Source organism: Topomyia yanbarensis, chromosome 3 (assembly GCF_030247195.1).
Source record: "Topomyia yanbarensis strain Yona2022 chromosome 3, ASM3024719v1, whole genome shotgun sequence".
Classification (NCBI taxonomy): domain Eukaryota; kingdom Metazoa; phylum Arthropoda; class Insecta; order Diptera; family Culicidae; genus Topomyia; species Topomyia yanbarensis.
In genome coordinates this window covers 342,966,473-343,543,188 of record NC_080672.1, presented here as the reverse complement: position 1 = coordinate 343,543,188, position 576,716 = coordinate 342,966,473, and the positions used below count along the sequence as shown (strand labels likewise).

Sequence of the window (576,716 nt, the reverse complement as noted above, 5' to 3'; positions counted from 1 at the left end):
ATTAAATTGTTGACATTTTACAATAGGGTAACGCGAATAACTTTTGAAAAGGGTATAATTACACGAAAATATTGTTTTCTTTGGAGCAAAATTTCAAATATCTCGAAAACTATCGCATTTTATAATATATTAACAAATGCATTTTGATTTAAAATAATATTTAGAATTTTTTATTATAGAGGTTTTAACTTAAGGGTCATTCGCCACTTTTCGGGCTTGAGAAATTTCTTTTGGAATTTTTTTAACCATATATGCGTAGTTGGGAATTGAACCCAGGTGTGCTGCGTACAAGGCAACAGAAATCGACTTTACCAATAAGTTATTCATCATGCAATCACTTTCAATATGTTTCCTTTCTTTTTAGGTTTTTGTTGACAAAATATAAAAATATAAAAAAAATTAAAAATGGGTTTTGGCAATTTAAATTTCAATATAATTTTTTGTTTTGTAAAAAATGACAAATTTTTTCAGTGCATATTTTTTCGTACTCATTCCCATGTCATTGCTCATGTCTTTGGTATCAATATCATTAACCGCACACTAAGTGATGCTGAGTGCGGGGCGAGTAACTTCCTCAACCTTTTGCCCCGTCGACCAGTTCATTCAAACTCAGCAGTGCGTTATATGTGAGGTCGTCGTTAAGACGTACCGAATTCCTCTACCTTCTTTTGTCTCCGAAAACACCTTTGTCGGATCGCATCCTAACACACGTTGTACCAATTTCAAAATCGTGAACGGGTCCCGATCAGAAACACATAACAGAAATATTTCAAAACTACATCTCGCATTGTTACTTATTATAAATTCCTGTTATTTTAACTACTGACGAGACCTAATTTATAACACAATTGTGTTCTATTACAAAAATTATGTTCTATTATAATCTTGCTATTTCATTCTGATCGGAGTTACTTGCAGTCGGGCATCGAACTCACCATCAACTGCTATAACTCGCAATAGCAGGGTCTGCTTGTCAATGATATCGCCAACGATTCAGTACCCAGGTAAAATCCGACTCAAAGATGGGTCTCTGTTCTTCGGAGTGGGAATAGGGGCGGTTCCCCCTTATGGTGGGTATTTATCGATCGTCAGGTACGCAAAATCTGGCTCTTTCGAAATGAACCCACTGCACTACACTACGCGTGCATCTATGGAGCCGTACTATTTAGGTATGACTTCACGCGCACGTGCATCTGTTCAAACCAATGCACAGTGGGAAAAAATGGACCCAAAACGCGACATTTTTTGAAAAGGCTGAATGTCGTTTACCAGGTAAGGTTTTTCTTATGTAAAAAGGGCTGAAAAATTGATTGCTAGTATTTACAATGACCGCACGGTACGCTATCATGCCCGTTTTGCCCCAATTCTCCTTTTCGTTTGGGTTTATTTTCAAAACTGAATATATAACTCGGATGAAAGTTGGAAACGACTGACAAAAATTGATATTTCTTATGTGAAAAAGTCCAGAAAATCGGTTAAAGTCATTTGGAATCATCTCACGAAACGTATACATCCATTTTACCCCAATTCTCCGCAAAACAAAAGTTTGAAGTTAATCCTGGCTTTATATTTCGGTAAAAGGCTATATGCGGCTGATCAAAAGTGATGATTCTTATGTAAAAAAATCCAGGTTATCGTTTGAATATAGTTAGACTGGTCGCCCGAAACGTATGTATCCGTTTTACCCCAATTCTTCCCATAACTCAAGTATAAAGTCAAACCATTTCTACATTTCAGAAAGAGGCTGAATGCGGTTGATCAAAAGTAGTATTTCTTATGCAAAAAAATCTGGAAAAACGATTGAAGATAGTTAGAATGGCCGCACGAAACATGTGTACCCGTTTTACCCCAAATCTTCCCATATCTCAAGTGGAAAATTAAACCTGACTGTGCTTCTCGAAAAGAGGCTGAAGGTAATCCTTATATAGAAAAATCCGGGGAATCTGTTGAAGATAGTTGGAATGGCCGCTGAATTCGGCTGATGAAAAATAGTAATTCTTATGTACAAAATTCCGGGCAATAGATTCGAGATAGTTAGAATAACCGCACGAAACGTATATCCGTTTTACCCCAATTCTTCCCATAGCTCAAGTGTGAGGTGAAACCTAGCTCTGCTTCTCCGAATGAAGCTGAATGCGGCTGATGAAGCGTAGCAATTCCTATGTAAAAACTTCCGGGAAACCAAATGAAAATAGTTAGAATGACCGTACGAAACGTGTATACCCGTTTTACCCCAATTCTTCACATAATGTATGTGTGAAGTTATACCTTACTTATTATTTCAGCAAGAGGCTGTAAGCGGCTCACCAAAGTAGTTTCTCTTGTGTAAATCAGTTCAGGGAATCGATTGAAAATACTTGGAATGACCGTACGAAACGTGTTGACCCGTTTTACCCCAATTCTGTCCCTTACACTTGTGTGAAATTATACTTACCCAACATTTCAGAAAGAGGCTGAAAGCGGCTGATAAAAAGTAATTATTTTATGTTAAATACTTCAGGGAATTTATGAAGGTAGCTAGAATATCCGCACAAAACATGTGTACCCGTTTTACCCTAAGTTCCTCTGATAACTCAAATATGAAATTAAACCTGGCTGTACTTCTCCGAAATAGGCTGACTGCAACTGATGAAAAATACTAATTCTATGTACTATAAATTCACGTTGAGCCTGTTTTTGAAAGGATGAGTAAGATATAACTTCACACATACATTACGTGAAGAATTGGGGCAAAACGGGTATACACGTTTCGTGCGGTCATACTAGCTATCTCCAATCGATTCCCCGAAATTTTGTACCTAAGAATAACTACTTTTCATCAGCCGCATTCAGCCTCTTCCCGAGAGGTACAGCCAGGTTTAACTTGACATGAGCTATGGGAGAAATTTGGGGTAAAACGGATACACATATTTTGTCCAGTCATTCGAACTATCTTCAATCAATTTCCTGGACTATTTAACATAAAAAAGTTACTTTTAATCAGCCGGTTTCAGCCTGTTTCGGAAATAACGAGTAAGACATAACTTCACACATACATTATGTGAATAATTGGGGTAAAACAGATACAAATGTTTCGTGCGGTCATTCAACTATCTTCAACTGATTCTCCGGATTTTTCTACATAAGAATGTCTACTTTTTATCAGCCGCATTCAGCCTCTTTCCGAGAAGTACAGCCAGGTTTAACCTCACACTTGAGCTATGGGAAGAAGTTGGGGTAAAACGGATACACGTGTTTTGACCGGTTATTCGAACTACCTTCAATCGATTTCCTGGATTATTTGGTACAAAAAAATAGTTTTGATCAACCGCTTTCTGCTTCTTTCTGAAATATTGAGTAAGGTTAGAGCTTCCATCCCGGGAATTTATTTCCCGGGAATCCCGGGATTTTTGGATTTCCCGGGATTCCTGATTCCCGGGAAATTGTGTTTTCTCATTCCCGGGATTCGGGAATCCCGGGAAAAAAGATTTTTAATATATTTCAAAAGGCTTAGGTTCTTCTTAGAAATAAATTCTCTAGGAAATATCTTTATCGGCAAACATTTGGACTGAGCAGTGAATGCAGATGCTTTTCCAACTGATTTGCAGATCTTTGAACTATATATCTTTAGGCTCGCTGATATGTTCTCATGATTTTTTAGGTATATAGTCCAAGCCTTGCTCAAAATACTACTAAAAATGTTGATATTGTCATGAAAAAATGGATTAATTTGCCGGCCGTTGTACCGAAGCATTTCCTTACAGTAGCGTTAGTGATGCGCACGATATCTCTGCAACCGATGAGCCGATTGCTCAGATTTTTTAACAGTTCTTTTAATACTTAGATCTTGAATAAATGCAATCAAATTAGTAATTGAAATGGCGGTAATTTCTTAAAAAACTCGATTAGTGTTTGTTTCAAAACGTGGTTTGGTTGTAGTGATATCATGCTTAACGCAAACGCTATTTAAAATAAAGAATGTTTCTAGAACGTCTGCAGAAATATTTGATCGGTTCATCGAATGCATATTTCGTCTAATTTGTTATATCGTAACTGTAATATCTGTAAATTTTTGGATGTATGAAAAGAAAGACATAACGCTGTAGCTGTCCAACATCATGCGCATCCAAACCCTTTGAATGTCGTTTTCAAGGATGCAGAAAGAATTTTTGAAGGTATAAGATCACACAATCCAGATACTCACCCGTAACAGGTATAGGATGGTAGGCTTCATCCATTGCTGCACAGTTCATTCATTATCTGCTTGATTTTGATTCACGCTTAATTCGGAATGATGCTGATCCTACTGCAACAGATATGGATTCCATATATCACATTTTCTCATTTGATCGGAAATAACTGCACAATACCCTGAAGCAGCTTAATATTTTCATTCAAGATTACCAAAGAAGGTGCCATGCATTAAATTGATCCATCGTATTAGAACAACGAATTCCAATTTTGGACTCCAGCAGCTGCGTTTAGTATATCGTCCCAATCGTGTCCGTGATTACCAAAATTTAGGTTATACATACAGCCAAGAAAAATCAAAAGAAGTTGATGTTGCGTAAACTTATTGACGAGTTATCAAATGATTGAATGATGTGTAGGACACCAAATCGCCTTTTTCTGACAACTGCTTTTAGGACAGATATACATGCAATCAAACGAGTTTGAAAACATTTCAATTTATTCGTTTTTTAAAGAAAATCATTCACCTTTTTATTTTTCTTCTGTATTCCCGGGATCCCGGGATTTCCCGGGAAATTTATTATTTATTTCCCGAATCCCGGGAAGCTGAAAACCGTCGGGAAATGGAAGCTCTAAGTAAGGTGTATCACCACGCTTGTATTATGTAAATAATTGGGGTAAAACGGATACAAACGTTTCGTGCGGCCATTCCAACTATCTTCAACAGATTCCCCGGATTTTTCTATATAAGACTTACTTCTTTTCATCAGTCACCTTCAGCCTCTTTTCGAGAAGCACAGTCAGGCTGAACTTTTCACGTGAGATATAGGAAGATTTGGGGTAAAACGGGTACACATGTTTCGTGCGGCCATTCTAACTATCTTCAATCGATTTCCCAGAATTTTTTGCATAAGAAATACTACTTTTGATCAACCGCATTCAGCCCCTTTCTGAAATGTAGAGCCTGGTTTGATTTTATACTTGAGTTATGGGAAGAATTGGGGTAAAACGGACACGTACGTTTCGGGCGACCAGTCTAACTGTATTCAAACGATAACCTGGATTTTTATACATAAGAATAACTTTTGATTAGCCGCATATAGCCTTTTGCCGAAATATAAAGCCAGGATTAACTTCAAACTTTAGTTTTGCGGAGAGTTGGGGAAAAATGGGTGTAAACGTTTCGTGAGATGATTCCAAATGTCTTCAATCAATTTTCTGGACTTTTTCACATAAGAAATATCAATTTTTGTCAGCAGTTCCCAACTTTCTTTCGAGCTATATATTCAGTGTTGAAAATAAACTCAAACGAAAAGGAGAATTGGAGCAAAACGGACATGATAGCGTACTTTACGGTCAATTTAAATACCTGCAATCGACTCCCCAGACATTTTTACATAAGAAGTATTCATCTTTGATTACAACACTTAGCCTTCTATCAAGCTATTGAGTAAAGTCGCGTTTTCCATACTTTTTTTCCCACTGTGCAATGTGCGTGGTGGAGGCGGATGGTTGACCATGGTTTGTAGTTTTGGATTTGGTGGAGACGCGCTATCGCTCAACTTCTTCGGAGTCTGTACTCCTGGGATCGGTGAGAGAAAGTTGTTTTCGCATTTTTGGCTTAAAATTTGTACATATAGCCTTTGAGCTACACGGGACTTCGCATAAGCGTAACAGACCGGATGGAAACCAACCGGGTGACTGAGGCCAACTTCGGAAGTTATACGGGTAGCGTTAGCCGAGCGAAAGTTTGAATTTTTAAATGCGAAGCTTGTGCTGAAAACAACATTTGGCTTAGAGTTAATGAACCTACCTGTGCGGACAAGTCCAACTACCGGACCAACATGTTCGAAGTTTGTGTAAGGTTTACCGACAACTTTTATGGAGAAAACCATGCAACTCGCATTTCAACTGCTAGGTGCCACAGTATGCATCAGTTTATCACTGCAAGTGAAAATAAGAAATGTTATTGCCTACAACTTTGTTGAAGACTGCAAATCAATCCAATTACCTTGGAAGAAGTTATTAAACTTTTAATTAAGCGAATAGTAACGAATCAGTAGTCGATTCCATCGAACTTTATTTTTAGCGAAATAATGGTTGGGTTTAACTGAAAAGTATGTTTACAAATCTTTTCAACGAAGATAGATAGAAATAAGATGTCTTCTACAAAGTTATACAACAAGTCAAGAAACTCTCTTCCTTCAAAAGTTAGTGTGGGTGGAATATGAAACTTTCGAAAATACTATTCAGTTAAACCCAACCATTGTTTCCAAAAATATTAAGTTCGTTTGGATAGTCTACTGGTTCACACCACCATGTATTGTTAGGCCCCATGCAAAACTAACTCAGACATCCCTTCATTAATACTTTAATAACTTGTTCCAAGCCAGTTGGATTGATTTGCAGTCTTCGACGAAGTTGTAGGCAATAACATTATCTTTCTTACTTTACCTTGCAGTGATAAATTGATGCATACAGTGCCACCTAGCAATGACAATGCTTCAAATTTGGACAGACGCTCCTAGCAGGACTAGGAATCGACGAAAGGGTGGGCCGATTGAGTGTACAAAAATTCATTTTTTTCCAGGGCAGTATAAGTCCTTTATCACTCCTCAAGAGATTCTTAATGATGAACCGAACACCCTGTAGAATTATTCGACAGCTAAAATGGCAATTTTCTCTTTCATTAGCGTTAAGTTAGTATGCGTATACCCTAAACTCACTATACTTCTATAGAATGTTATCCTGGTTTTGGTGGCTGTAGTTAAATCTAGCAAATCTCTCGATTTTTATATGTATTTGGTTGCTTCTTGTCTTGTAGCGACAACTTTCCAACCAATCAAACATACATTAACAATTTCTCTCCTACCTTGTAATTACGTTTAGGACCTCCTGGACCACCGGGACCGCCAGGCACACCAGGACGAATACTTCACGACAACAGCGACGAAATCCCCAATAGCTATGGTACCAACGTGCGAATCGTGCCGGGGGCGGTTACTTTCCAAAACACCGAAGCCATGTCCAAGGTAAGCCAAAAGAAAGCTCTCATTTCGGTGCTACACTAAATCGTTTGTTTATTCGGTTAATGCAGTATAATAACACCGGGCTAGATGTGGGATAGACACAAACTAGAGAAATCTCCGAATCATGAACCTCTGTGCTAAATGAGCATAAATAATGTATCCCCATAACATCGGCATCATCGTCTTCAACCGAAGAATTCTCATCGCTCATAGTTCCAAATTCCCTATTTTCCCGTGCAACCCCAGATAATGATGATAACCGACAAACTAGAGCAACAGTGCACTGCTGTGTGGTTGCTTGCCTCAATAGCAGCCCCCAGGTATATCAGACATACCCAAAAGAGCAGAGCTAACATTTGTACCCACAAATAACACCAAGAATTATATTCCCATCATTACCTCGATGGCTTCAGTGGATGCGAATGTGTTCGTGTGTATGTGCCCGCTTGCCATTTCCCATTCGGCACCAGCAAAGAATCTGCGTTCAGTTTTGCTACTCGTTTCATGTGAGCATTCTCCGAGGCTATCAAAAAGCGGCAAGATAGAAAGTCTTCTGACCGTACCGAATACATACCGTATTTCTTGCTCGTATAGCAGTGAATTTGGGTACTATTAGACGAAGATGAAATACGCTTCAGTAGAAAGATGCTCGTTGACCGCTGACCTTGCATAACTTTGAGTGGAAACGACTGGAATTTTCAACACAGTGAAAAATGTATTAATACTATCGTTATCAGTTAGATAATGAATTCCTACCTCACATAAATCGTAGCTTCAAACTTCACTATGATGACATAATTTGTGTTTTCTCGTGTCATCCAAATGTCAACTACGGTCACCGGTTCAACAAATCGCCTACTACATCGTTTGCACCGCCATGTGGCACCCGAATAAATAAGGCCTTATCATCAATAATGAATGCATACTTTTCCGGAAGGCATCAAGCCTTATCCACAAACATAACACATTTGAACCATGCATCGTCGTAACAGGAAATCCAAAGCCACTCCATTCGGTCTCTATATCTCTCTCACTCTCGTTCCATTTGATACACACACACACGTACATTACGATTACACATTTTCTTACCACACAAGGCAACCCGACCGGAAACGAGTGCTGACGCTGACGCAGCTTATTCTTGGCAAGTTCTAATGGTCCGGTTCGTTTTTTTTTCTCTTCTTCTACCCCTCCCTCACAGATGTCCGCTACGAGTCCCGTCGGAACGCTAGCCTACATAATTGACGAGGAAGCACTGCTGGTGCGAGTGAATAAAGGATGGCAATATATTGCGGTAAGTATTTGCACCTCCACCATCGACCCCGTCACAACACTTGTTGCTTGGCTGTGGTGCCAGCCACTCGAGAGTGTCCTCCACGATGCTGGCTGACTAGTTGGTTGGCTGTGTGTAGTACGTAAATAGAGCCAGTCAGCCAAATGATGGACTTGAGCTTTGCCGGGAACGCACTGCTGATCAAAGATTGAGAACGTAGTGAATAGTTCAAGAGGCTTCCTTTTAATTAAATTTCAACCCTGCATATTTTTGATGGAATACCGTAAAAGGTTTTACATTTTGAATAGCAGATGTAAAGCACAGTCATCGGGGGTTACTTTACGTCAAAAATAGATATTAAATATTTTTTTACATTTACATTAGTTCTTGCAACTTCGAATTTAAAACTGTTTGATGTTTTAAGTATGGTAGAAGTACCTTCAAAGACAGCAGAAACAATGAAAAGAATTTTAACAATACTACTACTGCTTAAAATTGTGTTCTCATCCAATAGTCACACAATTTTGAAAGTATATCATTCAACACTTAAAAAGCTAAGGAAAAATATAAAATGTCAAGGTGAAAAAATCTGAGGTCACGTCTTCCTTCGGAAGGGAAGTAAAGCCGTTGGTCCCCGGTCCATGAAATTGGTGGATCGATATCTAGTCCAGGTAGTGGAATCACCTCTCTGGCGTCGGTAAAGAAGAAGTATATCCAACTTCTATACTCTACTAACAAAAATATCCTCCTTCCGTGATACTTGTGGAGTGCGCAGTAATATATACGGCCTCTAGCAAAAGCAAGTATCGGACTAACAATTCCTTCCCTTTCCTTCCGCGATCTACGTTCGGGCCTGGCTGGCGCCGGTATTGATCAATAAACACTTTAGGATTACCAGGAGTTGCACATTGAAAGATGTTTCGCTAATCCCAAGCATAATTATCTACTGATTCCCTGTGCAACTTCAGCTAGTCCCGATTGATAACGGAGTAGCAGCCAGGGGTGGTCGCACAAGCTCAAGCTCAAGCTCAAGTGTTGGTTGTTTTTTTACGCTTGTTGTGTTTATGAGTAACCTTGGTGTACCCAGTGGTTCTATTTTGGTTATTCCTTCGCTAGGTGTACTGGATGTCGGCTTAGGGATATCGAGGGTTTTTGTTTGACCGGCTGCCTGTGGTTTATCAGATGATTGCTGTTTGACAGTGCGTGTTGCAGTAGATCCATTTTCTTTGACAGTTTTGGCGCATGGCTTACGTAGTGTGCCGTTTGGTTGCAAAACTGGCACGTAGGCATCTGCCCAGGTTACGTGCATAGCGTACTTTGAATCTTGGTGACCTTGAGCAGATTTGCAGGTCAAGTAAGAAGGAATAGGTTGGTTCAGCTGCAGTCTAACCACACGAACCCGCCGGCAAAAAAGTTTCTGCATGCGTCATTCGCTACGGATTTCATTTCTCCGTATTTCGACATGAGTTTTTTTAGTATACTCAGAACTCATGCGCAGTGCTATATCATATAAGCAAATTTCGGTCATATTCTTGTCCATATACAGTATGTAAAATAATTAAAGACACCCCTTTATCGTTCCAGTATAATTATTCAAAGAAAAGGTTTGCTGTTTTGTGTGATAAGTATATTTTTAAATGTTAGATTTACCATTTTAGAACAAATGAATGAAAAACTAAATGATTTTGTTGTGGTAGTAAAGAATGGTAGTCGAGGAGTGGTGATCAGTCACAAAAAAAGCGCCCCCGCTTTTTTGTGACTGATCACCCATCCTCGACTACCATTCTTTACTACCACAAAAAAATCATTGTCAATGTCTTCAATAATTTTACATACTGTATACTGCCCATGATCGCATATCAGTCCCATAAAGATAGGAAATCCCATAGAAAACGGGACAACTATGCGATCATGGGTAGTATACGTGGGTCTTGGTTTTAATGTTGTCGTATTCGACGTCGTGTTGTATGTTGTTCATCGCTGTAAACTATTCTGTCTCGAATAGCATATTGAACGTTATCAGTACCACATTTTTTGTATGATGCAGTTGGAGGTAAGTCACTACTGTGAGATCAAGGTTCATTTTTACCTTTAACAACTGTTCCACCTCGCGTATTGTATGTTTTCTTGGAGTTTGCGTAAAGTCGATCACGACAGTGTTTACTTTTAGACGGCTTACTTTGTTTTTTGATTCACTTTTCTCGCTCACCGTTGGGGCAATCGAGCTTTTCTGTTGCTGGTGTATAGAAGTAACAAAGCGACGCGGGTAACATTTGTTCGTTGGCTTTTCTGTGAACGAGCGGTGTGTTTTAGCTTCTGGTTTGTGCAAGATGGGGGGCTAGATTTTTTTTATATATTTTCACACCATTGCAAAAACAAGATCTTTCAACTACTCGATTTGAAAATTGTCGATTACTGTTTCTTTTCAAAATTCTCAAATTTGTACGCTAATGTAAATCTTATTTGAATTAGTACCAAATTGCAAACTAAGGGTAATTTTAAGGAAAGATATACAGATTGCATATTATATACACGAGAAAATCATGGCATAGAGTAGACAAAATGGATAAATAGTACCAATTACCAAATAATCAAAAATACGGACAATAAAAAGGAACACAAACAATTGCACTACATTGCAATGTTATTTTTACTTAATCTATATCCTCTTACCCAATATCTTGATTACTATATTACTCTCTTTTAGGAGAATTTAAGTTAAAATATTTTTGCACATATTTGACATTTCAGTTTCACAGTTTCACACACTCCTACGATTACTTATGAGCATTCTTGTAACCTTATATCCAATGTTAATACTTGTTTTAAATCAACGATTAAAAGTATGTTTTGCTTCTGTCAAAAAATTACCTTAAATTTAAACTATTAGCTCAAATAGTATTCTTTAATTTTTACGTAAACAGGTCCCCGTGGCGTAAAGTAGCTTGCGCGGCGATATTGCAGATTAATAGGTTTAGCCATTTCCTATCAACAGAGTTCATCTTTGAAGCGTATGTAGCGCTGTACATATTTTTACTCCTATTACATTTTTTTTGTGTTCATTCATTTTTTTATTTATTTAACTAATTTATTTAAATATTTATTTATTTATTTATTTATTTATTTATTTATTTAATTATTTATTTATTTATTTATTTAATTATTTATTTATTTATTTATTTATTTATTTATTTATTTATTTATTTATTTATTTATTTATTTATTTATTTATTTATTTATTTATTTATTTATTTATTTATTTATTTATTTATTTATTTATTCATTTATTCATTTATTTATTTATGGATAAGGTTATTTATTGCAAAAAAGTCGTTTTCATCCGACGTTTCGGTCTATTTAAAACTACAACATTTTTACCAATAATTAACTGAGCGCTTCAAAACTGCTTCCAATATTTTTTCGTGGTTTATAAAATCGTTAACATAAAGGTGTCTGGATTCCGTAACAGTCCAAAAATTATTTTCAACAGATAAATTTCCCCTAATCCCTGCCTGTGCAGCTGTTTGGCGACAGGACACTCATCACAAAAATATTCACAATGGATTTGTTTCTACCTACTCCAACGCTATTGCTGTTGCCATAATGAAATAGTCAGAAACAAAATCCATAATGAATATTTTTGTGGCATGCGTCCTGTAGCTTCGTGTGCGTACAGCATTAGAGGAATGATGTAAAGACACTTTGCCGCCTGGCAGAATAAAATCTTTGATCAATGTGGGGAACAGGGCAGTTAAGCTATTATGTTCTGATTCCTGCTATATCTGCGAAGAAAGCAAATAAATCTCATTTTACTGAGATATCAGTTTCTAAATGTGCTGACAGGCTGTTGGTAAATTACCAAGCCTAATTGAGTGTGTATCTCAAAACGCTCTATAATATTTTCAATGTGCAAAGCAGTACAACTGAACTCTCGGATCTCTCGTAGCTCGGCGGTAAAATAATGCCCTCCACTTCATGATTTCAATAAAACGATTTTATCAACAGGTTAAAATTCTGTTCGAAAAATACTTCAAGCTAAATAAATCGAATAACCAAAACGATTAGAACAATAAAAAAATTAAAGAATCAACATATTGCATCTAAAATTAAAATGAAAGTGAGCAAAAATAATATAATAAATAAACTGAATAAAGTATAAACTAAACAAAATAAATAATGAAAATGAATGATAAATTCAATAAAGTTAATAAAATAATTAAGTGCATGAAATAATAAAATGAGTAAAATTATTGAAATTTAAAAAGATAAATAAAATATAATAATAAACAAAATGAGTGAAACAAAAAAAATAATGGACTATGTGAATAAGATGAAATACATAAAATAGTCAAATTTCAACAACAAATGAAATTAATAAAATTAATAAATTAAATAAAACAAATAAATAGCATAACATCTAGTCAAGTCTAGTCTACACATACACACCCAATACATGTAGGGATCCTGGAAAATTTCAGACGTTCGTCCACAATTTTGCTTGTCATTATTAATGTTTGTGTCACATATTGAATATGACACAAGCATTAAAGCTGCCAGGCCAACTGTGCAGCGTACAAAATAAAGATGATTCAAAATTATACGGCAATCAAACTATTCATTCAATGAATAATTTAATCAACGGATTATTTTGAACCTGGAATAAGGAAGAAACTTGGACAACCGCACACAACCGTTTCAATTTGATGGGGGTTTGATAAATCGTTGGGAGTGACTTTTCTAAGAGGGTTAATGTAACTCCTTTGGTTCCTGGGATGGGACAGAGGTATTTACCCCTGTCATGACTAATGAGCCAGGTTATAGCGCCTTTACTAGCTCTAAATTAAATAAAACAAATAAATAGCATAACATGAATAAAAACAGTCAAATGAAGAAAATAAATGAACCCAACGAAGTTCATAAAAATAGAATAAAGAAGGCGATCATAGTGTAGTTGGTAAATCGATTGCACTGTACGCAGCTCACCGGAGATCGGTTCCCAACCCCCGCACAAAGGGTCAGAGATTTTTCTAGCAAATAAAACGAACTATCAACTTCGACAAGATTAAAAGAGTTGGATTTCAATGTTTCACATTCTACTCGTTACTGACTGACACTTGGGCCCGTTGAGCACTGAATTCCAACAGTTCACATGTTCAAATTCGAGAGTAGAAAATTTTTTGATGGTCGCTTCATGGTGCAAACGTTTTCAAAATAATGTCTTTCTCTTTTGGCTTTCGCCGACAACTGTAAAATTTAGAAATGAGAATTTTTTGTACTTTTATTTTTTAATATTGCTTAATATTTTTCTATGAAAAACTTTCTTTTCCTAGTATATATTTTCACAATGAAGGATAAATTCACTGCAAGTTAAGCTCGGGTAGTTTTGTTGTACAAGTGACGGGTTTTAAGCTATATTTTTTGAATGTAGTGCATTCGCTTTTTTGAAAAATCATTGCTATGATTGCCATTGGAAAACATGGAGATACATTAATCGAATACTGCAAAGTTTTATTCGAGTTAAGCCTGGTTTTATGGCCTGCTTCTTAATCATGAAAAATGGGCTCGAAAAATATAATGAATGAAATGAATTAAATAAATGAAAAGAAAAAAAATGAATAATAAATAACAAATAATAAATAATAAATAATAAATAATAAATAATAAATAATAAATAATAAATAATAAATAATAAATAATAAATAATAAATAATAAATAATAAATAATAAATAATAAATAATAAATAATAAATAATAAATAATAAATAATAAATAATAAATAATAAATAATAAATAATAAATAATAAATAATAAATAATAAATAATAAATAATAAATAATAAATAATAAATAATAAATAATAAATAATAAATAATAAATAATAAATAATAAATAATAAATAATAAATAATAAATAATAAATAATAAATGATAAATAAAAATATATAAGAAACAAATAAAATAAAAAATATTGAAACAACAGACACATCTTTTTGGAAAACAACCGACATCTTTTTCGGGATGAGAAGCGCCACCTGGAAGAGTCGAATAGAGAATAAATGGAGCTACTGCATGCGTTCTACAAGAACCTGAGTAGACTCTCGCAATGAATTTATTCCATGAACCGAAATGTGTAAAGACAACGCGGGTGGTATCTTGACAGACGAACGTGATGTTATCGAAAGGTGGAGGCAGCAATACAACGAACATCTGAACGGTGCACAAACATGCAAAATCCAAGATTTTTCGACAAAATATATAACTATAATACATCAAATTGGGGTAGAGTCGTCTAAGGAATCTGAAAATGATAGAATTTTGAATGAAAAATTGGTTGGAGAGGATCCCCGATTAAAAATATATTTTGAAAATCCGAAGTATCTGAAAAAATGTAGGCACCTGAAAATTCTTCCATACAAACCTACCTTCAATGAAATTGTTGCAAAGAGCTGTAACGTTTTCAATATTGTCATTTTTTCAAAATAAAATATGAATCCTTTCAGTGTATCGATTACAAATCAAAAAGGTATATCCTATTTTCAATCCATTTCATAAAAACCAAACAGAATTAGATTTTATGAAGTTAAACGAGAATTAGAGAGATTTTAAAATATCGACCTATTTCTTGAGACCAATTTTCAGTGACCGTTTTAACACACTTTCCATTAATGTAGGATTTCTAATATTTAATCGAAGTCCATCTCACATATGTACAATAGAGTGGCTCGCGGTTGTATGGGAAAACTTCAAAATGATTTAAACTAGCGGGCACAGCACTTTTTGAGTTCCTTTTGTGGTCTCAAATGCCTGTGCAAAATTTGGGAGCGGTTGGTTGCTTCCCGGGTTTGCGCATTGCGTTCAAAGTTTGTATGGGATTTTATATGGGGAAATTAATTATTTTGCATTTGCGTTAACAAAGATCGCTATTTCACTGAATATGAAAAACCAGCCCTATAAAACCATAGTTGAAACCTTTGTTAACAACTTTGTCGAAGACGTTACTTGCTACGAGTTTTCAAAAAATAGTTATAACGATTTTGAAACTTATGGCGAGATACAAATGCAGAAATTGAACACTTTTTCCAACACTGCCGGTGCACCACCGACATCGACATTAAAAACTTCAATAAATGAGAATATATTCATCGCAGAGACTTGGTACCTTTGAATGGAATATTCAGAATGAATTGCTGAATATCATAGACGTAGTCAGAAAATGAAAAGAAGAAGGGGGGGGGGGTCATGTATAATCCCCAGTCTCTGTTTAGATTGTTTTGTATAAGACAAAGAATCATTACGTCCTTGTAAATGTCAACGACTGAACTTTCTTAATATTTTGATAGACCCAAATATGAATCATACTACAATCTTTGTTGTGGGAAATAACATTTATAATATTTAGAATTTACACCTACAAATGTATGTGTTGTTTTTGCTTGGGGCAAAAACTAACTCAAGTCTGGAAATCGCGTTGGGTTCTAACCTGAAGTATATTTCTGGTTCGCCAACATCACCTCTGTTTTGCGTGAACCTAACTCAATTTCATAAAAAAAAAAACGCTTGTTTGAAATAACTATCCTGGTTTCGTCCCTAGATTCTCAATCGAAAACGTCAATAGAAACAATTCCGAGACTGCAAGGAATCTAAGGATATGCATTTTTTAAAATTCTGACTATGAAGGCTAAGAAATAGGGTTTTAAAATATGTAAAACTTATAAACTGTTGTACCATTTTAAATGAGATAACAGTAGAGCCCTTAAATAGTAGCACTCAAACACGTAAGATTAATTTTTAATTCGGCGGCTTAAACCTGCGTTGAAGATGTGCTCCTTATATTATACTAAACTATCTGCAAAGGGAACTGGGGAGTACACAAGCCACACCCTTTCTTGTTTTCATTTTCTGACTACGTCTATGTTATTCAGCAATTCATTCTGAACATTTCATTCAAAGGTACTAAGTCTCTGCGATGAATATATTCTCATTTATTCAAGTTTAAAGTATCGGTGTCGAGGTGCACTGACAGTGTTGGAAGGAATAATTAATTTCTGCATTTGGATTTAACCATAAGTTTTAAAATCGTTATAACTATTTTTTGAAAACTCATAGCTAGTTACCGTCTTCGACAAAGTTGTTAACAAAGGTTTGAATTATCGTTTTATAAGGCTGGTTTTTCATATTGAGCGAAATAGCGATTTGTATTAACGTAACTGCAAAATAATTGATTTCCCCATATAAAATCCCATACAAAATTTAAACGCAATGCGCAAAACGGGGAAGCAACCGACCGCTCCCAAACTTTGCACAGTCATTTGAGACCACAAAAGGAACTCAAAAAGTGGTGTGCTGCTAAATGTCACTTTCGAGCCACTCTAATGTACAAACAAACGCTGAAATTTTTATCAAAATAGGAGCACATCATTACGATCTCCCGAAAAAGGAATGCCTTTTGAAGAAAAGGTTGTTAATAATTTGATTAATAAAATGAATAAAATGTACACGATGAATTAAAACGATTAAACATTTAAAATAAACCATATGAGTATAGTAAATCGAATAAATCTATCAAAATAATGGAATGAATAAAATGTTTAAGTAGTCAAATGTATAAAATAAATAAGCATTTACAAAATGAATAATGGAAATAAATGAATAAAACTAAAAAAATGGATAAAATTATTAGAACGAATGAACATAGTAAATGAAAATAAAAAATATACAGAAAGAACTGAAAAGAAGGAATTATATAAAACTATTTAAATTGTGAAATTTTCGAAATAAATAAATTATATTGAATTCACGAAATCAATCATTTTAATACATTAACGCAGATAAAAAGAGTAATTCGAGGTAAAAATTCTGAAAAAATAAATTAAAAAGTGAATAACTAACAAAAGTGAAATTAAAAAAAGCAAAAAATAAATGAAAACGATTAAATGAAACAGACGAATGCCATGAACGAAATGAACAAAATTTAAAAAAAATAAATGTAATAAACAAAATGTAGGGGACGGTGGGGAATTGTGAACACCGTCAATTCCCGCTAAACTATAAATTATAAAAATGTGGTAACTACTGTTAAATGATTCTACTGTCATGAGGTCACTTTCTCATTGGCGAATGTTGCATTAAACTATGTTCTTAATCGCCCCGTACCGCAACCGTGAATTCATGTGGCTTGGCGCAAATCGTGTTATCAACTACGCATTGCGAATCAGATCACTTTTCCATCTCACCATTAATGTCTATAGCCTAAAAAAAAACTATTCTATTTCTCCCGCTTTTTGCGATGGTTCACAACTTCCCCACCAAACTAAAAAATGCCGCTTGCACGCTGTTTACGCAATTTATCGTATCTCAAAAAAGATAACGGTTATTTTAAATTACTTCAGCCTGTAGATGTGTTAAGGTGTCCTTTATAAATACCAGTTCAAATATTGAAAATCGATTAATGCTTATGGTAATTATGCCCGAGATCTAAACTATATTCACAACCGTCCCCTATAAATTAAGAAATTTATAATATGATAAAATAAATTGAATCACATGAATAAAATGAAATGACCAAAATGTAGAAATCAAACAAAACAAATAAAAGGAATAAACTCCATTCTGAACAATCATATGAAGAAAGGGCAACAAGTAGGTGATGTTTTGCTGTAGAGAAGATGAAAAGGCTTGGTTGTCCGAACTGGTCGACACAGTGGATTTGGACGTATTTGACTGGACCCCGTGCTTTTGCACGAATTGGGGATATCTCCTCAGGAGTTCCCCTAGGAAGTTACTTGGGCCCGCTGCTATTTGTTTTATTTGCCAACCAACTCTGTAGAGCGATTAAATCTCCTAAGATGCTATATGTCGGTGGTTTGAAGTTTTCCCAACGCTGAAAATATCTCCTGGGTTGCTGTATACTTCAGTTCGACATTGATACGCTTGCTGTGTGGTGTGATATCAACGGCATGGACGTCAATGGACGTAGATGTAACATTGAAACATTTTGTCGATTACGTTGGATTACAATATATAGTCATCTAACATTGTACGAATCGCCGCTGTGAAAGATTTCAGCATCTATCTGGATCAAAAACTGAAATTCTCCGAACAGTGACACGTGTAACTACCGCTAACCCTTTCTCGATTCCTGGATTGATTCGTCGTCATGCACTGCTCCAAAATACATTACTGCATCTTTGAATACGCTGCCCCAGAATGGACACCGTTCCAGAGTTCAATTTAAAAGAATTGAAAGCGTGCAAAAGTGCTTCATATCATGACAATTGATTTGAGGTTCGGACCGGCTTCTGTCAGCATCCCAGCTAAATTGCAACAACCGACGAAGAGTTAATTTTGCATCTCACATGGCCTGTGTTAGGCCAAAGAGAACCGAGCGCCATTATGAGATCTATGGCTAAAAAACGCTAATGTATCTGTAGCACAAGAAACATCCACATCAAGTTATTTTTGTCCCCCAACATTCTATGTTAAGTTATCTATAAATCAATAAATACCAGAAAAAAAGTTATGGGACTAAGTCTGTTTGGCTTAGCTCAGGTCACTTGATTCTCACTTCCTTCACCGCTTTATTCTTCCAAAGCTTTGTTTAACTAGCAATGACTACGTTTCTCAAAACGAACACATTCTTCGTGTTTTATACAACTGTACGCCATCAGTGTAGTGTTATTACAAGGGAATTGCTGTTGACTGTTCATAAAAAGAACAGCACATAAAGCCCGAGAACTGTCGCAGTAGTATATGACTAAAAAGTAAGGTAAACAGTTATAATTCTCCCATCTTAAAATGACTCAATTTCAACGTTCGATACTCATCAACTACGTCAATTTGTTGCTTTAGAAGCAAGTACATTATTGCTTCAAAATTTTCCGTAAATTCCGTTCAAATAAATGCTCAATTATACAATGTTCAAAGATGCTCGACTTCTTGTTTCTTCCGTCTGCCCGGACAAAATGTTCCAATAGCTATTCGATAGAAATATGAACGACCACTTTGTTTTCAATAATGAGAGATGACGTTTGGTCACGGGTTTCTTACAATAATATTTTATTACGTCTATCACCAACGTTTCGAAGGTCTATGCCGTCATTTTCAGGGCAAAACTACAATTTGAGCAATAATTTGAACAATAATTACATACAACTTTCAATTTACAAACACACAGATTACTTACAACACGAACAATATTATCTTAGTCAAGTTGGTTTGAACATTTAAACGGAAAAAAACAACGCACTGATCTACACGGTAATGTCAAAATTAGAGTTTGAATTTGATTTGAACTGCAAATTTGTTTGAATTGTGGCAACTTACACAGACGGTCCCCGCACACATCACTAGCAGACTGAGCAATGAAACGTTTCAAAAAACAAAAGTGTGCTGTAAACAGTATCGAGCAATAGCTATGTAATATGGCCAACGATAAAAATTCATATTTTTCATAAAAATGTGAAATAGGGTTGATTTACCAATAAAACAAACAAGTAAAATTCTGCGCGTTATATTCGCAAGCATCAAACAAATACTCTAGAATAGATCATCCGAAAAACGACAACGTAAATAATGCAGGCTTACTCGTGTTGTTCACCTTGATCTGATACTTCCAAGATAAGTAGAAAGTGTCGGTAAACAATCGTCAGATGTTCCGAGGTTCAAACCTGGAATGATACTTCGCCATTGTTGTGCTATCTTATGAAAAACGCCATTTTTGGGGTAAACTGTGTTAGACATACCACATTACTTGTCTAAAAAATCTCTACAAAATTGCATTTTCATAATTTTAACATTTTGCTTGGTTACTAGATATAGCGAGAACGGAAGTGAGAAATTTTTCATTTTTTGCTGAAAATGACTGTGTCTAGGATTGGCTCCCTAACTCATTTGCTTCAAAATGCATCCCACCGATTGTTTATAGACCAACTGAATAAAAGTTAATGATTGATGCTTTTTTCTATGCAAAAGTCTCCATACACGAATAGAACACGTCATACAAATTTTGTCATCAATACACGCCTATCACACGTGTGAGTGCGACGTTTTTAAGAAAAAACTCACAACATAGTCAACCGATCGTCGCAATATTTGATAGATTAATACGGAATAGAGAGAAGCATCAATTCTCTTCTTTGATTTTTAAAGTTTGAAGATATTCCATCTCAAACTTTAGAATCGTTTTTCTCGAAATGTGCTAAATTGCGCTTCTCATAAGATAGCACAACAGTGACGGCTTAGCATTGGTGATCTAGCTCTGTTACATACGCTGAAAATTAGCTGCTATAACCGTCCAAAATGACAGTCGAAATTCCATAATTCTTATGTCAAAGATTTACTTTAATTTGCACTCATTTTACAACCAGACAACCTTTCCTTTCCTTTCCATTCGGACGACTCTCCAAACAAGGCTGTAAAAAGTGTTTTAATCAGAGTAGTAAATTTTTCTGCTACTCGAAATAATTCCTTTTAACCATCAACCAAATTAATTTCCATCGAAGCGAAATCGCAAAAAATCGGCAGCATTTCAAAAGTTCCGCAACGAACGATGATAACTGTTTTAATGAAAATTACTCTCTTGTATACCGAGTTAAATGATCGGAGAATGTTCTGTGGAAATCAAGTTTGTTTCGCTGCCGGTCAACTGCAACATAAATATGCACTAAACGCAAACGAATGAAATAAAAAGGGTAGCGAAACGGATCTGATTGTGGGAGTGCACGTCCAGGGCAAAATGAAGGAAAAACTGCCTGCAACGAGAATTTGAAATATAAAATAGCTGAGCGGTTCGTGAGAGAAAAAACAGCACATCGACAATGCACGTTAGAAAGCGTTTCCATGTCGACGGCGATTGCCCCCTGCTTCGCTCCCGGACTTCGCATAAAATTGAACGGACTTTATTGTTCTCCCCAGCAACTGTTTTATTTGGTTTAATTAATTTATTATTAAAATAGTTTAAAATCATAATGGTGCGAATTTGCATCCCTGTGGACTGCGCTTGAGCTTCCTCGGCAACACTTCAATGCGAAAACTGTATATTTATGCCCTATAATTTACGACCACCACCACCACCAGGGAAGTCGAAAAGGCCGAGCTCGAGCTCGATGGGAAAACAGCGTAGCAGTTTTTGCGGTACATTTATTCTGGGTTCCATTCTACCCTCAACTAGTGAACAATGCAATGGAAACGAAACGCTTGTACCGGGAACAATTTCGTTACAGAATTCCGTGTTCTCCCAGCCGGAAGCGATGGATGCGAGAAACGTAAATTCCGTAAAACCAGGGAAAAAAACTTAATGATAGAGAACGGACACTACTTTCGACGATCTTTCACCAACAAGTTAGCCCAAACCGACCATTCTAAATGTGAATGTCGGTATGTGTGTTTATACTCTGGTGGCCTTGGACGATGTGAAAAGAAAATGGAAAGGAATAAACTCGCTGAAGTTGAACCGTTTTCAATCAACTTACAGCGTGCATTCGGTCTTATCAAGATACCAGCAGCGGCACGGCGAGTGAATCGAGCAGTAGAAAGGAAAACAATTCCACTTTATTGCCTGGTAATTTTCCGACCACTTAAACAATAGTGGCATGTACCCGAGGAGGATTACAGTTTTATGATTTAATACTTGGCCCGATAGCGCAGACATGAAAAGACCGAACCAACTCGATGCAAAGGATTGCTTGGATTCGCAGGAACCTATATACAACCGTACACTGGGATGGCGTTTCATGAGGCTTGCAATAGAAACAACAAAGTCGACCGCACGAGCTTTGTCCGTTTGTAAGAGGAACTGTAATTAGCATGCGGAGGAACATTTTTAAGGAAAGAGGATTACAGAATTATCTTAATAAAACAGAAAATGTATTCAACCTTGTGTACAAATTTGTGGAGAACATGTTTCAAATTCTGGAATAGGACTGTAAACAAAAATCACGTATTTCGTAACTGTGTTCAGTTATTCACCCGTAACGTACAGGTAAGGAGCCATTCTTATACTACCTGGACAAAAAAATCATCTTTTATCCTATATAGAATTCTATTACAAATACAGATTTTTCCAATGTGTTAGACTGCTTTGATGCCTGTAGTGTACTGAAGGACTGAAGAAAAATTGTCCAAACTGTATCCGCAGAATTTTATTAGACAAAGCTTAGCTTAGCTTAGCTTAGTGAATTTCCCGTGATTGATCAAAGTCTGTTGAAATTGCATATTGAACCAATTGTATGATACTAAGATTATAGTATAGTAGATGGCCACGCCCATGCAGGTCTATTTTGGGATGGGAAGAAATGTTAGTCCAACCCTTGTGACTATTATGACCGAGGAATTCTCTGCATCATCCACAAGTGTCACAGGGTAGGATTGGTGTTAGTAGGTAAGGAGATGAATCAGGATATATCTTGGTAGATATTGTGATTTAGCTTCCTCACGCGGTTTGTCTTTTCATTTTAGATCAAAGATTTTAGGTGTGCGACCTCCAGTAGAAATATGAATCCATTCAAATAGGCATTTTAAAAATTATTCTTCCGTGGGGCGTAATGAAAGGATAAAGCCGCGTGGAATATGATAGAGGTCTATTCAACTATAGACAATATGATCTTAGCAATATGTACGAAGTCGCTTGCGATCAATTTCCGAGAATTCGAAACGAACAATTTGAACTCCGAACAGCCGGCCATCGAGAGTAATGCTTCTTATTAACACTTCAATAATCATTTTCAAAGTTTGCAGTACAAAGAAAGCGTACAAATGTATAAAAGATGTCCCAAATGAATGTGAAAAAAATCACTGCGAAATGTTAGTGACAAGTTAGCATCTCCACTCTCCCTATCAGACACGTTCCCATAATTGGGTTAAATACCAATTGCAAACGACATGTTTATTATGCGTAACAAATATAATAAACACCACAACAGGGGATCCCTCGGGGATCCAGAAGAAGAATGGATGCGAGAACAGCAATACTAGCAAATACCGACTACCATATGAGCGGTGCAAATTCGAACGAGTGACGAAGAGTACTGCACTGGATGATTTTGAAGAAAGGACCAGGAGTGCGATTTTACGAAGTTTTAGCTTCCGATGGCCCTAAATTTTCTGACAAAGTGAAGTTCTGGAATGTTGAGATTTTTATCACTGTTTAGGAAAGCAAAAGTATCATAAAGCTAGCGTCAGGCCTTCATGAGATCTCAAGAAGTCACTTTTGGAGGTATTTGTAAATGTAGATTTGTCGGTAGACGGTTCCAGATTTAATAAAAAAAAATACCTAATTTAACACATCTACAGATCGCTTGCAACATAGAAAACTTTTTGTGTAATTCGACAGCTCCATCTTAGGTCAATTCAATAAATTTCCTACATGAAAGTTTCCTTTTTTTAAAAACGGTTTTTAAATCAAAGCTTTGGAAGTTAAACCTTGGCGTGGAAGTGCCGGTATATTAATATATTCTGTTACTTAGTGTTGAATTAGACTTCGTCCTTTACGGCTAATATACAACCGTCAGAAGAAACTTAAAACGTTGGTACACAATCGAGAACAGCGAATCAGAAAAGGTGACTATATGTCAGTCATTCACTAAATGCAGAATGGATAAAGGTTATGATGTAAAACCTTAAGGTCCGTCCAGGTTAAGTCTTCGGTACGGAGCAATACCTCGACCTAGGAACTCCTAGTATGTTGTTAGTCGCCTCTTACGACATGGGAGCAGTTCCCAGAGGTTCTATTCTTGGCTGAAATAGTGCAAAAAGATTTCAGCCCGCCGGACACCACACGGCTTACCGCAGAATTTTATTGGACAAAACGTCAAAATTTTATTTTGACTTTTTCAAGATGTAACATTTTTTTCTGTTTGTAAACAGGTTGAGTAGAATTTTTTCCAAATATTAAAATATCTTTAGATCAAAAGATAATTTTTTTAAGGAATTTCAAAGGTAAAATAGATGATCAACTCTGGAAAAAACTGTATTAAACGTATGTTATTCCACTGCATATATTTGTTTAGTTAAAATTCCAATTAAGGTCGAACTGTTTTAATTTAAAAGGTTATTCGCTGAATTTATACTAGTCTTCTATGTAATATTAACAAAAAGCTTTCATTCTAAAAATAGTGTGATTCGTTTTGCATGAAAGGAAGTTGGTTGGATTGATATCCTTGTGGACGTAATCCACTTTAGTACCACGGTTCTACTGAAGCCCTTCTCGTCAAAGCTGGCCAAAACTTAATTCTTCAAAGCTGGCCAGAACTTCATTTGCCATTGGTGAGCCTAAATAAGAGGTAATATAGAATTCTCCAGCCACTCATGCGTCGACAGCTTCGATTCCATCATTTTGTTGGTGAAGAGAAACTTGGTTTTTAATCTGCAGCTGCAAATTCCTTGCCACATCATCAGTTTCCGGACGAATTCATGGGCGAAAAAAATCGCTCATGTTGTCGCCAGATGAATCTTTGTTTCAGCACCAGTTTTTAATTCATCATTGCGTTGCTGCAGAACAAATGAAGCGGTCACAGATTAAGCGAAGCAAAGTTTAAAGGGAGTACGGTATCAAATTTCATCTCCTTAAAATTGGTAGAACTTTTTTTCCATTTTATATTGGAATTTAAAGTAAAATTAGTTGAATGTATATTATATACATCTTTAAAGCTTCACTAGCAATTGTGCAGTCGTTGCGAAAATGGAGCGGATAATACATCAGCGGCGTAAACTAATTTGCCGCACATTACTAGAAAATCCGGATCTCTCACCGTTCCGTTTCCAAGAAACTGGGAATGGACCAATCTACGCTTAGTTGTGCTTTGAAACGGTATAACGAAGTTTGACCGTCGATAGGAAGGAAAAAAATTTCAAAAATGAATTTCCGGAATCCCAATAGTTCAGTGAGAAACGTGGCTAAAAATACCTTTTAAGCAAAATTTGTGTGCAGGATGAAAAAAAACTTAATTATCTGTATATTAACAGGGGCGTACCTAAGGATGTGCGGCGAGAGGTTTCCCTCCCAAATATTAAACATAAATAAAATGGCTAGAAGAAAAGACGAGCTTTTGAAAAAAAAGTATACTTCATCATCTCGTACGCTTGCTAACAGTACACAAACAAAAAATACTTCCCGCGTCGCTCCACTCTAGCGTGTAAGCGTAAGTTATGGCCACAGCAAAGTTTAATTGTCCCCAACAGCGCGTGAAATAGGTGAATCACAAAATAAAAGGCATCCATTACGAATGAACACAATCGCGGTTGATTTTTCACAGATACGTCTGAGTCCTACCGTGCGCCAGGTGAAACAGTTGATCAAGGTGAAACTGGAAGTGTCACATATACAGCTACATCATACGAGGCATGTAGCACTACTTACGGTCAGGTCAACACCTTAGCAGAAGCAGAATGCTTCGTAGTGAATAACAACTTGCAACACGACGTCATGTTCGAAAACGTCAAAACCAAGATCCCTGTGTTTATGAACAATGATCTGACGGAAATTCGCCTACACGATTTGCTACCGTGCATAGGTACGCATTATACAAAAAGATTCATGTCTAGATATGTAGAAGTACAAACCGTCACAAATGACAGTCGAAGCAAGCAAGAACTAGTAAATTCCAATTTTACTATGTTATTTTACAACTAACACGATGAATAAAATTAAAAAGAAAAAATAAACAGATCAAAAAAGTTTTGAGTAAATGAAAATGTTTGGAAGTGTTATTCCAATTTGAATTTTAACTGTTTGTACGCAGCAGTAAATTTGCACACCTATGCACACGGTATTGAACTTGGACCGCCAGAGTCGTACTAGAAGTTTACATACACTGATTTTTTGCGATGTTTTTCGTGGTTTATGTGACTTTTTTGCCAAATAACTTTGCACATTTTTCGAACGAGGAGCAGAATCAAATCAAAGGTGTTTACCTTGTCAGCTGCAACACTTCAATCGGTCGTCGTAATGAGATAAAAACGGTTTGTTTAAGCTATGAAAAAATCCGAATCAACCCCCTTTTTAGCTTCAAATATATCAAAAATAAAAAAACTGATTTCTAACTAAATAATTTAATTTTTATAACCATAACAAGATTGATGCTGTAGTCTAGAAGTTTTTCCCATCCTAGTTACACCATAGACAAGATATTGAATTTTTAATGAAAATTGATAGTTGGTAGTTTGTAACCATCCATAAATGACGTAGCATTTTTTGAGTAATTTTTAACACTCCCCTCCCCCATCGTAGCATTTCGTCACAAATCTCTGAATACCCCTTGGTAATTACGTAGCTTCACGGTAACTCTACCCCTTCCCACTTTGTCACCGTAAATTTTAAAACAACGATGTTAGTTATTCCCCTTTAAAAAAGCTACGTAGCATGGCATGACCCCCTACCCCCCTATCGTCACACATCATCACAAAATGCAAAACTCCCCTCCCCCCATATAATGCTACATCATTTATGGATGGTCCCTTTGATGGACTCTAGCAGACGAACCAAGTTAAATTCGAGTAAATCCTTTCTTTTCTTACATATTTTTATTATCTAATTATCTTAGAGAGCCGAAATATGCATATTTTTTTAATTTTGCGCTGTTAGACCCTCTTAAGGAAAGCTTAAGCTAAATAATCAGGAAAGGTTATGAGGCAACATCTAGGGACCAAAGAAGAATATTTTAAGAGCTTCGGTTTTTTAAAAAGACAAGAAAAATCAATGTCCCCGTTTTATCAGCCTAAAATTCACAAAGGGGCTAATAAAAACGGGTCTTCACTGTAGTAGATAAAATGTTATAGAAATATTGTTTAAAATTGTGCATTAAATTTTTTTACTTATTTAATTTATTAAAAAACCAAAAGCAAACATTTTATTAGGATACCTCCCGTCGTGAAATTGACCATCAATTCCGATGAATAATGTTATTGAATAAATTATGTGAGTCAGCCTATAACGAATTCAAATTGCAGCAAGACTGTACCAGAATCTACTGCCTCAGAACAATCATCCGAAGAAAGGCTAGACAGATGCTCAATCCATATTTTTTTAGATTCCCAAAGTTACTACCGCACACAAACTGAAAGCCACTCTTACATAAACAATATTCCTTTCCAGCTCGGCACACTGGTCCCGATTGCAACCCCGGCCCCGCCTACAACCACCGTGATACCACCGCCTCGTCCAGATCTACAAGCGTCTAATCTGATAAACAACATCCCACAGCCGGTCGAGGGACCGTCGGTAAGTTCACTCTCGAAATGATTTTTTTTATTGTTCTCACTTTCCTGTGCAAATTTCGTATGGAGCCGTACCCGTCCCCCCTTAGCGATCATAAAACCCATCACTTGGAAAAAACAAACTTACGGCCTTTCTCTGCCTTGATCCAGCCAGGCGAATAAAATAAAATTTATTTCCCCTCAGCATTCTTTTTTCCGCAAGGCGAATGACCGGCTCCGACCAGGGGCAGTCAGTACCGCCGTTGATGGCTGGCGTACCCAGCACAATTCCAAATCCGGGCCGGTATCCGGAAGCGGCGACTGGTACCCCAAATTGGGCCATTTTGCATCGCATCCTCCGCACCGCCTCTGCCTGCCGTGGGAATGAAAATCTATCCCAATACCTCTCTCTCTCTTTACAACAGATACAAAAAAAATGCGAACAAGAGGATAGCCGGACCCCGTATCTAGCTGCCTTCGATGGGACGGTGAAAATTTACGACACAAACGCTGTCATTGAAATTTATGTTTAATTTTTCTGGAATAATAATCCAATATTTATAATTTAAAGCATCTCTTCATTATCATCCCCCGGCTTGCCTGCCTGCCCGCCCGGTTCGGAATTCAAAATGGGACGGTACCGACCCGAGGAAACAACAATGTTGCGCCGCCGAACACACGGTGGTGGTGGTGGTGGTGGTTGTATAGCAACAACAGCTCTCTATACCATGAATAGCTGCTGCCCCCGTAGGCCTGAACCCTGCTGGTGGTATTCAGCGCGATAATCCGGGATGATATTCTCACCATTTTGAAACGATGTGGCGGATGGCAGGCGCGCGGGATGTTTGGTTGCGTACTCCGTTGAAGCGTGTTTAGCGAGATCGGTCAAATACGATAGGCATTTTTACTGTTTTATTGCTGCTGTGAAATGGATCCTTGAATTAAGCTGATAATATTTTGAAATTACAGAAGAAATTAATTGCATACTTTCAGCGAAAACATTTATTTGCTTTCTACCATTTTGTTGAAAGGCTTGTGGAAAAAAAATACCAAATGATCTATGTGCCGTTTTGATTCGAACTTCGACTAAATAACAAACTCGCCAATTATTCAGAAACCAAACGAATGAGTTTTTTTTTCAACATTCCTGTGGAAACTTATTTTTTGCTTCGATTTTAAAGGTTTATGGTCAGCTTTTTTCGAGTTAATTGGGAATCGGTTGTAGGCCAAGTAATTAATGAATTAGTGAGAATCCCTTCTGAATAAGGTGAAAATAGGCACTTTACCCTACCCAAAAATAGTTTAAAGAAAAAAATACCTAATCCCTTCAATCGATATTTTTTTTTACAAAAAATTATTTGTTTTGAATTTCGGATCTCGAACCCAGGCTTTTTGTTCGCTTGCTAGCGACGAATTTCGCGCCAACTCGAACAAATGTTGCCAGCACCCTCTCAGATTTCAATGATACTTTCTGTACATGAGAACTTTGTCACAAAAATCCACTTTGCATACATTGTTTTTCCAAAAATGATCTAGACTGTCTTTTGAAAAAGGTTAAACTTTTTTCTACCAATTTTTTTCATAATGCTTTACAGTGGAGACCCGATTTTATAAGCACCCGATTTTGTGAGACCCCGATTTTATCAGCTTTTTGACCCGATTTTGTCAGCTTCATATGAAAATTAATAGTTGGTAGTTTGATGGGCTCTAGCAGACGAACCAAATTGAATTCGAGTAAATCCTTTCTTGGCCATATATTTCTTATCTTAGAGATCCGAAAAATGCAAAAATGAAAACAATTTTTTTTTAATTTTGCACTGTCAGACCCCCTTAAGGGAAAATTAAAGTAAATAATCAGAAAAGGTTGCGAGACTATATCTAAGAACCAAAGAAGAATATTTTAAGAGCTTCGGTTTCTTAAAAAAAACAGAAAAATATATGGCCCGATTTTATCAATGTCCCTATTTCATCAGCTTAAAATTCGCTAAGGGGTGATAAAAACGGGTCTTCACTGTAGTTTAAGAATAACAACGCCTAGAAAAAAATGTTGTAGGAGTGATTTTCACAAAATTAGTAAAATTTTTGAATAAAAATATTGAAAGAATTCTTCATCGACTCCTACACTGAAAAAATCGATTTTAAATATTTAAAGTAGATTATCAAAAAACCCATCTTTGATTTGGAGGAAATTTTGTGATTGTCAGGGGTGAATCATAGAAAACTCCACAAATGTGTATTAAAATTAAAAGATAGATACATAATCCCTTCACCAAAGTTGTTTCTTATTATATTCCGTACAACTTTACTAAATACAGTTTTTTATTATTTTCATAAATGACCAAACAAAAGTTTGCTCCTCAGCTTTAGGGGAATTAATCACCAAACTAATACTTCAATAAGATGAGGAATATTTTATAGACAAACTTTGCTGAAGACACTATAGCTCAAAAATCGTTTTTTCGGGGTCAAAACAATTTCGATCACGTTTTTGCCTATTTGGAAACACTGTGCACCTTCAAAAATCAAATTGGACACTTTTAAAGAAAAAAAATATTTGAAAAAAACTTTTCCTTGGCCAACGGAATTATCGAAAACTAAACCAATAAAAGTCATAATCAGCTCAGAATTTCCAGAGAAATTTCCCAACTGCTAGTTGCCAGATACATGCAAAAAGTATCAGTAACGAATTTGGTATTCGTTTGTCATATTACCTTGGTTACCTCTACCTTACCTGCATCAACACTCATGTTACCAAATAACAGTACTATAACAGTAAAAAACTAAGGCCTTAAAGCAGTCTAGTAACAAGAGTTGTGAAGGCCTATCATTATGGATCAATTGTATAAATCTAAGTTAAACAGTATCAAGTGCTGTGCCAAGATAAACAATCCGAAGTGTAATCGTAATAATTTACATCCGGAAGTTGCCATCTTGGATTTCAACATGGCGTCAGACATAAACTTTGGACTCTGAACTTTAGGCTTTGCACTCGGGTCTCTGCATTATAGACTGTGGGCTCTCTACTCGGAAATCTGGATTCTGGACTCTGGTCTCTGGGCTCTGTGCTCTGAACTCGGGACACTGGGCTCAGTATTTTGGGTTGAGGACTCTGATCTCTGGAATCTGAACTTTGGATTCTGGTCTCTGGGCTCTGAACTCGGGTCACTAACTTACCTTACCGTTCAGGCTAGAGCCTTGTTGTCTCTTGCTGTATGCAGAAGCCGTCTCCACTCCACTCGGTCCATTGCTACTTGTCGCCAGCCTCGCAGTCATCGAAGGATCCGCAGGTAGTCCTCTATCTGGTCAATCCACCGTGCTCGCTGTGCGCTCCATCTTCTTGTTCCAGGAGGGTCGCCCTCAAGAACCATCTTCACCGGATTGTCGTCCGACATTCTTACGAAGTGTCCAACCCACCGCAAACGTCCTATTATTGTGGTATGCGCGATGGATGATTCTTCCAGCAGCTGATGCAACTCATGGTTCATTCGCCTACGCCATGTTCCGTCTTCTATCTGCACGCCACCATAGATGGTACGTAACATCTTTCGTTCGAAAACTCCAAGGGCGCGTTGGTCCTCCACGAGCATAGTCCAGGTCTGGTGGCCGTAGAGGACCACCGGTCTAATCAGCGTTTTGTAGATAATCAACTTCGTGTGACGGCGAATTTTTTTCGACCGGAGCGTAGGCACGATTTTCCGCCAAGATCCGTCTCTGAATTTCTCTGCTGGTATCATTGTCGGCGGTTACCAGTGAGCCCAAATACACGAATTCGTCGACCATCTCGATTTCGTCACCGTCAATCCAAACTCGGGATGGGAGGGTCACATTGTCGTCTCTAGAACCTCTTTCTCTCATGTATTTTGTCTTCGAAGCGTTGATGTACGTTTCCGACATCGCCTCAAAGTTACGCGCCTTATGTCAATGTCGTCGGCGAATCCAACCAGCTGGACGGACTTCCTGAAAATCGTGCCACTCGTGTCTATCGCCGCTCTCCTTAATACACCTTCTAACGCAACGTTGAACAGCAGGCACGATAGACCATCACCTTGCCGTAACCTCGGGTCACTGGGCTCACTATTTTGGGTTGAGGAATCAGGTCTCTGGACTCTGAATTCTGATCTCAGAATTCTCGTCTCTGGACTTTCGTTTCTAGATTCTGGACTTTGAACTCTGGATGCTGCACTCTCGAGGCGTTCTGGACTCTGGACTCTCGTCTCGAGATTCTTTGTTATGCACTCTGGGCTCTGAACTCTAGAGTCTTAACTCTTTCCTCAGTATTTTGGGTTAAGCACTTCGTGCTCTGAATTCTGGTCTCAGAGCTTTGGACTCTGGCCACAGTATTTTGGGAAGTAGAACTCTGGTCTCTGGGCTCTAGGTTTTGAACTCTTGGCTCTGGCAACTGAACTCTGAACTCTGTGCTCTGAACTCTAAACTCTGCACTCGGAACTCTAGATTATGAACTCTGAGCTCTGTCTTCGGAACTCTAGATTCTGATCGCTGCGCTATGGACTCCGGGCGCTGCATTCTCGACACTGAACTCTTGATTCTGGACACTAGACTCGCCTCAGTATTTTGGGTTAAGGACTCGCAACTCTAGATACTGGTCTCTCTCCTCGCGAGTCTGGACTCTGGGCTATGGAATCTGGAGCCTGGGTTTTCTCCTCGGGATTCTGGGCTCTGGTCTCTGGGCTATGGACCCTGAATAAAAATACACTGAAAAAAATTCAGTTTGGACAAGGAAAAGTTTTTTCAAGTAATTTTTTTCCTTGCAAGTGTCCAAATTGAATTTTTGACGGTAGGTAAGGAACATAATTACCTATCTTAGAACAAAATTTAAACCAAATCAAAGATGGGTTTTTTTATAAACCGACTTTAAACTTTTAGAATCGTTTTTTTTTTCAGTGTAGGAGTCGATGAAGAATTTTTTCAATATTTTTATCCAAAAATTTTACTAATTTTGTGAAAATCATTCCTAAAACATTTTTTTGTAGGATTTGTCATTTTTAGACTATAGCAATTAAAAAAAAATGGTAAAAAATGTTTGACCCTTTTCAAAAGACAATCTAGATCATTTTTGGAAAAACAAAGAATGCAAAGTGGCTTTTTGTGACAAAGTCTTCATGTAAAGAAAGTTTCATTAAAATCTGAGAGGGTGCTGCCAAGAGGGTGCTCTAGAATACCTATCTTTCAATTTCGTTGCTTTCGTTTCTCTTAGTCTTAAATTTGCCGAAAATATCCAACAAAATCGTTACAATAATCGAAATATCGCACGTTTACTCTCTTCACGTACATGGTCGGTTAAAGTATTCATTTTGTCGAGTAGTCGTTGACAACCGGGTTGTCCAACATCAATTGAATTCTTTTATGCCAACGAAACGCGCACATATTTTAAATGTTTTTGAAAGATACAATCATACGTGGATTAATCTATATGAAATGGTAAAAACAAATACTTCAAACATTTTACATAGTTTGTCATCAGATTAAAAGTATGTACAGTTTTTTCGCAAGCTAAAAAAAACCACACGCAAATAGCTCAAATCTTTCCGACACGCACCGAAATGAGCAAGAGAGTGTGCCGGTGTAAATACACCAGAGTTTCAAAGTTTTCCACGAAGCTCAAAACAATCGGCCTTCCAAATTTGAGAACCGTCGAGTTGTTTTTGTCGATGATTAAAATATCTAGTGTAGCAAAAAACAACGCTGTACTAGATTCATCGCAACGGCATGCTCGCAACTAGCACTTACACTGAGTGCCGTAACTCCCCTGTTGTGTGCAAAACAGTACACAGCGCACTTCATAATTTAAATATATCTATCGACTACAGCTATCATTTCCGCTCCGACGTTCGACCAGAGAATAAGCTCGCCCGAGCAATGCTGAAAGCAGGGTTGCCATTATTTTTCAAAGAAAGTCTGGCAAAATCTGACACTTGACAATGACCTCAAAGTCATCGAAATTTGGCATACATTTTAGTTTTCGTGGAATGTGCATCAATCGATTTTTGTAAAATTTAGTACCTTATTACCAAAATTTCTAAAATGTGTATGTAGTAGTTTCTAAAACTTAAAAATCTGACAAAATGGGAGACTTGGATTTTTGTCTGGAAGCTGCCAAAACCTCTGGCTGTGCCAGATAAATCTGGCATAATGGCATCCCTGGCTGAAAGTTATAATTATATCTGAAGATCGGCAAAATCTAACAGCCCATCAGAGCCATGCAAAGGTGACATCACGAGTGCTAGACCGCTGTATATATAGACCTGTCGTCGTCAACACCTCAGCGGTAACAGTGATCAAATGTAGCACTCATCGCAGCGCATCGTCTTAACATGCCTGGCTGCTACTGTTGTTCTTTACGGCCCGACGTTCGATGGAAGAATGAACTCGCCCGAGGAATGATATTACTTAAATAGTCCAGGATGACGTCATTCGTAGGAGTGTAGTGTGCTGGGTGCTCAAATCTGTCGCACGAGACGCTATAGCCACGATGCAACTTGTTTGGCAAAAGAGCAACTACTGATTCAAACAGGCACATTTATTTATAACTTTTCGCATTCGATTGAGCCACTTAGGTGCTCCCTATTGATGGCTCTGCCTGACAAATCTGCCTCACGAGTGGCAATTTTCTCTTTTTTCGCGAACTTTTCAATTTTATCCATTTTCAAAAGACTGCTTTTATTGCAAAGATTTTACTTTATTACCAATATTTAATTTCTGAATCGGTTGGTGTATAAATGATTAAAATCCATCCAGTAATAGCGGAGTTATAAGCGTGCAAACCTTATACTACGTTCACACTACCAAGTTAAAACATGTTATAATAATTAGCAACAAGAAAAATGTCATCAAGATAGCGTTAAAACACGTTTTAACTCGTAGTGTGAACGTAGTATTACATAGTTTCGTTACATAGGATATATTTCAGTTTTTAGAGTGACACCAAGCCCCAGATAGCGGAGTAAGACATTTTCAATGTCAAAATGTCTGAAATGCTCTAAAAACGATGATGACTCAATAATAATACTCTTGCGCATCGCAGTAGAATGCGGACATCAATAAAAAGCAATTAGATCACCATAGCGTTTCATATTGCTCTACTTCTAAATTTTATCCTCTCTTTCTCTGCCACGCACTATTAACCCCTAACCGTTCCACCCGACCACCACCTTCGTCAAATGCTAACAACCAACCAACCCACAAAAATGCATCTGAAACCGCCCGTATATGTAGTTCACAGCATCCCCGGAATATGAATCGGTAAATATGTCCTGCATCAAATTATCTATCACTTTCACTGTTTGTATCTCTGTGTGCTATAATTCTGTTCATTTGCTCCATTTTTTTAAATTTTCTGTTGCTAGTTTCAAAAAGTTTTAATATCTCTTGATGCTTTGAAATTTCTGCAAAAATACAAACCTATCCATACTCACTCTGCTATGTACGCATTTTCTCTACCCATTTTTGTTTTCATTTCTACTAACTTTTCAGTCCCGAAATTAATATTAATTTAATAATTAATCACTTTGTCAATATTGTTCATACTCGTTTTATTCCATTTCCAAATATGTAAATGAAACAAACTAGCATATCAGAGTTTGGTTTTGTTTGGCTTACCACAATCTCATGATTTCGAATGAATTTCAAACTATTTCGAATACTACGTTTATTGTACACATTCCCCAACGAGACGAGTACACTTGTTAACTAACAGCTATTTGAATAATGAACGCCCCTCACTATAGTGTAAAGAACGCCATTTGCTGCCACCGTTCATAAAAAAAGTTGAAATAATGAAAATGTCGGTCATAAAAAAACAAAAACAAAATGAAAAATAAACTTTTCCCCCGGAAGCACAAACGAATCGTCGAACTCCCGGAATCCGGGTATATCAGGTCCAAACTTTTCTCCAACACACAGAGTGTAGACGAAGGAACCAGTACGCCACACAACGGACGATTCGTAATTTATGATAATAAACGATAATTTTATAGCTGGCACAATTTGCCAACCCGAGCGAGGAAAGCTTTAAAGCTTAAACCTCGGCGTGTTTCCTTACTTTGTGGCCCGACTGACTGGGTGGCAAATGGAGAAGAAATGGACTTGTTGGAGGGGGACAACAAATCCGCAAACCACAAACCTTACCACCGAAGCGACACTTCCGCTCCGTCAATTTCCCCCCCGCAAATACATAGACACATTGTGAATAGATGAACTGATATTATTTTTTGTTGGGACATTTTACACCTCCTTCCAGCCGCGTAACATAATTTGAAGTATGTACTACACGAACGAAAGCCGAAAAGTTGGCCGTGTTCCACCAGCACCGAGCATAGTGGATAAATTCACCTAGACCACGCTCTTTACGCTGCCATCCGCTTAGGCCAGCATACAGTTTTTGACACTTGTTCATAGTAGTTTGTGGGACAAGAAGGGAAATTGTTTCATTTCCTCTGCAGCTAACGGCGGGAAAAGTGGTAGGCAAGCTGAGCTAATATAAGTCAAACGTTGAATGCAATGATAATTTTCGACGGCGGTTGTTATACAATTTTCAGCAAAACTCTAAACTTGAAAAAAGTTTTTAGACAAGCAGCTCGACAAACAACATGCTTGAACATACACTCTAAACGGTTGATAAAATGTTTACTAATAAACACGAATTTTTGAAAACTCAATCGACCCCGGATTGGATTCGTAGGTACACCAGGAATGTTCGCTCCAAATTGTAAACAAATCGGACAAGTCTAGCTACCGGAACAACGTCTTTGAATTTCGTATAGAAGTTTTCGACAATTTACATGGAGAAAATCCCTCTATCTTACATTTTCACCGCTTGGTGGGCACTGTATAAATCAATTTATCACAGGTAGTGAAAATAGGAAAAATAATTGTATTGTCTACAACTTTGTCGAAGACTGCAAATCTTGAGAGAAGTTATTAAACTTGAAATGAAGTGATTTCTGAGTCAGTTTTGCATGGGGCCTAAAAGTATATGATGGTAAACCAGTAGTTAATTCTCACAAATTTTATTTTTTGGGGAATAAATAGTAGGGTTTAGCTGAATAGTATGTTTGGAAGAATTATAGAATAAGATATGGGACAACATTTGACTATAAATTTTACTTTCTAAATTTCATCACATGCCAAAACTAACTTTTAAATGTAAAGAGATAGAATACAGACATGTTAAGAAGAATTACTGAAAGAGGCATGTTACACAACTTTGTAAAAGACACCTAATTTCAATCTATTTCCGGAGAAAAGCCAGTTTAGCGCCTTCTGACGATTGCGCAGAGTTATGAGTTTGACTTTTTCATGAAGCTTAAAAGTGTTCGTATTATGGAGAGAATCCACTTGATCTATTACCAATCCCCGCGTACAAACGGTGAGGAATCTGCAACGTTCCGTTAAAATACACTCCAATCACTCTTTTGCCAAAATACTAAAAAAAAAACTACGCAACTCACCATGAGAAATCATTAGTTATGCTCTCTTGACACAGGTGACTATGACGATTCCTATGTGGGGATATCTTTTACTGCTCCTAAAAATTATGAGAGAAAAACATTCCTTGTAAAGACTAAATTTTGCTCTCGAGAGATCGTTCAAGGAAGCTCTGTCACAAATCCGAAACGAACAGCTCGTGGTCTTAGAAATTTAAGATGAAACAAGGAGTTTCCAGTGCTTCCATGAACACGTACAATGTCTCATCTGAAATTTCAACCAGTGCACAGTGGTCAAAATGAGCAAATTCATGCCTTTAATTATTTTGTGGCTAAACTATAGGGTTTTGAGTTTTGGTGATTGCAGACAAGTTTTTGGAGTTATCAGGGCGGATTTTTTGAAGTAGACGGTCATGTTCCAAAATGAAGTGTAAAGGCATTTTTTTTAATAGCCCGCCTCTTATCCCCACACCAAAAAGCTCAGAAACGGAGCCCCCTGGTAGTTCTCAGCGTACAAAAAAAAGGTAAGCACAACAAAACAAAGTTACGAATCGCGGAAACGCTGAGAACAAAAAAAAACAGTACGAGACCGACAAAACACAAAATTTGACAAGAAGCTACGGCCAGTACCCAGCGAAAAAGACTCCTTTTAAGGGTCCCATCGTAGCTTTGCAGGAAGCTTATAATAATTTAAATTTATTTATTACTTATTGCTAGAAAAAATGCATTTATCAATTGTTTTTATTAAAAAAAGTTAACCAATTATAACTAAAAGAATAAGCTCGATTGGTGGTGAACGAAGTTTATATTAAAAATTCTCCTATTTTATTTTTTAAAATTAGTTTCAATTTTGCTTGGAAACATGTTATTTGTTTTAAATCAGTAGGAAGCTGGTTGAATAACTTAGGTCCGATGAAAGAAATGCGTCTTTGACCAAGGTTCGTGGATACTCTGGAGTATAATAAATGATTGGCTTGTCTAGTGCTGTGAGCTCGAATGCCTGCTGTAAATTCTAGAGATTTCTGAAATATAACTGTTTACTGAAAGAAGATAGACGGTATGAGTCTTCAGCAAAGTTGTCGAGAATATTATTTTAAGTAATTCAACTGAAGATACTAACTCTCTATCTACAGCCGATTCGTTGTTATGAGAAGTTTTCGCTAGCACCCTTTAAAAATCTGTTTTTTAGAAATAACTTTTGTCGTATTCATTTCTCTACAAAAATGTTCTCTGCAATGTTTTAGATATTGTAAAACGCCACAACTTTGTTGAATATTTTTAGACGCTCCGATGCTTATATAAAGAGTTAGAGAAGTTTCTTTGATTAAAAATGTCATATTTCTTAGCCAGTTTTCTAAAAAAGTTGCAAAAATATGCAAGTGATATTGTACTATCTTGAAAGTACTATCAATCTACTGCAAAGTCATGAGGGAATGGTTAGTATCCGTTGGTATCCAAAAAAGGTTGCGTACAAATGAAACGGCGAGTATTTTAGTTCTAACGGCGTTTATATTCTATTCAATCTTAAATAATGGGAAAGTAGCAAAGATCTACAATAGAATGTTGATGATCTAGTTATCTAATCCTCTTTCGATGAGCTGTTGTCTGCGTTGTTATGTAAATTTTTATTTGGATCGTCCTGGGCTTTACTCGAAACCTGCAACAAGTTACATTTACCAATTCCGACGACAAACAAAATCGCTAACTAATAAACGGCTACATGAAAATGCTTGAAAAACTAAAAGCATACTGGAATGTCCAACATAAAATTTATGGTCAGTAATATATAGATCAAATAGAATTGAAGCATCCGATGAACAATGAATATCGAAGTTGCTTTATTTCAATTTTGCACTTATACACGGTTTACAATATACCAAGCAAATATTCATGTAAATATCGACGATGGGGGTAAGAGATTAGGTCCATTCGGTGAAAATTGCTTTTAATAGATTTTGATGATACACAAAGCGTTAGTCAATTTCCATATAATAATGAAGCATTTGAACTTAATTTCTCTAATTTTCGTGGCAAAATATTGAAAATAATTGAGAGTGAATCTGTAGAGGAGACTTTAAGAAAATAGGTGCGCATCATAACTCAGAATCTACTGGACCAATTATTGTACAGTACTTCTTCACACAATTTCCACTGCAACTACGAGCACTTTTTGTTAAATTATGGTATTACTTTTACAATAAATCATTAATTGATTATAATAACTAAAATAATTTTGAATACAGTGCATATAAAATGGTTGAATAAAATGAAGCCAGATAGCGCTGAAGAAAAAACTCAAATGCTCGCCGTTTCATTCTTTTATAACATTCTTGGATACTAACAGATACTAACCACTCCTTTAGGATTTTGTAGTAGATTGTTAGTACTTTCAAGATAACATTATTTCATTTGCATATTTTTGATATTATTTTTAATCAAAGAAACAGCTCTAACTCTTTCTATAAACATCGAATCGTCTTAAAATATTCAACAAAGTTGTGGGTTTTTACAATATCTAAAACATTGTGAAGAACATTGTTGTAGAGAAATGAATACGACAAAAGTTATTTTAAATAAACTGATTTTATGGGGTTCATTGGAAAACTTCTCATAACAACGAAACGGCTGTAGATAGGGAGTTAGTATCTTCAGTTGAATTACTAAAAATAACATTGTCTGCGACTTTTCTGAAGACTCAAACTGTCTATCTCCTTCCAGTACATTTCAAAAATGCCTTTACATTTCATTTTGGAACATGGTTGTCTACTTCTGAAAATCTGTCTTAATAACTCCAAAAACTTGTCCTAAGTCACCAAAAGTCAAAACCTTATGGTTTAGCCGCAAAATAATTAAAGGCATGAAATTGCTCATTTTGACCACTGTGCAGTGATTCGACTTGGAACAGGACTGGTTTGGCCTGATATGTGTTTCGGCAATTTTGTGATATCGCGGAACTTCTTTCGGCACTGACGACACTTTTATTATGATGGTATGGAATGGGTTTACTCCATGATATTTGCTACATCTTTAACCAATTCCCCGCACGTGATGTCATATGCAATTTTAATGAACATAACATATATTAAGCTGTTTTTATGTATAATATACCACAATTCGTTAAACTGCCATCAGAGCCAGCGATACACTTTTAGCCCGAGTGGGTAGTAAGATAAGCACGATCACTGTAGAAGGTTCTCGGTTGACCCGTGCGTAGGATGAAATTCAGTAGTGGCATAATGCACGAATCTGTGTTGCGAGAGCTCACAATTTCGACGTGAATCGCACGGATTGTAAGGCAGGTGGCAGCATACCCCATCGCTTCTTTACTCTTCGCTCGTACAGGCCGAAAAAGTCGACGCCAGCATGCGTGAAGGGGCATGTGAAGACATTCAGCCATGCAGATCAGCAATGATTGGTACTCGTGGATCTATTCAATCGTTCTTACAGCGCTGATAGTCTTTCCTCGCCCTGGCATAGGTCATTCGAAGTTTGGTAACTCCATATATCTGCCCAACTTCGTTGATAACGGTCTCGTGATTTCGGTGGTGGTACCTTTGATGGTAATGTGCAATAATCAATTTGTAAGTATGGTGGTCACAGGGAAGTATAATCGGATGTTTTGCATCTTCGGTAGCATAATCACAGGTGGCAAAGCGGCCACCCATTCTCAGTATTGCGTGCTGGTCCAACCACGGCGACTTTTGGTGAATAGGACTTGTTTCAGCAACAGGCATTGAAAATTGTTCCAGATTCTGTTGTTTTTTAAGCATGGCTTTTTTATCAGGAAAGGGTTCCCATTGTGCTTGACGAATAATAAAAGAAACAGCGAACAATATTTCGGTATTGATGAGAGGTCCACAGTTCGATTTGCAGTTGTTCGGAAACTACACTGAACTAGTGCTACGTTCTTGACTAATCGGTTCCAAGTAGAGAAGTATTTCACTTGTACCACTGCACTGTTCCGACGAAGTTTGTCAACACTTGGGCGTTGTTTTTTGACTCTTGACTAGATTTGGGCAACATTTTTTGTCAGATACAGACACTTGCCTGAGCTGTCTGCTACGTTCAAGTCCGTAGGAACGTAACTCCATTCACTCATCCAGTGAAGCAGTGCACATGTTTCCAGTTCATAAAAAAGGAAACAAATCGAACATTGACAGTTATCGGGGAATCTCGTGTTTAAGTGCCGTATCAAAACTGTTCGAGCTGGTTGTGTTAGATCCTATTTTGTTTCACTGCAAACACTACATTGCAGATGACCAACACGGTTTCATGCCTAAACGATCGACAACGACAAACCTGCTCTCGTTCACAACATATGTAATGGATGGATTCGCTGACGGATTGCAAACCGATGCTATTTACATGGATCTATCTGCGTCATTCGACAAAATCAACCATGATATCGCAATAGCGAAGCTGGACAAACTCGGCATTCATGGACAACTTCTGCGCTGGTTTCGTTCCTACCTCGATGGAAGGCAACTCCAAATCAGCATTAAGGACTGTCTATCTGCACCATTCTTCGCTACATCCGGCTTACCACAAGGAAGCCATCTCGGTCCAGTAATATTCCTCCTCTACTTTAATGACGTCAATTTCACATTACAAGGACCTCGCCTTTTTTCGCCGACGACATGAAATTTTTTTCAACAAATACGGGATAAAACCGATACCGAGCTTCTTCAGAGGGAACTGGACAGCTTTAGTACGTGGTGTGATCTAAACAGAATGGTTTTAAGCCCGAGCAAATGCCCAATCGTTACGTTCACGCGGAAACGGCATCCGACTCAGTTTAACTACCATTTCTTCGCCTCGAGCATTCCAAGACACTCTCACATCAAGGATCTCGGAGTCATCATAGATTCGGCACTAACATTCACCCACATACTTCATATATCGTGGATAAGGCATCACGACAGCTTGTGTTCATCTTCCGAATAGCGAACTTCAGGGACGTATGCTGTCTTAAATCACTTTACTGCGCGTTGGTCCGCTCAACGTTAGAATATTGTTCTGCTGTTTAGAATACGTACTACCACAACGGGATTGACAGAATCGAGGCTGTCCAACGCCGGTTCATACGCTTCGCCCTTCGGCATCTCCCATGGCGAAACAGATTTCAACTGCCGAGCTATGAAAACCGTAGCCAGCTGGGGATGGGTGTAGCGTAGTTGGTAAATGGATTGCCTTGTACGCAGCGCACCTGGGTTCGAGTCCCGACCCCGCACATAGGGTTAGAAATTTTTCATAAGAGATTTTTCTAACCCGAAGAGGCGAATGACCTTAAGGTTAAAACCTCTATAATCGAAATAAAAAAAACGTAGCCAGCTAATACACGTCGATACACTCAGCATTCGGAGGGACTGCTCTCGAGCCTTGTTCGTCTCGGACTTACTCTCTGCCAGAGTGAATTGCCCTACAATCCTCGGACGTCTGGATCTACAAGCCCGCGTTCGAGCTCTACGTAATAACTCTCTTCTGCGAGTTCCGTTCAGAAGAACCAACTATGGTTGCCAGAGCGCTGTTATCGGACTCCTGCGAATTTTTAACAGTGTGGCGACGGCCTTTGACTTCAACCGGACGCGGAATGCGATAAAAGCGAAAATGTTGGCAATTTTAAAATGTAATTAGTTTAAGAAACCACCATTGGGACCAAGGGGTCTGTTGGTGAAGGTAATAAACATAAATAAATAAATAAAATAAATATCTGTTGTTTCCCGGATCTCGCTGACTCGAAATGAAAGAAAACTGCGAATAACCGCGGTGATCTGATTTGATCCAACAAAGAATATCCTGTGAATCTGATCAGACAGTTTTTCGAGAGATACGGACACGGGGGTTTCGAAAACTGAGCGAGCGATTCGTGGAGCTGAACATCATCATTTCTAGAAGAAATTCGGCTCAGATAGCACTGAGAAAGGCTGATTCGTTCAACTTGCCCTTGAAGCCAAGTTTACGATTTCTTGAAAAGAACATCATCGATTTGGTCGTCCCAGTCGATTCCGGAGCGCCAGAGTTCTGGAAGCAGAATTTTCAAGTAGATAAGAAAATGGACGACAAATCCAAGCGGGTCTAACATGGACACAAGAACGCGTAGCATTTGCCTCTTTGTTGGACGCAGGTCACGTTCCAACGGCGCTGGGTCGTAGCGATTCCATACATCTTTGTAGATGATAGAATTCGAATCAGTACACCGCCACATGGCAAGAACTTTTTCTGTAGATAGCTCTGGCGACAGATCGAGGTTCTTTTCCTCAATTTGTTTCTGTACTAATGCGTGAACGACCTGTTTAGAGTTACTAATCCAATTACGGATCTGGAATCCACCTTCAGCATATACTCGTTTCACTTGCTGTGTGAGCTGAATCGCCTCCTGTTCTGTGTCAACACTAACTAGCATATCGTCGACGTAGTGGCGCTTCTGCATCACCTCAACTGCTCTGCTTTGAAGCGCTCGACATTCAGGTTATTTATGAACTGAGCCCTGCTAGGAGAGCAACAAGCTCCAAACGTCTTCACCTGAAAAAACGTATACAACGATTTTACCATTCTTGTGGTACCAGAGTAAACGCTAGCATTGTTGTTCGTCAGCTCACATGCGTACTGGCAGGATCATTTCATATGCGTGACCCGTGAGTGCGATCCGGCCTTCACGAAATTGGATCAATATGTTGAAAAGATCACTAAGCTGATCGAGACATTCCAACAAGACTGAATTGAGTAAGACAGCGTATGATGCTGCTGCCACATCCCAAACCATACGAATTTTTCCGGATTTGTTTATATTTGTAACCGGGAATATATGCAAGTACCACACCAGAGGAATGGTTTTTTTCTTCATCGAAAAGAATCCTTGCATATCCCTTTGTAAAGAGCTCTGATTGAGAGCTTCGGCGAGTTGTGGATCCCTGTCCATTCGCTTTTGAAGGCATTGTAACCGGTGCAGAGCAGTGGGATAGCCATCTGCTAGACGAACGCTCTCGTGTCGCCACGGCAGACTCGTTTCGTATCGGTCGGGTTCGGGTTTCAAGTATAGACCTATCTTGCTCTACTTCCATTGAGAGGAGAGTCTTCTTTGGCCGTGGAACTCCAAAACTTTCTATTGTAAAGTAGCCCTTCATTGCTTTGTGTAGCTCCTCATCTGTCTGTGATTCACGGGCGCACTCGTGGAAAACTGAGTGCACTATGTTTGCAAAATTTTCTTGGTTGCTTTCTCTGCAGACTGTCCATCCCAGATGAGTTTTAACAGCTATTAGTTTTTGTGTTTTCACGGTTCTTTTGTACCAAGCTCAGGTGTTGATCCTTGATGCCAATCATGATCCATGGTCTTGAAATGAAGTGATTAGCAGATACAGAAACAAGATACTCTACGTTGAGTGTTTATGATGGGAGAAGTAGCTCCTATACATCCATGCTCCGATGAACTAGTTTCCGGTTTCGGCGAAAAATGGTTCGAAGTCGGTCCAACTTCATGTCACTAGCAGAAATATTCAAAGGAACACGCTTCTGGTCCTTGTGCAGCGTTTCGTTGTGTTTGAGCTCCAAACCATTTCTTCCGCATATCTTAGCTTGACATACTTCTTTATGTTGGCGTAAACATCTGCTACATAACACTAGATCCCGAACGGTAGCGATTGATTTGCAGTTCTCTTTGCATACCAGGCAGCTATCATCTACCATCTTCGCCGATTTCGATGGTACTGCCGAACGAAAATCCAGAGAAGGTCCTTCGGAATGTGCGTTGAGGTGCGGTTTGCCTTTTTGGTTGCACTTCACTCGATTCGAACGTATTTGGGTTCGGGACCGATGTTTGGAAAGGTGACAGTACTAGCAGCTTCCACCAACGAGTACAACCAGCTTATGAAAGATGATAGATTAATCATCGGAAGTGACCGTCTATATTGTGCCCAGCTAAGTTTTATTGATGACGCCAGCTTACTGACTAGTTGGTAATGAAACGTTACATTGGAAAAGTAGTCTTGGAGCTAACACGCATCAAATGACGCACAAAAGTTATCTATGATGACGGCGAAATCCACAATTTGTCCTCTCTCAACGTAAGAAGGTAGTTAATCTTTGATATCATTGAATTCACGACCACCTCCGGTTGTCCGAACGATATATTAAGCGTAGGCATAATCCCGTTGACATTATTTGCCAGATGCATTGGATCGAATCGTGGAAATTGACGATCTGGTATTGGTAGGGATCCGTATTGGTAGGGAAGTCCGTGTTACAAAAGCTTGTGTCGGTTGAGAAGATCGTGGGAAGAAACTCTCCCTGAGTTGGATTCACGCCCGGTACTAATATTGCGAACGTAGGTGTTATGCAATCGAAACTTTACGTTGGTAGCCTATGATCGGAACCGGTGTCCAACCATTTCGGATCGAACCATGCTCTAGCTGAAAAGTTTAATTCAATGCAATCTCTTGGTCAATAGAATAAGATAACAACGATCTTGGCACTGGAAATGGTTCCGGAGGATTTGGTTCTGATAGCGACGAGTGGTAGCTGTCTTGTAGTATCTTGCTAGAATGTCTGTTCAGATCGAATTGTTCTTGAACTTCCGGATCTGACGGGTACTCATGCTCACTTCGGATTACCAACCAGTTCTTTAGCTTATCTTCCGAAACACCGTTGACTGAACTGCTGCCATTCATCGCTTGTCCAAGCAATTGATACTTTAGTTCCAGGAAAGCCTTTTTCTTTTCATATTTTTTCCGCTGCAATCGCTCGATATTCCGAAAATCCTCCAGTTACTGTAGCTTGCTAAGACTTAAGATAAACGACTAGATGGAACCCATGAAGCTTTCGATGCATTTGCCTCCGAGGGGTTATTTTGCATGCCACCCACTTGCACAGTAACGATCTTACGGCTGCAAATTGATTCTCCTTGCTCGTATTGCTCGATCTAACTGTTCCGGATGATTGAACTGGTAATAGGGCGTCAACTTACTTGATATTATACAAAAGGTGCTGCTTTGGAGAAGTTGATAGGCACATTTATAGTCGACTCGGGCAATTGCTTTGTGAAATTACCATCTCTGTGAAGAGGGATGCTCCCAGTCGAATTTGTATCCTGGATTCCTTTTACTACTTCGCATTTGGCACAACTCCTTGGGAAATGCTGGATCCCCTGCGTAACACATTCAAAATGATGCCATTTCAAGCAATCATGACACCTCGCCAGGCCATATTATCCGTATCTTCCCCATGGCACATTTAGCCTCGAGATCTTCCGTGACCACCAATTGCATCTTTCGGATCGCCCACTTTGACCGATTTTCCCGACCGTTTTGATCGTATAGTTCGACTTGGCCTGACCGATTATTCCGACTGATCGTACATAAACAAATTTAATAACGTATTGGAAATTGCCAACGGGTGGAAATGGTATAATTGTGTAATTGTGTGCATTACTCAATCATTACAAAAATAATCGTAGTGTAATTCATTGTATCATTTTAGCTTTGGGTTACCATAGTTACCGTAATTATTTCCATATATCCTGAGATTACCTTACTTAACTTAAATGTTTCACACTTGCTTGTAATCTTATCCACGGACTATTTTCCTACTTCCTGACTCATCAGTTTTATGACAGCGATTAAACTATCAACCTCTAAGAGAAGAGACGACAACAGGCTTCTTGCTCTTCTTCTTTGCTTTTCTGTACTAGGCCCTGCCGTAAATCTAAAGACAACAAGCGTTCATCGTTGCCAGATTTTATTTGCATACTTTTCACAATTCCTGAAAATAATTGAACCTCAGAGATCGCATCTCATTCGAGAATTCACAATACGAATCACTTTTAAGAAATATTTTTTATGCATGTCTCTCTTGACAATACACGTAGCTATATCGTCATTCTGGACCTTTATTCAATTTGTTTGAAATGTTGACGTGTATGAAAAATTGGCAGAATAAATTCAGCAGCACTGGTTTTCATCCCGTTTGTACATATTATGAACGCTCTTGACTACCAAAACGACCAATCAGAAGCTGGTTCAATATTGAGGTTTGGACTGGATCAAATTAGCTACGCGATTGTCTTCTCTTAGATCAACCCGGGCTAAGCGCGATACGCATATACTTACTATATTGATAGTTAGGCGGGGACACTGAGCGGAGCCAATTGAACATGTCAAATGTCGGAACCAATCGAGCATGACGTCACATAACATGTTCTCTTTGTATGTACATTGAAAAGGTATTGTGATTATGGTGACAAATATTTTACTCTTTCCTTGTCTTAACAAAGATAGAAAAAAAATAAACAATATTAATTTCTGTAATACCGAGAGGATGGTTTGTTGTCGAATTCGTTTCGCTATACGTACATATAAAGTTCTTACTCACGACATCAAAAGAGAAACTATTAAGCTAGAGCTTGAACATTAGCATGAGGTGCCAGTGCTCCAGAAACAAGAGCTGCCAGTTTTGCTGCTTTTGTGTCTGCCTTACTATGAATATAGTAACTACAGATATGCAGGGTTGCGCAATAGTCGAGGCTTGCACACGGTAGAAGCGTGACAACGTGGACACATAACAGTAAAGACGCACTAATGTGACTCTGGACACGTATCATATGAAAATACGTAGAAAATCACCATGGCATACGGGTTCGCATGCGTGAATCACCATTGTATTCAAGCTTGCACACAAGTGCCGTATAGCAATTGCTGGCCGATCGTAGCGCCGACCAGTGGCAAGTTGCTACTTGCTGTTGTCATTTCAAAGCGACAGTTTTATTTCTTACACAAGTTGAAAACTTTACTTGTATGTCAGTTCTCAGTGCTTTTATTTAGTTCTCTACGATAATGTAATCAGCTACGCCACGTTGAGCTGGATGTCTATTCAAGGTCGGCACTAGTCGCAAAACGGAACGATTTCCGTCGAGGCCTATAACTGGAGAAGCTTCTACAGTTTTGAAAACCATTACCTCATTAATTAAAAGATAATAACATGAAAGTTTCGACATTATCTAAACCCTGTCACGAACATAAACTGAATTGTTCATTACTCGATTGGAAAATTTTGCTCAAAGTAAATTTCAAACATTCTCTGCACGAATCCATTCACTCATAATAATGCGCCCCCGTTAGATTTTATATTATCTCGTTTCATCACCACTTAAGAATTTCTTTTTACTCACCAGCCCACAAACAATGAGGTCTGCCGAGAAACTAACCCTGCCTGGCTTCACTTATAATTATGACCGATCAATTACGATTATGTTTCCGCCATTTCACAACCATCGCCCCGAAGAAACCGCGATAGCATCGTCTTCTGCACCATCAGCAAAAAATCATTCAAGAAAGCCAAGCACTCAAAAAAAAATCATTTCTTGGCACTTTCCTATTCACCATCAGCAAGCAACCAACCCATCCTCGAAACATAAAATCGAATGTCTTTTTTTTTAATTCTCGCACCGTCATTAGAATCACGATTAAAATAATTGAATTCCCGCAATTACGCTTCCAGATAACGATTCCCGCCCACCGCCGCTTCGCCGTTTTATCACCCATTTTATCCTCGTTTTTACAGCACCGATTTCCGTTAACTTTTTGTGGAAGAAGGAAAAAAACTTTCTCTTATCAATAGCATTCTTGTTTCTCGTTTCTATGTCTTCTCAATCTAACCTTTGATCCTCGGTTAAAAAATGCACCAAAAAAAAACCAACACTCTTTCGTGTGTGTGAAACCCATTGGAACGTGTGTGGAAACTGTGCAGTGGTATCCCAAGATGGTAAAGATCTTCATTTGCTTTCCCCTCCCCCCTACCCATCACTAAAAATTCAACCTGTTCCCCGACATTCAAACTACCCGAGCTTATTATTTGGTCCCAACAGATAGAGAATGTTTTCATTTTGATTGAACGTGCAACGAAATGCTGTTTTCGGCATTCGACTCATCGTTTTCATCAGACCGAGATGTTGAGAAAAATAAAATACCACCACAAGAGCTCAAACATACTTTAAAGCGTATCTTCAACATTGCTTTAATATCACGAATCGAATTTGTTTTGTTTGCAGAAAAATTTGGTTTTGCATTTCTCTCTTTGGTTCTGAGTTTATCCCCCCTTCCACACCATCTCTGCTTGCCCGTTTGTAGAAGAGCCCACTTTGCCTTTGTAAGAATTTTATTTTTATGATAATTTGATTACTTTTTCAATTCTTTGCGCTTCCTTTCTGTGTCTTACCACTCACCACCCTGTTAGCAGTTAGCTTGTGACCTTCCGCGATTGCACACGCTGACGACAGAAATCTGCTTCCGCTGCCGACTGATCAATAGATAGGAAATGGTACTCTATCCATTAACCTGAACAAGCGGGATTTCTGGCGTCAACAGTGCGGCAAATCTACCGAGATAAGACACACTAAAGCAACAAAAAAAATCAAACAATACAAACCTCTGATCGCATCCTTATTACGTATTCCACAGTTGCGAATGGCGGCACTTAACGAACCGTACACGGGCGATTTGCAGGGCATCCGAGGAGCAGATTTCGCATGCTACCGGCAAGCACGGCGGGCCGGTCTCCTGGGGACGTTCCGGGCGTTCCTTTCAGCGAGGTAAGTGGTTTGGGCTGAGTTAAATTTTTGTATGTAATTTATTTGCTGTTAGGTATTACTACATATGACTAACCTATCGATATGGGGACCCTTTTCGAAATTTTTGAAGGAGCAGGCGTGATAGTCACAATTTCCCAAACATTTTTCGGTAGTTTCTGCCATTGCAAAACCAAATCCAGATGAATATCGTGAAAAAAATGACAAAAATATTATCACTAAAAAGTTTTAGCACTTGGTTATGGAATTTGCGTTTCGACTTCGTCTCGTCAGAATCCGACACTAACTTAGTGACAGAAGTAAGCTAGCGCCGGATTGACGGCAGCTCCCAAAAATAGAGACACAATTTGTATTCTTTTTTTATATATATAACTAACTATATTTAGGCCCAAATACGGTAGCTTAACGAGGCCGATAATTCATTTTTTAAGGTACATCGCAAGTGTTAGTGGGAGAAGAGAAAGCCATATTTAGGGGCGGCTTGTTCCCATTTTATGTTAGTAAAGAAAAAAGGTAGGAAGTGGGATACATATTGTAAAATTTTGTAAAATTTACATTCTCGTTGGCTGGTTGATGATTGTAGAGGATATGCACACTTTATTGTAGTGGTTTCCATCCTGTAATCGCAGGAGTGAGGAGAGGGTCGATATTTCGGATGATTATTGGCACTCCGATGCTGTCATGATGTTCTTGTGACATGTGTCATGATGTTCTGTTATTCGGTTATCAAGGAGGGTATGCATCAAAGACTCGTGAAGCAATTCCATATTGTAGATACAGGGATAGGTTGGTGAGGTTCTACTGTGAATGAGAGAGGGGAAAATGCATTAAACTTAGACATCAATAATTTTCAAAAAGATACAGATAAGAAAAATATAGGGATGGTCACGGTTTGCCAGGACGTCCCGGACTGACACATAGGGTGATCTACCTCGGGCTAGAAGGAAATCTATTAGTTGGGACCTGGCAACACAGTACTTTTCTCACAGCCAAACAACATGCTCGATGTCGTGATAGCCGTTCTCACAAACACAATGATTACTGTCGGCAAGCCCTATACGACTGAGATGCGCATGAAATGTGTAATGGTTGGACATAAGCCTTTATTAGTACGACACTAATAAAATCCCGGTTCACATCCAAGCCCTTAAACCAAGCATTCGTTGATACCTTCAGGATAATGGAATGTAGCCACCGTCCCAGATGCCCATTGCTCCATGAAGTTTGTTCAACTATCAAGCGTCCTCTGACGATAGATACTGAAAAATTCATTGAAGCAAATTGGTATTTCGTAAGTGTCGCCTTCTAATGCGCCCACCTTGGCTAAAGAGTCCGCCTTCTCATTGCCCGCAATAGAATAATGTGACGGGACCCAACCCAAGGTAATTTTTCAGATAAAGCACTCAGATATTTCCGTATTTTCTCCAGGAAATACGGTGAATGCTTGCCAGGCTTCGCCGCACGGATGGCCTCAATGGAGCTGAGACTATCCGAAACGATGAAGTAATGGTCTGAGGGCAGGGTATCAATGATCCCGAGAGCATACTGAATGGCAGCTAATTCTGCGACGTAAATTGAAGCAGGATCATTGAGTTTGAATGAAGCAGCAATATTTTCGTTGAATATATCGAAGCCTGTGGACCCGTCGAGAATTGATCCGTCAGTGTAGAACATTTTGGCGCAGTCGACTTGATGGTATCTATTATAGAAAATATTTGGGACCACTTGTGGGCGAATGTGATCCGGAATTCCACAAATCTTTTCCTTAATGGATGTGTCGAAAAATACAGTTAGATCAGAAGTATCTAAGAGATAAGCACGGTTAACGTTATACGAAGATGAATTGATGTTCTGGGACATGCAATCGAAGTACAAGGATATGAATCGGGTCTGAGAATTAAACTCGACAAGCCTTTCGCAATTTGCAATCACCAATGGGTTCAGAATATCGCATCGAATGAGCAATCGATATGAGAGGTCCCAGAATCGATTTTTCAGCGGGAAAGCGCCCGCCAGCACTTCGAGACTCATCGTATGCGTCGAGTGCATGCAACCCAAGGCAATACGCAAGCAACGATACTGGATTCTCTCCAGTTTGATGAAGTGTATGTTCGCAGCGGAGCGAAAGCAGAAACATCCGTACACCGCAAGTGATAGTATCGTTGTTTGGTACAGCCTGATCAGGTCTCCTGGATGGGCACCCCACCATGTTCCGGTTATTGTACGGAGAAAATTGATTCTTTGTTGGCACTTCTGTTTCAGATACCTAATATGACATCCCCAGGTATCTTTACAGTCGAACCAGACCCCGAGATATTTGAATGTGAAGACCTGATTGATCGTTACACCCATTAATAGAAACTGGAGTAGCGCCGGCTCACGCTTCCTAGAAAAAACAACCAACTCAGTTTTCTCCGTGGAGAACTCGATACTCAGCTGGAGAGCCCAAGCAGACAAATTGTCCAAGGTATCTTGCAGTGGTCCTTGCAAGTCGACGGCCTTAGGACCTGTGATAGACATCACACCGTCATCTGCAAACGCCTTAGCGTGCAGGAATTGACAAGACATTCGTCAATGTCATTCACGTAAAATTAGTAGAGAAGAGGGCTTAGACATGAGCCCTGGGGAAGGCCCATGTAGCTAAATCGTGTTGTCGATAAATCACCATGCGAGAAATGCATTTGTTTTTCAGGTTTAGCAAAAAGTTATTTAAAATTGGTGAAAGACCATGCTGATGAAAGTTTCCATAAAGAATGTTGATAGAAACTGAATCGAAAACCCTCTTAATAGCCAGGAAGCCATTTGTTTCGACCCAATTGTCGAGGCGAAACAAGATCATTTTTTCGAATAACTTCCGGATACAGCACAGCATTGCAATCGGACGATAGGAGTTGTGATCGGAGGCTGGTTTTTCTGGTATTTGGATGGCAGGCATATTAAATTAATTAATGTGCTGGGGCGGAATCCGGACAAACCTTCTTGGCGAAATCGAATATCCAACGGTTTGAATATTTCACGCTCTCGTTATTACTGTTTCGGGTTTGCATACGTCGGGCCGTGTCCCAAAGAGTGCTCATCGATGTTTCTCTTGTTAACCTGTCGACAAACCGGCGCCAGTAACTGCGTTTCTTGGCTTTCATTAAATTTTTCATTCGCTTTTCTAGTATTGCGTACACTCGATAACTAGCAACTAACCCGTCGTTCCGGAAGGTTTTATACACGGCAGCTTTCTCCGCGTACACGTCTGAGCACTCTCTGTCCCACCAACCAGCAAGCTTTTCAGAGGATCGGTAATGCTGAAAGCTGTGAATATCCAGCCCACAATGTCAGAAAATTTAAGGAATCCCGTTTTAGGTTGAGTTTCTGACGGTAAAATGGGAGCAATGCTGGGAACTCCTGGTTGTAGCTCAATTTCCCAAAACCAGGAGGTATTATCTTCGGATTTGTAGCAGCACTTCCACTTGATGAATTATTTTTATTTTGTACCCTTGTTTGGGACAACCTAAGACCCTTACGTGGAAGTTCGAGTGAGTTTGAATTATGTCTTTTCCTATGGTTTCCAAGGTGTTATCGACAGTTGGCAAGAGAGCGTATGGGTTTTCGGAGATAAGTGGAACAGCTCTTTCGAGCATTTCTGCGTAAGAGCACTGGAACGATCTTTGGCAGATCGCTTCAGTTTATCCGCGCAAAGTTTGTACGTTGGGCATGTCAAAAGTGCATGCGGATTCTCCCCACAGTAAACACACTTCTCAGTGGGCCCACTGCAAGTATCACCTGCATGGGGTTCCCCATATTTGCCGCACCGTTTCTTGTTGCTACAGTAGGTGACCGTATGACCTAGCTACTTGCAATTGGAACAATTCATGACCCGCGGTACAAACAGCCGCACAGGTAGACGAGCTCCTCCCACTTCAACGTAGCTCGGAAGTGCAGATCCGGCGAAGGTTACGTGAAACGAGTCTGATGGATAGTAATTCCCATCTTCGTTGGACTTTGAGTGCAATTGCTTGCACTCCAAAATCTTAACTGATTGAAGGTAAGGGTCCTTAAAGCGACCAACCCCATCATTCATCAGATCATCGACAGTTGGACCCGCATCACTTACCACACCGTCGATTTCCACATCACGAGAAGGAATGTAGACGCGATACTCCAGCGTAAAAAGGCTATTGCTAACGATACCATTGGCCTGTTTCAAGTCAGTAACGACTACGCGCAGTTTATCTGACTGAATCTTTTTAATCTCGGTTACGGCCGAGTAACGTTTTGTCAGCTCCCATGCAACAGTTATGCTGTTTAACGGTTTATTTTTGGGCCAAAAGTATACCACCCAAGGACCAGCGAATCCATCCTGGTAATCCTTGACTTAAGGAGGGGGGAGCTGTGTGACATTGGGGGAAGTGGATCGTCCATAACATCATCTGTCTCCGAATCAGATAGGTGTTCCAGTAGGGCACTGCAAAATTTTTTTTTTTAATTCTCGAAGGCCCCCCCTCTCATATTGTGACAAATGTCAAAGTAAGCTCAGATGCTAAATTTCACATCATTTGGACAATTTTTAGACCCCCGCCCACTTCGCTTGAATTTTTTTGAAATTGGTGCTAAGGGAAAATATGCAGGAAAAATACATTAAATGCTATAACTTTTGAAGTAGCAATCAGAAAATTACAATTTCTACCTCTTTTGGAAGGAAATAATCTTAGTATTTGAACGAAGATGCTTTTGTTTCTAGGAAAATACGGGAAAGTGGGGTACTGGCATATGACACTCGGCCCTCCCGGTCGGGATTAGATTGAGGAATTTTAGTGTGAATGAGAAAGGCAAAAACATTTTTAGCAAATGTTGAAAGTTATGCATTTTTTTGGTGAGCAGTTCTATGTTTCATAGATATTAAATCAATTTTAACTTCGCTTTCTATTAAATAAAGCCTTACAATCAAAGGAATGCGTAAAAATTGACATCAACCGCTTTGCTTCGTTGTTAAGAACCAATATAATAACACAAATGCGTTGAAAACAGTAAAATTTTCGTGTTTGAGCACAATGAAATCTCGAATCGAGTGCCCCTTTTGTTGCGCTACCATTTGACTCAATGCGTTAAACAGAGATGGCAGACACTGCTCTGACCAACGGCTTCAAATGGGTAGGGTGATAATAGAAACATGGAGCAAATAGGCTCATCACCCTATAGTTCGTCTAAGCAAAGCCGTCTTTCAGGTTTGAAAACTGCTTAGCACTGCACTGCCTGACACAATTTAACGTTTATAATGTTTATAATGTTTATAATGTTTATAATGTTTATAATGTTTATAATGTTTATAATGTTTATAATGTTTATAATGTTTATAATGTTTATAATGTTTATAATGTTTATAATGTTTATAATGTTTATAATGTTTATAATGTTTATAATGTTTATAATGTTTATAATGTTTATAATGTTTATAATGTTTATAATGTTTATAATGTTTATAATGTTTATAATGTTTATAATGTTTATAATGTTTATAATGTTTATAATGTTTATAATGTTTATACTCCAGCCCTTGCTGGGATAAACACCTGCACCGATATCGCCCAACACAAGGTAATATTACAACAAACAACGCGCGTGTGTACACTGAATGAGTGCTCGGTTACGAATGATGTATAGGAGCTGTCAAGTTGTTCTCCTTCTGGACAACACTAAAATACGGCAAGTGGTCCTCAAAAGAGGCGACGCCATTTGTTCGGAAGCTTGAGCGAATAGATTAAGTAGCATCGTCGTGCCGCTTAGTACACATTCCGTGTATTCTGAAGCGTTTGATTAATTTAAAAGTTTTATATCAAACTTCTTACATTTCAAAACAAAACATTCGAATAAATTATGGGATAGTTAAATTTAATTTGAAAAAGGATCCTCAATTATTGCATTCTTGACAAAGTTACATTTCGCGGAACTATTGAGATTGATCCTACGAATACTCAAGTAACATTTTTGCCATCTATGTGTATTAGATTTACATATAAAATTTTTCCTTTTAAGAAAGTTGACAAAAACATTAAATTAAATTAGCTACAGCATTATTCCCTTCTGAACGCAAACGGTATTATCAGCGGATCTCGTTCCTAACCACCAATTGAAAGTCTTATTTACCATTCACCGGACCGGATTCCTATCACCGTCCGGTTGGATTTAGGTGTCACATGTGCCCGGAGCTAAATGGCATGTTCGAAGCTTGAAAACGCCTAATTAGATTTTCGCCTGCCAGAGTTTTACAGGGATCTGCAAATAAGCAGACCGAAGCGAAATCTGCCTCCACATCAATCAAGTACGGTGGCAGGGACGACCCGATTAAAAGGTTCTAACAAAAATCTATAAAATCTACAGATACCGTGTGAGTTTTTGATATTTCACGTACTAACAAGATCTGATGAATATCACACTTTATTCTAGAAATTGCGTTCGGGTACAATTTTGTTACTTCTGTATCGATTTTGTTGGGTATTTTCGGCAAATTTTAAGACTGAGAGAAACGAAAGCAATGAAATTGAAAGACGGATAGGTATTCTTGTGCGAATCAGTTATAAACTTGACTGCGTAGTCCTAGTTTTCCGTTCTAAGTTTATAACTGATTCGCTCTAGAATACCTATCCGTCTTTCAATTTCATTGCTTTTGTTTCTCTCAGTCTTAAAATTTGCTAACAAAATCGTTACAGTAGAACCTTGTGGAAATTAAAACAAGGTAACAATTTTGTTACATCCATTTAATCGGGGATGGTCCCAGATTGACGCTATACGGTGAGTCAGCACACTTCAGTTCCACCTAGAAGGAAGGCTGGCGGATCCCGCGACCAACGAGACTAGGCCAAAACCGTCGCCTCGCGTTCTGATAAATGAACGTAAAATGTTGTAATTGAATTTACTGATTGAAAGTTTGTGTGGCACGGTTTAGATTAAGTTACTCGGGAGGAAATTTGCCGGTTGATGTAGAGTTGAATATATTCAATATTCTACGTAGGTACAAAAAATAGCTGCCATGAACCAACATAGACATATTCCACTATGTTGGTTGGTATCAAATAATGCGCAATTTTAAATGTTCCCAACAAATTTTAAATGCAGTACCACCTTAATATGAATATGGTACATTGATTGTTACATTTACACATTTATTACAGTGGTTACAATTTTTGTGTGTTCTTATCACTTTAAATGTTTTACAACTGAACAAAAAAATAAACATTTGCATTGAAGCGTAGTAATTGTAATTAATTCAGGGAATCTAGTTTCAAGTTGCTGATGTTAAAACGTTTATATTGACGGTTCAAATACAATTTTTGACATTCCCATTTTTAGGGTTTCGAGATTTGTCGAGAATTTTTTGACTATCGTGCATGATCTAACCTTTTAACGTCATTCAATTTGAAACGAACTTTTGACATCTTTCGAATCAGATTGATGAATATCTGTGCTGCTGGTGCTGGATTTTTATTGTTCTCATAAGCTAATCATCGTGCGCTCATCCATGGACAGGAAAAAAGCTTTAAAAAAAGATGTACCAGTGCATATGACACCCATCAACTCGTAGCTCCGGAACCGAAACTCCAATCCACACAAATTCATATTTTATAAGAAAGCTTCACCTTTCCTTTGAATCTTGGTTGATTCAAATCATTTCAGACATATGTGGAATCCAACATTTTGCTGGAATTTAATTAATTCTGGGGCCTCAGGGATCATCGAACCTACGAAGAAATTATTCCCAAAGAGACTTACGTTATACATCTGTTAACTGAACCTTCAAACGCGAATAAATTGAAATCCATTCGAATAGGTTTTGTATGGAAATTTCATGTTTGATCGTACTTATTAACTTTATACTCCAGAGTTTAATTCTACCGAAAATTCCAATCAATCACAACAAACCCTGTTTAAATTATTTGTTTGCTCAAATAATCATAATACCTATCGCAACTATGAATTGTATACGCGGCGGGCCGTCTACCTAAAGACGTCGACGAAGTATGTAGTCCGTGCGCAATCACGTCGCCTACGTGGCACAAATCTGCAGTTGCTTCCGCAAGTCGTGCCACTTCCACCTTGAGTTGCTGCAAACCGAATGGAGTTTAAATATTTCAGTGATGCATTTGTGCACTTTCATTATTCATCGAAATTGCAGCATGATTGCAATCATCATCTGCCCTTCGTTTCCCGGCTTTGCCAAAAACTCCTTTTCTACAAAGAGTTCCTAACGATTTTGAGAAAGCATTCAATTCTACACAACCGGCCAAGTGGCGGAAGCAGAAGCGATTTCAATTTTCGCATTCCTTCGCTGGCCGTGTTCTGTGTTGGCTGGTTCTTTTTTCCAACACACATCACCACACCCGCCAGCGAAAGGCCAAGATCGAGACAGACATCTAGCGAGCGGTCGGCTATACATTATGCAATCTACACCCCGGCTCCGGCTCCGGCGTCCTCATCGCTAGCCGAGTCCGACGACCGAGCATACCTGACCGGGGGCAAACGTGTGATCATTGGATGGTCATAAAATTTTCATCGCCATATCCATCAGATGTTTTTATGGTCTGACGCGATGGCGAAATAAAAAGTTGCTCAAAAAAATATAACGAGACGGTCGGTGCCGGTGCCGGTGCCGAATGGAAATGAATTTGTCCATTTCGTGAGCTCGCGAGGTTCTCTCTTCGCTCTACAAACAAGTGCTATTTATTTGAAAAGTGGCAACTTTTGATCGCCCCACGGGTGAAATTTGAAATGCTGCGGATTTGTGTGCTGTTTGAATTGTATTTGTTTCCCTTCGGAACCGTGGTTTGCGTATACTTTAACGTTCAATTTAGGAACTCGACAGCACGACGTAGTTCCGTCGAAGTTTTCGCTTCTACAGGGAACGAGGAAGTTTCAAATCTTTACAGACAGATATTCATCCGAAATTGATACATTTATGGATTGTGCAGATGTGTTTATTCAAGGAAAACGTGTTTGATTTAACCAAAAACAAAGTTTCCACTTGTAAATAGATAAATAATTTTTTAAACAAGCTTTTTGAGCCACTTAGCAGAATGTCATAATTAATCCTCGGAAAAAAGATGTTTTCCGTTTAATATCACTATAATAATAATAATGGAAAGATACACTTACATTTCATTAGTCATCAGACTGATATGTATACTGGCGAATTTCCCTCTCCGATTTTAATGAAACTTTCTGTATATGAGAACATTGTCACAAAAAGCCACTTTGCATACTTTGTTTTTCCAAGAATGATCTAGACTGTCTTTTGAAAAGGGTGAAACATTTTTTACCAATTTTTTTTTTTCAAATGGCTATAGTCTAAAAATGACAAATCCTTCAAAAATGTTGTAGGAGTAATTTTCACAAAATTAGTCAAATTTTTGAATAAAAATATTGAAAAAATTCTCCATCGATTCCCACACTAAAAAAATCGATTTTAAAATATTAAAATCGATTTACAAAATAAAACCATCTTTGATTTAGATGAAATTTTATTCCAAGATAGGTAATTATGTTCCCTACCTACCGACAAAAATTCAAGTTGGACACTTTTAAGGAAAAAAATCTATTTGAAAAAAACTTTTCCTCGTTCAAACTGAATTTTTTTCAGTGTATTTTTATCGAAAATTGAACCAATAAAAGTCATAATCATCTCAGTATCCAATTTCCCATACATGCACAAAGTATCAGTAACGAATTTGGTATAGCATCTCAGACTGCACTGAAACGAGGCCGAAGGGATTCGTTTAACGGAGATCTGGTACTAGAATACTTAGCGCACGACCAGACAACATGTTTAATATCGCGATAACCCCCACCACAAGCGCAGAGATCGCTCTCCACAACCTCAATACGCCGGAGATGGGCCTTGCCATCATTCATTCTCTTGGACCACGGTTTGATGATACCTTTGGGATTCCGTCCTTTACGGAAAAATATTTAAAAACTTCTAATGCCTAAATGTGCACCGTCTCCGGGATTCAATGCACCTCAGAGCAAATAAAGAGAAGAATAAAAAACGCTCTTTGCACTTTTCATGCGAACCACCGCTCTTCTCTTTCACAATAAACCTCTTCACTCCGATATGTGTTCCTCCCATACGTCCATTCTCCTCCATGACTGCACACAACAAAGAGTAGAAATACAGAGACACTTTAGTGTGTATCTTGGTCCCACGCGCAGAGAAGGCAACAAAAACATTTTAAAAACGTTCTTCCGATCAAACTTTATCTGAATTGTAGTTTGATTCGCCTTCCTACCTGCTTTCCATTGGCGAGGGGAGGCACAAAAAAGTGGCTCTTCAAGGAGACTCTTTGAACGAAATTGTGCAGCTCTTGGTGCACAGATCTTACTCTTTTTCGTTTTCAAGTTTCTCTTTGTGCAGTCGTTCTGCACATCGCAGTGTTTTTGTGCTGCTCTATTTCTAATCGGTGTATTTCGCTCTTTGTGGCACATTGTGTGAGCAAATAACAAGCCTGTACCTTCTCATTATCATTCTTATCCAAGTGTCCGCCTTCTCATTACCCGGGATGGAGCACTGCGAAAAAATTCAAACTAAGGTAATCTGCTATGATTTTTCAGATAAAGTACTCAAAAACTCCCATGTTTTCCTCAGGAAATGCAAAGAGTGCTTTCCATGCTCCATCAAACGGAGAGCCTCCTGTAACTGTACCGATGTGGGCATGGCCATTGATAGGTAAATGTAAAACCATCAGTTTTGTGAGGAGAATGTTGACAGCACAGCCTCTTTTATGATTGCACTCACCACTTCTGTCATAATAATTAGCATAAAAGCGATGCATGACGAACGTTCCGTGTATTCCAATCACAGGATAAATCGAATACACAACGTAGAAACATTGCTTCTCTGATGATTCGTCCGTTTATCCGTCGACGGACCGGTGCCAATAATCGAGTTTTTCAGCTTTCATAAAGTTTTTCATTTGCATTTGTAGCGTCGCGTATATTGGGAAAAATTGGGGACAGAAATATAAGGACAGTTGGGGTGCTAATGTCCCATGTGGAAATTCCTGCTAGTTTCTAAGATTACCGAGACCAGGAACCACTTACTTCGGTTTTTTGTAACAGCACCCTTCAAGGGACACTCTCAGGCCTTAACGAGGAAGCTTAGGAGAGAAAACTGATTTTCCTCTTTCGGAAATTTTTAGGCACATTAGAAGATGTTCCCACAGTGGGATGGTCACACTCTCGCACTTTAGTGTACAAGGAAACGTTATCGGTGGCATAGCGCTCTTTTGCATTATCGGAGTGTTCCTTTAAAGAATGTTTCATTTTGTCCCCACATAATTTATATGCATTTTCCACAGCGTGCCTTGTTTCTACAATAAGTTCATGCCTCGCGGCAACAAAAAGGCGAACAGGTAGACTATCCCCGCCGAAAAGGTCAAAGTTTGGAACAGCAGATTCGGCGAAAGGTTTCATATGAGGCTGACGGATTTTGATTTTTTTCTGAACGCAATTGCTTGCGAATTAAAATTTTCACTGACTGATACAAAGATTATTTTTCGTACACAGCAAAGTGGTATTTAGTTGAATCTCGCATATATCGATGATGTTAAATGGCTCATCTTTGCCCTCATTCAAGTTTGTTATGAACATATACCAAATTCGTTACTGATACTTTTTGCATGCACAGTAGGATTCCGTTTTTGGCAACAATTTTATTTTTTTTAGTTGCCAAAACCGGAACCATGCCAAAAATGGAACCTTATTTTTAAAGTTTGGATTTTCAATTTACTTCAAAAATGTTTCAAGGATTTTCAATCATATATGAAATAAAATGAGATATAAGAACAAATAAGCAAATTTTATTCATAACATTATCAAATTCAGACGTCGTACAGTGGGGCAAGCTTTCGACGCTCAAAACCTCTACCGCCCTGGGTATATATCTTAGAGGATTAGTGTCTTTAGCAAAGTATCTTAGATGGAAATGATCATTATTTTGACAACTTTGGTTTTGATCTAGATAAGTAGAAACTGATCTAGATCAGTTCTATCTTTCGATAGAGGTGTTCTATCAAAAAAATTTCTTCGGCAAAGTTGTTTGTTTTGATATTTTAACACATGTACTGAAAACATTTATACTTTATAACCTATGTAGATAGCGCTACATGGCATTTAAAAAAATACTGGAGAAAATGAGTTTTAACATTTGTTTATGAAAAATATTTCTAGAAATAAATGTTCTATTCCTAAATCTTCAAAAATATACAATAATAAAAATCCTTCAAAAAGTGATAAATGTTATCATGACATGTAAAGGTTGTTTTCATCAAAAATATTTTAAAAGATCCACAAAATTTGTAATAACCCACGAAGCGGCAGATGGCGGCAGCTGGAATTTTGTTTATGACTAGTAGAGACTTTTAACTTTATAACCAGAGAAAAAGTGGGCAAGGTGCGCCTTTTTTCTGCAGACAAATGAAATGAGGAAAAAATATAATTCAAGTGAAATAGTCCTAGTTCGCTAGAGAATTTTTGAGTAAGCAAATATGCAAATATTTTCTTGATTTTAAATTCAAATATAATATTTCGAACTGAGAATAAATTTATCAAGTAATTTATAAAGTAATCTTATTAAAATGCCTTCTGTGTCCAGTCATTTCTGTAGTTTTCCAAATCGTTGTTCAGTCATAAGGCTGTGCTTATTCTTTGCAAGAAATGTTTATCAATCAGTTTTCAAAATAATGCTCATTTGCATCCAAGATACTTTTCCGACAAGACACAAATTCTTCAGAATACATACACAGCACGCAAGAGGATTTGAGCGTCGAAAGTAGCATTCAGCCCCACTGTGCGTCGTCCAGTAGAATTCTCACAATCTTCGCGCACTTCTCGAGTGCAATTCCCCTCATTACGAAGGTGTAAAATATCATTTAATTCGAATCGCTTTTCTTCGATCCACTGAACTTTAAACTCAAACAATTCACTGAATGTGTTGATTTCGCTCCTGGGGCTGTTATGTCTTCTTTCTGAAAATTATTGAACAATTTTGTTTAAAAAACACTGCTCTTTTAAAAAATAAATAACTTTGTTAATTTTCCATAACTAACAAATCGTTGATCTTTCAAATGGAATTGATAGATTGTAAACTGAACTGCAATGCTTTGGAGATATTTAGGATTGAAGAAAACCATTTTTGATGCAAAAATCACTTGCAACTTGTACATATTATACATAAATAATGCATCTCTATACTTATTGTAATCATTAAATACAACACGTATAGTGTAAAATATAGGTAACCCCCAAATGCATAACGCTGTTTTAAAACAACATTGCGCAAAACATTTCAAAATAATCGGAGTAATGTATTGAAACTATGAGACAATTTTCACCAAATTAAAAAAAATATTTGCGCCTTTGAGGGTTAATATGACTCCCATGTTTGGAAATGAAGTCAAATGTGATATCAATTGATACAAACAATATCTACTGCACATTTTTTACAGACTCATTATGTACAACACAAATGTTGCCAAAAACGGAACTCATTTGTTGCCAAAATCGGAGTGTGCCAAAAAGGGAGCATGACAAAAACGGAACGTGCCAAAAACGGAATCTTACTGTATCAGGCGACTAGCAGTTGAGAAATTAGATACTGAGATGATTATGACTTTCATTGGTTTAGTTTTCGATAAAAATACACTGAAAAAATAAATTCAGTTTGGACAAGGAAGGGTTTTTTTTAAATAACTTTTTTTTTCCTTAAAAATGTTCAATTTTTGACGTTAGGTAGGGAACATAATTACCTATCTTGGAACAAAATTTCGTCCAAATCATGGATGGGATTTTTTTTCAAATCGACTTTAAATCTTTTAAATGGATTTTTTTCAGTGTAGAAGTCGATGAAGAATTTTTTCGATATTTTTATTCAAAAATTTGACTAATTTTGTGAAAATCACTCCTACAACATTTTTTGTAGGATTTGTCATTTTTGGACTATAGCCATTTGAAAAAACCTGGTTTAATCCACCTAGTGGTATGATTATGCCTTTCTCGTTTAATCTAAACTATGAACTAATGCCTGGATACGTTCAATATAGCATTGTGGAATTGTCTATTACATTCTTATCACACTTGATAAGCATATATAAGTGCACGACTGTCATGAACCTGATAAACAACATGTCGACACTGACATACTTGAAACAAACAAAAATATAATATTTATATAGCTTAATCAGCGTGAGTTCAATGTTGTCTTCATGTTGTCTTCCTGGAGGAGAAGGGAAGGGATATAATTAGTGGGAGGGGGAGGATGCATCGGGAATCATCTAACTTATTTTAGTGTATGGGGTGGATGAAGAGAATTCAGGTGGGAGGTTGGTCTGAGGGGGGGGGGGGGGAGTGAGACAAGGGGAAGGATGGTTGAGAGGTAGGAGGTGGAGGAGTAGATGGAGGGTTCAACACCGAACTTTAAATTATACCATCCATTTGGGACTAGGTTAGTGAAAATTGGTTCAGTCATCACTGAAGTGGCTTTCAATCTGAAATATGCCCGGAACTTCCGGACTTATCGATAGCGGACAATATATTCCAATAATCTTTGATTCGCCATTAGTGATCTAGGCCTGCGAATCGAAGTAATTTGATGTTCATTTCAATAGATTTTAAACCTATGAGGTATTACGATTGTACCGGTTCATATTTAAATTACTATGTGACCGCAATATCCAACCTGTAACTCCGGAACCAAAAGTCTGAACTGAATAAAATTAATTAGCGGTCCTTTTGAGTATTATATCTTTCGTTTGATATCAAATTTGTGAAAATCGGTTAAGAGTTTGCTGGAAAATGGGTGTGACATTAGCTCGGGAACTTGGCGACTTCCCCGGGGGCATCAAGATCTTAGGTGACAAATGTGGTCAAAACTACTTTGATTGGCCATCAGTGATCTAAACCCGCAAATCTAAGTAATTTTGAACGTATTTGAATATGTATTACATCATTCGGACATCATAGGGTTACCAGTTTATGTGGGAATTTGCTGTGTGACCACACTCTTCAACCCGTAACTCCGGAACCGAAAGTCCGATCAACTAAAAATTCAATAGCGTCTTATGGGAGCGTTATACCGTTCATTTGAAACTAAGTTTGTGCAAATCGGTTCAGCCATCTCTAAGAAAATTGAGTGACACTATTTGACACACACATACATACACACATACATACACACATACATACACACATACATACGCACACACACAGACATTTTGTTACTCCGCTAGCGAATGACGGATCTCAATAGTGGCATGTCTGTAATAATATGCGTACATGGAACTATTGAGAACCAGAGCTACAGGTCCAAAGCCCCGGTAAAGGAGGATGGTTGTGATGATCTGGGCCGAGGTCACCACGTAAAGCAAGGTAGGTCATAACCCCAATTCCAAGGCGTGAAGCGACCCGTGCCGAGGGATGAGTGATCGAGGGGGTGAAAAAGATGCTCGATCGTTAACGGAGCCTGTGAGATACCTGGGCAACCCACACAGTAAGCGTCCCTTACCACGCTAATGCGGAGCTCTGGCGTGGTGGACATTTATTTCTCGCGCGACTCGTGGGATTTGATATTGAGAACAAAAATAAAAATACTAAACAAACGGAGGTGCCAAACCCCTTCGCTAGAGGTGGTTTGGCGAGGTCTCCCCCCCGTGGGGAGAGTAGTGGAGCGATGAGTGCTGCATCTGAAAGCACCAGTGACCCCCCAGCAGCGGTAGGCAATAGCCCTACCAACGCACCGAACGGGCCATTATCGGCGATGCGCAAAGTGGTGGAGCAGCTCAATGCAATAATCGAGTACACTAGCGCAAAGCAAAATATAAGCAAGGAGTTAAAACAGAGTCTCCTGGAACTCCGAAAAACTGTTCGAGTGGCAAGACAGAAACAGCAGACTTATGCTAAGAGGGTGGAATGTCGGGAGAAGTCCGACAGAGAAACCCAGACAGTGGCCTCCAAGAAGGAGGGAAAAGAGAAGGTCGATACGGGCACTCAGACAGTGCCCTTCACCTTCTATGGAGCAGCCACGTCGCTTGAAGCGGCGGCCGAGTTCCCCTCGAAGGGAAAAGGCAAGGGCAAGGGCAATCGCAAGACGGCGTCGAACGCGAAGCGCCCTAGGAAGTCGCCAGGCGAGGGTGCAAAAAGCGACACCACACGGCGTGCAACCGTTAAGGTCAAACGCCGTTTGGGCGAGGTAAGCGAGGGCGAGAGTGACCTTGCTGAGCAGAGCGTTGGTACCAGCAACCCGGCGCGACCGGGGCAGGGGGGCCCAAACCCCTGGACGCTGGTCACCAGGAAGAAGCCGGCACCGACACCGGAGGTACCGCGGCCCGCGAAGAAGGCCAAGGACAGAGGCGAGGCCTTGTGGTTGAAAACCGACAAGGACAAATATGCCGATGTTCTAAAGTCGATGAAGGCGGCCGAAAGCCTTTCGGCCCTTGGGCAAGATGTGCGTAGCGTGAGACGCACCAACACGGGAGAAATGCTTCTGGTGCTGAAGCGAGGCGCACAATCTAGTGCGGTATACAAGGCCTTGGCTCAAGAGGTCCTTGGTGAGGGCGCCCAAGTCAGGTCGCTAGGGGCGGAAATGACTCTCCAGTGCAAGCACTTGGACGAGTTCACGACCGCAGAAGACGTCGTCGCAGCCGTTAAGGAGCATTGCGACGTCACAATCGAGCGGGCCTCTGTGCGATTGAGAGATGGACCCTCTGGCACCCAAGTAGCCTACCTCAGCCTACTGAAGGCGGATGCCAAAAAGGTAACCGAGAAAGGGAAGCTGAAGATCGGCTGGTCGGTATGCCCTATTAGTATACCCCAGCCGCCTTCAGTGGATAGGTGCTATCGGTGCCTTGAGTCCGGCCACAAAGCATACGAGTGCAAAGGCATAGATAGGAGCAAACTATGTCGTCGCTGCGGCGAGGAGGGACATAAGGAGCGGGGTTGCACTAAGGCGCACAAGTGCCTTATCTGCACCGCTAAGAAGCAAGCCCATAAACATGCTATGGGCGGACCTTCGTGTCCCTTCGGTGAGTTAAATAAGAAGAAGCCGTGAACGTCACACAGCTAAATCTTAACCATTGTGCAGCAGCCCAACAGCTGCTGTGGCAGTCGGTCTCGGAGTCGAGGACAGATGTCGCCCTCTTATCAGACCCGTACCGCATCCCTGCCGGCAACGGCAATTGGGTGTCGGACGGGTCTGGAATGGTGGCAATCTGTACAACGGGACGGTTCCCGGTTCAAGAGGTAATACACCCCTCCGCCGAGGGTGTGGCGATTGCCAAGATCAATGGTGTGTTCTATTGCAGCTGCTACGCCCCACCAAGGTGGCCAATAGAACAGTTCAACCAGATGATCGACAGGCTCTCGTCGGACTTAGTGGGCCGGAAACCGGTAGTCATAGCGGGAGACTTGGGCAGTGGAGTGGGGCAGCCGCTGTACAAATAGCAGGGGTCAAGCGCTAATGGAGGCGCTTGCGAAACTCGATACTGTGCTAGCTAATAATGGCTCCGCTAGTACATTCCGTAGAAACGGAGTGGAGGCGTGGATTGACCTAACATTTGCCAGCCCGAGTCTGGCTCCAGGCATGGAATGGAGGGTAGACGAAGGCTACACCCATAGCGATCATTTAGCAATCCGCTTTAAGATCAACTATGGTGTGCAGCATCCGAGGGCGGGAGATCCCTGTCAGGTACGCGGGTGGAAGTCCAATCACTTCGACAGCGAAGCTTTCACCGCGGCCCTGGGACTGGAGGCCAACACCGACAGTCTAAGCGGGGATGCGCTGGTAGCTGTTCTATCACGCGCGTGCGACGCCACTATGCCGAGAAAAACACTGCCAAGAAACGGTAGATGCCCGGTATACTGGTGGAGTGCCGAGATTGCAGCTCTACGGTCAGCCTGCCTCAGAGCTAGACGTAGGATGCAAAGAGCTCGCACCGAGGATGCAAGAGAGAACCGCCGTGAAGTGTTTCGAGCTGCGAAATTGGCCCTCAACAAGGCCATTAAAAGCAGCAAGAAAGCGTGTTTCGACAACCTATGTGAGAGTGCCAACGCGAATCCGTGGGGTGACGCCTACAGGATTGTGATGGCCAAGACCAAAGGGGGCTCCTCAACCCCAGAACGGTCTCCGGAGCGGTTGGCAACGATTATCGAAGTACTCTTCCCGTCTCGAGCCACAAGCCCCTGGCCACCTGCACTACGAGACAGTGCGGGCACGGCCGAAATGGTGGCTACAGTGACGAACGAAGAACTACTCGCAGTGGCTAAATCCCTAGCAATGAACAAAGCTCCAGGGCCGGATGGAGTTCCAAACAACGCACTCAAGGCAGCGATCATAGCGAACCCGAACATGTTCAGGCTAGCTATGCAGAGATGCCTTGACGAGTGCCGTTTCCCCGATAGATGGAAAAGGCAGAAATTGGTGCTGTTGCCGAAGCCCGGGAAGCCGCCAGGCGACCCATCGGCGTACAGACCAATCTGTCTGATCGACACGACTGGCAAACTGCTTGAGAGGATCATCCTCAACAGGCTCATCCCGTACGCGGAAGGTACGGACGGTTTGTCAAGCAACCAGTTTGGCTTTCGGAAGGGTAAGTCCACAGTGGACGCTCTCAACTCAGTGATAAATACTGCCGAGATAGCGATCCAACGAAAAAGGCGAGGTATTCGATACTGTGCGTTAGTGACACTTGACGTGAAGAACGCATTCAACAGCGCGAGCTGGGATGCCATCGCGCTCTCGTTACACCGGCTTAGCCTACCGGTGGGTCTGTACCGGATCCTGGAAAGTTACTTCCAAAACCGCGTACTGCTATACGAGACCGATACCGGTCAGAAAAGGGTTCCGATTACCGCCGGAGTCCCGCAGGGCTCGATCCTAGGCCCGGTGCTATGGAACCTCATGTATGACGGGGTTCTGAGACTGAAGTTCCCTCCTGGGGTCAAGATCGTCGGCTTTGCCGACGACGTAACCTTGGAGGTCTATGGGGAGTCAATTCCTGAGGTAGAACTAACCGCAGAACACGCGATTAGCACGGTGGAGGAATAGATGAGCGCGAGAGGCCTGGAGCTCGCTCATCATAAGACGGAGGTAGTTATCGTCAACAACCGCAAGTCGGCACAACATGCAGTTATCCATGTGGGAGAAGTCGCGATCACTTCACAGCGAAGTCTGAAGTCTCTCGGAGTCATTATAGACGACAAGCTGACCTTCGGCAGCCATGTCGACTATACGTGCAAGAGAGCGTCGATTGCTGTTGCGGCTCTATCGAGAATGATGTCCAACAACTCAAAGGTGTGCGCCAATAGACGTAGGTTACTGGCAGGCGTTGCCGTATCTATCCTCAGGTACGGCGGCCCGTCATGGTCAAGAGCACTGAGGGTAACCAGTTACCTACAGAAACTGGAGAGCACCTACCGCGTGATGTGCCTCAGAGTGATATCTGCCTACCGCACGGTATCACACGATGCATCCTGCGTGATAGCGAGCATGATGCCAGTCGGGCTGGTCATTCGGGAAGATGAGGAGTGCTTTGAGCTACGTGGAAATAGGGGAGCCCGCGAGCGCACCAGGGTGACCTCGGTCGCCAGATGGCAGCGTGAGTGGGACAACTCCTCGAAAGGTAGGTGGACCCACCGGCTGATACCTAGCATATCGAGCTGGGTGGGAAGACCCCATGGGGAAGTTCACTTCCACCTGACACAATTCCTGTCAGGCCATGGCTGTTTCCGTCAGTACCTCCACAAGTTCGGGCACGCGGAGGTCCCAGTCTGCCCGGACTGCCCAGGTGTAGATGAAACTGCCGAACACATACTGTTCGTATGTCATCGGTTCGACGTCGAAAGAAGAGCAATGCTTGACGTCTGTGGCTGGGACACAACCCCTGATACCCTTATTCAGCGAATGTGTCAATCGGTGGAGAAGTGGAACGCAGTCTCGGCTGCTACCATCCAGATTGCCAGTAGGCTACAGGTAATCTGGCGAACCGAGCAACAGACGACGGGCACGGCTAACTAGTGATTGGTTAGCTGGAGCGAAAAAGGCCAAGCGCAAAAAAAGGGAGTGAATGGTCTGTTCATGCCGAGGCAGGTTTGGCGCAGCGAATGGCAACCGCGTAAGGGGTAAACCCAGCCACCCCGAAGCAAGACAGAAGAGTGAGTGTATAGGTGTATAAGTGGACTGCCTCATGCCAAGACGGGAGGGTCGTAGCGTAGTATGTTGGAACTTAGCTATCGATGCCTCATGGCGTGGCAGAGGAGTGAAAGGGTGATCATCCAAGTCAGTCTCACACGGCATGTTAAGGGTGAGCATAAAAGTCAGCCTCACAGGTATGGTAGAGGCTAGCACAAAAGTCAGCCTAGCAAGGAATGAAAAAGGTGAGCACACAAGTCAGCCTCGCATGGTATGTCAGAAGTGGGGCCTAAGAAAAATGTCCCACATGGGATGCCAGAGGGAGTGACAAAGGTACAATAGAGTGGCACGATTGAGAGTGAATCAGGTGATAGGGTGAGCACCCAAGTCAGCCTCACATGGTATGGGTGGGGCGAGCACAAAAGTAAGCCTAGCAAGGAATGAGTAAGGTGAGCACACAAGTCAGCCTCGCATGGAACGTAAAAGGTGAGCACAAAAGTCAGCCTCATGTCGGAGTGTTTGAGAGTGAATCAAAGTGCGATTGAGAGAGCACCCAAGTAAGCCTCATACAGGATGTATGAACGCGTGAGTGAGAGTGAATGAGTACATTTAGTACAGCCATCCCCCCAGAAGTAATACCGAGAGGTAGTTCCTGGGAGGAATGATGGCGGAGCCCAATGGAGTTTAGTCGGTATTAATGGCTGGTCACCATTCGAGTCCGACACGCCCCCAGTGCACCCCGTGTGGTAGATTGGACCCTACCAATAGCACGTGTACTGGGCTAGGACATAAAGGTCTTCTCCATAGTAAAAAAAAAACATTTTGTTATCTCGACGAACTGATTGGAATGGGATATGACTCTCGGTCCTCCGGGTCTCGGTTAAAAAATCGATTTTTGGAGTGATTGCATAGCCTTTCATTATATGAGAAAGGCAAAAATAGTTTAAAAAAGTTTGACCCTTTTCAAAAGAGAGTCTAGATCATTTTTGGAAAAACAAAGTATGCAAAGTATGTACAGAAAGTTTCATTAAAATCTGAGAACGCTATACATCGTAGTTAAAATACTGTGAATTTCCTCAGAGCAGTGCAAGACAAATGTTAGTACAAGATGTTGAAAAATTAAATATACAAGACTATTTATGAAATTGTTTGAAATAAAGATTATTTATGAAATTTTTTAAAATAAAGAATAAAGTCTTTGAAATATCCCGTTCTTAAAATAACAATCTGTGTAATAAGAAATTGCTGTCAATAAAAAATGAGAAAAAATCACACAAGAAAGCTTCATTTTACCATCAAGAGTATCGCAAAATTCCAACTAAATTTAATTTTTATCTGAAATTCATGCCACCATGTTGCCCATACCTTCTCCGGCAACAAATGTGCGAACATGCCAATTTCCATTGAAGCGGAAACATGCAAACTTCACCGCACCAGTCACAGCACCTTACGCCAGTTGCCACCAGTCCACGCGGTATCGGTACCTAATGGCTTGTCCTAGGACTTGTGGTCGGGTTCTGCTTGACTGCATGGATTGAAACAAAAGCGACCCAGCTTCGCAGGAGGTGTATAAAATTAAACACTGTTGTAAGTGTGGATGAAAGTGTAAAATGCAAATGATTGCTATTTCTGTTCTTTTGCAAGTGTCTACCTAGTCGGGGGATTATTTCCGAGTGCTCGTAGCAAGTTTTATCGATGGGACAAGCAATGAAATTTCAGGTCAGCAGTTCGGGAATTAAATGTGTAGGATACAGCTCGAAAGTTTATATATTAAGTTTCGTTATCACAGCAGATTTCAACTTACCCTAAATTAGAAAGTTAATTCGAATATTTTTTCTCTCTCTCTCTTCGACAGAATTCAAAACCTAGACGCTATCGTGCGGATAGCAGATCGTGAACTTCCAGTAGTGAACACCCGGGGAGATGTGCTGTTCAATTCATGGAATGGCATCTTCAATGGCCAGGGTGGCTTCTTCTCGCAAGCCCCGCGAATATACAGCTTCAGTGGGAAGAACGTCCTCACCGATATAGCTTGGTAAGTACCTATAGCTAGCAATGAGCGATGAACACCCTCACCCTGCTGGACGCAACGGTCGACGACAGTCGACTGGCAGTCGGTAACAAATGACCATGTCACTCCTTCGTGTGCAGCATTCGGCTTAGCAAATAACCCATATGACATTTCGTCGGATAATCTCCCTATTACGGACAGGAGCAATAAATCTTGAACAATAGTTCTTGCCCGGACAAAAAAAGACCGATGGATCCAAAAAAAGAGCAAGACAATAAATCAGATTTATATCTTAACGCAGGAGATCGTTGTCTGTCGCAGGCAAATGCTCAGTAGACGGAAAGCGAAAACACAAATAAACGAAACAAACACATTCACTAAATGACATAATCATCAACCATAATGGTCATGTTGGCGGCGCACCAAATTCGTGTTGCTAAGATTCAATGTCAGCAGACTTGACCGGGCATGAGAGCGGTAATCAACAGCGCGGGATGGACACGTGTACGTGTCATATTGCATGCATGGATATCCAATCTGAAACGAATCCTCGAGAGGTGTATTTTTATTGTTTTATTGTCTGCTTGTTTTGTTGGAATCGATTTTTCCAACTAAGTCTGGAGTGTCCAAAAATAGCAGTTTATTGGAAAAGGAAAACTGCAATCTATAGCTATGTCTAAAACTGTTATCCTAATCAAAACACACCTGGGTAAGAAGTTTGAAGAAGTGTTTTCATGATCCAAAAAAGTGGCTCCATCAGGTTGGTGGGTGCATGAGGGGAAGTAGCATTTCGCGTAGCATATTTTTCTTTTAAGATAATCGGCTATAGAAAAAGTTTAACAATGAAATTATAAACAAATAAGATAATATGGGAAAGGAATGCTGAAGAACGAGTTATAGATGGCCTGCGAACTGAGCGCCATAATTTTTTGCTAGTATTTTTCAAGTTGAAAAGCATTTTTAGATAACTTACCATAACAATGCAAGATAAGAAACAATTCTTTTCTTTCGTTTACTATTTGTGTTCTCAAATATAAATAGATGTGGGCGTTGCTAGTGCTATGTTGGATGCGATAACGTTTTTAGAGCATGTATCTCAAAATGGCGCTTGGTCCTCCTTGGCTTAACACAGGCCAGATCGTTTTAAAACTTTTCTTACGGGTAATTGGAATTGGTTTGTTCAAATTTTATGGTTTAGAAAAAAAAATAATCAAAACAGTTTTTAATTTTTTAATAAATCGGCATGCTTTTTATAGCCGTTATTTTGACAATACAATGGATGCATTGAAGGCGGTGGGAGCGGTTTGGTTCCATTCACACCTAAAACATGAGAATGACCAGTTCACCTGGAGCGTAGCACAGAGGAGTAACTAGAACAAATGCTTGGCCAATATCCAAAAAAAAAAATTTTTTCGATTTTTTATTTATTTATATTTTTTTAGATACCTAAAAGCATACTGCATATTGTGGCAAAATAAAGAGTTTGCCAAAAATCGCTAAAGATTTTTTGCATGGATGCAAAATGGTGATATTTTAAGGGGTTTTTAATCATTTTTTATTATATATTCAGCAAAATCGCTTTCTAATGATGATGACTGTATTAAATAAGACAATATTATAACAAACGTAATTGAACACAACTATTTGTGTAATCTCAGCTTAAAAATAACCGAAAATAGTAGTGTTTCTGTGAATTGGACCAGCTTTAGAAACACCCTTTTTAAACTTTTTATTCCAAATTTGAATGATAAAAAAGTTACATTATACGGCAAGATCCGGCAATGTTGCTGAAACAACATTACAAAACAAGATTCCGGCTATCCAAAAAACATTCAATCTCTTCCGATCTTTTCCGATCCACAAATTCCAAGCGATTTGAAAATATCTATGAAGATGTGCACAGGTATCCCTTTTTTCTCCTTTTTCCACTGGCCAATTGTTCATGAATCGGGAAAAACAAATGTATTCACAAAGATGACCTCGAAAATACTAGTATTCGGAAGGATCTAGAAAAATGACCTCTGCACTGGTATGCCAAATTGTCCCAAAAACTAGTTATTTACTATTTTTAGTTCATATTAAGGCATAATAACAGCAATAGCCGCAATAAATAGTTTTGACCAGGATTCGACCCCAGTTACTCCTCTGTGCGTAGCTCGGCTTAAAATATCTTGATGATTGTAACCGAGGCCAAGATGTCAGAGGTGTCAATATTGAACTACAACTAAATATACCTCCATGTATGAATGTGACGGGCCTAAAGAGCGGTGGCAATCTGCTGTCAAATTTGATTGGGTACTAATGTGTGATGTTTGATTGCTTTTGACATTTTGTTTACCTCCGCGAGGCGATGTGCGGTCTGGTGCCGACACGCCTATAATGCTCGGCCTGTGGCCTGTTACACTGATTGAAAGGTGTGTTTTCGATTTTTCTCCCATCTCGCCTGAGGTGTGAGCGTTGTGATAGTGATTGATGCTGATTGAATGATGGTTGGGAGATTAATTTTAGATGTTTAGCATTTTGGGCTGAGGATGCGGCAAGAGAATATTGGTATAATATTGACTATAACTGCTTAGATTAAAACGGGTTTTGTTTTGGTTATGGATCGATGTTTTTACTCGTCTTGTTGGTCTATTTTGCACTTAGGTTACAGCAGGGGCCTTTAGCATATTGAAAATTTCACAAATAATATTAGTCTTGTAGCTTGTAACTTGTAAATTTCTGACGCATATTGATTCTACAAGTACAAATATACAAGCCTGATAGACCGAAGACTCGATTTATCAACACCCGATTTTATCAGCCCCCGATTTTGTCTACCCCCGATTTCATTAGCTTTTTGACCCGATTTTGTCAGCCTCATGAAAATTAATAGTTGGTAGTTTGATGGGTTCCAGCAGACGAACCAAGTTGAATTCGAGTAAATCCTTTCTTGAGCATATTTTTCTTATCTTAAAGATCCGAAATATGCGAAAATAAAAATTTTAGTTTTCTTGAAGTTTTGGTCTGTTAGAACCCCTTAAGGGAAATTTAAACTAAACAATCAGAATGAGGTATGAGGTTATATCTAGGGACTAAAGAAGAATATTTTAAAAGCTTCGGTTTATTAAAAAGAAAGGAAAATATATGTCCCGATTTTGTCAATGTTCCCATTTTATCAGCGTAAAATTCATTAAGGGGCTGATAAAAATGAGTTTCCACTGTATTCCAAGTCAGTTATGCTAATAATATAAGCCATATTTACAAGTACTTGTTGCATAAACAAAATACCAGAACAAACTATTTGCTTTGATGTGTACTTTTATTTACAAGTCCGAATCCTTCCGTAAATATATTTACAAGCTTCAAATTTTTCGTAGCACCGAATTTAGGGGCAGAAATGTTTCGTTTCAACATTTTAGGCGCCTCAGATGATAATGAAAGCGTAGTGTCGCATGTACAAAGACTAAATCGATCATGCAATGCACGAATTCATTCGTCGTTTTCTGCAACGAAGTATTTTCGTGCATTCTAAATAGTAGGTTTCGTTCATTTCATAAACAAGAATGGTCGCTTAGTGAACGGAAACTTTCGTAAATTTTACATATTTAATGTACACTGCACGAATGTTATCGTTGATAGCGACATTATTTTTCTTGAAGAAAACGAAATGTTTTGTTTATTTTAATAAACTGTCTGTATATTACGAACGAGTTTGACAGCACCGATTTTTTATTAATTAAAGGGATCAATCTGATAAATTCGATTCTATTTCAACCTGTTCGTCATTATTGAGGACTAGAAAGATTATGGTGAGAATAAATGGACGCTTGATGAACAAAAGTTTAAGTAAATTTTACTTAGTATACATGGCACGAATGTTATCGTTGATAACGACATTATTTTTCGTGAATCATACGAAATGAATCGTTTATTTCAATAAATGTTTGTGTATAATACGAATGACTTCGTTGGTCGCACGAATTCATTTCGTTCATATTAGAAAAGTTTTCGTATTTCTTTTCCTTTTATTTTTGCATTCGATCTTTTAGGATCGATGATTGACAACACCGATTTTTTTTAATTAAAAAAACAGATCTGGCAAAATCGATTTTATTGTGGTATGAAGAAATGGCCGCTTGATAAACAAAAGTTTTCATAAATTTTACTCATTTAGTGTACATTGCACGAATGTTGTCGTTGAAAACGACATTATTTTTCGTGAATGAAACGAAATGTTTTGTTTATTTTAATAAACGTTTGTGTATATTACGAACAATCTCGTTGGTCTCACGAATTCATTTCGTTCATCTAAAAGAAGTTTTCGCATTAAGTAGCATATTATTTTGGCTTTTCTCCGACAGAGAAAGCTCAAACTAATTCATACAAAACCAACGAGCTGTTCGCGATGACTCAACTGAATCCGTACTGCTCCGGATTCTTGAACAACTGGAAGCGAAAGAGGTTCAGGAAATCTTCCTGAAAACGACGAACACGGATACGGCTACTAAATAGTCAGACCGAGACCGTCGTTATGATCAACAATTATCTGCGTATAACAACAATAACTCCATATTGAAGCTTTTTGACGTTCACGGTTGGACGAATAATGCTCGTAAATATTATATAAGCCAACGAAAGTCCTTTCGTGGTTTTCATGAAAAATTAGTAACAAAAAATAAATGTGTTTCAATATAACTACGAATGATTCATGATATGTACGAAAAATTCGTACATTTTATGAAAATTTTCTGTACGCAACTAATGCCTAGCGATTTACGAATATATTCTATCAGTGTGAAATATTGCGCACCACGAACAAAATTCTTCTATTAATATGAAGCTGATTCTGTTCAAGCTTTTCGGATGACTCCACGGAAAGTAATTGGCCCGATTCTCTAGCTGCTCAATCGTGGAGGAGCAATGAAACCGTATCACTAATTGTGCACCACATTGCATTGGCTTGGACAAGGAAACCACCAGGCTTTGTCGTGGAATCCACAAATCAACTGTAGGAAGGACAATTCATCGCGTTGTTGCCGCAATCAATAGAAGACTCTTTCAGCACAGTCTGTTGGCCGTCTAACGTCTCGAGTCCACCTGAGAGTAAACTGCACATTGCTGGACAAATAGTGAAATGTTATGCAACATTATGCAATAGTTCTCACGAAAATTAAGAAACTGCCTTTGATTTTGAAGACCTACCATTACAAAATGAAGATGAGAATTAACTGAATGCTGACAACACAGAAGTTGATGCTCGTTGACGACAGTAGCAAATTATAAATTAATATCAGCAACATTTTAAATGTATTATATGTGTATTTATATATTCAAATGCATTATGTATGTAGTTTTGTATTTTATTATTGTATTATGTAATTTTTTCTTTTAGCAATAATTGATCTTTAAAACACATACCGATATAAATCAGACTTACCATGAACATCGTTCAGTTTGTACCTGTGTACAAAATTTCGTGCACACTTTCAACCTCAAACATGCTTCATCTCGATGTTCGCCTCGAAAATCGAACCCAAGCGAACGATGTACAAACTCTAGTTCAAACATCCGTGTGCGTACACCGGGTGCGTACACGAGAACGATTTGCACAAAGAAAAAAGAGTCAACACTAGTGATGATGAGAGTGAGAAAGAGAAAACTGGTTCCACGAACCTGTGTGTACGCCCGGTGTACGCACGCCGTGTACGTACATGAGGTTCAGTTGCGCTGGTGAACATTTGCACGTGTTTTTGTACGAAGTAGCATGTTCGAGTTCGTACACAAAATGTTAAAATATTAAAGCACAGAACCAGAGCGAACATTGTGTACGATGTTCATTTGGGAAGGCTGAAATAAATAATGTACTGAAATAATATTTCCAAGAATTTTATTTCCCACTTTCGTATCGCAAGGGCAAGAGGCTTAATACATTTGAACGCACTCAAGTATGCATTAAACCAATTCCACGAAAAACTCCTTGAGTTTCTCTAACGCAAATCGTTTTGCTTAAAACCAGTAATTTCATAGAACAGTGCCCAGATTTTCAGCAAGTGTGGTAAAATCTCTGTGGAACGGCATTAATTAGAGTAAAGCAAGTCAATTCATTCTATTACACCGCTCATAGATCGAAGTACTATTACATTACATTAGATATCATCAATAAAACTAAGATGTTCACGTTCAGGACTTAACAGAAGGTACTCTACCTGAGTCGGTTCATCAGAGTTTCCCTCAGTGTTTCCCAGATTTTCTGTGAACATTGATCTAGGAAGATCATACTTGAGTTCAAAACTGTATATATTCAAGCTCATAATATTACTTTCCTTTGTCATTTTCTCGATCTCCAGCGGTTTTAGTTCACGTTCTTTTTCTAGAATTTCTATGGTCAATTCTAGTTTACGGCAGGTGAGATCAGCATTTTCTAGCGTTTCTTCATTTAATTGATCTGAAACGTGGGTCAAATGCGTAAAATAAAAATAGTTGTTTGAAACCTCGTCTATAAAATACTCAAATGTATTTACCAACTTATCGTTTCTTTGGAACCGATTGTTTTATTGAATTCCTGGTGGTTGAATTAGATGGTAGTATCTGCAAATGGTTCCTTTGACGCCTTTGATGTGATTGGAAGGCTCTCGTTCTCATAAAACGCTTCCTCCGCCAATTCCTCCATACTTTCCGGAATGGCTAACCCTTCCAAGACTGGCGAATCTTAACCAAGAATACTAGTATATCGACATCATTAGTTCTAGCTTCAGGAACCCCGTTAGCTCCTGTTTTCGTGGTATTGTCTCGACTTTCCTAAATATTTCAATTATTTATTTGCTGCTATAATTTATGAGAAATGCTACAAACCTTTGACATTTTTCGAACATTTGGGCACCAAATATTTCGAATATACATAGGTTCTTTCCCGCTTGACAGAGCTCCATTTGGTGAACTCTTCTACGTTTGTCCATTCCATGTTACGCAGCTCCTTTGTTAGCATGGCTAAGAATGGTTGAAACAATACATTTTTTCACGAATGGTAACACGAACGTAAAGTATCAGGTTTCTCTGATCTTCACGATGGTTTCCTTCTTTCGCAGACATTTTATGGCCAATTTTCCAGCTACCTGTAAAATATTGGGTTGTTCGTAAACATTCGAGTGAACTTTGACAGATAGATGAATCTAATGTCATTTTTGCTTGAAGTGAAACTAAATCAGTTTCTAACCCGAACTGCTGTCAAAATGTATGAACTGACAGCGGTTGGGGTTAGAACCTGACTCAGTTTCGGGTTCAATGAAAATATTAGTCAGAAAATATCTATTATACAACGGAAAATATTAGTACTTGTAGTTTTGAAACTTGTAACTTGTAACTTGTAGCTAATATTATTAAGCTGATTATGCTACAGGCCCCAGGTAAGTTAAACTCAAAAGTAGTTCAAATCGCGAGTAAGCCTAAGCTCTTTAGCACATTGGATAAGTAACTTTAGTATGTCTCTGAATTTCAGTCGTCCAAATACGGTATCGTCAACGTAAAGAAGACCGAAAACTCGCAACTGCCCAACTGCCGGACAGTTGCATATCTGATGATATGGGGATCCGTAGTTGGATTTACAGCAATCACATGAAAATGACTCAGCGCGCTGAATAGTTGTCATGTGATAATTGAGTCTCAGTGGTCGATTAAAGCCCTTGTCAGCACGCCACAGTGGAGTTTCGAAAACTGTAGGATATTTTGCGAAACCACTGGACACAGATGTTCTAGAAACGCTCTTGTTTTGTGACACGTTTGTAGGTTTCTCCAATAATGGCGAGGCTCTGACGAAGCCCAGGACCGTATTTTTTATCTTATCCAATTTGTCGAAATAGACAGAACGGGCTCAGGACCAACGAAGTCAATTGCTGCACCTGCCTTAGCCAATTCGTAAGCCCATTCATTTCTAGTACTACCGGAATGTCCAGGCACCCATACGAGGTAGATAGTGTTGAAAATGCTTAGTTCTTCGTTTTCAGTTCGGCACGCAATCACTAGCAGACGTATACAACATTGCCGGACAAGCTCTGTTGGAGAGCCGATTGTACCCCGCACATTATCGCAAAGGTTTCTGTTTGGAATACAGTACAATAACTACCTAGAGAGTGAGATTGTTCCAATCTCATTTCACGACAGTAGATACCACCACCACCAGTACATCCCTACATCAGAGAACCGTCAGTGTAACAGACCACTTGCGTTTGTTGTTATCTTTCCATTTAGCCAGACAACTGTTCATCTCGAGAGGGAATCATTACATGAAATGTCCCGTAAGGAAAATTACATGTGAGTCAAATATCTCTAGGAACAAGAATATCTTCACCCCATGTAACCATTTCGTCGCTGTTGTGCTATCTTATGACAAACGCCATTTTGGGGTAAACTGAGTTAGATATGCAACATTACTTGTCTGCAAAATCTCTACAAAGTGGCGTTTTCAGAATTTTGACATTCTGCTTGGGTACTAATATATAGTGAGAAACGTACTGAGAAATTCTATGATTTTTGTTTTAAAATGACTGTAATTGGGGTTTGGCGCAAGCTACCTTGATGTATAGGATGTTTTTATATGTAAAACTGTCTGAGAAACAGAATGGCATAATCATTTTCAAAACAAAAAACACACGAATTGTGAAAAAGATGCAGTTTAACTTTACAACTGAAAATATAGCATATTTGGCAACACTGTAACGTTAAATAACTATTTTTTCTAGATTCCCTGACTCATTTCCTTCAAAATGCATCTTACCGATTGTTCATAGACCAAATGAAGCCAAAGATATAAATAAAAGTTAATAATTGATGATTTTTTTCTATGGAAAATTTTCCATGCACGATTATGACATGCCATACAAATTTTGTCATCAATACACACCTATGACACGTCTGAGTGCGACTTTTGTTTACATTTTCAGTAACAACTCGCAACATAGTCAACCGATCTTCGTAATATTTGAGAGATTAATACAGAATAGATAGAAGCATCAATTGTCTTCTATGAAGTGTTTCTATCATTTATAAATTTGAAGATATTCAATTTCAAACTTTAAAAATCGTTTTTCTCGAAATGTGCTAAATGGCGCTTGTCATAAGATAGCACAACAGCGACGATTTGTGATCGCAGTCGTGTATGACTTGTAGCTAGATCAACATGGTTACTGTTTCCAAAGCCCAGTAACCTGCAGTCTGTATGCATATTTTTTAACCCTATTTTCTATTTGATTATATTGTTTTGTTTACATTACATTTCTAATTTAGTATATTGGTTGTTCAGCCACAAGTGGTGGCTTTTCATCCCTATTGTTTACATGATTCAGTTAATTATTATTAAGATATAATATGCTTTCGCAGTTAGGTATTTTTTTTCGGTAGGATGTTTTAAACCTACTAGTCTTGTGAAAAAGGAGCTAAAGAAATCTTATAAACTAACTTATAAACTATAAAGAGAGCCAATCGTTGCAATTGAAGATTGCAACGATTGTTGTCGGAAGTTACTTATAATACTTTTCGTCATAATTTCTAATGTTTCTATGTTTGCGAGTCTGTGTAACTCATTTGTGCTAAACCAGGGAGGACGCTTCAAAATCATTTCCAGAATTTTATTCTGAATCCTTTGAAGCGTTTTCTTCCTAGTAGCACAACAACTTGCCCAGATTGGCACTGCATATAGCATTGCCAGTCTAAATATTTGTTTATAAATTAATAGTTTGTTCTTTATGCAGAGCCTAGAATTCCTATTTATAAGAGGGTATAAACATTTTATATATGTGTTGCATTTTGTTTGGATTCCTTCAATGTGATCCTTAAAAGTGAGTTTTTTATCGTAAATCAAACCCAAGTATTTAACTTTATCTGACCACGGTAAATTCAAAATATGGTTCTTATTTGGTTTAAGAGAAGAAGCTCTTGGCTTCTGCGGAAACACGAAATGGGAAATTCGGGCAAAACGGGCATGATAGCGTACCGTGCGGTCGTTTCTTAGTACTAGCAATCGTTTTGGGTACATTTTTTACCACCGTGCAACGTCTTACTACTGTGAAGGTCTCATTACGCCGTTTTAGGAAGTCATAACATAGTTGTTAAGTGGATTACACTGTACGCAGCCTACTAGCCCCACCGCCACATAAAGTGTGCTAGGTCAATTGCCGGTCGCGTCGGTCAGAAATACTTTTTAAGATCTACTTGGACATTTACAGAGACACCTAGATGTAGAAATTTGAAATCGTGTTTTTTCACCATATGTTTTGAACCCCACACCCATTCTTAGCTACACCAAAAATGTAAGCTGTATGATTTACATGCAAATAAGTATTATTCTAATGCGAAATACGCATTATAACTGGTATAATGCATATAAAGCGTTAATATTCCGGGACAAAAAAGCCTTATGCTGCTATTACACCGTAAACAGTTATACAATCCCACAATGCACAAATATACATGCAAAGAACACCTTCTTTCGTATAGATGCACATAGATAGATGCACATTCATATGTATAAATGGCTCGAGCTCAAAAAATACTCACACATGCTCACGGAACTTATTTCAATTTCACCGATAGCATAGTCTACTTCATATTACAGAGAGCAGCTCATGCCAATCATCGCATCGTTAGAGTATTGACTAACACTTTTGCAAGCAAATATTGAATTCTCATTCAATTTGCTTCATGATGGATTATGTTGTGTTGGTATAATGCCAAACATATATTTGGTATACAATTGATTTCAAAACTTGGTAGCTTCCAAATTCTTCAGACGCAAATTCGATGTTCCATTTTAGATAGGAAAGATCAAATATTTCCCTTGGATGGGCCAAAATACCTGCAGATCATACTTGTTTTCTAACTATTTGAGAACCATAATCAGGAAAAAAGGTGATCATAGCTCCTAGATCATTATGAGCCAAAGAAACGGATTCTGAATTTTGGATTATTTTCACAATTTGTTCGCTTGTGAACAAAGCTGACCGCAACAAGGCCCTCATATCAACACTCAACATTGTAGATAAGTTAAAAGCCTAAGACTCACCCGGTGGACGTTGAATTACTTCACACAACTTCGCTTTGCAATTCACTGAACTTCTATGCAATCTTAGACTACAATTGAATACTACAATTGAATACTTTACGGTGACGTCATAAATGAGCTGAGTGTTCATTTTTATCAGTTCGCTTGTACTGTTTACATGAACCTACGATTTGCTTCGAGCAAATTTAATCGACCACAAATTTTTCTAAGTCCATGTAAACAGTACAAGCGAACTGTCAAGAAAAGTGAGGTTAACTGTTTCAGTAAAGAACCTAATGGACCTTCATCACTGTCATTTGCCAATGTGAACCCAGGGGTAGGCTTTGGTTGTCAAATCACATATATTTTACGCGTACCCAACATCTCGGCTCGGTCCAGCACTTTGGACCCCGTTTTTTGGTTACTTCACCCCAAAAAGAGAATATAGGGTAAGCGGTTTCGCATATCTCGTGTACTGGTCGTTGACATATTTGTAAACGGTACTATTTATCAGTCTTTCCATTAACATCGACAAGTTTGCACCCGTGTACAAAATTTCGTGCACGCGTTCAACCTCAAACATGCTTTGCCTTTGCGTATACGTACAGGTTCGCATCTAACACCGAACCCAAGCGAACGATGTGCTAACTAAGGTTTAAACACCGTGTACGTACACCCAAAATCCGACGAGTATGTTTCTATTACTTTTGGGTAAGATTCTATTGTCTTTTCGGTAACAGACCACGCAATTGCGCATTGCGGTATAAAACTCAATTCCCGCAAAGGTAGTAAACGGTGGAATGACGAATTTCGGTTGCTGTTCATGTATGTGCATCATACAATCAAACACTTTTTCAGTGTGTGTCAACCTCGGCTCTGTCCGCATGTAGAATAATTCGGTCGATTTCTATGATAGTATTAGTACCGAGTCAAACCAACCGGAATCCTGGCGGATATCCAACCAAATTCAGGCTGGAATCTACCCCAATATTGGCAGAAACCAGCCCGAATTAGGGATTTTTACTGGGTAGGCTGGATAGCGCAAAAAAAAAATTTACGCAGTTTCCGGATCCAGACTACTTGCCAGATCCTACACAGTTCCCGATCCGGACCAGTTCTCGGATCCAGACCAGTTCCCAAATCCGGACCTCCTGTATCCGGACCAGTACCTGGATTCGGACCAGCTCCAGGATCTGGACCAGTACCCGGATCTAACCCATTCCCTTTTCCCTTTTCCAAGTCCGGACCTGAACCAGGCCCAGACTTGGTGCTTAGATCCAGACAAGCGTCTGGATCCAGACCCTCGGTTCGGACAGGTGGATCCAAACCATAGGTCTTGCTTCCCGTAAATGACGGGAAGGACTGTTCATGTTTTGTGCAGTCGCTATCTTGCTGTTAACGTCCGTGATAGAAAAGAAATTTCAATTTAACACCGGCCGAAGTACCCCACCACTATTCCGAGTCGTTTTTTTCTGACTGTGCTTTGAAGCTAGCCGAGTGTGAGCCGATCTTCAAATACGGAATGTGTCGTGTAGAAAATCGAACCTCGTCTTTATCCCCATTGTGTTTATTTCGCTTGAAGCGCAATACAATGACAAACGAATTGCTACACACTTCCAGACAATCCGACGCGTTAATATTTATTGAATAAGAATTGATGAAACATGAGTGCGACGCAGAGAAGATTTGAATGTGTTGGTATTGCCGTTTGGGGAATATTTTGTTGGGACCGTTTTAGCATGAAACTTCTTGCTATTAGAGCATTTTTTTCTTATTACCGTAAAGGTATTACAGCCGAGTTTTGGGTGTACACCGTGTGCGTACATAGGAAAGGCACACACAAAACAGAATGAATCAATGCTAGTGATGATAGATGAGAGAAAGAGAAAACTAGTATCAAGAACCTGTGTGTACGAACACCGCGTACGTACATGAGGTTCGGTTGTGCAACCGAACATGTGCTCGTGTTTTGGTACGCATCAGCGCGTTCGAGTTTGCACACGAAATGATGGTGTGGGACAAGCACATAACTAGAGCGAACATGGTGTTCGATGTTCATTTGGGATGACTGCTATTTATTGCTGTTTAACCGTGATAAACAGGTCCGGTCCAGCTGATGTTGGGTACGAAATACTTGCTAGACGGCGTCCCCCTATGTGAACCTTGTATTGGACGCAATTTTCATACACCAATATCCAAACTTTCCGTTTCAAAGTTTTTACGATGAAATTCATACATCAGGACTTTGCGCGCTTAAGACACCGTTCTGCTAAAAAAAGGGCAACTTGATGTACACACTAGGGGCAGATCACTCTAGAAATGTATAACAAATTTGCATCAAATTAGAAAAAATGCATTTAATTTCCATTTTTGCATCAACTTTGCACTCCCTCGCAGAAAAGTTTGTTTAACAAACGTCCTACACTGATTCACTTTGTTCGACGTTTTGTTGAATGTAGGGCTAGTTTTTTGTAGGGTTTTGACGTCTTATACGCAACGCAAAATACATTAGGAATTTCTATTTTGATGGAAAGCAATGCATTTAATTTATCTGATTTTTAAAAATGCATCACAAGTGATCTGCCCCTAGGGTACACACTAACATTCACTCTGAACAATTGCTTTCAATTATGAAACAATTTGCAGAATCAAGAAAAATAATGCTTCGGCTGCATTCAACGCCTACTAGGCTTTTGAATGAAACTATCAATGTCTTCCATGAGCTACAAAGCTACAACACGACATACAACTACAATATTCGTCGCACGACATCAATCTGGTGAATGTTTTCAACACAAACCATCATACCACAAATGCACGGTAGACAAACGAACAATGTCCATCAAGCTGAATGCAAGAGAATTCGCCGACCGGCTGTATGTAATCCAAGCTCTACATTACGAAGGGAGACAAAAAAGTGACCACCGAAACAAGGCCCATTGTTTTTGCACATTGCAAAATCACCACTCACCTACAATTTTATTTCCCTTTTTTTTCTCAATCTACCCCCACAGGCCCCAGAAGCTGGTGTGGCACGGTTCCAGTACGCTCGGTGAGCGAGCGATGGACACGTACTGCGATGCCTGGCATTCCGGATCACCGGACAAGGTCGGGCTGGCGAGCAGTCTGCTCGGCAATAAATTACTCGATCAGGAGCGGTATTCCTGTGATAATCGGTTCGTGGTACTGTGCGTCGAGGCCCTGTCCCAGGACCGAAGGCGGAAACGGGACGTCAGTAGGTGAGTAGCCATCGATATCGCCCAGTCCGAAATGGAGCGGGGAGGGGGACGTTCGAACACGGGGCAAGTGTGATTTGTGGAATTTCGGGCCCGCCTTGGGAATGAGCAATATAAGCAAGGAGAATTTTACTGGCATCTGCCGGACGCTGTGATGGATGTTGAGCACAAGCAGACACGAACGGGCGCTGTCAAACGCCAAACACACGACTTTTTCGGAGCGTATGAGAATGTGGCCAACTTTCATTTGTAAGTTAATGAATCATGGCAGCCTAGTTCCCACTTTTTTCGAGTTTGGGGAGCCTACTGACATCCCTATCTCGGCATACACAGAAATTGACAGTAGGAAACATTGTTTCCACCCAATCGATTGACAAATTATGGAAATTACATCCAATTGCTAAATTACAGTAAGTACCCGGGTGCCCGAGGGGCAAGCGCTAGCTGGCTTGAGTGCGTCGTATTGAAAATACCAATGTATTTTGAATATAATTAAAGTAAATAATGAAAGTATTTAAAAATTCTGCTGTTGTACTAAATAAGGTACTTAAAGTAATTAATATCGATGTGTACGTACTTAAAGTATTTAAAGTACATGTTGATGGTAATTAAAATATTTTGCGTATTTAAAGTACGAAGGTGCTGTACTTAAAATCGTTTCAGTAATTCAAGTGCAATGAATTCGACACGTACTTTTTGGAATCTTTTCGGTACTTAATGTACTTTATGGTACTTAAAGTAACTAATTATGTAAGACTTTTGGCACTGCGTTGTATTGATTTATTGAAGATTTAGTGTCACCCTCGAAAAGTACCGAAATGCCTGTACACTACTAACATCTTCTTTGACCAGTCTTTGACATCTGTTAGCTCTTCCAGCTATCAAACAAAATTCGAAAACTTTGTTGTTGCTCAAGTAAACAATTCTTGACGGGATTACCCATCTCTAATGCATTCTCAATATGTTTTCTTCCTATTTTTACAGTATGTACGAGTTCACCAATGAAAACGACTACAGTCGCCATCTGAACGAGGTGTTGCAGCTGTAAAAGCTGTAAAGGAACGTACACGGTCTCCTTTGTAAATCTCAACAGTTACCTTCCATCGTGTCACCGACTTCAAAGCCCGGCATCACAAAGCGAAACTGAAGAAACAAAATAAAAAAAAAAAACAATAACATCACTCAGACGTCACGTTAAGCAAAAAATGGCTGCCAAAGTAGACAAGAACTAGACAACTCTCTGTTGAGAAATAACTAAAATTTGTTTTTATTTTGCAATGCGTGTATCTCGGCCTCCGTCGATGCAAAAGAAAATCGCTTGGCAACGTCACTAACAGCTCTGAAGACCCCTTCCATCCATGATACTCTAGAAGAATGTACAATAGTCCAGAACTGTCAAGTTTATAGCTCTCTCGTGTGTTCTTCTGTCAGGATAAAAAGTTAGGATAATTTGTTCGTGAGATTTTTAACGAAGAACAAAGCATTTTTTTATCTGTTTAGCCTACTAAAACAAAGCCACAGAACACCACAGAGAATAGGATTTATTGATTTTGATTGAACTGGCATCTGATCAGCTAGATACAGCAATAGAACATTGCATGAAAATTTATAACCTCACTTTTCTGACAGTTCAGAGAGCTTGTTTACATGGATTTCGAAAATTTTTGATTCTACCTAGTACAAGAAACTTGGTTCGAATTCTAAAACCATGTAAACAAGCTCGTTGGACTGTCATTTTGTCGAGTTTTTACGCATATGACGTTATCTTGCAATGTCTCATTGTGTAGCATTGTTATACCACACTATGAGGGAATTCTTTCAAAAATATCGAGCTACCTATTTTCCCCAAAACACTAGTTCTCGACAAACATATGATTACGGCTTAAAAGCCAACTGTCAAAATTCTCTTTGAAAGAAAATTCCGGACAAACCGTTACTCACCAATCACAGATGTTGGTAGTAAACAAAAGTGAAAAGTTTTCTCTTTCATTAACTGATGTGAACTGTGTTGCGCCAGTAACGGTTTTCCAGAATTTCCTTTCAAAGATAATTTTGCGTTGGCTTTTAAGCCGTAATCATATGTTTGTCGAGAGTTTCACCTTTTAGACATAGTCCCAGACGTTAATTTGCTAGTGAGTTATCCCTCAAGTTTAGCAAGAGCTTTTCACTAGAGTTATATCCCCCGCATACTTGACAATGCGACCATTGTCCCAACTAAAAACATATTTAAAATGACCATTAGAGCAGTATTTTATACTAATTTGTTCGCATGATTGAAATTCTCTGTGGTGGTACCTTGTGGAAAGTGCATTATTATGTATGATTCACAAATAAGAGAGCATGCTTTGGTAAAAGAACTGTACAAATGTGTCATATTAAATGCAATAAAACATTGGATCGACATTGGAGGCAGGAATAATAAATCAATTAAGAGTGCTTATAGTCGGATTGCATTTTCCATGTTCACGCGCTGTAGATATTATTGAACCCTCTCTCTCGTATCTGACCCTGTCAAAAATTCTTCATTGTTACAGTCAAAAGTTTTCCTCCGTATATCCTTCTAAGAATATTGCAAAATCAAACAAAAATTAAATCAAAGTCCTACATCCCTTACCCTTCTTCATCCGTGGACACCTTTCCTTTTTCAATAGCTGAAAACTATTTGCGACGCAAATCCGTATTGTTGTTGCAAAAAGGAAACAACACGTTCAAGCGATCACGTATAACATACGCAAAAGGGAAAGAATTCAATATTTAAATCCGTAATCGCGAGAATATTAGTAAATACAGATATCAGACAGACTTTTGAGATTTTCAAAACAACAAAGAAAACGCAGCGTTGTGAATTATAGCTACATATGGCGCCCCCAAAACATACCAAAAGTCCGACAAGTATTCATAGCATTTTTTTTAGTCATTGATAGATTTTGTTCGAGTCAAACTAGAAAATAAATCATCATATAATGAATGGTGAAAGCGAACAATAATACGCCTATTGCCGTTTGATTGTACATTTCTGTTAGGTCGTACGATGAATTCATTGCTGATATGTTCCGAAGAATTTAGCAGTCTTCTGTTGCTGAACAAATCTTTGCTAACTTATAAAAATGTCATCATCCCACAGTTACGAATGGAACAAGATATACAATGAAACTACAATAACACGTAATCCATTAATTTTAATTTTCCTGAAATCAGACGTCGGAAAAATTGTTAAGTGAAAATGAACGAAGCAGTCATTTTTGTATCGCCCTAAGTCAATACAAAAATAAAAACTAAACTAGTTGTAATTATAAGCTAATTGTATGAATTGCAAGAAAAATACAAAAAATTCTTTTAAGCATCAACTTTGTCGGTAGGTTATTTAAAGAGAGAATTTTATCATTGATTCATTTTAAACTATTTTTTCGTTTGTTCATCCTGTGTAACGGTGATGACAAGAGTCGTTTTGAAGCAAAAAAGAAGCGAAATGGGAAGCTGCTCTGTAGTGTTAATGAGAAGAACTATTAAGAATCATCGTTTTTTGTAAATAAAAAAATTTAAACCAATTGCTGAAAGATAGAAGTTTTTTTTTTCATTTGATAATATCACAAGAGCAAATTAATTCTTAAAAACTATCATCTAACTATCCAAATCTCATTAAAAATTGATAATTGACAATCAAACAGACAACGTCCCTGTCACTGACAGTGATGGTATGGGAAAATTCGTTCACTCGCGCGACTGTTTCTAGCTGTGGATCACAAAGTAGTCAAAAGTTTGTGCTCACTAATTAACCATAATCAATGCACGAAGGGAGAAGTCTAATAACTTCAGAGCAGGTCACTAGATGGGCAAACTGCGAATAAAAAGTGAAGCCTAAAAAATTTAAGAGCAGCGTCAATTCTTCGCTCGTGAATGTTTGTCACGTAGCTTCGCGAAGCTCACAAAGGTTTCTTCATGCATGATTAAAACATAGTACCTATTTTTGCACTGGATTTTTTGCTTATAGATCGCGTTATGGGTAGTTTTGTGATACACTACTAGCAATTTTATCTACTGAAGTTCCTTGCGGCCTATTTGTTAGCAGTGCATTGTTGCAAATTTTTAAAATTATCAGCTAGTTTTAAAATGGTTTTCCAAGTATTAATTATATTGTGCGAATATGAAAATGAAATAAAACTGTATAACGAAAATCCAATGCAAACCGCGAACCGCTCGAGAAGAGCTTCGCGAACGAAGCCATCCGCGTTGGGGAAGGAAAGAATTAAAACACAAGTGATGTGCTTCTTCGTTGGTTGTTATAGCTTTGAATCGCATGTGTCCGTAACGACAGGTTGCTAAGTATCATTTTCGAAGCTAACAGAATGCATCACAACTGAAGAAAGCTTGCTTGCGAAGCGCGAACGATCGGTTCACGATGCGATTTTTCCCATGCTTGACTCACTGTTACTAATGTTATTAAGCAGAACTGAAAAATCATGCAATGAAATAATTTGTAAATTCAAAAACTGAACAGTGCGAAATTCCAAAACAAAATATAATTTAAATTACACACATTACACACCAAAAAAATCTGAATTTTATCCTTGACGTAATTGCAAACATGACACAATTCAACAAACCGTAATTTACCAAATGACGGAACATTATAGTGTTCCGTTTAATTTTACATGAAACATATACTTTACATGCGTAATGACATAAAATTACACTTCCTACCATTCAGAATAAACGCTGTATGTGGAGTAAAATTACATGATTTACGAAATTAAACGTCATGTAAAATTAAAATCAAACGTAAAACTAAGCCATTTTTGATGCTCGTATATGTCAGGGTCAGGAGACGTAAATTTACACTATTTTTTCTAGGTGTGTACTAAATTCAGAAATATGAAAAATTTTCAATTTTTCATAAATAATAACATTTCTAAACCTATGAGAGGACGTTTTCTTTAAACGTCGAATTTTGACGTTTTCGGACAGTGTATGCTCGTTTCCTCGATTTAGACCAACGTTGAATTATTTCTCACTTTACGGGAGGTGGGATGCCCCACTCGACGGTACCACCCCCGCCTAGAGACATGCTGGCTACCGGATCGCGTACGAACGGCAGGCAAAAGGCACGCGAATGGCAGGGCTAGCAAAGAAGGCAACCACTCGCCTGGTTGTTGCATCTGAGCCTGCACTTCGTTCACTCGTCATTTGTCAGCATGTATTGAGGCGATTAGTGTTGGCAAGTGGGGCATCTCGCCTCACATTAGCTCGCCATCTGCTGTGCACTGCAAATAATCTACACTTTTTTTCAAAGAGATTTGACACATAAGTTTTAAGTTTCGAGCCACACTGAGAAATCAAGAACTTTCCTTTTGTCCTTGAAGGGAATTACACTTAAAACTTAAGTGTGCCACTCGATGACACGATCGACTGTAATCACTTTTAAATTTTAAGTGTCAACGTTTTAAACCATAAATGTTTTGACCATGATATCCAAGTTTTTGACAATTGCGGCAACATTAAGTGTCATCGCAATTAAAATTTAAAAGTTAGCGTATTAGATCATAAATGTTTTGCCCATAACCACAGAGAACAGACGTCCATCTTCAGCATTCAACTTGTGTAAAATCTCTAACGGTTTCGAAGGTAGTTTGGATATCTAAACCAGGTGCGCTACTGTCGTCACGTTTTGTTGTGGCTGAGTTCGACAGAATTGACAGCGGTTATTCCTCTACCCAGTCAAACTAGTCCGGAACCGATTCGGATTTCCAGCATGAATTCCAGCTCAAATGCGTCAAACGATAGCGTTGGAATCGGTTGTTTTCTTTGAGCTAGATTCTATGCTGAATCCATCCAGGATTTCGAAACGGTTCCGGAATCGATTTGACGGATTGTTGGGATAAGTTGATGTGGCGGCGCTAGTGTTTTTCGTATATTAATTCAAATGTTTACACACGTTTTTTAAATATTTTTGTTCGATCATGGATGTCTGTTCTCTGTGCCATAACAGTGAATAATGCACACTTGTTTTCGAATAGATTCGACTCATAAGATTTGACTTTCAAACCACACTGAAAACTCAAATATTTTCCTTTTGCTCTTCAATAAAATAACAATTAAAATATAAGTGTGTCACCCGATGGCAAGGGCGTATATTATCGCATTTAAATAGTAAGTGTAAGCTTATTAAATAGTAAATGTTTCGCCCATGTAAACCATGTTTTTGACAATTTCGGTGACATTAAGTGTAAAAACATGCAGAAATATCTAATTCAATGCATGGCAAAATTGGAAGGTTTTGGATGGTAAGTTAATGCTTGAAAATATTTATTTGCATAATTGATATATTAGCATGTGTGTGCAGATAATGTAATCAACACTCAAAAAAAAGTAAACGTTATGCCTATTGATTTTACACATAGATTTTTGCAATTAACGGAGGCATATAGACACTATTTGCTGGTACATAAACCCAATGTGTGTATTTATAAGAAATATTAATCTTACATGCACATTTCATAACTATTAGGTACATAAAACCCCATTCTATAACAATATGCACATATAACTTATGTGTGTGCATACATAGTTTATACAGTTGACACATAGAAGGTATGTGTGCGCGAGATAACAATAGCATTTCTTCTTCATATGAATTTTAAGCGGTTTGAAGCAAATAGAATTAACGTTTGGATTTTTTTCAGTGAATGTTCCTTGTTTTTTTTGCAGCTATATGATTTATATCGGATGCAAAAAGAGACGAAGTAATGATGATTTTTTTAAATTCGTATATGTAAGAATAATATTTTATTATCTTATTTTACAGAATGTATATCATTATAATATATTTTTATATTCAAATAAAAAAAATACTTAACCAAACCAAATAATCTTTATTGTCATTGATATACAAATGTTCTCCCATTTAAAAATTAATATTTTTGCACATGGCTTTTATATAGGAAATGATTTAATATTCAAGTTGATGCCAACTTAAATTCGATATGAATTTCATGCAATATTTTTTTGTCGCACACTTAATTTGAATACGTCATGCATTTGAAACTTAAGTGTGCCGTTTATTGGATCTAACGTGTTTTTAAAGAAGTGCGTTATTAAGTGTCTGACACATGAGTTCTAAGTGTCAAGACAGTTGCGGCAAAATTAAGTGTTAAACACTTGAATCTAATGTGCGGATTATTTGCAGTGTGGTAGTGTGGGAGTACTCCGAACTCACGTTGTGAGCTACACTGACGCAAATATACTTAAAAATTTCATAAGTCGCAACTTATGAAGCTACACAATTTTGATTTCACTGGACGCTTATGCATTTCATAAGTTCGCCCTATGGAATTTATAGACGTATGTAATGATGTTCATAATCGTATTATTGTGCAAATGTCATAATTTTAGCATATGAAATCAGTGAAAATAGGAAACTAGGCATTTTTGGAAGTAGATTGAATTTAATGTTCTTTTTTCAAATTTGGGGAAATGAAATGTAAGTAAATATTCTTCGTAACTCATTGCTCCATATTTTACATTACTTTCATAAGAAATGTATTGAATTTTCTATAACTTTCAAGACTTTCTTTTCCATTCATTTACAGCATATTGGAAATATTATGAGACTTCAAAAACTCACCAAAACATCAAGCTAGAGATAAGTGCTCCTTATTCATGTGAATTAATTCGTTTAAATAAAAAAATATATGTTTTGAAATGAAATATATGCTGAGTTAATATTTTCTCGAACTGGCGCCATATGATAACATCTATGGATTTCATAACATCTCATTTATTAAATTTATATTCAAGCATGATGATTTACATAAGCACAGTTGCATAAAAGGTATAAAGATGGTTTAAAAATTTCATTTGCATGACTTATGAAAATTCTAAGTGACTCGATGGCCATTTTTTCCTCCGAGTCATAAGTCAAACTTATGATTTTCATATGAGATACTTGTGGCGCCGAATCATAAGTGATTCTTATGGAATTCATTCACGCTGAAAAAATTAGCATATTTAAACCAAAAATTTGTGTTATTGAATCCAATCATTTATTGTTTATCACTTTAACAAACAAACTTATTGGATTGAAAATATTTTTTTATTAGAACAACAACAAATTTTTGCTTTCAATAAATACATTTTTAGTATCAATAATTTTCTTTTAATTTCAATAAAATAATTATTGAAAAGCGAACGATAATTTTGTTTTATTGAAACAATAAATAAATTTTATTGAATTCAATAAATAATTTTATTGTCTCCCGACCAATAATTTAATTTATTGAATTTAATGCATAATTTTATTGAACCTACAAATCTTTTTTCTGCGTGTTAGTTATTTTATCTCGGTGTAGGATAGGATCCGCCAGCTCTGTCCCCTGTTTATGAATCAATTCTGAACCAGCTCGTGATTGGACGAAAGTGATATTGGCAAACGTTCGGCTTGGAAACTAAAAGTACTAAAGGGCTGCTTGGGAGTGTTGTCGTATTGTGATATAAAACGTAAAATGACGATTGTTTACAGTATAAATATAAGATTTTATGGTCACCGCAACATATTTATTTCATGGACTTGTTGACTTTTCTGTTCACCGTTCACCGAGAAAAGTCAACAAGTCCATGAAATAGATTGTTTACAGTGTTGTTTTTTTTTTGTTTTCTCGAGATACCGCTTTCTTCCCTAATAAACATCTTATGATCCAAGAGCCTAACGACCTGTTCAGGGTATAATCCAAACAATATGTGGAATCGTTCGATTATATGGGTTAAAGTTCGTGTATAATTTTGTTTATTAGGGTTTCCATAACGTCCGTCTGTAATTATGAAGTGCAAGGCATTTTCTGGCAGACGAATTCAAACATATTATCCAGAACTGAAGTTCTACAGGTTTCCGAGAGATCCGGTAGCGCGGTGTGCGGAATAATGCGAAAATGTCTCTTTTCGAAGTCTAACCGAGTAACAGACTATGTAGCCTAAGTATGAAAATATTTTCAACTTCACGTAAAAATTGTCTTTGTTCGATTAAATTGGGAGTATTGTCTATCGCGAGATAATATAGCATTTCATCGAGTTGTTGCTATATGGGATACACACGAGTGCGGTCGAAACAAAAACAAACGTCAAAATGTTTTCTCACTCGCACTGATGCAAACTAGATGGGCGCATAATTCAACGCAAGGCCCGGTGGCGCATGACTATTAAAAAGTTTTGGGATGCTGTCATATTCTAGAAATATTCTAGAAATCTCACGGGAGCTGACTGCTAACTACCCGTCCGTAGCTCAGATAACACGTGTTCGAGCTAATAAGATACGCGTTACAGTAGATGACGCAGCGAGCGTTTTACGATGCAATTCAGGGTGTATGTGCCTTGTAGGGCAGTGGAGATCGATGGGGTCGTCGCCGAACCGGGTCTGAAGTGCGAAGACCTGTTGACCCTTCACTTCAACAGGTGAAGATTCTGGAATGCAAGCAACTGTATTCCGCAAAAACTGAAGATGATAAGACAACTTATTCTCCGTCAGACTCGATTCGGGTGACTTTCTTCGGGTCTGCTCTTCCCAACTATGTCCTCCTGGATAAGATTCGCCTACCAGTTCGCCTGTTTGTACCGCAGGTAATGAACTGCAGCAATTGCAAGCAACTGGGCCACACAGCCACTTATTGTGGCAATAAAAAACGGTGTGGCAAATGCGAGGGAGAGCATGAGGATGACGCTTGCGGTGAAGAAACTGAAAAGTGAATTTACTGCGGGGGCCCTCCGCATGCCCGGCGTGCAAGCAGCGCGGGGATAAAATTAGGCGCTCCCTTAAGGATCGCTCGAGGCACTCTTATGCAGAAATGCTAAAGAATGCTTCGCCATCTGTCCCTTCCGAAAATTCCTTTGCTCTTTTGGCTGGCGTTGAGCAAGAATCTGACGACCCACAAGAGGGAACATCATTGGTTAACCCAGGGGAATCCAGGAAGAGGAGAAATCTAGCCTCCCCTAGATTGCCTCGTAAGGGTGCCAAGGTGTCGTCCTCTCAGAGTGCGCCAACTACAATCAATAAATCCAACGGAAGTGACGCACTAAAGCCGAGGCAATTTGCTCCAGGACTTGGAAATTTTAATTCTAACAAGGAGTATCCACCACTTCCAGGGACACCAAAAGTGTCCCCTTATTTCAAACAGATACTCAGTCCAGTAGCGGACTAATGAAATTTTCTGACAGAGGATCAGTAACATTGAAAGCTGCGAAAATTAAGTCCACTAATTTTCGCAGCTTTCAATGTTACTGATCCTCTTGAAAGCCTTCTGATACGTTTTCTCCCTATAGTGCAAACATTTTTGAAGCAGTTGACTACTAAATGGCCCCTCCTTGCAGCGATCGTATCCTTCGATGGCTAAGTCATCGAACGAGGTCACCGATTCGATCACTGTTCTACAGTGCAACAGCAGAAGTATCCTCCCGAAAATCGATTCCTTTAAATTTTTACTAAATAGTTTAAAATGTGATGCTTTCGCATTATGTGAAACTTGGTTAACTTCCGATATAAATCTCAACTTCCACGACTAATATAATTCGTCTGGATCGAGAAAACCCTTATGGAGGAGTACTTTAGGGGATCAAAAAGTGCTATTCTTTCAACCGAATTAACCTCCCTTCAACACCAGGCATTGAAATTGATTCTCGACAGTCCGAATCAAGCTCAGACTAAACCAGTACCCAGCGCGAATACCCATGGACGGTCTCCCACCCTGTTATGGGATAAAGAGTGCTCAGAGCTGTACGCGGAAAAGTCCACTGCATATAAGGCCTTCCGGGAAGACGGGTTACCCGCTAGCTATCAACAGTACGCGTTGTTAGAAAGGCGAATGAAGAGTCTAATGAAAACCAAAAAACGCAGTTATTGGCGCCGGTTCGTCGACGGGTTAACGAGAGAAACAGCGATGCACTCTTTAGAGTACGGCTCGACGTATGTGTAACCGAAACAGCACCAACGAGAACGTGGAATATTCAAACCGTTGGATATTCGCTTTCGCCAAGAAGATCTGTCCGGACTCTGTCCCGGTACAGAAAACGTGCCGCGCCGCGTCTCCTTACGATACTGCGAACGAAACACCTTTTTCGATGGTGGAGTTCTCACTTGCTCTCTTGTCATGCAACAATAACGCCCCAGGGTTAGATAGAATCAAATTCAACTTGCTGAAGAATCTGCCTGACACTGCAAAAAGGCGCTTGTTGAATTTATTTAACAAGTTTCTTGAGGGTAACATTGTCCCTCATGACTGGAGGCAAGTGAAAGTCATCGCCATCCAAAAACCAGGAAAACCAGCCTCCGACCACAACTTGTATCGGCCGATTGCAATGCTATCCTGTATTCGGAAGTTGTTCGAGAAAATGATCTTGTTTCGCCTCGACAATTGGGTTGAAGCAAATGGCTTACTGTCAGATACACAATTTGGCTTCCGCAAAGGCAAAGAGACGAACGATTGCCTTGCGTTGCTTTGTACAGAAATCCAAATGGCCTATGCTAACAAAGAGCAGATGGCATCAGTCTTCTTGGATATTAAGCGGACTTTTGACTCAGTTTCTATCAACATCCTTTCAGAGAAGCTGCACCAGCATGGTCTTTCACCAATTTTAAATAACTTTTTGCTAAACCTGTTGTCTGAAAAGCACATGCACTTTTCGCATGGCGATTTAACAACATCGCGATTTAGCTACATGGGTCTTCCCCAGGGCTCATGTCTAAGTCCCCTGTTCTACAATTTTTACGTGAATGACATTGACGATTGTCTTGCCAATTCATGCACGCTAAGGCAACTTGCAGGCGACGGGGTGGTCTCTGTTACAGGGCCCAAAGCTGCCGACTTGCAAGGACCATTACAAGATACCTTGGACAATTTGTCTGCTTGGGCTCTTCAGCTGGGTATCGAGTTCTCCACGGAGAAAACTGAGTTGGTTGTTTTTTTTCTAGAAATCGTGAGCCGGCGCAACTCCAGCTTTTATTAATGGGTGTAACGATCAATCAGGTCTTCACATTTAAATATCTCGGGGTCTGGTTCGACTGTAAAGGTACCTGGGGATGTCACATTAGGTATCTGAAACAGAGATGCCAACAAAGGATCAATTTTCTCCGGACAATAACTGGAACATGGTGGTGTGCCCACCCAGGAGACCTGATCAGGTTATACCAAACAACGATATTGTCGGTGATGGAGTACGGGTGTTTCTGTTTCCGCTCCGCTGCGAACATACACTTCATCAAACTGGAGAGAATCCAGTATCGTTGCTTGCGCATTGCCTTGGGTTGCATTCACTCGACCCATACGATGAGTCTCGACGTGCTGGCGGGCGTTCTTCCGCTAAAAAATCGATTTTGGGAACTCTCATATCGATTGCTCATCCGATGCGACATTCTGAACCCGTTAGTGATTGAAAACTTCGAGAGGCTCGTCGAGCTTAATTCTCAAACCCGATTTATGTCCTTGTACTTCGACTACATGGCACAGAGCATTAATCCTTCTTCATATACTCCCAACCGTGTTCGTTTCCAATATACTTCTGATTCTACTGTATTCTTCGACACATCCATGAAGGAAGAGATTCGTGGAATACCGGATCATATACGCCAGCAAGTGATCCCCAATATATTTTATAATAAATTACGAGAATTCGACTGCGACAAAATGTTTTACACTGACGGATCAAATCTCGATGGGTCCACTGGCTTCGGTATCTTCAATAATACTATCACCGCTTCATTCAAGCTCAATGATCCTACTTCAGTTTACGTCGCAGAGTTAGCTGCAATTCAGTACACCCTTGGGATCATCGACACTCTGCCCACAGATCACTAAATCATCATTTCGGACAGCCTCAGCTCTATCGAGGCTCTTCGTGTGGTGAAGCCTAAAAAGCAATTCCCGTATTTTCTGGGGAAGATACGGGAGTCCTTGTGTACGTTATCTGAAAAATCTTATCAGATTACCTTTGTGTGGGTCCCCTCTCATTGCTTTATCCCTGGCAATGAAAAGGCCGACTCATTAGCAAAGGTTGGTGCATTAAATGGTGACATATACGAAAGACCAATCTGCTTCAACGAATTTTTTAGTATTTGTCGTCAGAGGACACTCAACAGTTGGCAAACCTCGTGGAGCAATGGTGAACTTGGACGATGGCTACATTCCATTATCCCAAAGGTATCAACGAAGTCTTGGTTCGGGGGGATGGATGTGGGTCGGGATTTTATTCGTGTAATGTCCCGACTTATGTCCAATCACTACACCGTGGATGCACATTTGCGACGTATTGGGCTTGCGGAGAGTAGTCTGTGCGCTTGTGACGAGGGCTATCACGACATCGAGCACGTTGTCTGGGTATGCGCCGGGTATTTGGACGCCAGGTCTCAGTTAAAGGATTCCCTTCGGGCCCGAGGTAGACCACCCAATGTCCCAGTCCGAGATATGCTGGCAAATCGTGATTTCCCCTATATATCCCTTATTTATACTTTCATAAAAACGATAAATATCCCAATTTAGCCCCTCTCTTTTTATTTCTCGTTTTTAGAAGTTTCCTCCTTCCGTGTGGAACCGATCAGCTCCAGACTGCCATTATGTAACCGCCATCGCCCTTACCACTACGGAAACTGAACCGAGAGCGACTCGAGGTCCGATGACTTTTGAAGGATTCCCCGCGGGTCCGAAGAATACCATCCGCCAATCCGACCTACTAGACTGAGGCGCTAATTGGTTTCGCTGATCTCCCGTTTGCCCGAAAGTTGCAAGTTTTGCTCTTCTCTCCCGGTCACCATCTACGCCTTCTCTCCCCTGTCCTTGATACAACTGCTTCTACAGCCCCCCTCTGAATATCTTGACCAAGCATAAGTCTCCGATAAAAAATCAAATTTGTATTCCGTATTCCTAGTTTTAAGATAGTTGTAATTTTACCTCTTTGTTAAAACTATTGTCCCCCATCTTGTAAATAGAATTGTATCCCTAGTTTTAAAACGCCGGTGAAATTTTTCATAAATATTTGTTACCCCTTTTGTGTACCAAACTATATTGTTAGTTTTAAGATAACTGTAAATATTTCCTAAAAAAAACTATTACTATTGAATTCCTTGTTTTAAAATTTTCATAAAAAAAATTGTTTGCCCCCTCTCTTGTATATAAAATCTTATTTCTAGTCTTAAGATAGCTGTAAAATTTTTCTCTTTTATAAAAAAAAATATTTCAACATCGTAACCTCCTAGTTTTAAAATATCCAAAATGTAAAAACAAAAGAATTTGGCACCGCCAAGCTAACGCATTTGTGCCTATCAAATAAATGAAATGAATAAAAAAAATAAAACAATTAGTAATACAATAATTACTGTATTGACATTGTTCGATGCAGAGTTCTCGCAATAGATTTACGATAAAATTTCACGTAATAATAAATTTTACTGTTCGGCAAAAAACTGATACAGTAAATTCACATTAAATTTTACTGTTTTCGTGAAAAAAATGCATGGAGAAAAATCGATTTTTTAATGTTAAGATACATAACCACCCCCCTTTTTACGGTAAAAGTCTATTTTACATTGAAATTTACTGTAAAAACGTTAAAGTATATTGTAGCATAACACTAGAACTTACCGTAAATTATTGTAAAATTACTATACTGGCACAGTGAAAATCTTGAATTTGTTACTGTACATTTCTAATCGGGGAGGCTCTTAACCATGAACCAAACACCCTGTATGTTTGATTGTGTTTTGCTAAGAATGAACATCTCTCATTTTTATCAACATTTTTTTCTGTGTGTACGTGTGTACTCGCAGAACCTTATTTATGCATCGATAGCATACTTTTCTATCTGCCTCTCGTTTCTTCCGCTGTAAATTTTACGCATTGGACATATTCGGTCTCACCACTCATTGAATGCTTACTAGAAATCTCGACAAACATATGATTACGGCTTGAAAGCTAACTGTCAAAATGAAAATTCCGGACGAACCGGTACTGGCTAAACACAGTTCATAGCAGTCAATGAACGAGAAAACTTTTCTCTTTTCTTTACTACTAACATCTGCGATTGGCGAGTAACGGTTTGTCCGGAATTTCCGTTCAAAGAGAAATTTGACAGTTGGCTTTTAAGCCGTAATCATATGTTTGTCGAGAAGTATATGCTGGAAAATGCATATTGTGTCTTGCAGGATAATCGCTCGATATGCGATTATATGAAAGCTCAATTCAGATAGGCGCGTGACAACCGCCTATACAAATTTATAGGAAGCTTTTTCCTTGGAGCTTTCGAAAAGCACATAGGAGGGAGAAAAATAAACAAGCAAAGCAAGAGAATACCCTCTACATTTATTTGTAATAGAGACTGCTTATCACTCCTATAGTTCGCTTATGTTCGACTGTCTTATTGGTTAGTGACTCCACTGAAATCGGCTTGCGGAGCAACTGCGGCTATATTTGATGCGCCTTTCGGACGCGCGCAATGTGAGATTTTATTATAAGCGTGACAATAATAATCACAGCAGAATAGAAACTATATTAACTCTACCTATTTTTTACTCAGTGTAGTTGGCTGCGAGGATTATATTATTTTCACTGGGGCTAAAAACAGCATTACACCCACACTACTACATGATGTCATGATGACAGTGATATTCGAAACTGTCAAATCGGAGCCTGACGGAAAATTGTCATCATCTCGGGATCGCTCGCATTCTCAAAATCTTTTCACTTAAAAATTATCAATTTACGTGCTATTCAAAGTATTATTGATTTCTCTATCGCGCATCAGGGCCGTGAATTGTGTGCTTTAACCGCGTGCCGATGAGTGCTAGTGAAAAATACCGAAGACTGAACAAACGTAAAATTTCCTGCTCTCGTGCTAGAGCAAGAGCTGATAAGGAATCTGATCGTGATTATTTATCCGAAATTTTCGAGGGTGAAAGCAACTCGCTTTAGTGTAGGAGGAAAATGACGTTAGATGCTAGCGTTTTACCGTCGGAGCTGGTGACGGCCGCTCAACCATTAGTCGGATTGTCCGGGCTAGATGTGCAACGAAACACTATCCATAAAACAATCTGGGATGCGTTCAATAATGGCAAGAGGCCCGAAAGGTATGCATGGAATTGGTGAAAAGTTCCCAATAATACGTTTGTTTTTGTTTTCAGTGAATCTATTCAGTATAAATTGCTTCCTGCCAGCTATGAGTTCCCTGTGTCCAAACCGAAACATCAGTCATACGAGTGGTACCATCCGAAAGGTATTCTGAAACGGAACTGGATGCTAAAGCATCTGCACGTTCTGCCGGCGGTAGTAGTGCTTTTCCAAGATCTTGAATGGAGCGACCCACAGTGGGGCGAAAAGCAGCTTCAATGCGCGTCTATTATTCAGTCACTGAAAAATTCTCTCCAAGGGCGAAATACTCGATTGGCTGTTGTATTGCTGCAAAAGGGAATGACGGTGCCTCAGGGGGAGGATATGTTAGCTTCTGAACGAGCCGCTCATCTAACTAGCACCTGCGATATCAATGCAAAAATGCTCTTTGTGCTTCCCCACAACGACCATTTGATGGGTCACATACTGCGGCTACATTCAGCCTTTCTGGAACTTGCTCAGTCCTACTACACTCAGATGATGAAGCAAATCAGACTGCACCGTGAACAGCTGACTGATTCGCATCAGATACTCAAAATCCGCCATCAGTTTAAGCTCGGATTCGTCTCCGAACTCAAGCTGGATCAGTCGAACGCCTTGCGACATTACCGCCAAACGTACGCCAATCTGGATGAGATCAGGATTGTAGACACCAACTGTCTCGAAATTAAAACCGTTGCCGGTTTCGTCAACTATAAAATTTGTCGCCTGTTTTTCAAGCTTAACGCTCCGAAGGATTCGATTTCGCATTTCAAGAATCATATCAGCAAATATAGGAGTCGGGCCGGATTCAAGGAGCTCCTGTTTGAACACTATGCCTGGCTGAGCGTGCAGTACAGTGCCTTCGGCGAGCTGTTTTGCGATGCGGTTAAGAATGGGTTAGCGCCACTGCAAACTCAACATCCGGGGATTTACTTCCATAAGGCGGCGGAATACATTGGCAAACGAAAGGAGACATTTTTGCAGTGTTCGGCATTGGCACCAGCGAGCGAGGGATCGTCCGGCGTGGCGGGACAGGTGAGTTATGAATTTATCTGTATTACTGACGAGTGGTTAGGAACGATCGTACCTATCAACGATACAAAGCTAGCAATTGATAGCCGTGTTTGTGAGTTATCAAATGGGCGCTATATTACTAGATGTCCTTTTTTCCGTAATGGCAGTATTTATTGTACTCCTTAGTTCCCTTTTTAGATAATTTAGTACAACAACAGAACATTTTATTTTAATTTTTTTCCTTTTTGCTCATAATACCGAAAGGAAACAAAAGACAGGGTTTTAAAACCATGGCGGACAATGATAGCCAACTGAAGCTTTTTAATAGCATTAGTAGGGCCGATATTAGGCTTTAAAATTTGACATTTGTGCGCTGGTGCTTTACATTAGCATTACAGTCGGGATTCGCTGGTTGGACATTTTTTAACTGGACCGCTTTTTAGTTGGACCTCCGCTAGTTGGACCATTGTCCAACTAAAAAGCATCTGCATGTCAAAATCTCATGTCAAATTTACTTTGACAATCAATCTGACAATTATTAGAGATGTGAATAGATGCAACTACACTACTAACGTCTCCTTTGGAGAGTTTTTGACATCTGTCAGTCAGTCCAACTAACGAATCAAATTCGTTAGTTGGACAGAGGTGTGGCCCAACCAGCGAATCACGACTGTAGCAGCACTATATCAGTATTTAGGGCTTCACGGCTCTTTAAGACCGCTCTATATGTGGATCTAAAGCATATATTAGGCTACGTTATAATGCTTATTGGTTACTTGGGTTGTGTGGTCTACTCTTAAACTCCGGAACAGGAAGACGGATCAACTAAAAATTCAATTGCAGCTTATGGGAGTGTTGTACCGTTCATTTGAAACTAAGTTTGTGCAATTTGGCTTATCCAAATTGAGAAAAGTGAGTTTAGAAAACACATTCACACACATATACACACATACAGACATTTGCTGATCTCGACTGTGATGCATTTTTAAAAATCAGCGAAATGAAATACATTTCTTTCCATCAGAATAGAAATTCGTAATGTATCATGTATTTTGTATCATGCGCTGCGTGTAAGACGTCAAAACCATACAAAAAACTAGCTCTACATTCAACAAAATGCCGAACAAAGTGGATCAGCGTCGGGCGTTTGTTAACACTCGGAATACCAAGAGGGTAAAAAGTTACGCGGACTACCAAGGGGGTCAAAAAATGGGAACGCTTGTTTTGACCGGTCATATCTCAGCTGTCATTAAATCGATTTTAAATCTGTCTACACCACTGGAAAGGTATAACTTTCGTTAATACGTCGCATTAAAAAATAGAAGAATAGAGCTGTCTACAGTAAGCTTTAGCAAAAAGATTAAAACAAAGTCAGCGAAAAAAAAATGGGAACGCTTCTTTGACTTGCCATATCTTAGCTGTTTGTTCACCGATTTCAAATTTTACTTCACCATTGGATAGGTATATCTTTTACAAAAACGGTGATCACGAATAATTGTAAACAAATTTGCATGTCCGAAGCAATTGTCAAACCAGTACTTTTTGTTCAAATAATCGTATCTCGGCCGTTTGTCAATCAATTTCAATTTTCCTTACACCTATGAAATGCTTAGAGCTTGTAGATTTATAATGTTTGGAATAGCTAGTAGATTTTCAAAAAATACTATACTTTTTGAGGTTACAGCGGCATGATTTTTACAATGCACCTGTTTATATTTTTTGCGCCCGATTTAGTTTTAGGGTTTGAAATGTAACATGTTTACTTAATAGTTCTACATATTACATATGGATATTATTATATCCAAATGTTCGTATAACCCTGGATAAACGCAATATTGTATGTAAACTACATACTAATAGTGTCTAATTGGAAAAAAATCAGTATATACGAAGTTCAGAATTTTTAAAATATTCGTCACATAACTTTTTTTTTCGAGAGTTGTCCTACTGGAGCTGTAGAGCTAGGTTCTCGGAAGGGCTCCCCGTCAGAATCACATACTACAATTTGCAGACGAGACAGGCGCTGTCGCCCACTAAAACACTGCATTAGGCCGTGATTCTGAATGTGATATTCATAGTACGGTTCAGGTGTGTGCGGGCGTAGGGACTCGCGATCGCGTATATCATCGCAAAGAGCTCGAACATTTGTAGTTAACGTGTTCGATCGTGTGTGCGTTTGTATGTCGCGTGCGCTAACGTGTATGTAACTTCGCGTGTATAAATTTTATTTTATAACCATGTGCCTTTCACATATTCGCGTGTGTTCTTGGTTAATCGCGCGTGAGTCTAATACTTTATTTTTTGATGCTAAATGGGTGTGAGATCTTCCATATCACTAGAATGCACGGTGATGTCACCATGGAACGTGTTGTCTAGTGGATAGGTGCTTTATTTTTTTTTTTGGTCCTGCTGAATGCATGGACCTAAGTTATTGGGATAGAGAGTAATGGTTTCCGGACGTGACCGATTCATGAGCGCGCGAAACGGACGTTTGTAGGTTTGTGTTTGAGACAGCGTTTGAAACTTCGTGAGTGCTAAAACGTTCTCCTTATTACCGGGGTGTTATTAAGTTTGCGCGATCGCGAACGTAGGTGTGCGTTGTTGATCGCGAAGGGCTTAAGCGTTCGTACGTTAACGTGTTTATCACGTGTGCTCGCGTTCATGTGACTTCGCGTGTACAAGACTGGATTTTGTAACCGTGTGGCATTTCCTATATACGTGTGCGTTCTTGGATGGTTACGCGAACCTTCATTCTGATAGTTAGCTTTTGGTGTACAAATCACATTCTGACAGAGAGTAAGTCACCCCTTATCACTAGAGTCCTCGGTCATGTCGCCATGTAACGTGGTGTCCAGTGGATATGAGAGCTTTCTTTTTTTAATTGATCCAATTGAAGGCATGGACCTAGTATGCTGATATCAAGGATAAAAACATCCAGAAGTGACCGATTCATGATCGTGCGAGTGCGGGAGTTTTTAGGTTCACGTTTGAGACCGCGTTTGAAAATTTATAGGAGCTGAGACATTCACTTTACCACTGGGATGCCATCATGTTTACTAGATCGCGGGTGTATATGCCGGGGATGATCGCGAAGGGCTTAAGCATTTGTATATTAACTTCGCGTGTATAAGTTCGATTTTATAATGACGTAGTGTGTATTTTTGTTTGATCGCGCGCGGACCGTGAATCTGAAGCTTAATTTTTAGTGTATGGTACAGATGGTAGTCCGTTTCCCCATATCACTTCAGTTCCAGGTCATGTCACCATGGAACGTGTTGTTTAGTGAATATGAGGGTCACTTTTTTGATTGGTTCAACTGAAGGCATTAGTCCAGACTGGTAAAACTTTCAGACGTGACCGTTTCATGATCACGAGAGTGATGGGTTAATGTTTGAGACCACGTTTGGAAGTTTAAAGATGCCACGTTTACATTTGCAATTGCATGGTCGCGTTTGTGGCCAGGTTTGTGTTATCGCGAAGGCCACGAGCGTTTGTACCTATATGAGTATAGATAGCGTATAGTAGAGATATACTAATAAAAGGAATCATAACATGCCGAATAAAGAAAAAAGATGCAAAGAGCTTGACTAGAAGTGTATAAATTGAACAATACTATTTTGGTATACATAAATAATGGAAAATCAAACTAATAGATGTACTAAAGAAACAGACTAATGAAGCAGAATAGAAAAACATATGTAACATGCAACTCTCGTCAAACTCGTCTAAATGCAGCAAATGTTGTATATTTATCATTAACGACAATTGCATGCTGTTAGACTTTCATCATGCTATGCTGGCCGGGAATGGATGACTCGCGTGCGTCGGTAAATTTATTTTACCCTAATTTATCCAACCCGATTTTTTTCCGAATGAATAGAACCAAATGCTCAGATTGATCACCAGAAGTATTAGCCACTACTCTATCATATACGTCAGTTCTGCATCCATTCCCTGACCCAACTGTCACAAATACTCAGACGAATACACACATAGATAGACATACGACTAGCACATAACAGTTGTACACTAGTACGAAAAACTACGGTTATCACAAAGTTACAACTAATAGTTTTCTACTTATTCTACTGTATTGAATTAATTAAATTATTAAATTAATTTAATTGGTATATGCACGATGACGAAGTCGACCGACAAATGGACACACAATGACTCCCTCCGTGAGCCCCGTCCACGTATACCATTGCAAACACGGCACACAGCAAAAGTCAATCTATGTCGATCCGCAAGTCGGCCACGACACCGCGCATAGACCAGTGGTTTAGCGTTGGTATGCGCAGGTGCAGAGTATGAAGCAACATATAACATAAAAAAGGCGCATAAGCCCTCTCGGTCTCCTCGATGCACCACTATCGAGGCGTAATGCAATACCCATCTTAAAGCAATTGATGCTTGATGATGTTTGCAATACCGTCAAACCCCTAAACCTTGGGGAGGGAATATTCGTCACATAACTTTAAGTTTTAAACGATGACCGATATTATTTTGTATACCAATCGCTTGTAATTGATGACCGCTACAATTTTTGAAAGGACAAATTCTTATATTGTCTCAAAAAATAGACAAAAGTACGTAGAACTACAGAAATTTAATTTAGTTGGTAAATATCGTCAAATTCAAAGGGATGGCCTATGCCTTTTTATATAGCAAACGATTGTAATTGATTTCGTCTACAATATCGAAAAGAATTTTTTTTATATTCTCCCAAAAAATAAACAAAAATTATAGAACTACAGAAATACAGATTTCCGCGATATTTGCCAACTTTTTCTTTTTTGAGAAAATATAAAAATTATTCTTTCAGAAATTGAATTAGGTCATTAGGGCTATATATAGTTTTTCGTTCCATTCGATAAATTTTAGGTCCAATATACATAAAATAACATTATTTCAAAAAAAAATCCTTATAATACGTAAAAACGATTTCTTTGTTTTTTAAAATAAATCTTATGTAAACTTAGCAACCACACATAGGAAAACTGCGGTTGTTTACATCTGGCCTATCAAGACAACACCCAAACTGAAAAAAGCTATATGCATTGGATAGTGTTTATGTCAAATAAAAATAACCCTGCGGGAAAACCGGAAAAACATGTATGCATTTTTTTTCTGACAGGGCATCATTTGTCGTGAAATTCGATATGTCAAATGCTTCTGATAGTGTCAAATCCAGACTGTCAACATATTTCTTTATTTTAAGTTTAAATTTTGTTTTCACGTTTCCTGAGTTGGAGAAAACATTGCTGCAATCACGAAAATGAGCTTTATCGATGTATGTAATAAAAAAAGATTTTTTTTCTCATTTAATGACCCAATTGGAAGTTATTTGGCAACTAAATGAAATTTCTGTACAATATATAAGAATTTGTTCCTTCCGAAATTGTAGCCGTCATCAATTACAACCGATTGGTATATAAAAAACCAACTTAGTCCACCTAGCAGTGAGATGAGATTTTTATTCCACATATCACTGTTGTATCATTCATTAGTTCGCAAAACTCGTTCATTATTTTACAGTTTCTAGTCCTGAACGAATAGAACCTCGAATAAAGTGAATAAAATATAGAAAATCGATAAAACGAACAAAGAAAAACAAATAAAGCAAAAAATTAAAAACAAAAGGTTTTCAAATTAATTACATGAGCACAGACTAACAGACATAACACTATGAGGGAATTCCCTCAAAAAACATCGATCCGACAATTTTCCCAGAACACTAGCTCCACCTTTTATTCACAGTCCCAAACACTCATTTACTGGTGGGTTACCCCTCAGGTTTGCGAACAATTTTTCACTAGTGGTCTATCCCCCATATGCTTGTTCATATGTCAGTGGCGCCATAATTTCAAATGTGACCACAGTCCCAACTACAAATATATTTAAAATGACCGTTAAAGCGGGCGAAGCTTTGTTTTTGAGTGTTATGTCTGTTAGTCTGTGACATGAGTACAACATAAATCAAATTAAAAAAAGCATAAATCAAATTAGATTAGCTCATTAAATGAAAAATTAGGCAATATTTAAACACAATTTTAAATACTATGTTGCGTTTCGGCTTCGCCTCATCAGAAACCGACACTAACACATTGTCGGAATAGATTAGCGCCGGCTTGACGCAAATCCCGCTCGAACGGGACATCACGTTTGATCAGTCGTTTGATTGAAACACATAGTGTGTTTTAGTTTTAAGGGATTTGCGTCAAGCCGGCGCTAATCTATTCCGACAATGTGTTAGTGTCGGTTTCTGATGAGGCGAAGCCGAAACGCAACATAGTATGAAATAAGGATTTGTGCCCTCCTGTACAAAGACTGGTTTTTACCAACAAATTTTCACCCTAGTGAGAAATTTTGGTTTTTACCAAATTTTCCTCCTTAGGGTGAAATATAGCACAATTATAAAATTAATTGAATAAATTAAATTGACTCAAACTAACCAATTAAATGAAATAAATAAGTGGAATGACTGATCATAAAATAAACAAAATTAAAGAAATGAACAAATTTGTTGAAACTATTGAAAGGCCAACAAATGAATTTGTAGATAATTTCAAGCAACAGTATTGATAAAATCAAACCTGAATCTTGTTTGTCACTATATCAAACGGGAAAATTGTTAATTTAAACCAAAATTTGATTATTCTTACTGATTTTTTTTGTGCGTGTATGTGTGAAACCCCATTGCAAATTATCATATAGTTTCACTTCACACATAATAAAAATGTGTGCTTTTTTACCAGTGTAAGCAATCCATTTGTTTGACAATTCAGCGGTGGGTAGTGTTTAGAAAAACTCTAGAAAGAGAACTGCGGAGACTCCATTTTGGATCGATTGGATTAGGCAATCCATGAGACGTTTCTAATCAGCTGATTATTTCTTGTTTACTTATTCTGACGTTACTCCGAGGGGTGCGACGTCCGACAATATCGTTGACTCGATCCAACATCAAACGAATCGGACTAACAAAGTTATTTGTCGGACGAGTTTTTCTGTTCGCAGGAGTAGACTTGTTGACAGAACCCACCGCTGAATTGTCAAACAAACGTCTAATGGATTGCCTAATTCGCGTTAAGCTGTCAAAAAACGAATCCAATCGAACATTGCCTATCCTTATAACATTGGACGTGTTGCCATACAATGCCGGGGCATACGTTGCCAAAAAATCTGTTTTTCTCTCCGCAGTTCTCTTACTAGAGTTTTTCTAGTAGTGATGTCTGATTTTTGCAAATAATCGATTATCCATTAATCGAAATTTTTTGGGAGCTTGATTAATTTATTCAATTAATCGACCAAGATAATCGATTAAAATCAATAATCGATTACTTTGTAAATCTTAGTTTGCCAACCAAAAAAAAGGTCATTGGATACATTTTGAAAAATTTGGAGAAGTCTTGTCATATTCTTGCTCTGCGACTTTCATTTTCAACGCTCAACCTTCATTAATTATGCTCTCGATTAATTGATAGAAGCTACTCGATTTGCTCGATTATATCGAAAGCTTGTAATCGATTATTGATTTTTCGATTATTTTAGAAATTAATCAATTAGCGGAATCAATTTGCGTTAATCGGTGGTTCTGTCAACAAGTCTTACTCCTGGGAACAGAAAAACTCGTCCGACAAACAACTTTCGTTAGTCCGATTCGTTTGATGTTGGATCAAATCAACGATATTGGACGTCGCACCCCCCGGAGGAAACGTCAGAATATATAAACAAGAAATAATCAGCTGATCACTGATCAGAATCGTCTCATGAGGTTTGTTCCAGTACCAGGAGAAACTAGAAGTACTCCGGAGCAAACAGGGAGAAAATCGTTCCTGTACTATCTTCTTCTCTTTTTTCTTCTTCTGGTGGCAAACCGGAGTGAAAAGGGCCCCTTACACGAGGCGTTAGTAATGTCATTAGTGAGCAGTAATGTCACTTTTAGTGATCGTGTAAGGTGAGTAATGACGGAATTTCCATACAATTTTAGTAATGTCATTACTTAGTAATGACACTTTTATTTAGGGGCCCTAAAAGGGCCCCGTACACGAGGCGTTAGTAATGTCATTACTGAGCAGTAATGTCACTTTTAATGAACGTGTAAGGCGAGTAATGATGGAAAAATTTTTGCTCCGGAGCAACAGGGCGTAACTTCCATGTACTGGAACAAACCTATAAGGGACCCTTACACGCGCAATAAAAGTGTCATTACTAAGTAGTGTCATTACTGGAATTGTATGGGAATTCCATCATTACTCGACTTACACGTTCATTAAAAGTGACATTACTGCTCAGTAATGACATTACTAACGCCTCGTGTACGGGGCCCTATAGGGCCCTTACACGCGCAATAAAAGTGTCATTACTAAGTAGTGTCATTACTAGAATTGTATGGGAATTCCGTCATTACTCACCTTACACGATCATTAAAAGTGACATTACTGCTCAGTAATGACATTACTAGCGCCTCGTGTAAGGGGCCCTTATGGATTGCATAATATTACATCAGTAGGGCCCCTTACACGAGGCGCTAGTAATGTCATTACTGAGCAGTAATGTCACTTTTAATGATCGTGTAAGGTGAGTAATGACGGAATTCCCATACAATTCTAGTAATGACACTACTTAGACTATCAGCACCGGTGCGTAACCAAAGGCGTGTGTATTTTGATTACGCTAAACGATAATATTTAGACACCCGTTTTCGCACCGGTCGTTGGTAAATAGGTTGCCAAAATAATAATCTGTTTTTACACCGGTAGTTGTTATTATAGTTACGTTACATTTTTTTTGCAATCATGCAATAAAATAATCGTTTTTTAATGATATGGACTTTATTCAGTGAAAAAAATATTGCTAGAAAGAAAACACATTTATTTATTGATTTTAATAAAACCATTTCAGTAACAAACATCGTTCTCTTTTCTAAAAATATTTTATTGCAATGATTGTAAAATTATTCAAACTGGAAATGTTTATTGAGATTAAAAGTTAATTATTGTTTCAAAGAAAAAAATGCTCATACCATTAATTTTTCTGTTTGAAGCAATAAACATTGTATTATTGAATTGAATAAGACATTTTTTTGTTCCAATATTCTAAAATTCTCTATGTGATAAAAATTCTAAGAAATGTTATGGGTTCGGAACGGACAACGAATTCTAATAACTAATGTTTACCCAGAAGTTATTGTCTGAAGCACATACTACGGCCGCTCTGAATAAGGAGTGTAATGAAAAGGATCTCATGCTAGATATTACAAACAAACTTGCGGAGAAGGAACCTTTACGACCATTCAACGATTGTTTTGCGGAAACAGTTTATACGATCAGTTTCGAATACGCTTTCGTTTTTATGTTTTTCGAAGCCTTTGAAGAGGAGCTAATACTATATTGAAAAACCAGAGAAAGTTGGGTTTTACCAAATTATACGGAAGCCATCTGACGTACGTCCTTCAGACGCTGCAGTCAAATATATTTGGATGGGAGAAAAATTGCGCGTTAATGTATGTGAGAATACTGCCATACCCCAGGTAATAGACGTTTACACTGATGTTTACATAAATTTTGTAGCTCAAATGTCCATCAGCTGTGGTCATATTGTAGACAGCATAGCCGGGTAAACATATCTGGGTTTTAAGCTAGGGGCAGATCACTCTAAGAATGTATAACAAATTTGCATCAAATTAGAAAAAATGCATTTAATTTCCATTTTTGCATCAGCTTGGCACTCCCTCGCAGAAAAGTTTGTTTAACAAACGTCCTACGCTGATCCACTTTGTTCGACGTTAAATGTAGGGCTAGTTTTTGTGTAGGGTTTTGACGTCTTACACGCAACGCAAACCACATTGCATGCAACGCAAAAACATTGCACGCAACGCAAAATACATTATGAATTTCTATTTTGATGGAAATAAATGCATTTAATTTCGCTGATTTTTAAAAATGCATCGCAAGTGATCTGCCCCTAGGTTTTAAGTATATTCAAAGGCAATTTTGAATCGCAGAATAGTGGGCTTATTCATGGATACTTGGTACGCTGGACTGTAACCATTCGAAATGAAAACATTACTGTACAACTTGGGCAGAACAGTATACAGTAAAACAAAAATAATTAAGTGATAGTATTTTATGCGTGGCTTCAATAATAATATTAACTTGCGTAAAATGCGTTGTTTTCCTAGGTTGATACACGGAGCACGTCGTTATAGTAATCATATCTCATCTAACTAACCTAGAACTAGAATCAGGAATCAGTAGCGACTGGTTCAAATAGCACGTTCCCCATGTTGATCGGAGATTTGTGCTTAAAAGACAATTATCAAAATTCACATTGAGAGGAAGTTCTAAACCAATATTCACCAAACACATCTAGTGCTCGTGAACAAAAGGAGTATCGTCAACTCTTTCGTGACTGCTGTGAATTGCGCTGAACCAACAATAGTTTCTCCGGAATTTCCCCTCAATGTGGATTTTGACCCATACCAAAAGTAATTTTACTTTTGCTATTAATAAATGACATCCAATTCAGATTGTATGTGTAAAACACATAACTATAATTTTTAAGCAAACAACAATTAGTGTCTGTGGTATTATAGAGTCCCGTACAGAGGAATGCGCAACGCTGCCTAAAATGATGCCATCTTCTTTGTTTCTGGCACCCACAATTTTTGCTGTAACTTTGAGTGACTTCAACCGAGTTACACAATAAATTAATATGGAGTGAATTGAAAACCCACTGTTTCGTGGCTTATAGCACTTTATTCTTGATACTATTCCATGTAATTTATTTTACATTGTTACAAAAAAGCATAATAAACTGAATACAGTGTCTTGTTTCGACGATTGAAATATTTCGCCATGATATTAACTAACTAATACATTACTTGCATGTTCTCCGAAAGAAGAATATCTGTTTACTTTGCACGATAGGTAGCCATCTGACTGTTCGATAGGTAGATTTGGGTTCACTCTGTGCGAGCCTTTATAACATAAACAAGGCCTTAGGCAACAAGTAGCCGCTAGCCGGCGCTACTATCGGCCAATAGGCTTCCAGTAATCGATACATGAACTTTGCGTGCACCTATGGGTAAAGTAAAGTTCAATCGGAAATTCTGGTTGGTTCTAATTCGTATTCGTAATTCGTATTCCGGCTGATTTCCCGAAAAAGCTTAATTGTGTAGTATCCCGATCAGAAGCACATAACAGAAATACTTCAAAACTATATCTCGGATTGTTACTTGTTATAAATTTCTGTTATTTTAACTACTAACGAGACCTAATTTGTAACGCAATATGTTACAAAAATTGTGTTCTGTTATAATCTTGTTATTTCATTCTGATCGGGATTCCGGCGCCAATAACACAACTAATTCTAATTACAATCGGTTGTATCGCTGGAGCTGAAATACTAACTACAACTACATCTACTTCAAGAAATAAACATTGAGTGCGTACCTTGGAGCAAATTGGTACACACGAATTTGTGGCAAGTTAAAACAGATATATATTAACTGAATTCAACATTTTGTCGTCGATACGGTAATTCCAAAGATAGAATCAAATAATGAGTTATTGCTCAAAAAATATAAATTTGATTCCAATTTATCAGTATGGCAAATGACATAACACGGAATCTTGCTTTCAAACAACGGTCCTGCGGGGTAGTGCCAAATTCCTAGCGTCAGCGATAAGAATTTTTTCATAATTCGAAGTAGCGTACTGTGTCTCCAACTTTTAACTCAAACAATTTGAAATTCTATTAGGTCTTCGCCTGTCAAATGCATTAGCATCGATGCGATGAGCTGAAGCAACTATAATGTAATGTAATGTTCAGATGTGCCCTTTTGAATATCATCGATGTATTTCCCAAATCAGTCTTCGAATTGTTATATTTGTTTGTCTGTGCTTAGAACGAGCCAAAGCATCATCAGGTGTTTGCCATGGCCTAAAACGGGTTTTAATCATAGGTAGGTTAAACAGTGGAACGTTCGAAAATTTTTGAACGTGACGTTCGCTGCTTACCAAATTGGTCATCAAATTCACATCCATGTATCCACAGTTTGCATAAAATTCAATATCAATTCTTCAAAAGGGCTAATGAGATTTTTGTAAACAAACTTATTTCGCTCATTATTCCGCTGTCGAGTTGAATTTCATGAAAGATACACATGAATCAACAACTTTACCCTTGGTAGAATCAATTTCAAATGTCTTCTGTGTTGAAATTATAACAAATTAAGAGAAATCAGCAAAACAAAAGTTTGTTTACAAATCTTATTAGCCCTATTCAAATGTTGATATGGAATTGTCGGAGTAAGTCAAAAAGTGGCTATCCTAGAATTATAGGACATTTCCACATTGTTCGACGCGGAATACTTCTAGTAAATTTATAATAAACGTCTTGAAACAAGCAATTTCATTGTCCAACAATAAATTATAAAGTTAATTAACATTTCGTGTTACTGTTTCTAAGATCAATATTAGAAATGTTAAAATGTATTAAAAATATCATTTTTATAAGTTAAGTACAACCACCCAACCCCGTCTACTCCCGCCCTCCCCTTATTTACAGACTAAGTGAATTGAATTCCAAGTGCATTCACGTTCATGCATTTCACTATACTGCCTATGATCGCAAGTCAGTCCCATGAAGATAGGAAATCCCATAGAAAACGGGGCAAATAAGCGATCTTGGGTAGTATACAGTCGTGATTCGCTGGTTGGGCCACAGCCTTGTCCAACTAACGAATTTGATTCGCTAGTTGGACCGACTGACAAATGTCAAAAACTCTCCAAAGGAGATGTTGGCAGTTTAAATGCATCTGTTCTTATCTCTAAGTATTGTCAGATTGATTGTCAAAGTAAATTTGGCACGAGATTTTGACGTTCAGATGCTTTTTAGTTGGACAATGGTCCAACTAGCGGAGGTCCAACTAAAAAGCGGTCCAGTTAAAAAATGTCCAACCAGCGAATCACGACTGTACACCACAACACAATATTATCCCTCGAAAATATGATGAACCACCGGATGAAATGAGATGGTGATGATGTAACAGGTGTGATCTGTGTCATGCCATGCGTACCTATTAGCAATTAAATCCAGCGTTTTTGAACTAAGCGCTGCAGAGTGTGTGATAAACCGTTATCGTTGTGATCTTCTTTTTACTACTGGTCCTGAATTAAAAACTTTGCGCGAGAAAAATACACGCATTTTCTTTCTTCTCGAATCTTAGTTTCCAGAGTGCCCATAATCATCACCATTTGTTCGCAGCGATTTTCGATTTTCGTTGGACACTATCATTAGCTTTCGTATTGGCCTCCATATATAAAAATTTTCGGGCTTTTACAAGCTTCAAAGCCAATGAAATTCCACTTCTTGCTAGCATCCCATCAATCGGATCCTGGGACACATCATGCCCAGCTTGACATAATGCTACATCTTCCAGTTCAATCCAAGCTGCTTAGATACACTAATTTTTACTTCCACGCAGAAAACATACAGCATAATAAAAACTGTGGGTAATTGAATACAAACAAATACTGTTCATTGTATCAAACGACAAAATAATTGGTGTGAATCGAAGTTTGAAAGTATATTTTCATTAAAGTTACAATAAACTTTTAATTTTAATAATTGTTTTAATTTCTGTAAACTTTAAAAAAATGTTATTGAATTCAATCAAATAATTTATTGTCTCACAACCGATAGTTTTATTTATTGAGCTCAATCCATAATTTTATTTAAAATAAAAATCTGTCACGAGTCGAAACAAAATTCACGCAGAACACTTCTGCATAACATTTATCGCCAGATCCTATTTTTTATATTTTCCTTTGTTTTGCCTCCTTGCTGCGAATAGCAACGTTGGCGTCGGTTGGAAGAAGTTACCAAATATAGACACTCGCTGTAAACCGAAACGATAAGTTTCCATTTCCCAACCTGTTTACCAACCGCCGGTGCGGTGTCGTGTTATGATGACGGTTAGTAAATTGCTTATACCCACGCCCGGTGCTGATAGTCTAGTAATGACACTTTTATTGCGCGTGTAAGGGCCCCTTATTCGGTATACCACCACAATCGTTGGCGCTGTGGCCAGAGGAGTACTACCGTCAAAAGTTTGGCGATCTGCCGCCGTATACGCTGGAACTCGTTTCAGCAACATTATTGCCTCCAGTTGGTTTCCACCACTTACGTTGGCACTAACTGCGTATGATGCATATAACCTAGGGTCATGGGCCTATGACTTGTACACTGAGAAGTAGCTTCGGTCATGGAGACACGTGATTTTTAAAGCTAACAGTTAAGACAATGTATGCATTGCTGATAGTTTTTCAACTGAATTGAAAAAAGGACATTTTTTTTTTGCACAATAAAGGATTATATAGGGTTACTGTGCCCTAATTCATCTTAGCACCTCTATTCATCCCACCCATTTGAACACATTAGTTAGAGCAGTGTCTGCTATCTCTATTCAACGCATTAGCACAAATGGTGGGATGAATAAGGGTGCATTGTACTCGACTTTTCGCTTCGCTCTAGTGCGAGTATTTTACATTTTCCAAGCCTGATTTTTTATTGATCTGCTTCTTAAGAACGAAGCAAAGATGTTGATACCTATTTAAGCGCAATTCAATCAGTGTAAGCTGAGTTATCAGCGAAATAGTGTGACATCGTGACTAATGAGATGAATAGGGGCACGTCTACCCTATCTGATATTTGTATTTAAAGATTTATTTGGGTGACACCCGCGAAATTTACGGGCCCTATTCTCACAGCAACGTCATCTAGTGACTAGAGGAAAGTTTTCTAGTCACTCAGTAACGTGGCTGAGAATAGGGTCCTCCTATGTGTTGGGTGTATTGACGAATGAGTTGAGCAACTCGTCGCCGGAGTTATAAGCAAACCTGTGATCCTCTCGTTTGCCCGGTTTACTCAAACATAGTGGCTATAGCTAGTTAAAAGCCGACTGAGTGGCAGCGAAGTCGGACAGTGCACTAGAAAGCGATGTGTCAACCGAACACTAATGTGACACATCGCTTTCTGGCCCACTCTCCGGCTTTTAACTAGCTATAGCCCCTATTTTTGAGTAAACCAAGCAAACGAGAGGGTCACAGGTTCGCCGCTGTTCTGAGTGTTATTAAGCACAACATATTTTTTTTCAGTTTGCCAAACTTTGGTTAATAATTTTACATTCCCGCTCTCGGATTCGGTTTATTTAGGTTAAAATACACTGTTTTGGCAAAGTCTGTAAATTAGACAATTACCATTAGGATGTGATATGCGAGCAACCTGCTTACTGCAAATCAAAGCAAGCCTGTGCCAATTCAATTGCAACAACTGATTCCGAAACTGATTAAGTTAGAATCGGTGGGTTGCATTTGAGCTATAGAGTTTACTCAGGATTCCGAACCGGTTTCGGAATGGGTATGACTAGGCAACTCTAATAGCGTTTTCGTTTTTTCTTGGTGCTACACCGGTGTAGTGCAAAGAAAGAGATAGACTGATTACACCCAAGTTTGAATGAGTGTAGCACCGATTAGACCGGTGTAGTGCACTGTCAAAAACGAAAATGCCATAATTTTCAGGTTCAGCTCCGTTTCTCGCCATAGGTCTGATTTTTAGAAAAAAGTTAAAAATCCCGCTAAATTTCTTTTCTGAACCAATGGGCGCGGAATTCTGGAGTTAGGAAAGAGCTTGCTATCCCCTCGGTTGACCCATATCCGTCCACTCCACTGCATACAACTGCATTGCTAGGCTCAAGATAGTATCAAAAATGTTTTCCACAGTTCTAATACGATAAATAAGTCCACATTTATGATAATTCTATTTTTTTTGTTTCAATGCTTTCAAAATGTAAAACAGAAATTGGCACCGTCAAGCTAACCTACCAAACCGTATCAAATGGACGAGTAAAAAGGGCTGGGAAGTTTCAAGACGAATACAATATGCAAATCTTATGGTTTAACATGTTTTGGGATATCAAATTTCATATGGTTTGTCACAGCGAGTTATTAATTGGTAACTCTATTTTCCAGCACTCATCGGCAAACTTCAACTCCGCGCTGTACAGCGACTTTTTCGGAATTCGAGGTACGAAAACCGGCGAACCGGTTTCGGAGCAGCAAATTATTTGCTTAGTACAAGAATTGGAAAAATCCTACAGTCACTCGGCGACCATCATAACGCTGCTAGGTCAGGCAATGGCTCAGTACAAGGTGTACAAGTGTCTACGCTTCCGTAAGAAACTCGCCATCGATATGGCCGAAGAGTATCTGAAGTGTGGCGATTACTCGAAAGCCCTCACACTTTACTCATTGATGTTGTCCGATTATCGGGTGGACAAATGGTATACGATATTCGCCGAGGTTCTGCTGAAAACACTCCGATCAGCCTATCTTTCCGCTTCGGTTCCGGATTTTGTTGCATGCAGCATTGAAGCTCTGTCGCCGCGAATCACGATGGACAAAGCAGATCGTATTTTAATCCTAGAAAATCTCTGGAATGTCTTCCACAATGTATCACCAGTATCCAGAAGTCAAATCGCGCCGGAATTGTCAGCCAGTTGGAATACGGCACTTACCAGTTTCAATGCGCCCATCAAGCTTGACCTCGACCGGTTGAACGATCTGCTAGAATGCAAGATCAGTTTCGAGAAGCGACAGATAAGAAACGATGAGAAACTACAGCTGCAGTTGTACATTCGGTCCATTGTAGAAGTTCCTTTGAAGTTGAAAAATTTCTCCGTTTTGTTAACGGATTTGAAATCCAGCTCGGTACGGGTGCCTGCTACTCAGTACTGTGAGTACGTTCCAATTCAAAACGCGCAGAAACCATCCCTCAAACCGATCGAGGAATTTATACTGGAACCGCAAAAGTGCTACCAGATCATGTTCGTTGGAGAGCGTTACCAGTTTATGGAGAATGTAGACGTGCAAATTTTCCGACTGGAAGTACAGATGGGTTCGGATCGAACGTATGCCATTCTATCACAGCGGGAAAAGTTGAATTTCCAGGGTGTGTTCAAAAACTATAATCCCCATCGAGACTGCATGGAACAGATTGCGGTCATCAGCTCGTGTTATATCATTCCAACGTGAGTATGGTGTAATAAACATGCGAATTTATCATTTTTATCCTTTTTTTATTAAGTAGATTTCACCTGGGATCGCAGACCAAACAGAACAGTCAACCGATGTTGACGAACGAGTTTTATAAAGTCACTACGAAAATCATGAACAATTCGGATCTCTGTCTGCAAAACATAGGAGTTAGTATTAGTGTTCCTCAAGCGTTACGAAATAGTGGTAATATGCTCGTATATTCGTGGATTCACATAAGCTCATGTATCTCTTCTGTACAGTATTCCTAACAACCGATCTAAGTCATCCTCTGCAAAAAATCACCTCCCACGTACAGATCGACATCGGCGAACTGCAGATGCAATCATCTACGGCCATTTCCTACTACGCAACCAGTCTCGTGGAGGGCAACATCGAGCTGCGTCAACGGCTGTTCTACCAAACGGAGAACCTATACCAAACGAAAGCGGTCGCGGTTGATTCTCCCTCAACACCGAATAGCGAGAAGGAAGATCTGGCAAAACTACTGGCCAGCGATCGCGGTGGACTAAAGTACAGCACGAATCATAATATTAAAATTGAATACCTAAACGAGGACCAAGTCCGGAAAATCAAGGAGGACACCGTTGTGTTGCCGTGCGTAGAAGAAATCAAGCTTATTGGACGTATCTATTCGTTGAACCGAGAACCGCTGGTTAAGGCCTATAAAAGTGAAGATTTCATCCTAAGAGTCAACATGGAAGTTAACGCTCCGGACGGAGTGGACATTCTTGAGACGCTCTTCATAAGTGTGAGTATTCATTCGTCGTAGATTCGCAATAGACAAATACTGTTACGCCTTCGTGTTACAGGATCACAATATCGTAGAAAAGCCTTACAAGGGTCAACAACGGATTGCTGGTACTAAGTTGTGCCAAAGCACACGCTTCGAGGACCTACGAATACTGAATCCCACCCACTGCAGCCGGGATTGGCTGACACAGAGCGACTATCTTAACAACGACGTCCGGCTAACGTTTAGCCGGGGCCGTTCACCGGATCATGGCGTCAGTGGTTGTAGTTCGATGCCCCCTGCCAGACTCCAATCGGATGACCAATTCAATCGAAGCCTGCTGGCCAAGCTTCCTACCAACGCAACCATTATCGGTAGCACCAACGCTAATTTATCGAATCAGTTGAACCTTCCACTAACCGCTGCTTCGTCCAATCTTTCTACCAACAATGCTGCTCCTGCGGGATCGTCGTCACCGTTGCCTCCTACTCAAACTCAATCAGGGTTAATGACTTCATCGACTGGGAGTGCGGACGATTTTAAGGTAAGACCTTTGCCGGCGACCACCCCCGGTGATGATCAGCAGCAGCAGCGGGATGATTTCACCAAAAGTTTTTCGCGAGCGAAAAATATCTACAACCAAGCAATAGATTGTGTTCAGCTGACTAACAACGAACGAAACGGGTTCATCAATGCTGAGCTCAGCTCACTTAATGGTGTGACTGGTAGGGCACGAAGTTTGGAACCTGGCGGAACTGATACGGCAAGTGGAAGCACAAACGAACGTGCGCTTATTTTCGGAGTCTACTGTATTCGATGGTGCCGCAGTTGCTCGCCTAGTGTGATCAACGAGTCAAAATTTGTGATCAACGGTATTGGTATGTCTAACGATAACATTTATGACGATTGATTGATAAGTAATCTATTGCTTCATCCATTTATTTCAACAGAAGTGATAGACCCGTCCCTCAATCTGTACTGCTATCTGGAAGAAAAGATGTATGTCCGTGTTCCCATGACTCTGCGGATAACGCTGAAGAATCCTACGCGGAAGATTCTCCATCTGCAAGCCGTACTAAACAGTTCCGATAGTTTTATGTTCTCCGGACATCGGCAGGTTAGTTGTTGTAATTGATGTTCTCTCATTCCCATGTGATTGTGTGGAACTTTAAGAATTTTTGGTTGAACAACATTATCTGAGCGGAAGATCCCTCTCGCAGGTTGATGGGATTGGCGGTATTGTAAACATCATCAAACCACAATAGATTCAATAGAGTTATCTAAATATAAGGACCTTCGCTCTTTTTAGCTTCTGTTTGCACCAAGTTATACTACTAGAGGTTAATTAGTTCTCATGTTAATAATCCACCAATCATTATGACTACTCAAGATTTGATTTATATAAGAATCCCGCTTCAAGATGTTGATTACAATACGCCTCGATAGTGGTGTATCGAGGAAGCCGGGAGGGCTGATGTGAGCTTTTTTCTGCTCTATACCTTTCTTTTATTTACCAGCTCACAACCAATAACAAATAGATAATTGAGAAAGGATGTGCTATGTGTGGTGGTTGAATATTAGTATTGTTTGAAGTAATAATGTATATTTTTCATGTGATGATTTATAATTTAAGCTGTATCTTGTACCTGTCTAATCTATTACGTCTCTCATCTATTGTCTTTAATTTTTTCTTTTCGAGTCATATACTGCCATTCTACACCCGTCTTCAGCTGGGTCAGCAAAGATGGTGATAGTGAACGTATTAACACTCACACATTCTCAAACGCGGTCTCAAGCGTAACCCTACAAAAATGTCATCGCACGCGCCAAAAATCTAAAAATTAGCCTTTCGTTATGCATCGTTTTGTGAAGGTTGAGTATACCAGATGCAAGTGGTACCAAATTCATCACGTTCAGTAAAACTCAAAAATTCGTTTTAGATTACAGAATTGATAAAATTGGTTTAATGATCTATACTTATCAATCAAATTCTGTTTGAAAAATTGTCTTTGCGTTTAAACTAAAATGGGAGACTTATTACTACTGCAAATAGCAAATACAAGTACTAGTTACACAAAACACTTGCTGGCAACCTAAGAGCGGCGTTTAGTAAGCAGTTTAGTAGTGGTGCGGCGTGTACGTTTCGGTGAATATCTCAATATCAGACTCACGGTTCGCGCGACCATTCAAGAACACACGCAAATAAAATCACGTCAGCATACAAACGTTAGAGCCCCTCACGATAATCCAAGCGACCTACGCACACGAACTCGCAAACATTATAACACCCCGGGTATAATGTAAATGTCTCAGCACTCAGAAGTTACAAACGCGATCTCAAGCGTCAACCTACAAACTCTCTCGCTCGCGAGATCATGAATCGGGCACGTCCGGAAGTTTCTATCCTCGGTACCGACAGTCTAGGTCCATGTTAATTAATAAAAAAAGAAACAATAAAAAATACAATTGAAAAATTGTAAAAAATAACGCCCATATCCACTAGACAAAACGTTCCATGGCGACATGACCGGGAACTCTAGTGATATGGGGTAACTCACTCCCTGTCAGAATGTGATCCGTGCATCGAAAACTAAATATCAGAATGACGGTCCGCATGGCCATCCAAGAACACACGCGAATATGTGAATGGCCGCAAGGTTACAAAATCGAATTTATACACATAAAGTCACATACACGCGAGCATATGTGACAAACACGTCGTTTGCCGTTTTAGTACTTACGAAGTTACAAACTCGAACTCGCGAACGCTCGCGATCATGAATCGGTCACCTCCGGAAATCTGTACCCTTCATTCTAGTCATTTCGATCCATACATTCAGTTGGACCAATAAAAAAATAAAGCTCATATCCACTAGACCAAACGTTCTACGGCGACATGACTGGGAACACTAGTGATATGGAAGAACCCACTTGCTTCTAGAATCTGAACCTATCCCAGTTAGCGAGCATATCACAAAAGCTAACTAACCATGTTCTCGTATCATGGTCGTTGAACCATGTTGAGTGGCCAGTGCATATATAACTATCCATTCAAGTCACTAATACATCCTTCTCTGTATCATGTGAAATAAAATATTGTGTCTCTTTTGATGTAGAACTAGGTTGCATGGAGATGGAGAATTGTTAACAAAGCACATTTTTACATGTTCTTCAATGTAAATTCATGTGAATTGTGACGCTGCTTTATGTGCATCTTACGAGATGTATATATTTTTAAGTGTGTACCATTTTTATGAGATTTTTCAGTTCAAAATACATATATGAAAACGGTTCGACCTTTTTCCAAAGGCATGCCTAGTTCTAATGATATCTCGAAAGAACGCTCAATTTCGTATCCAGGGATTAAAATTCCGCATCAAATCATAAAAATCAGTCGAAAAATGTCGGAGTTATTCAAATTTTCTCACATTAGGAATTCTCGCTGCACTTTCGAAATAACCGCTGTGCACTAATTCATAGTAGCAATAGGTTCAAATGTCGAAAGCCATTTAGCCGAATGCCGTTTAACCGAATGTAATTTGGCAGAATGGGACATTTAACCGGATGCCGTTTGACCGAATACTGCCGAAACGGCCGCTTGGTGGAAAGCTTTCAGGCCGAAATGACTTTTTAACCAAAAGAGTCATTTGGCCGAAAGGGTAATTTGACCGAAAGGGTAATTTGACCGAAAGGGTAATTTGACCGAAAGGGTAATTTGACCGAAAGGGTAATTTGACCGAAAGGGTAATTTGACCGAAAGGGTAATTTGACCGAAAGGGTAATTTGACCGAAAGGGTAATTTGACCGAAAGGGTAATTTGGCCGAAAGGGTAATTTGGCCGAAAGGGTAATTTGACCGAAAGGGTAATATGGCCGAAAGGGTAATTTGGCCGAAAGGGTAATTTGGCCGAAAGGGTAATTTGGCCGAAAGGGTAATTTGGCCGAAAGGGTAATTTGGCCGAAAGGGTAATTTGGCCGAAAGGGTAATTTGACCGAAAGGGTAATTTGGCCGAAAGGGTAATTTGGCCGAAAGGGTAATTTGGCCGAAAGGGTAATTTGGCCGAAAGGGTAATTTGGCCGAAAGGGTAATTTGGCCGAAAGGGTAATTTGGCCGAAAGGGTAATTTGGCCGAAAGGGTAATTTGGCCGAAAGGGTAATATGGCCGAAAGGGTAATTTGGCCGAAAGGGTAATTTGGCCGAAAGGGTAATTTGGCCGAAAGGGTAATTTGGCCGAAAGGGTAATTTGGCCGAAAGGGTAATTTGGCCGAAAGGGTAATTTGACCGAAAGGGTAATTTGGCCGAAAGGGTAATTTGGCCGAAAGGGTAATTTGGCCGAAAGGGTAATTTGGCCGAAAGGGTAATTTGGCCGAAAGGGTAATTTGGCCGAAAGGGTAATTTGGCCGAAAGGGTAATTTGGCCGAAAGGGTAATTTGGCCGAAAGGGTAATTTGGCCGAAAGGGTAATTTGGCCGAAAGGGTAATTTGGCCGAAAGGGTAATTTGGCCGAAAGGGTAATTTGGCCGAAAGGGTAATTTGGCCGAAAGGGTAATTTGGCCGAAAGGGTAATTTGGCCGAAGGGTAATTTGGCCGAAGGGTAATTTGGCCGAAAGGGTAATTTGGCCGAAAGGGCAATTTGGCCGAAAGGGTAATTTGACCGAAAGGGTAATTTGACCGAAAGAGTAATTTGACCGAAAGAGTAATTTGACCGAAAGGGTAATTTGACCGAAAGGGTAATTTGACCGAAAGGGTAATTTGACCGAAAGGGTAATTTGACCGAAAGGGTAATTTGACCGAAAGGGTAATTTGACCGAAAGGGTAATTTGACCGAAAGGGTAATTTGACCGAAAGGGTAATTTGACCGAAAGGGTAATTTGACCGAAAGGGTAATTTGACCGAAAGGGTAATTTGACCAAAAGGGTAATTTGACCGAAAGGGTAATTTGACTGAAAGGGTAATTTGACCGAAAGGGTAATTTGACCGAAAGAGTAATTTGACCGAAAGGGTAATTTGGCTGAAAGGGTAATTTGACCAAAAGGGTAATTTGGCCGAAAGGGTAATTTGGCTGAAAGGGTATTTTGGATGATAGGGTAATTTGGACGATAGAGTAATTTGACCGAAAGGGTAATTTGATCGAAAGGGTAATTTGACCGAAAGGGTAATTTGACCGAAAGGGTAATTTGACCGAAAGGGTAATTTGACCGAAAGGGTAATTTGACCGAAAGGGTAATTTGACCGAAAGGGTAATTTGACCGAAAGGGTAATTTGACCGAAAGGGTAATTTGACCGAAAGGGTAATTTGACCGAAAGGATAATTTGTCCGAAAGGGTAATTTAACCGAAGGGGTAATTTGACCGAAAGGGTAATTTGGCCGAAACGGTAATTTGGCCGAAAGGGTAATTTGACCAAAAGGTAATTTGGCCGAAAGGGTAATTTGGCTGAAAGGGTAATTTGTCCGAAAGGGTATTTTGGATGATAGGGTAATTTGGCCGATACGGTAATTTGGCCAATATGGTAATTTGGCCGAAAGGGTCATTTGGCCGACAGTGTCATTTGGCCAATTGTCATTTGACCGATAGGGTCAATCCGAACTACTCGCACACCAAGTTGGTGATATTGTGGAATGTGGTGAGATCAATGTCACCAACGTAGTAAAAGTGTACGGAAAACATTAGGAAGACTGAATTTGGGAGAAATCCAAAGCATAAACAACGAAATCCACGAAATCCACGCATAAACAACGAAAGAAGTGGCCAGTTGTTTCAAGCGGAACCCTAACCTCTCCGTCCGAGATGTCGCAAGTAACCTAGGAGTGTCGTCCACAACTGTGCATCAAGCTAGAAAACGAGCCGGACTATTTATAAGAAGGTGGTGACTCCAAATCGTAATGATAAGCAAAACAAGTCGGCTAGAATGTGGACGGCATCAGACTTTTTGTCCGAGTGGATAGTAAGATAATGATTAGTTCAGTCTATCTTCTGATTTCGCACAAAGCAGAAGCAAAAAAATCGCTATGCTATAGCAGGCTATAGGCACCAATGAATCAAGCCAGCTTTTGTTCTATACCAGTGCACAAAAAAAATTGTATCGTTACCCCCGGCTGCGAGGTGAAATGAGTTTGCCAAATGAAACAAAAGTGCCCGTGATACGGGATAACAGGATTTCGATCGACTTTAATTAAACTCGTGTTAGACCCACAGTTCAGGAAGTGGAACAGTTATTTATGGTTAAAATGGAGCTGAATCCCGCTGAAGTTACGTACATTCAACTGCATCACGTTAAAAACTGTGTTTTGATCACGTTTAGAAGCTTAGCACAGGCAGAGAACTTCATTGCAAAGAACAACATGCAATACGAGGTCGATTTTAATAAAACCAAAATCAAAAACCCCGTGCATATGGAAAACGACATGGTGGACGTGCGTATCCATAATTTGGCCCCGCGCCCTAGGGAAGATTACATCAAACGAATCATGTCGCAATATGGAGAAGTAGTATCTATTACGAATGACACTTGGAGAAATTTTTTCACCGGCATTCTCAACGGCGTTCGTATTGTGAGGATGCGAGTGACTAAACCAATACCTTCTTACATGACTATCGAATGCAAATCTCCAAAGGATGGAGTGATCTATAAGCAAACAACGCTAATCACATAACCTGGGCAGACACCAACATACCAATTCTGTAACCATACAGCCCATTACGGAAAACATGCGCCGAAGCAACTAGTCAAAACTCATCTACTACAGCCAACTCTAGCAAGCAGCCACCGACACCTTCAGATAAACCCAATCCAACGACTAGCATCACCAATAAAAAAGCAAATACCGATGAAGACGGATTTACAACAGCGACCCGTAAGAACAAGGAACAAATAAGAACCTCTGATCGTGAACAGCAAGAAAGCAGTACCGATGATGTCATGGACGGGAACGAGAACGCGAGAGAAGGCAGACTGAATGACCCCCAAGCGGTTTCACCACCAAGGAAAAGAATCTCAACACGCAGCAGCAAGCTGCGTCAACAAGATCTGGAAGACCGACATTCTTAGCATTTCATTTTTTTTATTTTTACTTATTGTAAAAAAATTGAAAGACCCACGGCTCAGTTGTGCTAACGCATTGAGCTGTTTCAAATAAATCTTTAGATTAAAAAAAAAGTTTTACCTCTGTACTAGGGAAGGGAAGAACGAATTTTGTGACAATTTGTGACATACAGTCAAGTTAGGGCAATTTTGACCATGTTGATATGGCAGATTGCATGGCGTACGTAAACAGGCTGAGAGAATTAGTTTCCACAATTTAGATATTATTATAAATACAATAATAACTAACAGCAGATAATCGTAATGCTACTCCTAACAAGCCTGCCATCGAGTATATGCCATGGTAAAAAGTTAAGCATTAATTGCACTCGTTTTCTTTTCAGTTAAACGTGACGATATTCGCCTTTTCCACGTACGACCTGCTGTTTAATCTCTATCCGCTGAAGGCAGGTTGGCAACCCCTACCCGAGCTGCAGCTCGAGTATGTTAACTACGGAAACGTGTCCAATAGTCAACCGGGAGTACCGTCTGGTAAAGTGAGCCCGATGACACTAGGGCCCAGTTCCGGTGATTCCAGTAATACTCAACCCGGCGAAGCGGGCGAATTGGCCGATAATCTGGAAGCTCAGCGGAAGACCGAACTTGACTCGCTGGTCAAACGATGGATGCCTAAGATGGTGTTCATTCATGTGAGTAGTTTACGGTTGTAATTATTTAGAAGTTTCCGTTCCAAATGTTGCTATTCTTTCTTTTTAAGCCTCCGACACGCAACTGATAAAAACAACTTAGCCTGCAGTTACAGAGCCTTAACTATTTTTATTATCTACGAGATTCGTCAAAAGAGAACCTATTTGGTCCTTCATCTTTGTAATACTTCCGTTTTATTGGTTGAACAAATTCCATTGCATAAACAAAACAAAAACATGAACCCAAATATGCTAGTGAGTTATATGATTATCAAATTTAGGTGTTTCAACTGTCGAAACATGTTGATTCCAATGAATGAAAGCAATTGGACTGTGCAGTAGCAATGAGTTTTAAAACAATTAAACTGTGTTATATGTATATATTCTTGTAATAGTCTTAGGTAATAGTCACAATGTCCTTATAACAATGGATGATCGGTTGGGTATATGTTTGGGATAGCCGTATGTAGACACTTTTCCGATTTAGATAAGCAAATTGAGAGCGGTGTACAACTACGGACTAACAGAAAGTTGGCAATGATAATTAAGTGTTGGAGAATGGGGAAGAGTTTTGCGTGTTTGCTAGAACAAAACACACTAGTTACAATATTATTTATTGATTTAAATTGATATCGAGAAACAACTTTCACTTGAATATCACATCCCTTTTGTGGAAGCTTCTATTGGGATTCCATTTCTGAAGCAGCACGTGGTTATGGAAGATCTTCACTGTTATCATATGAAAACGGTACCATATATATGGGTCATTCCATGTCAGATTTACAACCAAAATTTTGATTCCTTCCAAATTTTTTCTTGCATTCTTAAGATAAAAATAATTGATGCATATTTTTTGTTTTGGCTGAATATGATATTTTTTTCAAGTTATTACTTTTTGAATTTTAATAAATTGAACATGTTTGAGGGATTCCAAGAGAAACCGGCCGACCGCAAAATATGACCATCGTCGATTCGAACGAAACTTTGCAGGTGTGTTCGCTGTATGAATCTCCATGATATTCTCTGGCAATTGGAATATTTTGATACAAGAGTAATTTTTCAAAAGGGCGTAAACGTTTCTATGTGTACGAATTTCAAATTTTTTTTGTTCGATTACTGTATTTTATACTGCAAAACTATCTGAGAACAAGTTACAGGGAATGAATACTTCTGTCCGAAAAAAATATACACTGAAAAAAATGTGTCATTTTTCAAAAAAACAAAAATTTATGATAAAAATTTAAATTGCGAATTTTTTTATATTTTGTTACCAAAAACCTAAAGAGAAAAGAAACATTTTGATTGTGATTGCATGATGGAGGAAAAATCGGTAAAAAATTTTTTCTAACAATAACTTCGTACATGTTTTTAAATTTCATGCTAATTGACATACAAAATTGTAATTTTATTACAGAATATAATTCTAAGCACCATTTAAAATCAAAATGCATTTAACAAAAATCTTCCAAAATACGATAGTTTTCGAGATATTTGAAATTTTGCTACTTCAAAAACAATTAATTCGTGTAATTATGCTCTTTTTAAAAGTTATTCGCGTTACCCCATCAAAAAATGTCAAAAATTTAATGTTTATCGTTTTAAAGACGTAAAAGCAACCTTTTTAGTGTATTTGGATCATGGAGAAGCTTTCAATAAAAAAGTTTTCCTAACAACAACTTTTGACATTTTTTTATAATTCTTACTATTTGCAGTCAAAAATACAATTTTCTTTTTGAATATGATTCTAAACGCCATTTTAAATCGAAATGCTCTTAACAAAAAAATTCTAAAATGTAGTAGTTCTCGAGATATTTTAACTTTTGTTTTAACAACACAATTATTTTGTTTTATTACGACCTTTTCATAAGTTAGTCGCGTTTCTCCATCAACAATAATAGGTTTTTCAAAAGGCCCGTAAACTTTCCTGCAACTTTCTCTTTGACATCAAGGCGATATTGTGAAACATTTTAAAGTTACATGAAAACAACCAACATATGATTCAGCTATACATATAGTTTAATCAACAGAACCAAATATATTTTGGTTGCTTTCATGTAACTTTCAAATGGTTTACAATATCGCCTTGATGTCAAAGTCACATACACACGACAGACAAATATAAAAATCGTTGAGCCCTTCGCGGCCATCCACGCAATCTATACTACTCGCGCTCTTCCAGACATTATAACATCCCGGTGATAGTATGAACGTCTTAGCACTTGTAATCTCTCAGACGCGGTCTCAAGCGTGAACCTACAGTCCCCCGCACTCGCGCATTCATGAATCGTACACGTCCGGGAGTCTCTATCCTCGATTCTAGAAGTCTAGGTCCATGAATCAATTAGCTCTACAGCTCCAGTATGACAATTCTCGAAAAAAATCGGCATATTATTAATACTCAATAACAATACTAACTCTTCTCTTTATTTTATTTTTATTTATTTTCGGTCTCATGCGTTATATTCTTGTGATGACCTTTTCGAGCTCATACATCCAAGAAGAGCAACATTGCTGCCAACAATGATTCTTCTCTGCCATCAGACGTCGCCAAGTTTTAGAACAATGGAGATGTATTTGTATTTATTTATTATTCCAACGGACCTCTTGGGTCTAATTGAACGCTTATAACTAAGATAGTACAGAGTATCAACAAATCATATAACATTATAATTTAAAATGACATCACCAATAACAATAACATGTCGAACTACATCGGTACATTTAAATAACGAAACAAATCAAACAAATTTATCCATCAATCACGGGTTTCCAAGTTTCTCTACGAACGAATTCTCGGAATTTTAATCCACGAGGCCACGATGACGGCTGCAAAGCTCGAGTTTTCAACCGGTCGAGCAAAACGACTTTGAACGACGCATAATCAATTGAATTGCAGTTCATCCATTTTGGGACGAGTTTAGTCGTTTCGATATCGCTGATACTGCTAATACCGAGAGAATGGGAAACCATTAGAGAAATTTCATTTTCAGACACATTGCTGTCAACATTGGATAGGAAAAGTGCAAATTTCTTATCACTTTCTGTCGAGGAACTGGTGGACGGTAATGACTGGAGCGATTCAGAAGTTGTCGCAGCTACTGTTTGCTGTATACTCGAACGCATGTTAGTTTGTGGTATGGGTGATGAAACGGGAGTTGATCGGCTTTTTCCAGCTGATTCGCCCGGAACAAGCATTGACAGCGTACTAAAGATTTCATTGATCTGCTTTTTAATCGTTAATATTTCGTGTTCCACAGCAGTTGTTGGCTTCGTTGGCAACTCCATTCTATCGCGTATTTTGAAGAAAATGCCGACACAGTCATCACAAAGCCAAATTAGATTATTTGAGAATGAACTAATTTGGTCTGCTGTGAGCTCAACACACACTGCGTGAAATCTGTCACCACATCTTCCTTCACACACTGCATACAAATCGGTGTTAGCGTCAATAGACAAATAGCACTTCTTACATTCCATTTTCTGCTCGATTAATCCTATGAACAATGGTAGTCAATTCAAAGCACGGATTGCGTATCTCGATGTAAATAATTAATCGTTTTAATGTTTTTTTTTGCAACCGAAATCAAAAATATAAAAGATGATTTCAATCAATCGATCAATGTTGAGACGATAGAGCGATTTTTGCGGCCACCAGACACAATTTTCACAAGTAAATCAAGCGATAAACAACAGCAAAAGTATGCAGTATGCAATACATACATTCTATGAGATTGTCACATAGTATGCAATACATACATTCTATGTGATTGTCACATAGATTCTCATACTCGATGGAATCAGATAAGTAGGAACGATCAACAAACTGCAAGTAGTATATTACATATTTCTTATTTTAACGTATAAAACATTATCCGTATTAAAATATTATTTACAGGCTCCACACTAGAGTGACAGAAAAAAATGACCTCCATCGGCCCACCCCTGAGTCGATTCCTAGTCCCACCAGGAGTGTCTGCTCCAAATTTGAGCCAAATCGAACAAATCTAGCTACCGGACCAACGTGCTTGAAGTTTGTATGGGATTTTTCGACAATTTACATGGAGAAACCCACTTGCTCACATTTTCGCCGCTAGGTGGCACTGTATATATCAGATTATCACCAAAAGTGAAACTTAAGAAGACAATTTTATTATCTACAACTTTGTTGAAGACTGCAAAGCGATCCGACTCCAATAGGAAAAGTTATTAAACTTGTAACGAAGTGATGTCTGAGTCAGTTTTGCATGGGGCCAAATGGCCACACGAATCCAAAATCGAATTTATGCACGCAAAGTTAGAGACATGCTATCATTCAAATGCTCGAGCCTTTAGCGATCACACTATTGCACAATTAGTAAACGCCCACGCTAACCCAGACAGATATGCACTCCTGGACTCGAACGCCAAAAACCACACCTTCCACGCATACACCACCCAGGACTGAACATTAGATTCATACATACAAATCAGGAATCAGGAATCAGTAGCGTCTGGCTTAAATGGCACGTTCCCCATGTTGATCGGAGATTTGTGCCTTGCCAAGAATAGTCTTTTCATCATTTTCCTGATGGGAAGGATTGGGGAAGTGGTAAGGTTAGGGGTAAGGAAAACAACGACACATAACAATTAAAACAGAGCATTCTGCACCCCCGGAGTGATGCTGAACGATCTGCAGGTGCTACAACAGCAGGAATAAAACTTCCAACCCCCGGAGGGATTTAGAACCTCTACTCAAACAGTGAGCGGGTATATCAACACCCTCGAGGGGATATTGAGATAACAGAACGACAACACCCCCGAAGAGATATTGTCATTCAAATACGGCTAAAAAACTATAGCTCTTTACCACACTGGGTTAGGAACAAAAGCATATCCTTAAATTTCAGCTTTATGTACATAGGTTCATCTATGTATGGAGAACCAAAAATCCGGATGCGCAATTGCATTAATACAGGGAAATTGCATATCAAATGATATGATGTTCCGTAATCGGATTCACAAAAGATCACATGAATAATACTCAGCGCGCTGAATAGTAGCCATGTGATAATTGAGTTTGCAATGTCCAGCCAGTGCCCTGACCAGAATACTGCAGTTGTGCTTGGAAAAATGCAACAAATTTCTTGACATTTTCGGACTCACATCCGGCAGAAAAGCCTTTGTTTGAACGCAAGTTTGCAAGCTACGCCAATGGTTGGCATGTTCGAATGCAGCCCAAGAGCGAATCTTGTGCTTTATCCAACTTATTGACAGTGGTAGAACTGGTTCTGGACCAACGAAATCAGTCGCAGCGCCAGCTCTAGCCAATTCGTCCGGCCATTCATTTCCAGTAATACCGGAATGACCGGGTACCCATAGAAGGTAGATAGCATTTGAAATGCTAAGTTCTTCGATTTGAGTTCGACATGCGATTACTAATTTCGATCTCGAATCTGCCGAACTAAGTGCTTTCAGGGCAGCCTGACTGTCAGAGCAAAAATAGTTTCTTTTACCGCAAATTCCCTGTTGAAGTGCGGATTGTACGCCACACAGAATCGCAAAGATTTCTGCTTGGAATACGGTACAGTATCTACCAAGCGAATGAGATTGGTTTAATCTCATCTCATGACAATAGACACCAGCACCGGCTCGGCCCTCCAACAAAGAACCGTCCGTATAACAAACTACGTATTCTTCAAGTTGTCGCTCCATCCAGCCAGACAGCCATTCCTCACAAAGAGGAATTCTCACATTGAAAGTTTTAGTAGGAAAACTACATGTGAGTGTAAGGTCACTGGGAGCAAGTGTATATTCATCCCAAGTAACCATTTGGGGCCACAGTCTTGTGTGGCTAGTTACACGATCTATTGGGTTACTGTTCCAGAGCCCAGTAACCTTAAGACGGTATGCACAAGAAAGTGCTTCTTGTTTCAGAAACACATGTAGTGGTTTTATGTTCAAGAGTGCCTCGAGAGCAGCAGTAGGTGTTGTCGAGAACGCACCAGTCATCGCCATCAAGACCATCCTCTGAAGATGGTTTAACTTTGATTGGATTGTCGTGACTCCTTCCTTCTGCCACCAAACAAGGCACCCGTATGGCAGTATTGGTCTAACAATTGTTGTGTAGATCCACTGAATGTACTTGGGTTTGAGTCCCCAAGATTTGCCGAAAGCCCCATTACCCCAACGTACTTAACTGGATCTTCGACAATAATTTCAGAGTCAAAAAACTGCAATGGACGAGCTCCGGTTGTAATCCTTCGTTGCGTGAAAAGCACCATTGAGGTTTTATTTGGATTAACTGATAGTCCAACATGAAGACACCACCGCTCAACAACACATAAGGCTTGTTGCATCAAATCAAAAAGTGTGTTAATGCAAATACCGGTGATCATTATATGATAATCATCGGCGAAACCATACGTCGGAAACCCAAGCTCATTTAGTTTTCTCAACAAGCTATCGGCGACAAGGTTCCATAGAAGTGGTGAAAGCACACCACCTTGAGGACATCCGCAGACACTCAGTTTCCTCATCTCTACTTGTCTTAACGATGAGCACAGATGTCGGTTGCTAAGCATTGCGTGTATCCAGTTCGTGATATATGAAGGTACTCCATGATCTCGTGCTGCTTCCAAAATGGATTCGAAAGACACGTTGTCAAAAGCACCTTCAATATCGAGAAAAACTCCTAAACTTGATTGCTTTTGTGAAAAAGCTTTTTCAATGTTGTAGACAACATTGTGTAACAGGATGGTAGTAGACTTCCCCCGCTGATATCCATGTTGCATTGCATGCAGCGGGTGCTCGCCCAAGCTACCATCCCGAATGTAGTGGTCGATTAAACGTTCCACTGATTTGAGAAGGAAGGAGGTCAGACTGATCGGTCTAAAGCTCTTTGCCTCCTCATAAGTGACGCGGCCACCTTTGGGAATGAATTTGACAGTTATTTCCATAACTGACATACTTCAACCCGCCGGATGCCACGCGGCATCGGAGAAAGATAATAGAGTTATCAACCTCCTAGTGGACCACAGCCACACTATTACACAATTAGTAAACGCCCACGCTAACCCAGACAGATATGCACTCCTGGACTCGAACGCCAAAAACCACACCTTCCACGCATACACCACCCAGGACTGAACATTAGATTCATACATACAAAGCTACAAGTAATAATTACAGGTATTCGTCTAGCAATCGGGGGAAGTACATCTCAAACGCAGAACTTATCATTTCAATGATGGCCTTGGATCTGCGTTGCCTGTGTTCAAGGCACCATAGCTTTGTCCGTCAGGTCAAGGATGTATGAAACCCGCTAGCCACCACCCTCGGCCCTAGCTGCCCATAAAGGGATCAAAAAAAAAAGAAAATGTTTGAATTCCTAGTTTCAGCTACGGCATCAAATCCACGTTGACCACATTGAAAAACTTCGGCAGAACCGGAAGCTTCGGGAAAGTTGTTATGTTTCTGAGTTGAATTGACATCTGCTTCTCAGAAATGTCTTACTCGATTTTCACAAAATTAGTCTCAAATGAAAGCTAGAACATCCCTTTTGATTGCTATTAAATTCCCCTAAGCTCATTTTAATTATTTTTGCATCATTTATACATATCTCGACAAACATATGATTACGGCCTAAAAGCCAACTGTCAAAATCCACTTTGAATGGAAATTCCGGACAAACCGTTACACGCCAATCACAGATGTTGATAATAAACGAAAGAGAAAAGTTTTCTCTTTCATAAACTGTTGTGAACTGTGTTCGACTAGTAACGGTTTGTCTGGAATTTCCATTCAAAGTGGATTTTGACAGTTGTCTTTTAGGCCGTAATCATATGTTTGTCGAGATATGTATAAATGATGCAAAAATAATTAAAATGAGCTACAAATTGCTTGAAACTGTTGGCCGACCGATTTTCTCCAAACAAGTCTTAAATGGAAGGTATAATATGCAGTTGGGTGTAGTATCGTCCCCCCCCCCCACTTACCCTAACATTTCCACCACAGATAACAGACATTTAGGCTAGAACACAATTTCTTCAGAAACTTGTGTAAACTTTCAAATTAATAAACGTTGGAAATCCGTGTTTCACTATTGCCATCTACGCAACTGTTTGCTACACGTGTTGCATCGATCACTGCGCCACCTACAAACGTTTGCCAAACGTGTTTCAGGCGTCTAATTTATTCGGAATTTCAGTAGGGGGTATTTACACACGTTTCGAATCGAGCATAAACGTCTGTTATCTGTGCTTCGACCTTACATTTACCCCCACTCCCCCTTGTCTATTCTCGCACCCGCATTAGGGCATTGCAAAAAACACTCATTTTTTAAATCTCAAAAGCCTTCTATTGTGACAAATAGCAAAGTAAGCTCAGATGCCAAATTTAATATCATTTGGTCAATTTTAGACCTCCACCAAATATTTTTGACATTAGTTCCGTAGGAAAATACAGTGTGTCCCACATTTATACGTACACCCTAATTTTTTTTCTATTCAAACAAACAACCAAATTTTTAGCATTTGTTTTGAAGCTTAGTCAACGATGTTTCTCGAAATTTAGAAACCCTGGTGTGTTTTGTTTGGTTGTTATGGTCGTTTAAGTGAAAAAGGTGCTGTCCCATATTTATGAGTTCACCCTACTTTTTTGCCTTTCTCATATAGAAAGGTTATGCAATCACTCTGAACATCGTCAACCTAATCCCGGTCCAATTTTTTTGACTAATATAGGATGGTGCTAGTTACTGACGAGATGAATTCGAAACACAAAAAATAAAACTTAATTTAGAATGTTCGGTTGGGGTACTGTTGTTGTTCCCTGGACATGTTTAGTTTTTGTTACTTACTATGTTTCAATTACCGCATTGCATCTACTTACCGATTTTGTTGGCTATTTTCGGCAAATTTAAGGCTAAGAGAAGCGAATGTAACGAAATTGAAAGACGGATAGGTATTCTACAGCGAATCAGTTATAAACTTAGAACGGAAAACTAGGACTAGGCAGGCTTATGTGGACATGATCGAAAGGAAATGTGAAGAGTCCTTTGCCTTCTGCTAAGTAGGCGTTGGCGGTAAAACAAGATGATGAGTTAGACTTGGGTGCAACGCACAGAGGAGTAACTAGAACAAATTCCTAGCCAATAACCAAAATATTTTTTTTCGATCTTTTGCTTTGTTATAATTTTTTTACATACCTAAAAGCCTACTAAATAACGTATCAAAATTCGGAATATGTCAAAAATCGTTAAAGAATTTTTGCATGGATGCTAAATAATGATATTTTAAGGGATTTTTAATCATTTTCACTATACATCCAGCAATATCGCTTTCTAAAGATGATGACAGTATTAAATAAGACAATATTATTACAAACTTAGTTGAACACAACCATTTGTATAACTTCAGCCTAAAACTAACTGAAAATAGTAGTGTTACTGTGCATTGCACCAACTTTAAAAATACGTTTTTTAAACATTTTATTCCAAAAGTTATATTAAACGGCGATATCCGGCAAAGCTTCTGAAGCAGTATTACAAAACAAGATTCCAGTTGTCCACAAAACGTTCTAACTCTTCCGGACTTGTCCGATCCATAAATTCCAAACGATTTGAAAATATTGAATTTTTACTAATTTGAGGTACACCGAAATGCTGTAGGGCCAAATACTATGTTTGGAAAAATATAGAATACGTGCACAGGCGTCCTTTCCGCTCTCCCTTTTTCACTGATCATCTGTTAATGCAACTAGAAAAACAAATGTATTCACAAAAATCTTCTCGAGATTACTAGTATTCGAAAGGATATAGAAAATGGACCTCTGCACTGGTAGGTGGATAGATGCCAAATTGTTCTTAAAACTAGTTATTGTCTATTTTAAGTTCACATTCAGGCATAATAACAGCAATAACAGCAGTAAATAATTTTGGCCAGGATTCGACTCCAGTTCCCATATAAAATTACAAGCGCATAACAATAAAAACCAACTTGAGTATTTTGAGTTTACATATAATTTATCGTGAAGTAGACGAGAAATGATGGAAAACTACGTTTGCTTCTAGTAGATCAGGGTCAATTTTTATGACCGCTTGAAGATTTTCTCAATTTTGGCCAAAAAAAATGGATCTTTACATGAAAAAATGCGACTTTTTGCCTTCAAAACGGTGTATCTCAGGATGCGCTGAAATTGTATTGAGATTATAAGTTTTTCTTATGTAAAAATGTCTGAGGAACACGATGGCATTAGAATTTTCAAAATTAAAATATATGTATTAAGTGAAAAATTAACTTTTAATATTTAACTGAAAAACCTGTTTTAATCCACCTAGCGGTGCAATTGTGCCTTTCTCATTTCTCTAAACTATGGCACGGAGGCTTTTTATGTTCAACATACTTGTGGAAATGTCCATTACATTCTTAGTACACTTTGCACTTATACACAATGGCATGCCAGCCACGAACTTGATGAGCTACGTGTCGACGGTGAAACACTTGAAACAAAAAAATATCATACTCCATTAGCCTAATCAGCATTAGATCAATGTTATCTGCTTGCTAACTCATTTTGTCATGCGGGGGTGGGTATGTGAGGAGGACGAAAGTCCCATGAACGAACGACTCGCCAGCTTAAATTGGTATGCTTTGTGATATAGTGGTGGTTTAAAGATGATGGGGTTGAAAGGGAAGGGTATGAGGGCTGGATGGGGTGGTGGTCTGAGGGCTGATTTAAGGAGATTTTTAAAGGAGGGGAGTGAACAGTAGAGGGGGGGGTGTAACCCCTCTCCGTAAACCATCAACTACGCCCCTGTTAAAATCCAGAAACCTTATGCGAGTCGAAAAAAAAAATTGGCCGGGATAAGGTTGACGTTTTTCAGAGTGATTGCATAACCTTTCTATATGAGAAAGGCAAAAATGTGCCAAAATCCAAAAAATTGAATCGTAGTCAAATTTTTTTTTCGAGTTTACATCAAATCTCGACGTTTCATGCACCTTGAACACATTTAGCATCAAAAATAAAAATTCTATTTTTAATTTTTCCTATAGTTTATATGAGAAATTTCTGTGTGGCCGCACTCTGAAACCCGTAATTCCGGAACCAGAATTCCGATCGATCCAAAATTCAATAGCAGCCGATGGGAAGGTTGCACCTTTCATTTGAGACTAAGTTTGGGCAAATCGGTCCAGCCATCTCTGAGAAAAATGAGTGACATTATTTGACACATACGCACATACATACACACACACATACACACACATACACACACATACATACATACACACACACATACAGACTTTTTCCGATCTCGACGAACTGAGTCAAATGGGATATGACACTCGGCCCTCCGGGCCGGGATTAGGTTGACGTTTTTCAGAGTGATTGCATAACCTTTCTATATGAGAAAGGCAAAAATCGCATAGTTCGCAGCACTGCTGCCTAAAGTTAATATGTATAGACTCCTTGAACAATTTTCTTCAAAAGCCATCTTGTGGTTTGATGCTAGAGTAAATAGAACCGGAGATATAATCAAAATAAAATCAAGGGTTTCAGTAATTTGTCAAAACAGGGGGTGCTCCCATCGCCCGAGGGGTGGTTCAATTGAAACAAAAATTTGTTTTTTTTTATATTCTGGTTGCAGTGGAAAATCGAAATAGTGAACTTGCGCCTTTCGGTTTTTCTCCTATTTTTAGCGTAGTACAACTAAAGCGCATCCGGTGTAGATGATGGGCAACTTGATTCTCTAACATTTACACAAGATGCGCATTAGTTGCCCACTTTTCAAATTGGGAAAAAAGCGAAAGGCGCAAGTTCAATATTTCGATTTTCAACTGTAACCAGAATATATTGGCCCTAGATGAACTATTCCTCAAAATTTGGTTCAAATCCGTGAAGATCGATTTCAAGTTTGCATTTTTTTTTATCACTTCGCGTGAAATGACCCATATAGAAGCGATACACATGTCTTTTGCCTTTAATGTTCATTTGGACAGTTACAGCCTCAATACCGTACTGAGAGCTAGGGGCAGATCACTTGTGATGCATTTTTTTAAAATCAGCGAAATTAAGCTTCCATCAAAATAGAAATTCATAATGTATTTTGCGTTGCGTGTAATACGTCAAAACCCTATGAAAAAACTAGCCCTACATTCCACAAAACGTCGAGCAAAGTCGATCAGCGTAGGACGTTTGTTGAACAAACTTTTCTGCGAGGGAGTGCAAAGTTGATGCGAAAATGGAAATTAAATGCATTTTTTCTAATTTGATGCAAATTTTTTATACATTTCTAGAGTGATCTGCCCCTAGACTGAGAGTATGTTGACAACTGAAAACGGAAACCTTTCTCAAAATTGTAAGTAATTTAATATATTCGAAATACAAGTTTTGTATATCGGAAAAAAATATTTTGATTTTAAATTCCCTTGAATTGGTACCAGAGCCTAAAATTCTCATACCTATTCAATGAACGACGAAATTCAGAGAATTCATCTTCGTCCTTTCCCTGCCTCTTTCGTTGCTAAATGCATGAAAAAATAAAACAATAAAGGCGATGTCCCCTCCTCTCTCGATTCTACGAAAACGAGTAGCAGCAGCAGCGACTTTCGTTTTCGTATGACAATCAGAAGTTGCAATTTCGTTTCGATGCATACTCTGTAATTTGCAATTCTCATTCATTAAATGAAATTAATGCAATGTGCATCTAATAATGCAACTAGAACATTATACAAATCCCCGACTATGTACTCACGAACTCACGACGAGAAACCCAAGGAAGCTAACACGTGTGTCACTCTCGAGGCTAGTCGAAGGAATGTCCACTGATTTCAACCTGGTTAGCTGGTGCATATACTCTGTGCTCCTTCGTAAAGGGTCCGTAACCAGCAGTATCATTTATCTGTTTCAAACAGGTCGAATTTTTGATATGTCTGACACGGTTAAATATCGTTCCGTCAGAATTCGAGAAATCTCCAATATTAATTTGTTTTTTTTGTTTTTGGGCCGGAGAAATATTGAGGAGCATGGGTATAATGTCTAATCTTATTTCGACATCCATCTCACCTTGAGATGAATCATTGTCAAGGGAAGTCTTTTTTTCACGAGCCTATTGCCTAGTGCAGAATGGTAGGAGAGACAAGAATGAGAAATGTGGTATAATAGCGGTACTTTACGTGTATAACGGTTACCAGGCCGCTCACAAGTAAAGAAGGATTGCTGCACTACTACGTTGTAGACCGAATTACAATTGTTTACGCGAACACACAAAAGAAGAAAAAAATCGCCAAAGCCTCGGAGAGGCGGAAGTGCACCAGATAACCTTTATAGCGTTACACTGCACTGACTGGAAAAATCGTTTTATCGATCCGAAAGTCACTGTACGATTGAAGTAGATATTTTTGAACACTAACAGTCGAAGGACATACTACCTAAAGGGAACGACAGCAATGACCATAACTGGCTATGTAAGCTGTATAAAACTGAATTTGCATCCAAATAAAAAACACGTTGTGATACTACCACAGACTAATAGACATAACACTATGAGGGAATTCCCTCAAAAAGCATAGATCCGACAATTTTCCCAGAACACTAGCTCCACCTTTTATTCACAGTCCCAAACACTCATTTACTGGTGGGTTACCCCTCAGGTTTGGGAACAATTTTTCACTAGTGGTCTATCCCCCATATGCTTGTTCATATGTCAGTGGCGCCATAAATTCAAATGTGGACACAGTCCCAACTACAAATATATTTAAAATGACCGTTAAAGCGGGCGAAGTTTTATTTTTGAGTGTTATGTCTGTTAGTCTGTGATACTACCTCAACTACTGTGCATGACTCGTTACTAATCATTTGAATCGTTGTCTTGAGGGCTACGATGACGGATTCGTCTGCTAAAATTTACAAAAAAATAAAAAAAAACCAGTACATTTTCAAACAGTTTTATTCCATATTTATCTTAATTTTGATTTGTTTTGTATACAACATTTTTACACCCAAAATAATATCTGCCACTACACTTCCCATTTAAATTATCTTTAAGCATGCTGTTGTTCGTGGGATTAGTTTGCTCTTGACCTTCATCGGTTTCCTTAAGTGAATCTAGCAAGGCTTCGACCATTGCTCCTACGACATGTTACTACTGGTATGTTATGAAAATGCGCTTTTTCCAGTTACGATCAATGATAGACAGTTTTGGTTGCTTGTCATATATATGTCTATTTCATCTTTGCGATCACTCACAAATCAACCGATGAGTTAAGTTTAGTTTCACGAACTTTATGTTTTTTTTACATCACAGTTATTTAAAAGGCAATAAAAACAAGAAGAGTTTTATTTGATTCAAAGTAGAGATGAAGCCTGCGAGCATCGGTACCGGATGCTGTGAATTCTGCATGCACTTTAGTCATCGGTTTGTCAGGCTCTACTACATATGGCTATACACAGAATTGCAGAGGATTGGATCGGTTATTCGCTAGTATACGACATACTTTCTCTTTATTTGGGCATTAGTTTTTGGACCAATCAATCGTAGTCATACAAATACACTTACGGTTTTTCTTTTTTACACTTAGTTTGTTTTTTGTATCCATTGGTTAAACAGTCAATTTGAGGTTTTAGCACCCACGAGGAGTAACCACTAACAGTAGATTCCGTTTTCGATTTTCTTTGCGATTCTACCTGTATTTACATAATGACTTATCTACTATTCGTCACATAATCAGTCTTATTCTGCATTACGACGGATTCTCAATAACGACAGCCAAATCAAACTGGAGTCGAATTCGATTAAACCACATTTGTTCGAGAAATTAATCTGCCGTAATGCAGAATAGGTCTGAGTACCCGAGAAAACGAAAAGCCCAGAATATCCCCATTCTCATGGTCCAGCTCTTTACTTTGATAGTGTTTGTGATATTATCCACCCATGAAAACACCATCGCCATGATCCGATACATTCCATGTGAAAACCATGTTTTGGTGTATCTATTGTGGTTATTGAGACCATTTTATGGTGTTTTAATGGTTTTGAAATTTAAAACGGACCATATGCATGGTCTTTACAAGGGGTTGTATGGCGTTTGGGCCCATGAGAATTTGTTCGGGTAAATGATGTAACGTGTGTATTTGAAGTACACGGTACCCTGATAGCGTGTGCGTAGGAATAGAAACCTTGTTAGAGTGAGCGTAAAACATGTTCAGAACCCCGTCACTATTTAAAAGCGGCAGACTGTGTTTTATTGCCGATAACGACTGTAACTGAAAGAAAATCAGGTGATTGGTTGATTGTAGTACTTCGGACGGAATTTCATCGAAGCGTGGATGCCCTTGGAAAAACCAATCGAGATTGCGTTCTATCTGTTAACACGCGGTGTTCGTTACTTTTTATGGTATTTCTGACCAATGTTCCAAATCCCAAGATCTATTCTCACGCATACTCTACCAGTGTATTGTACCTAACCGTTGTTCGCTTACTAACTAACACGTTTTGTTGAACTTTATTGTTTACAGTGTTTCGAACCCGCTGTAAAAAAGTTCATGTGTTATTTTGATACAAAAATTGGGACCAGTGATGTCCGAGGTTCTCTTCGCATTCTCCATAACATAATCTTTAGAATACAATCAAATTTTTTGAACCTGAAACTTGGTTTTGACGGCGCAAATGAATAACAGAGAAGCATAAACTGGAGTACAAACAATATTGTTTGGAATTCTACAGATTGCAAGTACGGACGATGCAATACTACACAGATAGTTTGCAACTAAACATAGAATTGTTTCTCTTCTGCATCCTCTGCTAAAGTTTTGTTTTTCAAGTCTTTTAGTTCTCTTTCAATGGACCTGTGTGTTGTGTTAGTGAGTTGCCTCCTGCTGCTCTATTTGTGCTTCTTCAGTGACATCTATGAACATAACTCTACATCCAATGCAAATGGTAAAATATACGCTCGATTATCGATACATAGGCATGGACAACGAGGTTTGGCGTGAGTAGTTTTATGTTTGCGATTCAATCCTAGAAAATCCTGTTATTTCCAAGAACAATTAGGATACAGTTAATTTTTATTGTTATGTATTAATCTATCGTGACTATGATACACATGATTTTTTTAAATCTTACCTTTTACGTTAATGCTAATGATGGACACTTAATATCAGTCACTACACCAATTTGTTTTTATTTGTAGATTTGCATCATTTTTGATCTTATCGGAAAATTTTGTTGGCTTTGGTCTTTTCTGGATGATATCAGTTTATTGTTTTGTCCATTGCTATCGCTTTTTTCACTTTATTTTGACAGTTTTAGTTTTGATGAAGGATTGTTTTTTCTCTGAGTTTTTTTTATTATTTTCCGAGCAACTTTTGACTTCTTGTTTTCGGTATTTTGTTTAGTGGAATTTATTTATTTTCCATATTATTTATCCAGCAAAGCATTGCGATTGAAGTAACCACCTGTGGCAACTGATTGATAATGGCTAAACTTATATACATTTTTATCCAAGGAAACAATAGTTTTCCAATGTATACCTGAGTTCAATCTGTTGAAATTTTTCTCTGTAAAAGTTTTATAAAAAGTATTTTGTTTTGGTATACCGTTATGTATTACCAAGTGTTAAAAAAGTTTTGAGACAAATTCAAAAAACAGTGGAATGCACAAATATAAGGAAAAACTCAAGCATTGTAGAATGATATTTTGAGTCCTCTCAGAAAACGTATTTTCTTAGCCATCAACGGGCCAATATTTTTAAAAGGGTTCCTCTCGTGGCCAAAATGACAGATATGTTAATTTCTCAAGGTTCAAGTCAAGTTTAAACTTTCAAGAAATTCAATTTATTCATTACTACTCAGTTTTTGCTTCCTAATCATTTTGTGCACATTGCCAGATCGTAGTAGCCATGCGCGACAGATGCAATTATTTTTTCGACGCGCAATATTTTTTAAATTTTAACTGTTCCAAGAATAGGATTTTTTCGGTTTTGTTGGGTCTCGAAGTATTTCAGACCCTTTTGCGAGCGATAAAATTCAAAAAGTGGGTGCCATAAGTGTTCTTCCAGTCACAAAAGTTAGGTTCCCGAACCGTTCCGAAACCATACTGGCAGTTACGTTTTTTCTCCGATCTGGATGGAGAGGAAGAATAGAAAGATTGCGCACGTCACGGTCCAATGCAGTTGTTGGCAGCGGATTGTTCAGAGGAGGTGGCCGGAAGGCGCGATAGTGTGCTCAGATCATAGAGCAGGCTGCGGAGTATTCTAGATGTTAAATGTTCTACGGGAGTGCTTGATGAATTGTATTGTTTCGTCACATCCATCTCAAATAATTCAATATGATATCGTTTTCAGTCTTGAGTTCTTTATCAAAAGAAGGTTTTGGAAATGGAATATGGTGAGGACAATAAGGCTCAGGCCCGCGCGGGGCTTGGGGTGGTGGGGTTGGGGGTTCAACCCCCCCCCCCCCCCCCTTCAAGGTTTTGAATTACTGCATGCCGCTTTTACAAATAAAATGTCATTGGAGTTCGGTCACTCTAGAAACAAGTCAATGAAGAAACCAAGGACGAAATTTTGCGAGGGAGGCTGGAAAGGGATGTATGTCAAGTTGGATGGCTTCTCTGAAGGATCGGTTCACGTTTCGACAAACTTCAATACTAGCAACAGTAGTGAGTAGACAGCAGATGTTGGTCAGCGGGCTGGTAACGGCAGCTAAGGAGGAAAAAAACACGAAGTTAGAGAAAATCGGGATATCGTTGTCTACAGAAAATTTACCGCCGATGATTATTCCGTTGGAATGGAAGCGAAATGGATCGCGAAAATGGGCAGCGGTATAGGGTGAAATACCGCCGCCGAGAAGTTCTCAGCACCAGCTAGCAGATAAATAGGAACGACTAGCACCAAGAAGGGTAAGAAGTCCGGCGAAGGTGACTGTAAACAGATGTAAATCCTTTTGATCGACACCTCCGAATCGGTTCATGTCTCAACAGGTGACGATATTTACAGCAGACCTGAGTAGGTCAGATGTATCGCGAAGCTTGGACAGCAACTAAAGAAAAGTAGCTATGGATAAAAACATGACGATTAACACAAAACAAAATAAGAAGGAACACAAAACAGTACTTAACGGTTGCCCCGGATGGAAGAGGTTTGCGAGATACAAGAGGTTTAAGTTTAGTCGGTTGGCTTAACAACTAATCCAAATTCACCACAAGCCAGCAGGCAGCGCACAGTGGTCGGAAACACAAAAACGTTCACTAGAGGCCAAACCATCGAATATATTCACAGGGTGTCTTTGGAGGAATTGTTCGTATGAATATTCTCCACAATCTGATAAAAATTGAATTGAGGCATGGCTTACTATGAATGAACTAGAAAAATTAACTTTTCATGCTGCCGAGGTAGAAATTTGGTGTCTTCGACAAAGTTGTAGAAATGCTCGTAATGAAGAATTTTATTGAACAACTTAACTTGAACTTAATGTTATCGATTTATGAAGCGTTTTCTAAGGCCCTCCACATTTTTTTAAATTTCGAATATAGAGGGTTTAACCTTAAGGTCCTTCGCCTCTTCGGGTTAGAAAAATCTCTTATGAAAAATTTCTAACCCTATGTGCAGGGTCGGGACACGAACCCAGGTACGCTGCGTACAAGGCAATCGATTTAATAACTACGCTACACCAACCCCCCCCCCCCTTCCCATTTGTTTGGAACATGGTTTGCACGAAAAGTCACAGTGGAAAAAGTTATATTAAAAAAAATAAATTTAAGGGTGTTGCTATAGAAAACGCCTTATAAATCGATAACTTTAAGTCCAACAAGTTTCAGTTGTTCAACAAAATTCTTCATTAAGAGCGTTTCTAAAACTTTGTCGAAGATACCAACTTTCTACCCAGTCAATATAAAAAGTTATTTTTCTTAGTTTGATCGAAGAAAGCCATGCCTAATTTTTCTTTTTATCAGTTTGTGGGAAATATTCTGACAAACAACTCGTCCAAAGATACCCTGTGAATACACTGAAGTCTTTTTTATGCGGTTTTTTGTGCGACTTTTTTATGCGTATTTTCAAAGTTATGCGGTTTTTTTATGCGGATTTTCAAAGTTATGCGATTCTTTTTATGCAGATTCCTTTTAATTTTAGGGCATCACCTGAAGCGACTTTTATCGAAAGATAGATTCTCGTGAATGCACATGCTTAAACAAAAGACATAAAATGTGTATATCTTTATTTTGGATTATAAATTACTAGTCTTTGGGTTAAGGATATGAGAAGCATTCTTGATGCAGTGAAAATAAAAACAGAAAATGACTGAATACCTTTTTACCTTTTTCATAATAAAACTTATGCAATCGGTCGGAATTTCGGAATACAATCGGAAACCGAGGCCCGCAGAGCCGAATCTCTTATACCATTCGACTCAGTTCGGCGAGATCGGAAAAAAGTCTCTGACCGTGTATTTTTTCACTTGGTGGTAAAGCTTTTACGCCGACACGGCACACGTTCAGTAGTTAGACTATACTACCGATTTCGTCCATCGTGTGCCAGAGTAAGAAACTCTGAACAGAGAAGATAACTCTGAACCCTATTCCTCTAAACTCCACAAGAAGTCCGACATTTGCCTGATCCCCCGGATTCCATTTGAAATGATTACTTCGGGGGGAGGCGTGCTAATGCACTTCACTTGATTCCAGGTCTAGCTGGTCGTGCTAGATTTCGCTTGTCTATCATATCAGTCCTGCATGGCATGATATTCTACATGCCTTCCTCTCTACGTTGACAAGTTGGATGCCGTGGTCGACCGGGCGATTCCGGTTTGAGGGTGGCTTCCGGTTCACTGGTGCCCCAAATACCCCGGTGGTTTGTCGCGTTCGGTGCTACTAGGCGTAGTCCCCGACGGTGGAGCTAGCCTACCTCGACGGTGGAGCTAGTTCCCCGACGAACGAATGTCTCCTGCAATCGTTGACGGACACGTTATTCTTCTTTAGATGCAGTCCGGCAGAATGCCGAGGTCAGTCCAGCGATTCTCGGTGGAGGATTGCGTCCGGTTCACTCGTGCCCCGATGATGCAAGCCGGCGATTCACTACGGACTACTCGGAATAGTCCCCGAAGGTAGAATCTTCCTACTCCGACGAAGAGTTTCCCGGCAGTCCAAAACGTATGCTACCCGGGCAGATGCCGAGGTCGGTCCTGCGATTCTGGGTGGAGGGTGACTTCCACTTGACAGGCGCCCCGACGAGCATCTGCCGGAGCTACTTCCCGATCTACTCGAACTAGTCCCCGCCGGTGGGCCTAGTCTACTCCGAACGGAGAAATTTTCCGACGTTGAAATTTCTCTCGAAATCGTTATCTCGATGCTGGTCGGTTAGGTGCCGAGGTCGGTCTTGCGATTCCGGGGAGTCACGGTTCCGACAGCATAAGTCATTAAGTAACTTTACGCTTGTCTGGACATGCCGCAGACTCAGGTGATTTGCATTTAATGCCAAAAGATCCTGACTCCTGTGTTGCAGAAGAAAAAGAGTTAAGTAGCCGGGAAACTCTAAACTTGCTCATATGACCCTACTCTACGCTTTTCTAAACTTTCTTACTTCAAATCCTTGCTCCTTTTTGAGTACTATGGCTCTTAATATTGAAAAATATTTCACACCTTATGTGTTTTTTTTCTGCGGATCTTCAAAGTTATGTAGTTTTTTTATGCGGATTTGCAAAGTTATGCGGTTTTTTTGTGCGAATTTGAAAGTTATGCGGTTTTTATGCGGATTTTTTTATGCGGTGCGTATCCCCCGCATAAAAAAAGCTTTAGTGTATATTCGATGGTTTGACCTCGGGTTCTGATTGCCCGGCGAACCCTTCTTTTCAGGGCGGCCTGGGTGCCTCTACAGAATTTAGGATTTTCGTAACAACAAAATAGTGAACAAATAAATTACTTTTCCCGTGTATTCTTCCTCAACACTTCACTGGTCGTTTCTTACGGTCCGCTGCTGCTGACGATGGCGGGAAGGCGGACGGTTGCTTCCGACCGGCCAGGACTACAACGGCCGCGTTCTCCTGTGGTCGTTGGCTGCTTTGGCAGCGGTCCTTAACTATTACCACTCACAATATGAGTGCCCAAACCACGGGCCGGCACTTTCCGACGGATATCGCACTTCACACAATTGCTATTGTGGCTGTTAACTGTCCTGGAACGGTTTATCGAGGACGTCTTGCATATACCGTGGTCTGTCACTAACTAAACTATCACCGCTATGGCCGCCTTCCACCCGACCAAAACAAAACCGACAAACCGCCTCGCAGCAACCAATTGAACAGCAAAAGGAGATCGGTGACCTAACTAATCCCTATGTAATTTATCTACAAATATATAACAAAAATTATCTAACCTAGCTGCACAGAAAAATAAAACAACCCGCAGAATAAGTACCTTTAACATAAATATAGGTAGTTTTGAGTCTTGCGTCGCTTTCGCACTTATTAGTGTTGTCAAAAACAAAGAGAGAGATTCGACTCAGTCGAGGCCTTCCATGGAATAAGGTACTTTTGAGTTGTTTGAGGTACACTCAAAATTAAGTAGATTCAACATAAATTTAGGCATATTTAACTCAAGGTTGAGTACGAAAAACCTGTCAATGAGTTGTGGTTTTTGCCGTGGTTAAAGGGAAACTACCTTCAACACGGTTTACCTAATTTCACCTTATTCCACGATACCCCGAGATTGAGTCAAAAGAGCTCAACTTTTGGTAGTTTTTCGTATCCGTGTGCACAAACAAAACCGTTCTCATACGCGAAAATGAACAAAATTTACATGAAAAAGTAAACGGTATCGAACAGCGGTGAGCATAATTTTACATGTCAACAAATACACTCTACGGAGTGTATACCCACAAATAGGTATATTTCCACCCAGTGCTAAATTGTTGTAACCTGACGGGTTACAACCACTAGTGAATTAAGTTCACGTTTTTTGGGCTTCCGACCACTATGCAGGGGTGTCTTTTGATGACTCCTTCTCGATAACAAACATTTACACAATTGGTTGAGCTGAGTCGTTTGGTTCACAAGACTAGGTCTAGGCCTCTGAAATTTTTTCACAACTTGAGGGTTCCTGTACGTTTCTTTTAAAATAAACGTTAAAAAATCAAAACACCCCCCCCCCCTTGAGAATTTTCTGCGCACAGGCCTGATAAGGCTTCTCAGTTATCGTCCGATTTGAATATTCGGGAATTCCGCACACACACACTAAACAGGAAAATCGTTGCAATTTGTTTTTGCCTTTCTCAATAGAAAGGTATCCCGAGCAAAGTCCAACATCAAAATTACAGCATATAGACATCATATTTTGTTATCAGGCATCAAATTGAAATCTTATTTTGATATCAGTTTAAACTTTTTCAGATATGACATCATATTTTGGTCTCATTTTGAAGTGCTTACATTTTTAGAAAAAAAAAAAAAGTTTGTTTCTATTTCTTTGACAAACATCAAATTGATTACTTATTTTGTTATCAATAAAATATTTCACCATCTCAATTAGTTTTCAATTTGCTTTCACTGATAGCATAAATAGTTTTCTGTTTGATGTTATAGTGCAATTTTTCTGCATTCGATTTTGATCTTTTAACCGTTAAAACGACCAAAACGAAAACAACCTGAGCAATCATTCCCTACTACATCACAACATCAAGTTTAGTTCTCAATTTGATATCAGACTCTGCTCGGGATTGCAATTGCTCTGAAAACCGACTTTTTAACGGAGGGCCGAGTGACATATACCATTCGATTCAGTTCGTCGAGTTCGGCAAATGTCTCTGTGTGTGTATGTATGTATGTGTGTGTGTATGTGACCAAAAATGTCACTCATTTTTCTCAGAGATGGCTGAACCGATTTTGACAAACTTAGTCTCAAATGAAAGGTGCAACGTTCCCATAGGCTGCTATTGAATTTCTAATGGATCCGACTTCCGGTTCCGGAATTACAGGGTGATGAGTACGAACACGCAGAAAATGTCGATTTTAATAAATTCTGCAATGAATGTTTAAAGGTAATTTTTTTTCCAAAATATGACCACAACTGCTTCGATTTGTAGTATTAGGTCACTAACATCCATTCAAAGTCTATTTGGCCGCATTGGCCACCATCATCGGTTCCGGAAGCCCCGGCGGAAGTATCTAAATTCAGAATAACAGTCACATCGGTTTCTCGGAGATGGCTAGACCGATTCGACTAAACTTGGCCTCAAATGAAAGGTATTGCGTCCCCGTAAATGGCTATTTAATTTCATCCCGATCCGACTTCCGGTTCCGGAGTTACAGGTTGTGGCGTGCGATCACATGGCAAATTGTGATTCTAACCGATACTCCGATGAAAGCAAAAAAGGTAAAATTTCGCTAAAATGTCTCTCAAACAACTTAAATTTGCTGTTCTAGGTCACCGACGGCCAACCAAACTTTCGTTGACTACATTGACCACCATAGACGGTTCCGGAAGTGCCCGGAAAAAGCGGCCATCTTTCAAAATTTACGAACTCACATCAGTTTCCCGGAAATGCACAGTGGTCCAGATCGCTAATTTAGGAGGAATTTTTACTTTCTGACAAACCTGTATAATTTAGCCGTATCATGTCTTAGGATGAATTTGTGTACTTTAGAAGATGCTTCTTTTTATTGGAATAGTTATTAGGGTGGTTCTAATTTATCTAAAATACGAAAATAAACTTTTTACTGATGAAAGATAGAGCTCCACAGTCTTCCACAAAGTTGTAAAGTAACTTATTTTGAATAAATTTGTTGAACATATTAAAGCTCTATCTCTTTTAGTTTTTGTTATACAAGAAATTTAAAAAAAAAGATTAGGGTGTTCCTGAAAAAAAGGTTTTTTTGTATAACTTTCGTATCTTTTACTTTTTGTTAACACAACCTTTGAACAGCTTATTGAAAACTTCAAGCCGAGTGTTGGCTGCGCTACACCGACCGACGAGCCCCACACGCCCCACATATAAAACAACACACACCGACAGTGTACCAAATAATCCCTTGCCAAGGGATCGTCAGCGAATCTGAAGGTGACCCACCATGGGATGGCAAGCTGTACGAGCGACCAACGAAAGGAAAAAACAATTGGCAAAGCGAGTGCAGCGTGTTAGCAGACCGTCTCAATATTATTTTCTTAAATCTAACTTAATTATTATACTACCTAGTGGATTAACTAAAACTTATATCTAAATTGTTACTACTTAGGTGAGAAATGATTTATTGAACTTAAATTACTTGAATTAAACCTACAACTTAAACCAAATAAAAAATTACAGCTAGGGTGTATACCAATCACGAGTATAGTACGGATAGGTTAGTGATTAGTACGTACATAGTTCAAGGTGAGCTTTCTTTAAAATTGCTATTAGTGCTGTGGATTAAATAATTACTCCGCATATTTCGAATACAGCAGGATCATATATCGCACGTTCAGGTGCTTATGACTGATTAGGAAAACTACTGTACTAGAGCTACGTCATACCTGCGGGTTAGGATACGCCGTTGCCCGACAGCTAGAAATACTAAGCGTAAGTGAAATCTAATCTATACTTAACCTAATTCTTACATTGTTTACTTATATACTAGGAATTTTATAATCCTAATAAAGAAATTCGAGGATTTATAAAACTTAATTATTTTCTGTCGCTGTCGAGTAACACCGAGTATTTTTCTCCAAGACACCGAAGGTCTAACTTTTTTCTTTAAAAAGTTATGGACACTTTTCGTTAAAAAAATAGCCTATTTCAAGGCTCAATATCGCTGATGCGGGCACCTAAAATTGAATTCTGTTTCCACCACATGAAAGACCATACTTATTAGTATATTTGAGCAAAAATTGGCGAATACGATATTTTTTTAAAATTTGCAATTTAGATTTAAAGTTTGTAGTTTTGCAGGTTCAACGCATTAAAGCATTTACACACATATCGTTGTATTATGAAAAAAGCCACTTTCAAATATCATTCTCTCATCGCAGCAAGCTTTGCATAAGTGAAACGACTGTCAAAAAAGGTTTCTGATTTTATTCGTTTTAAATAAAACTAGTAAATATGGATATTAGTCGAAGAGAGTTGGCGAATTTGCTTATTGCTGGTAAAAAGACAGATGAACTGCTTAAGTTCATTACAAGTAGTAATCCAAATGTAAAATTGAGACTTGTTAGTGCTCGGAAGAAAATAAAAATCTTCATGTTGGAATTTAGAAGGTTGTGGATTCGGAGTAAGCGCACGCAAATTCGGTTTGAGCTGGAAAATTTTGTGTGGCTTGAAGGAAAGCTAAGATTCGAAGTCGAAGGTAAAGGTAAAGGCCGAAAGAGGAAACCATTTTCCGAAATATGTCGCAGAGCCAAAATAAAAAGATTAGGAAAGTTGCGCGATAAGTATTCCACGGAAGAACTTGGTTTAGCGTCAGCCGTCAACGCTAATTCTACTGGTTTCCGTTTAGTTGGCAGACAAATCGAACGATTGTCGAAAAGTCCTGTCAGATCTACCGTAGAGAATTTAGGATCTATGGCTGTCCCGATTGCAGAAGCGTTTACTGCGGAGGAGGCACTTAGATTTATTTGTGAAAATGATTTTTCTAAGGCGCAGTACCAAAACATACGCAGCTCAGTTATGCAGAAGGGTTTGGACATTTATCCCGCGTATAATAAAATAGTAGAAGAAAAGAAACTATGCTATCCGATCGGTATGTACTATTCTCAAAGATTCGTCCCTGAATCAACAATTTTTTTCAGGAATTTCTGTTCAGCCTTCTTGTGCGTATGTTCCCCTTCAAGCTCTTGTTAACCATACCGTGGAACGACTCACCTCGTTTCTGAATGTTGGAGTTCTACCACTGCATCCTGAGGATAATACGTTTGTTATCTTTAAGTGGGGCTGCGATGGAAGCAGCAACCATTCCCGGTAGGCAACATTATTTTTCTTCTAAACTTTGACTGACAGTCTCTTTTCCACTTGAACATAGATACAAGCAAATGTGCGTTGACGAAGATGAAAATGGAGAACTATTCGAGTATAACGATTCGCATATATTTGCTCTATCTATAGTACCTTTACGTGTAGTTAGTCGCCGGAAAGATGAGTCAAGAGATTGCATTCTTTGGAATAATGATTTTCCATCTTCAGTATCCCTGTGCCGACCAGTAAAATTAATTTTCAAGAAGGAAAATCCTGAACTAACAAAGGATGAAGTTGCCGCGATGAACAAGCAAATCGATGAATTAGTCCCGACTATAGTAAATGTTAATATGCGCAAGATTCCGATTAGTTCAAGCTTCATATTTTCCATGGTTGATACGAAGGTAGTGAATGACGTAACAGGCACACCGTCTCAAGCGTGTTATATATGCAAACGCTCCGGAAAGCGATTGAATGATCCTTTACTGGAAGCCAGCGATCCACCGGATAGTTTATATGTTTTTTCACCTTTACATGCATTAATACGAGCAATGGAGTTACTATTGAATATTGCTTACCGTTTAGCTCTAGCAAAACCGCGTTGGCGCGTAGGCAAAAATACCAGCGAGCTTAAGGAACGACAAATAAAAATTCGACAAGCGTTACGTGACCGTTTAGGTCTTCGTATTAGCGAACCTTTGCCAGGTGGCGGAAATTCTAACGATGGTAACACAGCTCGAAAATTTTTCAGAAACCGAGATGTCGTTGCAGAAGAAACCGGGTTGGACGAAATGTTGCTAGAACGTATGTATGTGCTATTAACAATCATCAACAGCAAATTGGGAATTAACGCGGATGCTTACCGGAGTTACGCCGAAGATACACGATTGCTTTATGTACGCCTGTATGGTTGGTACGCTCTCTCATCAACCGTGCATAAACTCCTGGTCCATGGAGGAAGCATTATTCAACATAACATGCTGCCAGTAGGTATGTGCAGTGAAGAAGTTCAAGAAACCAGGAATAAAAGTATTCGCAGATTCCGAGAATTCCACGCACGCAAATTCGATCGACTCGTCAATCTTGATGACGTTTTCAAGAGACTTCTTGTTTCATCAGATCCTATAATTTCTCTTAAATGTAAACGTCGAATTCAACGAGCACCGCTGGATATACCTGAAAATGCAATGCATCTACTTTTGAATTAATTGGCATTGAATAAATTCTCCTTATATAAATCATAAATTGTTGTCATAGCCAAATTATTTTTAATGAACACATTCTGTATTGTTGATATGTAAGCAAAACAGAAAAGGAAATACAAAGGCTTTAGGCAATTTCTTTTATGTCGCTATGCGATAAAATTTAAAACTTTGGTTAGTAAATTTAAAATTACATGCTTAAAAAAAATAATATTTTCCAATTTTTGCTCAAATATACTTAAAAGTATGTTCTTTTCTATGGTTCAATCCGAACTTACTTTTATTTGCCCCAATCAGAGATAATGACATTTGAAAAAGGGCTATTTATGAGCGAAAAGTTTCCATAACTTTTGAAAGTATAAAGTTAGACTTTCAGAGTTATGAAAAAACGTGGATTGAAGTTTTCTAAAAGCTGTTCAAAGGTTGTTTTAACAAAATATAAAATTTCTTTCGAACATTAACAAGTCTCAATTTTACATTTGGATTACTACTTGTAATGAACTTAAGCAGTTCATCTGTCTTTTTACCAGCAATAAGCAAATTCGCCAACTCTCTTCGACTAATATCCATATTTACTAGTTTTATTTAAAACGAATAAAATCAGAAACCTTTTTTGACAGTCGTTTCACTTATGCAAAGCTTGCTGCGATGAGAGAATGATATTTGAAAGTGGCTTTTTTCATAATACAACGATATGTGTGTAAATGCTTTAATGCGTTGAACCTGCAAAACTACAAACTTTAAATCTAAATTGCAAATTTTAAAAAAATATCGTATTCGCCAATTTTTGCTCAAATATACTAATAAGTATGGTCTTTCATGTGGTGGAAACAGAATTCAATTTTAGGTGCCCGCATCAGCGATATTGAGCCTTGAAATAGGCTATTTTTTTAACGAAAAGTGTCCATAACTTTTTAAAGAAAAAAGTTAGACCTTCGGTGTCTTGGAGAAAAATACTCGGCTTGAAGTTTTCAATAAGCTGTTCAAAGGTTGTGTTAACAAAAAGTAAAAGATACGAAAGTTATACAAAAAAACCTTTTTTTCAGGAACACCCTAATCTTTTTTTTTTAAATTTCTTGTATAACAAAAACTAAAAGAGATAGAGCTTTAATATGTTCAACAAATTTATTCAAAATAAGTTACTTTACAACTTTGTGGAAGACTGTGGAGCTCTATCTTTCATCAGTAAAAAGTTTATTTTCGTATTTTAGATAAATTAGAACCACCCTAATAACTATTCCAATAAAAAGAAGCATCTTCTAAAGTACACAAATTCATCCTAAGACATGATACGGCTAAATTATACAGGTTTGTCAGAAAGTAAAAATTCCTCCTAAATTAGCGATCTGGACCACTGTGAAATGGTTGGGCCGATTTTCACAAACTTAGTCCCAAATGATAGCTATAATATCCCCATAGATGTCTATAAAATTTCGTACGGATTGCTTATATGGGTCCGGAAATATAGACTAAATCGTCCGGTCACATATGAAATTCCCATATAAGCCGGAACTTAATTTTTTTCAAACGGGGGACCTCATGAAATTTCAGAAATCGAATTCGTATTTTTGATGCCAAACATCTTTAAAATGCATGAAACGTCGAGATTTTATGTCATCACGAAATTTTTTTTTTATAAAATTGACTTTTTGGGACTTTGCCGATTTCGCACCTTTTTTGTAATTTAATATTATTGTGGCTGTTTTTTCTTTTAGAACTCGAATAATGATTTCTATTCTTGTATATAGTTGTCATGTCGTGTGTAATAAAAATGTAATATATACATTTGGAAGCTTATAATGAATATAAACAACGCAAAAATTCTCGTTTTCATGTTTCAGAAAGGCACAATTGCACCGCTAGGTGGATTAAAACAGGTTTTTATGTAGAAGTTTTAGTTAATTTTTTATTTTTTCGGTTCTCGGAGCTGTTTAGACGTTTTATGTCTTCATGTTTAGTATTAATTAATCGATTTCGCCAATTTTCTCCACGTTTCGGTGATTAAATTCTTCATTGCATGAATAATTGGATTGCCGCAGAATTTTGAATTATCTTAGTTTTGTACGCTGTACAGTTGTCCGTTTTAATGATTGTGTCACATACCATATGTACCATAAACATTAACATATTGACAAGAAAAATTGTAGACGAATGTCTGCAATTTCCTAGAATCCCTTCATGTATTGAATGTTTGTGTATAGACTAGACTAGAGTGTCGCCTGTGCACATTGCCACTAAACAATGAAGCAATATACCATTAAATGTATTATGGAGGCCTCCATCAAAGTTCAGAAATCAGCAAAATGTTAACGGATATAATGCATGTGAATGGCATTTTCTCTACCATAAGTTAGTTTTCTCTTAGTAAGGTCGTGAACTGATTGGCATTCAAACCGCATTTAAAACATTTTGCAGGTCACTCCATCAAGAAAAGGGTACATTGTAACGACGTTAATTCGTAGCCATTCGATTTGATTCACATTATCGAAGTGTCTATTATCAGTTTGTTATGGCTAACACATAAGGATGCGAAATGCGAGAAATCAACAGGCAAAAAATCATACCAACTGTCGACCGACTTTAATCTTTCATTAACGCATGCACCATTTGGGGCTTTTCCCGCTATTTTATAACCTCCACGCACATCCGCGAAAAAATGCTACTTGTGTCGCTTTGTTACTCATACACTGCAGTAACAGATACGTCCCGTTGATCCCGTACTGTGAAGCGCGATGAGGGAGCCATAGAAGAAAAATGTAACATACCTGAGAAAAACTACAATCGACTTTAAACAAACTCATATAACAGTTACTAACGGTAGAAATGGAGTATAACAACATAATTAACGTGTCTCAAATACAGCTACATCATGTGCGTAATTGTGTGCTGATAACGTTCAAAAGTTCAGCCGAAGCAATAAGCTTCATTGTTAAGACCAACGTGTAACTACACGTCTAATGCGGTAATGTTAGAGGCAATATTTCCGTGAATATAAATGATAATAAAATCACTAACTTGGACCGTGATTTGTCCGAGCTAAGAGCTTTGATTGCAGCCTGACTATCGGAGCAGAAGTTTATAACTGGCGAACAAGCTCTGTCGAAAGGTCGATTATATCCTGCACATAATCGCAAAGATTTCTGCTTGGTATACAGTACAGTGCATCTGCATAACGAATGAGATTGTTCCAATCTCATTTCACGACAGTAGACACCAGCACCAGCACGTCCCTGCATCAGATAGCCGTCAGTATAACAGGCCCCTTGCGTTTGTTGTTGTTTCTCCATATAGCCAGACATCCACTCCTCACGAGAAGGACTCTTCACGTGGAATGCATTGAAAGAAAAACTACATGTGAGTGTAATATCGCTGGGAGCAAGAATATCTTCACCCAATGTAACCATTTGTGACCACAGTCGTGTGGCACTGGTAGCAAGATCAACATGGCTACTGTTGTAAAGACCAATAACCTTCACTCTGTATACATATGGTAATGCTGCTTGTTTAAAGTGTATATGTAATAGTTTGATATTTAGATGAGCCTGAAGAGCAGCAGTCGGAGTCGTGGTGAAAGCACCAGTCAACGCCATGAGCGCCATTCTTTGCAGATGGTTTGGCTTCGACTGGACCGTCATCACCTCTTCCCTCTGCCATCACACAAGTTATCCGTATGACAGTAATGGACGTACAGTTGTCGTGTAAATTCAATAGATGTATTTGGGTTTGAGGCCCCAGGTCTTTCCAAAAGTTCGTCTGCACTGCCCGAAAACCATGCATGCTTTAACTCTGCACTCAATGTGAGCAGACCAGTTGAGTTTGGAATCCAATATAACTCCAACGTACTTGACATGATCTGCACACAGTAGCTCTTAGTCGAAGAACTGCAAGGGACGAAAGTTGTGAAGTCGTTTGGATTAACTGATAATTTAATTTGTCGTCACCACTGTTCGACAACTCCTAATGCTTGTTGCATTAAGTCAAAAATTGTTCCGATGCAAAGTCCAGTAATTAGTATTTGGTAATCGTCAGCAAACCCGTAGGTTTGAAATCCAAGCTCATTGAGTTTCCTCAACAGGCCGTCGGCAAATAGGATCCATAGCAAAGGTGACAGAGCGCCGCCATTAGGACAGCTGCCAATACTCAATTTTCTCCTCTCTCTCTGCCTGCCTCAGCGACGAGCAAAGAAGGGCGAATAACCAATTATGTTAAAGCCCCAATAAACATACATACATACGAGCAAAGGATGCGATTTTTGTAGGAGGCGTACCACTGAGACCAGTACTCAGGTCTATTATGGGATGCATCTTCGTTAATGTAAGTGCAACTATATACTATGACATAACACTATTGATGAGTGATTGTCGTTATTGAGATACACACTCTTGCCAGTTAGGCACAGCACTTCGTATGAAGTTTATTGCCTGTTTGGGATTTGCAGTCCAAAAATTTACCGAGGACTCTTAGTCTGCGTTGTATCAATGCACTGCTTTCGTAATGTTTCACTTTCAGATCCGGAGACGCGGCATGTATCGTTTGAAAGCTTACGAATTTTCTTAAGATGATATTTACCAGGACAGTGTCCGGTAAATAGTCCTGTCATGATGCATAGTCCTTGTATGGTACACCAATTGCTTTTTATAGCTGTGTTTTCCCACTTATTCAGTTCCATTTTGAGGGCGCTCGATGAGACTCCACATAATGGTTCTGGGCCGATAAAATTAGTGGAAGATCCTCTTCTTGCTAGCTATCGGCTTTTCCATTCCCGACAACTCCACAATATTTAATATTCAGGCCCTCCTTTTTACACTACCTCGAAGTGAGTTACCTCCTTTTTACACTACCTCGAAGTGAAATTCAATGCAAATTGCATTCTATTTGAGATAACATACATTTTCCTTTCAATAGGATTACAACGTCATCTGCAAATCTAATCACTTCGTATTCCATTTCAATTAATTATTTCAATAGCTCGTCTACAACTAATGACCACAATAAGGGTGATAGAACTCCGCCTTGAGGACATCCCTAATTTGTTTTCATGGTCAGTCTCGTGTTTCCCAGCGGGCTAATCATAAGAATTCTCTAGTTTTCCAACATGTGTAAATATTTGACTGTTGATTTGTTGCTTTGATATACGAATTGAAATTCGCTCAGTGGAGAACATTTCAAAAACTCTGCTTTAATATGTAAATCAATCATTTTCTCCATTATTTTCAAAAATATGGAGGTTAAGCGGATTGGCCTAAAGGATTCTGGAAGTGACGTAGTTCGCTTCCTCGATATTGGTATTAATATTAGCCTTGTTTGTCTCCAATTTGTAGGTATATAGTTTAGTATCAGGCTTGCCCTAAAGGTTCTCGAAATTATGACATGCTGTTTACTTTTTTGTAGCATTGGCAGTATTCCATCCATCCCTGGTGATTTGAATGGTTCAAAGGAGTCTATCGCCCATTCCAACTTTGCGTCTGTAAATATATCACGGTGTATTTATTAGAACAATTGTATGCAAAAAAATTCAGCATTTCTGAAACTTCGGAATATGAAAGAATGGGCTTTCCCCTATCATTCGAAACTAAGATTAAAATAATCCGTCGGGGGGTCCAGAGCAACTTTTTTTTTGAAGTTTTTTTCGTAACAATATAGGTTTTACTAGTGGAGATAGTTCATATTTCTGTCCCTAGATGGTGCTTTATCTGAATCATCCGGAAAAGTTGTTTAAGATTTTAACAATGTTATATCTAAGATAGTTTCACACGAGGTCTAGTGGTTTGGAAATATGTTTTCTCGCACTTATTACATGACCAAAAAAATAATTGGGTTTAGTGGCATGAACATATTAGACGGGATTCATTACGTTGACAATTCTAATTGAACTTCTGAAAATAAGGATGTTTGACAGAGTCAGAAAACTATTTGTGCTTTTGGTTTGTAATCTTTCCCGATAGAGTCGAAGGGACTACCATTCATCGGAAGGTATTGCTTGGTTGCAAGGGTTTGCTTACATTTATGTTTTAGAAAGGTTCATGCGTCGTATAATTTAGGTTATGATCGCTTAAGTTAGCTATTATAATTCCGTTCAAGACGAAATGTTGGGACACACCGTTTCTGATTTAACGCAAACCACAGCAGTAACTGTCCAAATTAGTGGTTAGCGTGAAACGATTTATTCAAATTTTCTCCGCAAAGCATATTGTGGCAGTTGGATTTTACGGCCATTTCCTATCAATTATGCGAGATATCGTTACTTAATTGATCCTAGATTATGCGATATGTATTACTGAAAACATAATATGATTTGTGTGCAACAATAATCTTATATACATAGAAGTCTTCGAATATATCCCAAAAAAATTATCTTGATCCAAAGTTTTTTGCTCACTGTTTGTCACATTGAGTTAATTTTGAAAACGGATAATTAGCGTTTTTAACCAAACGTTGCAATGAAATCCGCGAAATATTGCAATGGTGCGTTAAAAGTTTCATTGAGTTTGTTCAAATATAAAGGTTGATGTTCAGGACAAGTCAATTTTATACGAAGATGCTAACAGAGTAGGAGATTCATGTAAGAATAGTTATCAGTCATCCCTGGGCACAATCGAAAAAAATGAAAAGAAGGCATACATAATTCAAAAAGCTGTTTCTGCGGGAGGAATCACTTACCATCATGAAAAAGAATATTAATATCATACTAGTTTGGTCAACACTTATCTAAAACTTCTCATCCCAAAAATATGAATGGTGCCCTGTATCAGGGAATTATAATTTTCAGCTAAAAGATGAGACTTTCCAAGCTCTCAAATTCCGCTGAATTCACTATTGAACTAAACACAACTATTTGGCAAATAAAAAAAGTGCTTGTGAATTGACAAACCACTAGGTCTTCTGTGAAACTAACTTAGACTTAAAATTCGTTAACATTTTAAACTACTTTTCGGGATAATTTCAAATCAGTTTTTAGTTGGTAACAAAGTTGTAGACAATTAAATAATCTATCAGATTCTTACTTTTAGTGTTGTTCGAATGTCTAAAGCACCATCTAGGGACAGAAATATGAACTAGTTCCATTGTAAAATCTATGTTTTCACGAAAAAACTTCAAAAAAAAAGTTGCTCTGGACCCCCCGACGGATTATTTAGATTTTGGTTTCAAATGAAAGGGGAAAGCCCATTCTTTCATATCCCGAAGTTTCAGAGATGCTGAATTTTTTTGCATAAAGTTGTTAAAAAAAGACACCGTGATATCACTGAGTATTTCGGTACCAGCGTCATATAAGTCAGTCTCTGCTACAATTTGATTCTGTGTTTGTATATTATTATTAGGAAAAGAACCAGGAAAATGGCTATCGATCATGATACTAAGTGTTTCTTGGGAATCAATGGTGAAAGTCCCATCGTCCTTCTTCATACTACCTAACCCGTTAATATGATATTTTGAGAGAGCCTCTTACAGTCTTGCAACGTCATGAGGCCGTTTTTTCCCCGAGAAAGATAATAAACTTATAAGCCTCCTCCTCGAACACGAATAAGGTTCGTCCGTACACACCGAAATTTGATGACTGAAACCCAGAAAAACTTCAGCAAGCTTCCATCAGCTGAAAACCTTAAATTCTGTCAAACGAGAAAAGTTGCGTGAAGCGTGCTCCTCTTAATCCCTTAAACAATGGGTAGAATTTTGTTAAAAAATCTAGGGAAAAAACACAATCGCAGAGGTTCTCTCTCTATCGAACAATGCTCCGGCTGATTGTATAGGATCTTCGAGAATACTTATCGAGTGCAAGCTAAGTTGGAGAAAGGTCATTTTTCGATAGCGCTGAAGGATGATCTGTTAAAAGATATTCACGGGTGTCTCTTTTCAATCTTTCCTATCTCTTTCATCCCCAGTTTCAGTGGGTTTGGCTTAAGGTATGGTATGGTATGGTTCTCTTCTGATATCGAACAAAGCTGCACCTGAAACTTAAATTGAAGAAGATAAGTGGGAAGACTAGGGACTTCCGTTTTATTGTCGAACCATATAGCCTTCACCAAAATAAGGTATTCCTGTACATTTCGTAGAATCCCAAGGAATGTTTGAAGTTCTGACGTTTTGATGAGGCTGAATTTTCATAATCCTTGTCCGCGGGCAGTTTGCTGGAAACTTCTGAGAACCAATTCGCTTACAGAGAAGATACAGCAGTGTTTTTACAGTATCAACGACCGATCTGCAAAATTTTTGGCGAAAAAGGGTTACAAACTATGACTTCAAAAAAGGTAATGTTGGGTATGTATGCCAGATACAATAGGGTAGGGAAAGATGGACATATTTCTAACACGAATACAAAGCACAATGCTGTCAAATTGCATAATCTTGGGATAATTCTTATTATCGCAAACTTGTGATGTACCTAAAGAAAACAATTAATTGGTCGAGATGCGCATCATTCTGTCCTTGTTATTTACCAATGACCATCTTTCCTATGTCAGGTGTCCATATTTCCAATCCAAATTTTGCAATGACGATTTTGTGCTTATTTTAAAAGTCTTTCTGCATGAAACTGTATTAGTATAAGTTACTAAATTGATAGAAGTTGATCTCAAATTGCGAACAATGCAGCAATGGATGTGTAGAACAGGGATGCTATTATGCCAGATATATCTGGCACAGCAAGAGTTTTTTACAGCTTCCAGGCAAAAAGACAAACCTCTCATTCTGCCAGATTTTTAAATTAAAGAAGTGTTTGCACACACAAATTTTGGAAATTTGGGGCATATTTTATAAAAATTTATTAAAAATCGATTGATAAATATTGATGACTTTGAGGTCGCTTTGAAGTGACAGATTTTGCCAGACATTTTTAGTTGATCTGCCAGATATTCTTTGAAAACTAGTGGCAACCCTGGTGTAGAATTGATAATTAGCGTTCATCTTCGCCCTCTTTCCCCTATTATCTTTCTCCGGACCAAACTCCTTCTGGATTTGAAAATTTATCAATTTATGAAATAATTTAGAACTTTTGTTTCAAATACGCGAGTTGCACTTCAGCCACAATACTTTTGCGGAACCTCTATCTATCAGACGGCGAAACTTGTCAATTCGGTACCGTACCTATTTATTTCCAGTCACAAACGGTATCGCCGAACTTATCAATCCTAATCTCTCAGTAAATTAATCGAAATCATGCCGGTACGTTTTCGATTAATTTAGCTACGTTTCCGATCATAACTCGTGACATTCACGCTTCCCCCAGTGGCTGTTTCCTGCTCGCTGCGGGCTAGTGTACGAGTACATGTTGTAACCCGGAATGATGTGTACCCGAACGTCCGCCGTCGGTCGGTTACCGTCGGTACGCTGGCGTCTGGAAACGGCAACCGTGGTTTTGCAGCAACAGTAGTTGAACAAACTGACGTACGCGCTGCGAAAGTGACGATTTGTCAGACAGTAGATCACATTGTGGAAGCAGGATTTGGACAGTCCGATCCAGGCCGTGTTGTAAAATACTCGATTCGGTACAGTTTTGGTCGTCCCATACGCCAGGATGATGCAAAACGGCAGCCAAAACAGAACAAACACGAGGAAGCTGTAGAAGTTGGACCGGACCAGGGACAGGTCCCAGGTATAGGCCAAATTTGGCTTGAAGTTCGGTAGACTCATGTTGCGCCTCACGTCCACGATGATACGGATGTGCGCCAGGAAGGTTAGTAACAATGGAAGCAGCACCATCAGACCAATCCAACCCGCTTCCGATGGGACTATGTGGTTCGATTTGCGGTCACAGTAATCGAAGCTGATGTCGTACACGAACTGCATCCCTGAGCAGAGACTTGCGACGAACCAGATCAGCAGTAGAATGACGGTCACGTTGGTCTTGTTGAACCAGCTGCGTTCGTTCTGGGCAGTGCAGAGACGAAGATAGTTCTCAATGGCCATTATCTGTGGGTGGTAAAATACGCAGAGCATTAGTTCATTTCATTTCATCGTCGTTCCAGGCAATACATTTAAATGGAGGCATATGACACGGTCAGCAACGCTTCTAATGCACATCAAACAATAATGCACATTTATAACATCATTTTACATTGCCATTATACACAGCGGAACACTAATAATGTAGGTTGTTAACATTATAGCTATTTGTCGATACGTCGACTTTCCCAGTATCAAAGATACACTTAACCCTTTCATACCCAACTTTTTTTCTAGCTCATATAGGGGGTTCCAAAATAATTTAGCCTTAAAATTGTTGGGGTCAAGAAACGCGAAAAACTGGTTTTGATCAAGGTAGGTACTTTTCTTGCAGTGCTAGAAACCGCTCAATTTTTATTTTCTGATGCTCAATACAAATCTCATAGAATTTTTACAATACTCTAATTGCTTGTAAAAGGTAGCCGAAAAAGATCAATATTGATAAGATTTGTAAGTTTTCTATAATATTTCAGGACAACAAAGATATATCAAAATTGCATTTTTCATAGTTAGCTTAAACCTTAAACCACAGACATTTATGCTCGATTCGAAACGTGTGTAAATACCCGCCACTGAAATTCCGAATAAATTAGACGTCTGAAATACGTTTGGCAAACGTTTGTAGGTGGCGCAGTGATCGATGCAATGGCAGCTGTCAAACGCGTGTAGCAAAAAGTTGCGTAGATGGCAATAGTGAAACACGGATTTCCAACGTTTATCAATTTGAAAGTGTACACAAGTTTTTGAAGAAATTTTGTTCTAGCCTAAATGTCTGTTATCTGTGCTTAAACTGTCCGTAGCAGCATAGAATATGAATCCAATCACACTAATTCCAACAATATCAGTTCTACTGAACATACGTACAACTGATGGTACTTTAATGAAAGGTAATAGTTACAGTTATTAGTCTTACTTTTTTTCGTGAGCAAATTTTGCCCAAATCAAAAGTTATAGATGTTTTAAACGGTGTTGTTTATAAACAACATGGACATGGAGACGCTAAGGTTTACTGATACAGTATACAATCGGACATTAGGGTCGTCAAGCCATATGCTGGGTTTTTCCAATGCAATTTACGTAGTCGAATTTTTTTTCACTTTTTAGTAGGCAAAACAACAAGCAAAAATTATTAGTACCTAATAATTAAACTTGCAAATTTGCTTGCTTGGTACATTATAAACAGTTGGCTCTGTTCCGCGCACATTAGGGTGTCCCAAAATGACATTATGTCGAAAAAGTCAACGGGCTCACTTCTTAACTGGAAGATTAGGGTATTATAACCACTTTCTGTGAGTGTGTTTACCAAAGTGCTCTCTACTGGTGGCAACATTCGATTTTTTGAAAAATGGTCCGATTTTGAGTAAAATTTCAAATTCAAGCCTGTTAAAGTGCTCCAGAACTGTCAGCAAAAATAAATCTAATTTTTTTCGATCATATAACATTTTTTTATGAAACCTTCTATAGTGTGCTCGAACTCTATCAAGTTTCGAAATTTTTCGAACGCTTTTAAAAAAGTTTTGAATTTGCATATACAATATTTGACTATCTACTTGTACTTCCCATATAAAACTTCAATTGCTTTGGGGCACGTGTAGAAATGGTCCAATTTCGTTAAAATTTGGCCTTTTTTGATAACTTTATTCATTTTTTGACCGGCGATGGGACATAGTTGCAACGTCGTAAAATTTACTGCCACCTTAAAACATATATACATTGTTCGCTCTTTTGCTGAATTGTGTAAAACGGAAAGGAAAACATAAATCAATCTCTTAGTTAAATTAATCCCATCGCTGTATGTTAACCGATTTTTTCATTCCGAAACGCGCATTGGAGTAAACCATCGATTTTCCGAAAATACATAATTTTATTATATCTTAATAGAGTAAGGTGGGGCAAAAGTGCGCATTGGATTTTTAGAAGCACACAAGCGCTAGAACCTGGCAACTCTGTATGAATTTAGTGTATCATTAAGTCAACTAATCGAACATATAAACATGAAAGGTTTGAATATAGTGGCTTGAAATTAAGGGGGAAGGACCATTTCTCGCTGATTTGATATTATTTTTTGAATTTTGGGAATCATAAATTAGCTGTTTGAATAAATCAGGATATATAAAACTACAGTACTCTAAAAATCTTCAACATATGGTTCGTTGCGAGATATATTTGATTTAATGAAAAAAATCAGTAATTTTCGTAACAATTGAATAAGTTAAAAAACTGACAGTGGGGTAAAAGTGCGCATAGCATATCCGCCCCAAATCAAAAGACGCGAGTGAAGCTTTTTATATAAAAATTGAACTAATTCTTCCATGATTTAAAGAAGGGACCAGCATCTTCAATAACTGCGAGCTCACCGGTCAAATTACGACTGATATGAGCGGTTTAGGAACAAAAGCATCAGCATAACTGGTTGAAAGGAAAAATATAGAGTGCCGAAAGCTCAGAGTAATTAAAAAAGAACCAAAAAACTATGAATATGTAAATAAAGATGTATTTCCAATATAAACAGCATATTCGCAAGAATTCTTGTAGTGATCTACCCAACTATGACAAATAATGATGTTACCAGGGGTAACAGTTTGATCATGAACCACATTGTCTAAAAGATGAAACATCCAAGTTTTTTCAACATAATGGAAAACTGAACAACATCAACCGAGGCAGAGGGAGGGGTACTTTTTAGTTATGAAGGAAGAGTAAGAGGGGATGGATATCCTAAAATTGATTAGTTTAATTTATGGGCGGAAATAAATCGGCTATTTAAGCTGTGCGCATTTTTGCCCCGTGCTATGCGCACTCTTGCCCCGACCATGGGGCAAAAGTACGCATTTGAGTATTCATAAGAAAATAACTATTTCTCGGATTACAAGCTAAACCAAGAGATATCTAGTATTACGTTTTGAAGATGTGTGATGAGAGTAATAATTTGTAATCATGCCGATTTTCTAGTGCTTTTCTACCAATAGTTATTTTACGGAAACTGTTAGGTGCGCACTTTTGCTTCACCTTACTCTATATAGAAGATGCATAATTTCAAATATACCACGTAAATTTTTTTATGCAATAAAATCAAATATTTTTAAGTGTCCGTCAGATCTCGTACACGCAACAAGCTATAGCACGTAACGACTTTCTTCCGCGACGGGGAACCTTTTGTTTGCTAGCCTACTGCATCATGGAGATCCATTCACTTCCCTTTTTTTATCGTTCACGTGAATACAGTGCTGTAGTTGCGGTTAGTCACGGTTAGTCGGCGACTAACCAGCTCCTGGAACCGAAAAAAAAATTTTTGAGCCAAAAAAAAATTCCGTTGGCCTTATCATTCTGGAAGGCAAATTTAATGATCCCAGCTAATTGGAATTTTGTGAATCTATTCAAACTCGTAGGGTATTGTCAAACTCCCTGCCGCGCTAGTATGATATTTTCATAACTCACATGGCGATCCCAGACTGTATGGGGTACTGGTATGATATGCTCATAGGATACTCTCAGATACTTGAAAGCACTAGTATGATATTCCCACACCTCGCAGAGCGTTTCTACATTAGTTTGATACTTACAAGTCACGCAAGGCGCTCTCAGATTCTCTCGGACGATAGTCTGATGTTCCCATCGCTTGCAGGGCGCTTCCACACTCTCTGGGGCGCCAATATGATATTTGCAAAACTCATAGGATGCTAGTATGATATTCCGATAGCTCGCAGGGTGCTCTCAGACTCGCAGGGGCACTAGTTTGTCATTTTCAAAGCTCTCAGGGCGCTCTCAAGCTCTTCAGGGTGCTAGTATGATATTCACAAAACTCTCTAATATGTTATCTTAATTTGCCGGGCGCTTACAAATTCTCTGGGGCGCTAGTCTAATATTCTCATAGATTGCAGGGCGCTCTTAGATTCTCTCGAGCGCTTTTACGATATTCACATAATTCGCAGGGCGCTAGTCTAATATTCTCATAGTTCGTAGGGCGCTCTAAGATTCTCTGGAGCGCTAGTATAATATTACCATAGCTCGGAGAGCGCTTCCGCACTCGCTGGGGTGCTTTTCACAGCTCACAGGGCGCTAATATGACTCTATGGGGCGCCAGTATGATATTCGCAGGGTGCTCTCAGACTCGCAAGGGCACTAGTTTGTCATTTTCAAAGCTCGCAGGGCACTCCGAGACCCTATGGGGTGCTATTGTGATATCCACATAGCTCGGAGAGCGCTTCCACACTCGCTGGGGTGCTATTACGATATTCTCATAGCTCGTTGGGCGCTCTCAGTCTCTCCAGGGCGCTAGTATGACTCTATGGGGCGCAAGTATGGTATTCACATAGCTCGCAGGGCGCTCTCATGTTCTCTAGAGCGCCAGCATAACATTCCCATAGCACGCTGGGCGCTCTCAAACTCTCTAGGGTAGCCTTATATTCTCATCGCTCGCAGGGCGCTCTCAGATTCTCTCTGGCGCCAGTATGATATTTCCATAGCGCGCAGGGCGCTAATCTGACATTCCCACAGTTCGTAGGGCGCTTTCAGATTCTCTGGGGTGCCAGTATGATATTCCCATAGCTCGCAGAATGCTTTAATACTCGCTAGGGCCCCAGTATGATATATAATATCATAGCTCACAAGGCGCTCTCAAGCTCTTCAGGGCTCTGATATTCACAGAGCTCGCAGGGCGCTCTCAGAATCCCTTGAGCACCAGCATGATATTCCTCGCAGGGCGCTCTCAAACTCTCTAGGATATTATGAAACTCTCATCGTCCGCAGGGCGCTCTCAGATTCTTCTCTTTCGGACTCTCTGGGGCGCTACATGATACTCGGAGAGCGCATCCTTGGTCGCTGGGGCGCTAGTATAATATTCTCATAGCTCGCAAATCGATTTCAAGCTTTCTAGGGCGCTAATATTATTATGGGGCGCTAATAAAATATTAACATAGCTCGCGAGGCGCTCTCAGATTCACTCGAGCGCCAACATGATATTCCCATAGCTCGCAGGACGCTCTCGAACTCTCTTGGGCGCTAGTTCGATATTCTCTTAGTTTGCAGGGCGCTCATGAATTTTCTGGAGCGCTAGCATAAACACTTTCAAACTCACTAGGGTGCTAGTTCGATATTATCATAGCTCTCTAGGGCGCTAGTATAACTGTATGGGGAGCTAGTATGGTATTCCCATAGCTCGCAGGGCGCTCTCAGATTCTCTCGAGCGTCAGTATGATATTCCAATAGCTCGCAGGGCGCGCCCAAACTCTTCAGGCGGTAGTTCGATATTTTCATAGTTCGCAGGGCGCTCACAGCTTCTTTGGGGCGTTTGTCTAATATTCCTATAGTTCGCAGTGCGCTCTCGGATTCTCTGGGGCGCCAGTACGATATTCCCATAGCTCGCATGGCACTCCAAAACTTACTAGGGCGCTAGTTTAATATTCTCATAGCTCCAGGCCGATTTCAAACTCTCTAGGGCGTTAGTATGGCTCTATGGGGCGCTAGTATGATATTCCCATTGCTCGCAGGGCGCTCTCAGATTCTCTCTGGCGCAAGCATTTTGTTCCCATAGCTCGTAGGGTAATCTCAAACTCTTGAGAGCGCTAGTCTGATATTATCATTGTTCGCTGGGCGCTTTCGGACTCTCTAAAATGCCAGTATGATATTCCCATAGCTCGGAGAGCGCTTTGACACTCGCGGACGCGCTAGTATGGTATTCTTATAGCTCGCAGGGCGCTAGTATGGCTATATGGGGTGCTAGAATGATATTCACATATCTCGCAGCCAGCATATCATGGCGCTCTCAGATTCTCTCGAGCGCCAGCATGATATTCCCATAGCTCGTAGGGCACTCTCGAACTCACAAGGGGCTAGTTTGATATTTTCATTGTTCGTAGGGCGCTTTCACACTCTCTGGGCCGCTCGTATGATATTCCCATAGCTCGAAGAGCGCTTCCATGCTCGTTAGGGCGCTAGTATAATATTCTCATAGCTCGCAAATCGATTTCAAGCTCTCTAGGGCGCTAGTATGACTATGGGGCGCTAGTATGATATTCGCATAGCGCGCGAGGCGCGCTCAGATTCTCTCGAGCGCCAGCATGATATTCCCATAGCTCGCAGGGTGCTCTCAAACTCTGTAGGGTAGTCTGATATTCTCATAGTTTGCAGGGCGCTCTCAGATTCTCTGGGGCGCCAGTGTGATATTCCCATAGCTCGCCGGGTACTTTAAAACTAACATTGGCGCTAGTCTGATATTCTCATAGTCCGCAGTACGCTCCGAGACCCTATGGGGTGCTATTGTGATATCCACATAGCTATAATGATATTCTCATAGCTCGCTGGACGCTCTCAGACTATCTAGGGCGCTAGTATGACTCTATAGGGCGCAAGTATAATATTCACATAGCTCGTAGGGCGCTCTTTGATTCTCTCGAGCGCCAGCATAACATTCCCATAGCACGCTGGGCGCTCTCAAACTCTCGAGATTAGCTTTATATTCTCAGCGCTCGCATGGCGCTCTCAGATTCTCTCTGGCGCCAGTATAACATTTCCATAGCTCGCAGGGCGCTCCCAAACTCGCTAGGGCGCTAATCTGACATTCCCATAGTTCGTAGGGTGCTCTCAGATTCTCTGGGGTACCAGTATCATATTCCCATAGTTCGAAGAGTGGTTCCATGCTCGCTAGGGCCTCAGTGTGATACGTAGTATCATAGCTCACAGGGCGCTCTCAAGCTCTTCAGGGCGCTAAGATGATCTTCACAAAACTCTCTATGTTACTAGTCTGATGTTATCTTAATTTGCCGGGCGCTTACAAATTCTCTCATAGTTCGTAGGGCGCTCTAAAATTCTCTGGAGCGCTAGTATAATATTCCCATAGCTCGGAGAGCACTCGCTGGGGTGCTTTTCACAGCTCACAGGGCGCTAATATGACTCTATGGGGCGCCAGTATGATATTCACATTGCTCGCAGGGCGCTCTCAGAGTATCTCGGGCATCAGTTTGATATTCGCATAGGTCGCAGGGCTGTCTTAAAACCCCTAGGGCGCAAGTCCGATATTCTCATAGTTCGCACGGCGCTCCGAGACTCTAAGATTTTCTAGAGCGCTAGTATGATATTCCCATAGCTCGGAGAGCACTTCCGCACTCGCTGTGGTGCTTCTCATAGCTCACAGGGTGCTCTAAAGCTCCCTATGGTGCTAATATGACCCTATGAGGCGCCAGCATGATATTCACATTGCTCGCAGGGCGCTCTCAGTCTCTCGGGCACCAGTTTAATATTCGCATAGGTCGCAGGGCTCTCTTTAACTCCCAAGGGCCCAAGTCCGATATTCTCATAGTTCGCACGGCGCTCCGAGACTCTATGGGGCGCTAGTATGATATTCACATATCTCGCTGGGCGCTCTTCGATTCTCTGGGACACTAGTATGATATTCCCATAGCTCGCAGGGCGCATTCAAACTCTCTAGGTTACTAGTCTGATGTTCTCTTAGTTTACTGGGCGCTTACAAATTCTCTGGGGCGCTAGTTTAATATTCTCATGGATTGCAGGGTGCTCTTAGATTCTCTCGAGTGCTTTTACCATTTTCACATAGTTCGCAGGGCGCTCTTAAACTCGCTAGGGCGCTAGTCATATTCTCATAGTTCGTAGGGCGCTGTAAGATTCTCTGGAGTACTAGTATGATATTCCCATAGCTCGGAGAGCGCTTCCGCACTCGCTGGGGTGCTTCTCATAGCTCACAGCGACTATATGGGACGCCAGCATGATATGCATATTGCTCGCAGGGCGCTCTTAGAGTCTCTCGGGCACCAGTTTGATATTCGCTTAGGCCGCAGGGCTCTCTTAAACTACCTAGGGCGCAAGTGCGATATTCTCATAGTTCGCACGGCACTCCGAGACTGTATTGGGCGCTAGTATGAATTTCCCATATTTTGCAGAGCACTTCCACACTCGTTGGAGAGGTAGTATGATATTCCCATGGCTCGTCTGGCAATTAGATAGGTGGGCAATAAACTTTCCAAACTTACAAGGCACTTTCAACCGGTTTCAGTATCTTTGGGGCGCATATAAATGAGTATTTAAGCTTATGAGGCGGTAATAATCTATCCTAAGTTGCAGGGCGTTTTCAGGCTCTATGGGTCAGTAGTATGAGTATGTTGAGCTAACGGGTAGGTAGTATGCTCATGGGGCGTTATGCGAATAGTCTATCCTAACTTGCCGGGCGCTTTCAAATTTTCTGGGGCGCATATACTGTATCTCTTTGGGGCGTTGGTGTGAGTATTTGAGCTCATGAGATGGTAGTGGATAGTCTATCCTAACTCGTAGAGCGCTTCCAAGCTCTCTGAGGTGCATATGGCGTATTTCTGTGGTATATTTTCTAGCTCAGGCGCAATGAAAAATCAAACTGATTAAAAATAATTCTTGTTAGGTGCTTTTATGGTGTTCATAGTGAATAGTTTGAATGTTTGTGGGGGCAGTAGATGATACGCTAGCCAAACACGCAGGGTACAAATAAACTGATTCAACCATCATGTAGGTTTGTCGTGCACTTTTATAAACATACTATAAATGCTTTTAAAATTTAATCATTGGCTTGCGTGTAACACCCGTTTTTTGTGCGAATTTTAATACTGTACTGACGAATGAAGCCATCATATTGATAACGATTTTAACGCAATCCATTTTTTGCATGCCGAGGTATTAATAAAATTTACTTGAACCTTTATTATGTGATTAATAAAGACCATGTCTTAGCCCCTCCACTAAATCGCTCAAAAAGCTTTGATTTTTTTGTTAATTGTAGAAGATCATGTCTCTTAAGGCACGCATCTGCTCTCATTGCATAATCACTGATACACTGCTTTCAAAATATCCCTTTTTCAAAACAACTTTAATGATGAATACAATAATTACTCATCTGTCAAACGTTCTATCATATCATTTATGTGTTGTATACCATGTTTAAAATATATGTATTAATAATATTCTTTAACCCTCAGAAAGGCAAGTAGTCTCAGAGGCACGGCTGGTTACAATAATTATCCTCTAATTTGAATAAACTTGTAATTATGAACAGAAATGATGGAGCTTTTTCGGGCTTTCAATTCTCTCACTGATAGAAAGCCAAAAAAGACTTAATATCACCGGGTCTTAGGAGCAATGCTTGTTGAAGCCACGATTTTAGCTTGCCTTTTTGAGGATTAAGACCGTCCAAAGAAAAAATAGACTGCACAATGATGCGTGGGCGGCACTTGAAAACTTAATTTGCTGTAATGAACACATAAAAAAGTCGAGATGCACAGTAAACTGGCTTGAGCTATTTTAGCTTTAAAAAATCGCAATATAAAAAAACGAAAGAAAACATAGATTTGAACACTCACGTCCTTTAAGTTGATCTGCTATAACGTTACTAAATAAACTATATATACATTTCGAAATCGACACAATATAGCCCATCAAGTAAAGTATGAAAGTATTTTATCATTCATTCATTTCAGGTGTTCGGCAAGGGAGAGCTGAATAGTAACAGCAACTAAAGAATACGAAAGTTTAGCAACTTTGATAACCATTGAAGTATCTAGTTATTCAAACGCGAAGACGCGACAATTGCCGATGATCAGCAGTTCTATCAACTTCCTCACACTTTGTGATGATGTAATATTGTAACTTACAACTTGTAAGGCAATGCAGCAATGTTGTTCTTACAGAATAGTTTTGTCTCTTACTGGCTCGATCGACAGTCACTCCGTTTTCATGTTTTCTCGAGCATCTGATGCTTAGAGCACTTGTCAATTTTTCCCATTGTTACAACGTCTTTCGTTGCAATTTTAAGTTCCAATTCTGGGTGTTCAACATATTGAATGTAAAATGAATTCTGGGAAAAATATATCCAGTATATCCATCTACAAGAAGGCCCACTACCATTACTTTTACAAAGGGTAAATTGCCTATTTTCACCCTATTAAGGAAGGTACCTCACTAATTCATTAATTACTCGGCCTACAATCGATGGAATGCGTATGAATTGGCATCAAGAGCTTGGCTTCATTGATTAGAATCAATCTAATAACACAAATGCCCTGAAAACAATGAAATGCTCGTGTTTGAGGCAACGAAAATTCGGATTTAGTGCCTCAATTGTCGCCCAATGCGTTGAACAAAGATGGCAAATAGAAACATGGTGAAAATAAGCTCATTACCCTATAAGTTAATGGTATGGGTGACGGGGCGTTGGAGCGGGACAGAACGGTTCGAACGGTACATATTAGAGACAGCAACGCTATGTTCGCGCTAAAATTATAAAGGTGAGGGCGATTGAATCCCAATAACGACCAACAAAAAAAAAATTTTAATATAATTTTTTTTCAGGGTGAATAGGCAATTTTGTTACCCTAAAGGGTGAATTTTTAGTCGGTTTGATCGTATCTCTAACCGTTTCTGCAGAATTCCACAAGTGGCGCGCAGTATCTCATAAGGTAGACAATCAGTGTTTGCCTCTAGTAACGTTAGGAGAAAGGTGACTTTTTTAGCCTCACAAAATCATGTTTTCATAAAATCATTTTTAGTGACTGATTCTATTTAATAAGCCAATTGTTATTTGGAATATTAAATACGACCTAGGCCTATTATTTCGATACTGTAGACTAATTATTGTGATATGACAATCTGATAAAATTAGAAGTTAACAAAAAGAATACTGGGCAAATTCGAAAAATTAGATTCCTCAAAGTACAATGTCAGTCAATTAGATCAGTTTGAAGGTATTTGTAATTAATAAACAATTTCGCAAATGCAAAAATATATTACATAACATCACATTAATATATTGACTTGCGGTTTGAATATTGAAAAAATCATGATTTTGTCATAAAGCCCTAAAGCTTTGGCGGTCTGAGGGAGTGGGAGCTAGAAAACTGGAACTTGTGCTTCTAATCAAACAAAACATTACGCTGCTCACTACACTACAGTGATTAAATCATGACAATATTTTAACCGATTTGGTTAACCCAACATTTATTCATACATAGAATCTCGACATCAACATACGATGATCAGCCTCTTCATGACTTTACAAGTGCTCTCAACAAATTCCTTTGTTGGTATTAGAATAAGCTACAACTTTACTGAATAGAGTAAGTCTCTATTTGAATTTGTTTGGAATCGAAAAAAACGCGTTTGGAAATAACGAAAATTTTTCGAACTAACCGCAAAACCAATGGTTTAGACGCTATTAATACAGAGCACAAAAATAACATTTTAAAACTCAACACTGTTTATGTTCACTAACCAACCAAAAGTTTACAATTTCGTTTACCATAAGCAATTTCGAAAAAATATTATTCTGCTTAAAATTTCAGATATAGTAAGTATCTCAGAGCTAATGAGTATTCAATAGAAAATTCAGCCAAACTGCAGCAAGTTCTACTGCCCATGATCACAAATCATTTAGATAAAAATTAATAACCCCAAATATATGACAAATATGTGATCATGAGCAGTATATTGCAGGTGAGTAAGTTTGGCGATATCTGTCATTAAACACCAGAAAGACAGAATCTGCGGACCTAGAGCGCATTTTGATTGAACCCTAAAATGTTTGAACGGAGCATCCAGCGATAATGATAGTAATACCAAATACAAATTCACAAAACATATTTGTATTTGGTAATACCATCATAAACCTAAAAGCTTAGAATATAACTTTGTCAAAAATGCAATAAAGCGTGCAACACACCAGAAATAACAGATATGCCATAAGGGACCATTCATAAATTACGTAACGCAAAAATTGCCCAAAATTGACTCCCCCCTCCCCCTATGTAACAAATTGTCACAAATTTCTGCATCCCCCCCTCCCCTGTTACGTAACAAATTCCAAGAAAAAAAAATTTTTTCTTCGATGAAAACATGTTACGTAACGATCTAGTTAACACCCCCTCCCCCCTATGTCACAACTTGTCACAGCTTGTCGTACCCCCTCCCCCCCCTAAATGCGTTACGTAATTTATGAATGGTCCCTAACTGGGAACTTTCCCTTATTAATTAATACTATCGATTCCGCTTACAGGCAGCAAAAAAATCAAGAGCCAAAACTAATTCCCTTCAAATCTGGCTGTTTATGACGATAACATCTGAACATTAAGGCCACTTATGTTGCTATGCTAGTTGCATAAGTCATTTTACAACAATTTGAAAGAAACCTGTAAATTTTCATTGAATCTGATGTAGTAAAACGTGTCGTTCAAATATATCTAACAAAAAGCATCTTTCAAATATAACATCGCGATATGAACATCATATCGTAATTAGAAAAAAAAAAAAAAAGAACCAGAAAAAAACAGGGAGGTAGCGGAATGGGCTTGAACCGGCCAATTACCACCAACCATTTGTTTACTCCGTAGCGCGTTTTCGAACCATATCGTACCAACAGACAGTCACTTGGTTGAAATATAACATACATGAACTTCTTCTGAGTGCCATAAGTTCACCGAGTTACGACTAGTAATTTTAGGGGATTACGAATAAAACCGATCCCCTGCGACGTTCTCCATAAATAAATTTTTTCTTCATTTTATTATGACAGGTTATTATTTGTTCGATTATGTACAGCATTTGAAGACAAATTAAACTTTCATTAGTACGTCAAATGTCACAAAAAAAACAAAACAAACGACATCAATGTTAATCGTCCGGATGTTAGATTTTGCTGGTGGATGTTATGGTTTTAATCAAATTAAGCCTCTAGTTCCCAACACCGCCTCTAGGCGGTCTCTTTAAAAATCTAAATAAAACTACTAAAACATGATTGTCTGTTGTCATCCGCACTAGTATTTCTTCCCAACGCTCACACCTTTCATACACACACATTGTTTGAATAATCGTAGCTTTCTGTTAAAGGAAATTGAAGCTCAAAGTTGAAAATTCGCTGAAAACGTGAAAAAAAAAACTATTTTGTGTTTAGTGGTAATCTTCATTAAACAAATTTTAACTATTTTTGGAAATTTTAACAACAAATTTTTTTTTTTGGGTGGCCTGTAGCATTTTACTTTTTTTTTGTTTTGCTGAGCTGTAACAAAAACATGCTATCGTCGAAAGCAATCATCCCTGCAAAGTTAGGCTCCATTTAGAAAGTTCCATCTGGTGATTAGGGACCATTCATAAATTACGTAACGCGTTTAGGGGGTACGAAAAGTTGTGGCATATGGGGGAGAGAGGGAGTAAGCCAGATCGGTTCGAAACAATTTTTTTTCGAGGAATTTGTTACGTAATAGGGGAGGGGGGATAGAGAAATTTATGACAACTTGTTACATGGGGGGAGGAAGGAGTCAATTTTGGGCAATTTTTGCGTTACGTAATTTATGAATGGTCCCTTACCTATCATTGAGAATGGCATTGGCTTTAAATTTCCAAGCACAAACGTGATTGGAACACTTCAGTGAACCACCTGTTTCTTCTCTTTTTTCTTTTAGACAATGCGGTGCACATGCGCCGGGCATGTCATGCTTGTGGATAACGGCCATTAATAAATTACGTAACGTAAAAATTGCCCAAAATTGACTCCCCCCATGTAACAAATTGTCACAAATGTCTCCACCCCCCCCCCCCCTCTTCTATTATGTTATTCATTGAAATTTTTTTTTCTTCGGTGAAAACATATTACGTAACGATCTAGCTTACTCCCCCTCCCCCTATGTCACAACATGTCACAACTTGTCGTACCCCCTCCCCCCTAAAAGCGTTATGTAATTTATGAATCGTCCCTAAACAACTGTTTTCTTCGTTCCTTAGAGCGTTGCAGTAGTTCTGTGTAAGGGTTGGGGTTTAGAGGTAAAAAGAGGCATGAGTTCTCGCTCCTCCGAGTTTTGTTAATATTTTTTTCAGCTTATATGTCAAACATAAAATTTCAGAAACAAATAATATAGGGGAGCCCGGGGCTAGTTGGCGGTTGGGGTAAGTTGGCGGAACCCCTTTTTCTCCGTTTCTATTAGACATAAAGCGTTGTCTCTCGTTGTGTACCTTAAGTAATGTGAAACGCATTATCCAATGTGTTTTTGTTGCGAAACATTATGTTTTGTAGAAGCTGTGGACGAAATTGTGTTTTTGAGCATAATTTGTAAATTTTCTTAATGTTAAACATTTTGTGTAATTTAAGGTCCCGAACGATTATATTTTTCGGTAGTGCGTGAAAAGAGGCTTCAGCATCCGTATAGATATTATGCCTATTCATACCCAAAAGTAATTTTTTGAATCCTTTTTTATAAAATATGCGGTTGGGGTAAGTTGGCGGTATCGCACACGGGGTAAGTAGGCGGTACTATTGATAGTGCAAAAATAGTCATCATATATTTTTATTTCTGGAATTCACTCCAAAGTAAGAGAAACTTTTTCTGGTGTCTCTCGTCAATGAAATGGACAATTATTTCAGCCAAACGCCTGAAGAATTTCGTAAATTTGCTTTTGAATATGGAGTACGCGTCGAAGTCAAAATGACAGTATTGAAACTGAAATATAATGAGATATGCCGAATACTATACAGTTTTATTGAAAAGACAATCGGCACATTCCATATGGACCACTTATGTGATTGTATTCCTAATGAATTGCTTATTTTCTGGCAGTCCGCCAACTTACCCCATGCATACCGCCAACTTACCCCGAGGCTGGGGTAAGTTGGCGGCTTTTCCGCGTTACTTTTTTTGTCTCTAGAAATGAAGACAACGTATCAAACATTTTAATAAAATTCAGAGATGTTGCCAACAGTCTACTATTTCATGCAACGTGTTCTATTTTGCAAGATCTACCAAAGTCAAAGCAGTAAAAAATGAAAACTGAAAACACCGCCAACTAGCCCCGGTCTCCCCTACCGTTAGTAGCACAGCTGGCTGGTTGGCTGGCTTGATTGCAGAGGGGAAAGGAGCTCTCTGGCCCGGAACTTCATTCTCATTCAAAAGTTCGGTATGGCTTGACGTCGCAGGTAAATAATAACTCTTACGTATGCGTTGGTGACCAACTAACATAAAAATAAATTCGCGTTAAACAATTACCAAGACTTGAACCGACAATCAATATCTCGCCAAAGAAACCCCTTTACTAACTGCGCTATAGCAATACATGATAGTGTCTTCGCAAAGTGACATACATAAGTTTCGCTTGAGCGTGAACGATTCAAGCGTATTGAGCTGCGGCCCGTGCATGGCATGGGTATGGGACATTGCAAGTTGACGTCATATGAGTAAAAATGCTCGAAGATATGACACGCTCACTTGCACTGAATCGGAATAAAAAAAATTTCGAAGTCCATGTAAACAAGCTCGCTGAGCTGTCATTTTTTCGAGCATTTTTACTCATACGACGTCATCTTGCAAAGTCCCATACCCATGCATGCACGAGCAGAAGCTCTGCGCTTAGATCGTTCACGCTCAAGCGAAACTTATGTATGCCACTTTGCCATCACGCTGTTATGTATCGCGTTAGCTCAGTTAGTAAAGGGGTGTCTTCGGTGAGACAATGATTGTCGGTTCAAGTCTCTTGGGTAAATTATTTTAACCGAATTTCTTTTTATGGCAGTATGGTCACCAACACATACGTAAGAGTAATTTGCCTGCGGCTTTAAGCCATATCGAACTGTTATGAGAAATAAGTTCTTGGTCAAGCTAGTTCCTTCCCCTTTGCAATCAAGCCAGCCAGCCAGCCGGTCGGTGCTGTGCTACTACGCGGTATGTTAGTTGTTTCTGAAATTTCATGTTTGACTATACTTATACAGCTCATGAAAAAAAAAACAAAACTCGGAAGCCCGAAACTCATGCCTCTTTGCATCTCTAAGCTCAAACTTTTACACAGAACTACTGCAACGCTCTTTGGAGCGAAGAAAAAAGTTGTTTAAGAACAAACATGACATGCCCTTCCCCCCCGCATTGGAAAAAAGAAAAAAACAGGTGGTTCGCTGAAGTGTTCCAATCACGTTTTTGCTTTGAAATTTAAAACCAATACCATTTATAGTCTAGAGAATTCGTTGTGGTGGTTCTGACATTGTGCCCACCAAGTCCGCTCCCGTCTTTTTCGCGTTTGCACGCACGATTAAATTAACTACGTTTGATATTCGGTATACTCCAATAATTATTAACAAGATCGTCCTATACGTTGGAATTTTTATTGAGAGATTCACTGAAACGTACACGCCGCACCAACTGCTTCTTAAATGCCGCTGTAAGGTTGCCAGTAAGCTTTTGGTGTAACTAGCAATTGTATTTGCTATTTGCGCTTGAAATTTAGTATGTAGCGGAAATAATAAGCATCCCATTTTGTTTTAAACGCAAGTACAATTTTTAAAACAGAATTTGATTGATTAGTTTATCTCATTTAACCAATTTTATCAATTCTGTAATCTAAAAGGACTTTTCAATTCAGAATGAACGTTGTGAATTTGGCACCACTTGCACCTGGTATAATCAACCTGCACAAAACGTTGGAACAATATGTGGAACATATTTCTGGAACAATATGTGTTATCCTTTAGCCCTTTTTCTTTTGTGGCACAGACCTGTTGGTTCACATTTATTTAGCCCTTCGTTATGCAAAATCGCAATATTATGACAGATGGGCTAAGCGCGGCGTATCATGGAGCGCGGCCGTTCCTTTCAATCGGGAAAGGCCGCGTGGAATTTTGGGGAAATTCGCTAATAATTAGGATGAAAATAATGTTTTATGCTTATAAAAGTTATTCATCTTTGTATGCAAAACCCTTCGTTCATAATTTAGGAAATATTTCTAAACAAATCAATCGTGCGAATGCTCTGTGCACGATTACATTTTCACTGGATACATTTCAAGATAAATGCCGTAGCTTCGTCAGTTTTAACTATTTTCACATACATGTTTAACAAACATATGACTACTTAGGGGGCACAAATTTTCATATTTAAATTTGTGTAGACAGTTTCCTATGTGTTCTAAAAAATGTACAATGCTAACTCCGGCAGATACTAGTACAGTGTACAACTTTTCCAAGAAAAGTAATAGGCTACGACTTCTGGTTCAAAAGTTATTCTGTATATTCACAGTGTCTATATCGTTCAAGAAAATTGAATGTATCTGAATACCCTGGCTGGTATTGCAAACAAGTTAACCAACCTCTCATTATAAAATTAATATTATGACAGAGGAACAACATCTCATAGTAATTTTCTGGCTAATAAAATTTTAAATGGTTTAACCTGTAGGAGAAGTATGATTAAAACCGATACCAAAAGCTTTAGATACCTTTTCTGAGTTGTCACAAAACCAATAAAATTATATTTTTTGTTTAGAATACTTGTTTGGAAGGTTCTTGGAAAGACCTATTTTTGTGAGGCCCTCAAAAAAAATTTAATAAAAAATAATTTTCGCTGCACTTTATCATTGAAATTGTAATATGTACGTGTGTTCAAAGTGAAAGTAAGTGTGATGTATAGATAAGTATATGTGATACAAATATGTGCATATTGTAGCTTCATCATGTAGTAAAAGGAAGAGAGTGCAAAAGTTTAGTGTTATAAGCAAGAGTATTTCATCCTATATGATTTTTTCATGGTATGGATGTTTTCAAATAATCCTTCCGAACATCATTGCAACCTTCATAAGATATTGTGGCTGAAAGTTGAATGAATAGCGCGCAAGTCTCGGGCAGAATGACAGATAATATTTCGTGCCGTGCCGTTGGACCTTTGTCCAACTGAAAAACATCTGAACGCCAAAATCTCATGTCAAATTTGCTTTGACAATCTATTTATTAATCTTTTACACTACTAACGTCTTCTTTGGAGAGTTTTTGACATTTGTCAGTTGGTTCAACTAGCGAATCAAATTCGTTAGTTGGACATAGGCTGTGGGCCAACCAGTGAATCACGACTGTATATTCCTCATTCATGACTATAATACAACCCGTGCAAAAACGGCTTTCGTTGATAATGGTTTGCCTCAAGGTGAGATGGATGTCGCAATAAAATCACCTCCCCGACTAAAAATGAACCCACCCTCCGCAACCGGGCCATTTGTAAATTTTTTCCGGACCGAAGACAAGAAATGTTTGGATCTATTGCAGATTTTTCGAGTTCTGATGAAGCAATATTCGGCGGTGATAGAAACATCAATAATTAGCCCTGATAAGCTTCTGGTGGAGGAAAATAATTTGAAGCACGCAAATTATATTGCTGGCTACAGGCCTTTTGCAAAGGAGTATAGTGTATATGTACCATCTAATCGGGTTGAATGTGACGCGGTCGTCCTCATGTTAGCTGTTTTACCCCTTTATAAGACAGTGGCAACTATATTGTCACCTTTTCTTTTCCTGCATGGACAATACAATTAACTCGATTTTGAATAAAATACTCTACACCTAAGTTGGTGATCAAAATTTGTAAAAACAAGTATTTTTTATCCGAAAACGCGGTTCTTGAGTTGCAAAAAATACAAAGATCAAAATAAAATGAATCTAAATAGGTGGCAATATAGTTGTCTCAAACCCATTCCAATGAAGGCTTTGAATTACTTTTGAAATGTTTCCCTTCTTTTTGAGCTTGCAACATCAGCTATGGATGAAAAACAACAAACAAACAACACGAAGTCAGAGAAATCGGGATAAGATCATCCAAAAAAAATACCACCGCCTGTGGTCTGTCCTAGTGCCTGAGAGCTAAATGGTTTACGAAAACGGGAATCGGTAAGCAAAAATTCCTATTCCTGTGAGAGTACCCCGCTCAGCACCAGCTAAATAGGATAATACGAAACGACTAGCGCCAAGAAAGGTAGTTGTAAAGACATGTCGGTCATTAAGGTCAGCACCTCTGGATCGTTTCGCGTCTCGGCAGGTGACGATATTTACAGTAGACATCAGCAAGTTAGATATAGCGCGAAAGTTGGACAGCAAGAAAAAACAACAGCAATGGGAAATCTACGAACAATTAACGCAATATAAAAAGAGTAAACACACAATCCCTACTGAGGTAATACCTAACGGTGACTGCGTAAGTTGAAGGCTGGAAGGAACAAGAGGTTTAGGTTTAGTCGGTAAGCTTACTACAAATCACTGCAGTAATCCGCACTGCCACGAGCCACAGGCAGCACTGTCTGTTCAAGATTCCTTCTCGATAACAGACATTGTCCCAATTTGTTGAGCTGAGTCGATTGATACAAAAGAATAGGGCCTCCAGACCTGAGAAAAGATCTTCAAAGTTTGAGGGTTGCTATACCCTTCTTTTGTAAGAAACGAATAAAACCAACCCCCTTAAAAATGTCCTGAGCACTGGCCTGAACAGAGATGGAGGTAAAAACAGTGAATCTAGCAATAACAAAAATGGTTACATAAAAACGGGCATAACGGTAGCTAGCTTAAGCTTTCGTTTGGATTTCTTCCTATACTATCCTTAAGAAATAGAGTTTCATAAAATGTGTTTACCGGGCGGTGGCAACCATATCGCCACCTTTTTCGAAACAGTTTTTATTACGAAATAAATGTAGATTCTAAACTAAGTGAAAGAACCGTGTTTCCATTAATATAACATTCATTATTAGCCCCAAACTCTCGGCCTTATCAAGGGTTAAAGACCCCATGCTTCAGTCAGGGAAGATACAGGATGTTTGCATTCAACACCAGTGGCAGCTGACAGGAATACGTAATACGTCAACTTAGACTCTTATCGGGTGACCTTCGTCGGTTTTGCTCTACCTACCTCCTCTTTGACAATGATCGTCTACCTGTTCGCCTTTTTGTGCCACAGGTAATGAAATGCAAAAATTATAAACAATCAGGACACACAGCCTCCCATTGTAGCAACAAGGTTCGTTGTGGGAAATGCGATGAGAATCATGTGGATGACTCCTGGGGGAGGGGTGTCGAAAAGTATCTTTACAGTGGGGGAAATCAACATAATCTCCCGACATGATGATACAATGCGGAGAGAAACTGAAGAGTTCCCTTCAGGGACCCTCTAAGGTATCTTTCGCAGAAATGCTGCTTTAAATAGCTAAGCCACAAGTCTCTACAAAAATCTATACTGGCTTGTCTACTGACGATGGTGACTCTGATGAACACCAGGAGGGAACATCTTCTGCTGCGTCTAGAAGCAATAGAAAAAGGAGGAACTTTTCCTCTCCTAAGATTCGTTGTAATGTTCAGAAGGTGTCTCTTCAATGTCCTCCAAAATAACAGTACTTACTGGTGCAAAACCGAAGCAAACTCCGAAACCTGAGCTCAGAAAAGAAGTTCCCAGCACTGTGGACCGAATTTTTACAAAACATTTCTGACCCTCTTAAAAGCATCCTGGTAAGCTTTCTTACTGCAATAAAAACATTCTTAATGCAGTTGACTGCAAAATAGCCCCTCCTTTCAGCGATTATATCCTTCGATAGCTAATTCGAACGAGGTCACGGATTTGATCACTGTTTAACAGTAGCATTAAAAAAACATTATCCCGAAACTCGATCCTTTTAAAATTTATTATGCGAAACATGACGTACTTCAGAAATAGATTTTAATTTTTATTTGCTTGGATCGAGAACACTCTTACGGAAGAGTACTTTTGGGGATCAAAACGTGCTATTCTTTCAATAGAATTAACCTTCCCTCGACACCAGGCATTGAAGATCTTGCGACATTGCAGAACTCTTTCCCGCACTGAACTTAGTTTTAGTTGATTTTAACTCCCACGGCATAGCATGGGATTGCTTTCATGATAATGATAATCGAAATCTACCTCACTCCAAAAACTTTGTGATAACTCCATTGACAATTTTGAACACCGGTGAAATGACACGGATCCCTGCTCCCCCAGCGCGCCCAAGCTCCTTAGACACTTGTCCCTCTGCTCGACTCGGTTAGATTGCATGTGGAAGCTAATTCCTGATTGACACGGCAGCGATCCTGTGTCAATTTTAATCACTATTGCTAACGGCTTAAGACCAACGAGTACAATCAATATTTCGTCTGACCTCAAACGAAATAGTGATTGGAAGAGCTAAGCATCCTGCATCCGGTAAACTCGAGTCCATGCAAGACCTTCCTCCGGAGGAAGAGTACGGCTTCTTAGGTGGCTTTATTCTCGACACCGCTATTCAAGCTCAGAAAACGTGTATCAAACGCGAACTCTCGTGGAAGGTCTCCCAACCCGTGGTGGGACAAAAAGTGTTGAAACGTGTACGCGAAAAAGTCACCGGCGTACAAGATCAACCGGAATGGCGGGTTACCTGAGCCAATGAAAATTGTTATGAAAGCCAACAAACGCTTACTGTCGCTGGTTCGTTGACTGATTAATGAGAGAAACCGAACCTGAAACAGTACTAACGAGAGAGTTGGACATTCGATTTCGCCAAGAAGGTTTGTACGGATTCCGCCCCGGCACAGAAGATCTACCGCGCCGCTTCCCCCCGCGGACGATAATGTAACAATAAAGCCCCAGGACCAGACATAATGAAATTTTACTTGTTAAAGAATCTGCCAAGAGACGTTTGTTGAATTAATTTAGTATGTTTCTTAAGAGTAACCTTGTCCCTCATGGCTGGAGGCAAGTGAAGGTCCACGCCATCAAAAAAAAAACAAGAAGAACAGCCTCCGATCACAACTTGTATGGACGGATTGAAATGCTCTCTTCTATTCGGAAGTTAATCGAGAAAATGGTCCTGTTCTGTCTCGACAATTGGGCCGTCAGATATACAATTTGGCTTTCGTAAAGGCAAAAAGACGAACGATTGTTGCTCTTATCAGGAATTCAAATGGCATATGCTAGCAAAGAGCAGATGACATCAGTTTTCTTACTGACTCAGGGGGCTTGTTGTCTGAAAAACATATGTATTTTTCGCAAAGTTATTTGTCGACATCACGAATTAGCTACGTGGACCTTCCCCAGGGCTCATGTCTAAGCCCCCTTCTCTACAATTTTTAAGTGAATGACATTGACAAATGTCTTGTCAATTCCGTCACGCTAGGGCAGCTTGCAGATGCCGTTGTGGTATCTATCTAGGATAGGATCCGCCAGCTGGCTTCTTCTTATATTTTACTAATCCCTGTTGAAAACGACATACCCCCACTCGACCAATGTTTCCAAAATATTGGTTTTGTTACGGTCGTATATTTGTTCTGATTAAAATATTCTATATTATGTACCAATTTCATGCTTCTGGAAAAATCAAAGATTTAGTCTTTATATCCGCATTTAAACGATCATAACGTTTTTTCCATCGGAATACAGCAAAACAAAATAATATATATTCGTTGTTGGACATTACGAAAAATATCTTCATGCCTCTTCATTTTTGTAAGTTGCTTTCTGAGTCAAGCAACCTCTGTCACAAGAATAATCTTCTCTGTTCGGATTTATTTTAAATATTCTAAAACTACTTTTCTGCAAGGTTTAATTTTTGTTTTGGAGCAATGTATAGGTTTGTTCCAGTACCACATGTGATCGTTTCGGAGAAAACAGCAGTAGAAAATACACGCTCCTATTTACACCGCTGATCGATTCAGTTGAAAACTGTAAAATTCAACTGTATCGATAGTACCAAAGGAAGAACAAGAAGCGACTTCCGGGATAACTTTCTCCCTGTTTGCTCAGTACTTCCAATTTACTCGGTACTGGAACAAAGACAATTTTTACATGAAGTTCCAAATATTTTCATACTTTCGCTACACAGCCAGTTGATTTCGAAAAGAGGCATTTCCGCATTATTGTGCACAAAGAACAGAATGCACGATAACCGCGCTACCGGATCTCTCGGGAACTTTGATTTTTTTAAAGTGCTTAATTTGCATTAAGCACTTTAAAAAAAATCACGAACTTAGCTCACTTTTTCGCCACAACTTTGTATATAACCACTTCATAGAGGTATATTTCAGTCCCTAGGGTGGCTCAGCTTGTTGAACAAAGCCTATGTTAAGAGTTAGCATATTATGTACTAGACTACCGCCCCAATACCTCAACAGTAACAGTTCCAGGGGGTTCGTTTAGGGCGTATGTTTAAAAACAGGGCATTGCCATCACCAAACAAAATTCACATCAGATTTACAAACCATTTTGTAAGTTTCTATCACAGGGTGTCTACTATAAAGTAGCCTTGCTTTATTGGTATTATTGAAATATCTCATGAAGTATTCAGGCTCCCATATGAATCTTTTACACCATCTTTCCAACATGATTCTAAATATTTAGAAAGTAAAAAATGGATCGAGATATAAAAATATTCAATTTGTTTATACTAATTTCCGAACTCTTAAGTTCAATAAAAAATCCAACTTTAATTTTAATTTCTTTCCATATATTGTAAAGTTTACGAGTTATCATTATGGTTATTATGGTATATGTACAATTTATTGAATAATAAGCTTAACAAATAACAATTGACACACTTTTTTGTTAAAGGGTGTGAGAAAATTTTTTCGAAGAAATCGGATATTAATTTTTATGTGGAATGCACCCTTCATAGCAAAAAGCACCAATTTAATACTTTTCGTTATGTTTGCATTCACGCCGCTCATTTTCCGGTCCACTTTACGTATAGTGGCGTTATAGTTTTCGTACCCCATCAATGTCGTTGCGCCCCATCCAGGTTGTTGCGCCCTATCCAAGTCGTTGCGCCCCAGCTTTAAATTGGCGACTAACCAGCAAATATTCTACAACAACAGCGCTGCGTGAATATCGTCATCATTAAATTTCTTGTTCGTCCTCGTCTTTTGCACTGACGGGTGATGAGTGTAAACTCGCTGTTATTTGTATAAGCTTCCTCGCTGATGGGGCAAGCTGTTGATTTGGGGGTGCTGGATGCAGAGTTTGCAATTGTCGTTTTGATCTGACAAGCAGTCACAAGTTTCAAGACAATGTTTTGGATTTCTTCTCAGCAACTTCCAACTTCGCAAGGTGTGCCATCTGAATACAATATTGGCACGTACCAATCTGTCCTTAATGGGTGCTTAGCGTGGTTTGAGTAATTTTTGGTCTGTGCGTTTTGAGTAGTATTGTCAGGTAGGAACACATATTTCTTTCGACCCACCTCTACACCAAATAAACGCTTTTAAAAATACCCGAGGAGTAGTTTTTTTCAAGTATCAGGTGCAAAGGATCTACTTGTTCATATTTCGACGTACATTTTTAGTAGTCTTGGGTCATGTACATGGGGTTAGATCTTATATTCGTAACTTTATTCTCTCGTCATCTGTATACACGGGGATCTCAATTCTAATGAACTTTCAACCACATATTTTAGGTTGTTTTGAAAAAAGATTGTTTCTTTTTATGAAGACTCGGTCGCATAACAAAAAATGTTTATTCAACGAACATTGGGTCAAACCAGTCAACTTATGACAGCAAGAATGAAGACAATGTTTTAGAGACAATTCACACAACATCGGGAGGCTTCTAGTTGCCGGTTACCTTGTCCGCTTGTAGCTCTGACTCAGCTAGACGTTTTTCAGCTCTCGAATAGCCTTTCGCGTCTTTTCTGATGTGGGTGAATCCACAGATTGTCCTTAATCCCCAATCCGAATTCTGCTTGTATCTCCTCTACTCGTTTATCCATTCAATAGCTACTCGAAGTGCTCCTCCGCATGGCAGCCACTCCTGTACGATCTGTCAATATACGTTCATCAGTCGTCCCGGTCCTGTATGCGGGAATGGAGAAAGGGTCTTCCAAACTTTCTACTGCGGCAAGCATCCATTCAGAATTATTCAAGCGCTGAAATGTTCCCCGATTCCAGTTCTCCGTTAATTGCGTCGTATCAGCACCAGATGCCGCTCTTCCTATTGCATACTTCCCACGCAATCTCGTCTCTTCGGTCACCGGGACGCACAGTCCCCCCATCACAGTTGAGCCGTTCCTGCCAGCGACCAGCAGCCGTTCCGGTTCTGTGCTGGAGTTGGGATGAGGGGTCTTCCGCAAACCTACCTCAGGCAAGTACAATGCATTTGTGAGCTCTTCCATGCCTCAAAGCTCTTCGATTTCCAGCCTTGGTTAACGACGGGATAAGCTGCTGGTGGTCGTGGTATCAACGCAATCTTTTAGCAATACTGCCTTTCAACATCCGATAAGAATTTCGACATCATTCATTCGTTTATTTAGTTCAACATCAATTTCATGATAACACTGAATTAACAATTTGCCTCCACAATACTCGATTTGTAGCTGCAGCTCTCCAACGTCGGTTACGCCCAACACTCGCCAAATCACGTTCCACCTGGTCCGCCCATCGTGCTCTCTGCGCTCCTCGCCTTCTTGTACCAACCGGATCATTAGCGAACACCATCTTTGCAGGATTGTTGTCCGGCATTCTTGCAACATGCCCTGCCCACCGTATCCTTCCAGCTTTGACCACCTTTTGGATACTGGGTTCGTCATAGAGTGCAGCGAGCTCGTGGTTCATCCTTCGCCGCCACACACCGTTCTCCTGCACACCGCAGAAGATTGTCCTTAGCACCCGTCGCTCGAAAACTCCTAGCACTTGCAGGTCCTCCTCGAGCATGGTCCAAGTCTCGTGCCCGTAGAGAACCACCGGTCTTATAAGCGTTTTGTACATGGTGCATTTGGTGCGGGGGTGAATCTTTCTTGACCGCAGTTTCTTCTGAAGCCCATAGTAGGCCCGACTTCCACTGATAATGTGTCTTCGGATTTCACGGTTCACGTTATTGTCAGCCGTTAATACGGATCCTAGATAGACAAAATCCTCCACTACCTCGAAGGTATCCCCGTCGATCATAACGCTGTTTCCTAGGCGGATCCTGTCGTTTTCGGCTCCGCCTACCAGCATATACTTTGTTTTGGACGCATTTACCACTAGTCCGACCTTCGCTGCTTCGCATTTCAGGCGGGTGTACAGGTCTCCAAATGTTCGGGCGATAATGTCCATGTCGTCCGCGAAGCATACAAATTAGCCGGATTTCGTGAAGATCGTGCCTCGGCTGTAGAGCCCGGCTCGTCACATCACACCTTCCAGAGCGATGTTGAATAGTAGACACGAGAGTCCATCACCATGTCTCAGTCCCCGTCGAGATTCGAATGGACTGGAAAGTTCACCCGAAATCCTTACGCTGTTTTGTACACCGTCCATCGTTGCTTTGATCAGTCGAGTCAGCTTCCCGGGAAAGCTGTTGAAGTCGATGAACAGGTGATGCGTTGGGACCTGGTATTCACGGCATTTCTGGAGGATTTGCCGTACGGTGAAGATCTGGTCCGTTGTCGACCGGCCATCGATGAAGCCGGCTTGATAACTTCCCGCGAACTCATTTAATTTAGGTGATAGACGACGAAGATGATCTGGGATAGCACTTTGTAGGCGGCATTCAAAATGGTGATGGCTCTGAAGTTCTCACACTCCACCCCTTCTTTCCACTCCTCCGGTAGCTGTTCGGTTTCCCAGATTCTGACTACTAACGGGTGCAGACAAGTGTCCAACTTTTCCGGGCCCAACTTGATGATGTTCTTGTTCTTCTTCTTCTTCTTCCCTCAACGTGGGAGTTGGTTCATTCCCGTCCTCAACTGCACTGGCGTAGTCAAATCCTCCGTTGCCTTGGTCATCTGTACCTACATTCTCCTCGCCATTCAGGTGCTCGTCGAAGTGCTGCTTCCACCTTTCGGTCACCTCACGGTTGTCTGTCAGCAGGCTACCGTCCTTATCCCTACATATTTCGGCTTGCGGCACGAAGCCTTTGCGGGATGCGTTGAGCTTCTGGTAGAACTTCCGTGTATCTTGAGAACGGCACATCAGTTCCATTTCTTCGCACTCCGCTTCTTCCAGGCGGCGTTTTTTCTCCCGGAAGAGGCGTGTCTGCTGCCTCCGCTTCTGTTTGTATCGTTCCACATTCTGTCGGGTTCCATGCTGCAGCATGACCGCTCGCGCTGCATTCTTCTCCTCCAAAACCGCTCTACACTCCTCGTCGAACCAATCGTTCCGTCGTCTCCATTCCTCGTATCCGACAATGTCCTCAGCTACATCATTATCTTCGTCGAAACCTAGTTGAACTATGACACGCTTTCCAGTCAGGTGTTCGGTACTGGATACGATGTGTTTCTTTGCAACAGGTGCCCTAGCAACAGCCGAAAATCCACTAGAAGCGGCGTATTAGTAGCAGTTAATACCAGTTTGAAGGCAAAAATTGTCGAGAATATTTCTTGGGCTTGCCTAGAGCAGGTCTTCCCGCAACGGTTTCGGACCATTCCGTTCTCCACCCAGGTGCAGTGAGGCTACTTGACAGCTATAGCTCAGCTACGTTACTACAAATCAATTCTATTGCCAATGAAAATAGCCGCCATCTCGATCTTTGTTTTGCCAGCGATCAGGTTTCCGCCACATTCCCCTCTCCTCTAGTAAAACCAGTGATGCATCATCCTCCATTGATCGCTACGATTGATAACGCTGTGGTGCATGATTTCGATATTTCACCACTTTCTGTCACCTACGATTTACGCAAAGCCGACCATCGAAGTATAGCAGACCTTTTTTGCACCATCGATTGGGAAAATATTTTGGACCTCGAAGATGTCGAATCCGCAGTTCAAACTTTTTCCAACGTTTTGGTGTACGCTATTCACAGGCACGTTCCGAAGAAAGTGCACCATCGACAAACCGGCCCTCCTTGGCAAACGAGTACATTGCAACGGTTGAAGTCTATCAAGAGAACTGCCCTGCGGAGGTTTACCAAGCATCGTACAATATCACCAATATCAGAGTCACTCAGTCTCAACCATGCGTATAAACGAGCCAGTCGACACTGTTTCTATCGATTTTTCGAAAAAAAAACCGAAAGTGTTCACAGACGATATCTATATATATATATATATATATATATATATATATATATATATATATATATATATATATATATATATATATATATATATATATATATATATATATATATATATATATATATATATATATATATATATATATATATATATATATATATATATATATATATATATATATATATATATATATATATATATATATATATATATATATATATATATATATATATATATATATATATATATATATATATATATATATATATATATAAAGCTCAATTGTTTCTTTTTCTTTAAAAACCACAAAAAAGGTTTTTTTTTGCCTAAAATTTCGATCTGATAATTGGTTGTAGACTTTTCTCTGTGTACACGAACAAAGTTCACGAATTCAGTTGAATTGATACATGTTGACAACTTTTTTTTTAAAGTACTAAGGATCCGAATAATCGCGTGCTTGTAAGACGATTGTTAAACTTCACGGATTAAATGCTGCGAAAAAGACACCACGAAGTCACATTATTTTTCGACATTTACATTTCCACTGATTGCAATATTTCAGATACATTACTCTTATTTCTTACCTTCGCGATGGAACTTCAGATTATATTCGATTACTACTAATATTCCACTCATGCTTCTACTAAATATTGCTGAAACACTACCCTCAACATCTACAGCTAACAAGTGCTACGCTACAAACATATTGTGCTATTCAGGTCTACTCATACATGCAACAGACTGTACGGACGGCAAAAAAGTCATTCCTTTATTTATGTATAGGATAATAATCATACACTCTACAATGAGGTGAAATGTGTGCGTATGGGGAGGGGTGTTATTTTTTTTTTAGTTAGCTCGAGTATACTTACTGCTAGGGTCAAAATGCTAACCAAAAACGAGCAAGCAGCTAGAAACCACTGAAATTTGCATACTTCCGTGTCCGAATTGTCAATGCCAGCGAGGAGCACTATGGTGGACGCTGGCATCACTACGCTAGTGATTAGTAAATCTGCGAGCGCTATGTTCACTATGAATGCGTTACCTGCGGAACGGGATGTACAGAGTGATAGAGAGATAAAGGTGTATAGAGCCGTTCGTTAAGGGGTTAAAGGAAACTGTGTTATGTATCGAAGAAATGATTATGATAGGTGATAGACGATGAGATGGGTGAATTTTTATGCAACAAAATTTGAAATTGGGCAGATTAGAACGTAATGTGTACAGCTTTTTTAAATCATAAATAAGGTAAAGTTGACATGAGAACAGATTTACGTTGTTTTGTATTTTCAAAACAAAATCAAAATTATTTTTACGAATTGTAATCAGACGATCGATTTTTCATGACATTATAAGATAATTTTTCCGATTCATTGGGATTCTTCGATATAACATCTGTATATCAAGACCAATATATTGAGGGGACAATTTTTAGGAGCTTTGACACGGTTTGTGAATTGTTGATTACGGTTTATATCATTGCTTACAGATCACCAGTTCAAGTATCATCACAATATTCCTGTTATGTCCCAGATATTATCCACCCATCCTTCTGCACATACAAGCTGCTTCTATGATATATTGCTGACAAAGGCTTGATAAAATGGATGTCGAATAAGATTTGTCTTCAAAGACATTCCTTTAAAAATCGTACACATTGTACTCTGTCGAACCATATCTGATCTTCTTCGGATCAAATACGCTGAGTATCCACTTTCGAAAAAACTAACGCAAACATATTTAGCCTTGACAGATATCTCAAAAGTTTGTCCAGATCAGCTCAGAATTGTGATATTATGTCTAAATCAAGCAAATTACGTTACTGGTAACAAGTCTTTTATGAAGGACTATCACGTCTATATGCCGACGCACAAAGTTGCAATCGACGGTGTAGTCACCGATTTGAGTTTGACATGTATAGATCAACTGAATCACGGGGTTGGTTGTTTCAAGGACCCTTTGCTCCTGTGAGCTAATATTTTGATTGACAATTGCACTGTCCTCTTGAAATTTTTGTCAGGTAACCTTTGGCAGAAGATTCCACCTAACCATGTCCCGAAAAAAAAGCCTGAGGAATGTAAAGCATTGACTTAAAAACGCTCTTAGAACTCTTTTACAGAAATACTAAAAAAGCCTCACCACTCACGACGACAAACCACGCTCACTTGACTCAGGAGTGTTACTTTGATTATCTCCATGTGGGCATATCTTTTGCTGCTCTCAAAACTATAAGCAGGTTAGATTATTTTTCTGTTGAGAGAAGACCAAATATATCGATTCGAGGAAACACAAAGTCTTAGTAATTTAGCTTAGCTTAGCCTGGCTTAGTTATCTGCCCGTGAGTTTCCCGTGATTGATCAAAGCCTGTTGAAATTGCATATTGAACCAATTGTATGACACTTGGGAGTAGTACATCATACTCAACGTGCAACCTAAAGAAACTAAGATTAGAGTATGATCAATAACATAGATGGTCACGCCCATGCAGGTCAATTTTGGGATAGGAAGGAATGTTAGTTCAACACTTGTGAATATTATGACCTTGGAATTTTGTGCACCATCCACAAGTGTCGCATGTGATTTAGATAAGTACTCACGCGCTTTGTCTTTTCATTTTAGATCAAAGTTTTCAGGTGTGCGACCTCCAGTAGAAATGTGAATGCTATTCGAATAGGTATTTAAAAAGATGGGTAGGTAATGTCAGAGACATAACCGAAGTGAAGTAGAATACACATAAGCTGTTAATTCGAATGCTGCAATTTTTGCTACCTTCTGCATTGAAATCAGCTATTTCGATATTTGATATGATGTATTATGTCCCGTTGTTGTGCATTTTACCCCTGCACAGGATGTATTTTATCCTATCTACCTCTACATACGCTTGCATTACATTCACATAAATCACTTGCGACGCGTTTGTGCAAATGGAATCTTGATCATACCTCGAAAATTTCAAACGTGCACCCGAGACACATGCGTGGCAAAATTCAAATGTTAGGTTTGTTCCAAAGATTCGAGTGGATAATTACTAGGGTTTTGGTACCGGTAATACCGGTACCGAAAATCCCGGGAATACCGACCCATTTTTGGTACCGTAATACCGGTACTGACCAAAGGCCAGTACCGGTATTTTCGGTACTATACAATTTTTTATGACAAATATGTTAACTCTGCAGGGGGATCTGCTTCAAAATATCGGTCTGCAAGATAGCGTTTAATTATATTAATTTGCCTTCTAAATAAATCGTTGAGATAACACCTTTGTGTGGAAATGAGGTGGGGTCATCATCATAATAATTCTAGAAGTTAAAGTTTTATTAGCGACATTCAGATTGGTTTCCATTACTCACTGGGTGGCGCGTAATAAGGCTATGGTCTAAGTCATGTCTGTATTTAGTTTGCTCTTAAACCTTTATCTATAAAAGAACGAACAGCGATTTAGTAGCTAACAGTTTTAGACTTGGTGAACTGCTTCAAATGGGGCGATTGGTAATTATTGGCGATCGGAAAATTCAGCAAAACTCCATAGTTTACAAGAAAGCAAGGAGCCTTGATGTGCATTAGAGAATAGTAGGCAAACGACATAAAGGTCGGAACCAATTTTCAGAAAAGCAAGAGAGGAAATGCGATTAACCTGCTCGGATTTACTGCCATTCTCGCTTTGATTTACTTTTGTATATAGGGTTTCATACATTTACCATCTGTTCAAATCGACGAAAGTCGCACAACTTAGCAGTTATTGATTTCAAAGTGGCCTAGATTTCGAAATAAAAGAAGTTGCCCTATATGAAAAATATCTTCTGTGAAATAAGTCTTGCCATTCCGAAGCAATTAAAAACAATAAACATGTTTTTTGATCAGCACAAATCAATCATCTGAGAATAAGATCATCAGTTTGAGCATTCAATTTCAGTTTGAGGCTTTTTTCGAATTTAAAAAAAAAATATTCGAGTACCGGTACTTTACCGGTACTACCGGTACTGAGGGCCTCCGTACCGTAGTACCGGTTCTCGCCAAAAAGGGTCGATACTGTGAACCCTAATAATTATCAACTCGATTATTTTCAAGTGGATAGTGCTACCTTTTAACTACTCGCATTACCCACCGGCCCTGATTATTGAATATTTCATTACACATATGTATAGTGGGATCAAAATACATTCGTCTTGGTGAATATTTTTATAAATGTACAAATAAAGTAAATTAAGGGCCAAATCGGATAAAAAAAAGTTTTTGGACTTACTGTAAATTGTACTTACTCTACAGTTAATAGCCAGCAGAAGGGCATTTGCGCGTGGAATGTCAGCATTAGAGAGTTAAGGCGAATGCCGTATACATAATATGTTCAAACCTTCACCAAGCAGGTTTCTTAGCGTGGAGTTTTCGCAATAAGCCTGCAATTGCCACGTATGATAATATCCCACAACGAATGTAGTGCCAAGCAGCGATGCCACATGTTTTTATGAAATGTCTGTAGAAGAATTATTAAAATGTCTGTAAATGTCTCTAGATGGTTGAGTAAATCCTAGTTACACTAGAATATTAATTTAAAAATTGATTGAAATTAGAATACTATTAATGAAGGAATCACTCGTAGACGAATACAGTTATTCTAGTTCAATTTTGCTAAATACTATTACTCTTTTAAAAGTCTGTAGATTTCTAACTACGTCTGTAGGAGGCTATCAAAAGTCTGTAGAATTCCTGTTCCTTATTACTGAAATGTCTGTAAATCTGGTATCGCTGGTGCCAGGACATTACTTTTAATGGAGCATTTCACTAGTTGAACTGCGAAATAAGTGTAAAATCATTTAGCTGAACATAAAATAAACCGATCTTAATGTGGATGTACACATCCCGTCATACATGCAGCAGTTATACAATTAAACTGTGTTTATAACAGCATATACATAGATGATATGTAAAAAGTTATCCCAGGTTGCCCCAAATGAACGGCAGAAACATATTGTATCAGTATCCAATAAGCCAACATCATCTCCTTGACACAACAACCAATGCTATTAAAATCGTCATCGTCAATCGTACTACCGCTTACCAAAAGAAAATTAAACAAATGATGAATTTATCTGAGCCCGCCACGCATAATTTAAAGAGCAAGAGAGCGCAGTCTTTCGCACTCAACCACCCCTTCACACGCGCACACTTGCAATCCGCGTATTGAACTCCGAAAAAAGAGCGTTCTGCCTTTTCTGCGATGTGCGCTGATCATTGTATGATCATTGCATTGGATGGAACGATGCCTGGAGGCAGTCATTGAATATATTCCAACCGAAGAGTTTGAGCTGACACAAAACGTAGCAGCTACTACGAGGTCAGAAAGCAAACTGACGAATTTTCTCTTATGTGCCGTTTTTATACCTGGCGAAGTTCATTTCGTAAAAAAGAGGCAGTGCTAGCAACGCTCGCTGCTTGGTTGAATTGTATGGACCAATCAGCGCAGATAATTACCACCTTTACAAATTACATTATTTTCGTTATCTATAATAGACGTACATTTTACGGGTTCAAATACAATATACGTGCACATATTACCGATCGGATAGTGCAAAAATATAGCGATTTCGATCAGTACAACGGAAGTTATTTGCATTTGAAAACTGGGAAAATATCTCAGCAGAAATTTTTGAAAAGGGACCCCCATATTGAAACGTTAGAAGTATTCTACTTCAAAAATATTCTTCCGCGCGGCGTTACATAAAAGGATAAAGCCGCGTGGAATATAATAGAGGTCTTTTCGAAACGAGCAATTTGAACTGCGAACAGCCGGCCATCAGAAGTATTGTTTTTGATTAACACTTCATTAATAATTTCCAAAGTTTGCAGTATTTGCAAGCGTACAAAAATATAAAAGATATCCCAAATAATGTGAAGAAATTTACTGCGAAATGTTAATGATAAGCTGGCATCTCCACTCTCCTTATCAGACACGTTCCCATAATTGGATTAAATGTTTTTTATGCGTTATAAATATAATAAACACTACGACAACGGCTCTTGATCCATCGGCAGCCCAGAAGAAGAATGGATGGGAGAACAGCAATACTGACAAATACCGATTACCATATGAGCGTTTCAAACTCGAACGAGTGACGCAGAGTACTGCACTGGACGATTTTGAAGAAAGGAGCAGGAGTGCGATTTTACGAAGTTTTAGCTTCCGATGGCCCTACATTTTCTCACAGAGTAAAGTTATGGAATGTTGAGCTTTTTACCACTGTTTAGGAAAGCAAAATTTGTACAAAGCTAACGTCAGATCTTCATGAGACCTCAAGAAGTCACTTTTGGAGGTAGATTTGTCGGTTGACGGTTCCAGATTAAAAAAATGGCTTATTTCGACACATCTACAGATCGCTTGCCAAACAAAAAACTTTTTGTGCAATTCGACAGCTTCATCTTAGACCAATTCAATAAATTTCCTATATGAAAGTTTTTCGTTTAATATGGTTTTTAAACCAAAGCTTTGAAAGTTATACCATATGGCATGGAATAGGGAATTTGCGGTAAAAGAATCTATTTTTGCACCGACAGTTAGGTTGCTCTGAAAACACATAGCTCGGAAGATTTGAGATCGAAATTAGTAATCGCATGTCGAACTCAAATCGAAGAACTTAGCACTTCAAATGCTGTCTGCCTTTTATGGGTACCCGGTCTTACTGGAAATGAATAGGCGGACGAATTGGCTAGAACTGGCGCTGCGACGGACTTCATTGGTCCAGTTCTACCCAGTAACGTCTTTACGCATGGGCAAACTGGACCAGAGCTAGGAGCCCTGGGATTTTTGGGGCCCCGCACCTGGGATGAATATAAAATCATTCAATAGACGATATTTCAAAAAATATTTGTCATAACATTTTTGTGTGGAGATAACAATAAATATGTGACAGCTCGGAATCGCACATTGCACCGTATCCCATGTGATCAAGACGTGTAAAGGGCCTCAGAGCGGCAGAAAACGAGGCACTGCATGACTATTGAACCAGTTCAAACGTCAATTCAACATTTTGATTCAAGTTTCAATTTATTTTTAACAATCAAACGTTTACTGCACTACGTATACAACGTTTGGAAGGCACCGAAACTTAGCCAACCAACAAGAAAACCTTGTATTGCGAGCGATCTGTGGATGTGGAAAACTATTTATATCTACGTCATATCTGAGTCTGTAAATGAAGAAATCCTCATGGAAGCGCCCGAAAGTGACTTCTTGAGGTCCTCGGAAGACTCGACACTTTTGGCCGGATTTGGCATGTTTCATTCGGCCTGGCCAGTCCCAAAACCAATAATGGTTTACCGTAGTGCATCCGCCCTATCTAAAAATATAATCCAAAAAAAAAAAAAAATTCGTGAAATCCCAAAAAAATAGTTTAAAAATACCCTTTGGTAAGTATCGCCCCTGGCTTTACTCTTGACTTGATTAAATAAGTCACGGCAAATATGCATCCATTTGAGGATATTTGAAGGGCTTCGAGCATTTTTTTAAATAATCATGTATGGTGCTTCACACAGGCAGTTCTCCTAGCTAAATTAAAAACCTCAGTTTAGGGCAAATGGCCAATGCTAGGCGTCGCGGCAACGTGCACTCGGCGTCTTTTATACATATTTCGACTGTTTTGCATTCCTGCCATTGAAAAAAATTGTACCGATCATATGGACAGATTCGAGTAATTTTGCCTTTCTCATATAGAAAGGTTATGCAATCACTCTGAAAAACGTCAACCTAATCCCGGCCCGGAGGGCCGAGTGTCATATCCCATTCGACTCAGTTCGTCGAGATCGGAAAAAGTCTGTATGTGTGTGTGTATGTATGTATGTGTGTGTGTATGTGTGTGTGTGTGTGTATGTATGTGCGTATGTGTCAAATAATGTCACTCATTTTTCTCAGAGATGGCTGGACCGATTTGCCCAAACTTAGTCTCAAATGAAAGGTGCAACCTTCCCATCGGCTGCTATTGAATTTTGGATCGATCGGAATTCTGGTTCCGGAATTACGGGTTTCAGAGTGCGGCCACACAGAAATTTCTCATATAAACTATAGGAAAAATTAAAAACTGAATTTTTATTTTTGATGCTAAATGTGTTCAAGGTGCATGAAACGTCGAGATTTGATGTAAACTCGAAAAAAAAATTTGACTACGATTCAATTTTTTGGATTTTGGCACATTTTTGCCTTTCTCATATAGAAAGGTTATGCAATCACTCTGAAAAACGTCAACCTTATCCCGGCCAATTTTTTTTTCGACTCGCATAAGGTTTCTGGATTTTAACAGGGGCGTAGTTGATGGTTTACGGAGAGGGGTTACACCCCCCCCCCCTCTACTGTTCGCGCCCCTCCTTTAAAAATCTCCTTAAATCACCCCTCAGACCACCACCCCATCCAGCCCTCATACCCCTCCCTTTCAACCCCATCATCTTTAAACCACCACTATATCACAAAGCATACCAATTTAAGCTGGGAAGTCGTTCGTTCATGGGACTTTCGCCCTCCTCACATACCCACCCCCGCATGACAAAATGAGTTAGCAAGCAGATAACATTGATCTAATGCTGATTAGGCTAATGAAGTATGATATTTTTTGTTTCAAGTGTTTCACCGTCGACACGTAGCTCATCAAGTTCGTGGCTGGCATGCCATTGTGTAAAGGTGCAAAGTGTACTAAGAATGTAATGGACATTTCCACAATTATGTTGAACATAAAAAGCCTCCGTGCCATAGTTTAGAGAAATGAGAAAGGCACAATTGCACCTCTAGGTGGATTAAAACAGGTTTTTTGTGTCGCTTTTGAAAGCGATTTTCACCAAACATTACGCGATAACTAAGGTATTGAACAATTCTTATATCGAATAGTGAGCATGTTAATGGTTGTCTTAGAAACACCAATTTGTTGAATAGGGATACTGTTATTATTACCAGTTCGCTTTCTATGCCACCTCAAATCGGTCATCGAATGCACAAAACGTCTGTCGTAATATATAACAAAAATCTACGTCACCAACAATTCGTGCAAAAAGAGACAATATTGCGAAAAACCGTTATTTCTATTCCGGCAGAAAGCAATACGAACAAAATCTCGTGACGATTTGCGCGCTTAGACTCCAAATAATACCGATCGATTTCAAAGGTTCCCAAATTCGGCCAGCTGTAGGGCGAAGTGGAATTGAAAGAAATTAAAATTAAAAGAAAATGTGGTTTGTTCCAAAGTCGGAAGTCGACTCTGTTTAGTTTCATTACATCAGGAACATCAAGAAGCTATTATACCAGGAACAACACTAAACGAATCAGTGTAACTGACCATGTGCAAACTACATAGATTATTCCAGAAATTATAAATTATTATGGAGTACGCACGACGATGTTTTCACTGCACTACATAACGTTCCAATAATGAACTTTTAAGACACCCTACCCCAATATTCCTCCTTCTTGATAGAAGCTCCCTTAATCCTCAAACAACGTCTTCCAACTATGAAGGTCAGATTACATCGCACAGTGGCTGGAGGACGGACAAAACCTCAAAAAGTCATGGTTGAAATATCGATATTTCATATTTTCCGTAAATTTCTCATGTATTGAATAATATTTATTCGAAAATTTATTATCATTGGACTAGAACACGATTTTTAACAGCAGTTTAAACGTAACAAAGTCCTGATTTTTAATGATTTTTATTTCCGAAACCACAATGTCTATGCTCACTTCAAATGTATTTTGCTCTTTCAAATGTATTTTGGTCCGATTTTCTCACAACTAGTTTCATTTTATAGAGAAACGAAAGAACTTGGTTTGCGATTATCATATATTCATTAAATTTGCTGGGAACTATGACTTTTTCGTTTAATTATGTTTGAGGTAGTCATTTAAAAAATACTGTTTTCACTAATGTATTCTTTACAATCAGGCGAAACTTTTCGGAACGGTCACATATTATTCATTCTATGGGAAATTACTTCTATTTTTCAAATATCAAGGCCTCGTTCTGCGCCTAGGTGCGCAAACGGGTTTAATAAGATTTTAAAGTTCTGTTATTGATATGGAGGCGCATGGTGTTTTGTACAAGATAATTGGACAATCTCCAGTAAACCAACGCTTTATACAATGAATTTAAAGTAGTGTTCTTAATTTTTTATGATACTGTTGACATTGATGAACAGTAACGGAAATGGGATAGTAGTCATAAGAAAGGTTTAATGACACTGCATGGAAAAATGCATCTAATATTTAATCACTGTTGACAACAAAAATGAGCTCAGCACTCCAACATTAGCTTAATTTGTGATTTTCAGCCAAAATAGGGAACATTTTAGGTTTTGTCCAACTTTTGTTCAAAGCTCCGCCACTGTGCACCGTATGGAAATACTATAGCGTAGTTGATAAGTCTATAAGACTGTATGTTGCTAACCTGAGTTCGAACTAGCACCACCGCATATAGTGTGTTAGGCCGTTTGCCACCATCGGGCAGATCGGCGAGAAAAACAAATAACCTTTCAACAAATAACTCAGTTCATCTTGCGTTTTTGATGATATTTGGACATCGGTAACGACATGTGGTTGTGGAAATCGTCTTTGTTCTCCGTATATTTTAAATCCCTATTTTTCTTAAATAATTTGAACACGGTTGACTGATTTAACTTAAATTTTGAAAAGAGTCTCAGGGTGACATGGAGTGGACGTGGTTCCGTAATGTTGGAAATCGTGTTTTGATCATCCCACTATTACAGCTGTTTATACCTGTTCAATTATATGGGGCCCCTAGCTCAAGAGTGCCCAGAGGCCCCGCTTACCCTTAAGACGGCCCTGGTTCTACCACTATCGATAAGTTGGATAAAGTACAAGATTCGGTCTTGGGCTGCATCCGAACATGCCATCCATTGGCGTACCTTGCAAACTTGCCTTAAAACAAAGACTTTTCTGCCGGATGTGAGTCCAAAAATGTCGAAGAATTTTCCATTTTCCCAAGCATAGTTGCAGTATTCTGGTCGGGGCTCTGACTGGACGTTGCAAATTCAATTATCACATGGCTACTATTCAGCGTACTGAGTATTATTCGTGTGATCTTTGTGAATCCTATTACGGAACTTCATATCTTTTTATATGTAACTGCCCTACAGTAATGTAAGTGTGTATCCGGATTTTTGGTTCTCCATGCATAGATAAACCTATGTACAGAGAGCTGAAACTCAAGGATAAGCCATTGTTTCTAACCCAGTGTGGTGAAGAGCTATTGTTTAAACCGTATTTGAATGACTATGTCCCCTCGGGGGTGTTGAAATATCCACTCAACAAGACGTGTCTTTTATTCCCTTAGGAGTGAAGAATATTATCCATATTATCTGTGTCGTTATTTTCCTTATCCCTAAGCTAGCCACTTCCCCAATCCTCCCCTTCAGTAAATGTGCAAGGCACACATCTCCGATCAACATGGGGAAAGTGCCATTTGAGCCAGACGCTACTGAGTCATGATTCCTGATTGGAATGGATAATGCAATTGGATAAATAAAATGCTACTCCCAGTAAGAATTTCGAAAAAAAATCTGTTATAATTATTTTGGTGTTTCCTAGTTCAATACAATACGCCCTTTAGATGGCGGAAATCGCCCTGCTTGAAACTTTGAACTCTTTCACAATTAAGAGGAAAAACTTTCGCTATCGCTGTTTTAATTTCAAAAGAGGGTACTACGGACATGTGTTCTCATCTCCACAAACTAAAGTTTCGAGGCTTGAAGCAAATTTATGATACGCTTTCAACAAAAACGGCAAAAGAAACGTGACACTACGAAACAACCGAGAATACGATTTCCTATTTTCCTACCAACGGAAACTTAAACAGCTGAAGGCATATGAACGAACGCGTGCTTCGTGAATGTAGTGTTATATACACTGTTGGTGGTTATGGTGGCGGTGGTATTCTGGTATGTAGATGACAGAGATTAAGCACCTAAAATCACGGAACAGTACTATAGCACACTGGTGTAGGCGCTCCGTCATACTTAGCAGAGATTGGAGAAGTGGAACTGTCGGCGACATCATCATTGAGCAATTAATTCAAAATCTCATTCCGGTGTGATCATAGAATGAAGAGTGTGCTAGCAAAGCATTTCCCACCGTGAATATACAGGGTGTTTGATACGCAAATATTGTAAGAATTTAAAATATGAATACAATGAATACCTGAAACTCCGTTATGTTAAAGTTGTGATGATATAATGGAACAGAATAAATAAGGATTTTTTATATAATGAATCAAATAACTACTAATCAAACACCCTGTAGCACTCAAACCGGAATTCGAACGTCATGGGGGTGGATGTTTCTAGTGAACTAGATATCAGGAATGTGGTTACTGAGCCGGCTAGATAACCGAAGTGGTAGAGCTTTAGATTTAATTCTGTATGTGATAGACGCAGGAAGTGCAGATGAAGCTGAACAGATGATTTCACGCTAAAAGGATGGTGAGCTTTCGTAGTCGACAAAAGTTTTTGGTGACTATATTTAAGCGAATGTTGTGTGTTTGAAGAAGATGGATAAAATAAGGTTTAGGTAAAAAAAAATTGTATTTCGTAGCAGGATGAAGAAAAACTAGCAGTGAGAGATAAAGATCGAAAATGTTGTTCCAAAGAAAAATACTAAAGCAGAGCTAATTACTTTCCTAGATTCCAGAATTTCGTTCATAAAAAGAGAAAACTCACGCATCAAACAATTCAAATGGTTCAAAACTTCTACGCGATACGCTAACGATGCTTACCCGCCTTTTTCAGATGATCCTCGATCATCACGGACGAAATCATAAACACATTGCCAATGCTTCCGATTACCGAAAGGCTGGCCAGTAGCAGCAAGCGCGCCAAGCGGGGCCACTCAGTCGAAAGGGTAACGGGCGAGACGTCCTCTTGGTGTTTCCCTCCACCGGAAGACCCACCGTGCTTCGACATCAACGCTAATGGCGTTATCAGCAGTAAATTAGTACCGTTCGCAAAGGCGCCAGCTTCGTAATTGGTGGCACTTGTTGCTAGAAGACTTCCACCTTCGTTGCCTCCTCCTGCGAACCGTCCCCCACCGGCACCGGCTTCACCGGCTGCCACTAGGCTCAGAATCGAAGCGGCCACTACCAGTGAGCTTCTCCAGCTGGTTGGGCTCATGGTGATTGTTTTTACTGCCAGTAGTGGTAGACTAAATTTCATCCAGCAGGGGGCCACTGGCGATGATGATGATGTTGATGATTGTGATGATGGCGGCGATGGTTGTCGCCTGTTGTGCTCAATCAAGGCTGACGCGGACGTATAGCGAGAAGTACCACAGCAGTGGTTGACGTCGTTGGTTTTTGATTCTGTGGAGAAAGAAATGAAAGAAGAATATAAAATAATTCTATTTTAGTGCATATTAATGTTTAATTTATTCTCCTGAAATGTGCAAATTAATTGCTTTGTGCAACGAGATGGGCTAAACTTGACACTCATTTATTACGAAGTCGTACTACACTAGATTTTTTTTTCTATGACAAATGCAAGAACAGTATTATTGAGAGTAACGAGGAAAAGGTAAGTTCGACTGACCGAATGGCTTTTGTACAGCGCAGCTAAAGTGACCATATGTCTGAAACCATGTTTAAACATTATTGTCATGAATTACGTTATTACGATTTATTTTAAAAAATATGACACTCTCTAAAGCACTTTGTAACTGCGGAAAAACGAAATACGACCGTTGCGTTTCTAACTATGTCTATAACACCGTATTTTCCCCAAGGTATCACTTCAGCTTTACTTCGTTTTCAAAGTTTTCATTCCGGTCTACATAACCACAATCACTTATCATCGTTTACGATAGGCCGTCCATCGAAGGAAAGCTCGCTCCATTGTGCAATACGGTAGCAACAGTTTTATTATGCAGTAAAATAACCAATACCATTATCGTTACAGGACCAACCTCTGAATGGCCCTTGAGTAGGGAAAACTGAACTACAGCACACATAGGTGAGCCGGAAGGCAAATGTGCTATCACCTTTTGTGTTCAGACAGCTGGTCTCGCCTGACCGCCGACGGCTATATCAGATTAGCCTCGCAAAATCGTGACTAAAACCCGAGTGGAGTACTTTGGTCCTTGTGTGAAGCAGGCGGACTGGTAGCCAAGGAGTATCATATGTATTTGAGCTAGCTTACTATAAAGCGAGGTATTGGAGGTACGTAAAATTTAACGATGTGCATTTGAGAATTGAATTGACAATCAATTCCCGTCCTTCATGCTTTCGCCACTAATTTATTTTTATAGTTAAATTTTGTAGCACTGACGTACCTACTACTAAATGCATTATCTTCTATTATATTCTATACGTTTCAGCTCGATCCATGGCTGTCCACGTTTTGGGTACTATACAAGTGGGATTGCAACAGGAAGTTAGCTCACATGAACCGTCGTAATTTTGTCAATACGTAGCGTTTTTAAAAAATGACAATATCGAAACTCACCAATAAATATGTACCATATTTGGCAAGCAGTTTGCACATGTGGAAAGCGAATTAAAATTTTTGGGTACAAATGTCACCATCAATGATGAGGTCGTCAAACGTTGAGATAACATAGTTCTTACCAGGGTAGTTAACGTTGAATTCACCTTTACCGCCATTGCCGGAGTTGAATTTCACGGTAAGTTCATCGTCATCGACAACGCACTTCATTGAATTCAATATTGGCGTTATCGGAAGTTTTCGCGTTGAAATCTATTTTTTCGCCAGAGAAATGATTTTTACATGAAGTTTAATTTTATGTTTGGTAATATTTCTGTAAGTAGGTATATTTTTATTTTTATTTTAAGTAAATATTCTGAGCTTAGCTAGAAAATTCTTAACATAAACATAAACCTAATTTAACACATCTAAATGGCGTAATTTCAGTGGCTAGTATATTTCCCTCGCCGCCTTTGGGCACTATTGCACTAGGGGTAAATTTTCACAAGAAATTCCATGTGAGATTCCGTCCGAAATTCCGTGTGAATGTCCGCGAGAAATTCCAAGCAAAATTTGAAATTCCAAGGGCACACCGCGCGAAATTCCAATCACTTTGAAATTTTGTGCGAAATTCCGTGCGAAATTCCGCGCAAAACTCCGTGCGAAATTCCGTGCGTAATTCCATGCGATATTCCGCACGAAATCCCTTCGAAATTCCGCGCGAAATCCCTAACAAAATTCCGCGCAAAATTCCGTACACAATTCCATGCGAAATTCCGCGTGAAATCCCCTCGCAATTCCGAGTAAAATTCCGAACGGAATTCCGCGCAATATTCCGTACGAAATTCTGCGCCAAATCCCATGCGAAATTCCATGCAAAATTCCGAACGAAAAACCTTTAAAAAATTCTTGCACGAAATTTCGTAGGGAAATTCGCGCGAAATTTTGTACTGAATTTTGCACGAAATTTCGCACAGAATTTCGCACGGAATTTAGCACGAAACTTCGATAGGAATGTATATTTCGTACGGTATTTCACGCGGAATTTCGCGCGAAATTTCGCATGGAATTTCGCACGGAATTTCGCACGAAGCCTCGATCGGAATTTTGGATTTTCGCACGGAATTTTGCACGAATTTCGCACCGCATTTCGATCGGAATTTCTCGCGTAATTTCGGCAAACATTTCGCAAAGAATTTCGCACGAAACTTCGCTCGAAATTGCACACGAAATTTCCTGCGGAATTTCGCACGGAGTTTTGCATGGAATTTCGCGCGGAATTTTGCACGTTATTTTGTAGGGAATTTCGAAGGGATTTTTTTCGAAATTCCGTGCGAAATTCTGTGCAAAATTCCGTGCGAAATTTCGATAGCAATTTCGCACGGAATTTCGCAAGGAATTTCGCACGGAATTTCGCATGGAATTTCGCACGGAATTTCGTAGGAAAATTCGCGCGTAGTTTCGTATGGAATTTTGCACGAAATTTCGCACAGAACTTCGCACGAAACTTCGATCGGAACGTATATTTCGTACGGTATTTCACACGCAATTTCGTGCAAAATTTCTCATGGAATTTCGCACGGAATTTCGGCAAACATTTCTCACAGAATGTTGCACGAAACTTCGCTCTATATTTCGCACGGAATCTCGCACGAAAATTCTCTCGGAATTTCGCACGGAATTTCACACGAAATTTCCTGCGGAATCTCGCACGGAGTTTTGCATGGAATTTCGCGCGGAATTTTGCGCGGAATTTCGCACGAAATTTTGCACAAAATTTCGCGCTGGATTTCGGCCGGAATTTCGCATGGAATTTCGCACGGAATTTCGCACAAAATTTCACACGGAATTTCGCATGGTATTTCAAATGAAATTTCGCTTGGAATTTCAAATGAAATTTCGCTTGGAATTTCGCACGTTATTTTGTAGGGAATCTTGCAGGGATTTTTTTCGAAATGTCGTGCGAAATTTTGATCGCAATTTCGCAAGGAATTTTGCACGGAATTTCGCGTGGTATTTCGCACGGAATTTCGAAATTCCTTGCGAAATACAACGAGGGATACTTGCGAAATTCCGATCGAGACTTCGTGCGAAACTCCGATCGAGGCTTCGTGCAAAATTTCGCGCGAAATTCCGTACGAAGCTTCGTGCGAAATTGCGTTCGAAATTTCGTGCGAAATTCCCTGCAAAATTCCCTACAAAATAACGTGCGAAATTCCGTACGAAACTACGCGCGAAATTCAGAGCAAAATTTCGCGTGACGTTCCGAGCGAAATTCCGCGCGAAATTTCGTGTGAAACTCTGTGCGAAATTTCGTACGAAATTCTGCGCGAAATTTCGCATAAAATTCCGTACGAAATTCCGTGCGCATTTGCATGTGAAATTCCCTACAGAATTCTGCGCGAAATTCCGTGCAAAATTCCGTGCGAAAGTTCGCGTGAAATTCTGCTCGAAATTTCGTGCGAAATTGCAATCGAAATTCCATGCGAAATTCAGAGCGAAATTTCATGTGAAATTCCGTGTGAAATTCTTTGCGAAATTTCATGCGAAATTTCGAGCGAATTCTCGTGTGAAATTCCGAGCGAGCTTTCGTGCGAAGTTCTGTGCGAAATTCATACCGCAACTCCGCGCGAAATTCTGTGCGAAATTCCGTGCAAAAAATCCGCGTGAAATTCCACACGAAATTTCGCTCGAAATTGCGATCGAAATTCCGTGCGAAATTCCGAGCGAAATTTCGTGTGAAATTTCGTTCGAAATTCCGCGTAAAATTATGTGCAAAATTTCATGCGAAATTCCGCACAAAAAATGCAAAATTCCATGCAAAATACCGCGCGAAATTCCACGCGAAATTCCGCGTGAAATTCCATGCGAAATTCCGGCCGAAGTTCCGTGCAACATTCCGTGCGAAATTCCATGCGAATTTGCATGTGAAATTTCCTACAAAACTCTGCGTGAAATTCCGTGCGAAAATTCGCGTGAAATTCCGCACGAAATTTCGTGCGAAATCACGATCAAAATTCCGTGCGAAATTCCGAGCGAAATTCATGTGAAATTACGTGCCAATTTCCTTGTGAAATTCTGTGCGAAATTCCTTACGAAATTCCGTGCCAAATTCCGCGTGAGATTCCGCAGGAAATTTCAAGCGAATTTTCGTGCGAAATTCCGAGCCAGGTTTCGTGCGAAATTCCGATCGAAATTCCGTGCAAAATTTCGTGCAAAAATCCGCGTGAAATTCCGCACGAAATTTCGTGCGAAATTGCGATCGAAATTCCGAGTGAAATTCTGTGCGAAATTTAATGCGAAATGCTGTGCGAAATTTCGTGCGAAATTCATGCGAAATTCCATGCGAGATTCCGCACGAAATTCCACGCGTAATTCCGCGCGAAATTCCATGCGAAATTCCGCGCGAAATTCAATGCGAAATTCCGTGCGAAATTCCGAGCGAATTTTCGATAGAAATTCCGAGTAAAGTTTCGTCTGAAATTCTGTACGAAATTCTTGCCGAAATTCCGCGCGAAACTCCGTGCGAAATTCCGTGGGAAATGCCGTGCGGAATATCTTGCGAAATTCGAAATTCCTTCGAAATTCCGTACGAAAATCCCCCCTAAATTGCATACGAAATGCCGAGCGAAATTTCGTACGAAATTCCAAGCAAAATTCCGTGCGAAAATCCGCGTGAAATTCCGTACGAAATTTCTAGAGAAATTGCGATCGAAACTCTGTGCGAAATTTCGTGTGGAATAACCTGCGAAATTCTGTGCGAAATTCCGTGAGAATTTCCGATCGAGGTTTCGTGCGAATTTCCGCGCAAAATTCCGAGCGAAGTAAACGGTCCGATCGAAGTTTTTTCGCGCGAAATTCCGGGCGAAATGCTGTGCGAAATCTCTTCGAAATTCCGTACGAAACTCCGCGCGAAATTCCGTGCCCAATACGCACGGAATTTCGCACGGAATAGCGGTATTTCGCTCGGAATTTCGAACGAAACTTCAATCGGAAAGTATATTTTGTATGGTAGTTTCCGTGCAAAATTCCGTGCGAAAATTCGCGTGAAATTCTGCTCGAAATTTCGTGCGAAATTGCGATCGAAATTCCGAGCGAAATTTCATGTGAAATTCCGTGCGAAATTTCATGCGAAATTCCGTGCGAAATTCCATGCGAAACTCCGTGCAAAATTCCGCGTGAAATTCCGCAGGAAATTTCCTGTGAAATTCCGTGCGAAATTTCGAGCGAATTTTCGTGCGAAATTTCGAGCGAGGTTTCGTGCCAAGTTCTGTGCGAAATTCTTGCCGAAACTCCGCGCGAAATTCTGTGCGAAATTCCGTGCAAAATTCCGTGTAAAAATCCGCGTGAAATTCCACACGAAATTTCGCTCGAAATTGCGATCGAAATTCCGTGCTAAATTCCGCGTAAAATTATGTGCGAAATTTCATGTGAAATTACGTGCCAAATTCCGTGTAAAATTCTGTGCGAAATTTCATGCAAAATTCCGCACGAAAAATGCAAAATTCCATGCGAAATTCCACGCGAAATTCCGGCCGAAGTTCCGTGCAACATTCCGTGCGAATTTGCATGTGAAATTTCCTACAAAACTCTGCGTGAAATTTCGTGCGAAAATTCGCGTGAAATTCCGCACGAAATTTCGTGCGAAATCGCGATCAAAATTCCGGGCGAAATTTCATGTGAAATTACGTGCCAAATTCCGTGTAAAATTCTGTGCGAAATTTCGTGCGAAATTCCATGCGAAATTCCGCGCGAAATTCCATACGAAATTTCGTGCCAAATTCCGCATGAAATTCCGCAGGAAATTTCGAGCGAATTTTCGTGTGAAATTCCGAGCGAGGTTTCGTGCGAAATTCTTGCCGAAATTCCGCTCGAAATTCCGATCGAAATTCCGTCCAAAATTTCGTGCAAAAATCTGCGTGAAATTTCGCACGAAATTTCGTGCGAAATTGCGATCGAAATTCCGTGCGAAATTTCGAGCGAGGTTTCGTGCCAAGTTCTGTGCGAAATTCTTGCCGAAACTCCGCGCGAAATTCTGTGCGAAATTCCGTGCAAAATTCCGTGTAAAAATCCGCGTGAAATTCCACACGAAATTTCGCTTGAAATTGCGATCGAAATTCCGTGCGAAATTCCGAGCGAAATTTCATGTGAAATTACGTGCCAAATTCCGTGTAAAATTCTGTGCGAAATTTCATGCAAAATTCCGCACGAAAAATGCAAAATTCCATGCGAAATTCCACGCGAAATTCCGGCCGAAGTTCCGTGCAACATTCCGTGCGAATTTGCATGTGAAATTTCCTACAAAACTCTGCGTGAAATTCCGTGCGAAAATTCGCGTGAAGTTCCGCACGAAATTTCGTGCGAAATCGCGATCAAAATTCCGGGCGAAATTTCATGTGAAATTACGTGCCAAATTCCGTGTAAAATTCTGTGCGAAATTTCGTGCGAAATTCCATGCGAAATTCCGCGCGAAATTCCATACGAAATTCCGTGCCAAATTCCGCATGAAATTCCGCAGGAAATTTCGAGCGAATTTTCGTGTGAAATTCCGAGCGAGGTTTCGTGCGAAATTCTTACCGAAATTCCGCTCGAAATTCCGATCGAAATTTGCAAAATTTCGTGCAAAAATCTGCGTGAAATTCCGCACGAAATTTCGTGCGAAATTGCGATCGAAATTCCGTGTGAAATTCTGTGCGAAATTTAATGCGAAATGCTGTGCGAAATTCCGCGCGAAATTCCATGCGAAATTCCGCACGAAATTCCATGCGAAATTCCGTGCGAAATTTCGCGTGAAATTCCGAAGAAAATTTCTTGTGTGAAATTTTGTGCGAAATTCCGAGCGAATTTTCGTGCGAAATTTCGAGTAAAGTTTCGTGTGCAATTCTGTGCGAAATTCTTGCTGAAATTCCGCGCGAAACTCCGTGCGAAATTCCGTGGGAAATGCCGTGCGGAATATCGTGCGAAATTCAGATCGAGGTTTCGTGAGAAATTCATCGCAAAATTCCGTGCGAAATACCGTACGAAATATACGTTCCAATCGAAGTTTCGTGCGAAAGTCCGTGCGAAATTTTATGCGAAATCCCTTTGAAATTCCGTACGAAGCTCCGCGCGAAATTCCATACGAAATTCCGAGCAAAATTCCGTGCGAAAATCCGCGTTAAATTCCTTGCAAAATTTCTTGCAAAATTGCGATCGAAATTCCGTGCGAAATTTCGTGTGAAATTCTCTGCGAAATTCTGTGTGAAATTCTGTGCGAAATTCCGTGCGAAATTCCGTGATAATTTCCGATCGAGGTTTCGTGCGAATTTCCGCGCAAAATTCCGTGCGAAATTCCGAGCGAAAGCGAAGTAAACGATCCGATCGAAGTTTTTTCGTGCGAAATCCCTTCGGAATTCCGTACGAAACTCCGCGCGAAATTCCCTACGAAATTCCGCGCGAAATTACGTACCCAATACGCACGGCATTTCGCACGGAATAGCGGTATTTCGCTCGGAATTTCGCACGGAATTTCTAAAGGATTTCGTAAGAAATTTCTCACGAAACTTCAATCGGAACGTATATTTTGTACGGTAGTTTGCACGGAATTTCGTGCGGAATTTCACACGAAGCCTCGATCTGAATTTCGCACGATATTCCGCACGGTATTTCGCGCGGAATTTCTCACGGAATTTCGCATGGAATTTCGCGCTGAATTTCGGCCGGAATTTCGCAGTGAATTTTGCACAGAATTTCGAACGAAACTTCGCTCGGAATTTCTCACGAAATTTCGCACACGGTATTTCGCACGAAATTACGCTAAGAATTTCGCTCGGAATTTCGCACGGAACTGCGTACGGAACTTCGCACGAAATTTCGCTGGGAATTTCGATCGTTATTTCGCACGGAATTTTGCGCGGTATTTCGCTTGGAATTTCGTTCGGAATTTCGCACGGAATTCAGCGCGGAATTTCGCGCAGAATCTCGATCGAAATTTTGCACGATATTTCACACGGTATCTAGCACGAAATTTCGCACGGAACTTCGCACGTAATTTCGCACATAATTTCGCACATAATTTCGCTCGGAATTTCGCACGAACATTTATCATTATCGAGGCGCACAATGCCATGATTTGGCTTCTTGTCACTATTCCAAAAGCGTGTTGGAATGGTCTACGACTAATTCGATGCATGATGAAGTAAAAAGACCCAAGCGTAAGTAAAAAGGACAAATGCCTTACCTAGGAAGTGAACAAACATTGAGAAGAGGCTACCGAATAGTACTGTACAAGTTCTTGTGGGTGGCGCGAAACGAAAATGTTGAGAAGTCTATCAAACGACCTCCAGTAGTTGATTTAACATATACAGACTTTGCTTGAACATGTGCAAAACTTCCCAGCAAATTTGATTTGAATTACTTTTTTAAACTTAACATAAGACATGACCTTTTTCAAGTGCATACTGCACATGTTGTCATATATATAAAGCCGGTATTGGAGAAAGCTCCCTTAACATTGAGGTTAACTTAGTACTTTACTTACTTTAAATATACTCACGCTTCTAGATATTTTTTTATCTAAACACTTTCCGCCCCATCAAATTCTGTGTAGAACATGTGTAGTTATAACGAACAGCCGCGAAGTATGTTCATCCATGCCTACAGTGATACGTGATTCACTGACAACCGCTCAAAATGCATGCCATTAATATTACGTGGTCGCAATAAAGTTACATGATTTTATGCGACCCAATGAAGATACCACTAATGAATGTTTGCTAAATCGGTTGCTGATAGGAAAACACATGTATTTGATTGATATACAACATTGAATGCATTTTAATTACTACAGTTCACTGATCGTTTTATTTGCGTTATTATTGATCCGACCTGAACTGGACTCCATGGCTTTTCTGGTCGCAATCAATTAGCTTACAAAGGATTCACTTCGATTGTCGATGGCTGTGATGCAGTGGATAATACTAATATTACTTATCAAAATATATTTTAGTAGTGCTGTTAGAGATCATATTCTACCATACTATATTCTAAGCCATTCCGAAAACTTTGTAAGGTCCATAATTTTAATCTCAACTTTTTGATCTCTGTTGAAAACGAAGTCTTACAAAAATATGAAAATGTTTCCAATCAAGGATTGTCTCAAGACGAAATTGTTGAAATAAACTATAGCGAGATCAAATCCATAATTAAAAAATATGGAAGCTCCAGGTTATGATGGAATTTTCAGCATTCTTCTTAAAAACTTTCCTAAAATAATTGTAAGATACTTGGATAAATTATACAACAAATGTTTTGAATTAGCATGCTTTCATGAAATATGAAAATTGTCAAGGTTATTCTTATTCTGAAGTCAGCTAAAAATTCAGCAGAAGCATCCAGTTATCGACCAATTAGTTTACTCTCTTTTTCGTGTAAATTATTTGAAAATACTGTGGTGACCCGATTTTAACAGCACTCGTTTTTAGCTACCCCCGATTTTATCAGCTTTTTGACTCGTTTTTATCACCTTCATGTGAAAATTGATAGTTGGTATTTTAATGGGCTTTAGCAGACGAACCAAGCTGAATTCGAATAAATCCTTTCTTGAGCATCTATTTCTTATCTTAGAGATCCGAAAAATTCAAAAATAAAAACGCTTTTAATCCACCTAACAGTGTGATGAGACATTTCTTATAACTCTTATCACTCTCTTCGGATATTATATCGTATGAGAACACTTTGAACTTGATGCTACGCGATGTTTTTGATAACACATACTACATGGGATAGTGGCAGGACTCAGAGAATCGCTCAAATCAGCATAGGACAACATCAGTGCTAGAAATCTCAAACCAAATCAATAGGAAAGCGAAAAAATGGCCCATAAAATAGACATACCAACGAATTATTGTTAATGCTCTGTTAATAAAATATCTAAATTGTGATGGGAAAACTGAATTTTCCTAAAGGGGTTATTTATTAATCATTCGCATGTATGAAAAAAGCCTTATGTTTACATTTGTGAGTATCGCCTTTTTCACAGAAAAAAGCGTTGAAATGAACTCGCAGCTCCTGATATATTGCTATCTCTGAAGTGCATGCGTGCATAGTTTCAAATTTTACGACGACGACGAAAACGAACCGTTTGGGGAAATCATCATCATTACTGGAATTTTCATTTTCACGAAACTTTTCGATAGCCTTCCGTCACTTGCGTTAATGCACTGGGTGCACAGTGCTCCGAAAATCTAGCGAAATCGTCTTAGGGCACCAGCGGGTCTAATTCAGAGCAATCTGCGCGGCGAGTTAAATCTGTAAAGAACACTAAAAATTAATTTCTATTCCATAATTTTCAGTGCAGCAATTCGAGAGATCGTGCTCACCGCAAGCCATGAAAAATAGACTACGTTGTGAAGCGATGGTCACTATTTATTAAAAAATCACGGTTAAATAAAAAATTAAACTATTAAAAAATTTCAAATAGTTAATAATTTTCACAAACTTATTAGGAAAAATTGTTTAATAAGCTTTCGTAATATTGTGTAGGAAAAAAGCTGAAAATTTCAGTATTTTCTCTATCTGCAACATATAAACCCTTAAGTATACCAATCAATTGGTATACGAATTGGAATAGGTCCGCCAAATTTTGGAAGAAGTCTATAAAATAACCCCTTGAAAGCTACCTAAAAATTATTGTAGTTCGATGCAATAAAAAAATCATATTTGGCAATTCATATTTGGCTGATAAAATTGGGGTGTCAATGTATTATAATAGATATTCAGCATTCGAAGAAGTTTCTTGTGAACGAGTGTAGAACGACTTTATTTCTACGGTCAGCGGCGTAGCTAGAAATTCGGTTTGGTGGGGGTTTGGTGAAAATCGATCTTACTGTCCAAACGGCATAATTCCGAAACCATAATTTTTAAAGTTTTAAAATTATGCAGAATTATTTTCCTGAAAATAGTGTAACAAGGTTCGTGTCTTTAGCGAATTTGATGAGACTTTATTGTAGTCATGAATATTAACCTGAGAAAATTCACCATAAATACTTCTTGGACGATATACCGTCAAAATTATTTTATCAAATGATGCGCTGTTTAATGTTTGTAAAACTCATTGAAGATACTAAACCTCATAAATTGGCGGCTTCAAAATGATGCTATCTTGACCTTAAATTACTGTTTTTAAACATTTGACCTATACATATAATTTTTTTTTTATATATAATTCGTTTATTTGACACGGCTCATAGCGGTAGCTTAACGGAGCCGTGGATCTTTTATATGTTTACAAATGTAAAAATAAAAATATAAACAAATATTATAATATTGGATCTCGTGCGCGCAACTTTTTGTTGCGAGCGGAGACCTTCTTTCGCGGGGCTTTCTGGCAATCTGCATCTGATTTTGCGGTACTGGATGCTTCTTTTGTGGTTGTCATTATGGTCTGTGCAACTGCTGCCACAAATTTGGCCACCGTTTGTGGTTCAGGCATTGGTATTGAAAACTCTGTTTTGGGTTGGTTTGCCGTAGATGAGTTGGCAATCGGTTGAGATGCGTCTTCCTCTGCATCTTCCGCACAAGGTTGTCCATGATGAGCTGTCTGATTACAATACTTGCACGTAGGAATTTGCCCCTCATGGGTGCATAGCGTAGTTTGCATAATTGTAGTTCCGTGAGTTTTGAGTTTTATTGTCAAGTAGGAGGGTATAGGCCTTTCAACCCGCATCCTCACTACAAAAACGCCGTTAGGAGTACCCGGGAAGAAGTTTCTCCAAGTATCAGGTGTAACGGATTCTACTTCTCCGTATTGCGACATGCATTTTGCAATTGGCTCAGGAGGGGTACGAGGTGATAGGTCATATAACCTTACATCTATGTAATCATTCTCAATATATACGGGAATCTTAATTCCAACATTGTCACTTTCAACCACGTGTTTTAAGTTGTTCTTCAAAACGAAACGCTCGGCTTGTGCTAACGTGTTGAATGATATTAACACTGCACTGCGAAGATGATGATACTGAAGGTACAACACTTCCGTAAGTCTAAGTTGCATTTTTACCTTCAGAAGGTATTCCACTTCACTAAAACTCGGTCGTTTTAAACAAAATTTAAAGTCAACGACCGCAGCGTTGGGTCAGAGTAGAGCTTTTTCGTCAATTTTACTCATGATGACAAGAATAATCCGATGCTTCCTTTGTTCTCGAGACAATGCACACTAGATCGAGAGGCCTGTTGTTCACTTGGCTCGATTGTACGTCTGACTGCGGCTGAAGTAGAAAGTAGACTGATATACATATAATTGGTCATACAACAAAAATCAAATGCTCATCAAAATTGATCAGAACCTGCTAGAGTCGAATGGAAATCGTCATTTTTCATAAATTTCTCTCTACATTCGGAAAGTGTTATCCTCGTTATTAATCATATTACGTTTTCGTCTCAACTCGACGCATTCCCAAAATATAATCCTGTTTTAATCCACCTAGTGGTGCAATTGTGCTTTTCTCATTTGTCCAGACTACGATTCCATGGCTGGTTATGTTCAATACAATGGTGGAAATGAATATTACATGTTCAGTAGGATTTGCACATACATACAATGGATCGACAGCCACGATCTTGAGATATTATGTGATACTGAAACATCGCTTGAAACCAGCTGTGGATCATGGAGAAAGATCCGGGAGGTCCGGGTCCTGCCGAAAATTTTCAACTTGTTAAGAAATTTTAAACTAGTTTTAATTTTAAAGTAGCAACCCCTCATTGCATAACCTTTCTATATGAGAAAGGCAAAAATGTACCAAAGTCCAAAAAAGTCCATTTTTGCCAAACATCTCAATGTTTCATGCATTTTAAAGGCATTTGGCATCAAAAATACAAATTTGATTTTGAAAATTTTTCATTTCAGTTTATATGGGAATTTGCTGTGTGATTGCACTCTTCAACTCGTAACTTCGGAACCGGAAGTCCAATCAATAAAAAATTCAATAGCAGCCGATGGGAAGGTTGTACCTTTCATTTGAGACTAACTTTGTGCAAATCGATCCAGCCATCTCTGAGAAACAAAGGTCACATTTTTTCCACATACACACATACATACACACACAGACATTTTCCGATCTCGACGAACTCAGTCGATTGGCATATGACACTCGGTCCTCCGGGTCGGGATTAGATTGACGAATTTTAGAGTGAATGAGAAAGGCAAAAACATTTTTTGCAAATGTTGAAAGTTATGCATTTTTTTTTGGTGAGCAGTTCTATGTTTCATAGACATTAAATCAATTTTAACTTCGCTTCCTATTAAATAAAGACCCTTATTACAGTACATCTCTACAAAAACGAGCTCAATTTGAAAATAAATCTGAGGATTATGATTGATTACAGAACTCTGGAATTTTCTATTGGAATGTTTTCGGACAGGAATTTGATATTGATGCTATTAGACAACTGTGAAATCAAGACCAATAGATCAGTTACATATCAGGACCCCATTCCGACAATTTATCAAAAGTCCTCATGATGTTTACAACAACAGATTATCAATCTACGGATCAGATAATTGTTATTGTAATATTGAATTACATCAGTCAGCATCAATAAATTTTCAACTTCAATCCAATTTTTTTTTGTTGGGTGTGGTGTGGGGGGGGGGGGGGGGTGGTTGCATGGTGTTAAACCCCAAAACTTTCTCTTGGCTACGCCGTTGCTTGGAGTTATTTATTTCGCCTTCCATTTTCCGATATGTTTCAGATCGATCCGATGGTTATAAGTTAGAGAAATTGTAGTCAGAAGGTTCGCACAAATGAACATTTTTGCACTGATAAGTTATTAAGTTCCTTCCAGACATCTTGGAAGTGTTCGGTGATTATTTCTAGCGGTTGTAGATAGAAAAAATGAAATACAAAATTTGTTTTATCGAAATAATGTTTGGCTTATTTCAATGGATTATTACTATCTTGAACAATAAATAGGCGAGAAAGAGTGATCCACAAACAACAAGCCATAACTTTTAAAGTATTCAAAATAGATATTTGAAGTCTTCAGTAAAGTTATTCGCAAAAGTAAGAGCTACAAGTTTGCTGAAGACATCATTTCGATATAATCACTTCCAAGAAAATTTGTGAAAATATCTCACTCATAGGGGAATTAATCAGCAAAACCATAATACCAAAAGAAAGGGCATAATGCCTTCATTAAATTCTCCGAAGATACTATTGACCTAAAATAAGCTGTTTTGGCGTTAATAATAGATATCATGTTTTTGGTCATATTTCTGGCAATGGGAAATGATAAAAATCTTTCGTCCGCATTTAATGTTAAATATCTTTTTTGATAATAGTCCGATTTCCACAATCTATAGCTTGTTCGAAAGGTATTCGTTAAAGCTATCTAAAAACATATAAAATGTTAATCTTTATTGTCAATTTCGGCAGATAATTTGAAAAAAAAACTGCAAAAAACGCAATTTTTACGCATTCAAACATTCATATCTTGGAAACTAAACATCAGAATCAAAAACAAATTAATAGCGTTCATACTGTTTTTTAGTTCTTTCATTTAAAATTGGTTTGGATAAGATCGGTTCAGCCATTGCTGAGAAACACGAATGAGAATTTGTCCGTTACATACACACACACAGACACACACACACACACACACACACACACACACACACACACACACACACACACACACACATTGTCCCAAAATCGTCGAGCTTAGTCGATTGGTATATAAGACTCGGCCCTCCGGGCCTCGGAAAAAATCTTGAAAGTTTGAGCAAATTCTATACATTTCTTTTATAAGAAATGTAAAATATTACCCCTTTAAGGGGAACTTAAAATAAATAATAAGAAAAGGTTGCGAGGCTCTATCTACGGACCAAAGAAGAATATTTTAAGAGCTTCTGTTTATTAAAAAGACAGAAACATATATGTCCCGAATTTATCAATGTATTATCAGCTTAAAATTCGCCAATGGGCTGATAAAAACGGATCTTCACTGTATCGTCCTTACTAGAATGATGTCACATACTATTGATAATTCTATTTTCCTTCCTGAGAACTTTGGATTTCGTGTTAGACATTCAACTACCCATCAACTTGTTAGAGTAACTAATATAATAAATTCAAATATCTAAAATGTGAGAAATTTATTTAATCTAATGGTTTGATTTACGATAACAAGTTTACATTCATGGAGCATATTGAAGGAATCCATGCAGAATGCAACAAATATATGAAATGTTTGTACCCTCTTATTAACAAAAGTTTTAGACTTTATCTAAAGAACAAACTATTGATTTATAACAAAATATTTGGACCGGCATTATATACAGTGCCAATTTGGGATGCACCACGAAGAAAACGCTTCAAAGGATTCAGGAACAAATTCTGAAAATGAATTTGAAACGTCCTCCCTGATTTAGCATCACGGAGTTGCACAAACTCACCAACATAGAAGCATTATAAATTATGGCGAACAGTATTATAAGCAATTATTTTGTGGACACATTAGTTATTCTAGAGTTTTATTTTAGGCATCGTCATACCACAAAAAATGTGGTCGAATGCTACCACGTATCGAATAGTTCACAAGAAAAAAACGTTACCTAACACATTCTTACTCTGTGCAGCTTAGCCTTAGATTCACTTGATAATTAAATGTGATCGGTTGTTCAAGCGAATGCCTAGTCAACCTCCAACTCCACCATGTCTTGTTCGGTTTATTGTGAATTAAGGAAATGCTCCCTCCCAGTTGTCAGTCAGGGCAAACCCTCGCCTATTTTCAGGTACCGGACTGTGGAAGGCAATTATGTGGTTTCGGTGACAGTGTTTTCCTTATTAGGATATTTTCCATTCCGTTTGTACCAGTCAACCGACCAGCAGATCCATTACAACGCCCTTCTACAAACCAACTTGACTTGCATTGTTCACGCTCTTGAGTTGCTGTGTCTATCTATGCGTTGGCAATTCCACTTTAGTTTATGAAAACGGAGAAAAATAATTACACAACACTCAGACCGGCTTCTCGCTTTAAAGATGTGGTTCACAGCGATTTGTTGACTTAGGGCGAAAGCTCCATCCAACAGCTAGCCAGCAATTTTAGCTCGATGCTTATCTGGAATTGGATTCCAAGGAAGGATGGAGGATATAGTGCACCCGAGAAAAATTGAAAAATGTTCGGAAAAAATCTGCTTTTTACTGACATGCTGTTTTGTCATAGTGGTAGTAAGACTGCGAAGCACTTTCATATGAAGTGTCCCTTCTATACGATCTATACACACGATGGAGCAGTATCGCAGAAGTAAACATAAAAATATCATTTTTGTCAGGCATTCCTCTGGTGGATGAATTTTCAATTTTAATTATGTGCGATTGAACTCAAATTTTGCATAGAGACTTTTTTGAGGGGCTAAAGCGTTTGCACATTACCCGTTTGCAAACTTAAATGGCCACTTTTTCCGAGACTTTACCCTGCAGTGAATGAGATTTCTGCACCCGATGTCTTTATCCAACAACATTATTCGATTAAAATAAGCTTTGCAAAATTTCAGGATATGTATGAATGGACTTTCCTCTTACATTTGAGACCCAATAGAAAATTTAAAGGATGGGAGGTCCAGAGCATTTCAGTCCTAAACCAATTTCGCTATGTCTGCCAGTACCAGACTTCCCATGAACATCGAAAAGTTTGTACCTGTGTATAAAATTTCGTGCACGCGTTCAACCTCAAATAGGCTTCGTCTCGATGCTCAGGTTCGCCTCGAACAAGCGAACGATGTGCAAGCTCTAGTTCAAACATCCGTGTACGTACACCGTGTGCGTACACGAGAACGATTCGCACTAGGCAAAAAGAGTCAAAGCTAGTGAGGATGAGAATGAGAAAGAGAAAACTGGTACCACGATCCTATGTGTACGCACACCGTGTACGTATATGGGGTTAGGATGTGCAGGTGAACATGTGCACGTGTTTTGGTACGAAACAGCGTGTTTAAGTTTGCACACGAAGTGTAAGTTTAATATGAGCACAGAACCAGAGCGAACATTATGTACGTTGTTCTTTTGGGAAGACTGGCCAGAACACAATGACGATGCTAAGTAGAACTTCCATTTCAACTTCACGGGATTCGGAGAATAAAATAAATAGCCCAGAAAATCTCGGATAAATAGAAAAATAGTTGAAAATGCATTTTTTTTTTATTTCAAAAGTATATATTTATGTGGTGTGCGTACTTTTCAAATTGATTGATTTTCTTCTACTTTTTCCAATTCAGTTGAGTCTTGGACAGTCATCAATAAATTCTAAATAAAATCTATTTTCAATGCAATAGTGAAACTATTGATATCAGAATCCCTTTAAAAAGATTTTAATGCGAGGACAACTGTTTCACAAGAGATTACAAGTGTTTGAAAATTGAAAATATTTACTAACATAAAACGTATTAAAGTTGCAATCCTTCATTCTTGCTCTTGATATAAACTTGGTAGAAGCAGACTTCATGTATGGCAACACTAATCTAGGACATGAGAGCCCTGCTAATGACCATCTTATATATAAGTTTTGCTGCATTCCTTTTGAAAAATATAAATCTTTTGCAAACAATTTAACAGCGTTTTCCGTCAATTCCGAGTCCCTGGAAATACTAAACATAAATTCCCGGGATTCGGTAATCCCAGGATATACAGAAAATCTCGGAATTTCAGGGAATTAAATTCACGGGTAGCCGGCTCTAATACTATGCGTGTCGAAACAAATATTTGGAAATTTGTCGTTGAATTTTCATATCTTCAGTAGTTAGGTCGGGTTTTTGGAAAAGGCGTGTTCCGCTACCTTAGATTTGAAGTGAAATGGTACACATTTATCCGATTCCCTAGAAGATTTGGTAATTTCTGCAATGTGTTCCTTAAGCCGGATTTCCAATGTTCTCTTGGTTTGCCCAATATAAACTTTATCGCTATGAGAACATGATATTTTGTATATCCCAGATTTGCTTAGAGTGTCTATTGGATCTTTTCTGGACTATAGTATTGATTTTAGTTGGTAATTTCTACCACTGAAAACAACACCCGTACCAAACTTTTTTTAATTTTGTTCTGAGTGCAATATGGCACATTTTTGTTGAAATATACAGCTTTCATTTTTAAATTTTCAGTTGTTGGAGCTAATGTTGTGAGAGCTTGTTTATTAAACATCTTGGTTTTTTGTGAATTATTGATTGGATGGTTTGCTCTGGATACCCATTGAGCCTGCCTATTTCAAAAATAAACTCGGTTTCTTGCTTCTTCCCCTAAAGGTAAATTAAGCATTCTATGAGCCATATGATGAAAAGCGGCCATTTTATATTGGTAAGAATGGCTTCAAATAATAGGTATAATTCTTTCGTAGGTTTTCCTATATATTTCGAAAGTCAAGGACCATCCTTCTCTCTTTACCAGGACATCCAGAAAAACCAATTTGCTATCTTCCTCTTCCTCATATGTAAACTTAATATTTTTATGGATGTTGTTAATGACTTCCAACATTTGCGGTAAATTTGTTCGTTTGATGATGCAGAAGATATCATCAACGTATCTCCACCAGCGTCCTGGTAACATACCTTTTTCTTTCAGACATTCTTCTAGATTTGCCATGAATAGTTCACAAAGAAAAGGAGAGAGCAGGTTACCCATTGGAGTACTATTAGTTTGTTTGTAGAAAACACCCCCAAATATGAAATAATTTTCTTCCATGCAAAGACGTATAAGTTTCATATAAGCTCTTACTTTACATTTCCACCGATTATTGTCGTTTTGTTGGAGTAACAAATACTCAAGAATATTAACTGAATGTTTTACGGGGACACTTGGGAATAAGGCGGTTACATCAAAATAGGTCATTATTTCGTCTTCTTTCATTTCCCCTGAATTTTGCAGTTGAAAATCGAATTCTTGTGTACACTTGATAAATCGGCTGGGAACATATTTTGAAATTCATCTACCAGCCATTTTGCAAGTTTTTGGGTTGGAGCACCTACTGCTGAAATCATTTCCTTGATCTCATTACCAGGTTTACGAATTTTTGGAAGTCCCTTTATCTTGGGTAAGAAGGGGTTTGAAACTTTAAGTCGAGTTAGATTTTCTCCCAGAATTGGTTTGCACTCTTTGAGGGATTTATCTACTCGTTTGATCATTTCGGGAAGAGAATTTATTCTCTGTGCTCTACATGAGCCAGATATAATTTTTTGTTTCATGTCAGTGTTAGAGCTTCCATTTCCCGACGGTTTTCAGCTTCCCGGGATTCGGGAAATAAATAATAAATTTCCCGGGAACTCCCGGGATCCCGGGAATACAGAAGATAAATAAAAAGGTGAATGATTTTCTTGAAAACAAAAGAACAAATCGAAAAGTTTTGAAACCCGTCCTAAAGGCAGTTGTCAGAAAATGGCGATTTGGTGGCCTATACATCATTCAATCATTCGATAACTCGTCAATAAGTTTACGCAACATCAACTTCTTTTGATGATTTTTCTTGGCTATATGTATAACCTAAATTTTGGTAAATACGATTACAATTGGGACTAAACACAGCTGCTGGAGTTACTGTCCAAAATTCGAATTCGATGTTCTGATACGATGGAATGTAATTAATTTAATGCAAAGCACCTTCTTTAGTAATCTTGAATGAAAAGATCGAGCTGCTTCAGGGTAGTGTGCAGTTATTTCCGATCAAATGAGAAAATGTGATATATGGAATCCATTTCCGTCACAGTAAGATCAGCATCATTTCGAATTAAGTGTGAATCAAAATCAAGCAGATAATGGACGAACTGTGCAGCGATGGATGGAGCCTATTATCGATTTCCTGTTACGAGCAAGTATATGGATTGCTTGATCGTATCCCTTCAAAAATCCTGCCTGCATCCTTGAAAGCATTCAAAGAGTTTGGATGCGCATAATATTGGACAGATACAACGTTATGTATTTCTTTACATACATCCAAAAATTTACAGATATTATAGTTACTGTATAACAAATAAGACGAAATATGCATTCGATGAACCGACCAAATATTTCTGCAGACGTTCTAGAAACATTCCTTGTTTAAATAGCGTTTGCGTTAAGAATGATATCACTAAAAACCATCCCAAGTTTTGTAACATACACTCACCGATTTTTTAAGAAAGTACCGCGCGTCACTAACGCTACAATCTGCATTCACTACTCACTCCAAATGCTTGCCGGTAAAAATATTTCCTACAGAATTTCTTTCGCAGAACCTAAGCTTTTTGGAATAAATTAAAAATCTTTTTCCCGGGATTCCCGAATCTCGGGAATGGGAAAACACAATTTCCCGGGAATCGGGAATCCCGGGAAATCCAAAAATCCCGGGATTCCCGGGAAATAATTTCCCGGGATGGAAGCTCTAGTCAGTGTCATATTTTTCTTGGTCCATGATTACTACTTTGTTTCCCTTGTCAGTCTTTATGTAGAAAACCGGCTTTTCCCTCAAATCTTTAATTGTTCTAATTTATTTTGTATGTTCTTTGATAACTTCCGCTATTATAGTTCTAGCGTCGCTAATTACTGGAATCGGAAGCTTGCAATTGTCTCCTCTCGATGACGATAACTATTTGTTCAAAATATGGTTTGGATGCTATCGTATAATTAGGACCCTGCTTTAGTAATTTTGGTTGCTCCTCAGTGAAGTTGTGGGAAGAACGGTTGCCTACAAAGTTTTCGAGAACCTGTACCGTCGGTTTTGGGGGGTGTTCAATGAAATATTTCTGTTTTAGATTATTAATTTTTTTGTCTAGAAGTTTCCTCTTGCGTTCGCATTTTTTGGCCATTTTTACTTTTGTCAAAAATAAGTGAAATTTTCTAGATACTCTTTGGCTAGTTTCAAATGGAGGCTGTAGCACTCTAATGTTGTCATACTTAACACACTGTATGAACGTTTCATGAAATCTGATTCCATCCTCTTTACTACGCTAACAGAAACTGATGTCTTCAAACTGATTTTATAGGAAGTTGGAGTCAAATTAAATTTTCTGCACTTTCTAAGGAAAGCGATGACTTTATGTAATCCCGCAATTTTTTTTAACCCGATAAATTTGTTTGGTTCTATTGTAAATAAATTATCGAAAATAATTGTTTTTTGAATAAGAATACTAGATATCTAGATATCTAGATAAATACTAGAAATCTTAAGGTTCTTAATTAATTTATTTGAAACAAATAGTCACAGGTTCATCGAATTTTTGAGTCCAACATTTAAATATTATACACATAACACAAAAAAACAATGTCAGTACGAAAGAGTAGGATTTTACATACAACGATGTCCAGCTAAATTCGAAATTAAATTTATGTAACATAGCGTATTTCAATTAGCCTTGCAATTAGCGAATTATAGGAATAAAATACGCAAAAACAGGATAGGATTCTATTCGACCCATTAGCGGTTTGTTGTAGTTTGAAGTCGTTCTCGGAGCTAGTATACTGTACTATCTGAAACATAAATGAAATGATATACCCTATCATACACTAATACGATGTGACATCAAGAACGCGTCAGACAATCTTGATTGGATTCCCTTCGACACAAGTTTGGCCGTGCCAACCCGCAACGCGAGTGACGTCATGTAAACTGTTAAAATTGCACATTACCACCGCATAATACATATGATAAATTATACAAAACTGCTCTTGTAGGAGTAGTTTCGATAAAGCATTTGAAATTTTGTTTGAGTCCGATTGGCGAGGTTGTTTGAAACCTTTCCAGATTAAAAAAAACCTGTTTTAATCCACCTAGCGGTGCAATTGTGCCTTTCTCATTTCTCTAAACTATGGCACGGAGGCTTTTTATGTTCAACATAATTGTGGAAATGTCCTACGGTGTCGACGGTGAAACACTTGAAACAAAAATATATCATACTCCATTAGCCTAAACAGCATTAGATCAATGTTATCTGCTTACTAACTCATTTTGTCATGCGGGGGTGGGTATGTGAGGAGGGCGAAAGTCCCATGAACGAACGACTCCCCAGCATAAATTGGTATGCTTTGTAATATAGTGGTGGTTTAAAGATGATGGGGTTGAAAGGGAGGGGTATGAGGTGGTGGTCTGAGGGGTGATTTAAGGAGATTTTTAAAGGAGGGGAGTGAACAGTAGAGGGGGGTGTAACCCCTCTCTGTAAACCATCAACTACGCCCCTGTTAAAATCCAGAAACCTTATGCGAGTCGAAAAAAAAATTTGGCCCTCCGGGATTAGGTTGACGTTTTTCAGAGTGATTGCATAACCTTTCTATATGAGAAAGGCAAAAATGTGCAAAATCCAAAAAAGTGAATCTTCGTCAATTTTTTTTCGTGTTTGCATCAAATCTCGACGTTTTATGCACCTTGAATACATTTAGCATCAAAAATAAAAATTCTATTTTTAATTTTTCCTATAGTTTTTATGAGAAATTTCTGTGTGGCCGCACTCTGAAACCCGTAATTCCGGAACCAGAATTCCGATCGATCCAAAATTCAATAGCAGCCGATGGGAAGGTTACACCTTTCATTTGAGACTAAGTTTGGGCAAATCGGTCCAGCCATCTCTGAGAAAAATGAGTGACATTATTTGACACATACGCACATACATACACACACATACACACACATACACACACACATACACACACATACACACACATACACACACACATACACACACACATACAGACTTTTTCCGATCTCGACGAACTGAGTCGAATGGGATATGACACTCGGCCCTCCGGGCCGGGATTAGGTTGACGTTTTTCAGAGTGATTGCATAACCTTTCTATATGAGAAAGGCAAAAAAACATTAAAAAATTAGATAATGATAGCACTGGATAAAGAATTTCTTCAGCTCCATTAGACTCTTGCCAGATTTGAAATATGTAACAATAAACAAGAATTATGGCAATAATTAATTTCCAATTATAACATAAGGGATGGTGCGCTTGAGCTTGAGCTTGCGCGACCACCCCTGCTGGCTGCTACTCCGTTATCGATCTGGACTAGCTGAAGTTGCACAGAGAATAAGTAGATAATTATGCTTGGGAATAGCAAAACATCTTTCAATGTGCAACTCCTGGTAATCCTAAAGTATTGATCAATACCGGCGCCGGCCAGGCCTGAACGTAGTTCGCGGAAGGAAAGGGAATGGTTCGCACTTCTTCTTTACCGACGCCAGAGAGGTGACTTCACTATCTGGACTAGATATCAATCCACCCCAAACTCATAGACCGGGGGGACCAACGGCTTTACTTCCCTTCCGAAGGAAGACGTGACCACAGATTTTTTCACCTCAGAAAAATCTCAACGACCTCGGCTGGAATTGAACCCAGGCAAATTGAAATGAGCGGCAGTCACGCTTACCACTCAACCACCGGCGCCGTCTATAACATAATGGCTGCGCTTCAAACTTTAAAATCGTTTTTCTCGAAATCAATATATTGTCACTTAGTCCGGTCTGACTTAATACCGACCAATATAGCAGTGGAAGCGTAGGGGGCTACTTCAAGGTTTGAGTGATTCTGTTATGAGATTAGGAGCCAGCTCTGGTGCTTTAAAAATCTTTAGGATCTCTGGTGATTTTTCATATAAACAAGCCTGGTTAGGATCAAATTTCAAATTTGTGGGTTTTGATCAGCTTCGTGTTTTTCAATTTGAAAATTCTCGGACTCAGGTTATGTTGAGCTTTAACTTATTTTTTAATGATGTTGTTCCACCATACATGCTTTGTGCACATTAACCATATTAATGTTTCGCGTGAGCGATGGTGAAAAAGCGAGAGTTTCAAATATGTTGTCTGTGTCACTATACCATACAAAAATACAATAATTAGATTAAAATTCCAATTACTACTATTAACAGGTGTAACAGATCAAAAATTCGTATTCATTATCTCTCAATCTCTCTGGTGGCAACGCTTTAGCGATAACGATAACGGTGTCATTGGAAGCTTCTCGACCTCCAATCAGTCCTGTGGAATGGTAGCCGGTAAAAATATGCATTTCACCAGACGGAAGTGCTCTCGAACCAAATGGGATTTAAATTACTTGCTGGGTTGAACCATAATTAACTTCATCAATTGGTGGCCCATCAATCGATTGATGGAAACGATACTAGAGTGGAGAATAATATGGAAGCTTGATTCTGGAATTACTTTCTTCCTACATGCACGGATGGATTTATGGACTTTTAAAAATAGCATTTCAAAGCTCTTGTGCCATCAATTAAAATTGAATTATGGCAAGGCTTGAACGACACGAACCTATGATTCCGAAATGGGTTTGATGTTGACATGCGCTTTTTTATCGGTACCATCGTGGTAAAAGGACGTCAGTGATTTTTCACAACTTTAACCCGGTCGGGTTGTTCGTTGATGTTTGAAAGTTTTCTCGGCACAGTTGTACGATATGTGAATGGTTCGCATTTCGTTTTCCCGTTTGGGATATGAGTTTTTTTGCATAATTCTAACAGTATGTTGCCAATGCGCTGTAGTCAAGGGTGGGTTTTCATGCAGCACCATGTCTTCCCGCAAAAGATCACATGAAAAGTACTGAACCAATGCCAACAATTTCCTTCTGGCATTTCTTCGACCTTATAGAACTGTAGGAAGGCATTCCCCACTGGGTACGCTTTCAATCTAGGAACCATGAAAACTTCTTCCTGCTAGGTTCTGCTCCACATGTCCTTGCGCTGTACGACAGAGTCAGCACACAGAGAAGTGTTGCCCCAGGCAAGCTTACTGCCGCCCACAAAAATTCTGAATTCTAAAAAGAAAACGCTCAAACATTTCACTAAGTCGCTCAAAAAGATGTGCCCTAAAAATTGCTCCAAAAAGAGTTTTAACTGCAATAAGAAACTGATATCAAATACATCACGATGGCAATCGTTACGCCCCGCCCTTGACAGTATGTCTTATTTCAACTCGCTTTCAGTCAAAGATTTTTACAATTTATACTATATAAATATAAATTAACTAGACAAACCATTTGCCAATAAATGCCCCTGACACAAGATAATCCGATTTTACTTGACTCGTTAAAACCACGTCTGGCCTGGCCTGGCCTGGCCTTGCCACACAACCGAATCATTACAATGACTGCGCGAGAAGGAGTTTCGCATTGTGCCTTTGAGTACATACACATACCAAACGCTTCACGCTGTCCTGTGCCAACATGAAAATGTTTCATTTTACGCATCAGATCCTTTCCAAGTTCCGGCGAAGGTCTTTTCGGTCAACCCGCACAGAGTGAGAGATGATGCAATTCGATTTATGACTGGTACCCTGCCCATAATCGCAAGCTGGTTCCATGTGGTTAGGGGAATCCCATTGGACCTGGAACGAGTGTGCGATTATGGGCAGTACCGCACCCATGAAATATCACAACCATACTTTTAAGAGACCACTCGGATAAAGGCATGAATAGGCTCGGTACGAGTACATTTGCGCCCGCACTGACACTCTGCAACTCACGAAAAAATATACATATGTGTAATCACCACGTTAAAGATAGTTATTTACATAGCTAAACCAATTGAATTCCAGTTTAATCACAGTAGCAGGAAACCGTTTTATATGGTGATTCAAATTGTATATTACAAATGACTGTTTGGAAAGTTATATGTCAGGATTCATAACATACTCACACAATGTAGAGTTTTTTAGTTGCAATTTTAAATTGAATAACCCGATTTCAACCCGAAACAGAGAATATGAAATTTTAAAACTTAAAAGCTCGAATACGACCCGAAGCCGAATGTTCTAAAATTTGAAAAACCCGACAATACATTCGTATCGTACCTTTATGATCGCTCGGTTGTATTTATCGTTTCTGTGCGGTGTGCGCTACTAGCCCCTTTGTTCCGGTCTAGCTTTGTGCATATTGCACGATGTATATTTCACGTAGTGTGAGAATTAAATAATAATTGTATAGGCTGGATCGGTGTGTCGCTGGAAACCGGATTGGAAGTAGAAGCTTTTTATCGTTATAAACACAATTATTGTTTGTTTGTTTTTCTACCTGCGCAGGTGCTGACCCCGTGTGAGGACTAGCTGCGTCGAATTGAGGTAAACGCAAAATCGACTCCTAATGAAATGATTTTTCCGGTTCACAATCAAAACTAAGCCTTTATTTTTTTTAAATTACGAAGGAGCTGACGGAGCTCTGCTAGGCTTTGACTGAAATAGCAAAGGCCAGCTCGGAAAAGCTCGAGGTCATGATAGCCAGTATGAAGCAGGCAAACGATATTGTTTGCAGCGACATTTTTAGACGGGATTATAGTATCTACACACCCGTTTAGGAAGTCGGAATGAAAGGCGTCCTCAACGATGTGAGTTTGAGTACGGTTCCTCATCTTGCCCACACAGCAAAAAATATGAATATTAACTTCAGCGCATTTCCTGATATCGCAGAAAAACTATTCGTGTAATTATGTTTCACGAATAAATTTACGCTATATATCATGCACATAAAATTACCCATGAAAATCATGCAAATCTGTATGTTCATATGGAAATTTACATTATTCTGCTCGAGACCTGCGCGCTATTTATTCAACTTTCAGGTAAAATATCTTATTTTCAGACGATTTTATACGAAACGGTGTTGAGCAGAGAGAAAAACTAACTGCGTCATACACATACATGCACGAGCCGCAACTCAATGCGCTTGGATCTTCCACGCTCAAGCGAAGCTTATGTACGCCACTTTGCAATCACGTTGTTATGTGTCGCTTTAGCCTAGTCCATAAGGGGGTGTCTCTGGTGAGTCAATGATTGTCGGTTCAAATCTTGGTATTATTTAACGGATTTTTTTATGTCGGTATCGTCACCAATACATACGTAAGTTATTTATAGTACGATTTGTGGCCAATGTAAAATTAATCACTCGCATAATTTTACACTGCTGGTCGCGTTCCTTTTATGTGCAGTATAGTTAGCATAATTTTACATTATTTTTTTATCTGTGCACTCCAGCAGTTAGAAACCGCTCAGCTGCTATAACAGAGCAAGTGATCAAATTTACCCGTGCGGCGCTTTGTCTATTTGCAAAAGCAAACATTGATTTGTACTAGCTATTGTGGAAAACGTGAAAAAACAATGAGAGACAATTCAAAGCAAGTTTATACCCGGTGCGGGCAAGCTGTGTTGCTATTGACTTCTCAAAATGTCCGGTAAGAACATCGATTCGTGAAGTGGAGCAAATGTTGAAGGTGAACATAAAGTTCAACGTAGCAGAAGTAAATACTGTGCAATTCCACCATCTACGTCATGCGGTACTGATTGTGTTAAAAAACATTAGTCAAGCAGAATCATTTGCTCCGCAAAACAACTTGACATTTTATACAGTATCCCAACATATACAGACAATGACAGTATTGAAATAAAGCTACATGACCTGGCACCATGTACTAGTTCCGCCGCTATCAAACAACTCATGTCAAAATACCCAGACGGGAATAGTGTTAAGAAAGATACTTGGAGTAACTTCTGCCCAGGACATCGCAACGGCGTTCGTATGGTGAGAATGCGTCCGACAAAACCTATTCCCTCCTACTTGACCTTCCCATCAAGTTAAGCTCAAGGTATTGCACATTTTCAACGAACACTAGTAACGTATCCAGGGCAGATTCCTACGTGCCAATACTGTAATCAATCGCTACACCAAGGAAAACCTTGCACGGAGGCTGCTAAATAAATTCCACCTATTACGACCAAAACCAGTATATAGCCGTCGTATGCTAAACCACAGCCGGTTGTTAAGCCAACAACATGGGCTCCATACCACTAAAATAACTGCCATACCAACAGTGAAATAATAATAATTACAAATGTCTTCAAACCGACAACCGACCCCACCAATAAAGAATCAAATGTCGATGAAGAAGGATTTACAACAGCGACCCGTAAGTACGAGAAACAAACAAGAACAATCGACCGTGAGCATCATGAATGCAGTGCCAATGACAAAATGGACGTGATTGAAAACACGAGAGAAGATGAACCGAATGACCCCCAAGGCGCGGAAGACAACGCACCTAATGCTTCACCACCAAGGAAGAAGATCTCAACACGCAGCAGCAAGCTGCGTCAACAAGACCCGATGGACTGTTGAAAGTTAATTTTAGTTTATATATTGTAAAAATTGGGCTCAGTTATGCTAACGCATTGAGCCGAGTCAAACAAACAAGAAAGAAAAAAGCGATGATAGTTTGACCTGCGATTATCTGCTGGAGTACGGGGTTGATTATTTTAGAAACCCCTCACTTCAGCCGGTAAAAATACAGGTTTAAGAGAGTTTCCTTAATTGGCATACAGCAACCTATTGTAGGAGGCACATGCTCAGAACGTTCTCGTGGAAGGATTGGAATATTTTACTTTCGTTCTAAAAAGAGATAAAGAAAGCTAAAACTAATAGGTTTACTGACTAAACCAAAACCACTTGTTTCTTCCAATTATTAGATTGCCCAAATTGCGTCCGGTGAATTCCCGTAAACTGCAGCCACGGGATTTTGCAGCAGAACAACCACGAGGATAAACGATTTCTGTAAAAACTGCCCATTCGCCACCACTTGTGCTGTAAAAACTGCCACTACTACTACTTATGCTCTGATTGTACATAACTGTTTTCATTCTCAAGTGTGTAAAGAAAATGTCATCAAAATTGGATGTTAGGAATCAATGAACCGGATGCGGTTCAAAAACCGGTGCCAAAAGATCCTGACATTCCAATATACCACTCCATTTCCTACAAAATCTTAAAGAAAAGGCTTTAATTCCATCAAAATATGGCCAGAGAAACTCAGATTCCATGAGTTTAAGGATTTGTTATCGAAGTCGTTTGAGTGACAGCTTGTAGGTATAGGCCACCTATTATGAATGATGCGCGTTGTGATTTTGACAGCAGAGGTTAGCTGACCTCTCTCACAGGCGAGTTCATACTGTGCTTCATTTCCAGTACCTAATAGCTGGGCATTTCTGTCGCCCTGTACTATTGGCATTGTCAGATGTTTACGCATCACCGGAATGAAATCAACGAATTGTGCTGTTTTCTGCTGACGTGAGTCCCCGAGCCTCCTTCGCAGGGGAGTTTTCCATCGTTAAAATTCAAGTTCCGATACCGATGATTTGTCACCTTTACAAAGCGACGACAAGTGTTTCGTCTACTATCAAAACGTGAGAAGTATGAAGACTAAATTGAAGCACTTTCTGCTTGCTTCTACCTGCTGTGATTACGACATCGTACTGCTTACTGAGACGTGGCTTGGCGACACCATCTCATTGCTACAAATTGTTGGACTGAATCGCGAAGTAATACGCTGTGACCGTAGACAATATAACAGTCGTAAGCGTCACGGCGGCGGAACTCTGACCGCAGTAAGAAAAGGATTAGCCTCGCAGCACGTTTTTGCTGATAAATCCCCAACTATAGAGCAAGTCCCGGGGATCCCGATGAGAAATAAAACGGAAATATTTCAAAACTATTACTCGCGATACTACTTGTTTTAATTTCTTTTATATTGATTATAGGGGTTTTAACCTTAAGGTCATTCGCCTCTAATCCTATGTGCGGGGTTCGGAATCGAACCCAGGTGAGCTGCGTACAAATCAATCGATTTCTGTTATTTTAACTACTGTCGAGACCAATTTTATAACACCGCTTACTATGAAAATTCCATTCTGTTATAATTGCGTTGTTGCATTGTGATCGGGATAGCTCTAGGCGATATTTATCTCTTTATATGCCCAGTTAAGCTCAGCCGGAAATGAACCGGAATTCTGATTGGCTCCAGTTCGTATTCCGGCTCCAGTGACACAACCGATTCTAGTTAGAATTGGTTGTGTCACTGAAGCCGGAGTACGAACTGGAACCAGCCAGAATTCCAGTTCATTTCCGGCTGAACTTTACTTGGTGTGCGTTCTACTTGCCACCAGATATGAAGAATGACGTTGCTGTTCTCAAACTTATCTCTCCGCTTTGAGAGCAATCAGATCTATTGCAAAATGTGATAACATCGTTTCAATCTCTAGTGATTACAATTTTTCGAACCTGATTTGGGAAACGGCCGATTGTACCACATTTATTGACATTAACGCTTTCCAACCTCATTTTCCTGGAAGCATCTACCGTTTCACCAGGACTTTCTGATTATGCTGCATGCGAATTGTTGACTGTTAACCCTTTACACCCTCCTTTGAAAATCCATATTAACGTTGCTCATAAAACCATTCGCGATACAACGACCGTTCATACCGGTAAATTAAATTACAGGAAAATTGATTGGTTGATGCACCTGATGTTAATTTCACTGTCCAAAGTTTTACGTCCATTATCACATCATGGCTTAATGATAATGTAACAAAAATAAAGCCACCCGTCAACCCTGCCAGGAGTATTGCTGTTCTGAAGCATGCTAAGTGAATAAAGAGTAAAACTGCCCGAAAATGATGCTCTATGAATAAACACCGCTTGACAGTCATTAGCAGAAGGTATCAATACCGGAATAGCGCTTGCTACCACAGTTATTTGATTCGTGTACAAACAAACCTTCGAACTAATCTTAAATTGTTTTCGAAGTGTGTGAACACCAAACGCAAAGGAATGGTTTTAATGAAAATACTGCAACTTCAACCATTAATAAACTTTTTTGCGAGTCACTTCAATAGTGTTTTCAGTCGATACATAACTCCCACTTTCGCTGAAACTAAAAATGCCACTTGATACATTCCGTGTGATCTTTCCGAAATGGATATTCGATAACCTCTAACTTGCTGCAATTTGCCTCGACCTGTCTACCGATTATAGAGAAAAGTCTCCAAGTGTATACTATCTACACTGACCTGAAGGCACCTTTCGATAGAATTGATCGCTTGTTAAATTTCCAAAGCTAGGAACCTTGGACTGATGGGTTGAAAGGTTGCGTTCATTTTTGTACGAAAGGACACTTTGCGTGAAGCTTGGAGAGTAACACTCCCGAATTTTTGCGAACACTTCAGGCGTACACCAGGGTAGCAATCTAGGCCTATTTTGTTCTCGCTCTACATAAATGATGTTTGTTACCTGCTATGTGGCTGTGGTCTACTAGAAGGTTGATAATAGTCTCTGGACAAAACCAGCCTAGAGGCAGTGTGGCGATTATAGGCCAACGTGTTTGGTATCTTTTAGTTGCTGTACAACAAGTGTTGATGATGAAATGTGTAGTGTAATAATCGACTACGGTTAGAGTAGCGCAAATTTATCTTCAGCATAAACGTACAGCAACTATGAATCTATCCCATCTTGTGCAGGAAGGAAAACCTTCCATAGCTTTGGTTCAAATACCGTATTCCCATATAGGAAACTTATATGTTGGAGGGTTACTTAACCCCGTCTTCGTAGCTTTCCACAAAAAAGGCATGAAAAATTCACGTGAGTGCCTCGTGCATGTATACTTTCGAGTAGTAGTGCTATTAACGCATGTGAGGAATTCCGTCCGAAAATCTCTAAAATCGTGACCATATTAGATTCCGATAAAACTTTACAGGTTCAACCGGCATGGAACATTTTCCACAGTCAATAAGATTATTTTGACTCAAGCGTAATTTTTTAAAAGGGTGTAAACGTTTCTACGTGCAATAATTTCAATTTTTTTTTGGTTCGATTACACTATTCTATACAATAAAACTATCTGAGAACGATTTACAGGTAATGAATACTTCTGCACGAAAAAAGTATACACTGAAAATAATGTTGTGTCATTTTTCATAAAAACAAAAATTCATGATAAAAATTTAAATTTCCAAAAAACTCATTTTTTCTATTTTTTTTTGTTTTGTCAATCAAAATCTAGAGAGAAAGGAAACATGTTGAATGTGGTTTCATGATGGAGAAATTATCAGCAAAAAAGTTTTTCCAACAATAACTTTATACATGTTTTTAAATTTCATACAAAACTGTAATTTTATTACAGAATATAATATAAGTATCGATTTAAATCAAAATGCATTTAACAAATATCTTCCAAAATGTGACAGTTTTCGAGATATTTGGAATTTTGCTCCAACAAAAACAATTAATGCACGTAATTATGTCCTTTCTAAAAGTTATTTGCGTTACCCCATCATAAATTGTCAAAAGTTTAATGTTTATCGTTTTAAAGACATAAAAGAAGCTTTTTCAGTTTATTTGGATCATGCAGAAGCTTTTAATAGAATAGTTTTCCTAACAGCTTTTGACAGATTTGTATAATTCATACAATTTTATTTTTGAATATGATTCTAAACGCCATTTTAAATCAAAATGCTTATAACAAAAAATTTCTGAAATGTAGTAGTTCTAGTAGTATCAGAATATTGAAATTGCCAGAAAAAATCATAGAGATTCGTAAACCGAACACAAATGTAAAGTTTCGTTCGAATTGACGATGGACATATTTTTCGGTCGGCCGGTTTCTCATGGAATCTCTCCCCCTTTTATATGCGACAACTCACGATATTTGTGTTGTCACTGTCAGTATCACTGTTGACAACCTAAACAGGAAATTCGTCTATTGTTCGCCATATTTGCCTCATAATGACCATCACCTTCTGATGATTTCAAAAGAGTTGTATCATACTGTGGTAGAAATAAGTTTCCCCTTACAATCGACGGTGATGCAACTTACCACATCATCTGGGACTGCCAGATATCAATTTAAGAGGCACCGAATTGATGGAATTCGTAAGTAGTACAAATATGCACATACATAATGTAGGAAATCGCCCAACATTTGCACGAGATGGCAGAGAAGAGGTGTTAGATGTAACTCTCTGCTTTGACAGTATTATGTATGAGTTGGCAAACTGAATGGTACCAAACCAACTCGAACCATCCTTATCTGATCATAAGTACTTAGTCTTGGATCATTTAAACGTTTCGCTAGATGTCGTTACATATCGTAATCCTAAATCTACGAGCTGGGACCTCTACGATGCTTGGTGACAAGGTTTCATGGGTATCTTCCGACGATTGAATCTCCAAGTGACTTGGATGAGGTCGTGGTTAAAACAAACGCACTCATAGTAGCAGCATGCCAGGAGGCTTGGCCGCTTCGAGTTATGTATGCTTCTAGAGGAACTTTTTGGTGGACTCAAAATTTTTTGTAGAAGAGCTTGGAATCACAGACGCAGGGACGGGTCAAAAGCATTTTAGTTTGCTGACAAAGCATACGGAAATGCCCTTCAATACTCTGAGCGAAGTGGTTGGAAAAGCCTCTGCACAAATGTATCAAGCCTAAACGAGACTAGTAGATTAAATAAGTTATTTCGAAATCATATTAGTTCCATTAGAATTGATACTGGTGAATACTCGTCTGACGAAGATGTAGTACTGAGCTGTAGAGAGGCATTATTGAAGACTGCCACTGAGTTCTTTTCAGACAGTTCTGATTCTTGGACATTTGGTCGTAGGATTGTGACAACCGAATTGATCGAATGGGCGATTGAAAGTTTTACTCCGTTTAAGTCTCCGGGAAAATGGAATCTGTTCAGTTCTACTACAAAGAGGATTTGAATATTTCAAGCATATTTGGATAAAAGTACTTACTTGTAGTCTTTCAACTGGATACATACCATTAGTGTGGTGGGAAATATCCATAAAATTCATTCCCAAAGGTGGCCGCGTCACTTATGAGCAGGCAAAGAGTTTTAGACCGATCAGTCTGACCTCCTTCCTGCTCAAATCAGTTTAACGGACCACTACGATCGGGATGTTAGCTTGGGCGAGCACCCGCTACATGCAATGCAACATGTATATCACCAGGAAAAGTCTACTACCACCCTGTTACATAATGCTGTCTACAACATTGAAAAACCTTTTTCGCAAAAGCAAAAGTTTAGGAGTTTTTCTTGATATTGAAGGTGCTTTTGACAAAGTATCTTTCGAATCCATTTTGGAAGCAGCACGAGTTCGTGGAGTACCTTCATTATATACACTGGATACACGCAATGCTTAGCAACCGACATCTGTGCTCATCGTTAAGACAAGTAGAGATAAGGAAACTGATTGTCTGCGGATGTCCTCAATGTGGTGTGCTGTCACCACTTCTATGAAACCTTGTCGCCAATGGCTTGTTAAAGAAACCTATTGAGCTTGGGTTTCCGACATATCGTCACTGTGCTGCTATGTTGTGACAAGCGACATTTAGCACATTTCGAGAAAAGTGATTTTTAAAGTTTGAGTTTGAATGCCCGGAAACTCATAAATGGCAGAAACAGCTCTATTCTGTATTAATCTCTCAAATATTACGAAGATCGGTTAAATATTAAGAGTTTTTGCTAAAAATGTATTCAAAAGGCACGCTCATACGTGTCATAACTGTGTATTGATGACAACATTTGTATGACGTGTTACAATAGTGCATGGAAATTTTCCTATAGATTTTTTAAAAGTGTTTTATGCAAATCTTATTGGAACCAGCGAAAGACAGTTCGTTGGTAGTAATATAGAAGAAAGGAAAAAACAAGTTGAATTAAAAAAATATATTCAAGGTTGTTGGAGTTATGGCCCATCCTCCAAAGCGTGTTTTTAGCAAAGGCTTGCGGTGAACGCTCTCCAAGGCGAACCGCTCAACTGAAAATAAAGAAGTAAAAATATTATTGAAGAAAAATGTATTTGTATTTTTACTGGAAAAACTTTTTTTCCTGTAAAAAACATGTTTACCAAAAAATTGAGTTTTATGGTGCTCAAAACTTTTAACAAAAATTCATTGCACAGAATCGAAAAATTTTGGATGAAAAAGGAACCGTTCGAGTACACAAGAATGTAAGTACAATCAATTCCATAAAAAATATGAAAATCGGATGAATAGTTTTTGAGATATCACGTTCACCACAACGGTACTTTTTGAAGCACTTCATTAAAAGATAATTGTGTTTAAAGTTTTGTATGCACTTCATTCTTGGAACAACCAGCGCGCTGCAAACGGCTGTGATTTAAAATCTAGTACTCCGATCTGGATGAAATTTCACAGATATTTTCAAAAGTACTTTCAGAATATTCATTTTTTTTTCGATTTTTTGAGTTCCAACATTTTATATGACCATATCCGAAATGGCAGGTCTAGGTGCATATGTTTTGCCTTTCTCATATAGAAAGGTTATGCAATCACTCTGAAAAACGTCAACCTAATCCCGGCCCGGAGGGCCGAGTGTCATATCCCATTCGACTCAGTTCGTCGAGATCGGAAAAAGTCTGTATGTGTGTGTGTATGTGTGTATGTATGTGTGTGTGTGTATGTGTGTGTGTGTATGTATGTGCGTATGTGTCAAATAATGTCACTCATTTTTCTCAGAGATGGCTGGACCGATTTGCCCAAACTTAGTCTCAAATGAAAGGTGCAACCTTCCCATCGGCTGCTATTGAATTTTGGATCGATCGGAATTCTGGTTCCGGAATTACGGGTTTCAGAGTGCGGCCACACAGAAATTTCTCATAAAAACTATAGGAAAAATTAAAAATAGAATTTTTATTTTTTATGCTAAATGTATTCAAGGTGCATAAAACGTCGAGATTTGATGCAAACACGAAAAAAAATTTGACGAAGATTCACTTTTTTGGATTTTGCACATTTTTGCCTTTCTCATATAGAAAGGTTATGCAATCACTCTGAAAAACGTCAACCTAATTTTTTTTTCGACTAGCATAAGGTTTCTCGATTTTAACAGGGGCGTAGTTGATGGTTTACGGAGAGGGGTTACACCCCCCCCCTCTACTGTTCACTCCCCTCCTTTAAAAATCTCCTTAAATCACCCCTCAGACCACCACCTCATACCCCTCCCTTTCAACCCCATCATCTTTAAACCACCACTATATTACAAAGCATACCAATTTAAGCTGGGGAGTCGTTCGTTCATGGGACTTTCGCCCTCCTCACATGCCCATCCCCGCATGACAAAATGAGTTAGCAAGCAGATAACATTGATCTAATGCTGATTAGGCGAATGGAGTATGATATTTTTTTGTTTCAAGTGTTTCACCGTCGACACGTAGCTCACCAAGTTCGTGGCTGGCATGCCATTGTGTATAAGTGCAAAGTGTACTAAGAATGTAATGGACATTTCCACAATTATGTTGAACATAAAAAGCCTCCGTGCCATAGTTTCGAGAAATGTGAAAGGCACAATTGCACCGCTAGGTGGATTAAAACAGGTTTTTTATATAAGCCTGAACGCTCCTCCCTTTACGTTATTAAATAAGTGTGTAATTTTTTCTCGATCACACCCATTAGTGCATCGAATACTCCGGTGGCTGCAAATTCTTGTAATGAAGTTCATCACAGTTCAAGCATTAAAAATGATCCACATATTGTTAGGGGCCAAAAATGTTCAGGAATCTGAACCCGATAATCACAATCCGTAACGACAGCTTGTGCTTATCTGCTTTAAACATACATTAGTACAGATAGAAATTTCGACGTAGCTGGTAAAATAATACCGATTCAAATTCCCCACAATTTAGGGTTGTAATCTGATCGCGATAATGCGCTGCCTCCGGCAAAGGATTTTCATATCATTGGGATTAGTGGAAGGGGTACTGGCTGATTCATTCCACGCGCTCGGAGTCAGGTTAGGGACCTGCAATTTATGTACTACCTTTCGCTGGGGTATTTTATCGGGGAAGCTGATCCATCGTACTACACGTGCCTGAACACACCGAACATGGAAAGGCAAACAGTGGCACCCCCGGTGACGTTTATGTATTTATGGGGTGAATTATTAAAACGGTCGTAACAGGCGCTTTCAACAATCTGCTTCCGGCAGTAAAACGTTTAAACGTTCAATTAGTCAGGGTTGCTTTGGGTGAGCTAAATTTCAATAATCCGAACGGGTTGGTTTATTTCAGTTTAGGCATTTTTTCAGCACTCCAACAAACCAATATTTAATCTTGTCATTTTTATGCCATTCTGTGTGAAATGTTGGTCTGCCTCCGTCGGTAAATTTTCTCAGACGCTTTTCTAGCACCCAAAACCATTCAAGGCTCAAATTACAGTGGTGTAATAATTGCGACGTTTCCCCACCACAAGTGTGGGGAGGCAGCCTGTGGTGCGCTTACTTTCTTTATTCGAGAGCCTTGATCTTTATGGTCATTCGTTTACTAGCGTGTTGGCGGGGTAATTTGCAAACTTCCTTAAACATCTATTTACAGTCGATAAATTGTGGGCTGGCCTCGGTTGTGACGTTCAACATACTTGCTTACATTAGGGTGTTGTTGTAGTTCAACGGTGTAGGCTGTATGTACCTTCATCATATTCGCATGGTCAAGAACTTTAAAATTACGCGAAAAGTACTTATTTGTTTAATTATGAAATGTGACTAGTGTACATAACTAACAAAATTGTCGGTTATGAAGAAGAATAGCTTTTATACTATCACATCTGAACGTATGGTAACGAATAAAATTAAACAGTTAATTTGTACATATCTCGTTCGAGGTAGAAGTGTGTTCCCTGTGACTCTGTGAAACGCAAAAGACGGGAGCTTTAAATCCGGATAGTAGAAAGAAATCGCTGAGAGAAAATGAAACAAGAAGCTTCTTGCTCTTATTAATTTAATTCCATCTACTATTCCCACCGGGAATATAAAAACCACAAGTACAATTGTGACTAGCTTCATTTTGCATTTATGTGCTGAGGAGGTTTGACCTCGTACCAGAGTCACCTCCGATTGTCATTTATTTTCTTAGAATTATCGAAACTCAACGGAATACAATCTAAACTGGTGGCACTTACTCTAACTTGTAAATATACACTTTACGACAAGGTATATACGCTATACAAAAATTACACGCTTCTATTTTAAAAGAATTAATATTTATTATTAATTAATTATTTATTTAATATTAATATTTTATTTTTTTGTTTGAATTTAATAAAATTTTGATCAATAATAAAAAAATGAGACATTTTTGCTAGCAAGTAACCAAAATAAAGGCTTTTTCGTTATTTCCACCACAGTCGTGTCAAGGTTAACTTTCATCACCCTAATTGTTTGGCAAACCTCATTTTGCCTAGGGGCGAACCGAGGACTGCAAGGATTTGTGGTAACCTTTATGAAACGGCTGTGATCTTGAGTTGAGGTAGACCACTTCAATCCGCAAATGGATCCCAGGCGCCCATTAACGCAGCCGAACACAAGTGCTGGTAAGATTTTATCCTTCGATTCGGACATAAGTCTATTGTTGCTGGGGGAATGTTGGGAACAAAAATCTAAAGAAGTCTTGATGCGAAGTTTATTCGCTGACTTAAATAAAACATAAACATTGAAACTAAAGGCAATAATGAGTTAAGCATGATCTAGCAGAATATTCTGATTCGAGTAATTTGTTTATTCTGCAAGCATGGGTGGCTTTAATCGGTTGGTATGAGACATGTCTTTTGGAAATAATGTTTCATGTTTACGATTTGAAATTTTTTTTTTAAATATGATGGCGTCAAATTCTGGAAACTCATTTCCTAATAAAATTGTGCACGGTAAAAAATTGCTCCAAAATCGTAAATGTAATAAATTGTAGTGAGTTCTCATGTAGCCATAAGCAATTAAACTAATGTTGCACTAAACGCTATTTTAGCATTTCTAGTGCAATCAAGCTCTATATTAGCATCGTGCATAATGCTGCGAAATTACCCGTGTGCGGGAGAGCATTTTATTCCGCGAAAGTGTCGGCCGGTCGAAAGGGCGAAAGAAAGCGCTCCGCTTATCCACCAACAGAAATAGCCAACAACGGAAATAAGTATAGTTGAAATAAGTTTATTGTCCCTTTTTGCTTTATGGCTACAAAAATCCGACATTGCCGGTAGAGCTATCCTAGCCGCCCTGTCTATTTGGGTCAGCTGGGCAGACAAGAACCCAAGTACCACTTAACGGCAACGAAAACCCAAGTAGCGGTGCGTATAGGACAGTCTTAAAGGTCTGGTAAGCTTTATAATCTGATATAATGCAAGAAAAAGCTAAATAGCGAGCTATTACTGCGCAGAGATTGACAGCCCAGTTTCTGCATTACTAGAATCAGGGAGTAAACTAGCTTGTGCCGGAACCTGTTTTTACTGATACACTCACGTTCATGAAAAAACTGCATTTTCAATGTCATTGTGGTTGTGTCCTGTACACAACCCTTTAATTTTTTACCGATAAGTTCTCCATCACGCAATCACTTTCAAAATGCTTCTTTTCTTTTTAGGCTTTGACGTAGGACTACGTCTTTGTTTTCGATATAGGGTTGCATGTTGCAAATTCTACAAAAATGGCATGTAACGAAATCCAATTTTAAACGCATATAATTCAGCCATCTCACGATAAATTTTCAAATTTTTTGCACATATCGCCCCGAGATACTTCTAAGAATGGATTCAAATAGATAAATCCCAAGATTTTTGATATCATGGCATTAAAAACTCAAATAATGTACAACCTAGTCAAAATTTACACACGGAAGATAGCGCTTCCCAAGTCCGGTACGACAGATTTGTGTACCTAGCACGTTACGCTTCTATGAATGACGTCATCATCGACTATTTAAAGAACGGATTTGGCCGGAAAAGCTCAGTTGCCTGTTGAACGGCAGGCGGAGTAGATCACTGCGTTGTGTGTTTTCATAGCCAATGTAGCTGAGTTAGAAGTTCGTTACACTGGCTGTGGAGGTACGCTACCCAGTGCTGTCCAACACGGGACTGAGCTTTTCCGTTCAAATACTATGCTTTATTTATGTTGTGCTCGTTTCCAGCACACTTTTATGTACAATTATTCGTACACAAAATCGTTTGCACAAGCGAGCTCCATTTGTAAACACGGTTAACATAGTATCGTTGTATTACTTGTCTCTTTCGCTCTACCCATCATAATCAGCGTTGATTCATTTTGCTTTGTGCACTTGGGTTCAATGTTTAAGGCGAATGTGTAGGTAGGTATTGTGCGTTTCATTGGAAACGAGCCATTCAATCATTTTGAGGAGGCGAATTGAATTGGCGCATTTGATAATACATGCTGATGAACGTCGAAAAATATGTATTACCCAAGTTTAATGTGTGATAGTTATTTACTTTAGCCGAATTTGTAAATAAAACTGACTGCAAACTGTGCTTTTAAAGATTCAGGTTTTCGTGTGTTTTTTCAATAAGGTACTGAAAATTGGACCACCTTTTATTAAAGTGTCGTTCATCCCATAAGACATAGTTTGCGGCGAATCGTGCGCCGAATAGCGCTACGCATCTTACCGTGACGAAAAATAATCGTCGCATCTCCCTTTGAAAAGCACGGACAATATATCTAATTTGTTACTAAATTGTTAACGGTTGCATGATAGAAATCTGTGCTTTCGTTGCGCAAAGACAAAAACTTTCTTAGTAACAAATTTACGCGGATCGGCGGAAAGCACAACGAAAGTTTATTATTTACGTTCGACCAATTCATTGATTCATTTCCACTTCACGTGATTAATTTCCCCTCAGCCTATCCTATTTTGATACTACTAATAGGTACATACTATAAAGCCTATTTATGAATTAATACACTGCCATTTCAAAAACCGTTGCAAAAACGCATCTAAGTCTATATATAAAATTGTTGTCGATTCTTGTATATTTATAGTTTCGATATATGATTAAGACCACAGCATTCGCTACATTTGTATGCATACTATACTTCAGAAATATATTTGATTTATTATTATAAATGTACAACGAAAATAAATATTTTACATTAAGTAGTATAGTCTACTACGTCTACAGTTCGTGCGACCCCATAGGGCTGCCCTTTGTAGTTTTTGTTGACAAAATATGAAAAATTCAAAAAATGTTTTTTTTTTGCAATTTAAATTTTCAACTAATTAATTTTTTGAAAAATGACGCAACAACTTCTTCAGTGTACATATTTTTCGTACAGAAATATTCATACCCTGCAATTCGTTCTCAGATAGTATTGTTTTATAAAACACAGTAATCCAACAAAATTTAAATTACTGCACGTAGAATCGCCCATTTTGAAAAATTGCTCTTGTAACAAAATATTGCAATTGCCAGAGAAAATCATAGAGATTCATAAACCGAACACACCTGCAAAGTTTCGTTCGAATCGACGATGGTCATGTTTTTGCGGTCGGCCGGTTTCTCATGGAATCCCTCAACTATAGACGAATTTCGCGCCAACTCAAACAAATGTTGGCAGCACTCTCTCAGATTTTAGTGAAACTTTCTGTACATGAGAACTTTGTCACAAAAAGCCACTTCGTATACTTTATTTTTCCAAAAATTATCTGGACTGTCTTTTGGAAACGGGTCAAACTTTTTTTACCATTTTTTTCAAATAGTCTATAGTCTAAAAATGACAAATCCTACAAAAAATGTCGTAGAAGTGATTTTCACAAAATTAGTCAAATTTTTTGAATAAAAATATTGAAACAAATCTTCATTGATTTTAAAAATTTAAGGTTTTAAAAACATTTTTGATTTGGATGAAATTTTGTTCCAAGATAGGTAATTAAGTTGCCTACCTACCGTCAAAAAATCAGGTTGGGCACTTTCAAGGAAAAAAAGTTTTTTGAAAAAAAAAATTTCCTTGCCCAAACAATTTTTTTTGTTTTCAGTGTATCTTTATCGAAAACGAAACCAATGAAAGTCATAATCATCTCAGAATCCATTTTCCCAGCTGCTACTTGCCTTATACATGCAAAAAGTATCAGCAACGAATTTGGTATATATTCATAACAAACTTGAATAAAGACTGGAGGACTGGAAGACTGGAAGACTGGAAGACTGGAAAATTGGAAAAATGGAAAACTGGAAGACTGGAAAACTCGAAAACTGGAAGCCTTGGAGACTGGAAAACTGGAAGACTTGAAGATTGCAGTTCATTTGTTCCTCTCAAAACTGATAAATTTTATGAAACAATTGACAAACTTTTCTGAAATCTGATGGACAAAAATAAGAAAAACTTCGCAAGCTTGTGCAGATTCCAGTCAAATTATGAGTTAAGCGCAAAATGGCATTTTGTTGCAGCATCCCATGGAAAAGGATCCTGTGATGCTATTGGTGGCATTCTCAAGCGAATGGTAAAGAGAGACAGTCTTGCTCGCGACTATGGAAATATCATAACAAGTCCCCGACAGTTATATAACTGGGCAGTTAAACAAATTGAAGAAAATATCACAAAATTATTTTCTGCTGCATATTCACTGAACAGTACAACAAAATGTCAGCGAAGAACTGTACAATAACGCCAAAAGAATATCTGCAACTCAAAAAATCTTCCTGTAACTCAAAACATATTTTCCTTGTATAGAAATAATACAAAATAGCATGCATGAAGATAGTTTTAAGACAAATGTTATATATAAAAATAAATAAATAATTATGTAAAATTCAATACATAATGTTGTGGTGGTTATATCTTTCTCTGATTCTTCATCAGCACTAAACAAGAAAATAAAGAAGTAATAATGGAATATTTGTTTAATGACATAAACTCTTTTCAATAGGATTCTTGTTTAAGGGGTACATACCTTGTAGTGATATAAATGTCAAGAAAGTTCGAATTTACGTAAAGGAATAAATGATGTAATTACATCAAACTTATAATAGTTTGGTAGCACATTTTTCAGTTAAATAAACAAGCATAAGTATATAAAAATAAATTGATAATTGGCGGAGCTACCCAAGTAACCATAAGCATTAAGCCATTGCACTATATTGGCTATATATTTGAATTAATGTTGCATTGAAACTCCATTACAGCATTAACAATGCAATGAAGGTCTATATTAGCATCAATAATGCATAACTGCACAGCCGACATATAGCATTATCGCTTGCTCTATATGCGTATATAAAGCTGATATAACGTGTACATGCATTAAGGATCTTTAAAGCATGTAAGCTTTACAAGCGCATTTAGTGCCATTATAGAGCAAATAAAAGCCGATATAATGCTATTGTAATGCTGTGGATTTATTTGTTATGCAACTCTTCTTGAAGATTATATTCGGCATATTTCATTTCAATCGAACATTTGCAATATAGTCTAGGGAGCAAAAGCAGCGCACTTACCGTGAAAGACGAGGCAAGGTACCTCAGTTCGAGACTGACTAAAGGTAATTTTCGTAAAACATTCATATTATGTGAGAACGAAAACCCATTAAGGATTCAATACAATGCATTAAAAGAGAGACAATTACGGTTTTAAACAGAACATCTTATTTTAAAAATGTTCCTTTTTGCTCATCATACCGAAAGGAAACATAAGAAATGGTTTCAAAACCATGGCGGACAATGACAGCCAACTAAAACTTTTTAATAGCATTAGTATTCCCAATATAAGACTTTCAAAATTGACATTTGTGCGCTGGTGCTACATTATAGCATTAGTACTGCATAAACGACCTGTCAATCTCTGCACAGTAATAGCACTATATTTCGCCTTTTCTGGCATAATATCAGCATTATATCAGTATTTAGGGCTTCACGTCTCTTTAAGAAAACTTTATATGTGGATCTAAAGCAGATATTAGGCTACGTTATAATGCTTATTGGTTACTTGGGTATGGCTTTTTCCTCGAAAAATTAATTACGATCAATTGAAAAAAAAAATTAAGAAAATTGGTTGAGAAGTTTTTCGGCAATCGTGATCACGGAAAAAAGACATTTCGAGATAATCGAGTTTAAAATTTCAAATTACCACTGCTCTTAGTAGACGAAGCGCGCTTGGAAGCGCTGTAATTTTCGATCTATTTCTCAGATCACTGCAAAAAATTGGGAAAACATTTCCAAGGAGTTGTACTTTCAGATAAAGTAATAAAAAAAATCATTTTATGAAAAATGAAAAAGTAGTTAACCCCTTAATAAAAATATGCTTAGTTGCTAAATTAGATAACATCTTCTCACAAACTGAGATTGATTGGATTCAGAGATGATTATAAGATAAAATTTCAGTTTGGACAAGGAAAAGTTTTTTTCAAATAATGTTTTTTCCTTGAAAGTGCCCAACTTTATTTTTTGATGGTAGTTAGGGAACATAATTATATATCTTGGAAGAAAATTTCATCCAAATCTTTTGATTTTTTTTGTGCGTTTTTTTTTTGTAAATCGACTTTAAAGTTTTAAAATCGATTTTTTCTTCAGTAAAGGAGTAAATGAAAAATTCATTTTTTTTTGAAAATTTGACTAATTTTGTAACAACCACTCCTACAACATTTTTTTGTAGGATTTGTCATTTTTAGACTATAGCTATTTGAGAAAAATTGGTAAAAAAAAGTTTGGTCCGTTTCCAAAAGACAGTCTAGATCATTTTTGACAAAACAAAGTATGCAAAGAGGCTTTTTGTGAAAAAGTTCTCATGTACAGAAAGTTTCACTAAAATCTGAGAGAGTGCTGCCAACTCTGAATACGATTAAGCGCGAAATTCGTCTATATGATCATTATTCATATTCATAAATTTAGAAACCCAAACTATGACTATTTCTGACTATGCGATGTGAACTAATCAAAGTTTCATCATGATTTACTTTTGGTGGTTGTAAACAAGTTCACAAAATCAGAGCAGTCTTGATAATTGCTTGTCAACTACTGCACCAAATTCAGAATATTGTTCATTTGTGCCTTGTGAACCTCCACGATGGTTTCCACTTTCAAGACATAATGAAAATATTATGATTTTTTTGCATGGTCTTAATATATCCAATTTGAATATTCAAGTTGAATATTCCTCATACATCCAATTCAGTTTTGTAAACTGGATGTTGATTTACAGTATATTCATTACTATGCATTTTACAAGCTCGTGAATTAGTTGATTAGTTGATCCTAGAGCACGGAAAATGTTTCGAATTTTGGAAACACGCTTCCTGTCATGCTTTAAGAATAGCGAAAAAATTGGCAAATCATACACAGATTATATTTAAGATGTTCCTCCAGGAAGCCACTAAGGACTATTCGTGTCTGTTTTATCCATCAATGATATTGATTCAATAAGCTACAATGAACTAAGTAAACACCTTAACTCTTCATGATGATTTACAAAGCAAGTCAGTATACACGAAAGGGTGGTATATGTACTAACGTTTTTATGTACGACGATGCCCCAACGGGACTTTGAAAATATCAGCAAAAACAATTAATTTAAACTCATCTTTCATTAAAATTCCAATCGGAAAAACTCGCTCAAGTCACTTGAATATATAGCGATTTTCACAGTTTCACCGAATCACCAGTATTTTAATTCTGTGAAACAAAGCGGAAAAATGTAACTGTTGTTTATTGTATTGAGTACTATTTATTTAAAGTTTTTTCATGCTAACTTTGTTTCTAACAATCAGCACAGTTGTCAAAAAGTCTCAGAAATGATTATTTTCTAGCAATGTTTGAAGCGTATTGATCAAAACTTTTGTACATTCTAGTATATCGTCTAAATAACATTCTGTAATTTTTCTATGAAAGATATCGATGAACGACTCAGTGACGAAGCTTTTTGTAGAACGTCTCTGAAAAAAGACATGATTTGCGGTGTTACCTGCCATTCAAAAACTACTTAACCGATTTCTTTCAAACTTGGCATACACATTCTATGTAAAAAATACCTAACCCCTACATTGAGTTTTTGAGATAATTTTACTCATAAAAAGGTGTAGTTTATCGAGAAATTTTTTTTTAATTAAAGATGAGTAAAAAAATTTTATTGAAAATTTATTTCAAAAACTCAACGTAGGAATTAGATATTTTTTACAGAATGTGTATGCAAAGTTTAAAAGAAATCGGTTATGCCCCCCAACCCTTAACAGAGCGTTAGTAATAATTCGTTATATGTCTTATATGAACCATTTTCCCGCTTTTCCATTGATTTGGTTCAGCTTTTGAGATTTCTAGAACTGATGTTTTTCTATGCCGATTTATGCAATTCTCTGAGTCCAGCTACTATCCCATACAGTATACATTCTACTAAAAAATGAAAATTACATTTAACGTAAACAATCTAGCGACGTATTTTTCTGTCTGATAATAGGATTTTACACGGACTTGTGTAAAATTAAACATTGTGACTCTTTTGATAAACAACTCAGATTGAATGACCTAGGAAAAGCCGAACAAATCACATTTTTACGTAAAATTAAATGTAAATTTATGTAAATTGCGACACTCCTTTTATGTGCATCTGGCAAAATGTAAAGTTCCAAGTTTTTTTCGCTGTGTGTGTTATCAAAAACATCGCGAAGCATCAAGTTCTAAATGTTCTCAATCGTTATAATATCCGAAGAGAATGATAGGAGTTATAAGAATTGTCTTATCACACTGTTAGGTGGATTAAAAGCGTTTCTGAGGAACACAATGGCATAATAATTTTCAAAAGAAAAATACGTGTATTACGAGTAATGGTAATGCAGTTTACCTTGCATGGCATATTGGAAATATTGCATGTTTGGCAACACTGTAAACAAAAATTATAATTTTTTCTAGATTCCTTGTCCAATTCCCTTTAAAATGGATCTCACCGATTGTGTCTAGACCAAATTGAAACCGAAGATAGGAATAAAAGCTAAAAATTAATGCTTTATTTGCATGGAAAATTTTCCATGCACAATTATGACACGCCATACAAATTTTGTTATCAATACACACTAGAGTGACAAGAAAAAAATTAACCCTATCGGCCCACCCCTGAGTCGATTTCTAGTCCCACCAGGAGTACTTGCTCCAAATTTGAAGCAAATCGGACAAGTCTAGCTACAGAACCAACGTGCCTGAAGTTTGTATGGGATTTTTCGACAATTTGCATAGAGAAAACCCACTAGCTCGCATTTTCGCTGCTAGGTGGTACCTTGTGCATCGTATTATGACTATAAGTGAAAATAAGAAAGATAATTTAATTATCTACAACTTTGTCGAAGACTGCTAGTCAATCCGATTTTGTTGAAAGAAGTCATTAAACTTTCAACGAAGTGATGTCTGAATCAGTTTTGCATGGGGCCTAGCAGTGCCTTGTTGTGTATCAGTACTCGATTTCCATAAACTAAACATTTTTGTGAAATAATGGTTAGATTTAGCTCAATAGCATGTTCAGAAGAATGATAGTAAATGATACGAGTCATGTTTTGGTTAGATCATTTTAGTTTCACATGTTACCGCATAGAGGGTGCCAACACTAACTTTTCAACGAAAAGAGAGAGAGAGAGAGAGAGAGAGAGAGAGAGATTATGTGTCTTCTACAAAGCTGTAGAAGATACATTTTTCAGTAATTCTTCCCTACATACCAATATACTATCTCTTTTTTGTGAAAAGTTAGTGTTAGCGCCCTTTATGCGGTCACAGGTGGAACTATTTTTTTTAACCAAAACATAATTCATACCATGTACTACAATTCTTCTGAATAAACTATTCAGCTAAATCTAACCATTATGTCACAAAAATGTATAGTTTGTGGGAATCGAGTACTGATACACAACAATGCACTGCTAGGCACCATGCAAAACAAACTCAGACATCACTTCGTTAAAAGTTTAATAACCTCTTTCAACAAAACCGGATTGACTAGCAGTCTTCGACAAAGTTGTAGACAATTAAATTATCATTATTGTTTTCATTTATAGTTATTCATTTATTTTATTTAATTCATTTATAGTCATAATACGATGCACACAGTGCCACCTAGCGGCGAAAATGCGAGCTGGTGGGTTTTCTACATGCAAATTGTCGAAAATCTCATACAAAATTCAGATACGTTGGTCCGGTAGCTAGGCTTGTCCGATTTGCTTCAAAATTGGTACAAGTACTCCTAGTGAGACTAGGAATCGACTCAGGGGTGGGCCGATTGAGTTTTCAAAAATTCATTATCTTTCTAGGCCGTCTTATACATACCTATGACATTTGTGAGTGCGACTTTTGTTTATTTGTTCATCTAACGCTGGTATCGGTTTCGAGTCGAAGTAACAAACCTAGGCTCCAAACTATTATTTTAATATGAATATTGTAAATATTAGAGCAAACCTTAAGCGACTCGAAACCAAAAACGAAATCAGTTCAAGTTCCACCCCCGCAGTTCCTCACTGAGAAAATGGTGTTGAGCGAAGTAAGAGAAATAACACATATCCATAAATACACGCCGCCAACCAATCTCAATCTTTTTATTTGTCCTCAGTTCCGGCAAATTTCCTTTTCCGGTTCGCTCCATTCGTTTGCTCTTCGCCCCTGTTCTATCGCCACCAACCGCGTAAGCCCACGACCCACTATTATGGATTTCATCAGTTAGTTTATCCCTCACTCGGGGTATTATTCCCGTCACGCGTTGACCGCCTGTGAACCGAGAGGTCACATCATCGTTATCACGACTGACATCGACTCAAATTTGCCGCTTACGGCCATGCTACTTATAGCAGGGGACTGTGGTGGCAATTCCAGTACAATATTCTTCGGTCAGAGAGCGTACACTGTTCCAAAGAAACATGTGAATTTCCTTTGAATCAGTTCTAGCATCCATCATATAGGCACAAAGAAGAGGCATAAAAGCTAGAACAATTTTTACTCTAAAGCCTGTGCAAATATTGGAATGAAAATATGTACGTTATAAATCACAATCACGGTCACGTTCGCATACGTGAGTAACCATTGTACTCAAGTTTGCACGTAAGGTCTGTATATCGATTACTGGAAGTGTGATAGCCGATCGTAGCGCAGGCTAACGGCACGCAACTACTTGCTCATGTCGTTTATAAAGGCAGTGACCCACATTACAGAAACGCATGAATCAGGATAAACCACAAGAAGCATCCTATAATTAAAACGCCCACTTAACAGCTGGTCGAAATTAATTAACCGCAAGTAACTATTTGTTTGGGCTACATTTTTCATATCTCACAATTTTATGCCATAGTTCGCGAGTAGAATGTATTGTTTTTATCGATGATCGTAATGGTCACCGATCGGTGATTAACGGACCTAGAGTGGTGTTTTCATGAATAGTGTTATATTGCTAATAACAGCAACAATAACAATATAATCAAAGTACTTATTTTCATAGGTTAAATGTGATATCCGGGATGAAAACAAAAGCTGCGCCACTTATTTTTTATAGCCTCAATCACATGGGAACCCATAAAATTCAATCGAATGCTATCTAGAATGCAGTACAAATAAATGAACAATTAACATTATTTATTTCTACACTAATTTGAGTTACATTGGAAAATTGTTTCATATTTCCCATGCTCTCATCATTGCTTCAGGCACCGCAGAGATGCCATGCTTATTATTTATCATATATTTTTACTGTGTAAGGTACATTTTTCTTTCGCTGCGAACTAACGAAATATACCACAGTTACTGATCATATCGTCTGGCTTCGCCGTGCTAAAGCTTGTTTATCGCCCTTTCAGATCAGAGCTTGTGGTCTATCGGCTTAATCTAGAATCATCCTTCACATTTCACCCAAATGATGTGCATTGGTGTTAATTGGAAAGGGGGATGATTATGCGACACTCGACTAAGAAAATATCATAACACACACCTACACACTCCGTTTATTTGCATGACCCACCTGCTTTGCTATTGCAAAAATGACCACCTTCACCGCTCAATCACGTATAAACATAGCTCTAATAATAGTCATTATTTCTTGTCCGAAAGGACAGCTGTGTAATAAAACCACTTAGTTTACGAGCTTCAACCAGAGCGGCAAGGACGCTGGTTATCTTTTTGGTCGAGCGAGACAATATTCGCTATGGTTCTTCATTCAATTTCACACCCACGCTGCTAACATTGCTGCGTAGTGCGTGTGCGACCAACCAACGGTGTGTTGTGAAATGCGATAAGCGTTGGCAAAATGTGGGAGTTCATGCATCCATCCGTCAAATGAGTAAATATATAGGGGGCGACAAATCCCGGGGGCGAGCGTTTCAACCACTCACCGAACTAAAGTGTAACAATGTCCCGCGCGTGGCAAAATCAAATTTATGACCTTTAGAGTGGACGAAATAACTTAAGAAAAAACTTTCGACCCAATTCGCCGACGGTTTTGGTTTGCCAAGGTAAATCACAATAACGGCGATTCAGCAGACATAGAGTGAAATTTGTTAATGTTATTCCGAAACGCATCCACTGAGAAGGTAGTATATTTAGGAGCAGTGACCCTGTCCAGGATACACAGTAGAGTGACAAGAAAAAAAATGACCCCTATCGGCCCACCCCTGAATCGATTCCTAGTCCCACCAGCAGTTCTTGCTCCAAATTTGAAGCAAATCGGACAAGTCTAGCTACCGGACCAACGTGCCTGAAGTTTGTATGAGATTTTTCGACAATTTACATGGAGAAAACCCGTCGCTAGGTGGTACTATATAGAAAATTTAATTATCTACAACTTGAATTTAATTATCTACAACTTTGTCGAAAACCGCTAGTCAATCCGGCTTTGTTAAAAGAAGCTATTAAACTTTTAACGAAGTGATGTCTGAGTCAGTTTTACATGGGGCCTAGCAGCGCATGGATGTGTATCAGTACTCGATTCCCACGAACTATACATTTTTGTGAAATGATTGCACGTGAAGACTTTTTATGCGGCTAGGAAACATTTTCACCACATAAACACTAAATACCTGAAAAGTAGTTTCTCCATGGGTTCCACTTCTCCGAAATGCGACATGAGTTTTCGGAGGATCTTGAATTTAGGCATTATCACACAATACCACAAGTATTTTAAGTTGTTTTGCAAAATATATATTTTCACCTCGGCCGATTTGTTATGCAAAATATATCTTTAAGTTGTTTTGTAGAGCGGTATTAGCAATGAATGCCTGATATGGTCAAACAAAGGACAAAAGAAACTGTTTTGTCGTTTGCTTTGCGCTGACTCGGGCAGAAGAAAAAAGCACACTGAGTATAGTGACCGCCGTCTTTGATGGATTGGGATCCAGATGGCTGACTCACCTCTTTGATGTTGATAATAGGCAATCAGTGCGGACAGAGACCGATGGAAACAAATGTAAAAAAAAATCCTTTTGAATAGACTTAATATGAAGTCTTCTTCTAAATTCGCACTTGTTAGTTGGATTCTTTAGGTTCCCCGTAAAGCAGCCGAAGGGTGCGATCACGATTCAAATCTGAGCTGTGTATCGTACGCTAAGCTACAAATATTGAGCATATTACCAATCTGAATGCCAGACAACAAGTTCCAATTTATCCCGCATAATTCACCGTCAGTAATAGTCTAATTCACCCTTGGGGTGAATTTACCCCGGTTGGAAAATGATACAACGTAAAATCTAATCATCGCAGAGACAAATGCCTGGTTGCAAGCGAAAAAATATTTTGTCCAGTTAATGTTAAGGAGAGATGTGCCTCAATCACCAACTAAAACGGCTTAAGGTTGAGCAATCTTGATGAAGCCAGAGGTACATATGGATAGCTGTAACCTGTGTGACGCCTACAGAATCGTGATGGCCAAGACCAAAGGGGGCTCTTCACCCCCAGAACGGTCTCCGGACCGGTTGGCGACGATTATCGAAGCACTCTTCCCTTCTCGAGCCACAAGCCCCTGGCCACCTGCACCACGAGACAGTGTGGGCGCGGCCGAAATGGTAGCTCCGGTGACGAATGAAGAACTACTCGCAGTGGCTAATTCCCTAGCAATGAACAAAGCTCCAGGGACGGATGGAGTTCCAAACAGCGCTCTCAAGGCAGCGATCATAGCGAACCCGAACATGTTCAGGCTAGCTATGCAGAGATGCCTTGACGAGTGCCGTTTCCCCGATAGATGGAAAAGGCAGAAATTGGTGCTGTTGCCGAAGCCCGGGAAGCCATCAGGCTGCCCATCGGTGTATAGACCAATCTGTCTGATCGACACGACTGGCAAATTGCTTGAAAGGATCATCCTCAACAGGCTAATCCCGTACTCAGAAGGTAAGGAAGGCCTGTCAAGCAACCAGTTTGGCTTTCGGAACGGTACGTCCACGGTGGACGCTATCAACTCAGTGATAAAGACTGCCGAGATAGCGATCCAACGGAAAAGGCGAGGTATTCGATACTGTGCGTTAGTGACACTTGACGTGAAGAACGCATTCAACAGCGCAAGCTGGGATGCCATCGCGCTCTCGTTACACCGGCTTAGCCTACCGGTGGGTCTGTACCAGATCCTGGAAAGTTACTTCCAGAACCGCGTACTGCTATACGAGACCGATGCCGGTCAGAAAAGGGTTTCCATTACCGCCGGGGTCCCGCAGGGCTCGATCCTAGGCCCGGTGCAATGGAACCTCATGTATGACGGGGTTCTGAGACTGAAGTTCCCTCCTGGGGTAAAGATCGTCGGCTTTGCCGACGACGAAACCTTAGAGGTCTATGGGGAGCCAATCCCTGAGGTAGAACTAACCGCAGAACACGCGATCAACATGCTGGAGGAATGGATGAGCGCGAGAGGCCTGGAGCTCGCTCAGCATAAGACGGAGGTAGTTATCGTCAACAACCGCAAGTCGGCACAACATGCAGTTATCCATGTGGGAGAGGTCGTGAATACCTCACAGCGGAGTCTGAAGTCTCTCGGAGTCATTATAGACGACAAGCCGACCTTCGGCAGCCATGTTGACTATACATGCAAGAGAGCGTCGACTGCTGTTGCCGCTTTATCGAGGATGATGTCCAACAGCTCAAAGGTGTGCGCCAGTAGACGAAGGCTACTGGCAGGTGTTGCCGTATCTATCCTCAGGTATGGCGGCCTGTCATGGTCAAGAGCACTGAGGGTAACCAGTAACCTACAGAAACTGGAGAGCATCTACCGCGTGATGTGCCTCAGAATGATATCTGCTTACCGCACGGTATCACACGATGCATCCTGCGTGATAGCGAGCATGATGCCAGTCGGGCTGGTCATCCGGGAAGATGACGAGTGCTTCGAGCTACGCGAGCGCACCAGGGTGGCTTCGGTCGCCAGATGGCAGCGTGAGTGGAATAACTCCTCGAAAGGTAGGTGGACCCACCGGCTGATACCTGACATATCGAGCTGTGTGGGCAGACCCCATGGGGAAGTTCACTTCCATCTGACACAATTCCTGTCAGGTCATGGCTGCTTCCGACAGTACCTCTACAGGTTCGGGCACGCGGAGGTCCCCGTTTGCCCTGACTGCCCAGGTGTCGACGAAACTGCCGAACACATACTGTTCGTATGTCCTCGTTTCGACGTCGTAAGAAGAGAAATGCTTGACGTCTGCGGCTGGGACACAACCTCTGATACCCTTATTCAGCGGATGTGTCAAGCGGTGGAGAAGTGGAACGCAGTCTCGACTGCAATCACCCAGATTGCCTGCAGGCTACAGGGGATCTGGCGCACCGAGCAACAGACGACGGCCTCGACTAACTAGTGATTGGTTAGTTGGAGCGAAAAAGGCCGAGAGCAGAAAAAATGAGTGAATGGTCTGTTCATGCTGAGGCAGGTGTGGCACAGCGACTGGCAACCGCGTAAGGAGTAAACCCAGCCACCCCGAAGCAAGGCAGAAGAGCGAGTGTATAGGCGTATATGTGGACTGCCTCATGCCAAGATGAGAGGGTTGTAGCCTAGTATGTTGGGACTTAGCTATCGATGCCTCGTGGTGTGGCAGAGGAGTTAAGGGTGAACATCCCAGTCAGCCTCACATGGTATGTTAAGGATGAGCACAAAAGTCAGTCTTACAAGGTATGAAAACGGTGAGCATCCAAGTCAGCCTCACATGGTATGTTAGAGGCGAGCACAAAAGTAAGCCTAGCAAGGTATGAAAAAGGTCAGCACAAAAGTAAGCCTCATGTGGAGTGTTAGAGAGTGAATCAAGGTGTGACAGAGAGAGCACCCAAGTAAGCCTCATACGGGATGTATGAACGCGTGAGCGAGAGAGACTGAGTACATCAAGTACAGCCATCCACCCAGAAGTTGTACCGAGAGGTAGGAATAATGGCGGTGCCCAATGGAGTTTAGTCGGTATTACCTAGTCATAGCGGCGTCACCGTCGTCGTTTTAGGTGGGTAGATGTGAAATAATTTATCGGTCAAATGTTTTAATTTTTAGTTTGAAACCTCAAATACTTTTTGGCGCCATAAAAATTTATTGGCACCACTCCATGGCAGCACAAGGCAGCGATTTGCAAAACTACGATTTTTCATCCTTTTACAATGTAGGGGTAACATCGAACATCTCAACGGGGTAATTCAGACCGTTAGTTTATTCAATGGAATTGTGTTTACCTATGAAATCTTTATTTAGAAAAACTCATTATGAAGCAAAAAAAAACGCGTCCAAAAAATAATTTTGTTAGTCACAACCGTCGATTAGCGCATCATGCATTTTCTTTGCTATGACATGTGAAATCGTGTGCGCAGACGCAAGCCGCTAAACAGTGGCTGAAGGAAAAAGCGGTCCAAATAATGATTTTTATTTTGAGGCTGGTAAAAAATGCAACACGTTGTAGGGTAAAGTGCCTATTTTCACCATACTAAGCAGGGTGCCTCACTAATTCATTAATTTCTCGGCCTACAATCAATAGAATGCGAAAAAATTGACATCAACAGCTTTGCTTCGTTGTAAAGAACCAATATAATAACACAAATGCGCTGAAAACAGTGAAATTCTCGTGTTTGAGCGCAACGAAAACTCGAATCGAGTGCCCCTATTGTTGCGCTACCATTTGACTCAATGCGTTGAACAAAGATGGCAGACACTGCTCTAACCAACGGCTTCAAATGGGTAGGGTGATAATAGAAACATGGCGAAAATGGGCTCAACACCCTATCTCCTTTCTAAAATAAACTGAAGAATGAGATTCAGCTCACAAAATTAATGTTTAAGAATAGTAGTTCCACGAATATGTGCGACGTACAGAGAGCCTTCCGATATTCTGAGAAATCGGTCTTGATAGCCCCGTGTTCCCCTATCTATTGACAGATATGATACTAATCTTATTCAAGTTCAACATGTTCGAAATGTGGTAGTGGTGGTGTTCAAAGTTCGTATCTCACTAGATAAATTTTTCTACAGCAGGCATTGCATTTATCACTCATATGATTAAATATATAAATAAAAACTCACATTTTTACACGAAGAGCTATTGGCACTCACACAGCTTCTCTAGATAAATACAACACATTATTTCTCTGGATAAATAAATCCGCCGGAGAATGAGTGAATGAGTTTAGTACGGTACTCTTTTTGCGCTCACTGCTTTGCTAACGCTACTCCAAAACAAGAAAAAACAAGTCTCTAGTACTTCTTCGTCGCTTTTATTGGAAATAAAGTGTACATTTTGACACTTTCATTAATTTCCACGAAATTAAAATATAATCACTTTCTTCGGTGAGCAGGAAAAGATCAGATAAATTTTATCGGGAAAATTATCCTCACGCTATTTGTGGAGACAGAGAATTTTGCGACTCATCTTATCTCGGAAAAGTTGGACATCGGTTGAGACATGTGCACCGCCGCGCCACGCCGGATCGGGATATCAAGGAAAGTGGATATAGGGCGGCAAATAATGACAGAGAAAAAAAGAAATTAAACTTTCAGCATTTTGGCAACGGGAAGATCACTGTAAGGGCATCGTGAACCGAATCGCCGAATCGGCCTCCTTGGAACCGCTGGGAACTCTTTTGGGAGCATATTTTCAGGTAGATGTTATCATACCAACCAAAAGAGCAAAGATATCTAAATTTGAATTTTTATCTTGTTTAAAATTATGTATATGGGAGACCGAGGATATCCAGAACATCTCGCACTGGAACGAGGCCGAAGGGATTCGTTTAACGGAGATCTGGCGTTAGAACACTAAGCGCACGACCAGACAACATGTTTAATGTCGCGATAACCGTCGCCACAAGCGCAGAGTCTGCTCTCCACAACTCCAATACGCCGGAGATGGGTATTCAACGTATAATGATTATACATGACCCTTGGACCAAGGTTTGTTTATACCTTTGGGATTCCTAAAATTGCATTACTCCACGGAATTTGCCAATTTTCGAACTTCCTCTGACCGGAAATAATGAAGCTACGCGGCCATTCATAAAAATCACCTTCTAATACCTAAAGTGTCCGCCTTATCATTATCATTCTAATCTAAGTGTCTGCCTTCTCGTTACCAGCAATGGACTGGGAAAAAATGCAGGGACTGAAATGTAGGGGCACTTAGGTTTTTGATGTCCCATGCGGAAATTCTTGCTAATTTCTAAGATTTCCGAGACCAGGAACCACTTACTTCGGTTTTGTAACAGCACCCCTCAAGGGACACTCTCGGGCAATTACGAGGAATTTTAGGAGAGAAAATGATTTTCAGCGCTCGAAAAATTTTAGGCGCATTGGAAGATGTTGCTTCAATTTTTCCCTACGTAAATCATATGGGCGATATATATTTTCACATAAGGAAGACTTTTCATGATTTTCTCCGCATATTCCACAGCGGGCCTTGTTTCTACAATAGGTAGCGGTAGGCCCAATTGTTTGCAACAACAGCAGTTCACGCCCCGCGATACAGTAAGGCGAACAGGTGAACTTGTCCCGTTCGAAAGATCAAAGAAAGAGCAGATCCGGCGAATGGCTCGAAAAGAGGCTGATGGATAATAAGTTGTTTTCATATACTCTTCGATTGCTGCTGAACGCAATTGCTTGTAAAGTAGAATTTTCACACTTGACCGAAGTAGAAGGTTCTTGAAGGAGCCTTCCCCATTAGACCGGAAACAATTTTGACTTTTTTCCGAACACTGCTAGTTTAGATGGTAATTGGCTTCTCATAGCATATGTCAAATATGAGCTTTTTTCCGATAACTCTAATTCACTCACAAGAGCTTTCAAGTATCTTCAAAAATATGTTTGGAAAATCGATAACAAGAATTCAAAATTCAATAAAAATCCTACACTGAATCTACACACCTTAAAAGTGAAGGCCACGCAGCTTATTTAATTACGAACAACTTTATTGAAGGTTACGAATTGATTGGAGATTACCGGATAAAGTTATTTAACATCGAATGTCAAAAGGATTTTGGGATCCTATACTAAGCATGTGCGAGAAAGAGAGGCAACACATAAGCTCGTATAGCGTTTGCTGGCCGATCGTAGCGGCGGCTAGAGGCAAGTTACTGCTTGCTGGTGGCATTTCAAAACGACTTTTATCTCTTACACACATTGAAAATTTTACTTATATGTCAGTTCTCAGTGTCTATACCTTAAACTATATAACTGTGAATTTTGAGATGCACAAGATAATACTTTTTTACTGATTTTTTTGTTTTCATTGCTTCTTTTACATATATTTTCACATATAAACTTAAAAATTCTCGTGAGTAGGGGAACATTGGGAGACTTGATCAAGCGCAAAGTTCTATTTCTGCCTATGGTGTCTTCTATTCGATTCTTCAATTTTTTTCAAAAATATTTTTATACTTGTTTCGATCCCTTAAGGTAATTTTAAAAGTTTGGAATGAAAAATCCTTTCCTTACAGAAAATATTACGTGATTAATAAATTTGCATTAAATGATGTAATTTTTTATCAAACTTTGTATAGACATATCTACTCGACTACTAATTACTATTAACCCTAGAACGTTGCACTGGGGTACAAATGTACCCCACGCCTTCTTTGGAATCATGTGAAAACGAGTATTCGGCATTTACTGACCTGGGACTCTCACCATAATTCAGTTTAGACTTCCTAGTAAGAGTAGAAAAAGGTGGTATAGCCAGATGGCTTATAGCCTTTGTGAAGGCAGGTGTCAAAGTTGGCGTGGGGTACGGTTGCCGTTAGTGTTTCGTCAGATTTCGTGGTGTCAGTGGAAATGTGATTCGTGACAATACCAGTTTAAATACTGGTTGTTTCACTACGTAAATAACAACTAGTTTTATATGATCGTTTTTAATCATTTATCATTAATCCTTTAAAAAATCGTTCTCATATTTGCTGATTTTTATTGTTTTAATTGTTTATTTTTTATAGTTTTTCAAAGCAATGGTTCGCAAGTATAATTTACGCACAATAACTGCAGTAACAGTAACGTTGCGTGTTACCAATGTATTACTGGTCAGAAATATTTTTTTTTCATTTCAATAACCACCACATTTCGTGGTATTGTCCAAAACACGATTTTTAAACTTTCACTCTTCAAAATAATTGCACTTTCTCAAAAGTATCGAAATTCCATTTTCTACCGCTTCAAGACCATTTTTTGAACTTTTAGAATCATTTGATTTTTTTCAAATCGGTTCAAAATTCGCATTATTATAGTAATTTTTGGGAAAAAGTCAAAACAGCGATTTTTTAACTTTTTATTTTGTTCAAGCCAATTTATGTATCATTGATTCGATAAATTTGTTACTTTCACTTACACAGCTGTTTTCGCAATTTAAAAACGAAAAAAATGATGTATTATACATTTCTTTTTTTTTGCATTTTTGCCTGCGAAAATTGCGATCAAACTCGTGGGGTACATTTATACCCCAGTGCAACGTTCTAGGGTGGAAAAGGCAAGTGCAACGTTCTAGGGTTAATGTACTAATATATCTTTGTGAAGCAGTGGAATGATTTTATATAAATTGGAACATTGGAATAGTTATTACTAGAATTTGCATGACATTAAACGCAATAACTATTGTTGGGGAGACTTGGCCAAGATTTTATGGGGAGACTTGACCAAGTGGCAATTAGCTGAAAAAAGATACAAAATTCCTGATATTTATCATGTTTTGGTATCTACTGTTAGTGTTAATCACGCCATAAAAAATCCCACCTTAAACATAAGTCTTTATATTTTAGTATTAGTAAACAAAGTTAGCAATGGTATGACTGATTTCGTGACGTGTGAACATGCAATGCAAGCAGTACAGTTAATCCTTAAAAAAATGCATTAAAAAATCGAAATTTATCAAATGCAACCCTTTTATATTTTCTACTGCTACCCAAAAATCTCGACAATATAGAAAAAAATAATTACAGTATGTTTTATGCGATTATTTTTTGTTATGATTTTTTAGTAAAAAAACGATATCAGAAAAACTTTTATAACTTTTCAAAAATTAAATTAAAAGTTCTGCAAAAAATCATGAAGACGCACAATAACTTTGCACATTATATCCCAATAACTTGTGAGGGATTGAAGACCTTTTTAGAGATTTATGCAGTTTTAGCTGAAAACCTGGTCAAGTCTCCCCATGTTCCCCTAAGCCAGAAGCAACTGAACAAGTTTATATTTGGCATAAAAATTATGGAGACAATTACCTTTCAATTGAGCGGTGATCCGAAAAAAAGTCAATTTTTGTGCTGGTCTACCACCCCATACTTCGCAATCAAGGCCCTTGTTTGAGACTACACCATCAATCTCTACCTCCCCCGCGGGAACGTAGACAAGATACTTCTTCGTACGCGACCGAGTGTTATTTAGTGAAATCATGCATAAATCGTTGACGTTAAATGGCTTATCTTTGGTCCGGAAGAAAACCATCCAGGGGCCGGTGGATATAATTTGCATCGAAAAGAAAACATATCGTCATAATTTTTGCCATCGGCGAAATATTAAAATCGTCTTTCATTGAGACGGAGGGGATTTCGGTCGTCGGAGATACTTTCCCGTTGGCCAACACTATTATGCGGGCTTCAGTAACTTCGAAAAGATAATTTTATCGGGGGAAAATTTATTCAACGAAATTTAGTTATGGAACATTTGTAGTATAAGTAATCAACGAACACATTTTCGCTAAGCATACAGCCAGTCATACAGCCCGTTATAAAGGGTGTTTCCAAATAGCCACCGTGAAATTTTCATTTTCACTTGCACACCCCATGTCTGAACTTTCGTCACTACGGGTAGAAATCACTCCAAATCTTACTACCCACTTGGGAAAAAAGTATTCCACCGGTCCTGATAGTGAGTCAAGTTCATTTTCCCAAGCTCTGCTTATGACAAAAAGTTTTTGAAGCCAGAGCGCCTAATTAAGTAAGGAAAGGGTTGCAAATAATAAAGTACGAATAGAATGAGCAAGATTAAGGTCTTTCAAATCATGGTGTTCTATATAATTGCAGTGCATTTACTTTCCACGAGAATTTTAAAGCTTTAAAATCTTTCACTGCTAAATAAACTCAAATCTAATTGGAAATCGTGACTACATGCAAACGAAAAGGAAGTTTGACTCACTATAATTGAAAAGAGAAAGAAAAGAAAATCAGCTTTTAGTCTGGTTGCTGACACTCGAAACCTTAACAACGACATTGGCTTAAACCGACCAGAAAATGGCTGGAAATAGTGGTCAATCTATGGCTGCTTTTCTTTGTCCACCCCGGACCGTTTCAATCGTTCACAGACTTCATTGTCTCAAATGCGGTGACGATGTCGAAAAAGCGATAAAAAATGCAAAATCTTGCACTTTTCTGTACCGTGGAGTGGACCATCTGAGCATGGTCAAACCAGTGAAACTTTTCTGATGAAAAGTTTGCATAACCGACAGAAGCAGTTAGTGTGATTGGTACCTTAAAGCAACGGGTACTTTGAAAGTGATAATGGATCTAGGGCAACGTTTGTCGGAAAGCGTTATGCCAGTGTCCAGCATTTCATCAAATAAGTAAAGATAAACTGTGTACGCTTTTATCTTTTAACGTAGGATCTCAAGCCGAGAGTTTACAATTCTGTGACAAATTCAACGTTTGATAATGGCGATGTTTGTTTAATATTGAAATGGTCTTTAGCTACGAAAAAACTATATTAAATCTAATTAATATGCTCCCACATCTGCAGAAAAATTTCAATGTCTTGACACGCATCTCAACCACGAACGAAAACCAGTAACCTAAAAGTAGGAAATAAAACCAAGCAGTCAAAACTTGCTGCAATGGAGTGGTTGTGCATTGCTAAAATGCTTTTCATGATTGTTTTCCACCGCTCTTTCGAAACCAGACTCCTAAGTGTGAAACGTTTGGTTTATTTGAGACGCGGCGAATGGGGAAAAAACTCTGGAAAAAAATATAAAGAATATTAGGTACCTAAAACACCCATCCGACACTCAATTTATCGCTATCGGCTATTTTCCTTCCTACTCACTACTGTGTCTAGCATAGCAAGACAAGATTTCATCCAAGATGCTCTCTGACACCGCATAATTAATCACCTACAATGATTTCATGTTTGGTCTATCTACCGTTAAAAGCATACCTCGTGAAGTACTTTTAATGGGTTTTGTGCGGTTTGAAACGGGCAATAGAGAAAGCCAACCAATCGATTGAGCAATGGACTAGATAACCTGAATTATTAAGTCAAATAGAGTGATTGGTATAAGATCAAGATAAAACTTTGAAATTTATTTCTCAAATGCACAACTGTCGTAAATGTACTGTCAGTTTTTTGCATGGTAGATGAACAAAATGACTAAGGAAGCGGTCGACAATGTTTGCGATACTTCAATTTAATTAACGAAAACGACATACGATCAGTACAGAGCCTGAACTAATACAGACAATGCTTTATTGAAGTTTATTTTCTACTTCGAATGAAGCTGTCTTCGATGAAGTTATTTGTGCTTTATAGACCAACTGGATCCCCTTGAAACCTAAAAGATGTGCTAATTTTCAAGCTCCGTAAACACACCAGAAAACTATTTTCGTTTCGTACAGCGCATTACATCGGTGTAGTTGGTTCTGCTCTCGTTCAAACTTGGGTGTAATCAGTCTATCTCTTTTTTTGCACTACCCCAGTGTAACACTGTTATTAGATATGAGTCTTGCCGTAATACTTTCTTTCCAAGCAGACGATAAAGAATCTAGAGGGTTAAGCCATGGAATTGTATTCTTGTACAATCGATTCAGTACTACACATACGATAACTGTAGGTCCAATTTTTTATCGTAGTGACAGGGTTGCGTTTTCTTCGGTGAGCCATTTTCTGTATCATCTAGCAAAACGAAAGGACACGTTTCGTCTACTTGGGTAAGAATATATAATCTTTCAGCAAAATTCAGTGGGTGCTCTGGTGACGAAGATAAATACCTGGTTCGTGGTTGAAAACACCGTGGTCGGTGAGGCTAGAGTCTTGGATTATCAATTCTGACCGTTTGCTTATATGTATATCGTATTGAGAAGGATCAGCCACAACAAATGATACTGATACGTCAAAGAGCAACCTTGAGGATGATTCATAGTAACATTGCACTGCAAGTGCCGGACTCAGAATGGTATAAAGTGGTAAGCAAATACATGTTAGTTTCATGCATAGCCAGACAGCTTTTTGCTATCATGGTATCATCTTCCGAGAGTGAAAGGCAAATGAAACTCTGAATAAGAAGATTGAACCAAACATCCGATTCGAATGGACTTTGGCGCGCCATGCTGCTGTCCTTGGGTAGATTGAGAACGATGTTGAATTGTCACTGCAAATTGGATACTGAAGCTTGGAAGGGTGTAGTGTTGCTTTTAAACATATTCTTTATTTTTGTTTATTAAGGGATCTCCTCGCAACTCAGCTTCAAAAATCGTCTTTTTTCTGCTTCAATCGTTATCAGAGAATATTCTTGCAATGTTTTAGAGTATCGCTGATTAACGTACCTGTAAGTTTCCTTTAAAAACTTTCTTCTATAAATTGTAGCCTGCATTATCTACAATCGATTAATGTATAAATAAGTATATATAACGTGTGTTCAATAAAAATGAGATTTTTTTCAATCATAATCATTTTCATTCAAAATAACGAATTCAATAATCTTTATTCTTAGAAAAAACGTCAATGAATATTGGAGAAGGGGCCCTGGTCAGCCGCACGACGCATCTTAGTCGCGAAGCGCTGACGTCCATCTTCCGGATACAATTCCTGATCCTGGTGGTCAACTGCTTCGTATCCTTGGCCCGCTAATTATTGGCACTGAGGAAGCCGAAAAAATACTCAATGGGAGGGCACTGGGGCAAGTTGGTCGGGTTACTTTCTTTCAGCACGGTATCTTTTTCTACTCAAGATACTCCAGCTTGTTCTTGGTGTAATGGGAAGAAGCCTTGTACGGCCAGAAGACGTACTTCCCATCCGCATGATGTGCTCGTTTAAGAATGACAGAATTTTCTCAAGACACTCCAACTGGTACACTTATTGATTGATGGCCAGACCGCTCGGCTTGAACCACGGCTTTGAAATCCCTCTGTCCGATATGGCGATGTACAACATAACTTTTTTTTTTTTTTCAAATTTATGCTTAAAATTATATTTTACTTCGGGCTGCGTGGCCGACTTGTCGCTGGAATAGTAGCAGTCATTTCCTTGAATGTGGTCCTTCGAAAGCGGAAAGTAACTTTCGTCGTCCAGCGCGAACGACGTCCCGCGGTAGTTCTTCGTCATCCACCGGCACTTCGAGTCTTCTTCCGATAGATGATGTCCTCCATCTTGAGGGTTCGGTGAATCAAGGTATGGGAGCAGTGATATTTTCGGCCGGCCCCACGCAAACTCGTTCCGTCCTTGTTGTCGAACAGCTTTTTCAACGCTTCCTTCTTCTTCTTCTTCGTCATTATCTTCGTCGGACGACCGCTCCACGCTCTGGAATGCCAAGATCCGGTAAACTATACTCACGGGCACGTTTTCGTCTCGAAAGTGCACCCGAGCGAAAAGAAACATACCACCCATTTCTAGGTAGTCCACAGAGCAATTCTCTTGGAGACGGTGAGGTGATTAGTGGGGGGTAACCCCTCTCCGTAATCACCTAGCTGCACCACAGTTAAAATCCAGAAACAATATCTCCATATCTCAGGCCCAAAAAATGGCAAATTAATGTATGGTCTCACTCTTCAAACCATAACTCCGGAACCGGGATTTCGATCTACACAAAATTCACAAAACGGTGGGAAATTGTACCTTTCAAAGTAAGTGTGTATAAGCACCGATTTATACACACTTACTTTGAAAGGTACAATTTCCCATCTCTAAGAAAAATGATTGACATTTTTGACACATACACCCATACATACACACCATGAAGGATTCCCCCAGAAGTAATACCGAGAGGTAGTTCCTGGAGGGAACGATGGCGGAGCCCAATGGAGTTTAGTCGGTATTAATGGCAGCGTCACCATTCGAGCCCCCAGTGCACCCCGTGCGGTAAAGGTCTTCTCCATTGTAAAAAAAAACACCGTGAAGGATAGTGTTCTAGCCTGAAACGGTGTCCCTTCTTACATAGATAACCGTGGGATCACAAGAGGCGATCACGTACAACGAGTAGAGCTAGCGGCCCGGAGTTGGGATCCAACCAAATAGAGAAAGGTCGAGAAACCCACACATATGGAGTAGGCGCGGCGAATCCTTTCGCCAGAGGTGAGCAATATCCCAAAAAAGCCGAAAGTAGTGAAGGCGAAGTGCTTGGTGGAAGAGCATCCCAAATTTAGGGGTGCGACAAACAGTGTCCATAAGGACATTAGGGAGATGGTGTTCAGCGACTGGAAGGCAGTAGCGTCTGCCTTGAAGGAATATGACACGGCTGATATAGCAGAGCGTGCATCGCCTAAGGCTACCTCTTCTTTGTCCCCCGCCCCAACCGAAGCAGTGGAAGGATAAGGTAGTTGGAGTGGAGAACACGCTGGTTTCCGTGACTTCAAAGAGGACAAGAGCCTCGCCAGTGGACAGGCGGGCACAAGAGGCAGATGCGTGAGGATGCTCTTACTGCCAAAGAGAAAAGAAAGACTTCCGGCAAGTTAGAAGGCGCTGAAGGGAGAGACCGTGCTCATCAAAGCCAATGACGCGACGACGTATGCAGCGCTTCTCAAGAAGGTCAAGGGATGAAACGTGGTAAGACCCAGGGGTACCCAAAAAAAGTAATATACTCTTCGAGTTCAAGGAGGTGCCCACGAACAACAGCTCAACTATGCAGGGGATTGTTACCAAATCACTGGGTGAAGAGGAAGAGGTGAAAATCTTAAACCCGGAGACGGTGATTGTGCGCAAGAACCTGGAAGAGATCACGACGGAAGACGATCTGAGAGGTGCACATGAGGATCCGGTTAAAGAATGGTACGGAGGAATTTAGACAGCGATGGTTCGTCTACCGGTAACCGCTGTTAACAAGGCGCTGGAGTTAGCCTAAATTACGGTTGGATGGTCGAGATGTCCATAGAGAGCCGCTGCACGAATGAATAAACAAGCAGAGAAATGTTTTAAGTATTTGGGCTTTGGACATTTGGTAGGGGCTTGCAAAGGCTCAAAAAGATCCAGGATGTGCTGGAAATGCGGGGAGACGGGTCATCTTGCGAGGCCTAATTGCATGCTTTGCACTCCAGAGGTCGAAAACGTCAATATTAATGAAGATAAGACAGATAAATCTGAATCACTGTGACACATCACAACAGCTGTTATGGCGGTCTACGAGAGAAACAATACGTGACGTCACTTGAATTGCAGAGACGCATCAAGTTCCCCTTGATGACGGTAACTGGGTGGCGGATAAATGGAGAACGGCTGCGATACAAGTTATGGGCAGATTCCCCATTCAAGAAGTACTAGAACGCTCATACGAAGGCTTCGTGGTAGCCAAAATGAACGGCGTCTTCGTGTGCAGCCGTTACGAACCTCCAGCGAAAGTGAAAATCGAAAGCCTTCAACACTTCGTTGATAGTGGGACCGAGAACGTGAATGCGGCTAATCTAGCAAGAAGAATTGTGACGGATTGTGACGCCACAATGCCGCGAAAACTGGAGCCACGCAATAGACGGCGTCCAGCTGGTGGTGGAACGAGACGCTCAGTTCGCTAAGCGTTGCTTGTCTCAGAGCCAGAAGACGAGCTGAGAGAGCACTATTGGAGCCAGATAGAGAGAAGCGCAAGACGTTTCGGGAAGTTATGGCCACTTTTAAACGGGAGATGAGGCTTAGCAAGTTAGATTTCCATGAGGAGCGAGAAGTAGCCGTCAATCTCTGGGGCATCGCGTACCTAGTCGTGATTACGAAAATTAAGGGCCCGTCAACGCCAGCGCGAAATGTGCCCGGATAAGCTGAAGAGAATTGTTGAGGGTCTCTTACCGAAACACGATCCAACTACCTGGCCACTGACATTGTGCGGCGAAGAAGAAGAAGGAGCAAACACGGACGATCGGCAAGTCACCAACGACGAGCTTACACAAGCATCGAAGCGACTGAAAGCAAAGAAAACCCCCGGTCCTGATGGACCAAATGTGGTGCTGAAAGGTGCGATCCTGGCATACCGGGACATGTTTAGGATGGTGCTGCAGAAGTGTCTAGATTAAGGTAACTTCCCTGAAATGTGGAAGGTACAGAAGCTGATGTTTCTGCCGAAGCCAGGGAAGCCACCGGGCGATCTGGCCTCGAATAGGCCAATATGTTTGCTGGATACACTCGGACAACTTCTGGAAAGAATCATACTTAACAGGTTGGCGAAATGCAGGGCGGGATGTCCAAGATGCAGTTCGGATTCCACAAAGGAGCATTGACAATGAATGCAATTCGGACGGTTCTCGAGAGACCTCTAAACGGAGGCGACGAAGAGATCGATACTGCGCTGTGGTCACGATAGATCTGAAGAATCTGGAGATATGTAAACGAGCAGCGCAAGGAATCTGGACTGCTGTCGTCTATGACTTTCAATGGTAACACAGCTTCCACATCACGAGAAATATGTGCACTTTTTTCGGAAAAATTCCCGAACGTGTTCACAGATGAGGAATTAACTATTGAGCAAATCGAACTCGCTGCTAGCAGAGCTCCACTTGTGGGTCAAACTCTGAGTGCTATCGATGTCAATGCAACGATGATTACCAGAGCTTCCTCTCGACTTAAGTTATCCTTCAATCCGGGACCCGACGGGTTCCCCTCCGCTGTTCTGATAAGGCACATTGAAGTTTTGGTTAATCCGCTTCTTCACATCTTTCGAACATCTATTGACAGAGGTATTTTTCCATCTTGCTGGAAATCAGCGAACATGTTCCCAGTACATAAAAAGGGAAATAAGCGAAACGTCAATAACTACCGTGGAATAACTTCATTGAGTGCTGTCTCGAAGTTGTTCGAGCTTGTGATTATGGAACCTCTTCAGGCTCACTGGAAGCAGCACCTAAGTGACGATCAACACGGCTTCACGTCTGGACGGTCAACTGCGTCTAACCTATTATGTTTAGCATCCTTCATAACAGAGAGCATGGAACATCGCGCTCAAACCGACGTTGTTTACACCGACTTATCTGCCGCGTTTGACAAGATAAACCACAATATCTCAATAGCAAAAATGAAGAGATTTGGAATTAATGGTAGTATTTTACAATGGTTTCGATCCTACCTCACTGACCGAGAGATAGCGGTTGTCATAGGAGAATGCCAGGCCCCGGCATTCTCTTCTATATCTGGAATACCTCAAGGAAGCCACTTGGGACCGTTGATGTTTCAATGATGTACATCTAATTTTGAAGACTCCACGATTATCGTTCGCAGATGACCTCAAGATTTTTCTCCTAATTCGTTCAAGAAGATTGCAGAGTTCTCCAACAGCAGCTTCAAGTCCTTGCTGATTGGTGCAATGCGAACCGCATGTATGTAAACCCGAAGAAGTGCTCGGTAATATCTTTTTCACGGAAGTAGGATTCGATTTATTTTAACTACCGTCTACTAGAGACAGAAATCGAACGTGTCAGTCACGTGAAGGATCTGGGAGTGATTCTGGATTCTCAACTTACGTTTAAACAACACGTATCCTATGTAGTAGGTAAAGCGTCTCGAGCACCGGGATGCATATTCAGGATAGCCAAAAACTTTACGGATGTTTATTGTCTCAAATCGCTGTACTGTTCTTTATCCCGATCAATTCTAGAATATTGCCCTGAAGTGTGGAGCCCGAACTATAATAATGGCGTTGAAAGAATTAAAAATGTGCAGCGACGCTTTTTACGTTTCGCGCTCCGTAGATTGCCGTGGAGAGATCCTGTCGGACTACCTAGCTATGAATACCGATGTCAGCTGATTCAACTAGAGCCCCTACATGTTCGAAGGAATACCGCAAGAGCTTTGTTCATCGCTGACACTCTGCAAGGCCGTATAGATGCCCCAGCTATTTTGGAACAAATCAACATTAACATCGCACCTCGAGCACTACGTAACCACAATATGTTCCGGTTGCCATTCCGACGCACAAATTATAGTATGTATGGAGCCATCACTGGTCTGCAACGAATTTTCAACCAGGTAGCTTCAGCATTTGATTTCAACGTTTCTCGACATACTCTGCGTGTACGTTTCTCCAGATTGTTTAATCATTTCGTTAACAACACTTGACCTTTTTATTCCTTGTTTGTAATTATTGTATGATTATTGTTTTTATGTGCGACTTGAGTATTAGAAATAAGATTAGTATTTAGGCTAACATCATTGGGGCTTTGATATGCCTGTTGATGTATTAAATAAAATAAACAAATACAGTTAACAGCGCCGGCTGGGAAGCCATCGTTGCAACGCTGCACAGAATGAAGGTCACCGATTGTCTATGTCGGATCCTGAAGAGCTACTTCCGGACATCGTGTCACTAACGGTGACAGGTGAGACACTTGAAGAAGTGGAGGTTTCGGTGATGGAGACACGATAGACGCTATCGAGAGCTGGATGACGGGGTCAAGCTGCAGTTAGCTAACCACAAAACAAGAGGTGTTGTTGGTCAGAAACTGCAAAGCGGTTCAGTGGATGGATTGGCGTCCGATACAGATTGGCTCGAAGCGTGCACTGAAGCAATTGGTAGTGATAATAGATGACCGGTTGAGATTCAACAACCACGTGGACTACGCCTGGCGGAAAGTTCGCGACGGCAACAAACGCAGTAGTGAAGATTATGCCAAGTGTCGGCGGTCCAAGAAGTAGCACGAGACGTCTTCTATCTAGTGTTTCGTAATCGATTTTGCGATATGGAATATCCGCCAGGAGTGCGGCGCTGAAAACCAAGTGGAACAGCGGAAAGATGAACAGGACGATTCAGCTGATGGCCGTACGAGTCGCGAGCGCGCACAGAACAATATCGTCGAAGGCAGTAAGCGTTATCGCCGGGATGATCTCCATCTACATCACCCTAGCGGATGATATCGAATGCTATAATCGGAGAAATACCAGAAGCGTGAGGAAGATAGTGAAGTCCGAAAGTTGCCGCTCAGACCGTCCTCGTAGGGGAAGAGCACTAATTTTCGCACTATGCTATATTTCACCCTAAGGAGGAAAATTTGGTAAAAACCAAAATTTCTCACTAGGGTGAAAATTTGTTGGTAAAAACCAGTCTTTGTACAGGAGGGCACAAATCCTTATTTCATACTATGTTGCGTTTCGGCTTCGCCTCTTCAGAAACCGACACTAACGTATTGTCGGAATAGATTAGCGCCGGCTTGACGCAAATCCCTTAAAACTAAAACACACTATGTGTTTCAATCAAACGACTGATCAAACGTGATGTCCCGTTCGAGCAGAAGTTCTGTTTATGCCGATGAGACACAAGTGAAGCCGAAACTTGTCTTGGCTTAGCAGGCCTATGCGAAAGCACTATGCTATATTTCACCCTAAGGAAACACATAGTGTGTTTTAGTTTTAAGGGATTTGCGTCAAGCCGGCGCTAATCTATTCCGACAATACGTTAGTGTCGGTTTCTGAAGAGGCGAAGCCGAAACGCAACATAGTATGAAATAAGGATTTGTGCCCTCCTGTACAAAGACTGGTTTTTACCAACAAATTTTCACCCTAGTGAGAAATTTTGGTTTTTACCAAATTTTCCTCCTTAGGGTGAAATATAGCATAGTGCTTTCGCATAGGCCTGCTAAGCCAAGACAAGTTTCGGCTTCACTTGTGTCTCATCGGCATAAACAGAACTTCTGCTCGAACGGGACATCACGTTTGATCAGTCGTTTGATTGAAACACATAGTGTGTTTTAGTTTTAAGGGATTTGCGTCAAGCCGGCGCTAATCTATTCCGACAATACGTTAGTGTCGGTTTCTGAAGAGGCGAAGCCGAAACGCAACATAGTAGGACTAATTTTCGGCCCACAGCCAACTTTTCTACGCCCATACAGAATTTGCAGTCGAAAACTAGTAGTGTGTCGAGGAGGTGTGCTGTAACCCTACTTAAAGAACTAACTATTAAGTAATTAGATTTAAGTGTGTGCTTTACACATAAAACGCTTTTAATCCACCCAACAGTGCGATGAGACATTTCTTATAACTCTTATCGCTCTCTTCGGACATTATCGGCCCTATTCTGCGCGGCGTGTGACGTGAGACCCAATTCTGAAGATTCACTTCGGGCGACGTGAGACACCCATTTAACCGCAATGGGGAATCTCACATCACCCGAGTCGACTCTCAGAATAGGATGAGAAAAGTCACGTAAAGTGAGGTGAGATTAGTCGTCTCACGTCACACGCCGCGCAGAATAGGGCCGTATATCGATTGAGAACATTTAGAACTTGATGTTTCGCGATGTTTTTGATAACACATACCTTATGGGACAGCGGCAGGACTTAGAGAAACGCTCAAATCAGCATAGGAAAACATCAGTCCTAGAAATCTCAAAGGCTAAACCAAGTCAATGGAAAAGCTGAAAAATGGCCCATAAAATAGACGGACAAATGAATTATTACTAATGCTCAGTCAATAACACTGTGTAGGGAAAACTGAATTTACCTAAACTGCCGTTCTACACATAATTGTCCCATGTATATAGGGAATCCCATAGAACATGGGACAAATATGCTTATAACGGCAGTATATTGCTAAGCCAAACAGATCGAATTTTTTTTAATCTATTTGAGTGCTTACTCTTAATGGCGCTGACTCAAATTTCCAACGCGACTGAGAACTAAGATCTGAAAGTGTAGCTCTTGATATCACGCTACCCCTGAAGTGCATGCGTGCATGGTTTAAACTTTACTTTAATATCGACTTTTTTTAAGTTACTTCCCAGTAGTATTTTTGATTTGAATTATTATTGTTAATCCTAATGTCATAGTAAAGACCATATTTAAAAAAAAAACTCTCAAATCTCTTAAGGGAAACTCATTGTCATTACACCCAGTTGGTGCTAGTTACTGACGAGATGAATTAGAAACACAAAAAATCAAACTTAATTAACAAAATTACAAATTATAGCGATTGTTCATTTTTATTTCTCTACAACTTGTGTTTTAAAACTGTATCTTTTAGTATTCTTTTTTTCATATAACAGTAACTACAATCCAGGATTAAAATACAATGATCCAACGATTTTTCTGTCGAATATGATATCATTTTTTTTTTTCATTGTGAGTACGTTCGGTAGACTCAGGTTTGTTTACGAACACGAGTAATCTCATCATTCACGAAAGTTTGTCTTACATTTATAAAGATTTACCTTTTCCAGCTGGAAAGAAAATGTATCCCATTTCAAAGTTTCTTGGAATACATTTTCCCACTTTCCTCGTCATGATACACTAAGTAACGCTGTTCTCAGAAGCTACAAACAATAGCAAGTGTAAGTCTTCCAAAGCCAAACTAAACTCACAGCACATTGCTGTTGAAAACACAGCAAGCTCCAACCTCCCACCAGCGACCCACTCATTAGGTACCATCTCATCCATTCACCTCCCTGGTGGGCAAACTTTCCTAATAGATCTACCGTGGCGGTTCCTGATGGCTGGTGAGGCAATAGGCGAGAAGATGTCTGCCGCCCGGCGCGGCGATGTAGCTTGTTGACTCTATGTACATACATACAAACAATGTACGCGGAGACATGAAACGTTTTTCCTTCCCCCAATTTCGATCTCCTTCCTGTTTCCCTTCTGACGATTTGGTTTTGATGGCCGCCTCGTGGGTGTGGGTGTCGGTGTATATGTTATGTCTGGCGTTTCGCTTCGAAGCTTGCGTGGGCGGTATAGTAAAACGATTTCTATTACCGGATCAGTCTATGTATGGAGGTGTCCGTGAGCTTGCTTTGTTTCCATGTATACGTAAACGTATGTAAAACTTTGCGAGATTGCCATTGCGAAAGCCGCTGCCTGCTCGCGAACTGAATTTAATTTAGTCATGGGGCCGTAAAAGAGCCTTTCCCTGTGCCGCTGTTTTGAAAGTCCTTGGCTAGATGGCGCCGGACGCGAGCCATAAATATAAATTAGCAAACGGTAACCGTAGGGTGGGTGAACTTATTAAAATGCGCCGGAAATAGAAACACCAAAGTGGTTGACATTCATTGCGGCGGGTGTCAACCCACTGTTGAAGCGTGAAGTGGATCCATTCGCTGCAAATGAGCCGTTCTATTTTAATTCGAGAGACCGAATCTCATTAGGCGTCTAATATTTGTATATAATTTGCTGGAGGTATAGCATGAAATCGGTCGTACGACATTGTTACGTCGTTAATATTTGCTCTTCCCGTTCCGTGCTCAGTTAATAATTGAACAAACGTTTTTTGTGTTGGTAAGCAAGCATGATATGATTTTTCTTTCGATTTAAGCAAAAAAAATATTTAGTTTTGTTGTTTGAGCCTCACCTCCTTATACTACGAGACTTTCCTTTTTTAATGAACTGAGCAGATTTGTACTTCCTGCCCTACGTTATGACAATTTAAGGTGGTCTCTTCATCAGAGGCTCATAAAAAAGGTGATGTTTTAAGATTTTTTTGAACATGAAAACAAGAAGAGAAAAAAATTACGCGTATTTTTGAACATATATTTGAGTTGTGAACTAAGTTTCAATACCGTCGTGTGCCACTTTGGATGTGTGGGGCTACTTTACACACTTTAGATTTTCAGTATTTCTAACAGACGCACTTTTATTAGTTTTATTATACTTTTGACATTTGCAAAGCCATGTCTTTTAACCATGTTGCATATGCATTGTCATTTTTCTTAACACTGTTTACTAGAGCTTCCATTTCCCAACGGTTTTCATTTTCAGCTTCCCGGGAGTTAGGAAATATTCCCGGGACCCCGGGAATAATAAAAAGAATGACTTGTTTCCTTGAAAATAAAACAGTTTTCAAGCCAGATTGTGTACATGTATATCTGTCCTAAAACAGTTGTCAAAAGATGTCGATTTGACGGACTGCACAGCATTGAATCATTTGATAACTCGTCACTCAGTTTATACAATATCAACTTCTTTTGAATGATTTTTCTTGGTTCAAGCTTGGATAACCTAAATTCTGGTAATCATGATTACGATGGAGATGATATCCTGAATGAAGCTACTGGATTTACTGTCCAAAATGGGAATTCGTTGCAGAACATATCGATGGGATGGGACCATTTAAATGCAAAGCATCTTTGGTTACCTTGGAAGAAATGATTCAGCTACTGCTTCAGGGTAGTGAGCGATCAATATTGATATATTGATTTCGTTTCCGACACAGTTGGATTAACATCACTCCGAATTAAGATTGAATCAAAGCAAAACGGATAATGGACAAAATACGGCAGCGATGGGTGAAGTTTACCATCGAGATCCTGTTACTAGCGGCAATTTAAAAATACTGCATACTTGAAAGCGAAATTGAAATAGTTCGGATGTGCAGGATATTGTACAGATGCGGCGTTTTGTACTTCTTTTCATGCAAATTTAAATATCTCGAAATGTAAAATTGGACGAAATATGCATTCAATTAATGAACCGAATAGCGTTTGCGTTAAGCACGATATCTTTACGAACCTTCCCAATTTTAGAAGCTAAAATCAATCGATTTTTTAAAGAAATCAGCCCAATTTCCGTAACTAATCTCTATTTGAAAACACTTTCATTGAAGATCTAGTTATTAAAATAAGAAAGAACTATTTAAAAATCCATTAATTTGTTTATGTCAATGTATGAGACATCCATTGACAGTTTTCTTTCCAGAACAGTAGTTTTGGAGCAGACTCGTGCATGTATTGCATTAAAAAACATAGGCAAGCAAATATTATTGACGTGAACGTAATTTCACTTCCTCAAGGGGGCCAAAATTGATTGGTTGGCCTATGTGTCAAAGAAACTCACTCATTTTTCTCAGAGATAGCTGAGCCGATTTCAACATTCAAAACCATCATCAGTTCAATCAGCTATGACGGAATAATTCAACAACCATCGGGACGCATGTCACTAAGCATTGTGGAGGCCCCTTGTCCTCCGGAATCAGTTCATCAACTCGTCGCGTAATATTTACACAGCCGTCCCAGTTCTGAATTCTTAGATGGATCGGGGGTCTTTCAGAATATTCTCTCAGGTAACTTTGTTGATTTTATATACGCTCGCGGCGGTGTTATGTCACTATCGCCGAGACTGCACAAACAAATTCATGCTGACCTGCCATCACCGGGACGCCTGTTGTATCGCACTACGGAAGGCTCCGAGAGCTCCGACGCAGTCGTGCTACCAGCCAGCGACCAGTTCAGTCGTCCCGGCCTTGCGTTCGGAGGTCATGAAGGGGTCTTCCGAACCCCCTTCTCAGGCGAGTATTTTGCTTTAAATGGCGATCCGCTCCCTGAAAACCTTTTGGTTTCTAGCAGGCCATCGGGTACATTACGTCCTTTCAACATGTCGGCACGATTGGCACGTGGCGCTGACGATTTGCGGTTGTACTACCAAAACGTCAGAGGGCTAAGGACGAAAATCGAGGACGTGTACTTGGCTGCTCTTTACGGTGACTACGATATTTACGTTCTGATGGAAATTTGGCTTGATAAACGTATTTCATCGATGCAGCTCTTCGGGGTGTCAGTGTCCATGGTCGCGGTGGAGATTTTGATCGCTCTTTCTTCCGCACTAGCTTCCTGTGAATTTGGTGCGGATAGTTCATCAAGCATTGAAGCTGTTTGGACGAAGATTACTACGCTGACGAAGAACTACTTTATTGAAGCTGTTTACATTCCTCCAGAAAAGCGACTTGAGTGCACTATTACGCAGCTCCATCTAGGCTCTATAGAATGTGCTTCTTCTGAGGCAGATGCAAACGTTGTGATAATAGTTCTTGGAGATTTGAACGTGGATACGCTTACCCTAACCCGATATCCTCGACAACAAATCCTGCCAGCCGCTGACTTCTGGACGGGATGGCTTTTCACGGACTAAATCAAGTAAGCACGATTTCCAACCAACAATCCCGTTTTCTTGACCTTGTGTTCGTCAGTGAGAATGCTTTGCCTGAGTATTCTGTGAGCGAATCTTTCAGTGTGATCGTTCCTTTGGATAACTATCATCCCGCTTTAGAAATATCCATTTCCATCATTAGTTCACCACAATATGAAGAAGCTGTGAATCGTCGTAATTTTCGCAAAACTGATTTAGTAGCACTACGCCACACCCTATTGCTAATTGACTGGAGTGTACTACTTGATCAAGTTGATGTAAATGCTGCGGTCGATTTCTATAACCGATTATTCCTTGCCTGCGTTGAAAAATCCGTGCCAGAATATCAACCTCCCAGGAAGCCTCCTTGGTCTAACGCCATGCTTCGAAATCTGAAACGCATCCGTGCCAAAGCTCTACGTGCGTACACAAATCGTCGATGCCCTATTCTCAAGCGCTTTTTCGCACTAGCCAGTAATGAGTACCGCTGTTACAATAAATTGCTGTACAGAGGATATGTGAACCGCATCCAACAAAACTTGCGACGAAATCCGAAGGGATTCTGGACTTTTGTGAAAACGAAGAAAGAGGAAACGGGTCTTCCGTCTAGGATGGTCTACAATGGTGAAGGTGCGACTACAACGACGGAAAAATGCTCCCTATTTACCAGCTGCTTGTCAAGTGTCTTCACGACTGATGTGCCATCTGCCATCCAGCTCGAAAACGCCACCCGTGACGTTCCCATTAGTACGGTGGATATGGATGTATTCACTATTTCAGTACAATCGGTTCTACGGAAAACGAAATCGTCTTATGCTCCAGGACAAAGTGCTATGCCGTTTGCTGTTCTAAAAAAATGTTCCGATATTTTGGCGATCCCACTGACACACCTTTTCAATGTGTCGCTTTAGCAGCAAAAGTTTCCCGATGATTGGAAGTATTCAGTTATGTTTCCGGTTCACAAGAAAAATGACAAAAGCAACATCGTGAACAACCGGGGTATCACTTCGCTGAGAGTCGAGTCAAAAATCTTCGAATCGCTTATCAACGAGGTGCTTTTTTGCTAGTAAACATTACATATGCACTTGTCAGCACGGATATTTCCCAGTTCGATCGATTGAGACGAATTTAGTTAGCTTCACATCGTTTTGCATAGAAAACATATCCAGGAAACACAAGGTGGACACGGTCAACACAGATCTTAAGGACGCTTTCGACACAGTTAATCATGAGATACTGCTAGCTAAACTGCTAAACTAGGATGTACCTCGAGATTCTGCCACTGGCTTCGATCCTACCTTGCACACCGCGAGGTCGTCGTGCAAATTGCTAACAATGTGTCTGAATCCTTTTGTAATAATTCCGGAGTTCCTTAACAGTTATGTGTCCAACAAAAAAGAACACCCTTAACAGGCCAACGAGGGTACCCGAGTACCCACAAATTGAAATGCTCATAACTATGGCTTCCTTTAACCGATTTGGACACTTTTAGATATTTTGGATTCAGGAACGCGTCCACTTTTTGATTCTGTACAATAGAACCGGAATAATGGATCTGGTTTTTGGTAATCCGGATTTTCCGGAGTAATGTTCCACTACTAGGATATGATTTGTAAATTTTAATAATGTCCTAGCAATACGAGTATCAAAACTCTTCAAATTGTCTAGGAAGTCTGTTTTTTATTGTTACGGGACCCTATGGCAAAAATGGAATTGGAATGGAATGGCCACTCACGGCCCACGGGAACCTGCTCCGGAATGTCCGTTTCGGGGTCAGACCACCAAGTGGTTCCAAAACCACGAGATACAGCCTACTGATGCAATTCCAAGAATTTTGATACCCATATTGCTAAAATTCCATTGAAGTTCGTAAATAGTACCCCAGCACCCGGATTCCCGGGAACCGAATGAAGTAACCCGTTTCATTTTTACCAAGTCCAAAAGTGGATGAGTTCCTGAATCCACTTTTGGACTCCGGCCAAAAGTATCGAAATCGGTTGAATATTACCTTAGTTATGGGCATTTTAGTTTTGTGGGTACCCGGGTACCCACGTCAGCCTGTTACGTAGTAAAAAAATTCAGGAGCCCCTCTTCACTCCCACCCTTACTATATCAACAATATTATTAACCCAAAAGCTTGACTTAGTGAAATTCTAAGATGTCACAAAATTTCAATTTTCAGCTATGGATAAAACATAGGAATTTAATTTATTGAAACTTAAAAAGGTACCCGGGTACCGCGTCGGACGCACAACGGTTAAGGTAGTACACTAGGTCCAATACTATTTTCATTGTTCGTGAATGATGCGGTCTTCGTTCTAATGCGTGGAGGGAAACTGTTTTTCGCAGATGACTTGAAGATATTTCTTGTGATAAGGGATGAAGCCGATTGCCGTGAGTTACAGTGTCTAATTGATACATTTTACAATTGATGTCAAAGAAACATGAAACGAAATGTTTTGTCATCATTTTTCATCGTACAAGATACATGCTTAATTTCAACTACAACATTGCTGGAACTCAGCTGCACCGCGTTGACCACGTAAAAGATCTAGGTGTTATTCTCGATGAAAGGCTAACTTACACCAATCACCTGTCAGCGACTATCGACAAAGCAAATCGACTGATAGGTTTTATGTTCAAAATTTCCAGCGAATTCCGGTATCCACTGTGTTTCAAGGCTTATATTTATATTGCTTTTTTTTTAATTTCGATTATAGAGGTTTTAACCTTAAGGTCATTCGCCTCTTCGGGTTAGAAAAGTCTCTTATGAAAAAATTCTAACCCTACACGGAAAACCGATTCATCACAATTTCAACTAAAAAATTAGTTGAGTTTTTGGTTTCGTCTAGTTAATATTTGGGCGAACTAAATTTTTGTTGAAAACAATAATCCAACATTGTTGGTTTGATGCTGTCAGTTTCAGTCTGGACACGAACGTTTCATCCTAGCACAAAACTTAAAAAGCTGAAGCACAAAACTTGAAAAGCTACATGACCTAAAGCTTGAAACGCTTGTCTCAGCTTCTAACGCTTGTTTTAGTCCAGACACAATTACATATGCCGTTACACTACCTTTTCAGCCAAGACACAAACGACTAGAATTCAACTAATCTCATTGTTGAATTAAACTGCTTCATCGTAAAATACAACATAGGATATTTCAAACGTTTTGTTTCACCGACCGACGGATGAAAGGTATGGAATTAAATTGTTGAAAAATTCCGTATTTCAGTAATTCACACGTAAATATAATACAGAGTTATGTTTCTCATAATGTTATCTTTTTATAAACTGCAATCTTAAATGAGACGAAATAGCCAAAGGTATTTAAGGATTGTTGGAAATTGATTGATTTGAATTTTAGAATAAAGGTATATTTTTTTCTATTTAGTCACAAACACTATCCAGCACTACAAAAAAAACTTCATACTTATTCCACATCTAGTTTGGAATCTCAAACGATGAAAAATAATTATCATATTACATATTACATTGGTTATTAATTGAAATGTTACTATATAATCGACTAAATCCGAAATAGAATGATTTTGACAATTTTCGACAATACTTTCAATTTTCAGTGCACATGTATTGAAAAAAATGTCAATAAAAATCATCCCTTTATTGAAATGTTTTTAAAGAAAAACTAGGTAAAACCAAAATGAGGTCAGTTGAATTTCTGTTTTTTTTTGTGTACTGGTTCAGGTAGTTGCGTGCAGGGTAAAACAAGCTTTCCAAGCTGAGACAACTACCTACGTGCTTAACCGTTATGCCCAGCGTGTATGAACATAGTTGTCGCTACCTTGATGTATTTCAGTAAGGTGTGCATCTTAGCTACTTGCTGTCATTTCGTATGATGTGCGTCTTGAATCAAAATCAATAATAATTTTCAATAACTATTATTTGAGAATCTCTCAAAATTAAGAGAAAATTTAGTTACGTTATTCATTTTTCTGTTGAAATCAACTAATTAGGAAAACAAAAATTTGTTTTGTTATTTTCTTCATCGAATGGCTTTCAGTGTATGTGCGGGGTCGGGACTCGAACCCAGGTGCGCTGCGTACAAGGCAATCGATTTACCAATACGCTACGCCCACCCCCCTTTATATTGCTCACTGGTGCGCTCGCAGTTGGAATTTGCAAACATCGTCTGGTGCCCTTATCATGCAACGTAGAGTGAAAGGATTGAAGCTACCAGCGCAAATTTATACGATACGCCTTACGTCAATTGCTTTCGAACGATCTGATGAACCTGCCACCATATGAGAACCGTTGCAGACTATTAGGACTACATACTTTGCAAGAACGTAGACACGCTACTCAGGCCATTTTCATATCAAAGCTTCTGTTGGCTGAGTATGATGTTCCCGATCTCCTCGGACAAATCAACCTCTACGCCCCAACCCGTGTTCTTCGCCCTCGGACATTGCTACACATCGAAATGCGTAACACTAACTACGCTGCTAATAGTCCGATTTTAGCGATGGTTCGTCGCTTCAACGAGCTTGCCGAGCACTTTGACCTCAATTATAATTCATCACAATTTCGTCACCGTTTGCTGTTACATTAGGTTAATTATTTTTAGTTTAGTTCATTAAGACTTGGTGTCAGATGAACACAAATTTTAAATACAAATACAAAGATAAATTTATATCCAAATCAAAGGTGTATCATCGCCATAGGTCGTTATTGAATTTCATTTGGATTGGAGTTCTGGTTTCGAAGGTACGGGTTGAAGAGTGCGGCCAAACTGCAAATTCCCGTATAAACTGGTATCATGGTGGCACCAAATGATGCAATACATATTAAAATGTATCTAAAATTACTTCGATTTGCAGGATTAGATCACTAATGACCAATCGAAGTAGCTTTGACCACATTGGCCGCCTATGACGGTTCTTGATACCCCCGGAGAACTAGCCAAACTCCTTAGATAACGTTTCATCAATTTTTCAACGAATTATATACTGATGTGCACAAACTTGATTTCAAATGAAAGATATGACACTTCGATCAACTGATATTGAATTTTATTCAGATCTTACTTTTGGTTCTGGATAGTACAGCCACACATAAATTCCCCATATAAACCGTTACAATCGTAATACTCACAGGTTAAAATTGGACATCAAATTACTTCGCTTCGTAAATCTAGATCACTGATAGCCAATTCAAGATTCTTTGAAGTTATTATCCACTATCGAAAATTTCGGAAGTTCCGGGGCCTATGCAGAAATCAGAATTAATGTCACGTCGGTTATTCGATGTAGATTGAACCGCTTTTCACAAAGAAAGTAACAATAGGGAGGTGTAACGAGAAGAGTAGTGTCAAGAAAAAAATGACCCCCATCGGCCCAACCCTGAGTCGATTCCTATTCTTACCAGGAATACTTCCTCCAAATTTGACGCAAATCGGACAAGTCTAGCTACCGGACCAACTTACTTGAAGATTTAATGAGATTTTTCAACAATTTACATGGAGAAAATCCACTAACGCGCATTTCGCCGAACGAAGTGATGTCTGAGTCAGTTTTGCATGGGGCCTAGCAGTGCAATGTTGTACATCGGTACTCGATTCCCACCAACTATACATTTTTTGTGAGATAATGGTTAGATCTAGCTCATTTGGCATCAAAAAACGTTTTTAATCCACCTAACAGTGTGATGAGACATTTCTTATAACTCTTATTACACTTCGGATATTATATCGTTTGAAAACATTTAGAACTTGATGCTTTGCGATGTTTTGGCAGGACTCAGATAATCGCTCAAATCAGCATAGGACAACATCAGTGCTAGAAATCTCAAACCAAATCAATGGGAAAGCGAAAAAATGGCCCATAAAATAGACATACAAACGAATTATTGTTAATGCTCTGTTAATAAAATATCAATATTGTGGTGGGAAAACTGAATTTTCCTAAAGGGATTATATATTGTACTGAGCCAGAAAAATCGAAATTTTTTTTGAATCGATTTGAAGTTTATATTTTACTCAAATTTCCAACGCGACTGAGAACTAAGGAAACAACGCTTTTTCTTGAAAAGGGCGATACTAGCAGTGATACCATTCAAAGAAAATCAACAGTGAATATTTCCAGACTTGGTTTTATTTCCTATTTAAGAACTATTGTATTTTTTACATCCTAGATTGCATGATTCAGTGATCGAAACCCAAAACTTCATAAAGTATTTGAAATTATTAAATTAAAATTTTTTTTGCTATTGAAATTGACAAAATGATAGTATCGGCCCTTTGGCGATTGTTTACTTTTTCGGTCCCACCTATCAGCATTGAAGTATCGCCCTTACGTTTTTTTACAATAGGTACCGTTCTACACCACGAATTTGGTCCGTGTTTTGTCAATTGTTACTATTTACAGCTGGTATCAGCTTGATAATCCTAAAAAAATACGAAAATAACAGTTTCGCCTCTAAACTGCTAGCAAAAAAAGTATCGCCATGTTTGTTTGCATGGAGCGTGGAGGGCGAAACTTTCAATAAACAAACAAAAATACAATTTCGCCCGTTGTATTTTTTGCTGTAGTTTAAGAAAGCAATATCGTAGAATCAAAATTTTTAGGTTAATTTTTTGCGTTTCAAAGCTCTCATTCGCATGTATGAAAAAAGCCCTATGTTTACATTTGTAAGTATCGCCCTTTTCACAAAATGCGTTGAAATGAAATCGCAGCTGCTGATATCACGCTATCTCTAAAGTGCATGCGTGAATAGTTTCAAATTTTACTTCGACATCGACTTTTTCTAAAGGTGACTTCCCAGTATTGATTTGAATTATTATCGCTAATCCTAATGCCAAAGAAAAAATAAAAACCTCACGAAAACGAACCGTTTGGGAAAATCATCATCATTACTGGAATTTTCATTTTCACGAAACTTTTCGATAACCTTCCGTCACTTGCTTTAATGCACTGGGTGCACGGTGCTCTGAAAATCTAGCGAAATCGTCTTAGGGCACCAGCGAGTCTGTAAAGAATACTAAAAATTAATTTCTATTCGATAATTTTCAGTCCAGTAATTCGAGAGATCGTGCTCACCGCAAGCCATGAAAAATAGACTACGTTGTGAAGCGATGGTCACTATTTATTAAAAAATCACGGTTAAATAAAAAGTTAAACTATTAAAAAATTTCAAATAGTTTATAATTTTCACAAACTTATTAGGAAAAATGTTTTAATAAGCTTTCGTAATAGAGTAAAGCCATGTCAAGTGATCCTCGAATTTTTCGCAAAATCACCGATCTTCATGAAATATATTTTATTGTATAGGGATTATGGTGATTAGCTTTTGGTATAAATATTTCGTTAAAATTCCTTTTTTTCTTTAAGATATTAACCCTTAAACTTTAATGCATGATAAAATTATAAATTTTATATCTCAAAAACTACTGAAGATAATTCAATGAATTTTTGCACACTTATGGAATGATATTTGCACTATCTTATAAAAATATTTTTACTTTATAATTGTGTGAATAACGGTACTTTGCATCTATTTAAAATTTTCAATTGTATTTTTTCTTGTGTTCTTCACGCTAAAAATTTTCAAAACGTATATCAAATTATGCGGCAATCTTTCACCTTCAATAATCTGTATTGATAATTTTTCATTTTTGTTCCTATCGAGAGTTATGGAGGTTTTTGTAACAGTGCGCTCTTCCAACGCACGGCCCACTTTGATGCAACACGCGAGAACGTACATATTGGCAACGCCGCACGTCGCAACGTCCTAATGCGCATCGCTTTGAAGGAGCGTATCTCATGTTCAAAATTGACATCTCTGAGATTAAAGCAAAAAGGCAAGCCTTTCTTTATGGACAATTGAAAGTGATGTTTTCTGAGTAATTTGCATGCTCTTTAGCGTTATTGTATTGTTCAGGAGAAATTTAATTTTCTGTCACTCAATACTTCGGACAAGCGCGCTCGGATGTTGCCAGCCGATGAGCAAAGTTGAGCAGTGGGCATGTTTTAACCTACGTTGACATATTTTTCGCAAATTGACATACTTCACCACGTTTTATTTTCAGTTGGTTCTGTCTGAGAGGTAGCACGGTATATTGCGAAACTTTTCTTAAATCCACATAGCGACTTTTCAGCCATGCGCCATCGGGTCGTGCGGTAAATTCCGCGCTCATTTAATTTGCATCAGTTCGAGTGAGAAAACGTTTTGACGTTTGTTTTTGTTTCGATCGCACTTGGGTGTTTCCCATATAGAGACAACTCGACGAAATGCTATATTGCTCAAAAAAATTCGATTGTTTTATGTTATAAATATGGGTTGATCACACGAATGATGTATTCCGTTAAAAAAATTTCATGAATATGTTCGTCGTATCTTGTTTATATGGCATCCATGTGGAGTGATAAATTTATAAATTATATTGGTCAACACATGTATAGCATATGTCGTAATGGGCGGAAAAAATACAACGAAAATAAATATGGACATGAAAAAAAAATTTTCGTTAAATTTTCAATTTTACATCCTATGTTTATAGTGATGGGATCCTCTATAACGCGTTTAAAATATAGGAAAATTTACACGTTTAATTTTTCTTCTTATAGTGTTTGCCGAAGTAATGGAACTGGAATATTAGATGACTCAACACTGTCAACAGGTACATGCGGAAAACTGTAACGATGATTTTGAAATAAAGATCGTTGATGATAAATTGAAATTTGACAAAAATAAATAATATCTTACCAGAACTTGGAGAACCACTAATTAACAGAATTAACAGAAGCAATAGTAATAAAAAACCCCAACATCGATGCGATTGAACAACGGATTTTATGTAAACTTTTTTCAAAAGACACATCGTTGTTTAAAGGTAATATCACTTGGTGAAAATAAAAACGTGAAATAAAATGCTGTTGTCATAAAATTTTCATTTTCATATATTAATGTTGTAGACTAATAATGAATTAGGATATAACGTAGATGTATTTTGACTAACAAAAGTGTTTTTAAAGATATTAGTTGTTAGTAGCGTTAAATTGTAATAATAAAAAATATATTAAACAACTATAATTTTTGTTGTGCACTTTGGTCAAAAAAATTTAACGCATCTCAAAATATCCAGAAAAAAATCACCTTCGATAATCCGTATTGAAAAGTTTGCCCTTTTGCGCTAATCGAGAGATGTGGTTTCTGTTAGTCATGCGATGCGCACTTCCCACGCGATGTGCATTCTGACGTAGCGACGTGCGGCGTTGCCAATATGAACGTTCTCGCGGGCTGCATCAAAGTGGGTCGTGCGTTGAAAGAGCGCACTGTTACAAAATCCTCCATAACTCTCGATAGGAACAAAAATGAAAAAATATCAATACAGATTATTGAAGGTGAAAGATTGCCGCATAATTTGACATACGTTTTGAAAATTTTTAGCGTGAAGAACACAAGAAAAAATACAATTGAAAATTTTAAATAGATGCAAAGTACCGTTATTCACACAATTATAAAGTAAAAATATTTTTATAAGATAGTGCAAATATCATTCCATAAGTGTGCAAAAATTCATTGAATTATCTTCAGTAGTTTTTGAGATATAAAATTTACAATTTTATCATGCATTAAAGTTTAAGGGTTAATATCTTAAAGAAAAAAAGGAATTTTAACGAAATATTTATAACAAAAGCTAATCACCATAATCCCTATACAATAAAATATACCTCATGAATATCGGTGATTTTGCGAAAAATTCGAGGATCACTTGACATGGCTTTACTCAATATTGTGTAGGAAAAAAGCTGAAAATTTTAGTATTTTCGCTATCTATAACATATAAACCCTTAAGTATACCAATTAATTGGTATACGAATTGGAATAGGTTCGCCAAAGTCTATAAAATAACCCCTTGAAAGCTACCTAAAAATTGTTGTATTTCGATGCAATAAAAAAATCTCCAAAAATGAAATGTGAAACACAGTGAATAATACATGCAATAAAGACCCATTTTTATCAGTCTCATGGTGTATTTTAGGCTGACAAAATGGGGACATTGACTAAATCGGGCAATTTTTTTCTTTATAATAAACTGAAGCTGTAAAAATATTCTTCTCGTCCCTTGATGTAGTCTGATAACTATTTCTAATTATGATGATCCTTTCATTTTTGCATATTTCCATCTTCATGATAAGGAAAACATGCTCAAGAAAGGATTTACTCGAATTCAGTCTTGTTCGTCTGCTAGAGCCCATAAAACATATGTTCATATTTGGCTGATAAAATCGGGGTTTCAATGTGTTGTAATAGATATTCAGCATTCGAAGAAGTTTCTTTTGAACGAGTGTAGAACGACTTTGTTTCTACTTACTTGAAATCAGCGGCATAGCCAGAAATTCGGTTTGGTGAAAATCGATCATACTGTCCAAACGGCATATGTCCGAAACCGTAATTTTTTATGTTTTAAAATTATGCAGAATCAATTTTTCAGAAAATAGTAACAGAGTTCGTGTCTTTAGCGAATTTGTTGAGACTTTATTATAGTCATGAATATTAACCTGAGAAAATTCACGATAAATACTTCTTGGACGATATACCGTCAAAATTATTTTATCAAATGATGCGCTGTTTAACGTTTGTAAAACTCATCGAAGATACTAAACCTCCGAAATTGGCGGTTTCAAAATGATGCTATCTTGACCTTAAATTACTGTTTTTGAACATTTGACCTATACATATAATTGGTCATACAACAAAAATCAAATTCTCATCAAAATCGATCAGGACCTGCTAGAGTCGAATGGAAATCGTCATTTTTCATAAATTTCTCTCTACATTCGGAAAGTGTTATCCTTGTTATTAATCATATTACGTTTTCGTCTCAACTCGACGCATTCCCAAAATAAAAACCTGTTTTAATCCACCTAGTGGTGCAATTGTGCTTTCCTCATTTGTCCAGACTACGCTTCCATGGCTGGTTATGTTCAATACAATAGTGGAAATGAATATTACATGTTCAGTACGATTTGCACATACATGCAACGGATCGACAGCCACGATCTTGAGATACTATGTGATACTGAAACATCGCTTGAAACCTGCGGCGGATCATGGAGAAAGATCCGGGAGGTCCAGGTCATGCCGAAAATTTTCAACTTGTTAAGAAATTTTAAACTAGTTTTAATTTTAAAGTAGCAACCCCTCACTGCATACTCCATCCGGGCCGGTATGATTAACGATTTTTGAAGTGATTGCATATGAGAATAGCAAAAATGTACCAAAGTCCAAAGAAGTCAATTTTTGTCAAACATCTCAATGTTTCATGCATTTTAAAGTCATTTGGCATCAAAAATACAAATTTGATTTTGAAAATTTTTCATTTCAGTTTATATGAGAATTTGTTGTGTGATTGCACTTTTCAACTCGTAACTCTGGAACCGGAAGTCCAATCAATAAAAAATTCAATAGCAGCCGATGGGAAGGTTGTACCTTTCATTTGAGACTAACTTTGTGCAATTCGGTCCAGCCATCTCTGAGAAACAGAGGTCACATTTTTTTCCACATACACACATACACACACAGACATTTTTCGATCTCGACGAACTCAGTCGATTGGCATATGACACTCGGCCCTCCAGGTCGGGATTAGATTGACGAATTTTAGAGTGAATGAGAAAGGCAAAAACAGTTTTAGCAAATGTTGTAAGTTATGCATATTTTTGGTGAGCAGTTCTATGTTTCATAGACATTAAATCAATTTTAACTTCGCTGCCTATTAAATAAACACCCATCTCTACAAAAACGAGACCAATTTGAAAATAAATCTGAGGATTATGATTGATTACAGAACTCTGGAATTTTCTATTGGAATGTTTTCAGGCAGGAATTTGATATTGATGCAATTAGACAACTGTGAAATCAAGACCAATAGATCAGTTACATATCAGGACCCCATTCCGACAATTTATCAAAAGTCCTCATGATGTTTATAACAACAGGTTATCAATCTACTGATCAGATAATTGTTATTGTAATATTGAATTAAATCAGTCTGCATCAATACATTTTCAACTTCAATCCAATATTTTTTTTGGGTGTGGTGGGGGGGGGGGGGGTTTGTATGGTGTTAAACCCCAAAACCTTCTCTTGGCTACGCCGTTGCTTGGAGTTATTTATTTCGCTTTTCATTTTCCGATATGTTTCAGATCGATCCGATGGTTATAAGTTAGGAAAATTGCAGTCAGAAGGTTCGCACAAATGAACATTTTTGTACTGATAAGTTATCAAGTTCCTTCCAACTTGGAAGTGTTCGGTGATTATTTCTAGCGGTTGTAGATAGTAAAATGAAATACAAAAATCGTTTTATCGAAATAATGTTTAGCTTATTTCAATGGATTATTACTATATTGAACAATAAATAGGCGACAAAGAGTAATCAACAAACAACAAGCCATAACTTTTAAAGTATTCAAAATAGTTATTTGAAGTCTTCAGTAAAGTTATTCGCAAAAGTAAGAGCTAGAAATTTGTTGAAGACATCATTTCGATATAATCACTTCCAAGAAAATTTGTGAAAATATCTCACTCATAGGGGGATTAATCAGCAAAAGCACAACACCAAAAGAAAGGGTATATAACCTCCATTAAATTCTCCGAAGATATTATTGACCTAAAATAAGCCGTTTTGGCGTTAATAATAGATTACATGTTTTTGGTCATATTTCTGGCAATGGGAAATGATAAAAATATTTCGTCCGCATTTAATGTTAAATATCTCTTTTGATAATAGTCCGATTTCAACAATCTATAGCTTGTTCGAAAGGTGTTCGTTAAAGCTATCTAAAAACATATAAATTGTTAATCTATATTGTCAATTTCAGATAATTTAAAAAAAACTGCAAAAAACGCCATTTTTGCGCATTCAAACATTCATATCTTGGAAACTAAACATCAGAATCAAAAACAAATTAATAGCGTTCATACTGTTTTTTAGTTCTTTCATTTAAAATTGGTTTGGATAAGATCGGTTCAGCCATTGCTGAGAAACACGAATGAGAATTTGTCCGTTACACACACACACAGACATTGTCCCAAATCGTCGAGCTGAGTCGATTAGTATATAAGACTCGGCCCTCGGAAAAAAATCGAATTCTATACATTTCTTTTATAAGAAATGTAAAACAAATTCGATTTTGAAATTTTCTCTTGAGAATTTTTATTTCAGTTTATATGGGAATCTTCTATGTCACTGCACTCTTCAACCCGTAACTCTGGAACCAGAAGTCCAATCAATAAAAAATCAATAGCAACCTTTCATTTGAGATTAAGTTTGTGCAAATCGGTCCAGCCATCTCTGAGAAACAGAGGTGACATTTTTTTCCACATACACAGATAAAACACATACGTACATACACACACAGACATTTGCCGATCTCGACGAACTGAGTGGAATGGTATATGACATTCGGCCCTCCGGGCCGAGATTTGGTTGACGATTTTTAGAGTGATTGCATAATCTGTTTATATGAAAAAGGCAAAAACGGTTAATTCGCTTTTGAACGCGAATAAGCGCATGAAAGTGATAACATTTCTGGATTTTTCTACACACTAAACACGCTGACAAAAATTTCTGGCTTCTTCGAACAATGTTATCAACCAACTAACAAGCCGATTGCCACATGAGGCATCATTCATATTTTATATCGTAGCAGGCAAAGTTTCCCATCAACACACCTTAGTTCTGCCTATTAACACACGGTACAGGGTGTTTCAGAACAGATGTCACGAATAGTAGCGAAACTAATCTACCGAAGTCACCATTTCCATTCGAAAGGTAACTTGTTATAGAAACAATTCACAATAATTTGGTTCAAATCTTTTGCCTTTTTGGACAGTAACTTTACGCAATCTATTTTCAAAGCGGTCGCAGCGAGCATTTCAGCGCTCGTTTTATTACCCTCACTTTGTCATTACTTTCCGTTTGGCACCAGAATTGTGTAAAATTTTAACTCTTCTAGTACCTTAGAACAGTTTCAGAGTGCCAAAGGCAATGAGCTCTCGCTCAATGCTGATAAATAAATTCAAAAGCAATCGCTAAATATTTTAGGTAATGAACTGTCAAAACGACCCATTTAAAAATGAATTGCTTTTATTTTTCCATAAAACCAATGAAAATAACAGTTGGTGGCATTTATTCTAAAACACCCTGTATGTATCCTGGTCAGTGCCCTCCATACACACCTCGCCAGCTGATCACCCGTAGTCAGGGGAGTGCACGCGGTAAACACCCAATGATGGAATACTTTACTACCACCAAGTGAAACAATACGGTTATAAATTATGTTTTGTCATGCAACCCTACAAGCCCCTAGCAATGTCAGGATAAGTGGTTATTTCGGTACCGCCTGAGGTAGTAGCACAGTAAATTCAAATAAAGATCAGGTTAGGTCGGTGTTTGATGGTAATGGTTGTTGTTAAACTCACCTACCACTTTCTGCACTCAATCGGAAATTACCTCGAACAGCCTTATCACAGCATCGTCATTCCTCCCTAGGCGATGGATTACGGTGAATATTCACTGTGATTCACAAACTTCGTACCATTTCACTTCGAGAACATGAAATAACATAATCGTCTCAGCACCACACACCACACCACTATCCAGTTTTGACGCCGAGACTCGTAATTGGATTCTATCCTTCCGGAAGTCAAGCGTGTTGGACTGCCAGACCAATGTGGAAAGAAAAAGCACTTGCTAGCAACACATGGTCCATTGGTCCATCCTCATCGGCACGGATGTTGTTAACACGTCGATGCTTTCGCTGGCTTCCTGGGGCTATCTGCTACTACCAACACACGTGGAATCACTGTGTATGTATATATACTTCTTTCCAATTATTTACCCTACAGCTGTGTACAATTGAATTTGCAATAAACTGATAACAGTTTCCTGATCAGGATCTATCATCACACTACGATGGTGCCTTGAATCGTTCCTGTAGTGGGACGCTCGAAACCGATGCACATCCTGTTGCTTGGCAGTCTGAACTTGGTGTGACCACCAGTCGAAAACAGTAGCAAGATTGCAAGTAAAGAGAGAATGAGATACATATGGGTGAAAGTTGAGAGAAATATCGGAGAGAGAAAGTGTCCTGTTTAATGACTGGTTCTAACCGGAGGATCACGATAGGGTTAGCAAAGGGAGATTTTAAAGGACATGTGCGGTATTATTTCAAATAGGTCTATAAGCTAAAATCATCTTTATACTGTAGGTATCAGTAAAAAGATAATTTAAGATGAACCTTGAAGAATTTCAAATGTAATATCTCAACGAGGCTAGTAGATTGGATATGTTACTGTCAGTGTCAGTTCGATCAGCATTGCTAATGGTCTGACGTCTGACAAAGATGAAGTACTCAACTGTCTTTCTGACATACACTTTTCAGAATGTACGAATCCATCACCGATTACGGCCCCTGAGTTCTTTTCAGGTAGTTATGATTCTTGGGTATTTGTGTGTAGAATTGTGAAAAACCGAATCAATCAAACGGACGATTGAAAGTTTTGCTCCGTATACGTCTCCGAAAAAAGATGAAATAATTTCAATACTACTTCAAAGAGTACATGAATACTTTAAGTATATTTTGAAAAAAATCCATTGGTGTAGCGGTAAAATAATTGTAAAATTCGTTCCCAAAGATGACCCCATTACCTATGAGGAGGCCAAGAGCTTTAGACCGATCAGACTGGCCTCCTTCATTCTCAAATGGGTGGAACGTGTAATCAACCACTACATTCGGGATATTAGTTTAGACGAGAACCCGCTTCATGCAATGCAACATTCATATCTGCCGGGGAAATCTGCTATCACCCTGGTACATAATGTTGCCTACAATATTGGAGAAAGCTTTTCCGCATAAGCAATCAAATGTACGGGTTTTTCTTGACATTGCAGAGACTTTTGACAACATGCCTTTTGAATAAATTTCGGAAGCAGCACGAGATCATGGAGTAGCTTCATATATCACGAACTTGATACACGCAATGCTTAGCAATCGACATATGTGCTCATCATTTACACAAGTATTGATAAAGAACCTGAATGTCTGTGGATATCTTCAAGGTGGTGTGCTGTCACCACTTCTACGGAACCTTGCCACCGATGGGCTGTTGACAAAAAGCTTGCGTTTCCGAAATATGGTTTCGCCGATGATTATCATATAATGATCATCGAGATTTGCATTAACATATTTTTGGATTTGATGTAGCAAGCCTTATGTGTTGTTGAGCAACACATTGGTTTTGGTGTCTTCATGTTAGATTATCAGTTAATCTGTGCACTTCACACAACGAAAGATTACAACCGGAGCTCCGTTGCAGTTCTTTGACTGAGAAATTATTGTCACAGATCAAGTTAAGTACGTTGGGCTAATTATTGACTCAAAACTTAATTGTACCGCTCACATCGATTTTGAGAATCAAGAAAGCTTGCATGGCTTTCGGCCAATGAAGACGTACTTTCGGTAAGTCTTGAGGATTCAAAGCAAATTACATTCAGTGTATCTACACAACAATCGTTAGACCAATGCTGGCTTTGTTTTGGTGGTAGAAAGGAGAAGTTGTGATAATCCGATCAAAGTTAAACCATCTTCAGAGGATGGTCTCGATGGGAATGACTGGTGCGATCTCGACGACAATTACTGCTGCTCTAGAACTCTAGAACTAGGCACTCTTGAACATAAAACCACTAAATGTGTTTCTGAAACAAGAAGCTCTGTCTTGTGCATATCGTCTTAAGGTTACTGGGCTCTGGAACAGTAACCCAATGGATCGTGCAACCACATAAGGTTGTGTCTCCATATGGTTACTTGGGATGAGTATATACTTTCTCCCAGTGATCTTATACTCATAGGTAGTTTTCCTTTTAAAACTATTTAAAGGATACATAATTTGTTACGCTGACGGCACTGTCGGGAAATGAGATTAAAACAATACCATTCGCTTAGTAGATACTGTACCTATTCCAAGCAGGAATCTTCGCGATTCTGTGTGTCTTAGAATCGACACTTCAACTGGAGATTTGCGATTAAAAGAATAAATTTTTGCTCTGGCAGTCAAGCTGCCCATAATCGCACATAGTTTGGCTGATCCAAGATCGAAATTAATAATCGCATGGCGAACGCAAATCTAAGATCTTAGCATTTCAAATGCCATCTATACCGGGTCTTTTCGGTATAACTGGAAATGAATTGACAAACGAATTGGCTGGAACAGTTTTACCACTGTAGATTAGTTGGATAAAGCATAGTATCTTACATTCGAACATGCCAAATATTGGTGTTCAAACAAAATCTTTACCGCCGAATGTGAGCTCAAAAATGTCAAAGAATTTGTTGCATTTTTTCAAACACAACTGCAGTATATTATTTGGTACATTGCAAATTCAACTATCCCATGGCTAATATTCAGCGTCAATTGTCAATTAAATAACAGCTTATCGTCGCTGTTGTGCTATCTTATGACAAGCGCCATTTTGCACATTTCGAGAAAAACGATTTTTAAAGTTTGAGATTGAATATCTTGAAACCTATAAATGGTACAAACAATTCAAAGAAGACAATTAATGCTTCTATGTATTCTGTATTAATCTGTATCAAATATTACGAAGATCGGTTGTCTATGTTGCGAGTTTTTACTATAAATGTAAACAAAAGTCGCACTCACACGTGTCATAAGCGTGTATTGGTGACAAAATTTGTATGGCGTGTCATAATCGTGCATGGAAAATTTTCCATAGAAAAAACATCAATTATTAACTTTTATTCATATCTTTGGCTCCATTTGGTCTATAAACAACCGGTGAGATGCATTTTGAAGGAAATGAGTCAGGGAATCTAGAAAAATAGTCATTTTTGGTTACAGTGTTGTCAAATATGCTATATTTCCAGTTGAAAACTTAAACTGTATTTTTCTCACAATTTGCGTATTTTTCTTTTGAAAATGATTTTGCCATTGTGTTTCACAGATAGTTTTACTCATAAAAACACCTTATACTTCAAGATAACTTGAGCCAATTGAGCACGTTTCTCGCTATATCTCATTAACCAAGCAGAATGTCAAAATTCTGAAAACACCACTTTGTAGAGATTTTTTTGACAAGTAATGTGGCATATCTAACTCAGTTTACCCCAAAATGGCGTTTGTCATAAGATAGCACAACAGCGACGTTATGGCCATTTGCGTTTTACCTGATTAGATTTAATTGAAAGCCAAACTCACATCAGTAATGTCTCAGCTTATAGAAGTGAACCATTTCATTGGACCACATTCAAATGAAAGCAATTCCGGACAAGATAATAAAAAACATACAGGATAAAGGTATTTTTTTATTCTGTCTTGTGGTTTAATTTTTTTAAATGTTTTGACCATTGATGCCATTTTAAAAACTAAGATAGTGGATTCCGGTTACAACAAAACAGTAATAACCTGCATCGATCTGGGTGTCAAATGAAAGATGATAATCGGTAGATGATGTAAATCGATGATTGACGCCATTTTGAAAACCAAGATGGCGGTTTCCCGCTACCACAAAACAATTGAAACTATCACCAATAAGGGTGTCATATGAAAGGTGGAATTTAGATAGACCATGGAAAGTGAGAAATTCGGCCGCTCTGAAATCAAAGATTTGATAATCACGAAATACTTGGGATATCAATCAAGACTAATGTTCTTATAAGAGGGTGGTTAGTAATTGAAGTCGTTTTCTACAAATCTGTGGAGCGCTTTTTTATGGGTGTAGTTAATTTGGAATCGGGCGACATGTAGTTAACGGAAATTTATTTTAAAATCTAAGGTAACAATTCTTTGTTACCATATTGCATCAAATTATCATTTGAAATGAAGTTGAGGCGAAGGTTTTTGGTAGAAATATGTCCATTAATATCATAATTTGCTATTATTTTACAGACTAACAGACTCGAAAGCAATGCTTCGTCCGCTTTAACGGTCATTTTAAACATATTTTTAGTTGCGACTGAAGTCGCCTTTGCGATGATGGCGACATATGCACAAGTATACGAGGGATAAACCATTAGTGAATAATTGCTCGTAAGCTTGAGGGATAACACACAAGCAAATTAGTATTTGGGACTGTGTATTAATGGTGGAGCAAGCGTTTTGCGAAAACTAGCGGATCGATATTTGTGGTAGAAATTTGAAAAAACATGACATTATCGGCGGCGTTGGTACGATTTTGATAACGGGAAGTAGAAATGACTTCTAGCTAACACCTTGTCATGGCTGTTGTATCTGCGTGATTCAAAACTAAACTAAGGACTGAAGACGTAGCAGTATCATCAGCTTTCAATATAACACAAATCAACCGAGAATTAATTATATTTGAGTAAATTTAAACTAATCTTGTTCTATATGACGGAGTTTTCGTAGTGGAATAAAGCTTATACTAACGGAAGTCACCTTTTTTCAGTACCATCACCTGCGCAAAGCAAAACTGATATCATTTAACACAGTCTGTCTTCTGAACTCTCACAAAGCAGAAGCAAAAAAATCGCTACGCTATAGCAGGCTATAGGCACCAGTGAATCAAGCCAGCTTTTGTTCTATATCAGTGCACAAACAAATTGTATCGTTACCCCCGGCTGTGGTGCGAAATGATTTGCCAAATGAAACAAAAGTGCCCGTGTCACGATTTTGATCGACTTTAATAAAACTCTTATGTTAGACCCACACTACCCATAATCGCAAGTCAGTCCCATGTTCTATGGCATTCCATATCCACATGGGACTGATCTACGATTATAGGCAACGTTATAGTTCAGGAAGTGGAACAATTAGTTAAAGTGAAAATGGAGCTTAATCTCGCTGAAGTTACGTACATTCAGCTACATCACGTAAAAAACTGTGTTTTGATCACGTCTAGAAGCTTAGCAGAGGCCAAAAAACTTCATTGCAAACAACATGCAACACGAGGTCGAATTTAATAACACCAGAATCAAGATCCCCGTGCATATGGAAAACGACATGGTGGACGTGCGTATCCATGATTTGGCCCCGCGCCCTAGGGAAGATTACATCAAACGAATCATGTCGCAAAATGGAGAAGTAGAATCTATTATGAATGACAGCTGGAGAAATTTTTTCACCGGCATCCCCAACGGCGTTCGTATTGTGAGGATGCGAGTGACTAAACCAATACCTTCTTACATGACTATCAAATGCAAATCACCGAAGGATGGTGTGACCTATAAGCAAACAACGCTAATCACATATCCCGGGCAGACCCCAACATGCCAATTCAGTAACCATACAGCCCACTACGGAAAAACATGCGCCGAAGCAACTAGTCAAAACTCATCTACTACAACCAACTCTAACAAGCAGCCACCGACACCATCAGATAAACCAAAAACGATTCAAATAACCAATAATGCAGGTACAACGACCAAGAAACAAATAAGAACCTCTGATCGTGAACAGAAGGCAGACTGAATGACCCCCAAGCGGCTTCACCGCCAAGGAAAAGGATCAGCAAACTGCGTCAATAAGATCTGGCAGACCGACATTATTAGCATTTTTTTACTTATTGTAAAAAAATTAAAAGACCCACGGCTCAGTTATGCTAACGCATTGAACCATTTTAAATAAATCTTTAGATTAAAAAAAAACATTTAACACGTTAGGCCAAGCAGAAAGATTCGTTCTACAGACCAATCTAAAACACCTTGTCGAAGGTGACAGGGTAGGAATTAAGGTTCCCGTTCACATGATAAATGACAATATAGAAGTAAGGTTACATGACCTATCACCGCGTACCCCTCCTAAGCTAATTGTAAAATGCTTGCCGCTATGCGAAGAAGTAGAATCCGTTACATCTGACACTTGAAGGACACTTTGCCTGCTATTTGACGACACAACTCAGAGCTCACGGAAATATTACTAAACAAACCACGCTATGCACTAGAGTGACAGAAAAAAAATGACCCCCATCGGCCCACCCCTGAGTCAATTCCTAGTCCCACCAGGAGTGTCTGATCCAAATTTGAGCCAAATCGAACAAGTCTAGCTACCGGACCAACGTGCTTGAAGTTTGTATGGGATTTTTCGACAATTTACATGGAGAAAACCCTCTTGCTCACATTTTCGCCGCTAGGTGGCACTGTATACATCAGATTATCACCAAATGTGAAACTTTAGAAGATAATTTTATTATCTACAACTTTGTTGAAGACTGCAAAGCTTCGACTCCAATAGGAAACAAAGGAAGCAAAGATCCGACTCCAATAGGAAACGTTATTAAACTTTTAACGAAGTGATGTCTGAGTCAGTTTTGCATGGGGCCTAACAGTGCATGATAGTGTATCAGTACTAGGTTCTAACAAACTAAACATTTTTGTGGATTAATGGTTAGATTTAGCTGAATAGTATGTTCGGAAGAATTGCAGTACATAATACGAGTTATGTTTTGGTTAGAAAATTTTAGTTCAATCTGTGACCGCATAGATGGCGCCAACACTAACTTTTCAACGGAGAGAGATAGAATATCGAGATGTTTGGAAGAATTACTGCAATATTCTTGTTCTACAACTTTGTAGAAGACACCTAATTTCTATCTCTCTTCGTTAAAAAGTTAGTGTTGGCGCCATCTATGCGGTCAGATGTGGAACTACAATTTTCTAACCAAAACATAACTCGTATTATGTACTACAATTCTTCCGAACATACTATTCAGCTAAATCTAACAATTATTCCATAAAAATGTTTAGTCTGTTAGAACCTTGTACTGATACACTACCATGCACTGCTAGGCCCCATGCAAAACTGACTCAGACATCACTTCGTTAAAAGTTTAATAACTTTTCCTATTGGAGTCGGATCGCTTTGCAGTCTTCAACAAAGTTGTAGAAAATAAAATTATCTTCTTAAGTTTTACTTTTCGTGATAATCTGATGTACACAATGCCACCTAGCGGCGAAAATGTGAGCAAGAGGGTTTTCTCCATGTAAATTGTCGAAAAATCCCATACAAACTTGCGGCACGTTGGTCCGGTAGCTAGACTTGTCCGATTTGCTTCAAATTTGGAGCAAGTACTCCTGGTAGGACTAGGAATCGACTCAGGGGTGGGCCGATTGAGTTTTCAAAAATTCATTATTTTTCTGGGCAGTCTACTATGCACCCATGACAGACAAACTTCTACGTGTCATTACTTTAATCAGAAACCACACCATGGACAACCTACGACCCCATTCAGTTACGCTATGAGCTATGTCAAATAAACGAAGTAAGAAAAACGGTCTGGATTTGAGTCTGGTCGTTTTATGGGCTACTTTGATCGCATGATACACAGAACTTAATATTTTGGCCACGTATTCCGTAAGCAAAGGATCTTAGATCTAGCCCTAGTCTTCAGTTCTCTGTTTCGTTTCGGAAAAACTTCGCAGCCGAGTCTTAACAATGAACAGGACAATTACCTGACTAGCGCAAGGATCCTACTGACTACTAAGAATCCTTTCTGGCTGAGGCTCGAACATACCGCGGGTTGCTTATGAAATCAACGCCTTACCCTCTGAACTGCCAGACCATGGTTAATAGTTAAAAGTCATGAGCATAGTTTACTGGCGCAAAATAGGGGCTCGACCAAATCAAAGCGTCACTTACAAAAATGGATCGATCATTTTATGCAAGAGATTCTGTTTTTAGTGTTCAGCAACAGTCAAAATCGAAGGCATGAGTAAGTTAACTTCCAAGGCCTGGCTAATAATTGCATTGTCAGTTGTCTTGTATTGTGTATGCTATATAACAACAAAAATCGGATTTCTTGTCAAATCCGAGAAACGATTCGAAAAAATTAACGATATTCCAAGCACACATAACTCCACCTCTTAACACATACAGCTTACCGCTTACCGACTTATTTAATGAGTTTAGCTTGTCCAAACTAGGAATTGAAATGCCGCTCTGTTCGAAAGAACCTTTGTTTCCATATCTTCCGAAGACTGGGAATAAACAGTATCACACAAACGTGTTATATTCAATAAGGTGATTGTTTCACAAAGAACATATCAGAGATCTTACATTCAGTACCTACACATTTAGGTCGAATATGGAGTCGGCGCGCGTTTGAATATGGTCGGCGGCGCAGCTCAGAACGGACCATCGCTGACCATTTTTACTGTATACCAATTTGAACATAATCAGAGCGACTACTTCGAATTAGTTGTCAAGCACTATACATTCACGGATGATAACCGGAAGTCATTCAAAATGCCTTTAAACCCGACTTTGGCTATTTACTTTCGTCCCCTTTCAAAAGAACCCAATTATTTCATAAAGTTTTCAAAAGATGCAAAAGTCATCATCTTGGCTATCAAAATTGCTTTAATAGTCGATTTCCACCCCTTTTAAATAACCATGGTTCTCATCAACAGGCTGATTCTATGTGCGAGACAACTATTACATTTTCCCCTCAGTGTTGAAGCTTGAAAACATTTCAACTTTTCTTGTCAAATCCTCATGAAAGATTTATCTAACGATTAATTAAGGAAAATCTATAAATTCCATTTTCAAAGATAACTGCATTTCAATAATTTTTAAATTACCCCCTAATGCTAGATGAACCTAATAAAACAAGGCAGTCGAGAAGCGATTTGGTCATGTTTTGCATTTTTCGATTCCAAACAAAACGCGCGACTGTGGATGACATACTGCTATTATCACGATAAATATAACTCTGACGAGAAAGTGGAGAGGATTCTATTCCGAGCAGCGTATACCTATGTAGGTATATCTACGGGCGGGTTTTAATGTAGGGCAAAATAGAAAAAGAAAACTCATATTTCCAACCGAATGTCAACTTTCAACAAAAACTGGATTAAACTGGTTAATCTGTTAAAAAACTGCATAATTCAAAGATTTGTATGTTTAACTAGATTGTGTAAGAAAATCTGGAAGAATCCAGTTTATGCTAGAATGTTGGCATCGCTGGCCATACCGGAACGAACGGTAGTGTGTGCGTGTGATTATACTGAGCTGCACCTTAGATTGTGCAAGAGAAAGAAACTGAGAAACCCCCAAGCATACCTTTTCCTGCGTAGGTTGTGGGTGGTTCCAGCAGGTACGCTGACGCCAGTACAATCCACTAGCCTAAACTATTTTCAATCATGCGACGGTATTATTAACATCCGAGAACACTGAATTCAATGGTGTTGCTTTGGTATCCGTCGTCACACGAAAATACTGTAGATTGATTACTTTTGAACACTGACCAATTTGAAAATGATTAGCAAAGGAACTGAAGAACTGGGTGTTACTATTCCGTAATGACAGTCCGAAAATCTCGACCACTTCCAAAGAGGATAAAGTACGAACTGATAATGTAGAATTGTAACGCTCGCCTAGCAAGCCATGATGTTGTCCTTCCCGTGTGTAAAGGGGGTCAGAGAGGAATGTTTTCTCCGTCGCTAATCATATGATGGCTACCTGTGATTGTGTGAGTTTTATTTGTTGCTTCTCGCTAGGAGCCGCGTGGTGTTGGGAGTAAAAGCACTGCTAGGTTCTTCGCTCCCGAAAGCTTTCTTTTCACAAACAGGATATGCAAAGCTTTTGCTGAATAGACACGGTAAACTTGTCTGTACTCTGTATTCTCGCTCACTGGAAAAGCCAGCTTCGTTGCACATAAATATACGAATGTAAACTGACATTACGTGTTGAATATCACAAGGGACCATTAGTAAATTATGTATCACTTTTAGATGGGGATGGATTACGACAATATGTAACATGTTGTGACATATGGGGGAGGGGGAGTAAGGTAGAACGTTACGTAACATGTTCTTACCGATTTTTTTTTAAATTTGTTACACGGGGGAGGGGGTCTCGATTTCGAACAATTTTTGCGATACGTTATTTATGAATGGTCCCCAACACATTAGATAAAATTCAAGAAGTCCTAATTTATAACAACGCTTACAACAAGACACAAAACGTGTAGGGTAAGGTGGGGCAAATCCGACCGATGGGTAAACCTTCTTCCCCTCTGTTATCGAAAGTCGGAAGCACTACGCGAACTAATATCAATGTTGTCGTGTAGAACATCGAAAATAATCGTAATGGTGGTATGACAGCATTTTATTAGTCTACATTGAGATGCTCAAACGACAAAAAGTGTGTTTTTACAATTTTTTATTTGAATTTTGTGCATCATTTACTACAGGATATTTCTGATTGTTAAAGTGATTGCATAAAAAATGTAAGTGGATTTAAATTCTTTGATTAAAGTCTTACAAAGTGCATAGATGAATTTAGTCCATTTTTTCATATTTTTTTGATTACATCATAATGAAAAATGACGCGGTGGGGCAATTCCGACCTCCAAACAGTGGGGTAAATCCGACCGCTTTTTTGCTAAGAAAATGTTTATTTATCAAATTGAAAAATATTTTAATTATTATTATTATATATAATTTTTTTGCACAATGGTTCATTATTGTAAACCAAAAACACAAAAACGTGATGAAAATAGTATTCGTCGAGCAATTGCTCTGATTCAAATGGGAATATCTTTACGTGCTATTGCTTGTGATTTTGACATTCCAAGATTGACATTGAATTCCATTTTCTTCATACTACAATTCAATAATATGACATTCATTGAATTGGCATTGAAAAACTATAAAATTTGGGTATTATCTCTACTAAATCAACCAAAAACATAAGCGGTCGGGTTTACCCCACCATTTTTGAAAACAACAAAAATGAGCTTTTTCGTAAAACGCTTGTACCACAAAATTTACCAAGATTCGAATAAAATGTTATACATAGAAAATTGCCCAGAAGTCGAACCTTTATATTAGATTATAAAATGACTTGATCCGATGTAAAATGAGCATTTTACAGCCAAAACCATTTACTAGGTCGGATTTGCCCCACCTTACCCTACTGGGTGTTATAACATATGCTGTATTAAACATTTGCGTTGAACTGGACCCTCTTGATAAATTAGGATTAACGTTTCGACTTAGTCTCATCAGTACATGACAATGACAACGTAAAAATAAGCATCATTTGAGTGTATGATTTATGATACATTTATAAATAGATTTAAAATTCATTTGAAAAAAAATGTTAGGCCTTTAGTTAGTTACAATCACACCCTAAGATGGCACATAAAAAGTTCAAATACATAATATCCAATGTAATCAATCAAATTTACTTTTGAGATTGTGAACATGGCCGACGGAAAATAACTAGAACTAGAAGAAGAATCAGAAACAGGGAAATAAGTGCGGACAATGATGACTGGTAGAAAAATGGTATAATCATGCTGCTTCAAGACAAACGGGAGATCAACGACGTCGATTACAGACGTCGGATAGCCATTATCGTGAGCTGAGACGCCGGAAGGTCCTCCTCGGATCAGTGGGGAATTCCTCCAGTAAATTTCGTAGTACGGTTCAGTTGCAGATCGGCAACACTCCGAGTTGCGAGTGTGGTGTTCATGCTATAAGTTTGCTGCTTGTTGACTTATACGACAGAGATGTATTATGTCGCCTTGAAGGAGTATCGAACCATTGATGGTGTACAGTACAGACGAAAGAGGGTACTTCTGAGAATGAGAAGAAGAAAAGAGAAGGGAAACCAAATAACGGTGACCTGGCGGAATAAAGCGCATGCCCACTGTTCGCGAGCCCAATGCGTCGAACATGAGCGTATAGCGAAAGTTAATATTGCACACACTCGTTGGTACCATTTCGGTTACGCATACGTCGAACCGTGCCCCAAAGAGTGATCGTCGATTATTTTTTTTCATTAACTCGTCCACGAACCGGTGCCAATAACAGTGTTTATTGGATTTCATGAAGTTCTGTATTGCCTTATCTAACATCACGTACCTTCTGAAGCTGTCGGATGTTTCATCGTCCAGATACCGCGTACAAATCTAAACACTTACTGCTCTGGATATTCGCGCCGGGTACTGGGCTAATGTGAGTTTAAATTGCGGTATCGAGAATCGAACCAGCCAAAAGCTTTTTACTCAAGTGATTCGCTCTAGTTTGAACAGAAACTCGCGTATTCCATCTCCGACAATATCTTGCAACGGTCCTTGCAAATTGACAGCTTTGAGACGTGTAATAGAGACCACACGGCGATCTGCAAGCTGCCTTGGCGTGCAGGAATTGACAAGACATTCATCAATGTCATTCACGTGAAAATTGTAGAGAAGGAGCCCGGGGAAGACCCATCTAGCTAATTTGTGATGTCGATAAATCGCCAAGCGAAAAATGCTTGTGCTCTTCAGACGAGTTTAGTAAAAAGATATATATATATATATATATATATATATATATATATATATATATATATATATATATATATATATATATATATATATATATATATATATATATATATATATATATATATATATATATATATATATATATATATATATATATATATATATATATATATATATATATATATATATATATATATATATATATATATATATATATATATATATATATATATATATAATCATCAAAAGACCATGCTGGTGCAGCTTCTCTAAAAGAACGTTGATAGAAACTGAATCAAAACACCTTTAATATCCAAGAAAACTGCTACCATCTGCTCGTTGCCTTCGTAGGCCATCCGAATTTTTGTGGTGAGCAACGCTAGACAATCGTTCGTCCCTTTGCCTTTGCGAAAGCCAAATTGTGTATCTGACAGTAAGCCATTTGCTTCAACCCAATTGTCGAGACGGGATAGGATCATTTTCTCGAACAACTTTCTGATACTGGACAGCATTTCAATCGGTCGTTACAAATTGTGGTCGGAGGCTGGTTTTTAGATGACGATGACCTTCACTTGTCTCCAATCTTGAGGGATAATTTATTAAATTAATTCAACGAGCGTGTCTTGGCAGAGTCTCGCAGATTCTTCAACAAGTTGAATTTGTTTCTGTTTGGCCTTTGAGTTTTATTGTTGAATGATAAGAGGGCAAATGAGAGCTTCACCATCGAAAAAGGTGTATCGTTCGCGCTATCATGAGGGGACATAGCGCGGTAGATCTTCTGTTCCGGGGAGGAATCCGGACAAACCCTCTTTGAGAAATCGAATACCCAACGGTATGAGTATTCCTTGCTCGCGTTAGTAGGGGAGATTGAGGACACTTGATCCCCGGGGAGACTTGATCCCATCATTGTAACTCAAAGGCGGATCAGAATACATTAATCGAATATACTAGAAAGTTGCGTAAGGTCATTCGACTCTTATTAAAAGCCAATATAATAACAAAATTGTCTTGAGAATGGTGAAAATCTTCTGTTTGAGTGCAGCAAAAACTCTAATCGAGTAACCCAATTATCGCAACAACATTTGAGCCAATGCGTTGAGCAAAGATGGCAGACGCTGCTCTAACCAAAGGCTTCAGATGGGTAGGATAATAATATAAAAAGGGTAAAAATAGGCTTATTACCCTACATGCTCTATCAAACACATTTTCAAAAAATAATCAAGTGTCCTCAAATTAGGGATCGAGTCTCCACTAATCAATTTTTTTTTTCCATTTTTTTGTTGTTTTCCAAAACTACTCATAGCTCATGTCCAGTATAATATTTCCATGTAATTTTTTATGATTATCAGTCAACCCTAGAAACAATATAAAACTACAAAAAATACATGGTTTTTTTTTTATCATTCCACGGAGTAGGATTGAAAAATAAAAAAGGGGATCAAGTCTCCTCAGTCTCCCCTACTGTTTCGGTTTCGCATACGCCGGGCCGTGAGCCAAAGAGTGCTCATCGCTGTTGCTCGCCTTAACCCATCAACGAACCTGCGCCAGCAACTACGTTTCTTAGCTTTCATCAAACTCTTCATTCGCGTTTCTAACATAGCATACAGTCGATAGCTAGCGGGTAGCTCATCGTTACGGTAGGTCTTATATACGGCAGCTTTCTCTGCGTATACGTCTGAGCATTCTTTGTCCCACCACGGATTGGGAGAACGCTTATGTATATTCGCGGGTACTGGTAAAGTCTAGGCTTGATTCGCGCTGTCGAGAATCAAGCCAGCCAAAAAGCTGTACATTTCCTCCGGAGGAAGTTCTTGAGTTGATGCAAACACAAATGCCTATCAAATAAAACACCCCAGCGGGCAATTGGTGAGGGCAAAAAACTAGCTCATTCAATGAGTTTAAACGTCGCAAAAGTTTAGTGTGGAAGTTAACCGTGACTTAACTTTTGTCGGTTCCGACAGCATAAAGTACAAAGTTACGTCCAGGACATGCCGCAGACTCGGGTGATTCGCATTTCACATACCAAAATATCCTGACTCCTGCGGTAGCAGACAAAAGGTTAAGTCGCCGGGAAACTCTAAGCTTGCTCATATGACCCTACTTCACGCTTATCTAAACATTCCCTTGCTAATTAAATGTCGTTAAAACATAAAAGAAGTTCTTGAGTAGATTCGATGTTGTCGGATATCGCGGCAGCATAGCTTTTACAATCAATATTTCATGTGAGGTCATACGAAATATTGATTGATTCCAATGATCTTGAGCTGTTGGTGATCGAGACTACGATCAGCAGATGGTCGCTACCGTGGGAATCAGGGATTACCTTCCACGCGCAATCTAACTGTAGCGAGGTCGAGCAAAGGGATAAATCTAATGCACTTGCGCGCGCTGGTGGGGAAGGGATCCGTGTCATTTCACCCGTGTTTAGAATTGTCATATTGAAGTTGTCGCAAATATTGTGAATTAAAGAGGAACGGTTATCACCATAAAGGAAACCCCATTCCGTACCGCGAGAGTTAAAGTATCCTCAAACTAGTCGCGGTGCAGGCTGGGATTCTATGATGGCATGTAGCCGGCGGTGCCCAGATCGGGCGGGGGTGTGTGGTGATATAGAGTGAGTAGTAGTAGTAGTAGTAGTAGAGAGTATAGTGTGTAGTGTAGTAGAGTAGAGTAGTGTAGTAGTATATATATATTTATATAGTATGATAGTAGTAGTGATATAGTATAGTATATATATATATATATATATATATATATATATATATATATATATATATATATATATATATATATATATATGTATATATATATATATATATATATATATATATATATATATATATATATATATATATATATATATATATATATATATATATATATATATATATATATATATGGAAGCTATGCATAGATCTTTGCCTTTGGTTGTTAAATGACAATCGACAATTTCAATGGTATCAAGAGAAGGTTAATTCTGTAGAAGGAATAGCACTTTTTGATCCCCAAAAGTACTTCTCCGTAGTAGAGGTGAGCGCCGTGCCGCCGATTTCAGGTAAAAATCGGCTGCGCGCCGGCGTCACGCCGATGTGCTTACTATTTTTACATGCAATCGTCGGCGCGGCGCACACCTCTACTCCGTAGGAGTATCTCGATCCAAGCGAATAATATTAAAATCGTGGAAGTTTGGGTTTATATTTATATTTAACCAAGTCTCACATAAAGCGAATGCAAGCTATTTATTAAAAATTTGAAGGAATCTATTTTTGGGATAATACTTCTGCAATTCCACTGTAGAACAGTGATCAAATCCGTGACCTCGTTCGATGAGTTATCCATCGAAGGATACAATCGCTGAAAGGAGGGCCCAATTAGCAGTCAGTCATACTGTAGCGAGAAGAGCTAACTACAGACTTTTAATAGGAACAATTATATTGAAAGTTTTATTATCCAGTCCACAATGTCCGAGAGTTTGATAATTCCTGAGCCGCGATTATTCTCGAACTGAAACAGAGGAACACTTGGGGTTTTTGATGTTCCGGAAAGTGCTGTGAACTCTTTCTCTGAGTTCAATCCTCCGAGACCAGAAGCTACTTGCTTCGGTTTGGTTGCAACACTTCCAATAGATGTGACATTCGGAGCCCCGTCAAGGGACACCTTGTGGCCTTTACAAGGAAATTTAGAAGAGGAAATGTTCCTCCTCTTCCTATAGCTTCTAGGCACCATAGTAGATGTACTACTACTACGCTTGCACTCAAGTATTTTGATTGGCTGAAGTAAATGGTCTCTAAAACGACCAACCTTGTGGCCTTTACAAGGAAATTTAGAAGAGGAAATGTTCCTCCTCTTCCTATAGCTTCTAGGCACCATAGTAGATGTACTACTACTACGCTTGCACTCAAGTATTTTGATTGGCTGAAGTAAATGGTCTCTAAAACGACCAACTGCAGCAGATCCTCGCACGTCAAACTCTTATCGGTGACGACGCCTTCAGACTGTAACAGCTGGAATATACACATAATAGTCCTTCAATATCGTCAGCCTGCTTTGAGTTAGTCAACACGACCCGTCAGGTCTTTCGAAATCTGTAAGAGATTCAAGGTTTGGTTTTGGACCGAAAGAAGGCCACAAAGGGACCGATCGATAGCTCTGGATATTGTTTGGGTCGGGGAAGAGCCTTGGTAGTCGATTCGACTTCCATTTGGCCGTCCGGGGAAGGAGCCATCGACGCCGTCGACGCACGGGGTTAGCACCCGCGCAGACGGGAATAAGCCGTAAATCTGTCAAAAGAGGTAGATTTCACTTATCTGTAGATTTGTTTCCCATAACGTACCAGTCCAGCTTATATAGCTGGCTATTGTTCAATCCTCAATTCTTCACTATGCAAACAAAAGGCTGAGGAATGCGGGCTAACGGTTAACACACGCACAAAAAAGAAAAAAAGTCCAAAACCTCGAAAGGCAGAGAATGCGCAAGATAACCTTGAACTCGGATTAGCACTATTCTTTGTCGCTATATGCTTACGGACTGGAAAAAAACACTTGTGTCTCGATCGAGCGGTCCTAAACGAATGTCCCCAGTATATTGGAAATGGATAAAGATGGATGAACTGACCTGAGCATTAAATATAACAGTATCATTCGCGTTTCTGATGGAAAAGTCTTTGCACTCCGGAACACAATTAAAACTACTTTTAGAAAAATACTAAAACAAGGTTGTCTGATTCACAAGTCTCAATAAAAAAGTATATTGCAGGAAGATTCCGTTTTTGGCATGCTCCATTTTTGGCAACAAAAAAGTTTCGTTTTTGGCAACAAATGGGTTCCGTTTTTGGCAACATTATTTTTGTTCACAGGAAATCTTTTGAAAAAATGCTCAATAATCATTTTGTTGCAATAATGGATATTACTTATGACTTTATTTCCAATCATAGGAGTCATATTTACTATATTTTATGGGGGCGGGCATAGCGAATAAAGTTAAATTTGTTGATTTTTTTCTATTATTTCATTCCATTTCACATATTCTTATATAATTAATGTTCTTGTAACATTTATGATGTCACAAATTAAAAATAAAAGCTTTTAAGGTAAGGTTCCATTTTTGGTACGGTTCCAGTTTTGGCAACTGAAAAAAATATTGTTGCCAAAAACGGAATCCTACTGTATTAGTATATTGTTTTTCATTGTAGGACTTATTGACTCTCCAAAACAAGGTTATTGGATGCGTGATACGCAGTTCTTGAACACACCCTTTTATTTTTACGATCACGACATTCCTTTGCATTCACACATAAATAACGAGCATAATCCATAACAATAAATCAAGAAGTTAACATGATTTTGAAAAAAAAACTTCTTGGCGTGATGTATTCCCCCTGTGGGGGCGACTTTACGCCAATATTTAGTTCTTTATATCTCATATTCAATCAATGATTTTCCAAAAGTTCTTTTCACTGACTTTGGAGATACTTCTGCCATATGTAAAACATCAAACAGTTTCAAGCTTGCATTGGCGGGATCGTAGTTCTTGAGAGTAATGTACAAAACGTTCTATTTTTGGCATAAAGTAACCCCCGATGACGGTATGTTCTTTTTTTGCAAGAACAAAATTGTTTATTGGGAAACCGATTCGTTCAAGTAGCCCACAACACAATACATTTTTCTTCAATAATTTTGTGACATTTTTGATTTCAGTTGAGCAGTTGGGATTGAAGAGCGAAAGTCATTTCGCCGAAAGTCGTTTCGCCAAATGGGTTATTTCGCCGAATGGGCTATTTCACCGGATGGGTCATTTAACCGAATGGGTCATTTCGACGAATGTTATTTTAATAAATGTGTAATTGTGGTAACATAGTTATTTTAAATGGATGGTAATCAGAATACTTATCAATCTTTTCATTGAATTTATAACCTTTAAAATAAGAGGCTTTAAAATAATCATAAACGGAAGGGAACAGTAGGTATTTTATATTCCGTATTTAAAAAAATCCTTCTTTATGCTTTTCCTTTAAGATACGCAAAATGGAAAAAAACTAACATACTATTTAGAATCGGACATTATTACCATGGATATATCTAGATAAGGTTTTAATGTTATATTGATGCTAAATGTAGGTCAATATGATGCCAAGGTTTAATGCCTACTGCTACTTGGGTTAGTGTATTCGGCGATGCCAGTACGATGCGGGGAGTTGGGTCATTAGGCCGAAAGCCGGTTAGTCGAATATCGTTCGGCCGAATGCCGTTAGGCCGATTGCCACTAGGCCGAAGGGGTCGTTAGGCCAAAGGTCATTTGGCCCAACGGGTCATTAGGCCGAATGGACCATTAGACCGAATGGGCCATTAGACCGAATGGGCCATTAGGTGAAATGGACCAAAAAGAATTTTAAATAGAGTGTTGGGAACTGAAAACATTCAATGATGGAGCCTTTTTTTCGATTTTGTTTAAACTTAGTATAATAATGTTTGGAATATTTACGACAGCTTTCTCGTTGCATACTTGCCGCTGTAATGGAATAAATAAATAACAACAACAATTTTGTGGTGAACGGTACATTCTGAAGAATTATTTCCGGATATTGATATTATAAGTAGAATGGTTTTGTGTGGTAATTATATTTACTAGGGAATGTTTAAGCTAAAAGTTATACAACCACGTTGGACTCCATCTGAATGTAGTAAACATTGTAAATAGAACTAGTGGGTATTCACGTTTTATTTCAGGAATGATTAACCAGCTTAATGCTTCAATAGTAGTAATGTAATCCTTAATTGCATAGTTATTAAAATTGTTAACGACTTTGCGTAGTCTTCATTCTTCTGGACGTATTCATTCCTCTGTGCGCCTCTTCTTTCAACAAAGAACACTTTCGGCGGCATGATTATTTATCAGTTACACTAATGCTTTAAAAAATAATGAATTAACTGGTTTGAAAAAATTAAAAATATAAACATATTGTATTGATACACTAAATTTCAGTTTTCTAACCTGCAGCCAAAACATTGACATGATTTGAACATTGATTCTATATTTTATCATTATAAATCCATGAATGAGACTAAATTTAGATACTGATTCACTCATAATAATGAATAACCATAGAAATTCTTTTTCTACGAAATGACTCATTCGGCGAAATGACCCATTCAGCGAAATAGCCTATTGGGCGAAATGACTGTCTGCAAAACGGCATTCGGCGAAATGACCCACCTTCATCCCTATCAACGTAAATTTCGTTTAGAGGAATGGGTGTTGGTCACTTACAGTCTAATCGAAATTTGGGGGCCGTACACCAATTACGTAAGGCTTTTTTAGCGCTTTTTAATCTCCTCCTCCCCCCAGATAAGAGTTCGTAAGATTTTGGTGAACTCCCCCTCTCCCTATATAAGATCTTATCATGATTATCGTAATTAAAAATCAAATTGTTAATTCATCAAATAATAAGATAGCGAAAACGATATGTATAGAATTATTACAAGAAAACTCATGACAAAATTTAACTGTAATCATCTGCAGAATTTTAATTGCATGCCAATCTCGCCCAGTAGAAAGAATACCTGTTGTCAGATATTCAGTAACTCCAATTTCAGGAATCAGAATATATATTGGCTCAGATTTACATCTCGCAAGATGCACATAAAAGGAGCGTCACAATTCACTTGAATTTACATTCAAGAATATGTAAAAATGCGGTTTATTTACAATTCTCCATCTCCATTCAACCGAGTTCTACATCAAAAGAGACACAATATTTTATTGCATATGTCAAAACAAGTAAAATTCCGCTATTAGACAGCAAAATACGTTGCAATGTTGTTTACGTCAAATGTAATTTTCATTTTTTCTAAGTGTGTAGCTCCGAAGGCTATTCGGCAGATGAGTTGAATTTTGCGTACAAGCGAATGAAAATGTGCGACCTTGGCCAAAAGACCAATTTTTGCTAAAAAAATCTATCATTATGTTATTGTAAAATAATAATACTAAAAAGTTTATGTAGTTACACAGGCAATGATGTGAAGAAGAACATTGTAAAATTTCAGAACGATTGGTTCAGGATATTTTGACTTACGGTATACACAGCATTTTTTCGAGGTGCTACCAGAACTCATCCAATTTTCAATATTTTGCAATGTCAATTTAGGAAAGTCGTGTTCAAATGTTGAATTATTGTATGAATACTCTGAGCATAGCGATTTTTTTTGAGGGCGAAATAATTTCTCACCTAACACACCTTACTTCCCTACCGGACAAATCTACCTAACGAATTTCTAAGAATATCCGGCGAATTGTATATTCCACACACGCGTCGGTGCCATTTCGGTTACGCATAAGTTGAACCTTATACCAAAGAATGCTCGTTGATGTTTCTCTCATGAACACGTCGAAGAGCCAGCGCCAATAAAAGCGTTTATTGGCTTTTATTAAACCCTGCTCTCTCTAACTCTAACTTCGCGTATTTCCTAAAGCTGCCGGGTGTTCTATCGACCATCAGCTTCTATATGTAGTGAACTTTTCCGCGTACAGGTATGGGCATTATTTACCCCACAACAGGGTAGGAGCAGAGTTAAAAATATTCAAATTCATTGAATGAAAAATGATCATATTCAGCCGCATTCATTTTCAATATTCAGTGACGCAGCTGAAACGTCAAACGAACAAACCGCCAATTCATCCATGCAGATTTTCATTCGTCTCCGATTATTACACGAAGCGGCCGTGCAGCAACGAATCAAACGCATCAAAGTAGGCCCTGGTACAATGTAAACGATGATGATTGTTGTTTCATATGCTTTAACGGAATTTGAAAACATTTTCCTAGATAATTAGTGAAATGAACATATTATACGATATTGAACTGAATGAATAAGGATGGATATTTGAATGAATATTTTTTCTATTCACCGCGAGTCGCGTCAGGTTCATTTTCAGCCGTCAAAAAAGAGCTTCGATTATTTTTAACTCTGGGTAGGAGAACGTCCGTGGATGTGCGTGTCGGAACTGGGTTTGATTCGCGATGTCGAGATTCAAACTTGTCAAAAACTTGTTCTCGAGCTCCGGGGGAAGTGCTTTTATCGGAAATCGTAATCGCGCTTCAAATCAAAATCGCGACAAGCAGAAGGCCACTGCCGTGGGGATCTTGGTCAAGCAGATGGATAGGTATTTCTGCAACAGCACTTTGAGCGTTCTTTTAGGGAGCGCTTAGGTTTTTCTCCACGCTGCTTTTATACAGGACAAGATACGGATTCATAAAGTCTCTCCGAACAATAAATACACTACACCTATATTTTTCTCGCAAGAATTATCCTCATATGGGATAGCGTACGGTCCTGCTGTTTGCATTTATGACAGTTCAGGAGCCGCGAAACAAACAGGCAGTTTGACGGAGCCTCCCCAGCATGACGTGACTAGTAGGATCATACCCAACGAAGGTTATGCGAAACGAATCCGTCTTGGTGTACATCTTAATAGCATCTTACATTACGGCTGAAGGCAATTGCAACTGACTTAAAGGATTTATGAAACGGCCTACCCAATCCTTTAAAAACTCTTAGCAAGAGAGATCTGCTTCGGTAACTACGCCATCCACTTCCACACCACGTGAAGGTATATAGACAAAACATTCAATCGAAAAGTGCATATCAGAAAAAAAATCGCGTTTGCTTGTTTTAAGCTGTCTACTGCGACGCGTAATCGGCTATGTCGGACCCTATGAATTTCAGTCACTGCAGAATAATTTATCGTCTGGATATAAGAATGTTTCCATGGCCTAGTTGAGTTCGAAGAATAGACCTTTAAGCAAGAGGACCAGTTTTTACAGCAGTGATCTTATTTTCATTGATGCTTACGTCATTCGTAGTGGTGTCAATAAGATTATCCAGTTGTCCCACGAAAAAGGACGTCACTGTGTGGGTTTATTGTACCGTGATAAGTCTGGTAAAAATGACCATAGGAGAGCAAGTAAATCAAATCAAATACAGATACTTTTTTGTTTATGCACAACTCTACATGCTTGTACTGTACTTCACTTATCACACACACACTTTTGCGTTCGAGGTGATAAGGTTAGTGAAACATGAGTCCAGTACACTTTTGTTCGTCGCTGGGGAACACAATAGAATATTTGGCTGGAGCAAGCACATCCGATCGCTACGGAAGGCATGGTACGAAGGGCATTTAAGTCATGTAAACATGTATTTTTAATGATTCGTTACAAACTTAACAAATTAGATTAAGATTGACAAAAAGCCTACCCTAGTCTTAAGATTGCCCTGTAGTAACCAAAGCTTACATCTCTATTACAGAGACCAGTTTGAATCAAATGTTACCATGTTCATTATTTGCGAGAATTAGTGAACTAATGCGTCGTTGTCTACGTATAACAAACCAAGAGCTCAACAATATCTTCATTCTGTTAGATAACTGACCAGGGTTAAGGCTCTGTTAGTCGTTTAGTGAACTAAGTGCGCAGGGCGTAAACCTGTTCAAACATAACATTTTTCTAACACAAAACGTAAGCGAGTTTTGTCTGCTGGCGCCTATAGAAATTTTCTTTTCAAATTTATCACAGATGACAAGTTTTTCTCATATATGCTTTATTTCGTTCACAACCAAAACGGCCGTACATTTCCTTTTGGCCAATATCTCTTTCTGTGTGTCTCTCTCTCCTGACGGATTCTCCGAAGCTCGATTTCATTAATCCTAGCCTAAGTAAGAACAACTTTACACCATCACAATCATTAGACACCGAAGTTCATTAGGGCATGCTTATCTTATATCTCGAGTCTAACGCTATCAAGTAAGTGTAGTAATTGGAAACCACTGAGAATATTATGGAGGAGATGTGTGTGAGTGTCGATTTTGTGTTTCTGCAGAAACATCAAGAGGAACATTAGGCTCTCTGTGTGTGAGTCGGGTGATTGAAGTTGTGTTGCCTCGCCGATAGGTCCCAATGCTGGACGCTACGTAAGCTATCTAGTTTGTGCTGTTTCTGGTTTTAATTTTACGATCACATTTATCACTGCAACGGATTCGATTTTGGTCGATTTATTTATTATTTTAATATAATCTTTCTTTTCCTGTTCCAGGCTATCGAAAGCATTCGTAATATGTTTGAGTATTCCTTAAGCTAGATTGCCTTATGGTGATATTTATGATTGTACTGATACAGTGCTTCTTCTTGTTTTGTTTGGATAACTCTCTGAAACCAATTCGATGAAATGTTCGAAACCGATAATATCTTGATACGTATTTTCTATTTCATAATTGCGCTCGGAATGCCGTTTTACCGTTGGCCAAGTTTTCAAACCAACGAAGCTGTCTTTGGCGGTTGCGGCGCGAAGCTTGAAAATTCAGGCTCCAGCCACAAGTTAAAGTCTAGATTCGAGAAAATGGAATAGGCGTCATCAGGCCACATAAAACACTCATCCATAACGGACGATGGAGGAGCTTGGTCGTTGGTAAGTGCTTCGATTGAAAACCGCTCCGGTTCTTCGGCAAATATAGCAAAATCCACCGAAGACGATGGTAGTGATGGAATATCGTCGATTCCTGCTATCAACGTCATCAATTGATCGTCTTCAGTATGCTCCTTATCTACTAACGATTTGGCATCGATGTTTTGCAAAATAGGTTCTTCTAAAATAATTGACGCAGGACTACTAAAAGACCTATTGGCAAACAATAAATCATTTCCGCTAATTTTTAATGGGATCGCAACGGTTGGATGTGTATCTTCAAAGCTAATTACTTCTACGAAAACAGTTGCATCACACATTTTTTTCAGCAAACAATAATCCACCAGATCCGAGCTTAATCTGACATGAAAACACTTTTTCGATGCCAACTTTCTGAAAGCTGTCAGGAAATCTCGCTTCTTCCGACAGCTGTGTAGTCGTATATTTTTGGATATTTTAAAGTTGACACCCGGTGGGAGCAGCCGTTTTTGCTTTCGTGCTTTGCACACTGCAGTGGAGACACTCCGAGCAGACTGACAGTCCTGAAGCGCATCATCTGCTTTGGGCGTTGCAGGCGGAGTATTAAAAACCGTTTCCATTAGAGATTGATCAGTTTCGAACATTTTTCCGTTGGCACAGTAGCGTTCCGTTTCGAGATGTTGTCCCCTTCCAATAAAGTCGACGCATTCGGTCGTTTTTGAGCACATGGTATCGGTATCAGTACAGTTGTCTGGTTCAAATTCGTCGTCGCTGTCCAGAACGATAACTGAGTTGGACTCGGACTTGATAATTTCCACTTCATCGTCGTCACTGGTGAGTTGCGTTCCGATTGTCTAAAATAGAAAACAAATCTGTTGTTAGGACTGTAGAAATTAGTCGAGGGAATTGAAGCGGAATAGGCTCCAGTGCTGAAAAACAGATTATAGCCTTTCGAGGCATTATAACGCTACTAGAGCTGTTCGGAACATCCCTTACATGTAAAAGGTTCAGTAGATTGACATTTAGTTAGTTTGAGATTTAAATTTTAAAATGTACATAATCAAGACGATTCTTTTTTATATATTTTTAAAATGAATCACCTCGATTATGGGACTAATTTCTCTGATCTAATTCCATTGTCTTTATTTTATTATTTTCAAAATTGCACACTTTTGTTTGTATAATTCTAAACGTTCTTTGATTTGATGGCATTGTAACGGAATCCCCAGGTGACGTCAATCGTGCTGCCATTTCTTTGAACTAAGCAAGCTAATTTATTTGTTTGTTAATGTTTATTTGGCCAACTAAGGAAATAACTTATAGGGCATTTAATGTGAGTGGGAAATGCACATGGTCTTGTCTAAGCGAACGATCGCTGTTGAATTATGTATGAGGATTGAGAATTGAAAGATGGATCAAAAAGCAGTTACTCATTTGCAGTTGCCATATCAGAATGAAGAACGAATGTTTTATTGTCAAATTATTTATTTTTAGTCTATTTAATCAAGTTTGTTCAAGCCACATCCTGTCAACTTGAAGAAAAAATTTAATGTGTAGTATGGCAACCTCCTACTACCACAAAGTTCATTATACTAATTATTCTCATTGCAGTGATTACTTTCACATGCTCAGTAACGTATACTTTTGAACAGTGCATACACTGTACTACTAATTACAATGTTAACCATACTTCAACATGTGCATAATAATATTATAGCTTGATTTGTGTCATAAGAAGCGACAGAAATAGGAGTCTCGTTTTCGCCTATTGCATCTTCTGCATTATCTAGTGTTAGCACATAGAGAGTGCTTATTTTCTAACGCCTCAAGAGGTCACATTCATTTTTCAAAAGATTGAAAAAATATTACTTTATCTGAAATTACAACTCTTTGAGAATATTTTGCCAAATGTATATAGAGATAAGAGCAAAAGATGGAAAGTTACAGCGCTGCCAAGAGCAGTGGCAGAGTTGGCAGCACCCTCTCAGATTTTAATGAAACTTTCTGTGCATGAGAACTTTGTCATAAACAGCCACTTTCCATACCTCGTTTTTTCAAAAATGATCTAGACTGTCTTTTGACTAGTCAAACTTTTTTAACCATTTTTTTTTTTCAAATGGCTATAGTCCAAAAATGACAAATCCTACAAAAAATTGTGTGATTTTCACAAAATTAGTTAAATTTTTGAATAAAAGTATTGAAAAAATTCTTCATCGACTCCTACATTGAAAAAATCTATTTTAAAAATTTAAAGTCGGTTTACAAAAAAAAACATCTTCGATTTGGACGAAATTTTGTTCCAAGATAGGTAATTATGTTCCCAACCTACCGTCAAAAATCCAAGTTGGGCACTTTTAAGGAAAAAAAAATTATTTAAGAAAAACTTTTTCTTGTTGAAACTGAATTTATTTTTTCAGTGCATTTTTATCGAAAACTAAACCAATGAAAGTCATAATCATCTCAGAATCCAATTTCCCAGCTGCTAGTTGCCTGATACATACAAAAAGTATCAGTAACGAATTTGGTATATATTCAAAACAAGCTTGAATGAGGGCAAAGACGAGCCAACTAACATCATCGATATATGCGAGATTTAACTAAATGCCACTTGTCCGTGTACGAAAAAGTACCTTGTCTTTGTACCCACCCTGGAAGTAGAGATTGATGGTGTAGTCTCCAAAAGGGGCCTTATTTGCGAAGTATGGGGTTCGCTCCTTCAAGAACCCTTTGTTTCAGCCAGTGAAAATTTTGGTTCGCAAGCCATTGCGTTCAGGAAAAAAATCAAGAAATATTTGAAAACAACTTATTTTCGCTCAGCCTCATTTCGAACCTTTCGCCGAATTTGCTCTTCCAAACTTTGATCTTTTGGCAGGGCTAGTCTACCTGTTCGCCTTTTTGTGTCGCGAGGCATGAACTTCCGTTGTTGCAAACAATTGGGCCTATAGTGACTTATTGTTGAAACAAGGCACGCGATGGAAAATCCTGTGGAAAATACATATAAATTATGCGGTGACAAAATGAAACATTCTTTTAAGAAACGCTCCGATAATGCAAAAGAGCGCTACGTCACCGACAACGACCAATTTCTATGTTTCCTTGTACACTAAAGAGCGAAAGTCTGACCAACACATTGTGGGAACATCTTCTAATGTGCCTATAAATTTCCGAAAGAGGAAAATCAGTTTTCTCTCCTAAGCTTCATCGTAAAGTCCTGAGAGCGTCCCTTGAAAGGTGCTGTTACAAAACCGAAGTAAGTGGTCTCGGTAATCTTAGAAACTAGTAAGAATTTCCACATGGGACATCAAAAACCCCAAGTGTCCTTATATTTCAGTCACTACATTTTCTCCCAGGTTTTACACAATGCATTTGCATCACGATTAAAGGTCAGACGAAACGAGTACCCGGCGCGAACAACCGTGAACAGTCTCCTACCTCGTAGTGGGCAGAGATTGCTTAGAATTATACGCGAAAGCCGGATCGCTCGAATTTTTCCCAATATACGCGACACTACAAATGCAAATGAAAAACTTGATGAAAGCTGAAAAACGCGATTATGGGCACCGGTCCGTCGACGTATTAACGGACTGATCATTAGAGAAACTGGTGGCTAGGGCCTACGTTGTCTATTCGATTCATCCTGTGATTGGAATACACGGAGCGTTCGTCATATGATGACAGCTATGCATCGCTTTTATGCTAATTATTATGACAGTAGTGGTGAGTGCAATCATAAAAGAGGCTGTGCTGCCAACATTCTCCCCACAAAATTGATGGTTTTATATTTACCTATCAACAACCATGCCCACATCGTTACAGTTACAGGAGGCTCTCCATTTGATGGAGCATGGAAAGCACTCTTTGTATTTCCTGGGGAAAACATGGGAGTTTTTGAGTACTTTATCTCAAAAATCATAGCAGATTACCTTAGTTTTTCGCAGTGCTCAATTCCAGGTAATGAAAAGGCGGGCACTTGGATTAAAATAATAATGAGAAGGTGGACATTTTGGCATTAGAAGTTTTTAAATATTTCTTCTCAGAGGACGCTCGAAAATTGGCAAATTCCGTGGAGCGATGGTAGTTTAGAAATCCCAAAGGTATCATCAAACCTTGGTCCAAGAGCGTCATGACTTCATTCAGGTGACATCTCGGGTCATGTATATCATTATACGTAGAAGGCCCATCTCTGGCGTATTGAGGTTTTGGAGAGCGGTCTCTACGCTTGTGGTGGCGGTTATCGCGACATTGAACATGTTGTCTGGTCGTGCGCCAAGTATTCTAGTACCAGATCTCCGTTAAACGAATCCCTTCGGCCACGTTTCAGTCCAGTCCAAGATGCTATACCAAATTCGTTACTGATACTTTTAGCATGTATCAGGCAACTAGCAGTTGCGAAAATGGATTCTGAGATGATTATGACTTTCATTGGTTCAGTTTTCGATAAAAATACACTGAAAAAAAAATCAGTTTGAGCAAGGATTTTTTTTATTCAAATAAGTTTTTTTCCTTAAAAGTGCCCAACTTGAATTTTTGGCGGTAGGTAGGGAATATAATTACCTATCTTGGAACAAAGTTTCATTCCAATCAACGATGGTTTTTTTTTGTAAATCGACTTTAAATTTTTAAAGTCGATTTTTTTCAGTGTGGAAGTCGATGATGAATTTTTTCAATATTTTTATACAAACATTTCGCTAATTTTGTTAAAAATCAATCTTAAAACATTTTTTGTAGGATTGGTCATTTTTAGACTATAGCCATTTGAAAAAAATTGGAAAAAATAGTTCGACTCTTTTCAAAAAACAGTCCTGATTATTTTTGGAAAAACAAAGTATGCAAAGTGGTTTTTTGTGACAAAGTTCTCATGTACAGAAAGTTTCATTAAAATCTGAGAGGGTGCTGCCAACATTTGTTCGAGTTGGCGCGAAATTCGTCATTCAACTGATCATTAAGGTACAAAGAATACTCCTATACTAATGGAATTTTTAGAGCTTTGGGTTTTTATTTGATCTGTTGGACTTCCATCGTGGTCACCGCAAGCTTCTTAAAGTTGAAATTGCATTTTTTACAAACTGGATATTTCCGAATTAATTCAACAAGAAATAGATGTATCAAAAATTCTCGGCAACCGGCTTTCCAGAGCAATAAACACATAATAACACTCCGTATCCCAAGTAATAACCAAAATGCCAATTCGTTTATTTAAGTTTTATGGCATCGGCTTTATAGCTCTATTTAGCATACCTTGTTTGAAATAAATAATTAATTTGGAATTGTGTAATCATATTACAGTGAACATTTTTTTTTAAACATTTTCTGCGCTTTTTACACTTTTTTTCATATTTTATATTTTTAATATATTTTGCATTTATTGCATGTTTTACATTTTTTCCATTTTTAACATTTTTTGCATTTTTTACATTTTTTACATTCTTTACATTTTTTACATTTTTTACATTTTTTACATTTTTTACATTTTTTACATTTTTTACATTTTTTACATTTTTTACATTTTTTACATTTTTTACATTTTTTACATTTTTTTACATTTTTTTACATTTTTTTACATTTTTTTACTTTTTTTACATTTTTTACATTTTTTACATTTTTTACATTTTTTACATTTTTTACATTTTTTACATTTTTTACATTTTTACATTTTTTACATTTTTTACATTTTTTACATTTTTTACATTTTTTACATTTTTTACAGTTTTTACATTTTTTACATTTTTTACATTTTTTACATTTTTTACATTTTTTACATTTTTTACATTCATTACATTTTTTAAATTTTGGCATTTTTTACATTTTTTACATTTTTTACATTTTTTACATTTTTTACATTTTTTACATTTTTTACATTGTTTACATTTTTTACATTTTTTACATTTTTTTACATTTTTTGCATTTTTTACATTTTTTACATTTCGTACATTTTTTACATTTACATTTTTTGCATTTTTTACATTTTTTACATTTCGTACATTTTTTACATTTTTTACATTTTTTTACATTTTTTACTTTTTTTACATTTCGTACATTTTTTACATTTTTTACATTTTTTACATTTTTACATTTTTTACATTTTTTACATTTTTTACATTTTTTACAGTTTTTACATTTTTTACATTTTTTACATTTTTTTTAAATTTTTGACATTTTTTACATTCTTTACATTTTTTACATTTTTTACATATTTTACATTTTTTACATTTTTTACATTTTGACATTTTTTTGCATTTTTTGCATTTTTTTGCATTTTTTACATTTTTTACATTTATTAAATTTTTTACATTTTTTTACATTTTTTACATTATTTTGCATTTTTTACATTTTTTACATTTTTAAAATGTTTACATTTGCTAAATTTTTTAGATTTCAACCTTTTTAATATTTTTTACCCTATTCCGTTTATTTAAGTAAATTTCGAATAACAAGATGGCTCATGATAATTTTTCGCATTGCTTTAGATGTTCCTTCAATTTTTTTTAAACCAGTAAATATGCAATCCAAAATCTATTAAATATTGGAGGTGGTACAAGGTCTAAATAAAAATTTATAATCACGTGATTTAGTGAGTAAAAATCAGTTCTCGACGCTTTGTTATGAAAAAGCTTGCTGTACGGGCAATTCGTGTGCCTAGTGTATCTTAAGGAAGGTTTCTACTACGTTGAGCCTTAAAACGAACATAGTTTAACCCTTTCATGTCCAACATTTTTCTAGAGCATGTAGGATTTCAAAACTATTTTTCCTTGAAAACGGTGGGGTTAGGAAACACGATAAGCCATTTTTCATAAAGATAGGTGCTTCCCTCACAGTGCTAGAAGCTGCTCAATTTTTACCTTCCAATGCTCAATACAATTATCATAGAATATTTACAATAGTCTAATTGTGTGGAAAACGTAGCGGAAGACAGTCTAAATTGATAAGATTTATCAGTATTCAATAATATTGCAACTTAACGAAGATATATGAAAAATTAATTTTCCGTCATCAATGTAAACTGTCCCTGGCAGCACTGCTCCGTCGGAATCAAATCAGACTAATTGCAATAACTTCAGTTCTAGAGCTGATCCTTGTAACTGTTAATACTCAAATGAAAGGCAATAGTCACATTTATTAGTCTTACTTGTTTTTTTGAGCAAATCTTACCTCAATCAAAAGTTATAGCTGTTTAAAAACGTTGTTGTCCCCAAACAACATGGGCATGAATGGGTTAAGAAAGGCCCAATACATACGCTATTGAAAGCTTGCGTACTGTTAGTAAATATATTGTGAATACATGTTTTCATTGCAATCGCTCAACTTCAGCACCTTGAAGTATTTTCGTAAGCTTGGAAAACGTGATTTCGAGCAACAAGAATAGAAGTGTCGTGTTTTCCGATCAGAAATTTTCCACCTTCGATGTAATAAGTGCAAAGAATATCTCCGTACTGAAGTAGGTATAAAATCATTATCACATTGAATGCGAACTTTTCCAGCAGAAGTATATCCGCCACTCTTTTATAAAAGAAGGATATTAATTAAATCAATCAAACGCCAGGCAGTGTGTTTGCGGCCTAATTTTTGTTACTGATTAGTACCAGTTCAGTTCTTCCAATGCTTCTGCAGATCAGACACCTATGAAAAGTACAAAGTGTTTGCTCATTGCAATGATATTTTTAATCTATTCAGATGACGTTGATTGAAGAAGTGGCAAATGAATACTGCTAGTGGCATCAATGGACCAGCTCGCTTTTGATGCACTATGTTGTACACCGTTGACGTATGCATGGCTAGTCAAACGGAGCCCGTTGATGCGCAAGGTTGGAAAAATATAAACTACCAAATCACTTGATTCAATTTTTCAAGCGTATGTTGATGTGCATTACAAGATTATCTCTTTCATCCCCGGATGACTCAGACACCGTTTATGTTTTCTTATGAACTCGGGTGCACGTTTACGAGATTGTTCAATCGTCAGCTGTGAATGTTTTTTTTTTAGAAAGCTCCAACATACGTACCGTTGATATATCCGCTCGATTGGTTCGTCCATCGCGGCAAATGGCCAAAAATTTCAAGCACATTTCTTGGATGTTATCTTGAATGTGTTTCGAATTCAGCAGTGCTCTGGGGAAGAGATGGATCGAAAAAGAAAGTAAAACAGAAAGAGAGAAAGAAAGAGACACTTTTATTCATTATTCATCTTTAATAGTATCAAGGATTTGTTGCCAGATGCTTGCTATAGTGTGATTCACAATATAAACCTTCCCGTTTTTGCCTCCCTTACAGTTTATCAAGTTACAGAATCAACTGTTATTCCTAGCTTACAGTTCCCGGTTCGCTCTTTTCATAAGTATTTCAAATAAACCGGAGAAGACATCAGAGACGACGAGAAGATAAGTACCATGAAATCGTGCTTTTTCAGGTGGAATGAAATTTAGCTTGAACATTGAAAACAGTCAAGGTGGAAAAATGGTATTGCAGTTTTGGTTATATGCAGTAATAAGAGCGTAAACCTATTGAACGAATGAACATTAGTGAGTGCCAGATGAAAGCAATACAGGGGATAGCAATTTATTTATTATTCAGTAAACCGATAAAAAATCTGTAACTTTTTTCATATAACCTAGGAAAAACAAACGTGTAAAGGGAAAACATCGCCACAAGTTACAGGATGCTTTCTGTAATAAAATCTTGATTCAGAAATGCAAAACCTTGGTACTACATTCCGTTACAGCAATTCTTAGTGTTTAGCATTGCAAGGCTAGTACCACTAACCATTAAGAATCTTTCTTAGCTGAGATGCGAACATACGATTAGGGTCTAGTACCGACTCTTTTTTCCGAAAACTGATACCACGATATTGAAACCGTCGGTACCGTTGGTATCTGTAAAACACCGATAACCGATTTGCAAAAAATGGCAAAAAAAAGTCCAAACGAAAATTATTCGCTAACTACATACTACACGACATCTATTATGATCAACTAAGCATGTTTAATGAATATCTTACTAAGGAAGAGAATCTCAGATTTTACTAGATTTTCCGCGAGGCACATTTTTCGTTTTATAGTTTTCATCCTTCTTTTCTTAACAACATCTGATGTTTCTATTTTATTGATAGATCTTTATTAGTTACCAGGAACCTGGAACGTTCAAGTTGTTTTGGAATTCAAAGATATTTTTTGATAACAGATTTCTGAAAAAAAGACTGAACCAGTATTTAAACGCGCAATTGGAAAAAGTAAAGTGAGATAAGCTCATATGCGCTTTCAAGTCCCTTAAACAGAGAGCGACGCAGGGGGAATACGATTTTTGAATAATATAGATAGATATTTCAAAGTATTCCTTTGCATTGAAGTAAATAGTGTGAAGTGTCTGGGCTATGTCGATAACAGAAAAGCCGTGAATCAGTTGATTACAATGGAGTCTCTTTCCAGTAATCATTATAGCTTGCGAATTGTTTCGATCGGCATTCTCGTTCCAGAGATATAGATAAATGAGTCCTATACAAACCAATACTAATGAAAAATAAACGTCTCAAACTATCAAAATGAGTATTAAAATTCTTGGAAAAACAAATGGCCATTGAAAGTGTCACTGGACATAAAAACTGCTTGCAATGGATGGACATGCTTGGAATTACAAGTCTTAATATTTTGCGAATGTATCTAGCCATATTGATAATTGCAAAGAGTATCTTGGGATTTTCAGTATAAATCAGTGTCATTTGTTGCCACGCAGTAATGTGTATGGCAAAAATGTTGTCAACTATCTGTGCAATGCATAAACGCTGATTTCAATCTTCGCTATTTTATTTGTACAATACGGAGAACTCAAACGAAACGTGAATGCCATTGAAACATAAATTGGAATGTTCTGAGCATAGAGCATACATGGACAACGAAAACCATCGCTATATGTTAGATGAAACCTTATACTTACATCCAGTGATGTACCAAATCGGGTTTTTATAATTTTGGAGAAAAAACCCAAGGTTTTTTCCCAGTTAAACGGTTTTTGCGCAGGAAGATTGGGTTTTTTGCATTTTTTTGATATTTTGGTAATTGAACATTAATGTATTGTTATCCAAACATTTTTATTTTATTTGTGAGCATTATTGTCATAAAGTTTTGCATGTATATGAATTCTGAATGGTTTTCCTCGATTGAATCATTTGAGCTAAGTCGATTGCGTTTCTTACTGTGAATCCATCTAAACGTACTAAACATTTTTTCTACTGTTGCTGATGTAGTTGATGCCGAAAAAATTCGGATTGTGATTTGTGACAGTTCTGATTACGGTGCATACTAATGACGAATGTTACGGCCACTCGGATTCTGCATATTACTCAATTACTTTTCACCGAACTAAATACGTATTTTCCAAATTTTGTGTGAATACCTACCTCATTTCGCTAAAAGTATAGCAACCCCTAAAATGAGTAACAAGCAGAATAAAAGTAGTTTGGGTATCACACGATTATTCTAATTTTCACTAGTCAGAGTAACAATGACTATTGTTCCCAGTATTATATGAAACCAGTTGGAATATGGAATGGACCGAAATTAAAGTCGCAGGAACAGAAATGGTCGACAATGACTGGGCAGTGCGTAAGCCTCTTGTACCTGAAGGCATAAAATAGACCCCACTTGCGGTCCTTAGCTTCCTGCCCAGTAACTCCTAGCCCTGGCCTCCTCGTGGCGTCGACTGGGATACGAGTAACTTTAGTGAAGATCGGGTAACCAACCCCGGTGGGAACTTTGGTCGTATGCTGGCAGGGAAGGGGGGGTTACCCTTCTTCGGAAAGTGTAAACCTGTCCTGGTGCCCAGGTGGGACCTTAAGCAGTCCTGGCACGATGGCCCACCGGCGAGACAGGTGGTTGGCGTAGGCCCTATAAGCCGCCCCTTAAAAAACCCACATAACGAACAATACAGAAGAGAATACGACCCAGAACAATCGGCAACGACCCAGGCGACGAATAAAGGATCACGATTGGAAACTCGGAACATGGAACTGCAGATCGCTCGGCTTCGCAGGATGTGACAGGATAATCTACGACGAGCTACAACCCCGCAACTTCGATATCGTGGCGCTGCAGGAACTTTGCTGGACGGGACAGAAGGTGTGGAAAAGCGGGCATCGAGCGGCTACCTTCTACCAGAGCTGTGGTACAACCAACGAGCTGGGAACCGGCTTCATAGTGCTGGGCAAGATGCGCCAACGTGTGATCGGGTGGCAGCCGATCAACGCAAGGATGTGCAAGTTGAGGATCAAAGGCCTTCAACTACAGCATCATCAACGTGCACTGCCCACACGAAGGGAGACCCGACGACGAGAAAGAAGCGTTCTACATGCAGCTGGAGCAGACATACGACGGTTGCCCTCTGCGAGACGTGAAAATTGTCATCGGCGACATGAACGCACAGGTAGGAAGGGAGGCAATGTACAGACCGGTGATCAGGCCTAACAGCCTGCATTCCGTATCAAATGACAACGGCCAACGATGTGTGAACTTCGCAGCCTCCCGTGGAATGGTAGTCCGAAGCACCTTCTTCCCTCGCAAAGATATCCACAAAGTCACCTGGAGATCACCGGACCAAGTAACAAAAAATCAAATCGACCACGTTCTAATCGACGGTAGATTCTTCTCGGACATCACAAACGTCCGCACTTGTCGCAGTGCGAATATAGATTCGGACCACCACCTGGTTGCAGTATGCTTGCGCTCAAAACTTTCGACAGTGCATAGCTCTCGTCGAAGCCGAACGCCGCGGCTAAACATCGAGCGGCTACAAGATGGCAGAGTGGCTCAAGAATACGCGCAGCAGTTGGAAGTGGCACTACCAACGGAAGAGCAGCTAGACGCAGTTGCCCTTGGAGATGGCTGGAGAGATATCCGATCCGCCATAGGTAGCACCGCAGCCACTGCACTAGGTACGGTGGGCCCGGACCGAAGAAGCGACTGGTACGACGGCGAATGCGAGCAGTTAGTCGAAGAGAAGAATGCAGCATGGGCGAGAATGCTGCAACACCGCACGAGGGCGAACGAGGCGCGATATAAACAGGCACGGAACAGGCAGAACTCGGTTTTCCGGACCAAAAAGCGCCAGCAGGAAGACCGAGATCGCGAAGCGATGGAGCAGCTGTACCGCGCTTAAGACACACGGAAATTCTACGAGAAGTTGAACCGCTCGCGCAGGGGCCACGTACCACAGGCCGACATGTGCAGAGGTACAAACGGGAATCTTCTCACGGACCAGTGTGAGGTGATCCAGAGGTGGCGGCAGCACTACGAAGAACACCTGAACGGCGATGCAGCAGACGACGAGGATGGCACGGTAACGCACCTGGGAGCACGCGCGGAAGACATTACACTACCGGCTACGGATCTCCAAGAAATCCAGGAGGAGATTAGCCGGCTCAAAAATAATAAAGCCGCTGGGGTTGACCAAATACCAAGCGAGCTACTAAAACACGGTGGCGAGCCACTGGCTAAAGCGCTGCTCTGGGTGATTACCAAGATTTGGGAGGAGGAGATTTTACAAAAAGGGCGACAAGCTGGATTGCTGTAATTACCGAGCAATCACCCTGCTGAACGCCGCCTACAAGGTACTCTCCCAAATACTATGCCGTCGACTATCACCAATTGCAAGAGAGTTCGTGGGGCAGTACCAGGCGGGTTTCATGAGCGAACGATCTACCACGGACCAGGTGTTCGCTCTTCGTCAAGTACTGCAGAAATGCCGCGAGTACAATGTGCCCACACATCATTTGTTCATCGACTTCAAAGCCGCATACGACACTATCGATCGAGATCAGCTATGGCAGATTATGCACGAGTACGGATTCCCGGACAAACTGACGCGATTAGTGAAGGCGACGATGGATCGGGTGATGTGCGTAGTACGTGTCTCAGGGACGCTCTCGAGTCCCTTCGAATCACGCAGAGGGTTACGGCAAGGTGATGGTCTCTCGTGTCTGTTATTCAACATCGCGCTGGAAGGTGTAATAAGAAGAGCAGGGATCGACACGAGTGGTACGATTTTCACAAAGTCCGTTCAGCTACTTGGCTTCGCCGATGACGTTGATATTATTGCACGAAACTTTGAGAAGATGGAGGAAGCCTACATCAGACTTAAAAGAGAAGCCAAGCGCGTCGGACTTGCCATCAACACGTCGAAGACAAAGTACATGATAGGAAGAGGTTCACGAGAAGAAAATGAGAACCGCCGGCTTCGAGTTTGCATCGGTGCCGACGAAATCGAGGTGGTTGAAGAGTTCGTGTACTTGGGCTCACTGGTGACCGCCGACAATGATACCAGCAGAGAGATTCGTAGACGCATCGTGGCAGGAAATCGTGCTTACTTTGGCCTCCGCAAGACACTTCGGTCGAACAGAGTTCGCCGTCGTACGAAGTTGACCATCTACAAGACGCTGATTAGACCGGTAGTTCTTTACGGGCACGAGACCTGGACCATGCTCGTGGAGGACCAACGCGCACTTGGTGTCTTCGAACGGAAAGTGCTGCGTACCATCTACGGTGGAGTGCAGATGGAAGACGGCACATGGAGACGGCGAATGAACCATGAGTTGCATCAGCTGTTGGGGGAGCCGCCCATCTGTCATACCGCGAAAATCGGACGACTACGGTGGGCTGGGCACGTAGCCAGAATGTCGGACAATAGCCCGGTGAAAACGGTTCTCAATTGCAATCCAACCGGTACAAGAAGACGTGGCGCGCAGCGAGCACGATGGATCGACCAGGTGGAAGACGATTTGCGGACCCTTCGCAGACTGCGTGGCTGGCGACGCGCGGCCATGGACCGAGTGGAATGGAGGAATCTTTTGTATACGGCACAGGCCACTTCGGCCTTAATCTGTTAATAAATAAATAAAAGGAACAGAAAATGCTTCGTAAAACCCGTTATAAATATATTAGAATGTGAAAATTGAATTTAAACTTCAAGTTTCAAAATCGGACGGGAGCTTTTCGACTATGTCCTACAGAATAAAAACCGTAAAAAAGTATATCCGGTTCTTACAAAGCACTTTTCTTTATCCAACTCTTAATCTTGAATGTAACGTTGTACGGAAATTCCTGTGAACGAATTATACTGGAGGTTCATCCTTGCCGCCTTTCTCGGGTGAGAATATTCTAAGCGATTGTCATGCTCAAGGATCTCTGTCCGATTTTTACGCTTGATGTTTATATTCGATTTTTATATGCTAAGATATCTGGAGTGGATTCTACAAAGTATGTTTTATCCTTGCGACTTTTATTTTCGGTCTCTCAAATGTAAATGCAAGATTCTTTAACCCTCCGGAAGTCGCGCTTATGGCCCACTGAATGAGCAGCCGCTGGTGCCCTAAGACGATTTCGCTAGATTTTCAGAGCAGCGTGCACTCAGTGCACTTGCGCGACTGCCGAAAGGGTAAAAACATTAAATGAACATTATACATTCGATAAAACGAAAAAACCCATATTTCGTCCGGGTTAAAATGATTTGGGAAAAAACCCGGTTAAAACCCAAAAATAAAAACCCGGGAAGATGGAATTTTTCCCATCGGTACATCACTGCTTACATCCCTCCCCGAGTGTGCACGCGGTCTTTGGGAGACTTTTTACCCCGGTCCAACTCGTGGATATTTTTGGACATTAATCCGTTATTTTTTATAAAACCAATATCATACCAATAAAATAAATATACATTTTCAATCATATAATCACAAAAATGGTGTTCGTAGTTTTTACGTGGCATATGTTTCATTCAAAACTCAATAGAGATACGAAAAGTTTAAAAAACGCACTTGGAATGCCTCTTTCCAAAATTTTTATCTTCAAACATCCATATTACCCAGTAAAGTCTAATTTGTATCTGAAATAGCCAGGATTTCTTTAATTTTAATGTATATAAACGCTCTGTACAGAGTTGAATTAAATTGGAAATGATATAGTTTTCTATTTTTGGTCATCTACCATTCCATAGTGCAACGTTTCGAAGGGTGTTTCATCTTAAGGATATGAACATATGAAAATAGTTACAGTTTTTCCATAATACAAAAATTTTGCAAATTTTCAGGCCTACAAATATTCTCTTTGGCAAGTAGTATGTTAGTCAAAATTTCTTAAACGGGCCACCCAAATTAGGTGAAATCGCCATTTCCATAGAAGGTCTAGTTTTTTGGTAGTGATTAGCATTACAAAACAAAATTCAGATGGGTTTTGCAAAAAAATGTTTTACCATAACAATGACATTTGGAGTTTTTAGCTCGTTTATTTAAAAAAAATACTACGGACGACCTAGTTGGCCGATTTTAACGAACTAACCAGCAATGATATTATCGTAAGACACAGATTGTCCGTAATTTTGTGCGTTCGGAAAAATTATTATTCTGTGTATTTTTAAAACAATTTTTTATAACAAAATGAAATAAAAAGGTATTCTGCGCCTCTCATTTGCTCGAAAAAATACCACATATAGTGTAGAATGGGGTCAAATAGGTATGATGCTACAATACACGGAAACGAAAATCTACCTAAAATTGAGTTCCTTTGACTCAATCTCGTGGCATCGTGGGGGAACTTAACATTAGGTAAACCGTGTTGAAGGTAGTTTCCATTTAACCACGGCAAAAATTACAACTCATTGATAGGTTTTTTGTACTCAAATTTAAGTTGAATTTACCTAATTTTGAGTTCACCCCAAACAACTCAAAAGTACCTTCCTCCACGGAAGACCTCGACTGATTCGAATCTCTCTTTTTGTTTTTGACAACACTAATAAGTGCGAAAGCGACGCACAACTCAAAAGTAAGTTAAAAGAACTTATTCTGCAGGTTGTTTTATTTAACCGTGTAGGTTAGGGCATTATCTTTACAATGCAATCGCAGAAGTAGCATGAATTAGATACACGATAGGGAACATCGTTGACGACTGCCATTTCGGCTGTTACCGTGGATCAGCTATATTAGTTACGACGTCGTTGATGTTTTCGCGTGTTGTTTTGTGAAAACGCACTGTCTTTCGTCCTCAGTATAGTACATTTAATCAATGTAAAAAAATGTCAAGCGAGTTTTTTCGTACGTAAAAATTAAATGCTGAACACGAGTTTTGTGTTGGTTTATCGATAGTTTTTGCTTTTGAAAAAAAATGCCGTTATCAACATATGCGATAGGTTAGTCTTTTGGGGGCACTATAGGTCACAACTATAGTGTAAATTAGAATTATTTTGACAAGAAAATTGTGCGTGATTTCGTTCGAGAAACGCCAAAACGAAGTAAATAGCACATAAAAATTGCATCTGTTCGAGATGGCGCCAATACTCGATTGGCCTCTAAACTCAATGTCCGAGATGGATTTGAATGTATCGAAATGCTCTTAAACGAGTTGAAAGGCGAAATTAAAACAACTGCAGCTAATCATAATAACGCGGTTGCACACATAGCCAAAACCTCGGAGTTGTGGAATGAGCTGGCTGCTTCCAACAAAACTGGCAAAACTGATGTCGTTGCCACAAAAAATCACCTAACATCATTATTCGACATATCGATGAAAGCTACGAAAAACAACATCGCAGCCTATGTCAATGAACTGACCACCGATATGACACGCGAGTTGAAACAAATTTGTTCAGAAATTGAAAAGGTCAGCAGCGTGATAACTGACATGGCTAACAACTGTTCGGCACAGAATATGAGTTATGTAAACCCAACTTTCACGGATGATATTATCGATGAGTTAAAGCAAATTTCTAGCGCAGTAAACTCACTGGAACAAAAGACTGTTGCTTCACCCACAACAGATTCCTCCCCTAGTTTAGAGGCTGAGATGTCCGTCGAGGCAGCCAGTAACTCAGGCTGGCGTTTCCTTGGCAACTCTAAGGTATGGAAGGCTGATTGGTCCGAATACGACGCACGTAAATTGCGTCGTCTCAATCAACAAAAAGCGGCGGAGAAAGTAAGAATAAAGAAGAAACGGAATAAACAGAGGCCCGCTAATGCACTTGACACCACCCGTAACAGTAATAATAATACCAAGCGTCGCAAGAATCACGGTTACAAGCACTACACAATTTTCGACAAAAATAACGGATGTGATTACAACCACAGCAGATTTGCGTACCATGATAACAAACGCCGCGACATCGACAATCTTCCGTTGGATAGAGAGCTACTGGCTGAGGCAAAGAAACGTTTTTCGAGGCCACCTTCAACTTCGTTCAGACCTACCATTGCATTCCAGAGAGGCGATGTTTTAAACCCGTGCCCTACCGACGAACCTAGCACCTCACACCAAACAGCTGCTGCCACACCTATGTACCCCTCCGGAATTGGCGCCTGTCAGTGTTTTTGCCGCAATCGACGCGCTCATTAGAGCAAGATAATAATGAATTGACAAATCATATTGCGATTCAAGATTTAGAAGAGGTAAAGCTAGGTCTAATTAATTCCCATTCAACTAACACTTCTCCAAGAGAATCTCAGTCAAGAACAGAAATCTTGGTCTATTGCCAAAACTTTAATCGCATGAAAAGTGCAGCTAAGATGAATGTGATTCAAAACAAAATATTAGGTTATCATTATTCCGTAATTTTAGCAACTGAGACTAGCTGGGACGAAACAGTGAGAAGTGAAGAAGTTTTCGGGAGCAATTACAATGTCTTTAGGGATGACCGTGATTGTCATGTATCTGGAAAGAAGTCAGGAGGGGGCGCTTTGATTGCGATTTCAGCAAAACTAAATGCAGAAGTTATCAAAACTATAAAATCAAAAGAATTCGAGCATGTGTGGGTGAAAGTACATGTTAAAGACGAAACTCACGTTTTCGCTTCGGTGTATTTTCCTCCAAATTTTGCTCGAAAAACGACTTACGAAAAGTTTTATCATGCTGCTGAATGCATTATTAATAGTCTTTCCCCGCACGTAAAAGTTCACATATATGGCGATTTCAATCAACGCGGTATTGATTTCATACCAGATGCTGATAATGAGAGCATCCTACTTCCTGTTGTAGGGGAAAATGAAACTTTGCAGTTCATTTGCGATAAATCTGCCAGTTTAGGACTTAATCAAATAAATCACATAAGAAATCAGCGACATTGCTATTTAGATTTATTAATGACGAATATAGACGAAGACTTCTGTGTAACGGAATCACTTACTCCCTTATGGAAGAATGAAGCTTATCATACAGCCATTGAGTTTTCTATATTCTTGCATGTTAACGACAGACCTGGTGATAGTGAATTTGAGGAGGTATTTGATTACGAGTCCGCTAACTATGAAAGCTTGAGGCAAAAAATTAATGCAATAAACTGGCAAATGATTTTAAGAAATGAAGAAAATGTTGAAGCTGCCGTAGACATCTTCTACAAAATATTATTTGAAGTCATTCACGAAGATATACCATTGAAAAGAAGAAGGCGTCACTATAACTCAAAGCATCCCATCTGGTTTAATAGAGAAATCAAAAATTTAAAAAATCGTAAGCAGAAAGCACACAAAATCTACAAAAAATACAACAGCGAAGATAACTTAACAAACTATTTAAATCTATGCGATCAATTGAACCTTGCCATTGATATCGCGTTTGAAGAGTACAATGCAAGAACAGAACGCAATATAAAAACTTGTCCAAAAAACTTCTTTAATTACGTAAAAACTAAAATAAAATCGGATTATTTCCCAACAGAAATGCATCTTGATGGAAAGGTAGGCGATAACTCAGAGGAAATCTGCAATCTTTTTGCAACATTCTTCCAGGAAGTTTACACTACATTTTCAGAGAAGGATCGAGAGCGTGAATACTTTTCATTCCTCCCAGAACTTTCAAGAGATATTAACATTAAACAGATAAAAGTACATACAATCGTGGATGCCTTAAAAAACTTGGATAGCTCTAAAAGCCCTGGACCTGATGGCGTTCCACCGGTGTTTCTAAAAACTTTGTCAATAGAACTAACCGCTCCTTTATTTTGGCTTTTTAACATGTCTCTAGAATCAGGTTGTTTTCCTAAAACATGGAAAAGCTCTTTCCTAGTTCCAATTTTTAAAAATGGTAAAAAATCCGATGTGCGTAACTATCGTGGAATAGCTATCATCTCGTGCATTCCCAAGATTTTCGAGGCGATTGTTAATGAAAATTTATTCCACCAAATCAAGAACAGAATTACCCATGTGCAACATGGTTTTTTCAAAGGGCGTTCTACAAGTACAAATCTACTCGAATTCATTAACTACACATTAACAGCAATGGATAACGGAAACCACGTTGAAGCTCTTTATACAGATTTTAGCAAAGCATTTGATCGCATCGACATACCCATGCTACTTTTTAAATTAGAAAAAATAGGGTTTGAGCCAGGACTTCTAACATGGGTACAATCATATCTTACAAATCGTGAACAAGCTGTTAGATTTAAAGGGATAAAATCAATCCCAATTCAAGTTACATCAGGAGTCCCTCAAGGGTCTCATTTGGGCCCGCTATTGTTTATTTTATTTGTTAACGACATTTCCTTCATTCTAAAAAATGTAAAAGTTCTTATATATGCTGATGATATGAAACTATTTCTAGAAATAAGAAATGGTGAAGACTTTCAGACATTTCAAAACGAAGTAAATATATTTTATACATGGTGTAATAAAAGCCTTCTGAAACTGAATGTAAAAAAATGTAATTCCATAACATTGAGTAGAAATAATAATATACAGAACAATAGAGTCCTATTGGGAAATCAACAAGTCGAAAAGTGTGACAGAATAAGAGATCTAGGAGTTATTATAGATTCCAAAATAACATTCATAGATCATTATAACACAATAATTAACAAAGCAAACAGCACACTAGGTTCTATTAAACGCTTCAGCTATAATTTCCAAGATCCCTACACAATAAAAACATTATATGTAGCCTATGTGCGTTCAACACTAGAATATTGTAGCATAGTTTGGTCGCCTTTTTCAGCAACGCATGCAAACCGGATAGAATCAGTACAAAAGCAGTTTTTGATGTTCGCTCTTCGTAAACTAGGTTGGACTGGACTACATTTGCCATCTTATGAAGCACGGTGCATGCTAATTGACATTCAAACCTTGAAAGATCGTCGTGAATTTTCTATGGTATCATTTGTAAACGACATTGTATCACATCGTATTGATTCAATCGAACTTTTATCGAAACTAAATTTTTATGCTCCTTCTCGACAACTACGTAACTGCAGCATCTTTTGTACAATTCGCCATCGCACTAATTACGCCAAGTTTGGCCCTTTAAACCAAATGATGAATATTTACAACAAACATTGCGAAAGCATTGACTTCACTATGTCGAAAACAAAACTTAAGCAGCAGTTTAAAGTAAACCAAAATTTTAACTAGTATTAAGTTAGTTTAATAATTATTGTAAGAAACCGGTCTACATCTGATTGACGACTTGAAATAAATAAATAAACAATTCAAAGTTTCTTTCGAAACATTACGTGCTCGCGTGAAAGGAAAGTGCTCGTCATCAATGAAAGCGGGTCAGATATTTCGCGTGAGTCAACAATGTAATAATAAAATAGTTGTTGAAGTAGATTATCGAAAAAACATGATCGAAAAAGAGAAGGAAAAGGAACCCACATAAAATACTCCGAAGCGCAAACGTTGTCGTCCTACAGCTAAGCAACCGCGTGAGCTGAAATGCACAATTTCTATTCCACACTCAGGCAACGACGAGGACACCGAAGAAGTCATTCACAAGCACAAAATTACGCAATTGTTGAAAGACTCGTTTTATCACCATTTCCTTCCGCGGTTTCTTACTTCAATTATGTCAATGGATTCCATTTAATATTTGTCTTACTAATATTTAAATAATCTGCAATATTCATACTCTTTAAATAAAAGTTGACCCACTTTTATTTAATCTCGAATATAGTGACCTATCGTACCACCAGATTAAAAAAAAATCGAAAAAGTGCCTTCACCTATCTGGATTTAGCTTGAAAAAGATTTGACCAGCTAAAAAAACAATTACTGCCAAATAGTCGCCAGATGTATAACCTTTCCAACGAGTGCTTGTTAGTCAAAATCAGTGCAAAAACATCATCGCACGAGCTCGCCAAAGAAAACTGTCTTACTTGACCCCACTCCACTCTATTACTTTTAGTACCTAACAACATGCCGTCGATAAAAAATGACCCGCCGCTAATTAAGTTATTGCCCGCACGAGTTTCGAACAATGGATGGCAGACATAAACAGCTTGCGTTGCGGCGACTCCGCGTGCAATGGAAGTGCGAAAGGCAAGCGTAGTAAATATTTATTCATCATGGTGGTACCAATTTATATGCGAATTTGCTGTGTGATCTCTCGCTTCAACCCGTAACTCCGAAACCGGAAGTCTGATCAATAAAAAAATCAATAGCGGTTGTGCAAATCGGTCCAGCCATCTCGGAGAAACAGAAGTGACATTTTTCGCCACGTACACACATACAGACATTTTTCGATCTCGACGAACTGAATCGAATAGCGCCCTCCGGACCGGGATTAGATTGTCGATGTTCAGAGTGATTGCATAAACTTTGTATATGAGAAAGGCAAAACTATTTTACCATCACACTACTGAATCCCGCTATCTAGCACTCCACAGTGCTAACCAATCCATCTGTAGTAGATGCAGAGCTATCAACATATTGCCAGATATCTTTGAAGTATACCAGTGTTAATTTCTTGTTTGCTACTAAAAACGACACGAACAGTAATGCGTTCTCTATCTAATTCTAGTACGGAGCTAAACAAAGAACTAGCCAGCTAATGCGATCCATTACACGTTCATCAAAGCAAAACCTGCATGTATAATGGATCACATTAGCTGCCTAGTTCAAAACACACCATACTATAGTTTCGCTATTATAAATGGACGCTTTCGTTTAAATATACTTGAAAAAATGTTCTGATGGTCCATTAAGGAATTAATGAATAACTTCAAAGGATGTCTTTTGTTGTTCTTTTTTAAAATGGCACTTTTCAAAATTTTCCTATCTCCACCACACTAAAGGAGACGCATGACCTTTCACGTCCAAAGATCTTCGCAAACATGCTTTATAGTGCGTTCCAGCAATTTATATACAACCATGTCAGATGTGCAAAGCCCAGTAAAAACGAATAACAAATTAACAGGCATAAAATTTATAATAATGTGTATAAAACACTATAAGCTTTAAATACCATGTCTCTCCAAGAGAATTATAAAGAAAATATGATAGCATACATATTATAATTTTCACAGGCACCAAAGTCATAATATACGTCTTATCTTGCATCATGAATTATCGGGTGAATCACAAAACATCAGCAGGAAATAAAGCTCTTTCACAGGAAGATCGTTTTGCTCTTTCTTTATGAACAAAAGAAGCAAAACATTACAATAGGCACGTTCTAAAATCCACCAGCAACTCATCGGTATTTTGATGACTTTTTGTTGCGGGAGAGTAAAGCGACGCCCTGTGACACCAGTGTGCAACATAAACAAAGCTTGATTATGTTGCGCGAGAGAGAGATCATCACATCAGACAGCTCAACAATCCATCGTACGGTGAGGGCCGATGATTTGGTCAACAAACGGCATCGAGAGGAAAGAGACTTTTAAAGTACACATACCAATGCACCAGTTATTTGGCATGCGCTAGTATTGAATTGCTGGTGAATAAGTTTCACTTCTGCGTGTCAGTCGAGTGAGCAGTTTAGAAACTGATTGGACTTGCGCCTGTCGTTTTTTCCTATTTTCGGCCTGGGCAACTTATGCGCATCTTATGTACATTTTAGTTAATAAATTGCTTATCCTAAACACTAGTAGCGCACTCTGAAAATAAGACAATAAACAAAGAACAAGTTCACTATCTCGCTTTTCAATGCAATCAGAATACTCTTCCTTTATGGACTATTCTTTAAATGCATTTTTTTAGCTTCCTACAGTTAATTATATAGCTATTTGAGTGCTTTTCGTGTTGGGTCTACTAAAAAGGTCTATATGTACTCGTCTCAATGCTTCAGGCATTAATTGAGATGAAACCAAAACTGTTACTAGCATTTATAATTTAAGTTTGATTCGGTGGTAAGTAGTTTCTTCAAAATTGTTCGCGCTTTTGAAGATTCAAAATTTGAATATCTCATCTTCAGTTCGGTGTTTTCCGCACAGCTGAACGGTCAGTTAATTTTTTCAATTGATAGTTCAGCAACGTGGCTTCAATTTACTGATTTTCAGTAATATATTTTCCGAGTTTCAGCAAAACAAACGTCACTTGTACTTAGATCTTGGTTAGCACGGCTGCATAAAACTTGGTAAAAAGTTGCGGAAAAAGTGAGAGTCGGTAGAACAAAATTAGTGGTGTAGCTTCCAATCTGCTTATTTCGTTGACGTTGGAAAATGCCTGTATATTTTTATGAAAATATAAGGTAATGAGCAGATTTTCTCCTTGTTTCTATTATCACCCTACCTGTTAGATCAGAAAAGCACCTAAGCCTAAACAAACAGTATATTTACTGTTGGAAAATAATTCAAACAATAATACGTTCAATGTTGCTGATGTATACCAATCACTTAAGGGACCATAGATGTTTTTCTACGTTTAAAAAAAATAATCATCGAACACGAGAATGTAAAATATATTGAGGTCTCTTGCGTAGTTAAAACACACTTTAGTGTTTAAATACAATATTTGGCGACATGCAAAAACTGCTTTACTGCCCCTCTTCGGTACCTTGAAATTTTTTAGGCAAAACAGATAAAAAGCGCAATAGTTGCAATGCTATTTTGAAAATACTTTCGAGAGTCCGCAGAGTTCCAGAACAAAGAATAAGCCAGCGGTCACTGCTTGATGAATGTAAAATTCACAAATTTTACATTAAATGCGGTGTTGTTTTTGTCGAAAGGAATTTTTTAACTTTAATTGGAACTAATTGGAATTTGAATTCGAGTTTGTGTAAAATTGGTCAATTAATATTCTAGAACTTATATGGACCTTAATAACAGTCACCAGTATATATTAATATCAGTAAATCTACTAAAAATGCTTCCGAAAAAAAACTCTGAGTTTTAGTACTGGATTCATGAAGTTTCAATCTTATTTTAGTTGTGATTTTATACAAGCTTTAAAAATTATTATAAAGGTTTTGAATCAGTTTTATCGATTGACCACATTATCTTTGTACAGTATTATTGAGGCCACACATGATCAACTTCGGCACCGATTCGTGTTGGCCAACCGCATCAAAGACATTATTTACCAAACTCTGAATTTCTAACAAACAATTTGGTTTCAAAAACATTTAAATATGGCTTTAAATAATGTTGAATTATTTGTTACAAAAATGTTACACCTAACGAATGGCTAACATTTTCTCGTTGTTTCACTTCATATAGTTTCGTAGTAGGTAGGAGAAACTGGTCGGTTGCCGTCACTGGTCGGTTGTCGACAATTGATTCGTAGGTTCTGTACTACAACCAAAATATTTGTTGAACAAGTGAAAACCTGTTTAAAAGTTTTTTGATCATTTGCTGAGTATTATAGAAAGAAGCAGATCGATCGAAAAAGTATGCCCATAGAATATTTACGAAGTGAATTAATTTTATATTGTGGTTCAAAAATTGAATGCCACTGAAACGTTCGCCACAATTGTTTTTATTTATTTTACTCCATTTTTGTGGCAAATGCTTAATTCTCTCTAACCTAATCAATATGGGTATTTTCGGAACAGGCGTTACGAGTAGATACCAGAGATCGATTTTGGACGCAATTCTGAAAACCAAGATGGCAACTTCTGGTGAACCGTTTTTGATAATTTACATGGGAAAAGCCCATGGGTCGTGTTTTCACCGCTGGGTAGCACTTTATACACCAAATTGTCACGACCAGAGAGACAAAAAGCCATTCATTAACCACGTAGACCAAAATTTGAGAATTTGATTGCATTGCTTGAAAATATCCCATCACGGTATTACACTTAAATGAGAGCAACAGGAGCACGTCTTACCTGTGAGGCGATCGTAAGCAAAAAGATGGCCGGTCGAGGTTGCTGCGAGCCCTTTGGCTCGTCGTTGCTAACGCTGGTGTGCGTATACGAGCAATGCATTAATGACTCAAAAAAATCGTGTTGCTCAAGGCATTTAGCTAAATACAATGCGATCGTCCTGATCTGCCATGCCAAGCTTTGTAGCGGTAATATTTTATGCTGGCGGCCATTTTGTTTTAGTCTTACGATTGAGTATATGCAATTATGCGATGTTGTTATGTTAGAGCAAAAGTAAAATTATTTGTTTTGTGATTTAAATATAATGTGGTTGTCCCGAATCGTCATGCCTAGTTTTCATTGCGGCAAGGTATTTTTGCTGATATTTATGCGCGAGCTTTTTTATTCAATTTCGATGTGGCGTACTGTAAGGGGCCGTTTATTTACCACGTGGACAAAAAACCCCTCTTTTCTGACCCCCTCGTGGACAAGTGTGGACGATTCATAAACCCCTACCCCTCCCTACGGTGTCCATGTGGACTTTCAAAAAAATGGGTAGTTTCATAAAAGTGGGATTTAGAAAATTTTCCCATGTGGAAGACTAATATGAAGCAAACCTTATGAAAATCGTTCAAATCTCAACGACTTATGATATTTTATATTTACATTTCAAAGATTCATCACAAATAACCTTTGAATTCTTGAATTGGTTCGTTGGTTTCAACCTCTAGCTATGAAATTCAAAATTGATGTGATTAGACCATGTTACAGATGATTGCATCAAGTGATTTAGGGTAGACGAGCCCTTATTCATCTCATTAAACAGGATATCACACTATTTCGTTGATAACTCGACTTAGAGTTAGTGGATTGCGCTTAAATAGGTATCATCATCTTTGCTTCGTTCCTAAGAAGCAGTACAGTTTAAAAAAATTTCCTGGGAAATGTAAAATACTCGCGTTTGAACGAAGCGAAAAGTCGAGCACAACGTACCCTTATTCATCCTACCATTTGAGCTAATGCGTTGAATAGAGATAGCAGATACTGCTCTAACTAATGTGTTCAAATGGGTGAGATGAATAGAGGTGCTAAGATGAATTAGGGAGCAGTTACCCTAGATAAAAAATTCTGATTCTTTTTCGTGCGAGTTCTTATGATTTTTTCGATGATAGTCTTCATACATGTTTTCAATTTTCACACGTGATGCACACGCATATACTATGCTGTTATAAGCACTTGGACTATTTAAAAATCTTGAAAAAATTTGAATATAACCGCTCACACCAATGACAATACAAATTTGTTTCATTTTTATGTAAAAGACAAAAATATGACGACGTGGACATTACCCATACCCCCACCCCCATCCCAATGGACAAGCATGGACTTTCTCGTGACCTCTACCCTTTCCTAAATTGTCCACGTGGTATGTGGATGGCCCTTAAGGCGATTTTTGCGAAATATAATATATGCATGCGGCTGCTGAGTTTTTTCTTTGCAGGCTACAAAGCAGCCATTTCTCATGACAGGCGACCAAGCAGCAATTTTGCTAGTATGAAAAGGCACGTGGTTTACACGCTTTCACAATTCTTTTTTCTTTCGAGTCGCCATATTGTTTTTGGGAAGCCTTTCAGTTTACACGCTTTCACTCTTTCCTTACTTGATTTAACCGCGTGGGGGATTCTAACTGGATTCTTTTTACAATAACCGGCAGGATCGCCAATGTAAGAATTTGATTTTGCCAATGCTCAATCTACTATTAAATTTATTCTATATCATTTTCACATCAATTTGAAAACACGCTTGTTTGGAATTATTATTTTTGCCTTTCTCATATAGAAAGGTTATGCAATCACTCTGAAAAACGTCAACCTAATCCCGGCCCGGAGGGCCGAGTGTCATATCCCATTCGACTCAGTTCGTCGAGATCGGAAAAAGTCTGTATGTGTGTATGTATGTGTGTGTATGTGTGTGTGTATGTGTGTGTATGTGTGTATGTGTGTGTGTGTGTATGTATGTGCGTATGTGTCAAATAATGTCACTCATTTTTCTCAGAGATGGCTGGACCGATTTGCCCAAACTTAGTCTCAAATGAAAGGTGTAACCTTCCCATCGGCTGCTATTGAATTTTGGATCGATCGGAATTCTGGTTCCGGAATTACGGGTTTCAGAGTGCGGCCACACAGAAATTTCTCATAAAAACTATAGGAAAAATTAAAAATAGAATTTTTATTTTTGATGCTAAATGTATTCAAGGTGCATAAAACGTCGAGATGCAAACACGAAAAAAATTTGACGAAGATTCACTTTTTTGGATTTTGCACATTTTTGCCTTTCTCATATAGAAAGGTTATGCAATCACTCTGAAAAACGTCAACCTAATCCCTAAATTTTTTTTTCGACTCGCATAAGGTTTCTGGATTTTAACAGGGGCGTAGTTGATGGTTTACGGAGAGGGGTTACATCCCCCCTCTACTGTTCACTCCCCTCCTTTAAAAATCTCCTTAAATCACCCCTCAGACCACCACCTCATACCCCTCCCTTTCAACCCCATCATCTTTAAACCACCACTATATTACAAAGCATACCAATTTATGCTGGGGAGTCGTTCGTTCATGGGACTTTCGCCCTCCTCACATACCCATCCCCGCATGACAAAATGAGTTAGCAAGCAGATAACATTGATCTAATGCTGATTAGGCTAATGGAGTATGATATTTTTTTGTTTCAAGTGTTTCACCGTCGACACCGTAGGACATTTCCACAATTATGTTGAACATAAAAAGCCTCCGTGTCATAGTTTAGAGAAATGAGAAAGGCACAATTGCACCGCTAGGTGGATTAAAACAGGTTTTTTCATTTGTGATCATTTATCATTATTCCCGAAAATGTGGTGGGAGAGCGGAGTTACCCTTTAGACTCCCCCTCCTTCCCTCTGGCTACGTGCCAGCGTGGACTTAAGTCTGATTTGTCCTAATCTTTAGTTAAAATATAGGTTGCCTGAAACTCACTCAATTGCAATGAATTGCGATCCGCCAGTGCAATAGTAGTACGTAATACTCGCACCAGTTTTTCACATAGGTACATATATTGTGCATCTAATGAAGAATGATGTTCAAAATGCCTTTGATGGTAGTTGAAATGAATAAATTTCCTTTTTTTAATGCAAAAGACTTAGATGTTTTTCTGAAAAAAAAAAATTCTGTCCTTTGAAATGCAAAGAACTTAGAAGAATTTTGGCAGTTTATTTTTTGCGTGGATTTCGAAATTAACACGGTTTTTTTTAAAAAAAATATTTTGAGTCCTTTTGAATGCAAAAGACTTAGAAGATTTTCAGAAAGCTGGAAGACGCGGGTCTGGAAGATTCCTTATGGTGCGGACCTCAACAATATGGATATTTTCGGAATGGTCTTGAAGTAGGTACCAGAAATTGATTTTGACGCCATTTTTAAATCTAAGATAGCGACTTCCGGTTTAGCGAAATTCGCTATAACCCAATCAGTATGGGATGTACAAATAGCTTTAGTTAAGCAGTTGAATTTACTTGCATTTTAGCAATGTGTTTAATTTGAATCAATTAAAACCCCCAACTCACATTACATACATCTCTTTCTTCTCTCATTTCCATTCTCACCGCACTCTTCAAGATGCACACACAAAAATATTTTACATTTCGCTGGTTTATGATTAGATCTTATATTCGAGGATGTTTTGGATGATCGCCCAGATTTTCCATTCAGGAATTTCGGTTAACCGGAAGTCGCCATCTAGAATTTCAAAATGACGTCAAATATCGACATTTGTCTCCTGCTCGTCGAAAACCATTCCGAAAATATTCATATTGGTTAAGTTGTAGAGAATCTCGCTAAGCCGGAAATCACCATCTTGGATTTCAAAATGGCTTCCAAAATCAATTTTTCATGGACAACCTTGGGCTGAAGATGCTGATTTATTTATTTATTTATTCCTGGCACCTGCTCGTTAACACCATTCCGAAAATACCTATATTGATTGGGTTACAGCGAATTTCGCTAAACCGGAAGTTGCCATCTTGGATTTCAAAATAGCGTCAAATATCAATTTCTGGCACCTGCTCTTCAAGACCATTCCGAAAATACACATATTTATTGGGTTATAACGAATTTCGCCAAACCGGAAGTCGCCATTTTGGATTTCAAAATGCCGTCAAACACACATTTCTGGCACCTACTCATCAAGACTATTCTGACAATACCCATATTGCATGGGTTGTAGAGAATCTTGGATTTCAAAATGACACCAAAAATCAATTTCTGGCACCTTCTCGTCAAGACCATTCAGAAAATACCCATATTGTTGAGGTGCGGGACATAAGGAGTCCAGACCCGTCTCTTCCATCTTTCCGAAAATCTTCTAAGTCTGTTGCATTCAAAAGGACTAGGCATATTTTTTTGCAAAAAACGAGATAATTGCGAAATCCGCGCAAAAAAACTGCCAAAATTCTTCTAAGTTCTTTGGATTTAAAAGAACTCAGCATTTTTGTAGGAAAAAGTCTAAGTCAAAGTTCAAAAGGACTTATTTTTGCAAAAACCGTATTAATTGCGAAATCCGTGCAAAAAAAAAACTTTTAAAAATATTCTAAGTCTAAATATATTCTAAAAATATTCTAATATTCTAAGAATTAACGCGGCTTTTTACGCGGATTTTCCAATTAACGCGGTACGTATCCCCCGCGTAAAAAAACCTGAGTGTAATACATTTTCATTATACATGACATGACAACTATATACAAGAAATCAATATTCGAGTTCTAAAATTTTGTAAAAGAAAAGACCGATCAAATCGATAACTTGAACCAGTAATCAGCGGTTTGAGTTTAGTCGTCTTGATCAGCTGGTAGGAGAAACAGGATAATGTTCGCATAATGTATAGGAAGGATGCCCATATGATCTAAACACCAAAAATGGTTTGGTTAAAATCTCGATGTTTCATGCATTTTAAAGATATTTGTCATCCCAAATTCAAATTCTTAGATTTTTTTAGTTCCTTCTTCTATGGGAATTTCATGCGACCGGACGATTAACAGTTTATATTTCCGGAACCATACAACGGATCCGTACGAAATTTTGTAGCAGGAAAACATACCTTTAATTTGAGGCATTTGTGATAATCGGCTAAACCATCACCGAGAAACTGATAATAGCAAAAATAACCCGAGAATAGTAAAAAACTGTATTTGAGCGCAATGAAAACTTGAATGCCCTATTTATCATACAACTGCACGCATCAATTAGCAACCATCCTACCAGATGCGAGCCCAAGAGCATACTGACGACAAAACTTCGTTGACGGTGGTACACGCATTCTTGAAAGAAGCTTATACAACAGGTAAAAGAAGCGAAAGAGATAGCATGCTGGGTGCCGACCACATGTTGTGAGAATGGGAATTTATTTCGGCCGACTGCATGCCCCCACCATCATTTCAAGAACGAATGAGAAGCGCGATTGACAGATCTGTATGCGTACCGCGCAGTGCTACCAAAAGTACAGATGTTTCTATAAAGCTGCAGATTTTTTGAATTGTATAGGTACAGATTAAAATGATGTCTAAGGAAACTACAGCATGGTACATATTTTTGGAGATAAAATGGTAAAACAATCGTTTTATTTGACATTTCTAATACCTAGTAATATTGAGAAAGTGTATATAGGACATATAAATTTACGGAAACTGTTTTTCTTTGGTGTGTAATACAAATATATTTTGTAATTTGACTACTCCAAACAAATGATTTGCTGGCGAATGAACTTATTATTGAAAGCTTAACAATAGAACAAATGATTTTTGCACTAAGAACTCAGTGTGTTTTATTTATTATTGACGGAAAAATAAAGCGAGATTGGAAAGGTTGATGTATAAAACACCCAAATTAACCAAATATTATTCAACTAGCAAAACATTTGCATTAACTTATTGCTGTAAATTTCGGTACAAATTTTCTGAAAAAGTAGCGCGATTTTTTTTATTCCCGGTAAATAATATAAAATGTGGCATCACTGGTACCAGCTTATTTTAGTTTCTCTTTGCCGCTCAGCAGCGAGAGGGGCATGGGTGTCGCAGCTCTCCAACGTGCAATGTTGCATCCGAAGTTTTGTATCACAACAGAGCAAAACTTTCTCTTTTGCTCACCGAAAAAAATCGCGGCGGCCATGTTTAACTCAACAATTTGGTCATCGATGACCAATTGTTGAGCAATGTTGAATTTCGAAACACGCCTAATGGGTCTGACTGGGATGCAATTATTACTGTTGTAAAAAAAGCGTCCATATACGCCAGTAAGTCACTGCTACGTAGAATCCATCTGCTTTGCCTGTTTCTTTCCTTTTCATTGAATTTACACATTTCGTGCTTTCATGAGAATGCGTTCGTACATAATTGATGGTTGTATAATTTGTCAAGATACGCTCATACGGTCAGGTTAAATTCATTTGGGTTTTATTTTTAGATCTTTCTTGAAACGTATTGTCATCATTAATCGCATTTCAGAAGCCCGACAAATTTATAAACCCATATATTAGATACAATTATTGTGATTTGGTACTTTTCAGTTTAAATTGTGTATGTTTCTAAAAATAAAAATTAATAAAAATTAATTAATAATGTCTCTAATTTGAGAAGACATGCATTGCATTTGAATTGAACCACGCATCGTTTGATTTAAATCTATCAACTTGAACCATCGAGAATCAACAACCGGCAGCTGGAATTGTAGCAGCTCCAGCAATTCCCATGGAATGCGCTATCAGTTGTCAGGGTTTTATTGGCAAACACACGATAGTCTTAGCAAGCAGCAGCATTCGTCGAAACCCACTAAAAAGTCTCCTACCGTGATTCTACGAAGCTGATGTTACACGCTAGTATCAGCCCCCCTTGTGGTATTATAGATGAAAACATCGTCGATATTTTCAAGAGGCGAGCAGCATCCTTCTACTCAATATTGCAATTTGCAAGCATGGGGCCAATAATGCGAGTTCGTTGGGAGGAAATATGTCATCGCACTGACAGCTGCTGGGATTAACCTCTTGCAAGTCATTTATTTCGGTATTTTCATATTTCATTCATTTCAGACATGACGTACCAAATTACCAAATTGAAATTGTTTAGCTGTTGTTAATTTTTAAGCAGTAATCGCTTTTCTCAAATACAAGAATCAAACATGCTATTATTCGAAAAGCGCTCAATATGTTTGCGATTTCTTACCATGAAATTACCGACGAAACAAATTTCTTCAACGTTGCACCATCTAAACACGCACAAACACTCTTCACCTAATTACAACAAACTTCATTATGAAACCGCATACTTTTTATTCACTGAACGATTACTCACTTAATTTAAACCAAATCGAACGAATAATCCTTTCATGCTCCACTTTTTTTCTAGCGCACATTCGATTCCAAAATTATTTTTCTTTGGTACTGATGCTCAATACAATTCTCCTCCAATATTTACAAAGGTACGAATCACGGTGTGTTTGGTAGAACAATTTTATTCGAAAAAAATCGGCATCGCTAAAACTTCAGCATGTGATAGAATGGGCTTTTCCCTTTCATTTGAAAGTAAAATTAAAATATTTTTGTTTGAAAATTTAAGTTTTTCAATGAAGCTGGTTCACATTTTTGCCCCTAGGTAGTACTTTAGACATTCAAATATTATCAAAAGTGAGAATCAAAAGTGAGGACAATTTTATTGTGTACTACTTTGTAGAAAACTACATTACGATCTAAAATCGCCAGAGAAAGCTATTAAATTTTTATCAAAGTTTCTAAATTCGCACGGGGCCTATTGGTTAAAAAGCTTTATTCCAAAATCGTTTAATTTGTAAAAAAAAATGGATTGCCTTATTTTAACAGTGTGCTCAGAGGAACCTGAATACTAGCAAAGTCCCATCTTTAAGCGTAAAAAACATAATTCCAGATTCCACCGTTTTTTGCGCACCAATGATATTTTAGGAGCATAGATATAGAGAAGAGTAGATAAAATTTGAACAAAATTAAGACTCTTTTGAAAGATGCTGTGTAATGCAGCTGAATGAAACAGTTTTTTTTTCTGTCACAGATATGTTTGTTTCTTCTTTTTTTCTTCACTCATTCTGGAGTATGCTGGTGGGATATATTTGGCATAAATTTTAACTTTATATTTCATCAAACTCGTCATTTGATTTTATTGCAATTGAGAATCCTGATTGACAGTTTCATGAAGGATAGAAAAATAATTCGATGAGATTTATGTTCAAGTTTGTTAACTTTTGGGAATCGCTGTACATTGGACAAAAATCGCAATAGTAAATGAGAAATAAAGGGTTTGTCTATTGTACGAAGATAGCGATCTCAATATAAAAGTAGATATAGAAAGTATCACCTTTACCCGAAAGACGTGTTGCTGTTAATGTCTTCAGATTCTGAACTGAACTGGCAACGCTGTCTTCTTGATATGTTGTCTTTGCTCTTATCCCATATTATGAAGGAAATCTTCAATAAACAGACTTGTATTACTTTGAGAATTTACTGAATGTATAGTCCAGCCTGATATTTTCTTGTTCGTTTTCTGTTGTGATCCGTGTACAACGAGTAACGACTCCGGAATTTCTTCTTAAAGGAAATTATGAAACTTGGTTTTGTTCCTTTTTCTAAGATTATGTGAAATGTGTTCGATTTGGAAATAAAATTTGAGGACAAGCAAAAATCTGCATCTATAAATTCTGATGAAATGAATCTACCCCAAAAGATAGCAAACATGGATCCAAAACTCGAAGAGCTTTTGTTTCTTTTTCAATCATCTTTATTTTAATGTTGATAAAGACAAACAGGATTCTCAACCCAAAATTGCAATAAAATCCGTCGTTTATTACAATGACTCGAACTGCCTACTTTAGTTCATTCAAATATAAAGCTTTGAATTTAAGCCAATTGTATTTTACCAGGCAGGATAGGATCAGGAAGAAGGGTCATTCTAGTTTACATTAGCTATCCTCTAGAGCGAGAAAAGAAATGAAAAAGGCATGATGAAATCCGTTACTACATTAATCAACATCTTGAAAAGGTATAAGATTATCGAATAAATTTGGTCAACACCTTTCCACACCTCCTTGTTCATAAAGTGTCATTTTCGCCCAAGACCCGGAGAAATCAAAAATATATTTTTTCGGCTGAGAATGGGACTTTATATACATTGAAACCTATCTGAATTTACTGTTCATTTAAACCCAACATTTTTTTGTAAGTCCTTATTAATCGATTTCTTAATCCAAAGGCCCTAAAAACTGATAAAATTTTAATAACTTTCTCGAGTGATTTTATATCGATTTATAGCGTTCTACGAAGTTGTAGACAATAGGATTGTTCATCAAATTCTCACTTTTAGTATTTTATGAATGTATATAGTACCAATTAGTAGCAAAAATGCGAATAAATTTCATTAAAAAACTTAAGTTTTCAATAAAAAAACTTTAAAATAAAAAGTTATTCTAGACCCCCCGACAGAATATTTTAATTTTACTTTCAAATGAAAGAGAAAAGTCCATTCTTTCATATCTCGAAGTTTTATAGATGCCGATTTTTTTTGAATAAAGTTGTTTAAAAAAGACACCGTGCGAATGCTTGGAAAAGATAGTCGAAAACCATCAAAATTGATACATTTAATCAGTTTTTAATTATGTTGCACAATATCGAAAATATCGCTTCCCGAAAATTTCCCTGGCAGCACTGCTATACCGGAATCCTACCAAACTAATAGCAATAACATCAGTTCTACGAACAATACTTCTAACTGTAAGCGCTCAAACGAAGGGTAATAGGCCTAATTACCAGCCTTAGTGAGCCAGCTAGGGTGCTTCTTCTGATTTTCGTTATATGTTAATTTCAATAAAATAATTTAAAAATCGGGTGAGCATATTTAATTTGTTTTACGGATTCTTGAATTAGAATACTTCTAACGTTTCAATATAGGGGCCCCGTTTCAAAATTTTCAGCCGGAATTTTACCCGAGTTTTTGAACGTGAATATTTGCCGTTGTACGGAATGAAAAATTAAGATTATTCCGCTATCTTATAGGAAATATGTACAACAATTTTGTATAAAATTCCGTAGGATGTACAATTACTAAAAATAACGGATTTTATGAAAGCAGTAATTATCTGATCTGATGATTGGTCGGTACAATTCGATCAAGCAGCGCGCGTTGTTAGGAATGCCCCTTTGTCATCGAGTGAACGGAAACAGGTATAAAAAGGGAACATAAGAAAAAAAAATCGTTAGTTTGTGTTCTGACGTTGTAAGCGTAGCAACTGCTGCGTTGCATGTCAGCTCGCATTCTTCGGTGATATGTGGTAGGTAATACGTTGGTAATACACACGGAAGATACAATGATGAATTGATGACATACCACAGAAAAAGCAGAAAGCTCTTTCTTTTGGTGCGAGAGAACCGCGCTTTCTTGCTCTTTAAATTATATGTGGCGTCAGGTGCGTGTACAGATAAATTCACCACGGTGCGCGTTCCGGAGGCAAACTGGAACAAAGTTTTACGAATCTTCTATGTTTAAGTTAGGTTTATGTGCGGCTAGATGACGCAATGTACATTTTACTTATTTTGTTTGCATATATCGCGGCTCAACAAGTAAAAAGTTCCATTAAAAGTAATGTCCTGGTACTGCATTCGTTGTCGATTATCATACGTGACAATTGCAGAGTTATTGAGAAAATTCAAACTCTAAGAAACCTGCTTGGTTAAGGATTGAGCATAATATTATTTACGAAAAGATGGGGTAAACGCGCCTAAGGAAATAGGATAATAGCTTAGCTATATAACATTAATTAGGAGAATTGAATAAATATCATTCAACCAACATTTTCCCCTGTAATTGCAATCATAACGCTTTGCAAAATGTTCAAAAACATGTAAGATATACAATGTTTCAAAATCATTATAAATTACACTTTGGAAAATGGTCAGGACAAAACGCACTTGTGCCGGGGTAAATCACCGACAAACCGACATGACAACTAGAACGATTTCGGTGAAAATTTTCGGCAAATAATTTAAACTAAATTACGTCGGAACAGAAGCTCCATCCGTATAATGAGTTACACATCATTACGAAACACGTCTTTTGTAAAAGAACACTAATGTACTCTAGTAAAAGTCTAGACAAGATGAGTTTGACATATTCAAACGAGCAGAAGTTTTTTGTATTCACATGAGCATCTTATATAAACATTTCAAGTAGAAAGTACAGTGGTATTGACCAGTGGGGCCATTTTGCAGTCAACTGCATCAAGAATACTTTTACTGCGTGGAGAAAGCTTATCAGAAAAATCTAAAGCTGAAAAAATGCGGTCCAAAATATCAGATAATTTTTTTAAGTCTTTCTTTCTTTAGTTGGGATATGGGGAAATTTGGGGTTTTTGATGTCCCAGAAAGTGCTGGGAACTTATTTTCTGAGCTCAAGGTTCTGAGATCATGAGCTGTTTGCTTCGGGTTTGCACCAGTACTTCCTCGAGCTGTTAGTTTTAGAGGACCTTGAAGGGACACCTTCTGGCCTTCACAACGAAGATTAGGTGAAGAAAAGTTCCTCACCTTTTGCTTCTAGGCGCAGCAGAAGATGTGCCCTCCTAGGATTCATCCGAGTCCCATTTGTCAATAGATAAGTTAGTATAGATATTCGAAGAGACCGGTAACGAAACTTTTTTTCAACTTTCTGCGAAAGATCACTTAGAGCGTCCCTGAAGGGAGCGCTTGAGTTTCTCCTCGCTATGTTTGTGTACGGGACATGTCCACAGTACACGGAAGAAATTCCGTTAATAAATTCATGAACAAATGGTTACGATATCGTGAACTGGACGATTTACGGAAACCGTGACCAAGTTCCTGAAATTATAAATAATAAACCTCGTATTCATGAAACTATTTGTGCTTTCTGAAAACCAGTTCGCCCCGAATATATACATAGCGTTACATTACAATCATTGGTTGGGTTTCAGTTGTTGATCCCTAGACATGTTTAGTTTTTGTTGTGAGTCCTGTTCATGATTTGGGAATACACAGTCGACAGTCAAACGTTGTTCATGATTTCAAGAGCTTCATCACGATTCTTGTGAGTTCTCGTGACGTTAGCGGGATTAAAGTTCATAATTTCAAGATCTTATTCGTGATGTTCATAATCATAATTCGCGTTATCGTGATATTTTAGTCATGAATAGAATAATTCATGTTCATGATTTCAGGATCTTAGTCACGATTTTAGATATTTTTGTCACTAGTTGTGTGATTTGTGTTCATGATTTCAGGATCTAAGTCACGATTTTCGTAATTTCTGTTCATGTTATCATGATATTTTATTTTAGAGCTTACTTTCAAAGAATGATGTAACTAATGTTCATGATATCAGCAGTTTTATCATGATATTCGTAAATTCTTTTCGTCTTATCGTGATCTACTATTTTTTGGTTACTAACGGTGTTTTTACTCGGAATAACGTGATAATATGAACTGGATTATTAAAATAAGACTCATTCGCGATACCTTGTTCTGTGAACTATATCACGCACACTATTTGAGGTTCTCAGTGCAGTTTTCGTTTTCTGTCCGGACATCACAGTGAACCTTATCAAATGAATAACGATGTACGAGGTCCTCATAGTTTGTTTTTATATCTACGACTCGTACCTATTACTGGCCGCTAGCAGTTGGGTATTTCATGAAAAAGTGCATGGAACAAAAATTATTCGACGAATAATAGGGTGAAGTGCCTATTTTCACCATACTAAGGAGGGCGCCTCACTGATTCATTAATTACTCGGCCTACAAACAATGGAATGCGTACAAATTGGCATCAATAGCTTTGCTTCGTTGCTAAGTACCAAGATAATAACATACAAGCGCTGGAAACAGTGAAATTCTCGTGTTTGAGCGCAACGAAAACACGAATCGAGTGCCCCTATTGTTGCGCTACCATTTGACTCAATGCGTTAAACAAAGATGGCAGACACTGCTCTAACCAACGGCTTCAAATGGGTAGCGTGATAATAGAAACATAGCAATAATGGGCTCATCACCCTACTACAAATTTTGTGAAAGAGCTCACGTAAAAATTTCATTACCATGTTGTACGAAATTGTAAATTATTAGGGATATCTTCTAAATGTCACAAGCACGCAAATAGATACTAGATAGATCGTTAATCATGTACTTGAAATCATGAACTAGTTCACGAATATATGAATATTTTATAATTTCGTGAACTTTTTTACGAAAACGAAAGATGGGTTGTGACCATTAAACTAATTATCATGAACCAGTTCAAGAATACATGAATAATATTTGATGATTTGGTAAACCCTTTCACGAGCACGGATATTGGATCGTGACTAATATACAGTTGTGATTCGCTGGTTGGGCCACAGCCTTGTCCAACTAACGAATTTGATTCGTTAGTTGGACCGACTGACAAATGTCAAAAACTCTCCAAAGGAGATGTTGACAGTGTAAATGCATCTGTCCACATCTCTAATTATTGTCAGATTGATTGTCAAAGTAAATTTGACACGAGATTTTGTCGTTCAGATGCTTTATAGTTGGACAATGATCCAACTAGCGCAGGTCCAACTAAAAAGCGGTCCAGTTAAAAAATGTCCAACCAGTGAATTTCGATTGTATTAAGGATCATGAATTTGTTCAAGAGGATTGAATGAATTCATGAATAAAACACCGAATTTCGTGAAATAGTACACGGAAAAATTGCCAGAATATTTTGATTTTGGGAACTAATGTTCCTATATCAATGAAAAAATCATGTGTCAACCTTTGGTTTTACGAATAATGTTCATAAAGTTGTGAACTAGTTCGCGTACTGAGAATCGAACTAGAAATAACTTGGCGGAAACCGTGACTGACGTTCACAAAACAAACACGGGATATAACGAAAGCTTTATTCAGGAAATTGAGAACATAATTATAAAGGTTATAATTTTTGTTCATGGTCCTGTTTTCGTAACGTAAAAACGTGATTGTTCCAGACTTCATTGCACTTTATTCACGATTTTGGGAACAATTTTTTTCGTGTAGAGACATTTTTAACATCCCTTCCACATGAATCATCCACATGATTCCCACCGCATTTCCAACAACGTGTCTTATTGCTACAATGGAAGTGCCCTTTTTCCGTCAGCTGTGACTGATGCTGAATGCAATGAATGTTTGCACTCCAGTATCTTTACTGACTGAAACATAGATCTTTGAAACAGTTAACCCCATGTGTCAGCAAATCCGCGCAATTCAAGCTCAAATCGGAGGTGACCCTGTAAATTGGTTTGATTCATACTATGTTGCGTTTCGGCTTCGCCTCATCAGAAACCGACACTAACTTTTTGTCGGAATAGATTAGCACAGGCTTCTAATCTATCTATCTAGGTAAAGGTTTCTGATGAGGAGAAATTTTGGTTTTTACCAAATTTTCCTCCTTAGGGTGAAATATAGCATAGTGCTTTCGCATAGGCCTGCTAAGCCAAGACAAGTTTCGGCTTCACTGTGTCTCATCGGCATAAACAGAACTTCTGCTCGAACGGGACGTCACGTTTGATCAGTCGTTCGATTGAAACACTAGTGTGTTTTAGTTTTAAGGGATTTGCGTCAAGCCGGCGCTAATCTATTCCGACAATAAGTTAGTGTCGGTTTCTGATGAGGCGAAGCCGCAACGCAACATAGTATGTAATAAGGGTTTGTGCCCTCCTGTACAAAGACTGGTTTTCACCAACAAATTTTCACCCTAGTGAGAAATTTTGGTTTTTACCAAATTTTCCTCCTTAGGGTGAAATATAGCATAGTGGTTTGATTCGATTTTGTTTCGACGTCCACCTCAGGCCCTGAGGCCAATCATTGTCAATTTTTTCACGGGCTTAATGCCCAGTGCACGTTCTTAGGAGAACCAAGAAAGGAGAACGTAATGTAATAGCAGTACTTATCTTTTATAACGGTATCCAGGTAGCTCACAAGATGATAAACACTGCATCTGCTCTGCTGATTGAATAACGGTTAGCGCACATATACTAAAGAAGAAAAAATTCCAAAACCTCGAAGAGGCGAAGAACGCTCAAGATGTCCTTGAAAGTGCATTAGGTAACTTTGCTTTCCAGTGCTACACTGCATGGACTGAAAAAAAACGTCTAAACGCTCTGAGAGTCACTGTGCGAATGACAAATTGCATTTATTATGTAGGCATATGGTCTGTTCAGCTTCGTGCTAGTAGCTGGGGCCAAATGGAAACGTACAACTGATGAAAACAAAAAAAATACGGTGCATTGAAAATAAAACAGTTATCAGAAAATACCTTCTGAATTTGAAAAAGGAAACATGCGGAGATTGTTAGACTTAAAACATTGTTGCGCACTGTTATTTATCAAAGTCTCAAATTCTCGGACAACGGCAATTACCAGGCAGTAGTTTAAATGAAAATGACAAATATCTATATTGGGTAATTGAGCCGAAAAAAACTATTTTTTCCATACACTCTTTTAACTTGGATTGGCAGAAATCAGTATATTTAACAAATTGCTTAAGGGGTTACATACCTTTTTGTGCGAAAAATACCAAGAAAGTTTGAATTTGCACAAAGGCATAAAGCAATGATTTCATTACATCAAACTCATAGTATTTCGGCAGTACGTTTTCAGTGATATAAATAAGCATCAGTTTATAAAAATATATGGATAATTGGCTGAGTTATATATCCCAAAACCCTTCTTATTAAAGAAGTTTGCGGTGATCACGATTGAAGACCAATAGATCAACTAAAATTCCAAAACTAAAAAAAATCCATTGGAATATGAGTATTCCTCGTACCTTAACGATTAGTTGAATAACTGATTCCACCATCCTACCTCATCGGCAGCTATTAACACTAATTCGATGCAATCCGATATCTGGCAACACAAATCTCACCTCATCACCCCGTCCACCATCATCACTTACCTCGTCACGGTGACTTTCGCCGATTTTCCTCTCCGGCGACCGACCGCGGTTGCCACCTTGGGAAAGAGGTCCTTCAGCGCGAGCTCCTTTCGCTTGACCGCCCGCGGAAAATCGTAAGGAAGTGTCGCAAGAGCAATCGTATCGATCCGCTCCCAGTGGACACCTGCTGGTCCGCTCTTGTCCGGATCACCGTACAGCAGTTTCCACTTGACGTAACACAGCAGCAGCCGCCCGTACGATTCCACGCTGTTGGTTGTGACAGTTGCCGGGTCCAGCTGGGCTAGAAACCTCTCGTAAACTGGCCCGAGAATGCACTGCCATGCCGGACCCGTTTCCACTCTCAGCAAGGTCAGCGTTATAAAGTATTCATCCCGGCGGAATATCAACCGCAGGCTGCTGATGATGGCATTTGACTCGTGCTGGAGTTGCTGCTTTCGCTGCTGCTGCTGCTGCTGCTGATGGGTGCTGCTGCTGTTGATGCTTTTCGTCGTCGTTGACTCCACTTGTCTGTGGATGCCCCGGAGCAGATTGCATTTTCGTTGAATGAATTCGGCCAGCGCATCGATGTTGATGTGATTGCTTTTGACTTCTAAGGCGGACTGTAATTAGAATTGAACGTAATTAGGCGTAAGTGATGTTTGATTGGTTTGCCCTGTATTACGAGAAATCTGGTACTTGAAGATGGCATTGTTTCACTATGTTTAGTGGAAAAAATATTGTTTTTTTTTCAAATCTTACCTATCTATTATTGGTATAATATCAATGATACTATGCAAGAACCAAACAGACTCAAACAACTTTGAATACTGTATTTGCATCACATGGGGCGCCCTCTAATTAATTTTAGTCTAGAATCAATCTACCCGTTAGAACCAATTAGTTAGAGTAGGCTGCGCTATCTCTGTTCTACCTATTGGTTCAAAGGGTCCGATTCGAATTTTTCGCTTTGACGTAGGACTACGTCGTTGTTTTTGCTATGGGGATTAGACCGGCAACAATTTTGACTTTTTTTCGGAACACTGTTATATCAAACGGTAATTGGCTTCACATACCATTTGTCAAATATGAGCTTTTTCCAATAACTCTAGTTTACTCACAAGAGTTTTCAAGTTTGTATGTGGAAATATATGAAAAATTGCCAATAGAAACAATAAATTCAGTAAAAAATTACAGTATCATCTTGGGCATCCCAAAATCTGTAAATATATAGCTTAAGGTGTAAGTTTGATCTTTTATTCGTTATTTATCGATAATTGGAAAATGTATTTTTTTTTTCGAAGATTAAAAATAGCGACTCCAAATTGGCGGATCTCGTCGGTCTCTGATCACGAAACATTTTCAAATATTGCTTGATTATCCGCCGAATCCAGAAGAAGGTCCGCTTAACTCACAATATCATATTAGCATAAAAAGTGACCCTATATACGAGATATAGAGAATAGAATCATTCTGGCATTTCTCAGCCTATTTTACAAATTACATATCGTTGTATCCGGAATTAAATGTTCTATCCAAATTTTTAATTAAACAGAAAGTTTTCTATGAAAAATGTAAAGCAATTTACATATTTTTCATGAAAAAATCGACAAATAATATTATATTCATATTGTTGTCCCTAAACCGCCTAGATTTTTTAATAGAAGGACATAACATAGCCCTTGGAATGGTTTATTCTGCTTCTTGCCAGAATCGTTGCGAAATCGAAAATGGAAAATGACAGCGTAGCTAATTTGCTAGTACCGAAGGTCGCAAAAAAAAATTATTTTTCGATATATTCCAAAATTTTGCGGTTACAAAACATTTTCAAACATTATTTTGTGTTGTGGCTGTTCGGCTATCTATGGGAGCTGTCCATCAATGTCAGCTTCTTTCTCCGAACAGCCTAGATAAGCCGTGTAGTGTCGGTAGTGGTTGTTTCAACCGGCTAAGAATTACACTACGGACTACCTGTTCCGGTGGTAACACCAAACAGGGAACCTCAATTCCATAGTGTCATGCGACCCGTGCTATGGGTAAAATTGTTGAGGGGGTTTAAAATATTCTCAATGGCGAACGGAGCCTGGGAAGACCCGGGCGAACTCCCCAGTAACTGGCTGTGGTCCACTAGGAGGTTGATAACTCTATTATCTTTCTCCGGACAAAACCAGCCTAGAGGCCGCGTGGCATCCGGCGGGTTGGAGTATGTCAGTTATGGAAATAACTGTCAAATTCATTCCCAAAGGTGGCCGCGTCACTTATGAGGAGGCAAAGAGCTTTAGACCGATCAGTCTGACCTCCTTCCTTCTCAAATAAGTGGTACGTTTAATCGACCACTACATTCGGGATGGTAGCTTGGGCGAGCACCCGCTGCATGCAATGCAACATGCATATCAGCGGGGGAAGTCTACTACCACCCTGTTACACAATGTTGTCTACAACATTGAAAAAGCTTTTTCACAAAAGCAATCAAGTTTAGGAGTTTTTCTCGATATTGAAGGTGCTTTTGACAACGTGTCTTTCGAATCCATTTTGGAAGCAGCACGAGATCATGGAGTACCTTCATATATCACGAACTGGATACACGCAATGCTTAGCAACCGACATCTGTGCTCATCGGTAAGACAAGTAGAGATGAGGAAACTGAGTGTCTGCGGATGTGGTATGCTGTCACCACTTCTATGGAACCTTGTCGCCGATAGCTTGTTGAGAAAACTAAATGAGCTTGGGTTTCCGACGTATGGTTTCGCCGATGATTGTCATATGGTGATCACCGGTATTTGTATTGGCACACTTTTTGATTTGATGCAACAAGCCTGATGTGTTGTTGAGCGGTGGTGTCTTCATGTTGGACCATCAGTTAATCCAAATAAAACCTCAATGGTGCTTTTCACGCAACGAAGGATTACAACCGGAGCTCGTCCATTGCAGTTTTTTTGACTCTGAAATTATTGTCGAAGATCAAGTTAAGTACGTTGGGGTAATTCTCGACTCAAAACTTAATTGGACAGCTCACATCGATTTCAGGATCAAGAAAGCTTGCATGGCCTTTGGCCAATGTAGACGGGCTTTCGGCAAATCTTGGGGACTCAAACCCAAGTACATTCAGTGGATCCACACAACAATTGTTAGACCAATACTGGCATACGGGTGCCTTGTTTGGTGGCAGAAGGGAGAAGTCATGACAATCCAATCAAAGTTAAACCATCTTCAGAGAATGGTCTTGATGGCGATGACTGGTGCGTTCTCGACAACACCTACTGCTGCTCTCGAGGCACTCTTGAACATAAAACCACTACATGTGTTTCTGAAACAATAAGCATTTTCTTGTGCATACCGTCTTAGGGTTACTGGGCTCTGGAACAGTAACTCAATATATCGTGTAACCACACAGGACTGTGGCCCCAAATGGTTACTTGGGATGAATACACACTTGCTCCCAGTGACCTTACACTCACATGTAGTTTTCCTTCTAAAACTTTCAATGTGAGAATTCCTCTTCGTGAGGAATGGCTGTCTGGCTGGATGGAGCGACAACTTGAAGAATACGTAGTTTGTTATACGGACGGTTCTTTGTTGGAGGGCCGAGCCGGTGCTGGTGTCTATTGTCATGAGATGAGATTAAACCAATCTCATTCGCTTGGTAGATACTGTACCGTATTCCAAGCAGAAATATTTGCGATTCTGTGTGGCGTACAATCCGCACTTCAACAGGGAATTTGCGGTAAAAGAATCTATTTTTGCTCTGACAGTCAGGCTGCCCTGAAAGCACTTAGTTCGGCAGATTCGAGATCGAAATTAGTAATCGCATGTCGAACTCAAATCGAAGAACTTAGCATTTCAAATGCTATCTACCTTCTAAGGGTACCCGGTCATTCCGGTATTACTGGAAATGAATGGGCGGACGAATTGGCTAGAGCTGGCGCTGCGACTGATTTCGTTGGTCCAGAACCAGTTCTACCACTGTGAATAAGTTGGATAAAGCACAAGATTTGCTCTGGGGCTGCATTCGAACATGCCAACCATTGGCGTAGCTTGCAAACTTGCGTTCAAACAAAGGCTTTTCTGCCGGATGTGAGTCCGAAAATGTCAAAAAATGTGTTGCATTTTTCCAAGCACAACTGCAGTATTCTGGTCAGGGCACTGACTGGACATTGCGAACTCAATTATCACATGGCTACTATTCAGCACGCTGAGTATTATTCATGTGATCTTTGTGAATCCGATTACGGAACATCATATCATTTGAAATGCAATTGCCCTGTATTAATGCAATTGCGCATCCGGATTTTTGGTTCTCCATACAAAGATGGACCTATGTACAGAGAGCTGAAATTTAAGGATATGCTTTTGTTCCTAACCCAGTGTGGTAAAGAGCTATAGTTTTTTAGCCGTATTTGAATGACAATATCTCTTCGGGGGTGTTGTCGTTCTGTTATCTCAATATCCCCTCGGGGGTGTTGATATATCCGCTCACTGTTTGAGTAGAGGTTCTAAATCCCTCCGGGGGTTGGAAGTTTTATTCCTGCTGTTGTAGCACCTGCAGATCGTTCAGCATCACTCCGGGGGTGCAGAATGCTCTGTTTTAATTGTTCTGTGTCGCTGTTTTCCTTACCCCTAACCTTACCACTTCCCCAATCCTTCCCATCAGGAAAATGATGAAAAGACGATTCTTGGCAAGGCACAAATCTCCGATCAACATGGGGAACGTGCCATTTGAGCCAGACGCTACTGATTCCTGATTCCTGCATCTGAGATCAACAGCCTGTCCTAGGCCACCTGAAAAGTAAAAAACACTGTAGCAGCGTGTGGTTAAAGCAAACTGACTGTACCTATGGAAAGCATTCGGTCTGCTGCTTTGATTAGAGCAAAGATTTATAAACTTACACAGTTGTATTAAGTGTTGATTAAGTTAGACCATGTTTCGTAAGGTTAAAAAAGTGAATACAATCACGCTCCTCCTACCCGAAGGTATCAGACCCGAAATGAGTATTTTTAAATGATACATCAATATGATAATTAAGGCCAAACGGCCGTTATGTTTATCGTCAATTATGCCCAATGTCCATTATGTCTGACGCGTAACCTGACACGTCTATCATGCCCAAAGTGTTTATGCCCAATATGGTACATCCTTGCTAAACATCCAATCAAAGTCAATTTTATGGGCTGCTTCTCAAAAGCAGATTTTGGGGTTTTGCACCTGTTACCGAGTACCATGAATGCTCCCAGGATTGGGAAAGGAATGAAACGCAGACAGACTACATCCGGTAGGTGCATATTGATTGAAAAAAACAGCACTGCCGGCTCTGTCCTGCCGGAAACTGGCAAATTTCGTCCTATCACTAGATGGGCCTTAGCAGTCGCCTGATGCTAATCCAATTGAAAATGTCTAGCCCTGTTTGAAAAACAAGCTTAGAGGTAAACGTGTCCTCAATTTAAAATAGTTCACCTCGACGAAATCGATGAATTTGGGGAGCATTTTCCGATCGATATGGTGAAAGTTTAATAGAAAGTATGCCTAGCAGATGCTAAGCCATTACACGGTGCTACAGTGATTTTGTACTTTTTAAGTGCATGGTATAGGTTGAGGGTCTCATAAAATGGAACAGAAAACAATGTTTGAAAACTTCTGAACACCCGCAAAATCTAGATTTATACAAATAGAAAAACCTTTTCTGGGTCTTCGACACAAACAAATTTGTTACGTAGCCATTTTTCAATCAATTTTCTATTTATTTTAGCAGTTCTGGAAAGTAGAAAAATTGGCCTTTCCAACAGTATACTATATTATGCTGTTTTGTATGAAATATTGTGTGATTTTGGGACAACAAAATAAAAAGTACACACCTAGAAAAAAAAATTACATTTGACGTAAACAACATTGCGACGTATTTTGCTGTCTAATAATGGAATTTTACATGTTTTGATATGTGAAATAAAATATTGTGTCTCTTTTGATGTAGAACTCGGTTGCATGGAGATGGAGAATTGTGAACAAAGCACATTTTTACATATTCTTGAATGTAAATTCATTTGAATTGTGACGCTCCTTTTATGTGCATCTTACGAGATGTAAATATTTTTAAGTGTGTGCCATTTTTATGAGATTTTTCAGTTCAAAATACATATATGAAAACGGTTCGACCTTTTTCCAAAGACAAGCCTAGTTCTAATGATATCTCGAAGGAACGCTCAATTTCGTATCCAGGGATTAAAATTCCGCATCAAATCATAAAAATCAGTCGAAAATTGTCGGAGTTATTCAAATTTTCTCACATTAGGAATTCTCGCTCACGAAGTGTTAAAGCGAAAAATGCACTTTCGAAATAAACGCTGTGCACTAATGTTGATCATAGTAGCAATAGGTTCAATTGACCGAAAGCCATTTAGCCGAATGCAATTTGGCCGAATGGGACATTTAACCGGATGCCGAATACTGCCGAAACGGCCGTTTGGTGGAAAGTTTTTAGGCCAAAATGGCTTTTTAACCAAAAGGGTCATTTGTCCGAAAGGGTCATTTGTCCGAAAGGCTCATTTATCCGAAAGGGTCATTTATCCGAAAGGGTCATTTGTCCGAAAGGGTCATTTGTCCGAAAGGGTCATTTGTCCGAAAGGGTCATTTGTCCGAAAGGGTCATTTGTCCGAAAGGGTCATTTGTCCGAAAGGGTCATTTGTCCGAAAGGGTCATTTGTCCGAAAGGGTCATTTGTCCGAAAGGGTCATTTGTCCGAAAGGGTCATTTGTCCGAAAGGGTCATTTGTCCGAAAGGGTCATTTGTCCGAAAGGGTCATTTGTCCGAAAGGGTCATTTGTCCGAAAGGGTCATTTGTCCGAAAGGGTCATTTGTCCGAAAGGGTCATTTGTCCGAAAGGGTCATTTGTCCGAAAGGGTCATTTGTCCGAAAGGGTCATTTGTCCGAAAGGGTCATTTGTCCGAAAGGGTCATTTGTCCGAAAGGGTCATTTGTCCGAAAGGGTCATTTGTCCGAAAGGGTCATTTGTCCGAAAGGGTCATTTGTCCGAAAGGGTCATTTGTCCGAAAGGGTCATTTGTCCGAAAGGGTCATTTGTCCGAAAGGGTCATTTGTCCGAAAGGGTCATTTGTCCGAAAGGGTCATTTGTCCGAAAGGGTCATTTGTCCGAAAGGGTCATTTGTCCGAAAGGGTCATTTGTCCGAAAGGGTCATTTGTCCGAAAGGGTCACTTGTCCGAAAGGGTCATTTGTCCGAAAGGGTCATTTGTCCGAAAGGGTCATTTGTCCGAAAGGGTCATTTGTCCGAAAGGGTCATTTGTCCGAAAGGGTCATTTGTCCGAAAGGGTCATTTGTCCGAAAGGGTCATTTGTCCGAAAGGGTCATTTGTCCGAAAGGGTCATTTGTCCGAAAGGGTCATTTGTCCGAAAGGGTCATTTGTCCGAAAGGGTCATTTGTCCGAAAGGGTCATTTGTCCGAAAGGGTCATTTGTCCGAAAGGGTCATTTGTCCGAAAGGGTCATTTGTCCGAAAGGGTCATTTGTCCGAAAGGGTCATTTGTCCGAAAGGGTCGTTTGTCCGAAAGGGTCATTTGTCCGAAAGGGTCACTTGTCCGAAAGGGTCATTTGTCCGAAGGTGTCACTTTTCCGAAAAGGTCATTTGTCCGAAAGGGTCATTTGTCCGAAAGGATGATTTGACCGACAAGGTCATTTGACAGAAAGAGTGAATTGGTCGAAAGGGTTATTTGGCAGAAAGCGTCATTTGACGAAAAGGGTCTTGAAAATGTTGTTTTAGAAAACAATGTAAAACCTCCCTCTTGAGACTCATGCGAGACAATAAATTTAGGGAAAATTTAATTTGGAAAAAAGAGCTTCGATCATTTTTAACTCTGGTTGTATACAAGACACGACCACCAACATTAAAATGCGACATGACTAGCGAACACCAAGTGCACCATCATCGCATCAATAAAGCATTATTTTTTTTGGGCACACACGCATTACGTTGTTACTTTTAATGTTATTGTTCACTGGTAAAGATACAGAATTGATTATTAACAAGCACAAATTTAAGACAAGCTAATAAAGCTTGCATCATGTGGGAATGTTTGTTTATATTATGATTCACTGGTAAAGGTACAGAATTAACAAGCGCAAACTTAATACAAATTAATAAAAGGAATTTTCTAGTTGAATTTGTTTTAAATTATGTATTCATCCTAATAAGGACGGTTGGCTGATAACTATGTTTTGTGATACGGGACGAGCAGGGCCGGCGGAAAGCGTGGGTAGTATGGGTAGTACTACCCACTCGAAAATAACCGAGTGGGTAATTACCCACTCGAAATTTTGAACCATTTCAAAAATATTAGATGTGCAACGCATGTATCTCGCACCACACAAATTTGAAAACATCGATGTACCATAATTCCATTTGCATAAACGAACGTGATTTAATGTAAATGTAATGTAAGCGTGTGCATTGCGAAAAGGGAAAAAATCCTCACTAATAGATCCCTCACCCTATGCTTTCTACCCACTCGGGCGTAAAGTGTTTCGCCGCCCCTGGGGACGAGAATTCTTTTAAAACGATTCGAACCTTGCCGGCGATTCGCTTCTGCTGCGTACTAACACGAACATTTTCCTTTCGCAGTTCTTATCAATTAAGCACTTTGTGAAATAAGGTGATCTCTTTTATCAACTTTTTGGTGCAGATGGAAGACCATCCTTTTGTACGACAAATAAAAATATTTTCTTCATTCTTTTTGGTGTGGCTCTCGCTTAGTGGCAGGGTTGCAACATTAATTCATTTTGCAAAAGCCTTCTAGTTTGTACATTATTAATTTGAATTGTGATTTATTGGTAAAGGTGTAGAATAAACAATTACAAACTTAATACAAGTTAATAAAACTAATTTTCTTCGTCAATTCATTTTCCATTATGTATTCGTCCTAATAAGGACGGTTTGCTAATAACTGTCTTGTGATACAGGACGAGAATCGTATTGAACGATTTGAGCCTTGCCTGCACGACTAAACGTACTATAAACCAGGAATTCGCCATCTCGCTTTTGTTCCGCCATCGTCGCATGGAACTTCGAGCAAAATACTTCCAGTACACACAAACGCTCCCCGTCCGCGGCTCGTATCAAATGAAAGAAAGAACAGATATCCTACCAGCAGCAGCAGCGATATCCTACCTCGTTCTGCCAGAAGAGTAGGTATGGCAATGAAAGAATTCGGCCAGAAACATTGCTTTTATATCAAGCGATGAAATGTGTAAGACAATTGCAAAAACAATTAACAGCGCTATAGTCGTTTAAAATTATGCCACATATTCGTGGCGCGGATCGAATTTTAGATTTTCGTTTTACACCTAGTCCCAGCCCCATATAGTGGAGTAAAGCATTTTCAATGCTAAAAATTTAAGGACGAGAATTTAAACGTTCTTTCGAATTATCAATAAAACGGAATTTGGAAAAATGTTTTGGCACGTGCTTTAGGAAAATTTTTAAACCATTTGCATATTTTACGTGAAAAATTGGCTAAAAATAACAATTTTTGTATTGTTGTCCCAAAATTGCACAATATCTCCTACAAAACAACATTACATAGCATACTGTTCGAACCGTTGTTAGAAAATCAATAAGAAATGTTTTCCTTTTAATTCCACCAGGTATTTCGTCAGAAAATCGAAAATCGGCTGATAAGTGCCGAATGTCCCAAAAAATGGTAATTTTGTTGAAATCAATATTTGTTTTTTGTTGCACCATGTCATTGTGGAAAAATGTACCTTTATGGGAATCTATCATGAAGTTTTGGATAGAAGTTGCCGACACCGTGTTCAATCAACACACAGTGACAATATGACACAGCTGCTGAGCCAAACACAATATTCGATCAAATAAAAAACCCCGGCAGGCAATTAGTGAGGAAAAAAAATAGCTCATTCAAGAATTTCAATGTCGCTACATGCTTAGTGTGGAAGTTTTAAATTTTTGTCAATTCCGACAGCATAAGTCACTAAGCCGCAGACTCAGGTGATTCGCATTTAAAAGTGTCAAAACGTTCTGACTCCTGCGGTAGAAGACAACAGGTTAAGTCGTCGGAAAACTCTAAGCTTGCTCATTTGACCCTATTTCACGCTTTTCTAAACTTTTTTCCTTCAGCTCCTTGCTTTTCCCTTAATACTATGGTTCTTAAAGGGGTCCTCTTATATAATTATGGCAAAAAGTACCTAATGTTTAATAATTTTTTTAAGCAGTAAAATGACGTGGACATGTGCGCTATTCGGCAAAATGTTTAATATGGGTTCATCTGTAAGATCAACATTTTCGAGTGTAAGGTGTTAAAAATGGCGTCCAAAATGGCGGCGGAACAAGATTTTCGAATCTCCGGGCATTCTCGTTTTTGAACCATTCAGCCAATCAACTTCAGGTTTTGCCCGGCTAACAGAAGACAACATTCTCGGGCGCTGTAACCTACAAAATCACAATACTTTGATTAACGATTTTTTACAGCCGGCCAAAGTGGAAAACTCATACGAAAAAACGATACGTTATTTTCAAGTGACCGCCATTTTGTTTTTATATCGAATTTTTTCATGTTATTTAAGTTGGGCACCTCTACGGAATGTCATCTTCAAGATCGTTATGGTTTGCTGCTTGTAGAATTGCGATCTATATCGTGCCCGCAGATGAGGTCGGTTTTCAAAACACCTTTTGCTGAAGCCGCCATATTGGACGCCTTTTTTGACACCTTACACTCGAAAGTTTTTATTTTATAGATGAAACCTTAATAAACATTTTGTAGAATTGCGCACATGTCTAAGTCATTTTACTTCTTCAAAAAAAATTATCAAACATTAGGTACTTTTTGCGCAATTATATAAGAAGACCTCCTTAATATTGAAAAAAAATTCACGCCTTCTACTCCCTTGCTAATTAAATGTCGTTACAACATAAAAAAGGAAAAATTGACTCACTCTTAGTCGGCAATACAAAAGGAAAAACAATGTCACTTATGGTTTGTATATAGATTCACTAAAGGGCGTTGCGATCAAAAATTGGTCAACTTGAACTTGACGCTTTTTTTTCATCGTGCATTAAAAAAACTGCGCGCTCCTCATTTTAAATATATGTTTGTAGTGTCATGCCTACTGTTTAATTTTGACATTTGCTCTTCAGTTGTGAAAATGGCATCGAAACAAGAGGAGCAACGGAGCAACAATTTGCTCACGCATCGCAAAAATCCGAACTACTCGCTCACAAAGTTGACAAAATTGTGGGTGGAATAAGATCAAATCAACTGTCACCAACGTAATAAAAGTGTTCGGAAAACGTTTGTTGACAACCAGGAAGACTAGAAAAATCGAAACCTGGAGACCGCAAAACAATGAAAGGAGTGACAAGCTGTTTCAAGCGGAACCTAAACCTTTCCGTCCGAGATCTCGCAAGTAACCTAGGAGTGTCTACAACTGTGCACAAGCTAGAAAACGACTTTTTGCCCGAGTGGATAATAAGATAAGCATTAGGTGAGGGGTCTATTATTAGGAATTTGTCGCATGTTTGCAATAGACACGATTAGGGTTCGTCGCGGTTGCGGTAATTACCGCAAAATCTGCGGTGCGGTGAGACACTTTTTCCCGCAGATGCGGTGCGGGAAAGAGCCTTTACCGCGCAGTTTTACCGCAACCGCACCGCAAAAAATAATTAATAAAGTGATAATTTTGATTATTCTAAATTGGTAAACAGACTGCTATTGCGAAACAAAATCTAGCTGTGTCCGAAATATTTTGACGTTATTTCATACTTCTAAGTAAAACTTCACAAACTAACCATTTCAAATACATAAAATGCAAGATCCAAAGAGAGACAAAATTATTAGATCGTTTAAAAACAATAAATTTGTACTCTTAAATCCAATTTAAAAGTGCATCACTTCTCCCGATTTATGTTGGAAATTATGAATTATGAATTATGAATCGTTTTCGATATCAATTTTTCACCTGTGAATTTTGACTAATTTATAGGAATTAGAGATGAACAAATCATGCTGGGACTTAAACACAACCCAAAGAATATTATCTTTATCAAACCAAACGAATTTGGAAGAATTGGCAGAAACGGATACAAATGTATAAAAGCGTCCAAAATAAGGAGGGGTCCAAATTAGGGTGATTATTCTATCATTAATTCATCAACATCGTATTTCTATCTTCTTTGATTGCTGTGTAAATTCATTGTGAATTTTTCCGCAGTCAATTTTATTGGACTCTTTCTCAAAAAGTATGCTACATAACTTTTTTTCGCGTACTTCCATTCATATTTACTATAATTTTCTACCAAATTAAGTCCTAATATTTTTCAGTTAAGACTATTTTGTAGCTTTTTTGAAGCTTTTTTGCCAAATATCACATAGTATGACTCCCGTTCACTTCAATTGAAGTTTTTGCCATTGGCTCTTTGGGAAAATATTAGAGGAAAATACATTAAATGCTAGAGCTTTCGAACTAGCCTTTAGAAAATTACACTTAATACATTTTTAAAGGGTGCAATATTAGTTTTTGAATGAGAATACATCTGTTTCTTGAAGAATGCGGAAGTTAGAGTTTTGGGATATTTTGTCCGTAAAAGCCCCTATTTTTAAAAATCATTTCTGCTGTATGCTACAAATCATACATTTTTTGCAGTTTTTCTAATGTTCAATAATTCTGTTCCGGTTGAGACCAGACTCCTGGTTAGATTTAATGTATAGAGCAATTTTCGTTCGTCGTTCTTATTGAGGAAATATAATATGTTTTTATTTCACTGTATTGGAAAATATGCGCTACTACATAAAAGTACTGGTACTTCGACGTAATTTTTTTTTGGTTAAGGTGGTTTTTACTACGCAAATGCGAAAATCATCCATTTCATTTTCATATGTCAAAAACATTGTAAATATGAAAATTCACAGAAAAAATATGTAACTTAATTTCTTATTACATTTTTATTCCACTTTTTTCAATTCTGCTAAAATTGCTGAAGGGTTGCTAAAATAAAAGTTTTCCTATTACTGCGGTAGAACGTTTTTGAATGTATAATGTTTGCCTTAAAATGTACGGAATTCTATTAATAGAAAATGCAAAAGTTGATTTTTTTCATAAACATTACATTCTGAGGAGTCTCTTAAAGTTAAATTTCGTGTGAGTAAGAATAACATTTTATTATATATGGTTACACAAATGAACAATTTTTAACTCCATTTTTAAAAATATAAAAATTTTACCGCATTACCGCACGGTGCTGTGCGGTAAATAAAGTGCGGTTGCGGTAAGCGGTACGGTTTTATTATTTTTTTGCGGTTGCGGTGCGGACAATCCATTTACCGCCCACATCCGCACCGCGACGAACCCTAGACACGATTGCATTACATTCATATAACATCTTTTAAAAGATACATTGGATGCAACAATTATGCCGCTAAACTTCCCTATGCTAAACACGCCACCAATCAGTCAGATATCAATCATTCAAAACACTATAGGCATTGTAATAGCAATTCGAAAAATATTTACCGTATACCGACACATTATTGCCTCTTTCGGTCACTGTGCAATTTAACCAGTCCCAGCCACCAAACCACGACGATGAAATTGTTCGATAATTTTAATTGCGTATCAAGTGGGCAGCACAGACGTAATATCCAGAATACGATGATTTTTCCTCTGGATTGTATGCATAAGCCACCGAGCGCAGGTAGGCAGGCATAACTCTTAATTACAGTGAACTGCGGTGCAGAGAAATTGAAATGTTCAATTTAAAATTGATATCTCCGATCTTCTGATTGCAATCGCCTGGCAGGCATTCGTGTATGAAATGATTTGTACAACAGCTCGGATTTATGTGACTGTGTGGTGGCATTCTGGATACGTCTCATAGACCACCTGTGTGTACCTGTGATGGAATCGATCTAAAATCCTATTAATTAAGACATCAAAACCAGGCAAGCCGCATATGGATGGCACCGGAAGCAAAGTTGGATAAAGCTTCCAGCAATATCGCATAGTTTGCGCATACCAAAGCAACCAAGAAGGAAGAAACAAATGGCAGAAAAGGTTGGAATTTTACTTCCGGCATCTATGTATCTAGTACACCGTGATTGATGTGTATCCAGGCGTTGGCGAACTTTAAACACTATCCTCTGGCTTTTTATCCAGACAGTACAGTAGCGTCTGAGTTCAATGGCGCAATGCAGCGTTAATGATGAATTTTGTAATTTTGATAATTTGCTTGGGGTGATTCATTAGCGGATTTGCATCGGGTGAGTATCACTTTGTACCGGAAAACTTTCTCGTGCCATTGTGTGGCGAAGCGAGATACCGGCGAGGTGAATATGCTTACATAATAAGGGGAAGCAATGGGATGATAATTATTTTTTTTATTCTGTAAGGATGCATAATCCGATCAACATTCTTGAATGTTCTCCGACGTTTTAAAGAACACTTGAAAGGTACTTCCCTTTTTTCTAACAAAATATACCTCGTAGCCCTGTAGGAGAACAAGCATCTTTGTATTTACAATTTCTTTAAAACAATGCTGACAGGGCCATGGCGCGAGTCCGGAACCGAAGCTTTTCGTAGTATGGGTACTAAAATGAACACCGCTCCTTCGCATGAAAATGAGCTGCACAAACCTTATGCCAATTATAAACACGGATGCTTACTTCTGATTTTCTCGCAGGGATTTGGAGGCTTTAATGCAAAAGTATATCAAAAATCAGAAAAAAAAATTATCTTGAACATACGAAATTCATTACAAATAATGTATAGTGTACAAGGATTAAAATATTAATGAAATTTTAATTGAAATATATTCCAGAGAATATTCTTGAAGCCATATAGTGCTGCAAGTCGAAGAAATAGCCATCGTATACGACAGGGTTATCTAGCTATCATTTAGATCTTATTCCTTATAATATACAAATTTGTCCAAAAATTCGATCCAATTCAATATTAGCATATTGAATTGCTGGGAACATGCGATTCCAGTCAGCCGCATGATTCTCCAGCGCGCTTTGGTTCGCCACAGATTTCCTTTACGTCTTATCATTTTTTTTACTCCTTTCAACCAGTCCAGCCACAGCGTCCATCCAACGAGTACATATACGTATGCTCAAGTGAAAATTTCTATCAACAATACACATCACTGTCCAGCTCCAGCAGGACGGATTGAAATCGAATCGAGCAATTAGTGAACCATCAGCAGCAGCGAAAAATACGGGAAAGGAAGGAGAAAAATCAATGCAAGGATCCCGGATCGTGGTTGGTAGGTCGGTAGGTACCCAGTCCGGTGCACAGCGATCCGCCTGTGGGATGAAGCTAGAAAACAGTAAACTGTAATGAAAATCACATTCGGTAGAAGTTCCGCACCATTCGACTTGTGGTTTGGATGGGTACCGTTTTTCGGAGTCTTGTTTCCCGCTCGCATCAAATGTATGCTGAATCAACATCCAATAATGATGAGTTTTCCGAGTGCAGTGATTGGCTCACGGGTTTTTCATTAAAAGTTTAACGGGAAAAGATACGTAGCGACGATGTGCTGGACAGTAAATATATAGGAAATGCACTCATTAAACCGACATGGAAATCGATAGGAAGAGCAGTCATAATCATGAATTCGTACATTTGTAATCCAAACACGGGTGTTTGGAGTTACCGTTGATTGCATTGATGCGGGAATGGGTACGTTTGCTTTGCCACTGACAACAATATTGAGGCTTATTGATATTTATTGGTTTATCCTGTTGATATGAACAACTTAAAAACCTATTATGATATTGGACACATATATGAAGATATCATAACCCCACAAGCAAATATTTTATAGATATCGGCGATTATCAAGGATACATTTATAGTAGGATAAACATAAGGAATTCCATAGATTAAAGGATTTAGAATGTATGCTTTCTAGTGCCACCTAATGCGAGACTAGCAAACTAGTCTGCCACTTTCGGGCAACTTTAGATCTGTTAAAGATCTCATGAGACATAGAATTTAAAAAAAATGCATGCTCTCTAACACCGCTTTATCGGTTGCATCCCAAATTAATTTTTATTACTTTTTTCACATCCATTGAACAATATCGAAAACGACAATGTATACTTCTGCCGGAGTCAACCTACAGTCGCGCCAAGTCAACAACATGGTCTCGACTCGTTGTTTTTGGTTTATCTGAAGGTGTCGGTGGCTGCTTGTTAGAGTTGGCTGTAGTAGATGAGTTTTGACTAGTTGCTTCGGCGCATGTTTTTCCGTAGTGGGCTGTATGGCTACAGAATTGGCATGTTGGGGTCTGCCCGGGATATGTGATTAGCGTTGTTAATTCGTATACTTGAAAGAAGATAAGAGGAAAACCCCGATCAAGCTTGATCAACTTGGAGAAGGAAATATGTTGAACTGGCGAGAAAAAACCAGAATTGAATTCATTTATTCGCAATCAGTTAACTCAGTTGCTATTTGGAACGGAGTGAATAAGTGTCTTTGCAACCAGCTGAAACTGATAGAGCAGGAGCTCCTAGCAATATTAATTTGGATGATCTAGTTCAAGAGGTAAAGGAGAAAAGTCATCTTGAATGTCATGACCTGGATGGATACAATGGGCAACGACTATTCACGCCTCCCCAGCGCACCTTAAAGCAGAACTAAAGAAGCAAATGTCACCAGCCGAGATGAGAGGAATGATTTGGTCGCTACCCACAGTAGAAAGTACCCGGTTGGAATGTACGCGCCAAGGATTGAAAGTCGCGCAAAACATTGTAGAAAACCTGTCTTCTAATGTTAAAGAGCTTTATGGAAAATTATTATTTTATTTGTTGTAACAAAGAATCCACGTCATTTCCAAATCGTAACGCTCACATTTTTCTTAAAACCCAAAATCATTTATTGATTGATTCAAACCGATGTTTGGATCGAAATTTCCACAAGAAGGATAACCACATTCATGAAATCATTTGGTACACGGATAGTTCCTGAATCTTGTAAAAATTTCAGTTATTATGTAAAGACGTTTCTTTCTGTTTTCTAGATAATTATGATTCATGTATTTTTTGCACAATCCAAAGATGACATCTTTAGGATTAAACATAGGACAATATGCGGGCAAGAAAATAGGTAAAATGCCAAGAGATCGAAGGTACAAAATGATGTTTTTGTCACAATGTATTTGAGCACCATCCATAACTCATATGGAATGATGTCCAGAAAACGTTTCTACTTTCTTTGTGTCAGCTGCAAATTTAATAATACATTGAAAAAACTTTTTACGAGTGAATGTATCCTCGGTTCGAAATGAATGGAACATTCCTGATTGACCTAAAAAGCAAAGGAAAAATTCGCGTGGTCTTCGATTGAATTCTTCATAGTATAGGATTTTTTTCAGTCTACTTTCTACTTCTGCCCAAGTCAGACGTACAATCGAACCAAGTGAGCAACAACTAAATAGCAACCTCCCGATCTAGTGTGCATTGTCTCGAGAACAAAGGAAACTTTTAATTTATTCTTGCCATCATGAGTAAAGTTGACGAAAAATCTCTGCTCCGACCCAACACAGCGGTCATTGACTTTAAATTCTGTTCAATAAGATTGAGTTTTCGTGAAGTGAAATACCTGCTGAAGGTGAAGATGCAGCTTAAGCTCAAGGAGGTTATGTATCTACAGTATCATCATCTTCGCAATGTAGTACTCATATCATTCAACACGTTAGCACAAGCCGAACGTTTCATTTTGCAGAACAACTTGAAGCACGTGGCTGAAAGTGATAAAGTTGGAATTAAGATTCCCGTGTATATAGAAAAAGACTATGTAGATGTAAAGTTACATGCCCTATCACCACGTACCCCTCCTGATCTAATCGAAAAATACATGTCGCAATACGGAGAAGTAGAATCCATTACACGTGATACGTGGAGAAATTTCTTCCCAGGTACACCTAACGGTGTTCTTGTGGTGACGATGCGGTTCGAAAGACCTATCCCCTCCCACTTGACTATAAAACTCAAAACCCACGAAGCTACTATTAATCAAACTACGTTATGCACCCTTGAGGGGCAAACTCCTGCTAGTATTGTAATCAGACAGCGCACCACGGACAACCTTGCGCGGAAGATATAGAGGAGAATGCATCTCTACCGAATGCCAACGCATCCACGGAAAACAAACCCAAAAAAGAGTTTTCAATACCAATACCTGAACCACAAACGGTTGTCAAATTTGTGGCAGCTGTTCAGTCCATATTGACAACTGCCAAAGCTGCGTCCAGCACCCCAAAAAACCACTGTAGGCAACATCGGCGATGAAGATAATAACAATGACGACGGATTTACATTGGTCACCCGTAAGTGCAAGAAGTAGGAAAGAACATTTGGTCACGAGCACCAAAGCACTTTTAGCGATGATGACCTTGATGTGGAGGACAGGAGAGAATTAATGGTCCCCATGATGCAATAGGCGAGCCGCGAAAGAAGGTCTCCGCTCGCAATAAAAAGTTGCGCGCACGAGATCCAACGGACAATCAATAATTTTTGTTTTTATTTTTTACATATTGTAGACAGATAAAAGATCCACGGCTCCGTTAAGCTACCGCTATGAGCCGTGCCAAATAAATGAAATAAAAAAAAGACTTTTTGTTCTTTCACGCCGTATCCATGATTCCGAAACATGTCCCTGCAGTCAAACGAAACTTTATACAGGAAAACAGTTGATGAAGCTGCCATTAAATGTTAAATTGTTTCCGGAAGCGATCTCGAGTTTTATCAATAAATAACACAGGTTCTTTGCGGTACAATTATAATAACCATTGTCGATGGGATGCTCCAAATCGTCGATAAACCACCATCCGTTTCTTCCATGAAAACGTTCCGTCTCGTTCGTATTTGCGGATCCACTTACACACAATAGATTTAGATTTCCAAATAGATCCAATCCCAAGAAATAAAACGCGTAGAGACAGTGATAAATCGTGTTAACACTCGCTTGCCGGTGCTGAACGTGGATCAGAACGTCCCCAGGCGGCATTATTTGCCACTTCAGGAGACCTTACCGAATTGATCACGAATAGTTTTTAGTCGCTAATCGATTCACAATGCATAATAAAAATGACAGATCGCCTCAGCTCGGTGTTTCTTGAAAGTGCGGCCGTTCCTTTCGGATGGCAAAGATCGCGTGGAATTTTTGGGAAATGCGCTAATGCAGTGCCTCAATTTCTGGCTTTCGTTCAAGCCATTATGCCAACTTCAAAAGCTAGACCCAATACCTCAAAATCAACAGCAAGCACTCGTAATTCGTAAGTGCAATGGAAGGTAGAACATCTAATGGCGAGCATTGACAATGACTACATGGACATGTACGACTATGCCGCGAAAAAATGTCTCTATGGCGGACAGCCACTAGCATTTGTTTTTCGCATTGAAAATGCTTTACTTGACTATATGGGGCTGGGACTAGGTGTAAATCTAAAAATCAATCCGCGTCACGAAAACGTGACATAGTTTTAAACGATTGTAACGTTGTTCATTGATGATGGATTTGCGTTATTTAATCGCCAATCGATCAGAAAAATTCAACTTGAAAATTGTTTGCAACTTTATTTTGGTATTTCAATTATACACTATTGAGTAATCCATATTATTGAGAAAATATTGTGAAAATATGAGAAAACAACGTATTCGGCTACGTTTGGTTAAATGTTGATGGGTTTTCGTAAATCGATCACCACCAGTTCGGACTTCTGTCAATAAAAAATGCTATCAAATTTACTTGTGTGTTTTAATAGTGCACTATTAAAAAATCTGTTTATCTTAAAAAATAAGCAAAACGGAAACAATACTCGCAAACTTTCCCTAACACAGAACTAGAAAATATGGCAAAGTTTGTTAAGTTGATAGTGGAACAATTAAAAAGCGTAAGAACTTCCGGTTTTGAAGGTTTGATTTTAGTTTACTAGAAGATGCTGCTTCGCGTGCAGAGACAGACGGAAATCGCCATTTTGAAGCCGCCATCTTGAATTGTACCTAAACACTGATTTTCATGAAGTTCTGAATAATAATCACATTTTACCATCGAAACCGGAAGTTTTTAAGCCTTTTGCTTATTCCACAAAAATTAACAAACCTTGCATTATTTTCGTCCAAAAGAAAAAGAACCTCCCCTTTAAAGCAAACTATAATATTCCAAAAATTATTGAAATTTTTGATATAATACAAACCTGACATTTTCGAAAATATTACAAAAAATCAGTGCATGTGGCAGCCCTGTCATCAAACAAATGCTCCACCAAAAATATAGAGAAAATGTTTTTGTTGTTATGCAAAAGGCGACTCTTCCATGTGCATCGTAAAGATAATAAAAGAGGTTGCCGTGTTTCAAACGTTCACATGTGATATGAGCTGCTCAAGAGAAGCGTTCGTTGATGATTCAGCGGAATCAGAAGCCAAACATATGCCAAATTCGTTTTAAAAGTTGAGTCGCTCTAGATTCGCTTAAAACTATTACTTTTATGTGTATTAGACCAAACCTAGAGCGACTCGATTCTGAAACGAAATCAGCAATAATTACCAGCCAACTGTCCTTATCAGGACGGTTACATAATGAAAAATAATTAGTAAATAGTTAGTAACTTTACGCATGTTAATAATCAATTCTGTTGTTTTGCTAATCAATAATAACTTTTAAAAATTATTTCAATATAGCACGCAGCATTAATTTTGTGATATTAGAAAATTAGCTGAATCAAAGTGCATGTAATTGCTCACAGTAAATTTTGCCACATTAATATATGTGTTTCACATCAAACGATCTTCCATCTGTGATGGTAAAACCAAACAACAATCGGTGCAAATATTTCTAATAATCTGATTATATCCATCATACATTATGCCTGATCTATTTATGCCTAGCGTCGCGTACCCTTTGAGACCTGCATCGACCCATTAAGCACTTCCAAGCTCATAAAGCTAGACCGACAGGAGAATGTTTGGTGAGTTCCTAAATTGACCGACTTAATATGCACAAACGTGCCAAATCTGAAAACGTGGAAATGTGTAGCATAAACCTTCCATCGCGACGAGCTGCTAACTTTTGTTTTAATCCGTTTGCCTGTGATGCACTGAACTTTGATATCAGACTAAGCATCCAATACTAAATACTGTAGTTTGTGTTGGCAACTCGTAACACACAGAATAAATTTTTAAGCTATGCTGCAATTGGCACTACGCTTTTTGCACCAGCCCACATCGCGAATAGACACTCGGATCGGCTGGTATCTGTTTTAGTTGTTTTTTTGTAATGACGATATGAAACCGAAATTTTTAGCCATAGTGATTTTGCCATTGAGCCATTCCACTGAGTTACGCAAGCCGGTACCGGTCGACCATTTCTAATTTGGTTGAATTATTGAACAGTTATCGCAAAATCAGTTCGGTCGAACTGGTGTGTTCAGCGATGTTGTAAATAAATGACAACTCTTGAAAGCATATACAGTGCCAAAACATTTGTTTTCTTTCGGGACAAGCAAAAAGAGAAAAATGAAATAATATATCCTCAAATATGCATTCTCAGCCATTGTGATTGTGAGAAAAAAGTTTATTTAATCTGTAAAAATTTAGCCATAGTAGAATCATGTCTGAACATATCAAAACTTTAAAATATTCAAAATAAGTTTTTGCTTATCTATTAATATAACTTTTTTTTGAAGATAGAAGCCAACATAATAAACTGTATTCTCATACAAAACGACGCATATCGAGATAATTTCATAACAAATTTTAATTTTGCTCAAAGAAAAAAAATTATTTTTTGGCTGAGTATTTTTAAGAGTTGTTTTTTATTTATCAACAACGTTGCTGAAATGACCATTTCAATCAAACAAACCGTTTGCCATATATTTCTTTATATTTTCGATGATACTATTTTTACATAGATCGTATAAGAAAATTAGTCGTGACTCAGTAGTCCGTATGAAGTTATGATATCGAAAAATGATGTCTTATATAAATTGGAATAACCGTGATAGTTCAGTACAGGGAGGCCAGGTGCACAGATAAATCGGTTGTCATGGTAAAGATGGACACGTCTATCTCTACCAGGACACATGCTAATAAACTCGGGTGATTCGTAGTAATGCTACCTACGTTCGACCCTCATTAGCAGAAGACAAAGATTAAGCCCGTACGATATTAAGCCTGTTCTAATGATCCTGCCACTTCTAGTTTTCCGATCTGTTTACTTCACATCCTTGCTCTCACTTGAGTACTATGGCTCAAACTTTCATAACTTTCCCTACCCAGTAATCTCTAGCTAATTGAATGTCGTTAGAATGTAAAAAGATAAATCTATGTTTCACAGATTGTGAATGTGCTGTCCATATTGTTAAATCTGCAATGATTTACACAGTTTGATGTCATAATGCACAGAATAGCACAGACTTATCAACTAACTTTAACTTTATATAAGATTCGCACAGATATGAAAAAATATTACCTGGCATCCCTGGTCCAGTACAGGTATGCGAAGCCCGTGGAATGTACCCATGAATGGAAGGCATGCGCGATTTGCAATGAAAGTCTATCGGTAGACAGTAACCAATATTGATTCAACCAAAAATTGTAAATCATGTGGCGAAATATATTTGGGTCCGTCCAATAAATCGTCCCTTGCCGGAAATTGATATTTACAACGAACATAGCATAAATACGAACAGAACAACCCCCTCTCGCAGCGAAGTGCATTTTAATTATAAACTGCAAAACTTGAGCAAAGCGATGATGAGGATGGATGATTCATAACTACCCCAGGTCATGAAAACGAAATTATTAATTACGAACTGTTGACCTTCTTAATTGATCATGGAACTGATTACTTGCCGATTTATGGATTCATCTGAGCTTCACTCGGCTCTCGAATGCCGTTGGCATCGTGTTTATGAAATGATTTTTTCACACATTGATTTGCGATTAAATGACTTACAACAGTTTAATCGCGCATTGATTGATGACCGGTTGATTGTTGATTGTTGATAGTTGATTGTAGAGAACTGCAGGTTGGCTAGAGGGCGCCACCGAGTATTGATTGATGAGTTGGTAGTTGATTGAAGATGGCTGCACGGTGGCTGTGATGGTCGCATGGTACCGATGCACCGCCGCAGTTTTAACCGGTTCCGGCAACCACCGGTGATGGTGCGGGAACAGCACGGCAGCCATTCGATTGATTGATGAGTTTTGTCCGGTTTCCTGTGAAAGAACTATTATTTGAAAGCATTTTATTCTATTGATTTTAGCACATGGTAGGTATTGGTTGAAATCAGCAGTATGAGGTTAAATATTTATTTGTAATTGTTTTTTCAACCGATGATGACAGGACGTTATTTGTGTGATATTGTGGATCCAAAGCAAATGGATTATTATGAACCAACGAGTTGAAGGTTGTTTGATTGTTTGGCGTGAAAAGTGTATAAACAGCAGAATCCTATAATGTGGAAAACATCCAACTTTAAACTCTAGCATTTTGCCTCGACACGAACATGAACTCCAAAGCTCTCATTTCCATTTTGAACGAATCACGGTGTATCGATTACAGAGGAAGTTTCATTAAATTGTATGTTTGCATTGATATTGGTGTTGATATTTCGTAGAATTTCATTGTTGCTCAGTCGACACAGCGGATGCTTTCCAAATGACAGAGATTCAACAGTCGTGCTTTGTACTACGTTCACACTACGAGTTAACACTCGGAATACCAAGGGGGTAAAAAGGTACGCGGACTACCAAGAATAATAGGGTTGTCTACCGTAAGTTATAGTGAAAAGAGTAAAACAAAGTCAGGGAAGAAAAAATGGGAACGGCCATATCTTAGCTGCTTGTTCACCGATTTCAAATTTTTCTTCACCATTGGACAGGTATACTATTTACAAAAACGGTGATCAAAAAATAATGGAAAACAAATTTGTATATTCGAAGTAATTGTAAAAACAATATTTGAATGTCAGTACAGACAAAATGAGCTTTTCAGTTCAAATAATCGTATCTCAGCCGTTTGACAACCATTTTTAATTTTTCTTACCCCAATAAAATTCTTAGACCTTCTAGATTTGTAATGTATGCAATAGATAGTAGATTGTCAAAAAATACTGCACTTTTTCGAGGTTTTAGGCGGTATGGTTTTCATAACACACGCGACACAAAGTTGGTTAAAATTTTATCCGCCTTGTTTAGTTTTACGGTTTGAAATGTAACATGTTTACTCAATATTTCTTCATTCCATATAAGGATACTATTATTTCAAAATGTTCGCACAAGCGTGGAGAAACTCAATATTGTATGTAAGTTGCCAAATAATGGTGTGTAGTAGGAAAAGTTCAGTAAATACGAAGAAGTTCTGAATTTTTAAAATAGCCGTCATATAACTTTAAATATAAAACGATGACCTATAGTTTTGACATTGAAAATGTCTTACTGCACCATCTGGGGCGGGGTGTCATTGTAAAATCTAAAATCAAACGATGTCACGTTTTGCGTCGCTATTTTGAACGCTAATAACTTTGATATTTATAAACGGATTTTCGTTATCACCAAACAATTCGGAATTAGCTGAAATTATGTTTTATTGCTATAGTGTTTTTGTATTTCAATAGCACACTATTGAAAAACAAGCAAAAATGAACAGATCTCGGAAAACGTTAAAGCTCCCAAAAATCAGTCAATCTATCCCCGCCAGAGGCGTCAATAGAGAGCACCTTAGTGAATCAAACGAACACGAAAAGTTATACATAAATGTGATGCGTGCCAGTTTCAATCAGTTGTTGCTCTTTTGCCAGACAAGGAACATCGTGTCTATAGCGTCTCGTACGACAGATTTGAGCACCCAGCACACTACGCTTCTATGAATGACGTCATCCTCGACTATTTAAAGAATATCATTCCTCGAGCGAGTTCATTCTCCCGCCGAACGTCGAGCCGTAAAGAACAGCAGTAGCAGTCAAGCAGGTTGACAATACGCTGCGATGAATGCTGCATTTGATCACTGCTACCGCTGGGGGTGGAAACGATGGCAAGTCTATGCATACAGCGGCCAAGCGCTCGTGTTGTCTCCTTTCCATGGCTCTGATTGGCTGTATACTTTCAGCATTTCTCGGGCGAGCTCATTCTCTAGTCGAACGTTGGAGTGGAAACGCTAGCAGTAGCCGACAGATATAATTAAATTATGCAGTGCGCTGTGTACTGCTTTGCACACCACAACTTGAGAGTTACGTCACTCAGTGCTAGTTGAGAGCATGCTGTTTCGATGAATCTAGTACCGCGTTGCTTGTTGCGACACTATAGTTTATAAACTGACAAAAAACAAATCGGCGGTTCTCAAATTTGGAAAGCCGATTGTTCTGAGCTTCGTGGAAAACTTAGTTTTAGTTACACCGGTGTATTTAGTTACTCAGGCACACTCTCGCTCATTTCGATTTATTTAGGTACTCGTTCCGCATAAATGACTAAAGCCCTAGTTAACTCGACCCATATCGTAACCCTACCCACAGGGGCCGTACACAAATGACGTAGCTTTTTTTCGGCGAATTTTGACCTCTCCCTCCCTCTCGTAGCATTTTGTCACAATATTCCCCCTCGTCGCACATCGTCACAAATTTGCTACACCCCTCTACCCCCTAAAGTGCTACGTCATTTATACATGGCCCCTGGCACCGTACTGGTTGTTATTTAAAATGGTATGCATTGATGAAAATGATCAAGCGAAAATCGAAGCGTGACTAAAATATTCGCTAATTTTAAGTCGTTTAATTAAAACGAAAAAAATATATTGTAATTTAACTCGAAGTTGAACCTTATCGGTTCAACAATAGCAGGTTTCAAAGCAATTGTTTAAATACGCAAAAAATAAATTTTTAAATAAATGCATATCATATGCATGGTTTCGCACTGTCTAAGTAGTTCTTTTTAGCTTTCAAATATGTGCGGAAAAACTGTACATACTTCTAATATGATGATAAACGATGTAAAATGTTTGAAGTATTCGTAAAATATAACGCTGTTTTTTTCCATTTCGTATAGATTAATCCACGTATGATTGTATATATCAAAACATATAAAATATGTGCACGTTTCGTTGGCATCAAATAACTCAATTAATCAATACTTTGTCCGACCATACCCGTAAAGAGAGTAAACATGCGATATTTCGATTATTGTGTCGATTTTGTGGGCTGTTTTCGGAAAATTTAAGATTAAGAGAAACGATAGCAATGAAAATGAAAGTTAGGTATTCTAGAGCGAATCAGTTATAAACATAACACAGAAAACTTGGGCTAGGCAGGCTCATATGGCCATGATCGAAAGGAAATGTGAAGAATCCATTGCCTTCTGCTGGTAGGAGTTGGACTTTTCACCCAAGTTTACCGCATGGTCGTTGATATAACATAACTCATCATCATGTTTTACCGCCGACGTCGAGAATTATATTGCACACTACATTTTAAATGTCACCGTGGTCGTGTCCTGCACACAACCCATGAATTTATATACACCAATTGATTGTAATTGATGGCGGCTACAATTTTTGAAAGAACAAATTCTTATATTTTCTCAAAAAAATAGACAAAAGTACGTAGAACTACAAAAATTGCATTTCATCGGCAAATACTTCTTACTTCTTTATATACCAATCGATTGAAATTGAATTTCGGCTACAATTTCTGAAAGATAAATTACGATAAAATACGTGGAAGTACCGAAATTTCATTTAGTTAGCAAATATTGTCGAACTACAGAAATTTAATTCAGTTGGTAAATATCGTCGAATTCCAAGCGATAACCTATACCGTTACATGTACCAATCGATTGCAATTGATTCCGACTACAATAACTAAACTTACAATTTTTATATTTTCACACAAATATAGACACAAATACGTACAACTACAGAAATTTCATATAATCTAATTTCTGAGAAAATATTAGAATTTGTTATTTCAGAAATTGTTTGCTGAAATCAATTACAATCGATTGGTACAGAAAAAGTATAGGTCAACGCTTTGAATTCGAAGTTATTTACCAACCAAATTAAATTTCTGTACTTTTTCGCATTTTTGTCTGTTTTTTTAGAAAATATAAAAATTAATCGTTCAGAAATTGTAACCGAAATCCAATTTCAATCGATTGGTGTATATGTCATCGCTTTGAATTCCAAGTTATTTGCCAATGAAATGAAATTTCTGTAGTTCTTCGTACTTTTGTCTATTTTTTGAGAAAATATAGGAATTTGTTCCTTTAGAAATTGTAGCTGCCATGAGGAATATTTTAAAAATTCTGAACTTCTTCGTATTTTCTGAATTTTTCCTTACACACTTTTATTTTGTAACTTACATACAACATTGCGTTTCTCCACGAACATTTTGATATAATAATATCCATAGGTAACACGCATAATTATTCAGTAAACGTGTTACATTTCAAACCGTAAAACTAAACAAGACGCAAAAAAATTAACAAACGTGTGCCACCTGCATTGTGAAAATCAAACCGCCTAAAACTTCAAAAAAGTATAGTAACTTTTGAAAATCTTCTATCTATTGCATGCATTACAATTCTAAAAGCTCTAGGAATATCATAGGTGTAAGAAAAAATGGTTGACAAACGGCTGAGATACGATTGTTTGATATAAAAAGCTCATTTTGTCTGTACTGACTTTCAATTACTATTTTTACAATTACTTCGGACATACAAATTTGTTTTCCATTATTTTTTGATCATCGTTTTTGTGAAATATATTTCTATGTAATGCTGAAGAAAAAATTGAAATCGGTGAACAAACAGCTAAGATAGAGCCAGGCAAAGTAGCGTTCCCATTTTTTTCTTCTCTGACTTTGTTTTACTCATTTCACTAAATCTTACAGTAGACAACCCTATTATTCTATGTTTCCAGTGCAATGTATTTACAAAAGACATACCTTTCTAGTGGGGAAGACAGATTTAAAATCGGTTTGATAACAGCTGAGATATGACCGGTCAAAGTAAGCGTTCCCATTATTTTGACCCCCTTGGTATTCCGAGTGTTAAAACGTGTTTTAACGCTATCTTGATGACATTTTTCTTGTAGCTAATTATTATAACATATTTTAACTCTGTAGTGTGAACGTAGTATTACTCTTATTGGGATCATGTCATTGCAGTTGTTTATTACAGATTTTGACCAAAACCGGTGTATACCTAAGCTATGATGTACGATTCGTTTTAAACCGGATGTAGAAGAACTGTGGATACGATAGACACTTTATTTGAAATGTCGAATTTTTGCTGAAACGTGAATACAGGTCAGGCTCGATTAGCCGGGAATTAAAAAAAATTAACGCCAGATAATCTAGTCAAACTTTACTTTATGATATTTTATTATTTTAAGTTTCATTCGCGAAGAAATTGGAAATAAAATGGTTAAAGTAAATTTTCCTATGCTACATTTCTCTTTAGTGGAGAAAAATTTAAGTAAAAACTATATTTTCTCCACGAAGTCGAAAATTGTTAAAATCCACATTTTCGCGTGAAGTACACTAAACATATAACTTAATTATTTGTGAAATTTGCATTCCAACTTCGTCTTATCAGAATCTGACACTAACTTAGTGACGGGACAACATATAGGGCTAAGGATTTGCTCTGCAACACAAATAGTTGTATTTCTCCTTAATGGGGGCATCTGGTAGAAAGTGCTCAAACCGAAAGGTATTTTGTTTTACGATTTTGAAGGCAAGGCAACAATGGATCTTTTGTGTAATGTTAAGATCCATTTATTCTTTCATTTTGTACGAAAAAAAAAACATTCTCAGTCACACAGAACCACACATACGTGCGGTCCAAGAGTAGACATCCAACCATTCGAATGCATTCCCACGTCAAAGAGCACCGCGACGAACACGATAACTCTGGATAAATGTGTCTGACACAGGAAATACGATAAGATTTGTAAAGCTTAGACTGGTAGTTACTCGATGAACCAAAAAAATAGAACAAAGTTCGAGTTTCGGAAAATGGCTTCATGAAAACCGAAAAATCGAGTAAAACGCTATTAAAGGGTGATCCCCCTTCCAAATTTCATCACGAAATATATGCCGTAACAAATGACCCATTGAGTATTTTATCTTCAAAATTTGGGTAGAAGTAGTTTAGAGTGTATTGTTTACGCTGTATTTTATCGCTATCAGTTTTTCGCAAAATTGTTGCCGATAGATTGAAATCTGCATGTGTTATAGCATATAAGCGCGAGGACTGCAAGGTTGTTTAAAAGAAAAGAAGATCAGCGTGACCACCGAGATTGCGGGAGACTCTTCTAGAGATTCAATACTAACAATTAAGCGGATAAAAAAGAAGTTGATTTTTTTTGCGCACCACACCAGACTCCCCCTTAAGAAATTCCACTATGTATTCATATCAGAACGGAACAAGTATTGACAGTCAGAAATTTGTCTTGAGGAAGGGGAATTTAATATATAAATATTCAATATTTAACTATTAGTATCAACCACAGTTCAAGCTTTTATTTACAACAGCTGATAATGTTCCCTTACAAACTAACAGTATGGACCCAAGTGATAATAGGGATCGAGTGATGTGCCTACTATACTCAATATGAAGGGTAACTAGTTACACCGATTCTGCTCAAAATACATATAATAATATAATCAATCCATGCATTAATAAACAATTCATGTTCTACGAAGACAAAAGCCAAGAAGATTCAACCAGGCTTCTCATAACTTGAAGCTTAATGTTGAGTTCCACGCTAGTTTTACGTTAGAGTGTTGTTGCTCCTTCCTATAAGTTGATTATACACAGCGTGAATAATAAATGAAGAATACCGCAGCCGTAGATATTTGATTGTTGATACTAAATATTTAAAACCATGTGTTTGAGTTGGACATTGCATACGAAGAATATGAAAAAATGATATTGTTTATGTAGTTAATTTGACACCGAGTTGGTAGGTAGCAGCAAAGCCGTCAGACGTCTCGGGCTCCTGGCCACTATTGAACTATAAAACACCCTTATAATTGAAATGATGTGTACAAATGTACAGTACATTGCGTTGTGTTACGTTGTGACGTGATTTTGGCGGATTGCAGACTGACTTCATCATTTTTGACTGCTGATTAGCCAATGAGAGTTGCTTAGGAATTGGTAAGTAGGAATTCATACAAATCCGACTTATATTAAAATCATAACAGTATGATAGCCATCATTGCCGGCCGCCCCCATCTCCCGCGTTCGCGGGGAAGGATAAGGGATAAGATAAACGGAAAGTGTTGATGCTCTACCTACTTAACGGAAGGTAGACAATTCATCAATAGATGTCGCGGAGTAGGTAGTATGGAAGGGTATAAGGTCTAAGATTCGCTCCAAGCTAGCGATGCGATCTGTAAATAAACTATGTTATTAGGTAATTGTTTAGTTTGTCTTCGATCACTCGAAAAAGAAAAGATTTTGTTTAGTTTTTGGTTCTTTTTAAACTCTGGGTAGCCGACTACCGAAAATATCCTATGTTTTCTAATCAAAAGCAATTTGAACTCCACACGGCCGACCATGGGAGTATTGCCAGGAAAAGTTAATCTTATCTGCGTAATGGGATCACTATTTATTGCAACAGTATTTAGACAGATTTTGCTATTCCTTATCTACGACAGCACGGTGTGTTTGGTAGAACAAGTTGATTCGAAAAAAAATATCAGCATCTCTATAGCTTCAGTATGTGATAGAATGGACTTTTTCCTTTCATTTACAACCAAAAGTAAAATAATCAGTCGAAGGCTATAGAACAACTTTTTATTTTAAAGATTTTTCCTTTCATTGAACAGTGTATTCAGAGGAATCTGAGTGCTGAAAAAGTCCCACCTTAAAGCAGCAAAAACATAATTTCAGATTCCACCGGTTCTTGTGCCCCAATGATATCTTCCCGATCAGAATGAAATAACAAGATTGTAACAGAATGCAATTTTCGTAACATAATGTGTTATAAATTTGGTCTCGTTAGTAGTTAAAATAACAGAAAATTATAAGAAGTAACAAAACGAGGTATAGTTTTGAAATCATTTTGTTATGTGTTTCTGATCGGGTTATGACTAAGGAGATTTAACGAAGAGTAGATAAAATTTGTATGAATTTGGTACTTTTTTCAAAGATGCTGGTTATTATAGTAAAAAAGAACACTTTTCTCTGTTAATAATATATTCGTTTCTTTTTTTTCATTTCTTCTTTCGTTTTGGAGAATTGCTCATATAATATTGAATCAACCTTCTTTTCCATCAATATCTTGTACATTTGGCATAAATTTAAACCATAATATTTGAACAAACTCGATTAGATATTTAGTCATTGGATAGTCCTTATTAACCGTTTCAAAATTAGTATAAAAATATTGGATAAAAAAATAATTATATGAGATTTAGGTTCAAGTTCGTTAACTTTTTGAAAAAATGGAGGTCTTCTGTTCATCGAACGATATACCTTCAAGGCTCTTCTTGTACTCCAATCACACTTTGGCTTCAAAAGAAACAAATTTCACACAACCTAGAAGAAAGGTGTCAAAGCCTACTGTCATAATTCACTTTGAGAAGAAATTCCGGAATTGCTATACGCTAAACAGAAATGGCAATAGTCAATGGGAAATATAAGTTTTGTCTATTGTACGAAAATAGGAAGCTCAATATAAAAGTAGATATAGAAAGTACCATTTTTTCCGAATGAGGAGTTACTGTTACTATCTGGACAGAGTCTGGACAGCGTTTCCAGTTATCTTAACATACGGTCTTCGCTCTTATCCTATATTATGCAAGACATCTTCAATAAACAGACTTAAATTACAAGGAGAATTTACTGAATATATGGTTCAGCGCGATGCTTTCTTGTTCGTTTACCGTTGCGAACCGTCCTGTGCAAGTAACGCTTCCGGAATTTCTTCTTAAAGAAAATTATGAAACTTGGTTTTGATGCCCTTTCCTAAGACTTTGTGAAAAGTGTTTCTTTTGCAATTTCGGTGCAAGCGAAATCCTACATTTATACATTCTGATGAATGAAATCTGTTTTTTCTCTTTCAATTATCATTCTTTTAATATTGAAAAGGACTAACAGGATTTCCAATCAAAATTTTCTATAAAATCCGTCATTTGTTACAATGACTCGAATTGTGTGATCAAGTTCATTCAAATGGAACGTTTTGAATTCAAGCCAATCATGTTTTACCAGACAGGATCTGATCAGGAAGGAGGATAATTCTAGATTACAATAGCCATCATCTAGAATAATAGATATTAAATAGAAGATATTACATGATAGAAAGAATAAAATCTGTTTACTATTATAAATAATATCTTTAGTATTGGAGTAGTCTGGATAACATTTCTCTATACATCCATGTTAATAAAATTTCATTGGTACCAACGGAATCTGAAAGTATAATTTCTCCGTTCAAAATGGGATTTTGAAAACACTTAAATTCATCTGAATACACTGTTCAACTAAACCCAACAATTTTTGTAAGTCCTTGCAAATCAATTTTCTCATCATTTCATCGAAAATATGTTTAGCAATGTTGTATTCAATTTGAGTATGTATGACTTGCATTGATAATAAAAGAAAAGTTGCTTGAAAATTTCTAGCCCAGCTGCGAGCCGTTTTGACACACAATGTCATTCTAAAAATAAGTCTGTGAAGAAACCCTGCGAGGGTGGCTGTAAAACGATGTAAGTCAAGTTGGTCGACATTTCTGGATCGGTTCACGTCTCGACAAGTTTTGATATTAACAATAGTATAACGAATGAACAACACGAACTCGGAGAAAATCGAGATATCATTGTTAAAAGAAATGACTAACGAAAACGAGCATTGGTATCCGGAGAAATTCCGCCGCCAAAAAACTCTCAGCACCAGCTAACAAATAAATAGGAACGACTATCACCAAGAAAGACAAGAAACACAGCGAAGATGGTTGTGAAGAGACGTAAGTCGTTAATCAAAACCCCTCTCTGGAGAATTTTCTGCGCATTGGCCTGATCTGATACCTTGGTCAATAGCTGCTAGATTCTGAGGAGACGAAGTCGAAACACAAATTCCTTGACTAAGTATAGTTAAGTTACCCTCAGTCCCCTCGCCTTTCGGGTATAAAATGTTTTTAAACCTATTTTCCCATTGAAGAGGAATAGCATAATGCTTATTATGCAATCCACTGCAACCGCAAATGCATGGACAGTGCGATAGATATATTGCTACTATTCATTTCTCAGCTATTTACACCGATAAAAGATTTGCAGTACAATGACTCTAATAACGAAATGGTTTCTATTCTTCAATTGCAATCGTCAATAAATGCACCTAGATATCTATTGTCTTTCACTCAGTTTAATCGAAAATATGAGCCGATACAACTGGTTTTCCAGATAGCGCAAGCTACACCATGATGAACCAGACAGAATCGTTATCCCAACTGTCTGGTTTCCGTTTCCTATTAGCCTACGCAAACTGGTTCCAAATAGGAGGCATTACAAATAAGACAGTATGTTGGCACTTTACTAAATTAATGCTGTCGAACATATATGAATGTAGTTTGCGGAAACAATGTCAGCAAGATTGATGCAGCAGGTATAAATAATCCAGAAGTGCACATCAAACGTTTATCATTCCGATTGTCGGTCAAGTAAGACTAAAAATGACTTCCCTTCGATGGAAAAAGATTGACATTTTGAAAAAAATAAAAGCTGCCATTGTTTTCCATTCATATGAGACACGAATGCTGTTACTAGAAGTTTTATCGAATCGAGGAACTGGCTGGCTCAAAACGAAGGCGATTATGGACAGCATAAAACAGAAAATAGGAAAAGGGCGCACAAAAATAGGTTGTGCAGCCATCAAATCGCTATTCTATAGACCAGTGGTTTTTTACTTTTTCCACCCTTTATACTTCTTTCCTGAAATTGCTCTTCGTCGCCTCCCTTCCGAGGGCAGCGGCCGAATGTAGTATACTCTAGTGGGTAAAGACACTTCCGGTTGAAAACCACGGCCAGTAAAGACTGTTCCACAAAGTAGTAACGCACGAAAATGGCTGCTGTTCGAGCAGTATTTTTCCGGTAAGCCTACTTTGTTTAATGCGGCTATCACAAAAAGGGAAGAATTTCAGCTTTGTTCCAGTCAGGTAGTAAAATGGCGCAATAGAGGAATGGTAATGTTCCCGAAGTACGTGGTATGATTAAGAAATGTGGATAGGAGTTTGCCTCTCAGAAAATAGTTGAATAACACTGTTCTGCAAAAAAGACAACTTAAGCATCCTGTGGCCAATGGCAAATGGTAAATGCAAAATAATTGATTTCTCCATATAAAATCCCGTACAAACCGACCGCTCCCAAATTTTTCACATGCATTTGGGAACACAAAAGAAACTCGAAAAGCGCTGTGCTGAAAAATGTCATATGTCGAGCCAATCTAGTGGCCATATATTGTTTTTCAAAAAGTAGAAGGAATACGACGAATAATGGCGTGTTCAACTTTACGTGTCCGTGAATGAAATATTCTATAAATTCATGAAGGCTGCAAAACTGTTGCAATCTTCCATGCAATATTTGCACCCACAAGAAAAATTGCAACGTAGTTTTATTCGAATGTCCCCAACGTCAAATCTCATGGTGTAGTTGGATAGAGCTTTAATATGTGTTGCTACTTTCAATTATCAAGCCTATTCACTGATACGTCAACGTTTAGGCTGCTAATTTTCCAGTTTTTTGTTCACTATAGAACATCCATCCAGCGGCCACTCATCGCAATAATAAAAAAAAATAAGCGGTTTAACAGTTTCGCTTGAATATATTTGATATCTGAGTAAACGGCTCTGACCGGTTGCAATTAAAGCAATTTGTAATTATTTTGCGATGATATTAACCATCCCACTATTCACCACTGAACTGTTTAGTCGGAGTTTTCAACCGAATTTAAGTGCATATATGGTTGCTTTGATCATTGCACTGAGCTGTTTGTTGATACATCAGCTAATTAAATGCATTTCAGGGCTCCCGTTTCTATTCACTAGGTACTATTTTTCATTTGATTTTTATAGTTATTTCCAGCAAATACCTCTATTCATTACCTCAGCAAGCATGTGGATGGGCATGCAAAACTCTGATTTGGAATTAATTTAAGTTTGACGCTTCTAGTTTGATTTCAAAGAAATTATATACACTATGACAGCGATTCTCAACCTGGTGTCCGCGGACCCCTAGGGAGCCGTGAAGTAGTCACCAGGGGTCCGCGAAGAAGATTATTTATTTCGGAATGAACTTTTTTGTAACAGACTGAAACTAATATTTGGATAGTATACAACATGGATGTTAAGCCGTGGGGGGCCCGCAACAACCCTGAGTGATTATGAAGGGGTCCGCGGGACGAAAAACGATATTCAGTCATGTTACGCTACGATCTACGAAACCTAACATCATTTTGATTCGACAAGACATATAAAGTAAAAATAATAGCACTAGTCATGTACCACCCATTATCGTTTTGTCTAATGGCGTTTTTTTTATTACACCCAAGTTTGAATGAGTGTAGCACCGACTACACCGGTGTAGTGCACTGTCAAAAACGAATATGCCATAAGCTGATGTCGATTGAACAGACTTTCTTACACAGCACAACAATGTGCTTTAAAAGGGAAATCTCTACTCTCGAGGCCAAAACTGAGCTGTTTTGGGGAAAAAATCCAAGCATTCATTGAATATATTTTGAATCATTGTTTTATTTTTTTTTGCAACTACATGTGTTGACTTTTGAATTTTCATTGTGAAGAACAGAAAAAAGCATTGGCGACATTGAAACGTCGTTGTTTACATTGATGTTGAAACTGCTGCCGAGTTAGCGCAGATTTCAGACCAGACCAGGATTTCACCAGATCACAATATTTTATTCAGGATCAGGAATCATGACGATGACCATGAATGACGTAGCATTATATGGGGGAGGGGAGGGGGAGTGTTGTATTTTGTGATGATGTGTGACGACAGGGGGGTAGGGGTTCATGTCATGCTACGTAGCTTTTTTAAAGGGGAATGGGGGTTGACCTAATGTCAGGATAATCTTACCCGTTTCGTCTAACTAACATCGTTCTTTATTTTTTTTAATTTTTTTTGTGGGGCCAAGAGGGAGGGGGAGGGGGGGGGGGGGGTAAACGTGATGCTACGTAATTACCAAGAGGGTATTTAGAGGTTGGTGAAGAAAGGCTACGATGGGGGAGGGGGTTGTTAAAAATCACTCAAAAATGCTACGTCATTTATGGATGGTTCCCAAATGGAAACGTGAAAAGTGAACAAAATGCTAGATTTCGCTTGGCTAAACCTTTTTGTGCATGCAGGCAGGGCCGCAGAGAGAAAATACGGGCCCGGAAGTCCAACGTACGGGCCCCCACCACTGTGTATTGCCTGAGTACAAAAAAGTCAACGTTTGAAATCCATTGGAGTTCACTGATATTATGAAATTTTATATTCATGTACCATTTTTTGCTCCAGTTGTTTGTAGTGCCAATGAAGGAAAAAAATGTAGTTTTTATACTTTGGGAGTTTTTAATACCTTTTCGACAGTATTGGTGACTTTGAAAAGCGCCATTTTTGTTAATAGTATTTATAAAAGTAAGGAAATGGCAAGTTTAAAAATGTAGTAATAACAAAAACTAAAAATATCTAAACGGCGATCAACGGCACAAGATAAAAATAACAATAGGAAAACTAAATATTAAAAGAATGTAGTAATGTAAAAACAACAAAATCAACCAAATAAACAAATTAATGTCAATTGTCAAAAAAATGTTTAATCGGGAAAAACCAAAACAAAACCTATAAAATATTGATAAAGGGAAACAGAAAACTAGAAAAACATATTGCGAAGATTAAAAAAGTCCAACATTATTGAACAAATGGTGAAAATAATGAAAAATCGATAGGGAAGTAGGAAAAATTTGTAGAATTAATGAAAATGAAAAAAAAAACTTCTAAAAAGAATACAAACATTAATATAAATAAAAAATGCATAAAACTGAAAAACTCGATAAATCAAGAATAATAAAATTTATTTAACAATAAAAACAAGACATATTTAAAGCAATCGAAAAAAATGAATAAACCGTTAAGAATGCGTAAAACTAGAGGAGTATATATAAAGACAAGAATAAAATAACCATAGAGTAATAAAAAAATGGACGAACCAGAAAATTTTGAAAATCTGGAAAATTGAAATGATGAAAAGACGAAAAAGTAAATAAAATTGGAAATATTGAACAAACACGGAGCAAACAGAGAAAATGGAAAACAAAAAATAGTAGAAAAAAGCTAACACGGTATACTATAGAAATACAAAAATGAAGATATTAACGCGAAAAAAATGAATAAAATGGATATTATTTAAAGAATAAAAAAGCACTAGAAATGAAATTTAAAATAAATTCAAACGACGAACTAAATGTAAAATTATGAAAAAGTGCGCATAGTGTCAATAAAAAAATAAATCAAATGTTTTTTAGGAAAATAAAAAAAAAATCAATATTAACGTATAGGAAAATGGTCAACAGAAAAAGTACTTTCAAAATAAGTTCAATGGAAAACATGAAGAAATAACAATAACAAATAATTTAATCTTAAGAAAAAGGTATAAAAAATTAATAAAATTATGTTAAATGAACTATGGGTAAAACTAAAACTACGATGAACGGAAAGGTAAAAACTAGAAAATGAGGAAGAAAATAGGAGAGGGGTAAAAAATTAAACAATAACACAAATTGTAATGAATTTGAATAAGTAAAATTGCTTTAGGCAATGCAAAAAAAAATATGAAAAAAAAGAAAATATAAAAATGCTATGACAAGAATAAATGTAGTAAATAGACAAATTCTAAAAATTATATGGAATGACAAAAGAAACACATTAAAAAGCAGGGTATTAAAATATGAAACAATAAGAAAAAAAAAAATAAGGAAAGCAGAATTTTCTCGAAAAATTGCGAATAAAATTAAATAACAGAGAAAAAACTATAAATTAAAGTAAGTGATAGTGATAGCAATAGAAAAAAGCAAAAGCAAGGAACGGAAAAAGATGGATTGAATAAAAGTATGCAAATAGATAAAAAAGGTAGAATGTTACAATTGTAGAAATACAAATACAGTCCACAACTTGAAAAAATAGATCAATGAAATTTTAACAATTTCAAATAAGGGTTTTGGTTGGATTTCACGCTATGCTGATTTCGAAAACATTCATAATCTTATAAAAACATGAATTATTCTTTTATTTGTGTTGGTGTGTTAGCACACCTTAAAATATTTTACAAGAATGTTGTAACTGATTTCTAGAAAATAGTTAGAAAATAAAAATAAAATCATTACGTTCAGGAAGCGACGCTCAAAATCTCACGCTCACTCCTCCAAAACTAAAAGATTTTGTATGCGGATTTAACTTGCTACATTAGTTAGCTAATCTTGCAAACTAGTTGATTTAGTTTGGCAGTAGAGTTAAATTTTCTCTTCGAAATCAACCAAACACAATTTAGCAATTTAATTGAACGTATGCTTCTTTGAATCATTGGCAGCTGCAGGATTGTGAACTGAGAGATCTTTTCTTCATGCTCCGTGACATATAAAATTCAAAACAAAACTATTAACACTATACTTGTCACGAAAGGGGCTTGCTGTGTACGCAATTTGCTGTTCTAATGAGAATTTTGATAAAAGGCCGTATTTGCAAGAATTGTAAAACGTATTTTTTCCCATCCCTGGCCTCTTTGCTAGAAGGAATTGGTAGTCGAAAATTGCCGAAAAAAACTACGTCATTTGAGTATGACCCCTTTACAAAAAAGTTTCGGTATCATCTCGTATCTGAATATGATTTTTTATAGTTTTTGTATCAATGAACGGCAAACCAAATATATTAATTTTTAAAGTTAAATTTTTGGATTAATTTCGAATTCTTTTGATATATCAAGAGTTTTTGATGACTCATTTGACCATTTGAGCTATCAAATAGAGGTAGGGTTACCGCCTCTAGTGGTACTTTGACCAACACAATTTTACTGAGTAGGGGATAGACTTCAAGAGACATGTGTATGCGTTGAAATCAATTCGAATTTCGAGTTAAAGTGATCACTCGACAGATTTTGGAGCGCTTCCATTGCTTTTTATTGTATAAAACGCTTAAAAGCAAATAAATATGCACTGTTTTATTTCTTATGTAGCTCGTAGCACTAGGAGGAAAAATATCTTATTTTCTTCACATTCACCGTAGAGTGTAATGTTTTGATAAAGCACTCCACCTTTCTGTGCCGTTCACATTTAGTTGCAAGTTTTTGCATTTGTGAACAGTTTTGTCGATTTAGTTGGGTGTAGTACTTTGCTTCCTCGGATATTCACAAAGATTCTAAAAGCACCAGCCACCCTCGCTGTGAAGGATATCCCGAGCGAGCTTTGCTCTGCTCCACAGTAAACAAACACGGGGAGTGAAATCACACTTCAGTTTCTTTAGAGAATCTTTGTGAGAAACATTGATCCATTGAAGCGAAGGTTTAATGGGGTAAAATAAACCCAAATGGCACTTTTAAAATAATATTTGTCAACACCAAGAGGGGCCCTCCTTAACAATTAGGGCCTGCAACACGAGGATGATGTTTATGAGGACTGAGTGGTGGGTGATTGCTGGTAAAGAAAAGGGCAACGCAAAATTGCTAAATAATCCAATGGATTCTTCCGGGCGAATTCGGATTTACCTGAACGAAGACGCGGAATTCGCCTCCAAAACCGGCGTGGCAACCCTAAGCAGGGTTTTTTTTCTTTCGATGATTACTTTCGATAATAATCCAGCATTTTCGAAGATTGGAAATTCAATAAATAAAAAAAAATCGATTTCAAATTGGCGAAAATTGAAGACAACCTCATGACTTCCAATCAAACCATTTAATTGTTTAACCCTTACAAGTCTGATCATATTTTTGTTTCGATTATAGACATTTTAATCTTAAGGTCAATTGCTTCTTCATTCAGGTTAGGAATTTTCCTATAACAAATCTCTATTCCTGTGTGCGGGGTTGGGATTCGAACCCAGGTGAGCTGCGTACATGACATTCAATGTACAAATTCCGCTATGCCCGCTCGAGTCTGATCTTGTTTCGATGCAAGAATTAGGTTGGTATAAACATAGTTGATATCAAATATGCAGTAGCTTAGAATTTTCGCTATTCTAGTTACCTCATACACAAGATATTGAATTTTTAATTGCATTCTCAAAAAAAATTTTGTCGAAAAAGTATTTGTCAAAATTTTAGTTTCTGTTAAAAATCCGGGCTCCCTTCAAAACTCCGGGCCCAGGGGGAAATACCTCGGTCTCCCTCCCTCTCTCGGCAGCCCTGCATGCGGGGCTAAATATAGTGGGGCAAGGATTTTTTCGACAGAACTGCTGCACTTGCGGGAACCGCTCCTGATAAGTGGTTTAGCAGTGTACTTGCAGAACGCCGTGCGTGGTCTGGTTGTGTTGTGAATACAAATAGTGTTGCATTTTAGGATTTAGCATCTATCTAGCCACAGCACTGATGAGACGTTACTGGGATTAAAACATTGCGGTAACACAGATCGCTTTGCTCTTACATAGAACTATTATTCTCTAACTTTCGCTTTCGACACTGCTTAGGCTTCCGTTAGGTTAAGGTTTCTGAAGAACTATAGTATCCTGTGCGAAAACGTATCTCTTGCCTCTTCAGGATCTGGGGATCCTTTACCAAAAATCGGAGAGCTTATTATGGTACAAGCGATAAGAAATTGCCAAAATGAAAAATAGAAATAAGAAAACTGAAAGCAGCAACAATGATCAAGTTGAAAAACAAAAACCCCCAAAATACTTAATTGTTTAAAAACAGACAACGAAGAAACCATCTAAAAGTGGAAAAAGTGTCAAATCGAAAAACGTAAAACTAAGTGAAAAACCTGTAATGGAAAAGTACAAAATATCACAAAGTTCAAAAAACCGAATATCGAAAAATTATTAAATGAAAAGTTGATACGCGACAAAGTACAATGGCAGCAAAGTAGAATCGTGAAAAAATTAAGTAAAAAAATGATATAGTGCAATATTGAAATCATCTCAGAACTGGAGACTATAGTCTTCAGTAAAAACATGCTACTTTACGTTCTAGCTTACTCCTCTGTTCCCATATGTTTCAATTTCCATTGCACCCTCCCTTTTACCACATAGTTTATTGATGATCCTTTTACAGTAACAAAATTCTAAAATGTAGCAGAACACAATGCTCTGCTATACCTTTAAGTTAAACGATTAAATCAATTAATCAATTATCTCATTGTATGATCGCAACAAGCAACTATGTGAAAAACAATCTATTTGCTATTAATCAATCAACTGAAAAAATTACATTATTGGGTTGACCGATCCAGCAACCCATATTGAGGACTGTGATGAGGAAACCTACGGTCGCCAAAGGAAATATTCAGCTCTTTAACCCTTTATAAGGCAGTGGCAACTATATTGCCACCTTTTCGTTACGTTCATGATGCAGAAATATGAAGTGAGAAGTGTTCCAAGCTTATGAAATCTACTTGTTAGGAGTCTGACAACTATTCTTATTATTTTTATTGAAATACAGTGACACTTTGTCTAATTGGTGAAGAGTTTTTTTGAAAAAAATATGGCGATTTCCTTTTGGACAATAAATTAGCTCAATTTTGAAAAAAATACTCTAGACCCTATAAGTTGGTGATGCAAATTTGTAAAAACAACTGTTTGTAATCCGAAAATTTGGTTAATGAGCGGTAAAAATTGCAAAGTAAAAAATAAAATGAATGAATAAACGTCTGTAATCTGTGGTCTCATTTTGCAACGTTTTCTAACGGGCGGTAGCAAGTATATTTTCAAAACAGTTTAAAGTTTCAGTTAAATGTAAATACATTCTAAGCTAAGTGAAAGAACCGTGTTTCTATTAATATAACATTCAATAATAGTTGAAAACTCTGGGCCTTTTAAAGGGTTAAGTCAGACCGGACTAAGTCGCAAAATCGCAAAAAAAGAAATAATGATAGCATTGGATAAACGATTTTTTCAGCTATATTCGACTCTTGCCTGATTTGAAATAAATTATAATAAACAAGAATTATGGCAAAAACTAATTTAGAGTTATAACGTAAATAATGCTCCGATTCAAACTTTAAATTCGTTTTTCTCGAAATCAATACAATGTCACTTAGTCCGGTCTGACATAACACCGACCAATTTATAATAAATTTAAATTCGATGGAGACGCGTGGTCGATGAATAATTAAATAAAATGATTATTTTCGGAAAAAATGGGCACAAGTAACTTAACTGTGATGTTTTATATATGGAAAATTTTCCAAAAAATCGAGCTGCGTTGTTGAAAGTAATTTGTGATTTGTAATTTTATTGAGCACGATAACCTGTTAGTACAGACTTTGAATCAGGTCAAGGAAGTAACATATAATGTTCCTAAAAAAAATTTATAACTATTTATAGTTGCATTTTTGCGAAAAACGCATTTCCTTAATGAGTTTTTCCCAAAATATCCAGCAGGCATATAAAAATCATAGAAACTTTAATGTACTTAAAAAAATTACCACGGCGCACTGAACAGATTGACATTAAAAAGCGAGGATGTAAAAAGTACAAATTCGATCAAATTGAAAGAAGTTAGACGGAAAAAGGTAAAAAAGCTAAATCGACAAGGAAAGCAGTTAACAACGCCCGTTGTAAACAGTAAAAATTGAAAAACAAAATCGCAGGTAAAATAAAAGAGTGGACCCGGAAAATTGAAACGATGTAATAAAATGTGCCAACTTAAAAAGGTGAAAAATGAAATCATGAAAAATTCTTGTATATAGTATATAGTTTCCCACATCAACTCAGCACGGAAAAAAATTGTTGCCAAAATCGTGAATAAAGTGCCATGAATTTTGGAACAATCACGCTTTTACGTTACGAAAACAGAACCATGAACAAACATCATGTGTTTCATAATTATGTTCAATTTCCCTTCAGTAACGCTCGCATAACGCTTTTATTATTGGAAACATTTGTTTTTGTTTTGTGAGCTTCAGTCACGGTTTCCGCCATGCCGCTACCAAATCGATTTTCTGTATGTGAACTAGTTCATAACTTTATAAAAATTAATCATAAAACCAAAGGAAAACTCATGATGTTGTTCATAGATTTAGGAACATTAGTTCACAAAATCAAAACATTCTGGATATTTTCTCGTGAACTAGTTCACGAAACTCGGAATTTTATTCATGAATCCCTTCAATCCTCGTGAAATAATTCATTATTCCTAATATATTAGTCACGATCCAATATCCTTGCTCGTGAAATTGTTCACAAAATCATGCAATATTTTTCATGTATTCGTGAACTGGTTCATAATTCCTAGTATAATAGTCACGACGAACCATGCGTGCCCGTGAAATAAATCACAAAATTATAAAATATTTTTCTTGTATACGTGAACTTGCTCATGAATCCTAGTATAATAGTCACGACTTACCATTCATGCTCTTGAAATGGTTAACAAAATCATCAAAAATTGCTCATGTATTCGTGAACTGTTTCATGATACCTAACATAATAGTCACGACTTACCATTCGTGATCGTGAAATAGTTCACGAAATCATAAAATATTATTCATGGATTCGTGAACTAGTTCATGATTCATAATACATGATTTACGATATATTTTGTGTGCTTGTAATATTTAAAATATATTTCATATCATTTTCAATTTCATGCGACATGGTAATTAAATGAATGGTAATGAAATTTGGGGTAATATTCGTGGCATCTTTTTTGTTCCATGCACTTTTTCATGAATGGTTCAGCTGCTAGCGGCCATTAATAGGTACGAGCAGTAGATATAAGAAAACTGTTTGGCCCTCGAACATCGCTATGCATTTGATAAGGTTCAGTGTGATGTCTTGACAGAAAACAAAAACTGCGTTGAGCCCCACAAATCGAGTTGGTATTATAGTTCACAAAATAAAACTGCTGATTCTTGAACATGAGACACATTACGCCACCTGTCAAATTGCAAGCTCTATAATAAAATATCAGGATAACGTGAACAGAAATTACGTAAATCGTGACTAATATCATGAAATCATGAACATAAACCAGACTATTCGTGACAAAAATGTCAAAAATCGTAACCAAGATCCTGAAATCAAGAACATAAATAAACATAAATCTCTACTCGTGACTAAAATATCACGACAACGTAAATAGAAATCACAAAAATCATGACAAAGCTCTATAAATCATGAACATAAATCTCATTACTCGTGATTAAAATATCAAAAATCGTGACTAAGATCCTGAGATCATGAACATGAATCACTCTACTCATGACTAAAATATGACGATAACTTGAATATAAATTACGAAATGCGCGACTATGTTCCTGAAATCATGAACGTAAATCCCGCCAGTCTGACAGGAAAATCTGATAGTAAACTCATGAATAAAATAGCACAGGGGGTGGGCGTAGCGTAGTTGGTAAATCGATTGCCTTGTACGCAGCGCACCTGGGTTCGAGTCCCGACCCCGCACATAGGGTTAAAAAAAATTCATAAGAGATTTTTCTAACCCGAAAAGGAGATTGACCTTAAGGTTAAAACCTCTATAATCGATATAAAAAATAGCACGGTAACGTGATGAAGATCACAAAAATCGCGAATAAACTCCTGAAATCATGAACATCTTTTGACTGTCGTCTGTGTGTTCCCAAATTATGAACAAGAATCATAACAAAAACTAAACATGTCTAGGAAACAACGACAGTAACCCAACTGAACATTCGAATGTAACGCCATGTATATATTCGAGGTGAACTAGTTTTTTAGAAACACAAATAGTTTCATGAATACTTATTCACAATTTCAGGAAATTTGGTCACGATTTTCGTAAATAGTTCAGTTCATGAAATCATGATCCTTTGTTCATGAATTTAGGAACAGATTTTTTTCCGTGGGGGTATATTACATCTTAATTCAGCAAGATTTCTACTATTTAGGATAGTATACTAATGTTTCAGTCACAAGGAAGTCAAAACTTTGCAGAATGCAACGATTCCGGATGAGCATTTTCAAGTGATCTTACGATGGACTCGTCATGTGCTAATATTTAAAAATTCAGAAACAACGGTTTTCAATAAACCGAAGTTTACAGATTTTTAAATCCAAGTACCTCTGCCACTATTCCAAATTATTGACTGATTAATATATTTAAAATGTAAATGTAAACTAAAAGTAATGAAACTAGCTCCGGTTCGGTTAAAAGTTTGTGAATACTATTCAACGGGTGTCCTATAACAGTCAAATTATAATTTTTGTATGCGGAAAAAATTTAACTATCGCTACGATTTAGTCATTCAGACACCATTACTCTTTCAAAAGCACAAGATTTGTAAATTTTAGGAACATCTATTGGCCTTTCTTATCGCTGAGAAAATCATGTTTAGGGATATACCGTGTATATGATATGCAATGTCCAACTCGTCTACATCGTTCTGCTATTTAGTATTGGCCATTCAAATTGAACGGAAAAGAAGGAAATTGCTGATGCTGCATTATTGTGAATCCTCAACAATCATCCATCCGAGCATGGTCATTCTGCAGAGCTATCGGCATTATTCCAATCACCCGCCCAATCAATCGAACGCTTTTTCTGCTTTCTTCACGCGTGGTTGCATGCTGGATTACATAAATCGTCCAGCTTGTTTGTTCCGCTCAGAAGGACTAGCAGGTTGCCAACGGAAACTGGAAGAAGTAAAGTTTTCTACAAATTCGAGTTTTTTTTTCTTGGCTGGATCTGCTGCATTCTATACTGCTGCTATGTTTAAAGGGGTGGAAAGGAAGATATGCGGCTATGTTAGATTAAAATTGGCTACATTTTAACTAAACTAAACTTGCACAGTGACTTACCAGTTTCCTTTCGTACCGCTGGAAAAATCGTTTCTCATACTCGCGAAAATAGATGGTGCAAAGTTGTTCGATATCCATCAGGTCCTTCGATAGGAGAAATCTTGTTTTGGGATGAAAAGAAGAGCAAAAAAGCGAGCGTTTAAATTGCAATATTTTTTTAAAGTTGGTTTGCTGACAAATTATTTCCGACTCGATGGATATCTGTGTCGAAAAAATCGAAAATTTTCCTGTATCAAGTGGCTCTTGCATTAGAACCAAAACAAATGTACCAAGGGATTAGGGTTCCTACTAAATCGGGAACTAATTTTTGTAAACGTTAGAATAAGGCTAGCTGGTATTTTAGATTTTAATTTTAATGTTTATATGTATAAGTAGAGATATTAAGATCAAAATCCATACAAAAACGTTTTTAAATTTTGAAGCAAGATATTAGGGAGACTCTATTCTTCGAATAAATGGTGGTTTCGGTCTAATGCGCAATTCTGTGGTGAACAATTCCCCTAACCCAACAACGTAATCGATTCGACGGTGCTAAAAAACGTCGTCAACTTGTACAAATGTACATATTGGAATATACGAACCATTAGCAAGCAATCCAACAAAAGATTTCCTTGACAACTACCAGAGGGAATACCATATTTCACTTATTGCCGTTATAAGCATATTTGTCCCATGTTCTATGGGATTTCCTATATACATGGGACAATTACACTTAGAGCGGCAGCTTAGAAAGGGCTACATATAGATATATTGCAAAAATGCCTTTCTTGACAACATTGGATGCTTTTATGGCATGCAAAGATTTCTCTGGTAGTTGTGGGTGACAATTATAAATAGTCTTCATGAAAAAATTCGTTCACATGTAAGTAATATGTCTTTTTGGTACTAGCGTCAAATGCATTCCCATTTTGATAACACTATGTCTCATAAATCATTTCCATCGTTAATGTTGTTGCACATGAGAAGCAAATGAGAATCTGAGCCACGGAATAGCTTATCATTTATCACCATTTTCCAGACCACATTCCCACTGTTGCTCTGTATCGCATCTGCATTTCAAAACCGGAAGCGGAACGCGAAAAACACAATCGCTTACGACTGCAATATCAAACATACCTGGTTTCGTTGTCCTGCCCCTTTGCCGTGGCGCTAACCCGCGGAAGCATCCGAACAAACGGCAGATCCTGTTTGGCCTTTGCCTCAGGGCAACGCGTCGGCAGTATCTTCGTTGCCAGCGCCCCGATAGAGTCCTTATCTCGGCGTGCCGGAACCATGGCTTTCCACTTTTTGTAGCACAGCAGCAGTCGCACAAAGTCCATCAGGCTGAGCGGGTGGGCCGTTCGTCGAGCCTGGCTGGTGAGAATCTGTTCGAAAACCGGATACATCAGAGCGACGGCACTGCTGCCAGCTAGCAGATCCGTCTTCAGTAGGGTTAGCGTGACGAACTCACTGTCACCGTCGAAAATGATGTACAAGTTGCTTACGATCTGATTGCTCTCGGTCAGTAGAACTGCGGGATTGCGCTCCCCGGCCAGTACCGAGCATTTGTGGCGGATGTAATCAACCAGAACATCCATCACTGTCAGCCGATATCTTCGGGTTCCAGACGGAAGCTGCAAATGGAAGGAAAAAGCCAAGTTAAAAAAAAAATTAATAAACCGAGATACATGCATTAAAGCTTTTCCCAGGATTATGAGAGATAACAAGTTCAAATGGAATGGTAGATGAGTTCTTGGCTTTTGAGGTTGCATACGTGGAACAACAATAGTGAACCTCCTAACGATGCAGTTGAGACTTTCATCGACGATTATGTAGGCCGAGTTTGCTCATCACAACTTTGTTGTTTTTTTCTGATTTATGAATATGTAAATTGAGCAAAAATAATTGTTTCCTCGAAATAATTGTTTATTTCGTCATTCGGTTTCTAGCGATCCGCTGTGACAGAGAGTATACCGGCTTACACCTTTAAAAAGTGATTTCATGCTTTTTCTTGAACGTTAAGAACAATCCTAAAACAACAGCTAGCGGAACGAATCAACGGGTAACAATGTAAAATTATAAGCTTGTGCAAGTGAAGTTTAATAATACGGTTGAAGTTTTCCTTCCCCATGTCGGTTTGAAGAGGAAACCGAAAGCTCTCTAATTCCATTAAGACAAAGGGAATGCTGAATGCAACGCGCTAGGATGTTTATCGTGTGAGATGTGTCTCATTGATTCAGTTATCATAATAAAAGCTACATCCCACCTTCGCCTGTCTGTACAAACAATTAGGTATGTTGCGCGGTGGAAGGCATCAGAACGTATTAAAACCAACACTGTAACGATGCTCAGCTGAGTTTTGATGCAGCAAACTATAATTAGTTTTGATCATTGGATCCCATAGTTTTCTGCTCCTGGTATAGTTTTTTTATTGTATTCATTTATTAAGAGTTCGTCGTAACTACCAGCGCAACCACGCAGGAATTATCGCATCCGCACACAGGCCCATTGCCAGAGTTTTGTTTCGGGAGTAGTGTATTTTTTTTTTTTGCATAATTGTATTAATTCTGATAGTTAATAATGTTATTAATTTAAGTTATTAATGAAAACAGTTCCAAAACTAAGACAGTAGACACTAAAAATCCTAAAAATATGTTATCTGGATATAGCACAGGAAATAGCATATTGACGAATTATCAGTGGTGTAGCCAGGGGGGGGGGCTTGGTGGTTGAAACTCACCCCAATAAAATGGATTGGAAAAAAATTAATTGACGCTGACTAATTTAATTAAAAATTGTACAAAATATTTTTGGAGGAATATTGTCTGATCACTACACTGAGAACATATTGATTAAAGCATCATGATAAACGGCCCCTCCTTGCAGCGATCGTATCCTTCGATGGCTAAGTCATCAAATGAGGTCACTGATTCGATCACTGTCCTACAGTGGAATTGCAGAAGTATCCTCCCGAAAATCGATTCCTTCAAATTTTTACTAAACAGTTTAAAATGTGATGTTTTCGCATTATGTGAAACTTGGTTAACTTCCGATATAAATATCAACTTCCACGACTTTAATATAATTCGCCTGGGTCGAGAAAACCCTTACAGAGGAGTACTTTTGGGGATTAAAAAGCGCTATTCTTTCAACCGAATTAACCTCCCTTCAACACCGGGCATTGAAATTGTCGCTTGTCAAGTTCTAATCAAAGGCAAAGACCTTTGCATTGCTTCCATCTACATTCCTCCTAGAGCCTCGGTAAGGCACCGAACACTTTGTAATATCACGGAATCCCTACCGGCACCGCAGTTAGTTCTGGAAGACTTTAACTCGCACGGCACGGTATGGGGATGTCTTCGCGATGATAATAGATCAACATTAATCCAAGATCTTTGCGACAATTTCAACATGACCATCTTAAACACGGGAGAAATGACGCGGATTCCTACACCACCAGCACGCGCAAGTGCGTTGGTTTTATCGCTATGCTCGACATCGCTACAGTTAGATTGCATGTGGGATCACCTTCCAAAACATTGTTATTGGCGCCGGTTCGTCGACGAGTTAACGAGAGAAACAGCGATGAGCACTCTTTTGGGGTACGGCTCGGCGTATGCGTAACCGAAACAGTACCAACGAGAACGTGGAATATTTAAACCGTTGGATATTCGCTTTTGCCAAGAAGATCTGTCCGGACTCCGGCCCGGTACAGAAAACGTACCGCGCCGCGTCTCCTCACGATACCGCGAACGAAACATCGTTTTCGATGGTAGAGTTCTCACTTACTCTCTTGTCATGCAACAATAACGCCCCAGGGTTAGACAGAATCAAATTCAACTTGCTGAACAATCTGCCTGACACTGCAAAAAGGCGCTTGTTGAACTTATTTAACAAGTTCCTTGAGGGTAACATTGTCCCTCAAGGCTGGAGGCAAGTGAAGGTCATCGCCATCCATAAACCAGAAAAACCAGCCACAACTCGTATCGACGCAATTGCAATGCTGTCCTGTATTCGGAAGTTGTTCGAGATAGTGATCCTGTTTCGGCATGACAATTTGGTCGAAGCAAATGGCTTACTGTCAGATACACAATATGGCTTCCGCAAAGGCAAAGGGACCTGCCTTGGGTTGTATGCACTCGACCCATACGATGAATCTCGAAGTACTGGCGGGCATTCTTCCGCTAAAAAATCGATTTTGGGAACTCTCATATCGATTGCTCATCCGATGCGACATTCTGAACCCGTTGGTGATTGAAAACTTCGAGAGGCTCGTCGAGCTTAATTCTCAAACCCGATTTATGTCCTTGTACTTCGACTACATGGCACAGAGCATTAATCCTTCTTCGTATACTCCCAACCGTGTTCGTTTCCTAAATACTTCTGATTCTACTGTATTCTTTGACACATCCATGAAGGAAGAGATTCGTGGAATCCCGGACCATATACGCCCGCAAGTGATCCCCAATATATTTTATAATAAATTCCGAGAAGTCGACTGTGACAAAATGTTTTACACTGACGGATCAAATCTCGATGGGTCCACTGGCTTTGATATCTTCAACAATACTATCACCGCTTCATTCAAGCTCAATGATCCCGCTTCAGTTTACGTCGCAGAGCTAGCTGCAATTCAGTACACCCTTGTGATCATCGACACTCTGTCCACAGATCACTACTTCATCATTTCGGACAGCCTCAGCTCTATCGAGGCTCTTCGTGCGATGAAGCCCAAAAAGCAATTCCCATATTTCCTGGGGAAGATACGATAGTCCTTGTGTACGTTATCTGAAAAATCTTATCAAATTACCTTTGTTTATGTCCCCTCTCATTGCTCTATCCCAGGCAATGAAAAGGCCTACTCATTAGCAAAGGTGGGCGCATTAGATGGTGACATATACGAAAGACCAATCTGTTTCAACGGATTTTTTAGTATTTGTCATCAAAGGACACTCAACAGTTGGCAAACCTCGTAGAGCAATGGTGAACTTGGACGATGGCTACATTCCATTATCCCAAAGGTATCAACGAAGCCTTGGTTCAGGGGGATGGATGTGGGTCGGAATTTTATTCGTGTAATGTCCCGACTAATGTCCAACCACTACACCTTGGATGCGCATTTTCGGCGTATTGGGCTTGCGGAGAGTAGTCTGTGCGCTTGTGACGAGGGCTATCACGACATCGAGCACGTTGTCTGGGCTATTTGGACGCCAGGTCTCAGTTAAAGGACACCTTTCGGGCCCGAGGAAGACCACCCAATGTCCCAGTCCTAGATATGCTGGCTAATCGTGATCTTCTCTGTATGTCCCTTATTTATACTTTCATAAAAACGATAAATATCCCAATTTAGCCCCTCGCTTTTATTTCTCGTTTTTAGAAATTTCCTCTTGCCTTGTGGAACCGATCAGCTCCAGAGTGCCACTATGTAATCGCCGTCGCTCTTACCACTACGCTTGCATAGAAGGTCTCGAAGATCCGATGACTTTTGAAGGAGTCTCCGCGGGTCCGAAGAAAACCTTCCGCCAATCCGGTACTCGACGACTTACTAGACATAGGCGCTAATTTGTTTCGCTGATCTCCCATTTGCCTGAAAGTTTCAAGTTTTGCTCTTCTTTCCCTGTCACCATCTACGCCTTCTCTCGCCTGTCTTTGATACAACTGCTGCTGCACTGATATGGAAATAAGTCCCCCCTGAATATCTTCTTCGTTAAGAAAATCAAATTTGTATTCTGTATTCCTAGTTTTAAGATAGCTGTAATTTTTACTCTTTATTGAAACTATTGTCCCCCATCTTGTAAATAAAATTGTATTCCTAGTTTTAAGATATCTGTGAAATTTCTCATAAATATTTTCCCCCCTTTGGTATACCAAACTATATTGTTAGTTTTAAGATAACTGTAAAATATTTCGCAAAATACTATTTTTCCCCCCTCTTGTATATCAAACTGAGTCCCGTGCTTTAAAATTTTTCATAAAAATTTTTTTGCCCTCTCTTGTATATAAAATCTTATTTCTAGTCTTAAGATAGCTGTAATTTTTTTTCTCTTTTATAAAAAAATATTTCAACATTGTAACCTCCTAGTTTTAAGATATCCAAAATGTTAAAACAAAAGAATTCGGCACCGCCAAGCTAACGCATTTGTGCCTATCAAATAAACGAAATTAATAAACAAAAGCATCATGATGGCTTTTGGAAAATCGTGGGAAGGGGATCTTGTAACTTATCTCTTACACTTATAATTACATCAATATAAAATAATAATTATAATTCTATCAATATATATATATATATATATATATATATATATATATATATATATATATATATATATATATATATATATATATATATATATATATATATATATATATATATATATATATATATATATATATATATATATATATATATATATATATATATATATATATATATATATATATATATATATATATATATATATATATATATATATATATATATATAGTAAAAAAACAGCCTGAATTATTATGAGCTCTTTTTTGAAGAGGTGTTCCAAAATATGGATTAGGGACAATTTTTCGAATGGGAAAGTAAGTTTGAATAGGATAATTGTCTATAAAACATAAACTTGCTCACCGAAAACTTGCATACCTTTCAACATTTGCTGAAAATGTATTTTTTGAGATCGCGTAGCGTTTTTAATAAAAAAAAATCAATATATTTCAAGTTGGTGGCTATTAATGGTGTATATTTGAGTGCTAAATTGAATGGCGTTATAAAATTTCGTGCACTAGGTGCTAGGACTCGTTTTTAAGTTGTGAGCTTGAATAGTGAAGGAAAGTAACAGTAAATGCTCGATAACGGTGACATTCATTCGAAACTTTTAAATCTCGATGTTAAGTATTATTGAAGAATTTTTCGGAGTAGGCTGTGTTCGAGAACGGACGCATTGTTTCGTTTGACGCGTAATTTTCCATTCCCAAGAACTTGTATATTTAGTGGTAACAAAAGAACAAGTAGTAGCAAAATATTATTCCGGATATGGGTGTTCACTCCACACTCGTCAATATTGGTCCATTTTTGGAGTTAGTTTGCAAAAACAACGCTTTTGACGCCACTGAACGACCCCAGTTGTGGCTGCAACATACATCGCGGCTAGTGGATTAGCTCCAGCAGATTCCAACTGCAAGACTGACTCGTCATCAGAAGCGAAACATCAATCCACAACCAACGCCGACAGGGTCACAAGGCAGTGTGATTTATCTGCAATAACCGGTGAGATCGTTCTGATTATATTGTTTCTACCTACAAATAGTTATGTCATTTTTTCCATAGTGGCAGGCAATTTTATTCCTTCTAAGTTTTTTCCCCTTTTTTTATTTCGACTATCTTAGTCACATTTTCTTTTTTGCATTTTAACGGCGTTCAATTGGCTAGAGATTGCTGGGTGGGGGGGGGGGGGGGGTTTATGAAGGTTGGAGCCGCGGTACTCGGGGGAGAGCAGGGATGTGAGGTGGACGGATCGGAGGACTAGGGGTGGCAGGGTCATTGGAGCGGGCTTAGTGTCGTACGGGCTTAGTCTTTGTCTTCTGCTAATGAGGATCGAGCTTGGGCGGCATAGCTACGAATCACCCGGGTTCATTGGCGTGTGTCCTGGTGGAGATGGACGTGTCCATCTTTACCATGTCGGTTGTCACGGTAAAGATGGTCTATCTCTGCCAGGACACATGCTGGTGAGCTAGGGTGATTCGTGGTTGTGCTGCCTAGGCTCGACCCTCATTGGTAGAGGACAGGGATTGGGCCCGTACGATGTTGGGCCTGTTCTAGTGGCCCTGCCGCTTCTGGTTTTCCGATCTGTTTGCTTCACATCCTTGCTCTCACTTGAGTGCTATGGCTCTGATTTTCATAACTTTCCCTACCCAGTGGTCTCTGGCTGGTTGAGTGTCGCTAAAATGTAAAAAAAATCCTTCTAAGTATTTCATTTTTTTACTATCTAAAGTATATCTCTAAGATTCGTTATATGCATTTAATCCATGATATTTATTTATTTCAATATTTGGGCAGGAAGGGTGTATCAGGGCATTATACGAACTGTGTCATGGATTTGGATACGTGGATCGCCTGTCTCTAGTGAAAAGATAATAATGTCTGCACTTACTTCCAAATTCTTCGGAATTATGTAGTTATTGTTAATATTCTTATCTGACTCGGCACGGTAAATTTGAGAGCGAGTAAAGGCGCTTTAACCTAGGCTTATTAGCCAGGGCAAGGTGTAAATACCTATGTCCCATCCCAAAGGACCAAAGGAGTGACATTAACCTTCTTAGCCAAGTCACTTCCAACGATTTATTATATTCCCTTTATACTGAAACGGTCGGTACGGTTGTCCTCGTTTCTTCCTCCTTTAAGATTCAAAACAATTCGTTAATTAAATTATCCATTAAATGAATAGTTTAATTGCCGTCCCATTTTGAAACATCTTCAAACCCAACTCTGCACAGTAGGCCTGGCCGTTTTAATATTTGCGACATATGAAAATATGCTTCAAATATTAATATTGACAAGAAAAACACTACAGACTAACTGCAGTATTTTCCAGGATGCTTTTCAATACTGGCTGTGTAAGGGTTAGAATAGAATAGAATAGAATAGAATAAGTATTATTGAAGAATTTTTCAACGTAAAACAGCACATCTTCTGATAAAATAATTTTGGCGGTGAATCCTCCTAGCAGTAATTATAAAGAATTTACTCTTCAAGCAAATTTTACTCGAGACTCAATGCCTCCAACAAAGTTTTCGAAAATGCCATTTAAAACAACTTTGCTGAAGACATGAATACTTCATCTATTCAGAGTATCGAAATATAGTAGACTAAAAAACCTTTAAGATAAGCTATGTATTCTGGTATTACTGCATTTGATAAATCTGGAGAAAATTTGGATTAGGACGTAAGTAACATCGGGAGAGTCTCTTTGTTTACTCACTGTACCACTTGGCACCAACTTTTCTGTACATATGGGTAGCCGACGGTTTTTACTAGAATGTTGAAACAGAAGACTTACGTCCTAATCTAAATTTTCTTCACGTTACTTGCGTCCTAATCTAAATTTTCCGCAGTTTATAAAAAATAGCATGCACATTGCATTCAAGGCATGAATCTCTGAAGCTTTCAAAAAAAAAAAATAAGCAATTTTCCTCAGCATCGCAATCCGGAATCCGGAAACTACAGAGACTAGGATTTCCAACTTGGCCGACTAATTGGTTGCAGTCCTATCTCTCTGATCGAACCGCATTTGTTTGTATAAATAACACGCGGTCAAGCATATTCAATGTACCCAGCGGCGTCCCGCAAGGCAGTCATCTAGGCCCTCTCATTTTTATCTCATTCATTAATGATCTCTGCAGTCGTATCAAGTCTGGAAAACTGATATTCGCTTATGATTAGTTTTCTGTACCATAGTTACGGTCTCGACATCTGCATGGTACAAGAGTGATGCTTAACGGCAAGGAAGTTAACGTTAAAAAATGCAACGTGATGAGTTTAGGACGTTTCCAAACTCTATGCCGTTATGAATATCGCAACGAATAGTGACTCGTGTTACTGGAGCTAAAGGTTTGTTGGATAAACTTTAGGATTTCAAGCATCCGGCAAAATACATAAAATATCATAAACCTAAAAAACATTTCCTTTTTTGTAGAAAAATATCCGCAATATTCCCTGCTAGTTGTAATTCTCTAATCCACTTATCAGGGCTATTTTTGATTATTAAAAACAAAACTATGATCATATCAACAAAAAATCAACACTACTATCTTCAATATTTCAACAATCCTTGTCAAAAGAAGTAAAAAACAATTAGTTTTATTTAAAAAAAAGTCCACTGAAAACGAAAAATCTTGAATGGTTGTTTTAACGATGAACTGATTAAAATGATGATTCGAGTACCCAAGCTGTTTCAACGCAAAAATCCAAATTTCAACATTTTTCTATTATTTTCAAGATGAGACAAACTAACAATGGCAGATTAGCGTTTTTAACAAAAAATTAGTTCGCCCAAATCTCAACTAAAAATAAAAAAATAAAAAAAGCTATTTTAGTTAATTTTGATAAATACGTATTCTACATACATTCCTGATAGTGCTAGAAAATGTAATTTAAAACATTGAATCAAACTTTGTGTTTTCAACTACGTCTTTCAATAGCTGCTTGTAGAACTATCCGAAAAAGCAGAAAACATAGTCCGATAAAGGGAGATAACGAAATTAAAATTCGTATCATGTTACTCGGTGATTTGTAATTATCGTCAGTTCCGAAAATTATACAGAAATAAAAAAAAATCAATATTGTTCAAATAAAAACTTTTCCGTAAACAAATAAAATAGTAGTCCCAATATTTCACAATTAATTTCTGAATTCCCGACAAATATCATACCGCCAATAATTGATAAAACACTCCTCCCTCTCCATTTTCTTTGCAACCACCAATGTACAAACATACGCAAAACCGCAAATAATGAGCTAATAAGGAGGTGTGATATGTAGAACCGACATTCCCAAGCAAACATAGCTGCACATACACGAGTTTCTCTAATGAATCCTAACAGGTTTGGAAGGAGCAAGTACTGTTCTCATTCCTCCCCCACAAATTATGCTCACTTCATTCAGACAGAGACGCAACGATCAAAGAACGGAAGAATAAAATCAATATTGTACCATGTGGTAGGGTAACAACACTCAAGAAGCTACTGAATGAATACATACAATACTTTCCCACGCTGTTTTATGTTTGCTAACACTGTAAATTAGCTTAATTAATGCCGTCAAGTAGGTATGGCGCGTCTCCACTATTCGGCACGATCGATTCGAAATCCTTGATTGAAAACAATTTCATTTATCTTTCATTAGCGAAAGGTGAATGCTGAGCTACCTTCAATGAGAACGGGAGCGAAACAGAAACAAACCTGGCTTAAGCGCGCACAGATAGAAGCGGGGGGGGGGGGGCTCTTATGTATTACAACTCTGCCAGGAGCAGTGTCGTATACCGCTACCTACTAGAGGGGCGCGAGTAAAATTCAACCATCACCCGTTCCTCGTTCAGGCCAATGTCAAGAGTTGATTAAACATTCAACAGACAAGTGGAAACTAACAATGAACCCGGTGCAATTTTCCGCCTCCCTGCCAAATGAAGCAGGAAGGACAGCGAAAATTTTCTACGATGTGCAACATTTCGACTGCAAATGAACAAGCCCAGACAGTTCGTAGAAGGACATAGAGGAATAAAAACTAATTCGCAAGGTAACTCTTTGCTGGAATCGCTTCCAACTTTGCCCATCGGGGATGGTTATGTTTAACTTTTAATACCTTACCGCACGCTATGTCTGAAGGGCCTGGCTTTTTCAAGTTTTATTGAACGAACAAAAAAAATTCACGTTGTCTTTATACTGGTCTTCGGGATCAAGAAATAATTTTAAAAAAATATCCCTCGAGGAAAGGTTGAACAAATTATTAACGTAGATGATACAAGAATTTTGTAGATCTGTTCACGTCAATTTCTGTGTCTATTCCATAAACCCGTGGATGCGATTGATTTTTCTATAAAAACACCCCGAAGCGCAGTACCGTATTTACGCATGAGCACACTGACTATAACAAGGATCCTCGGGATGTTGGGGTCCTGTACTGAGAATGGAAATAACTACACAGTTACAACTAGACTACGTATAACTACATAACTGCATACTGAAGCTTGTATTCGAAATAAAAAAAAGTAAACAAGACAGTTGGAATACTTTGTAATTTTTTGTGAGTGTGTAAAAATAGCAGAAATATGAATTTAAAATATTTTGTATTGGCACAGTTTCAACAATATTCAAACACCTCTTGCATCAGTAGTAGAGCAGATCAGAATCGTCCATCAACCAACCACGCAGAACGATGGTAGACCAGGATAGCATTAAACAATTCGAACGTCATGCTTCATTTTATTTTGAGTGAAAACATTGAATCTTTTTGAACTATACGCATACAACTATTTAAGTGCAACGAACAGTAGCGACAAACAGAACAAGGTGGCCCAAACTCACACAAGGAACCTAATGGAAGTAGAAGAAAAAACTGCCAAAATTGACTGAGAATTCTTTGTCTGGCAAGCGATTTGCGACAAAATCTTCTTTGTGTCTTATGGAAATTCAAGTTTTCTCGTTCGATTTCCGAGGATTTAAGACAAAGTAATCTATCGATTCGCCAGCTGTAAAGTATACTTATCGGTGAACTCGATATAATTCTGATTTTAGTTGGATTGCGTTGTACATTGACGTTTCGGCCCAAACAGTCGTTCCTGAAGGTGAGTGCCGCTCACATACTTGCTATGTAAGGTTTTTTTCTATCTAATATACGTATTCGTATTCGTTGTGCGTATTCTTTTCGAAAATTCCAGTGATAGTGTCATGTTTCTCCATTCAATGCATTGAAAGTTGACAGAGAAATATGAGTTAAAGAGAAAAACGGCAAACTATGGTGGGAAAATGAAAAAATATGTAGTATCAATTATTATCTTTCATTAGGGACCATCCATAAATGACGTAGCATTTTATGGGGGAGGGAGGTGTTTTGTATTTTGTGATTATGTGTGATGACAGGGGGGTAGGGAGTCATGTCTTGCTACGTAGCTTTTTAAGGGGGGTTGGGGGTTGAGCTAATGTCACGACAACATTATTCGTTTCGTCTAACATTTTCATTTTTTTTAAATTTCTTTACGGCAACGAAGGGGGGTAGTGCTACCGTCAAGCTACGTAATTACCAGGGGGGGGGGGTATTTGGAAACTAGTGACGAAATGCTACGATGGGGGAGGGGGCACTAAAAATCACTCAAAAACTGCTACGTCATTTATGAATGATCCCTTATAGAGTTAAGGTATCTTCGGAAAAGTTGCTGTATGGCACCTAGCGCTTTATTTTGTTGTGTTGTACTTGTTCGGAATTCAGTCGCTAAGGTGGAGCTGCTTTCATCTTTTTTCTTAAAGCTATACAGGGTGTTCGGTTCATAGTTAAGAATCTCTCGAGGGGTGATTTACTGTCATATTTGGAGAAAAAATCGTTCTACACATACCATCAAATGTCAACCGTTACAGAGTTATTGAACTTTTTGTGTAAAAAAACTTTATCTTAAATTTATCTTAAAATACCTCTAACTCGAGCATTTTAAGTATACCTCGTATTTTAAATCTTTAAATTACATTGGAAAGGTGAGATAATTTTCTATTGAATGGTGTTCTCATATCTTTCACTTAATTAGTTTTAATTTCCTTTTAGTTGTAAAGTAGTTAAATGTTAGTGTTTTTGATGAGGTTTTTGTTAATTTTCTCAAAATAATGAATTATGATTATAGCTATATCTATTATCCAAAAGTTGGGTTTGAGGACGATTCATAATTTGTTCTTCAACATAATATTACTATTACTTCTTGTTTTATTGTACTTTCACTTCTAAACTTTTCCTGTAATCGTCTTGCAAGTTTTTAAAAGACTCTAATCTACAAAATATGCTTTATATTGCTATTACCAGGGCTATATTGGAAAGCTGAGAAAATTGCCTTTCGATGTATGTACAGATATCTTTTAGTTCAATGCACTAAATGACTTTTTACTAGTAAAATAACTCAAAATTAACTTTTTTTGAGTTTTGTTATTATTCTAATTATTAATCAACTAAATTAATCTCACTATTGTTCTTTTGGTGCCCCTTTATATTCTCTACAACTTGTTATTTGGCACTTTATCTCTATCGCAATTCATTTCGCTTCAATTTAATAGTTAACACAGCATGATCTCATCACAAATGTAGTGTGTTCGAAATCGTTGTTTTTGTATATGAAACGAAGAGATAAAAATGATTTTGCCTTGAAAATAAAAGAGATAATTGAACGGAGTCAAAGTAAGAATTGTCGAACTTGCTGAGACGCATTAAATCCATGATAATAATGTTGATGTTTATTATTTACTAATTTAAGAAAATAACGAAAATGCTAATAATAACACTAGCTTCAAGCTAATTAACTTCTAAAAGAATACTAAATTCACTTAACTGAAAGGTAATAATACATTTTTCTCTGCAAAGTTTTCCTGGCTTTTGAATAAAAATAAGAAGAGGTACAATAAGTGCCATACTTTTTCAATAAGAGCTAGTATTAGTGAACATGAGAAAAAAATATCCAAGTTCAACAACCCAAACACATGAAAACAAGACAAGATAAGTGTATCATGTCAAAGAACAAATTATGCATCTCTTCAAAACTAACAGTTTGAATTATTAAAATGGTGATGTTAACTATTAAAATTTTAGCGAAATGAACGAAAAATCGACCAAAATTGTTCAATTTTAAATAAATTACTGTGAAAAGGTTACTTAACCTCATTAGCTGAAACATTTGAAGCCATTTTTCAATTAGAAATTTTCACACCTATCCAGTGGATCTAAAAGATTTGAAATACAAAGTATATTTTTTGAGTGAGAGCTAATTTAAGGCAACTAAATTTTTAAAACAAAAAGCTCAATAACTTAGTAACGGTTGTGATTTGATGGTGTGTGTAGAACAATTTTTTTCTCCAAATATGACAGGCAATCATCTCTCGAGAGGTTCTTAACCACTGTATACGAAAATGGTGTCTTCGAAAAGTTGTAGGTTCTATCATTTGAAATATATCTTCTGAAGATGCAAAATGTGTAGGTCCTGTGCGTTTCGAGATAGAGCATGTTTTGGGTTAAAATTTAACTTACTGGTTGTAGTTTCAAAAATGAGCCATATTTTAAAACTTGGATGACCTACAGAATTATAAGTTTATCTTCAGAAGGTATACCTAATAATAATCTGACATACTACGTTGTAGTAGACACAATGCTTCTATCTCGTTCCATTAAGAAGTTAATAACAACCATTCGTTTTCGAGCTCTCCATCGAGACAGAGGTTGTTTTTTCTAGTCCGTAGTGCTCTGTGAGGCGATAAAGAATAGTGTTAATCCGCATTCAAGATTATTTTGCCAGTTCGGTTCGGTCCTCAGTCTTTTGTTCGCGTGTGAGGATTAAACAATAGCCAGCTGTTTAAGCTGGATCGGTTCGTCGTTGGACACCAGTTTAAAGCTAAGTGGTTTTTGTCTTTTGTAACACATTTATTGCTTTCTTCCGTCTGCGCGGGCGCTGACCCCGTGAGTTGACGTTTTCTATGGTTCCCTCTCCGGATGGTCAAATGGAAGTTGAATCGGGTTCAACTTCTAAGGCTCCCCTCCGGCCCAAATGCTATCCAGAACTCTCAACTGGTCCATTTGTGGTCTTCTTTCGGCCCAAGACTAAATCACTGAATCTTCTTCAGATTTCTAGAGACCTGACGGAACGGTTCTCGGCTGTGACCGAAATTTCAAAGGTCCGCTCGGACAAGATAAGGGTGTTGCTAGCCAACTCAAAGCAGGCAAACGATATTGCTTGCTGTGAGCACTTTACGCGGGATTATAACGTGTATATTCCGGCTGTAAGAGTACAATCCGAAGGCGTCGTAACCGATGAGAGTTTGACGTGCGAGGATCTGCTGAAGTACGGGGTTGGCCGTTTCAGAGACCGCTTACTTCAGCCAGTGAAAATACTTGAGTGCAAACGTTTGCACTCAGTAGTAGTTGCGGGGGAACGTACCCCCAATCAAACTCTTATCGGGTGACCTTCGCTGGTACCGCTTTGCCAAATTTCGTCCTCTTGCACAAGGTTCGTCTGCCTGTGCGTCTGTTTGTGCCGCGGGTCATGAATTGCACAAAGTGTAAACAACTGGGTCACACAGCCACCCATTGTAGCAATAAGGCCCGCTGTGGAAAATGCGGGGAGAATCATCTAGATGATTCGTGCAGTAGGCAAGCCGAAAAGTATCCTTACTGTGCGGAGAGTCTGCATGATATCTCGGCATGTCCCGCGTACAAACTACGTGGGGATAAACTGAAACGTTCCCTTGCGGGACGATCCAAACATTCTTTCGCAGAAGTGTTAAAGAATGCTACGCCACCATCCTCAGCAAACATCTATACTCACTTGCCTCCTGACGAGGGCGAGGCTGGTAACCCACAAGAGGGAACATCTACTAGGGTGCCTATAATTTATAGGAAAGTGACATCTATTAGAAGTGTTGCAACCAAACCGAAGCAATTAGCTCCTGGTCTCGGAGGATTAAGCTCAGAGAAGGAGTTCCCAGCACTTCCAGGAACATAAAAAATCCCAAATGTTCCTTTGTTTCAGTTCGAGAGTAATCACAGCACTGGAATTGTAAAACTCTCGGACATAGTGGACTGGATAATAAAAACTTTCAATATTACTGATCCTATTAAAAGTCTTATGTTAGCTTTTCTCCCTACAGTGAGAACATTTTTGAAGCAGTTGACTGCTAAATGGCCCCTCCTCTCAGCGATTGTATCCTTCGATGGCTAACTCATCGAACGAGGTCACGGATTTGATCACTGTTCTACAGTGGAATTGCAGAAGTATCATCCCGAAAATCGATTCCTTCAAAATTTTAATAAATAATTTGAGTTGCGATGCATTTGCATTATGTGAAACTTGGTTAACTTCCGACATAGATCTCAACGTCCACGACTTTAATATTATTCGCCTGGATCGAGACACCCCCTATGGAGGAGTGCTTTTGGGGATCAAAAAGTGCTATTCCTTCTACAGAATTAACCTTCCCTCGATAACAGGTATTGAAGTTGTCGCTTGTCAAGTAACAACCAAAGGCAAAAGCCTTCGCATAGCTTCCATATATATTCCCCCCAACACCGCGGTTGGGCATCGACGGCTACAAGACATCTTAGAATCCCTGCCAGCACCGCGACTAGTTTTAGGAGACTTTAACTCTCACGGTACAGCATGGGGTTGCCTCTATGATGATAACCGGTCTTCCTTAATTCAGGATCTTTGCGATAACTTCAATTTGACAATTTTGAACACGGGTGAAATGACATGGATTCCTGCTCCTCCAGCGCGCCCGAACGCCTTAGACTTGTCCCTTTGCTCAACATCGCTGCGGTTAAATTGCACGTGGAAGGTAATTCCTGATCCCCACGGCAGCGACCATCTGCCGATCGTAGTCTCAATCAATAACGGTTCAAGGCCATTGAAATCAATCAATATTTCGTATGACCTCACACGAAATATCGATTGGAAGAGCTATGCTGCCGCGATATCCGACAACATCGAATCTACCCAAGAACTTCCTCCGGAGGAAGAGTACAGCTTTTTGGCTGGCTTGATTCTCGACAGCGCGAATCAAGCTCAGACTAAGCCAGTACCCGGCGCGAACATACAAAAACGCTCTCCTAATTCGTGGTGGGACAAAGAGTGCTCAGACGTGTACGCGGAGAAGGCCGCCGCGTATAAGACCTTCCGGGACGACGGGTTACCTGCTATCTATCGACAATATGCGACGTTAGAAACGCGAATGAAGAGTTTGATGAAAGCCAAGAAACGTAGTTACTGGCGCCGGTTCGTTGACGGACTAACGAGAGAAACATCGATGAGCACGGCCCGGCGTTTGCGAAACCGAAACAGTACTAACGAGAGTGCAGAATATTCAAACCGTTGGATATTCGATTTCGCCAAGAAGGTTTGTCCGGATTCCGCCCCGGCACAGAAGATTTACCGCGCCGCGTCTCCTCACGATGGCGTGAACGAAACACCTTTTTCGATGGTGGAGTTCTCACTTTCTCTCTTGTCGTGTAACAATAATGCTCCGGGGCCAGACAGAATCAAATTCAACTTGTTGAAGAATCTGCCTGACTCTGCCAAGAGACGCTTGTTGAACTTATTTAATAAGTTTCTCGAGGCTAACATTGTCCCACTCGATTGGAGACAAGTGAGGTCATCGCCATCCAAAAATCAGGAAAACCAGCCTCCGACCACAATTCGTACCGTCCGATCGCAATGCTATCCTGTATCCGGAAGTTGTTCGAGAAAATGATCCTATCCCGCCTCGACAATTGGGTCGAAGCAAATGGCTTACTGTCAGATACACAATTTGGCTTTCGCAAAGGCAAAGGGACGAACGATTGTCTTGCGTTGCTCTCAACTGAAATTCAAATGGCCTATGCTAGCAAAAAGCAGATGGCATCAGTGTTCCTAGATATTAAGGGGGCTTTCGATTCAGTTTCGATCAACATTCTTTCAGAGAAGCTGCACCAGCATGGTCTTTCAGCGACTTTAAACAACTTTTTACTAAACTTGTTGTCGGAAAAGCACATGCATTTTTCGCATGGTGACTTATCGACATCACGATTTAGCTACATGGGCCTTCCCCAGGGCTCATGTCTAAGCCCCCTGTTATACAATTTCTACATCAACGACATTGATGAATGTCTTGACATTTCCTGCACGTTAAGGCAACTTGCAGACGATGGCGTGGTGTCTGTTACGGGACCCAAAGCTGTCGATCTACAAGGACCATTACAGAATACCTTGGACAATTTGTCTGCTTGTGCTATTAAGCTGGGTATCGAATTCTCCACGGAGAAAACTGAGCTAGTTGTATTTTGAAGGAAGCGTGAACCAGCACAACTACAGCTTCTATTAATGGGTCAAACTATCGCTCAGGTCTTCACAGTAAAATATCTAGGGGTCTGGTTCGACTCGAAAGGTACTTGGGGATGCCATATTCGGTATCTGAAACAGAAATGCCAGCAAAGGATCAACTTTCTTCGTACAATAACCGGAACATGGTGGGGTGCCCACCCAGGAGACCTAATTAGGTTGTATCAAACAACGATACTGTCGGTAATGGAATACGGATGCTTCTGCTTTCGCTCCGCCGCGAACATACATTTCATCAAACTCGAAAGAATTCAGTATCGTTGTTTGCGTATCGCCTTAGGGTGCATGCAGTCGACCCATACGATGAGTCTCGAAGTGCTGTCGGGCGTTCTCCCGTTGAAAAATCGATTTTGGGAACTCTCATATCGATTGCTCATTCGATGCGATATCTTGAACTCGGTCGTGATTGAAAATTTCGAAAGGCTTGTTGAGCTCAATTCTCAGACCCGTTTCATGTCCCTGTACTTTGACTACATGGCGCAAATTATTATCCCTTCTTCTTACAATCCCAACCGTGTGCATTTCATAAATACTTTTGAATCTACTGTTTTCTTCGACACATCCATGAAAGACGAGATTAGTGGAATTCCGGACCACATACGCCCACAAGTGGTTCCAAACATTTTTTATAATAAATTCCGAGAAGTCGACTGTTCTAAGATGTTTTATACTGACGGATCAAACCTCAAAGGGTCCACTGGCTTCGGTATTTTCAATCAAAAATTCACCGCCTCCTACAAACTCAGTGACCCTGCTTCAGTTTACGCCGCAGAACTAGCTGCCATTCAGTATACCCTTGGAGTCATTGAAACATTACCCGAAGGCCATTACTTCATCGTTTCGGATAGCCTCAGTTCCATTGACGCTATTCGCTCGATGAAACATGGAAAGCACTCCTCGTATTTTTTGGGGAAAATACGGGAGCTACTGAGTGCTTTATCTGACAACTCTTTCCAGATTACCTCGGTATGGGTCCCTTCTCATTGCTCCATTCCGGGCAATGAGAAGGCAGACTCCTTAGCTAAGGTGGGTGCCTTAGAAGGAGAGGTTTACGAAAGACCAATTTGCTTCAGCGAATTTTCACCCGGGCCCCGTGGTGGTGGAGGAACGCTACGTGGGAAGCTGAGCTGCAAGCAACCGGGCGGGTCATAGGTGGTGGATAATGCTTAATCGCGATAGCAACTAGTTGTGATTCGCGACCCGAACCAGCAGCGGGGGCTGATGAGGTAGTGGGCCCTATACGTTCTAGGCCTAAATACCACATGCCCTAAAGCAGCCCTGACAAGGCGAGCCAGCGCCGCCTTTAAATAAGCGCTTAGCCCAAATCCCTCTCCTCCCGTTATCCTTCCTTCCTTCTGCGGCTGTTCGCCCATCTAAATATGGAAGCTGTTCTTCAATGTCAGCTTCTTTCACCGAACAGCCTAGATAAGCCGTGTAGTGTCGGTAGTGGTTGTTTCAACCGACTAAGAATTACACTACGGACTACCTGTTTCAGTGGTAAAAATCTACCAAACAGGGAACCCCAATTCCATAGTGTCATGCGACCCGTGCTATGGGTAAAATTGTTGAGGGGGTTTAAAACATTCTCAATGGCGAACGGAGCCTGGGAAGAGTCGGGCGAACTGCCCAGTATGCTGCATTACGCAGCGGAACGTTCACTCTACACACCGATTTTTTTTTTCACCGATGATCCACTTAATTTTGCCGAATTTTTGTTGGCTGGGGGTTTGCTGAGACTCTCGGCTGATGGTAGTTCGGTGAAGTTTTGTTGAGTTTCGATTATCAAATTTCGATGTGTACAGATGAACCTGCCCAGAGGCCGTGTGGTATCCGGCCTAGAATTGAGCCACTGGAGTCCTGCTGCCATGTCGTAGGAGGCGACTGAAAGTAGGAGACCCTAAGTCAAGGTGTAGTTCCGTGCCGAGGACTTAATGACTGGAGGGTCTAAAATATGCCAGTCGCGCACGGAGCGTTTTGGGTTTTGCCCTTGCTGTGTTATGCGAATCTCTGACACAGTGGGCCATTATTTTCTTCGCAAATCGTGGGAATCAAATGATCATGTCCCATTTAAACCTGATATGGCTCGCTAAATGCGTTAACATCCCAACTCGCTTGGTGTCCTCTAGTTGTTGTGCAATTTGTGTTGGAGATGAAATGTACAGTTCTCTAATCAACAATGGTTAGAATAGCACAAGTCAATCTCCAACATAAACGTACAGCAACTATGAATTTATCTCGACTCATGCAGGAAGGTAAAGCTTCCATAGCATTGGTTCAAGAACCGTATTTCCATAAAGGAAACTTCTATTTTGGAAAGTTACTTAACACTGCCTTCATTGCTTACAACAAGACAGGCATGACTAACCCACGCGAAATGCCTCGTGCTTGCATTCTTGCAAATAAGGCTATTGACGCGTGTCTCATATCGGAGCTCACAACTCGCGATATCTGTGTTGTCACAGTGTCACTGACTGTCGGAAACGTAGACAAAAAATACATATATTGTTCAGCATACCTACCGCATAACGAATCATCTCCTTCTGATGATTTCAAAAGCGTTGTATCATATTGTAGCAGAAATGGGCTTCCGCTCATTATCGGCAGTGATGCGAATGCTCATCACATCATTTGGGGCAGCTCAGACATCAATCTGAGAGGCTCTGAACTGATGGAGTACATAAGTAGTACAAATCTCCATATTCTGAATGTGGGAAACCGACCAACTTTTGCGAGGTCTGGAAGGGAGGAGGTGTTAGACATAACACCTTGCTCTGATAGAATTTTGTATGAACTGGGAAATTGGCAGGTTCCAAATGAAACTGAACCGTCTCTATCCGATCATAAATATATATTTTTCGATCATTTTGATGTCACCTTCAATGTGGTGACATATCGTAATCCTAAGTCTACAAACTGGGACCTCTTTTTGGAAAACTTAGCGACTAAATTTCATGGATATTTTCCAACAATTAGTCAACTAGACGACTTAGATGACGTCGTGGATACGACAAACTCATTCATATTAGCATCCTACGAAGAAGCTTGTCCACTTCGTACTGTTAAATCGACTAGGGGAACCCCTTGGTGGAGGGCTGAGCTTGAAAGAATGAAGAAAGTTATGAGAAGAGCATGGAACCGGCGTCAGCGTGATGACTCCAGGGCTTTCAGGTCAGCTCGTAGTGCATATAAGAAATGTCTTAGATCTGCAGAACGGGCTGGCTGGCAAAGCCTATGCACTAATGTCTCTAGTCTGAACGAGGCTAGCAGATTAAATAAAATTCTCTCCAAATCGAATGATTTTCAGATGAACTCCTTGGAAACCAGAGATGGTGTTTATGTGACGGACGAAAAAGATGTTCTTAATTGTCTCTTCGACACACACTTTCCAGGTTGTATCGATCCGGAGTTGAACAATGTTCACCGATCTCATTCTGGTGATTCGGACTTGTGGGCGTTAGCACGCACATTGGTTTCCACTGAATCGGTCAAGTGGGCGGTTGACAGCTTTGCTCCATACAAATCACCCGGAAAAGATGGAATACTTCCCGTGCTACTGCAAAAGGGATTTGATATTCTTAAACATGTCTTGAAAAAGATTTTGCTTTCCAGTCTTGCTACCGGGTATATCCCGAAAGCATGGCGAGAAATAACTGTTAGATTTATTCCCAAAGGAGGGCGCTCAAGCTATGAAGAAGCCAAGAGTTTTAGGCCTATCAGCTTAAGTTCTTTTCTTCTGAAAGCTTTGGAACGGATAATCGATCATCACATCAGGAACGTTAGTTTAGTTGAATATCCACTGCACAAAATGCAACATGCATATCAGTGTGGGAAATCCACGATCACTTTGCTTCACGATGTTGTTTACAACATTGAGAAGGCCTTCTCGCTCAAGCAATCTAGCTTGGGTGTATTTCTAGATATTGAGGGTGCTTTTGACAATGTGTCCTTCCAGTCTATTCTGGAAGCTACGCACGGTCATGGGATACCTGCATGTATCTCAGGTTGGATAAACGCAATGCTTAGTAACCGCATACTTTGCTCGTCACTGCGACAGGCTGAGATACGGAAGTTGAGTATTTGCGGTTGTCCTCAGGGCGGCGTTCTGTCACCTTTGTTATGGAACTTAGTAGCTGACGGCTTGTTGAAGAAACTCAATGAGCTTGGATTTCCAACCTACGGGTTTGCTGACGATTACCAAATACTAATTACTGGATTTTGCATCGGAACAATCTTTGACTTAATGCAACAGGCATTAAGAGCTGTCGAACAGTGGTGTCGACAAGTTAAACTATCAGTTAACCCAAGCAAAACTTCAATGGTTCTTTTCACGAAGAAGCGAATAACAACCGGGGTTCGTCCCTTGCAGTTCTTTGATTCTGAGCTGCTGTGTGCAGATCAAGTCAAATACGTTGGAGTCATATTGGATTCCAAACTGAATTGGTCTGCTCACATTGAGTTCAGAGTCAAGAAAGCGTGCATGGCCTTCGGGCAGTGCAGACGAACTTTTGGAAAGATCTGGGGTCTCAAACCTAAATACATCTATTGGATTTACACGACAATTGTACGTCCAATACTGTCATACGGATGCCTTGTGTGATGGCAGAGGGGAGAGGTGGTGACAGTCCAGTCAAAGCTAAACCATCTGCAAAGAATGGCGCTCATGGCGTTGACTAGTGCTTTCACCACGACTCCGACTGCTGCTCTTGAGGCACTTTTAAATATCAAACCATTACACATACACTTAAAACAAGAAGCACTATCATGTGCATACAGACTGCAGGTTACTGGGCTTTGGAACAGTAATCATGTTGATCTTGCTACCAGTCATACACGATTGTGGTCACAAATGGTTACATGGGTTGCTCCCAGCGATATTACACTCACTTGTAGTTTTCCTTACAGGACATTCCATGTGAAGATTCCCTCTCGAGAGGAGTGGTTGTCTGGCTTTATGGAAAGACAACAACAAACGCAAGTGGTTTGCTACACTGACGGTTCTCTGATGGAGGGACGTGCTGGTGCTGGTGTCTACTGTCGTGAAATGAGATTGGAACAATCTCACTCACTAGGTAGCTACTGTACTGTATTCCAAGCAGAAATCTTTGCGATTATGTGCGGGGTGCAATCGGCCCTTCAACTGAGTTTATCCGGCAGAGTTATAAACTTCTACTCCGATAGTCAGGCTGCAATCAAGGCCCTTAGCTCAGACAAATCCCGGTCCAAGCTAGTGATCGCGTGCCGAACCCAAATCGAAGAACTAAGCATTGTCAACACTATCTACCTTGTCTGGGTGCCCGGACATTGCGGTATTACTGGAAATGAATGGGCTGACGAATTGGCCAGGGCAGGTTCAGCGATTGACTTCGTTGGTCCTGAGCCCGCGCTGCCAATTTCGACAAGTTGGATAAGGGAAAAAATACGGTCCTGGGCTTCGTCCGAGCACCGCAATTATTGGAGAAATCTACAAACGTGTCGCCAAACAAAGGCGTTTCTAGAACAACCATGCCCAGTGGTTTCGAAAAATCTCTTACATTTTTCAAAGCTCCACTGCGGCATGCTGACCAGGGCTTTAACCGGCCACTGCAAACTCAATTATCACATGGCAACTATTCAGCGCGCTGAGTCTTTTTCATGTGATCTTTGTGAATCCGACTACGGAACCTCATATCATCTGATATGCAACTGTCCAGCGGTAGCGCAATTGCGATTTCGGGTCTTCAGCCGTCCTTATATAGACGAAACCATGTTTGGTCGACTGAAACTCAGAGACATACTAAAGTTTCTTGTCCAATGTGGTAAAGAGCTTTAGGCTTATTCGCAGGCAAGTTGAACTACTTGTGAGTTTAACTTACCTGTTGTTTATTTTTGTTTTGAGCTGTTATTTTTCCCACCCTTCCAATTCTACTTCCCCACACCTCCTTGTCCTTTCCTTCCGCTCAGGAAATGATGAAACACACGGCAAGGCACAAATCCCCGACTATGTACGGGGAACGTGCCATTTGAGCCAATATATTCTGATTCCTGATTCCTGATACCCTTGGAGTCATTGAAACATTACCCGAAGGCCATTACTTCATCGTTTCGGATAGCCTCAGTTCCATTGACGCTATTCGCTCGATGAAACATGGAAAGCACTCCTCGTATTTTTTGGGGAAAATACGGGAGCTACTGAATGCTTTATCTGACAACTCTTTCCAGATTACCTCGGTATGGGTCCCTTCTCATTGCTCCATTCCGGGCAATGAGAAGGCAGACTCCTTAGCTAAGGTGGGTGCCTTAGAAGGAGACGTTTACGAAAGACCAATTTGCTTCAGCGAATTTTTCAGTATTACTCATCAGAGAACCCTCGAAAGTTGGCAAACTTCGTGGAGCAGTGGGGAGCTGGGAAGGTGGCTACATTCGATAATCCCTAAGGTATCGACGAAACCTTGGTTCCAGGGGATGGATGTGGGTCGTGACTTCATTCGTGTGATGTCCCGACTCATGGCAAACCATTACACGCTGGATGCACATCTCCGGCGTATTGGGCTCGTGGATAGTGGTATCCGCGCTTGTGGCGACGGCTATCACGACATCGAGCACATTGTCTGGGCGTGCACCGAGTACAGTTCCGCCAGGTCTCGGCTAATGGATACCCTGCGGGCCCGAGGAAGACCAACCAACGTCCCGGTTCGAGATGTGCTGGCAAGCCGCGATGTCCTCTATATGTACCTTATATACACCTTTGTGAAAACCATCAATATACAAGTCTAACTGCCCCTTCTTATTTTCCTTATCATTCTCAGAACCCTCTTCCACCTGTATCAAAGCATCTGTATCGAATGAACCAACAAACACGGGACCTACGGCACAAACATAACACGCTTAACTCGAAATGAAGCCGATCCACATCTGAGCCGTACTACTAAATCGTCTGGAAAAACCCCTGCCATCTTGAGGAGGACCACCCGGCGTCCCAGTACATGATTCTCCTGACGAAGGCCACCCGAGTTTGTAATCCATCCGTTGATCTCACGATGCCTGAAACTGAAATAATTTTCTCTCCCTGCCATCTTTGTCTACCCTCCCTCCCCTGACTCTTATACCCAGAAGTAACACCCCTACCCCCCCCCCCCCCCCAATATCATCACGAAGCATTTTGCTCTTCTTGTCTCTTCTAGTTTTAACTATTATATTATATAATCTCGTTGAAAATGCCCAACTCTACTACCCACAAAAATAACTATAATTACGAATCTTTACAAAATTCAATCATGCCCTCTAGTTATTCCTACTTTTAAGATAGTCGTAAAAAATTGTCCCCCTTAGTTAAACATTATTTGCTCCAATAATCTCACTGATAAAAATGTCAAACCATATTGCCACAAAAACTAAATGACCCCCCTAATCTTACGAAAATAATATTATCCCCTTGTGTAGATATATAAGATAGCTATAAAATCGCATTATTTTCATTTTAAAAAAATCAATATGTAATCCCCTAGTTTTAAGCAATTTAAAATGTAAAACAAAACAAAATTGGCACCTTTAAGCTAACGCAACGTGCCTTACCAAATAAACGATTTGAATAAAAAAAAAGTTAATAACAACGACTGAATTCCGAACTAGTATTGCCAAAGACACCATAACTCTAAAACGAAAAATAAGAAAAGGATGAGTGTAGTGTGAGTTACCCCCCTTTGGACGCCAGTCATTCACTTAATTTTAACTTTATTCACCTCACGGCACGCACAAGGGGATGAGCCCGGACTTAAGTCAATACATGAAGGTTACGCGATATTCTCGCTAGTATTTTTTTCGTTTCAACTGAGTTATCAGAAACATTTTTGCGAGATTTTAGGTAATTTGGACGTGAAATGAATTTTTGACAGGTTTTTGAAGGGCATAACTCAAGAGATTTTTGCATAATTTGGTCATTGGAACTACAATCTGTTTTTTACATTTTTCGATGAAACGGTTGATTTTATGCGTTGCATTACTTCACCACAATTATCCATGTGATTAAATTACATCGTAAAATCATAAAGAACAAGTCACTAGTTTGCTTTGTTATTGTTTAGATAAATATTTGTCATAAACTTTTATTGAATTCGGACTTCTAACGCGATAACAACAACGACGCCCATGAACGCCCGCGATCACACTGTACTCATCCAAAAGCTTTTAATTTTCTCTTCAAAATAAGTCTATGCTAGTTTTGCAAACACATGCGATAAACAGTTAAAATTTCAGAAAACTGCGAATGGAAACGCATGGTTATTACTGATATTAAATTTGAATAATCACTCTATAACTAGAATAATGACATGAATACATACACAACATTCAAATAACATCGAGAGTATGATCTACAAGGGTTTTGCTAGTGATGAAGAAAGAAGCCGAGTGGAAATAGTGGTTTTTTAGACAGTGAAGGTATTCATAATGTTTAATATGAGTAAATATTTTCAACCTATTTAAAGATGTCATTAAATATTTCTGGAACTATTTCTTGATAACTTACGCAGTAACTGTCAAATTAAGTGAACACAGTTTATTAAAACTATTTTGATCAGAATTTGTATAGTATTGATCTATCTAAAGCGATTATACACAAATGAAATCTGATCACTTTAAAATGAACCATATACGCGAAAAAAGAGTGTTTTATATACGTTGTTTTACACGTATGAAATAAGTGAATCTAAACTACTTAAAACACACCAGCGAAAAAACATTCGTTAACCATCCTGTTGACTAGGGAATGTACTTAAACATTCCAGTAAGACGCCCAAAAGTTTTATTTTGAAAATTAAAGAAATTGTAGCTTTCATATCATGAAACCAAATAATGAATTTAATGTTACAAAATTATTCTAACGTATCTTATTTGATCGGTAAAGACTAAATCATCATTTCTGAAGCACCATAATGAGCTGTAAATCAATTCATTTCAACATTGAAAATAAATGCAGCTTTCCATAATTATCATTTAAAATGATTATTATACTCGTAAAAACAAAATACTTACTTTTGCGCCGCCCTAATAAGTAGTAAAGGGAATTTCGAATATATTTTACAACCAAAAAAGGAAATCAGCGTTCATAACTTTTTTTAAAAAAATTATGAACCTTCACAACAAAATATGTTTTGAACCACACTAATGTATAATGAAAGTTTTTTAACAAGTGTTAATACCAAAAACTATTTAGCAAACGACAATTAATTTACAAAAAAATTAAAAATAGTTTTGATAAAATAGATATTTTTGAGACACCCTAATGAATATTAAATGTTCGTTTTTAATATGTTCAGCGTACCGAATTTACGTAAAACCGTCCTATTTGAACCGATACGGTAAAGTGTTGACTTTAGTCCACCTTTTGCTCTAATTCGTGCCACTATCCAACGAATTAAAATCATCTCCATCAAAATTCGAATACAAGTGATCCATAAATGTTTTAGTGTGTCTGGAAATTCTTGTTAACTCACTAACCGTTTGTTTGAAACTAAAAAAACTCAGCCAACTGCTCCAATTGATTCGAATTTTTATCGCTGGTGAAATCAATATTGCAATCGCCCGAAATTACATTTATTTTGCTTTCATAAATCCACAAAGTTCCGGCACCAGTTTTCTAAAATCCATCGAACTAGGGGAATACTACTAAAATCAATCGAACTACGGGTATACTACTGCAAAGTTTACCATCGGCATGCCTCTTTCAACTGATATACCCAAGACCCAATTACTATCAACCACTTCGTTTAACCGAACGTTGAATTTAGTTGATTTTTTTGGTGTAAAATACAATGAGTCTGAAATGGGATAGGCAAAACAACAAACAATGAACAACGCTAACGTATCGTGCACGAATACGAAAAACTACCCAAAATAGAGTTTGAATAAGGAAAATTTAGGTAAACGCGTTGAAGACAATTTCCATTCATCCATGATAAAAAAAAACCTATACTTTGGGTTGACTATTTTTTTATATGTGTAGACATTGTGGTTTCATAATATTAACATTATAGGTCTTAGATTGGATTGGTCATAAATGCTGTTTTTATTTTTGCCTATGTAGCTAAAGTTGAAGATACGTAGTCGAACTTCTTTTTCGCTTTTTTGTACGCAAAATAACAAAAAAAAAATTTATAAAATTGAATTATTACGACAACCTTGATTCCTACTTATTTGCTGGGATAACTGTCAAAAATGCTAACCCATATGGCTAAATTCACTGTCAAGGAAAATCGATAGTGTCAAACGGGTACTTGTTTACATTTTCGTAGAAAACCACTTAAAAATTATTCTGAAGCTTAAAGGGTTCAACATATATACATTGTTATAATTAGAAAGAGGAGCTCTATCGGCTTATGTAATATCTCTATCTCTCTAGCTCTATCAGTTTATGTTATAAAAGAGGAATTTTATTCTTCATTTAATGGCCCAATTCCCTTTTTTCTTGCTCCTTCTTGTCTGTTCATCGTTTGTTATTCAATCTTTCCTCTCTTTTCTTTTATAAATTGATTTCAACAATTTCTTTCACCACACGGAAGCTTCAGTCACGGTTTCCGCAAAGTCTAATTCGATTTTCAGTACGCGAACTAGTTCACAACTATGAGAACATTATTCATGAAACCAAAGGTTGACTCATGATGTTCTTCATACATATAGGAACCTTAGTTCACAAAATAAAAACATTCTCGATAGTTTATCGTAACCTATTACACGAAATTCGGAATTTTATTCATTATTCCATTCAATCCTCGTGAACTAACTCGTGATCTTTACTATACTAGTCACGATTCAATACCCATGCTCGTGAAATAGTTTGCAAAATCATCGAATATTATTCATGTATTCGTGAACTGGTTCATGATTCCTAACATATTAGTCACGATCCAATATCCGTGCTCATGAAATAGTTCACGAAATCATGAAATATTATTCTTGTTTTCGTGAACTGGTTCATGATTCCCAATATATTTGTCATGACCCAATATCTGTGCTCGTGAAATAGTTCATGGAATCATGAAATATTATTCATGTTTTCGTGAACTGATTCATGATACCTAATATAATAGTCACAACTGGCCGTTTTCGTGAAACAGTTCACGAAATCATAAAATCTTATTCATGTATTCGTGAACTGGTTCATGATTCCTAGCGCATAATTTACAATCTATTTTGCGTGCTGGTGATATTTAGAAGATATCCCTAATCATTTACAATTTCATGCAACATGGTTATGAAATTATCACGTAAACTCTTTCATGAAATTTGAAGTATTATTCGTGGAATCGTTTTTGTTCTATGCACTTCTTCATGAAATGCCTAGCTGCTAGCGACTAGTAATAGGTACGACTGGTAAATATAAATGAACTATTAGGACCTCGCACATCGCTATTCATTTGACAAGGTTCATTGTGATGTCTGGACAGAAAACGAAAACTGCGCAGAGAACCTCAAATAGTGCGCGTGATATAGTTCACAGAACAAGCTATCGCGAATCAATCACATTTTTATGATCCAGTTGATATTTTCACGTTTTTCCGAGTAAAAAACCAATAGTAATCAAAAATATTAGATCACGATAAGGCGAAGAGAATTTGCGAATATCATGAGAAAAGTTTTGATATCATGAACATTGGTTACATTACCTTTCGCGTCAAATTTGAAAAAAAATCTAAAATAAAATATCACAATAACATGAACAAAGATTACGAAAATCGTTACTAAGATCCTGAAATCCTGAACATAAAGCATATAACTCGTGACAAAAATATCTAAAATCGTGATTAAGATCATGAACATGAATTACTCTATTCATGACAAAAACTTCACGATAACATGAACGGAAGTTACAAAAATCGTGACTAAGATCCCGAAATCATGAACACAAATCACACAACTCATGACAAAAATATCTAAAATCGTGACTAAGGTGCTGAAATCATAAACATGAATCACTCTAGTCATGACAAAAGTATCACGATAACGTGAATAGAAATTACGAAAATCGCGACTAAGATCCTGAAATCATGAACTTTAATCCTGCTAGTCTGACAGAAAAAACCTATGGTAAACTGATGAATAAAATAGCACGGTCACGTGATGAGAAATCACAAGAATCGCGAATAAGCTCTTGAAATCATGAACAACGTTTGACTGTCGGCAAATCATGAAGAAGAGTTACAATAAAAACTAAACATGTCCATGGAACAACAACGGTAACCCAACAAAATATTGTAATGTAACGCCATGTATATATTCGGGGCGAACTAGCTTTTGAAAACACAAATGGTTTCATGAATATGAAGTTTATTATTCATAATTTCAGGAACTTTGTCACGGTTTTCGTAAATTGTTCAGTTCACGAAATCGTGACCTTCTATTCATTAATTTATGAACGGATTTTTTCCGTGGCATTGTCGTATCATCGATATATTGCTGATAAGCCTTACTAGTCGCATTAGTGTCTTGGGATTAACGTTTGGTGGTATGTGAAAATTTTCATCAAAAAGCGTTTTGGGGATGTTATCAATTCAGCAACAGTTCGAATCATTTCTGGCTAATCTGGTTCTCTAATTAAAACATATTAAGTTGATAACTCAGAAGGAAACATCGATGTTTTAAGACAGGTTTGGTACTCTCTTAGATATGTTTGGATGGCACGGGAAGAACCCTTTTAGCCAGATAATGGCTCCGGAATGTTTGCAGCTTTTCATATGAAATGTCCTTGCCGGACTACATGCAATGCCTTTTAACGTTTTCTAGATCATATTGTTTGTTTTTCTTGTGGGCAGTGACTACAACATGTATGAACGGAATTAAGTTCAACTATACAGTACACCTTTTTTCGCGCACTGCCATTTCAGCGATAGAACCCAAATTGAAGTGCGCTGTGCTTGTTTTCTTATGACTTGTTGTGTAACACACTCGTTTTATTTTGTTGTTTGTCACTTTGAAAATGAAAATTAACCCTCTCACTTCAAATTAACGAGACTATACAGTCCAAACGCATTCGCTTAGGAAATGTGCAAATACGGCAGCCGCCAGGACGACCATTTGAATTTATTATTTTGCAAGTGTGTGAGCTTCCAGAAAAAAAATCCAGTCGTGATGGATAAACATGTACGTTGATGCACATATTCAATTATTTTAACAAGTTTGCTTCTGTAAATGACAAATAGTATCTACATCGCGTTGGCGGGAATGCGTTAAGAAACATATTAAAACTAATTTGTATATTATACTCCATTAATTGAAAGCCGAGTAATCAACGGAGTCAAGCGACACTCTCACTTATAGGGTAAAAATAGGCTCATTATCCTAGGTTAACCCTTCCATGCTAACACTCTCCAACAGCATAAGCATATACAACCGGGCTTTAAAGCGTGGACATGAAGAAGCGACTCAAAAAAAGAACAGAAAAAACCTACGGCATTTTTTTCCGACAAATGAAAAACTTACAGAGCATCAGTAGGTTCAATCTTCCGATACTCCATGTGAAGCCATACTATTCCCAGGGGAGTTAAATTCATTTCTTCACAGCTAACTGCTAGAAAGATTTTGTCTACCATCGTTCGCTTTACAGAGAAGAAAATTGTTCATGAGTTATGTGTTTTTATTTCAGAACATTTAATGATTGATTACGATCATCTCTACTACGCAACAAATTGTATAATTTTGTTTCTATATGTATAAGTTCGCCTACCATACATTTATATTAAGGTGCCTAACCATTGGGCAACGTGAGCCACCCTACCGGTTTCCTATGCCTACGAGCATGCGGACCGAAATGGAAACACTTATTCCTAGCTGTCCTCAAAGCACGTTCCAGGCTCATGCAGAGTTGTGATATATTTTTTATTCTCTTTTCAAACCAAACCTGGACTACACGTACACTCGTACTTACATAAGAAAAATTCCAGATTCCCCTCACACTTTGAACATTTCTCCATGCAACCTGAACGGACAAACTGACGAATCAGAGGTAATACTATTCTCATACATGCTCCGTGTAAAATTGTTTCTTGGAATTTGTCTGTACTATTTGAAGTTTACATGTCAATTCACTTAAATGGTATAGGAACTAATACGACACGAATATACGTTCGAGAGTAGCATTGTAAAAATCAATATTCGATCCGGCTTTCAACAGGACAGGTTAATTAAAACTTTACTCACGGCTGGAGCCTTTGTTCCATTTCATAATGAACATGCTTCGGGCGGTAGGAGGTAGTTAATGGGGTCATCACTACAAGTCAATGGATTGGATGGAATAGGGAAGGTGGCTGGAATGATACGTGTTATGATTCGATTGTACGAAGAATAATGACATTTTTTTCCTAGCAAAATTCATGCCAGTTTGAAAAAGCACAAAAAGTGCATCAATTATCACAAACCGCTTCAATACAGCTTTATAAAAATACTGTCAATGGAGCAATGAGCAATAAAAGAAAGGTGTTTCTTTCTGCAGGCGGATTTTCTGTCGTTTTAGAGTGTCCCAGAAAAGCATAACTGTTAATTCAACGATAATTGAATATTTCCGAAGATGTTTATCATAGATATGATAATGAAGTATTTAATTACATATATAATAATGATAATTAAATATTTAATTATATTCGTGACAGTAGAGGGTAAAGAGCATTTTATTGTTTTTTTTTCACATTTCCAACAAGCATAATTATTAATTACAAAATTTTTCGATTTCGAATTAAAAATATAGCAACTGTAGATAATATGTAAATCCAAACAGTGTGTCTTAACAGAAATGGAAAAGGGTTTTAAAGTCGTGCTGCAAGCAGAAGTTTTCAATATTTAATTTTCTCAAAATTCGTTTTAGAAATGAAAACTTTTACAGTAACTGGCCATATCTTTAAACCAAGCTGCTTTTTTACTAAAATATGTGTTTAATACTTAACCAGTTTGGATTAAAAAACCAACTTAATCCATCTAGCAGTGAGATGACACATTTTTTACAAATATCACTTTTGGATCATTCATTACTATGCAGAACTCATGTAAAGCAGGCACTCAACAGTTTCTAGTCCTGTACGAATAAAACCTCCAATAAACTGAATAAATTATAGAAAAACAATAAAACGAACGAAATAAAAAATAAAGCAAAAATGAAAAAAAAGGTTTTCAAATTCATAAAATGAGAGGAATGATTAATATAAATCAAATTAATAAAATACATAAATCAAATTAGATTAGCTCAATAACTGAAACATTAGGTAATTTTTAAAAATAGTTATAAAATTAACAGAATAACTTAAATTGACTCAAACCAACAAATTTAATGAAATAAATAAGTGAACTGGCTGAACATAAAATGAATAAAACTAAAGAAATGGACAAAACGAATTAAGTGAATCAAATAAATCAAATGAAACAAATAAATCAAAAGAATCACATAAATCAGATGAATCAAATAAATCAAATTAATCAAATGAATCACATGAATCAAACGAATCACATGAATCAAATGAATCAAATGAATCAAATGAATCAAATGAATCAAATGAATCAAATGAATCAAATGAACCAAATGAATCAAATGAATCAAATGAATCAAATGAATCAAATGAATCAAATGAATCAAATGAATCAAATGAATCAAATGAATCAAATGAATCAAATGAATCAAACGAATCAAATGAATCAAATGAATCAAATGAATCAAATGAATCAAATGAATCAAATGAATCAAATGAATCAAATGAATCAAATGAATCAAATGAATCAAATGAATCAAATGAATCAAATGAATCAAATGAATCAAATGAATCAAATGAATCAAATGAATCAAATGAATCAAATGAATCAAATGAATCAAATGAATCAAATGAATCAAATGAATCAAATGAATCAAATGAATCAAATGAATCAAATGAATCAAATGAATCGAATGAATCTAATGAAATGAATGAATCGAATGAATCGAATGATTCGAATGAATCAAATGAATTTAATAAATCCAGTGAATACAATGAACCAAATGAATGAAAAGGATAAAATGAATAAAATGATTTGAGCGATTGGAATGATTGAAATGAATAAAATTAATAAAACAAAAAAAATGAAATGATTAAAATTAATAAGTAAAACAAACGGATCAAATAAACAAAATAAGAATTCATAAAATGAATCAAACGAAGGAGAAAATGATCAGAGAAAAAGAATGAGAAATTTAAAGATGCTAAAAAAATATAAATTAATAGATAAAATTGTTTGAAATAAATAATTTGGATGTAATGAATAAAACTGAAAAAAATAGTCAGATTATTAAAATGAAGAAAAGGACTACAATGTATAAACTAGAAAAAACGAATAGAATGCAAACTGATCAGAGTGAATCCAAAGAATTAAACGAATAAAATATATACAATGAACCCAAATGAACAAAATGAATAAAAAGAATGCTGAATTAAATAAATAATTAAAATGCAACGACCATATACTTAAAATTAGTCAAATATGCTAAATTAATAAAACAAACAAGACGAATAAAATCTATGAAATGAAGAAACTGAAAAAAATGTTTTTTACACCTAAAACGAATCTTTGGGAGCGGAAAAGCATCTGTTTTTTTTTTCTCTCGAACTGGGAGCGAAAAGTTGCTAAATGATGCGTTAGTGTTCAACCAACCTCATACTTGCGCAATACAATATCATACCTCACAGCTATACGCTGTTCCCGAGTAGATTCTGATAACAAATTGAAAACTAAACTTGATGTTGTGATGTTCGGCAAATGATTACTCAGGTTGTTGTCATTTTGGTCGTTTTAACGTTTAAAAGATCAGAATATAGAGCAGCAAAATTGTCCTATGACCTCAAACAGAAAACTAATTCTGCTATCAGTGAGAGTAAATTGTAAGCTCATTGAGATGTTGAATTTTTTTTGGATAACAAAATATGTATTCACTTTGATGTTTTACCAAAGAAATATAAACATAGAAAATTTTTCTAAGAAATAAGGATAGCAAAATGAGATCAAAGTTTGATGTCATGTTTAAAAAATCTAAGACTGATACAAAATCAGATTTCAATTTGATGCTATTATCAAAATATGAATTAAACTTGTTGTAATTTTGATGTTCGACTTTGCTCGGGTTGGCTACACAGTGCAGAGATAACTTGAATAGCACATACCAACATCCCCATGATGTTCCATTTGTGATCGTTGCAGCAATGATGAGAAGTTTATATATCTCATTCGAATGACTACTCATCATGTGTCGTTATGGCCTAGGATGTAATTAGGCGTTTTATCAGGTAGATTTTTATCGACCCGGTAATCTTTTTTTTTCTAGTGAGGCTTAGTTCCCAAAACATACATACAAACAGAATATTAATAAATGGTACAAAACACAATGACGACGGTGCGCTGCAGTGGTAGCAAAATTTAAAAAAAAAAGTGGAATAAATTAATAACTCCTCGTAGTTACGTTTTAGAAGTATAGTAACTTCGGCAAAGTAGATACTTGATATCTAGGCCTTCATGTGGTTGCATCAAAGTAGTTTGCAACTCGGCCGCTAGGGCGGCGCTCCAACTCGCAACTTTTTAATGAGGCATGATAGAAGAATGGTGTCTTCGAAGAAGTTTTAGGCACTGCTATTCTGAGCAACTCTTCCGAAGATACTAACAATACAAGTCGTATAGGTTTTGAGATAATGCGCTAATTTTGAAAAATAATTACAGTGGCATTTATACCATCTAAACGCAAAGCAAGTTGAAAGAAAGCCTATTTTTCAAAAGAATTTATAATAACTGTGCGTCAATGTTCAAAAATGATTTCTTTTGGAAATGAGATTGTGAGCCCAAAAACAAAAAATCTGAGCGCGCCGTTTTGGGTGTAGCTTGTCAAAAAAGAATTTTGATAAGCTTTCTATTTCTATGGAGTTTGCGCGACGTGATTGCTTTCTTCTAAAGTTATTTTCTTAAAACATGTTGTGTTTTGACAAGATCATATTTCAGAAAATAAACAACATATCGAAGAACAAAAATAATAGTCTCAAATTGTCACATTATGCCTTTCATTAGAAACTAGTTTCATTAAAATCTGTGCAGCCATTGCTGAGATAGTTACATGACATTAGTGCACATACATGCATGCCACATTCATACAGACATTATCCCAATTTGACGAGCTGAGTGAATTGGTATATGAGACTCTGGGCCTCGAAAAAGTTTTCAAATTTTGAGCGAATCCTGCACATTTCTTTTGTAAGAAATGTAAAAAACCTGTTTTATTCCACCTAGTGGTGCAATTGTGCCTTTCTCATTTGTCCAAACTACGATTCCATGGCTGGTTATGTTTAGTACAATAGTGGAAAGGTATATTACATATTCAGTACGATTTGCACATTCATACAATGGATCGACAGCCACGATCTTGTGTCGACGCTGAAACATCGCTTGAAACCAGCGGCGGATCAAGGAGGAGGATCCGAGGGGTCCGGACCCCGCCGAAAATTTTCAACTTGTTAAGAAATTTTAAACTAGTTTCAATTTCGAAAAATTTTAAACTCGAAATCATTTCAAACCAAACTTTTCACTGGTTTTTATTAAATGAGGTTATTGTGTATTACGTAATGTGCTCATTTCGAAATTAAAATTTCAGACCCACTAGGAAATTTTATTCTGGATCCGTTCCTAGTTGAAACAAAAATATATAATATTTAATTAGCTTAATTAACATTAACTCAATGTTGTCTTTCGGCTAACCGCATTTTATCATGCGGGTGTATGTGTGAAGGGGATAAATAACCCACAACCGAACAACCCCCAGCCTGGCACAAAACCACAAATCCCCGATTACATACGGGAAACGTGCCATTTAAGCCAATATATTCTGATTCCAGCCTGTATAGGTATGCCTACTGGGTGAAGGTAATTGGGCTGAAAGAGGGGCGGGTTTGAAGAGGGTTCATAAGGTGGACGTTTGAAGGGCTTTGACGTAGGTGGCTAGATGGATGGAGGGACACGATGGGGGTGACTTGAGGGGAGAAGGGGTTCAGGGAAGGTGTGTGATGTGGGGAGGGGGGTCAACCCCTCACTGCATACCTGTACCTACGCCTTTATAAGTAAAAAAAAATTGCCGGGCTGGGATTTGGTTGCCTATTTTCAGAGTTCTTGCATAACCTTTCTATATGAGAAAGGCAAACATGTGCCAAAGTACAAAAAAATCATTCGCCAAATATTTTTTTTTTGAGATTACATAAAATCTCGACGTTTCATGCATTTTAAAGACATTTGGCATCAAAATACAAATTCAATTTTGAAATTTTCCTTTACTCCACCCTTTGAGAATTTTTCAATTGAGTTAATATGGGAATTTGCTGTGTGGCCGCACTCTTCAACCCGTTACTCCGGAACCGGAAGTCCAATCAATAAAAAATCAATAGCAGCCGATGGTAAGGTTATACCTTTCATTTGACACTAAGTTTGTGCAAATCGGTACAGCCATCTCTGAGAAACAGAGGTGACATTTTTTCCACATACACACATACACACATACGCACACGCACATACATACATACATACACACAGATATTTTCCGAACTCAACGAACTGAGTCGAATGGCATATGACACTCCGCCCTCCGGGCCGGGCTTATGTTTCCGATTTTCAGAGTGATTGCATAACCTTTCTATATGAGAAAGACAAAAAGATTTTGTTTAGAAACATAAGTTACTCTAGGTAGCCTGCTGCCCAGAGTTTAAAAAAACGCAAAAATTAAACAGAATCTTCACTTTTTCGAGTAACCGTGTGCTCGGAGACTAACTAAACAAATAGATAATAAACTATGGATTACAGCTCGCATCACTTGCTTGGAGCGAATACTAGACCTTAACCCTTCTAAATCTCCAACTCAGCGGCACCTATGGAGGAGTCTGATAAATCGTCGTCATTCCGTTAAGTATGTAAAGCATCAACACTCTCCGTCTATCGTATCCTTTATTCTCCCCCGTGAACGATGGAGATGGGGACGACTGCCAATGATGGCTAGCATACTGTTGAGGTTTTAAAGTGGGTCGAATTGGTAAGAATTCCTACTAACCATTTCCTACGAAACTCTAATTAGATAACACGGTGCTACAAATTAAAAAAAACTGAATGTTCTTTTAAAGTGGTCTGTTAAAGACAAAACCACGTTTGATCAATTTAATATACCCTCAAAATCTTGATTTATTGTAAAAAAACCGTTTTGCGGGATTTTAAGAACGAAACATTTTTCTACTCGGTCATTTTGCAACAGATTTTAAATTATGTATATGTTTTGGAAAGAAAAAGAAAAGACCTTTCCAACGTTATGCTATTTTATGTTCTTTTGTTGTAAGTACTATGCGGTTTTGGGTCGACAATATGAAAGTAATCATTATTTTGCGATTTTTCCTTTAAAGATATGAAAAATGCTCTTCATTTTTATTAGGAAACGTCTTCACTGAAATAGAAATTAAGAGAGAAGATTTAATTTCGCATCTAACGTCCTATTAATGATCAAAATCGGTTGAAAAATGGCAGAGTTATTAATTTTTTTCCACGATAGAAACTTGCTAGCATGAGATTTTAAGGGGACAGTCTCATATAAAATTTTCAAAAAATAGTATTTTTTACTCAAATACGTACATATTAAAAAGTCTGTGTGTGAACTTTGAGCTTGAAATTGAAAAAAAAATAACGGAAGATATAATTACAACATCTTATAGTGCGAGACAATACCTCACTAAGCCCTTAAGAGTTCATGCGAGAGAGTTTCTAATTTGGAAAAAATAATAACTGTCATTTTTCAACCGATTTTGATGATAAATAGGTCGTTGAATGCGTAATTGAATGCTCACGCAAAAAAAAAATTAAAGCAAGGACGCTTTTTAGAAGAATGTTGAACAATTTCCATAATTTTCATGAAAAAATCGCAAAATTATGGTTGTTTTCATATTTTTGTTTTGGGTCAAAAATATGAAAACAACCATAATTTTGCGATTTTTTCATGAAAATTATGGAAATTGCTCAACATTCTTCTAGAAAGCGTCCTTGCTTTAATTTTTTTTTTTACGCGAAGTATTTTTGACAAAAGAACACAACACAGCATACTGTTGGAAAGGACATTTCTCAGTCTTTTCAGAACAATCAAAAATTTCAAATCTGTTGAAAAATGAGAGCGTAGATTTTTTTTAATGCCGAGAGTCCCAAAAAATAGTTTTATTGCCGTAAATCAAGATTTTGGAGATATACAACAATTTTCAAACATCGTTTTGTGTTGCATTTGGCGAGATGTACAACCTATACTAGGTCACTTGAAAAGTACAAAACCACTGTGGCGCCGTGTAATCAGCAGTGACACGCGATAAAGTCAGTACACAACCCACCAAAATCATCGTCAAAAAGCAATGCAAGATAAGGGAAACAACGGTTTGGAGTCGAACATGCTTTTTCTGTGCGGAACGTTGTTATTCCATGCTAAAAAAATCCAAAACATCATCATCCAAACCTAACTTAACGCTCAGAGAGAGAGGAATATGCAGGCGAGTATTAGCTGCCATTTATTATGAGATGCTATTACCTTTCGGATAAACCATGTCCTTCCATGATCAAGCAAATATCGTTATTTCTACTAATATTATAAAATATAATTCAGATTTATTGAAAATTATACTTTCAGTTTGGAAGATAATTTAAAAACAGTGCAGAGTTAACAATCGCGTATTGTATTCCTACTCCTAATCAAAAAATACTATTTAGCTTTATATTTGCATTTAAAAACATTTGCATTTTCAATGCAACCGTGCTCGTGTCTTGTACACAACCTTATGTTTTTTTCCACAGTGCAAGGATTATTCTTCTAGAACATTGTAACGTTATGATGCGGTGTTACGACTGCAAATCTGCTTCCGTCTAGTACCTACTGTAAGGCGGAAATTAGAAAAAGTTAGACACTCGAAACCACCAGGTTATCCCACAATCACAAACCAGTCGGGAAAAGTTTTCTGTTGTTACTCAACTGAATTGAGATACAAAAATTCAATAGTTTCGGAATACTGGAGAGAGAGAGAGAGAGAGAGAGAGAGAGAGAGAGAGAGAGAGAGAGAGAGAGTTACATACTTTTAGTTGTCAGAAAACTTCCTAACTCCATACCAAAATGGACAATCATTCAGTCTAGAATCAGCACTGGAATGCTAGTACAATTGTTCATTTTTGATCTTGTCTAAACCATTGCTAACAATCCAACTTTCGGTTGTAATTGAACGAACACACTTGTTAGCAGAGCTGCATTCGATATGTATGATTAGAGACGGGCACTGGGCAAATAGATGGGTCGAACGTAAAACACAATAATCTCGTTTTAATGAGTTTCACTCACTGTACAAATTCCTCCGGCAGAAACATAAATAAATATGATTGAGACGGAACGTGCAAAAGTTTTTGCATTGCACAAATCTCTTGCGGAGAACCGCGCGGGAAGGAGTGCGGTTGCAGCAAAAGGAAATCCTTATTTGTAAACAAATTGTTAGCAAGTTGGGCACTATGTACTATTTCCACGAATTGCTGAATTGTTGGAAACTTCCCAGTATCTGCGTTGATTGGGAGCAGTGATTGCGACCGAATGAATGGAAATTGCATTCCTTCCGACGAAGATGTGTCATAATTGAAATGGATTTTATCTTGCTATTCTTTCTGCTGATAGCGTTCCTTAATGCCTCGTGCATTTCGAAGCTTTCGTTGCGAAATGAACGAGTAATAGTTCTCATGTGGGATGAAATATTCGATAGTAAGATGAAGAAATGAATGTCATGACGACGATCAGAGAAATTACGAAAATCGCCACTTAAATTAATAACTTCAATTGTGCCTTTTACAGTTGGCATCAAAAAGGCAAACTTTGAAACTTCTTCTGAACATTTTTCAGTTCCTGCTTGTATGGAATCATGAACCGCCGAAGGTGGCCAATGTGGTCAAAGCATTTTTGCTAAGTCATTAGTCATCTAGACCTACAAATCCAAGTAATTTTGTAAAATGTTACTAAACTTCATGAAATTTGAATCCTTTTTAAGCCGTGAACCTGTAATGCAGGATTTTTCCTTAGCCAAATCAATTGCAAAGAGTCCGGCCTTACGCGGCTTTCTTCTTAAGTTAAAGTATCTCTGATTTTTTGTGATCATGTTGCCAGTGGACGATATTTATTACTGTTTATCAATATTAATTTATCATTTTCAATTCAGGAACCCACTCCAAAGCAATAGATTTTTTTGTTCAAGTATCGTTCCAAGGCAACAAGTAAAAAACTTTTTATTGGAACAGCATCGATTAGTTGACGTCTGTCTGTCAACTGTCTCCTCTAAGTAATCAAAACATGAAAACATATCGGTTCAATAATTATTTATACAATTGCTGTCAACATATCGAGCTGAAACCTATCAAAAATTTTCTCGGCTTTTCTACCTTTCGTGTAACTGATTATGACAAATAAATCAGTAGTTCAAGTATAGGCAAAAACTTTTCAGCGACGCTGTATCTAAATATTGTATCCAGGCACTGTGTCATGGGTTAATCAATGTTTCGTATTTGATTGACGTGATTGCAGCAGCAATGTTCGGATTTATTTTTGCCTTCCATCCGAAAAAGCATGTCGCTTGATCCGGCTGATAGATGCATAACAGGTCACTTCTTCTATCTACCATCTAAATATTCGAAGAGTGACCGGCATATTATCTGCACTCTCGGGCCGGACCGAGTTCTGGTTTGCAGGAAACAACTTATCATATAAAATAAAGGATTTGCATAAGTAATTGACATACTTTTCAGTGAAGATAGCAAGATTGTCCGAGTGATGTCTTATTTATCCTAAGCCGTCTTTGCAGAACGTGCTTCGATGTCATAAAAAGGTCGATGGTAGCATGATTGGATTTAAATGCTTGCCCAGTTTCACCCCGCACATTATCGGGAAAATTTGCTAGTTCTTATACCGACGGACTTTGATTTTCAGGTTTCTTGCGAGCTGTGCAAACGACAAACAGAAGAACTATCTTATTTTCATGCAATGCAGAATGCATGACATTTGGTTATAGCATACTTAATTGACATATGCCAGGTGCATACTCTATTTCCATTATAGTCTAGCAGTTCACCATAATTTTCTAAACTACGCATGTTATGTTCTCTGGCACTGTTCGGAAACAAGATCATTGGAATTTAATTCGAACCTATTTGGCAACTAACCTACAATGTGAAAAGATTTATCAGTAGTCTCGCAAATTCAGCACAGACATTTGTCAGATAGTAAATATGGGTGCAGAACGATTTTGCCAGACAATAAATATTACTTTCAACAAACCTTCCATGTCGACAGTGAACAGTGGTCGCAATGCACAGTGTTTTAAAACGTCGTTTTCGTGCTCAAAATTAATAGCGTCTAAACCGTTGACTTTAGAAGAACAGTTTGTTCGGAGAAGTTGTTGTTCTTATGATTGCGCATCCACAGAAGTATACCGTTCAGTGATTAATTCACCTATAAGTGATACACGAAATTTATTTTCCGAACTAACTGTCTTAACTTTGTATCTTCGGCAAAGTTGTAGCAAATATTACTACAAAAGAAATTGCTGAAGACAGTATATATCTAGCTTTAATAGTTTACAAGTTATGGAACATATTATATGGAAGACCCCTTAAAATTAGTTTTTTCATGATAACTTTTTTAGACATTCTCCTATCTTCTTGGAATTTTTCACAAAGTTGTTTGTGGTATCGAAATACATATTTTTACCGAACATAGTTACTTCCTATCTGTTGAATTTAAAAAGATATTCCAAATTTTACGATATTTTGGGGTAACTTCCATTTTAAATAATTCGTTAAGGAGCATTTCCCAAGATTTTTTAGAATATTCGTAGAATAGAATAACACATAGAAACAATTGCTAAAAAAGTTATGCTTAATTATTTTGTTACAAAATGTAAAACATACATAGCCGGAAAGTATTTTTATATACAGGCCGGTGAATGCCCGTTGTGAGTAGTATTTTTTCGTTTTGTACTTGTCACTGTCTTTCTCATGGAATCGAAATGTCTTCCACATATTTCCACATCTCTTTGTAATTGACGTTCAAAATGGGGGTATTTTTAATCCACTTTATTTAATAACTATTAAGTTTTGAAATAAAAAATGTTGACGTCTTCAACAAATCTCTGTAATTTCTTACTTTCAACAACTTCATAGAACATTCGAAGAATTGCAAAAATCTCAGTAAAAAGTTATATTGAAAAAAAAAAGTTTTGGGTGCCTTCCACAAACAACGCGCTTTATCTCAACACCATTACATTTTGGAGAGTTTTCATGTTCAACAAGTTTTCTCACAGTGAAATTTTCTATAACTTTGTCATTGACATCATTCCTCTATCTCAAAAGTTAGTAAAAATAAATTTTCTATCTCACTTTTAGATGGATTAATCACAATTTAGTATACATCAAAAGAAGGGGGCTTCCATTCTGAAAAACTGTTCCTAACACTCCAAATCGCTAAAATCAACTCCTAGAGCACCATTAATTAAACGCACGTTTTGGTACCATTGCGACCACTTTGCAGTGTTTTGAATTCTATTCTTTCGACCCATATTAACGCTTACAGTTAGGAAACTAAATCAATAATACGGGGAATTTGGACGCAACTCAACAACTTCTGCGTTCAATAGGAGCGCAATAGTGTAAAAACGCAATATTTTGAAGTAGAATATTTGTAACGTTTCAATATAGGTGTCCCGTTTCAAAGTTTCTGCTGAGATTTTTTCCCAGTTTTCAAATGCGAATAACTTGTTATACTGATTGAAATCGCTATATTTTTGCACTATCTAAACGGAAATATGTACACGTATATTGTATTTTATTCCGTAAAATGTACTATTACATAAATAACAAAAATAATGTATTTTGTGAAAGTGGTAATTATCAGCGCTGATTGGTCCAAACAATTCAACCAAGCAGCGAGCGTTGCTAGGACCACCTCTTTGCATCCAATGAACCGCGACTAACATATAAAAACAACACATAAGAAAAAATCGTCAGTTTGCTTTCTGACCTCCTAATAGTTGCTACGTTCCGTCAGCTCGAAGCGATATATTCCATGACTGCCGTCAGGCATCATTTCAATGATGTACAGGCGCGCAAGTTTTATGCATGCGATGATCACAGACCACAGAAAAAAAACAGAACGTTCGTTCTTTCGGAATTAAGTACGATTCACTAGATACGTCAGGTTTCCGTCACCGGCACGGAACGTCAAGATTAGTTACATGCAGATAAATGGAAGCATTCACACACAACATCAACGGCACGGAACGTTTTGACGTACGGCACGTGTGAACGGACACAAAAGTATTAAACTTATCCTGACGGAACGGTGACGTTCCATTGACGTTGACGGAAGCTGATGTATCGTCTGAATCGTCCTTTAAATAAACGAATTTCAAGGCGATTGGTTGGTTGGGTGCGAGAGACCTTGTGTGGCGTTCTCAAATAAATTCACCACGGCGCACAGAGGAGTAACTAGAACAAATTCTTGGCCAATAACCAAAATATTTTTTGTTCGATTTTTTAAACAGTTATATTTTTTTACATGCCTAAAAGCATACTGCATAATGTGGCAAAATAAAGAGTATGTCAAAAATTGCTAAATAATTTTTGCATGGATGCCAAATGGTGATATTTTAAGGAGTTTTTAATCATTTGTTTAATATATATCCAGCAAAATCGCTTTCCAATGATGATGACTGTATTAAACAAGACAATATTATAACAAACGTAGTTGAACACAACTATTTCTATAACCTCAGCTTAGAAATAACTGAAAATAACAGTGTTGCTGTATATTGGACCAGCTTTAAAAACATCTTTTTACATTTCTTACAAAAGAAATGTATAGGATTCGCTCAAACTTTGACAACTTTTTCCGAGGCCCGGAGGGCCGAGTCTCATATACCAATCGACTCAGCTCGACAAATTGAGACAATGTCTGTATGTGTGTGTGTGTATGTGTGTATGTATGTATGTACAAAATGTCATGTAATTATCTCAGCAATGGCTGAGCCGATCTTAATGAAATTAGTTTCAAATGAAAGGCCTAACGTTGCCATTTGACACTATTATTTTTGATTTTCGATATGTTGTTTACTTTCTGAGATATGGGCGATTTTGTCAAAATTTGTAGTTTTTTGCAAATAACTTTCAAACAATACAATATTGTCCCACAAACTGTACATAAAAATACCTTTCTAACAAGCTATAGATTGTCTAAATCCGTGCAAGAGCGGCAGAGATATTAGACATTTTGTATTTTTAGTCCTCGCTTACCAATTTCCACTAATTAAAAATGAGATTGTTTCATACAGTATTGCTTTACTGGTGTTTTAGGGGCAAAACTAAACCGATTTTGAATATCTGGGTATGAAAACACATCTACGTGATTCAAGGAATTCGATGCTGAGAACATTTTGTGAATTACCTTTATAATAAATGAACTATTTCTCAAAAATCAATATATAAGTTCACTTCAAAGACAAAATAATGCGTTGATAAAGAAACAGTGAGTTCTAGTATTTATTCCTTGGATTAGGCATTGCGTTCAATCATGAGGTAAATGTTGGATGGTATATCAATACACAGATCAACAAGTAATTCACCTAGTAGTGAGATAAAAGATTTCTAATATAATTATACTTGTGGCGTCACCGAAAGCAACTGTATGTTTGAAGCCCAAAAATCTAGCGAAAATTTAGCTCTATTGCAAGGTTTAGGTTATACTGGTTATGGCGCAAAAATTACTACTTACATTATTTATGATAAGAATGTAAGAATCAATATATCATAATAATATACCTATAAAAATAATGTCACTGCATTAACCATCATTTGCCATTCCTCACACGCCCCCTCCCCTCATTTCTCTCTCTCTCTCTCTCTCTCTCTCTCTCTCTCTCTCTCTCTCTCTCTCTCTCTCTTTCTCTCTCTGTCTCTCTTCTATCGCATCTATCTTGCTATTTCTGTATGCATTTCTAAGTTGTGTGATAAGATCTTCTGCCAATCTGAAATATTTATTAATTGTAATTGCGAAGGTTTGAGAAAACAAAACTATTTTTTGTCTGCTGCTACATCAACTCAACTTTAATTCAATTGTATTCAAAGCCTGTATCTACACTATAATTAAGGAAATTCATGGCTATATCAGAAAAATATTTGGCTTAACTGGGTAATATGAAAGTTTGACGATGGAAATTTTCAAAAGAGACATTCCACGTGCGATATTTAAACTATTCGTATCTCTATTGAATTTTGAATGAAATATATACTAAAAGACTGAAAGCTGAAGCCAGGAATTCGAAGACAAAATACATGAGAGGAAGAAGTTCTAGAGACGACAATGTGAACCTCCCACCCGAGTTCGGATTGACGGTGACGAAATCGAGATGGTCGACGAATTCATGTATTTGGGCTCACTGGTAACCGACGACAATGATAACAGCTGAGAAATTCAGAGACGGATCATAGCGGGAAATCGTGCCTACTTTGGACTCCAGAGGACGCTCCGGTCGAACAAAATTCGCCGCCGCACGAAGTTGATTATCTTCAAGACGCTGATTAGATCGGTGGTCCTCTACGGCCACGAGACCTGGACTATGCTCGTAGAGGACCAACGCGCCTTTGTAGTTTTCGAACGAAAAGTGTTGCTTACCATCTATGGTGGCGTGCAGATGGAAGACGGAACGTTGCGCAGGCGAATGAACCATGAGCTGTATCAGCTGCACATTCGTTGTATTGGTACGAACTTTCATGAAAAATAACGGATCAAAAACCAAAAATATCCACAAATTAGATCCAGGAAAAGAAGTCCCCAAAGTACCCACTCTCGATGGGGGATGCAACTACAATGTGTCTTCTAACTTATCGTCGTCCATATTTGGATATACTGACTAGTTTGAACCATTTCTTTTTCACAATATTGGTCTGTATAGGACTTATTTATCCATATTTCCTGCACGAGAATTCCGAACGAAACAATACAAACACGGCTTTTATGCAATCGACATAGCCTAGACATTTCACACTATTTACTTCAATGCAAATAAAAACTTTGAAATATCTACCTGTCTCACTCACGAATCGCATTCTCCCTCTGTCGTTCTCTGTTCAAAGGGCTTGAAAGCACATGTGACCTTGTCTCACTTTACTATATTCAATTGCGCGTTAAAATACTGGACCAGTAAATTCTGTTCTGCACATAAATTTTTTTTCGGGAGTATGTGACCAAAAAGTAAACTTTGAATTCGTCAAGTAAAGAAGTATGAAAACAAAAAGAATAAAACCAAAAAAAGATGGAAGCCCTAGAAAGTCCATTGCATATTTATTAGCCTTTTCTCAGAAGATGGGATTTTCAAAAACATTTCAAAACTTTCTGATGCAATGGTTTTCAAATTCGTACGATCCGGTTTATTCATTTTCTTTATTCAAAAATGTGTTTGGCTTCAAATATATGACCATTTTATTTTAATTAATTATTTCATTCCGCATCTTTTTATTCGTTTTGTTCATCTGCGTTCATTTTACTTATTTTATTCGTTTCATTCTTTGGATTCACTCTGATCAGTTTATTCTTTTTGTGCATTTTACTCATATCATTCATTGTTTTCATTGTATGCATTTTATTAATTTTTTCCAGTTTATTCATTTTGTTCAGTTACTTCATTTTAATAATCTGACTACTTTTTCAGTTTTAATCATTTCATCCAACTAATTTATTTGATTCAATTTATTTCTTTATATTAATTTATAACCTTTTACTGTTGTTCAATTCTTCATTTCAATCAATGCATTTAATTCTGCTCATTTTCTTCTTTTTATTCATTTTATCACTTCAGCTCATTTTGTTTATTTGATTCGTTTATTTATGCATTTCATTTATTTTTTACTTTAGTCATTTTGTTCATCCATTCTTTTTATTCATTTGATCCATTTCATTAATTTGATTCATTGTATTCACCGGATGAATTAAATCAATTTGATTCATTTAATTCATTTGATTCATGTGATTCATGTGATTCATTTGATTCATACGATTCATTTGATTCATTTGATTCATTTGATTCATTTGATTCATTTGATTCATTTGATTCATTTGATTCATTTGATTCATTTGATTCATTTGATTCATTTGATTCATTTGATTCATTTGATTCATTTGATTCATTTGATTCATTTGATTCATTTGATTCATTTGATTCATTTGATTCATTTGATTCATTTGATTCATTTGATTCATTTGATTCATTTGATTCATTTGATTCATTTGATTCATTTGATTCATTTGATTCATTTGATTCATTTGATTCATTTGATTCATTTGATTCATTTGATTCATTTGATTCATTTGATTCATTTGATTCATTTGATTCATTTGATTCATTTGATTCATTTGATTCATTTGATTCATTTGATTCATTTGATTCATTTGATTCATTTGATTCATTTGATTCATTTGATTCATTTGATTCATTTGATTCATTTGATTCATTTGATTCATTTGATTCATTTGATTCATTTGATTCATTTGATTCATTTGATTCATTTGATTCATTTGATTCATTTGATTCATTTGATTCATTTGATTCATTTGATTCATTTGATTCATTTGATTCATTTGATTCATTTGATTCATTTGATTCATTTGATTCATTTGATTCATTTGATTCATTTGATTCATTTGATTCATTTGATTCATTTGATTCATTTGATTCATTTGATTCATTTGATTCATTTAATTCATTTGATTCATTTGATTCATTTGATTCATTTGATTCATTTGATTCATTTGATTCATTTGATTCATTTGATTCATTTGATTCATTTGATTCATTTGATTCATTTGATTCATTTGATTCATTTGATTCATTTGATTCATTTGATTCATTTGATTCATTTGATTCATTTGATTCATTTGATTCATTTGATTCATTTGATTCATTTGATTCATTTGATTCATTTGATTCATTTGATTCATTTGATTCATTTGATTCATTTGATTCATTTGATTCATTTGATTCATTTGATTCATTTGATTCATTTGATTCATTTGATTCATTTGATTCATTTGATTCATTTGATTCATTTGATTCATTTGATTCATTTGATTCATTTGATTCATTTGATTCATTTGATTCATTTGATTCATTTGATTCATTTGATTCATTTGATTCATTTGATTCATTTGATTCATTTGATTCATTTGATTCATTTGATTCATTTGATTCATTTGATTCATTTGATTCATTTGATTCATTTGATTCATTTGATTCATTTGATTCATTTGATTCATTTGATTCATTTGATTCATTTGATTCATTTGATTCATTTGATTCATTTGATTCATTTGATTCATTTGATTCATTTGATTCATTTGATTCATTTGATTCATTTGATTCATTTGATTCATTTGATTCATTTGATTCATTTGATTCATTTGATTCATTTGATTCATTTGATTCATTTGATTCATTTGATTCATTTGATTCATTTGATTCATTTGATTCATTTGATTTATCTGATTTATCTGATTCATTTTATTCATATCTTTAATTTTATGCATTTCATGTTTAGTCATTCGTTTTATTTCATTCAATTTGTTAGTATGAGTCAATTTATTCTATTAATCTTATAACTATTTCTAAATATAATCTTAATTTTTATGTAATAACCTAATCTAATTTGATTCGTGTATTTGGATCAAAATTATAATGATTTCCATTAATTTTTCTACTCATTTTATGAATTTAAAAACCTATTGTTCCATTTTTTACTTTACTTTTTTATTTCGATCGCTTTGTTGATTTCTATAATTTATTCAGTTTATTCGAGATTTTATTCGTGCAAGACTAGAAACTGTTTTCATCCCACCTCTAATTGGGTGCCTACTTCTCGTGAGTTCTGCAAACTAATCCAATAGTGAAATGTGTAAGAAATGTCTCATCTCACTGCTAGGTGGATTAAATCGGTTTTTAAACATTTCATTCCAAATTTGAATGATAAAAAAGTTACATTATACGGCACGATCCGGCATGTTGCCGAAACAACATTGCAAAACAAGATTCTGGCTATCTAAAAAACATTCAATCTCTTCCGATCTTGTCCGATCCACAAATTCCAAGCGATTTGAAAATATGTATATTTATACTAATTTGAGGCACGCCGAAATGCTGTAGGGCCAAATACTATGTTTGGCAAAATGTATCTCTATGAATATGTGCACAGACGTCCCTTTTCTTCTTGCTTTTCCACTGACCAGTTGGTTCATGCAACGGGAAAAACAAATATATTCGCAAAGATCACCTCAAAAATACTAGTATTCGGAAGGATATAGAAAATTGACTCCTGCACTGGTAGGTGGATATATACCAAATTGTCCAAAAACTAGTTATTATCTATTTTTAGTTCATATTAAGGCATAATAACAGCAATAGCCGCAATAAATAGTTTTGGCCAGGATTCGACCCCAGTTACTCCTCTGTGCGGTGCGCGCTCCAGAGTGCACTGCGTAGGAGTATGCTCTTTTATTAGTTTTCTTCTAGCAAACGGTAGTGTGTCTGCGATTGACGATTTGAACAAGTGAAATGCTCCGTTAAAAGTAATGCCCTGGTACTACATTTGTTGGTTATTATCATACGTGACAATTGCAGGTGTTACGCACTTTGGGTAAAACTCCTCATTCTATGCCAGCGTTACGCACACACCCGATGCCAACTAAAGGATTGTGACTGATTGACAGCTTAAAGACGGCTAACACGCAAGACAGGGCATTCATTCTACAACAAAGAGGTGTATCGAACTTAAAACTATCTAAAATTTAATTATATTCCACCTAAAGCCACACTTAAAGTTAATGTGAATTTATATCAACGGTAATTACTTTATTATTATTAGTTTAATCTAAAAAGTATAATGTGAATTTAATATATAATATCTTGGATTGATTTGAAGGTTATTTTAACGAGCTTAAAATATTAAATCAAACTCGTAAAAACTATTAGGTAACTATTTTTAAAGATTTAAACCTAGTAGCTAAATTAAACTTAATCTAAATTAAAACTAGTATTGCTGATTAAAATAAGGACCTATTTACTCCTGGAGATCGAAACCCAGATAAGCGAAAACGTTGAATACTAAACGTGAGTTGAAAAACTTAACCTCAATTATTAAAAATACACCTAACAAATATGTACAATTGTAGGAAAAATTTAACAACGCCTGCTGGAAATATAATCGTTAAAATTTCGGAAACCTTGTTATTGATCCATTCATAACAGCATGGTTATTGCGAAGAAACCTGGTTGGTTAAGGTTTGAATATATTATTTTTATAGGACATTCGCCTGAACTCTCTAATGTTGACAATACCCTTCTTCTAGCTTTTAACTGTGGAGTGAGTTTAACTTCCAGTGAGTCCAAATATTATTTGTTATCCGATTTGGCTTTTAATTTTTTTTTTATTTGTGCATGCCATAATTTAAAGTGGCCTATTTCATGGAGCATAAGACGATTTTGTTTTTTGTATTGCAGAGAGAACCGATTTTTCTGAAATGGTGTATACATCTATATCCACCGCACCAAAGGGAAAAACAGGGGCCGCGTTGTCGAGCTCGATGGCAGATGGCGTATCAGACGTGAAGACACTCAAGAAGTAGCTGGCAAATAGGGAGCAGTTTGTCGCCATCGTAGTCACTACTTCGCCACTGTAGACCATCCTAGACGGAAGATCTGTTTCCTTTCTCTTCGTGTTAACAAAAGCCCAGAAGCCCCTCGGGTTTCGTCGTAAGTTTTGTTGGATGCGGTTCACATATTCTTTGTACAGCAATTTATTATAACAGCGGTTCTCATTACTGGCTATTGCGAAAAAACGCTTAAAAATAGGGCATCGTCGATTTGTGTACGCACGTAGAGCTTTGGTACGAATGCGTTTCAGATTCCGAAGCATTGCAGGGAAGCTTCCTGGGAGGTTGCTAATTTGGAACGGATCTTTCAACACAGTCAAGGAGTAATCGATTATAGAGATCAACCGCAGCATCTACATCCACTTTATCAAGTAGCACACTCTGGTCGATCAGCAATAGTGAGCGGCGCATAATTACTAGATCAGTTTCGCGAAAATTACGACGATTCACAGTTAAAGTTTCTTTATAAAGTGGTGAACAAATTATGGAAATGGATATTTCTAAAGCGGGATGATAGTTATCCAAAGGAACGATTACACTGGAAGCTTCAAGAACACTCAGGCAAAGCATTCTCATTGACGACAAGGTCAAGAAAACGAGATTGATGGTCGGAAATCGTGCTAACTTGACTTAGACCGTGAAAAGCCATCCCGTCCAGAAGTAAGCAGCTGACAGGATTAGTTGTCCAGGATAACGCGTTAGGGTAAGCGTACCCACTTCCAGAGGAAACCCACATAGGTCCTGGATGGTTTAAATCGTCAAGGACTATCACCACATCGTTTGCATCTGCCTGATAAAAAGTGCACTCTATGGAGTCTAGATGAACCTGCTTAATAGAGCAATCAAGTCGTTTTTCTGGAGGAATGTAAACAGCTCGAATGCAGTAGTTCTTTGTCTACGTAGTAATCTTCGTCTAAACTGCTTCAATGCTTGATGAACTATCCACACAAAATTCACAGGAGGCAAATGCGAAAGAAACAGTGATCAAAACTGCCCCGCCGCGACCATGGGTTCTGTTACGAGCACCTCGATCCGCACGATAAACCGCATAAGAATACCCGAAGAGCTGCATCGATGTAATAGGATCATCAAGCCAAGTTTCCGTCAGAACGTAAATATCGTATCGCCGTCAAGAGCAGCCAAGCACAAATCCTCGATTTTCGGCCTTAACCCTCTGAAGTTAGGCTAGTACAACCGGAAACCATCGGCGCCACGTGCCAAGAATCCCGACATATTGCAAGGACGTGATGTACCCGATAGCATACTGGAAACCTAAAGGGTTTTCAGGAAGCGGATCGTCATTTAAAGCAAAATACTCGCCTGAGAAGGGAGTTCGGAAGACCCCCTCACGACCTCCGAACGCAGGGCCGGGACGACTAAACTGGTCGCTAGCTGGTAGCACGACTGCGTCGGAACGCTCGGGAGCTTCCGTAGTGCGGAATCGTGAATTTGTTTGTGCAGTCTCGGCGATGGCGGCGAAATCATCTGATATGCAACTACCCAGCAATAGCGCAATTGCGATTTCGAGTTTTCGAACGCCCTTACATAGACGACACCGTGTTTAGACTCAGAGATATACTAAAGTTACTTATCCAGTGTAGTAAAGAGCAGACGATTTGAAGCACTTGTGAGTTTAACTTACCTGATGTTTGTTTTAGTGCTGTTATTTTTCCCACCCTTCCCATTCTACTTCCTCTCTCTTTCTCCTTTCCTTGCGCTCCGGAAATGATGAGAAGTCATGGGAAGGGACAAATCCCTCCCCGACTACATAGGGGAACGTGCCATTTGAGCCAATATATTCTGATTCCTGATTCCTGAACTCCTTAATGAAAAGTATTGATATATGTCCAAATCCAGTAAAAAAAACTTAGGCTCCATAATACCAAAGAAAGGTGCCGTGGCAAATAAACAGCCTAGTTGAATAACAACGATAACAACAACGATAAACACTAACCCAATCTTACTGTTTAACAGTTGCAGTTGGAAATTAAAATTAGAATAAATCCTACAAACTCACTTGAAACGGCTTAAAGTCCTCCGTTCTAGTATGAAAAGTTAATTGGTGAAATGCGCCAGCAGTTGACGAAGCCAACACAAAATACCCGCTTGACTAAATGAAGTGTTGTTTCTCGCCACTCGCACTAATCTGATTTAATTGTCATTTGAGATGCTTTTGTCAATTTGTGTAATCCTTCAGCAGTACGAAATGTATTGTGCACAGGAGATCTGTACAGATCCGATACCGAAGAAAGGGGATGGTCGATATTCAACGCTTCGTTGGATGGTAAAACCCAACGCAGCAGACCCCGCGAAATGCCATTGCATTGATATATTAATCCGCTCGGTGGAACGAAACACTCACTTCTACACACGAGTGAAGCAGGTGACGAGGTCAGACGAGAACCGATGGTAAGGGAAAATGGATCCCATTCCTTCTTCTGTAGACAATGTCAACTAGCTTGCAGTGCGGAACGAAACCAGCAGAATTCCTGTGGATTAAATGTGTATTGAGCGCATCTAATCGCATCGTTCCCCAGTGCATTGTCACCTCGGGCGAGCATTTTACAAGTCAATTTGCTGCGCAAAGTCGGCTAAAGGGGAGAAGGAAAAATCATTCGGATAATGAAACAAAAGGTTTCATCGATGGGAAACTGACCGAACGCACCGGATGAATCTGAAAGGGCACGATTCGTTGGATGCTTTTCCGGGCTAGCGGCGAAACTATCCGATTCAGTTCCACATTCACTACCTATATTTGTACTCTACATATAGGCATATTATACAGATCGGCAATAAGTTTGCAGATCCAGAGAAGCTTTGTTCTCCAGCTAGACGGTCATAAATTTCTGATGCATTTTTTTGTGAAGCGGAAATGCGACCATAGCATGAAAATCAGTTCATTTCAACCAGCCGGGCATGATAAAAACGCGACGAAAAAAGTGTCCAGCGTAATGTTTTGCCGTGCTCCGGAAAATGCTACAGTAGTGCATGCCCACCAGGGTGTGATGTATGAATGTTTCGACAATGCGCGTATGTCTATAATCGGATCCTTCAACTTCGCATAACCTCATGTAACAGTTTCACCGAACTTGTCTATGCAATATGATACTGTTGTAGTTCCTGCAGCCTTCCAGTCTAGTTGTCATATAAGCTGATTAAATGTTCATACATTTAGAGAACGAAACCCAAACAGCATTGGGAATAATTGCAGAAGTGGGTGTTCTGGAAGCAATAATCACGATTCCACAGCAAGTAAGCGATACGGTTGCGGTTGTTTACTTCAAAGCATTCCGGTTTAGCGGAGGAAAAAGCATGGAAATATGCTACATCAGAACCATTCCCGTTGTGAGAAGATTGTCTTCACGCTTAATGACAACTACGACGGTTATGTTTGTATTTCGGTAATACTTATCAAAACGTCCAACACCTAAAATCCGACGTAAACGTTGTTATTAGTATTCCATAAGATTCTATTACCTTTTATTATTCAAACCCATATGATATTAAACAGTGGAGCGATGCCGGGAATATTGAAATATACAGGGAAGCTCATTCGTTTGCTATCGTACACGCGAGCAGTAACACTAATATGATATTGTTTACTATGGAGGATTTACACGAAGTTTCGTCCGAAAATCTTCGATTCAGATGAAACTTTACACGTTTCACCGGCACGGAAGACTAAACATCTTCCACAGTCAATAAAATTATTTTGATTTAAGAGCTATTTTTAAAAGGGGGTGAAAGTTTCTACATGTAGCATATTCGGCAAAAAATGTGCGATTATCGTATTTTATACAACAAAATCTATCTGAGAACGAGTTACAGGTAATGAATACTTCTGCATTGAAAAAAATGTTGTGTCATTTTCCACAAAAACAAACTTTATGTTAAAAATTTAAATTGCAAAAAAGCCCATTTTTTAAATATTTCTATTTTGTCAACAAAAACCTGTAGAGAAAAGAAATATTTTGAATGCGATTGCATCATGGAACACGGTGTCTTTTTTTAACAACTCTATGCAAAAAAATTCAGCATCTCTGAAACTTCAGGATATGAAAGAATGGGCTTTCCCCTTTCATTTGAAACCAAAATCAAAATAATCCGTCGGGGGGTCTAGAGCAACTTTTTTTTGAAGTATTTTTTCGTGAAAACATAGATTTTACAATGGAACTAGTTCATATTTTTGCCCCTAGATGGTGCTTTAGACATTCGAACAACACTAAAAGTGAGAATCTGATAGATTATTTAATTGTCTACAACTTTGTTACCAACTAAAAATCGATTTGAAATTATCCCGAAATGTAGTTTAATATTTTAACGAATTCTAAGTCTAAGTTAGTTTCACAGAAGACCTTTTTTATTTATTTATTAACAGATTAAGGCCGAAGTGGCCTGTGCCGTATACAAAAGATTCCTCCATTCCACTCGGTCCATGGCCGCGCGTCGCCAGCCACGCAGTCTGCGAAGGGTCCGCAAATCGTCTTCCACCTGGTCGATCCATCGTGCTCGCTGCGCGCCACGTCTTCTTGTACCGGTCGGATTGCAATTGAGAACCGTTTTCACTGGGCTATTGTCCGACATTCTGGCTACGTGCCCGGCCCACCGTAGTCGTCCGATTTTCGCGGTATGACAGATGGGCGGCTCCCCCAACAGCTGATGCAACTCATGGTTCATTCGCCGTCTCCATGTGCCGTCTTCCATCTGCACTCCACCGTAGATGGTACGCAGCACTTTCCAATCGAAGACACCAAGTGCGCGTTGGTCCTCCACGAGCATGGTCCAGGTCTCGTGCCCGTAGAGAACTACCGGTCTAATCAGCGTCTTGTAGATGGTCAACTTCGTACGACGGCGAACTCTGTTCGACCGAAGTGTCTTGCGGAGGCCAAAGTAAGCACGATTTCCTGCCACGATGCGTCTACGAATCTCTCTGCTGGTATCATTGTCGGCGGTCACCAGTGAGCCCAAGTACACGAACTCTTCAACCACCTCGATTTCGTCACCACCGATGCAAACTCGAAGCGGGCGGTTCTCATTCTCTTCTCGTGAACCTCTTTCTATCATGTACTTTGTCTTTGACGTGTTGATGGCAAGTCCGACGCGCTTGGCTTCTCTTTTCAGTCTGATGTAGGCTTCCTCCATCTTCTCAAAGTTTCGTGCAATAATATCAACGTCATCGGCGAAGCCAAGTAGCTGAACGGACTTTGTGCAAATCGTACCACTCGTGTCGATCCCTGCTCTTCTTATTACACCTTCCAGCGCGATGTTGAATAACAGACACGAGAGACCATCACCTTGCCGTAACCCTCTGCGTGATTCGAAGGGACTCGAGAGCGTCCCTGAGACACGTACTACGCACATCACCCGATCCATCGTCGCCTTCACTAATCGCGTCAGTTTATCCGGGAATCCGTACTCGTGCATAATCTGCCATAGCTGATCTCGATCGATAGTGTCGTATGCGGCTTTGAAGTCGATGAACAAATGATGTGTGGGCACATTGTACTCGCGGCATTTCTGCAGTACTTGACGAAGAGCGAACACCTGGTCCGTGGTAGATCGTTCGCTCATGAAACCCGCCTGGTACTGCCCTACGAACTCTCTTGCAATTGGTGATAGTTGACGGCATAGTATTTGGGAGAGTACCTTGTAGGCGGCGTTCAGCAGGGTGATTGCTCGGTAATTACAGCAATCCAGCTTGTCGCCCTTTTTGTAGATAGGACACACGACACCTTCCATCCACTCCTCCGGTAAAATCTCCTCCTCCCAAATCTTGGTAATCACCCAGTGCAGCGCTTTAGCCAGTGGCTCGCCACTGTGTTTTAGTAGCTCGCTTGGTATTTGGTCAACCCCAGCGGCTTTATTATTTTTGAGCCGGCTAATCTCCTTCTGGATTTCTTGGAGATCCGGAGCCGGTAGTGTAATGTCTTCCGCACGTGCTCCCAGGTGCGTTACCGTGCCATCCTCGTCGTCTGCTGCATCGCCGTTCAGGTGTTCTTCGTAGTGCTGCCGCCACCTCTGGATCACCTCACACTGGTCCGTGAGAAGATTCCCGTTTGTATCTCTGCACATGTCGGCCTGTGGTACGTGGCCCCTGCACGAGCGATTCAACTTCTCGTAGAATTTCCGTGTGTCTTTAGCGCGCTACAGCTGCTCCATCGCTTCGCGATCTCAATCTTCCTGCTGACGCTTTTTGGTCCGGAAAACCGAGTTCTGCCTATTCCGTGCCTGTTTATATCGCGCCTCGTTCGCCCTCGTGCGGTGTTGCAGCATTCTCGCCCATGCTGCATTCTTCTCTTCGACTAACTGCTCGCATTCACCGTCGTACCAGTCGCTTCTTCGGTCCGGGCCCACCGTACCTAGTGCAGTGGCTGCGGTGCTACCTATGGCGGATCGGATATCTCTCCAGCCATCTTCAAGGGCAACTGCGCCTAGCTGCTTTTCCGTTGGTAGTGCCACTTCCAGCTGCTGCGCGTATTCTTGAGCCACTCTGCCATCTTGTAGCCGCTCGATGTTTAGCCGCGGCGTTCGGCTTCGACGAGAGCTATGCACTGTCGAAAGTTTTGAGCGTAAGCATACTGAATCAGGTGGTGGTCCGAATCTATATTCGCACTGCGATAAGTGCGGACGTTTGTGATGTCCGAGAAGAATCTACCGTCGATTAGAACGTGGTCGATTTGATTTTTTGTTACTTGGTCCGGTGATCTCCAGGTGACTTTGTGGATATCTTTGCGAGGGAAGAAGGGGGTGTAGCTCGTCGTAGATTATCCTGTCACATCCTGCGAAGCCGAGCGATCTGCAGTTCCATGTTCCGAGTTTCCAATCGTGATCCTTTATTCGTCGCCTGGGTCGTTGCCGATTGTTCTGGGTCGTATTCTCTTCTGTATTGTTCGTTATGTGGGTTTTTAAGGGGCGGCTTATAGGGCCTACGCCAACCACCTGTCTCGCCGGTGGGCCGTTGTGCCAGGACTGCTTAAGGTCCCACCTGGACACCAGGACAGGTTTACACCTTCCGAAGAAGGGTAACCCCCCCTTCCCTGCCAGCATACGACCAAAGTTCCCACCGGGGTTGGTTAACCGATCTTCACTAAGGTTACTCGTATCCCAGTCGACGAGGAGGCCAGGGCTAGGAGTTACTGGGCAGGAAGCTAAGGACCGCAAGTGGGGTCTATTTTATGCCTTCAGGTACAAGAGGCTTACGCACTGCCCAGTCATTGTCGACTATTCACAGAAGACCTAGTGGTTTGTTAATTCACAAGCACTTTTTTTATTTGCCAAATAGTTGTGTTTAGTTCAATAGTAAATTCAGCGGAATTTGAGAGTCATCTTTTAGCTAAAAATAATAATTCCCTGATACAGGGCACCATTCATATTTTTGGGATGAGAAGTTTTAGATAAGTGTTGACCAAACTAGTATGATATTAATATTCTTTTTCATGATGGTAAGTGATTCCTCCCGCAGAAACTGCCTTTTCAATTATGTATGCCTTCTTTTTAATTTTTCGATTGTTCTCAGGGATGACTGATAACTATTCTTACATGAATCTCCTACTCTGTTAGCATCTTCGTATAAAATTGACTTGTCCTGAACTTCAACCTTTATATTTGAACAAACTCAATGAAACTTTTAACGCACCAATGCAATATTTCGCGGATTTCATTGCAACGCTTGGTTAAAAACGCTGATTATCCGTTTTCAAAATTAACTCAATGTGACAAACAGTGAACAAAAAACTTTGAGTTTTTGGATCAAGATAATTTTTTTTGGGATATATTCGAGGACTTCTATGTATATAAGGTTATTGTTGTACTCAAATCATATTTTGTTTTCAAAAGTAATACAAATCGCATAATCTAGGATCAATTTAGTAACGATATCTCGCATAATTGATAGGAAATGGCCATAAAATCCAACTACCACAATATGCTTTGCGGAGAAAATTTGAATAAATCATTTCACACTAACCACTAATTTTGACAGTTACTAATGTGGTTTGCGTTAAATTAGAAACGGTGTGTCTCAACATTGCGTCTTAAACGGAATTATAATAGCTGATTTAAGCGATCATAACCTAAATTATACGACGTTTGGTTTTTTCTAAAACACCCGTGTAACAAAACATAAATGAAAGCAAATCCTTGTAACCAAGCAATACCTTCCGATTAATGGTAGTCCCTTCGAACCTATCGGGAAAGATTACACACCAAAAGCACAAATAGTTTTCTGACTCTGTCAAACATCTTACACAACTTTTCCGGATGATTTCAGATCAATTTTTAGTGGTCAACAAACTTGTAGACAATTAATATTAAAATTAAATTTTCTATCAAATTCTCACTTTTAGTGTTGTTCGAATGTATAAAGCACCATCTAGGGCCAGAAATATGAATTATCTCCAGTAGTAAAACCTATATTGTTACGAAAAAACTTTTAAAAAAAAGTTGCTCTTCGGGGTCCCCCCGACGGATTATTTTGATCTTAGTTTCAAATGAAAGAGGAAAGCCCATTCTTTCATTTTCCGAAGTTTCAGAGATGCTGAATTTTTTCGCATAAAATTGTTCTAATAAATGCACCGTGTGGAAAACTTATCGGCAAAAAAGTTTTTAGCGATAAATTTATACATGTTTTTAAATTTCATACTAATTGACATATAAAACTGCAATTTAGTTACAGAACATGATTCTAAGTATCATTTTAAATCAAAATTAATTTAACAACAATCTTTCATAAAAATTTTGTTCCAAAATAAACAATTAATTTACATAATTATGCCCTTTTTGACGATTATCATTTTAAAGACGTAAAAAAAACTCCTTCAGTGTATTTTAATCATCGAGAAGCTTTATATAAATGAAATTTCCCAGTAACACCTTTTGACAATTCACACTATATTCAGTTAAAAATACATTTGTTCCTTTTTATTTCGACTAATATGAAGTCACCCAACCCCCCTCATATATAAAAATTTAATATTTTCAACAAAAATATACCTAATATTTTAAATGAAATTCTCTTGTGAGAATATTTTCTTGTAGTCGAAATTGGCGGCAGACCTTGACACCTACCGGTTGGCTCGTTGTGGAGGCTAGGTCTACCGCCGAGGACTACAACGAGTAGATCGCGGCGAAACGGGGAGCTAAATGGCTCCTGGTATCGTGACACGCTGCTTGTCTTAGAGCCAAAAGGTGGGCTCAGAGAGTATGATCGGAGAGTGAGAGAGGAGCGCAAGCCACGTTTCGAGAAGGTAGGGACGCTGTAAAACGGGAGATCAAGCTTAGCAAGCCAGTTTGTCATAAGTAGCTGTGCTCAGAGGTAAACACCATTCCCTGGAAGACGCGTATAAAGTCGTCATGACGAAGATGAGGGCCTATCGACGCCAGCTAAAAAATGCCCGGGTATGCTAAAGATAATCGTTGAGAATCTATTCCTGAAGCACAAACCAACTACCTGGTCACCGACACCGCACCGCGAAGAAGAAGGAGCGAACACAGCCGAGTGGCAAGCGACTAACGACGAGTCCAAAGAAGCGTCGATGCGACTAAATCAAGGAAACCCTTCGGTCCGAATGGAATACCAAACGTGGCGCTGAAAGCTGCGATTCTTGCATATCCGGACATGTTCAGGACGCTATTGCAGAAGTGTTTACATGATGGCAATTTCCCCGAAATGTAGAAGGTACAGAAGCTGGTGTTGCTGTTAAAGTCAGGGAAGTCACGGGCCATCCAGCCTCGTATAGGCCAATGCCGCAGCGCTGCATAGAAGAATGAGTCAGATCCTGAAGAGCTACTTCCAGAGTAGAGTACTGCTGTACGAGACGAACGAAGGACAAAAGTCAATACGAGTCGCAGTGGGCGTTCCTCAGGGCTCCATTCTCGGTCCAACTCTTTGGAACGGGATGTACGATGGGGTCTTAACACTGCGGCTGCCCAGGAAAGTGAAAATCATGCGATTCGCGGACAACGTGTCACTAACGATGATGAAACAACAGACGCGATCGAGAGCTGGATGAACGGGGTCAAGCTGTAAATAGCTCACCACAAGACGGATGTGTTGTTGGTCAGCAACTGCAAAGCGGTTCAGCGAATACAGATCACCGTCAAAGGGCACGTGGTTGCATCGAAGCGTGCACTGAAGCATTTGAGAGTGATAATCGACGACCGGTTGAGCTTTAACAGCCACGTTGATTACACCTACGAAAAGTCAGTTTGTTATCTAGTGTCATTGATACTGCGATATGGGGTTCCTGCCTGAGGTGCGGTGCTGCAAACCAAGCGGAACCTCGAAAAGACGAACACGACGTTCTGGTTGGTGGTCGTACGAGTTGCGATTGCGTAATATACGAGTTGCGATTGCGTAATATCTTCGGAGGCAGTATGCGTTATCGCCGAGATGATCTCCATCTGCATCACCCTGCTAGATCCACCGCCGAGGACAAGACTGCAACATAGCACCGAATACGGGTCGTCGAAACGCCAGCGAACCAGACGCCATCCTCCATCCGGAATCCCCTGACCTACCACGGCACCCCGCCGGTTATTCCGGTAGAAATATAGCGAAAACCAAAGAAGAATCGGTATTGGGAGAACTTCTTTCGCCAGGGAACTCTCCGAACCGACCTCGGCACCTAGCTGACTGGCTTTAGGGGAACTCTTTGTCGGAGTATGTCAGGTTCATCGTCAGAGACTAGAGCGAGTAGTTCGCGTCGGGGAGCTGAATGGCTCCTAAAGGAAGTAGTGCTATATGGCACAAGAAGACAACTAAAGGACTTAAAGGAGTTACGGTGCTAAATGGCCCCGAACACGAAGCCAAAAGGCTCAAGAAGTTGTGGTACTGCAACAAAATAAGATTCACCGCCGAGAACTAGACTGAGTAGACCGCGATGAGACACCACCAGTCGCCTAACTGACCTCGGCACCTGACTGGTTGGCTCGTTTTCGACCTTCTCTCGCCGAGAAACTCTTCGTCGGAGTACGCTGGATTCTTCTTCGGGAACTAGACCGAGCAGTTCACGAACAAGTCAGAAGCTCAACGAGGAAGTAGTACTAAATTGCACAAGGGAACCGAAGGGCTCAGTAAATTACACAGTCTGAAGTTTACCGCCCAGATTGACCTCGTATGGGAAGAGCATCAATTCTAGACCCTCGTAGTTATGCTGCCTAAGCTCGACCCCCACCAACAGAAGATAAAAGTTAAGCCTGTAGAAAATTAAGCCTGTTTCTAATGATCCTGCCACTTCTAGTTGTCCCATCTGTATACTTCACATCCTTGCTCTTACTTGAGTACTATGTGTGTGTCTTAAACTTCTAAATCCCACTGGCCGGCAGCGTCTGGTTACCCCATGCAAAAAACTTGATTTCGGGATTTAATAGGGCTCTGCCGATGTTCCAATGGCCCATTTCAGAATGACAGAGCATTGTAATCAAACTTTCGATTCCTTACCACGAACAAGTGCGCATGGAACTGACGTGTATTTAGTATATTTTGAAAGTTTAATTGATGTTGACACATCAATCCGTATATCTACCTAGTAATGGTCAAAAAAATACCAGGGCTCCGCGAACCTGAAGAGCTGTCGGCTGACAAACGCTACTCTCTTTCATGGCAATTCTTCTCGAAACCCGAGGACACTGACAACTTTTACATGACTGAAACTTCCTAGATTCTCGCCGATGCACCTGATCAACACGTCAATGTTAGCCACATCCACTTTAAGAGAAACCGGAAACCGTTCAAAAATCTAACATTCAAAATTTTACCGATTCTAAAAAAATCTTGACGGGAGCGAAAATTTCACGCGTCTGGCGCACTACGCTTGCTTTGATCGAAGCCCTAATGGCCCTAAATTTTCATAACTTTCCCTACCCAGTAATCTCTAGCTAAATGAATGTCATTAAAATGTAAAAAAATACAATTTTCTTTTTGAATATGATTCTAAACGCCATTTCAAATCAAAATGCCCATAACAAAAATTTTCTGAAATGTTCTGGAGATTTTTTAAATTTTGTTTTAACAACACAATTATTTTGTTTTATTACGACCTTATAGTTATTAGAATGGAAAAACGCCAACAACTTTTTAAAAGGGCCTAAATACACTAAATAATTGTTTTTGTTGGAGCAAAATTCCAAATATCTCGCATTTTGGAAGATTTTTGTTAAATGCATTTTGATTTGAAATGATCCTTGAACCATAATCTGTAATAAAAATCACAGTTTTGTATGTCAATTAGTATGAAATTTAAAAACATACATAAAGATATCGTTAAAAAAAATTTACCGATCAGTTCTCCATCATGCAATCACATTCAAAATGTTTCATGCCTCTTTAGGTTTTTGTTGACAAAGCACAAACAATTTGAAAAAAATATTTTTTGCAATAAAAATCTTAAACTTAAATGTTTGGTTTTGTGAAAAAAGGCACCACATTTTTTTCATTTCATTTTTCGTACAGAAGTATTCATTCCCTACAACTCGTTCTTAGACAGTTTTGCTTTTTCTAATACACTAGCAGGGATGTTATGCACCTCAGAGCAAATAAAGAGAAGAATAACAAACGCTCTTTGCACTTTTCATGCGAACCACCGCTCTTCTCTTTCACAATAAACCTCTTCACTCCAATGCGTGTTGCTTCCACACGTGTATTCTATTCCATGGCTGCACGCCACAAAGAGTAGAAATAAAGAGGCTCTTTAGTGTGTATCTTTGTCCCACGCGCACGTAAATAGAGAAGGCAACCAAAAAAGATTTTTAAAACGTTCTTCCGATCAAACTTTATCTGAATTCAAGAGTACTTATTCAAAAGGTCCTAAGTGACATTGAGCTCGAACTGAGAAAAACGAGGCTGAAGTTTCATGGACCTAAAACAAATCCCTATTAGAGAACAAATATGTGTTTTGATGAAACAATTATGCCAATATAGTCTATGGACTATGCTCTTTAGGTAAATAATACTAAAAACATGAAATGTTTAGTTCTAATGTAGTTTTTAAGCGCTTTAAAATGATGCGTCCTTTTGAAAATTATAGGACCTTTCACATAGGTCTTTTTTCGGGCCTAAGAATCATACGACGCTGCACATAAGGCTTTTTTCAGCAAAGGTAGCTCTTACGACGAATATTGAATATCTTCAAAGTTTTCGACATAATGAGCACCGGAATACGAATGTTTTTCATTACTATGGTAAATAGTTGCACTGGATTTAACAGAAGTCTTGCAGAAAAAAATTGCGGGAAACTTTAGTTTATATTAACAAACCATTGGCTGGAAGTGGTTGAAACCAACGAATGGCATGTTATTTTAGAATAACTAAGCTTTCCAATTATCAATTAATTTATTATACTTTCTAAATTCAACTTCGAAAATAAGTCGCATGAACAGAAGAAAATAATCTTTTATTTTGATGTTTAGGACGTTTTTACTAGGTACCTATGTGCAGTGGGAAAAACATAGAATGAAATGAATCATGCGTCGTTTTTGCATGGCGCCTATGAGCAGTTGCAGAGGTTTTGAAATGTTTCACGCATAGGTCCTTTCAATTTAAAAGGTCTCAAGTGCAAAATTTCAAAATATGATCATGAAAACTTTGCGACTTTTTATATAATGCTTGTTATTTTGATAAATACTGGGTATAATGAATCCTAGTTTTCGGTATTCGTTAGCTATGTTGTAATCACGTGCTGCGCTGCAAATAACTCAGTTTGTTTACATTTGTCACTAAGGACCATTTGAATCAGCACCCTTGAATTGTAGTTTGATTCGCCTTCCTACCTGCTTTCCAGTGAGGGGAGGCACAAAAAAGTGGCCCTTCAAGGTGACTCTTTCAACGAAATTGTGCAGCTCTTGGTGCACAGATCCTACTCTTTTTCGTTTTCAAGTTTCTCTTTGTGCGGTTGTTCTGCACATCGCAGTGTTTTTGTGCTGCTCTATTTTTAATCGGTGTATTTCGCTCTTTGTGGCTCATTGTGTGAGCAAATAACAAGCCTGTACATTAATTGAACAAAAAATTTTTGAACGTGATGAACACAGATAGCTCTACGCCCTTTTGAAAAATTGCTCTTGCTTAAAAATATTTCAATTGCTAGAAAAAACATGGAGTTTCATAAAACCGAACACAACTGCAACGTTTAGTTCGAATCGGCGATGATCATATTTTGCGGTCGACCATATACCTTCTAATTTTTCAACAACAAAAATCGAAAAAAATACTTTTTCTGAAATTGCCACTCCTTGAGAATATTTTCCCTAAATTTCATCGAAATATGAGTAATAGATCGAAAATTACAGCGCTTCAAACTGCGCCTCGTCCACCAAGAGCAGTGGAAATTTGATATTTTATACTCCATTATCTAGAAAAGCCATTTTACCAAAAATAGCCAGTTCGTCATCATGATTGCCAATTTTCTTAATTTTTATTTTCAATCGCCCGTAATTAATTTTTCTCGCACCATAACGGTTTATTCAATATGGATAAATGTTTGTTCAGTAGATAAGAAATACAATTTTTAGAGTTAAAATCATCGATTTTTTGGGAAAAATTTTCCCACATACAGGAAAAACTGTTATTTATTTAGCTAATCGCCATCTTGAATTTCGAAATTGCGCTAATTATCAATTTTCGGTGCCTGCTGACCACCCCCTTTCAGATGACACCCATATTGATGGTAGTCACTCTTTTGTGGTAACCGGAAGTCGCCATCTTGGATTTCAAAGTGGCACTAATCGTCAATTTCCGATGTCTACTGACCACCCCCTTTCAAACGACATCCATATTCATGATGGTCTCATAATTTCGTGATATACGTAAGTCGCCATCTTGGATTTCAAGATGGCGCTAATTGTCACTTTCCGATGTCTGATTTATTTTCAAATGACATCCATATTGATGATGGTTCTCACTATTTTGTGATAATCGGAAGTCGCCATCTTGAGTTTTTAAAATTGCGCTGATCGACAGTTTTAGGTGTCTGCTGACTACACCCCTTCAAATGACACCCATATTGGTGGTTATCACTGTTTTGTAGTAACCGGAAGTCGCCACCTTAGATTTCAAAATGGCGGTAATCGTCAATTTCCGATGTCTGCTAACCTATACGGATCCTTACCTCGCGATTTAGAAGCTATTGAAAAATTTACTCAAATTGCACTGGCGAATAAGAAATATTCTGAACGCCTGTTCTGAACCTATGTATTATTTTCGTAGTGCAAAACATTTTTGCCCTGATAATTTTGTCGAACCATATTTGCGCTAATTAATATTTGACCCACTTTAACCTGAGCTTGTTATAAATATACCATTTCTGATCTAACAGAATATTTCAACCCACTCTTGCTCTCAGCCTCTCATATTATTGTCATGTTTTATTTCTTCATGAGTATAAAAATATTTTGGCTTTTAGTTGATGTAAAAGGTGACAAGTTAGTTTCTTTTTGAACTTGTTGTGTAGAATTTTGTTCTAGTAATTAGTGTTTTTACACTAATTAGCGTTATCGGTTGTATATTCGACAACCAAAGCTAGTCGTTTCAGGTAATTGATTAGATATTACCATATCTATTTCGACAAATGTTTCAAGACACCGAAACGGTATTGTATTGGTTTGGAATGTCGTGTTTCGCCAGTTTAAAGAAACAAGAAATAATAAAATCGTTCACATACCGTTTGATTTAGTTAAACATAAGCAACACTCCTGACTATCGGCAGTCCAGAGCTGAAGCTGCAAAAAAAACGCTTTTAATCCACCTAACAGTGTGATGAGACATTTCTTATAGCTCTTATCACTCTCTTCGGATATTATATCGTTTGAGAACATTTAGAACTTGATGCTTCGCGATGTTTTTGATAACACATACTACAGGATAGTGGCAGGACTCAGAGAATCGCTCAAATCAGCATAGGACAACATCAGTGCTAGAAATCTCAAACCAAATCAATGGGGAAGCGAAAAAATGGCCCATAAAATAGACATACCAACGAATTATTGTTAATGCTCTGTTAATAAAAGTCAGTTGTGTGTATTCCCTCCGACCGGTTGTTTGTCAGCTGAGCTGCTTTCGCTTTTTCGTGGAAAATAGTCGCGCGATCGATTTCCATATCGTATTTTGCTGCCATTCGCTTTTATCAGTTATAGTGCACTGTTTTCGGATCGTACATTTTACATCGCTGGTGATATTATAGATAAAAAGGCGATTTTTCACCCGATTAAACGAACTATCCGTTTGTTCTATCTTTCGGTGCTACCGCTTCTATACAGTCGAAAACAAAAGAACGTCATTCTTCATCATACCAGCTGTATTGAACAAGAGAAAGTCGTGCTGATTGAAGATGTTTTGCTGCGAATGTGCCTTGCCTATCATGCCTGGAGGGGTAACCATTTCTTGTGATGGATTTTGTCAGGATAATTATCATGCAGAATGTGCTGTGCTGTCTACTGCAGAGGTCACCTGCTGCAACAGGTACAAGAATATCTGGTGGATGTGTACCCCGTGTACGACGATCATGGACGGCGTTCGCAAGATACAGGCTTTTCGAGATAAACGCGAGGCGATCACCGACGCTACTTCATTTACCCCTGCTCATACGGCTACTGTTGCTGTCGATGTGAATACTGAGTGAATCAATTACCGAAATGGCTGAATCTCGTTTTTCTTTGGCGGAAACAAGTTCATCTCTAGCTCAATCAATCCCGCAAATGTCGTCCACTCGATTGAAACAAGGGTGTAGGGTTGCTGGTTCTTTGGAGTCAAGTAATTCTACAAATCTTTGTTGGCTATTCTTTACGCGTGTCAAGAACACAGTGAGTGAGAAAGATATTGCTACTCTGGTCGCAGAATCACTCGGAACTAATGCTGCAATTGTGAAGAAGCTCGTACCTGAATGGAAGGACAAGTTATTAATGCCGTTCATTTCATTCAAAGTAGGAATTGACGCAAGGCTAAGAAAAATAGCACTATCTCCATCAACATGGCCATTAGGACTCTGTTTCCGACAATTTCACGAAAAGCTTGACATTTTGTTTGGAATACTGTATTGTTACCTTTGATTGTTGCTCGATTGTCTGTGTTGTTATATATTGTTACTGTACATGCTAAATAATTTTAAGTAACAGTCTGTATGGCAGAATTAGCCAAAGACGAAGGAATAAATAAATAAAATATCTAAATTGTGGTGGGAAAACTGAATTTTCCTAAAGGGGTTATATATTGTACTGAGCCAAAAAAATCGAATTTTTTTTTGAATCGATTTGAAGTTTATACTTTACTCAAATTTCCAACGCGACTGAAAACTAAGAAATCAACGCTTTTTCTTGAAAAAAGCGATACTAGTAGTGACACCATTCAAATAAAATCAACAGTGAATATTTCCAGTCTTGGTTTTATTTCCCATTTAAGAACTATTGTGTTTTTTACATCTTAGATTGCATGATGCAGTGATCGAAATCCAAAACTTCATGAAGTATTTGAAATTATTAAATTAAAATTTGTGTTTGCTATTGAAATTGACAAAATGATAGTATCGCCCCTTTGGCGATTTTCGGTCCCACCTATCAGCATTAAAGTATCGCCCTTACGTTTTTTTACAATACCAATTTTACAATTGGTGGGGGTTTGGTAAAAATCGATCTTACTGCCCAAACGGCATAATTCCGAAACCGTAATTTTTGAAGTTTTAAAATTATGCAGAATTAATTTTTCAGAAAATAGTAACAGAGTTCGTGTCTTTAGCGAATTTGTTGAGACTTTATTGTAGTCATGAATATTAACCTGAGAAAATTCACCATAAATACTTCTTGGACGATATACCGTCAAAATTATTTTGTCAAATGATGCGCTGTTTAACGTTTGTAAAACTCATTGAAGATACTAAACCTCCGAAATTGGCGGTTTCAAAATGATGCTATCTTGACCTTAAATTACTGTTTTTAAACATTTGATTTATACATATAATTGGTCATACAACAAAAATCAAATGCTCATCAAAATCGATCAGAACCTTTTTCATAAATTTCTCTCTACATTTGGAAAGTGTTATCCTCGTTATTAATCATATTACGTTTTCGTCTCAACTCGACGCATTCCCAAAATAAAAACCTGTTTTAATCCACTTAGTGGTGCAATTGTGCTTTTCTCATTTGTCCAGACTACGATTCCATGGCTGGTTATGTTCAATACAATGGTGGAAATGAATATTACATGTTCAGTACGATTTACACATACATACAATGGATCGACAGCCACGATCTTGAGATACTATGTGATACTGAAACATCGCTTGAAACCAGCGGCGGATCATGGAGAAAGATCCGGGAGGTCCAGGTCCTGCCGAAAATTTTCAACTTGTTAAGAAATTTTAAACTAGTTTTAATTTTAAAGTAGCAACCCCTCACTGCATACTCCCTCCGGGCCGGTATGATTGACGATTTTTAGAGTGATTGCATAACCATTCTATATGAGAAAGGCAAAAATGTACCAAAGTCCAAAAAAGTCAATTTTTGTCAAACATCTCAATGTTTCATGCATTTTAAAGTCATTTGGCATCAAAAATACAAATTTGATTTTGAAAATTTTTCATTTCAGTTTATATGGGAATTTGCTGTGTGATTGCACTCTTCAACTCGTAACTCCGGAGCCGGAAGTCCAATCAATAGAAAATTCAATAGCAGCCGATGGGAAGGTTGTACCTTTCATTTGAGACTAACTTTGTGCAAATCGGTCCAGCCATCTCTGAGAAACAGAGGTCAAACATACACACAGACATTTTCCGATCTCGACGAACTCAGTCGATTGGCATATGACACTCGGCCCTCCGGGTCGGGATTAGATTGACGAATTTTAGAGTGAATGAGAAAGGCAAAAACATTTTTAGCAAATGTTGAAAGTTATGCATTTTTTTGGTGAGCAGTTCTATGTTTCATAGACATTAAATCAATTTTAACTTCGCTTCATATTAAATAAAGACCCCTATTACAGTACATCTCTACAAAAACGAGATCAATTTGAAAATAAATCTGAGGATTATGATTGATTACAGAACTCTGGAATGTTCTATTGGAATGTTCTCAGGCAGGAATTTGATATTGATGCAATTAGACAACTGTGAAAACAAGATCAATAGATCAGTTACATATCAGGAACCATTCCGACAATTTATCAAAAGTCCTCATGATCTGCATCAATAAATTTTCAACTTCAATCCAATTTTTTTTGGGTGTGGTGGTGGGGGGTGTGGGGGGGGGGTTGTATTGTGTTAAACCCCAAAACCTTCTCTTGGCTACGCCGTTGCTCGGAATTATTTATTTCGCTTTTCATTTTCCGATATGTTTCAGATAGAATTGCAGTCAGAAGGTTCGCACAAATGAACATTTTTGTACTGATAAGTTAACAAGTTCCGTCCAGACAACTTGGAAGTGTTCGGTGATTATTTCTAGCGGTTGTAGATAGTAAAATGAAATACAAAATTCGTTTTATCGAAATAATGTTTAGCTTATTTCAATGGATTATTACTATATTGAACAATAAATAGGCGACAAAGAGTAATCAACAAATAACAAGCCATAACTTTTAAAGTATTCAAAATAGATATTTAAAGTCTTTAGTAAAGTTATTCGCAAAAGTAAGAGCTACAAATTTGCTGAAGACATCATTTCGATATAATCACTTCAAAGAAAATTTGTGAAAATATCTCACTCATAGGGGGATTAATCAGCAAAAGCACAATACCAAAAGAAAGGGCATATTACCTCCATTAAATTCTCCGAAGATACTATTGACCTAAAATAAGCCGTTTTGGCGTTAATAATAGATTACATGTTTTTGGTCATATTTCTGGCAATGGGAAATGATAAAAATCTTTCGTCCGCATTTAATGTTAAATATCTCTTATGATAATAGTCCGATTTCAACAATCTATAGCTTGTTCGAAAGGTATTCGTTAAAGCTGTCTAAAAACATATAAATTGTTAATCTATGTTGTCAATTTCGGCAGATAATCCAAAAAAACTGCAAAAAACGCCATTTTTACGCATTCAAACATTCATATCTTGGAAACTAAATATCAGAATCAAAAACAAATTAATAGCGTTCATACTGTTTTTTAGTTCTTTCATTTAAAATTGGTTTGGATAAGATCGGTTCAGCCATTGCTGAGAAACACGAATGAGAATTTGTCCGTTACATACACACACACACAGACACACACACACAGACATTGTCCCAAATCGTCGAGCTGAGTCGATTGGTATATAAGACTCGGCCCTCCGGGCCTCGGAAAAAATCTTGAAAGTTTGAGCGAATTCTATACATTTCTTTTATAAGAAATGTAAAACGATAAATCAATCATAAATTCTCGGTAACCGGCTTCCCAGAGCAATAAAAATATGATAACACTTCTAAGAGTTGTATAGATCGTATCACTTATCAAGGGGAATCCAAATTTGTGTAACTCCTTGCACCAACATTCTAACAAAAACTACTTTCCGCGAGAAACGTGGAGATCCATAGATACAACGTTCGTTACACTAATATTCTTTTCCTTCCCCGATGATTGTAAGAACGTGGCCGGCACCGTTATTGGCATTTCGAAGTATAGAAGTCTCGAAACGTGCACATTGAGAATGGATGGCTACTCCCAGGCCCTATTCGTTGATTTTCTGTGTAATTACGCTTGTTCTGGTCAATCTGGGAGTAGCAATTACGAATTGTACGGACTTTATGCTCATGCTCATGCTCAAAACAAATTCTTGCTGTTCCCAAAAATGTTGTTTTAGCATTGGCCAGAAAATATCTTAAAACCTATATTTTCTCTTCATCTACTCCAAAATCTTAGGGCTAGAACCATCTGTAAACAAGCTATTCAACATTCCGCTACGAAATGAAATTCCCTAAAAACACTGATTCTCATAATCGCGCTTTCACAGCAGCGAAAAAAAACGATTTGTTCTCGCTTGATGCGGTTAAGTATCCGTTTTTCCATACAACACCTTAATAACCTTTCAATAATGAAACGCATGTTAATATTATTAAATGATGTTGGTGTTGTATTTATGCGCTGTTAATGACTATGTACTTCTGAGGAAACGTCCAAGCTTGTTTGTTGAGAAAAATCCCATTAATTGAACTCTGATCACACGGTTGCGTTTCATTAATATGTTCCCCCCTGCTTAATACATTGTTGTCACTCACTGCAATCAACGAAACCATAATTCTACCTCCAAGCACACACCACCCCCAGCCAAACAAAGCGAACGCGTAATGATCTGTGGTGACCGACATGCTTCCATGTCCCGCAGCGGTGACACTTTTGTCTAACGATAATGTATTATTTTCCAATGGATGCATATAAAATTTCAGAGGAAAAGGAGATGAAATAATCGAACAATGCATGGCATTCGACAACGAGTCGCTTACAAAAGGAAAAAAAAATCCCGGAAAAATTACCCATGAATACTGCATGATCCTATTGCATTTGAAACATGTATTTATTTCATTCGAATTTTCATAGTATTGTATTTCGTTGATAGGTAAGGTGATGCATGAGATTACAAAACCTATCACAATCCACCTACTGGTGTGGGAATAATGTCTTTCTCATATATCCAATTATTATATATTTTATACATTACAGATAAAAATGGTATTGAATTATGTTCACCATAGAACTCCGAGCAAGATAGCCAATATAAATATTTTTAAAACCCATATTATGTATACTAAACTTCAGTGATTTATTCCAACATTTCCGAAATCATCAAAAGAAGGCAATGTAACCATGAACCATTAAATGGTCTAAATAAGCACTTCTAGAAAAATAGATTTATATCATTGCAGGTTTTCGTACACTGAAATTTTGACCAGCTTCTTCCGGAGTGTCCGTAACTGGCAGTAATGATCAATGTGACCAAAGATACTCTTAATAATGATTGCATCGCGTCTCTTTTATGAGAAAGTAAATTATTTTCAAGTATAAACCATCAGAGAACGGTCGAATTTTGTGAAAAATTTGTGCACACTCCGAACAGGTGTTATATATGTAGTTTAACCTTTTGTGTAGTATTGTTATTTTATTAACCACACTTTTCCTGTTGTTACCGCTGTCACTAGAGATCCGATAAAATATATCATTTTTGCAATGGCGACGAAGCGCTTAAGCTTTATCGAGTTGCTTCACTCCCAGAAGTTGGAACTATGTATAAAAATAGATCTTTGCTAAATTACTCCAAATGAAAAAAACGGGTTATTTGGTCTAACCTGTTTGTAGAACTAATTAACCGTAGAGGCTCCTTTCTCTGTTTACAATACCAAAACCCCTCTGTTATTTAGTGCAAGCACACTACAGCCAAACCTCAGCAAGACACCACATCAATATGCATAAATAACCATCCAATAAGAGAAAAGCGAAACAAACAGTAATAGCACTACATCCACTTACCTCCCGGGGATGCCCCGATGCAACGGAATTCCCAGCACCATCGTAAATCATCGATCCCGGGCCAATCGCCCGAAGCAGGAACAAAAATTTCAAGACCTGCCTCCATGCTTCCCGTTGCAGGGCAAGGTCGCCGGAACCGCTCGGGAATCTCTGCCGGCCAAAACGCTGCACCAGCTCGGCAACACGTCGCACTATGGCCGTGCATCGATTCTCATCGATGGCCAATCGATCATAGCTAAGGAGACCATTATGTCCGTCTCCCGCGAGCAACGATGGTGCGCCGATGCAATCACTTTCGAAATATAGCTTTAACGATAGTGCTTGCAGCGGACGGAGCAACACCTCATCGATGATAGCTCGGGTGTTGATTTCCATTTCGCCTTTTTTACGGTCGACTGGCTCTGGTTTGGAAAGGATAGAAAAAGAGATGGAAATTTGATTATGAATCAGCGTGCCCTGTGTCATGGATTCTGTATTACAGCTATGATAGATCACGATATGTTCATCAGCTAAAGTGCTTAGTCTTTTTGCGGCGAGTGCAGATTTTACATAAAGTTTAATTTGTTTAATATTGAAATCTATGCATTCCCTATTATCACCCTCATAACTTGCTTAAATTTATGGGTAATCAATTCAAATTTAGTAGCAGCACATAAATCGTCACCCATGATGCATATGCAAAATTTATAGGTTAACTGTGATCTTTGAAATCTAATTGATCCTATTTTTGATATTCTTGCAAATAAATTGATTAGGTACGAGCGTGATTATTATCTATGTCGGGTTTTTCGTGTTTCGGAGTCTCCTTGTCAGGAGCTGACAGTTGACTGGGCCGCTAGCTTGGCACTAAATTCAAAACCGACATGCAACTTACGTGTACGGACTGATGGTGTGGGAACGATGACCGTTCATTGCGTAGTTTTTACTCGACAATTACTTAGAGAACCAAGGGATGGAGCCTTAAAGTGACTTTTCATAATCAATTAACACGTTTAGAGAGCGGTGCATTGCCCATTAAAGCATAAGAGTCCCATATTGAAAAACATCAAGCCGGCAAATACACTACTCAAGATTTACATTTTCATTGAACCTTGTGGATGGTACCATTTTTCTTAATGTTTTCTAAGTCAACCTTGTAGTCTCATTAGACCTCGACACCTACCGGAATGCCCGTTGAGTAGGCTTGGTCCACCACCGGGGCTGACTGGGTCACTAAACGGACATCAGTGCCGAAAGAAACCCCACCACCGCCCAAGGAAACGACTATCGGTGTCAGGAGAAATTCTGCCGCCGAAGAACTCTCAGTCGGAGTAAGATGAGTTCACCGCCGGGGACTATCCGTGTAGATTGCGACAAAGCCCGGATCTAAATGCCTCACAGAAAATCCTAGTTAAATGGTTCGAAGATTCAGGAGCTAAACGACTTGCGATTATTTATCGCTGAAGATTTTTCGAGTGAAGTGGCTAAATGGAACGTTGGGAGCTAATTGGATAGACTAAGCAAGGCTCCGAGTTAATTGTGTCAAACGAAAGATAAAGTGAAAGTGATATGAAAGCACAACGAGAAGTTTCCTGCAGGGAGAAGATCCGCAATATCACAAAATTACCAATCCTCTACACAAAATTAAATCTGGTTGAAATATCACATGAGATTTCTGGTGTTTCTGGAACTATTGGAAACTCCTTGATCTCAAATTTCTAAGACCAGAAGCTGCCAGAGCTTCCCCGAGCCGGTGTTGGCGGTCTCTTAAAAGAAAAGTTGAAGGTTTTGCAAGGAATCTCATCTGCCTATTGTTTTTAGGAACAGTAAAAGATATCCCCATATGATTACCATCAATATCACACACTTCCTGAGCTAAGAGAGCATAATGATTTGTGGTGGTGAGTTACGAAGCTCTTTTTTAGTATTTCTGCAAGTGTAGCAAGGCGTGGTATTAGGTTATATGTACTTTCCCCGCAATATGCACACTTTTCAGCACTCCCGATGCGAGAATCATCCTCATCAATATCGGCGCATTTATCACTCCGAGCCCTACTGCTACAATAGGCCGTTTGCGCAAACATCCGAACAAGTAGACGATTCTTGTCGACTAAGATGTAAATAAACGCAAGACAGTTCCATCACAGGTAACCTGACATGCGTTTGAAAAGGCATCATTTTGTCCCGTCTACCGCGATTGTCATTCAAAATCATTGGTCACTGGAGCAAGGGGTCCATACAAAAGCTACCACCGTGTTTCAGTAGATCCAAGCATGACAAACTCGGTTCGGTGACGACAACGTCATACTCAACTTTGTGAGCGGGAATGTAGACGTGGAAGTCCTTAATACACGACTTGTCGTCAGTAACATCATTTGCTTGCTTTATAAAGAATATCACAATTCTGAGGTTATCTGGGCGAACTTTCGAGATACCTGTCACGGCTGAATATTTATGAGTACGTTCTTTCGAAATCATTAGCGGATTATCTTTGATTCGAAAGCAGATCCGATATGGTTAGATCGAGTTCAATGTATATGCTTTCAAACGGGAAGTCGGAGTCTTTGATGACAACATTGAATAAAAATTAGTTAAATATTCTTCAACTGATGTGCTAATTCTACTAAATTTTCCATCGATGTATTTCGCCCTCTGGGCACATTGTTTCAGGAAATAATAGATTTGTGGGTCAGCACAAAACGTCGCCAACGGAGCTCAACTTCAAACTAATAAATAATGCAACAGTGACTATAGCATCTGCCGATAGGCTTTGAGGGCAGACATCAACATGCCCCTGCCAAAAGTCTGGTGGCGACTGAGTTAGCTAAGGGCGCAAATAGTGATAATAAATATCTCAAGCCTTGAGCGCAGTTCACTGGACCTAAAAATAGATAACGAGAGAGATTTCACCCGATCGATGAGAGGGAGAGGTGTCCATCTGCTTATAGGGGACATTGGGGGTCGATGGGTCAATTAGGAGGTATTGGAGGCTGCTGCGGTGATCACGATACTGTTGGGAATATCACAGTGCTCGATGGCGGAATGGTTAACGCACCCAACTAGAGACTGGGAGATCGCTAGTTCGATTCCTGCTTGAGGACATATCTTTTCTCAGCATTTCCAATAAAGGTGTATTTTCACCGTTTCTTCATTCTCACCGTTCCGGTCATTCTTTCTCTGTCTGTTTTCCACGTTCATAAAAAAATCATTATAATGCGCAAATGTTTTGATCAATTCGCTTCATCTAAACTTCTAACGATAACAGCCACTACACACCTGACAAAATACTATTTTTGGACACAAAGAGATAACAATTTCCCAAGCATTAAATGGAGCAGCACAACCAATTTTAGTTGCTGAAAACAGACAAAATTAGTTATTGGAGCGGCGTTTTCGAGTTTTCGAGAATCCGACATTATTGACAGGAATGAGCTAGTGCCGGATTGACGTTGGCTCCAAACAACGAAAACACTATTTGTGTATCTTGCAGGACATCACGCAGGACTATGAATTCGCTCAGATACACAAATAGTGTTTTCGTTTTTTGGAGCTAACGTCAATTCGGCGCTAGCTTAACCCTGTCACTAAGTTAGTAACAGACTCTGATGAGAGGAACTCGAAGCGCCTCTTCAATAACTAATTTAATTATAGGTTTGGTTCCCTTTACACGCAAATAGAGAGTAGAGAAAAGTAATTTTAACCTGATTTTTTCCACTATTTTCGTACGCGTACCTTATCTCTTATTTTTATTGGGTGCTATCATTAAACCTGAATCACCTCGGTTAGGCAACTATTTCTTTCCGATCTTGTTTTATTGCAAACAACTAAACAGTCTGCATGTTCTTTGATTTTAAGGCATTGAAAGGGAACACATATCTGCCAGTTGATGTCAATCGAGCTGACATTTCGTTGGACTGTGCAAATAAATTTCTTCGTTCATTTAGTGTTTATTTGACCAAGTAGGGAACTAATCCACTGGACATTTATTGTGCGCAAGGAATACGCATGGTCTTGTCTGAGTGGAATGATGAATGTGTAATCATGTGTATATGGAGATTGAGAATTGACATTTCGTGAGTAGAATCGGAAAATCAGTTACCAATTTGCAGCATTCGTATCAGCACGAAGAACAAATGTATTATTGTCATATTCATTGGTTTATTTTTAACTCATCATCAATCAATTATAATAATTGTTCTCATTGTATTAAGTACTTTCATATATTATATTATTGAGTATCATGTTAAACATGTTCATGAGTATAAAAATATTATAGCTTGAATATTGGCTTCAAAGTGGACTAAACCAGGAGTTCCTTCTTTATTTCTTGCATTTGCTCCATTTTATGGACACATTGTTGTTTTAAATTGAATTAGTTTATTTTCGTTCTTCTTGTCTCATTATTTAAACGTTCACGGGGAAAGCAACCAATACATAATAGTAAAGTTAATACACGATAAATAATATTGGTATAGCGAAGTTTTTAATTACATACAGTATCATATCAATTTCAATAAGCGTCTCGAGACAGTAGAGTTAATCTCTGTTTATTAAATTACTTTGTTTTTGGAAATATCTTGTTCACATACCGATTCAATTAAACATAGGCAACACCCCCGACTGTCCGCTTAATGGAGTTGTTTCTTTTACAAACCGAGTTTTTGCAAATTAATTCAACAAACGATAAATCTATTATAAATTCTCGGCAGCCGGCTTCCCAGAGCAATAAACACATGATAATATTTCTCAGAATATCATAGATCATATCACTTATCAAGATGAATCCTGATTTGTGTAACTCTTTACCTCATCCAACTAACAAAAACTCCTTCCCTTGGCAAACGTGGAGATGCAGAGGTACACATGGTCGCCATAACAGCGTTTGTTACACTAGCATTCCTTCCCTTCCCCGATGGCTCTAAGGACGCACAGTGGCTTCCTCTCCGTACAAAGTTGTGACAAAATTATAAAAATTGGTTTATATGACGAAAAATTGGGTTTTTACTTAATTTTGGGTCACTAAATCCAAAAAAAAAACAAACATTTGCAAAAGAATTACAAAACATTGATTTTTGGGGTTCTATCACTCGTCGTGCCACTGCGGGACATGGCCGGTGCCGTTATTGACATTTCAAAGTATAGAACTCTCGAAACGTGCATATTGAGAATGTATATCTACTAGGGTATTGCAAAAAAAAGTTTTTTTGAATTCTCAAGCCCCCCCCCCCTCTCATATTGTGACAAATGTCAAAGTAAGCTCAGATGCCAAATTTCACATCATTTGGACAATTCTAGACCCCCGCCCACCTCGCTTCAAATTTTTAAAATTTATGCTATGGGAAAAATGAAGGAAAAATATATTAAATGCTATAACCTTTGAAGTAGTACTCAGAATTACAATTTATACCTCTTTTTAAAGGAAATAACCTTAGTATTTGAATGGAGATATTTTTGTTTATCGAAAAATACGGGAAGGTGGGGTACTGGGTCATTTTGTCCCCAAAATCCCCTATTTTTAATATTTTTTCTGCTCCGTGATGCAATTCATACATATTTTGCAGTTTTTCTAATGTGAAAAAATCTCAGAGATCGAACGGAGCCTTTTTGACCTTTGTCCGAATACGAGAAGATGGGGTTATAGAGCCTTTTGTCGTTCATATTAAATTTTATCATTTTCTCGTTAATATATCTCTAGCGTTCTTCTATCAATTTTCATAAAATGTATCTTGTTGAACGTAAAAAATTCTTAGGAATAAATTAAAAATAGATTCGCTACCGGTAAAATTCAGAAACATAAAAAATTTTGACATTAACTCTACAAATCACATTTTTTTCATTTTTTTGTCCTAATACCTCAACTTCCCCTATTTTCCCCAATGAAACTATTTTCATGTGATTTCTAAGAATATTTCACACTAAAAGTAGTAAATTAAATAATAATTTATTATTAAATGGAGTTGATATGAGCGATATAATGATATAAATGTGAAATCGAGACCAAATGTCAGAAAATTTAATGTTTATGAATTTTACCGGTAACGAATTTTTTTTATTGTGTTCCTAAGATTTTTCCACGTTCAACAAGGTACAGAACAATTAAAATCATTAAAATTGAGTGAAGAATAATAGAGATATATGCAATAGAGAATGATAAAATTTAATATGAATGACAAAAGGTCCTATAACCCCAACTTCCCATATTTGGACAAAAGTCACAAAGGTACCGTTCGATTTCAGAGATTTTCTCACATTAGAAAAACTGCAAAATATGTATGAGTTGCATCAGGGAGCAGAAAAATTATTGAAAATAGTGGATTTTGGAGATAAAATGGCCGAGTGCCCCACTTTCCCGTATTTTTCGAGAAACAGAAATATCTCCATTCAAATAATAAGGTTATTCCCTTTAAAAAAAAGGTATGAATTGTAATTTTCTGGGTGCTATTTCAAAACTTATAGCATTTAATATATTTTTCCTCCATTTTTCCCATAGTATCAATTTTAAAAATTTCAAGCGAAGTGGGCGGGGGTCTAGAGTTGTCCAAATGATGTGAAATTTGGCATCTGAGCTTACTTTGACATTTTTCACAATATGAGAGGGGGGGCCTTTGAGAATTCAAAACAAACTTTTTTTTTTGCAATGTCTTAATATCTACTCCCAGGTCCCATTCGTTGATTCTCTAGGCAATTTCGCTTGTTCTGGTCAATCACGGATTAGAAACAACGAATTGTATGGTCATCATACTCATCACTTTTTCCACTAAAGGGGTATATAACATAGAGTTTTCATAACAATAGATCGTATAGAAAAAGCGAATAAAAAGAACTCCACTCCACTTAATAATACCAAAACCATTCATTGAGTATCAAAATTCGTAAATATAATGAAATCAATCATGCAATGCACGAATTTATTCGCCATTTTTTGCAATGAAGAATTTTCGTGCATTGTAAATAGTAGGTTTCGTTCATTTCACATTTAATGTACACTGCACGAATGTTATCGTTGATAACGACATTATTTTTCGTGAATGAAACTTTTTTTTTGTTTATTTTAATAAACGTTTGTGTATATTACGAACGATTTCGTTGGTCGCACGAAATCATTTCGTTTAAAAAATCGATGTGGCCAAATTGATTTTATTGTGGTACGAAGAAATGGCCGCTAGATGAACGAAAGTTTTCGTAAATTTTACTTATTTAGTGTACATTGCACGAACGTCGTCGTTGAAAACGAGATTATTTTTCGTGAATGAAACGAAATGTTTTGTTTATTTTAATAAACGTTTGTGTATATTACGAACAATCTGCGTTGATCCCACGATTTGATTTCGTTCATCTAAGAGAATTTTTCCTATTTAATAGCATATTATTTTGACATTGCTCCTGCAGAGAAAAACTCAAACTTATTCATACAAAACCAACGAGTTCGCGATGGCTCAACTGAATCCGTACTGCTCCGGATTCTGGATCAACTGGAAGCGAAAGAGGTTCAGGAAATCTTCCTGAAACCGGCGGACACGGATACGGCTACTAAATAGTCAGACCGAGACCGTCATGATAATCAACAATTAGAGAAAATAGTGTATTTAATGTCAAAATGTATGGACTGATGTAGTTAGGGATAAAGGGACTCGGTATTGGGTAGAAAAACAGCATCAGTGTACTAGGTTCTAGATATAAAATGCAAACAGAAAAATATTCCCTTATCAAACAAACGCCTTAGGCTAGTTCAAGGTGGCTTTATCTGCTATTCTTGGTATCCTTCAGATGGCAATGGCCATGTTTAAATTTCAAAAGAAACAGCCTCTTCCGGTTTAACCCTTGTTGAGCAACTTCCACAATTCCTCCGAATAATCACAAATCGAAAAAATCGTTAGCATCCGACGCGTATGGCTACTACCATTAATTTCCAACTTCATATTAAATATTGTAATTAGATGTAAATTAAGGACATACTAAATATAAAGTGTTTTGAAATTTAATATCGTAGTCATTTTGGCAACCCTAAAGCACAACATATCAACCGCTATACCCGACTAACTCTTGTTATGACAACATCGGGTTACCTATCTACGGTAGCACTCAAGAGAATATCTTCGTCCTACTATATTCGAATTTTCGATTGATGTGCGCCGGTGTAGTTTCGAGCACAGATTTGGCACCTCTGAGCGAAGGGAAAAATGGATTGTTTCATTGATACTGGTCGAAAGTGCAAAACTAAAGCACTCCACCGCATCGGTGCACGATCATCGAAAATGGTACATGAAAACGGCTTCTTCATTTCAACTACACATGTTGTCCCGTCCTGTCACCCTCCACAAACATCCTTTCGTGCACGTCCCTCCATTTACAGAAGAGCAGCAGTAAACATTACTGTAGCTTTGACTTAAAGACCTTTCTTCAAATATGACAAATATGACCACCAATCCACCCGCGCCTCTCAATACAATATACAAGAAATGCAGAAAATTCAGAGGATGTAAGAAATGAATGTTCCCATCACCTCCTATGACATGGAAGAAGGAATTTAGTGGATCAAGTAAATGCAGCGGTCCGATATTTTACATCATTTAAGATGACTCCACCCGAAAAAAAAACAACAACACAACAACTGCAGCTTTCAATTAAATAAAAATACGGTGAATCCCGATCAACCAACAAAAAATATACAAAATATAAAATATATGAAACATAGAATATAATCGGAACAGGCTCACCGGGAACAGATCTGGGATTCAATGCTCTTCAAACCAGACAGCTTCATACTCTTCTTCACTCAACTATCCTGGAATCTTCCTTGTATCTTCCTTTTCTGGTTCGGATCGCCTGTCGTAAGTCGAGCGCTCACCTCTTCAGCTCTTCCGGAAAATCACCTTCACATCCTCCGCGAATTAACAGCCAAACACAACCGAAATTTAAACCACCAAACCGGTACTACTATGAAAAAAAACTTCCAGAATAGTAGAAAATATCGCGAGAAAAATTATCGACAGAAAAAATGAACTGTTTCAAATCAGACCTCGCCTACTAATCGTATACCATACTGAATATGTATTGACCAAAAATAATAAACACTACCCTACCTAATACCGAAGACCCCATATCAAGAAGACTGATATCTCTTTCCTTCCCCCATACAAACGAGAAGCGACAGAGGTTACAGCGCCTCTATTGGAAGAAGGGAGGAAGCTTTATGTAAAAATGTATATGTGTGTGTGCATCACTATGGAAAGTACCACCTTTACCCGCAAGTGGCGTTGCTGTTACTGTCTCCGGATTCTGGACAGAGTTGCCAGTCTTCTTGATATGGAGTCTTCGCTAATACGCTTAATAGAGAGCTTGAAATAGATAGATGAACAGTTACCCTGCTAATGCTATAAAGATAATTCCTGCAGGAACGGCTCGCATTAATTACTGCTTCTCACAGTCTGATCTACGCTGTCGTCCGTTACATCCAATGGCTATATGTACAGGTCATAACCTTCGCCAGCATTGTTGTATGTACAATGTACATTCGAACGAAAGCCCATAGCCCCATACATCAACAATGTCGAAGCCCTGGTGTTATCGTTCATGCATCATTAAAGCCCTTTTTGAAAGCCCAAAAACAATGCTCCGTGCTGTTATTCCAAACTATGTCTGAGCCCAACAACAATAAAACGGTGGTTGATTTTCGTTCATTTTCGTGTTATGTAGGTGTAGTTTTGTGGAAGCTAAATGTTGGGTGCAGAAATTTGTAGAAATAAGCTATGAAGCGGAGCCGCTTGTGAGCCATTTATTATTATAAGTGCCAGTTAGGGCACTACTAAATAGCAATCGAGTTTTTTGCGGATATCTCAGTTATCTTCAAGCTGAGGATTTTAAAACGCGCTACTCACTAGATTTCTCAACCAATTGAGACTGACTGCTTTATGAATTTTACCATTTTCGAAATAACGGATATCTATATATGGTTATTGTTATCATGCGATAATCTTTCTTTTACCCGACCAACAAACATAATATTTTAATTCTATATCTCGCGTTATTTCTAATTCGGTTCTATTATTTTCTATTATTTTAACTAGTAACGATGCCAGATCTATAACGCAATTTACTACGAGAACGGTATTCTATTATAATTTTGTTATTTCAATCTGATCGAATATAAAAACTTGTAAACTTTCATGTTGAAAAATAAACAGAATCCTAGAATAGGTGCACCGCACACAGATTAAATCCACCCGTTCATTGGGCAGGGTTCTGTGGACTATTTAGTGTTTGTCCAATTATCGGTATACTGAACCATAGGATGCGTATCCAACATATATTCTCATTAGCAACGCCGGCCGGTGCTGCAGATTATACCTTGAGTTATAACCTGTTATAAATACATCACGGTGCGTATCTATGTGCACTGTAAATTGAGCAATATTTCTGTTAGCTTTTAGTTAAGGTTCAAGTTACCTTTTTTAAGCATGTGTTAGAATTGAACGCTTGGTAGTGTGCGTAGGAAAATTTGTGTTCAGCTTTCCCACCGGATTATCCATTTAAACCTTTTTAAAACTCTAAAAGAAGAATATCAGTCGATTTATTAGATCATCACGATTCAATTCATGCAAAATACCTGCTGGAAAAACCATCGGCTTAGCTGGATGGTGCTTTTGAAAAAGTGGCTGTGGTTTTTTCATTGCGCAGTTGTGTTGCGTACCCCAGCTCGGTGTGGTAGTGTGATAAAAAATCACAGCCACTTTTTCAAAAGCACCATCCAGCTAAGCCGATGGTTTTTCCAGCAGGTATTTTGCATGAATTGAATCGTGATGACCTAATAAATCGACTGATATTCTTCTTTTAGAGTTTTGAAAAGGTTTAAATGGATAATCTGGTGGCAAAGCTGAACACAATTTTTCTTACGCATACTACCAAGCCTTGAGGTAACTTGAGCCTTAATGGCTCAATTTACAGTTCATTACTTTAAGGAATATTTTTGGTCCTATTTGCTATTATTATTGAGCAGGATTTGCATTGCTAGAATACGGTGTTATTTCTCAGATTAAATTCAGTCAAGCAGTACAGTGTGTTGGGGTGGGATTACAAGATTATGGTATGGATTCTCTATTTCGGTAAAGCTTTTTTCACATATAAAGAAGAATAAAGTTAAATTAACACCCCAAGCACCAAACCTTAAAATTAGTCGGGGCACTTATTTGAATTGCTATATTTGCGCGGTTCTCCAACAGATCCTCTAAAATTATTATACCCATGGATAACACCAAGTTTGTGGATTTGTTAAAATGCCACAAGATAGAAAATCGCCTAATATTACGACATAAAAAATTAATTTTCCCGTGACACGTTTTTTAAACCCAAAAAATGTACTGTATGCATGCAATACTCAAATTCCGCTAGGACATTACCAATGTTGGCAAAATGCGTTGTGCATTGCATGCATACGGGACACGACTTTTTAATATGGCTAGATGATTCTACCAATTTTTCATCCCGTCGTATCGCTGATTACTGTACCCTTCATCTTCAGTTTCTGCTTCAGCCCAATACTTCTCTAATGGACGAAACTAGAGACAATTTGGAGGATTCAGCTCTTATGGGTTGAACAGGCCCCATTTTCGTTTTACCAGTCTAGCACGTACTTTCTGCAATGGCAGCTGGCTACAACTGGACAAAACGTAACTGGACCATCATGGAACTTAACCCTCCGCCGACCAAGTGAGATCCCCAGGTATGTGCTAGCCTACAACCAATAAACATGGGGTCGTAATCAACCCCACCTGGCCTGCGAAGGGTTAATAAAAGGTGAGCGATAACTTAATGACCAAATGGTAACAAGATTGAGATTCGGCGGGAAGAAGAAGATGCACTCACCGACTCATACCATTTCATTCGACATTGGTAAATAGGAAGAATGGAGAAGTAACGTTTTAGCTGGCGCAATTTCCGTCTGGCCGTGGTTGTTTCAAACAGTGCCTTTATCGGTTCATCCGGAATATGTAAATGACGAGAAAAGACCGGAGCATGTAATCCTCATCTGCCCTAGATTAGCAGTAGCGCAAAGGGAGATGTCCTAGTTTATGGGAAAGAATGTCACCACTGAGATGTGTCGAGACTACGACACTTGGAATGCCGTCAACAGAGCAATTACGCTAACACTGTCGGAACTTCAGCGAAAGTGGTCAAACGGACAGCAAGTTAGCAACGGCAAATAGCAGGAGAATATAAACGAGTAAATACGAAGTCGATGAAAAAACCTTGCGAGGGTGTCTGGGAAGGGATGTAAATCATAGTGGTTGGCATCTTCGGGTTGGTTTACGTCTGCACAGGTTTGGCATTAGCGACAGCCAGAAGTCGCCCGGTTCAAAGAGTATACTAGCAACAGCAGCGGATGAGAGAAAAACAAGAACGAGCAATCAATCCGAGGAAAAAAAGGAATTCGATTTCTGGAGAAAGTCAACAGTCGGGGAATTGCCCCTCGGAGTAGGGTGGATTCACCGCTAGGCACTATCCGCGTAGATGACGAAGAATTTGGGAGCTAAATGGCTCAAAGTAACGGGCATCAGTATCGGGAAAATTCCGCCGCCGAAGAACTCTCAGTTGGAGTAGAAAGTTAAGATGCTGTACGAGTTGAAGAAGGATTCATCAATCAAGATCTCGACCTCTCGGAAACTTGTGGCAGAAACAGTGGGTAGAGAAGCGAACGTGAGAGCTATAGCTCAAGAAACGGTGTTCGAGCATCTTGACAAGATTACAGCGGAAAGCAAAGTGAGAAGCTGGAAATTGGATGTTAGGTATGTTTTCTATAAAAGTTATAGGCAGATTACCCGTCCAAGAAGTCATCGAGTGCCGATTCGAAGAATTCGTGATCGCCAAAATCAACGATGTTTTCGTTGTCAGTAGGTCTACACCAAGATGGAGAGTGGAGTAGTATACCCTGATGTCCCTTCTAACCGACAAGCTGATTGGGCGAAGGCCGGTTGTCATCGGAGGAGATTACAATGCCTAAGTGGAAATGTGGGATACCAGGAAAAACAACGCAATAGGATCCAGTCTACAAGAAGCTCTAATAAATCTGAAAGTAAAGCTGTGTAACGAAGGCACCGTTTGCACATTTCGCGAAGGCTGATGGGAGTCATAGACGAAACCTTCTCTAGATCGTTACTAGTAAAAAGCATGAATTGGAGAGTTAGTAAGAAGTATATCCACAGCGACTACCCGGTGTTTTATTACAGTATTGGCCAACGAAACCCTGCGGGAGTACAGCGGACAAGAAGTGTGCCGTGCAACACTCTCAAATGGAAGATAAAGGTGAGAAAATCAAACTGCTACAAAGAACTGTGCCGATAAGTTGATGCCAATTCTTGTGCTAACGCTTATCTGGTCGTGAAGGCGATCAAAGATGTGCCCGGATAAGCTGAAGGTTATTGTGGAGGTTCTTTTCTCGAAGCACGACCCAACGACGTGGCCGATGACACCAGACGGCAAGATTAAATAAGAAAAAGCTAGAACTTTGCAGGTGTCCAGTAGCGAGCTGTTCGAAGTGGCGAACGGTCTAAAAGTAAAGAAAGCTCCCGGTCCTCACATGTTCAGAACGGTAATGACGAAATGCATTGAAAAAAGTTATTTCCCAAATAGATGGAAAATTCACAAGTAAGTGCTGCTGCCCAAATCCAAGAAACCGCCAAGAGATCCAGCATCATAAATATGCCTGGTGATGGGTATCCTTGGGAAGCTCTTTGAAAGGCTTATCCTGAACAGGGTGACAAAATGCACGAAATACGAAAGCTGCCTATCGAACAAACAGTTCGGATTGCATAAAGTAAAAGGTGGAAGCAATCCGGACGGTAATAGAGAGAGAGAGAGCAGAGAAGACGTTCAAGCATAAAAGGAGGGGTAATCGGTACTGCGCAGTGGTTTGACGATAGACGTCAACAATGCGTACAAAAGTGCCAGCTGGGAGACTATAGCACCATCGTTGCACAAAATGTCAGTCCCCCAATACGTGTGCAGCATTCTGAGAAGCTACTTTCAGAATCGAGTATTGATCTACCAAACAATTTGGGGCAGAAGTCGACGAGGATCACGACGAAAGTATCACAAAGTACCATACTTGGCTCAACACGTCAAGATTGTTGGATTCGTGGATTCGTCATACTAACGATAACAGGCAAGACACTGCAAAAGGTGTAAATGCCTCCGTGCTTATGGTCCAGGTTCACCCCCTTGGATGGTGTTTTGATAATGTTTAGAATGGGTTCAACCCATGAAAACATCATCACCATGGTCCGGAAGATCCCAGTTAAAACCGTATTCTCGTGAACTTATGGATTTTCGAGAACATTTAATGGTGTTCTGATGGTTGTAAAATTTGCCGCGAACCATATCCATGGTATTTTTATGGGGTTGTATAGTAATTGAACCCATGAGAATTTGCTCAGGTATGGAGCCACGAACACAATCTAAATCTGGATGAATGGAGTCAAGTTACAGCTAGGGCACCAAAATGGAGGTGGTGCTAGTTGTAAGTAGAGGTTTGCCCACTACTCGGGTTCTTGTTTGCCCGGCGAACCCTTCTTTTCAGGGCGGCCTAGGTGCTTCTACAGAATTTCGGATTTTTGTTTCACAAGAAAAAAAAAGTAAACAAACAAATAAATTAATAGATTTACTGACTTTTATTCCACCAAATCCCCTCTTTGCTGCACTCTGTCAATGAAGTTGATTAGCTGCTTCTGACGATGGCGAGAAGGCGGGCGGTTTCTTCCGACCGGCCGGGAACACAACGGCCGCGTTCTCCTGCTGGTGTCGTTGGCTGCTCCGGCAGCGGTCCTTGGCTTTTAGCTAGGGAGGTGAGCTTGGTTCCTTTATTGGAACCCTCCTAGCGACGTTGGCGATGAATCGCCGAATCGTCTACTGGCCGTAAACGATCCCGGAAGTTACCGCAGTAAACTTCCCAGGGGGAACCTTTGTCCACCCGGCTTTGTTCTCCTTGGCAATTAACTGTGGAGGAGAGCTTGGCTCGTTCGACTGATCATCCACAGTGAGAACGGCACTGGTGTCACTTGGGTCATTTTTATTTAGCCAGGGAAGCGAGTAGCTCCTTAGCGATTAGCTTCCCGTCTCGGCGACCCTACACCAGGACTTTTTCGTATGCCCGGACCACACACCGATACACTAACGGATTTCACTTGCCGTCACACGCGCGCACTGAACTTTTGTTTGTTACTTTTGTGGAGGGAAACTGTCCCGAAAAAAGGAATAAATCTGGATCGTCTGTTCCTGGCTGTGGTCCGTCACTTTCTGTCTTTTTTTCACGATGGCCACCTTTTCCACTTCACCAAAACAAACACCATCACCACAAAACCGCACCGCCGCATAACTGTCAACTCCTTTGCAGCATAAACAGCAACCAATATAACAGCAAGAGGAGCGCGGTAACCTACCTAAGCCCTATGTTAGTTATTGACAAATGTTTAACAAAAATTATCTAACCTAGCTGAACGAACAAAACCGTTCACATAAGCGTAAATGAACAAAATTTACAAGAAAAAGTGAACAGTACCGAACAGCGGTGAGCATAATTACACATGTAAACAAATACACTCTACGGAGTGTATACCCAATAAATGGTATAGGGTGATTAGCCTATTTGCGCTATGTCTCTATTATCACCCTAGCCATTTGAAGCCGTTGGTTAGAGCAGTGTCTGCCATCTTTGTTCAACGCATTGAGTCAAATGGTAGCGCAACAATAGGGGCACTCGACTCGAGTTTTCATTGTGCTCAAACACGAGAATATTACTGTTTTCAACGCATTTGTGTTATTATATTGGTTCTTAGCAACGAAGCAAAGCGGTTGATGTCAATTTTTACGCATTCCATTGATTGTAAGGCAAGAAATTACCGAATTAGTGAGGCACCTTGCTTAGTATGGTGAAAATAGGCTCATCACCCTATTTCCACCCAGTTGTTACCCTGACGGGTTACATAGTTGAACCACATCGATTAGGCCTGTCATAAGACAGTGAAGGTGATCAACGCGGAGGCTACAATTATATCGAATATTGGTGGTCCAAGAAGCAATAGAAGTAATTTGGTTGGTGTGGTGTCTTCTATACTGAGGTTCGGTGTTCCTGCCCAGGAGAGGGAGGCTTGCGCGGAAGGCCCAGCGGAAGCGAGATAAGCTAAACAGCACATTTCGCCTCTTGGCCATGCGAATCACGATCGCATATAGAACCATATCGGGGGTGGCAGTATGCGTCATCGTTGGGTTGATCCCTATCGGTATTACTCCAGTCGATAATATCGAGTGTTTTCAACGGACGAGTATGGGAAGACCGAAGAGGTTGATGAGTGCTGATTCGATGGCTAAGTTGCAACAGGATTGAGATCACGCGGATAACGGAAGATGAACTCATCGGCTAATCCGGAATTTGTTCTTGTCGACGAATAGAATGCACAAAGAGATAGACTTTGGTCTAATGTAGTTTCTATCAGGTCATGGCTACTTCAGGAACTATCTGCATCGGTTCGATCACATAATTTCACCCTGCAACCCGCAATGCGATGGTCTGAACGATACGTCACAGCACGTAATTTTTGAATGACCCAGATTTGAGGAAGTGCGAAGCGAGCTGCCGGTTCAAAACGATGAGAGTTTCGTGCTAGAGATATGTGAAGAAGAAAGGACATGGAATACAACCAATAGAGTCCTGAATATATTAAGGGAATCACAGTGGAAATGGAGAAGAGATCAACGAAGTAGTGACCAGAGAAGACAGTTGCATCTTACCAATCGCCTTGGAGCAGGCTAGATACACCACCGCGAGTAGTGTGCGTCGATGGGTAGTAAAGACCGGACACCACACACCACCTGAAATCGCCGACTGACCTCGATACCTACCTGTTGATCCATTGCGTAGGCTAGGTCCACCGCCGGGACTAGATCGAGTAGATCACGACAGGAGTCAAATGACTCACGAAACCGGGTATTGGTTTCTGAGGAAATCCAGCGCCAGATTAATTCACAGTCGGAGTAGGGTAGATTCACTACCTATTCGAAAACATCATGGAAAAACTGGAAGCTAATTAACTAACGAAACAGGTATAGGAGAAGAGTAAATTCACCGCCGGGACATAAAGCTGGGACCAGCTACATGGTTCAATGAAACCGGAGCTAAATGACTCATGGAATCAGGCGCTAAACGGCTTACTGAGACGAGAACTAAATATTTCACGGAAACTAATGACGGAAAGTAAGAGAAAAGTCGGAAATTAAATGGCTCAAAGCGTGCTAACTGCGAAAAACTCGCGAGCAAAAGAAAGGGGTGCAATGAAATCATCGTGCTTTTATCGGTTCTCTTTATTTTGCTCGCAGCTTTCTCATTTACGCCCACGCCTCCTCCATGCGCTTACTCTCCCCTACGAAAAAATACTTTGATGTAATTTCTTGAACGAACAGGGCAAAAGAAGGATAAAAATTGTTTTAGTGATTAAGCACGACAGTGCCAACAAACTACAAGCCAAGCTTTTGTAGCTTTTAAAAACTTTTATGCCTTGCAATAACAAAATCACAAACATAAATACCTAATCGAACTTCAATCCGATGTATGCAAACATATCCATAAGCTAACAAATATTTTCCAACAGATGAACTTCTCCACTTCAAATCTGCAAATGATGCCTGTAGGCCTTCATATATCAACTAGCAAAACGTAATACACCTAAGCCTGTCACAGTTCGAAGTCGTTCATCCGATTAGCAAGCATCTTTGAAGTCGTTCCATTCTACCCTGGGGGAAACCAGTTACGAACTGGCTAAATAATCATTCCATGCCAGCACTGTTCTTGATTAGTACAGAGTGCAAACGCCCGAATTGCCATTTAATTCTCGATGCGGACAGATTGTCACCGTGTTGAACTTTATGTGGTATCAAATTAATTAACTACCGAACGCTGTAGTGGAATTCGTGAAATTGAACTGCCATTAATGAAAATTTCATAGAAAAATAAAGTTTCCCGTTACTAATTACATTTTAGCACATATCCTATCCAGCCCCTTCGAGAATTCCAGGAACGGATTTCTAGGGTAGAAGCAAATATTTCTGACACTCCATGTTGGACTTTCGATGGTTTTAGACACAAGACACAGGTCAGCATCAATTACCCTATAAATACGCTAAATTGCGGTGCACGTTCGCCTCTCAGTGAAATATGTATGCAACTTTAACATTATTTCCACCCTTAACGCGGCAGTAAAACACAAACTACCACTATGAGTACTGAACAGGTATTTCATGCACTGCTTTACATTGGAGATGGTAAAATACGACAAAATATTAAATGTATACTTATTCAACCAACCGGGGAAAGACCATACCACCTAGCACTACATCTCCGCTGCACTGTAATGGGCCATTCGTCGGTAATGGAATAGCTGAAGCTGCTGAGTGAGTGCAACAAAAGGATGAATTTCCAACATTAAAAGGCAAACGAGAGACTCTTGATGGAAAGTTGGCAGGAAACAAAAGTTTGGAAATGTTTTAACATACGAGATTCATACTTGAAACATGGTTATATAAATTCCGTACAATTTGGACTGCTTACTGCGCATACAGTTGCCGGGAAAATGCATTGAAATGACCCTTATAATAAGCTTGAGGATTTATTCATAGCAAACTCCAGTTTGGACAGAAATTTACGCGTGCTGACATCATAATCTGCATTGAATGATGAGGCTCCAAGCGTACTTCAGACCAGCTTGTCGGGGTGCTTTCCGAGCTGGGCACATTCGATACTGGCGAACTGATACTCGAGTTATTTTAACGTTTTGCGACATTTACAAAACGAGTGTTTTCGTTTATAGGCTGACTGTTGGCAATATTGTAGGACGTCGCAAATCTGTGGCACTTATGCAGATCCAAATATTCTACTCTCTCTTTGTTCGATCGAATGCCATCTGGACGAGTTGCATTTGATCAAACGCCGTATATCGTTTCGACTAACAGTTATACGATGTAAAAAGGGGCGCCGTACCGCTCTGCGTAACAAACCGATAATAATTCTGGTCGTAAGTTAATTTGATTCCCCGCTTACATTGCAAACAAGGAAGTAAACTAGCTTTAGATTTAACATGGTGGAAATCCAACGAAGAATTCCAGGCTGAGCTAACACAAAGCGAGGAACGTAATTTTGAATTTTACTTTTATTTTCTTAATCAAATGCGCTAACTATAACTGCAATAATCGAATTTGGTTATTAATGGATCAAATTTTGGTCCTCTTAGCCACACCTGTGCACAGTGATCCAAAATGTGAATTTTGTACGAATTTTAACTTTTTGTTAAAATTAAATGACTTAACCTTACAATATGTTTGGCAAAGTTGTACTTTGCAAGGCACTTCTTTTTAATTAAACAGATGCTAGAGTGGTTCTATGTTTAGTAGTATTAAAGATTGAACTTTTTAATGGTTCGAGATAAAGCTTTACTGTCTTCAATGAAGCTATAGAGCAACACATTTTAGACAAATTTTCTGAAGACATGCAAGCTCCAGCTTTTATGCTTTCCATTGCACGAGAAATACAAATGTAAGCTTTAGGGTGTTCCTTAAAAACGGTTCGTTTCAAAGTTATAAGAACTTTTATTTAAAATATATAACTTTTTCAAATAGCATTGTCCTCGATTAGGGCACTTGACATTAAATACCGCTGCTGCCATATGAAATAGCATGCTTTGTAGTATGGATCACCAAACAATAGCAAATACGATAATTTTTTACATTTTGCAATATTTGCTCAAAACGCTTTTAATCCACCTAACAGTGTGATGATACATTTCTTATAACTTATAACTCTTATCGGTATTATATCGTTTGAGACCATTTAGAACTTGATGCTCCGCGATGTTTTTGATAACATATACTACATGAGATAGTGGCAGGACTCAGATAATCGCTCAAATTAGCATAGGACAATATCAGTGCAAGAAATCTGAAAGGTTAAACCAATTTAATAGAATAGCGGAAAAATAGCAGTAGAAATAAAAACGAATTATTGCTAAAGCTCCGTTAATAACATATAAATTCTTCAATCAATGCATTGTGTAGGGAAAACTGAATTTTCATATAGGGGTTATATATGTTGTGCTGAGTCAAAAAAAAATCGGAAAACAAACTTTCGAATAGATTTGAAGTTCATACTCAATAGCGTTTACTCAAATTCCCAACGCGGATGAGAGCTAAGCACTGAAATTTCAGCTGTTGATATTTCGCTGCCTCTGAAGTGCATGCGTGCATAGTTCAAGCTTTGCTTCGATATCGACTTTTTCTAAAAATGACTTCCCAGTAGTATCTTTGATCTGAATTATTATCCCTAATCCTAATGCCAAAGAACAAATAAAAAACTCGTTTGGGCAAATCATTATCATTATTGGAATTTTCTTTTTCACGAAACTTTTCGATAACCTTCCAACAGTTCTATTAAAAACTTTCAAATGCTTTATAATTTACATAATCTTATTAGGAACAGTTGTTTAAGAAGCTTTTGTAATACTGTGTAGGAAAAGCTGAAAATTGATGAATTTTCTCTATGTGCAACATATAAACCCTTAAGTATACCAATTAATTTAGGATACCCTTTTAACATAAACTATCGCACGAATGGGAATAGGTTCGCCGAATTTTGGAACAAATCGATAAAATAACCCCTTGAAAACTACCTAAAAGTTGGTGTAGTTCAATGCAATTGAAAGAAAATATCCTCAGAAAATAGGATGTAGCTATTACTGTGAATAATAAATACAGTAAAGACCCGTTTTTATCATCTCCATGGTGTATTTTAGGCTGAAAAAATAGGGACATTAACTAAATCGCGACAATTTTTTTCTTCATGATAAACTGAAGCTGTTCAAATATTCTTCCCTTCCATTGATGTAGTCTAATAACTATTTCTGATTATTCAATATAGTCTTCTAGCGCAACAATTTAAAAAAATTGATTTTTTTTGTTTTTGCATATTTGCATCTTTAAGATAAGGAAAACATGGTCAAGAAAGGATTTACTCTAGCCTTGTTTGTCTGCTAGAGCCCATCAAACATATTTTCATATGAGGCTGATAACTAACTTACTGCCCAAATGGCATAATTACTAACTTACTGCCCAAATGGCATAATTACTAGGGTTCGCAGTACCGACCCTTTTTGGCGAGAACCGGTACTACGGTACTGAAGCCCTCAGTACCGGTAGTACCGGTAAAGTACCGGTACTAGAATATTTTTTTTAAAAAAATCGAAAAAAGCTTCAAAGTGAAGTTGAATGCTCAAACTGATGACCTTATTTTCAGATAATTGATTTGTGCTGATCAAAAAACATGTTTATTGCTTTTAATTTACTTGCATGACTCATTTCAGAAGATATTTTTTGTATGCGGCACCTTCTTTTATTTCGAAATCTAGGCCACTTTGAAATCGATAACTGCTAAGCGGTGCAACTTTCGTCGACTTCAACAGATGGTAAATGTAAGAAACCCCATTAACAACAGTAAATCAAAGCGAGAACACCAGTAAATCCGAACAGGTTGCTCGCATTTCCACTCTTGCTTTTCTGTAAATTGGTTTCGATCTTTATGTCGTTTGCCTACTATTCTCTAATGCATACCAACGCTCCTTGCTTTCCTGTAAACTATGGAGTTTTGCAGAATTTTCCGATCACCAATAATTACAAATCGCCCAATTTTAACCAGTTCACCAACTCTAAAATTGTTAGCTACTAAATCGCTGTTCGTTCTTTTATGGATAAAGGTTTAAGAACAAACCAAATACAGACATGACTTAGACCATAGTCTTATAACGCGCCACCTAATGAATAATGGAAGCAAATCAGAATGTCGCGAATAAAAAAATCATAGCAAATTTTAACGTCTCTTACGCTATATGTGAGTATTTTGAAATTTAGTACAAGATTGTTAAAATTTAATTTCGACAAAATAGTGCAGGAATTTAAACATACCGTTCAGTACAACGCGAGCTAGTTAACTTTTAGAATTATTATGATGATGGCCCCAACTCATTTCCCCACAAAGGTGTTAGCTCAACGATTTATCCAGAAGGTAACTAATATAATTAAAAGTCATCTTGCCGACCGATATTTTGATACAGGTCTCCCTAGAGAGTTCACATATTTTTCATAAAAAATTGCATGGTACCGAAAATACCGGTACTGGCTTTTGTTCAGTACCGGTATTACGGTACCAAAAATGGGTCGGTATTCCCGGGATTTTCGGTACCGGTATTACCGGTACCACAACCCTAATAATTACGAAACCGCCAACTTTGAAGTTTTTTAAATTATGGAGAATCAGTTTTCCAAAACATTCTAACAGAGTTCCTGTCTTTAGCGAATTTGTTGAGACTTTCATTTAAAACAACTTTATTGTAGGCATGGATACTACGTATATGGAGTATTAGACCGGCAACAATTTTGATTTTTTTCGGAACACTGCTAATTCAAATGGTAATTGGATGCACAAATCATATGCAAAATATGAGCTTTTTCTGATAACTCTAGTTCACCCACAAGAGGTTTGAAGTTTCTATGGTAATATATATATATGGGAACTCGGAAAATTAAAAAAAAAATCCACAGTAACTCTGTATACCTCAAAAATTTTGGCCGTGTAGCTTATTTTATAACGAACAGCGTTGTTAAAGATTGCATATTTATTGGAAGTTCTCCGACAAAGTTATTTAACTTCGAAGACCAACCGATTTTTTTGAAATTGCATATTTTAAGCATGTGCGAGAAAGAGAGGCAACACAGAACTTTATATGAGAATATCTTTTTACTGCATAATCGGATCAATTTGCAGTCTTCAGCAATGTTGATCCTTACACCTTAAGCTATATATCTGCAGATTATGGGACGCACAAGATGATACCGGCATTTTTTAATGATTTTTTTGTTTCTTTTCCCTTTTTTCATACATTTTACCCTACAAACTTGAAAACTCTTGTGAGTGAGCTAGAGTTTTCAGAAAAAGCTCATATTCGACAAATGGTATGTGAAGCCAATCCCGTGCAAATACTCATGGGTTCAAATACGACATAGCCCCTTGAAAAGACCTTAAACATGGTCCGTGCCAAAATTCACAACCATCAAGACACCATAAAATGGTCTCAATAACCCATAAATACACCAACATATGGCATTTTATATGGGATCTACCGGACCATGGTGATGGTGTTTTCATGGGTTGAACCCATTTTAAGCACCCATGTCAAACCCCATGAGCATGGGTGTATTGTGGGTTTTTCGTTTGCTCTGGATTACTCTGGATTACTCTGGATTGTTCCGAAAAAAATTGTTGCTGGTTTATTGGAGTATACCGAGTTATAAAATGATATTTACGAAGTGTTCCTTAATCTATTTTTCTCTAAAATATAGTGTGCTTCACAAACTCAAGCTTTGGATAAAATATAAATTTTATCGTTTATGAACAATAGAAGAGTAAACAGTAAAATCATAATAATTTAATTTAAAATTAAATAGAAATAGCCTAAAACATATTAATACCTTGAACACATGGAGCCTTCATTTTTTCAACAAAGTGGTTTGTAATAGCACTCCCCAAAATTTTGCTGAAGACATTAAGTCTGGAACTAAATTTGATTGAAGAGTAAATTCGCCATAAATACTTCTTGGAGGATATAACGCTAAAATTATTTTATCACATTATGTGCTGTTTAACGTTCGTAAAATTCATCGAAGATATTAAATTGGCGGAACGGAAGACGCCATTTTTCATAAATTCTCCTACTTTTGGAAGGTGGTTTTCTCGTTATTAATTCTATAACGTTTTCGTCTCAACTCGACGCATTCCCAAAATAAAAACATTCTCAGCAAATGTTGGAAGATATGCAATTTTTCGGTGAGCAGTATTGCAGTACACCCCTTCAAAACTGAACTCAATATGATAGGAAATTATGATTATGATTGATTTCAGAACTCTGGAATGAATTTATATTGGAATGTTTTTGGCAAGTATTTGATATTGACATTATTAGACAACTGTGAGATCAAGACCAATAGATCAGTTACAGATCAGGATCGCATTCTCACAATTTGTCAAAGGTAGGACCATGACGTTTCAAACAATAGGTTATCAATGTACTGATCAGATAATTATCATTGAAATATTGAATTAAATCAGTCAGCATCAATAAATTTTTAGCTTCAATCCAATTTATTTTTTTGGGTGATGGGGGAGGTGGTTAAACCCCAAAGCATCATCTTGGCTACACCACTGCTTGGAGTTATTCATTTCGCTTTTCAATTTCCGACATATGTTTCAGATCGATCCGATAGTTATAAGTCAGAAGGTTCTCACAAATGAATTTTTTTCACCGATAAGTGATCAAGTTCTATCTAGACAACTTGGAATTGCTCGGTGGTTATTCTAGGTTATTCTAGCGGTTGTAGATAGAAAAATAAAATACGAAATTCGTTTTATCGAAATATTATTTCGCTCATTTAAATGGATTATCACTATATTGAACAATAAATAGGCGACAAAGGGTAATCCATAAACAACAAGCCATAACGTTTAAAGTATTCGAAATATGTATTTGATGTCTTCAGTAAAGTTGTTCGCAAAAGTAAGAGCTACAAATTTGCTGAAGGCATTATTTCAATAGAAGCACTTCCAAGAAAATTTATGAAAATATCTCACTCTTAGGGGGATTAATCAGTAAAATCACAATATCAAAAGAAAGGGCATATTGTATGCTTTAAATTTTCCGAGGATACTGTTGACCTAAAATTATTCGTTTTAACGCTAAAATACATTGAATGTTTTTGGCCTTATTTTTTTTAATTCGTTTATTTGACACGGCTTATAGCGGCAGCTTAACGTCGTGGATCTTTCATATGTTTACAATACATGTAAAAATAAAAATATAAACGGGAATTATTATGGTATTATTGGATCTCGTGCGCGCAACTTCTTATTGCGAGCGGAGACCTTCTTTCGTAGTGGGCTATACACGTTGTAGGCCTAAATAGCACATGCCCTATAGCAGCCCTGACAAGGCGAGCCAGCGCTGCCTTTAAATAAGCGCTTAACCCAAATCTCGCTCCTCCCATGATCCTTCAGCGTTACTGTAAGCTTGGCGCAGGCGTAGCTAGCCGCCCATAAAAATAGCATACTCAGGAAGTTCAACAAGAAATTTCGGATGGACAAAATTGGCACAGACGTACGCAACGGAAACGGACAAGAGACTGGAAACTTGGGACATGGAACAGCAGGTCGCTTAACTTTATCGGGAGCACTCGCATACTTGCCGATATAGTGAAAGACCACAAGTTCGACATAGTGGCGCCGCAGGAGGTGTGTTGGAAGGGGTCTACGGTGCTGGTCTTTCGCGGGAACCACACCATCTACCAGAGCTGCGGCAACATACACGAGCTAGGAACATCGGATGGTGGCCGGTCAGTGACAGAATGTGCAGGTTTAGGATCAAGGGCCGGTTCTGCAACATCAACATAATTAACGTGCATAGTCCCCACCTCGGAAGTAGCGATGACAACAAGGACGAATTCTACGTGCAGCTGGAGCGTGAATACGATCGCTGCCCAAGACATGATGTCAAGATCGTCATCGGCGATATTGATGCTCAGGTTGGCCAGGAGGTGGAATACAGACCGGTAATTGAAAGGTTCAGCGCCTACCAGCAGACGAACGAGAACGGCCTAATACTAATCGATTCCACCACCTCCAAGAACATGGCCATAAGGAACACCTTCTTCCAGTACCGCCTCCGGCACCGATACGCCTGGAGATCACCGCAACAAACAGAGACGCAAATTGATCATGTTCTGATTGATGGACGGCACTTCTCGGACATTATCGACGTAAGGACCTATCGGGGTGCTAACATCGACTCGGAACACTATCTGGTGATGGTTAAACTGCGTCCAAATCTATCCGTAGTGAACAGTGTAAGATACCGGCGTCCGCCGCGGTATAACCTGGACCGACTGAAGGAAACCAACGTCGCGACAACGTACGCGCAGAATCTTGAAGCAGCGCTGCCACCGGAGGAGGAGCTCATCGATGCTCCCCTTGAGGACTGCTGAACCAGGACTAAAGCAGCCATAAGCAGCACTGCGGAGAGCGTCCTGGGATACGTACAGAGGAGTCGACGGAACGATTGGTTCGATGGCGAGTGCCAAGAGATATTGGACGAGAAGAATGCAGCACGCGCAGCGATGATGCTTCAAGCCACTCGTCAGAACGTGAAGTCATATCGACGGAAGCGAAAACAGCAGACTCGTCTTTTTCAGGGTAAAAAGCGCCGCCTGGAAGAGTCTGAGAGAGAGGAGATGAAGCTGCTGTATCGCTCTCAGGAAACGCGAGCGTTCTTCAAGAAGCTGAATGACTCTCGCAACGGTTTTGTGCCGCGGGCCGAAATGTGTAGAGACAAGGAAGGTGGCATCTTGACGGACGAACGTGAGGTGGTCGAAAGGTGGAGGCAGTACTACAATGAACATCTTAATGGTGCGCAGGCGGACAATCGGGCGTTCGAAGAGGACGATTATGTCAGTGTCGCAGCTGACGGGGATGTACCGGCGCCCACTATGAATGAGGTTAACGAGGCTATTCAACAGCTCAAGAACAACAAGGCAGCTAGTAAGGATGGTCTAGGAGCGGAATTCGTCAAGGTGGGTCCGGAGAAACAGGCGGAATGCATGCACCGAATAATCGAAAGAATCTGGGGCAGGGAACAGCTACCGGAGGAGTGGAAGGAAGGGGTCATCACCCCGATATACAAGAAAGGCGACAAATTGGACTGAAAACTACAGAGCGATCACAGTGACAAATGCCGCTTACAAAGTGCTATCCCAGCTTCTGTTCCGGCGCCTATCACCGCTGGTAAATGGATTTGTCGGGAGTTATCACGTCGGTTTCATCAACGGCAGATCAACAAACGACCATATGACACGGTGGACCGTGTGGAGCTATGGAAAATGTTGGACGAGAACGGCTTCCCTGGGAAGCTGACAAGACTGATTAAGACTACGATGGATGGTGTAAGGTGTTGTGTCAAAATTTCGGGCGGCCTCTCGGGTCCGTTTGAAACACGCAGGGGACTAAGACAAGGCGATGGGTTGTCCTGCCTGCTGTTCAATATAGCGCTGGAAGGTGTAATGCGAAGAGCGGGGTTCAACATGCGGGGCACGAGGTCCGGACAGTTCGTGTGCTTCGTCTTATATACCATTCGACTCAGTTCGTCGAGATTGGAAAATGTCTGTATGAGTGTGTGTATGTAATTTCTAAACTCACTCACTTTTCTCAGAGATGGCTGAGCCGAATTGCTCAAACTTAGTTTCAAATGAACGGTATAATAACTCCCATAAACTGCTATTGATTTTTTGTCAATCGAACTTCCGGTTCTAGAGTTACGGGTTGAAGAGTGCGGTCACACAGCAAAATTCCCATATAAACTGATAACACCATTCTGTCCAAATGGTGTGATAAATGTCAAAAATAATCCAGCATTACTTGGAACTGCAGGTTTAGATCATTAATGATCATTCAAAGTAGCTAAAGTTAAGGTAATGTCACACCTTTCTCTCGTCGTTCCTAAGTTAATGTCACACCTTTTACTCATCGAATTCTTGACCGATTTTTACAAACTTGATTTCAAATGAAAGATACAGTAATCTCATGGACTGCTATTGAATTTCAAGCGCCTCTGATATTTGGTTCCAAAGTTACAAGTAGGTTACTGCGGCCATATAGGAATTTCCCGTATGAACCGGCGCAATCGTAATACGTCAAAGATTAAAAATCCATTGAAATAGACATCAAATTACTTCTATTTGAAAGTCTAGATCACTGATGGCCAATCAAAGATTCGTTGAATATATTGTCCCCTATCGACAGTTCCGGAAGTATTGGGTTCTGGACGTATTCCAGAATTAAAATCATTTCGGTTCTTCGGCGATGACTGCACCAATTTTCATAAACTAAGTCTCAAATGGAGGGTATAATATGCGGTTGGGTTTTGCATCTTGCCACATCCTCTCTACTCCTTTCAGCCCTTCCTCTAACACCCTCCTTCCATACTTCACCCCTCCCCCATCTCGATCCGCTCACCACAATCCCTTTCATACACCAATATATGTCCAGACAGTATCGTCCTATAACCATATATGTTTAGTGAATTTGAGATCGCTAGGCTTAGTATCGAAAAAAACGGAATTCATCTTACAGAGATAAAAGAATTTTTTCACGCATTTTATAATATAAGTTGCACCAATAGTTAGTGATAAATACAAATGAGAACCTAAATGAACTATCCGATTGCACACCTTACCCACACCCCTCGCCCTTAACTGGCAGCGACAATCCGGCAAGAGAAGAGAATATATCCATACACACTTGGCTTGGATCATTGCAAGAATACTGACATTCTCAACAACATCCTTCACGTGACCGTATGCTTAATGAGAGTGCACGATTGTAACGCCCAGCCAAATCAGAAAAAGGTAAAAAAAATTACGTTTTACCTTTCCACTACAAGATGTGAGTAATTAGAGTAACTTCCTACTTACTCACGTTGCTTTTAATGTTCGATAGAAACAACCTAAAACTAACTACTTCAACTTTAACGGAAGGTATTCTTTCTGATCAGATTTCCAGATAGTGGAGTTGAATATCGAGTCGATAACAGCACTTTCCGTTTAGTAACTCGACTCTTCGCCTCGAATATTATATCTTACAATCTGGCTGTCTCTCGCCTATAACATTGGAAGCCTTAACAAAGCTAACAGAATTGAGAAATTTAATGTCCTTCAATAAATCACGACAATTGTAACAAGATAATATCACTTTCGAGCCTAGCCAGCAAGCCTATAATTGTTCTTCCCTGAGACCGTAGCTTGTAGATGTATGTAATTTCATTGTAGAAGCTTTCGCAAACTGCTGGGTCAGATTTCCCGAATAGAAATGTACAGTAACAAAACCATGACTTTCACTGTGACAGTACAGTAATTTTACAATAATTTACAGTAAGTTTTAGTGTTATGCTACAATACAAAAACAATAAACTTTAACGTTTTTACAGTAAATTTCAATGTAAAATAGACTTTTACAGTGAAAAAGGGGGGTGGTTATGTATCTTAACATTAAAAAAATCAATTTTTCTCCATACATTTTTTTCTCGAAAACAGTAAAATTTAATGTGAATGCACTGTACCAGTTTTTTGCTGAACAGTGAAATTTATTGTTACATGAAATTTTATGGTAAATCTACTGTGAGAACTTGGCATCGAACAATGTTGAAACAGTAATAACTATAATATTTATTGTTTTATGATTGTTTGCAGGGTAAATGCTATTGTAAAATTCTATCCGGGTTGCCAATTGCCATGCTAAATGTGCTGTAAACCATCCGCTGGCTACTTCTTGATGACGTAGCTTACTGTCTGACTCGCTGCACTTGCTTTACTTCAATACAATAGGGCCGGAAGGAGGCAGTGAAGAATGTCGCCAGTCTGTCGGATAAGTTTTGTTGGGTAAGAGAAGGAACTGGATTGTTTCGAACTGGTCGCATTCAGAGTGTTGAAAATATAATTACGAGTATAGTCGAGTTCTTGAACGAAGTGAGAGGTATCGTCGCAAAAAAAACAATTTTATCGGTAAACGAAATGTGGGTACATTTGGTACAGTCAGTATAAGTTCTTGGTTGAAATCTATTTCGCCAAAGACCAATATCGGAATAATTCAACGAGAAAAAAGTTATTCATATTCAACGGGAAAATTTTTTTCAAGTTGTTCTTTGTAATACTTATCGTGGTTAGGAAAAGCATCTTTTTGTGTTTGCGTTGGTGTTTATGGGTGATGCTCTGAATTCGAAGACCGTTGGATGTCGCTAACTTCTGCCAACATGATATGTAGGTGTAGTCGGTGATAATTTGACCGTGTGTTCAATATTGCAGAATTCACATTAACTTTTGGTCTAAGCATGAAAAATACGAAAGATATCTTCTACTTTCTAGATTGACATTTTTTCTTTGCCAAAATATCCGTTTACAGCGCTAAAAGGCGTTAGAACGTTGCTGGTTGCAGTATACATTTCGCCAGATACAACTTACAGAAATGCAGTGTTTCGTTACTCGTAATTCATTTCCGATTATTGTTTCGGGAGATTTTAACACAGACATTTCAAAGCAGAAAATATGAAATGACAAACTTCGTCTTATCTCTGCTCCTGCACAAGTAACTAAACTTGAAAGCACATGCATTAGCCTCTTGTTTGCCAAAAACGCCACTTCAATTCAGTGGTTTAATTTGTAACCTGCAACATACAACAACACATTGTAAAGTAATTACCGGGTGGCGCGATACACCTAAAACAATAATGTCAGAATTGCATACATGAACAACACATGAGCCAAAAAATAGAGGACAGAAGTCAGTAACATTCAATGATTTTCGAATCCAATGCATCACCCATCAACACCAACGCAAACATCAATAGTTCTGGGGTCGGATATAGCGTAGTTGGTAAATCGATTGCCTTGTACGCAGCTCACAACCCGCATATAGGTTAAAGATTTTCTAAAGAGATTTCGTTAACCCGAAAAAGAGGCGAATAACTCTAAGGTTAAAACCTATACTATCAAAATAAACTAAAATCAATGGTTCTTTTCAGAATCACCATAATTATCACTGAGAATAATTTGAAAATTTTACAAATCAAAAGTGATTTCGTTGAATATCATTAGATTTGAAATAGTGTTCCAAAGTATAGTCACGACACTCTGGTTATGTCACAGGCATGACTCATCCATCTTTTTCCACATGTATGCTTCTTTCCACCCATAGGAAATTAAAAAGAACCCCTTTTCAATCAAAATAGTAAACAAAACACTGTGAGCGAGAAACTATTTCACTGTACGGACCATTAGGCGACGAACTTTTTACTATTTAGGGTTGCATTGCTAAAAAAACTTGCCAAATGCTTAAAATGTACTTTTTTCACCATTTGTTTTATTTACGTGACTTTAAATGTGCTTAAAATGGACGTTAGTTAGAGAAGGGGAAAATCAAAAGCACTCTTTAAGTGATTTAGATTGCGGAGGCCTTTCTCGGCAACAAAGGCAACAAATCAACCTGGGCAATGTTCACACTGGAAAGCAATTTATATTCCATCAGTGCTACCCGATAGACTGCTCCTCCCGCACCGACACACTCGGTGTAGTGACCCTATCTCGTCAAACGATGGATTCGGTCGACAGAAAATTGGAGACCTGCACGAACCGAGTCGCATTCTGGCTTTCCCTTCACCTCTCCTCCTTGCGCCCAGACACAGCAAGCGTATGTTTGCTGTAGCCAGCACGAGTGTAACACACGAATAATGCCGTACTCGCAAACGACCCCTGGCTTGTTACGCGGCTTAGTTTACATTCGAAGCCAAAGGGGCTGGGCATCGAACGAAATCAGTTTACTTCCAGTTCCATCGAACGAAAGCTGTTCAAGGTTTGTGGTTCGGTGCATGAAATTAACGGGAACCAAACACGAATGAACTTCAGTCAGATGATTTAAAATCAGTTTTTGCCGCGTGGGTATGCTGCTTCCGCTCATCAGAATTAAAAATAATAGTTGGTGAGCGAAAGTATTTTAAAATTTAATTCTTGATTGGTGGTTTGATAGCACTATTAAGGGCCATTTTGTTTTCCAATGACAAAAACTCTCCTGGTGAGAGCTCCATGCACAAACTATTACAGTCAGTCCACGGAACCGGCCAAATTCTAATAATCGCCCTCTCTTCTCTTATTGATATGCAGTATCCGGCCATCTGACAAAGTTGACTAGTAGAAACCGATCAAAAGCATAATTCTTTCTGTTCAAAATATGCGGCTCGGTACATAAAATTAGTAGGAACCAATCATAAGCTTCGGTTGTGTGTTTTATGGGGTGTCCCACATCAAATTGCATCACGAAAAATGCTGTAGAAAATAACCCATCGGATATTTTCTCTTAAAAATTTGGGTAATTGTATTGTGAAAATTGGAAAAAAATGGCGTCCTAAAAAGCAACGTCGCGAATCGATTTTGCGCAAGCACCTGGAAAATTCTCAACTCTCTCATCGGGACATCGAAAAACAACTCGGAATCGTGCATTCAACGGTGAGTCGTGTGATTGAGCGTTACTGCCAAACTCTGAGAGTCAAACGGAATGCGGTCAGAATGCATGTTCTATTAGTGGTCAGGATCACAAGCATGTAGTGAAAACGTTTAAGCGTAATCCGAATGCTTCAGTCAGGGATGTGGCCAAAAAGTTGAAACTGTCCAAGTCTTTCGTTCAGAAAACCAAGGACCGGGAGAGACTGCATACATACAAAGTGCAGAAGGATCCAAATCGTGATGAACGGCAAAATACGGTGGGAAAGTCACGGGTCCGGAAACTATACAATCAGATACCGACGAAGCCTCATTGTCTCATCATGGATAATTTACTTTAATTTAATTTTACTTAAAGGTGGATTTCCGACAGCTTCCGGTGTTATTGTTACAGTAAGGACAGTAAGGAAGCAGATACTTTCCAAGTTTGTCAATAAATACATGGTTTGACCAGTGCGCCGTTCGTGACAACGGGGACTGGAAACGGGTAGATCTACTTCAATGAGTGTCTACAGAGGCGTCTGCTTCCTGTGTTTAAGTAACACGAGGGCCCCGCGATCTTCTGGCTGAACCTAGCTTCGTGCCACTATTCAAATAATGCCCTGGAGTGGTACGAAGCCAACGGGGTCAAATTCGTACCCAATGACATGAACCTTCCTCCCTCCTCCACGCACCGGAACTAAGGCCCATAGAAAAATACTGTGCGATTATGAAACAGGCGCTACAGAAGCAGTCTTCCAGTCTTCCAGTCTTTCAGTCTTCCAGACTTCCAGTCTTCCAGTCTTCCAGTCTTCCAGTCTTCCAGTCTTCCAGTCTTCCAGTCTTCCAGTCTTCCAGTCTTCCAGTCTTCCAGTCTTCCAGTCTTCCAGTCTTCCAGTCTTCCAGTCTTCCAGTCTTCCAGTCTTCCAGTCTTCCAGTCTTCCAGTCTTCCAGTCTTCCAGTCTTCCAGTCTTCCAGTCTTCCAGTCTTCCAGTCTTCCAGTCTTCCAGTCTTCCAGTCTTCCAGTCTTCCAGTCTTCCAGTCTTCCAGTCTTCCAGTCTTCCAGTCTTCCAGTCTTCCAGTCTTCCAATCTTCCAATCTTCCAGTCTTCCAGTCTTCCAGTCTTCCAGTCTTCCAGTCTTCCAGTCTTCCAGTCTTCCAGTCTTCCAGTCTTCCAGTCTTCCAGTCTTCCAGTCTTCCAATCTTCCAGTCTTCCAGTCTTCCAGTCTTCCAGTCTTCCAGTCTTCCAGTCTTCCAGTCTTCCAGTCTTCCAGTCTTCCAGTCTTCCAGTCTTCCAGTCTTGCAGTTTTTCAGTCTTCCAGTCTTCCAGTCTTCTAGTCTTCCAGTCTTCCAATCTTCCTATCTTCCAGTCTTCCAGTCTTCCAGTCTTCCAGTCTTCCAGACTTCCAGTATTCCAGTCTTCCAATCTTCCAGTCTTCCAGTCTTCAAGTCTTCCAGTCTTCAAGTCTTCCAGTCTTCCAGTCTTGCAGTTTTGCAGTCTTCCAGTCTTCCAATTATCCAATTTTCCAGTCTTCCAATCTTCCAGTCTGCTAGTCTTCTGGTCTGCCAGTCTTCAAGTCTTCCGGTCTTGCAGTCTTCCAGTCTTCCAGTCTTCCAGTCTTCCAGTCTTCCAGTCTTCCAGTCTATCAGTATTCCAGTATTCCAGTCTTCCAATCTTCCAGTCTGCCAGTCTACTGGTCTGCCAGTCTTCAAGTCTTCCAGTCTTCAAGTCTTCCAGTCTTGCAGTCTTCCAGTGTTCATTCAAGTTTGTTAGGGACCATTCATAAAATTACGTAACACAAAAACTGCTCAAAATTGACTCCCCCCTCCCCTAATGTAACAAAATTGTCACAAATGTCTCTATACCCCCCTCCCCTATTACGTAACAAATTCCTCAGAAAAAAATTTATTTCTTCATTAAAAATATGTTACTTAACGTACTAGCTTACTCCCCCTCCCCCATATGACACAACATGTCACACTTTGTCGAACACACTCCCCCCCCCCCTAAAAGCATTACGTAATTTATGAATGGTCCTTATGAATATATACCAAATTCGTTACTGATACTTTTTGCATGTATCAGGTAACTAGCAGTTGGAAAATTGGATTCTGAGATAATTGTGATTTTCATTAGTTTATTTTTCTATAAAAATAAACTGAAAAAAATTCAGTTTGGGCAAGGAAAAGTTTTTCTAAAAAACTTTTTTTCCTTGAAAGTGCCAAACTTGAATTTTTGACGGTAAGTAGGGAACCTATCTTGGAACAAAATTTCATCCAAATCAAAGATGGCATTTTTTTGTAAATAGATTTTAAATTTTTGAAATAGATTTTTTCAGTGTATGAGTCGATGAAGAATTTTTTCAATATTTTTATTCAAACATTTGACTAATTCTGTGAAAATTGCTCGCACAGCATTTTTTGTAGGATTTGTCATTTTTAGACTATAGCCATGTGAAAAAAAATGTAAAAAAAGTTTGACCCCTTTCGAAAGACAGTCTAGATCATTTTTGGAAAAACAAAGTGTGCAAAGTGGTATTTTGTGACAAAATCTTCATGTACAGAAAGATTCATTAAAATCTGAGAGGGTGCTGCTAACATTTATTCGAGTTGGCGCGGAATTCGTCAGAAATGTTTGTTCTACAACTTTGTAGAAGATCTTTAGTTTCCATCTTACACCGTTAAAAAGTTAGTGTTGGCACCCCTACGTGATAAAATATGGAACTAAAATCTTCTACCCAAGCGATAACCCATATTATGTATTAAAAATTTTCTAAATATGCTATCCAGCTAAACCAAACCGTTATTTCGCGAAATAACAAAAGCTCCAAAAGTCATGCAGGAAAGGGTCAGACGTATTCTCACCTTATGAACGCTAAATGGAAAATCACTACAAATTTAGACCCAATAACGTATTTCATGGCTCTGTTTTCCGAATTGAATTGTATATGGCAATCTGCTTCATTGTGCGGTGCTAGATCATGCAGACGTACTTCGATTTTATCATCATCCATGTATACAGGATTCTCGATTTTAACGTTGCCATCGTCTACACCGTATTGCATCATGCTCTTCACAATGAAGCAATACTTCAGTACACGTATTATACAGTTGTATATAGGGCTCTTCTGTGAGGTTTGGTTCCCTTTTCCACCTTCAGTAACTATTCCATTTCGCGCTCGGAGGTATAATACCAGATAAGTTAATTGCATTGATATGTAGTGTTAATACACTAATGTTTATTGCCGTGTGTGCTGAACTCATTTCTCATCACTGTCGAGGACGACGATAGTATCATGCCTGGTAAGAGGGTTTGCAGCAAAGCTGTAGGTTTAATTGGTTGTATGATTATTTTAATTGCACGGTATCGGTCTCAGAGCATTTCAAAAGACTCCTTACTGAGCGAAAGAAATTACCAGTTTCTATTTTCTCTTTTAATCGGAGTCAGCTTAAAAGAGAGAAGAAATGCAAACGAAAGAGCCGCAACAACGAATGTTTAAACAATATTAGATATCTAATATCTATCCTCAAAATTATGACCAAACTGAATCAAATTTTAAAATTCGTCGATACCATTTAAAGGGGAAGTAGTTCTTTCCCTCCCCTAGCCTCCGTCTGCATATGCTTATTCTCTTGATTCCGAAATCCAGTAATTTGAATCAGTTGTATAGCCTTTAAAAAGAAAACAAAATTAAAAATTATCATATATTATCGTGTCATACACAACAAACGTGGCTGCAAAAAACGGCCATTCGGTATACACAAATTTTAACTGCGTTCACCCATTCTTTGTGTAGCGGAAAGCAAATCGCACCGGCTTAATGAGTATTGCAGCCGTGCAGACAGGGTAACTGAATATCATCAATAGCTCATCAGGACTGATACCGTACAGTATGTACCATGCAAAACGATGAAAGTTTTAATTGCTCATTTTAGAAAGGGTCAAACCTTATTTTCATTGCAGAAAATAACGGTGGTATTGTTGCTTGCTGTCTACAAACTCACATCAGATGCGTCTCACCGATATACTTGGCGGTCAAAACATAGAGTATGTTGTCTGGTCATGCACCGAATATTGTGCACCAGGTCTCAGTTAAGGAATTCACTCTGAGCTCGAACATCAACATTCTGGTTCGCGATGACTTGCAAAATTTGGAATTTATCATCAAACTAACCTCCAGTATGTTACAGCATGTGTATTGATTGTGTCAAATGAATGAAAAAGCCTTCAGTTTTCATTACATAATGTTTTGATCCGTTTTTATTTACTACAATTCTTGTAAACATACTAATCAGTGAAACCCAACATTCTTATTGGCATAGAATCATGTAAGTTAAAGGCTCCGTGCAAAACGTACTAAGACAACATTACGTTAAAAATTAAATCAATTTATACACATCAACAAAAGTGAAGGCAATCAAATTATCTTCCATATTCTTACTTTCGATGATAATTAATCTGATGTATAAAATGCCAACTTGCGCCGAAAATGTAAACAAGTGGATTTTCTCCATAATAATTTCATACAAACCTCAAAAACGCACTCCTGGTAGGATAAGGATTCGAATTTAGAGTGGGCGAATTATAAATTTCAGAATTTATTTTATCTCATTAGTTAAAAGATCAATTTTTATACTGTGTAATTCTTACACCCAGTAAAACTACATTGAAAGCATCAATATTAGAAGTCGGAATTATTAATTGATAATTAATGAGAATATATGAAAAAATCAAAAGCAGATAGATTGAATAAGCGAACAATAGAATAAGATAATTTAATTGTTCGATTAACTTTGATGGAATAAACGCATTAGTTTAAAGATTTTTGCTTTTTTTTCTGGGACGCACTACTGTACGTGTACAACCGACTGCACTGTATTTTCAACCGACAGAGGTAGGTCAGACCCCCTGACCGGCGACTGTCCGGCACGAATGTTTGCTTTTCCATTTGCCGAAACCACAAACCGACCGGTAGGAAAACATTTCAGGAATGAAATAGCTACCAGAGCGAATAATGAGGCCAGGCCAACTGGTGGAGAGTTTGCACAAAAAACTTATTTGCACTTGGTATTCAAAATTTCACACCACTAGCCTGTAGCAGGATCATTATGGTTATTATTCTTTTTGGTCACTACATCGCAGCTGGCAGCTCGGACGTCATATCGATGAGGTTATGTGTACGTCGATTCCATTGCGCTTTAAATATTTCGGGCTTATGTACTTAACACTTAGCTTTTCATTAATCTAAAGTGTTGTATCCGAAATTTATTGATATTCGACGTAGCAATGTGAGATCAACATGTCTCGAATCATTCGAAATAATAATACTTTTATGGATCTGTCATCATAAAATGGTTCAATTTTGTTTTGTGAAAAACTGTCCGTCATAATAGAACGATTTAATTTTGTTTTGTGAAAAGTTAATTAAATCGGGTTGATGCTCGAATTAAGATGTAGAGTAGATGCGCGATTAGTTGTACTATCGTAAAAATAGTGATAGTCTCTAAGAACTGTTACACCTGAACGGGCATAGTGTAGTCGATAAGTAAACTACCTGGTACGCAATTCATTTTGGTTCGATTGCCAACCCTCGTACAAAGGTATAAGAATTTTTCAAACCCGAAATGACCCTAAGATTAAAATTTCTATAAACGTGTATAAAAACATAAAAATTGTAATCAACCGTGACAGTCGAAGGCCATGAGAATATATTACTTTTTTTTTTTTAATTTTTCGAGAAAATATAATATTTTGGTCTTCCACAAATTGTAACCGGCAACAATTACAGTCGATTGGGCCAATCTATTTCGCCATTCACCTCTGATACAGAACTCTTATTCCTTACCTACCCGCGGTGATAGCCGAGGTACAGGCCACCTTTTGTCGTTTTTTGCTTAAACTCGGGACTGGGTCGGGTTCTATCCAAAACTGCTGTCATTTCGTTCACTTCTACATGTTGACGGATTGGAGCCTGTCTCAGTTTTGTTTCAAGCGGGATGGCATTAGTGAAGATCGGCTAGGATCTGGGGTTGTATGCTGACAGGGAAGGGGGACAAACGACGCGCACTTGAAACTGCTAGTCTTGCAGAGTGAATCTTTCGATACAGTTAATGGTTATTTTGGGCAGCTCAAAACTATTTCTTGGTTTTCTGTTGTAGGTTCGGTTTGTATACAACCATTGATTAATATTTTTCTCAATAAATAGTTGTTCGGAAATTAGCCCCAATAAAACTTGAATCTGACTAGTCGATGATCACGGGTCAATACGTAATGAAAATAAGCCGCGAGTTTTTATTAATCAAATTTCAAATTCCGTTATTGCTAACAAGCCCTTGCATCAGGTTAACGATCCTTTATATTGCCCTTCAATGTTCTATACTATCGTTCGTATACGTGTATTTCGCAAACAATCCGATATAGAAAATAGGAAATACTTTCCTTGATTTATAACATCTCGAGCTATTACAACTCTTTGTATGTACAATGTGTTATCACTCGGTAGTTTTCAACCCAATAAATATATCGTTGAGAAGGAATAGCAAAATTTGTCTGAATACTGTCGAAATAAATAGTGATCCGTCCAATTATGCAGGTAAGAATAGCTTTTCTAGGCAATACTCCCACGGTCAGTTGTGTGGAGTTTTCAAATTGCTTTTATTTAGAAATTATAGGATACTCTCGGTAGCCGGCTACCCAGAGTTTAAAAAGAATCATAAACTAAACAAGAACTTTTCTTTTTCGAGTGATCGTATACTCGAAAACCAACTAAACTACTACCTAATAGACCATGCTTTACAGATCGCATCGCTTGCTTGGAGCGATTCCTAGACCTTATACCCTTCCATACCACCAACTCCGAAACACCTATGGAAGAGTCTGATGAGTGGTCTACCTTCCGTTAAGTAGACGGAGCATCAACACTTCCCGTCTACCTTATCCTTTATCCTTCCCCGTGAACGATGGAGATGGCGGCGGCCGACAATGATGGCTATCATGCTGTTGAGGTTTTCATATGGGTCGGATTGGTATGCATTCCTACTTACCACTTCCACGTGCACCTCTCATTAAATAATCAGCAACATGATCAAGTCAGTGTGCAATCCGCCAAAATCATCGTCAAAACGCAACGCAACGATAATGTCCTAACCAGATTTTGATAATATAAGCAAAATCAAGAAATTCAAGCTGGTTCCAGTTGCAATTTAAATGAATCAAATTAAAATTGTAACCGGAAGAAGTCATTTGAAAATATTGCGATTTCACTAACATAGTTTGTAACAATCAACACAATGGATAAAAATTACCCAAAAATCATCATTTTTATACAATTTTCGAATATTTGCAAAAAAAATCTGTTCAGAAACACCAAATATTTTGCATAAAAACATTAATTTCACGTCAATATGAATAAAAAATGTCAATGGTAGAGTCTTGATACACTAAAAAAATAGTCTTTTTAATCAAAAAAATTTTCTACTATATATTTCCGCTGTTCATGATTTATAAACACAATTTCGTTTAAAAAAAACTTCAAATAACTCCATTCGAAGCCAAATAAAAAGAATTGACACATTTCTCTATAAGAAATGCGTGGGGTGTATATTCAATATGACCATTGAATCTGTACATTTATTATAGAAAATTTCTCTATTTTCCTTTTATTTGACTTTAAATTGAACAATTTCATGTTTTTTACGAAATTATCTCAAAATAGTGGAAATACGAAGTTGAACATTTTTTTTGCTGAAAATGACTATTACATTTGGGTGTATTATTGAAAATGGTAGACCTCTAATATAAACATTTATTATGCATGTCAATGGATATTTATATGACATTCACGTGTGTTATGTAAAACAATGGGTAGGGTTACTGTGCCCTAATTCATCTTGAACACATTAGTTAGAGCAGTGTCTGCTATCTCTATTCAACGCATTAGCTCATATGGTAGGGTGAATAAGGGTGCGTCGTACTCAACTTTTCACTTCGCTCAAACGCGAATATTTTACATTTTCCAAGCTAGATCTTTTATGGAACTGTTTCTTAGGAACGAAGCAAAGATGTCATTACATATATAAGCGTAATCCAATCACTGTAAGCCGAATTATCAGCGAAATAGTGTGACAACCTGACTAATGAGATGAATAAGGGCTCGTCTACCCTATTTAGTTCAGATTTTTTTCGAAAAAAAATCGGTTTCTTACAGTAAAGAAAGACAAGTGTGTCTTTACCGGGAGGCATGCTGGTGGACTTGAGTGATTCATAGTTATGCTGTCTAAGCTCGTCCCCCATCAGCAGAAGATAAAAGTTAAGCTCGTAAGGTATTAAGCCTGTTCTAATGACCCTGCCACTACTAGTTTTCCGATCTGTATAGTTTACATCCTTGCTCTCACTTGAGTACTATGACTCTAAATTTTCATAACTTTCCCTACCCAGTAATCTCTAGCTAATTGAATGTCGTTAAAATGTAAAAGTAAAAATTCAAAAATTGTTCAAAAATTTTTTTGGACTTTTTGACCATCACACAGTGATTTTTTCGACAAAAACGTGCAAAAAATTATTCACACGAAACGGTAAAGTGTACAGCAATGATATCTTCTGGGAATTTTATTTAGACCTGTGCGCCGCCGCGCCACGCCGCCGCCGCCGGTAATTTTTAACGTACGCCGACGCCGAACGGTAGATCGGCGGCGCGCCGCCGATGCATTTTTCCCGCGCCGACAATTCGCGAACTCTAAAATTGTTGACTCATAATTTTATCTACAAATCTAGGAACATTGTCTATGGACCGAATGTACGACGTTAACTGATTCATGATTTATCACATCTTGATCATTATTTGGTGTTAGTGGTCGTCAATTGGATTACAAAATTAAAATAATCTTGATATTTTCTCGAAAACCATTACACGACACTCCTTATATAATTCAAAGATCCATTCTTGCTTCGTCAACTGGTTATGATTGGGAGCATATAAGTTTCAATTCACCATTCGTGTGCGTGAAATGGTCCACAAATTAAAAAAAACTTCCGCTTTCAAAATATATGTGCCTGAAATTTACGATTATGTGCCTGATCCTAATCTTTGCATGTAATCAATTTCACTGGAACGCAGTGTATTATTCATTGATTTTTAACCGATTCTTAATTCCTAATATGCTACACACGATTCATCAGTCGAGCTCGTGAAACTGTTCATGATGTAATTCATGAAGTAATGAATTTTCTACATAATCTTATTATACTTACGAAAACAATTACTAGGAACTCATGGATTATTCGCTCTGCTTTTTGGTTTTGAAATTTCTATGTGAGCTATTGTGTACAACTGCTAGCAACCAGTCTCATAGGCATGAGCATTAGACATTACAAAGACATTACTAGGACCTGTAACCCTCTTATTCCTTTGTTAAAATTCAGAGAAATGTTCGGAATTAAATGAAACTGCACTGAGCAAAATACATTACCTAACCTCAATTCATGTCCGTGAAATAATTTAGAAAACTATAAGACACGTGACTCTGTGTGAAAAATCCAACGGTAAGCTCAAGACTAAAATATCACGATAACACGACGAGAATTTACGAAAATCCTTGCACGTCGTTCAATTCTTGACTGTTTTAGTCAATAAAGTTAATACAAATCAATATTTCATCGAGTTATGAATTAGAATCATAAAAATATTAAACACATTCAGACACAACCACCTACTAAACATTTGAGTATAATGTCATCTTTTTTTTGCGTAAACTAGTTTTGTGAAAACACAAAAATTATTTTCAATGCGAGGTTTATTTATAATTGATTGAATCGCGACCTATTTTAAAAAAATTTTCTCGAAGAATAGTTGAGCAAAGTGATCTTGACTTTTCGCGACGCTGGTGCACAGATGTGGCGATGCAGAGGGTAAGATTTCTAGTCTCATAAATTATTCATCGTATGATCTAGCCCCACTCAAGAAAGATTTTCAGTGTCAGTTGCACCAGCCCGGTATCACAGACAAATAAGACGTAACACGAGATGAATTTTCACCACTCGTAGAAAAAAAAACGGTCGATTTCAATTACAAATCGGTGACTTTAGTGAAGAGATTTTGACACAGAGCTAAATGCGTTACTTAGTTTCCGCACCTACCCGTTACGGTCTTTTTAATCTAATGCAAATCAAAACAAACAATATGGGCCGGAAATGTGAAATTCATTCTTGTCGAAGTGCCCAAGGTGGGGGTTGTTCACAACCATTTCTTAAGTTACAACACGATGCCAATCGTTGAGTAAGCACATAACAGGATGTTAGTAATTTAATTGATTCGGTGAATCGAATGTATGCAATGGATTAGAATTTGTTGGTCCCCGGAACTGCTGGAGAAATTGGCGGGGTGCAGGTGCTACGAAAACTAGAGATACACTCAGGCCATTTTCAATCAGACTTGTTTAGTGATCAGTTTCAACCTAACAGGAGCTAACGCGTCAAGTCGTGGAATGATTATGATTGATAGTAACTGTATATTTAGGTTTCGTCAGGGTGTAGATCTGTATGATTCCAGCACATCGAGCATACTTTGCACTCAAGATAGAAGCAGATCGTACATTGTAAGAAAATTTAGTGCCAGGGAATCGTATTCCTTATCATTGTGGCGATTTTGTACTTACAAGAAGTAAATGTAAACACCAGCCTGGAAAATGAAGTAATGTGTCTACCTAGAAAAGTGTCCTTGCACGATCATTAAAAGTGACATTTCTGCGCAGTAATGCCAATAATAAAGCCTCGTGTTAGAATGCCTGATATCTGCGGGATTCTAAAAGAGCGATGGTAAACAACCCAGGGACAACTTGACAGATAGTGCTTGTTTCATATATGCACCTCCGATTTGATGGTGGCGCTAGTATGCATTCTCTGTATGAGTACCACGAACAGCGAAACGAAAAAGTTTCAAGAGAAAAGCGTGTTTCGTTACGTGTGTTATGAACGCCGTCAATGCGACTAGAACAACATTTAGAAAAAGCTTATTCCAAAATGTGAATAAAGAAAACTATTATTAGAGAATAAATTTATCCCTAACTGAAAATCGTCAGCAAAGTTACATAAATCTTATTATATATTTAGCTGGAAGTCTGTTTTTAACAACCGGCTCTCTTCCTTCCTAAACATGTTTTGGTTTTCTTGTTGTGTGAAGTTTGAAATCGTTAAATCATTGGTGCTTTTTATCTCGAGAAATGTAAATGAAAAACATTTTGGCCAATGAAAGTACATCACCACCAAGCTTAACAATTCGTTTTGAATAGAATTTGTGTTTTTATCAGAATTCTAGCAGCAAAAAAAATGGTAGAAATGCTTAAATTGATTATTTTCCACAGATATGGAAAATAATAAATGGGATGCGCCTTTTTCAAATTTTGCTCCATTCGAGCCGCCATGACATCACCAAATCACCCCTAAAATTTCCTTATGAATTCAATATATGGGAGCTGTCAATTGTCCCCGGACTTACAGTAAAGATGACTAAATAGAAACAAAAAACAATGAAACGACAACAACTGCTAATTTCCTCAAACAAAACAAAAACTGTTTTACCGTTGCTTAATTTTCCAAATATAGAGCAATAAATAATAATTAAGGGTCATTGAAATACAGTCGTTACTCTGCACTCTTCAAATTTGTCCATTGCAATCATTATTTCATGCGAAGTCGTAGTAGGCGACATCGACAATTTTTCTATTTCGTTCTTCAAATTTTACAACTGTAAAAATAGTTCCACCTTTCATTTATTATCTTGCATTTGGCAAGCAGGGTGGGCACTATTGGAGCTTCAGTTGAAAAAAAAAGTTTGATATGGTTGCGAGAATTACATTTTGTGCAATGTGTTCAACAGATGTCGCTAGTACATCGTGGGCGATGATTTTTTTTAGATTTTCTTTAAGCTGTAACGTTTGTTTGTATGTGCTGTGAAGTCTGTTACAATAGAAACCGAAAATTTGGGAAAGGAATTGTACTGTCAAAATTTTTTTTAGTTACATAGGCGTCAATATTCGTCACGCCGACACACGCCGGCGCGCCGCCGCCATTAGCGTCCAACGGCGTGACGCCGCCGGCCAAAATGTCGCTTACGCCGCCGCCGATTAAAAATGCATCGGCGCACACCTCTAATTTTATTATGATGATCCAAGACCTTCATTTTGATGCTATAGTTATAGCGATTAATCCCCCTTGAAGTGAGATATTTGATACAACTTTTTCATTGTATGAGAAACAAGATGAAATCTTCAAAAATATTAAAGACCTTGTTTTTCCGAGCATCTTTACTGAAGACCAAGAAACCTCTATTTATAGTGCACTCGAAGTTATTAACCGTTGTTTGTGAATAACTCTTGAAAAATATTTTATCAACATAACCTCTTAAATATCGTAGATAAAGCTTTGAGAAAGTTGTTCGTATTATTAGGATACATATCCTTCCCGAAGAGATCATCGGTCTACCTCTTGCGACTTAGACTTGTTGGGTATTATTGGTAAATTTAGAAAAAGTTTTGACAGCAAAAACTTTTGAACGGGCAAGAACGAATAACCAGCTCTAGTTGGAGTTTAAAATGCTACATCAACACTATAAAACTCATTAGAGTTTGCATGTCCCTCGGAATCTCCAGTAGAGTTATAGATGATTTAAAAAAAACTATTGTTTTTTTTCCAAAAATATCCAATATCTCTGAAAGTACTCGAGATAAGTAATATTATGCGTTCATTAAAATTGTGTATTTTTACAAGGGAAATAACTTCGTAGAATATATGAAACCCGCAGGAAAGACAATTGAAAAGATATGTATAAAAAATGTTTCGGGCCGTCCAAATATAACAAGCTATAACTTCTCAAGCATTTAAAGAAAATATCTCGTGTATTCAGCAAAAATATTCGTAAAAGTAATCTCCACAACTTTTCGAAAGTCGTTAACTCATTCATTTTGCCAAACAGAAAAAAATATTGAAAAATCTCATTTATAAGAAGATTAATAACGAAAATAATAGCAGCAAATGACAAACATTGCTAATGACTTCTCCGAAAACACTACTGACGTAGCTTCCGCCTTTTCCACATTAACAGCCAATCACCATTTCAAGCACTTTATTTTTCTAAAATTAGCAAATTACTTTAAAAATACACATTGTTGTTATATGGAATATAAGCCATTGTTGTTATATGGAAAGTTGTTCGTTTTGATATTGCAAACCTTTTTACGGAACATACCGAATTTGTCAGAAAAATATTTACAAAGTTTTATTATTGAATTGGCTTCAAAGGGATCATCCACAACCAACCAACAATAATGTTGAAGATATTAAAGATAAAGACTTTGTATCTTCAGCAAAGTTGTTGGCAAAATCTTGCTCTACCTAATCCAACGCGGCAACAGCAACAGCGTTGGAATAGGTAGAACAAAATCCACGGTGAATATTATTTGTGGCGTGTATTTTGTCGCCTCGTGTGAATACATCTTAAGTGACTTTACGCTTTACGGACATGCCGCAGACTCAGGTGATTCGCATTTAATGCCAAAATATCCTGACTCCTGCGTGTAGAAGACAAAAGGTTAAATCGCCGGGAAAGTCTAAGCTTGCTCATATGACCCTATTCCACACTTTTCTAAACTTTCTTACTTCAACTCCTTGCTCTTCCTTGAGTACTATGATTCATAATATTGAAAAATATTTTACACCTTCCGGTCCATTGCTAGTTAAATGTCGTTACAATATAAAAATAAAAGAATAACACAACGCTACTGTGGACCGGAGGACCTAGTATATGCAGCTTGCTGCTACGTGTTGAAAACTTTTAACTTGGCGGCAATGCATTAGCTAGGTAACCCACCACAACTTGAGAGTCAGCCAATTTGCCTTCTCTCGCGTTATCGTTCATGTCCATGTCTTGATCGGAACAGCTTTTATGATGTCGAAGTTCTGATTTGTTGCTTTCTCTTACGGGTTGCTGTTGTAAATTTATGTTTATCGGCATTTATTGTGCTGGTTGTTGGTTTGGAGACACTAGGCGGGTTCGATATACAAAGCGCATTAGTTATTTACTGGCCGACTTCAGAGCATTGTTTCCCGAAATGTACCATCTGGTTACAAATCTGGCACGTAGAAATCTGACCAGGGTAGGTGCACAGAGTTATTTGTCAACCGCATTTTAGCAACGCGAACGTCGTTGGGAATGCCACTGAAGTTTTTTCCTCAAGTATCGTTTGTAACGGAGTCCACTTCCCCGTATTTTGACACAAATCATTGAATGTGTTCTGGTCTAATGCGCCGTGCTAGATCGTGTAGACGCCCTCAATTTTATCGTCATCTTGATGATTTATCAAGTAGGATTTGAGCAAAGTTGAACGCGTGTTCCTCAAATGTCACTTTTTTGCCGAAAAAATCAGTCTTTGTGCTGAAATTTAGTTTTTTCTCGTACCGTTTATTTCGCAAACTTAAAAGTAATTAGTACTTACGTGTATGAACCAAGCCCGCAGTGTAATATACATAATCGCTTAGTGGAAATGTTAGCTCCAGCCATCGGTATCGGTTTACTACTGATTCTGGAATATTTTCCATCTTCTTAAGTAGGTACTCAACTAACATTTCCTTCCCTTTGGCGAAGGCACATGGCCAGGTGTGCAGTGAACTATACTATAGTTTTAAAAAAATCACTGTATCAGCCACACATGATGAGTGCGGTCGTGTTTGCTCTGCTATGCTATACTATGCTATCTATATATTGATGGTCTGGGTTTTAAAGTTGTCATATTCGACGCCGTGTTGCAAGTTTTCTGCATGGACTAAATTTTTAAACGTTATCTATACACAGTTTCTCACGTGGTGTAACTGTATGTACGTCGCTTCCTTTAGACTTAGATCCGTTTTCATTTTTAGTAATAGTTGAACAGATAATGACTGTAGCTCAAAGAGGATTTTGTTTAAAGTCAATTATATTTTCCCGCTTTAGGGTACTTTTATTTTTGGTCACTTTTTGTGAAGATCGATTTTGTTTGGTTTCAATTTATCATTTCCAGCATTTTAAAAGCCAACCGGAAAAGATATCAATCTTCGCGAACCCCCACAAACCTTAAAGGTCCTCCAGGGGACCCCAGGTTGAGAATCACTGATTGTAGTGGATTCAGCACAGAATCAGAAGCACTAGCATAGAAACTCCAAGGATTTGGAGGAAGGATAAATGGAAAATGGCGTTTTCCGTTTGTCTCTATTGCATCAAGATCGATTTTAAAGAGCATTTGAAGATTTTTTGTATTATCAGATATAAAAACAGCCATTCAGTGAGATTGAAATTTAAGCGTGCTGAAAAAAGTGACGTGAGCTATTTTTGGTGTACATTTGAGTGCTGAGTTGAATGGCGCAATTAGATTCTGTAGACAAAGTCGTGTTTCCAACTTATGTACTTTTAAAGTTTAGAATAGTTAACTAAATGTCCAAAAACTGTTCTTGACAGTCACATAATTTCGAAACCGTCAACATCTAAGAAGTTTTATAACATAATGTTGGTGATTAATACCCTTAGAAGTAATAATGGAGAATCAACTCTTCAAAAACATTGTTTAGAAACTTACTGTCTTCAGGAAAGTTATTGAGAATGATATAAGAAACAACTCCAGACATAATGCATGTCCTAATCCCGGTTTTTATAGCGAATTATAGAACCGATGTTTTCGAAATTCCAATAAATCCAGATTTCCGCAGCATAACTTTTAAATTTTAATTGTAGAATCTCCATATATAAAATGTATCCTTCATTCTAAGCAACTAGCTCATGTTAAGATGTGACATTGTGCAATGTCACAGCGCTAGAAAAACATGCATGCCAAAAATAGCGGGTGGCCCACAACCGGGGACATTTCCCTAATAATTTATAATGAAAAATATCACAGTACAATTACTGAACATAATAAATAAGACAGTACAAGTCTATTTTTCAATATTTTCTATTTTATTGCTTATCTTGCTAATGGGGTGAGTGGGTATTTCGAAACTTTTGTTTGTTTACACGAAAGTAAAAAAAATCCCTGAGAGGAGTACTAAACATGCTCAGGAAAAATGTTCTTACGCTATTTGTGAGAACAGGAGTTTTACGACTCGTCTTATTCGAAAAAGATGAACATCACTTAATTCTCTTCTCGCGTGAGTTAGAATTACCGATGCTTGAACGAGAGTTATTACCGGCCAATATATCATACTAGTTTTCGGCCGAAATATTGTAATAAGTGGGCCCTAATGTAAGTATATTGCAAAGTTTGATGTACTCAATATTAATGGACATTTTATTGTCAATAATTAAAATATATATCGTTGAAAATCTCCAGACATAATTCACATCTTTTGAGCATTTTCAATAACTGATTATTTAAGTAGAGCGACATCTGGTGCATCATCCCTACAAGTGCTTTTCATCGTATTGACGAGTTTAAATCAATTAACCAAGCACAATTCTCATTGATTCTAATTATGATTGATCATGGGCGAAAAAGTATAACAGATAACATTTATGCATGTAGAGGAATGCGTCTGTGTATCTACGTATCATCTTTAACCTGAATCAGAGCAGTTGCCAGGGATGTGGTGCTATAGAAAATAATGAAATATAATACATATTCAGATAGAAAAAATGAGAAACTGTAATCCAGCAATTAGTTCCGTTTCTCATTATCAACCGGTGGAACAGTTGTTTAATGATGAAATCAGCATAACCAAAAGTCAGCATGCGATTGGGAAATAATGAGCAAAAATTGCACTCAAACTTTTGCAAATCTACACTGTCTAGCAGTCAGGCGTGAAAATTTGTTCTCTGGTACGTGATTTCACATTTTTCGCATCAATTAGTTTAATTGAATTGTAATCCCACCGGCAAAATCCGTATTAAAATATTTCAAATAGTATCTCTAACCGTTTGCCAGTAGCTTACATAATGAAGAACTGCAGTCGGCTACCCATTACACTTGAGGCAGTAATACTCAAACGGAAAACAATATGCCCATTACACACGCACAGCATCGCTATTCTTGGTACTCACCGTTTTCGCCTTCCTCGTCTGAATCCAGGCAAATCACATCACTTTCCATGATTGCCAGCATCGCGTTGTTCTCTCGGCACTGCTGGTAGCAAGCTTTTACGGTGCGCTCAAAGTCATGCGATGAACACTGTTTGTTATGGTCACGGAAAACAGGTGAGATAATCCGATTCTTTTTCGCTTTTTCCCAGTGCTCAGTGGCGTGGCAAACATAACTTCAACACCTATGGTCACACCGCATAGCAGGATGCCGTTAATTGGGCTAGCTAGACGTAGAGGAAATACACCTTTTTACACATTAGCTTCAGCAGTGTACCGCATACGATTTTCAGTGACACAGGACGATGTCGCTTTACATAACTATGTATACTACACTCACAATCATTACCGTTCAACCTCAAAAGCCGCGGCTTTCGCTCTTATCAAAGTCTCATTCACAGGTAATACATAGGTTAGGTTGGCGCGCAGTCAATTACGATACCAGCATGAGATGGTCTACTACACTATAGCTATGAATAATCCAGCTTGGGAAGAGAATCCACAGTTGAAAGCCACAGTCAGTGGATACGTGACTACTCTATCTTTCCGGCAGCTTCGGTTGGTACTCATCCAGGTGTTTGACGAAATGGACAGATGAAAAGTACAATATTCGCAAATGTTAGCATAGCACCAACACTGGCAAATATGGTTCATCAGAATGGTCCTAATCCCGGTTTTTAAAATGCATTGTAATAATGGTTTTTTCCTGGACACGAGAATGGTTTTGAGCTTGAGATTGTACGATAAGCAAGCAAGGTTGGGGTCAGTCGAAATTGCACTGAGAACCAACAGAAGGAGAAAGCCTGTACAACTCCTGTGAATCCCAAGATGTTCTTCAATGTCGGAGCCGACCAGGCCTAATTGTAGATAGCGGAAGAAAAGAGTAGGAATGTTAGTCCGACACTTACTGCTGATAAAGGGCTTGTATACTATTACACAGTGTCAATCGGAGAAGGTGTTACGAATTAGTTTGCTAGCCGAAACCATTCGATCTCGATATGTTTCTCTTCAGCGACTCATCCGAACTTGTGTGCTTATTTGGTAGTGAATCCAAGTAGCGTCTTATTATTGGATTAAGCGAATGTTTTACCGGTCAAAGTTGTCAGTCTTAAACTGGTTAGACAAACTTGAAGCGATAATTCCTCGACTTACTAAAAGGGTGATTATTAATAGGGATAGAGATTGGGATAAACTTTATTGGCGTTGACGCGCGATTACAGATGTTCGTAATCTTTGAGTGTCCGGCCACTTGTTTTTAGAAAAATCGTTTAATTTGTATAAAAAAATACTTGCAATTAAAATTTTCCGAAAAACTTCAACAGGGAGGCCTAATTGGGGTGGTTTTAAAAATGTATTTCTAAAATAATAATATTCCAATATATGTAAAAAGAAAGAGGATTTTTTGGAAAAGAAAACTCCAATGACCTTCATATTTTTTTTAACATAAAGTATAACTTTTTAAGAGTGTCATCCTAAATTTCGATAGAGATGGTGCTATAGAGCAGTACAAATTATTGCATTTTTATCTTGCTCCCTTCAGGGGTATGGCTTATACTTCGAACGACGGATATCTCGAAATCATGCTTTTTTTCAAAAACGACGTTGCTGTTTTTTTAATTACAGGCCAGATTCGATTATCCGTAGGGTGCAGAAAAATTTCGCTTAGGATAATCGAATCAAAATATTTTTTTAATTTCTACAAGAAGTATATTTGTTATACGTCGAAAAACAAAACATATATTGAATGTAAGGTACATGCATCAAAGTTTGACTTATGGAACTTTTTTTGGCAAACTGTTTTAATAAGTAAAACGAATATCGATTACTTTATATTCTGTAAAGTGAAAGTAAGACATATTAGACAAATAAGTTATATAGCCTACTTATTTTATTCGATTATCTTGTTCGATTAATTTGGATTAATATATTTATGTTTGGTCTAATAATCAAGATGCATAAAACTAAATTCTCTGCGTGGAGCTTCAGTCAACTTAATGCTGGTTTCGGTAAATTCAGACTGAAATAACAACTGAATTTGAGATTACGCACCACTGGTTTGTATACAACAACACAACTTTGGAAATACTCTACGCTAGATTCCACTGAGAATCTCATAAATTTGTTTCAAAACCTCCAACACAGGTCCAATAATGGACGCCTAATTAGTCTATTTTCAACCATCAGAGGCATCGGTCACAATACCCAGTGTGCTCCTGCTTCTGTCTGAGCCAGTGCAAAGCGAACGAAAAAAAACAATTACTTGTGTGCATTGTCTGAACAACAAAAGATACCGTTATTTTTATACCTGAGTGATCTATCAAGATGACTGAGTCTCATCAACAAAACGTGATTATTCGGCCTAACACAGTGGCCATAGACTTCAGGTCTTTTCGCATAAGACCAAGTATTCGTGACGTGGAACAACTGCTGAAGGTGAAAATGCAGCTTCGGTTTTCGGAAGTCACCTGCATACAGCTTGAGCACGGCAGGCATGCGGTGCTGATAACCTTCAACCAATTCGCGCAGGCGAAAAGTTTCATTTCGCAGAACAACTTAAAACACGTGCTTATTTGTGACAAAGCTGATATCAAGATCCCTGTATACATGGATAATGGGAATATTGAAGTGAAATTACACGATTTATCTCCACTTACTTGAAAAGTGGCAATTAAAAGATTCATGTCGCATTATGGAGCAGTTGAATCTATTGCGGAGGACACATGGAGAAACTACTTCCCAGGTATATCAAATGCCGACTTTGTGGTGAGTATGCGGGTAGACCAACCCATTCCCTCCTACCTTACCCTGCAGTACAACACAGAAGGGGGTGATACCATTACACAGCGAACTCTTTGTACATATCAGGGACAAACTAATACGTGCCAATTCTGTGAACAAACGTCGCATTACGGATAACCCTGCCCAGAAACTGCTAAGGAAAGCTCAGTTGCAAAAAAAAATGCCAACACCCAAGCCCCAATATCTTTACCTGAACCACAATCGGTTGCCAAATTTGTGGGTGCAGTTAAAGCAATAATGACAACTGCAAAAGCTTCAAACTTAACAACTAATACCACCAGTGAAGAAGCTACCACCAAGGATGGAGTGTTCACATTCGGGACCTGCAAGGGCAAGAAGCCAGAAAGAAGATCTGATCTCGAGTATCACGGCAGTAATCAAGATGATGATACCGACGTAAACAACAACGAGACAAACATGGGTAACCACGAAGCTGGCGAAAGAAGGAACATCTTCTCGACGCGAAAAAAGATCTCCACTCGCAATAGCAAGTTGCGCGCACGGGATCTCACAGGCTCAAAATAAAATTAATTATTTTTATTTTTTACTTCTTGTAAATATATAAAAGACCCATGGCTCCTCTAAGCTAACGCATTGAGCCGCGTCAAAAAATGGACGCCTAATGTTGGTCTAACGAAGGACCAGCATTGGAGGGATGAATTTTACATACGTTACAAGTACCAAAAACGCACAACTTTTTTATGCGCACGACATCAAGGAGCGTGCGTTGTTCAATCAGCTGCCCCATCATCGTCGTCATCATGGTCGCTAGGGCATTAGAGAGCCAATCAGAAATTAGATGAATCTTGGTTGCTGGATAATTTTTGCTCTAAATATGCTTGTTCAAACGCATTGAGTGATTCAGGTTGTTATACATCATCAAACAGTAAAATTTTTTCTCTTGTTTGCTTGGTGGAAACATCATCCGGGAACTTCATTTGGCCATTGTTCGGCGTTCTACGTAGCTGCGCCGCTTAAAGGCTGTTCACTGAACAGTGTTCAGTGCATTTACTTCGTTAAAAATTATTAGCACCGTTCTTTTCAGAGCGGTGCAAAGTACTGACTACAGTGAAGATCTTATTGTATTAGTCCTCGTGTTTGTCTGCCTTCGAATTTTTACAAAAACAAATTTTGTCAGCTTTTTGACCCTATTTTGCCAGCCACATTTAAGACAAAGTCTTCTGATTTAATTCTCCTGTGTTACATGATGGAATTACAGCGAAAGTCTTTTGCTAAAGTGTGTTAAGAATTCAAAATGTCGATATTCTTAAAGTTATTAAAAAGTTTCGAGTTATTTTTAAACTGGTGCGATAATAGACTAATTCCGAAGAGTTGTTTAGGGTTTTATATCATACTTTAGATGGTCCCAATCAATATGAAACAAATATGTTCAGATTTTGTCAGTCTTCAATACATAATGGTACTGACAAAATGGATCATTTTATTCATTCTAAAAATTACAGAGAAAATCACAAATTTGAAAATTTTGTTCTTTCAGTAATTAAAGCTGGCATCTACAGAAAATCATTGTTTATAGTGTATCGGCTAGGTGCATGAAATTTTATAGCACATTGCATTGAATTGAAATATTTGTTGATTAAATGAAATTTCTTGATTTTCCCAAATAATAGAGTTTAAAATTTTGTGCTTCCAGGAATTATAGCTGATATCAATTTTTATCGATTTTTATATTTAAATATTGGGATAGAAAAAAAGTTTTTTTTTTACAAAAAATGCGAATTTTCTGTTTTTTTACGTAGTTTTGTGCATATTTTTTGAGAACATAGAATTTTGGTCTTCCAGAAAATGTAGCTAGAATCAATTGTAATTGATTGATGTACGAAAATATCGCATCGAATTCAAAATTATGTTCTAAATAAGTAAAATTTCCAAGAAAATTTCTGTACTTCTTCGAAAATTTCATTATTTTTTTGAAAATATTTATTCTTTCAGAAACTGTAGTTGGTATCGAATAAAAAATTATAGATGTGTAATGTAGTTTGAGGAAAAAAATGTGCGTATAATCAAAACAATTTCTTCGGATGGACGGACTACGGATAATCGAGTCATTTTCTACGGATATTCGAGTTACGGATGATCGAGACTACGGATAATCGAATATGGCCTGTATTCGTAATTTATTTGCCATGTCCTTGAACGATTCCATTTTTTTTATCAAAATGTTCATATCAATGAATTTAAAAAGAAAATGTTTTAGATGAAAATTCAAAGTCAAGTCGTTTGCATAAAAAAATTTTTTTTTGGACATTAAAAATGGTTTGCTCCACTATCTAGGGCTATGTATCATAACAACATCTAAAATATCTCATATGTAACGAAACTATAGAAGGATTGCACGCTTATAACTCCGCTATTACTAGATGGGTTTCAATTATTTATACACCAGCAGATTCAAAAATGCCTAACTTGAATCTTGGTAATAATTTAATAATAATTTCATATCTCAATAAAAGCATCTAAGAGGCACAATCAAATACGAGAGGTTATAAATAAGGTACCGCGTGTCCGTTTGAATCATTCTTTGTTCGCATGCTAAACGAGCAACATCATGACTATAACGAACGAGTCACATCATAACTTGCCAGTAACTGTAAACTGCAGCCAACGAAAAGCACACACAAAATTACCCCCACCACCAGATTTGTTAATAAACCGCACTGTTACTGACAAGTAAACGGCAAGTAGTAAAAATATCCGTAACAAACGATTCCGTTTAGGACTATTTATTTATTTATTTATTTATAAATGAACGAAAGTCATTAACAGGCCGCAATCGGCCCCAATAATGATATCTTAATCAAAACACTCTTAAAAAAATTAAAATACTTAGACCTAATCACATTACGGGACAAATAAAAATCGAACAAATGTGTCACACGATTAAAAATGCGTTGTAATCCCGTGATGGCCGCATTCGCGGTATGACTAAACCGCCAAAGTGGTACTCTCAGGAGAATGTTACTGCGCAACGTCCTAGTTCTCCCTTGGACATCAACTCGTTCTATTAGGGCTGGAGAATCGATGCGTGCTGACAGAAAATAGGCAACAACTAGGGCTTTTGCTGTATTTCTGAGTTGTTGAAGAGTGTCGAGTTGAATAAGTTGACAGCGACTCTAGTAACTAGGTAGTCGAAAAGGATAGCGCCAAGGAAGCCGCCTTAAAGCAAATCGTATAAATTGACGTTGAATTCCTTCAATTCGATCACTACCGTTCAGGTAGTGCGGGTTCCAAATCGTCGAACAATACTCCAAAGTTGACCGGACTAGGGAACAGTACAAACTTTTCAAGCAGTATATATCCGTGAATGACTTGGCAATACGAAAGATGAACCCAAGGTTTCGCGATGCACGACCAATGACATATGAGACATGTTGTTTGAAATTGAGCTTAGAATCTAATATTACTACAAGATCCTTCACGAAACACTCCCGAGGAATAAGCAATTTAGATAAATTATAGTCGAAATTGATTGATTCTCGTTTCCTACAAAAGGTGATTGCAGAACATTTTACAGGATTTAAGATCATACGACTATTAATACACCATTCGCTGAAGACATCGAATTCTGCAAGACGTGTGCGTCTGCCAAAGTCTCGATATGGTTGAGAATTTTGAGGTCATCCGCGTACGACAAGCGTGGTCCACTGAGTCTATAATTCACATCATTGAAGTAAAGTAGGAAGATGAGTGGTCCAAGATGGCCTCTCAGTGGGTTGCTTGAGGTAGCTGCAAACGTTTTAGAGTAGTCGCTGCCTATATTCACGCTAAGTTGGCGACCGACGACTATACGGCTGGAACCAACGGAGGAGTGATCCGTTGAATCCCAGTTTGGCCAATTTGGCGATGGCGATGTCGTGATTAACTTTGTCAAAAGCGGCGGGCAGATCGGTGTAGATAGCATCGGTTTACAAGCCATTCTCGAATCCTTCAGAGACGAATGAAGTGAACGACAATAGATTCGCCATAGTTGATCGTCTTGGCATGAATCCATGTTGGTCATCTGAGATATATTGCTTGTAGTGAAAAATGGTCGTAAGAATTTGAATTCTTACGAAATATTTGAATTCTTATTGAAATATTCATTTCTTACTTTGGACAATAACTTATCGGATTCGTTATTTTATATAACAATTTTCAAAAATGTGCGTTTAAGCAAATATACATTTTCGAATGGATGTGCTTGAGTAAAGATGATCTATGACTGTCTAATTAAACTGAAGTATGAAAATGCGTCCTATAATTTGAATCAGCAAAGTGACCTTACGCTAAAATGCTTCTGCCGTTTCTAAGTGTTTGGCAGCTGAAGTTACCGAGATGGTTGTCAAACGTCAATTATTGCCGCTATAGATACTGAGCAGCACAAAACAGATTTTTGCGAGATCTGTTGGGAAATATCGACAACAATTGTGTAATAGATTGCGCGGAGGATACGATTACCATAAATTACGATAAAACTGATTTTGTAAAAGCAGTCATCAGCTGGGCTTTGATTGGTGGTCTACTGTTTAACTAGTGAAAGAAAATTGTAATTTAAAGTAAAACACTTTTAACGTTTCAATATAAGGGTCCCATTTCAAAATTTTCGGCCGGAATTTTACCCAATTTCTTATCGTAAATAACTACCGTTGTACCGAGGGGAAAAAATAGATTCTTGCGCTAAACAATCGGAAATATGTACAACAATTTTATTATTAGTTCCGTAGAATGACAAATTATTGAAAATAATGAATTTGGTGAAAGCAGTTATCTGCGCAATGGTTGGTCCGTACAAAGCGACCACAAATGAGCCAGAATAGTTTGCGTTTGAAGTTCCTTTGAAATGGAAGTGAACATTTTTCCGTTCGATGGCCATGGTCCTTTGGCTTCGAATATACGCTGAACCGAGTACAAAATCGAGAAATGTATACGAAGCATCATTCGTGTACTACACCAGGCATACACCCGCTATGTCTGGACGCGGCAAAGGACGAAAGGCGAAGCGAAATCCAACTTTCCGCTCGGCTCGTGCCGGTCTCCAGTTCCCTGTCGGTCGAATCCATCGTTTGCTGAGAAAGGGTCACTACGCCAAGCGTGTAGGTGACGAAGCATCCCTTTACCTACCAATTGTGATGAAATATCTTGCGCCAATGTACTAGAGCTGACAGTAAACGCTGCCCGGGAAAACAAGAAGATCAGGATCGATCATTCGAAATAGTGAATTGAACAAATTGCTCTCTGACGTGACGTTGCTGTTGTGATTCGTACTGACGTGTTTCGATCATATGTAATGCAATGAAATAAAAAAAAATTCTGGTGGAACAATTTGCTTCGTCCAAAACCTCGATCAAAGTCATAGTAAACGTCTAGAGGTTTCGGATGGATTTATTTCAATTTCTTTAATTTAATTTCTCATCGCCGAAATCAATCCAAAAGTAACATTCTCTATTTTTTTATTGTATTGAGTGTAGCTGTTCAGCAGTGGTATAACATCGGTATGAACAAACTAATGGATAAACCTTGCGGAAAATATAGAATGGCAATCGGTGAATCTGACCCAGCAGTTTGCGAAGGATTCTGTGATGGAATTCGCTACTTCCACAAACATTGCACTGACCTCACAGAAGAAGAATTGTTTGTCTGCAGCGGATCTAAAGTAATATGGATGTGGGATAGTTGTCGCAATCTATTGGAGGATCAAAGGTTCCGCAATCCTGTCAGTTTGGTTAAAACTGCTTATGAGATGCGAGAGAAACAGTGCAACAAAGAGATAGAATGTTTAAAGCAAAGTGTCGAGTCGTTTAGTGCTACTGTGGCCGACCTAATAGAATGCACAAAACCGTATTTATCTACATGCAACGAAAATACATCTGCCAAAGTTACACTCCGGCACTCTTCACCTCGTATGGAAAGCAGCTCGGACCCTGAAAAATATAAAAAGCTTGTTCTTAGTTGGACAGACGTTTCAACACTGGATTATGTTAGAAGCAGGCTTGAAAAAAATATGCCCTCTCATCTAGCACTTAGTCACGAGGAGTACGAGTCAGAGAATTTCGGGATTATCGCAATGAAGGACCATGGAAGCCAAGCATATAAATAGATTCTCCTTTATCTCATCGCATAGTCGCCGTCGATTAAATGCAATTACTGAATTTTGGTTTATTGAAAATGAATGATTGAGTTATATTTGCGGATGTGTTTTGTTTCAATTGTGCTTTTGAATTTCTGTAGTAGCTACTGTTATTATGTTCTGTCACTGAACTGTCATTTGAATTAGTTTCAATTAGACTACATAAGTCAGTTGGGTTATTAAATAAATGCTAAATAAAAATACAAAATTTCTTTGTTGGCAGGTGAAACGATACAGACCAACCCGCCATTTGCATTACTACAGGGCAGTTGCATATCAAATGATATGATGTTCTGTAATCGGATTCACAAAGATCGCATGAATAATACTCAGCGCGCTGAATAGTAGCCATGTGATAATTGAGTTTGCAATGTCCAGTCAGTGCCCTGACTAGAATACTGCAGTTGTGCTTGGAAAAATGCAACAAATTCTTTGGCATTTTCGGACTCACATCCGGCAGAAAAATCTTTGAACGCAAGTTTGCAAGCTACGCCAATGGTTGGCATGTTCGGATGCAGCCCAAGAGCGAATCTTGTGCTTTATACAACTTATCGACAGTGATAGAACTGGTTTTGGACCAACGAAGTTAGTCGGAGCGCCAGCTCTAGCCAATTCGTCCGCCCATTCATTTCCAAAATAAGGAAATGACCGGGTATCCGTAGAAAGTAGATAGCATTTGAAATACTAAGTTCGATTTGAGTTCGACATGCGATTACTAATTTCAATCTCGATTCTGCCGAACTAAGTGCTTTCAGGGCAGCCTGGCTGTCCGAACAAAAATAGAACCTTTACCGCAAATACCCTGTTGAAATGCTGATATTACGCTACACAGAAGCGCAAAAATTTCTGCTTGGAATACGGTACAGTATTTACCTAGCGAATGAGTTTGGTTTAATATCATTTCATGACAATAGACACCAGCGCCGAGCCGGGCCTCCAATAAAGAACCGTCAGTATAACAAACTACGTATTCAAGTTGTCGCTCCATTCAGCCAGACAGCCATTCCCCGCGAAGAGGAATTCTCACATTGAAAGTTCTAAAACGAAAACTACATGTGACTGTAAGGGCACTAGGAGCAAGTGTATACTCATCCCAAGTAACCATTTGGTGCCACAGTCTTGTGTGGCTAGCGGCACGATCTATTTGGTTACTGTTCCAGAGCCCAGTAACTTTCAGACGGTATGCACAAGAATGTATTTCTTGTTCCAGAAACACATGTAGCGGTTTTATGTTCTAGAGTGCCTCTAGAGCGGCAGTAGTTGTTGTCGAGAACGCACCAGTCATCGCCATCAAGACCATCCTCTGAAGATGGTTTAACTTTGATTGGATTGTCATGACTTCTCCCTTCTGCCACCAAACAAGGCACCCGTATGCCAGTATTGGTCTAACAATTGTTGTGTAAATCCTACACAACAATTGTCAGACCAATCTACATTGGCCGAAGGCCATGCAAGCTTTCTTGATCCTGAAATCGATGTGGGCTGTCCAATTAAGTTTTGAGTGAAGAATTACCCCAACGTACTTAACTTGATCTGCGATAATAATTTCAAAGTCATATAACTGCAATGGACGAGCTCCGGTTGTAATCCTTCGTTGCGTGAAAAACACCATTGATGTTTTGTTTGGATTTACTGATAGTCCAACATGAAGACACCATTGTTCAACAACACATAAAGCTTGTTGCATCAAATCAAAAAACGTGTTAATGCAAATACCAGTGATCATTACATGATAATCATCGGTGAAACCATCCGTCGGAAACTCAAGCTCATTAAGTTTCCTCAACAAATCACCGGCGACAAGGTTCGAAGTGGTGACAGCACAGCAAATTGAGGACATCCGCAGACACTCAGTTTCCTCATCTCTACTTGTCTTAACTATGAGCCCAGATGTCGGTTACTAAGCATTGCGCGTATCCAGTTCGTGATATATGAATGTACTCCATTACCTCATGCTGCTTACACAATGGATTCGAAAGACACGTTGTCGAAAACACCTTCAATATCAAGAAAAACTCCTAAACTTGATTGCTTTTGTGAAAAGGCTATTTCAATGCTCTAGACAACATTGTGTAACTTCCCCCGCTGATATGCATGTTGCATTGCATGCAGCGGGTGCTCGCCCAAGCTAACATCTCGAATGTAGTGGTCGAATAAAAAATTTCCACTGAGTTGAGAATGAAGGAGGTCAGATTGATCGGTCTAAAACTCTTTGGGAATGAATTTGACAGTTATTTCCCGCCACGCCAATGAAATGTATCCTGTTGCAAGACAGAACGATTTTATTTGATTTGCTACGAAAATAAAAACATGCCATCGTTTGACACTATCTGCCTTACGTGGTTTTAGCAACATGGGTTACCATCTTTGACAATTAATCCGACAAAAAAGAAGGGTCAAGATGGTAGAATTGAAGGTTTGTCCCTATTTATGCAGTTTCATAAAATATTTTTTATTTATCGTTTTACATAAAAAAAATTAAACATGTTTGACCACCTATCTTTATCGTCAGCCGTCAAAAACAGCATAAAGCCCAATGACCCAATTATTTTGTAAAGATTTTCTCGTTACTCACCGTTTCGTTTCAAGCAGACACTATGAGTCTCTTGCCCAAAGACACCGAGCATCTTGATCACACGCGAATGCAGTACATACAGTTTTAAATAGAATCCCTATCCCTACTAATATTCACCCTTTTTCCTTCTTGGCACATGTGGAGTATACGGCCTCAAGCAACGACAAGTGTCGGACTATTTTTTTTTCCTCCTTTTCCTGCTGCGATCTATTACATTCTATCCTATGCTTTAGTGCTACAATGGAACCAAAGTAAAGTCTGTTTCATTTAGAATTTGGCCGCTTCTTTTTAATTACTCCCACGTCTCTAGTCGTCTGTTCTAGTCGACGCGTCGTAGCGAGCGAGAAAATAAAGGCAGCGTTGATCCGAAAGAATTCTTTGTTCAGAAGGATGATTTATTCTTTCGATTTACATCGATGTTTTAGCCAAAAGGTTCACGGCGAAGAACAGTGTGGTACCGTATTAGTTTGCTGACGCCAAAACAAAACCTAGTTGCCAAAAGCATACAGCCCGTGGCCCTATTGTTATATCCTTTTTTATTAACGACTTATAGTGAGTCAATCTTTTTCCTTTTTTATATTGTAACGACATATAATTAGCAAGGGACTGGAAGGTGAAGTATTTTTCAAATATTAAGAGCCATAGTACTCAAGGGAGAGCAAGGATTTGAGGTAAGAAAGTTTAGAAAAGCGTGGAGTAGGGTCAATGAACAAGCTTAGAGTTTCCCGGTTACTTAGCTTTTTGTCTTCTGCAGCGCAGGAGTCAGGATCTTTTGGCATTAAATGCGAATCACCTGAGTCTGCGGCATGTCCGGACAAGCGTAAAGTCAATTTAATGACCTATGCTGTCGGAGCCTATTGTTATATTTAAGCTGTACATGATTAACAATTAAAAAAAACTACACTAAATATATCCATGAGTAGGAAAATTGGAGTTATGTTGATAAATAACGACGTATATAAAATGATGGCTCCAGTTTTGTAATAGAACCAGGAACTGCAGCATAAACAAGTTCTTAACGAGTATAAAAGATGTATTTTAATAGACGTAAAAAATGGACTTTAGAAAAAGACTTAAAAATATTGCTTTACTAAACGTAAATCGGAATTCCACTGGAAAGTCAAACTAAGTTTTGGTGTATAAATTCGCACACAAGTTGATGATTTAGTACGGCAGCTGCAGTTGATGAAGAAACGGCTATACTGTCATAACTGGAGGGCCTATGAATGAATCACTCTACAAGGAAGCGTATCACCAGAAGAGAGTGTTGTCATTCATTTATTCACAAGAGTTCTGGTCTGGTTTAGACATCTATCATTACAGGTGTATTAAAACATTGTTTCATTTTATACCCCCGCGATGCCATTTTGTTTTGAACATAACTCTCGGGGAGAATAGATTCGACAAACAATTCAGCCACTATATTAAAGTAAAAAGCTAGTACTTTCAGCGTCTTATGATGTTTGCTCCTTAACGGTTTATTTAAGGTGGAAGTTACCCTAACAATATCACAAAATTTGGAATATATTTTCAAATACAACAGATAGGAAGGGTCTTTGTTTCGCAAACAACTTTGTGGAAGATAACAATAGCGTAGGAGAATGACTAAAAAGTTCATGAAAAGAACTAATTTTAAGGGGTCTTCATACAACATGTTCAAAAACTCGAAAACTATATAGAGTCTTCAGCAATTTCTTTTGAAGTCCGCGAACCCCTTGGGGGCCGTGAAGTCGTTGCTGAGGGTCCACGAAGAAAAATATTTTTTTTCAAATTGATATTGAAATTTCAAATCTTGTTTCCCAACAGACTGAAAATGATATATTGATAGCATACAAAATCGATGTTTAACCGTGGGGGTCCGCAACAACCCAGGGGGATTTCTAAGGGATCCGTGGTACGAAAAAGGTTGAGAACCGCTGTTTTATACAACTTTGCTGAAAACACAATGTTTCTATCTTAATTAATTCAGGAAATAAATTCAGGAGGTGACTTATAGGTGAATCACTGAACAATATATTCCCGTAGATGCGTAATCATAAAGGCAAGAACTCCTCCGAACAAACTATACTCCTAAAGTTAACGGTTTAGACGCTATTAATTTTAAAATCGAGAATTCGCTAACAACGTTTTAAAATCGAGATTTCATAGACTGAAATCAGCAAAATAATGTAGATTTTATTGGAGAAAAATCAATCCTCACTTTTTGCAATACCATTCATAAATTACGTAACGCCAAAATTGCTCAAAATTGACTCCCCCCTCTCCCCATGTAACAAATTGTTACAAATTCCTCTATCCCCCTATTACGTAACAATTCCTTAATATTTTTTTTCTTCAGTAAAAATATGTTACGCAACGTTTTAGCTTACTCCCCCTCCCCCAGATATCACAACATGTCACAATTTGTCGTACCCCCTCTCCCCTAAAAGTGTTACGTAATTTATGAATGGTCCCTATGTACAAAAGCTGAACTTTTCCGTTTGAAAACAAAAATCGCGAAAAACAGGCGGTGGTCAGTTATTTTCATCCGCATCCATTATCATTTATTTTTATAAATTGATTCATCAGCAGTGCTATCTTTGAAAACGAACCAACTCGGTTAGGCGATTTTTTTTTGCTTTTACTAGAGGCCACAATACTACTGCGCCCTCCACAAGCATCACGGGAGATTGTTTGTAATGAAAGAAATTCGAATTTGTGCTAGACCTTGCCCGCGATTCAAGATTTTAAGAGACGCTAGGCGCTCGGGCACCGGGAGACTCATTAGGTGCTAAAGACACATTTTAGAAATATCGTAATGGCGAATAGCTAGAAATATACTTAGGTTAAATAGTGTTTTGACAGAAGACAAACTAACAAAAAGAAAAGCATAAAAAAATCCTAAAAGAATAAAAATTAAGAGACGTAAACAAACAAGAGCAACAACCGAAAAATATCGATTGTTTTCGCGACGAGAATATGATATAATTTTGAGCGGCCCAAAATAAGCATCAACTGTAATGAAAAACTTACTTTGTATGACAGGCATACTATCAATTTCACGCACGCGTACTTTATTATTATCCTGACTACTAGAAAGAGAAACAACCAGGTTTACCACAAATAGATAAGCAAAATGATCAGAAATAATTTACTAATTTAGTACAACAGTCTGCAAGACGAAATAAATTAAATGTAGAGTCCTGTTTCCGTTGCTTCCTTCGACATGGAAGCAGGAACCCATTTAATCAATTCCTGGGTTTTGTCGCCGGATGCCACACAGTCTCTAGGCTGAGTTTGTCCGAAGCAAGATCCTAGTGGGATTAAAGTTAATTACTAGAACAAGATTGCAGACAATAAGAACGAAAACAAACTGATTGATTAATTTAAAACGACAATGCACTAAAACCTGAAGATGAAAAAAATAAAGAAGGAATTAGTGGTTTGAGTAGCAATCAATAATGCAGCGCATGTACCTCTCAAAAGCATATGAAAGTACTCAATATAATGAAAAAAAAACATTACAAGGAACATAATTCAACATGCCGCAAATTGGTAACTAGTTTTCGATCCTTCTCTTGAATTGTCAATTCTCAGCTCTCATACATGATTCAACACCATTCCACTCAGACAAAACCATGCGTATTCCCCCCGGAGAAATTAATGAACATTTAAATACGACAAATTTGCAATAAAAAAAAATCGATAGAAATTAGTTACAGACCCAAAAGGGTCCATTTTCAAAGATGACACTGTTGATAAAAATAGGTGACGTAGAGCTAACTACGATACAAATAAAAATCTCTATCGTTTTCTTTGAAAAAGTAGCTTTTTACGACCGTTTAGCACTGATCCAAGCATAATCTTCTGTATACATTATGATAGTTCGCCATACGCCAATGCGAAATAATTGGCATTAAACGGTGAGCACAGATATCAACAACACTTTTTGCTATATTGCACCCACCCAATGGCCATAACGAAGGCGAACTGTTGCATCGAGTAATTGAGCCTTCATATGCAGCCACCGCGTATGGTAATGCAACAGTAGCAACCCTGTTAGAAGCTATTCTATAGATGAAGTAAGCGGACACTTTTCGATTTATTAAAGGTTAAAACCGAAAATGTATTTCTAATAAATAAAAAATTAGCAAAAAATAAGGAAGCGAGTGATACCCCGTTCCCCATACACCACGTTTGTCCATGCACTTGCTTAGCTGCTCGACACTCGTTTGCTTTAAGTATCTTCGGAAATGCTTTGCACAGGTTTATTCTGCAATAGTTTATCTATCGATTTCAGCAAAACGAAAAGAATCAGCCCAGCCCCACAAAGTAAAGATATATCCCTCAAAGTTCCACAAAGTTAAAACCAAACTTACTAAAAAGACCATTCCTTTTCCAACTTTTAAATCGTTCACAAGCATTTCACCCGCTCGGAAACATGTTAGTTCGGTGAGCACACCTTCACTTTTTGTGGCCCAGATTTTTTCATTCAGACGGCCCTATTATCAAATGCAATTTGTCTTCACATCCGAGGCGCAAGGGGATTGAATAACCTGCCTTAAAAGTATTCTTTCTACCGTAAGTTTTATGATCGGTTAACACAAAGTTTGAAAGTTTTTTTTTTCTCGAAACTTTTCTTTATCACCGGCGCAATGATTCTACAAGGTGAAGTTGTCATAATGTTTCGTGGCCATATTATAATATTTAATGACTATACATTTGCGACATGAAAAAAACTAACTACGAAAACCCTGACATTGGGATGCAATTAGCGTCCAAGTTTTGATGAAGTGTAAAGAATCATAAAAAAAACATCTTCTCATTAATAAATTGTGTTTGATCACATTCTCTTTCGTACCTTCTTTTTGTATGTATAGTTCCACTGCATCAACGTGTCAATGAAAATCGATACTTTCAAGCTACCAAGTAAAGACTAGAACTTTGCGTAGAAAAAATTGAAATTATTTTAAATTAACCGGAGACGCCCAGCACTTTTACGTTTACATCAGTAGGGGAGAGTGGGTACGCTTGATCCCACTTTTATTTTTTTCTCATAACTTTTCAATGAAATAAAAAAATTTAATTGCAAAATTCGCCATCTTGTAATCAAATCTAATTGTAAGAGCTATGAATAATCTGTAAATCCGAATACTATGTCCTGTTAGTAATATCTAGCCAAACATGTCAAATAGTCCTAAGTGAAAAATGACAGTTTCTCTTTGTTTACTTTCTCTTTCGCTAATAACTCGTCCGTTTATACGTTTGTTCATTAACTCTTAGCAGAATATGCTAGTCGAAATCAGCGTTTTTCGATATATCCTAAAACAATATTGAAAAGTTTTATGCTGACGCCGTAATAATCGAAAGAGAACGTAAACAAAGAGAGGCTCTCATTTGCACTTAGGACTATTTGACATTTGTTTGTCGAGATATGAAGAGTTGTGAAAATCATGCCAAAACAAGGTTTTTGTAAAAACGTGTGGTAACTTGATCCCCCGCCTACTAGGGCTAAAGAAACGAAGTACACTATGACCTATAGATACGAAGTTCAGCTAACCACCTATCCTGACAAATTAATTAATAAAACTACCTAGATTTTTTAGATGCCGACAAACTTTAACCAAACTAGAAAGTCAAGACAAGTATTTGCGGTAAATCTGTGCTGTTTAACTGGTTTTTCTAGCCTTCAATAATTTATACCTCGATTTGTTCACGGAAATAACAGTTTAGATCAATTAATAGTGCCCAGTACTTAATGAAAATGATGTTTTTCTTTTTCTACATATTTCGAAAGTGTTTGAGAGAAGTAATGATAATAATGATCAAGACTACCCAGTGTAACAAGGATCAAAGATACCTGATGTATGAGGTGAACAAAATTAAATTTTTTTTGCATGTGTTGTGAAACTTTTTATTCGAAAAACGTGTTTTTCTAGACAAAAGCCCTTAGAAAGTAATCGCACTTGAAAATATTCATAAATATTTAGTTCGACGATCTCATATAACCGTTCAAAAAATTTGTAAAAAGATCTTCGAGGTGGATTTGAACACATATTTTCCAAAATGTTACACAACTTTTCCAAACCAAATGTAATACATCAGATTTGTTTTTTAAACATCATAAACTAGCCAATATTTCATTTTCTTTTTATATTGTGATAACTATATGCGTACAGATTATGAGATATGGCCAGGGAATCAAATATCCCCAAGGATCAAGTGTCCCCACTCTCCCCTAATATGAATTCCCTGGATTGGGAACAACATAAATATCGTTTTACGCTTATAAAAGAGCTGCACAACCAAACTGCCAACATAAATGGATTAAAGAGATTTAGCTCAGTTTGGTGATATTTAATTTTAAAAACATTTGTATTTTCTATATTTAACTTTTTGAATAAATTGGTTTCAATGGAGTCTCATGAAACAAGCAAAATTCCGCGATAAAAAATCACCAACCTTTAACCACCTGACTCTGGTGTATATCTATTATCCTGATAGCTAGTATGAGTACATTTATGTGGAGCGCTACTTAATCAAGCGGGAATAATCTACCAAAATTTAATAAATTTGTTGAGAACAATGACAATTACAGTGGAAATTTAATTTTGTTGTGTATATACATAATAGTATGGTTTATTTGCATTTTCATAGCATCAGAGCAAACTTTTCAGATGCATACATAACGGACGGTAGGTACTATCGTTAGCAAGGCCTAGTATTGGACCAGTTGCAAACTTTTCTGCGCTTAATAAATTTCATATTTCCTTCGCCAAGAGGCAAACAATTTACTGGACCATTCCTCCGCCACGTAAAATAATGCACCTATATAAGACAGTTCGTTGTTAGCTATAATATCATGTTAAGCCCCCGGTGATGAGGATAAAATAGAGTTTCATACATTTTTTAAACTTTTTTCTTCGAATACAATACCTACCTACACATCTACATTCGCCAAATTTTTAAGGTAATCGTTTCAATTATAAAACTACAAAAAATTATAATCCCAGGTTGTATGAAATCTGCAGCTCCAAAAATTTGGAAACTTCTAAAATTTATTTTAAGTGGAGACGCACGTTTTTTTTGTTTACCGAAAGCTTTTCACCGTTATGAGCCGGTGCTTTTCGACGCGTGTACTTTCGGATTTCTGACCAATTCTAGGATGGAAATGTAAGTTAGCTTAATCCGTCTGGGAGCAATGTTTTGTGTTTCTACCTCCCCAAAGGTACCAATAGTAAATAGGAGCTATTTTTGGAGTATATAAAAGATTCTCTAGAGTTTTATCATGCCAAAAACATAAGCTTGAACAACGTCTTCAAATTTTGAAAATAATTAAAAATAATCTATCGTTCGAGCAAACTTATCGCAATTATTTGGTTTGTACTAGGTAATAATCGCGCGCTGCTGCGACTTTCAACGACATTCGACAACGAGTCGTGCTCGCAGTTAGACGTGATCTTCATTATCTCTTATAGATTAATCCACACGCTTTGTCTCAACCGGAACAATGGATTCGTCCATTGTGTGAATAATCAGTTGCCTTAAACCGTATTGTGTGATCTAAGTGAGGTTATAATCAAACGACCACGTTTTTTGAAATGGCAGAGTCAAAAGTACGGGCGAACACGTTAAAGTTTACCTTCGGGCGTGGTGCTAGTGAGCCTACACTGAAATGAAAATATCTTTTGTATTTATTAGATTTGTCATATGAATGAGACCACAATTCTTTGTGTAGAATTTATATGAATACATATGAATGTTACACAAAGTTCATGTTAAACCTCAGTGATATCCAATAAATTTGAATCCAGCGCGGACAATATGAATATAATTAGAAAAGCATATTCAAGTTATATGAATAGCTAATGAGCTCAACCGTCTCGTGGGTGTAAGTAGTGGGTTGTAAAACGAAGCCTGACAAGAAAAACGAAATGGCGGACCGAAAGCAAATGTTTTTGTTTGGTAAGGGTTTTTAACAAAATTAAAATGGTAAAGATACGTTCTAATGGATTTTTTTTTATTTCCACCAGGTAATGGTTTCGAATTACACTAGATGATATTCTCTTCAACAACTAACCACAGAAAACAGACATCAATTTCAAGCTTTTAATTTGTTGAAAAAATAAAGATACATATTCAAAGGTAATTGAACACCACCAAATGCGAAACTGTCGCAATTTCGTTAAGTAGGTGAGTGTTACTGAATTTAAAGGCTGGTCATATAGAAATTAAAAACGGCCAACATAATTATGCACCGAGTTAGGATAGGCTGGTATGGTGTAGGGTTGGGTAAACCGTGACTTATTTAAAAACCGACAACCAAAAATAAAAAAAGGAAAACAAGTAGAATTTAAAACGCAGTCACAAACAATTGTTTCGAAAACTGACCTGAAGCAAAGATAAAATTGTCATTTCTTTGCCTGAAGTTGCCATTTTCTCCTCATACAAATGCTTCAATATATAATGAAAATTGTGTTCAACAGAAATTTGAGCCAAGTTCCAGCGCATCACAATCGTTTTAGATTTGCTAAAGGTCAAATTTATCCCGGTTTAATTTGTAAATGGTATTCAAATCCATTGGAGCAGTCATACTCAATATATATGAAACCTAACATGTATTTGCTTTCTTTTCCAACTGAGCATGAGCATAACGATCGTACAATTCGTAGAAGTAGCCTTCGCGATTGACCAGAACAAGCGAATGAACGAGAATCAACGGATGGAGCCTGGGAGTAGCTGCATGTGCACGTTTCGAAAGTTCTATGCGCCACGTCTTTACAGTAATATGGTAAGGGAATTAATGTTATTATAACAAACGTGGTTATGGAGATTCTGTATATCTCTGCATCTCTACGTTTACTACGGGAAGGAGCTAGTGAGGTGGGGTAAATAGTTACAAATCTGAATCCACCTTGATAAGCGATACGATCTATGTAACTCGGAGAAGAATTAGCGCGTGTTTTTTACCCTGGGCAGCTGGCTGCCGAGAATTTCAAATCAATTCTGAAATTCTGAGATAGTTAAAAATGCAACTTCAATCACGGATAACCGATGACCGGGAGTATAACTTAAATATGAAGTAAAAGAAACTGATTTACTAATTTAATATGGCAAAGTGCTAAAATAGAAAATGCCATAAATGGAGAAATGATTCTAGTTTTTGTTGCCTCTTACGAAAACGTTTTTTGCTTCCTTTTACAATTTCTTTTAAACTTAACCCGTTGCAGTAACACTACTAGATTGACATTTATAAACAATATTTAATGTGACGACTTTGCGTAATTAAGACTGTAGAATTTATTTGTCTTTATTAACAGTTTTATTATAGTTTTGAATCGCATATAGATTAAAAAAATTGAACACAAGTATATTCAGCTACAACGCGTTGATCACTTAAAGGACACATCGAAATGCGTAACATTAACTACGCTTCCAATAGTCCGATTATAGTGATGGTTCGTCGCTTCAACGAGTTTGTCGAGCACTTCGACTTCGATACCAATTCATCACAATTCCGTCACCGTTTGCTGTTAAGTTAATTATTTTTAGTTTAGTTAATTAAGATTTATTGTAAGTTGAACACAAATTTTTAAATACAAATGTAATTTCCTTCTGCTGAAAAGGTAACACACTGCACATTGGTCCCAAAGAGCAAAAAAGGGTTTTTTTTTGGATTGCGTCAAAACTGTTGACTTTAGCAATGTGGTGTCTTTGAGAAAGTTTCTTGGAGTACAACTCCCCTTCTTTTCGTTTTATCGGATTTATGATTAATCCCCCTAATAGTGAGTTACGAAATTTATTTTATTCAATTATTCAGATAGACAAATACTTCAGCAAAGTTGTACAGAAACTAGTTGCAAACATTTTACCTGAAGGCTTTAACTCTCTATTTTTTCATGACAAAACATGCAAATGGTTCAACATTTGTTCAGAATCACGTCCTAGTTCTAATGATAATTTTAAAGACATTTAATTTCCAACGACATTTTGATCATGACTATCGGTGGAGAAATAACGGAGTAATTCGACTTTGCCTAAATTAGGAATTGCTCCCACGACTCTTAAGGGGTTTATGTGGCACTGCTACTATGATCAGCATCGCACCACAGCGGTTATTTCGAAAGAGAATTTTCCGCCTTAAGGGCTCATGCACGACAATTTCCAATTTGGAAACAATTGAATACCTTTGCCATTTCCCAATCGATTTTAATGATCAAAATGTCGTTGGACACGGAATTAAATGTTCTTTCGAAGTATCATTAGAACTAGACCGTGGCTCTGGGAAAATGTTGAAGCATTTGCATGTTTTTCAAGAAAAAAAAAACTCAAAAAATTGGCAATTTTAATATTGTTGTCCAAAAATGGCGCATTATTTCTTACAAAACAGCATCATATGGCTATCTTTGGAAAGGTATACTTTTCTTCTAACTAGAAATGTTGATAAATCGCAAATCGGCTGAAAACTGACAGCGCAATTAATTTATTGCAGAAAGTCCCAAAAAATGGTTTAATTTTGTTATAATTCAAGATTTTCTATACCCCATCTTTACAACAATTTTTTAAAATGCATTTGAAGTGCTTTACAACCTGTACTAGGTCTCTTGAAAAGTTCAAAATTGCTGTAGCACCGTGTAATAAATTGAAGATTTGCCTTCCTAATTGAGAAATGTTGCCACATCTATTATAATGTATTGTAATGTACTGAGAACGAGAGCTTGAAAAAATTGACATCCCTGCGTGAACTTAAAAGAAAACAAAATTCAATTGATGCCCGCCACGATGAATGAAATGTATGGTTCGTTCCCCTTGTAATTCATTCTCCCGACACAGCGCATTCAGGTTCGGGCATGTTCGGTTTCAGAAGCAAACTGAATTTTGTTTCTATGCCAGCTCTGAGAGGGATTATTGAGCAAAAGTGCACCAGATATAGATTCCGCAGTTCACTTATGCTAGAAAATGATAAAACGGTACTACTGGCGATAATCCTAATTTAGTGTTCTGTATCTACTTTTTGAATTTTGAAGACGAGGCAATTTCTTTTATGTCGCTATGCGACAAAATTTAAAACTTTGGTTAATAAATTTAAAATTACATGTTTAAAAAAATTATGTTTTCCAATTTTTGCTCAAATATACTTAAAAGTAAGTTCTTTTCTATGGTTCAATCCGAACTTACTTTTATTTGCCCCAATCAGAGATAATGACATTTGAAAAAGGGCTATTTATGAACGAAAAGTTTCCATAACTTTTGAAAGAATAAAGTTAGACTTTCAGAGTTATGAAAAAACGTGGATTGAAATTTTCTAAAAGTTGTTCAAAGGTTGTTTTAACAAAATATAAAATTTCTTTCGAACATTAACAAGTCTCAATTTTACATTTGGATTACTACTTGTAATGAACTTAAGCAGTTCATCTGTCTTTTACCAGTGATTCGCCAACTCTCTTCGACTAATATCCATATTTACTAGTTTTATTTAAAACGAATAAAATCAGAAACCTTTTTTGACAGTCATTTCACTTATGCAAAGCTTGCTGCGATGAGAGAATGACATTTGAAAGTGGCTATTTTCACAATACAACGATATGTGTGTAAATGCGTTAATGCGTTGAACCTGCAAACCTACAAACTTTAAATCTAAATTGCAAATTTTAAAAAAATAACGTATTCGCCAATTTTTGCTCAAATATACTAAACAGTATGGTCTTTCATGTGGTTGAAACAGTATTCAATTTTAGGTGCCCAGCGATATTGAGCCTTGAAATAGGCTATTTTTTAAAGAAAAGTTTCCATAACTTTTTAAAGAAAAAAGTTAGACCTTCGGTGTCTTGGAGAAAAATACTCGGCTTGAAGTTTTCAATAAGCTGTTCAAAGGTTGTGTTAACAAAAAGTAAAAGATACGAAAGTTATACTAAAAAAACGTTTTTTTCAGGAACACCCTAATCTTTTTTTTAATTTCTTGTATAACAAAAACTAAAATAGATAGAGCTTTAATATATTCAACAAACTTATTCAAAATAATTTCCTTTACAACTTTGTGGAAGACTGTGGAGCTCTATCTTTCATCAGTAAAAAGTTTATTTTCGTATTTTAGATAAATTAGAACCACCCTAATAACTATTCCAATAAAAAGAAGCATCTTCTGATGTACACAAATTCATCCTAAGACATGATACGGCTAAATTATACAGGTTTGTCAGAAAGTAAAAATTCCTCTTAAATTAGCGATCTGGACTACTGTGCACTGGTACCAATGGTATACAAATATGTTCTGAATTAAAAACCAATAAATGTTTAATCTTTTATTTACATTATAGTTGTTTCACTACAGTCTAAGAATGACTGCATTATTTTAATTAAGAATAATAAGACGATCGGTATACTATGAATACCATAATTTTGGAGCACATCCGAAAACAATCAGTCCAGCTTCATATAAGAATTACGTAGAAAAAGCTCTCTATCTAAATAACTAACATTTCTTATAGATTTAATAAACCATCATATGTTTTAATCCGTTAAATATTCCTTATACATTTATCAAAGTGTCATATACATTTCATTGGACCACCCAATGTTTTCAATATGATAATTATCAGATAGTTATTATATGGTGCGCTGATAGATTTGGGTCTGACACTGGAATTTAAATGTTATATGGAAACCTGATAGAATTGAATTTGTGAGGAATGCAACATTCAACATGATATCCATATAAGTTTGATATACTTTTGAAAGTCTAATGTAGCAATCATTGGAAATTCCAATAGTGCTGAGTTATATGAATATCATATAATATGGATGTAGCGATTCCGCTCAGTGTACGGATGCGGAAATGTTCAACTTCTGTCGAGAGCTACAGTTCAAAGCGGAGGATGTTTACTCAGTTCACAAAGAAAGAGATGCAGGCGCAATTTTCGTTAAACTGAAGAGCGAAAGTGTAATGAGGGCTGCGCAGCAATTGATGCAGCAAGTAGTAACTTTTGGTTACAATAATGGAACAATGACCAATGTAACGGTATCGGAAGCAGACAATTCCTTCAAGTATGTCCGGATATTCAATCTCCCTCCAGAGATTGAAGACAAAGAAATCCACATGGTTTAATCGCAATATGGTATTATTCGACAGCAAGTACGAGAACGATACCATCAAGACACCGGATACCCAGTGTTCGCGGATTGTATATGGAAATAACCAAGGAAATTCCCTCACAGATTCGGATTCGACACTTCCAAGCCAGAATTTACTATGATGGTCTTGTGAACAAATGCTTCATATGTCGAAGCCCCGATCATGTAAAAATGAATTGTCCTAAACGTCCAGCACAGGTCCCGAAAACTCCAGCACAGGACCGACTGTACAGTGATGTGGCTGCTGCTCGGTCATTACTCCCACGATTTCTTAATCCTCAATCCACGGAAATAGAGATGTCCACTCTCGGCAAGCGTCCCGATGGCATCCAACCTACATTGAATATCGGAGGCGTTTCTAAATCACCGTCGCTCCCCAATGACCCGTCGGTGCCAGGTCAAGCGACAGGTTTGACAAGTTCGCCAGCAGATTTGCAGATAACAACAGAAGTTCAACCAACAGAGACACAAAGCGTAGAAGGAATCATGGATGTAGAACGAGACGCAGAAGCATGGGAGGAGCAACGTAAGAGAGGTCGCCCGAAAAAACGAGAAGATTCCAGTTCACCAGGGTTCGAAGCAGTTGCGAGAAAGCGTGACGGGAATTCATTGCTGGCAGCACAATCGCAGCGTACCCGCAGCAGGAGTGAAAGACGAAAACCTAAGGGAAAACCGGTCACTACGACAACTTCAGCCGAGTCATCAATGCCCAAACAACAGCAAGTTAACAAGCGTGACGACACCACCAACAACAATGACAGCGAATCACCATTTAATGCGTAAGTTATCGAATTCTCTAAAATGACTTTCACGAAGAAAATTGCTACTATTAATCTGAATAGTATTAGGACAAACGTCAACAAATCTTTGCTCACAGATTTTATCATCAATGAAAATTTAGATTTTGTTTTCTTGCAAGAAGTTTTATTTGAAGACTTTTCATTTATAAGCACGCATAGAGCGTTTGTGAACATAAGCAATCAAGACAAAGGTACCGCCATTCTTATCAGGAAAAATCAAAGTTTCAGGAACTTAATTTACGATTCAAATGGACGGATTTTATCTATTGTTTGCGATGATATCAATCTTGTAAATATTTATGCTCACTCCGGGACTAACAAGAAGCGCGACAGGGATGAATTGTTCAGAAATTGCATTACACCTCACGTTATGAAGGGTAATTGCACACAAACAATAGTTGGGGGAGACTTCACCTGTGTTCTTAACAAACGAGACAGCCGAAGTACAACGACGAACTTTTGTCCTGGTTTAAAAGATTTGGTAACTTCGATGCAGCTCAAGGACGTAGCAAATGAGCGAAATGGATATAATGTTGAGCACACATTTCTCAGAGCCGAATCCGCCTCACGATTAGATCGATTTTATGTTACTGAGCAGTTTCTTGGAAAGGTCGTTGATATACGAACAATTCCAGTTGCTTTCTCAGATCATTCAGCAGTGGTAATGAAATATGAAGTGAACCAATCAGATCTTTGTATGCGGGGAAGAGGATATTGGAAACTTAACAGCAGTCTCCTAACGAACGATGAAATCTCATCCAGATACGTGGCGGACTATGAACAGTTGAAAATTCGGCATACTTACTCGACTAATAAAAGTACCTGGTGGAACACTGTTGTGAAACCAAAAGCACAGTTTTTCTTCAAGAATGAGAGCAAACAGTTAAACTATCGGATAAACGCTGCTAAGAGCACTCAATATGGCACCATCTATGAACTTTCAGATGATCGTGCTAGAGGAGTTGATAACAGGTATCAACTTCAAGTAATTAAATCAAAACTGATGGAAATCGAATTGGACAGATTAAAGTTTTATGGTTCAAAAATTTCGAATATATCGTTAATAGAGAGGGAAAAAATGAACGTTTTCCATGTGTCCAATCAAATGCATAAGTACAACACTTCGGGTAATTTTCAATTGGAAGACGGCATTATTCAAGATTCTAACCGTTTGAAAGAAATTATTCAAGATTATTTTACGAACATATTTCAAAAAGAAGACCCTAACCTGGAAAATGTAACAACATCATTAAATAATATCTCCAAATCACTCGACAATCAGCAAATGCTGGACCTCGTTAGACCAATCACAGAGATTGAACTTAAAACCGTGATACAAAATGCGACGAAGAAAAAATCGCCTGGACCCGATGGGATTTCGTACGAATTTTACTCTACCTACTTTGAGACCTTAAAGAATGAACTACTGCACCTATTCAATCGCTACTTGGATGGCTCTCTAAAGCCACCTAAGGAATTCACTGCCGGAATAATTATATTAATTCCGAAAGTGAAAAACGCTGAAACATTAGATGACTTCCGACCAATTTCAATGTTGAATACAGATTACAAAATATTTGCAAAGATTCTGGGGAATCGCCTTCAATCTGTAGTAGAACATTTATTGGGAACAGGTCAAGTAGCATGTACAAAAAATCAGTCATGTTCTTCAAATTTAATTGATTTAAGAGCGATTATTACAAAAGCTACTGAATCGAAGCGCTTCAAAGCTTTCTTACTAAGCATTGACCTTGAAAAAGCTTTTGATAAGGTGAGCCACGATTTCCTGTGGAAGGTGGTACAGAAGTTTCGAATTCCGGAAAGATTTATAAACTGCATTAAAAATCTCTATTCTACTGCTTCATCACGGATTATTTTTAATGGCTTTCTCACATCGGATATCAAAATTAACAGTTCTGTGCGCCAGGGCTGTCCGCTGAGCATGCTTCTCTTCGTACTGTATATTGAAGGATTGATTCGGAAAATTTCTTTGAACATCCGGGGAGTTTTACTATCTGGAAAATTCATTCGGGTGTTGGCGTACGCGAACGATTTAGTAATACTCATCAGGGATGACGCTGAGTTTGATTTGATCCTTCAAATTATCAACTCCTATGCAGAAGCATCCTGCATAAAGCTTAACCTACATAAATCAGCATTCATTCGTCTCAACAACGCAAAAAGTGATCCGCAGCAATTCAAGGAAGCAAACGAAATCAAGATTTTGGGAGTCATTTTCAAAGAGAAATGGTCATCCATTATCAAACAGAATTACGATAAGCTGGTTGATGACATTCGATATCGCTTATCCAAGCACAGAATACGTAACCTGAACATAATTGAGAGGTCATGGCTGCTGAATGTTTTCGTGCTGTCCAAAATGTGGTACATTTGCCAAATTTTTCCCCCAGATAATAAGCACATTGCCAAGCTGAGGAGGATAATTGGAAGTTTTATCTGGGGACCCAAAAAAATTTTTAAAGTAGAGCGGAATCAGTTGTACCTCGACTTTGAGCAAGGTGGAATAAAGCTCGTCGATCCAGAAGCGAAAGCTAAGGCTTTGTTCATTAAAAATACGCTGTGTGGATGTGGAAGTAAGAATCTCGAATACTCTACCCTTTTGTATTTCACCAAAAACCAAACGCTGAGTAGAAATACAAAGGAATGGTTTGAGATTGCTTTGCAACTGAAGCAGAATAACATGTTAACATCAGTACAAATACTGTACAACTACTTTAGAAATGAGAGAAATACAGCCCCCAAAGTCATAGAGCATTTTCCGGAACTATGTTGGGAAATCCTATGGGGAAATCTAGGACATAGCTTCTTAACCAGTGAGTGTCGATCGTATATGTTTCTTCTCTACAATGATCTAGTGGTCTCAAAAGAAAAATTATTTGAATACAAAATCGGACGTCTAACGGATAACTTGTGTGAGTACTGTGGTGTCCCGGAAAGTAATGAGCATAAAATTAAGCATTGTGACAAAACGCATGAGGTATGGGAATGGCTTAGGAAAACTTTGAGTTCCCGTTTCAAAATTGTAGTAGACCCTGAAAATATTTTAAGTTGGCGAATAGATACCAAAAATCAAAAAGAAAAAGCAGCGCTTTGGCTAACCATGTATGTTATTTCATTCATCATCAAAACTTATCCTAATAGCAGCTTGTTTTGCCTCCAGAAAGGAATCAGACATAATAGATGGAACAATCGACCATATTATAAAAAATGTTTTGGTCAATGGCTTGATGTATGCTAGGTATAGTAATATGATATAAAAATGTAAATGTAAATAATTTGGACACAATAAAAAAAAAGAAAACGAAATGGTCGGTGTTAGGTCAGACCGGACTAAGTGACAGTGCATTGATATCGAGAAAAACGCGTTTAAAGTTTGAATCGCAGCATCCTTTACATTATAATTGGAAAATAATTTTTACCATAATTCTTGTTTATTGTTTCATATTTCAAATTTGGTAAAAGTGGAATGTAGATGAAGAAATTCTTTATCCAGTGCTATCATTAACTCATTTTTTGATGTTTTGCGACTTGGTCCGGTCTGACTTAACACCGACCAAATAAGAGTAAAATATAATTTGTTCAGCTGATTATATTAGAAGAGTAAAATGAAAATCTTTATTTATTAATTTTTTTAATTTTAAAGCGAATGGATAAACAATGTTTCGGGTTCTTTCATCTGATATGAAAATTAACAAATTTTTCAGATTAACTACTTTTGAACATGTGACATACAGCTAGCCGAGCAAAAAACGTGGGTTTTCTAAATTCCGAATCTCATATATTTGTTCCGAAACGCCGCCTGGCGGCCAGATAATCCCCAACCAATAGGACACAAACCCGATCCATATTAAATATCTACTACGTATATTTTTTACGGAAGTCGGTTAAGCCGTTCAAGAGTCCATAAATTACGTAATACGAACATTGAGCTATGCATATATAGATTAAAGAAAACTAAATTAAAAACTGCCTATTCAGTGTGATGAGCAGCCAGAGAAGAACCTAGAGACTTTATTTTTATCCCAATTAAGTGACTCTGTGTTGCAGTTTGTACACGAATACTGCATGCTGGGTCAATTTTTTTCCAAACTGGACACTAGAAACTATGTCAACATCACTTGCGAGCTATATCAATAAACGGTAGAGGATTAGTGTTTCACCACATTTGGATGACCTTTTGCTTAAATAAAATAAGGCAACAAGTCATGCGGCCATTGCAACCATCGATTAATTAATGACGATCTTCGATATAGATAAATGGTAATGTCGAGTGGCTGCCTCCATCTTGCAATTGCCAACATTGAAGGTGTTATTTACGCAATTTCTCCACTTGTTCTCGAAGAAATGACCAACATTAGACCGACCGAAAAGGATTTTTAAAACGTAGTATGGTGGACATTTTTCTTAAATTATTTCAAAACACTAAATTATAGACCGTATACTACCAAAATAAACAAACCATCGTGGTGGTCAATGTTTTTTTTGCGAATTTAAATTTGAAAAAAAAATATAAAAAACACACTTTAAAATCCAGATTAAAAACCTTCCCGAAATCTTTCCAATATATTCTGGGTAAAAGATTCAACAAATACAGTTACGGACAAAACAATAAGACCTCTGGGGCATTGACATCACTTTTTGTACAACTGTACCACCTCCATTAGCCATTAGCTGATTAGCCAGAGTTTAAATGCCTAGAAGATTTACGTATCCTACAGTCAATAAACTATTCAAACATGCACGAAAATATAGTCTCAGTCGCATCGCTTGCTTGAAGCGAATCCTGACTAACAACCCACCCACTGCCCAATCCGTGGTACTTATGGGAGTGTCACTGAGTCAGGGCCTTCCGTTAAGTAAGTACCACATCAACACTTCCTTTCTCATCCCAAGTTACGGTAAAGATGGTCGTGATCCGCAATGTTGGCTCTCAGGCGAAACTCTCGCTTGGACTGGATCAATTGTTATTCCCAAACAATGCTCCTCAAGTAGTCTGGCTGGAAATGAGAGTCATCAGTCTGCAATCTACGAAGTACACCGTGCTTACGCAACGCAACGCAACGCAACACAAATAGTTTCGTTAATTCGAGGTTTATTGTCCATAGTTTAAGGAATTCGGTCACGATTGTCGTAAATCGTTCAGTTCACGAAATCGTAGTTTTTGTTCATGAATTTATGAACGGATTTTAGTCCGTGCAGGAAGAAAACATTAGAAAGGATTAAAAAATCGGAAAATTCGGAATTTGAAGCGTCTTTCCTGATTTAGCACAAACAAATTACATTAGCAAGAAATTTACTACAAAAATAGTTGTAATCATCAATTGCAAAGATCTCTTTATAAGTTAGTATTTACGATTTGTTTAGCTCCTTTATTCACATGACAAAACATCCTAATGCAAAAATCACATGTAAACAATAAGCATGAAAAGTCACCACTTGTGGCAAAACACCCAACGCATTGAATGTAAACTAAACAATATAATCGAATTAATTAAAAAATGTTATTGATCGTTTGAAACATATTAAGGTTTGTTTCTTTCGTAATTGAAATCTCTCCTACAAGAACTTAAAACCGTAGCTCAAAACTTACGCTTCTTATTGTTGTTTTAGTACATAGAAATCCAAAATGTTTCTAATAACATTTTCAAGGAAACTCACATAAAAGTTATCACTCCATGAATTTCTACAGTTGTTTTGGGTAATTAATGAACTAAACTCATTTAATTTTTTATCTTTTTGGTGTTACTGTTTAGTTCAAGAATTACTATATACTCTTTCCACGCCAGCTGGGTTATGATGCAGTGTCTCTCAGTATTAATATTCTAGATAAAAAAAAATGAGGAAAGCTAAACGTATTTAGTCATCACTATCTCCCATAGATAATTCAGGCATATACTTTACTCAATGACCCGAACCGTACAACATGGAAAATGCATTGGATTAGAAAAACGGTACAACCGTCGAGATGGTATGAAAACCACTACACTCGTCTATAACTCGTCTGCGATATTTGTCGAAATAGAAGGTAAAATCACACAGCAGACCAAGGGATAAAGAAAAAGAGAAAACTACGCAAGCTAGTGGATTCACATTTCGCACTCAATCGACATAAACCACCGCGCTTCTCCATCAGCCCTCTTTGAATGAAATCGCTCGGTCGTTTAGAATTTCCGATAGTACTTTGCTATAGAATCGACATATGATGCTATCTGGAAAAGTAAGCACACATACACTTTGTTTGCTTGGTCACATCGTTGCTTTTGTCACGCTCTTTGAACGTGTCAAACTTTACTTTGCTCAGCATGACGTAAAATAACTTCTAGGAAATTGAAAAGAATCCGCTCTCGCTCTCAACAAGCCATTTACAACAGAAACAGGCCCCTATTTCAACCAGAATTTACTAACTTTCCAGACCAAAACGAATATTTGCGTGTTACATCGAATGGCCCATCGTCACACAGCAACCATGTGTGCCACCAAAGCAGAGAAAAAAATAGCATATTTACTGTGAAATGCAAACCACCAACCGACTGACTGTGACTAGCAACGTCCTGAATCCTTGCACAAAACCATGTATGTAGTTCTGCATATATCACTTCTCAATTACACTATTTATATACACGACATACCCTTGTGAGTTGAGTGTGAATTTTCACCAGACAAAAAATCACAAAACCTGATAGTCCACAAAATTCAATTATTCATTTCATTTCTCGTTGACGGGCTTCTTTCTATGCAAGCATGTTCCAGTGTACACAAGTATCCCATTTCGACCAAATTGGGCTTGTCCAATCGTTTCTATTCGGACACTAGAATAGGATTACAGCAACCGTGTACCGGAATTTCTCGCGGGAATAATCACCCAATTCAAAGCTGTCACTCCTACTGCCGGACGATCGGACAGTTTAACGCGACCTAGAATGTTTCGCTCGGTTCTTGTGACTGTCCTATCTAGTTAGCCACAGGGCAACGATGTGAATAGCTATATTTTCACTCACTAACTGCCTGTCGCTGTCCGCGGATGGCTATGCAAAGTTAACCCATATTCGACTTCATTACACACACCACATATACACGTGAATCACTAACACAATTGGCCAAAGGCTCTTCTTCACATTGTCACCCATCCAGAGCCACATGGCGGGATCAAAAGTGGAGCCCCCTGGTTGAAAGCTCAAAACAGCAAAAATTGCACACAGCACTGTCAAGCACAGAGGAGCCACGGCATCGAGCGTTCTCACTGTGCTGCACCTCGAGTTGCACTGTATTACATGAGCTACAACAGAGTAGTCAGGCTAGACTCAGCAGAATGCACATATTTATATACAGCAGGAGCAGCTACTAGCAAAGGCAGAATATCTACCATCTCACCCGATGATGGTTCGTACTCATCCTACACCCTTGCCGACCGCAACCCTCTGTCGATGGAACGATGGAAAGTACTGAGTACTCGTCGTAATCGTCGTCGTCGTCGTCGTTTGGCATCGTAGTCGGCATCGTCGTCGGCGGCGGCGAAGGCATCGGTGGTTGTTGTTGTCGATCCTCCAGGAACATCAGATTTGATGCGCCCGAAGGATTTCATCGAAGCCATCCCATAAGCAAACCCGACACTGCACACGATGGTGCTATGGTAAATGATGGTTTCTTGATGAAGGACGGAATATCGGGTTGACGAAGCAAACACAAAAATAAAATGCAACAGAGCCGGTATGCCATCAGGAATGCACTGCGCCCCGCTATAGGGCTGAGAAAGGAGGTTGGGTGGGTGTCTTGTAAAACTAGCGACAAGAGAGAATGCTTGTGCATCGTGTGTCGTCGTTGCATTTACCGCACACAATGGGCTAACCCATTGTAGTCAGATTTTAGTAGCCTGCATGGTTCAGACCGAGGAAGTGATGATAATACGTCGAACAGAATCCTGGTGGTACACTGAATCGTCGTTTCAAACGATTTTTACGTAGATTTTTTATATGATTTTCATGAAATTATGTGATTATCACTTCAGCTGGTCATATCTTGACTTATAGAGTAAACCGATACCATATCTGTTTTCAATATTGAACAGGCACCAAAGTCGTAGCCAGCCGTTGCACATTGGAAAAAATCTACCCAAGCGCGATTTTTTGTGGAAAGGCTGGATGACGTTTACCAGCAAAGGTGTTTTATGTAAAAAGGTCTGAAAAAATTGATTGCTGGTACTTAGAATGACCACATCATGCTCGTTTTGCCCCAAATCCCTTTTGTGTTTGAGTTTATCTTCAAGACAGAATATATAACTCGGAAGAAAGTTGAATACTGCTGACCAAAATTAATATTCCTGATGTAACAAAGCCAAGATAATCGATTGAAGGTAATTCGATTAATCTCTCGAACCCCCATTTTACACCAACTCTTCACACAACTTAAGTTTGAAGTTAATTTTGGCATTATACTTCGGTAAAAAGCAATGCGCGGCTGATCAAAAGTAGTAATTCTTATGTATAAAAGTCCAAGTTATCGTTTGAATAGACTGACCACTTGAAACGTGTGTACTCGTTTTACCTCAATTCCTCCCATAACTCAAGTATAAAGTTAATCCTGGTACTACATTTCAGAAAGAGACTGAATGCGGCTGATCAAAAGTATTATTTCTTATGTAAAAATTTCTGAGGAATCGATTGAAGATAACTAGAATGAACGCACGAAACCTGCGCACCCGTTTAACCCAACTCTTCCTATATCTCAAGTGTGAAGTGAAACCTGGCTGTGCTTTTCGGAAAGAGGCTGAATGTGGATGATGAAAAGTAGTAATCCTTCTGTAAAAAAATCCAAGGAATCGATGGAAGATAGTTAGAATGTATCCGTTTTACCCCAATTCTTCACCTAGTACAAGTGTGAAGATATATCTTACTCTACATTTCAAAAAGAGTGAAAGCACCTGATAAAAAAGTATTTTTTATGTTAAATAGTCCAAGTGATCGATTGAATATATGGTCAAGGCTTCTGTCTGTCACGTTACATTTTTACGCATGTTTCATAAGATAAATCAGCAAAAATGATAAAACCAGATTCTATCACAACTGCACATTATTAAGGTCACTAAACCGCACGTTTTTTCTACAGAAAGTTTTTTTCTATCATGAACCGTTTTCACTTTATTGTCATTTTGATACGTCTGTCACGTTACACAATTTTCGCAGTGAGTTTGGAGCTTGCCCGACTAAATTGAAAAAGTCTGTTCCGTTGGCCCCCAAATTTGAAAGAACACAAGTTTAAGTTGAAGCTTGGAAAATAAGGAAGAGTTTGAAATACAATTTTTCTTGAAGAAAAACTTTGTTTTCGATTTTATGGAGTATTCTCAATGATCTATCACGTTACAACCAGAATCTGTCATGTTACAGTTCTGCATTTTTATTGAAGCAAAGATTTCAAGACAGTCGTACACAAATCATCCTTGATCTAAGAACTGAGTATTAACGGGAAATTTCATGTTATTTTGAAAAACATGTTGGTTTTGATGAACAAACGTGAATAACTTTTGAAAAGGTCTTAATTTTCACGAAGTAACATATTGTCGAAAGAAAATCCAAAATAACTTGAAAACATCTGCATTTTGAAGGACAATTTTTTACGACCATTTTTAATTGAAAAACTATTTTGAAATACATTCTAAAACTAAATTATATAAAGAAAAAAAAATTAAGTAAAAATTAAAAATTAAAAGAATTTTTGAAATATGTTAAAACGTTTTATTGTTATTTTCTTTACGATACAATTATATGTTCAACTTTGCAATTAAATTTTAAACGTGTTATGTTTTTTTGCGCTTGGTATTTTTGATTAATTTATTAAAAAGGCGTATTTTCACTACTAGATATTTTTGTTGAAAAAAAATCAAAATATTTCGGTAAATTTTTCTTAAGAACATTTTGCTTCGAAATGATATTTAGTATTAATATTGTATAAGAAAATTATATTTATGTCTGGCCAATACTAAGAAATTTAGAAGAATACTTGAAGTTAAAAATGTTTACTTACTAATAACTTCCTAATAGTGCAATTACAGTTTCTTCAATTTTTAGGCATTCAGCAAAAAAAAATTGTTTTTCTGTAATTGTATTTTTATTTTTCTGTTTTTTAACAATGTATTTGTATTTTTAACATTTTTGTAGCAGTTTTTAACAGCTTTTTTTGAAAAATTTCACCAAAAAATATTCACACAGACGAATTAATTCCCTAGAACTCGCTTCCATATAGTTTTGCTGCACAAGTGGCGATTTTCGAACAATATATTTTGAAAGTAGTGCATTTAAGATCTCATACGCCCTTTTTAAATATTACTCTTGGATAAAAAATTTTTGTTCAATATTGCAAAATACTTAGTCTCTCTTATAGATGAAACGTAAAAGGTTTCATCGGATACAAAGATGGTCACCACTCTTGACGTAATTGATTCAAAATTATTGGAATTGCTTTACAGCCGAAAACATCTGTCACGTTACAAAAGATCAACTGTGTTTTCTTAAAAATGAATAAAACTTTAAGATTTTCACAATACAGTTTCAATAAGTAGACTCAAAATAGTAAGAAAAAATGCAGGTTAGACATTGTTTGCATGCTGTTGGTGTGGTCCACAAAACTTTTTCGAATTTTTGATCTGTCACGTTACAAATTATTTGGTTTCCATTACTTCACAACTGAAAATAAGCAATAATCCATATTCATCTCAATTTTTCCAGCAATATCATCAAATTTAAATTAGACTACGATGGAAAAATGTGGTTCCAGGCAATATGTTGAAAATATGGATTTTGTTTACCTTTTTATCTCATTGCGGCCTTTAAGTCATTTTCAGATCATGCAAGTAGCATCAACAAACTTTTATAAGTGACAGACATGAAATTTTTTTCTGGTATCAGCATTCATATTTTTTAATATTAGAGGTTATATACCTACGGAAAACAAACAGTTTGACGCAAAATTTGATAAAAAAAATTCGCCTGTTGTTGCCATTTTCGGAGCCTTGACCATATTTAGAATGGCCGTACGAAACACTTGTAACCGTTTTACCCCAAATTCCTCCCATTACTCAAATGCGAAGTTAAACCTAGCTGTACCCGTTTTACTCCAATTCTTCTCATTAATGAAGCGTGAAGTTAAACCAGGCTGCGCTTCTCGGAAAGAGGTTGAATGCGGATGATGAGAAGTAGTAATTATTATGTAGAATAATCAGGGAAATCGATAGAAGATAATACGAATTATCGCATGAAACATTTGTATCTGTTTTACCTCAATTCTTCACATAATACAAGTTTGGAGCTATACCTTACTCAACATTTCAGAAAGAGGCTGGAAGCGGCTGACGAAATTCTTATGTAAAAAGATCAGAGGAATCTATTGAAAATAGTTTAAATGACATGTGTCGTGAATTCACGACAACATGTTTCCCTTTTTCCCCCTATATTATACAAGTGTGAGGTTATACTTACCTCATATTTCAGAAAGAGACTGAAAGCGGCTTAGTTCCTCTCATAACTCAAGTGTGAAGTTACTATACTGTGCTTCCCGGTGAGAGGCTGAATGCAGCTGATGAAAAGTAGCAATTATTATATGCAAAAAAAAATCGCGTTCAGCGTGTTTCCGAAGTGTAGTCAGGTTTAGCTGAAAACACGAGATATGAGAAGAAGTAGGGTAGAATGGGTTCATACGTTTTTAACTATCTGTAATCAATGTCTCGGGATTTTATAAATAAGAAATATTACTTTTCATATGCCGCACTCTGCCTTTTTCTTCAATGATTAACTTCAAACTTGAGTTCTAGAAACTATGGTAAAACGGGTACGCATGATTCGTTTAGTCGTTTTATTTATCATCAACCGATTCCCCGGAATGTTTTACATGAGAATTGATACATTTGATCAGTCTCATTCAGTCTGCTTCTGAAATGAAGGACCAAAACTCACTTCACATTTGAGTTATGAGAAGATTGGGGTAAAACGGATACGCAAGTTTCGTGCGATTCTTCTAACTATCTTCAATTGATTCCCAGACTTTTTTACATAATAATAACTACGTTGGATGAACCGCATTCCACCTCTTCGCTATATGTAAAACCTGGTTTTATATTTATCTTGAATTATAAAAAGAATTAACATTTCATGTGGCCATTATGACTATCTGCAATCGATTACCAGAACCTTTTACATTTCTTATAAAAGAAATGTATAGAATTCGCTCAAACTTTCAAGATTTTTTCCTAGACCCGGAGGGCCGAGTCTTATATACCAATCGACTCAGCTCGACGATTTGAGACAATGTCTGTGTGTGTGTAACGGACAAACTCTCATTTGTGTTTCTACGCAATGGCTGAACCGATCTTACCCAAACCAATTTTAAATGAAAGGCCTATCACCCAGACAGAATGCTATTAAATGGTTTTTGATTCTGATGTTTGGTTTCAAGATATGAATTTTTGAATGTGCAAAAATGGCGTTTTTTGCAATTTTCCTAAAATTATTGCCGAAATTTAAGACATAGATAATCAATTTATATATTTTTAGAAAACTTATACGAATACCTTCCGAACGAGCTATATATTGTTGAAATCGCCATTTCATCAAAAGTGGTATATAAAATTAAATACGGACGAAAGATTTTTATCATTTCCCATAGCCAGAAATAAGACCAAAAACATTCAATCTATTATTAACGCCAAAACAGCTAATTTTAGGTCAATAGTATCTTCGGAAAATTTAAAGGATACAATATGCGCTTTCTTTTGATTTTGTGCTTTTACTGATTAATCCCCCTACGAGTGAGATATTTTCATAAATTTTCTTGGAAGTGATTGTATTGAGATGATGTCTTCAGCTAATTTGTAGCTCTTACTTTTGTGAATAACTTTACTGAAGACATCAATTACATATTTCAAATACTTCAAAAGTTATGGCTTGTTGTTTGTGGAGTACCCTTTGTCGCCTATTTGTTGTTCACTATAGTAATAATCCATTTAAATAAGCCAAATATTATTTCGATAAAACGAATTTCGTATTTCATTTTCCTATCTATAACCGCTAGAATGACCACCAAACAATTCCAAGTTGTCTAGATGGAACTCGATCACTTATCGGTGCAAAAATATTTCCGCGAACCTTTTGTGATGGCGCCAGTGGTTGAGTGGTAAGCGTGACCACCACTCACTTCAGTTGTCCTGGGTTCAATTCCAGCCGAGGTCGTTGAGATTTTTCTGAGGTGAAAAAATCTGTGGTCACGTCTTCCTTCGGAAGGGAAGTAAAGCTGTTGGTCTCCGGTCCATAAGTTGATAGATCAATATCTAGTTCAGATAGTGGAGTCACCTCACTGGCGTCGGTAAAGAAGAAGTAGAATCCAACTTCTATACTTACTAACAAATATCCTCCGTCTGTGATACTTGTGGAGTGCGCTGTAGTATATACGGCCTCTAGCAAAAGCAAGTGTTGGACTAACCATTTCTTCCCTTTCCTTCCGCGATCTACGTTCGGGCTTGGCCGGCGCCGGTATTGATCAATAAACAGTTTAGGATTACCAGGAGTTGCACATTGAAAGATTTTGCGATACTCGCAAGCATAATCATCTACTTATTTCCTGTGCAACTTCAGCTAGTCCAGATCGATAACGGAGTGGCAGGCAATTTCCGCGAACCTTTTGACTTATAACCATCGGATTGATCTAAAAAATATGTCGGAGAATGAAAAGCGAAATAAGCGAAGCAGCGGTGTATCCAAGAGAAGGCTTTGGGGTTTAACCACAACCCCCCCCCCCCCCCCACACACCCAGAAAAAAATTGGATTGAAGTTAAAAATTGATACTGACTGATTAAATTCATTATTACAATGATAATTATCAAATCAGTACATTGATAAACTGTTGTTTTAAACATCATGAGGACCTTTGAAAAATTGTGGGAATGCGATCCTGATCTGTAACATCTCACAGTTGTCTAATGCCGTCAATATCAAATACCTGCCCAAAAACATTCCAACAGAAACTAATTCCAGAGTTCTGAAATCAATCATAATCCTCAGATTTTCTATCATATTGAGTTCAGTTTAGTAATATGGATTAGGGTCTTTTTTAATAGGAAGCGAAATTGGAATTGATTTAATGTCTATGAAACTTAGAACTGATCACCGAAAACTGTGCATATCTTTAAACATTTGCTGAAAATGTTTTTATTGTGGGGATGCGTCGAGTTGAGACGAAATCGTAATAGAATTAATAACGAGAATAAAGAAAGTATATCATGTAAAGCGTTTTTTCTCAGCTTGTTGTTTTTCATTGTAGGGCTTATTGACTCTCCAAAAATAAGGTTATTGGATGCATGGTACGCAGTTCTTGAACATACCCTTTCATTTTTTACCATCACGACATTCATTTGCATTCACACATAAATAACGAGCATAATCCATAACAATAAATCAAGAAGTTAACATGATACTGAAAAAAACCTTTCTGGCGTAATGTAGCCCCCCTGTGGTGGCGACTTTACGCCAATTTTTAATTCTTTATATCTCATATTCAATCTTGATTTTCCACAAGTTCTATTCACTGATTTTTGAGGTACTTCTGCCATAGAGTATGGTGGGGCAAAAGTGCGCACCTAACAGTTTTCGTAAAATAACTATTGGTAGAAAAGCACTAGAAAATCGGCATGATTACAAGTTAATACTCTCATCACACATCTTCAAAACATAATAGTGGATATCTCTTGGTTTTGCTTATAATCCGAGAAATAATTATTTTCTCATGAATACTCAAATACGCACTTTTGCCCCATGGTCGGGGCAAAAGTGCGCATAGCACGGGGCAAAAGTGCACACTGATTGAATAGCCGATTTATTACCGCCCATAAATTAAACTAATCAATTTTCGGATATCCATCTTCCTTCATAACTAAAAAGTACCCCTCCCTCTGCCTCGGTTGATGTTGTTCAGTTTTCCATTATGTTGAAAAAACTTGGATGTTTCATCTTTTAGATAATGTCGTTCATGATCAAACTGTCACCCCTCGTAACATCATTATTTGTCATAGTTAGGTGGATCACTACAAGAATTCTTGCGAATATGCTATTTATATTGGAAATATATCTTTATTTACATATTCATAGTTTTTTGTTTCTTTTTCAATTACTCTGAGTTTTCGGCACTCTATATTTTCCCTTGGAACTAGTTATGCTGATGCTTTTGTTCCTAAACCGCTCATATCAGTCGTAATTTGACCGGTGAGCTCGCAGTTATTGAGGATGATGGTCCGTTCTTTAAATCACGGAAGATTTAGTTCAATTTTTATATAAAAAGCTTCATTCGTGTCTTTTTATTGGGGCGGATATTCTATGCGCGCTTTTACCCCACCGTTAGTTTTTTAACTTATTAAATTGTTACGAAAATTACTGAATTTTTTTCATCAAATCAAATATATCTCGCAACGAACCATATGTTGAAGATTTTTAGGGTACTGTAGTTTTATAGATTCTGATAGATTATTCAAACAGCCAATTTATGATTACCAAAATTCGAAAAATTACATGAAAGTAGCGAAAAATGGTCCTTCCCCCTTAATTTCCAAGCCCCCATATTCAAACCTTTCATGCTTATATGTGCGATTAGTTGACTTAATGATATACTAAAGCCATACAGAGTTGCCAGGTTCTAGCGCTTGTGTGCTTCTAAAAGTCCTATGCGCACTTTTGCCCCACGCGCACTTTTACCCCACCTTACTCTATGAGTCATTCCATGCGAAGTGATCAAGGCACGTGTAATCGACCTTCACGGATTTGAACCAAATTTGGAGGAATTGTTCATCTAGGGTCAATATATAAAAACCCAAATTTTTGTGACAATTGAACCACCTCTCGAGTCATGGGAGCCCCCCCTGTTTTGGCAAATTGCCAAAACTTTTAGTTTTCTTTCGATCGTATCTCCAGTTCTATTTACTCTAGAATCAAACCACAAGATGGCTTTTGAAGAAAATTGTTCAAGGAATCTAGAAAAAAAATTTTTTGCGGTCAGTGATGCCAACTTTGCGATTTTTACAGTTAAATATTAAAAGTTAATTTTTCTCTCAATACATATATTTTAATTTTGAAAATTTTAATGCCATCGCGCTCCTCAGACAGTTTTACATAAAAAACACTTATCATTCCAACATAATATGAGCACATCCTAAGATACACCGTTTTGAAGAGAAAAAACCGCAATTTTCCATATAAAATCGCAAGCGCGCAAGGGACCATCCATAAATGACGTAGCATTATATGGGGGAGGGGGGAGTTTTGTATTTTGTGATGATGTGTGACGACAGGGGGGTAGGGGGTCATGTCATGCTACGTAGCTTTTTTAAAGGGGAATAGGGGTTGACCTGATGTCACGACAATCTTACCCGTTTCATCTTACTAACATCGTTTTTGAATTTTTTTTAATTTTTTCACGGGGACGAGGGGGGTGAGGGTTACCGTCAAGCTACGTAATTATCAGGGGGGGTATATGGAATTTTGTGACGAAATGCTACGATGGGGGAGGGGGCTGTTAAAAATCACTCAAAAAATGCTACGTCATTTATAGATCATCCCCAACACTAAAAAACCAACTTGAGTATTCTGAGTTCAAACACAATTTTTCGTGAAGTAGACGAGAAATGATGAAAAACTACGTTTTTGGTTTTCTTCTAGCAGATCGGGGTCGATTTTTATGACCGTTTGAAGATTTTGACCAATAAAAATGGATTTTTATATGAGAAAATCGGAGTTTTTCCCTTCAAAACGGTATACCTCAGGATGCGCTCATACACTGCGTCAAGGAGATTTAAGACATCACGATATTTTTCAATTGCCAACAATGTTAGAGATCTTTCGTTCTAATTCTAATCAAATCAATTTATTTCAACATATTACACAACATTTCAACGATAAAATCCGAATTTATTTAATAAATATAAGATTTATATCGATTTTTAACTTTCGACATGTCAAAATCATTTAAGACAGTCACCAACTTTTTTCTCAAAATCCTCCATTTTCAAATCAACCAACAATTTTGCGACTCCTCAGTACTTGATTGGGTTTCCATTCTTATTAATGACTGCGTAAACTCTATTTGGCATACTATTTATCAGGTTTTTAATCACATCTGCTTCAATGGAATTTCATGCATCTGTAATCGCACTTTTAAGCTCATTCACGGCAGCGTAACGTTTGTCGGTAGCATAGATTCGACGTACGAGGATTCCCCACAGATTTTCTATTGGGTTGCAGTCAGGAGAACGAGCTGGCCATGGAAGTACATCGATTTTTTTGTCCTTCAACCGTCTCATGGTTTCGGTGCTTTTGTGAATTAACGCATTATCTTGTTGGAAAGTGAACTTTAGGCGTGAATACCGCCGTTTAAATGGAAGCAAACATGTTTCAAGGACATTTATATAATCTTTGCTGTTCATTTTGCTGGAAGTAAACGCCAAGTTCAGTTTTCCGCGACTGCAATATGCGCCCCATACCATGCAACTTGCTCCTCCAAAATTACGCGTTGAAAAATGTACCTCTTCCTTTCATAGATCACGTCAATACGAATTAAATCCGTCAGGACCATCAAGGTTAAATTTTTTTTTCGTCGCTAAAGACAACCTGTCGCAAAAATGTATTATTACTTTCGATGACAGACATATATCTATTATATTGCAACTATGTTTTCCCAATTTAGAAACTTACCAAGTTCCAGTCGCGGCTCATGTTAGCTCTTGCAAATTCAAGTCTTGCCATTTTATGCTCTTGTTTCAGACAAGGTGCACGCATCATTTTCGAGCGGCAAATATTTGGATTTTTCACCAACACCTGTCGAATAGTCTCCCGAGATACATTTAAATCCAGCTCAGCCTTAATTTGACTAAGCGATTTTGTTGAATTGGATGCCGTCTTGACTATTTTCCTTTTATCTTGTTAGTTTGCTTTTGATGGTTTTCGGGTACTTTTTACCGTAATTTTCTGGATCCTCCAGAAAATTCCTGACCACACACCGCGATCTACAAACCTCCTACGAAATCTGATTGATACTCATATTTATGCGCCTGTATGCCAGTATGGTGGCCTTTTCCTCTTGCGAAAGGTACTTTCCCCGCGGCATAACTTTAAAATGACGCTAGAAACTAGCTAAAACAAAATAAAGTCAACAACTAATTAACTGTCTTAAAGGAACTTGACACTTGATAGTTTTGTTTACATTCGCTGAGCTGATAGCACTGTCCCTATTTGCTAGTGCGGCCAGTAAAACAATTTTGTTTGCTGACTTCTTACGATCGATATAGAAAAAAATGAAAATAATACTTATGGCATTACATTTAGTATCAAATACAAGGGGTGTCTTAAATCAACTTGACGCAGTGTATTATATTGGGATGATAAGTGTTTTTATGTAAAAATGTCTGAGGAACGCGATCGCATTAAAATTTTCAAAATTAAAATATATGTATTGAGAGCAAAATTAACTTTCAATATTTAACTGAAAAAATCGCATAGTTGGTAGCACTATCGGTAAAAAATAATATTTTTTCTGGACTTCTTGAACAATTTTCTTCAAAAGCCATCTTGTGGTTTGATTCTAGAGTAAATAGAACCGGAGATATGATCAAAAGAAAATCAAGGGTTTTGGCAATTTGCCAAAACAGGGGATGCTCACATGACCCGAGGGGTGGTTCAATTGACACAAAAATTTGGGTTTTTATATATTGGCCCTAGATGAACAATTCCTTCAAATTTGGTTCAAATCCGTGAAGGTCGATTTCAAGTTTGCATCTTTTTTTGGTCACTTCGCGTGGAATGACCCATATGTAAAACATCAAAAAGTTTCAAATTTAAAGTCGCGTGATCGTAGTTCTTGAGTGTAATGTACAAAACATTCTATTTTTGGCGTAAAGTAACCCCCGATGACGGTACTCCATACACGTAGTATTCATGCCTGCAATAAAGTTGTTTTGAATGATAGTCTCAACAAATTCGCTAAAGACACGAACTTTGTTTTACACAATTTTTAAACTTCAAAGATGACGTTTTAGGCAGTATGTTCGATTTTCACCAAACCGAATTTCTAGCTACGTCGCTGACTCCGAGTAAGTAGAAACAAAGTCGTTCTATACGCGTCCACAAGAATTTCATCGAATACTGCCTGTCTATTATAATACGTATAAGACCCGATTTGATCAGCCCCAGATTTAGTCTGCCCCGCATTTTGTCGTGTGCTTTAGTCAATGTCTGGTTTTGTCAATGTCCTCACTTCGTCAGCCTAAATTACACCATGGGGCTGATAAAAACGGATCTTTACTGTATTTATTATTTATTGTGTCCCAGCTCAATAACTACATCTCATTTTTTGAGGATATTTTTTTCAATTGCATCGAACCGCACCATTTTTTTGATAGTTTTCAAGAGGTAATTTTATCAACTTCTTCGAACCTATTCGTATTAGTGCGATAGTTTGTGTTAAAAGGGTTTCCTAAATCAATTGGTATACTTAAGCGTTTATATGTCGCAGATAGAGAAAATACAGAAATTTTCAGCTTTTTTCCTACGCAATATTGCAAAAGCTTATTAAACAAGTTTCCCTAGTAAGGTTGTGAAAATTAGTGATTTCTACTAATTTTATCAATTATTTCTGCTATCCAATGT

The 576,716-nt window shown here is 38.3% G+C and overlaps 4 protein-coding genes and 1 long non-coding RNA gene across 23 annotated transcripts in view; 3 read left to right on the top strand and 2 right to left on the bottom strand.

Moving 5' to 3' along the window:
* Nucleotides 1-89,645, top strand: part of LOC131690758 (collagen alpha-1(XVIII) chain) — a 1,092,580-nt gene extending 1,002,935 nt beyond the window's left edge. For 10 of the 13 annotated variants that reach the window (XM_058976747.1, XM_058976742.1, XM_058976748.1 and 7 more), the window contains 9 exons: nt 7,060-7,202; nt 8,401-8,493; nt 27,558-27,683; nt 34,892-34,918; nt 48,838-48,852; nt 49,548-49,678; nt 71,692-71,871; nt 85,876-86,100; nt 87,082-89,645. In XM_058976747.1, the coding sequence (XP_058832730.1) occupies nt 7,060-7,202; nt 8,401-8,493; nt 27,558-27,683; nt 34,892-34,918; nt 48,838-48,852; nt 49,548-49,678; nt 71,692-71,871; nt 85,876-86,100; nt 87,082-87,145 (1,004 nt within the window). In that variant the 3' untranslated portion in view covers nt 87,146-89,645. The remainder of the gene's footprint in view (nt 1-7,059; nt 7,203-8,400; nt 8,494-27,557; nt 27,684-34,891; nt 34,919-48,837; nt 48,853-49,547; nt 49,679-71,691; nt 71,872-85,875; nt 86,101-87,081) is intronic. The other 3 variants (XM_058976743.1, XM_058976741.1, XM_058976745.1) reach the window with 3 other exon arrangements.
* Nucleotides 89,646-101,741: 12,096 nt separating this feature from the next.
* LOC131688991 (trafficking protein particle complex subunit 11) lies at nt 101,742-129,437 on the top strand. 2 transcript variants are annotated; one of them, XM_058973704.1, is made up of 10 exons: nt 101,742-102,190; nt 102,245-103,247; nt 119,264-120,321; nt 120,381-120,532; nt 120,589-121,097; nt 121,159-121,453; nt 121,583-121,957; nt 122,030-122,196; nt 128,505-128,810; nt 128,879-129,437. In XM_058973704.1, exons 1-10 carry the CDS (start codon nt 102,048-102,050, stop codon nt 128,894-128,896), a joined length of 4,026 nt encoding a protein of 1,341 aa, XP_058829687.1. In that variant the 5' UTR covers nt 101,742-102,047; the 3' UTR covers nt 128,897-129,437. The 2 variants fall into 2 exon arrangements, with proteins under 2 accessions (XP_058829687.1, XP_058829686.1); XM_058973703.1 differs by having other exon boundaries at nt 121,159-121,957.
* Nucleotides 129,438-152,883: 23,446 nt separating this feature from the next.
* LOC131689120 (uncharacterized) lies at nt 152,884-153,453 on the top strand. Its single transcript, XR_009305349.1, has 3 exons — nt 152,884-152,999; nt 153,071-153,322; nt 153,381-153,453. It is a non-coding gene; the product is annotated as an uncharacterized LOC131689120 (long non-coding RNA).
* A 2,568-nt stretch (nt 153,454-156,021) lies between these two features.
* On the bottom strand, nt 156,022-306,320 carry LOC131689119 (melatonin receptor type 1B-A-like). Of its 3 annotated transcripts, none has more exons than XM_058973965.1 (5): nt 306,054-306,320; nt 296,439-296,997; nt 206,316-206,897; nt 194,427-194,599; nt 156,022-165,801 (listed from the first exon to the last, which is right to left on the bottom strand). In XM_058973965.1, the coding sequence occupies exons 3-5, from the start codon at nt 206,749-206,751 to the stop codon at nt 165,088-165,090; spliced, it is 1,323 nt and encodes a 440-aa protein (XP_058829948.1). In that variant the 5' UTR covers nt 206,752-206,897; nt 296,439-296,997; nt 306,054-306,320; the 3' UTR covers nt 156,022-165,087. The 3 variants fall into 3 exon arrangements, with proteins under 3 accessions (XP_058829948.1, XP_058829949.1, XP_058829950.1); XM_058973966.1 differs by having other exon boundaries at nt 296,443-296,997; XM_058973967.1 differs by lacking the exon at nt 296,439-296,997.
* A 13,528-nt stretch (nt 306,321-319,848) lies between these two features.
* On the bottom strand, nt 319,849-564,348 carry LOC131689118 (uncharacterized). Of its 4 annotated transcripts, none has more exons than XM_058973961.1 (8): nt 563,556-564,348; nt 531,582-532,102; nt 482,398-482,798; nt 408,773-409,269; nt 407,657-407,756; nt 361,685-362,283; nt 328,706-328,811; nt 319,849-321,559 (listed from the first exon to the last, which is right to left on the bottom strand). In XM_058973961.1, the coding sequence occupies exons 2-8, from the start codon at nt 531,640-531,642 to the stop codon at nt 320,573-320,575; spliced, it is 2,751 nt and encodes a 916-aa protein (XP_058829944.1). In that variant the 5' UTR covers nt 531,643-532,102; nt 563,556-564,348; the 3' UTR covers nt 319,849-320,572. The 4 variants fall into 4 exon arrangements, with proteins under 4 accessions (XP_058829944.1, XP_058829943.1, XP_058829945.1 ...); XM_058973960.1 differs by having other exon boundaries at nt 563,577-564,348; XM_058973962.1 differs by having other exon boundaries at nt 563,679-564,348.
* Nucleotides 564,349-576,716: the final 12,368 nt, after the last annotated feature.

Coding starts and splice junctions, on each gene's coding strand:
- LOC131688991 (XM_058973703.1), top strand. CDS start 102,048: ATGACGTTAGATGCTAGCGTTTTACCGTCGGAGCTGGTGACGGCCGCT. Junction 102,191..102,244: donor AATGGCAAGAGGCCCGAAAG/GTATGCATGGAA, acceptor TTTTGTTTTCAG/TGAATCTATTCAGTATAAAT. Junction 122,197..128,504: donor TGTTCTCCGGACATCGGCAG/GTTAGTTGTTGT, acceptor TTTTCTTTTCAG/TTAAACGTGACGATATTCGC.
- LOC131689119 (XM_058973965.1), bottom strand. CDS start 206,751: ATGAAATTTAGTCTACCACTACTGGCAGTAAAAACAATCACCATGAGC. Junction 194,600..206,315: donor GGATCATCTGAAAAAGGCGG/GTAAGCATCGTT, acceptor CCCGTTCCGCAG/GTAACGCATTCATAGTGAAC. Junction 165,802..194,426: donor TTAGCATTTTGACCCTAGCA/GTAAGTATACTC, acceptor TACCACCCACAG/ATAATGGCCATTGAGAACTA.
- LOC131689118 (XM_058973961.1), bottom strand. CDS start 531,642: ATGCTGGCAATCATGGAAAGTGATGTGATTTGCCTGGATTCAGACGAG. Junction 407,757..408,772: donor GGGCAGGACAACGAAACCAG/GTATGTTTGATA, acceptor TCCCAAAACAAG/ATTTCTCCTATCGAAGGACC. Junction 328,812..361,684: donor GCGAAAGTCACCGTGACGAG/GTAAGTGATGAT, acceptor TCTCTTCCCCAG/AGCACTGCTGAATTCGAAAC.